Source organism: Simochromis diagramma, unplaced genomic scaffold (genome assembly GCF_900408965.1).
Source record: "Simochromis diagramma unplaced genomic scaffold, fSimDia1.1 OVJJ01000176.1, whole genome shotgun sequence".
In the NCBI taxonomy this organism is placed as follows: domain Eukaryota; kingdom Metazoa; phylum Chordata; class Actinopteri; order Cichliformes; family Cichlidae; genus Simochromis; species Simochromis diagramma.
Window position 1 is genome coordinate 5,352,355 of NW_024386892.1, and position 576,716 is coordinate 5,929,070.

The 576,716-nt window shown below is 39.1% G+C and overlaps 3 protein-coding genes and 2 long non-coding RNA genes across 8 annotated transcripts; 2 read left to right on the top strand and 3 right to left on the bottom strand.

The window, feature by feature from the left end:
- The first annotated feature begins 3,102 nt into the window (after positions 1-3,102).
- LOC120734817 (carbonyl reductase [NADPH] 1-like) lies at positions 3,103-7,129 on the top strand. Its single transcript, XM_040033809.1, has 6 exons — positions 3,103-3,417; positions 4,846-5,015; positions 5,132-5,239; positions 5,520-5,728; positions 6,337-6,390; positions 6,645-7,129. The coding sequence occupies exons 1-6, from the start codon at positions 3,305-3,307 to the stop codon at positions 6,816-6,818; spliced, it is 828 nt and encodes a 275-aa protein (XP_039889743.1). The 5' UTR covers positions 3,103-3,304; the 3' UTR covers positions 6,819-7,129.
- A 1,983-nt stretch (positions 7,130-9,112) lies between these two features.
- LOC120734938 (carbonyl reductase [NADPH] 1-like) lies at positions 9,113-15,135 on the top strand. Of its 2 annotated transcripts, none has more exons than XM_040034063.1 (7): positions 9,113-9,237; positions 11,348-11,462; positions 12,059-12,228; positions 13,663-13,770; positions 14,141-14,349; positions 14,456-14,509; positions 14,609-15,135. In XM_040034063.1, the coding sequence occupies exons 2-7, from the start codon at positions 11,350-11,352 to the stop codon at positions 14,780-14,782; spliced, it is 828 nt and encodes a 275-aa protein (XP_039889997.1). In that variant the 5' UTR covers positions 9,113-9,237; positions 11,348-11,349; the 3' UTR covers positions 14,783-15,135. The 2 variants fall into 2 exon arrangements, with proteins under 2 accessions (XP_039889997.1, XP_039889996.1); XM_040034062.1 differs by lacking the exon at positions 9,113-9,237 and adding an exon at positions 10,669-10,771.
- Positions 15,136-98,883: 83,748 nt separating this feature from the next.
- Positions 98,884-430,230, bottom strand: LOC120734939 (pro-neuregulin-3, membrane-bound isoform). 3 transcript variants are annotated; one of them, XM_040034064.1, is made up of 11 exons: positions 427,734-430,230; positions 417,032-417,034; positions 245,750-245,879; positions 171,020-171,093; positions 168,057-168,059; positions 141,920-141,943; positions 132,011-132,113; positions 123,166-123,292; positions 110,723-110,838; positions 108,192-108,377; positions 98,884-99,760 (listed from the first exon to the last, which is right to left on the bottom strand). In XM_040034064.1, exons 1-11 carry the CDS (start codon positions 428,455-428,457, stop codon positions 99,109-99,111), a joined length of 2,142 nt encoding a protein of 713 aa, XP_039889998.1. In that variant the 5' UTR covers positions 428,458-430,230; the 3' UTR covers positions 98,884-99,108. The 3 variants fall into 3 exon arrangements, with proteins under 3 accessions (XP_039889998.1, XP_039890000.1, XP_039889999.1); XM_040034066.1 differs by lacking the exon at positions 168,057-168,059; XM_040034065.1 differs by lacking the exon at positions 417,032-417,034 and having other exon boundaries at positions 427,734-430,228.
- On the bottom strand, positions 211,843-214,267 carry LOC120734941. Its single transcript, XR_005696137.1, has 2 exons — positions 212,427-214,267; positions 211,843-212,097 (listed from the first exon to the last, which is right to left on the bottom strand). It is a non-coding gene; the product is annotated as an uncharacterized LOC120734941 (long non-coding RNA).
- A 15,050-nt stretch (positions 430,231-445,280) lies between the features above and the next one.
- On the bottom strand, positions 445,281-446,246 carry LOC120734774. The gene is made up of 2 exons (XR_005696113.1): positions 446,126-446,246; positions 445,281-445,371 (listed from the first exon to the last, which is right to left on the bottom strand). It is a non-coding gene; the product is annotated as an uncharacterized LOC120734774 (long non-coding RNA).
- Between the last annotated feature and the right edge of the window lie 130,470 nt (positions 446,247-576,716).

The following is a 576,716-nucleotide window of genomic DNA, read 5'->3' on the forward strand; positions in this document are numbered from 1 at the left end:
GAAGGTTGAGAATGACCTCGTGACCTCTGACAGTGAACTTGGTACTTGTCATGTTAGAACTCAATACAGCATTTGACACTTTTGACCTTTATATTGCACTTCAGAGATTAAAACAACACTGGTATTAAAGAAACTGCGGTGCACCGGGTCAAATCATATATATTAAACAGAGTACAATTTGTGCATATGAATGGGCTGTCTTCTGCACACATGAAAATTAATAATGGTGTTGCACAGCACAGTTCTGTGATGGGACCATTACCATTTTCATTGCTTTGTAGATGACATCCAGCTTTATCCATGAAGCCAGATGATACAAAGTAACAAGTTAAACTAGAGGCATGACTTAAAAACAAAAGGCTCTGTGGCGATTGTGGCTCAAGAGTTGGCAGTTCGTCTTGTAATCGGACGGTTGCCAGTTCGAGCTCTGGCTCGGCCAGTCTCGGTCGTTGTCCTTGGGCAACACACTTCACCCGTTGCCTACTGGTGGTGGTCAGAGGGCCCGGTGGCGCCAGTGTCCGGCAGCCTCGCCTCTATCAGTGCGCCCCAGGGCGGCTGTGGCTACAATGTAGCTTGCCATCACCAGTGTGTGAATGTGTGTGTGAATGTGTGGATGACTGAACGTGTAAAGCGCTTTGGGGTCCTTAGGGACTAGTAAAGCGCTATACAAATACAGGCCATCTACCATTTACCTCTAATTTCCACCTTCTAATTTAAGATAACACTGACGTTATTGACCTTCAAATTTAACCAGATACTTACTTGGCTTTGAGTAACACTTTAAGGAATTCTGGACTAATTTTTGCACATTAAACAAATATGTAGTGCGTTCAGTCATTCACAGTTCCCACAACAGATCAGTAGAGTTGGCTGGTTCCTCTCCAGATGGTTTGAAGCTTAGCAATTGCTCCTGGTTGTCTAACCAGTCAGGACAGCAGCAGTTTTCAGAGGTACTAACAAAAAATTTAAATGTATATTTTTTCATATTGTTCCAGTTTTTATGTATGTATGTATTGCTTTATGTGTACTTCACCTACCTATTAATATTCAACAACTTGCTAGTTTTTTATAGCTTTGCACACTGTTCAAAACTCCACCCAGCTTCTTTATCATTGTTTGTAGTATATAATAAGTAATTCATTGTCCTCTGCAGCGCTCTCAGTCCCGCTACAGCTTCGTTCCACATTACAATAGCAGCATAAGTAAGTAAGAAACATCCTTTTACTTTTGTTCCACATTTGTTAGTTGACTGGCTCTTTTGTAAATAAATCACATGACATGTCCTCCTTTATAGCTGGAATGTACTGAAACAGGCAGTTAAACCCTCAAAACAAACATTGTTGACATTAAATGTAAGATTTATGATGAATTCACAATTTTTCAATATTACTTATTATATATATTTTGAGTTCTTACTGTTTCAATGTATCATCATGACTCTGCAAATCTCACCGGTTTACAGCCCCCCCACACTGATAAGAGAACTGCCTTAAAGTTAAACAACTTTTTCATATACACGCTTCACACAGGTTATTTAATCATTGTACCCATTACACACTGTTCAGGTCAAAGGTGACCTGACATTTAACAGCAGTAATGGTATGATGTGAATGTGAAACTATACACGCCAACGCTGTGTGTATTTCTTATGGCACGATGGTGACAGAGTTCAGAGAAAGACTTAAGACTGTCAGATAAACTTTCTGTGTTCCCACCATATTTGATCAGGTTCTGAGGCACCTTTATCCAGCAGGTACATACTGGTCTTTGAAGGCAATGCAGGAATCTCAGAACAATGAAATAGCAAAACAACATAGGAATCAAAGACCTACAGAGGTCAGAGGGTGCCTGTTTTAAATTGTAGGGCCTTTCTGTGTGGTATTTGCATGTTCTCCCTTCAGGTATACTAGCTTCTTTCCACCTTTCCACAGTGCAAAGGCATGCATGGCACATTAATTATTCTAAACCGTCCATTTACAAAGGCAGAAAACAAACTAACAATATCAAATTAGCATCTATTTATTTATTTATTTAATTAACCCAGAGGTAACTGAGATTTAAAGAAGGTTCGTAAGAGGCGTTGAGGGGTGGATGCGGCTTCCTACTACTGCTTTGAATATAAAGACTACTTAGCTGTAAGATGGCTAAGTAGTAGTTATAGCTTAGCAATAACAAATGCTGCTTTTAACAGTTGAAGTGGTTATGCATGCTTAAATAACAAATCCCAGCAGTTTCAGAATGCTCCAGCCATTTTCACTTTTAATAAATCACATGTTTTATTATGTTTTCTCGTCTTAGGTAAAACAGGACATGATATCGTGTGATAACAGATGTCCAAAAACAAGAGTATAAAAACCTCAAAAACGCACTCCCTTCTCTCTTTTGTCTGAAATGTTCATCACGGCGGATTCATCCATTTCTTCATGTCAGATCGCCTGTTGATATATTCTAAATTGATCAGTAGTTCAAAATTTGGCATATATATTTATTACAAGGGAAATGACTTGATCCACTTGATCTGACGGATTAAATATGAAACATATGTAAGGCTTAAAATGCATTATACATGCATATTCATTACTTTTGTATTCTGGGTTTTGTTGGTGTTTAGAGTTATTTCTATCTGTTTCTTTGTGCTCAGATGTATTCTAGCCTCCCCAGTATCTCTTTGTATCTTCTCAAGTCTTTGTTTCTGTGTTATATGTTGTTGACTGAAGGTGAAAAATTAAATTTTCTAATTAATGGATCTTTAACCTGCCAGTTCCCAAGTACAGAGTTTGCTTGATTTCCAGCTGTGCACATGTAAGAAAAATGCATATAATCATGATATGAGGTTCCAAGTGGTTGACTGATAGCGATAGTGCAAAGTGGAGTGAACTGTGACCTAAAGCTGGCTCTTTTTTTTTGGCTAATGTAATAATGTGATCACCCTGTGTGTTTAATAGTCACTTGTTTTCTTACTTCCAACCGGTCGCGGTAGATGGCCGTCCCTCTCGGTGTCTTCCTGTTAAAAGGGAGTTTTTCTTTCCCACTATTACAAAGCGATCGCTCATAGGACGCCATCTGATTGTTGGATTTCGGTTTCTCTTTACTCCATATGATTGTAGGGTCTCTACGTCACAGTATAAAGCACCTTGAGGCAACTGCTGTGATTAGGCGCTATATAAATAAAACTGAAATGAATTGTATTTGATTTTTGTAAGGAAAATGTAGCTCAGACTGGATGCTCACGTAAAGTAGTCAAAGTCAATATATAATTATCTTTTGTTCTGCATTGTAGCTCTCTCTCTCTCTCTGTGCAGACATGTCGACCAAGGTTGCCGTGGTCACCGGCAGTAACAAAGGCATCGGTCTGGCCATCGTCCGAGCGCTTTGCAAGCAGTTCAATGGAGACGTTTACGTCACTTCCAGAGATGTGTAGGTATCTTCACCTGGTACCACCTGGACCGAGCCTGGGTCATGTGGGACAAATATAACTGCAGTCACATCCTTAACTGCAATCTATGTGGATTTAATAGCACTTGTGGACATTATTACAATATCCTTGAAAGACTGTGTTTTAAGTTTTAAAGTTTTGGGGAAAATGTAATATTCATGTAAATATTCATGAATATTCACCAACTGCCAGAGTTAATGTCAACGTCAATGTCAATTTTATTTCTATAGCACATTTAAAACAACATAGTTGACCAAAGTGCTTTACAGCTTAGTTAATGAACAGAAAATACAATACACTGTGACAACATAAACAAAAAACTTAATGGTACACAAACTGAATTCTAATTAAAGGCCAAGGTGAAAAATTGAGTTTTAAGATGGAATTTAAAAGACTGTTTCAACTCTGAAGTATGAATATCGAGTGGCGAGTTATTCCAGAGTCCAGGGGCTGCAACAGCAAAGGCCCGATCCTCTCTATGGTTTAATCGAGACTTCGGTTGTACTAAGAGCATCTGGCTCGATGATCTCAGTGCTCCTTTGAGGTTATATATGTTGAGGTGTTTGCTTAAACAGCTGAGTCCCATACTATTTAAAACTTTGAAAGTAAAAAGTAAAATAATCTGAAAATGAAATGGACAGGGAGCCAGTGCAAATTTGCTAAAGCTGGAGTGATGTGATCATTCCTCCTGACACCTGTTAAAAGACATGCTGCAGCATTTTGGACTAACTGCAAGTGATGGCGAGATGAATGTTCAAGACCCAAATAAAGAGAACTGCAGTAGTCGAGTCTAGTGGAGATGTAGGCATGAATACATTTTTCAAGGTCTTCTGAAGGAAGATAAGTTTCACTTTGGCAATTTCACTGAACTGATGATTGGTCTACACCACTGTGGACGCTTGCTTCTCTAATTTAAAAGCGCTCAGTCTGGGAATGATAACAGGAAAGAGGACCGAGGGTATCTGTTAACTTATCCAAAGGGGTATGACTTCCAAAATCAATAACTTCAGTCTTATTTTCATTTAGGGTATAAAAGTTCTGCGTTAACTAGTCTTTAACATCATGTATACAGATAGTTAAACAGTGGGACAGACACATCCAATCCAATGGATGGCATCAGCATAACTGTGAAAGGGAATGTGTGGCATTTCTGATCTGGCATTTCTGATCGGCGTGCATAAAAAAAAGTAACATTTTATGGAAAACTTTCACTTAGAATAAATATTAAACTCTACTTTATATTTTAATATTAGCACTTTACTTTGGTCAGTGCTAGCTGTTTTTAAAGTTCTTTAGAAATAAAGTTGGCTTGGCTTTATGGAAATGTAAGATCAAAAGGAAGAGAGAGTTAAAAACCCCACTGAGCACTGAAAGTAACAGTAAATGAAACTTTTTTGGTCCTTTTGCAGAGGTCGGGGTGAGGAAGCAGTGAAGACTCTGAACTCAGAGGGACTGAAACCCAAGTTCCACCAGCTGGACATCAATGACTTGAACAGCATTAAAAACGCTGCTGCCTACTTTAAAGGGAAGTATGATGGAGTGGACATTCTCATCAACAATGCTGGAATAGCATTCAAAGGTAGAATCATAAATATATACTGAGGGATGTCGAACTGGATCCACATATACAATAATCTGAAACTGCAGCTATAAATTGAATTTGATGATTCAACACGTTATCTCTTTTCCTTTTAGTGTCAGACACAACTCCATTTGGTGTCCAGGCAGAGGTGACCCTGAGGACAAACTTCTTTGCCACCAGAGACGTGTTGACTCACTTCTTGCCACTCGTCAAAGCTGGAGGTACAGATGCAGAGCTCATTCCAGTCTACTGCTCCTCAAGTTTTTTTTGGGGTTTTATTTTAATAAAAATATTCAGACTCCTTCAGATTCAGACTAACTGTAAAGCATGGTGGAAGTAGCATCATGCTAGGTGTTGCTTTGGAGCAACAGTGAGAGGTAATTACTACTGATGGTTTCCATAAAACCTAGAGGAAGGAATGGGAAGTCCTACACCACAAACACTGAAAAGAAGTGAAGCATGGTACTGAGTGCTTTAGGCATCTGATTTTATGTGTTGTAGGGCGTGTGGTGAACGTCTCCAGCATGCTTAGCGCCAGTGGTTTGAAACAGTGCAGCCCAGAACTCCAGCAACATTTCCGCAGTGAGGACATCACAGAGGACGAGCTGGTGGCACTGATGCAACGATTTGTTGATGAGGCCAAGAAAGGAGAACACAAGCAAGGCGGCTGGCCTGATATGTCGTATGCAGTATCCAAAATTGGAGTGACGGTACAACTGAACACTTTGTCTTTAGACTTTTACCTGACGAGGTTGCAAAATATGCTCAGAAAAACTCGCACAGTGGCACAGTGGTCAGCACTGTTGCCTCACAGCAAGAAGGTCCTGAGTTCAATTCCACCATCAGGCCGGGGTCTTTCTGTGTGGAGTTTGCATGTTCCCCCCGTGCCTGCGTGGGTTCTCCCCAGGTACTCCGGCTTCCTCCCACAGTCCAAAGACATGCACTTTGTGGGGATAGGTTAATTGATTAATCTAAATTGCCCGCGGGAGTGAATGTGAGTGCGAATGGTTGTCTGTCACTGTGTGTTAGCCTTGTGACAGACTGGCAACCTGTCCATGGTGTACCCTGCCTCTTGCCCTATGACAGCTGGGGTAGGCTCCAGCAGCCCCTGCGACCCTGAAAAGGATAAACGGAAGCGAATGGATGGGATGGAGGTTGAAAAATGGAGGAATATTCAGATAGGGCAGGCTAAAGTCAACCTGCAAATTCATTATTCCAAACTAGATCCCTGAACATTGACAAACTTCAATTAAAATGCTTTTGCTTTAGTTTTAAATTCTTGGAGACTATCATTCATTATGTTTGTTTGTGTTTTAAGGTACTATCCATGATTCATGCTCGTCGTTTGTCTAAGGAGAGACCAAAAGATGGGGTAACGGAAATTTTTGATCTTAAAATCAAATTATAAACAACTGTCTTGATTCTTCTATGCTGTGCAGCAGACCAGTATGTTTTATTGATATAGTGCCAAATCACAACACCAGTTGTCTCAAGGCACTTTATATTGTAACGTAATAACAGTGTGGAAATAAATTAAACAGGACTTAATATGATATTATGTATTCTTAAAGATTTTGTTCTGTCTTTGAAGCCTCCCTTCTTATACTTGTTATTCTTTTTTTACAGATCTTGATTAATGCATGCTGTCCAGGGTGGGTACGCACTGAGATCGCTGCGCCAGGTGCCCCAAAGTCACCAGATGAGGGCGCCATAACACCGGTCTACCTGGCCCTGCTTGCCCCCGGAGCCACTGAGCCTCATGGAAAGTATGTCTCCGATAAGGAAGTTCAACCATGGTGATAGAAAGTTGAATATCTAATGACATAAAAAAATAATGTACAAAAACAATGTAGTTATTTTATAAGTTTATACTTTTTCTTGCCAGAATGAAATTTGTAATATTTAAGGCCATAGTGTGATACATTAGATCTACAAACGCCCGTATCACACAGCTAAAACCAAAATGTTTTCCAGTTTAAATGTTTTGTTAGGTTAAATCCATCAATTTAAAAATGATGTTCTGATAACTGACAGTGTTCAACTGATGAAAACAAAACTTAGCTATATTTTGTTCTTACGTGTTTTAACATGTGAAAAGTAAACTTGCTGTTTCTGAATGAAGATATTTAAAAAAAAAGAAAATAAAATGCTTGTTATTAAAACTTTACTGTGATTTTTTAAAACAATAAATTGACTTTAGGTTGAAAATGTTTTTGAAAGAACGTAATAGGTTTATGGCTACAATGTAATTTTATTTATATAATATAAAATTACAACATTGTGAATAATTGTCAAAAAGCAGTGAGCTTGAGGTGTGAATCAGTTTTTAAAGCAACTTGTCTGGGGTGTAGAATAGGTCACACGTTGTACCCATGCTGTCGGTGTTTTGCTTATCGGGGCAATGTAGAGCAGAACCACAAAGGAAGCTAAAACATAAACATCCTGTCCTGACAAAATGCTGTTTGCTGGACAAAAGCACATACTCTGTTCTAAGCCTCATACTTTTATATGTCTGTAGTGCTAGAGATGCAGTCTTTGACCCTCTTGCTGAATGTGTAGTTGCAGCAGAGGATAGTGTCAAATGTGCAGAAACGCTTGCTGGTTTGCAAACTGCACAATGTGATCGGATCAATAGAACAAACTCTGGCTGCTTGTTTAGACGCGCAGAGAACTTTTTGATTTGCGTGACTTGACGGTTGACTCGAGTACAGCTGCAGAAATCAGGATCAAGATTAACTCAGCTCTGCCAAGTTCACATGAGAGTAACTGGGTGTGTCTGTTTCTTTAGTTTGTATAATTCAATAGTTGATGTTTAATCAGCAGGTTCTTGCTCACATATTTAACTAAAAGAATATATATTACAGAATGGCAGCTCCAGAGGCCACAGAGATAAAGCAAACACTGTTTTGCCTTCATCTTTATAAATGCATCAGATTAACAGAAAGATACGTTAGTTTAAACTTCCACACCCCTCCACATAACCTGTACAACTTGCTTTTGTGCTGCGCGGGACTCACTTGAAAGAATGTTTAAAAGTGAAATGATTAGAGAAATAGGTGAGGCAGCAGCGACAGGCCTAAGCATTGTGCAGCATATCAGCGATGTATGTTTTTAAGGACAATGCAGTCATTAATACGGGCTAGCTTAAAGCAGTGGAATGAAAATTTGATGATGTGCTGTGCCCTGACTCTTTGCACGTTCAACTCCTGTGACCTTTTGATATGTGCAGCTGACGATGGGAACTAGACACCACTTTCATTTTCATTTCCTGCTAAGGTGCAGACGCATGCATGCAGGTGAGGTGGAGCAAATAATTCTTTGAAGTTATTTTCACTTAATAGAGCTTCCACTGTGTGACCTGATACCCTATAAACTTTATTTTAGATTCACACAAACACGTGCGCGCGCGCGCACACACACACACACACCCTTTGACAGCATGTCTGAACAGTTGGTGACTTATCAGATTGTAGCACCACAAAACAAAATTCTGCATGACAGAGAAACAGCAGGTTTCACTGCATGTATAACGTCCTGCAATGACAAAGTTTAGATTTATTCCCATGTTTTTCTATCAGTGGTTCCCTTAAAACTCTGCCCCTGGTTGGTTGAAGATCACAAAACACAAACTGCTGAATCTTAAGAGAACATCCTTTTGTTAATATCTACATGAAACAGCTTTCATTCTGATTCCCATTTAGTAAAGCAGGAACCATTCAAAACATTTAATAAACTTGCTAAATTACTGTTAATTAAAAATAAAAAGAGCTGCCTCAAAGCCACATTGCTACCCCATCTAAAGCGTCTTGGTTAAAGGACAAACAATGTTAATTAGTTGAGTTTACACTGCTAACACGTGTCAGTGAAAGCAGAAATAACTGAATAACTGGAATCAGTAAAAGAACTGGTTTTGTTTACTTAACTGTCCATGCAAAACATTTCAGAGATGGAGGAGGAAATAGATTTTTTCAAAATTAATTCCAAATCAAAGGTCTTCATAAGACCTTCACCTTTAGAGGAATTACTCAAACTCTGATTTCTTGAATATTTTTTTTAAACTGATTAAACTTGATCTTGCATTAAAAATGTACCTGGCTCTGATACCTGGGTCTTCCGTGTAGGCGCGGTATTACTGCGCAGTGCTCCCTCCTCCTTTGTCCCTCTGCGAGCGCTTCACTCCTGTGGTAATCTTCAGTCAGGACGATAACTTCAGCCGCAGGTAAGAAACGTCTGCAGCCTGATTAATATAACTGCGTTTTTTTCCGTGTGGGCGAAGAACCAGTCCCCATTTAAAAGTTTGTCGTTTTGATAATTAGGCAACAAACTTTTCCTGTTTTAATATCACACCACGTTAGTTCATCACGTTACAAAAGTCGTTATTTTGCAGAACGTGCCCGGTTAAAATCCGTTGTTATAGCAGGACAGAGTGGCTCTAATGTCAGACCGTCGGGTGGTGTTAGGATGAAAAAGGTGAGGTGGCCTGAGCAATTAATTAAAATACACGAGAGGTCTTTTAGGTTTTAATGGCAATTTGCTTCCACTTTGTTGAAACATAATCATTGTGCGTTCGTGTCTATGTGTGTGTGGTCCATCTAGAAGCCCCCTAATGTTGTACCAAGTGTCTTTACACAGTGACAAAATGCAGAAGAAAACCTTTATTTTTTTGTAACAACGTCAAAACCCCAGAATGGGTTAGATCAGTCATGGATGCATGACTGTGTGTGTCTGCGTGTGTGATAGATCATCTGGTGTTATGCATTTCAGTCTGGGATGCTCTGTCTCTCCGGATTTGAGAAAGTACTAATAACAGGATGAATAATGTAAATGTTTTTAGTAACATAAAAAGAAAAAAGGAAACTATGTCCCAAAACAGGAAAAAAGTCAGAACAACATGGAAAAACCCTAAAAAGAAATGCAAATGTTTTATCTACTTTTGCAGGCATAGGCTGGACTTTATTATCAAATTATCTATTTATTATCTCCTAAACATTAGATCCTAGCAAATCTATATGTATGTGTGTATGTATGTGTGTATGTATGTATGTGTGTGTGTGTGTGTGTGTGTGTGCGCCGCCTGGATGGATTCTTTGGCCGAGTTTTGATGTGTGTGATCCCATAACGCTATTTGCACATTAATTATTGTTTCAACACTCGCCTGGGAGCGGCACTGTGAACCAGTGATACAGATAGTGGGAGAGAAGTGTTACTACCAGGAGGAGACTGTCAGGCAGACAGAGAGAAAGCACAGCAAAAATTTCTGACACAACTTCACCTACTTCCAAGGTGCATGGAGAGGATGAAAGAATTCACAATGCAGGAACTCCAGCAACACTTAAGGGAAGATGAACAACTTTAATAATTGACCAACGTTCATGACCCTGATGAAAGCTTCATCAGGGTCATGAACGCGTTGGTCAATTATTAAAGTTGTTCATCTTCCCTTAAGTGTTGCTGGAGTTCCTGCATTGAGGAGACAGAAACAGGAAGGTGTGTCTATGAGGACAGGAACATTAAACAAAGTACGAAGAATATGGATCTTATATGAAATATGACAAATCTCTGGATGGTTAATTTTGCTCTGAATATCACATACTTCAAAGGTTTTATCGAAGCTGTATTGATTTGTATTATTCATTTCCCATCCAGAACTGTTCAGTGTACACACATGTACATGTCCTCTGTGTTATGTTTTAGTATTCAAGAAATAAAGAACTTGACACACCAAACACTTGTGTCCAGGCGTCTGTGTGACTGTGAGTGTCAGAAGTGGCCCAGATGTGTTTGGAGCTTTCAGACTACAAATTTGTCCATAGTTTGGCCTTCTACTAATGTTTGTATGAGTTAGCCAGCTTTATATAACTAGATCCTGCAGGTCATCTCTGAAAGCTAAAGTCAAACACTTTAAGTACTGACAGCCTGAGTGTGGTTGCTTAAAAACCTGTTAGAATGATATTTATGCAGGATTATTGGAATTTATTTAGCTAGAAGTTTGTGTCACACCTGTAGGTCGTAACAGTCGTTACAGTGACTCTTTAAATTATTGCTTTAGTTTGAAACTGTTGCTGTTGGGCTGGTTCTACAGCTGTAAACCACACTTATATGTATTATTAAACTGGAATAAAAATGTGTTTCTATAAGCAGCTTAGCAAATCCTTTAAGAGTACTTGTATTGCATTAGCCCTACCTAGTGTTAGCGGAGGTGACTCAGCAGTTATTTGGAAGGAGTGGATGTCCCTGGCCTTTCATAGAGTTTATTTGTCAGCTATTGATGAGTTTAATACTTTGTGTGTTTAAGATGTTACTTCACATGTTGCTCTCTTTGTGAACAGACATGTCAACCAGGGTTGCTGTGGTAACAGGTAGTAACAAGGGCATCGGCCTGGCCATCGTCCGAGCTCTCTGCAAGCAGTTTGAAGGAGACGTTTACCTCACTGCTAGAGATGTGTAAGCACCACAGCTGGTAACACCTGAACCACACTCATGTTTGCACCTGATTTTACTGCAAAATCATCTGTTTTACTTTATTGCTGTAAGGATATTTTTGGTTTATTTCCATGTATTTGATGTTTGCCTCTAACCTTTTCAAACACTTAAAAATCCTAAAAAAAGGCAATGAAAAAACCTCTACCCCTTTGAAAACATAAAGTTACATCATTATTAATTTAAATCTGCAGAAAACAACTAATTAAAAACAAATATTTATCTCTAAATTACAAAACAATTGTAGGTATTAAGATTAAAAGTGCTGAATCACAGTGACTCCTTCTGTTTAACAGTTTTGAATTCAATGCAGATTGGCGACATCTGCTGGTCACATGTTGGTATTTGTTTTTGATGTATATGAGTTTAGATTTTTTACGCTAGTTTGTAAAGTAATTGCATCTAGGAGCAGATTTGATTACATATTGCAGTTATTTTAAGACAGCAAGAAGAGCAAAGAGCACACACAGATGCTGTTGTCCACACTAGGAAGCTGAGCGAGAAACTATAAACCAGCATGGTTTTCCGAGGCAGACAGTAACGCTTTGTGTGTGTTGCAGCGGGCGTGGTGAGGACTCAGTGAAGGCTCTGTCCTCTGAGGGGCTGAAGGCCATGTTTCACCAGCTAGACATCAATGACTTGGACAGCATTAAAACTGCTGCTGCTTACTTTAAAGGGAAGTACGGCGGAGTGGACATTCTCATCAATAATGCTGGGATAGCATTCAAAGGTAGAATTAGATATATACATTGATTTTAACTGTATTGTGCACTACAGCCTCATACACAGGAAGTTCAATTACAACGCCTAGTACTACTGACACCACCACTATTTCTTTTTATCCCATGTGAAACATAAAGCTGCAACTTGCTGCGACCGATCTAGAATAAGAAAGTAGGTTGTGTGATGATTTTTGTTTCTTCCCAGTTTCTATAACAGAAGGTTGTTTATGTGAGGAGGTTGTCGGCCTCTTGCACAACCATTTGTCTAGCTCCTTGCCTTTGACTAACCTGGTATGCTATGTAGAGCTGAGGCCCTGGGGTCTTCAAGCATGCAACCCTGCCCACTATCGAAAGCCAGGATGTTAACACTGCTGTGGCTTCTGTTTAGACACACTGGAAAAATACTGCTAAGATTGATGCTCCAGCAGCATCAATCTTTATCTAGAATTTAAAACATTTTACACTTCAGCAGTCAAGATTAACCAAAGTTGTCCTTTTGTCCATTTTGGAAAGGATCCTAATCAAAGTGGGCACAGGAGGCAGGACGGTCGGCGGCTGTAAAGTCAAATGGACACACACAGATTTTGTACTAGAGACCTGAAAAGCTAAAACTAATTTATTATTCAATTGATTCTTTGTCAATATTTGAAAAATATTAAAGTATCCATAAACTCGAACCATTTGTCCTCCTGTGCTACGTTTCCTTTCCCCCACTTTTAGGCCTTTTCGGTGCATAAATGATCAGAAAGCCGTTTGGCTGTGCTTGTAGCTCATCACACTCACCGTATATGGAGCAAAGAGTGACGTTTTAAGTTAGCAGCTAAAGTTAGCAGGCTGTGACTGTAGCCTGTATGGGTCCGATCTAAAGGGCACCAACACCACAAACATATTCAAGGGGCCCACTTCAGGGAGTCCAGTTAGCTGAGGTGAAGCCAAGCTGAAGCTAGCAGATCTGTCACTTAAAGTAGCTACGCCACATATTCCCCCAGCTGGGCTGAAGGGAAAATAGGTTGAGCATTTTAATGTGGGAGTCTGTGGGGACTGACTTGCTTTTAGAAGAAACCACCAGCGGCCATCAGAGGAGATGCAGGTTTTTACACCTCCGCATTAGCTTCAGGTTTTAGCCCTCAGGGCTGCACTTTCATTGTCACATGCACTTCCATCATGCATGTCTTTAAAAGTTCAGGGTTGCTGTGTATGTGTGACTACAGCTATACAATAATATAAGAAATGCTATGGTGCATATGTAAGTGAATTAATGTGTTGTAGTCTTCCTGAAAACCATCAGATATTCGCCCCTAACATCCACCGTGATGAAGAAGAGTCAGATAACGTAAACATTCTGAAAATTGTCCTGTAGCTCTGAACAAAAAGGGGATCTATAAATGATTAAGGCTGTCATGAATAAGGTGACAACATGTGAACTTTGGGGTTTTTTTCAGCGGCAGACACAACTCCATTTGATGTCCAGGCCGAGGTGACCCTCAACACAAACTTCTTTGCCACCAGAGACATGTTGACTCACTTCCTGCCGATCGTTAAAGCTGGAGGTACGAACACGAGGCTGGATCCAATCTGCCGGTCGTGCCCGTCGCTGCTGCTTGAATAAACAGCTTTGGTCAGCGTTTGATTAGAGGAGCAAGTTTGGCTTTGATTCAGACTATTAATGACTGTGGATGTTCTAAAATGTTCTCTGTTGGCTCATCTTGAACATTTTATCTATAATTGGAAAGCGATATCTTTTTTTTGCCCTCAGGATGTGTGATCACAATTTGCGGAAAACAAAGCACGACAATAATTAAACATAGAGACACACTACAGCCAACTCGCATGTAATCTTTCCTGGAAGATGATGAGTTTGCTTGATGTGCTGTGAGAGATGCACATGAAGAGGTTTGTTACCCTGTGTGTGTGTTTCAGGTCGTGTGGTGAATGTTTCCAGCTTTGTCAGTGCACTTACGTTGAACAAGTGCAGCTCGGAGCTCCAGCAGCGTTTCCGCAGTGAGGACCTCACAGAGGACGAGCTGGTGGCACTGATGCAGCAATTTGTCAGCGAAGCCAAGAAAGGCAAACACAAAGAAGGCGGCTGGCCCGATTCAGCATATGGAACATCTAAAGTCGGGGTGACGGTACGGCTGATGTGAAAATGAAGTTCATATCAACATGTAAAGAACCCGCTCTAAATCTTAATTGGCGTACTTCTTTGATTATGATTATGAACGTGTGTGTTTTCAGGCCCTGTCCATGATTCTTGCCCGTCAAGTTTCCAAGCAGAGACCAAATGATGGGGTAACTAATATTTAAAATCTTTAACGTTGCCAACAACATTATCTCCTAGTTTCTGCTTTGTTTCCTTTTTATTTTCTGTGTTTTTTATTCTTTTAACAGATCTTGCTGAACGCCTGCTGTCCAGGATGGGTGCGCACCGACATGGCTGGTGATAAAGCCCCCAAGTCACCAGAGGAGGGTGCTGTCACTCCAGTGTACCTGGCCCTGCTGCCACCCGGAGCCACAGAGCCTCACGGAAAATTTGTGTCTGACAAGCAAGTTCAGCCGTGGTGATGAGTGTGTGATTGTCAGCGTTTCCACCCAAACGACATGTCGAAGATCCATATTTAGAACAGATGAACCTGAATAACCCAGACACATTAATACAGCAACCTGAAGATGCCCTTTTTTTCAAAACAATGCATTTTTAACAGTTTGAGTCTGTCAGTGTGCTTGTGTGTATCTGCTGGATTATAACATATACAGTAATTAAACTTGTGTATGTGTAAGTGCTAATGTTTTTGATACAACACTTTGCCTGTGGCAGTATGAATGTTTGAGCATTTTTTACATGGAGGAAAGTCAATGTGCTTTGTGTATGAAATATGAATCTCCTGAAGAACTAATAAACAGTTTTCTGCAGCACAGGGCTTGTGCATTAACTGGTTATGAGCAGAATAGAAACATTAAATTTATTACAATTATATAGAAGAAATGCACATAAAACCAAAGACTTGTCTTCAGTTAAAAATGACATTTATTGTTAGCTGAGGATGAAAATGATTTTGTTATTCAGGTACATTTGTGCCATTATAAAGCATAAAAACTTAAGAAAACTTGATGGTGGAGAGAAAAGGAAGCCATTTTTTTTCCTGCTCTTCCATCATCTCTTGAACCAGAAAGCCAACCATACAAGCAGCATGCAGATACAGATTATGATGTAAATATCATGTTGCTGTGACGTCAGACTGGCAGCCCGTCCTGGATGTACCCCGCCTCTCACACGACGGCAGCTGGGATATGCTCCAGCCTCCCGGCGACCCTGAATTGAATAAGCAGAAGAAAATGAATGGATATAATATTGGAGATTATATAATGAACTTGGAACAGAGCGCTCTGGCTCTTGCTGCAGTGGCATTCTAGGATATGACAATCAGATAATCAGCGAAAAGTAAACACAAAGCAATTTCCACAACCTCATCTCCAGCTAAAGGAGTTACCAGCCTCTGATAAGGATAATGACTTTTATTTTTGGACACTGGAAATGGCAACTAAAAACGACAACTGCCAATAAAAGTAAATAATTCACAGCAAAATGTCATAAGATGGCAGCATGAGCTGATTGTTATGGACCAAAATGCTGGAATAAACAGGTGTTATGGATTTAAAGGGAAGCTCGAAGCAGGAAGTTACAGAGCTCGGGGTTCACATAGTTACGAGGACGATCCAACAATCAGCAGGTGTAAACAGAGACAATATATGCACAGGTCAGCTGGAGAGAGCAGACAAAATGAGACAGGAGGAGTAAATTTAACATTAAACTAAAAACAAAAAACATTTTTTCATCTTTTCCCAGGATCTGCAGCTATGGGAAATAAATTTCTCATAAATAATACATTTAAGTCATGGCCCTTTAATACTCTTTGTTTTCAGCTCTGCAAGTTATTTCCCCCATTTCTGATATTCCATTTGAAGGGTTCTTTCCAGTTCCTGATTATTAGCTTCAGTTCTGGTGTTTAAGCATTTGAAAGGCACTGGTCTGTTTCGTGCTTTAACTCACCAAACTGCTTGTTGCCTCCTGTAACTCAGCGCTAAAATTCAAAACAGCTCAGACACTAAAAATGTAATTTGCCTTTGTGTCACCGTGCCACTATATTCATTTCTGCCAACATTTAGAAAACAGAACATTTTAAATGTAAAATCAGAGGCTTAAAATTTTAACAACATGGTCATTTGAACAGTTCTGTGCAAAAGGTGATTCCCAACATGGTATTAACTGAAAACTCAAAAAATCTCAGCACAGTGTGCGTCCTTGTCCAACATTGCAGGACTAAAGAAATGAACAATTTCTAAAAGTTCTTAAGAAATAAGAAAACATCCAGCAAAGACCTGGCACGGGACCAGAGAGATGCAGCTGCCCCATCAGTTGATCCATCCACTCTTTACTGAATAATCATCAGAAAAGGATTCAGTGGGATGGCTGGCCGTTCTGGAAACAGAAAAGAAAGTCTGGAGATGCCAAATTACACAAGAACAGAACGTCAAACAAGGGAAAATGCATCTCATGTGGAGTAATAAATCCAACTGTGAAATTTGGGGTTTAAATAATCATCAATATGCGTCATCCAACAGTATTTCCATCTCTTTTTGCACATTGTGTAGGGGCGTGGTCTGCAGTGCTGCTGCAAGGGAGGCGGACGCACCTGAGCGGCATGCGCAATCACGCCTCGCCGGTCGGGTTAAGGTCTGTGCTGGGTTCTGCTGCAGTTATTGTTGTTGATGTGTGTGGAGGAGTGTGGAAGCTGCAGTGAGTGTGAGAAAACGGCAACCGTAATAATAAAGAATGCTGGAAAGCATGAATGTGTGGACGTGTCCTGTCGTGGGTCTGTTACACGCATTTCAGTAAATCACTGCGCCCGCAGGAAACTCTAAATTGGCTGTTTCAAGCCCCTTAGTCTAATGTTGGTGTTTAAAGACTTCTGGTAGGAAAAGGGTGGTGTGGTCTGAATTTGCTGCCAAAAGTCTGAGAGCAAAATAAAAGCGCAGCTTCATGGAGATGTCACGACACCTGCTGGTGATACTGCACATTTATTATTACCAACACTTTATATTCAAACGATGAGTATTAAGTGCGATGCTAAATGTGAACAAGAGCAAATCAGATAGGCTCCAAAGCAACAACACAGATATATGCGCAGTAAAGGTCAAGTCAAATGTAGCCTTGTAAAATTCATGAGTACATTTATGTTCGGAGACACAACAACATGCACACAAAGGCAACAATAAATGACTCCCTGAAGCAACATTCACAGTGTTGACATATTTATTGGGGCTGATGTAGCTGCGCAGCTGGAAAAGCAAAGCACACAGAAAGCCGAGCCTGAGGTCTTCTTCTCCCTTCACGTTATATTCAGTCTGTGAAACAAGCTTCACAGTAATGCTGATGTTCTCTTTTAACATGTCCGACTGCATGTAAAACAACCGCCTCACCGCAGATATTATTAAACGCCACTTTTCAAAGGACTGCAAAGTGATGCCAAGTGTATCATTTTTAATGCATGATTTCTTTTTAGTTTTTAAGACCTCTAAATCAGCACTGTGCCCCCCCCCCCCCAATAAATAACATTCTTAAGCAATAAATTACACAAATATATATATGTGTTGCAGAAATGACACATTAAAATTCAATATGGCAATATCAATATCTTTTTTAACCAGAAACTACCCAAATGCACAAGTTATTTTATTTTAACTTATTCTATTGTTTTTTTAATAGTTTTCATTGCTGGATACAGTAGGTGTTTCAAAATGCTGTTTATCTTACATAAAAACATACATTACATTTCATGTTTCCATATATCCTCCATAAATGGCCAAAGTTTAAGATTTCTTTAGCCTGAAAACATTTCATGCTGTCTTAAAATAACAGATAGATGTAATATCTACTGTGTATGCAAACCGCCCGCCGCCCCACTAATTCCCTTAAGTAATGCAAAAAAGGACCTTGGTGTCCTTTACAGCTATGATCCTGCGTCCATTAATAATTTATATGCCAGCTCAAAATTTCCGGAGGAAAAACAAAAAGATCACTCAGTACCAGCCCCGGTTCGTTGTCTGAGCTGTATTTTGTTACTACAACAGCTCTCTACAATAGGTGTTGAATATATACAATATTTACCTTTGGATTTTGGTATCTTTCACCACTCCTGGAATGAAATCTGACTGCTCAGAGTGTTTGTTTATACCAAATGCAAAGAACGTCAGAGAAGGAAATCTCATTCAGGTGGTTTCATATTGTTTGTGCGGAGATAAGAAGAGATTTCATACAAAATAATTCCTGTGGAAATCCAGATTTTTCTGCTTTATCGCATCCCTTTCTGCCTGGTTTAAGTCTCTGAGTCAATATCGCAGTAGACTGTGCAGTGTCGATGTAATCTCTGTGTGTATCTGTGTGTGTAAAAGTGTGGGAGTTGTAGTCCTGTCAGACAAGAGAAAAGCCCCGATTACTTTGTAGATAAAACCTAATCCAGGGAGCGAGAACGATAGAGAGATGGCCAAAGACAGGGGAGAGAAATAATCCTCTAATCCCTGCTGCCTGCCAATGGAAGCCCCATCACACGCTCACTTTGATAATCATAATGATCGTCATTGGTTGTAAGTGCTGCACAAGCGTTATAATTTCTTTATTGATCCTGCTGCCGGGAATTCCCTCAAAGCCGAAACACAATTTGTAGACTCGAGAGCTGAAGAGAAGGCAAGCGAGTTTCTTTTTGGTTTGTGAAGATGTTTCCTCTCATCCAAAAAGCTTCTTCAGTTCGAAAACAACCCAGAGAGTGTCCCAGGTTTTTAACCCCTGATTGTCATTGACCCAGTATTGATCACGTGAGTGTGAAACCAGTGTAAGATATCGGCATCATCGTGTGAACTATTGAGAGTGGGCGTTTAAACACCCGGGAAGGGATCTCAAGACTGCATTGTAGATGGCTGATAACTGGTGTCATAAACCTCAACCTTTGTTCAACGTCGGTCATTCCCAGTGGATTCCCAGCTGTTGAGGTGGCTCTCTTGTGTTGTGGGCTGATTGGTTTTTCCTGGGTAAACGCTCCAAGCACTCATCACTGCACTGCATAACATACATGTTGGTCTTTAGTTTGTGTTTGGGTGTTTTGTCCTTGGGATGAACGAGTTTTTGCCCGAGGTGCACAGGGACGTTAGGTTTCTCAGTCTGCCATGTAGGAGATTTTGTTTCCCCCGGCTGCTGTCTAAGGTTCTTTCCTGTACATCTTCACCAATTTAATGAAAGCCCAGTTAGGATAACCACATGTTTAAGGTGCTTTCTTAATTTCTGTCCCATTCTTGTCAGACAGAGGATTCTAGCTGCCCAACAGTCCTTGTTCTTCTTTGTTGTATTTTTCTTTTCATGATGTGTCAAATATTTTCAAATGATCACAGGTCTGGAGTACAGGCAGGCCAGTTCAGAGCCATGCTGTTATAATAGCTGCTGCCTGCAGTTTAGCATTGTCCTGCTGAAATATTCAAGGTCTTCCCTGAAAAAGATCCAAATGGGAGCATATTTTACTCTAAGACCCAACTATACCTTTCAGTGTTGCTGGCACTGGTGATGCCTTTCCAGATGTGCAAGCTGTCAGTGCCACTGGCATTAATGCACCTCTGTCCCATCAGAAATGCAAGCTTTTTAACAGCAGGATGAAAACAAGCCTTTTTACATTTTTTAGTCTGGAGGACCCAGGCTCTTGTTTTCCCAAAAGAATTTCCACGATTGATTTGTTTTACCTCAGAACTATTTTCTACTTTGTCTCGGGCCATTTTCAGCCTTTTCCCTCGCACACGGAGAGTCCCTTAGAGTCTCTGAACCTTTTGATAATGTTAGGTACTATACATGATCAGATATTCAAGTCTTTGCAATTTTACATGGAGAAACAAAATTCTGATATTGTTCCACAATGTGTAGACATAGTTTTTGCAGACAAATGAATGTGTGAGATGTTTTTTGAATTTCTAACCAATCACAGTACTGATCTGTTGCCAGTTAACCAAATTAATTGTAAAATGTTCCTCCGGATGTTTCTTTTTAGTACTGGTTACTTTTCCAGGCTTTCGTTGCCTCTGTTCAAACGTTTTTGAGGCATGTCGATGACTTCAAATTCAGAATGAGCTAATACTTTTCATGAAATAGTAAAATGTCTCAGTTTAAACATTTTACATGTTTTTTGTGAATTAAACAAAACAGCTTTATGGGAGTCGCTAATTATTTGATTATATTTTTGTTTACATTTTACACAGTGCTCCAACTTTTTTGAAACTGGGGTTGTAAATGCAAAAAAAGAGAAATGTGCACAGAAATGTGAATGAGGCACAGCTGAATATAATCAGGTTGATGACGGGGAAGAAATAAAAATCCAAGCAGGAACAAGAAACTTTCAAACTAGAACAGAGAAATGAAAACTCCTGAAGACTCAGGAGTGATTATAAAAAGGTCATAATATTGCAAAACTAAAATGAGTCACAATAATAAAAATATAACCAACACAGGCACCCAAAGTAAAAACACAAGAATCCAGAACTCAAAACTGAAGAATCAAAGAAAGCAGAAACACAAACTGAAATATATTTCTTACAGATGCAAACTAAAAAAAATGACCAATCCCAGGGGATCATGACGACCGTATTTAAAAACAAGCAAACAAAACTCCACACAACAACAACAACAACAACAACCATATTTAGCATTATTTTATTTTTTATTTGACAGACTGGGGTAGATTGATTCAGATTGTATTACACTCCCTCTGTCACAGCTTTGATTTGAACTCCCATGTTTCATGTCTCTGTGCAGCAGTGCTCTCCAGGAGAGAATGAGGAAGAAAATCACCTTTATAAATTGAGAAAAAGTCAAAAAGTTTCAGTTGTGTGCAAAAGAGAGGCAAACTTAAAAAATGTCACCATGGAGACCAACATAACAGCAGCCCGACGTTCTCCTTTGAGCAACACATTACAGTGGGGTTCAAAGGTTTGACACCAAATCAAAAATCTGCCATCAACCTAGAAATAATCCATAAAATATGCACAATGAACAGAAACTATTTTAAGTTAAGTTTCTGCACCTCGATCAGGAATCAGATTTAAGCCAGTTTGGTTTTTTTGTGTGAGACATTTTCTTTGATCCTTCAATTGAAGCAGCATTCAGATGACAGCCAGGCTGACGTGATCACCTCATCAGGGTTGTACTTGTACAAATAAATACGGCTGTGCCTCAATTTTCCAGCAGACCATTACTAAGTACCACTGTGGATAAGAAAGTAGTAAAAGCATCAGAAGACAGACTCTGAGGTAGGGAAACTTTCTTAGATCCAAATCATCATTAGAGTGAAGATGGATAAGGAGTGTTGACTCTCACGTTTAATTTATAGTCTAGAGCACATTTAAACATCAGAAGATGACCAAAAGCATTTTAGAGAAACAAATCTCCCCAAAACACGAAAAGCTGGTGTTTTGTTGAATATAAATAAATATTTAGATTATTTGGTTATTAAAATGTGTCTAGAATTCACAAATTTATGATGATTCATCTTTTAAAGCATGACACACTGCTCTTATAAGCTGCCAGTATAGTATTTATATTGGTATTGGCATCAGTAATATTAGCCCTATATTTACTTGATATTGAATTGATACCAACATTTGCAGTATTGCACAGAATGAATAGAAAATCTAAATAAACAAGATAAAAATAGCTGTAAACAAAACACAGCCAGGCAGAGTGAAGGAGACCACCATCAACAGCTGGAACCTTAACCAGTTATATGATTAATATATGAAATAGTTAATCTACTAAATATAAATCAATTAAGAAAACATGAAATAAATTAATTAAATAATGTGAAATGACCTTATCTTGATGATAGCTAACTAGACTAATCTAACCTGTAGCTCCCAGCATGTCATCATGGTTTTTAATTCTGTCTTCATTTATAAGTTAGTGCACTAGCATGTAGAAAACAATTCTACAAATGCAGCAGTGAAAATAGGTTTAGAGCACTGGACACTATTTTACTCCATGTCCCAGTTGTGTAGAAAAGATGCACTGAAACAGATAAAAAGGACATAAATATGAGAGTAAGATGTATATGTGAATGGATGTCTGTCTCTCTGCAGGTATAAATAATATATAAAATAATAAATACATCAGATTTATGAAATATTAAATAATAATCTGACATTCTGTCAGTGTAAATTACATATCTGTCGTGCTTCCTCCTGACAAAGTAAATTTAGCCATATCACATGATGCCTAAGTCTCCTGGGCTGCACAAAAAATACATTGCTCTACATATACTGTAAATTACGATGGTTTAACATTATTAAACAGCTGACATATCAATTCAAACAAACACTAATTGTTCAATTTAATTATTATTTGTACACTGCAGGGACCTGTGCATAGGGACTACACATGACATACAGCTTTTAACCATATATCTGGTACAGTATATTTATATTATTTATAAAATTTTACCTGCAAAATGAAATTAAACAAAATTAAATGAATAATGCACAATTTTCTGTCCCTCATGTGCTGCCATCAAATGTCAAAAGTCATCCTTGAATCATTTCCCAGTGATTTGTGTGTCATAATCAAATCAAATCAAAATTTATTTATATAGCACATTTTAAAGACCGAAGTACACCAAAGTGGTTAAACAAATAAGTTTTTAGACGTGATTTAAAAGACTGAATGGAATCTGATGTGCGAATATGAAGAGGAAGAGTATTCCATAACCTGGGTGCAGCAACGGCAAAGGCACAGTCTCCTCTGGTCTTCAGCCGAGACCTAGGTTGCACTAAGAGCAGTTGGCCCGATGATCTCAGTGCTCTCTGAGGGCTGTACAGACAGAGGAGATCAGCTAGGTAGTCAGGTGCCATATTGTTGAGGATTTTATAAGTAAACAATAAAATTTTAAAATCAATTCGGTATTTAATAGGAAGCCAGTGTAAATTGGCCAGAACAGGGGTGATAGAGTCGTACTTTCTAATGCCGGTCAAGAGACGTGCTGCGGCATTTTGGACCAGCTGCAATCGCTGAAGAAGAGAAGATTGGAGGCCCAAGTAGAGAGAATTACAATAATCCAGTCTTGAAGTGATGAAAGCATGAATGAGTTTCTCCAGATCTTTGCGTGGTATATAAGGTTTAGCCTTAGAAATTAGGCGTAGTTGGTGAAAGCTGGTTTTTACCACAGCAGAAACCTGTTTATCTAGTTTGAAGGAACTATCCATGAAAACTCCAAGATTCCTAGCAGCATCAGTGAGGTGGTTAGCAACAGGCCCGAGTGTGCCAGCCAGTTGTCCCAGAGGCATATTTCTATCAAAAACGATAATTTCTGTCTTCTTTTCATTTAAAGTAAGAAAGTTACGTGATAACCAGTCTTTGACATCCCTCAGACAATCAAACAGAGGATGTAGTGAAGATGAAACATCCCCAGTCAGGTGGAGGTAGATTTGAATATCATCAGAATAGCAGTGAAAAGAGACATTATGTTTTTCAAAAATGGAGCCCAAGGGCAGCATGTACAGGGAAAACAACACAGGACCCAATACCGAGCCCTGGGGCACACCACAGCGAAAAAGGGCAGAAGAAGAGGAATATTTTCCCATCATGACAGAGAATCAATGCATCCTTAACGATACGAGAAGGAATAATGTCATGCAGAGAATTTGAGCTTCTCAGGTTATTAATTATTTCCTTTAAAGTCGAGAATGACACAGGTTCAAACTGTTGAAAAACCGTTGAACATTCGGAAACTGGGGCTTGATTTACTACCGGAGAATGTGGGGCCCTTAACACTGAGATTTTATCTATAAAATAATTAAGAAATTTTTCGCAGAGGGCTGGGGAGGCACCCATCGAAACATCAGAGCAGGGATTAACCACTGAGTTAAAGATTTTGAACAGAACTCGAGGATTGTGACTATTAGTTGCAATAATGTTCGACAAAAAAGACGTTTTTGCCATTTTGGCAGCCTTCTGAAATTTAGACCGACTCATATGCAGGATCTCAAGGGACACCTGAAGTTGATCTTTTTTCCATCTCCTCTCAGCTCGACGACATTCACGTCTAAGAGCGAGGGTGGATTCATTTAGCCAGAGTTGGCGAGAGGTTTTACGGCGTTTAGTCTTTACTGGAGCCATAGTGTCCTAAATAGAAGAACATGTAGAAATAAAAGAGTTGACTACGCCATCAACCGAGAGAGGTGCATTACTGATGTCATCGTAACAGACAGAGTTAGCAAAGGCCGCAGAGAAAAGGGCAACAGCCTCAGAATTAATCAGACGCAATAGGCTCAGTGGACCCTCAGAGTTCAGTTTCATATTGCATAACTGAACATCAAACATAACTGGGAAATGGTCCGAAATCCCAGCATCATTAATGTCCGTGATGCAAATATCCAGTCCATACGACAATACCAAGTCCAGCATATGGCCTTTAGTGTGGGTTGGCTTCGGAGGTTGATACACCACCGCACAGAGGGTCTGGGGGGAACCGGACAGCTCCAGTAGTTGTACTTCGAAGCTGGAATACGAGGCAGGAGGCAGTTGCCGCACGCTGATTTTACTTCTAAAAACCGAGGCTAGACCTCCACCCCTGCCCACAGTCCTAGGAGAGTTAAAGAAAGCACAATCCAGTGGAAGAAGTTCCGAAAAGGCAGAGGACTCACCGGGGCGAATCCAGGTCTCTGTTAGAAACAGGACGTCCAGCCTTGACGCGAGAAAAAAGTCGTTTACAACGAAGGACTTGTTCATCAGTGACCTAGTGTTTAGCAGAGCCATTCGGAGCGTAGCCACGTTGACGCTACTAGGAGCACGTCACAGCCGGCGAAGATTGCTGTGATCCACACCTCCTCCAGAGACCCGCTTCCAGCTCCATACACGTGGGCACTCAACTGGTAGGACCGAGTGGGCTTGCTGGCCAGCATAGCGAATCCATCGATGGCGACACAGTCTGAAAGTATACTGGGAGGGCCGCAAGATGTCTATGATGGAGCGGTAATTAATCACTTCATGTGCTTTTAAATAGGCTTTAATACGAACGCGAAAACCACTCCGTTTACCCCGTTTCCTATGTCGTTTCTTGTGTGGTGGAAAAAAAGGCAGGTAGTATGTGCAGGCGGAAGTATCCGTTCGAGACTGGGAAAAATTCCCTAAGTTCCAATATAGATCCGGCTTTTGATGATTCAAGGGTCGAAGATTTAAAAGAGTTTGTCGATCATAGGCAATTAGAGCCGTAACATCCGGAAAGCGTATAGAAAATAGTAAGGAAAGAGTAAACAACACTCAGGAAGACGGATCCAGAGACGGCTCGCAGTACACACTGGCGCCATCTTGTTTGTGCTCATAAGGCAAAATTAGGATTATATTGTTGGAGTTCAATATAATACAAAAATCATCTCCCTACATCACACTCGTGTTGTTTTAAGTCTTTAATATATGAAACAACTCATGGACTGTTTGATTGTTTGCCTTATGAAAAAAAGGCTGCAGGGCATCTGAGCCAAAATCCATTTGTAGGCGAGTTATTAATATTTACAACAACAAAATGAATGGATTTCTAGGACAATTCTTTATGAATATTTTATTACCTTCAGCTGCATTTGACTTTCTGACTTTTGCTGATGGCGTGTAAGAAAATGAGACAATGATCTAACTGCTTAATAATATTTCACAGGTAGTAAAGTTATTAGTCTCTGAAATGAATGAATGCCTGTAATAAATCAGAGGGCGGCTCCTCGTGAAGGCACAAACTTGTCACGAGTCTTGATCAGTGAATACAAAATGACGCCCAGTGGTTGCACAGACTCTAGTGATAATCTTTTCGCAGCCCGTTGTTGTTTTCTTGTGATCACTTCTTGTGAGGACACTGGCACAAAAATCACAGGACTATTTTACACTTAAACTTCTCAGGACTTTCTAAATGTTTCCTCATTTAATTGACACTTCTGTTGCTTATAGTTTGGGAATATTTAGGGCAGGATACACCCTCCGGCATCCTGCTTCTTCTTATTCAGAGGTCAGTTCCACCTTTCAACCGGATGAGCTAAATGAATCCTTCGCTCACTTTGAGGGACAGAACGACACCCCCGCACAGAAGACTCCACCCACCCCAAAGACCAGGTGGTGCACACTGGATGATCTGATATCGTCGTGTTGGTGTTGTTCCCAGATCATCATGAAAATGTTGTTCCAGGTTCAACATTGCAAGTGACCAATCACATTGTTGTGACGTTATTATTTTGCGCGCCAAGCCATTCGTGCATTTATGAAATTCCAATGTTGCAAGGACAATATCAATTCTGCTTAACGTTTATTAAAGGGTTACGGTTAGGGTCAGGGTCCATTGATCGGCGGACAGAGGTGGTTTCTCGCAGCTTAAGTACAGTTTTTTGTTTTACGGCAGTTTTTCCCGAAGTCGCAAAAGTATGACGTCACAACATTCTGATTGGTCACTTGCAATGTTGATCCTGGAACAACATTTAGTATGATGATCTGGGAACAACACCAACACGACGATATCAGATCGTGCGGTGACACTATCCCCAGAGTGTGTAAAGGGGTGACCGTGGTTCAGGGGGTTCAAGGTTGCCGGTTTGATCCCCAGCTCTGTCTGTCTTGGTCGTTGTGTCCTTGGGCAAGACACTTCACCTGCCGCCTACTGGTGATGGCCAGAGGGGCCGATGGTGCGATATGGCAGCCTCGCTTCTGTCAGTTTGCCCCAGGGCAGCTGTGGCTACAACTGTAGTTTGCCTCCACCAGTGTGTGAATGTGAGAGTGAATGAATTGTAAAGCACTTTGAGGGCCTCGAAAAGCGCTATATAAAGCAATCCATTATTATTATTATTATCAATACACGCAAAGCACCCGGTCCTGATAACATCCCTCATGGATCCATTTCAGTTCGCTTACCGATCAATCCGCTCGACCGATGATGCCCTTCACTCTTCCTCACACATCTAGAAACTAGAGACTCATATGTTAGAATGTTGTTCATAGACTTCAGTTCAGCATTCAACACGATTGTTCCCCAGCAATCGTGCAGACAGTATGGGTCGGCAGCAACACCTCCAGCACAAGAACACTGACTATGGGGGCTCCCCAAGGATGTGTGTTGAGCCCCCTGCTCTTCACTTTGCTGACTCACGACTGCACACCATCACACAGCTCCAACACTTTCATCAAGTTTGCAGACGACACAACTGTGGTCGGTCACATCAGCAACAATGATGAGATCTACTACATGAGTGAAGTTAACCATCTGGTCGAGTGGTGCAGCAACAACAACCTGTCCATGGATGTGGAGAAGACTAAGGAGATCATCACAGACTTCAGGACGACTCACACCCTGCACACCCCACTAACCATCAATGGTGCTGCTGTGGAGAGGGTAAGCAGCACCAAGTTCCTGCACGTCTTTGCACGTCTCAGAAGATCTCTCCTGGTCAAAAACACTGCATCACTGGTCAGTAAAGCCCAACAGCAACTCTACTTCCTCTATAAACTGAGGAGAGCGAGAGCCTCAACCCCATTTGAGCACCTTCTACAGAGGCACCGTTGAGAGTATCCTCACCAGCTGCATCACTGTGTGGTGTGGCTCCTGCTGGAAAAAGCTACAACGAGCAGTGAGAGCAGCTGAGAGTATCGTGGGTGTTTCTTTCCCTCCCTCCAGGACATCTACTGCACTCGCCTCACCCTAAAAGCCCTCTGCAGTTCAGGTGACTCCACTCATCCGTCCAACAGCTTTTTCAGTTTGCTGCCATCGGGGAAGGAGACTGAAGAGCCTCGGGGTGAAAACCAGCAGACTGAGAGACAGCTTCGTCCATCAGGCTGTCAGGATGCTGAATTCTCTCCCTGCTCTGTCCTGACTCTCACACACACACGAACTAGAGACCTTCATTCACCTCTTCCCTCTGCACCACCTACACACACACATACACACACGGACATAAAAAACTCTGACCCTCCACCATCACCCTTCACTGATTCAGCCACCCTACTTGCACATGAACTCTTGCCGATGCAGATTTATAATAAAGTGCCAGAAAAAAAAACAAACATGGCTCGTTATTATCATTTTTGTTTCCCTGAGTTGCTGATGACCAAATCATTTTACTGTGGCCACTTACTTTTACCAGTTGATTATAGAGACCTGACTCCTGTTTTGTAGGTCTCGTATATAATTAGCTTTTTATATGATACTCTCAAATCTGTAAAGGTTGCTGAAGCAATGACCTTTATCATCAATTAAAAGGAATGAGATAACTCCAATTTAAATGGGTGACTCAAATATGTCTGTGCAGCTATAGAGATGTGGTTACTCCCAGACAAACACTGGATGCAACTGCAGTCATATGAGTATGGGTATCTCCATAATGGTCTTCATTATGTGAATTGGCTAGAGTTGGCTCTGAAGAGGCTGCCTCTTGACTCTGACCCTGGTGTCAGGCTGATGAATATTATGTGAAGAGCTCAGGAGCTCTGAAAGCCAGCAAAGCTTCTGGGTGCATGTATTGTTTCAGTTAAATAAAAGCAGTCAGTACTGTGCCACAAAGCAAGAAGGTCCTGGACGGCTGGAGCGTCTATGTGCGGAGTTCACGTGTTCTCCCTGCACTGGTGTGGTTATCCAGCAGATACTCCAGCTTCCTCCCACAATCTAAAGCATGTTTGTTCAACTTCAAATCATTTATAACTTTTTGTACTTTTGATAAACTGAAAAACTTGAGTTGATTGCACACACATCTCAACACCTATGAGTAATGAGCTGGGCTGACAAAGGCAAACCTCACAAAACTGTCACAGATCTGCTTTATATTAGAAGTCAGAGGTCAAAATTCCTCTTTCTCTCCTCTCTCAGGTGGAGAGGTGGGCCGGCCTGCTGGCGCACCTGTTTTCTATCTCCTCATCAGCCTGCAGTCTTTAATGACCAGCTTGTGCTCCACTCTCTGCTGGAGACCCTTTCACCTTCCCTGCTGAAAGGGTGACTGAAAAGCTCTACTGCTGATCCCGGTGCTCCTTTGGGAAACTTATCTCAAGCTTGCTGCTTTACTCACTTCCACAAGCTGGTCCTCTACCTGCAAAAGAAAATAGCTCACATATTACTCACTTGCCTCCCCTCTAACTATCTGCTGAAAGATTAAAAACCCAAATCTTGGACTCTAATTCCTCTTAATTATCAGAAAGCTCTGATAACACTTAACTCTGACTGGGGCAACTTGTCTCCTCTGCTCCCAGAGCTCCCTGCCTTGTTCCTGTAGAAAGTCTGCCGTTAAAGTTCTTTAAACTGCCTCTGGTTTCTGTGTTCTGCTTTTTAAGTAAATCATGACAGACCACCATCTTTTTGTTATTAGTTATTTTAAGTTAAACTCAAAATATTCTGACCAGTGCTACATTTGGCCCGTTTCTCTTAGCAGAGCAGCAGTAAAGTCAGAGTCTGTGACATTGTTTCACAGTCCATGAACTTTCACTCATGCGTCCTCTGGGACAGTCTATATCAAGACATTAGCAGCTACTCTTAATTTGTGCACAGTTATGTGCTCTTGTGTTCTTTTATCTTTCACCAAAGAGTTTTTAGACTTAGATTTTTCAGCCACTGTACCGAGCTTCATTTGCTGCCCTTTGTTGGGAGAGACAGTGACAAACAAGGCAGCTTTATAATACATGGATTTTACTCCAAAGAGCTGCATTTTGAGCATAGAATGAAGTGCTGTGTGAATCTGTGTGGGAAAACAAGAGGCCAGTTTTTTCCATGACTTTATCATAGCCTATTCCCTCGTTTTCAGTTTTTATAATGCTGCTGCAGGACTCACATGATGGAACATGTGATGCTTTTATCCAACAATGATGAAGCTTTTTAACTTTGGTTTAAACTTTGGTCTCTGCCTTCTTGGGGCCTATAATAACGAAACCTTTCTGTCTTTTGAACCAAAGCAAAAATAATTTCACAGTTTATAACAAGAATTGTTTGGACACCAGTTTCCAGAATCATTGATTTCACTTCCAGAAAAATAAATGAAAGACCGTCAGTTGAAAAGTTTTGACCGCAGCGTGTCTGCTGGATGAGCTGAGAAGGACTGATCGATACTGAAGTGTTGGGAGGAAATGGACTGCCACAGCAATCATCCATAAAACCCAATTTAGTTTTTACACTTTGTATATGAGGGAAAAAAATATCTATATATCTCATTACCTAGGAGATTCAGTCTTTGTGGTTAGGTTATGCTAACTTGCCTGCATTATTTTTTTAAGATTTGGGTGTGAGAGTTGGCAATAATCTAGCCAGAGAGCCAGCTTAGGTATCCTGCCATCTTTCCCAAAGCTTCACCAAAGAGCCTTCAATATCTAAAAGATTCACCACCTCACATGTGTCTCTCAGATGGTTAATTTGGGTGCTGAAGTTAGATCTTTTTCTTTACTCCCTCCACTTTTCTCTTTTTCAAAAGAAAGTGGAGGCTTTGGAGCCCAACCTTTGATTCCCCACTCCCTTTCAGACTGACACAAAGCCCCCAATCCCGTTAACACTGAACACAGCCTTACATCCACTGCTTCCTGCGTTTATACGCCCCATCTAATGCATCTTTCACATGAACCTGTAGCTCAGTGATAAAGATCTAGCAACAACAGTTAAACCACAACAAATGAATTGGCCTGAGTCAGAGAGCATCTTTCAGATCGCAGCTGCACTCAGTGAACAAAGGTTTTCTCTTCTAAAGATTAGCAGAAATAAAAAATATATAGGGAATATGTTTTGGAAATATAATTTATTCTGTCAGACAATTAACAAAGTAACTGCAAACAAAAACCCGTCAAAATAGAACAAAGGAGCAATACAAAAGGAGTCATACTTGTATAAAGACATTGGGGTGCTGACCCCAGTGGATGATAATCACACTGGATTGGTTTGCAGCTGAGTATGGAGTGGCGTGGATGAGAATCAGGACCTCCGTAGCTCTCAGCAGGAAAAGGGTGTAGTGCCCAGAAATACTTCTCCCAGCCTGGGCTCTCTCCCTTAGCCAAATACATGCTCAACCGAGAGGGTCTCAGAATAGAGCTGCTGCCTCTCCAAAAGTTGAGGTGGTTCAGGCATCTGACTAGGATGCGTCCCAGGTGAGGTCTCTTGAGCTTGCCCAACTGTGAGATCCAGAACATGCTGGAGAGATCATGTCTCTCGCCTGGCTTGGGAATGCTTCTGTGTCCCAGCAGAGGAGTTAGGGGTGGTAGCTGGAGAGATGGAGGTCTGAGCAGCTCCACTGAGACTGCTTCCCCTGCAAGCCCAGACCCAGATCATGGCATAAGATTGATGAATGAAAGAGGGTTCAAATCCCCCCACTTAAATGTATGTAAGTGTTATTTAACAAAATTTTAAAGACTGTCATGCATCCAGGATATTGATAAAATAAATTATAACACTGGCAAAAGTTCCAGTATTAGCCAATCGTGATTTTACGATTAAAAAAAAACCACATCAATTTATAAGCGTGTGAAGAACAAAAGATGCAAGGATCTACTTCAGTTTAAAGATGATTTGTCTAGAAAAGCACTAACGAAGCAGTTGTTGAATGCATGACCTGCTTAAATACATGCCTGATTAACTGGAATAGTTATGACTCTGAAAAATGATGCTGAAAAAATCCAGCATTCTCAGCTTTAGATAGAAAAATGCTGGATTTTGCTGGAACAGAGGCCCGTCATATTGTCAGGTCTTTTATTAATAATGCTTCTGTGTCCACTGTAGCTCCCTGCACAGCTTAAAATACGAATTATAGATACCACTGTGACAGATTTATTGACATCACTATCGTTGGAGTTCACGCTGCATACCATTAGATGTCAGTAAAGCAGCGTATCGCGCCTCTGCAGGATTCTGCTCATGAAAGATACCTGTGCTGCATTTTAATATGCTGCAGCTGGTGTCTCCACATGATCCTCTGCTTACTCCAGTCTGTCTTGCTGTTAACTGGAGTCAAATTTTGCTAAATAAAAACCGACATTTCTCAGGCAGTAACCCTGCACACGAGTCTAAACCTCAGGTGTTTGTTCTTGAATGACCTTCAGGGGAACGTGGCGTCCTCACCAGGATGGAAATGTAGGATTGGAGTCATTTTAGTTCAGTTGCCATTTGGAGGTATATTTTTTGCTGCATGGTTCATTTTTGAATTTAGCTCATGCTAGGTTAAAGCTAAGGGTTAGTGATTAAATGTCAGATTAAATGCCATGTTTAAATGTCAGGGAAGCAATTCGAGCCCTGAAATGCAAGACAACAAAGTTAAAAACCTTGTTTTTATGCCATTTTGTCCCCACTGCTCTAAAACAAATGCACATGGAAGCAGTTTTCTCCCTTTGTCTGCTCTCGTGCAGGAGCATAAACATAACATCAAAGTCAGTAGCTGCTGCATGGGGGGGGGGGGGGGTTTATGTTGAACCAAAATGATCTGTCAGCTCAACAAGAAGACTGTGTCCACCCCAGAGACCTGTCCTCACAGGACCTGCTTCTTATTCTCCTGCTTTGTAATGGAAAGGACAGCGTGCTGACATCAGAGCGGAGCATCTTTTGAGCCCTGAGATGTAGAAGTGAAAAAAATTACAACATCAGCAGGGGATACACTTCTGTGTAAAACACACAGCAGGGAGCTGGCTTTTAGAACACAAGATGTTTGAACACGACTGAGGCTGTGGGGGAAATGCCACAACCTAGTGGACGAACCAAAGAATTACATGTTTATTTGAATATTGCATAAAGCAATTAGTAGATGTGTGTAAATAGAGACACTTTTATAACAGCACTACAGCATCTTAGTGGTGCTTTTCTACATCATGTGACTTTCACTGTTACATATAACAGTAATTAATATAAAAGGCTGTGTTTGGTTTAGTTTGAATTGAAAGTGATGGCACACAATGAGATTTTACTTATTTTGATACACTGGCAATGTCATTATAGTTCTGAAAGGCAAATTCTTACACTTATTGTGTTTTTATAACAATATATATTTTTTTATTATTCTTTGTTTTGTTCCATGTTTATTAGCTGCCATTCATCTCAAAAGATGAAGGCAGTCTAAGTTTGCATGCAAAGCAGGACATCTGTGGAGTTCTTTTATTATTAGAATTGATAATTTCATGCACCCACAGCTTTATTAAAGGTGACATTTTGCCCCCGGCCATGTCGCTTCTTTGTCACTGCTGTGACAGATTCTGTCTAAGATTAAATTTGTCTTCTGAAAAAACAACAGCAAAACACTCGCGCTGGCAATGTTTTTAAACCTGAACATCTTTTATTTATTGTTTAAAACAAATGTGGGTCAAAGTGCAAATGCCCTAAGATGCAGGTGTTGGTTTTATCAGTATTGTTTTCTATAATAATATAGAAATGACATATACACTACTGCTACTACTAATAATAATAATAAATAAATGTTTTGTGAAAGATGCCCTCTGCAGTCTTTTATAAAAGATGTGGAGGTGTTCCTCCACATCACCCCCCCCACACACTTTTTTGTGCCCCTGGTAGCATTAAAAACACACTACACTACCCAGAGCAACAAGATGTCATCAGTCTCGGTCAAAACAAAGGCAAAAGCTGTGTGGCTGAGCCACAGCATAAAAGTGCAGTTCCTCGAATGGCCACTTGAGGCTGTCCCCGCAGACTCATGTGACAGTATTCAGTTTTACAGCAGGAATAAATATGTATGTAATATGTGTCTGTGTGCTTTATTGATTCCTTTTTACATTTTTATAGTGGTAAGACTACACAGTGGTAAGACTGGCGGGAGTCGCCAGTTCGATTCCCGCCTGGGGGTGGTATCAGTAAGGGTCCTGGCTAGACCCCCCCCATGCTAAACCAAGATCCTGCGTCCACGTCTGCAGCCGTTTGCTGGGACACAAGCATTTCACTGCATGCTGTACTGTGCATGACTGTGTATGTGACGAATAAAATTTGAATTTAAACCGGACCTCTCAGCCGCGTTTGTGATGCATTGTCAATGCAGAACACAACACGGCTCCCAGGTTAAATGTTATTTTCAGTTAGCAGTTATCGTGTGGCAGTGTTGCAGGTACAGATGGATGCAGCTTTCTAACTAAGCTTACAGGCTTTAACTGATTACTTGACTGCATGCCCTCTCCTCCAAATGTGTTCTGCTGTTGCTTAAAATGGGTTGGTTGTGGTGGCGTTATAAATGTAGTAAATTACAACAGTACATTTTGAGGACACTGGGACTTTTACAGATTTATGCAAAGTGACGGTCAAACAGAATATGGCTCTGGAAGAAAATCAAAGTTTACAAGCATAAATGTATGTTTACATTTGTTTTTTCATTTACTGGTCAGAACAGGTTAACCACTGAAACTCAGCTTTTTATTGGTTCTTGTTTAGCACAGTTAAATTTCTACATTTTAGTGTTAGATTTTACTTTTATTACAACACCGAGGACATTTGTTTTTCAAGGAAAAGATTTAAGAAGTTCAGAATGGGTAAACAAACATAACTTTATGAAGGCGTTTCTGTCACGCTCATGTACACATCGGTCTCAAGAAACATGAAACTCAAGGAGCTCCTCAGGGTTGACAAATTTAAATAACATGAAAAAACTACAGACATCCTCTACATTATCTTGGTTCACTTTCCAAGCCATTAAAGATTAAATTTTATTTCTAAACAGTTTTTTCCCTTTTAGCAGAGCTTTAATTAATTTTGCTACAAGTTTTTCGTCATTGATTTTGTTTTGTCTTCTTTGATTTGTAGTGCATGTTATAGAAAAACAGCTAAATGACACCTCTGGGGATTTGTGTGATTGTGTTGATCCTACCCGATGAAGATTAAATTGCGATTCATCAGGATCTGATCAGCACAGTGATAATAGCCACAACTCATGAATATAAACAATGTCAGTCATAATTGGAGTTTTTTTTTTTTTATGGATTTCAGTTCCAGTTTGGGATTAGGTGGACCTGATAAGTACAAAATCAAGCATTGCCAAACAGTCACACCCATCGAGCCATGTCAAACACTGTGAAACAGTTCACTTTGTAAGCTTAGACACAGATTACAGATCACACAAATTTCTCAGCGCTGCTCGTTTCTCTGAGGTGGTGATGGAGCTACGTGGTAGCCGGGGGGCGGCCACAGCCTCCACAAACTGTGGCCGGCCCGATGCTTGACTGCACACGCAGATAGTGACAGCTTTGGACATCATGGAAACATGTGTATGATCCTATTTTATTCATTTCTATTAGCCCGGAGTACGCTTGGAGGGTTTGTTTCAATTTCTTTGAGGAGTTTGAGCAGAAAATCAAATTTCATTGACATTATCACTGCTGGAAAGTTGAAGTCTCTGTCCTGGTGTATCGCAAAGCTGGAGAGCCAGCTCGGGAGGGAAGCAATTGGGAACCCAAACATTACTGCCTGCTGCACCTCTTCTTCTTCCAGTTCTGAGGCAATAACGGACCTCTTTACACATCCTCTCATCAAATCCAGCATCCATTGCGATGCCTTTGAGGCGCTGTGGTTCTACAAATGTCTGCACAAAGCCTTGCATTCACCCCCTGATGACAACACATGACCCTTACACATTTACAGATGTGGAAACTAGAACGCAAGCAATTGTAAGGCCAGTTCGGGCTAAGCACACACAGTCACGGAACTGGAATTGCATGCAAGAGCTACTTTTCTGGGAGAATGTATTTGCAGACACACTTATCTGCATTTGTTCACACACAGTGGGACAAAATGTTCCATTAAATTGTAAGACCCAGTACAAGTGTCCACCCTAATATAAATACTCCAAGACTGACATGACCACACCTGTTTGCACTGCAGTAGTGCTCCGGTGTGAGTTCATAAGGCTCAGAATGATGGGAATAGAAACGTGACGGCTGGTCAACCTTTGCTCACCTCACCTACGGCCATGTACTAAAATTGCAAAAATGAGAACGATTCATCAATACAGCATCACAAAGGAGCTCCTGCTGCAATGTTTTCATACAGTAACAATTAAAAGTTAACGAGGAGAAAGTCTGGGAGAAACAGAGATAACTACAAGTGACACTTTTTATTAAATATTAAAGTAAAGTTCTTAAAACAGGGGTCAGATAAGGACAGAACAGATACCAAACAGGCTTCCTGCAAGTCTTTAAAAATCAAAAATCACAAACACACACAAAAACCCCCCCCCAAACAACAAACACTCCCCTTGTAAAAGTGGGTAAAAGCCACCAGGCTTCATTCACTATAATAGTGCACACAAACAGCCTGAATGCTTCCCAAATGGCCCACTGGCTTCTAGCAGCACTTCCTTTTTCAGCTTTTGTTGCCCGGGCCTGATGAACAGGTGGGAACACCTGCGTCCGATCACCTGCTGCAGAAGGGGGAAGGGCAGCACACAAAACACACACATGCAGCTCTGCAGCGCACAAATGCACATATTTTCATGTATTATTAAATGTGCACGTTTTATCAAACACCATTATGTCGGTTGAGTGTATTATCAGCAGGAACACTTCCTCTCAGGGCCTGAAAAACCTATTACAGTGTGAATTCAGGGCAGAGGCTTTCATCCGTTGACGACTCTATTTCTGGGCTTGTGAGAGATTTTGAAGTGAGTCTCAGGCTGGGAACTTCTTCCCCACATAAAGTGAGTTTTTTTAGGTGACCTGACTAGAAATATTTAACTGATACTAAACAGTACATTTTTCCAAGCCCATCAAACATGTTTAAAATGAAATATATGTTCATGTATATTTCGAGAGGACTGAAAATGTTGTTAAACTGCTCTGCAGAGCAAAACATCAAAGTGCCACCCTCCCTTACTTGGTGTTTTAAACTTGGACCTGATCTTGGCTGTGACTGTGGAGCTAATCAGATATCACTGTTGGTAGGCATTGTAATAAGATGCCTGGGGGAGAAATCGTACTGAGATGAGAGGGTGACTGATCAAGCAGCAATTTAAAAAATGATACTCCTCACCTCTTAGGAGTTATAGAGTTAAAAATATAACTTTATGAATTAATATAACACAAATATAATCTGCACACATTGTTCCAGGGGTTTCTGTGAGCAGTTGTACTGTATGTTATCTGTTTAGACATTTAATTGCTTGGGAGTTATTTGCAATTAGCCTCTTCTAACGCCTGAGGAGAAATTCTGTGACCCCTTGAGAATCTGAAAAGTGAAAAATGGTAATTAAAGACTAAACAATCTCCATTACAACATACTGCGACTACTTGTGATGTCCAGCGTCCTCGATGTTTGCCGCTGTGGTTAAATATGTTTGTTACTTGCACCCATGTGTAATTTTTTTATTTTTTTTTTTGCCTGTCCTGTTTGGTTCTTTTGCCATCAGAATTATTGTCTAAAAGCAAAGAAAGATGCCCAACGGATTTACTTTACCAAACGGACCATCCCAGCCTTGCCGTATTGGTCTATTTGATTCACCTTTGCTTTTATTGTTTATTTTATTTTCATTTGCTGAACACGGGACAGACTTGACTGGGGAAAAGAAACGGGAGAAAGAAAGAGGGAAAGAAAAAGAGCGAGGAAGAGGGACGGTGATAAAGGGCAAAAACCAAAAACCAACAAAACAAACAGACAAAAAATACATTTACCAATCACCTGGATCACCTGTTGAGAAAGAAAAAAGAGAAAACAAGCAAAAAGCATGAAGCAGGCATGGAGGAGATCCAGGCTCCAGACATCCAGAGGCCCCAAGAGCAAAGGAGACCAAATTAACTAAATTAACTCTGATGGAGTAAACTTAGAAACACTTGTGGTATGTTTTCCACACTTCAGTGAACACTGATGACTTTGCTAAAAAGCAGACAAAACTGTTTTGGAGATTACCACGGTCGAGTTCTGGCTCACACGCCTCATATGGTTTGGGGACGATTATGCTGAGTCGCATGTCTCAGCGGCGCAACGTGTAGCTGACACCTCACACTGTCAAGACGCATCCTTGGGGCCACAGTGTCCTAATGGAAGAAAACATCTGCCTGTGTTATGTGGTGTATTATGGCTGAACCTTATAAGTTCCCCCCCCCTCCCACTGAGATCTTGCACTGCCCTGCTCTTTGTGAAATATAGCTACAAAGCAGGAAAACCCTAAACATCAAGTAGCAGGAGGAAAAAATAAGATAAATGGCCACGACAGAGAACTGGATAAAATACATGAGCGACAAAAAAGAGGGGCAATTTCAATTTCAATTTATATTCAGGGATTAAAATGGACAGGAATGATAGAGAACTGAGATCTTCACCAGCAATTCTTTGCAAGATTGCTGTTGCTGTTAGCCGCCCCCCCAATTACCTGTTTGCATTTGCCTCCTTGGAAGTGCACTCGTCAGCTACCTGTGGAAAACTCCAGCCAAGGTTGGATTCACCAGCCTGCCTCCTCTCTGCCCACAGACCATCTCCTCGACTCCATTCTCCAACAATACAAGTAAGACTGACACAGTTTATCAGACACATCTCTGTCAGTAATAGCTCTTTCTGGATGTCCTCTCTGCCGGAGCTTCGCATGCGAAACAACTGAACTCCCACCTCTTATCCATTAGTTCTTTAAAATTCACCAGTTGTCAATAAACACCTTAAATTTGCCAGCTGTTGCTTGAGTCTGCTCTCTGGGTCTGTTGTTAGCCACATGATGACAGGAATAGCTTCCAGCTCACAAATGCTTTCTTAGCGCTAAGAAAATGTCATCCCTTCACCTGCTTACACCTTCAGCACGCCATTTTTTGCAGACGGTAAAGCTGTGGTCAAAACTTAAGTGTCTAGCTGAAGGTGCAGGCTAGCACTACAGAACTCTATAACATTAAAACTTATTCATTCATAATAATATTTAGAACTGGCAGGTATGCTCACTCTCAAAGATGTCAAAAGAGAGGAAGAGATATTAGGTTAGGTCAGTTTAAATTTAGCTAAATTGAGTTTGTAGTCCAGCCAGTAGGTCACAGCTTCTGAGATCCACGCTTGTCATCCAGATATGTTCATAAGACGTTTCAAAAGTAGCATCAACAAACCAATCAGTGATACCCCAGCAGCTATGTCAATCTTTTATATAGTCCGCTGGTTCAGTTTGTGGTTGAATAAAAAAACATGAACGCCCTATGTCATTTCCTAGTCATGTTTTCCTGACCTTGGATAGATCCATTATATTCTATGGAAAATGCCATGAGGCTAACACAGGCTCTCAGAAAGATTGTGTGAAGGAGAGCAGGTACCCAGAGCCTAAAAATGCTTTGTGAACTGCTTATCCTCTTCATGGTCATAGGATGGCAAGAGCCCGGTATCACAGGGGAAGTAACTGGCAGTCTGTCCAGGCTGTACCTCCCCTGTCACAAATGCTATAAGATGTAATTTTCAGAATGTTGAATTGCTCATTTAAACAGAGAAGAGGAAAAAAGCAGCATTTGTTTGCTCGAATGCAACCCAGGTATCATCTGAAATTGTTGTTTCTGCCTTCTTAATTTCTTTACTGATGCCTTTTGTCTGTCTTGATTGCAGCAATACTGTTTAAAATTTGATCATTTAGCATTCCACAAACCATAATCAGACACAAATTGAATCTCATCTTAAAGAAAGTAAACAAGTGGAAGTCTGACACAATTAAAAATATCAGATGCTGACACCCTGCGGATACCAGGCTCGCCTTGTTTTTTCCACACAAAACATTATCTCATATGAATAATTTCAAGGACACTTTCATTACACATTAGAGGCTCTAACTGCACAACAATACACTGCAAATGCCTCCATTACATCTGCATCAAATAAAAGTAAATATGAAACATTAAATAATGCGCCAAGTAAGATGCATAATTTTGCAATTATCTTCGTAGATCCAGCCTATACCACTTCGTAGTAAACGAGGCAGAATTCTATAGTAGATTAGTCAGGCAGTGTCTCATTTAGCTGACGATGATGGGCAGAAAATTACCCGTTTCACATACCTCCACTATTTATTTAGGCTGCTATTTCCACTCTGAAGAGCTTGATGATAGAAAAAGAAGATGAGTGAGTGTCTGCCATGCAGATAGTTGAGACGTGCTTTTATGCAAAGCTCCCTTTAGCCCACAGCTCTGACACACAGCCAGCATCTCACCTGGAAACTAGAAGCTCTGTGAGCGAGTTCAGCTTTAAAAGGGCTTTGCAATAATTTTTCTCCTGCTCCAGGTCCAAAAACTTTCTAATAAGTTGTTGTATTTAAAAATAAAATACACAGTTTTAGGTTAAATGTCAGCTGTATGCGTTTCTAATATGTAATTTCTTTATTTACACAGATTGTTTGTTTATACGTTGTTATATCTGGAGAGATGTTGAGCATTGGGCAGCAGAAGAGAGCTGCTGCAATTTCTTTCAGGAATTGGGTCAGTTCTATTGAAGTCTTCAGTTAATTGTCAGATCAAGAATACTCTGTGGAGAAAAGCATCAGACTGGAGAGAGATTGTCGGCTCTCATTACAGTGCAACTAGGTCAATGGCAGTCAAGGAGCGTTAGTGAGGGATTGTACTGACTGCTGATGACCTCCACTGGGGGACTTAGAGCAAACATGATATACTAATATGAAGATGAACAATGCCTGCACTCCTGCAAGGGCATCATCATTCCTGCAGTGGATGTTCGCACACACACGTTTAATGAGTCCGATGCAAGATTCATGTTGTCAGAGGAAAATGGAAAAAAAAAAAGTTCAGCGTGCTGATGATGCTCTTTGATTAAAGTCAGAAAAGACATGTGGGGCAACATGTCTTATCTAACAGTTTCCTCCCAATGTTCTTAAGTAATGTGTAAAACCTCTGGGATGGGGTTAAAAGGTAAACTTGCAGAGGCAACTAATCAGTGGTCTGACTAAATCTGGGCTCTCAGGTGGTTCAGTGGGAATTTAATCATTTTTAATAAATTCCACCATTTGTCAAAAATATTAAACACACAATCAAAAAGTCATATAAATTTTAATTGAAGGAGAATCCCCTGTTTCCACAGCCAGGAAATGGGGCTGAAGAGCTTTTGTGGTGTTGAATATCCATTTCAGATTTGACAGATGATTTCTGTAAAGGTCCATAAAGAAGCCTCCGGCTTTCACATGTATTGATTTTTATTTAATTTTAGAGAGTTAAAGTTCTCCTGAAGCCTGGTTTGGAAGAATTAAAGGTGAGAAAAATATCGACTTCTTAGATTTCACCCACCTTTGGTTAAGGGGAATAATATAATCTTTGGACGCACAGTTTTTAAAAGACCACCCAATAGATGTGACACTCTTTGATACAAGGTTAAAATAAACATTGCTGAACATATTTTTCTGCATTATTAGAAGTGTGTACATGTACACGTGTGCGTCCAGAGAGGCCAAATGTTTTGACACATACTTGTCATCCTTCTGTTCAAAATGTCCACAGCCCTCAGGAGAAAAGCTTTTCATATCAAACACCTATCTGGGACAAATGTATGTAGTTTCATACATTTGAAATGATTTATGATTTATGTCCATGAAATGGACATAAATCATCCTTTTATCCATATCAATCCAAATGACTTTGAAACCAATCTAAGCATGTTTTTCATGCCACCTTAAAACCAAGAAAACTGAAGTTTGAAACAACCAAGAATCAGTTTGTTTTTCAGGTGAAAGACACATGAAACATGGAGGTAGACAACATGATGCCAACTAGGGCTGGGCTGTATCATACTGTTCACGGTAAAACTGGTATAATGTTGGGCAATGATAAGAACATGAAATATCGCGATAGAATATGGGTAAAACGCTCATGTGCAGTGTCTTTGTTTTCATACACACATGGCAGAAAAAGCATGGTGGCGACGGAGAATGAGAAGGGCGAAAGCGGATCGTTGAATGAAACGGATGAACCAGAACTGGTTTGTAAAAATGCTGCAACTTCAGTGGTGTGGAACTGGTTTAGCTTTCGTCCGTCAGATACACAACAAAGCACAATTTTTGGTAGCGCATGCTAGCGGGCCGTCGTTATTACCGTGTTTTTCTGAAAATAAGGCACACTTAAAATCAATCCTTTGATTTTCTGAAAAATCAACAGAGCCCCTTATAATCTGGTGCACCTTATGCATGAATTCTGGTTGTGCTTACTGACCTCGAACCGATTTTATGTCGTACACGGCGCTCTATAATCTGTCAAAAAATGTTTCAGTACGACTTTGCTAAGCTACGAAGCTGCACCGCTTGATGGATTGTCGGAGCATTACGGCTATCGTAGGCAGGAGCCTTGCAGAGTGATACGTACTGTGCTTCAACATAATGTTACCGTATTGTGTGTGTATATAACCTCTTTTTAAGTTTTGTGGATATTATACATGGTTATGCTGAGGATATGTCGGCCAATTTCCACTGGAAATGCCTTTTGATTAAACTGTCAGCAAGGAATTTGCATTTGCACTGTTAATTTTTTTATATTATATAACTTTAATGCACATAAAAAACAGCTGTTTGTTTAAGTGAAAATAAATTGATAGGGTTTTTTTTTTGCACTAATAAAGTTGTGGAGTTGTAAACTATTTTGTCTCGTGTCAATTATATCGTCAGTTATATCATTATCGCAAATTTTCAAATGTATAACGTGATAAATATTTTTGGCCATGCCCTGCCCTAATGCCAACCACAGGTTAGAAAAGCCTTTTTGAGAAGCTTCACCATTAGTTTTCTGGCCACCATCATGGTTTTCTGAAATGATTTGGAGTGTTAAGTTTAAAGTGGTTAGCAAGCATTCATAAGGGCCTTTCACACACAGTGCAGAAACCTCTGCCCTCTGAAACCCTCCCTTTCTACATCTAAGATTTGTTTAACATGTGACATGTTTGTGGACTAATACAAACAGACTGGCAAATATAAAATCCATGAGTGGCTGTAAAAAAACATGAGATGGTACATGTGGGACACAGTGGCCAGCAAAAAGCCGATTCTGGGCCTGTCAGAGAACCAAGTGGTCAGTGCTGTGCAAGCTGCTTTTTATAGATTGTATGGATGCAATGCTGAAACACCGATAGCAGCCCTGCAGGTTCTCTGTGATACCAGCCTGCAGGGCTGTTTTGTTGCTCATTTAAAGTGGAGAACTACAATTTGTGACTATGGTCATGAGTGAATTGATCATAATTCATGAACTGCTGTGAGACTGCATGAGATGCTCCAAGAAGATCTATTTTCAGTTAATCTGTTTCTATTTCATGTAGTTTCAGTGACACTGGGACTATTGAGTGATGATTGGTTTGCACTTTAGGGCTGAGAGTTGCTGTCAGAACAATTTATCATCAGATCTAGGTGAACGGAGGACACGGGCAACTTATTGCTAACAGCCTGCATCTCTTTGTGTGGTCTCATTTCCCTCCTGGTCATCGGTCTTATTTGATATTCCAGGTGTAAAATAATCCCAGATTCAGTCGCTGGAAGGAAAATCAGCAGCGCTCTGAATCCTGACCACCAGGATCAATACTCACTAATGTATATTATTTCTCTGTGCGTGCACGCGCGCACACACACACACACACACACACGGTTGGCGTATTATACTTGTCAGGAGAATACACATGGTTTAGATCATAACCGGCTGCATTTATTCCCCCCTGCTACTAATCTTTAATTACTCAGTGTCACATCATACCCTAATCTAAATGTAATCCTAATTAAACTTTAAGGACTACTCTGGTGGTTTTAGACCATTAATTATAAACCAGATACATTTAACATTGCGGCAAATTAAGTCTAGGCGGCCATTTGTTTCTACTGGTGTCAGGGCAGAGTAAAATCAACTTTCAGACCTGAAACTTGCAAGCGCAGCTGTTACATTTTAAGACATAGCTCATTCTTGAAGTTGGGTAGAGTATATGTGGAAAAATAATGTGAACCCCAAGGTCTAGTTACTAGTTTCTTCAGAGTATTTTGATGATGCACTGGAGAGAACTACAGATGAGAGTCAGTGCACCTGAAGATCCATCACCGGCCTGTGTACAAAACAGAAACTGAAGACTCTTAATGGACCACTACGACCTGTGAGGCCAGGATTATACATGATTGTGAACATGCACGTTGCTGTTCACAATCTGAACAATTTGTCTGTTGGTTCATGGCCGTTTTGTTTTGACAGTTTTTTCTGACAGTGAAAAGGACATGTCACCCTGCAAACCAGAAAATTGATGCTTTAACCCAAACCATGATTTTTTTTCTAAAGCTAAAACATTAGTTTTATTGCCTAACCCTGATCTAGTGGGTTTTAATGATCATTAATAACAAAATTAAAGTAACACAACCAATCTGTCCCTGGGGTCTGACAAAGAAAAATAATGTAATAGATTAAGTGTCCTGTCTGTTTCACAAATACACCCTTGCTGTAGGGACACATGTAGAGGTTACATCAGAAGACCTAATATTGACATACTGACTAACTCATTACATTTACATTTATTTGTAATACTACGTTACTAGTTTTGTTCAGCTGTGTTTTAAATAAATGGTAAAAGTCAGCTACAAGTTAACTTAGCTTAAACTTTGGTTACTTTAACAGCTTGAGTTTTTTGTTTTTTTTTGTTTTGCAAAAACAATGTTGGGGGTGTCAACCCTGCACTCCATCTGCTGACTGCAAACACTGACTGAGCCCAGCTGGAACAGACTATCAGTGGTCACGATCATTAGTGTACCGTAATAATCAACGTGCTGACGGCATGTATGTTTGAAATCCACGACAAAGCTAGCAGTAACCAAAAACACTAAGACAGTGCAAGACAGCTTTGTCTGTCATCAGTCATATATGACAGAGATCCATATGCTGTAGACCTCCTGTATTATTGTGATAGTAATAAAAGTGACATGACAAATATGTAATGTCAGACTCACAGTTGCCCCATACGGGCACCAAAAGGACATGTTAGCTGGGAAACTGTCCTACACAGAGAGCTTATCATAGAATTAATTTACACAGATGATTCCTGGAGTCTATAGATGAACAAACAGAGTGATTAAAAAACTGATTGTGACCTTTTGGTCTGTCATTCATTCACCAAGAGAATTGTTGACGTTACACAAGAAAATGTGTTGGTTAGTCTACAGCAAAATATCAGCTGTAATGCACAGTTCAATTCAGTTCAATTTTCAATCCAGTTTTATTTATATAATGCCAAAACACAACAACAGTCACCACAAGACACTTAATACTGTAAGGTAAAGACCCTACAGTAGCACAGAGAAACTCCAGCAATCATATGGGCCCCTTTGAGAAAGCACTTTGGCAACAGTGGGAAGAAAAAGAAACAAACTCCCTTTTAACAGGAAGAAACCTCCAACTGAACAAGGCTCAGGGAGGGGCGGGGCCATCTGCTGCAACTGGTTGGGGGTGAGGGGAGGAAGATGCCATCCACCAAGTATCTGGCTTTTAGGGCCAAGTACAATAACCTCAGTGTTAGCTGAATTTAGAAGCAGGAAGTTTGAGGTCATTCAGGTCTTTATGTCTTTAAGATATTCCTGGTGTTTATCTAATTGGTGTGTGTTATCTGGCTTCATGGATAGATAAAGTTGTGTGTCATCTGCATAGCAGTGAAAATGTTTGCTATGGCTTCTACTAGGATATTTATAATTAGAGCCATTTGTATTTCTTATAGCTAATTTGTTATATTTTGTAACCTTGTAATATATTGTTATTGCTCTTGCCTAGGACGAGCATGTATGATGTAAACAGAACTGCATCTAGCACAGAACCCTGTGGAACACCTCATTAACATGAATAAGTTGGAGTCTATCAGATAGACATGAGCCACTTTAATACCTGCAAAATTCTGTAATCTCTAATAAAACAGTGTAGTCGGTAGTATCAAATGCTGCACTGAGGGCTAAAGCATGTACAGCACTGCTGTTTCATATCAAGACAATCAAATGTAAGTTCAAACTTACTGTTGTTGGTTTCATGTTGACAGATCTGAGAGAGTTCACAGACCACCTGTTGATCAGATCATCGTCATATTTCCTGAAGGTTTGCTTAGAGCTTAATAGAAACAGCTACAACTTGGCTATGAATCTGGTGATAGTGCATAAAATTAGCCCTGGGATTTTGGATAATGTCAACTAAAATATTTTGTTATGCTTGTGTTTTGATCATTGACAGTATAAACACTGACATAGCTGATTTGAACAGTTAGGTTTCAATAACGTTTCATTGACTTTTTTTTTTTAAACTCTCATTAAAAGGCCACAACGGAGCGACGGCTGTTGTCGCTTAAAGATTTCTAGTGCTACAGAAGTTTACTGGAAAACAGCCAACTGCCCTGCACAGACCTCTGTAAATACTTTCCTCCTTTTGGTATCACTGGCTCATTTCAGGTCATACTGATTAAGTCAATTTTTTACATTTTGGTCATTGTAAATTTCATAAAGGATGATAGCAGGGATATGCTCAATAAACATCTGATTTTACAGTCAGATTTGGCACTCGCTGATCACATCTGGTTTCAAAGCACCAAGAGGCTTCAAAATGGGACTTCACAATCCAATGGGGTCCATCTTTCGTCTTATATACAAATCTCAAAATTGCATATCTCTTGGAAATGCTCCTGTTCTGTAAAAATGTAAACAGAACCCTTTAAGACAGTTTCATCAACATCATTGTCTGGAAAAAATTCAGGAGCTGGATTACTATGATAATACAGTAGACAATAAACTGAGTCAAATATTCAGTTTTTAATAAACAGTGTAATGGTAGTGACTTGAGCTTGAACTGAAGTTTGTACTTTTTAATGCTGCTTTGCGACGCTGACTAAATAGATAAATTGGATGTAAGAAAAATCTCAGTTATTTCATCAGCAATTATTTATATAACCAAGGACATACAGACATCAGACAGCAATTCACTGAAAGTCACGATCGCATATCTTTTAGTACTTGGAGCACACACCCACATTCACACAGTCTGACTCATATTAAAAAAAAACCTCCCTCTACAGTGGTAGTCTTCCCACGGTCTTCATACTTCAGTTCAGACACAGAGGAGCTTGATTTAATAAGAAATAGACAAAAGTGACGACTAATGATCTGGAAGATCTCATATGGGGTAACGGGTCTAATTTACTGCATATCAAACAGACCGCAGATCTGCCTTTTCCAAAGATCCTCGCTCTTGTAATGCCATAAGAACATTCACTTACTGCCCCGCTTTGGGAGGGTACATCAGGGTTAGGATGTGCTGAGGAAATGAAGTGCGGTGAGCTTCAGAATAAATCTTTCAATAGTGCAGGAATCATCCCGTGCCAGAAGGGAAGAAAGTAAAGTCAAAGCTCAGTCAAAAATAACATCGAAATGACATTTAGAAATGATTACTGGTTGTTTAAAAATTAATGAACAGAGAAGTTGGCTGGCTGAACACAGGGGAATGAATTACGGTAGACAAACTCTGTAGCTTACAAGCAGGCAGTGGGTTGTTTGCAGTGGAAAATAAGGACCACACCAGCATCTAAAATGAACCAAATAACATTTTCAGCTTTGCTTATGCGCTGTTTAATGGGTTGCAGCTAAAAAGTCAAGGCCAGGTGCACGACAAAATGTTTGCTGATGTTTCCACATTAGATAAAAAGGCAACTTTAGCAGGAAAGCTAAAGTGTTTTTTTCTTCTTCTTTGGGCTTTGTAGCTGGCTGCTGTCTGGCTCAAATTGGCTGTTTTCCAAAGACGGAACAAACATGTCCAACAGGAAGCTGAAATTTGAGTCTTGTCAAGGACCATTTTTAAGGTTTGCTTTCACTCGCTGAACATTGGTCTGCACCAAGCACACAAACTACTCATTCTGGGTTAAGAAAACCTTGTGAAAACGCGCCCTTTTGCAGCATTAAACATGTGAGAAAGTTCAGTTTTCAAGGTTGCTGTGTTGCTATGTTTGCCACATCTAAAGATGAAAACACCAGCCCTCATTTTAGATGATGTTGGTAATACTACTGCTATCAGTCCCCAAGCTTGAAAACAGAACTAAAGTGTTAATAACGGCTCGCACAAACTGCCTATTGAGTCATTTTCTTGGGGAAGACTGTCTCAGTAGAGCAGTGACCTTATTGCTTTGGCAAATATGGTTTAGAATAAAGTCAACATCTTCAAGAAACTCAGAGGTTCAGTTGCTTTTCTTTTCTACATACATGAAGAGAGAGAGAGAGTATACATAGTATGCAAACGGCTACCAAACAGCCATCATAATTCGCCATACAATGAGAACAGGACAAATAAAGAATTGACAAAGACTAATTAATATTGTGCTGAACACACGCTCTTTTCTGGAATATTCTCACTAATTTTCTTGATATTTATTTATAATCACCTCTGTTAATCCTTGATATTTATAATTGAGTGATCTGTATATATTAGTGCTATTTCTTAAATGTGTAAAATCTGTAACATAATGTATTGTTTGGAGTTTAGTCTGTTACTGTTACTATTTTTACCATTTCTTCTTGGAGCAACTGTAATCCACATTATTTCCTTGGGGATTAATAAAGTATTCTGATTGTTTCAGGATGACCTGCCATAATCCAATGACTCACCTGCTTACCTGTATCTTTTGCTCATTTCTCCTCCTCTTCTTTTCTCTTTTTTCTAAACTGAGCACCTGATGGCTTTGAACTTTTCTTGTCCATCTTCCATTGGTTTTAATTTTGCACTCCAGTATGAACACCAACCCTCCAACCCGAGGATCACCACAACATAACCTAATAGACCTACAGCTTAGTTCACAGATTTGCTTTGTCTAGGGTTTATTTCTGGGATTTCGCACAACCCAGGGTTCAAATCATGAACACATAATGGGCTTGGATTTACAACATTATGAATGAAATGTGCTCTATTTGGAAGCAGCAGGTCCCCTTTCGACGGGTTGTGTGTGAGACTTTAAATCATCAAACTGTAAATTATAAATTTTAAAATGTTATTGATCCCTTTACCCCGAGTCCTAAAGTGTATATTTATTCTTACTCTTCTTATATTTATTGTTTGTTTACTTGCACTACTGTACTGTAGGTAGCGGAGATGACAATAAAGTTTACTTTGACTTCAGCAGCGAGCAGGCGCACCGAGGGCTCTCGCGCTCACTTTTCGCGTATAGAATTTTGAAAAAACATCGGTGCAAATTATAAGTCTGTATCATGATGTCTGGTGTTTTCATGTTTGTTGGTTTGTTTTAATTTTGTTTTATTTTGCGAGTTGGTTATTAGATGCTGCTCCAGCCAGCCAGAGAATCCCCCGCCGCCCCGCCCTCTCCTCCCTGTGCAGCAAGCAGCAGGCGCACCTCTCAAACGGAGGGCGCCCTTACTCCCAACAAACCCAATCGGTGCCTACAACATTCCCGATATGCGCTGGCAGCAGGAGTACGAGTATTTATTTATTTTTTTTTGCCGATGCCCGTGATGCCGCCCCCCACCATGATGCCGCCCCGGGCAACCGCCCGTGTCGCCCATATGAAAAAACGCTACTGACTTGGAGCATCATATTCAAAAAATGTGTGGCTGTAATTGCAAAAGTGCTTCACTGCACTACGCAAAGGCTGTGAATATTCATGCAGATTAAAAAAAAAAAAATTTTTAATAAATTTGCAAGAATTTCAAAATAATTTCATCTCTTTTAGAATAAGGCGGTAACATGAAAAAATGACTATAAAATGTGCGCATTCTGCTAATGCACGCTTACTAATCGGTTAAGGATTTATGAAATATTCCCTAATGGCATGCATTAGTTATCCGCATGATACGGAGCAGGTGGTTTGGGCGATTGAAGTGGACACAATCAGGAGGTCAGAAGCTGACAGATATTCTCTGCTGCTGCTCACTTCATGGCTGAAATAATAAAAATGGTGGTTGAATGGCTCTTTGAACAAGATAGAAATTTAGGAGTAACATGGCCTTACAAACCCAACAGTGAGATCTTAAGAGATCCACAGCCTATGGCTCTTCAATGGGGTGTCACAGGGTCCCCAGGAAAAAAAAAATGTAAATGTAAAATAATAAAATAAATATTCTTCTGTAGCAATAACAAAGTATAACATAAATTATTCTGTAGCAGTTACACAAGAATATCCAGTAATGTCCCTGCCTACAATTAAACACATTCACTTACTGAAAATCACCTGCTGTGGCAAATGGGTGCAAGCCTTTGACCACAAACTTAGTCTCTGCTCTGTGACGTTCGTCTATCCTGGCCTGAAACGAGACGCTACCGGTAGACTGCAGCGAGAACTGCCATCATCTGAGCCAGACTCTGTCTCTTTCATCATGGTCACCTAAATGCACAGTAATGGCAGGTTTTGTAATAAGGCAGATCGCGCTAACATAATATGCACTGTTGTTGATTATTTACCTGCCGCATTAACGGGAGAGGACGTGCAAACGTTACCGCTGCTGCTGGGTTGAGATTCACGAGTCCGGAATTAAAAACACGACATCCATTTAAGGTCATTGCGTGTTTTGTGAGCAAATGCTTTTGCATATTCGTAGTGTTTCCTCCCTTAAATGAAATATCTACTTTGCAAGTTGCCCTGTTGTCATCCGTTCTCGTAAAGTATAACCAAACTTTTGAGCGTTTGAGCTGCTTAGGTGCTGTGTTTCCTGCCAGGTAAATGACGCTCCGCAACGTGGTGACGTCATTCGGGGCGACGGGAACCGATAAGGGAATCGTTTGCAAAAGTGGCAAACAATTCCAAGGAATCGAAACAGTGGGAACCGGTTTTCAACAAGAACCGGGTTTCGATACCCATCCCTACTTGCGAGTCAGTCCTATGAAAGCAGAAGAATAGCATCTCTTATATCAATTGGATGCTAGAGGTACTGCCTTAAGAGCTATCATTCTTTCCTGTAATGACTGCTGTGGGCTGCTCTTCTTCTTCATGGAATATCATTGTTTAAAATCACAAATAGCAATATGAGTTGTTGTCGTAGTTTTCTCCTACTGAAAGATAAATAAAGCACATGTACACGAGCAGCACAGCATGGGGGAAGTTAAAGTTAAAAATGCAATTTTGCTTTGCTACTCGTGAGGCTGAGCAGCCAACGCATCAACACAAACCCTGACTGCTGTATTTAGAAATCAAACCTTAAAAATCTGAGGAAGTGAAAACACGTTTGCAGCATCAGCTGACTCGGAGGTCTTACCTCCTGTCCACAGATGCTTCCACAGCTATAGCTTGACCCCAGCTCAGGTGGATCTCCAGGGATCTCTTTGGCTGTCACATCTCATCTCATCACAGCCTGGTTGGCCCATATGTTCCTGTGGCTGGTGTCCTCCTCTCTGTCACCTTTGTGTCCCACGCTGCCCCTCTGAAACTGGAAACCAGAGTGTATTCCATACGGGACGCATGTAACCAGCAGAGGCAGTGGCTATTTTAAGGACTGGTCATATTTGGAAAGAAAAAGAATCAATTTCTGTTTATTTAAGCACATTCGTGGGACAGAAACGTTTCTGTTAGTCTGCTGAGACTGGACTGGGTGACAAAAAAACCAAAAAAACCCAAAACATATCCCATAAATAATCCATTCATAATTTAACACCCCAAATTTGATAATTTCTTACTTTATATTTAATTCATCTGTACAAAAAGGTTTTGGATGTTTATTTGAATTCAAAAATGAAAGCAGTGCTGACACATTTCAAGCTTTGAAACAAGCGTTGCACATCACGATGCCGTACGTCTGCAGAGCACAGCGAATCTCAACCACCAAATCCATTTATCTTCTATTGCTTTTCACGTTGTGTCGGATGCAAGTTGTATTTCCATGCCTCCTTGGCATCTTTCCTCCTGCTTCTGCTTGTGCTCTTGCCTTTGGCTGATGGATTGAAAGGCTGGTGAGGCCTGAGCCAAATAGATTTCTGTTCTGGACTGAGATGGTTTATTGAGTGGATTTTTCTACCTGCTGGGAGGCTGTCAATATGCCAAAATCTGAAAGACTTCCTTTTGATTTGTTACTCTATTCCATTCAACCTGTTAGAGGACAAAAGGTCACGTGTGTGTAGTTTGTCAGCGTTGATATACACATGCGGATGTAGTGTTTTTGGTGCAGCAGTTACGAACAGGGGAAAAGCAGTTCCATTTTAATCTAAAATACACAACAGTAAAGCAAAAGAATGCTGAAGGGTTTGGCCTGGCGAATGAATAACTGAATATTAAGATGCTAATTAATTATTCTCCTTTTGAAATAAAGTCCAATGTTTCACTTTGAAAGGAAAGTCCAAACAGACAATATAATTGCAAAACTGCTTTGCGTCTTGGCATTTCGAGAGGCCAAAGGTTAAGGCAGAAGTTAAAGAAGGATTTTTTTTCGAGTCTAGACGTGATAGATATTGATTATCCATGTGTGCCATTTAAGGTGGAAATTGTGAGGACAAAAGATTTAGAGGCCTTTGGCAGCAGTGGAGCCTTGTTGGTTCATGTCGCGGGTATCCCTGTATTTAGTTTTTGTTTTAGATGCAGGAGTGCCATTTTCAAATGCCAAGTGAAAACTTTTCGGTTGCACATTTTCTAAACAATGTTGCTTCATCTTCATTACGTTTGAGACAAAGTAACCAGCTGAGATCTTTCACAGCGACTTTAGCGCATCTTTCCCTCGTAGACTTGAGAATTTTGATCTTATCGAAAGCCTGGATTCCCAAACCTAACCTTTTTTTTCCTCCACTGTCACTTTTAAGTTGAAAGTTTTGCTCTCATATTTTGGCACTTCAGTCTTTCATTTAAAGCGTTATGAATACCCCAGCTGTGCTCTTCATACAATGTTTTGCTTCTTTCCACAAAACTGAGGCCGTACACTGTAAGCGTAATAATGGAGCAACACCCAAAGGACACCCAAAAACTAAATCCAAACAGAATAAAAATGGCCCAGAAAGTCCAACAAACCTCCTGGTTGATTAGAAAAAGAGAAAATGGAACTGATGGCATTGATCCTAAGGTCAGTTTCTGTGATGCAGCAGAAAACAGTGAAGTGTGAATCCTTCTTGATTTGAAACATTGCCTGCTCTAATGATTCATGGCTGCTGTTGTCTCACACTGATGAGAACACTGGAGAAATGGGCTCACACAGAATAATGCTTTGAGGCTTTCTTAATCACAGTAGGAGATATTTTTTAAAGTCTCCTCGCCCAGCAAGAAAACAGAAAACGTAGCCAAATGCATGACTTGCGAATAAAAAAAAATATATAGTTAAATAATAATTAAAAAAGGTCGTAAAGTTACTCCAGGGCAGTAGGATCAGGTTTGAAATAGACGGGTCGAGCTTGTTCATCCGATCCAAACAGACCCAGACAGAGAGAGCTCCAACCCTGGATGCCTGTCAGCGCCGTGTTGCTCTGCCAGTTAATGAGCAACCGTGGTTCAAAATAGCAGCAATCATTTTTCACTTATTTTTTTCTGCACATCACAGTTTCCACTCTGTGTCAGCTCCAAAAACCCAATTTGCTCTTGTGACATATCACATGATCAGAGCTGTCAGGTAGACATTTATTTACAGAAACACGCACACCCCCCTCCACAGACCTGTGGCGATACAACCAGACTCGGTATAATTTAAGTCTGGGTGTAAGTTTAGCTGCGACTTACCACAAACTAAATTAAACTTTAGCTGATTTTAACAGGTTCACTCTGTATTTTTTTGGTAAAACATCAGCAGCACAGCTTTAGGCCCCATGTAATAACTTTCCCTATCTTTCTAAAGACTGAGAAAAACAATAGTCAGTTAAAACTGCGCTGTTAATTCTGGGCTTTTCATTTCATCTCATGGATTAACTAAAGAGAGGATCCAAATGCAGGACACTGGGGTGAGATAAACCAAAATCTAGCTCAGAGGTAGGCAACTCCAGGCCTTGACTGCCGGTGTCCTGCAGGTCTTAGATGTGTCCTTGATCCAACACAGCTGATTCAAATGGCTTAATGACCTCCTCAACATGTCTTGAAGTTCTCCAGAGACCTGGGAATAAACAACATAAGCATTTGATTTAGTGTGTTGACACTAAAACCTACAGGACACTGGCACTCGAGGCCTGGAGCTGCCTACCTCTGATCTAGCTGATAGAAAATGAAAGAAAAAATCTTAAAATCAAAAGGCCCGTTCGAAATAAAACAGGAATGTAAAAGGGGCACAGGAAAACAAACAAAAAAGTCAAACTATACACGCCGTATTTACCCAGGGCATCAATTAGCAGAGGCTCCACTTGCCACCAGACAAGGCAGGCAGCTGCAAGGAGCCCCAGGCCAGTGGGAGCCCCCCGAGTGCTGAGAAAACTTTAAGCTACAGCAGTGGCAATGTGCAAAGTTTGCAGTAAGAGTTGGAGAGGCCCGACCTCCCTAAGGTGGCTCCACCTGACGCCACTAACTGCCATCGTGGCGAGCGGTATTAATAATTCTGTTTAAACAAACCTAATGACTGATGGCAGTGAATGAAAATGAAGTGGAGTTATCCCCCCAAGAAAAGAGGAAGATGAGTGAAGCAGATAATAACAATGAAATAAATATACAGCTAAGCTGCTAGAGCAACATAGCTCCCAGCAGTATCATATTATTTATTTTACTTTCACATTCAGAGCAGCCTGGTGTGTCCATCTCTGCTGGATGTCATGAAAAAAAAAAACATCCACTCTAGAAAATAATCTCAATTGAACTGAAACAGAAAAAAATGTCAAATTAAAACAGCTAAAAACACAAAACTGTGACTGAATGGAATAATTTGTGTTTCTTTACCTTGGTCCTCATCAAAGGATGAATGCTGGCACTAAAGGACGTACTCCTCTCTCCTCCAGACTTTATCCTTAAAAGCCAGGACTGACTGGGCAAAAGTCTAATCGCACTGCTCAGCGAATCCCCAGATCTGTTTTTGTGCTGAGGTTGAGTTTTGAAGGGATTAATCAATAGGAACCTGTTTGAGGATGGAACATTTACAAATAGATCTAATCATAGATCTATTCATCTAGACACCATATATGTAAACACTGCACACATAAAGGCATAAACATGTGAAGCAGACCACTTAAAGCATGTACAGGAACCAAGAACACCACAAATAAAATCATTTGACTCCAAGTTTGTTAGTGTGGAGGATAAATTCTGCATTAATGAAATCAGTCATCAAATGACCCTCATATCTTGGAACCACAGTGTTTACAGTTTGATAAGTCAGTACTCTTTATGCAGCCATTTCCTGACTGCACAACCGTGTTTTCAGTCATCTTTGTAGACTGTCTTCTTTGCTGTGTTTTGCAATACTGTAAAACCGTGGTAATGTGGGAGCAGGCAAACAAACAAAAAGACGGAAAGGCATATCATCCTGCTTCTATGTCGGCATCTCTGCAGCTGTAGTGATGGCGTATGCTCACTGTAAGAGGCTAGAACTCAATTTTTTCATGCTCAGTAATAGATTTTAGAGGGCTGAGGAATCAAAACCATTTGTCATCGTCGACAGTTGTGCCAGTACTAAAAGCAAGAAACCTCCTGACACACTGGACTGACTTATGAGCTTGTGGGTCTTTTGGGGAAGACAAAAAAACTCATTTCTCCAGCTCATTCTCTGAATCTTTGGTTGCTGTTTTTAACCTCTTAGTCCTCAGACATCTAGAGTTAAAACTCGGCAGAGCAAATGAATGTTGCAGTTGTCTCTGGAAAGCTGTTCTTTCCCTCATGTCCAGATTTACTGCAGAAGCACGGCACCTTTTTCTTTTACTCAGTTCAAATTTAAAACCCATTTTTTAAGTTTTCCAAGTCCTATTTTCTTTTCTTTTATATTAATATTCTTTTGTTTTTGGCATGATTGCCCTAACCCAGTGGGCCGATCAACCAGAGGCTCTAAACACCAAATTTCTGCTGGTTTCTGGTTAATACTATTGGAAATATGTAAAAAAGGAAAGATCTTCAAAAGTATTCCTTCCTTTTTTGGGCACACGTGTAAATAGGTATACTGAACTATAATGTGGCTCATTAGATTGATGATTTTCTTTCTAATAATTTCGGCATTTCGACGGCCACCACGTGGTGTTTGTGGAGCCAGCAGACTTGGTTTGGTTAAAACGAAGACACACATCTGCTCATAAATTATTTCACATTTCACTCTCCAAATCTGAAGCACGGACCTCTTGGATGATACCACACAGCAGACTAGACAAAAATGCTCCAAAGGCACTAACAGCACACACGCAGTGAACAAGTCCAGGTTAATGACTTGAAGCAGCAGAGGTGAGGCCTAACCGACACCTATCGGCTCCACCTGCCTCTGCTGGGACGCCTGTCAATCAACTCTAGTATCCAGAAAAATTATTCAGTTTTTTGGCACTTCCGTGTTAGCTTCTGAGGAAAAATAAGATAAAATGAAGATGGACGGATCAAAGTACATTTATCTGTGAGGCATTTGGTGTCATTTCGTTCGAGACCCTAGAAGACATCACGTTAAAAGGTTTGGAAGTTTGCCTTCGTTTTCACTTCTCCTTCAGTTTTAGTTGTATAACGGCAGTTAACAAACACACACAGAAACAGACAGAAAGAGAGTGAAGAGCAACCTGGAGCTGTTAGAAAACAGTCTTCTCAAAGCACTTTCAAATGTCACGTAAAGACCCTGCAATATTAAAGACAGAACTCAACAAAAGAGAGCTTTTGTTTCCTCAAATATGTCATTTAAAGGAAAGAACCATAACAAGAAAAAATAAAAGAGAACTAGAGGAAGCAGATCAAAAGTGAAATAAAGATGAATTAAAACTGAATAAATAAGGTAATAAAAAAACGACCATGAAAAAGGTATTTAAAGTGCTTTCAGCATTGAAGTATAGATATATACCAATGATTAAATGTGGCCTATTAAAACACACTCACACTGATACATGGTCTTAAATGTTTGGTGCAGGTGCCAGTGAGCAAGCACAGGAACACACCTGGAGTGAAACTAAAGCAGAATGTACCAGAACCTGCCAAACAAATGCAGGTGTAACCAGTCACACCACTGTCAGCAGGCCTGCATTACAATAATTGGATCGCATTAGTTCCCCACGTGGGAATGCTAGCATTTCTAACTGGGTGGTCAGAGAATATTTGGGTAGAGACTTTTAGGTGGAGTGCTGTGGGAACAGAAAGAGATTATTTAAATGCTGTGAGAATGGCTTAATGAATACCTGGCGACCAGTGTCTTTAATGAAAGCAGCAGGAAATTACAGAGGTGAAGGAAGAAAAGCCAAATAAGTAGCTGGAAACCCGATGCCACAAAAAGCAACAGTAGGAAGCTGCTAAATTGAGGTGGCTTTGGCCCAAGTTACAAACTGGAAATTGTGAGAAAACACTGAAGTAACACACTGTGGAAAATGAGAGCGAACCAGTGTGTCTACCTAGACTTCACTTTTAAATTAGCTTCATTACTTTAGCCTAAAATGTTGAATCTTTTTTAAACCCACAGGTCAAATTTCCATGTGCCGCTGCAAAGCTCGAACTGGCCAATATGTTGGTGCACTTAATGGGACACTGTGTACATACAGAGGGAGGTAATGGGGTTTGAGCAGGGGCCCAGGGTCCATTTTTCCTCTCAGGTCTTCTGGAGTTAATACAGTAATGTGTGTTATAAAGAGCTGGCACATTGTAGTTTCCAGGCAACAAGAGTAAGTGTTTCCTCCTCTCAATGTGCTTCTTTAGAAATCTCTGTGTCAAGGTTATCATTACCTGCATAGCTCTCCTCTCCTGCTTTGCCAGAGGAGATGTGTTGTGTTTCTAGAATATTTCTCAAAGTGCAATTTCACCTGTTTGCAGTCATGAAAAAAAGCACCCGAGTGCTGCGGTGACAGCTGATCCCGCAGGCTGCCCGAATCAAAGATTAACGGCTGTTGAACTTCCATGGAGGACTTGTAGTCTGAAAAGTGAAAGTTTACTGCTTTAAAATGTTGATTGCTTGAAAGTCAGTCATTTGCAAGACCTCTGTATATGGTATAATAAACCATGATATTAAATGTGCCATCCTCTGCTCCTACATACCGTACCTCAGAGAAACAGGAATGATCCCTTTTATCGGGTCGGCAAGTGTTGGTATATTCAAAGAGACTTAAAGACTGGAAACAAGAAAAAAAATAATTCTCATGCTGCTGCCTGGGTTTTGCGCCTAGTAACAAGTTGCTTTAAATATAGGAGAATGATTGTGATCATTAGTATGTGCAGAAAGCATCTTGGCAACAAGAAAGCTGGAAGAAAACTGTGTGGTCCACCTGCCACTTCACAGCTGCATGGAATGACTGCATGGAAAATGACTGTTTAATCATTCAATGCAATGCCTCACAAAACACGTGGCTTTCTTTTGTGTAGCCTGGCATTGTGTCACAGAAGCACTGTGTGGGATGGTGTCTTCAATATCTACAACTAATTTGAAAAAGGATACATTTTTTTAATGCTTTCATTATGAAAATGTCAGCAGTTAACTGATCTTGAAACACATTAGTTACATGTTTGCTTGCAACAAATTGAATTTATTTAGCTCAAAAATCTAAACTATACATTAAAATCATCCACATCATCAATAGACTCCTTTGTTTTTGTCTTTTACTGAGCGATGGTATTTATCCTCTGAAACTCTCTATTTTAGCTCGTCTTGGTTGGCTCCCTCTCACCTGCCTCTCAGATTCAGAACTTACTGCTGCTGAGCACAGCTTCCCCGTTTTGCAAGTGCCAGAATCAAACTTCCGGCCGAGCGAGTAACACAATTTCTTGGTCTCGATTGGAATGGTAATTTCTCTAATCCATCTGGACATGTTAGATCCAGAATAGCAGACAACACAAACATCGGCAGCTACAGCAGGAGCAGTCTGAGAATGAAGGACCGAAAATGTCTTTCACACCACGCACGAACTGAGTCCCTGGATCCAGAATATTTCCATATGCATTACTTTGTGAAAGATAATATCTCCCTGTCTTTCTTTGTTAAGTTTCATGTGCATTTGTGAAGCTGTGATGCTCTGTGGGATAGATTAGGGAGCAAGGGAACGTTTGGTCCTCAAAGTTGATGTTAGAAGCAGGAAAAATGGGCAAGTTTAAGGATTTGATTGAGTTTGACAAAAGGCCAACTGTGAAGGCTACAGGACTGGGTCAGAGCATCTCCAAAACTGCAGGTCTTATAGAGTGTTTCCGCTCTGCGGGATTCAGTATGTCTTAAAAGTGGTCCAAGGAAGAAATGGTGGTGAACCCTGTCTCGGGTGTCCAAGAATCACTGATGCCTGTGGGGACTGAAGGCTGGCCCCTGTGGTCCGATCCAGCAGTTGAGTTACTGCAGCTCACTTTGCTGTAAATCGTAATGTTGGGTCTGATAGAAAGTTATCAGAAAACACAATGCATCATAGCTCGTTGTGTATGAGGCTGCATAGCCACAGACCTGTCAGAGTGCCCATGCTGACCCCTGTTCACTGTCAAAAATGCCAACAATGGGCACGTGAGCATTCAGAACTGGACCACAGAGCACCAGTGGCCTGGTTTATTTAACATCTAATTTACATGGACAGGTGCATGTGCATCGCTTACCTGGGGAACACTTGACACCAAGATACACTATGGAAAGAATTCAAGCGGGCGGGAGGCAGTATGATGGTTTGGGCAATGTTCTGCTGCGAAACCGTGAACCCTGCTATCCATGGGGATGTTACATACCACCTATCCTAAGCATTGTTGCAGGTGATGCACATTCTCTGTGGGTTGTTGCCTCTTTCACCAGGATAATGCACACTGCCACAGAGAAAAATGGTTCAGGAATGGTTTGAGAAGCACAGCAATGGCTTTGAGGTGCTGACTTGACCTCCAAATTCCAAGAATCTCAATCCAGCATCTGTGGGATGTGCTAGACAAACAAGTCTGTCACCTTGCAACTTAGGGGACTTACAGGATCTGCTGCTAACATTCGGTGCCAGACACCATAGCACCTTCAGGGGTCTTGTGGAGTTCATGCCTTGATGGGTCGCAGCTGTTTTGTCAGCAAAAGAGAGACCGACACAATATTATACCAGATCAGTGTATATGACAGAAAATAAGAAATCATAACAGGTACTCTTTAACCCTCATCTTAGAAGCCTGCAGTCTATATATAACATTGTGGAGTGATTCTTTTTCAAGTACAAGATGGCATTTCTGTGAATTAAAGAAAAAACTCATTTATGACCATCATCCAGTCAGATGATACAGAAATCTTCATGTAAACAAACATTTACACTCATGAACACTGAGAATGACCTCTTCATGGGAGTAGCATTTATTACTACTTGTTATGAAGAATAAAGATGAGCAGACTGACTGAACAGAACTATAGTCAACCACTTACCTCATCGACTTCCTTTCAGACGAGGGAACAAAGTGAGATCACACATCGCAGGCCATCTCTCAATGCATAAAGAGATGGCCGGCCCGGCCTCGAGGCTTCCTCAGACAAAAATACGAAACGCCCGAGACACCCAGAGGTCAGGTCATCACACTCCAAAAGGCCTACAGCGAGCATGACCTTCCAGACCTCATAATGCAAAAATCCATAGCAGGAAAAAAATGAAATGTAGCTCATATATTATACATGACTGGGTATAGTTGGGCTGAACGAAAAATTCTGATCCAGGGAAGACACTGCAGGGAATATCGATTCAAGACAGAGAAGAATTTAATAACTTTGATTTAATAACACATTATTGTTGTATGACAGTTGTGTTACAGCATTTTAATTACAACATTCAAATTATGCATCAAGTTTATATATTTTACATTAAAATACAAGAAGTGATGAAACAACTGTTCTGTATAATGTGGACTTTCATCATTTTTCTCCTTTTTTCATAGATTTTCTACGACTAGTGAATATGTCTGGAACTCTTTAACCATCTAACATAGTGGCTGTGATCAGATCATGAACACATTATGGTTTAAAGAGACATAATCAGTGAGGCCAAGTGTCATAGTTAGAGTGCTCCTTTTGTTGGCTAATTTTACATTTTTTCAAGTCAGTTCTTATGTGATTATAGATTAATATAAAGTTAAAGAAAGAGTTGTGAAAATGTGGTAACTTTGTTGGATTAAACCATGAAGTCTCAGGGAAAAAAGCCCCGAGACATCCTACAGCTAAATTTATGGCGGGCATTTGGCTGACTGGTGAATCTCGTTATTAAACGAAGGGCTGTTATTCTATTTTTGGCTCTGCGGGGAAAGAAAAAAAAAAAATCCAATTACAGCAGCAAGATATTGTGATGATATATTTTGTTGCTTTTTATTAATACTATTAAGAATGTGAAATCGATTGCAATACTGACTTCATGTTTCTGCATTTTATTGCTCTATTTAAAAAAAATGAACTTTTAAATGCTTTCTGTTTCAAGGATACTCGATTGAGAGATGGCTTTATTTGCAGGGGGATGCTGTATGTTTCAAAACAATGTCTTAAAATGTGCCACTGTTTTGCTGTAGATTCAATAAGATTCAATTTGCAATGAGTCTTGCAAATGTATTACTATTAAATATATGCATAGTGTATTTTGTTGTGTACAATAGCTTAAAAGTTGAAAAAGCCATCACATCAGTGCGCAGCTGAAACGATTGTGTGATCTCATGAAGCCCGGTTTAAACCTGTCACGCTGTGATGCCGACATGATGTCACACTGCTGATTCAGACGATGGCACTAGTCTTTACTACGCCGTCTGATGAGGCCTCCTGGGCAGTGAGAGTCATCTTCTTTAAAGTAGACATCCCCTGTCGCCTGTCCGGCGTGCTGACAGAGTGGTTCTCCGGCATGTTTACGCCACGGGAGCTGTTGGCATCGCAAAGCTGTCACTGACATCTCTGCCTCTTCCTACGTCTCCTGCTTCTGTTGGGACTTAATGATGTGGCAAAAGGAAAAAAAAAGGAGAGGGCAGAGGCAGATGGAAAACAAAGTCCTCACAGCAGAGAACTGTCTAGCGGTGCTTACTACACATCCTGTGAGCTGATCCAAACCATTGTGTCTGCACTTGTGCCGACACTGTCATTTGTCTTATTGTTGAAAGCAGCAAGACTGTTTGGAAAACAGTGAAGTGAGTAAAGATGTTTCTCTCCAATGATCTTTGCTTAGTTTAAGCAGAAAATTACACTTCTAATAATAGCCCAATGAGGCTGTGTAGGTATGATGACAAGTACTATAGACCATCAAATACGTGGGTTCATATATTTGTAACATATACTCCAAAATGACACACACCGAGTGTGTTTAGATGGGACACCTGGAGCTCCTTTCTTAATTTTTCTTTCTTTTAGAGCAATAAGTTAGTGTTTGGATGAAAGCTAGTTTGTTATTTGCGTCTATAAACCAGTCACCTCCTTTAAACTGAAGCACAAACTTACCATACAGCAATCCAAACCAACGATACAGAGAAAGTGGACAGATTGATTTAAAAGTGTGATGGTGAGGCCTAGAAGATGCTGATTGGCCCTAGCAAGCTTGGTCCGAACAGCTGTCAGTCAAAGAAGCCACATTCTTCCCAGGTCCAACCAGGTGAACCAGTTTGAGAAAAATTAACCCTCCTTAGCATTATTATGAAAAGAGAAACTATCCACAGAGGCCAAATCTATTCATCTTTAAATTTTGCACTAGGTTGTAATCATGCTGCTTTATGCTGCAATATTTTTTAACATGGAAGTCTCTGGGGATTTATTCACTTTTGTCTCAAGTGGGCACTGGAGAAACTGTAGTTTTTGTACTTCATTTGCAGCTTGACCCTTGGGTCATAAGTAATAGGTTAGAAGTGAGACCAGTCCAAGCCATGCTGTGCACCAAGGCAATGATGCCTGAGGAAATCTAGGGCATACCTCTGACATATCGGGCGCTTTGACAAAACACTAGAGAATAAAGATTGGATAAAGCACCCTACATGAACAGGGCAACCCTAACTGCATGGTGTACACCTGATATTTGGTAGTCCTTGTTCTATGAGGTCCACTTGAACTTTGAAGGGTCTCTCCAAACACAACGAGTAACAAGTAGGGGAATAATTTATGTGCTGCAGCACCAAGACTGCAGAAAAGAAGGCTGCCTGTAACGACAGAGCTTTGCTTTCTTGATCAATCTAACTACCCCAGCCTTCTGTGTACCTCTGTATCACACTTGTTACCTCTTTGCATGCGTTATAAGTACCACGGCCCCTAGATGGTGCCCAAACATGCATTCTGTCATTTTGGGGCATTTACTTAAATAGCTGATGCTGTCTAACAAAGTCAGAGAGAAAACAATACACTGCTTGCATAAATTACTTTTGTGGTTGTCAGTGTTTTGCGAGGACAGCCTCCATTATTAGATGAAAGCAGAAAACTAAAATGTGCTTGCTGTCCTTTAGAATTCTTTGGGTGTTTCTAGCAATGTAGGCTTCTTGTAGCATTATGTAGTTAGCTTTCTGATAAATGAACCAGTCTTGTCTCCAGTTTAAGAATCAGCCACAGGGAATGAATCCGCTGCAGGCCCATCATCACCATCTTCTCACATTACTGAGGATGTCACACAAGCTGAGCCCATAAAGCAGAAACCAGAAGTAATTTCAGGCAGTCATTTGCAGCAGTTCACACTGAAACGTCAGCTGAAAGGAGAGATTTCCATTACAGGTATTATGCAGTTTTGTTACTGAATATTTGGAATGATGAGGGCTTGGATACAAAAGTAGATTGCTGCAGTAAAATGTTAAATACCAAGCAATAACTTTTAAAGCCTAATCAGTTTGATCAGTGGTTTTGATCAGTTTTTTATTGTGTCCACTACTATTATAGATTGCCATAATCCTTCAGGTTTCAGGGTCATTTCATCCACCTGGATACTGCAGTTATGGAAGCGGCCAATTAGAATCAGCCAACTGGCTGACTACAGATGCCTGAATAGGCACTAACTAACTTAGTCATTAAAATAGACCTCTCCACTATATTATCCTATATCTTGTAATAAATGGATTATACGGTGGTCTTTTCCTGTTTCATATGTTAGGCTATCCCCTTTGGAAAAAAGATTTTTGGTAATTCCTCGCATTGCAGGAAACCCAAACGAAACACGCAATAAGAGGCTCTAATGTAAGCGTCCTGTTAATGTTGGTAGCGTCAGTTATGCAACGGACCTGGAGCCAGCACGACAGAGCCAGCAGTGCTTGGAAATTCCGACACCTCTTCACATCTGACCGTGCAATGCAAACTCTGTTTGCCAGCAGCCAAGCTGCTCTCAGCATCGAAAGACTCCATCCTAAAGGAACACCTGGCAGTAAGTTCTTTTTAAAAAAACTAATGTTAGCCTACAGCAACCACCTTGTCTCAGTTGTGGTAGCTGGCTGGGTCATTTGCCACTTCAGTATCTTTGATGTACTATTGCTGTGTGATTTATTACTATTAATGAAGGCTGTGTTACAACCTGCTACCTGCAAATAAACATGTGCATTTCTGAAAACAGACAGAAAGAAAACATATTAGAAACAGTTTATATTAGAAATAGTTTTCTATATGACAACAATGCAAAAAGTGCAGCCTTACCTAATGTCCAGCCTACTTTACTCAGTTTATATTAAGATTTAAAAATCTAGTTGTTATTGCTTTTAGAACTGCACATGATTATTGGCAGCTAGCAGGCTGTCAATGCTATCCATCAAGTCTATTAGTCTGCGGTCGATGAACTAACCTCAGCTAACGCCAGCTAACAATGTTAGCTCACAGCAATAGTACATTAGATAGTTGTAAAAAGGATAACAATATATCAAGTAATCCAAAGTATTCAGAATACGTGTACTGACATTTAGTAACTTAACAGAATATGTTACAAACTACATTTTGGGCCATGTATTCTGTAATCTGTAGTGGAATACATTTTAAAAGTAACTTTCCCAACACTGCCTGTGAATAGATGCTACTTGCTGACTAAGTTTGCTAATGTTAGATGAAAACGCTCCACCCACTTGTCTAAATATGGCAACTTCTTACTCCAAAAAACCCTAACATGGCATCAATGAAACTGATAACACTGAGACTTTAAAATGCAGATCCTAAAACCAGTAGGTCATGTCAAGGAGGCTAGAGTGGTCTGTATGTATTACGATCGGGTCTGCCATGGACCAGAGGAACATTTTAGTGGCTGTATCTGTATAAAGGGAACTTTTTTAGGTTTTATTTTGCTACTTTGTGTTTGCTAGAGTCTGTCAAAGGATTACTGTGTGACTGTGCTTCATGGAAAAAAAAAAAAAAAAAAAAGCAAGAAGACCCAAAAATGTTTCATGCGATTGTAAATCCTATAACTGGAAAGTATCTGACAGAGATTATGTTGAGCGGGAAAAAAAGGTGTGAGATGTAAAAACCAAATCCTTTTTAATCTTCTACCCAAAACCAACCATTTATTATTTGGAGCGTGCTGGCACTGCCTAATGGCATTGGCAATACAAAAAAAATCCTTGATGTGAGGACTTAGTTGTAGCGAAAAGCACCAATTATAAAATCTTGATATTGGTGCGAGCTGCTGTCTGCTTTTAAAAATGCTTTGGTTGTAATCATAACATTAACAACCTGCACTCTGTTTATTTTAATGCCCAATATTTGAACCTGAAGAAATATTCTTTTAGCTACAGTATATAAGCATTAAGCAAGTTTCATCTTGTTCGTGCTAAGAATGAAATGATAAAAAAAAAACATATTTAATGGACGAAAAGCTACACAGACCAGCAGCTACCAAAAGAAATATCTACTGTAAAAAATGTACTGCTGAAATGCACATATTTCTTTTCTGTAATGGAATAAACATAATGAATGTTAGTTTTTTTTTCTAACATTCCCATTTTTTTCAACTGTCTTGCTCTTTTATGTAGTATATATATATATATTCAGTAAACAAGTGAAACTGCAGGTTAAAAGAGGACAGTTGCATTTTTATAAAAGCAATTGATATCAGCTGCTTTAGTCCTAATTGATGGCCTATAAAGGCTCCTCATTACCCAGAAGGCACACAGGAAAGACTTCATGATGGGTAAAAGCAAAGAACTCTCTCAAGATCTTCGTAATCTTATCGTTGAAAAGCATTGTGATGGGAATGGTTATAGGTGCATTTCCAGAATGCTGAATGTTCCTGTGAGCACTGTGGGGGCCATTATCCGGAAATGGAAAGAGCATCAGTTCACCATAAACCTGCCACGATCAGGTGCTCCACGCAAGATCCCTGTCCGAGGAGTCCAAAGAATAATCAGGAGAGTTCTCCAAGAGCCAAGAACCACTCGGACAGAACTTCAGGAAGACCTTGCATCAGCAGGTACTGTTGTGTCAAAGAAAACTATAAGCAATGCACTGAACCGCCATGGCATCCATGCACGCTCACCACGCAAGACTCCATTGCTGAACAAAAAGCATGTCAAGGCTCGGTTAAAATTTGCGCAACAGCATTTGGAGAAGCCTGTGGATTATTGGGAGACTATAGTATGGTCAGATGAAAGCAAAATTGAACTTTTTGGCAGCCATTCTACACACCATGTTTGGAGAAGGAATGGCACTGCTCACCACCCCAAGAACACCATACCAACAGTTAAGTTTGGGGGTGGTAGCATCATGGTTTGGGGCTGCTTTTCAGCAAGGGGTACTGGCAGACTTCATATTATTGAAGGCAGGATGAATGGAGAGATGTACCGGGACATTCTGGATAAAAATCTGCTGCCATCTACCAGGAAGCTAAAAATGAAAAGAGGGTGGACATTTCAGCAAGACAATGATCCCAAACACAAGGCCAAGGTAACAATGAAGTGGTTTCAAAGAAAGAAAATCAAGTTGCTTGAATGGCCCAGTCAATCACCTGACCTAAATCCCATAGAAAATCTATGGAGAGAACTGAAGATTAAAGTTCATAAAAGAGGCCCAAGGAACCTTCAAGATTTAAAGACCGTTTGTGTGGAAGAATGGGCCAGAATCACTCCTGGGCAATGCAGACGACTGGTCTATCCATACAAGAGGCGTCTAGAAGCTGTAATCACCAACAAAGGCTTTTCTACAAAGTATTAAATATAGTGTGTTCAATACTTATTCCCTGTGTCATTGCACTTTATTTAATATGATCCAACTTGTATACTTCAATGTTCTGATTTGTTTGTATGAATTCAATATTTGGCTTGATGGCAACATCTGGTGGAAATGTTGTGTCAATGGTCCACTTAGAAATCCCCTTACTGATGAAAATGCTGATGTGTCAAATACTTATTTTCCCCGCTGTATAAGTACAATTGACTGCAAGGTTAAAAAAGGACATTGCATTTTTAGTAAAAGCTGCTGCAAATGAAATCAGATTTTTTTCATATTTATTTTGAATCTGACTGTTTACTTTGCTTGGATGTCCCTTTTAGCCTGAGCTTCGTATTATTTTATTATTTTTTCAGGCTTATCTGCCAAACATGCTAATGAATTCGGTTTGGTGGAAAAGCTGCAAGACCAAATGTGCTTTTTGTTAGCAAAGAGCATGAACAGCATTGTAGTTGATATTGACGTGCTTCTTTCGAGTTTTTAATTCACTTCTAAACACTGTGTAAGAGTTGTACATGGCTAAACATTGAGTTTTTTTTCTCTGACCATCATGTTTTGCCTCTTGGCGCAAATTACATCTCTTCAACCAGCAATGTAATATTAAGCATTGATTTCCCCCCCCCCCCCCTCTATGCCCCATCAACCATCAAGTTCCCTGCGATGATTTAGGATTTCCCAGCTTTCTTTTGAACTTCCAGGCCTATAACAAAATGTCTTCAGATTGTTATTAGCCTGGTGATCCTGCATTTTCAAATTCTGCCTGTGGCTGCTTCAGCAATTGAAACCACATCTTCTTTTTCTTATGAGAAATGGTGTTTTATGTGATTTTACAAGCTGCAGAGAAGCTCCCTACTCTCTGAGCATGTGGCAATACAAGGAGGAGAAGAAGAGGCGAGGGAAATTTCCAGGCGAGGCGATCAGAGGACATGGGGGAGCATGAAGAGCACCGGGACACGAATGGAGGATGTGGAGAGCAGACAGTGGGAGGGGGCGAGTGAGGAGAACGCAAGAAAAGAGATCGATGAGCTTTGAGGAGGAAGGAAATGCGAGCAGAGGAAAGGAGGAATCAAAGACACACAAGAGGTCGTGATGCTAATCCAATAAGATCCCTGGAGACTCCTGCCAATGTCACCGTCAGAGCACTTGAGGAGGACAGAGGCCTCATGTGCAGCAGTAAAGGGGAAACAAAATGGTGGGGAAGACAAAGCTTCAGCACTGACAACCACTAACAGAAGAACTGACTTTAAAGCAATTACTATTAGTTTTGTGCAAGCAAAACATTCACGTTGTTATTTGAAATGAAAAAAAAAAAAAGAGTGTATAAAGTGGAGTAGACACATAATTTATAAAGAAAAGAGAAAAAAGTCTTCCTTAATCACTCAGCTTCATGAAAACCAAAAAACAAATCCCAATAAATCAGGATGCACTTTCTCCAGGGTCAAAAGCATCTTTGCACTTGAATCACTTTTGATGCATTGCTTTATTATGAAGTTTGTCCCAAACACAAACAGAGTCTGTTAAACTGAGAAACTTAAATGAAACCCCTTAAGGAGGGACCAGTGATAGATTAGCTAATCGCAATGATCCATCAGTCCTGACAAGCTTTTGCCGATAAAAACAAAGAGAGAGAATATTGTTAGAAGTGATTCAAACATCTTTCCCCCTTAGCTTTACTTCTGGAAAATCCTGCTATCCTCTGATTTGCTCAGCACTCATACTGTCATATTTATACTCTAGTATTCTGACTGCACTGGGTATTGTGTTTTTATTATTATTATTACAAAACTGTTTATGCCAATCGGTTGGAACATCTGGGGATGTCATGTGTTGCCGGTGCCTAGCACTGGGACACTGCAGCAGGTCCTTTGGGTCCAGAGGGTTGCTGGTTGCGTCCTGGTATGGCTGATGAATGACGGTCACAAAATTTGTCAATATTGTTGCTTGAATTTCCAATTAACAGTATTTTTGTCCCATTTATAACAGTATTTATAACAGTATGTTTGCACTGAAGCACCGCAGCAATTTCCTAATGTTGTAAACCCGCTCAACATTTGGCAATAAAACCCTTTCTGATTGTGATTGTGATTCTGATTCTGATTTGGATTAAAATTTCATAAATGAGCAAAAGAGGAGAATTTGCAACCTGCAAAGAACCTTTCAAGTTAAAAGACTGACTGACAGTCTTCTCAGTGGCAGAAATGTAATTAAGAGGACCACAGTCTTCAGATGCGTTGAGCTTAAAGGTTAGCAATTTAGCGCAAACGTGCTAATACAGGGAGTGCAGAATTATTAGGCAAATGAGTATTTTGTCCACATCATCCTCTTCATGCATGTTGTCTTACTCCAAGCTGTATAGGCTCGAAAGCCTACTACCAATTAAGCATATTAGGTGATGTGCATCTCTGTAATGAGAAGGGGTGTGGTCTAATGACATCAACACCCTATATCAGGTGTGCATAATTATTAGGCAACGTCCTTTCCTTTGGCAAAATGGGTCAAAAGAAGGACTTGACAGGCTCAGAAAAGTCAAAAATAGTGAGATATCTTGCAGAGGGATGCAGCAGTCTCAAAGTTGCAAAGCTTCTGAAGCGTGATCATCGAACAATCAAGCGTTTCATTCAAAATAGTCAACAGGGTCGCAAGAAGCGTGTGGAAAAACCAAGGCGCAAAATAACTGCCCATGAACTGAGAAAAGTCAAGCGTGCAGCTGCCAAGATGCCACTTGCCACCAGTTTGGCCATATTTCAGAGCTGCAACATCACTGGAGTGCCCAAAAGCACAAGGTGTGCAATACTCAGAGACATGGCCAAGGTAAGAAAGGCTGAAAGACGACCACCACTGAACAAGACACACAAGCTGAAACGTCAAGACTGGACCAAGAAATATCTCAAGACTGGTTTTTCTAAGGTTTTATGGACTGATGAAATGAGAGTGAGTCTTGATGGGCCAGATGGATGGGCCCGTGGCTGGACTGGTAAAGGGCAGAGAGCTCCAGTCCGACTCAGACGCCAGCAAGGTGGAGGTGGAGTACTGGTTTGGGCTGGTATCATCAAAGATGAGCTTGTGGGGCCTTTTCGGGTTGAGGATGGAGTCAAGCTCAACTCCCAGTCCTACTGCCAGTTTCTGGAAGACACCTTCTTCAAGCAGTGGTACAGGAAGAAGTCTGCATCCTTCAAGAAAAACATGATTTTCATGCAGGACAATGCTCCATCACACGCGTCCAAGTACTCCACAGCGTGGCTGGCAAGAAAGGGTATAAAAGAAGAAAAACTAATGACATGGCCTCCTTGTTCACCTGATCTGAACCCCATTGAGAACCTGTGATCCATCATCAAATGTGAGATTTACAAGGAGGGAAAACAGTACACCTCTCTGAACAGTGTCTGGGAGGCTGTGGTTGCTGCTGCACGCAATGTTGATGGTGAACAGATCAAAACACTGACAGAATCCATGGATGGCAGGCTTTTGAGTGTCCTTGCAAAGAAAGGTGGCTATATTGGTCGCTGATTTGTTTTTGTTTTGTTTTTGAATGTCAGAAATGTATATTTGTGAATGTGGAGATGTTATATTGGTTTCACTGGTGAAAATAAATAATTGAAATGGGTATATATTTGTTTTTTGTTAAGTTGCCTAATAATTATGCACAGTAATAGTCACCTGCACACACAGATATCCCCCTAAAATAGCTAAAACTAAAAACAAACTAAAAACTACTTCCAAAAACATTCAGCTTTGATATTAATGAGTTTTTTGGGTTCATTGAGAACATGGTTGTTGTTCAATAATAAAATTATTCCTCAAAAATACAACTTGCCTAATAATTCTGCACTCCCTGTATTCAATCAAGCCACGCTAACTATCAGGAAGCGCCGTGTGGCTGGCAGGCTTTGGACCCAGTATGCAGGAGTCAAGAGGCAAAATGTGACTGAATCACAGAGATATGAGACACTTGGAAACTAGGCAAAATCACATAACACGGAGAAAGGAACACACAACAATGACGGAAGGACGTGACATGGGACAGTGGGAAACCAACGCAATAAATACACAGCAGGTGATGTGACAAAGGGAGAACCAATGGGAAACACGGCAGGGAAAAATCAGGGGTAACGAGACAGGGGAAGCAAACAGAACATAATACAGAGGGATTATCATAACAGAACACTGGGACGAGGACTACAACACACTATTTTGACAAAGACACAAAGACAGGCCCAAGTTAACACAGGGGAGTTGAGAACACTGGGTTAGAACTGAACTATAAAGCAATAAGGGACTAAATACACTACAGGAATGACTAAAGGACCTGTGTTATTAGTAAGGTTATAAAACAATAGTGTGAATGAATTAAACCTGTCAGTGAGCCAGTAATTTCTCTTCTGTCTCTTAAGTGTCAGACTGTTGAACCAGCATCCACTGGCACCTCCCCTCAGCTCATTAGCAGTCCTTTTATCTTACATCCAGATGTTCAGCATCACTCTTCACCTCTGCTCCTCCACCAGTGTCGACTGCATCGAGGGATATTCCTGTGTAGCTCATAGTGAATGAAAAATACTGTGTGACAGTACAGACAGATATGGACTCAACTGTTCAGGGTTCAGGGGTTTCCTTTTTTCTCAAACGATTCGGGTCCTGTTAGCTAAATAGCTAAATCACTCCCCTCCAAGATGAGGCAGTGGCACAGTCATTTGATTATTTTTGGGTATATATCCATTGATCTGTGGCTGGACCTCCTTTTCTTCAGTCTTCTCCTGCTCAAGCTTGTCAGGGTGGTCTCAAGGCTGCAAGGAGGCAAACGCTCTCCATTGTGGAGTGGTTATGTCCCAGCTGACTCATTTTAATAAGGAGCACTAGCTCTCATCTGAGCTCCTCCCAAAAGACTGCTCTCTTCACCCCATCTCCAAGCCAGAGCCCAAACACCCTTATGAGGAAGCTCATTTTGCCAGTTTTCTTAGTCTTATGCTTTTGGTCACTACCAACAGTTTGTGGCCTCATGTGAGGACCATGATGTAGAATGACGTGTTAACTGCCTTAAAAATCCCTGTTTGCCACAATGGAAATGTTCTTATCGCTGCAAACACCACTTTTTAAAAAGATGACACATCGATGAAAAGACGTGTGAATGAATCATCACTGAGCTTGCAGCATTAAAGCCATTAAACTCTCAAAAAAGAATTTTAGAGGAGTGTGTGAAATTCACCACAGACAAATTACATGGTGAGGAAAGATGTGCATGATTTTTGGTTAAACAAAACAAAATGTCCCAAAGAGAGAGAGAGAGAGGAAAATGTATCAAATGTAGAGAGACTTCAGAGAGCTGCAGACGGTACAGAGATGCGAGCAGGTACCCAGGTTTGTGGGCTTGTAAATTTTAAATGTAATACTTTGTATTTGACTGGCTAAAGCGGTGCATCACAGGGCTCTGAAATATGACCAAACGCCCCCCGTGGCAGGAGGAGCCTCTTCTGCAGGAAAGTAGTGCTCTCATTAAAATGAATGAGAAGAAGAAAATGACAAAGAGGAGATGAAAAAGTGGGGAGAGAAGGCGTGCTCAGCTCTAATCTTAAAGCCCAGCAGACTCCTGATCTAAGGGCAGGACATAAGTCTCCTCTGGGTTTTAAAATAGAGGAGAGAGGCTCTGACAGAGACTGGTATTTTGTGCGAGGGAGACTGTGTGTGTGTGTACAGTGTGTTTAAACGCATGCATCGAGCTGCACTTCATGTGTATCTGCAGAGCTGCTTTAATTTCACTGTGACTCTTCTGTGCTTTTTAGCTATTGAGAACAGTGAATGTTTCACTTAAAGCTGCGCACTTCAAAATGAATCCGTTTCACCAGCCTAAAATGCAGGGCTGTGTTAGAATATCACACCACGCTTGGATACTGCTATTTCCTTTTTTAAGACACACAACTCGCTAGTTTCGTTTTTGTCATTTTCTGTTCTGTGCCGAATGTGACTTCATTATCTTCAGCCACAAAGAAGACTTCAACCGGGCGGCCGTCGTACTACCAAATCGATTAGTGCATTAATCCACATCACATTACTGTTGTCTGGTCATACACAACTTTGAAATGTAGAACAGCAGGAGTTTTGTCTCTTCTGCTGTAAACAAACTGCCTCATTACCACTGATGTATACATCCAGAGCAATCTGTCTGGGTGCATTCATGGTAACATAAAAGGCATGGGGGATACACATAGGTATGTGAAAAACAAAGTTTTCATAGATACAATAAGTGCACCCTTACTTAACAAGAGTCACCATCTCTGTTAAAGCAGATAATTTGGCGGCTTCCTGGTTGGGAACATTAAAAACAATTTTCCCAGGAGTGAATGACAATCCATCCTAAAGTCCGACAGTGCAATGCTCGGAAAAAAGGCACAAATTCCAACAGCTGCAGCTAAGATTCTGTAGATTTCAGTTAGCATGTTAATTACATCAACATAGTAAAATCAGAAGACGACTGAACAAGTATGGTGTCTCTGGAAGCATTTCGAGAACCCCCCCCCCAACTGTCAGCATGCTGGTGAGAGGCTGAGGAGTTGGGCTTGTTTTGGAGCCAAACGACCTGCCACCATGCACCTCAGTAGGAATTCAATGTTTGGTTGCTTGATCGAAGTGAACTTTTCATTTTGTATAGCTTTGTTTCAACCGCAGGGACAGCTCCATAGCAACCTTTGAAACATTTGAGAAAAAGTTTGTGTATTGATGATATTTCTGAACTGAATGGTTCATAGCAAAAAAAGTGAACATTTCTGCTAGAATAAAACCCAGTAGGTGCCATTTGAAGTCAGTTAATTAGTTGAGGTAGCCTCTCAGATTGTTTTGCACCCCAAAAGTTCCTGCACGGGGAATTCGTAATGTTGCTAACTGGTCAGTCAGTACTTTTATGGTTAGGGTAGTGATAAGCTGCCATGTGCTACTTCCAAATGTGATGCTGGCTTCTTTGGTTCCGACTGCAGCTGGATTCCATTCTGGTTTTCATCTGCATTTAAATTTATGAATATTTTTAAAAGAAGATTTTGTCGGTTGTGCTTTAAAACTACAGAAGAAATTTTACCATAGCTGAATTGTTAGAAAAGTCCATCTTGAGACAACGGCTTTAGTGCTGTAGAAATACAGATAAAAATCAGAAGCCATCTTTACTTATAGGCAGCACCATTGTAGTTCCTTTTCTTCTTGCTTTGGTCATGCATCCAGAGTCTTCTGTTTGTCTAATTCGGGGTTGTGGTGGGGGGCTGGAGCCTGTTCTAGCTGCCATAGGGTGAGAGGCAGGGGGCACCATGGCTATTTTGCAAGTCTGTCAGCCCAGTTGGCGCTGACAATCTTTTGATTTCAAAAATAACCACAAGTTTTGCAAATAAAATAATTACCAAGTGATTAATTTCTCTGAGTAACTTCACAGCAGCACAATTATTCATTTGGGAATGTGATAAACTAAATAAATCCAGTGAGAACGACTCTGTGGGCAGAAGCCAAGTTGTTCACAAAAGAAGTGAGAGAACAATGGTACAAACGAGCACAACTCATTTCATTATGCATTTTTATGATTTTTCACTGTGTGTTAAAAATCATAAATGATGTGTTAACTCCCAGAATAAGTGCCTTGAGCACCGATTAAAATTCATGCTGCAGTACAAGCTGTTTACTCTCGTTAATGAATTGCGGTTCAAAAGGAGGATTTAACCACCATGAGGCTGTGTGGAGTCTGCAGACATGTTCGTGGTTTTAAAGTTCACGATTTTGTCCCGATGCCAAGGCTTTAGGTTTTCTCGTGGAGCTTTAAATAAGCGGCGATGTCTTTGTGTCACTTTCTAAAGTTCTGCTCTGAAGTTTCTGCTCGTTCACAGCTGAGAGTAGAAGAAATCCAGGTGATACACTTTGCTTTAACTTTCCAAGCTCGAGTCTGAGATTCTTAAACTGCCATCATCAAGGATTACCCAGAAAGAGACGCTAATATGGATTTATTCCCGAGCCTTTTTTGTGTGAATGATATTGGAATAGCAATTGGTTACTTGATTGTTTGCACAAAAAACTCTGTTATCGCTGCATGTATATAAGAAAACCTTCAGGAAAGTTGATTAAGTCATTTTCTTTGTGGTAGCACACAACAGCGCTGGCTGCCCGAAGGTGTCTGCTAGGTGATGGGATTCACTCGCCCAAGAATATTATTATTGATTTTGATTTTGAGCTACGGCCTACTGAATGCACCAACTTGTTTTTTCAACAGCAAACAGCAGTAGTGGGAGCTATCGTTCAGCTCTAATGACATCATTTGGCAGGGATGCCTTCTCTCCCTTGAACGGGTGGTGTAAATATATTTATTTATCTCTTTCACAGGCAAGTTCGAGAGGGGAGAGGAGATTACCTGTCGAGATTATGCCTGTTGATTAATGTTTGTTTGGGCGCTGCAAGATAATGCGCATTTGATTTAATGACTAAAATGAATCGCTTCTTTGCAACTTGCAACTTCAAATAGCTGTTTGGGAAGCAAGGGAGTTTATGGAGGAATAAAATGTCTGAATTTCTAAACAGCAGAAAGATTAAAAGACAGAAATTCACTAAATAGCCTTATGCTTCATGTATTATTGACAGTAATGTCTTCTTTATGGTCATGAAAAAATATAAATGATTAATGACAATGAGAAAAAATATGCTTGAATAATGTATGCTATTAAGTGTACAATTAGAAGGCTTTTGTACAACTGGGAAATGTTAGGTTGATGTCTGTAGTGAGTTCATGTATGTCTTGGCGAATAACGAATAATATTTTCATGTTTAAAATTCCCCTCGAGGCAAACTGAGCGAGTTATTGATTTCACCTTTTAAACCATAAACAATTCAAACAATCTTATAGTAAAACGATGGCGTCCAGTGTTCCAGTGTATCCAAAGAAAAACCATTAGCTGTGCACATTTGCCTTCTTTTTTTTTTTTTTTTTGCCATTTTCTTCAATTTAAAAAAAAAAAAAAGTTCCTTGAATCAAATATTTGTTGGATTTAAATGTAGTTCAACAAATGCACCACACGGAAGACCCGCTGCTTAAAATGTGGATCGCACCTGAAGAAGGGTGCCATAAAATAAAAGGGAGGTAAGGGGTAATTCTCATACAAATATGAAACGCATCACCTCATGTTAGTTCCAGCAGCAGAGCCTGAAGCTAGTTCCCATCAGTGTTCCCATGTTCTTATGACTATTCCCTCTGTGGTGTGTTTGTGCCACATTAGTGGCATTTATATTAAGTGAGCTGCAGTTAGCGCAGAATACCAGAAGTGATGGACCACAGCCCTGCATCGGGCCTCCAGTTATCCCCCATCCTCCTCTTGTGAGAGGCAAACTACTAATAAATGAATCACTCCAGCTGTTCTATTTCATGGTGACTGTGCAGCAGGGAGCTGAAGAGCTTTCACCATAGCAACACAAACAAATCTGATATCAGTGACATGCGTTCAGCATGTGCGTTTTCAGAAAAAAAAAATCTCATCATTGCAGTTAATATTTTTCCATCAAGACCACCGTGATAAAAAACAAATGTGTATCTTGTATATAGAAATTAAACATTGATGTAAAACAACACAGTTACATACAACTGTCACCTGCTGCACAGAGAATAATTTTGGTGAACACCCCTGAGATGAAGGAAACTGTGTGCACCAACTTAAACTACCCGGATAACAGACTCTGAAACTCACCTGAGCCCTGGGGTATATCGCCATGGTAACCTATGCTGCAGATCAGCAGGTTTGTAATCACTGCCTATTGGCCAATCATCCATCCGTTCTCTTCCGCTTATCCTTTTCAGGGTCGCCGGGGACGGAGCCTATCCCAGCTGTCTGTCCCAGTGGGGATAGATTACCTGGAAACTTTGAATTGCCCGTGGGTGTGAATGTGAGTGTGAATGGTTGTCTGTGTCTATGTGTTAGCCCAGCGACAGACTGGCGACCTGTCCAGGGTGTACCCTTCCTCTTGCCCCAAGACAGCTGGGATAGGCTCCAGCACCCCCACGACCCTATCGACCAATCAGTTATGCAGAAAATAGCATCACTAGTTCTCTAACATCCCTCAGAACTCTGTGTGGATGCCAGGAGGGTCTTTGTGCGTCCGTGAAGAGCATCAGTATTAAATATGGACTCCTATTCTTTGATTGATTGATTGATTGATTTTTTGGCTGCAAAAAGTTTTACTATCATTTTATCGCATTGATGCTGATATAGGATTGATATATGATTCTATAACAGGACACACAATTGTTCATGTGGATTTCGTTTTTTCTCGTAGAGTAAGCCTACATTTGAATTTTGTGTTGAATTCATTCTTTATACTCAGACTGTGTTTTAATGATAGAGTCTGTTTACTCACACAGTCTGCAGTTTTTGCTGGCGTTCTTTCCTGGTTTTAATTCACGCTGCTGCTTTATCTTTGGCAGCGTTCTTGCTTTCATCCTGTATTATATGTTTAGCCTTTTTATATTTTTTCTAATGATATAGTTTCCTTTTCTTTTAAGAAACAAAATAAGCTTTGTTGTTATCAGCGCACTTGTCAATAATAGTGATTGATCAGATGCAAATGCGCAGGGGAAACTCTTGGTTGACATCAGCTTTGTATGACTACCATGAATGCTGATGTTAGGTGAATTCTGACAGTGCAAAGATATCCCAGGTTATGTTCAACAGGTTTTGTAGTACAGGGCCCTGGTGGCTGGCAGTGTTCCTCCAACAAAATGATTTTCTCTGTGACTCCTCCCCTCCTCCTGCAGCTGAAGCAGCTGTCTGAGACTTTCTTTCCTCACAGCGAGTTATTCAGCAGACATTTACATCTTTACAAATGAATAAACATTTATCAAGTTGTGATCGGTCACACTGATGGAAAAATGCTGGTGTCTTGTTAGAGGTGATGTGAATACCTGAGTAAAGATGAAACTTAAACAACTTTAAGATTCAGAAACTGGACTACATTTAGTTTTTTTAAATCCAGGCTGCAGACAGCCTGACTTTTTTACGACAGCATTTCATATTCACACACTGAAACTGTCATGGAGCCAGGGTTGTTGTGTTGTTGTATTTTTGAGAACACACACAATCCTTCTGTTGTGAAACCTCCATGGGAAATGCAAAGAACAGTTGTATTTGTTGTCACCTTTCGTCCACCTGCCCTTATTCAGTATCTCTGATTGTTTTCAGAATTTTTTCTTCATTGAAGCCACAGTTCAGATAGAATAATTACAGCATGTGATTCTAACATTCACATGTAGATGTTGAGAAGGACAGCCTTAACGATGTATTTGAGTTATAATTGGAATAAACTGGCTTCTCTCAAAATACAAATATACTGGACACTGTGGTTCCTCTGAAAAAGCAACCAATCAGTGATGTTTGACTCCTTGGTATTGCATCCCACGATTCATAAGCTAATTTAGATGACCTTCATTCTGGCCTAGAAAAATAGTTTGTTGCCCTATAAAAAAAAAAATCGATAAAGTTTGAACATTTTATTGTTTGTCACTGAGAGGAAAACAAGAACGACCCCGGGTTTCTTTTTGGCATTGTGTCCAGGCTTATAAAGAGTCAGAGCTCTGTTCAGCTGAGTATTCCTCTAACTTTAACAAGCAATAACTTTTAAAAATTTCCTTACAAATACAATTTAACCATTAAAAAAATCACAGAAATCCTACAGATGTCTCATTAAGAACAGCAACTTTAATAACTGAAGATATTTATTTAGACTCTCTCCTTTCCTTCCTCTTAGCTTCAACATGTTCTTCAGACTTTTTTACTACAAGACTATTAAACTTACTGTTAATACCACAATTTTAAATATGATTGATTTGTCACTATTAACAGGATACATATCAGAGAATTTCAAGTTAGCTGTAATTAAACTGCTACACTTGCTCGATCCAGCTGTCTTAGGGAAGTATACACAGATTTCTTAGCTTCATTATATTTGAAAAATTGTTTTCACAACTCTGTGACCATTTTCAGAGGAATGGTTTATTCTACGGGTGTCAGTGAAGATTTAGAGGGCTCTGACAGTGGACTCATCAGAGCAGCATTCAGTACTCTGTGTGCCAGTGGGGAGACTTCTTCTTGCTTCTAGCACAGTTATGGTTCTGTGCTAAGATCAGTACTTTTTATACATGCTTCCTTTTGGTAGAATATAAATACTCCATCTATTTTCACTGCAGATGATACACAGCTTTATTTATATATGATATATCTTAAAGACACAAATGACCTGGATGATCTGTCATTTTGTTCTCTTATATTCATACAAAGCTGAGGATATTTTATTTGGCTATAAATATCTCAAAAACATGTAGTCTAACCTGTAATTTACTCTGGGTAATGTTACCTTAACCTCCAACAACACAGGATATCCTTCAGTCTATACATTAAACAAACATGTACCGTTTTCTTTCATTTGAAAATGATCTCTAGGCAGGACTCTCGTCATTCATTTTTATCTGGTTGTTCACAAAAAATTGCTTAAAAAACCTTCAGTTAATTCAGAATTCTGCAGTGAGACTACTGATGAGAAAGAGGCCATATCTCACCCATACTGGCTTCCCCACATGAGCTCCCTGTTAAATCATATGTGAATTTAAAACCCTTCCCCTCACATATAGTCTTAAATAATCACACCCCATTAGAAATGACTGAAAGATTTATTAGGCTGTGTTATATGAATGAACCAGAATTGCATTCCAGCCATGTGTTTATATAGAAGGCGAAAGACTCGTATGTACATCCTTGGTCACAGGTCCTCCTCTCTACTCCACATCCATTTTAGGAGATTGGCATCCTGAGACTGATTTCTGGGTCACAGACAGAAGGACGGGGCACAGACGAGGCACAAATTAGTGAAATGAGAAAAGCATTTGGTCTCACAGCTTCCTTGATGATGGCTTTCTTTCACTTATGTGCACACGCACGATTAACTCTAGCCAGCTTCTCTGGAACATAAATTAATTAACAGAGGTTTAGACTGAGTTTGTTAAACCTGCCTTCTGGAATAAGGCACCAGTCCAACAGCATTAAATGCTTTGCAAAGCTTTAAGTAGCGTCAGGTGGATAAAATAACCTTAAATAGACCTTATAATACCTTTTGCGTCATGCACAGCGTGGAGCTTCATCAGTGCATTTGTGACTCATGACAAGTAAAGTGAGTCAGGACCAGAAAAAGACAGATGCATGAATTGATCAAAACACAGAATAAAGTCAGAAAATCCAAGGTTTAATAAACAAACTAGCTACTAGTTCTGAAACAAACAGAATAAAACAGTTCCAAACAAAAAACAGCTCATGTAGAAGACTTAAAGGGGTTGACAAAAAGCAAGGAAAGCTGAGAATGCTCAGCAAGAGAGTACAAAGATGTACTACAAAGACAAGCTACAGGGGATATGTATATAAGACTAATTCATGCTAGTTGCTGTAGGTAAGTGATGAAGCTCTAACTGCACATTTGCATTTCATCTCTTAATGCTTAAAACACTTGTCAGCTGTAGAACGCTTGATTGTAAGTCTGACTTTAGCACAATATTCCCAAATTAGTTGAAATACGTAATAAATGGTTCCACATTTCCCACAAAGGCCTCCAAAAGCATGTTGAATGAGGAGGTTCAGGCTTGTATCATGTGTGCATATTATACATCTTTCATTTTTATATGAAAAGTACAAAATTGTGGTTTTGTTGTTAAAAATGTATACTGATACTTTAGGATTATTATCATTTTCATTACATTCTATCAACATTTCTTTTAAATGCTTTTACTTAGTTATATTGTCATGATAACTGGCAAAGAGACAAATGACTACATGCACACAGAGAGGAAAGTAAACCAACTGAGGCACATAAGAAAAGCTTACCAAAGGTAGATGGTGACAAGTAGTGACACTGATCTTACTGAACACAGTAGCAAATATAGAGGAGAACAGAAGGCAGAAATAGCTGGAAATACCCCCAAACTCAGACATATTACACAGCAAATACTTTACAAAAACCCTGAACCATCATATGAGACAGAAACATGAGACACGGGCAAGAGGTAAACATTAAAATGACTGCAGACGCGATCCGACAGCGTTACATAAGTTTTTTCTGCCATCTCCACTTCTTCCTACACTTTATTATTAGCTTTTTTCTTTTACCATCAGTAGGGATTTATATGTCATCTCCAGTCAGTACTTTACATCTGCTACACTAATGGTTTACCTCAAGAAGTCTGTAAGCTTCATTTCCACCACCTCGCACTATGTATGTGGATAAATAAACATTAGCACTTCACAAATCCTGAGAGCCACACTCTCTAAAAAAAGACTTTGTGCAGGTGGAGTGGTAGCACGTGCTGAGCCTGCACTGTAGAAACGTTCCCGTTCCTCCTCTACACTGCATTTGAAAGACACTATCAGCCTAATTACAAAGTTTAATAGTCAGTCCTGCCTGTGTGAATTAGCAAAATTTGTTAAATGAGATCATTTGCTGCTCTTGGGGAGCCATTGGTGTATTTTATTGCCATGCAGAAGTTGGCAGAATTTGGAAAAATCATGAGAATCTGAGTGCACCCGAGAGCACATGAGCTCATTACGTCAATTGTATTAAGGCTGTCCTTTAAAATGTCTTTAAAAATGTATAAATTCCACCATTTCTAGTTTTGCACAAGCTCTTAATAACAGAGAAGAGGATCTTAAGGCGTCAGGTTATCTTTCTAAAATCACCAAATATCACAGATTTTAATAAGTAAAAGTGAACAACCTTTAACATTGCCTGCTTCTCCTTTGTAACCAGTATTTTCTATTTTTAATTAAAACATGCAAATATCCTCATACCTCAAACATTCAACACCGAAACTAAAGAAAGAAGGATGTTGTCATTAAGTCAGCACCGCCACAAACAGATCCGCTGTACAGACATTAGCGTTTCAATATTCTTTAAGGAATTTTTTTTTGGCATTATTCTGCATTTCTAATCCCTGCACAGCAACTAATCATATGTATCTGGAGCATGTGAGGCTTCCACAGCTGCATTGTAGATCCAAAGTCCTGACTCCAATTCTTCTCTCCAACCTCTCCTTATCCAAAGAACACTTTGCTGTTTCCCAGCAAAGCACAACACTGCTCACTGCTCAATACATTTACACAAGATCACTTGGGAACAAAAGAGTACAATCCAAGGTCTTTTACCGCTGGCCTCTAAAAAGCTGTTGAAGGATAAATGCAATTTCCCCTTTGCACTTTCAGTTTTTCAAGGTGTTTGAAGCTCAGTTTGAGTTTTATTTAGTAGCAAAAGTTCAAAATGCAAACAGCATCAGAATAACAAAGAACAAGGGGTGCATGAACAAGAAAAATTCCAAGAAAGGCTCATTTATCACCTGGGCCTAAGAAACAATATCAAAGAAAGGGAGATGCATGGACTGCATTGCAGCAGTGCTAATTGAAAGCAAACAAATCTTGATTTTTACGACCACAGTCTGAAGAAGAAAACAGTCACTTTAGACACAGAGCCTCTATTTCTCTCTTTTCTTTTGATCAGCCCAACCTGACGAGTCAGGTGGCTTCCTTACCGGGTAGCCACCAGGTTCTCCATGAGTTTAACCTCTCTGCTTTCACCAAGTTAGGTGTTCATGGCTCCAAAAACGAGTCAAGGAAACCTCTGTATTTATATTTTTGCAATATACTGGGATGTTTACCTGACCATTAACAGCAATTACTTTATCAATTATTATTAATTAATACATTATGAAGGATTAAAGTTTAGGGAAAGAAACAGGCAGCTGTAGCTGTCTGCTGAGTGTTGTTTGTTCCTTTTGGAGCATTAATATGTCAAATACGACTTTTAATTTGCATGTTAATTAGGACTAATTGGTAAGTGTGTGTCCATCGCATATTTGGTGTATGGGTGCAGTTTGCTAAACAATGTAGTGTTAGGTGTTAAATTGGTGCTATATCATCTCATCCAATCATGTTTTCTTCTGGCTCAAAAACCAGCACCAGCTGCAAAAATCCTCAAATTTAAGCTTAAAAAGGAGCACTTCATGCACACACTCCATCCAGCTTTTATATGCAGTCTCTGGGCTCTACCTTAAACTATTGATTTCTATCTATTGATCTATCTATCTATTGATTTAGATGAAGATAGTGAGGTTTTCATTAATGCCTCTGAAACCTGTAAATCTGTATAGTTTAGGCTGTTGCCTCTCCCTATCCCCGCAAGGGTTTCCCTGCCTTCCTCCCACAGTGCAAAGAGGGAAATGTTTGGTTGTTTTGGAGATTATAACAGGCCATAAGTGAGCGGTAGATAAAGTGTACAGAATAAAACACTGTCTGGATGTATGGTTAAATGGGCCCTGTAATCTAAAGTGCTTTGAGTGGTCAGTAAAACTAGAAAAGTGTAATATTTATGCCAGTTCATTTTGTCTTTGGGCTCTTAGCTCTGATAAAATAAATACGGCATCATAATAAGTAAATCCGTCATTGATGCAAAATATGTGTAGCAACAGAAATGATCAGCAGCTCATGCTGGTCAAGTTCAGATTGCAACATAATTACTTAATCATTATAGGAAAGAAGTACTAGAAGGGAAATCTAAATTGATTTATTTGTGGCCACACACACAAACTCGTTTTCATATCTTAATGAGAACATCTCATTGACATACATCATTCCCTAGCTGCTTACCCTAACCCTAACTATCAGAAATGAATGCCTAACCCTAACACTCAGACTAAACCTAGCCGTAACCTAATTGTAACCCTGACACTAAAACCACAGTTTGAGCCTCAAACATGCCTTCAAACTTGTGGGGACTGACATTTTGTCCCCAGAAGGGCTATTGGTCCCCACAAGTATAGTAGCCAATTTACTGTCCTCACAAAGATGTCTAAACATGTGTGTACACACACACACACACACACACACACACACACACACACACACACACACACACACACACACACACACACACACACACACAATGAAGTCAATGAAAGAAAAATGTGGCAACACGCCGAGTTCTTCTATATTTAATTAGAAACTCAGGAAAAAGACAAACATGGAAATTGGAGCACTTTAGTGAGGCTGGACTTGTGGCGTCTTACATTCTCTGCATATTTTAATTGGCTTTAATCAAGACTCTCAGTGTTTTGAGGTGCATAGACAAATGTACGTATCACTGCAGCACCACCATATTCAAAATCCCAATTTTGTCAGCCCCATTTATTTATTCTGCTGATCTGTAAAAATGAAAGCGTCTTTGAATTATTGAACCAAAAAGGTGGAGAAAATCATCTTTTACTGTATATTTCCGCTACCAGCTGTCACGCTTTGCTGAGCCGTTTTAAAGCATCTACTCTTCTGAAAGAAAACCGAATCTCCAATGGAAATCTTGCCTTGCCCTCTGGATGTTATTGCAATTAAACACCAAAAAACAGCTCACAGGAACAGATGGTCAAAAAGTATGCAATCAATCATTAATCATCACTTGGCTTCTGATTTGTCTTATTTTGAATACGAGATTCCTAAAGCTCTCAAAAAAGGAGAAAAAAGGATTATCAAAAAGGATTTGCCCCCAGCAGTCAAGTCTATCTCCAAATTTCTTATTTCTTATTAAGTTTTTCCTGTCAACATCTATGTTTTATTAACAAAAAGCACAACTTTGAGAAATTTGAGTCAGGTTTTGGAGCACTGCACCAGGACTGAAACATTTTTCTCCTCCTTACTGCTGCCGCTCTAATACTTTTAGTCTCAGGGCGCCATTTTAAACCGTAGACCGTGGAATTCGACTTAATATCCTGAACGGTGATTTGTTACCACAGACTCTGGTCTCAAATGGTCCAGATCCCACCTTGCTGTTAGGCAACTTTTTGTTGTTCCAGGGACTCCATCATCCTCTGCAGTCTGAGTGTGTGGTTTCCCCTGTGGGCTCTTCCCCACATTCATAATGGAAACAGGACAACACTTGTGCTTTACACTCTGTTACTTCTTGAAAGGCAAAATAACTGCTGGCAGTTTTGCTTTGTAATTATACATCATGAACTTTGGCATAAAATGTATAGAAATGTTTTAAAAGAATAATCTAAAATAAAGACAGAATATTACTGCAATTAAACACATTATAAAAAACGTCATTCTGTTGGTTAATTGCTAGATTAATGCAATTAAATTAAATTTCAATTAAACGTAACATCAAGGTGCCGTTTGAACCCGAGTTGTTTCTTCACATCTTATAGACAACAAACATTTTAATGAGCAGAAGATTGAATCCTAATGAATTATTGTCCTTCTGTTGCATCACAGACAGCTATATAATTCTAATTACAATCATAATTGTTCAATTTGACCTAAAAATATTATTTTAAAAAGCTTTTTTTCTAGCACCATCTTTGCTGCTGCGTAATTCTGTGATCAGACAGTTACTGAACTCCACTTAAACAAAACACAGCTTCCAGCACGCCTGCTGTTTTTATATTGCTTCTTGAAAACCCCATTCTGACCATTTGCATTACAGCATTTGTGATGTGTGTTTCAACTCATTTCCTCCTAAAGGGTCCCTGCAAGTTCAAGTTCACTCTGGGAAAAGCACCCACCACATCCAGAACATATTCACAGCGCTTCACTTGTTCCACATTTTGTCATGTTGCAGCCTTATTTCAAAATGGAGAAAAGTCATTTTTGCCTCCAGATTCTACACATAAAACCAACAATGAGTGGAAAGTGAAAAACTTTCTGAACTTCTTAGAAATGTATTGTATAAAAAGTATCCAAACAAGACTGTAGCCTGGGAAACGAGACGCAAGTGGGAATAAGATGCAGCTGGAAAAAGCTAAGGCGAGGCAGTCAGGAAATACAACCACATTAACATGGAAACATTAAGATGGAGAAAGAAAGCAAAGAAGACAGGAGGAAGCTTTAAAGGTGGAATCATAGAGTGACAACAAAACCAAGAGATATAATGACCGTGTGACTTTCAGGGAACAGCAGTTCATCCCGAGCAGAATTGCAAGCTAGAGAGAGAACTAGGGGTGGGTTTAAAAAAATCACTTTCCCGATTCAAATCAATTTTAATTTGAATACTGTGATATTGATTTATTAAATCCTGAGATCAATTTTTAAATACAAAAGTTTTTGTAAGAACAGCTAAAACAGCAAATGATTAAAGAGCAGGTAAATAAATTAAATTAATTTAAATTAAATATTTTTAATCTACAAGGTTTAGAGGGTTCTTTCAACAGTACATATCTAGGATAAATTATCATAATTATAATATTTCTGACTGGCGGATTCAAAATCGAATCGAATGAGGGATTAAATCAAATCGAACCTTGTGAATCAGCTGTAGAGATCAGTGAGGGTACCCAGCCTTAAAGAGAACTATAAATAGAGTGTGGTTTTTATTTGTTACTGAAGAGCTAAAAGCTTTTTGTTTGCACCTCTTACATCGGAACATTGATATCACTTTTTTAACTTTCGGAAACTTGGCTTCTTACTTCTCCCACTCATGCCTGTTGCTGTGTTAGCTCATCCCAGAGGTGCAGGCAAGCAAGATGAAATACAGGTGTGCTTATTACCTCACCGAGTGAGTATTAACATCTAAGATGGGGGAAAAAAGAAATCTTTTTTTTTTTAAAAAAAAAAAGAGAAATAAATAAAAGAAATAAATACATTTTAAAAAAATCAAAAAATAATTCAAAAATGTTTTTCTTCTTTTTTTAAGAATCCTCTCTCACTGTCCCTCCTCCCCTATGTCTGTCTTTCTTTCTTTCCTTCTTTCTTTCCTTCTTTCCTTCCTTCTTTCTTTCCTATCCCCCAGTCATGTCTGTCCCGTCGAGCCCCCGCCTGTAACAACTTAAAATAAAATATATAAATAATAATAACAAAGGTCAGTCAAATGAACCAGCATGGCAAGGTTATGATGATCCACTTGGTAAAGTAAATCCGTTGGGCATCTTTCTTGGCTTTCAGACAAAGAAAAGAACCAAACGGCACAGATCTACGATTAGGCTGATTTTCAGTTCACCCCAGAAAACACTGCTTAAACAGAAAAGAGGGCTCGCTGCCTGTGTGCTTCCTTGTAATTATTGTGCATTTGCAAATGACTTACTGGTGCTGTTGTTGCTGTGGAAGATGGTAATTACATGACAGTATCTGTGTGAGCAGTGGAGACAAGCAGCGTAGTGTTGCAGCTAACTGGACTGATGAATGGTGGGGATTATTAATTTGCTCTCATTTGGATAAGAGAGGAATTTTAGGACTACTTGATTGGATGCTGTGAACCAGAAGAGAGATGCCTCTTGGATTTTAAATTTAAAGGTTAACAGAGAGAAGCGGGAGAAGAAATGAACGGACAGGAGCAAAGGGGTGTGGCATCGAGGGCATAATGAATGAAGGAATAGAGGAGCAATAATAAAGCGGTCCTCCTGATTAAACTCTGGCTAAGCGCCATTAATTTGTAATATTGCGGAGACACAGAATATATATGATCATAAAAACAGCAGTGCTGGCAGCTGAATTGATTTAAACGGATGCTTTAAGGATACAGAAAGACAGATTCAGCTTGAAGCACAGAAGTGTATCTTATTTGTTTTCTTCAGACTAACAAAACACAAATACTGTTTCCTTCAGCACAACCTGGAAACCTTGAAACTTGGATTTTTAAAAAAGATTTTAGTTATGATTTAAGTTATGATGCTTTAGTTTGGTTATATGTATGCATAAAAAACAAACCGGTCAGCCACAACATTCCAGTGAGTGAAGTAAAAGTATTAACCTAAACATTACTGTAGACCAGTGGTTCCCCAACTTTTTTTTGCTAGGCCCCCCTTTGTTTTACAAGGCCTCCCCCCACCACAAACACATCCTCCAACCACACACACCCATATTTTGTTTTCAAACTCCACTGCTGTTTATTCCACACCTCAAACCTTTTGTAAGCAATTGAACAAATAAAAGTTATCTGCAATAGGTTACAGGTTGCAATAAAATAGGCCACTAAAAAAAACATCTTTATGGTGTAATTGTTTTACATATAGTTGTTTTGTTGTTGTTTTTACTGTGTAATAATATTCAACATTGCTATCAATACATTTTTTCAAAAAATGCCTCTGTGCAAAAACATAAACAACTGTGGGATTCTGTTTGTCTGTGATTTGAACCGGGGGAACAAATTGTGGCAGATCAGTCTGATATTATTTGTATCTCACTGTAACTTTAATGTATAAAGAGCCAAAATTTCATCATAAGAGTTTGTGAACTAAAAATCAGGAATGTGGGATACTGTTTGTCCGTGATTTGGACAGCCCAGCGCGTGCTCCAGATGCAGGGGAAACTAATTCTGCTTGGCACTGCTGTTGTGCAGGTGAAACCAAAGGCAAGATATGCTTCATCATATGTTCTGGACTTTGGCTTGAAAGGAAGTTAAGTTGGAAACATATTTGGTAATGCTTCATCTTCTGCTTTGCATTTGTGTGGGAGCCCCATCAAAAACCTGTCCATTATGTCAGCAGTGTCCAAGCATTTCAAAATGCTGCATTTTCCAATTTTCAATAAATGTTACTCTGAGAACTCTGCTTTAATTTTACTCACAAATGCTATGCACGTACAAAGAAAATAAAATCTTGACTGTTATTTGGGTGCTTCCTTGATTATGCCCTTTAGAGGGTTTCCCTTCCACTTACTAGGAAAACACAGAGGAAAGACCCAGAACACCCTGATGGAAAGACTTATTCAGTCTCAGCTGGAAATGCATTTGGACTGCAGGAGGAGCTGCAGGATGTGTCTGGGGAGGGGAACATTTGAGCTACCTTAACCAGCCAGCTTTTATCCCAGTCTGAGTGATAAGTTGTGAGAATAGTTGCACACTGCTTCTCATGCAGCTATACAGAGCGGATTTCTCAGTACCGACCCTAACAATACCTGTTCCATGAATATGTATGTTTTGAAAATATTGTGACCCCAAATGTCATAGTCCTAGCCTAGCATAGAGTATAGCATAGCATAGACCTGACATGGAAGTGTCATCAGCTAATGCAGCTCACATGGGTGTTCCAAGCCTGTGCAGCCATTCACTCTCCTTCTATTTTAAATTTCTTTTATGTCTTGTGCTTTTATGATTGTGTAAACTGCTTGCTTTTATGGTGCTTTTATTATTCTACCATGTAAAGTGTCCTTGAGTGTTCTGAAAGGCGCTTTCAAAGTAAAATGTGTTATTATTATTATTATTATCAGCTGTTTATATTAGCACCGTTAACAACTTCACAGCGTGTGTGACAAAAGTCCATTCTTGCACTACTGATTATTGCTATTGTCAATTTACTTAGATTTTATGTGATGTAAGTATACTTCTTGTGTGGTGCTCCCACTTTAAGCTAAACTTTATCTAAACTCAATAAAAATAACCAAAAAGAGGAAAACGAGGCAGTTTACTAGCCACAGTAAAAGGTAAGAGAAAAGCCCATTCCAGTGCGGTGCCTTAAACACAAATTTTGCACCTATGTCCGCTCACACATTATGTACACAGCCTTTTTTTCCACTGGATCTATGTAATCAGATATTCAGTGCTGACTGGATAACTAACACAAAAGTGACTTTAAGTAGTTTAAACTTATTTTTAAATCATAGATCACAGTATACTCATTTCACTCCTTTTTCTTCTGTTTTTTTGCGTTCTTTGTGAAAATCTTGATAAAAGAGATGATGTGCTTCTCCACCTTGCAATCTGTACCTGGCAGTTGTTTTTCTGTATTGCTAACCGACAGAAAATACAACTTTTAAATTACACTTTTTGGGTGCGTTGCATGCATTACTAACTTTGTGCAACACAACTATTAGGTCAGAGTCCAAGTTCTAGAGAGTTTGTTTTTTACATCCAACCTCTTGAGTAAAACTTCTAGCACACAGTAGACACAAAAAACATCACAGATGTGCTTTTTGGATTAAATGTGCCTTAGGTGAAAGCCAGAAGAATAAGCCAAAGTAACTGCCACAGTGAAGCCAAACAAGTGAACTAAATTAACATAATGGGCTAAGTCTGGCCACCACCGGCTTAAAGAGAAACGAATGAGTCTGCTTTAAATGCCTATATATCTTTTTTACAAACACGTAGCCTTATTAAAGTGTTAATATTTTTTTAAACAGTTCTAGTAATCAATATTTCTCCCTCTCTGAGAGACTGATGTGAGTGCTGGTTGATGTGAAAACAGAGTTTTGCCATCATACCATGACCAGTTCTGACCAAGGAGTCTCTGGTGGGGTTTCCACCCTGTTTGCTGGGTATTGGCCATAAAAATAAAGAATAAAATCCACTATCATTTTAACTGTTTTCAGTATTCTATAAGTGCTTTCTTATTCTCGTGATCTAAACACCTCTCATGAATTTTATATCTCCTTCTCATATTCACATTGCATTTTTAAGAGGACAGATACAAAATTGGATTTGTCTAACACAAGTGGTCATGAAACCCAGTGATCTAGCAATAACACTGGTGAGCCACATAATGCAGCGTTGAACCATCATTAGTTTCTGGAACTTCAAAGATTTCCTGTGTCCAAGCAGAATTCTGATTAACTTTAATTCAATAATGTATAACACACATCCCAATTGTTTGTTTACGGATAGGAGGGCACATGTTTTATATGCAAAAGATGTACCATCTGTTATGCAGCATGTACTTTCATAATGCCAGACAGAGTAAAATAAAACATAAATCTGTACTTTTGATTATTTTATTGCCCAATATCTTAAAATAGTCCTGAACAAGAAAAAAGATGAATTAAACAGGATTTAAATGAGTTACTAACTATTGAAAAAAAAGAGTTGAGAGTAGAATTTGTTCTTTTTATTCATAAACCTTAAGAGGTAAAAATGATGCTGTATTTTGTTCTTTTGTTAAAATGTGTTACTTCTAAAATGTAGATTCATATTTTTCGTTCTCTTTTTCCTTCTTGAATGAATATAACAGGCTGCGGCAAACTTGTTTGATCTGGATTTATGTGTAAATGCCACCAGGGTTTCAAGAAAAACTGATCATAATTGATCCTATTCATATGACATCCTGCACTTTTAATCTAATATATGGATCTGAGTTTCTGTAATAATAAAGTAGATCTTTAAAAGAGTTTCCAGCACCTGCATCTGCTTAACAACTTTCCCGCTCATCAGGGGGAATTGAGCGCTCACTGCTTGAGATGTGCAAGGCTTTGCTTTTCATTTGTGATGTTTTTCAAACTGAGAATTTAAAAGTATTTTGCTCAAACAAATTAACTTGGATGGCGGCACCGCATCGACAAATAAAGCAAGAAAAAAGAAAAAACACAGGTACGCTGTAATTCATATGAAATATTGAAAGTGAATACGCTGAAACACTTAACGTGTTGCCTCACACTACGTACTGAGATGCTGTAATTTGCCGTACCACACACACTGTCATTTAGGCATTATGCAAGCGTGCTTTACTGTATCTGCCCTGCAACCACTCATTATAGGCTGCTATGTTCCTGAAACCATGTGAAGATTAGTTGATCTGCACATGCAAATGGATTTGCTCCTGGTTGGTCCTGACACCAGAAAATGGAGCTGGCAAATTAAAGTAAAATTCTGCATAGTCTGTCTTGAATGAAGGGCTAATCTTAGCTCTCTGTGCACATTTGTGGGTGTTGGAATCTGATCTTTCTTTTTCCAGATATGCTTAGATGTTTGTTTTTTTAATCCTACCACATTTTCAAATAAACAAATTGAAATCAATTTAATTTTTTAATTTAAACTGGAAAAAGGTAAAGGCCGCAGATTATTAATTATTAGTAACATGTGTTATGAAATTATTGGTGGACTCCATCTTTCAAGGGTGAGAACAGCCAAAAGGCTTGAAAGAAATAAACTGCAACAACTGGGGATGAAATACTTAGCCAAAGTGGAAGTGCCAGAAACTGCACTCCTTTGGCTCCAAAAGTCTCTTCAGACTTCCATGTTAAAAAGCTCAACTTTAGATCAGCTATAACAGGTATCTATCCATTCATTGTCTGCCGCTTATCCTTTTCAGGTTGCGGGGGGGCTGGAGCCTATCCCAGCTGTCTTGGGGCCAAGAGGCCCAGGTCGCCAGGCTGAATGTGAGTGCAAAGACATTCGCATTCACATTCACAACTATGGGCAATTTAGAGTTTCCAATTAACCTATCCCCATTGCACAACTCCCACCACTGCATGTCTTTGGAGGAAGCCCAGGGAGAATATCCAAACTCCACACAGAAAGACCGCGACCTGATGGTGGAATTGAACTCGGCACCTTCTTCAGTGCTAACCACGGTGCCACCGTGCTGCCATATAACAGGTAAAAACAGGTTAAAAAAAGTGTGGTGATCTCTGTAGGTAGTGTGGTCCTTCATGAGAGGGTCACTTCTTTTATAACTCACCAGCTAAATTTCAAACATGAGGAATGTTTTGCTATTCTTGTCTGCTGGAGCAGTTGTTCTCAAACATTTCACAATGAGTACCACCTCATAAAATATATGGCCAGTACCACCCTTATGACCGACATTAAAGTACAGTAGTATAGGCCTATTTAACACAATATACAGTTTACACAAGACAAGTTTAATTCTGACATGATGTTTTTTATTTTAACTGTCATAAACAGGATGTGACAAGTGGTGGTAATAACAACCGTAGTGCATTAAAACATTCACAGCAGGTGGGATATCTGGTCTTTAAGTGATGAACCATGCTTTCGGGTCCAAAATACTCTGCGTTTGTTAAGGCTGTTGTGTTTTTAACATGTTTCAATGCTTTGTTCTACTGAATCTAAACAAGCCCCTTGAAAAAAAAGAAAGCTAACCATAGCTGTGTAGCTAACCACTACACAGCACATCATTATATGCTAAGCTAGCCCAACTTCAGTAACCGTAAGAATGTCACTGCTGGTTAGTTTTCTGTCTTCATTTATATTTATGTTGTATATTTATAAATGAATGTTGTATATGTTGTATATTTACATTTATGTTGGAAGTGATAGCAGAGCTGTACATTTTAATTTTTCTGAAATCCCTCAGTCAGATCATGGTATATTATTTAATCGCATTAAAGAAAAACAACTTCCCGCATGCCACTAGAGGGAGCTCATGTACCTCCAGTGGTACACGTACCGCAGTTTTGGAATGAGTGTGCTAGAGGATTCTAGCTGCTCACAAAGTCCTGGTCTTCGTATCTTTGGTTTCATGATGCTCCAAACGGTCTCAGTCGGTGAAAGGTCAGGACTTCAGGCAGGTCATTTCAGCACCTGGACTTTTCGAAGTCAGGTTGTTACAATAAAGTCAGATGTGGTTTCTGAAATATGAAAGGCCTTCCCCGAAAAAGGCATAGAATCGGAGATGATGTTGCTCTTAAACCTTTATATACCTTTCTGTACCGGAGGCACTTTTCCAGATGTTGTTCCAGATTGGCAAGCTGCCAATTCCAAAGCCATTATTGTTCCTTGCATCCAGAGATTTCTACAGATTCTCTGACACGTTTGGTAACATTGTGTACTGTGGATGAGGAGATGTTCAAAGTCATTATTTTCCATTAAGAAACACTATTATGACATTTTTTGCAATTTATAAATGCAGGTTTTTGCAGATTGGAGAACCCCTGCCCATCTTTACTTCTGACAAACTGTGTCTCTCTAAGATGCTCTTTTTATACCCATCATGTTACTGACCTGCTAATTAACCTTATTAGATGCAAAATGTTCATCCTGCTCTTTCGTTTTAACTCTGGTTACTTTTTCAGCCTTTTGTTGCCAACATCTATGATATGTGTTGCTGGCACAGAATTTAAAATGAGCTAATATTTTACAGAAAATAGTACATCAGTTTAAACATTTGATATGTTTTCTATGTTCTGTTGTGAATACAGAAATCATTTCATTCTGTTTTTCTTTTACATAGTGTTCCAACTTTTTTTGGAATTGCGGTTGTACATATTAGGAAAGGCACTGACACACACACATACACTCTTTCCTATAGTGATTACCCATCCCACAGCCCACTGTCGCTACAAGGATTAGCTCTTCTGTCACCATCCAGGATCTTGTGCTTTAAAGAGGGAAACAGCCTGAATTACAGCCAAGCTGACAGTTTGCACTTCATAGCTCCTATTTCACTGTCTCAGACTCTCTGTATATATCTCTGACTTGATCCAGTTCAAACCACCTTCGGGAGCAAAGTCTCATTGCTCTATATTTAAGTGTGCTTGTTATCTAGATGTGTAGCTATCCATGCTGCAGGAGTTTGTGTAAGGATAGGAGGGAATATGGCTGGAAGAGTAAAGAAAGAGATGTTGACACGCAAGCATTTAAAACACACACGCACACACTCACACTATCTATCCATAAAAATGCAAACAAACACTGTCAGTGAACTGGCATGCAGTTCAGATGAGGTCTGATGGGCTTGGCTGGGCTGGCAGTCGAGTGCTTTGGGAGGATCAAACTATAGCTCTTATCTCTCTGGCCTGATGGTCTAACCTCTATTCCCTGCCATCAGTCGCACACACGCACACATACACACTCAGGCACACACACAAACACACTCTCAGGCACACACACACACAAACAGGCACTGTACTGATTGTGTTAACTACCTCACTTTTAGCCACCTGACTGAATACAGCTGAAGTAGCTAAACTGCAGCAGAGAGCATAAATCTGTGCATCTGTTAAGGGAAAAGAGACGTCTTTCTGCAGGCACTCGTAGGCAGTTTCTGTGTTAGAAACAACAAAACTGCACCCCGCCTGCATAGGTGTCCGGCTTGTAGCATGAAGAGGAATTGTATTCCAATAAATCATCTGCTTAAACTCAGACTTTGAATCATAAATGATTTTATGGATTCATTAAAAAAAAAAAAAGTAGTTATACTGTATATAAAAGCAGTGCTATGAGTAATTGCTCTTACAAAGTCTGATTCTGCTAGCCTTGGGTATTAGTGATTCATGTGCCTTAGGACATGCAGTACTGAAATGATCAGCTAATGCTTGCAAGCTTGATCATAAACCTCGTGAATAAGAGGTCCATATCACCACCATCTCCCCATGTACTCTGGCATCACTGTTTGAAGACATGCATGTGTGACTGACTCAGAAACAACAATTCTTCAATTCCTGGACTCCACGTGCTCTATCTCCAGCCTCGGTGGTGCTTGTCTCATATTGTGAGAGTGCACCTTGTACAGTTCTGTCTCTCTGTTATAGGATCCACAGTGGATCCTACTACATGACAATATCTCCCCCCGAGCTGTTGTCCTGGCTCTTCCTTGCCGTAGCATGTGTGTGTATATATATAGTATATATTGCATATATTATATATAATGTTGTCCCCCCCCCACCATCTTTGTCGAGGAGCATGTCAGGTTACATTTCACTGTGTGTTATACTTTGCATGTGACGAATAAAGAACCTTGAACCTTAGCTGTGAAACGTTTAAGATTTTGGAGTTAAAGATTTTGATGGCATATGGTGAACAAGGCATTGTTGCCAAAGAAAAATAAAGAGAAATATGAATTCTTTACAGCACATGGTTAAATGTAGTCTTTGCATACACCTAATTAAACTTTAAATGCATTTTGACGCTAATGAAGAGAGGCAGATATGCTCTCTAAATCTTTGAGTAATAAAAAGAAAGTCAATCAAGTTTTTCTAATCAAATACACGCCCTCATTTCTATTACTTTGCTGTTTCTCATGACTAGCACAATGTGAAGTTATGCAGCAAGCGACCTTCAGTTGCTAGGAAAACCATTTAAAGATGTTCAGAGAGGAGCAGAGACGTCTCCATTAAATTCGTTTTTCCCTCTCTTCTGTTGTATAATTGCTTATGCTCAGATGTACATTGTGCTGAAGTACCTGCATGCCAAAAGTAATTACAGTTTTCTCAAGGTGCAGTAATAACTCTTATAGAAGTGTCAGTTAAATGGAAATGCCTGTTTGTCATCAGGCCATGACTTACTGCTCTTTGAGCCTCCAAAGCTTTGCCGTTTTTTTTTAAATTTTGAAACATTTCATAAATGTTGTAAAAACTGGTATTTGATGCAGAGTCCAGTTGCATGGCTCAGATAAGAACTCAAATTTACACAGTGCTGTCAGACTTTAACCTGATAAAAGCTCACAGTGAAGCTAGCAATCAGGCAAATGAAGAAATCCACGTTTTTTTTCTGCCTCCACATTCCAAGCCATTAGCACTTTCTATGGGTAAAGAAATTATAGTTGGACATTCGTGTCAAGCAGCCAAAACTTCAGAGAAAAATAGAAAAGAACCTTTTTGAGGGTTTAGTTGGAACATAAGCCTTCAAATAAACAAAAGGAACAAAGAATTAAAGCAAGCCGGATATGGACAATTTTTTCTATGTGTGAATTAGATTTAGCCATGCCATTCAGGCATTTATTAAAAGAAAAAATGGAAAAGGATCCCCATTGTGAGAAATTTGAAAAGTGCACGCTGAAAGAGTTCAAATTTCTTTGAATTTAGTCTAATGAATCAGACCTCTCAGGAGCGCTGGTCATGTGTACGGGAAAGTGTCGTGGAGAGACACGAGGCTAACAAAAAATACTGCATGTTTGGTTGTCGTTAACATTGTTAAGGGTTTTCACGTTGAGTGTTTTCATGCGTGTTGTCCGAGCTCAGGCTCAAAGCAGCCTGTGAAACAGTCATGAAAAGGTGCTGTGCTGACTGTCATGCAAAAAAGCGACTTTATAAGTAAATTTATTTTTAGAATAGTTATAAACAGAAGTAAGTTTTATGTTGGGAGCACATAGACAAAGCAGGGATGCATCACCATGGCAACCAAGAAACAGTGCTTGAAAAGAATTGGAGTTATTGTAGTTTTAAGTAGACCTAACCCAGTAGTTTTAAAACACCTACATCTTACTCACTAATGCAGTTTGAATTAATAACACAAATAAAAAGAGAAACACAAACGATGTGTGAAAATCTTTGAAGTGTGTGACTTGAACTGTTAAACTGGTCATGGTTGGTTCATATGTACTACAGTTAGACTAGCAAAACTCTAAAAGCAGGTCATCATTTCCTTGTTTTAGAGATTCTGATGGCTTTAAAGCCACGTTGAAGAAGAAGATGTGTATCTTACTTCTTCTGTGCAAAGTTCAAGATTTAGTTCACTTTAACAATTAAGTTGCATTTATTCCTGAGTCTGATATACTTTATTTAAAATGGGTTTGATATTTAACTATCGATTCTATTTCATTTTGGTAGGTTTTATATAAGTTTGCAGTTGTGTCACACGAGTTTGAATGAATCCCGACACATTCCCATCCACATGGCGCTTTTCTCCGCCTGAAAAACAAATTCCTGTGCTTTCCCACAGTGGTGAACATTTTTCTGAGGGTTGTTGGCTTAATTTATAAAAATGGCTGTAGCTGTCCATCTACAGCCAGGAAACGGCACCGCATTTTAGAACATTTTGGTATTCAGTGCACAGAAAACCAGGAGCTCCACAAAATAAAGTGCTTCATGAATGCTGATCCCAGATGTCTTCAAGCTGGTGAAGTTGTGAAAAGGTCAAAAGTAACACTGACAGTGTAAACCCTCAGAGTGATGTTATCCAGCATGCATCTACGGGCAGGTTGCTGTCTTTCAAGCAATCAATCAAAACAACAGTTATTTTGGAAAAGTCTTTACCAGAATTGCAACCATTGTTTTTATACTTTGTGACACCAGAGACATTTGGCTGTAACTTCATACAGAGATTCAAAAGCTTCCAATTCATAGGATACAACATAGAGACATTTATTTCTTGTTTCAATACCAAAACCATGTGGTTGTCCCTCCCATCAGCCCCAGAAAGCAGCATTGTTCATTAATAACCAAAAAAATGGAAAACAAAACAAACATCCACTCCCGTAGAGCCCCGTAGCCCACTGTCCTTCTCAGTCCTTCTGTTCATTCGTTCAAGCAACCAAATAATAATTCACAGGCGAGCGTGTGTGCATATGAGTGTGAAAATATAATTTGTAATAAAAACAAAAATAATCTAGACTGGTTTCCAACACTGGCCAAACTGGAGTCAGTATCTCCACAATCTGCCCTCCCAAATCCGAGTGGCTCCAAATGAAACCCTAGTTTTTCTTTGTCTCGTCCCTCGTGGCTTCCCAGCACAGACACACACACGCGCACACACAAAGCTGGGGAGTTTTTGTTTTGCGTCGTAAATCCTCAAAGTGTTTTTGATTACCACAGACGGCTGCGTTGTAATTCTTGGCTGGGTAACAGTTTTTCAAAAGGCAAAGGGGGGTGAAATTGGTGTGGTGGCTCCTTTTTCTCGTTGGTCGTTTTTGATTCCGTGCAGGCTCGCAGAATCCGATTCACGACTCGCGGACGTGCGGCGGGACATTAATGGAGTTCTTCATCGAGCCAGAACCAAAATGTGAGAATACAAAACCAAGAGAACGAAAAAAACAAACAAAAATAGTTACATCATTCCTGTGTTCTTCAACTTTACTTGGTCACTTTTGAATTCCATATATTTATATCCATATATATTTATATATATATTTATATATTCTTTTTACAATTAAAAACACCATGGATTTGACAGACTATTTGGTTTCTTTTTGTCTAAGTAGAAGTGTTTCTCTTGTTTGGTAAATAAATGCATGTGAATATTTTTTTTTCTTTTTCCATACTGTCAGTCGGTGTAAAGGCGGCCACTCGAGAAGTGTTTGTATGCTCGTGTACATACAGTATGCATATCATCAGCACATTTCAGATTATCCATGATATTACATTTTTCTTTTTTGTTTTTTAATTCAGCATTTTCATTCTCATCCCACAGATGCAGAACACCAGAGTCTGTCAAACAGTGTAAAACAGTAAGTGAATGTCCTAAATCGCGCCCTCTCATTGGCCGGTTTGGCCCAGGTCTCTGTGTGATAGGCTGGGGCTCAGTAGCTGGGTCTGCGTGGGTCCGTTACAGCTCAGCGCCCCGGCACTTCCTCCGTTAACGTTCAGGAAGCAAACAGTTTCTCTGGCTTCCACCAGTGCAACCGTTGAGGTGCCGGTGAAGACTCCGCCCCCCTCCTGCTTCCTGTGAGCCAGCGCCAACGCCCTGAGTTGCTCCTGTGCCTCTTCGAGCAGCAGGGCCACCTCATCCTGCTGCCGTCCAATGGCAGACGAGCAGGAAGATGAAAACAACGGGGCGTGCGCTGCCTTTTCATTCTTCTCCTCCTTGCAAGGCGTGGCCCCACAGGTGACTGACATCGTTGTGGTCGCTGGGGTGGTTTGCATGCAAGACACCTCATTGTCATGGTGACACTGCACAGATGGAATGATGGGAATAGAGCAGGAGCGGAACGGGGGAGGTGGGGAGTGGCTTTGACGGCGTCCCGGCCTTCTCAGGCTGCGAGTGGTGGGATTGGGTTCAGATGGAGGACACAGATGTGCGCGTACCTCCACGCAGCCGCTCCAAGGCGATGGCGACAATGCCTGCATCGCAGGAGCTTGCATATGTAGGAAGGTGTCATCACACTGGTTCTCTCCCTGCACTTGGACACTAGAGAAGAAGGAAAATGGGGAATGAAGACAAACAAGACAGAGACAAAAAAGGAAAAGGAAAGGAGTGAAGGTTATTCAGCTGGATAAAAACTTCCACACTTCACTTGGAGAAGTCATCGTGTCTCGGGTGTGTTTTCAACTCAATCGCTTTTTCAAACTCCCACGTTGAAGCCCTGACAGAATACACACAGGCGCAGCTCTCCGCCCTCTGCCATCTCACAGGCTAACCACGGATGCGGAGGGGGAAGAAGATGAGTCTGACATTTTTCTTTCATCTCTTTATATCCAAGTCTGCACACACGCACTCAAAAAAACCCTCAACTCCTTTACATAAGTAAGGAGGTAACAGAGAGTTCATTTTTTAATTATTGATTTTAATGACTGTGTTTGTGTTGGAGAGTGTGTGTTTAAGGTGGCGAGCTTTGCTCAAGGACGACTGAGGCAGTCACATCATGTGTGCTAATTTTTCCTCCTTAAAAAAAAAGCAGAAAGCGGTTTTCGGTCAAGATCGTTCACTTTGAAAAGCTTTAGTGCAAAACAGCACTCACGTTTTTAAATCTGCACCATAATACTCAGTGCCTGCTTCTCCTTCCCCACTCCTCAGATTTGAATGTTTTCACAGATCTGACTTGTGCTGCTTTACCTGTCAACATCCCGTGTATAGTACTGTATGTTCAAATGGCGCTGCTGGGTAAATCAGTATTTCAGTCCATTTCCATTTCTGTGCTCTACTGATTTAGTCTGTCTGTTCCCGTTAGCCTTAGCTTGTTTGTCCTCGTGCTCAGCCTAGCCAAATTATACCTTTCATTGTGTGCCCGCTACTCTTTCACAATCAGTGGCGGCATTTACACGAACACAAGAAACCAGGTTAAAGGCAGAGATCGGCTCACGGAGTAAAAAACACTGCTGTCTGGAGTGTTATTTATTTATTTGTTGTCAGAGCATTCAAAGTAAAAGGTGCGGTGAGACAGCAACGTAACAGGAGCCACTGCTTTTAGCTTCCTCACAGTGAGAGTACAAAACAGTTTTAACTTTGGGGTGTGAAAGCTGACTGCCAAGAGAGACCGAAACCATCAGTATTTGTGTCATTTTCAAGTCTGGCTTGATGCAAAGATGCACTGCTGTCACTTATCCTGTTGCACTGCTCCAACAGCAATACTGATGAACATTTGCTAATACACAGACATATAAAAGGCTCATTGCATTTTCATATTCATGTGAAGCAGGTTCGATGCAAGGTTATAGATGCGTGAGACGTTTTTGGAAGAGAGGGAAAGGAAGACGGAGATACCAGTCAGACACTGTCGTTTGGAGTGCCCCGAAATTTGGTTGCTGCAAAGACAAAGTTGATATTGGGCTGATACAACTCTTGGTAATAGTTAGGAAAGGCTTATGATTGAAGATATTAAAATAAAATCATGATTATTTGTGATAATTGTGATTTGTGATTCACCTGTGATTGCTAACTGAAGCACTGGCACAGAACTCACAGAGATCAGTCCACAAACATGACTTACACCCTTATATGTTTGTAAATGCTGGCACTGGGTGGAAATCGTGAACTTTGAAGTAGAAATCGATTGCTAGCTTACAGTTACATGGTGAAAAAATGAAACCTAACTAATATTTAGTCAGCAATAAGGTGCAAAAAGATGGATCTAAGCACCAGAGAATGTTGGACGTCTTTGAAGGTGTAAGTTTGACACTTTGGCTGTCACCGTGTCCATATGCTAACGCACATACCTGCTATAGTTGGTAAGTAACTCTATACATTACAAGGCAAAACATCCTGCTGTAAAAGCTAATACTTGGGTGTAATAACTGAGAGCATAAACATGTTAGCAACATATTTACTGACACCACAAATCGAGTAAGAAGTAGGGTCATTTTCTCACAGACTTGTACACAATCTTTTTGCAATCAGAGGATTTGTTTGTCTTCTTTATATAGACATAAAAATCTCGCTTATGCAGAAAGCGGGCACTAACCTGCCTGTATCAGCTCAATAAAGGCAATAACTGCTTATTAAACCACTACTGTTATTCCACACTTTTATCTCCATTGTAACTTTAGCCTCTACTTTCTTTGTGTCAATTATGGCGAGCGTCTGTATGGAAAATGAATAAAAGTGTGGAAAAGTCTGATTTTTTTGTGCAACAGTATAGGCACTTGGGTCTTGTTATTCTGTCTTTCTTGAACATAAACGCTTTCGTCCTCTTTCCAGGACTGACCATTCCCCTCAGCATTATCAGTGTTTAAATCCAGCTGTAATCAAGAGCAGAGCTTCATTATCTTTGTCTAATAATTCATAATCCTTTGCCAAGCCAAGCCTTTATTGCCATGTTCAGATTAAACTTGGGGTCCCTCTTCCTTATGATACCCTCATCGCACACGCTTCTGCTCTCCATCAAAGTGTGCAAAAATAGCGGTGGGTGGAGAAGGTGCCTTTTCAGACTCAAAGGAAATCGCATCCTTGTTTTATCTCCGCAGTGTTTTTCCGAGACATGAAAACCTCTCCGAAAACCACAGCGGAGGTTTAGTGGGCCCACAGAGAGGATCCTGCAAGCGATAAGAGAGGATGATGCGAGGGTGCTAATTCCCAAGATAACATTCAAAGACAAATCTCTCTTTTGATGGGCTGAAACACAATCAGATTGCAGAAGTCTATGAAGCACAGTTCAAATATAGACCCCGGAGCGAAGCGGCAGCAGCTACGGGGGAATTACAGAGAGATTGTGTGCAAGTGAGGTGAGATAAGTGACCAGCCTTTTATCTTTAATGGGAGCTCATTACATGTACAAGTGTTAACAGTCATTTTCATTAATCTATTACCCTACAGATCATTTCTTAATATATCCCTTGTTTCTGTTGATAAATTCAGAATACGATCCCTTTTGTTAAACGACGCAGTCATCTTACAACACTGAGAAATGTACAAAGAAGGAGCATGTGTGCGTTTTATTTGCAGGTAGGTGTGCACACCTACTCATCAAGACTTTAAAAAAAAGCAGTGTTTTCTCTAATTGAAGGTTGTGCATATATGACAAATCGAGAGGAGGGAAAATCCAGCATGTCCCACAGAAAAAGAAAACAAATAAATTCATGCAACTTCTCTCCGTCATCCATTTTGTTGAGATAACACTAGGTTTCCCAGAGAGGTGTGAAAAAGAAACGAGCAGCCTTTCTTTAAAACATTTCCAAACTGTCACGTTGTCTTCTCTTTCATGACTTTTTACTTCTTTGCTGCTGTTTTCTTAAAGGTTACTGCATTAAAAAAAAAAAAACAACTACTTGTATCACGAAGCTTATGCCTCTCTATCTCACTCAGACTCTATGCAGCAGTGGCCAAATGTCTCCATGGCAACCCAGACAACCGTATTATGGGAGAGCGATGCTGCTGTCGGTCGGTCCACCTGCTCTTATGTGAAATCTTACATTAGGTGGCGAGTAAGCGAGTAGGTGAGCGAGTGCGTGCAGGTCAGTGACTCAGTCTGAATACATGTGTTTGAGCATGTGAGTACTAAGTGTGAGACTGAGTAAGCGAGTAAGCATGACCTCCTGTATATTTTGCACAACCTGCTCACGTGTTCGTACCCAAACTATGTGGGATTTTCATGCAGCATCTGTGAAAGCATGCATGAGTGTGCGTTTCCATGACAGGGAGTTGGAATGCAGTGCAGTGGAGCGCACGGATATTCTCTGGACAAGGGCAGAAGGATTTGAGCCAAGTTTGAGCACCAAAGGGTACGTAAGCTCTTAGTTTGTTTTTCTGCACATGAACATTGGACTACTTCGAAAAAATCAACCCAGGATATTTCCCCAGTTATCCTTTCCTCATGACCAGAGATGGGCAGTAACGCGTTACTTGTACTTTTTTCAAGTAACGAGCAAAGTAAGGGATTACTATTGCAAAAACGCTAATTAGATTACCGTTACTTTCCTGTAGGAACGCTGCGTTACTGCGTTACTCAAACTTTTTTTGCGAGAATGTCTCATGACAGTGACGTAAGCGAGTGCGACGTTCGTGACAAGAGCTGTGTGCAGATCAACAATGGATCATATATCGAGTGCGGGAGTGCGCTACCACGTAATGGGAAATTCGCAGAGAAACTCGCAGATTCTTCCACTGACCGCGGCACACCTGCACCAGGGCAAACCTCCGCCTGCCCCACTCCTGCTGTACAGGTGAAAATATAGAGCAACAGGACCGCTGAGTCTTTGACTTTATTTATTTTCTGCTGTGTTTTACTTGCATCTATTTGAAAGACTGAGTGTAAAAACAAAAAAATATTTTATTTATGTGCTGGAATGTGCAGAAAATAGGTTTAAATGTTAAACTAATTTCTTCCAGTCAGAGAATGTTGCATATAATTTAATGTTTGCTTGATTCATAAAGTTAAAAGATTAAAACTAATAAAACAAGTTTTAAAAAGAGACTTTTCCATTTGATTACATTTTGTATGATGGATTATGCAGAAAAAGTAGAATTGGGCTGAAAGATCTATCGCTTTATCACCTATTCAGGTTGTAAATCGTGTTTTTAAAAAGTAACTCAGTAACTAAGTAACAGATTACTTTTGAAAATAAGTAATCAGTAAAGTAACGGGATTACTTTTGGGGGGGAAGTAATCAGTAATTAGTTACTGATTACTTTTTTCAAGTAACTTGACCAACACTGCTCATGACACTGCAGTAAGTACTTTTTAGGTGATTTAGGTGATGAACTGCCTGCAAAGAGCATGCAGGAGACACATAAATGGCAAATGTAGATTGGCCGGTATCAGTGGATTCAGACATTATGTGGGCTTTGTCTTTTACCTGCCAGTACTATTGTACACACTAACATATATATGAAAAGGGAGAGCTACAGCATCTTCTATATGTGCAGCAAATGCAGGCACTCGGATTCTTCTTCTTTCAGCTCCTCTGGCTCTATCTCACCTTATCCCCTAGCATCCTCTTCTGGTCCTCCTTCCCCATTCAAATATTATGCCCCATACTCTGATGTTGGCCCGCCTAAACTAATGCTTTACTCAACTTAAGCTTAAACGTAGATCCAGCAGAATGCACATCACAACCAGTGGGAGCCCTTTGATAACCAAGATAAACTTGAAGCTGATGAAATTTGGACCAATCCAAGTCTGGTTTGCCAGGGTTTGTTTCTCACAGACTGCTTGGGCTAAAAAGAGGAATTATTTGGCCCAATCAGAGAGTCCTTACCAGGCTTACCAGAGCTACCACAGAAGCCTTGGGCTAACATATGAGCTGATTGGTGTGTGATCAGAGAACACTTGAGCTCATGTGGGCACTTTTGTTCTGACCAGACAGTTACTTCACTTTAAATCTAGGACGCCACTGATTAATCTGCTGACTGAGCACGTAATGGTTAATTTTAAAGGGGATTCCAGTACAGCCATATCCAGGCTGAGAGCTCTTACTGTGTTATCTGTTGTTGTTGAAGAATGTAGATAATTTTAAAAAACGGTAATAAAAATGGTTTAAGATTGCACTTCAGCAAATGCAATGGCTCTCTAGCATGCATCAACAGTCTCCTCAAACGTGTTCGGTTATTAAGACCTGGACTATAAATCTTGGTCCTTGCATATTGTTTATAAAGCTGAATTCTCTGTAAAATATCCTGTTACAAGTTTCTGGTTATGTAGCAGATCTGTACAATTTGTTTAAAGTCATCTTGTAAGTTCGGAAAATGTTGAACACAAAAAAGGAAAACTGGTTGTAAAATGAAGACTTCATAGCCTAACCAAACTGGGTCAGTTGTCTTGTTTTAGCCATCAGTATATCAATCCACAGCTAGCTGAAATAGTTCTGGTGGTTATTACGGTGGGTTTGCTGCATTCCTTCAATTAAACAACTGAATTCTATAAGAATAACTATGATTATTTACATTAATTTAACAAAAAAGTAACTGATTCCGTTAAATTCGTGTTTGACATTTTCATTTCTGGTGGTGGACTTTAGGATTTGCAGGAAACACTTGAGTTGACCCGAGAGCCATTTGAATGGGACATTTGATTAAGGACACACTTATGCAGCTCAACAGTCGCTCTTTAGCGATGTTCATGCAAATGATGTGTAAATAAAGCTTCAGGAGCAGGGGGAGCTCACCTCCAGTGCACATCACTGAATTTTTATACGCTGTTATATGAGTGAGAGCTTTTTGTCCAGCTGTGTCCATCTCCTCTGCCTCTTTATTTTAGTATGCATGTAGGTCATGCAGAGATTAATCCTGAGCTGGGACTGTTGGGACCTGAATGCCTGAAGTGAAGCTTGCCAGTCCAGGTGGGTAAAGCAGTGACTCATGATTCCCCCCTCAAAAAAAAATGGGTCAGAGCACAGCACCTTTCACACCAAATAAATTTCTGCTAATCATTCGCTCTGGCTGCTAAGCACATACAGTTTCATCTGAGACATGTAACACAGGAGGGTTACATTTGAATACTGTGATTTACCTGACAGAGTACGACAAGATGCAGATGTCCAGTCTGAATCTAGAATCTAAAAGCATGAACCAGGTGAAATGTTTCCCTTGAACTTGTGCCACAGTGCTGCAGACCACGACATAATGTGATCTCGTTTTTATCTTTTCTCAGCAGAGTGGAAACAAAATGGATGAAGGGGAGAAAAGTACAAAAAAAGAAAGAAAATGCTGGCTTTTAAAAATATAAAAACAGAATTGACTTTGAAGTATTCGCTCTTGAAAACTGTCTGTAGCATGGCTGCATTTTTCAGTTAATGATTTTTTTATTGAAATGACTCAGCATTTGGAAGATACAGAATGAAAGAAATCTAAAAAAAAAACTCCAAACAAACCCAAGAATGAGGTGTCAATAAAATCTCCAGCCATCCTCGATCTTGAAGCAATCCTTACACCTAAAACTCTACAGGCCTCAGTTCATGACAAGTGAACATGCTTGTTTTAAAGGGCTGACAGAACACAAAGAACACAGCAGCACATGTGTGTCTGAACTAACCGCAAGACTCGTGGAACAATGTCCTTTGGAAAGATGGGACTAAAGTGGAAATGTCTGGCCATAATGCACTGTGCATTGTCTGGAGAAAACTAAACACAGTATAACTCAAAACATGTTTTATATTTTAGATTCTTCAAAAAAGCCACGCTTTGCTTTGATTACTGCTTTGCACACTCTTGGCATTCTCTCGATGAGCTTCAAGGATTTTCCAGAGATGCTGAGCACTTGGCCCTTTTGCCTTCACTCTGCTCATCCCAAACCATCTCCACTGGGTTTAGGTCAGGTGACTGTGCAGGCCAGGCCTTCTGGTGTAGTACTCCATCACTCTCCTTCATTGTCCTGTTGAAAAATAAACGATGGTCCAACTAAGCCGGATGGGATGGCATGTCGCTGCAGGATGCTGTGGTAGCCATGCTGCTTCAGTGTGTCTTCAAGTTTTGAATAAATCCCCAAGAGTGTCACCAGCAAAGCATCCCCACACCATCACACCCCCCCCTCCATGCTTCATGGTAGGAACCATGCATGCAGAGAGCGTCCCTTTACCTTTTCTGCATTGCGAAAAGACATGGCGGGTGGAATCAGAGATCTCAAATTTGGACTCATCAGACCAAAGCACAGATTTCCACTGGTTTAATGTCCATTCTTTCTGTTTCTTGGCCCAGACTAATCTCTTCTGTTTGTTGCTTTTCCTTAGTAGTGGTTTCCTGCAGCTATCTGACCATAAAGCTGTATTTGTGCAGTTTCCTCTGAACAGTTGATGTAGAGATGTGTCTGGATCTCTGTTTGGCATTATCTGTAATTTCTGATGCTGGTGACTCGGATTAATTTATCCTCAGCAGCAGAGGTGACTCTTGGTCTTCCTTTCCTGGGGCGTCCTCATGTGAGCCAGTTTTGTCATAGCGCTTGATGGTTTTTGTGACTGCACTTGGGGAATTTACTGTAGTTTAGTTCAGTTCTTATAGTAATGATGGACTGCTGTCGTTTCTCTTTACTTAGCTGATTGGTTCTTGCCATAACAGTTGTCAAATAGGGCTGTCAGCTGTGTACCAACCTGACTTCTGACAACACAACTGCTGGTCCCAACCCCATTAAGAAGGCAATAATTTCCACAAATGAACCCTGACAAGGCACACCTGTGATGTGAAATGATTTCAGGTGACATCATCATGAAGCTCATTGAGAGAAGGCCAAGGCTGGCCAGTGCTACTTTGAAGAATATAAATTATAAAACATTTTTTCTTTGCTACATAACTCCATATATCTTGCATATATTTGATGTCTTCAGTATGTATCTCCAACTTTTAGTAATAAAATTAAAGAAAAACCATTAAATGTGAAGGTGTGTCCAAACGTTTGACTGGTAGTGTGTATATATTTATTCTTTTATGTGGATTAACATGTTTAATTTGCAGGTATCTGCCTTCAGTAAATTCTTACCCTCTTTGTGCTTCTGCTTCCTTCTCAGATGAGTCCACTTCCTGAAGGTGCTGGTAGGCGGGGCCAGAATACTTGGAAACTCCAATTGGGTTTAATCTTCCTTTGGGTATGGGTGGAGTCCGGCGAGGAGCTGACCAATGGGCTGCCCGCATTCTCTGGTCAGGGCTGTGAGACAGGGAACTGCTTCTGTGGAAGATAAAAGAAGTTAAATTAATTTAAAAAGAGTATTTGTGCTGTTTAATTAGATTTTTGCAGTTACGTGTGCTGGCATGTTACTCTGTAATGTTATGCTAGCAGTGCACATTGATTCTTACAGCTCTGTTTTGATCACGGCTCATTTTAAATTTGCTTCTTTCAGCTGGCGTGTTGCTAATGCTCATTTCCAGCTCTAGTTGCTACATTGGTAACCCTAGAGTTTATTTATTTACTAGCTGCTCATATGTCAGTCAACTCTCATTTGCCATTGCTTTAAGTACTTGTCTTGAACTTGGGAAAAGTTTAACTTAAAACTTGCCTTGTACGTTTTTAGATCCGTTTTTTAAATGACATTTCTAATTTTGTTTAGAACATTCTTCATTGCATATGATCAGTCATGTTAACTGGCTATTTGCCCTAGCAGAACATCCATGTACAGTATTGCTTTGCAGCAAGCTCTTGCTCTTCTGGCCCAGAAACACCTTTCTATGTTTCTTGCTCTCTCTTGTTCACCTCATAAGTGAAAAAGCCAGGACACGTTCTCTTGCTTCTAACATTCTTTCTGAGCACATTCATCATCTTTAACTTCATGTATATGCTGATTATGCCATGTTATAAAAATCCCACAACAGTGGCTCCACCCCCATTTGCTGGTTGAACCTTTAAATATTCACTGTTGATCACTACCAAAGCGCCGATCTTTATAGTTGTGTGATGAAAGTGTGAAAAGTGAGAATTAAAAATTGATAAAAAGCTCCCTGTGCTGAAGGTCCAGGGTCCCTAAAATGATTACTACAGAAGGTCATGTAGCAGAAAAAGGAAATGTGCTCGGAGTTTCATCAGAAGAAAAAAGAGGAAAAAAACACCTTTGAAGAAACTTGCTTTACTCAAGAAGCAAATTCCCTCTTCACGCTGCTCTTGTATTTTGAGTTTAGCTTTAAAGTTTTTTCTTTTTTTTGTCCAAACACCATTTCAAGCTTTCATTCATAAAACGCTGCAGTTTTAAAGGCTAGATTTTCCTCTAAAAATGGGCTTCTTGGCTGTAACAACTGGAAGCTTACAGTCAGACTTTTAATAGTGCTGGCAGAGTTTTCTATAAAGGCTTTTATGTGAGATAAATCCTGCAACACTGAATTAGTCTTGGGCTGTTTTTTTTCCTGGCTATTTTAGACTGTGGTGTCCCAGAACACTCTGGGATCCCGACAATAGCCTCTAACTCTCTCCCTGAGCTGATGAGGTTGCAATAAACAAACCCTGATTGGTTGCTAATAAAATCATTTGTGGTAAGAGGAACCAAGTAATGTTTTTCTTCACAGAGAACAACCACATATAGAGAAAAAGGAGGGAGGAAAGTCTTGCAGGAGTTTAGCCAAAAGGTTAGACAGGTGGACTTTGTGGTTGGAAGGTTGTCTGATCCTATTTCTGGTTTGTCTGGGAAAATCTCATCTCAACTACTGCTTGAATCCACTTGAAGAAAGGAGATTAACCCCCAGCTGCTCCTGGAGTTGCTTAGCAGTAACAGGTAGAAATCCATGTGTGCACTGACAGGCGGATGCCTTTAACTGAACTGCCATAGTGAAGAGAAGGCCAAAAATAAAAGCATTACACATGACGTTTGACGATTTCCAACTGGGTCAGTGTTTAAAAGGGGTTGAGTTTAGATTTAATGATAAATTGAAAGTCTTTTTCACACACATGCTGACATGAAATCTGCTATTAAATCAGTGCTTCGTTTACCGAAATTCCCTTGAACTGTGAAATCAAAATACCGGCAAATGGTCTAATGTATAAACTCAATCTGCGGGAGCTCCCCGCAAAGTGCTGTGAATGTGTTTGCTCGTGTGTACTGTAACAGAAAAAAACAGCTTTGGCAAGGATTTGAATGTGAACTCTCAGAAGCAGACACTCCTGTGTGCATGTTTGAGTGTATTCCTGCTGACGAACATGCCAAAAACCCAGGCAGCTCTGACACACCGCTGAACGCTGTGAGGAAAGACCGACTGGGATATACACGTCTGCGCTGGCTCGTGTTCTTCTGATTTTATCTCTGTCTCATCTCCTCTGTGTTCATGACTGTTATGGATATGCTTATTCATGTGTTTATAGCTATAATTATAATTACTATCATTCTTCTATAAATCAGCAATTAGCTTTGTCTGCACTGTAATGTGGATAATTCAATTTCTCTCTTCACTGAGTCTATGCTGATTACAGGAAAGGACATTGAAGTTGCCCATTGTTGCTATATTCTGCATTATTACCGTTTCCTGCAGTGAACAGAGGGGGAGTACAACATAAAGCCTGGATGTCTCTGCATGTGCAATTAAATGTCATACCTGTGATGTTTTACTGTGCCTCTGGAGCTTCTGGGTGGCGTAGTCGTGATGCTGCAGTGTGAAAAGCTGGACTCGCAGACGTTTCCCTGGCGAGACTGGGATGGCCGTTTGCAGCACTGGGGAAACAGAAGAGAAAAAGCAAAATAAATGTAATATATTAGGAGGAATCCTTCACATGCATTTTAACATATGATTTCTTTCTAATCATAATATATTTAGATTTTTTTTCCCCCTAGCTCAAGACGAGGAGTGTCTTCTGCCTCGATTGTGGGGGCTGATCGTGAAAGAGTCAATTTATGCTGTTTCCGTCTTCTCCCACCTTTCACAGCACAGTTCTTTCCTGACTGAGGTGTATTGTGCTGTGTGGAGAACAGAGGGAGGTTGCTGCTATCATGATGAATTCAAGAGCACAAAGGCATCTGGTTGTGCCACAGCTCTTCAAGCAACAATGAACTGTGTCACAGATACCCCTGATTTCTGAATATTTTATGTTGCAACAAGGCAAAAAAGATAAAAAAAAATAAGGCAAGATGGATTGCTGCATTGTGATTGTATGCATAACTAAGATGATTCAGGGTCTCGGGGTTATCCCTTAGTTATGCTGCTGTGGACTCCTGCAGGATTTCATGTCATACACTGAGCACTTCTTGTCCACTCACCTCTCCTCCCTCCCTTCATGTTTATGTACCCCTGCAGCATGTGCAGGGATCATAGGAGATCGTAGTATTTTGAGGCCTTTACTTCACATTATAAAAAGCCTGAATTGACTTTAAGTGAATATTATAGGTAAAAGGCAGAAATTCTAATAACTTTATTTTTTATTTAATCACTAGTTTATCTTCTGTGCTGCAGAACACTGATTTAAACTTTGCAGTGTACGAGCAAAACAACTATCATGTCATGGTCCTGGGTCGAGCGACCCAGTGTTTGAGTTTATGTATCTTTTGTATTTATTTGTGCCTTAGCTTAGTTCACCTAGTTAATTTCTAGATTACTGTGTAGTCCTGTTTCTTAGTTGTTTATGTCATCTCCCCCTGTACTAAGTCTCCCTGGTTCATGCGTCATGTCTGTGTGGTTATGTTTGGTTCATGTCATGTCTAGTCTCCATGTTTCCTGTTTTACTTTGAAAGTCTGTATTCAATGTCAGTATATGTAGTTTCACTCTCCCTGTCCTGTCATTAGGTTCATGTGTATCAGCTGCTCCCTCTCATGTGTCTCCACTTCCCCTGATCACCTCATGTGTGTATTTAGTCCTCAGTCTTGCTGTGTTCAGTGTCGCGTCGTCTGTGTTATCTCCCCTACACCTTGTCATAGTTTCCCAGTCTATGTTCAGGTTTTCCCTCAGTTACTTTGTTGTTTTTTTTCCGTGAGTTTTTGGCCCTAAATAAAGGCTCGCCTTTTGTTAAGTCCAGTTTTGTGTCCTCACCTCTGTCTGCTCTTGGGTCCTCTACTCACTCCACACGGTCTGCCCCGGCAGTCCATGACATATCAAGCATCTTTAGGACAGCATTTATAACCTAGGGTACAGTCACACTAGTTTAAAGAGTGGTCGAATACTGCGGCATGACCAAAATTATTGCTACCATGTGATCTCCCTGCTTTGGGAAGCGCGATCAGGTCTGAAACCACTTGCAGTCAGCTGCTGTGTTCAAACCAGCTGTGCTGAGGCAGCAACAGAACGGCAATAAGATCGAGTGAGTCTACTATCAGTTCTTGATTGAAATAGGTCAAGTTGTCACACATATGCAATCTTTTTGCAATAAGACAGTAAATAACTGATAATCTGTTGTCATCTCCATCAGATGTGTAGAGCGAAGCTTTCAGGAGCCACACATCAGGTATCAGCCTAGACTGAGTGTGCTGTCTCAGTGTGGCCCAGATTTAAATGGGGTAAATTTACGAATTACAAATTGATAAGGAAATGCAGCTACGTCGTTTTATTAATGACAAAGGCTCCAAAATTAGGGAACGAATAAATCACTGATGTTATAAGCATAAGCTCTGGTTTTACACATTTTTTTTTTCCTCTTTGAAAATAGTGTGACAGTTCAGATAAATCAGAGGAGGCCAAAAAAGAATCGGTATGTAGTATGTTTATGATTCAGGGGTGTTAGAAATTTAAATCGTTATAAACGATTCCTCCATGTAAACCTGACATCTAGTTTTAGCAGCCAACATAATGTATGTGGAAGAACATAAGGCATTATTTACTGTAAGGTTCCGAGTTGTTGGTGTGTTGGTGCGGTTACTGTGCCACATGTATAAATGCATACATCGTTCCATGTTTTTCTGCAGTGTGTGAAACTGCGATTTGGAATTATGCACCAGCGCAGCATTTCTGCAGAAACGATATGCGCACAGTTTGTTGGCTTTGCAACTGATGGCGCAGCTCCTGCGATGGGCCGATGGACAGGAACAGCCAGATTCTTGGGTGAAAAGGTCAACCCAACCTTGACAGTCATTCACTGCCATTGAGAGTTAGAACTTGCAGTTTTACATCATGTAAAATGAAAGAGAAAGTTTCAGAGCTGAATCATTTTCATATGTTTGTTAACTCTCAAAAGTCCAAATTACTCCTAAAAGCCAGCTGCTGTTCTCAGAAAAGCTCCATCCTTGTATGGAGATTTACAAACGTGAGCTTAAAAAAGAAGAAGAAGAAAAAGAAAAAATGGCGATGTCTGCAGGAAAAGAGAAAAAAATCTGTGGAATGTTTCCTTAGGATTCTGCTATAAAGAAATAAACAACATTGCACTAAACTGACAGCACAAAGCATTTTTACATCATTTCATATTAAAAATTGAAGTTAAGTGGCACAGCTGGTCAAATGCCGCCACTTGAATGGGGGATTTAATTCTGGCATGTTAAACCATTTGTACTATTGTGTTTGATTGAGAGTGTCTGAAGAAGAAAGTGTGAGGCTGGGAATACTGCACAATATTACGAACCCAGAAATTATGAGTTATTCAGATGCGATACACTAACACAGTCCCATAGCTGCAAACATGACAAATGTGTTATATAATGGTGCATATCGAGGGAAGTAATGGAAAAACGGGGATGTTGCTCCGTGTATGCACACTGCTGAGAAAAGACATGGATGGGAAAAAAAACAAGGAAATCATGGATCTGAGGTACAATATCCAACTCTTGGTCCTGGGGGGAGCAGGAGAGCATCCTAGCTGTCATGAATGAGAGGTGGGGTACACCCTGTACAGTTGGACTGTCCATCACAGGACTAATGCAGATAGACCACAACTCACAGCTACACCTACGGCTAATTTAAAAACAACCAGACCAGATCTCGGGTCTGTGGGAGGAAATGCGCACAGGGAGAAGATTCAAACTCGACAGTGACTCCAATGCAAAGAGGAGATTTGTACCCAAAACCTTGATGACATGAGCCCACTGTGTTACCCACTGAAAGCACTGATGTCTAAACAATATATTCAAATTACACACTGAGGTGATATAGACAATTTGTTCCTGTATTTAGTGTAATTCAGGCATTTGCAATTACAATAATTCATCTCTCATTAATAAGCTGAACACACAATCAGCTGCCCATCACCTTAGTACAGTGTTTACAGTACTGTAAAGGATTTTACATTTACTAACAGGTGAGTGTGTACATTTTCCTTTGTGGTTTTCTTTGTGAGACAAAAGAAAATCCCTGGCTAGCTTTTAGTTCAGATTGTTACTCCAGGGGAAATTAATAAGCTTCTTGTTGGCATGCAATGAAATAAAATCCATACACTCAGAAATAAATGTACTCTAGGGTAAGCAACTCCTGGACAATGTAGTCAGTGTACTCAAGCTAATGGCAAAGAGGTGTTTTCAGTAACATAGAAGTACTTGGAGTTACTTTTCTCAGTAGGCAACATTATTGACTTACTTCCAGTGTGTCTGTATCGTTCTGTTCTGTCTGGTGTTGCACTGTCTTTGTTTTATTTTTTTTGTAATTTTTGCACATTTATCTAACCCTCTGATGTTATATGTCATATATAGCACCATGGTCTTAGAGGAACGTTGTCTCACTTCACTGTGTACTAAACCACTGCACATGGTTGGAATGGCAATACAGCCACTTTACTTGACTTAACATTACTTTTTACAACATTAAGACTCAGTGATTCCACTATTCATATAAATAATTACACTCATGGAGAGATGGACAGTGGGCAACACACTGCACAATATAAGATGCTGAAGACGTTTCACCTCTCATCCGAGAAGCTTCTTCAGTTCTAAGAGCATTTGGTGACAAAGGTCACTCTTTCGAGGATGCCAATGTTCTCATCTTGGACAGAGAAGACAGACGGTTTGAAAGAGGAGTGAAAGAAGCCATCTATGTCCAGTGTGAATGACCATCTTTGAACAGAGGCGGTGGTTTACGACACCCACTGTCTGCCATCTATAATCCAGTTTTGAGATCCCTTCTCAGACGCCTTAACGCCCACTCACATCCTGGGCCATCTGACATCAGTAAATCACATGATGGGAAGGGGGGGAGTGCTCACTGTGGTTTCACCCGAAACCTTGTATGTGACCCACATCTTTTTTCACACCTTGACTCATGTGATTAGGTAGAGGATCAATAGGGGGTCCATGACCGTCTTGGGGGGACACTCCCATAGGGCTTAAAATCTGGGACTCTCCACCAATTGCTCTTAGAACTGAAGAAGCTTCTCAGATGAAACGTCTTCAAGAAACTTAAAGAAGTCCAGAAGCTTTTTTTCCAAGCAAGTAACTGCAAAGTACTGTTTAATAAAGGTAATACAAAATTAACTTAAAATATTATTTTTCTCAGTAGCACTGAAGCAAAATTGTTTTTTTTAACAGTGCATTAATCTTCTAATGTAAAATGTTATTTTTAAAAGTAATGTTAGCCATCACTGGTCTGCTCTTTGTACTATTTTGCCATTTTTTTTTGTTGGCTTAGTGAAGAAGTCATCTTGGTGGTATTTGACCAAATTTACCACGTCCTTCAGTTTGTCCACTATCCATTCGTCCTGCGTAACTCCAGTACATCTCTCAATTTACTGCTTTCTCTTTCTTATGCTTTCTCATCCACATTGATCCCTTATCCCCTCTTTCTATCTTGCAGCCTTCATGGCAGAATGTCTAAATTAGCTCTATCACTGTACTATGTGGGTCTCAGGTTCTTTCTTTTAACTCTCCTTCTGCTCGTTCCACCTCTGGAGGGACAGATATGCAATAAAACAAAGCAGTTCTTTGATTCGACACTTCACAATGCGCTTGACAAAGCAAACTCAGTCAGCTACATGGCAGCTGCGAACTCCTGAAAAGAACACAGGACAGCACAAGAAAGTGCTTTGAGCTTTAAAAGGCTTAAAGATGCAAGAGGACTGCTGATTTGATTTCTTATCTATAACACATACGTATCAGTGGTTTGGATCTATCTGGCGGTGACAGTTTTCTCTCCTCAGCATTATCTCGCCATCGTCTAGACAGTAACTTCCACACTTTTGTAACTTAAGTAAGCGAGACCTACTTTTGTGCAATTCTTTCCTCCAACTTACTTTTATGTCTTCTACAGTTTGATGTCTGACTAACAAGACTGTCACAGACACAGTCCCTTTAGTGGACCCTCTCCAGGACACCAGTCTCGTTAGCATCACAGATGCTGCCATGGTGATGTGACCATGCAGACAGTGGAAAACCTCATTTGTACCTCAAAAACCACGACACACTTTCTATAATTATTGAAGTCGTGTCATACTTTATATAGGCTACCATCTGAACTGAAGTGGGCGCGTCAGATGATCAGAGTATGTTCAGTGAACATTATCAAAATGTATTTGCAAACAATTTAAACTTTTATCACTGAGCTACACTTATTACCATAACATAATACAGAAAATCAGAGTGCTCGCTTGATTCATGGCCTCTGTAAAAGGAGGATATTCCTTAAGCTAGACAATATATATTGACCATATAGGTTCCTGAACACAGAACCCTGGTATCTGATGTTTGGTTTCCAAAAGCTAAGAATGTCACAGAAAAATGGCTTCAAAATGGGACTTCACAAACCAGCGGGTAATATGTCCATCTTTTATATGCAGTGGCATGCTCCAGGGTTTGTCAAGCTTCATAAAATCATGTTTCGGCCTCTGCTACTTTGATTGGTTTGCTGTAAATCTTTAAACATTCTGCAACTGCGATAGTAAATCAAAGGACTTCCCCTGTGTTTTGCCCTCATGGAATGAAATAAAAAAAATGAAACGATTTCTAAGAAACGATGAGTTAAATCCAAATCGTCATGTAGCTGTATCACAGGCTCTGCTCTCGTTTTGACACAGTGTACATCCGAGTCGCTAATTGATGCAGAAACTACCAGTGAAAAATTATTCTTTCCCCGGCCAGTTAAATCAGGAAATGAGATCATTTAAGAGTGGGAAAATCGCACCAGTGACCTGTTAATTAATTCAGTGGATGAAACTGTATCCACCTGTGCTAGTCATAACTAAAGTAATGCCCAAGGTAAGTCATGGGAAATGCTTTACTTTTCCAGTAACACACAAAGTATTGTGTTAAATGAATTTACCCGTTCGCTGCCTAGCAGCTCAAAGAGAGGAAAGTGCCTTCAATCTGTTAATGCCGACTCTGCGAGGTTCAACAGCCACTTTTTTTCAGTCTGAAAATAGATTTAAGCTTAAGAAAGATCGCCTGAGGAAAAACTGGAAACTGTGTGCATGCGTCATCCAGCAATACTGACTGTTTATAGAGGTCATCAATATAAATGTAATATTTTCCTGCACAGCTGCAGGCAAAGAAACTCTTTAGCTCCACAAACGTGAGCAGATACAACCAGCAAAAGTAAGCATGGCTTTGACAGTGACTCTGCGCCGAGTCTGGACGTTTGTGGTGCGTGGAGCGCATAAAACAGCTGCGTGTGTGCGTGAGCGAGCGCACATGTACTTTAATAGATGTTTTAATCTCTAAGAAAGGGACTATATGCCTCTAGAATTGTTTTTTTCATTTTTTTAAACACTGACAAACTACGTGGACCGAACCAGAGATGGTTTTATGATTCGCGCAGCCATCATGGAGTCTTTAACTGTTTCACAGCTAAACACATGCACTCCAGTCTCAGAAATACACTTAGCATAGCGGGCTCAGTACAGCGCCGCTCATGATGAAGTCAGGGCAGTTTTAATTATGCGGAAATGGCAGACGGACTCTGTGGGACACCTCAAGAATTCATGATAGGGTGGTAAAACCTGATTGATAGAGAAAGACTGACTCGCTCAGAGCTGCTCTTTAGTTCACTGCTTAATCAAATACTTCCAACAAAGGGCCCTGCGGTGCTAATCAGAAGTGTTCATTTTCTATCGCTGGCCACTGCTGGAATGTTCTGCCGACTTTGGAGTGACCCACATGATCACAGGGGTCTAGATCTACTTGTAGCTACTGCAAAATGAGATGAAAAGTACGAATCTAAATGAAAGTTGGGTATAATAATAAAACGAAAATGTGTCTGTGTAGTGAAAAAATGCCACAGAAATGAATGTGTGTGTGGCTGTTGTGTGTGTGTGTGTGTGTGTGTGTGTGTGTGTGTGTGTGTAAGATCCTAATACACCATTGACCCCATGCTTGTTGCTCTCCTTTCAGAAATTTTAGTAATTGATTGCCTGCAGACAGAAATCAATGTGATTCTGGGTGCGTAGGCACAAAATAAACAAATGCTGCTCATTTGCATGCAAGTTCCCCAAAGACTGTTGTAGAATTTAAATAAATAAAAGAAGATTTCAAAGCAACATTTATGCACTAAAGATCCGCCTTGTTTTTCCACCACAAAACATTTTTTGGAGTCAGTAAACAATAATCAGTAATTCAAGAGCCGGTGCTAATAAAGCAGTTAGGAAAATAAAAGCCAAAGTGCTTATTTTAAATAATTTTCTGTACAAATTTATGAAATATATGCATGTGATATTCGATTATAGTCTACTTTTTTCAATTCTTTGCAGAAAAGATCATTAATTATTGCAAAATAACACAATAATAATTAGTGAGTGTGGGCTTCTTAACTAGAACAAGAAAAAGCTTTTTTCTCAATACAACATGATATTTCAAAACTAGATGCAGATGAAGCAGTGTAGTTTAGACAAGCTCAATGCCTCGGTGACAATCAATGAGCAGCTGTGTTGTCGATAAACTAGGCTGTTGTCTAATCAGCTAAACCATTGGCTGATTAGACTCTTTGAGACTTTGGTTGTGAAATGCCATATGCAACATGAGCTCAAAAAAGTTCCAATATAAAAGTGAAAGTTTTACTTTGGTGTTTCAACCGTTGGTTTTAGCAAGTGTGGCTGAATATGTTCGGTGATGTGACATTTAATGTGATGTCCCTGCATGCACTGGACCATTTATATTATCATGTATCAGAGTGATGTTGGAAAAAATAGGTAAGTGAAAAAAGATAAAGCAAAGTGGAAATTCTGAGATAAAGAACAGTGACCCACTTAAAGTTTGAATGAAGCTTCTATAAACGAGAAGAAAAAGGAATACAACATTCCTCCTGTTGACTTCCATAAAACAAAAGGAGATAAGAAAGTGAAAAGATAACAAAAATGTCCTTAAATAGCTACACAGCTGAAAATCAGAACGGAGTTTCAAGTCATAAGTATGCAGACAAAATATTCAAGTTTCCCAGACTCGTTTCTGATCTATATAACTGATCTGTTTTCCTGTGCCTTCTCTCTCATCGGGTCGATAAACACAGAAATCTATTTGCATTTGTTTTCAGTAACTCTGACATTTAGGTTGAAAGTGAAATGAAATGTGATGTACTTCTAATGGCTGCACAATTTCCAACAATACCTCAGTTATTTGTCTGAAATATAAATGTTGCTCTTTGAGATTAAAATAATATTGACTGTTTTTTGGGCATATTTTGTGCAATGCAGTTATGCTGGAGCCTGGACTTTTGCTATTCCTCTGATCATTACATTAGTTTGGGAAGCCAGTATGTTTGTCCTCGACAGACCTCTTACCTTGAAGGTAATTTGAGGAGACGCACCTGACACACCATCTTTACAAACTCCAGATTTTTCAGATTGCTTTCAAACTCTGGTTAACTCTGTCTCCGAGCCATGTCTTACACTCCTGAATCGTCTGAACTGAAACTGAAGGTGGAGGCTTCGGGCAAGAGTGTCAATGTGTTGACATTTATTTGAGGCTGACATTAAAACTGAAATGAAACAATCAAAATGTGATTGATATGTAGACGTTCAGCTTTCAAAGTCTTTAAAAACATTCAGGAATGGTTGATACATTTCGGATTTACACACCTATTTTTTCACAAGGAGATCAAAGGTCTGGAGTTGAAAGAAAGAAAAGAGACAAAGGGAACCATGCAGTCAACAAATCAACAAGTTGGGACGATATTAAAATGCAGTCGCAAGCTTGGGAACACCAAAACATCTGGGAGACCACGGAGCAGCCAAGCGGATGGTTTAGATTAGATTTGTTTGAGGAGGTAAGCGTAACATAATTGCATTAATAATATAATTGCTCTACCTTGCAATGTAAAGTACCTTGAGGAAAGTTTTGTTGTGATTTTGTGCTATAAAACTGATAAAACTGAATTAAATTGGTTACAAGCCAAGGTTTTACCCTAAGATGGTCCTTTATCCTTTACAACAGCGGCCCAAACCTTTTTTGCACCATGGACGGGCTTATTTCCACGGACCGACCTTTAAGGTGTTGCAGACAAATACCACAAAATAAAACCAGTACCGGTAACAATAAAAAGAAGATTTAGTCATAACACACGGGAAAAGACCCAGGGAAACAATAAAACGATAAAAAACGATAAAAACCCCGAAAACCATACATTTCACACCCGAGCCTCAACTCTCGCGGCCCGGTATCAAACTGGTCCGTGGCCCGGGGGTCGGGGACCGCTGCTTTACAAGATCAATCAGACAGATAAATCAAAATGAATTTGTGCTAGAATTTGTGTGTTGAACTACACTTTGAACATTATCCGAAGTACCAGTGACGATTTTGACAGCAAACTTTGACTAAAACGTCAGTTAGTTTTAGCCATAAATTGGGCATCTAAATTCTTTTAGTTTTAGTCAACAAAATATCAAAACTGATAAAGTTCATTAAATATAAACTGTAAAAGTGTGTCGTGTTTTTACTGGTGAAACTTGCTCCGCATGGTTTACAAAGCTTCTTATTTTCAAAGACATTAAGCATGTCCATGTGTCGGCTCTTCTGTTCGTCCAACGCTGACATATTTCCTGAAAAACAGGGAGCTTCCCCTCCCCAACATTTGTCACTAGCAGATCAGTTTTTGCTGTAAAAGGAGAATACCTCTGATTGGATCATCCCGCTTCTCTATACAGCTTCATTCTGATTGGATCTCGTGTCTCCAGGACATTCTCATCTCGTTTTTATTTTTCGATGAAAGTGTCGATACAAAAAAATCAGAATCTCAATTTCTGCATTTCAAATCAAGTATGACACTATTATGCTTGCAAAACTGTACTCATTTGTTTAACAGATTCATCTGAAATTTTAAATATGCCATAATAGACAAAGGAAATTTTCTCTCTTGCTGTCAAAATTTAGATGACAATATTGATACCATTCTGGTGACTGTATCAAATATAAAGTTGTAGCCGCAAGTTACCATAGCTTACTTTTCCAAAGTCTAAGTATTACTTTAGTTCTTTTTTTAAAGGGTCAGATAAAATATGGACAACATTTCCTTTTTGGTGTCAAAAACTAGTGCAGTGCAACTGTGGCTTCTGGGGTCAAAACCAAAGATGTATTCAGATATAGTTGGTATGTTTGACATCTATCTTATTTTTTTTTGTCAACCCATTTTGCAAAACTCCCTTCTTTGGCATTACAGGAGAAGATATTATATTTCAAGCTTTTTAATGAAATAACAACCGCTGATGTATTTTTTTTCAGAGGACAGTCTTTGCAATGATGACAAATCAGGATAAATCTGTCAGCTGTATCACGAACTGCCAGCATGAAATGTAATTATCTCCACTGCTTTTCCCACACAGTGATTTATTCATCTTCTGCATATTAATGCGCTTATGATGGAGCCCCTTGTGTATAGACCAACAGTGCATTTAAAAATGTTTCTAATACTTTACACCCTTGTGTATTAATTTCAGTGGAGTGGACAAAATATTTGGAACCATTTAAATATAATGCAGTCTGGTGGAGCGCTACCAGCACCCATTATGACCTATGCATTAAAGATAAGAAAATCACAAGCTGGAAACACAGTAATTCATGGTATAGATGTTGTACTGGAATATGTTAGATCTCATAGGTGTACCTAATGAAGTGCCTGAGGGATTTACATGATTAAACTGTAAAAAATGCTTAAGGTTAATTTATGCAGATTGGTGTAGAAATACACACAAGGACAGTCTCCCAGGAGCAACATTCATGTTGAGGTAATTTTCATGTCCATGCCGGCTACGCCCGGACGCACATTTGGGAGCGCGATGACACAGAGCACTGAGGAGATGATGAATGACACTGGCAGCCAGCAGCATGCTCCCAAACCACTGAACGATTGCTCTCAAGAAGACCTGTAAGCCTCGTGCAAGTGGCCAGGTGGAGACAGCAATACATACTTATTCATATGCACAAACTGCAGGCAGCCGTAAATCTAATGGTAATCCTCTGCGGTGTCGTGTGTGAGGTGTGCGTCTGCTCAGTGATAATAACTTTAGGGAGCAGACATCTCATTTTGAATATTTGTTGGTTTTCAGATTAAGATTTATGTTTTAATGTTTGTTGACTCCTGCTAATGCCAACTAATTTACTGAAAAATAATAACCAACCCCTGAAGCCCAAGGCTATATTTTAAAATTCCTACCTAAAAAAAACAAACAAAAAAACAAACAACAACATCCAGAAATTCAGCCAGGGACGGCTTTATAACTGTTACAAAAAACTCTGGCCTTTATGAGTGAGATTAAAAAAAAGCTACCACAACAATGATAAACGAATGATTTATATTAAAACACGAGCCTGCATTTGAATTTCCAGCTTTAACAAATTTTTTTGGAAGAGAGCTGAATGTTGCTACATTCATTGTAAGAAGTAATCTCTCACAAGTACAGCCTCATGTTTACTCTTCCATAAATCCATAACTAAAAGTAAGGAGGTAAGTAAATAAGAGAATGTATTGCTTTAAATGATGATCAGTTTTTAGATTTGCTGATGTTCAACTGGCCAATGTCATCTGCATTATCCTGTCTTGTAAACCTATATTGCTCCTATAGAAAAATTCCAGGTTGCAGTGCACATGTGAAAACGAGCCAACAGTCTTCACAAAACAGGAGCACCGGGAGTTCCGCACAAGGTCAGTTTTCCATGTGTTTACATGTATAAGCACCAAAAAAAAAAAGAAGAGAAAAAACATCTCATGTACTCACCTCATGAATTTGCAGGTTGGTGTTAGAGGCCCTCATTTTGGCTTCTAGGGCATTATGGGAACTAGTAGTGTAGTTTTTCAAACTGCGACTCTCCTTCAGGTGGGCCTGGAGTTTTTCTCTGCGCCTCCTAAACATAAAGGAAAAAAATATACAACTGAGATAAAAAGTTATTGGATCCAGTTGAGTGCTTTAAGAAGTAGCGTTTATTGGCTGAGTTTCAGCTGAGTTGTATCTGGACGTAACAGTGATGCATTAAATTCATTTTTAAGACAGGAAGATTAACACGAGACTGAACAAGCGAACCTGCTGATTGCGTCTTATATCATCCAGGCTACTTCTGCACTTACAATCAGATTTAAATGCAGAAGTGTGTTCTGCATTATGATTATGATATAGACTTTTGAAAACTCAAAACGTTGAGTGCAGCCCCACTGAATTTTTAACCAAGTGCTTAAGTACAGGCTGTTAGCACATAGAGCGATGCTAATGCTAGCAAGCTAGTCAAAAGCTGCTGATTTTTACATCGTCTTACTGCTTTTGCTGAAGTTGAATTTATTAGGCTAATACGTATGTTTAGAGACTCAGTGAGAATGCAAATATTTTCAATTTGGGTGGCCTAATGGTTTCATATTATTTAAAAAAAAAAAACGTTTGATTTCTAGAGAGTAAGTGCTGCTATTAGCTAAATGAATGCGGATCATGTTTAGGCTTCCAGATTTTTATCCCACTGAATCAGCATCTAATGTTAGTGAATACTTGTATGTGTTTATACAGCTATAAATACATAATAATAGGAGACACTGACATTTCAGGCTGGCTCCAATCCGTCCAAGTGATGTTCACTTTAAATTTAGCTTCTATGTGACAATCTAATAACGTATGCATGTTGACAGAAACTGTTAACAGGTTTTATTCCTAGCAGCAATATTAAAATGCCCAACAATATGCCTCTCATAAGCACACGTGGTATATTCATGCACAGTGTAACCTTTGTCAGTCTCCAGAGTAAATCATATACACCATCATAAGTTCTATACAGCACTGAATACATATATTCAGTGCTGGCATTTCCTTATTAAAGGTCAGACAAACAAAAGTGAAGGCTAACTGACAGTTTTCAGGTCATTTTTGTTATAGCTTTTGATTTGAATCGGTGGTTCCAAACAGATTCAGCTCCATCTCGCACTCTGGTATTGATTTTTCGAAATGTATCGATTAATTTTTACATCACTTGAGATTAGTGGATCCTGAAAGGGTTTTCTGTTAACACTGCTTTGGAGTTGTTTGACTGTAAAGAAATATGAGACACACCTGCTGGCTAAAAAGGCCTTTAACCTCCCATAGTTGCTTCCACTCAAAAATCCATACCAGTTCCTCTTTAGCGTGATATTAGGCTCTGAGGTTTTCTTCCAGTACAACCTGTATCGAGTTCCTCAGTGTCATAATTATGTTTTGCAGTCATTATCTTGAGATTAGCAAGTCTCACTTGTAACCAGTCTATAATTTTGCTCTAATTAATTCAAAACTGGAGCTTTGGCACAAACAGCTAATTATAACAAGTTTGAAAAATGATGTCTGCTCCCTTGCCTTTTGTTTCAGAAATGCAGATCTCACAGAGTAGTGTTCTACAGGTCTCCTCTCGGACAACAAACTAAACATATGTAGCTGCTAATTGCAGCCAGAGATGTGAGAATTTTTAGGTCTCTTTTCCCCAGCCAGTCGAATCCAACAGTGATCTCAAGAGTTCTCAGAAACATTATGTGCAGCAGCATTTTCAATATTGTATTTAGGACAGAACAAAGGAGGGACAGATTTAAGTCCAAGTTTATACAGAAGAAACTCCACCAACTGAATTTATGAGCCTGGCATACTTTTTAAAGTATCCCTACCATCCTTTGCGATTCCTAAAATAATCTATTTTCTTCCCTCTCCAATCAAGACACTGGCTCCCTGGTGAAGGAGAGTTGGTTTCTAAGATTTCCCTGGAGAAGGATGAGTGGAAGAAACTGAGCTTCCTGAGAAGCTCTCTACCAGTAATATAATTTTACCTGATTTCTCTGTGATCGGTGATTAAAACAAACTAATAGACGTTTATATCATGACACTTGACATGAAGTTTGGATTTGTTATTAATCTCTGTCTCTCTTCCACAGCATGTCTTTGTCCTGTCTTTCTTCTCTCACCCCAACTGGTCATAGCAGATGACCGATGAGCCTGGTTCTCCGTTAGAGGTTTCTTCCTGTTAAAATGGGAGGTTTTCCTTCCCACTGTTGCCAAAGTGCTTGCTCACAGGGGCTCATATGATTGTTGGGTTTTTCTCTGTATGTATTATTGCAGGGTCTACCTTACAATATAAACGTCTTGATGCATGCTCAATCATCCAGCTAAGTAAATCTCCAAAAGTTGATTCTGTTCATCTGGACGTAGCGTTTTCTGTGGGAGAAACGCTACGTCACTCATCCAGGTGACTTCTTCAGTCTCAGCTGACTGCAGGTTTACCCAATCTTAGAAACAGTACATTTGCATAATGACTGAAACCAGCCCACTAAAGGAACAATGGGCTGGGAAAACGCTACGTCCAGATGAACAGAATCAACTTTTGGAGACTTACAATATAAAGTGCCTTGAGGCGAATGTTGTTGTGATTTGGCGCTCTATAAATAAAATTGAATTGACTCCATTTAATAGTTTCTGCATAGATATGTAGAACTGTGACTATTCATTTGAGATGTGTTCTCCTTACATTAGTAAAAAAAATTGAATATTACAAAGAATATCTTTATAACATTCTTTGCAAATACACTGAAGGACTAAAGTCATTGACAGCCACATTAATTAGTTTGACCCTAATCTTGCAGCTGACTACATGACAAAAGGTTTAGAGGTAATCAAGTTAGAGAAAGTGGAATAATTACAGCTGGAGTAGCTGAAGGATGTGAGCCGATTTTGTCCATTCATCTGAAAGAACCTCTTTTGGTTTGCTATTCTGACCAGTAGACATTAAAAATCTACTTGATTTTTTACACCACTTACCCAACCATGTGCAATTAGACTGACCTGGAGCACAAAAGCTCTGTATCACAACTTCATTGTGTTGTGCCAGGGGTATGCTCATTACCAGATGCAGCTGATGAAGCCTTTACTTGTCCTTTGTCAGACACTCTGCTGAATGACAGCGACGTAATGAAGTGTTTACAAACTGCCGCATGCTAAGCTTCTATCCTCTCCACCTCTGAGGCCTTTAATTATATTTTCTTAGAAGGAGGCTGTGACATTTGGTACACACTAGTTTTGGAAAAGTGTTTACTTAATAGGAACGGTCCATTATCTCGCAATCTGCTCGTTTGCTTGCCGTTTTAGGATCCAAAAGGGTATGAGTGCTCTTTGTCATAGAAGCATATGCTTTTGCTGCCATGAAATACAAACATCTCAAACATCCAGCTCTGTAGGTTTGTTGATAGATGTGCCATATATCACCCTGCATCCCTCACTGTTTGTGCAAAAGAGAAAATTTGGCTTTGTTATCTCAGGGTGGCGTTACAAAACTTATAATAAAATCATGCTCAATATCCACCAAAAGCACCAAATATTTGCAACCAGCCTGATCTCCTGAATGAGTCACTGACACGCAGCTAATACTAATTCTTGGCATTTCATATATATTCTACTCTACTATACTTCTTATTCAGCAGGTTCATTATCCTTAAATTATCTGATGGTTGGAATGGCTTTTTATGCCTTTATTGCAGAACACAAGTAGAGAGCAATAAGGAGACTTAACTCCTAAATATTCTGCTACCCTTGTTTCTCCAAAGAAGGATAATTAGAAAAAACAACTAAGTACACCAGGAAAATTATGTCTGCATTAGAGGACTTCTTTACATTCACATCCTCTGCAAACACACACACATGCAGGAGTCTCTTGTTGCAAGGCAACAGTGCTGACTACTGATAAATCATGCTGACTTTTTGCATTTAGCCCCAATGCAAGCAGTATTTTAAAGCGAGGCAACTTAAAAACCTATAGAGATAATCTGCCTGACAAAAGAAATTGCTTCTGATGAAGTTATTTAAAGAAGAAAAGTTTGACTCCTTGTTAAAAATTCTCAGCACTGCTTCCACTCCACTGTCACTGCACGGTATGGATTAGTTCACTGTCAGCGCATGTGTGCTGGGGAATGACTCAGCATTGTGGCATACCACACTATGACTCGCTTCATGACTAGTGGTGATGTAACACAATCTTGCTCCTGTCCACACACATCAGATCCAAGGTTAGCCCTGAGAAAACGACTTCAGCAGAAATGAAAACAGTCTGCTGGTGTCAAACTGCACATCACATACAGTGTGTGCATTTTAAGACCACAGAAGGTCAAACAGCCACGTTAAGTAACGTTGAGCAAAACATATGTGGTGGGACTTAAAGGGTACAGAGCTCAAGGCGATCTATTCTAAAGTTTTTGTGTTAAGTCTGACTTTCACCAAGGAGACTGAAGCCCACCTCCATTTACAGACCACGAGTTCATTTTTTTTTTTTAATATTTTAGTCCTGCTTATAAGTTATTTATTACATATTTGCCATCATTGTTTTACTTGAAGCACCTTTTGTGCAGTTAAAAAATATAAACATGGCAGTGCACATAATGTTGCAGAATGGTTAAATATTGCTGTTGCCATCTTATGATAGATTGGAGTTTGGTACACTCCGCTTTAACTGAGTAGCAAAATCAGGACGTTAGAGGAACTAGATAAAAACATGACTTTATAATGAGTGTGTAAAATAAGCTCGTAGACTGTCGTTGTTGTTTTTTTTAAGGTTAAATGTTGATTATGAAGTGATGAGTTTCACAACACTCATGGCATAGAGTTAATGTTAACTTTTAAAGGACAATAAAGCAGATAAGTCAGCAGTGATGGATATTACAATGTAAAACACACTTAATGTCTCTCTGTTATTGTTTTAGCATGAAGTGGGAAACATTGGTCTTTCATGTAGCTGCACTTTTATCGGGATCTTTTTTCTCGGTGTGAGAAAACCTTTGACTTTATCTTTATTCGGGTCACTCAGATCCGCTCCCTTGCTCCTTCATCCCAATCTGTATGCATCTTCTCCAATGAACAAGCAAGTTCCCTGACTCAATTATGGATTCACTGAAAGCGCCTGTCCATCATCGCTTGATCCGATTATCTTGTTGTCAGGCTGCTCACTCACTCACATCATTATATTACTGAGGAAAGCCTATGGAATTACAGTGCCATCTATCATAGCTTGCTCCATAGTCCACATACTCTGAATGGCATACTGCCATTAGAACCAGATGTTTAACCCATACTGCTGAGATTCCCTTCACAAGGGATATATATATATATGACTACTCATTTACCAATTACTGTGAACACATATTAACTTCAACCCTGCAGAAAACAGGCAGAGAGCAGAGAAAGGCTTAAGCCACATGAGCTGACCTTTGGGTGATAATAGGCTATGAATATGTGTATAATGAGCTTTACAAATTGTTGCAAATACCTGGTCTGGGATTTCATCCAAGATGCAGGATGCCTCAACATGTTGCCTCAGTTTTCACTAAATTTAACAATTTAATATGTCTTTGTTTACATGTGGTCTGACCACACCCAATAGGGCTTATTTCCATATGTTGTCACAATCCTGGGTCTTATGACCCAGTGTTTTGAGTTTTAGCTCTTTTGATGTTTATAGTGTATGTTTAAGCTTATTAGGTTTCCTATGTTCATTTGCTTATTAGCTCCCCCTTGTGTTTTCAACCCCTGTGAAGTCTCCCTTGCCCTTCGTGTGTTTCATTTTCTGTTGTCTTATGTTGTCATGTCTGCCTCTCATGTTTCCTGTTTTATTTTTGAAGAGATCTCGTGTTTTTATATTATGGATTATGTTTTGAGTCCTTTGTTGTACTGTTTCTTGTTTCCCTAGATTTCAGTTATGGTTATCATAGGTTTAGTTCTTTGGCTTTGTAATATGGCTTCCCTGTGTTCAATGTTGTCTACTGTGACCTCTTTGTACCATGTTTCTGGTCCCTATAGTCTGTCTTCTCAGTTGCTGTTAAGTTTGCATGTTTAGAGTTGAGTCAGTGTGTTTCCTGTTTTACTTTGAAGGTCCATGTCTCATGTGAGTGTTTCTAGTTTTGCTTCCCTTGTCTCGTCCAGCCTGATTACTCCCAGCTGTGCTCTCCTTCTGTGTCTCATTCCCTCGTTATCCCTCTGTGTATTTAAGCCCTGTGTTTCTCTTTGTCAGTGTCGTAGTCTCCCTCATGCTGTGTGTGTCTACCTGTAGCGCCCTGTGTGTTTTGTTAGTCTTCCCAGTTTAGATTTTGTAGAGTTTTTGTGTTCAGCAATAAAAGCTGCCCTTTTGAGTTCAATCCTGTCTCCAGTGAGTTTGCGTTTGGGTCCAATCCCTGCCTGCCACACAGCTGAAACATGACAGATGTAGTAATAATATATTGATTCAGGGACCAGTGGCAGAATGTAGCAGCAGTAATATTACTTAAAAGTTTGAATGTCAGTCATTGTAGACACTTTCAAATCAAAGGACAATCATGAAAAAAATCGAAATTGCTGGTTATGGTGAAATTTCATGTCACTACAGCTAATTTACTTGTCAACATATTAAAGGGGAAATGCTGTCACTCTAGGAGCTGAGTAATAATTCAACTGCAGTTCTTGTAATTTCAGTCTTTCCAGTGTAGAACTGAACTAAATTTATCTGTGCTGAATACCCACCATGAGCTCTAACCTCAGTCGTTTTTGTGTCACGAAGCCACTGAAACACTCTTTATGATATTCAGAGTGCCGCTTCACAGAGGAGAGACTGACAAAATGTCATAGTGGTTCCTGTTTTTCTGTTGTGTTGGACATCAACTACATTGTTCATAAGAACAATCAGCAATATCACTTATAGATATACATTTTGCTTACTTAAATAATTAAGAATCAAGTGACCAAGTACCATTTTTCAAGTTGTAGCAGCCAATAATCAAAAACAAGCTCACCTGAATTATCAGCAGTAATTGTTTTTTATAACTCAGGAAAACTGAGGACTCCTGCAATGTTTCCGTTTGGATATTTGTCAGTGAGCATATAAATGCATTAAGTAGCAACATATTCACAGCTTGCCAAATACTTTGAAAGTTCTCTGCTTAGCATCCAGAAAACCAGTGTTATTAATGACACGCATAGTTACTGACTGAGCTGCAGCTGCACCCCTGTGCATGCTTGCACTGCCTGCGCCAGCTAGCAACAGCCAAAATGCTGATGAGCCATAATAGACAGTATAAAAGACAGAGATTGCTTCCAGGGCTGAAAAGTGAAACTAATGCAGAAGTGACTAAAACCTGCATGCTTTAATGGCTAGCAGGGGGTAGGACGTCTGGTTGCATAAAGACTTCTACTTGTGCAGAAGTCTAGGATAAATAGCTTCATGAACTCAATCTCTAATTTTTTTGTCATATTCAGTGAAAGATTACGTTAGGTGAAAATGATTGTGCACACAAGTGTATGACCTTAACAGTTTTTAGCCGCCCTTTTAATGGTATACAAGGGCTAAGAGAGAGATGCTGTAAAACCTTGACAGGATGAGACTTTCTGCAGAAAACTTGGAAGAAAAGCTGTTTTTTTTTTTTTTTTTTTTTTTTTCCTCCATTTTCAATTTCTTCTACTTCTATACCAGTGGTGATGTTTTGTCCGAGTGGTGACATCTAGCATTCGAGAGTTTATTACAGCAAGTCTAGCAAACCTCAAGTGTCAAGGTTGATAGGGCCCTGGTGACATCATAGATGGCACACAACACAACCAGTGGATGCTCTGTGTTTGGAAGATTACATCGCTTCATCAGTGCAGCATCAATTTCTTTCAAACTCTCTGAAACTAAATGGAAATCCCTTCATGTACTGAATGTCCACTGATGCAAGACCATTTGTCCATTTTGAGCTGGTGGGCTTCCAAAGATAACGACATGCTTCCCTGTTATTGTTATTGCTAGCAAAATATGATTTGAGTCCACATCAGATTTTCATTTTATTTCTGTGAAGTTTGTGTTAGTCTGTTTGCAATGGGAACCAGAACTTTTATTGGCTTAGTGATTAGTGATCTCCATTTTTAAATTAGTGCTGGCTAGTCTGGCTTTTTGTTGCGTGTCATGAGGAAAGCAAAGGAGAAGCATTAAGCCAAGGCATTTGGGACCTCGGCTCAATGCACAAATGCAACAGTTTGTGGGGCAAATATGACCTGAGTCTTTAACAGAAATGAAATCAAGTCTAGAGGCTGTTAGATGCAACAAAGAGGGTTGAAGAAAGTCTGATTTTTGATGTTACTTAACAAACCATTCACACATTAGTGATAAAGAGAGCTTGAATACATTAAAAATAACACCTGTTCGTCTCCATCTGTTATGTAGTCTGCTCGCTGTTTGTACTGAAACATAATTCCTAGGAAGATAATGCTTAGAGGTGCAGATTCACACATTATTTGTACAATTATGAAATAACCTGTCGCCTCTAGTTTGAAGTTTGTAGATTTAATGCTCGCTGGCAGTGCACTGCAATCTGTTTAAAGTTTACTTAGTGACAGTTCATTTACAACAAGCAGTTTTACACGACTTTCTTCTTTCTCAAAGAAAGATTTGTTCACTGATCCACTTTGTTGTTGAAGTGTTGTTCCCAGATCTCAGCATTTAACTGCGCGAGTGCAATTTGAATATTACCTACAGGAAGTAAGTAATAAGCTAGTAAGTATGCTGAATTGAAAAAGATTTGAATTGTAGTTTTAACAGCCATCTGTAGACTTTATGTGCGGTGTTGTGAGTTTATTTTCTCACTTGTTGCGGCAGTAGAGGGCCATGCACAGCGTTCCCAGGAGGCTAATTGCCATGGCGATGGATGTGATTGACAGCACCTGTCTCTTATACACCTCTTTGCTCTCTGTGGAGAAATAAACAGAGGAAGAAGTCACATTAATGTTTGAACAACAGACCCTCGGGGAAATAAAGCTATAGATCACGCACGTGTTTGCTGATACGTGTTTATGCGAGAGACCAAGGAAGGGAGAGAAAACAGTGGGCTGTGCATCTGTGCGAGTGTGTATATCTGCAGACATCCCACAGTCAATATTCACACAGTCCTCACCATAACGCAGAATTAAACATGGGTTTGAGATTTGCACTTACCCATTTTTAATTTCTAACGGTGTTGTTTACAGCACCCAAACAGCCATTTTAAATCATCGAACAAGCAGTTGTGGTGCAACAGCTCTCTTAGGCTTTTTTGTATCTGTCTTGCAGATTCTTACAAGTGTAATTACTTTTGCGTAAACCAAATAAAATTGAAATAAAACAGCAATAAACAAACACGCTTTTACAACTCCCCAGCAACACTTGCTATTCTTAGTTACCACACAGCCTTTCGGCTCATTTTATCAGCTCTCCCACATAGAGTAATGGTCCGACAGACACAAGACACTGCTTTTGAAATGGATGCCACATGTAATGGAGCCTGAATACATGGAGACAAGAAGAGTTATGGTGCGGAGGAACGCCATTAGTGGAGAAAAATGGAAGCTGTCTTGTTTGTTCCGAACAAGTAAATCATAGTTGCCTTCAGATACATTAATAGGTGATCAATCAAGTTTTATTTAGCAAGGCTCAGACCTTGGAAAACAATGACGATGACAGGTGTTGAGGTTTTACGTTGAGGTGATTGAGACAAATTTTCACCATGGATGGGCACGAATGGCCACTTTAGCGCAAAAAAAATAATCACCACTCACAAAAATCCCAGCCGCGAGCTGAGGAATAAAACCGCAACACAGCTGCAGCCACTACGTTTTGCTCAAGGGCATCCTGACAGCAGTCAGCGAGGGAGAGTGTTACTAATTCACAACCACATCAATATTTTTAAGCCTGTCAGGGAATTTAAAACAGGGATCTCTCGGTCCAAGCATTTCACAGCAGCCTTTAAGCTATTGTGTACCCCACAGAAATCGCACAACCGGTCGTACATGCAATATATCATTTATAATCCCTAAAAATAACAGATGTTGCAGAGCCTATTAGTGTCTTTTCGGTACATTTTTCCCTTCTCCTCTGTGCCATTATTTCTCTCCCTCCATCTATGTCTAAATTATGTCTGGGGCCAGTGCTGTTTAGATGCTGCTAATCAGGCTGCAACAGATTTGCTCATCGGCTACAATTATGTCAGTAGAGGGAGCTGGGGCACATTAGGTTGGCTGCAGGGACGGCAGAGCAACAGACACGGAGGCAGGAGACCAAGACGAAAAGGAAAGGTGAGGAGAAATCAACCAGCCAGGTGCTAGTAAGGAAGGAAGACGGATTTTTATCTGATAAATCCAGCGTATTGACTGATCTGGCTGCCACTGTTTAGCCTTTTCAGAATTTACAACATGCCTGAGGAAAACTGGGTGGTAATTAATGTGTGTAGGGACAGAAATATATGAATACGTGCATACACAGCTACGAGTTGAGTAGAGAAATGGGCAAAACTTCAGTATATCACACACTGTCTGGCTTATATTTACATATGCATACAGCATTTCAAGTATTTGGTTAGTCATAAATATGTTTTCGGCTTGTCCAAGGTCACGCAGTACCTTAGATTCCCCTCCCACGTGCTTATTTGGTCACACTAGCTGTACACACACACACACACACACACACACACACACACACACACACACACACACACACACACACACACACACACACACACACACACCACCCTCTCGTGATATGAATTAATCATATGGCTCATGAGAGGGAAAGTATGTTCATGTTCCATCTGTGGAGCCGTGAGGTCACATCTTCTATTACTTTCCACTTGAAACCTCCACTTCTGCACTGCAGAGCCCTGCCGGCCACTTATTCACAGCCACATTATAGAGAAATATGATCAATATTTTACACTAAAAGTGGCAGCGGCAGTAATATAGAAGGGCTGCTGTGACCTTTTTTGTATGTAGTCATATACATTCATAGCGTGTTTACAGCTGCTATACACTCCGCACAGTTGAGTGTGCCAGAAAGATAAGCCGGTAAGAAATGGAGAAAGAGTTGGAGAAATACAATTTAAGTGGGCTTATGTGAAATAACTGAATGGGGAAATAAAAATGAAAAACTGTGCGCAGTTCCTACTTAAAAACAAAACAACTCAGATTTTGTGTGCCGACTCTTTCAATCATTATCCAAAATGATTGAGTTGAGCTTCATTATGAGAAATGACCAGCTTTCTGTTACATCACACAACATGCACACCTATGTCCTGAAGAGCACGAATGCTCAAAATAAGCACAAACAATTACAGTGCAATCAAATAGCGGGTGAGAGCACAGTCACAGACACTCACACACAGAGGAGACTGAAGTCTGGCGACAGAGAGAGGTGGCATTTTGACAGCATATCTCTCAGGCATGCTGACTCTGAGCCCTGATGAGATGGCTGAAGTCTGCCTGGTGGAGTTCATGACATATAAACAGAAACGGTGGACAGTAAAATGCACTTGGCAGTTCTCCAGCACACACATTTCCATCAGTAGTGGCCCTCTCCTTTGGAGTGCTTTTGAGCCAAGTCCATTAGGATCGACTCAGTTTTCCCCTCAAAATCACTGAAAGTTAAAAAAATAAATAAATAAAAAAAGCTCTTGTGCATTAAGAGATTTCAATTTTTTTTCTATCCAGGCAGTGTTTGCACATTGAATCTTACCCGTATTTTAGTGACAAAGGGTGCCAGATTTGTGAGTAATTCAAGGATTTTAATCTAATACCAAACATATGGACAAGTCAGGCAGCTGGCAGGCACCGACACTGTCAAGGACTGTTACAGATATTAGGTGAAAGACTATTCAGTTGTATTTCATTTGTACAATTATGGAATAAACTGTGGCCTGGAGTTTGAAGGTAGTAGAATTTAATGCTGATTGGCAGCACATTGGAATCAGTTCAAAGTTTATATTGTTGCAGAATTTGGATGGATGATTGGTCAAACAGTCAGTGTTGGCATACTAGCATAGAAGCTACTGATCAACCAGGTTTTGAGACTACCAGAAATGGAGGTAATAGAAAGGATGGACTCGGCCCCTTTGATGTTACTCATTGTTTTTAGACTTTTGCTGTGAAGCCTCAACTCTGCTGTTATGTTGTTATGTTGCTGGAAAGAGAAGTGACCATAATTGCATGAAAAGTTCAAATGCAAGTTATCAGCAAAGGCTAGCAAATATGACTGAGAATGTGCATCTAGACACTGTATGGTAGCATTGCACATCGAGCTAATAGAGCTAAGTACAATAAAAATAAAATACTAGAATTTCTCTCATGAGAACTGGAGCACTAACTTCTTAGATGAACTGATGGGACAGTTAACTATGCAACAAACCATAATGTTTGTCAGACAACACTCCAAAAGACACCAATACCACAAACAGGGTTTAGCAATGCAGTTCAGCAGCTTGAATTTTCAGACCCTCTAGGGCAGTGTTTCGCAACCACTGGATGTGCCGCGAGAAATGATCAGGTGTGTGGTGAAAGATTATCTGGTTCCACCTGATTGGTACTCTAATCCAGCGGTCCCCAACCTTTTGTGTGCCACGGACCGGTTTGCGTCTGACAATATTTTCACTGACTGGCCTTTAAGGTGTTGCGGATAAATATAACAAAATAAAACCAGTACAGGTGACAAAATAAGATTTATTCACAACACATGGGAAAAGACCCAGGGAAACCGAGTTAATGATAAAAATCATTGAAAAATAACAATAAAAACCCTGAAAACCATACATTTCACACCCAAGCCTCAACTCTCGTGGCCCGGTACCAAACGACTCACGGACCGGTACCAGTCTGTGGCCCAGGGGTTGGGGACCGCTGCTGTAATCGACCAGCGTGAGTAATGGGCAGAACAATTATATTCTTTTCCACTAGAGGGCAGTACAACTTCTTACTCCAATTAAATGGGTTACCAACTGCCAGTAAAACAGAAGAAGACGAAGAAGAAATGACATAGTCATGGTGCAAGTGAGACAACACAGCACGTAATAGCAAAAGATAAGTGTTTCAAAAAGAAAAAGTAGTCAGTCTGACCTGAGTCCTGGAGAACATTCGGACCCAGATGAAGGCTCGTGCATGAGTGAGAAAAAAAAAAAAAGGTATACTGGGGACAAAGCGAGCCAATTCCGCTACACTGGCTTCACGGAGAAAAATGATCAATATGCTTTTTGCGACATTTTTGTTTGGTGGTGTGCTGTGTGATTTTCTAATGGGAAATATGTGCCGTGGCTGCAAATGGTTGGGAAACACCGCTCTCGAGGCCTTCACCTGTTCCATTTTAAGCCCTAATAAAACCCCTGTACATGGGACATAGGAGTCGATGGAGACCGACTCGCAGTGGCCATTCAAGCAACTGTTTTGGCATTGGTTCTTGGCTTCACCTAAAACAGGTAAAATGGTACCAACCTTGAGACAAAGCTGCAGACTGTTCAACAACAATACAATCAGAACAAACAATGAAAAAGAAAACAATGATTTAAATACGTTTAACACACAACTGTAGATTGATTCATTTTCAAAAGCCCAAATAAATTCTGATATTTAAAGGTTCAGCCCTATGAGAATGCTGTTTTAATCCTTTAAAGGTAGTATTTGGTTCCATAATGATGAGATTAAAAAAAAAAACTTTTTTATATCATAATGTACATTATGCAGTTCCATTTTGATTCTTAAGTCTTGATACCAAATTTTTCTTCATCTTATGCTCCACATTGTTTTATCAAGTTAGATCATTTATTACGAGTCCATGTCAATGACAGCTCGGTTGCCCATTGTCACGGGCCGAGACGGTTACATAAAGCGCACAAGAAGAGTTTGTTACTGTCAAAGCGCGGCATATAAAGATGAGCATTCTGATACCAACGATGCTCTGTTTATCACATGCCCCCAGTCTAGGCCATGATAAATGTCATGATCATTAGAGACTGACATGGATGGATGAATGGAAGGAGTGACATAAGAAAAAGCAAGGATCAAAGGATGCAGACAGAGTGTGGGATTATGTTGCCATTTCTCCGCAGCTCTGAGCATTAGAATTTCCATGTGCCGCAGCGCAGACTGCTGATGGTGGATAAAACCTTTATTATGCAGGCCTGCCGTGCTAGAGTAAACATGCTCTCTTGGCTGGTCACGGTTCTTTCCTCTATTACTTGGATAGCTTTATTCACCCATTTACAGACTGAATCTATTTAGGTGACTGGAGATATTGTTATCGCTGGCAATTTTCTTTCTTTCTATCACTTTTTTTTCTTGCTTCTCATAATATTCTCTCCTGTCCCACAGCCCGGAAGATGTTACTGTAGCTCAGTATGTGCTGGTAGTAGCCATTCTTCTGTGTGCTGCCTGCCGTTTGGCTTCTTACTGGCACTAAAAGGAGAGAGCTCATCGCCCCGGCTTTTCCTGGCTGGTCCTTCTAGTGTGGCATGAAATTGATTTTAACAAGCACTTTGTTTAGATCCACCATCAAGCACCACAGATTCTTTAACCCTTCAAATTCTCATGCCCCAGTGCCTGAATGCTATGTTTTTGTCTGCCTGTTTGTGGTTTGGTTGGTTTACGGATAGATTTGCATAACAATTTTACTAAAGGCTGACTTCAGCACAACTAAAGGATAATTAACTTTGATGAATCTGGATGCAGAAGCTTTTTGGATGCATTATTCATCAGTGTCAGATGACGATAGCAAATAACAGGGCCAATTCTCCCATGGCAATTTTCTTAAAAAAATATGGGACATATTACGGATTATTTATTTATTTTTATATTACTAAAAAATCTCTAATACTGAACCTATAGGGAAAAAAAAGGTAATGTTTCTAGAAGCAACACCAGTTTATTCAAAAAGAGCCAAGTTGCACCACGAGGAATTCAAAACCCTTCACAGAAAATCTCAGTATAATAAAAATAAATGAAATTGTGACGCTGCCTGATAGAAAAGGGATCTCTGGGAAGACACCGGAGTGATTGCAGTTTATAAATTCCTCTCTGTCTTTCTTCCCTTGTGTTACTTATCTCCTTTCTCTTCTGTCATACCAAACAACTCGGGCTTAATATTTAGCATTCTCAGTGCATTTTAGTTCTCGGCTTGCCAAAGTTGAGCGAGTGATTTAAAAAGTTTTTCTACCTCGCCAGTTTCTATCACGATGTGAAGTAAATGACAGAAAGAAACAAATGCGTCCAGCTAGGTCTGTTCGCTTTTGCTAACCAGCCTCCTTCCAGCACAATCACTCGACGAACCCTCTGGAAGGAAATTGAAAATCAACATGACTTAAAATACATCTGCTGCCCTTCAAAAGTAGCTGCTTGTAACACTTTCTTCAAACATTGATTTACAAGTCGGTGCAAAAGCTTCCAGTCACAGCTCAGTCATATTAGAAATATTGATGACCACATGACTGACTGACTGGATGCTGTCAAATTTGTCAACTTCTGCCAAGTAATCCAGAAAATATATTAAGAGGAAAACTGGATCAAAGAATTCCTGAAGGTGGTCTCGGCTCAGGGCTTCAGGCTGTGATGTCCTCTGAGGAGAGATTTCTCCTTTTAACCCCAGAAACTGAGTCTCTTGGAGGGGAGAAGTTTATTCTCTATAAAACAGGCACAAAGCTTCAAGTTATCTGTAAAACTAACCACAACTGGGTTAAAATAAGATAACCTTTATTATCCCACACGTGGGAAATTTGTTTTGCTACAGCAGAAAGTGGACAGTGCAAAGTTATATAGCAAAATATATATAGCAAAAATTAAACCGTCCATCCATCCATCTTCATCCGCTTTATCCGAGGCCGAGTCGCGGGGGCAGCAGCCTAAGCAAAGAGGCCCAGACCTTCCTCTCCCCAGCCACCTCCTCCAGCTTATCCGGGGGAACACCAAGGCGTTCCCAGGCCAGCCGAGAGATATAATCTCTCCAGCGTGTCCTGGGTCTGCCCCGGGGCCTCCTCCCGGTGGGACATGCCTGGAACACCTCACCCAGGAGGCGCCCAGGAGGCAGCCTTGTCAGATGCCCGAACCACCTCAGCTGGCTCCTTTCGATGTGGAGCAGCAGCAGCTAATCTACTCTGAGCCCCTCCCGGATGGCCGAACTTCTCACCCTATCTCTAAGGGAGAGGCCAGCCACCCTTCGGAGGAAGCTCATTTCTGCCGCTTGTATCCGCGATCTCGTACTTTCGGTCACTACCCACAGCTCGTGGCCATAGGTGAGGGTAGGGACGTAGATCGACCGGTAAATTGAGAGCTTCGCTTTTACACTCAGCTCCCTCTTCACCACGACGGACCGGTGCAGCGTCTGTATTACTGCAGCTGCAGCCCCAATCCGTCTGTCGATCTCCGGCTCCCTTCTCCCATCACTCGCGAACAAGACCCCGAGATACTTGAACTCCTCCACTTGGGGCAGGAACTCATCCCCGACCCGGAGTGGGCACTCCACCCTTTTCCGGCTGAGAACCATGGCCTCAGATTTGGAGGTGCTGATCCTCATTCCCACTGCTTCACACTCGGCTGTGAACCGTTCCAGTGCGAGCTGGAGGCCCTCACCCGATGAAGCCAACAAAATTAAACCCCACATGTTAATATTTACTTGTTTGTATGGCAAAGAATGCCAAGTTTGACCAACACATTCTCATCTTTGGGAGTCAAGTACTGCCGTTCTGTCAGCAGCTGCTGGCATCACAGAGACACGCTGGCAGAGGCAACATTGGACACAAAGAGATAAAAGTTCTCTTTTAAAAGAGTGACAAAGTCTGCCTGAGGGGCGGCAGTTTCAAAGTCATGGGTTTGTGAGTCAGACCCTGTCATGTTTTGGGTGATTTGTGTTTTGCACTCATGGACTTCTTTTACTTTTGCTCACTTTTTACATTTGTTTTCAGTCGGTGGTAACATTTATGGTCTGGAATAAATGTGTCGCTTCTCCACAGTTGTCAAATGATGCTTACGGCTACCCCATGTGTTTAAATGTGACTTCGTTGCTGTTTATAGTGATGCCAGTGACATCTGGTGTAGGTTGGGGCCCAAGATTACATTTTTTTTTAATCTCATCTCAAACACTAATGTCTTCATGCTAGAGCTCCCTGCAATCCCTCAAACCTTTTACTTGAATGTTAAATTTACACCAAACTAAAAATCTGTTTATTTATTATTAAGGGCGAGTTTCTCAGCAGCGACTGAGATTGGTCCTTTTTAATCCTCAGATCAGAGCCTTTTTGGTCAAATGGTAGCTATAAATCATCCTGTTGTTGATGCAATGTGTCTTAGAGTGAAATAACGATTTGCTATCACTTGCTATTGACAGAAAGGATGGGGCAGTTCAAGTGACAGTTTGTAGTTTAATCTACTATGTAAAGTATATTTTCTCACTTGCATTAATGACAATAATCTGTGACAAAGAGCATTACAGTAGGTCTGTGCATTTCTTTCCTTCAAAGAGCTTCCAAAGGCACAGACACTGACACACCAGGATTGAGTGTGGGAGGTTCTTATCTAGCCGCTGCTTAACACAATGCTGGGGGAAGACGTTGGCAGGACTAGAGACGTCAGCTCGGCAATGAAAATGTGGCAGCCTGAACAATGTTGCAGAAGCATAAAACCTCTCGCTGAATATAAATGGGGAAACCTGCAAGATAGCTCTGTAGAAAATATCATCTGTCACTGCCAAGTTTGCATAGTCTAAGCAGGTTTTCTAAAAAAAGCTTTACTTCGTTTGACTGCTTAGGCAGCGATCGGGCAGCTGAAAGAGAAGCAGCAGTGCTTGTTCTTGTGAAATTTGACTTTGAGCATGTAGATGCTGTAAAGCCAGGCAAGAGGAAGAGCATTTTCCTTGATACTACAGAGATTTTTTTTTAACCTAAAGAGGACACATTTTGAGAGAGAGTGAGGGGCTCTGGTTAACAAGTATCATGTCGTTAACTAGCGCTTTTCAGCTGTGATACCCGACACAGAGTCCGCGGGAGCCAAAACCGGGAGCGAGCAGCTTGGTGAAGACGAGGTGGAGCCGCTGGCATCTATCCTTCACAGCCTCGCAGCGTGTGCATGGGAAACGCACACTAACATTCAACACACAATCGCTGGAAGGATCTCATCAAACTCACATTAGGGCTTCAGACACACACTTTGAGCATGTGCCATGCATGCGCACACATACCCACACATACTAATGAGGAGTGCGACTGGTAACGGTGCCAACATCACAAAAACTCCCTCACTGCACCCTGCACGCCTCTCTGTTCTCACTGTTTCCAAGGAGACTGCAGCACATTGGTATTCTGGTGGGACACTTCATAAGCAATTGTGAGAAAAAGAGAGAGTGCAAGAGAGAGAAAGAAAGCAGAAAGATAGAAATGGTGCGGGGAGTAAAGATACGTAAGTACATATGTGTAAGGAGGATAAAAACAGATTAAGACAGCGTGTAAAATACAGTGCAGCACGCACGGTTGACGGCAGCTAATATGTTAATGTATAACTATAGATATATTTGTATTCACCACAGCTTTCCTGATTACATTTCAAATTATGTCACAGTGCCATATGTAATTAGACACATCCAACTTATGCCGTTTGCTGGCTGTTATGAACAATTTGTTCTGTATCCGAGCCCTCAGAGTGTATTGTTTATCCAATATGATAAGCGGTGATGTTTACAGTTATGACTCAGACAGATGCAAGACAAGAAAAGCTTCCTTACCCATAAACTCGATGCCCAAGTGATCTGTTGTTTCACGCAGCAGGACGGAAGAAGGAGAGAGAGAGAGAGAAAAGAAAACAGCTTTTATTAAGAATTGCGTACAATAGCATTGTATGTTATGTGTGTAAGTCATCTGTTGTCACAAGAGGTCAGAAGACACATGTTAGTAAAATTACACAATAAATGACACACATGCGTGAGGACCCTCAGAGATAATAATGCTGGATCTGAACTAACCTCGTGCTTAAAGGCCCAGAACTCTTTCAGTCGGGTTCACGCTCTGAACACCGCAGTTGTTTGAAAAAGTTGTTATATCCTCTCCCATGCACAAATCAAGAATTATTAACATTTGAACAGATGTCTGATGACAGTATTGTGGGCTTTGCTTGTGTTTCCTGCACCCTGTCAGTCAAATCGGATCAAACCACAGACCAAAGGAATCACAGTAACTGGGATCCTAAGCGATAAACTTGGCTCAGAGATTTGAATCTGTCAGTATCATTTTATACTTTACTCGGTTTACTCGGTGGAGAAAGAACACTTCAGTAGCCTCACATGTAAGTGGTGTTATTTACTGTCATTTTGTACCAATGAGAACCAAACCAAGCAGAGATCTTAGCAGAACTACTACAGCTCACACTGTTCCAGCTCTCAGGCTTTCCTTCCAGACTAATATTTTCTTTATCTCTTCATTCAGATAAAATGCTTTCTAATCTTTTACCTACAGCTCAGATTTCTGACCTTGACATTTCTGCAGACACAAGTAAAATCGACAGATGCTGGAAAAAGGCTTCAAGGCCACCAATAGAATCCACTCGTTACAAAGAAGAGAGAAAAAAATCACTATCAATGTTCATCCACAGCCTAAAACTGTCTAGTTTTGACTCTGAACAAACACATTTTGTCTTCACCAAATTGCGATCACAAATATAGAAAAGTGTGACTTAAATCTTTCCTGCCTGTTGCCATCTGGCTTTACAATTGGTCCCTCTAAAGCAGCGGTCCCCAACCCCCGGGCCTCGGGTCCGTGAGTCGTTTGGTACCGGGCCGCGAGAGTTGAGGCTCAGGTGTGAAATGTATGGTTTTCAGGGTTTTTATCGGTTTTCAGCGTTATTTTGTTATCGTTTTTATCGTTAACTCTGTTTTCCTGGGTCTTTTCACGTGTGTTATGAACAAATCTTCTTTTTTCCGGTACCGGTACTAGTTTTATTTTGTTGTATTTATCCGCGACACCTTAAAGGCCGGTCTGTGAAAATATTATCGGGCATAAACCAGTCCGTGGCACAAAAAAGGTTGGGGACCGCTGCTCTAAAGTACACAATGCAATACTTGCACCCCCTTAAAATCACATCCTCTACAGAGAAAATTACAAAGTCAATATAAGAGGGGGCACCTCAGTGTCAACTATATATATTTAATTTTGTGTAATACATTGGGATATTTATAATTAGAGGCATTTGTATTTATTTTGTAACTTTGTTTAGTTAATTGAGTTAATTAGTTCATTAATTATTCTATTATCTAATCATAGTTAGAAAATGTTAACCAATGAGACACAAATCGATTAAACATTAATTTAATTCAACATTTCAGTCATTAGTGTTGATTTCTACCAAAGTACTGACTTGGCAGTAGTACCAAACCCAGATCTAGTAACTTCAGCTGTTTTATATGTTACACGCTGCACTGATAGAACTTATTAAATACAAGGTCTGATTGTCTTTTATTTACTTTAAATCGCTCACGCTGTTTTCATAACACTAACCAAAGTACTTTCCTGACTCTAACCACTCAATCCATTCAAAACCAAACAGTTCTGTACCAGTCATGCTGCACTTAAGTATAAACTAGAGAAACAAATTAGTTGTATCAGAGTGTATTTAGAGTCAAAATGCACATTAAACACATAAAAATATCACAGCCAACCAGCACACCTGTGAACTCATCGAAATGAATAAAAAATTGAGGATGAAATTCATTCACAAACTTGAGCTCAGACACGGTAACAGCAGATCAGCGGATCCTTCTGCCAACCCCCATCCGCTATTGGCTCAGCTGATACAGCTGACACATGCAGATGGTAAATATCACGTTAATAAAACCAATTCAAGCTTCTTTCGCCTCCTCACAGTCGACTTCACAGAAGTGGAAATTTCAAGATTAGAGTTGAAAATGTCTTTTGAGAAAAAAGTCGAAATGTGGAAATTATTGTTGTTGTTTCAGGACAAACTGCCATGGCTGCCATACCTTCTATACGGTCCTCATCTCAGTACTAGAAATCAAGGAAGAGGCATGAGGAGAGAGGATTTGAGGCAGGAGGCATTAACAAAATGAGACATCCTTGCTTCTGAGCTGTCATTTTAAGACAGTGTCAATGTAGAATGAGGAGTGCACAGCTTCTTAATCGGTTCATTGTGGGGTTTTTAAGACTACTACTGTTATTTATGATCTCTGTCAGATGAGCATGACAGTGTTCATGAAAACAAACCGCTTATATTCAATTCCCAGTGTGACACGGTGTGACAAGAATGCACACATAATATATTTTTCTTCCTTTAGTCATCACACCCACAAATGTTGAAGGGTAGAGATGATTTCCTTTGATAACCAACACATCCAGTGAACAATAAACACATGTATTTGTAAAATCCTTCTACCACCATGCTTTAAAGATTCCAGCTGTTTGGCACAGCTGTTTTGTATGACATGGTTGAAAAGACTTTCTCAAGGTGCACCTGGTCATCCTCGATATCCTCATCTTACAACTCTTCTCTCTATTGATTGCTCCCGTCTCCAGATACATTTTAGAGCCCGATCCCGATATCCATCTTAAGACCTAAGCACAAGAGCATCACAGAGGGTACCGGACGTCTCCTTTGTATACAGCTGTGAAGTCCAAGAGCACTTTAGCACATAGCTTTACACACTTTACTGACTGCATGGAGACTGCATGTGTTTTTAAATGTATTCGAAGCTCTTTTCTTATAGCGAGAACGACAGGTACCTCATTCTCTCTAGTATTTTTGTCATGTTTCTTTACTAAATAAAACATGAAAAACAGCGATGTACAAGCATGGTTTGTGATAAAACATGCTTTATTCCTGTAATTTTATGTCACCTTTCTTCCTGTAACCCTCAAGGAGTCTTCTCTTGTCATGCTTCTTTGTATACAGTTTTCTTTTAATGCCTGTGTGGCATCCCCTAGTAGTGTAACAACGGTGTGAACTGAGGGTAAATGCAGAAATGCAGACTTACGAAAGTGTGCATAAAGGGCTCGAAATGTTTCTTGTGGTGCCCTTGCACACTTTGACAATGGTACAGCCCTCATTGACTTACTGTAACAGTGACTCAGTGTGGACACTGAGACTGGGCTGACGAGATGAGACGTTCTTGAAGGTGATTCACAGAGTGAATGAGGACAGAGGATAGAGGAGACAGGAAGGCAAGGAACAGAGAAATGAGAAAAGCCCTCTCTCCATGTGTGTCTGTCTGGGTGAAGTTCCTGAAACTGACCAATCAACTGGCACATCTGAAACTCATCCTCTCATTAAGATCCAGCAGTATTTGAACCTTAAATTTCAGCCTGTTCAGTCCTTCTACATGGCACTGACACTGCGGCTGAACTAGCTGTAGTCTCTAGGCACAGTCTGCAGTCAAGTTGTCTCAAAGTTATGCCTTCTTTCTGTGTCATGGGTTGCTCTCCATTGCTCATCAGTGTGCCAATTGCCTTGCACGCTTTCCACCATCATCTCTTCCTGGATAAAGCCTGCCTGTCTGACTCTCTGCTCCAATCAACGCCCACCAGCCAGCCTTTCTCTACGCTCTTCCCACTGGTTCTCCTGCCAGCTCTAACCAGCCGTGTACCAAGCCTCGTCTGCTTCCACTCCAAACTATGGCTACTGATGCAACTTCTCACCAAAGGTGGCCAGTGTTGCGTGATTCCATTAGTAGTAAAATAACACAAAAAGATCTGTTATTTTTAACCATTTCTGTTTCTTATTTACAACTTTGTGCTTTTAAAGAGCAGAATTTCTTATTTCATCCCTAAAAATCGGTTCATGACTTCTGTGCAAAAAAAAAAACCCACTGCACAAATAGTCAAGTAAAATGACACCTCTGATTAGATCCAATTTCAAATGATCACTCTCACACTGCCACATATTATATAAGGATCACAGACAGGAAAAACTCCTGTCACCGACTAGTAGACATAATCTGAAGGAAGTGCAGATGTCTGTGGTGTTACCGATGGCTTCTCTCGCACTGACAGTGACTTTATCTCCTAAGTGGCCCTGTCCTACATCTTAGAGTGGGTGAGCTGGTCTTTCTAATGCGAAAATCTCTGTCCAATCTGCCCCCAGTCTTATCGGGCAATGTTAGCACAGATGTAAGCGGATCATTTTTCACTTTGCCGGTGACCCAGAGACCTCTCTCCAATGCCTTCTTGATTTCTCCTTTCAAAAAAGCCTGTGATGCAGGACATGAGGTGAACGAGATAAACAGTGCAGTAAAAGCTTTTGGAATAAGCTGCATTTTACCAAATATTTGGCAACTGTTTTTAATTCCCAATTTGACATCAGAGAGGTTTATTTATATATTTATTGATTGTTTTTATTAAAAAAATGCACAATGTTTTTCTTTATTTGCAATTCTGGTAGACAGTTAATCTCCATTTCTTTCTATAATGACACACGTGCACGTATATTTTTTAGCATCAGTGACCTCGCTGATATCTGCACAGCTACAAGAAAATGATTGTGTGATCTGTTCTTTGAAATTCTGCACTTTTTCATCCCTTTGGGTAGAGCTATAAGCGCTGTTGCTGGGTTGGAAACTCAATTTCCCATGGAGCTCAAAGAGAAGAGACTAACACTAAAGCGGCCAAGGTTTGGGATTTCATTTTCTGTATAGCTTGGTTGGTAGAGTATATATCAGCACCGGCACTGTCAGGATATAAGACTTAGTTCCCACTGGGGCTGGCTATACTCAAGATGTATGCACTTCTGCTACTGTAAACCACATTAGCTGGAAGAACCCACAAGGTGTTGTAAGTTAAATACTAGAGCAGGGCGATATGACCAAAAATATTTATCACGATATACATTTGAAAATTTGCGATAATGATATAACTGATGATATAATTGACACTAGAAAAAATACTTTACAACTCCACAACTTTATTAGTGCAAAAAACCCCATCAATGTATTTTCACTTAAACAAGCAGCTGTTTTTATGTGCACTAAAGTTATATAAAAATGTAACAGTGCAAATTCCTTGCTGACAGTTTAACCAAAAGGCATTTCCAGTGGAAACTGGCCGACATATCCTCAGCATAACCATGTATAATATCCACAAAACTTAAAAAGAGGTTATACACACACAAGGTAATATTATGTTGAAGCACAGTACGTATCACTCCACGAGGCTCCTGCCTACGATAGCCGTAATGCTCCGACAATCCATCAAGCGGTGCGGCTTCGTAGCTTAGCAAAGTCGCACTAAAACATTTGACAGATTTTCAAGCGCCGTGTACGACATAAAATCATTTCAAGGTCAGTAAACACAACCGGAATTCATGCATAAGGCACACGGGATTATAAGGGGTACTGTCGATTTTCAGAAAAATCAAAGGATTGATTTTAAGTGTGCCATATTTTCCAAACAACACGGTAATAGCGACGGCCTGCTAGCATGCTCTACCAAAAATAGTGCTTTGTTGTGTATCTGACAGACGAAAGCCAAACCAGTTCCACACCACTGAAGTTGCAACATTTTTACAAACCAGTTCTGGTTCATCCGTTTCATTTAACGATCCACTTTCGCTCTTCTCATTCTGTGTCGCCGCCATGTGCGTATGTAAACATAGGCACTGCGCATGCGCGTTTTACCCATATTCTATCGTGATATGTCATTTTTCTATTGTTGCCCAAAATTACACCGGTATTACCGTGAACGGTATGATATAGCCCAGCCCTATTAAATACTATGCTCTGCAGGAACGGCCGCACCTGATGTCACATCTGATTGGAATGAGACACTTTTCATTCATTCATTCATTCATTCATTCATTCAAAAAAAAGTAATCTCTAAGAAGCATTATCAAAGAGAGGAGCTTAAATACACACAATCAAAAAATGTTGCAGATGTGGAAGAATTGTGAGGCTCCAAAACGTGGCCCCCTGTTGTAGTGTGAGAGAAACTCACAGTTGACCGTTGTAATAACCTTTCATATAAAGATAATTGGATGCATTTGCTGATCTTTAGCTTTCAGTGTGATGGCTGCTACAACCTGCACCTACTAACCAAACAACAGAAATGAAGAAACTTCTAGCTGGTATCATCATAACACATGTAACAAATGCAACGCAAAAAGAGATTGCAGCAATCTCTAGATTGAGTTTGTAATATTATCTTACAATTGATAAGATGCAAATCACAAAACACAACTTGCAGAAATCTGACAACGTAGAGACGCTGAAGTACAACTTCCATATTTGAGGACAGGGAAAAGAGGATGTGAAGGACATCCAGAATATTTTGTTTGATGAAATGGTCAAAACTGCAAATGAAGGCTGACAGCTGAAAGTACTGATTCTGAGGAGGAACCAAGAAACAAGACTGACATTATATTATTAAAATCCATTTCTAATTTTGTTCCCAATGATAGCATTTTGCAAAAATATGATATATACAGTGTATAAAAGGTGAATCAGCTTTAAGATAAAATAGAAATCGTTTTTAGTAGAGGCAAAAAAAATGTCACAGTGCAGGTGCTTCTTATTTTCAAGAGTATTATTTAAACACAGTCAAAGCTGCTGCCAAACCACAATTAAGACGAGTACTTTTTTTTATAATTGAAAAACCAATGTATTCGTTTAATTCTGCTCAAGTGCTGTTGAAGACAAAAATGAGACAATGTCCTTCAAGTTTTTAATCCTTTTCATTTGTTGTCTCCTGGGAAAATAAACCAAGCACCCAACCCACCCCCCCCCCGAAAAACGTAAGAAAGTGGAAACTCCCCACTGTGTGTGTGTGTTTGCAGCCTGAGGAGTAGGCAGGTGTGGGTGGCAGGGAGTCTCCAGCATGTTGCCCTACTTCCTCTCCCTGTGGGCACTCATATGTTGACAGGGATGGTGTGTGTGTGTGTGTGTGTGTGTGTGTGTGTGTGTGTGTGTGTGTGTGTGTGTGTGTGTGTTTCCCCACCTCTGGAGTGAGCTTGACAATGGAAGACAGATTAGCTGACCTCCACAGGGACACACACACAGACAAACACACACAGTTGTTTTACAGACTGCATTAATTTGAATTCACTACCATATACATCATAAGGCATTAAAATAATGTAAAGAATAGATTTAGGGTTGCTGATTAATTAAGCACAGGACATAACGGGGCATGAACTCCACGTACACAAAAGAGGAGTGCAATCAGAGTATCTTTTATTCCTGACTGAAACATGATGAGCATAGCCTGGCTGTCTATTCTCCTCTCGTAAAAGCGGTGAGCATGGTTGGGTACTTGCCGTTGAAAAAAAAATCCAAATGTAGCCTTTATCAAAGTAGTGAAAGTAAAAGTGAGTTAAGAGAAAAAAAAATGATAATAGGATTTTTAATCAAAAGGAGAAAAAAGTCAAAATGAACTCTTCTAGAGTTACTCATCTTGTGATGGATGCAGATTAAAAGCTGTAATACTGTCTGACTGAATTTAACTCATTAGGACACTTTAATTGACGGTTTTAGGATGTATCTGCAGGACTACCTAATTTTCTTCACATCTTAGCCACTGATGAGGGAAATGTCTCTATTTCCAGTCATGTTTATTGTTGAGCTTGTGACATCTTTAAGGTTATTTCACTTCTATGAATACTTCGCCAAAGGTCGGGGACTTTGCTGATGTAAAACTGATTGAAATGTGGCTTATCTTCTTTTTAAGGTCATGTTGAGCAGCTCTGTGCCACTTGCAGTGCAGCTGCTATTTTAAGATCTGACCACTTGCACTTGTCCATCTGTGATGTGGGCTGGATTTCTTTTACTGTGTCAGAGTGGTGACCCCACACTCTGAATATCATTTTGGGAAAAACAACATGTCCTGAAGTCACGACGAATCAAATCTGGTAGCAACGTAGGATGGTGAGAATTTGTTCGGTGTGAAAAAAATAGTGTTTTCAGTGTGCTGTGTGCAGAGTGACACAAACTACAAATTTGTGTGATGCAAATATTTCGTGTCAGATTCTTCAGGAAATAATACTGCAGCATTAACAGTCTGCCACTGGGGGATGAAGGAAGTATGCTTCTGGTCATGCTCCACAGCTGAGTGCTACCTTTGGGGTTGGACACTGGGAACTCTTTCACTGAAAACTGCTGTTTAGTATCTGGGTCATGACTGGAGACCATGCTCTTATCACGACTGATAATCCTCAGCATGAAAATTGATGTTGATGCCTGCTCCCTGCAAGCAGCGACTGTCAAGTTAGAAGTTTATGATGAAATCGCGAAAGCAGAAGTGGATGGTTGAGCTTACTAAAAAAAAAAGTGTAAGGGGTGCACAAGAACACCGTCAGCAAAATGGAGATTGGAGTTTTGCTTTGTTCTTTTAATTTTTAGCATTAACTTAGTAGATTTAGTAGATTTAGCATCTAGCACTTTCTGTTTCAGTTTGTTATGAATGTGCCATTAAGGAAACAAGACATTACTCCAGAACAAGTAGCGACGGTCTTTCCTAAATAGAGACGATACTCATGCTGCAGTTTGTCCATCTGCACTCCAGTAGACACAATATCACAATCTTCATCGTTCTTATTTCCCTCTGTCAGATAAAAAAACGAATTGTTCCACAGATGGGCTTGAGGGAGCGAGTGCATCATATTCATATCTCAGACTGACTGATAGCTTCACTCTCCATGTGTGCAGAACAGAGAATACGTTACATGCTATTTCCAATTAGGGCTCAGCACTCTTTAGAGAGCAGGAAGTAAATTGATATTTGACAGATGGCGGCTCTGTAGGAGTGGAGGGAAACTAAATGATGACACTGCCTTGTCCACTATTCAGCTTTGATGAAATTCAGTATGGATAAGCCACATAATCATGTGATGCAACCGAGAGTCTGGGTTTCTCAATTTGGGACTCTCTTGCTTTGCATTACACAATATTATGTCATTTACAAGTTTTACAGGTACAGGTGTGTGTGTGCGAGTTCTGTGAGATAAAAGCCTATTCTTGTGCAAAGAAGTAAACACAAAATCTATTCTTTAATGTACTTAATATAAAATTCTATATTTGTAATATTAATAGAAAAGAAAAACTTCAAAAAAGCTACTTTGAATTTATTAAGAAATAAAAAAACAAAAACAAAAACAACCCCCATAAATAAATACATAAAAGATGGACATATTCATTGTTTTTTTTTTAGCACCATCACCGCCATCTTTTTAAAAAGTTTTGTTCAGAAGTGACCACATTTAGATTAAAGGGTGGAGTGCTGATGCTAACTTGCAAGTTAGCAAGCTGCATCCGTAGACACTGTGATGTCAAAGTGTGAAATATCTGCTAATTGATGGCATATTAATAACTTACAAGAATTTCAGTCATCAAAACTGGAGCACATACTTGGACAAGTTGTTGGTTTGGTTAACCACCCAACTAGCTATGTTAATATTGCTTAACTACCAGTGCATAAGTTTTAGAATTTACATGGGTAAGTTACATATATGTAAAATCCTCTAAAACGACTTTGTTCTGCTAACGTCATTGCTAAAACTGGACATTTTAACATAGAAGTCTAGGGGAATTGACTAGCGCTTGCTCTTAAAACACAACATTGTCAGCAACTGGGAAAATAATAGCATTCAGTCTAAAAGTGGTTTACTTGTTTTTTTCAAATTGCTTTCACACATTGCTTCAGATCACAAGTCTGCCCTGGGCTGATGGGAGGCATCCTGTTCGCTCACTGCAGCCTGACAGATTAACGGCCGTGAGTGGAGGGTGTTTAAACATCAGCGGGCTATCCGCTGAATTCCAGTCTTTGTTGAATTTAAATCCAATCTTTCACTGACCTGTTTTATCGTTTCATCATTTGTTCTCCCCCCCTTGTACCCCCTCTTCTTTTGTTGTTTTTACCCAAAGTGGTTGCTATAGTAACAAGGTATGTGCATCTTCAAAAGTGGCGGAAAGTCTTTCATCTGAGCAGTCTGCTCTGCATCCATAAAGAAGAGTGGTCCAAACAACAGGCTGGGGCTGGGGTTGCTTATTTTATGCCTTAAACGCACTCAGCGAAAACTATGCAGGACTGAGCAATAAAACCAAAAGTCTTGAGTCGTTTTCATTTGACCAAATTGTATGACCTGAATTATCACAAAACCCATAAATCTGCCGAGCTATTTAACATCCTTTAGCTCACTGTTTTGGTTTAACATTTAGTTCAGCACTCTCATGAAGTAACCCAACAGCTGTTTCACTCAGCAAGAGCTGATTTTTAACTAACAGACTGTGTGTATGTCACATTGAAACCAGCGATTGCATGGCAAAGCTGCATTTCTAATGCCTCTGAATTTGCATTCTTGGCCAACGCCTTAATAAAACAAACAACCTGCAACAATCACTCACACACCTTTACGTTTCAGTAAAATGCAAATGCAGGGGGAAAAATGACACCTTCATACTCATGTGCTATAGGGACCTGAACTGACTTATATACCAGGCTGTAAACATGCTTATTTCTGCAGCTGGCTTTTGAGTCACTTTTGGAGCCTTTAGTGGCCACTCATGGAACTACAGTTTGTGCAGCTGCTACACTGGCTTCATTTTTAGAGCCAAATAATATCCTTTTTTTTTTTTTTAACTTTTCAAACTGCTTTCTTTCTAGCATCTATTCTTGTCTTTTCCTGAGAAATGTATTACTTTGAAAGCTTCTGTTGGGCAGCGTGGTGGGGGAGTGGTTAGCACTGTTACCACACCTCTACAGTCTAGCCGGAGCATTTCTGTTCTCCTGTTCTGGCAGCATCAGTGCTCTCTGCGTACTCCTCCCACAGGCCAAAGGCATTTCATTAGAGAGGTTGGGCTAATTGGCGATTCTAATTTGCCCACATGTGTGAACGTGAGCGTGTCTCTGTGTTAGCTCTGTGACAGACTGGCGATCTGTCCAGGGCGTACCCTGGCTCTTGTCCTATGGTAGCTGGGATAGGCTCCAGCCCCACTGTGAATGAAATGGAAAAGCAGAAAAACACGAAGGGATGGAAAAAAAAAAAGAATAACTATAGATCAAGAACACGGCAGCTTCAGATAACCAGTATCAGATGGAAATTCTTCACTATTTCAACTGTCAGACTCATCCAAACTGTTATTTTTGGTTGGGAATGCTTGTCACGCACCTCAAATAATATACAAAATGAATAGAAAAATCAGGTGAGATCTTGTTTCAGTGAATAATATATTAAAAATAATCCCCTATCCCTTCATTAATGCTGGAATGTGGCTAGGAATAAAGAATGTTCATTCTCTATAAACTGCACATTTTTCACCAGTCTAAACACAGTAGTGCTTCGTCCTTGCATTTGTGTTTAGCTGATGGAATTGCAGTCTTCGCTTTCATTCGACAGTGACCTCCCTCAAATTTGTACCCTGCGTACAGCATTAAAACAAAGTGACACAAAACGAGACAGAGAGGTCCAACCATAGGAGACAACAGCTTTTAACTGACGTTACTTTTGTTGCGAGGACTTGGGTTGAAATCACTTTCACTCTCAAAATTGGTTGACTGAGCCCTTTTGAGTTGCAGAAGGACAAATTGTACACCAGGGATGTTTTTTGAAAGCCTTGAAGTTAAATGGGCCTGAAGTGTATTCACAAAGAGAACTGTTTATGAAAGCTGGAGAAAAAGTTATGCACATCCTTCCTTCACTACAGAACAAATTCTAAATGTCAAAAAATGCTGTTTAATCCAAAGTTTGAACATTTCGCATGGTGATGGGACTTTGTATTATTTAGACACTCATTAATTGGTCCAATCTGTTAAGGCCGCTGTGCATCATCTGTGCTGTTCAACTCATCAAAATGAAGACATAAATAGTCAGCAAAACTTCTGAGTCACCGCGGGAACGCCTACAGGGAGCTGTCAGTCATCACTGGGGTCGCATCACTGACAACGCATCTTCCTCTCTAGCCCCCAGATTATAATGTACAAATCCAACCCTTGAATTACATGTTTGAAGATTCATTTTTAAATATTCCATAACACCATGTACCCTTTATATATTGTTTACTGCCATTTGTCTTCAACGGATGATATTTCCTGTTATTTTGTAATTTTTTGTGTGATTTATCTCTTTGATGTTTTCCCTTTTCATCCACATGTATCCTTGCTTGTTCTTTTTCATAATTCCTTTCCCAATAAGGCTCGGAAAATAACCTATTGCATTCAGCTGCGGGCTGAAAGTGTAGGTGGAAGGAGTGACTCCACAGGTTATAGAAGTGGAACATTAAAAGGAAGAGAATTATAACTCTAGAAAAAGAGTTGATGATTTGGGTCTGTTATTCAAAAAAGCATGATGTAATGTGAATGTGTTGCATTCTGGTTTTATTGAGGCTCGTGACGGTACAAAAAAAAAATAGATCCCTCTGCTTCCTTGAGATTGGATTTCTTTTTGTGTGACTGTTAAAAGTCATTTTAAAACTGTGATGTGTCCTTTCACAGACTTGATCTGCTTGGGCTGTCTGGTTCAGAGGGTGAGGCATATAAGGAGTGAAACAAAGAAGAAGATTTAGAGTTGTGGTTGTGGTGTCAATTTAAATTATTACCACCCATATCACAGAGAAATTCGGGCGCTGTATAAAATGCAAATAAAAATGCAGCACAATGGTTTTAAATTCTTGTAAATCCAGATTTCATTTACGACAGAAGAAATAAAGCATCCAAGGTTTAAACTTAGACATTTAAAAAACTAGCTCATCTTTGAATTTGACGGTAACAACAGGTCTCAGAGTTGGAATGGGGCCATATTTACCCCTCTGTAGCATCCTCGCTTCTTTTAACAACAGTCCATAAATGTTTGGGATCTAAAGAGATCAGCTGCTGGACTTTTGGGAGAGGAATGTTGTCCCATTGTTGTCTGATATGGAATTCTACCTGTTCAACAGTCTTGGGTTTTCTTTGTCATATTTTTTCTCTTCATAATATAAAATGCTTTGAGGCGCTACATAAATAAATCAAATTGAATGATGCCACGAATGTTTTCAACAGGTGAAACTTCTGGACCTCAAGAAATTCGGGATGGAGACTCTTCTATGATGTCATGCTGTTGTAATAATTGCAGTATCCATATGTGCAAGCTGGCAACTGAAAACAAGCTGGATGGTCTCTCTTCTCTTTAGTCCATCCATGTTTTTACGGAAGAATTTTACATTCTGTTTTGTGACTACAGATGACAGCTGTCCACTTTTCCTCAGTCCATTAGGCTTTGGTCCAGAGGAGAAGGCTGTGTTTCTGGATCATATGACCACATTGCATGGCTGAGCGAACTGTAGGTGCAGTTTTTTTTTTACAGATTGATAAACCGCTGTCACAAACTCTCCTCTCTCAAATGCTTGTTTCATTTGTAATCATATTACTCACCTGTTGCTAGTTAATCCCAAATTTTTTGAGACATTTTGCCGCCATCAATTCAAAATGAGCGAATATTTGTCATGAAATGTAATGTTTAAACATTGGATGCATTTCTTATATTTTATTGTGAATAAAATATGAGTTTATGAGATTTGCAAGTCATTGCATTCTGTTTTTGTTTCCACTTCCACAGTTCCAACTTTTTTTGGAATTGGGGTTACATATTCTCTATGGTGTTAAAAATAAAAAACTTCAAAGATAAGTATCTCTGAACGACCTCTCCTCAGACTTTCAAATTAATGAGTTGGCTTTCAAGTTAACTTTGTCCTAGTATAACTCACAAAACTGACGATATTTCTGTTTTATTATGAAAGATTTGTGAGGAATTCAAATTTAGCTCCCATTGCATCAGCATCCAGGCTGCTGAAAACCTGTCAAAGAGATTAATTTTATTTTGATATGATATTATATGCCAATTAGTCACCATGTAAATTGCCGTTCCCTAATTATTCTGTAATTTATCACTATTAAACATCACAAAATTTTAAATGGCAGAAATATGAGCTATATTTCCCCTCAGTGAATTTACAAGCGTGTACTGTTGTCTCAAATAATCCAAGCTTTTATTTGCACTCTCATCAAGAGACTTGGAGTGCAAGGATGGCAACAAAAAAATAAACATACCAATTAAAACTCAAACCAAACAAAAAATATAATTTTTGAAGACTCAATCTGTACCATAAATTATAATCTTTGCAGATATTAAATTAAAATCAACACCTTTAAAAAGTTATCATGTGAGCTGATTAAATCACAGTTGTAGAAAAGTGAAAGGAGCAAGTGAGTTAGCCAGTCTTTAGATGTAGCAATTCAAGGTTGGTAAGTGTTTTTGGAAACTATAAGGAAGGAATAAGAAGAGGGTGGCTCGCTGGCAGGCATCACAGGGATGAATGAGTAAGAGAGGAGGAGGTAGGGAAGAGTAAGCAGTTCCCACAAGCACTGAAATAAAGGAGGCGGCAGGGGTGGAGGAGGATGAGAGAGGCAGGCAAGAGATGTCAAAAGTGAGTTTGGGTAGTTCTGGTAAGTGATAGGGAGAGTTTAAGTTTTAAGGGCATAGTGAGCGAGAGCAAGAGTGAGAGAAAGAGAAGGGAAGGAACAGGAGAAGGTGGAAGAGAGTGGGATGGAGACAGACAGAGGGCAAGCCATGATTCAGCAGGGCAAGGCACATGTCATACACTTAAGTCACATAGAGTTTCGTGACTGTCATCCCCCCTCTCTCTCTATGTCTATCATCTCTTTCACTCTCTATTTCATTACCCAGAAATAAGTTGAAATGGCAGATAAATAACCAATTCCGCTACTCTCCACTTGGGCTTTTTAAGATACGCTGATCCAAACTATGTGAGAGGCTGCTTATACGGAAGGTAGATAGTCTAGACCTTCAGGAAGTTGGTGAAGCCTTTGGATTCATGAGGGATTTTTGTCCATGAAATTTCCATTTGGGAGCAAATAATAAAAGTGTGCACTTACATCATTCAGATTTTCACACACACGTAAATGGTCTGGCCTTTAGATAACACTTGTTTTTCCTTTGGAATACAAAAAAGGTTTTAGCACAAAGCCACATTCAGCCATTCATACAGAAAGATGGATGCAGGGTTCAGTATTCTGGCAAACTCCACTCATACTCACGGACTGGAGAAGCCAGGGACTGATCCATCAATCTTCTGACCTGCACTATCTCTAAAGCCACAGCTGCTGTCCAAGCTACTGGCCAACCAGCTAGAGCAGCTTTCTCTAGTCTTGCTCAAGTAGATGAGTTACTGGAGGGTCTGGGGTCTAGGGATCAAACCTTTGGACCACTCACTCGACCACCTAAGCCAAACATTTATTTTGACTCCCAGTGTTTCAAACTGATTGTTCAGGCGTGTCTGATTTTATCCAGCTATTTAAACGATTTAAGTGAGTTGACTAGTATGTCAACGGTCCCAGTAATCCCTCCCAGTAATTGATATTCCAATTACTTTGCCAGTTGAAAATATAGATATATATAGAAGGCTGCAACATGAGCTAATGCAAGTTAATGTAATAGGAAACATGGAAAAGCAAAAGTTAGCTCAACAATAGTCCAGGTTTATAACTAAATACAACTGAACTGAAGCATAACCATCAAACCAAAAGTAAGTAATTTAGTACCATCAGTGTTACAATACTGCTAATATTGCCTGTGCAGCAAATGAGTAGAACTTTAACTGCTGAGAAGAGGAAAGTCTCCAACTTTTTACACTTAGAGGCTATTATCTTATAATGGTACATCCTCAAGTTGTGCGTTCAAAGGTTAACAGATTTGTATTAAAATGATATAAGAATACAAGGAAGGAGGGTAAAAAATCTTGGGATAACAGAAGTTACTTTTATTCCCACTTGCCATTTAGTATCATTCTTCCTTTTGTTGCAGTGCATTTTAATATGGCCATATGACCTGTGCACTGATCCCCGATCAGTCCTTTTGTTCTTGGTAGTTTAATGACTACAAGAGCCACATCCAGGTGAAGCAAAAAGCAGGAAGCACATCTTAATATACCCATGAGCTAATCTTCATTCATGCTAAGCAGAAAGGGTGTACTGAATTCAGTCTTATAATCAGAACGAAAGAGGGAATAAGACAGAAACAAAGAGGAATATAGTGAGAAAGAAAGTGGCTCCAATTTAGAGCAGATAACTTTAAATGAGGAGTCCATGGTTTGTCCATAGAAGCGAACAGCAACTCTAATGTTATTTCTTTGGCTTTTTATTAGGGTGCATACTTCAGTTTCTCTATTATTTTTAACTGATGAAATGGAGCAGTTTTGTTCCAGGGATACAAAAGTGAAGCAAACTGGGAAACCAGTCATATATATACAGCATAGTAGGGATTTTCTTTTTACTATGGGCAAATCAATGGTGGTAAATGTATTTAAACAGCAACATTTATGCTGTGTAAAAACACTTTATCACGCTTCTTGCAATTCCTATCATTGAAAGTGTAATCAAATTTGACTCTAAAAACACAAAATTTGACCCAGAAACTACTTAAAATGAAAAATAATAAAGATGCACATGATTGCAAAACTGGTCTGAAAAATATAAGTATGAATAACTTACTGCATTTCTGCATTTAGTTTTTAAATTTTCACATAAACAGAAATTACCAACTAGAATTGACTTAAACTTCTTAGATTCAATTAGAGGCTGAGTTACATAAGAGAGCTGCATTTCTGTTCTCCCTCATAAATAAGCCAAAGCAAATCAATTGGGCTTGGCCTTAATTATTCTTGGTACATTTGGTCGTACATAATGTGAACTGCACTTAGTGATACCTCGTGCTATTGATTAATCATAGGCAGGGAGAAGCATTCAAAGATTCTGTGTATGTGACGGCAAAAAAGTGAGATACAAATTGTTGAAACAAACAGGATCCCGCTGACAGAAAATGACACCAACCTCAGTTGTTAAGCGGTAAAGCTTTCAAAAAGGAGCATTAAAAAGCCATTTGGAGAGGCCAATTTCAAGTAATTTTGTTCTACTATCTCCCTCATCCAACTGTTCCATCCCAGAGGTCTGCTCGCCATTAGCACGTTCTCCACCTGCATTTGTGGAAAGTTGTCATAATCGTTTAAATCACTGCGACAGCTAGGAAGGCTTTAGATGAGACAGTTGTTTAAAATCACCAAAGCTGTCTGGTTTATCACACACACACACACACACACACACACACACACACACACACACACACACACACACACACACACACACACACACACACACACACACACACACCTGTCTTAATATTAATAGTAAGCGAATTAAACAGGTACTTTTCTGCCATTATCACACTCATACACACTGTATATGGGGAATTCTATCATTATTACAAATTAGGTAATTATTTTGTTTAAAAACACAAAATAAACAAAAATACTCCCAGAGGTCCTTTGTATAAGCAGCTTATTGTATATGTATTGTCAAGTGACCTCTACTGGCTCTGTCAGTCATTTCAACTCACTCTAGGTACAACCCCCTAGCTCTAGTAATTATAGCAAACTATGACAAAGCGCACCCTCTAATTTACTTAGAGTACTTAATTTTACCAAAACAATGAACTCGATCACCTTCTTAAAACTAATCGAACCTTTACTGCAGCACTGTCACATCCTGAATGTCTTGCATATTTTTGAGCAATGATTTTTGAAAGTTGCATTAGTCCTTTTGGCGGTATCGTTGAGAACGTAGTATTACCTTTTTGGTTATTAGGATAGAAGACTCGCTGGCATAAACATAGCTGGTTATTAATGATATTTTTGGAGTCTCATATCTTCTAGTTTCTATAGCAGAGGAGCCAGAAATATAGCCTGTAGGCGAGATATGGCCTGCCAAAGCATCCAGTCCACACCACTGGATTGCTTTGCAAAAAGAGAAAAAGAGAAAATTGCAGAGGGTTGATGGATAGTCTTTGGATTAAATTTTGCAGTATAATGGATTTGCATTTACAGAATGCTTTTCTAGTCTTATTTGCCAGTTTTCATCAGGAAGAACTGTTTTCAAATTCATTAAGAATGGATCACGTCATGAATTTGGTTCTCCAAATAAATTATTTCATCTGAGGCAGAGATCTGAATCGTTGTCAAACAGACATCAGACATTACCCGTGTGCTGCCACAGGATACCAAAGGTATAAACCAAGAAACCATCACATAGAGTTTCTCTAGTTTTTATTACCGTCGTGTTCCTTAGTGATGACAGCAGACTCACTGAGTGCAGAAAATCTGCTTTTCTACGAGTGGCTTATTAAATGTGTAAATATGTTGTGATATGTGTCGACTACAGAATGTCCCTCCACTTTTTTTACTGCTTGCCATCCCTGTCCATGGCAATAGACTGGCGGAAGGTAAATTGGGCTCAGCAATCAGTATCCATTAAGCTTCACTGCAGTAGTCGATTTTGCATTTGCCACAGAGTTCACCCACAAAGGGAGGAATATAAAGTTAGAGGACAATAAAGCTTCATGTGTTTTCTGTCCATTTAAAAGGAGATGAATGCAGAATGCTTTCGTCATTGTAAGCAGAGGGGAAATAAAAGGAGAGATTCAGCGATTACTGTTGATTCTAATGTTAGATACCGAGCGTAACGCATGCGATTAACTGATCAGGCCATCACTCATGTGCAAATCGATACTTTCAGACTTTACCTCTCTTCTAAATTAATTCCCCGTTAATTGTGTCTAATGATATGGCCCAGTAATGTGAGTTCTACTATATTATTCATTCATTACCTTCACCAGCCGCAGCCCACAGGAACAGCAGCCATGTTAATCCTGTTCTGTGACATTTCTGTGGTTCTTGAAAGCAGTTTAACAGGCGGTGTGTTCTAATGTGCTGTGCTTTGTGGTGAACCAGGTGGAGACTGAGAAATGGATGAGATTCAAGTGAGCCAGGATTGGCCCGAGTGGTCAATGAGGCACACCTGCAGCTAATTAACCCCTGTCTATATTCCTGTGTTTCATTAGGAGCTGACAGGCGAAGGCTATTAGCAGCGAACTGCCAACGCCCTGCTGAGGACCTGGACCCAAGCAGCCATGCTATAAATGACACTCCCACTTTGGGCTCTGAAAAAAGAAACTTCACGTGTGTGCAGGTGAACTCCTCCACAAAATATCAGCACTGAATCTACCTGCCTCGAAATAATCTGCTGGATATTTTCAATGAGAAAGTGAAATGGATAAACACATTTCGGCTATGTCCTGCATCACCTTGTCTCCCTGCAAGGAGGTTATTTTGTCATGCAGCAAGCAACACCGTCAGACAGTTTGCAAAACTTGGCAAGCTCGTGTAGAGGACAGAGCTCTGCTGAGAATTTACAGCCACCATCTAAATATATTTTACCCATACTGTCTTCTCATTTTTCCAAGTGCTCAGTGGCAGAGAAGTGCAACTTGGATAGTGCAGTCGAATCATGAGGAATGCAATCTTTGATGAGTAAAGGATCATTTGTAAGATAACTCACAAATGTTGCATAATTTCTGTGATTAAGGACCACGATTTTCTACCATGTACGACCAGCCTTTGGTTGCTGCAGTGCTTGGCAAAGTTGCTTGTGCCCTTGCAGCTAAAAGAACAAACCAAGCCTTCAGTGCTGGAACCAGAGTATAGAAATTAATGAGGTCCAGAATTTTCATCTTGATGTGTCACCTTTTAATTTTTTTATTTTTCTGACTTAAGTTCAAAAACTGCACAAGGCTTTTATTTCACGGTTTCCCCCCCTTCCCTCTGGGGCAGTGTGATAGTGTCTTGGTTAGTCCTGTGAGGGGCCGTTCTGTGTGGTCGCTCTGTGTCTGTGCTTCCTCCCACAGTCCAAAGACATGCATATGGTTAGGTTAATTGGTGATTTTTAATTGGCTGTAGGTGTGAATGAAAGCATGAATAGTTTGTCTCCATGTTAGCCCTGCAACAGATTGGCAATCTGTCCAGGGGCTACCCTCTCTCTTCCCCATAACAGCTGGGCTCCAGCCCCCTTGTGACCCTAAAAAGAAAAAAAAGGCTCTGCTCCTACTGAGCCTCAGATTTCCTCCTCATGCCTAAACCCACCAATTATCATTCCTCAGGCACTGAGGCATTGTACGGCAAGTCATAACTTTGTAGAATTCCCGTTGAACCTTTTCAAAGAAAAGACCACCTAGAGGATCACTGGATTCATGCCTGACCTATTCTGGAAAAAAAAAAAAAAAAAAGAAGGTAGAAAATTGCCAAGGTCCATACTTCATAGCTGATCACAGGCATGTGCTGGAGCTACACAGACTCATTCTGTTTGACTGAATGCTATCTTACTCTGGTGCCATGTGAATAGACAGACATCGAGATAAAAGACAAAATGAGATCAAAGCATTGCCACCCTCAAAGCATGGCGATGCCCGACTCTCACCTGGTCTAAATGCTGGAGTTAGGTACCAGTTCAGCCATATTACTATTTAATAGAAACCTTTTAATTTGGCAAAATGAAGAAATTTGGATTCTGTGCTTTCAGAAGTATTGTCTGTGAAGGTTCTCAGTCATCCAGGTCATTGTAGTCAAAGGAGCTTGCAAAGAAAAGCATCTGGACTTCTTTAAGTTGCTTGAAGAAGTTTCACCTCTCATCCGAGAAGCTTCTTCAGTTCTAAGGTCAAATGGCGGCGAGTCCCAGATTTAAACCCAGAGTTGGGAGTTTGCCTTGTAATCGGAAGGTTGCCAGTTCGAGCCCGGTCATTGTGTCCTTGGGCAAGACACTTCACCCGTTGTCTACTGGTGGTCAGAGGGCCCGGTGGCGCCAGTGTCCGGCAGCCTGTCAGTGCGCCCCAGGGTGGCTGTGGCTATGTAGCTTGCCATCACCAGTGTGTGAATGTGTGTGTGGATGACTGGTTGTGTAAAGCACTTTGGGGTCCTTAGGCACTAGTAAAGCACTATACAAATACAGGCCATTTACCAGGCCTTAACGCCCACTCACATCCTGGGCCATCTGACCTCAGGAAATCGCATGATAAGGTGGGGCCAGGTTTCATAATGAGCTCACCCGAAACCCTGGCTGATTGGGACCCACACCCATTTTCACACCTTGGCTCAGGTGATTAGAGGATCATCAGGGGGTCCTTTTGTCCCTCTTTGGGTGGAAACTCCCACTGGGTTTAAATCTGGGACTCTACGCCATTTGACCTTAGAACTGAAGAAGCTTCCCGGATGAGAGGTGAAACGTCTTCAAGCAACTTAAAGAAGTCCAGACACTTTTCTTTAAGAAGTATTCTGAGACCAGAAGAAAAACTGTCGGATTGATGCTAAAGTGTAATGTGATTATATGATAGTCTGTCATAATTGCAACTTTTGAACACAGAGTACAGACTCTGATGACATGACGCTATGACGTGCGAGTCTCACTAGACTGCATGCTTCAGACTCGTGCTGCTGCCACCTGCTTTCATCTGCTTTTTAGGTGAGGCACAGTTCATTTTGGATGTGCTCAAAATCCCACAAGGACACCTCAGCTTCTACAATAAGCTATTTCAGATTCCAGTGCGTCTTTCCTTAAACGATAAACATTATTTGCTATATTCTGTTGTTCACTTTTTTTCTCTGTTCTTACGATCTCCTTTTTCTGTGCAGTGCACAGTAAATTCGCATCTGTTGTGCTGCTTCCAGCAGGGCCTAGGTCTCTGATGAGAGCGAGGGTGAAGCTGTGGAGCCCTGCTGAGGAGCAACACCACTGCCGCCTGTTCCCTCTTTATGTTTGAGTCATGATATGGTGAACTCCTGCAGACTGGTGACTCATTTAATCAGGAAAAACGCAGGTGGAACTAATTATAATAATGACAACATGTCGGTGTGACAGCAAGCTATTCCAGAGAGCCAACACCGTGTGTGGAACTGTGGGCCGCAGTCAGCAAAGCCACTTTTTACATATGAAGAATATTTCACTTTCTATAGCTGCAGGAGACGTACAGCATTTGTCAGTTAACATGTTATAACATTTACTACATAAAATGACACTTACATTAGTAACCAACAAACGTAGCTCAGCTTTATATTTACTCTGGTGCTGGTTTGGATCCATGGAAGTGGACCTTCTTTTTTTTAATTTGAGTGTAATTGCTGCCTGATTATTGAAGTATAACAACAGAAGCTCATAGATTATTGCGCTATTTGTAATCCCATGCAGCTTCTTGCATGTATGCACAAACAAACACACAGTGAGAGGGGGAGATGCTGAAAATTACAAATGTGCAAGATGGATTCTTTTCATCTGGTTTCAAAGACACCTGCTGTCAAAAAGAGGATTCTTTTGTTGTCTTTAATGGGTAGTCTAGATGTGAATGTGGCCATTTTCTTCACTCCAGACAAATGCCAATTAAAAGTAGTCTGTGCCTCAGAAGTAGAGATCCATACAAAGCAAGCGATATCTTTTTAAAAAATATTTTCAGGTAAAATATATCACATCCTTGAGCCAAGATTCAAAGGCTTTTAATCTGCTGCTCTATACAACTTTCCTAACTTTCTCATCTTAAGCGCTAGACTCGATCAGACCCCCTCAGACTTTGGTATTGTGAAGCTGTCAGTCATACAGACTTGACATTTCTTTGTCCATATTGTGGTAGGATATGGATTTGCCTTCCCACAATGAGTCAGTGTAAGAAGGAGGGCTGATACCAGAGCTATTGCTGGTATCAGTACTCGTTTCCTCCTTGTCTTTCATATGGTGTAAATTCAACAGGGTGCCTCGTGAGACTCCACTTTGCACTTTCCGAAACTGTGTGACAATGCCAGGAAGGGGACTCAAGCATGCAGAAACATGAATGCAAAAATGTAAGGCACAGTTCACCCTTTAAAAACACAAACCTTCACTTAAAGAAATAGGCCAGCTTCACTTGAGAAGAGTAAACCAAGGATGTGGTAGAAGCGTTGTATGCGCTGTTCAGCTTTCTTACACATTTAATGCTCTATGTTTGTCGAGCTAGTCATCTATACTGCCTGTTCTATAATGTAACGCCTACAAAGAACGACTTTAATCATCTAGAGCTGGAGCAACATTGCATCTTATTGCAATGACCATATCCGAACAGGCAATATTAAAATCACCTACAAAAATAAGCTACAGGTGACAGATCATTCAGGACTGATTTCAGCCCAGTGGAAACACACATTGCTTTCCTTTCAGAGCTAGCATTTTTAGTTTCTTTTAATGCTATTGATCTGAGAAGACCCATATTAGAAAAGAAGCCTTCTTCCTGAATCCCAGTGGGAGCAGAAGATGACAAATTACTTTGCGATTGCCTGTATATAAATATGTGTCTGGTCTTATTTTAACTGAACACAGAAGTTGGTGTTTTCGTGTCTAACTTCTAGGAAAACCAAATGACCATTGCTTCTGAAACATTCACTGGGGGCTATGGAGCCTTAGATTGAAATGCCATTCATGCGTAGTTCTTTTATAAAATGCTGCATATGTACATTTGATGAGCGATTTTCAGTTTGTGGTCTCTTTTTGTTCGCAGATATTTCCACGGCGGTGAACAAACACCGTTCATCACAAGCTCAGCAGATCGTTATTGTAGCCACAATTATACAAGGTGACTCATATTTTTGTTGCCTCAACAGTTGGTCAGTGATAAAAGCTGGAAGCTTAAAGAAATCACACGTTTTATGCTTCCTTTATATCTTACGGATTGAAACATGCAGTATGATGTGAAATACAGGGTTGTATTCTTTTGGAAATTGGACTTGCATGATTACTGCACTGTTATTGTCTGTAGCGCGCACAAACCTGCAAAGCATGAAATCAGATCTCATAAAGATAGTGTGAAGTAAATTTGTTCTCTGGTTTAACTCAGTAAATCTTTCTCGCTGCGTCTGTGGGGTGTGATATGATGCATGTGCTATAGATGAAAATATGCTGATTCTGAGTCTCCCTTACAACGCTGTAAAACTACAGCGTCTTGGCTCCCGGGCCTTCAGTTCAGAAGCTTTCAATATGTTTTTCAGTGTGGCCAGAACAATGATTGAAAGGCCATGTAGATCATGGAAGCAGTAAAGAAGGAGATTAATGTAAGGAAGCAAGAAGAGATAAAAACTATTTAAAGAAAATATGGTCCGGGTCTCATCTGTGGTTGTTCCTGAATACTGTAAAAGTTCTTCAGGATACGTAGTGCCAAACTGCAACCTTCCAGTTTGAACAACAAAAGCTTTGTTGACAATGAAGAGAGTTTGAACTCAATTTCTTGAGCAATGAAAAGATTTGACATACTGCATGTAAGGATGGCAACAAAAAGCCTTTGTTGCTCTTTGACAGATTTGGGAGAAACCTAAATAAATCTCTGATCTCAAAGACATCCTGTCAAACAAGTTGGGTGACAAGCACAGTGTTAAGTCTTGCCAGCATTTAGAGAACTAAATGTGCATCAGTGAGTCACGTATAAGCTGTGCTCAGCCTCCGTATAGTTTGGAAGTTTTGCCTTTATTCTTTTAGACTTGGCTAAGTTGGGCTCCTCATTACACCGCGTATTTTTTTAAACCCTGTATTTTCCAAGTTCTCCCACATATTTTAAGAAATCGTGACTGCCAGGTGCTATCATTTCTCTGCCAGAGAAAATATTAAAGCATCTCACATCCCTTTGTGACCTTGTCCTGTACCCACCTGGGAATGGGTGTGCACAACATCCACATTCCTTATTTTGAAATGGTTATACCGTTGCCATTTATTTCATACGACACTGAAAGGCTGACTTTTTTCAGCTTGTAGTATTTTTACACCAGGACAGAGCCAAACGAGCAAAATTCTCTGTCAGCCCACTCCCCATTCCCACTGACTTACAGACAATATTCTAGATAATTGTTTCCTGTTTGCCCATCTCTAGACTGAAACAATGAAATTCCAAGGAATAAAATATTTTTCCAGCATATTTTGCGTCTTTTGATAATTTGAAAAGAGTTTACAATATAATTCTCTGTGTTTGCATTTTGAGCTGCGTTACCCACAGTTTTAAATAGTTTAGCTTGAAGCTGTTATATAAAAATTTAGCTTGGAAGAAATGAGAATGTGCTGCATTTCTACGTTTTATCTAACAGCAAAAGTAATATTTCTACTTTTGACTACTGAGCAAAATAAATCAATCTGGCAGCTCTTACCCTCAAAGCTTCCCCAGTGTTTTGATGTATCGTCGCTTAAATTATAATAATAATTAACTTAATCATATCGACATATTAATAAAGATGTTGTACATGATCTTTTACCTCCTTCCTCTACAGGTTATCTATTAAATGTAACCCTGGCTGATGCCATTTCTTATATTCCATTTGATTACGCATCCATTATTCAATACTTTATAATACAACTTATGATTGTGCCCGTTTCCTTCAAAAGACAAAATTTCTTCCTCATTGGCTGCCTTGTGATTTTGCTTGTATAGTCACTGGAGTCACGGCACTCCTTTCATCCTCGGAGACCCTGAGACAGTGCGATAGCCCTCCTCACAAGACGTGCACTTTCATCCGGCCTCTCTCCTCCTCGTTCGTGCCCGTCCTTCCTTTCCACCGAGACCCCAGCTTGCCAGAGGTCCTTGGCAGCGTTTGTCTGCCCTGCTGGTGAACCTTTTTAGCTGGCGCAATTCAAACCTCAGTCCATCTGAGGCCCTGCCACTTAGTGTTAGGAGATGAGTTGGACAGAAAACTGTAGGCAGGGGAGAAGGGATAAGGTCTGATGCTTGGACAAGATGCGTGGTGAGCAAAAGATGGCACGGAGGAGGTTAGCAAGAGACAGATGGGGGCGAGAGGGCTGTCTGGAGGGAAATTTGGAAGAGGGAACAGGGATGTCAACACTGAGGCAAGCTCGAGCACGAGACACAGAGGTAACCTGAGAAATTAGGATTTGATTAACTACAAGCAAAGGAGTCAAGGAGAGTGATGCTGTGACAAGATTATCTAAGGGTTGAGGAAAGAAGAAAGGCCACAATCTGCCACTCTTCTTTTCCAACTTTGCACTTACCAACTTTTCGAGGAGAACGTAGTTGAATAAAACAGGGAAAAGAAAGAAAAAAAGATGGTGTTACTGAAAAAAGAAATCCATTGTCTAGACAACATTGTAGAGAACAGAAAACAGAGATGTGTCAAAAATGGGTCCGCTGGCTGAAAAAGAAATAGAAACCGTTGAGAATGACCTGAAAGCAGGACAATCTTTTTTTTCTCCTTTAGAAAAGGAATTGAGGACAGGCACAGAATTGGAGAAAGTAGCAAAAATAGATGAAAAAGATCAGAAGTGAATGATGGAGTAGTGCAGGTTAAAGCAAACAGAAAGGTGTGGGGGAGGTGGGAGGTTTTTTTTATTTATTTATTTATTTTTTGTGTGTGTTTGTCTTTGCCAGAATAATTTAAAAACTTTTTTTTTTTTAAAAGGACCCTGTTTTCCTTTTTCATAGTGCTGGATTAATTTAATTTGAGGTCTCTCAATGCACAATAATGGCTTGGTAATGCTTAGACAATTTGCATGGAAATTCACCTCGAAGAATCCTGGCTATTATCACAGAGAGAAATAGTAGGTGAGATAAGAAAACCAATTTGAAGCTATGGTTACCGTGTGGTTCTTTGTTAGGTAAAAGTTTGGTTTTTCTCACCTAAATGCTAATTCCTTCAGCCCTGGAGGACATTATGTCCTACAAGTATTTTTTCTAAAGAACAAAAAGGGCATGCAGTTTTTTCTCTGAAAGTACAAAAAAGATTCACGAATCACTCTTATGCACAGTTTTACTCATGGACAGGTGCAGGTCTGACATCTGACCTCAACCTGCTTGAACATGCATGTCACTGGCAAGAGAGAGAGAAAAAAAAAACCCAGAAATAAACCTGAACATCCAATCCCCAATTAATTAACTGACTGAATTCATTTCACAGCTTAGTAATATTATTTCTAGCAAAACTTCTGGTGAGTTTCAGAGCACTTGTTAGCTCCCATCTATTATATGCAGATAAATTACAAGTATTTTTTGTATATTCGTCTCCCATTGTGTAGTTAATAGACCTTTTAGCATGCACTATTAATAATACTAATAGTGCATGCTAAAAAGTAATATGAATATTGTAAATAATATTAATTTTAAATGTGTACCAAATTCTCCGAGACTTTTCTGGAAGCTTTTATTAAATTTACAGGTAGTGTACAGATCAAAGGGGTAATTATCAAAATACCATCAAATAAGTTTGTTCTCTTAGTACAAGTACCTGCTGCAGTACCCTCCCCTCTTTGTTTCAGAGAACAATGGTGCTACGAACATCATGTCTAATGTTCCTTCAGTTGGATCAACAAAGCAGAATGACAATCAGGAGCTGTTTTTCTCTGACATTTGACAAATTGCTTAGCTAAGTGATGGGGGTGGTAACATTTCTTAGCTACCAATACATTCAGGTCAGTAGGTTGGTGTACAAACAAAGCGATGGGTGTCACTTCAGTGAACACTGCTGTTGTTCTAACAAGGACAATTACCCTAATACTCATTTGGAATTAAAAACCTCATTACAGAGACTTAATTAATGATCTGGAAAGTAAAGGATATTAACAAATAGCGAGCAATAATGCTGCATTTGCCACATCTAATCAACATGTCTCATTCTCCTTTGCAATCAAGTATAACACTTCATATTCCTAACAGGGAATTTAGATTTTAATAACACTGCAGTGAGTCTCCTTTGTTGGACATTGGGTCATTGGATGTCTATGGGGTAAAAATTCCAAGGCGTATCTCTGTCCATTTATGGTAAATAGTGCTATTACAGCATGGTGCTTGTTAGTAAAAAAGTCACAGATAAGCTATTGTACTGCCACAACGTTAGTGCCCGCGTGACAAGGTTGCATATTTTTTGGAATGAGCTGAGGAGACCTGGGAAATTAATATGGAATAGATAGTGAGGAGTAAGGACATAAGTTAGGGCAATTTGTGTTCTTCCCTCAACTGTGTGACATTGAGAGCACCGTGTGTTTGGGAGATAAAGAAATGAGAGAAGTGACATTAGTCTGAGTCAGAGAGGATATTTGAGAAGGCACTGAAGAGAGGAGAAAATGAAAAGGTAATAGGAGGACAGATTATGAGTTTGTGTAAAGAAAGTGCAGCGAACATTAGAAGGAAGGACAGCCAAGGCTGGAATGCTAAATATTCTATAAATTATTGCTACCTAAACATAAAAAGAAGGAACACTGTTGAACTACTGGTGATTGTTGTCAAGAATGTGGAATATGTTGATATCTGGCTTTCATCTATCTTTCTCAGCGTCTGCACCTGTCTAAAATCAAAAAATTAGAAAACATTGGCTGAATCTGATGAGGAATCATATTGTATCATATTTCTAAGCCCACAGCCCTGCTGGAATTCAAAGCAGGAGGTCAAACTCACCTGGAAACAAAGTAATCAGTGCAAGTAGAATAATAGCTGCTAAGATTAAAAGAAATCTACTTTATACAATGCATGTGCATTTCAGGGTAGAAACTAAATGTAATATCCAGATGTATTTTCGCTCAAGGGGAAAAGCCCTTCCATGATTGCTTTGCTGCTGCCATGATTAATAACACCTCTGAAGGAATATGATATATGCTTGTATGACAAGTTTTAAATGTAAACTGTCAAACACACTGAAATGATTCCTATTTTTACTCTGTATGAACCATACTGACACTGTATGTCTGGTTTGCATAGCAGACCAAGGAGCGACAGTAAGGACATGCTCAGTAACTCTCAATATATGCTAGTGAATATTTCATTTTTCCTTTTGGGTTATTGATGTAGATCAATAGTCTGAAAAATAGATCTCATGGACCCAGACCCTTTCAGAATGAGCTTTCTTTCTCTCGTGTTCACTTCTTTATTATACATTTGAGTTTATGGACTTATTGTATCATAGATCTAGACACACTGTATCCACTGGAGGTTAAAAAAAAGAAAAGAAAAACAAAGTGTGTCTTACTTGGGTCCGACAGGATGGAGTCAGTCTTGGGCAGAAACTGGTCACAGCGGATTCCTTGGTATCCTTCTCGACACCTGATGGAAACAGGAACATAATTATTAGTCAAGTAATCAAAACTTTAGCTGGGAAACTACGCAAATGACCTTTATACATTCAATTAATTTAAGAGGGCCTATTATGCTTTTGCTTATTTTTATATATAGTCGACACATGTAAAAGTAATCCCAGTAGCTTTTCCTGTAGATATCACTGATATGGTTAATTTAGCTCTGTAAGCACAGAAGCATAGTGACAACCTATAAGAGGAGAGAGTTGTCTTTAAAGTTTGGTGGAAAGGACCTGAAATGGTTCGTTTCAGACATACAAGAACACAGTGGAAACACCACTGTTCAGTATAACACACACACTCACACACTCACACACAATAAAGACTGATTTTAAACCGTGAATCATGGATAGTTACTCTCACTGAGTCACAAAACAAAAGAGTTAGAAATGAACATAAGTTCTCCCCTCATGTCGCAGGTTCGGTCACTATTTTTCTTGGTGATGTGAGCTTTTCTTGTTGCTCTAGTTTCTTCATCAGCCACATTGTGCAAGTCATCTCATTCAAGATGGGAAACCAAACAACCTCTGGGTAAGTGGTTGGCACAACACAGAGGAGCTAACTCATCAGGCCAGGACTCTGCAGTCTATTCACACCTACAGGCCAGTGGACACTCTTTCAATGATAAGGATGTACACATCCTGGACAGGGAGGAACGCTGGTTTGAGCACGGAGTCAAGGAGGCCATTTACGTGAAAAGGGAAATACCATCTCTGAATCGAGGAGGGGCCTAAGGGTAACCATCATACAATCTGTGACTGCAGCCATTCCCCAACTCTCTGTGAATGGTACTCATGGTCTTTGATTGGTGGTTGTTGACCAATGGTCATGACAATTAGCATATCAAGATCAATATAATCAAGAAACTGACCTCATAGCTCATTGTTAGTCAGTGGTGCTAGTTTCAGTCATTGTGCAAAGGTACTGTTTAAAAGGTTGGGGAAACCTGCAGTCAGCTGAGACTAAAGAAGCCACTTGGACGATGATGAAACATTTCTCCAACTGAAAACGCTGCATCCAGATGAACAGAAGTATCTACTATGTTCCTTCATCTGGGACCAAAAATAATTCTGCATGCTCATTTTTGTTTTTTGGATCTTTTCTACAGTTCTCTTCTTACTTAAAATGATGTAAACATAAGAGCTACAGAGAGAGTACAGCCTCCTCATCAAAGGAAGCAAACTGACAAGAAGAAATTATTGGTGGGGTGATCTTTAGGGGCAGAACTCTCTACTAGCAAAAATGTGTCCTAGGCAAAATCACAATGGGTGCTGCAGAAGAAAAGGTGGAACCAGCGTGCATTGACCTTTCTCACAGCTAATGAGTTTCAGTTTCCTTGTTTGGTCAGAGGAACATCATTAGATGCACCATGCAATGAATAAAATGCAGAATTTGTCCTACAAAGGCAAAGTGCAAGAGCATTGTTGAAATGCATATGAACTTTCCAATGACATTGAATCTGCTGTGATATTTTTCTCCTTGCGTGTGCTAAATTAACTGAAGACACATTCCATGGTTTCTGGATAGCCCTCAGACTTTTAAAGAAATTTAAACTGTTGAATATGATTGGCACATTAGTGAGAGTACCAGTCTGGCAATGATCATTAAGCAGCTAATGAATTCTGAAATGTGCTTGGGCTGCCCTTCAGAAAGTATCCCAAGAAAAGACAGGATGTATTTTTAATTAATTTTAGCTCAATAACCATCTCCTTATCAACACATGGAAGTGTAGCGTTGTCTTACAGAACAGATAGAAAGCACAGAGACTTCAATGAGGGCGTGAGGCCTAACTGGGTGTCGCACTTGGCTGGAATATCAATTTTGCCTCTGGCCAAATGTACTCTGCTTCCTTCTTGCAGAAAATACACATCTCATCCATGCAAAACATTAACTAAGAAACAGACATAGTGATGCTGCTTTAAATTTGACCACACTATTACTTAAAAATTGATACATTTTCTAATAATTCTGTTTCATTATGCCTTAATTTTCATCTCTACTCCACCTGTATCCCTATGTCTCACCAGATTACCCTTGCAGCTTTGTTTCACAGAATCAATCTGCATCCGGTCTGACAAGCTGACAGCAGAGCAAAAATACTGATGCCTGCAAGTGAAATCCGAGAGAAAATCTTTGTCCAACCAGACAAAACACTGGAGCTCTGCATAGACATCAAGCTTACAAGAACTGGAATGTGGCATATTAAAGATTTTTGCTTGGTGCAGAATGACGATAGCAAGCCTGTTTTGTGATTTTCAGTTCTTTAATCAATTAGAGTGGGGTGATTCGCCTGCGCATGCTGCTGGTACATATGTCTTTACTTTTGGAAATAAGTAAAGACATAGCAGTTTTGTGGCAATGAATGCAAACTTTGAATGAAACGCGTATGTATATACAAAAAAAATGCTTAAATCTTGAACTCGTTTGAAAATGGAGTTAAAGTACTTTGGGTGGAGCTGTGACTCACTGATACACAGCTCGCTCATGCAGGTTTCGAGTGTATTGTCAAGTGACACTCTGAAAACTAAAAAAATGCTTGATTTTTGGAGGAGCTTCTCACAGCTGTAAGGCATTAGAAGAAATTGGTGGTGGTGAGATCCTGACACTTTTTATCAATCACTTGACATACTGTCAATCTGCCTTTTTCAGGTTCACAGTCGGAAAAAGCACAGGTGTAATGTGAAGTTTCTAAGCACACTGCAGGCTTCACAGCAGACACTGTGTGAAGTCTATACTTATAAACATTCAGCAGCTTTATCAGAACTACTGGTACTGCCGCGAGGGGAATGTGGACCGGCATGTGATGATTATGGGCAGGTCCTAACAATCCGAGTGATTTTATTCAACCATGGATTAAAAAAATGATAGAATTCTGTGAAGACAAACATGGCATGCTTATATACTCTATAATGGATCGACACTTTTTTTTTTTATACGAATTGCTCAAAGTAATGCAAAATATGCCAAAGTAAGTGGTGTGGTCTAGTAACAGATGCTCAACTGCCATCTAGTCCAGCAGGGGGGTTGGAAGGCTTGGGGGAGGGAGCCAGTGTGAGAAATCTCCACATAACTGTGCTTGCCATTGCTGTCACTGTTAGCACGGTGGCAGCAGTGCTGTTCCTGTCTCGCTTTTAGTGCTGCTGTGTATGCTGAATAGCCCTCACCAATACGTGAAACTCTTTTGTGCATTTTCACAAATACAGTTAGTTTAAACCAGTTCAGCATATCGTGACTATGTTATGAGGAACTGAGCTGAGCAAAATTTACATGAAATCAATATAGGAATGTTGTAATGCTACAGTCAAGTCTAAGGAAAACGCTGGCTGGAGACCATGGTATGATCAAAATGACTGCAATCAAGTGCAATTTAATTGGAATTTCATTGCCTCCAAAATGGCTGATTCCAACACAGGGACCAGGTCTGCAAGCACACGCACTCTGTTGCTATCTTCAAAGCAACTTTGATGCATCAAGAAAGCAATGAAACCGCAATGAGACAGTCAGTCTGTCTGCAGTTGGATCTGTTTGTGATAAATCAGCAGAAATTGCAAACCCGGGGCTGTGAGTTGCTGTATATATACATGGAAACTCTCATTCATACATTCAGAGTCTAACCAAAACCTCATAGGTTTGAAACAAAAATTCATCCATGCACCTGTTGCAGGACAGTGATTTATCTCCAAAATGACATACAGGTGCTTGGCAACTTCTCTTTTATACATGAATATAACCTGTTGGTAACTGGTTAAGTCTTGTATCACATAAGGAGACATCACGAGGCCTCAAAGATCCCATTGTTTGTCAAGGCAACAGTTTTGCCACCTCTCCTCCAAGTTTGTTGTTCTCGGCTTTTAGCATCTCAGTGTGTGATGCCAAATATGTTCTGTGTGGGAGCGGGAGAACAAAACAAACACAAACAAATGCAGTTGCTTTGTTTTAAAGATGAGATCTAAATCAGGCTTCAAAAGTTTGACGAAATTCATTTTAAATGATAAACGTTTCCACAACTTTATATAACGTTGCCGGGGCAGATGTAGGTGAGCGTGATTTCACTGACTGTTCTTTATACTACTGCTTTGTCAAAGTGGCTGGCAGATATGCCAAGGTGTTCCTTGGCAAATCCCTGATGCACTGGGTAATGGCAATGGTAAGAAGGGTCTCATTCACAAATTGTCACATATGGATGATTATTCAGGACCGCTTTAAGCACACATGTGTCACTGGTTAAGTGTCAAATAGTTAAAGACATGACCTTTTCCTAAACCTAATCAAGTAGTCTGGTGCCTAAAGCTCAACATACAGCCAACAGCTTATTAACTGTGAAACAGCAACTTGCAACAAAATGCCGTTATTTGATGCCCAAGGAGAAAACCAAGTTAGCATATGAAACTCCTGCTAGACGAAGCCTAACTCAAATCAAACATTTCAGTAAAAGTATATCATGTCAACAGGTCACTTACACCACAGATGGACATTTTCTCTTTACCAAACATCCCTCCATGGTGCTAAGCCGACTAAACTTCGACGAGAGGCAACCTTTGTCAACCCAACTGATGTGAAGAAAGATAATTAAAAGAAAGGAGGCTTAACATGGTGACAGTGCCCGTGTTTCATGCTCATCAGGTGGAACAGGGGAAGCAAGAGTGAATGCTAGCCACTGTTAAAACATACTTAAAAAGGCAAGAGGGAAGACAATACGCACAATTATGCACAGTTGAACAGACAAAGCATCCCGGTTAAATGGCCAGGAGCACCATAAACAGCTGCAATATCCTTCTGTATCATGTTTAGGACTGTGCATTTTATGAAGTTCTTGTATCCCTCAAACTCTGCTTTTTGTTTGCCTATGCCGTTTGCTGCTGAGATCAAAACACTTCAAAGTGTTGCCTTATGAAGCTCAGAGGAGTGAATATGAGAATGGATGAGAGACTGTGGGAGGGTATTGAAGAGTTCCATGCCTTCTAATTAACACCACAGTCATTAATTAAAAGAAAACAGGAAGCAAGTACATGCATGCATGTGTGTAAGCACATGTGTTTCTCTCTGAAGTGTACAAAGCAACACAAAGCCTGGGATAAATATAAATATGCCGCCCAGAGGATGATGAATTTCTGTAAAGGGAAGTGTGAAAACACATGAACTGGTGACTAAAGACACACATACATATGCATGGATCCAGTGTGAGAAAAGCAGTTTAGAAGTTAAGTATTTGTGGAAAACTTTAACAGAAGAATAGAAGTGTTATTACAGCATACCTGGTATTATTTTCTCTGGGTGTGATGGTCCTGATGAGAACACCAGAAACTACCAGGAAGCTGTGAGTACTTTGGCAGGTATTATGTTTGACTGTCTGGATGTCTGTGGAAATATTTTGTCAGTGCTATAACAAAGTAACCATGCATGATACTGTCATAACACTTTAGTGGTGTGCACCAGAAATCACAGGTAGGGTTGTGTTTCAGCATGGCTTTAGTCTGACCCTATAATACTGATTGAAAGGAAAGGAATTAGGGGCAAGCAGCTGAGCTTGTCAATGATCATGTCCAAGAACTCTTTTGGCATGATCCAGTCCACAGTGACTAAAAGAAATGCATGAAAAACCCTCTTCTATTGTATTTAGATACCAAAGATGCACCATGACTTTATTTTTAAAAGACAAATGATCCAAACAAATGTCTAACTTTCCTTGGCAAGTCATTTAGACCATTTAGTCTAAATTAGGATTAGTTTGAATAATTAACTTTAGGAATTGTTACTGTGGAAATCAAAGAAGGTACAAAATTTGATTAATCAAATCCTAAATCAATTCCAATGTGTCTGCTGGGCTTTAACCCTTTAAGACCTACCATAGAGCCAAGTCCGCCAGAGCTTATATTATATTTTTACATGCTGTAGTGCCATTTTTGGGAGCATTTCAAGTTGCTATACATCAATACAACCATTATAGCCCCAATTTTAATAATATATATGCATTAAGTGCATAGTAATTACATAAATTGCAAAAAAGTGCAATAAACTACAAAAAAATGGAAAATCGTTTTGTTTTTTTTAACATATATTTCTAGTTAGAGAAATTTAAGAGGCTTATCCCTCAAAACTGTAAATACAAAAAAGTTGCACAAAATAGTTTCCCACCACAGGGAATTTATTTTGAGTGTCTTCATAGTTTTATTTTTGAAATACACCAATTTTTATATACTGCAGGAAAAACGAAAATAAATATTACAGTGCAAATTTGCAAAAAAGCAGCATGTACATCAAAATAAACTATTTCCAGCAGTGCAATTTGAGTTCTAAGCATCCCAGGAACGATACAGAAAGTCATAAAGTCAAACATAACTTTTAAAAACACCAGTATAGGCTCATGAGGCCCTGATGGTAAAAAACTACATTTCCGCAAAAATGACGTCACTTCCGACCGGCTTTAAAGGGTTAATAGCAACTCTCAGCTTGTTTAATCGGGTAACCAAATACAAATCGCAGTCTTCACTTTAAAGTGGGCCTGAGATTATTACTTTTCTACTCTAATGACATTACATATCACTCGTTGTATGCGTTGCTATTCATTCCTCTCTTGCTTGATGGGACAGAAAATCTGGCTTTGTTTGGTATGAAGGGAAGTCTCTTCTCTCATTTTTCCAGACTAGTTGTTTGAAATGCATCTAGGGCAGTGTGTCTCAAGCAGGCAGAGTGTGAAACTGTGTGTATTATATTTCTTGTTGTGTATGTGTATGTGTATCTATGGACATGTTCTACCAAAGGCTGTCTTGGAAGTTTTTGCCAGCATACCTATCCATACAGTTTTTTTTTGTATGTATTAGGTATATGGAGGACAGTGGCATAGGAACTCTAGCATGACAAATGTTCTTTTGAGAACATCTATACCCATTATTATCTCCATATAATCCTACTATTCACCACTACTTATGGAACTGGGTCACAGAGGCAGTGATGTAAGCACAGTGTCCTGATCCTTAGTCAATCCTTAGTCAAGCATTTGAATCCCAGAAGATATCCATTCAGTGAAAAACAGGAGACTACTCTGAGGTCTCCTGTTCTTCGTTGCTTTGAATACCTTCCTGTCAAGGTGCCTCAATGGTATCCTGGTTGGATAGCCATGCTATCTGAGTTGGCTCCTTTAAATGTAGAGTAACAGGCATTTTTGATAACTCCCTTGTAATGTCTCTTTGGAACATCCATCCATCCATCCATCCATCTTCATCCGCTTTATCCTGGGCCGGGTCGCGGGGGCAGCAGCCTAAGCAGAGAAGCCCAGACCTTCCTCTCCCCAGCCACCTCCTCCAGCTTATCCGGGGGAACACCAAGGCGTTCCCAGGCCAGCCGAGAGATATAATCTCTCCAGCGTGTCCTGGGTCTGCCCCGGGGCCTCCTCCCAGTGGGACATGCCCGGAACACCAACCCCAGGAGGCACCTAGGAGGCATCCTTGTCAGATGCCCGAACCACCTCAGCTGAGGCCAGCCACCCTTCAGAGCAAGCTCATTTCCGCCGCTTGTATCCACGATCTCATTCTTTCCGTCACTACCCACAGCTCGTGGCCATTCGCTTTTACACTCAGCTCCCTCTTCACCACGACGGACCGGTGCAGCGTCCGCATCACTGCAGCCGCCGCACCAATCCGTCTGTCGATCTCCGGCTCCCTTCTCCCATCACTCGCAAACAAGACCCGGAGATACTTGAACTCCTCCACTTGGGGCAGGAATTCATCCCTGACCCGGAAAGGGCACTCCACCCTTTTCCGGCTGAGAACCATGGCCTCAGATTTGGAGGTGCTAATCCTCATTCCCGCTGCTTCACACTCGGCTGCGAACCGTTCCAGTGCGAGCTGGAGGCCCTCACCCGATGAAGCCAACAGAATCACATCATCCGCGAAAAGCAGAGATGAGACTCTGAAGCCACCGAAGTGAAAGGCAATGCAAACCAAGCTCTTGCAACGGTTGTATAGGGATCGAATGGCCCATAGCAATGGGCCAGACACCCCATACTCCCGCAGCACCTCCCACAGGACACCCCAAGGGACACGGTCGAATGCCTTCTCCAAGTCCACAAAACACATGTAGACTGGTTGGGCAAACTCCCATGCACCCTCAAGTATCCTTGAGAGGATAAAGAGCTGGTCCAGTGTGGTCCGCGACCAGGACGAAAACCGCATTGTTCCTCCTGTATCCGAGGTTCGACTAGTGGACGAACTCTCCTTTACATCACCCTGGCATAGACTTTCCCAGGGAGGCTGAGGAGTGTGATCCCCCTGTAGTTAGAACACACCCTCCGGTCCCCCTTCTTAAAGATGGGGACCACCACCCCGGTCTGCCAGTCCAGGGGTACTGCCCCTGGACTCCACGCAACATTGTAGAGGCGTGTCAACCAGGACAGCCCTACAACGTCCAGCTGGTAAAAAAGACTTAAATATTTAAACTCTTTCACATCTGTTTGACTTGGTCTACATAGTTTGGCTTTTTGACATTTAGTCTTAGTCAAAGGCAAGTTGGATTATATTCAAGATCGTCCTGCGGATTTTACCATTTTGTCTATTTCAGACAATATTGCTGCAGAATATGAAAAAAAAAAAAGCTTTTGGTTAATGTCCAAAAACGCAAAATAAAGAACAGAAAAAAAGAAAAAAATGACAAAAAAGGAGGTAACATGTAGAGAAGGATAAGGGTGGGCGACTAGGTTTTTCCATTGTACTGCAGTTGCACGACTCCTACATATTCTTGGTTGCTTTGTGTTTAACAATGCTTAGAATAGATGACAACTGCCTACTGAGTCTGCTAGTACATAAGAGTGCACCTACTGGTCATATCTATGCGACTGATTACAATTAGTATCAGCCAACTAATGAGACAGCATCCAAATCAACTGTTGTGGCTGATGAGGGACACACAAATATCTTGTATTTCAAAGTATATGAAGGCATTTTGGAAGGAAGAAATTGTTTAGAGATCAGATTGAGCTCCACTAAGGCCTCCACTTAGTACATACTAATGATTATTAAATATATGTAAACAAGGACTGTGACAACAGGCCAATTATTTGGTCACCATTAACCCAAAATTAAATTGCCTGTGCTGTCTAATAAACAGGAGGCACATAGTCCATTTACTGCTCAAGATACTCCTGTGTCTCCTCTGTGATTGTGTAATTGTGGTCTGATGCAATTCCAGTTTAATTTCTGAAAATTGCCTTTACAGAAATATAATTACTAAATGAGCTTTTGGAGCAGGCCTCAAATTTCTAAGGTGAAGAGGAGCATGTTCCTTTTGCAAGCATTTCAAAAGCCAGTTCAACTGGATGACTTCTGATAGCAGCTCATTTCAGTGAGAAAATCAATCATTGCATTTTCTTTTCTTTATGCATATGTCACGTATATGTAAGTTTGCAGCTTCTAGCTGTTCAGTGCTTCCAGTTGCCGAGCTTCTCTGACATGTATCACACTGAAAGTTACATACAGGCCATGCTGCAAACCCTTGCTTCCGTCTCACCATCACTCCTCTGAAACCTCACTTACATCCCGACTCATTCACGAGAGACAAGAGTTTACTTAATAATGCAAAGCTCTTACTGATCACTGGCCCTCAAATTAAAAAAAACAAAGAAAGCCAATTTCTTTCATTTCTCTCACCTTGGTCCTCCTCTATCTGCCTTTACGTACCGTATTCTCTAATAAAAGCACTCTGACGAATTTAATGAAATCTTTATGTCAAACATTCCTACTGTCAAACACAGAAGCCATGAAGCCATTGTCAAAGAATTAAGTTAATTAAAAGTATATTAATTACTTCTATGTTGTTCAAAAGCTTATATGTTGACTAGAATACGAAATATATAAGTCACATTTGTAACTAGGACAGGCAGATTTTTTTTATTGCCTATTGCTATGTTTTTCTGAACTGGCTGTTACAAATAATTGAAACAAGTAAACATGTCAGCTGAAGCCACTGTGATTCTAAACTGACAGCAGGTGTCATACTCCATGATGGAAAAAAAGAAAACGAAAATTGATTCACAGAAAACTAACCTTTTTATACTCAGGAGACAATTTCTGAGGTATTTTTGTCATCATAACAATGATCTTTCACTAACCAGACACGATCAGGAGGGAACGAGTGAAGAGAAAAGACCATAAACAGAGAGATAATGCATAGATTTCCCCAAATAATAGGAGGAACATCTCAGGTTGGTGAAGTCTTCCCTGTTCACTTCAGCTCTTCTGGAAATACCATTAACAGTGAGATAAGGCTCGAATCCAACCCTTATCTTTTTCTCATTTTGCCCCCCTCTCTGTTTTACACACTCTCTCTTTGAATTTCTCCCTTTTTAAATATTAAAACTTTATCACTTAGACCACTTATCTCTGTGCATAATGATTCCCTCTTAGTCACATTGATTAGATGTTAGATGTTTTTTCATACAGTCAAGAATAATATTTAGGGGATATCGCTTTTACTTATCTTGATGCCAATGGGGTATCAAGGTACTTGGATTAAACAAGGGCTATCACCGACTTTGACAGGCAACAAGTTTTTACCTCTAGCAACCTGTACTCTATGCACAGATATCGTTAAATTGAATAGGTAAGGAAGTTTATGTATGCTATAGTTTTCCTTTTTTTTTTTCAAAAGTGTGATCTGGAAGTACTTGGGTCTGCACACAGTTTCATCATGACCATAAGCATCTTGTGGATGAAATAAAATGCTGATTACAAGCTGTTATTTAGGTTATACCAAGGACAAGAGAAATGTTACAAACAGTATGGTCATCCAATTATGAGGGAACCAAGTATGCCCTACACTATTGGCAACCAGCTGTACCTATAAATGGAAATCAAAAGACTTCAATCAGACAACACTCAAATGCACCATGCCCTAGAAGCTCTGACCGGACCTGACCTTTTTAGGCCTTTACCTCAGCACCAACCTCTGGGGATGAACAATGAAATCAGCAAGGAGCTAGCCAATAGCTGGTTGCTAGGCAGCTACTTGGCTCACTAAAGTTGTTGAACTAGCTTCTTTCATGTGTTCATGGTGAAGCTGCCTTGCAGAGGATTTTAAATGGAATGATGTGATGGAGAAAAAAAGTCTAATGGGAATTTTAAAAAAATGTTCTCCTGTTTTGGTAAAACATGAAAAAAACAAAACAATTATTGATATGCATCTTTTTTATATATATATATATATATATATATATATACCAGAACGATATTTATTTACAATGATTTTTCTTCTTGGCATATCATCTTTATTCTAGACAATCATTTTCCATCTTGAGTGTTCTTTATTTTTTGCCTGAGATTCTGGAGTGCCCTTTGGAAAATTAACACAAGGGAAACAATGGACTTAGCTAATAATGTACCACATGGGTGACAGTTTTATCACATCCCAATTTCAGAAAAATTAGCAAAACATCCAAATGCCAGAGGAGGATTTATGCAAGAGAGCGTGCAGTTTGTGTTGAAGAACAACGGTCTCGTGAAAGCTTTGACCTTTGGACAAAATTAAGCAGCACAAAAGTCCGTCAGGGTAATCATATAATTAAACGTACCCCTTTTCCCTTCTGTTTTCGATGATTGTCCCTTTAGAAATGTTTTCTCACTTAAGAGTCACTCCCTTGTGCTGATCCTGCTAGAGGGCATGTTTAAGAAGGCGTTTGCCAAGGATAATACTACACAAAGGAATTTCAAATTATAACCTTCTGGAAACTGGCAGCCACTTCATCTCCCAAATGTTGATGGTGGGATTTAAAATTCTTGTGCATGTAAAATGTAATTTCACTGCTTGAACAATGCGCCATTCCTTATTGGAACACACAAAACGGGTTCAAAGGATGATTAGAAACATCAACAGTGCTACTGCAAACATCTTTGAAGGCGGCTGAAAATAGATTAGAAATAACTGAAGTGAAAAAAAATGTGTATGAAGATGTTGTTTTTCGGTGTATAGATAAAGCATAATCGCTTTGTAGTTTTTATGTTAAAGTTTTGTTGCAACTTTCACAGCAAAGTAAAAAGACACTGAATCCAAACTCTCTGAACTACCATGTGAGATTCAAAGTAAAATATTTATACTTTAACTGTTGTGAACCACCAACTGATGAAAATTTTAAATGTAATTTCTTATTTATGATTACTGACTACATTTGGTTTGCACAACGGCATCTGTTTCGGCTGTACTTGATGTGATATCATTACTTCCAATATCCTTTTGTAGTTGTCTTTGCTTCGGTTTTCAAATAATTTGTGAAAAGCCACCGAAAGCAAAAACAAGCTCTGTGATTCATTTTGTCATTATTTGTGACCCAACTCACTCGAGTGCAAGACCAGCTGAATTCAAACGAAGGAAAAAGCTGGCTACAGGAAAAGCTGGTTACATGGTGCACTTGAAAGCAGCATCACAGAGCCTGCAAACCAATTATTTTTAGAGAGAAGTAGTCTGTGTGAAACACGGGAAATGGCAAAACAAATGCTGCCAAGACAAAACAGATGCTGTAATGTTTCACCTAGCAAACAGGGGTTCCTGTCAGGGAAAGGTGTGCATTTAGGAAACAGTCCTTAATTCAAACCTTTCCCTGAATGTTCTTAAATGCTGTAAAACTCGATTTGTGGGAAAAAAAACTCTCTGAAATGGAATTCAAATTTGTCTTCTGATGAATTTCTGTTCTCTAACTTGGGCCTCCATTTTCAGTATTATGTAACCCAGCCTTAGAAAGCACCACAGAGATTGTTGCAAATGATTAGTCATAAAATCTGAAATGTTTTCATATTTTATAGCTATGAAGAGTCCACATAAAGCCCAGATACCCCCAAGTTCTATGAGCGAATTTGAGTTTAATCAAAACACACCCTACGGCAGAAAGGGATTATATTACAGGGCATTACCAATTTTTAGAGGATTATTTCCCCCCTACTGATGATGAAGGACTTTGAAGTAAACATTTAGCTAAAAGAAAAATGTTCAAATCCTATCAAAAGTCCATCTGTTTCCTGAACTGCCTCGCTTCCTTCCATCCATTTTCTTCCACTTAATCAAAGTCGGGTTGCAGTGCCGCCATACTAAGCAGGGTATACCAGATGTCCTTTTACACAACACGATATTCCAGCTCCTCCTGGAGAACCCTGGCACACTAGCAGGCCTGATGAAATTTCTAATCTCTCTAGTGAGTTCTGGGTCTACCCCATGGTGTCCTCCCAACTGGGCATGTCCTCCAAGAGGAGGAGCCCAGCAGGCATATTGACGGCCAACAATATCAGCTGGCTTCTTTGATGTGAGGGAGGACCAATTCTTGGAGTTCCTTGCCTCGTCTTTGAGGCTGAGCCCAAACACCCAACCGGGATGGCTTATTTCAACCTCTGACATCCATGAAATTAATCTTTCTGTCACAACATGACATTTTCAGGGCAAAATATTAAATGATAATAATGTATATCCATAGATTTTTTTTAAATAGCAAGAATGCGGTATTATTTGTGGATAAATGGTAGAGAGTTGGTAAATTTGTATGAACAAACCCCACATGCACACAGCAGGGGAGCAGCTAACATCATGTTACCAACAAGAGTAGACAAATAATGATAACTGATGAATAATAAAGTTCTCAACACTTCAACCAGTGCTTACCTCAGCAACATAACACCAGCCTCATTGCATCTGTGTGAGTGACTGGGATATGCACTTCTACTGGTTAGAGATGTAGCTTCAGCAACAGAAAAGTACACTATTAGGGATAGTTACTTTCAGCCATACATCTGCACATAAACTGAGGCTGCAGTACAGTCTGAAAGGGAAGAGAGCCGCACTAAACTGAAAAGCGCATCTCCAGCCATGACTTTACTGGTACGTGCAATTTTTTTTAAATATTCAAGTTATCTTCAAAAATGATAGAAAAACAAACAAAGCCTACTTGGACTGTAGGCGGTCTTGTAAATCGAAAGCTTTGCCTTCACATCACTACCAGTGCAGCAACAATCTTCCTGCCAATCTCACGCTCCACCTTCCCATCACTGGTGAACAAGATCCGCAGATACTCGGAGTCCTTCACACGGGGCAGCAGCTCTCCCAGAGAGAGCAATCCAATCCTTAGCCAGTGTCATACTTGACAGGTGATTATTTTCAACTGATTGCTTTGGTTCTGCTGTTTGTGAAAATATACAAAAATATGCATCTCTGAGGACTAAAATTTCTCTAACCAAACAAAATACAAATTAAATGTAAATCGGCATTAAGCGAAAGTTGATAAGGACTGATACAAAGCAAATGTACCAGCTCAAAGATAGATTAGGGTAATATGAAGAAAAAAGATGCCTATTCTGCCAGTTGTGATATCAGATAATACATGATCACACAAGGAAACTTGGTATTCACAGCAGAAAAGAGTGGAATGTGATTTGCATTCATTCAAACCTAAAGTGATGACCATTGCTGTTCTCTTGTGTTACCCTCTGTATGAACTCTCAAACAAAGGCAGGATTGCTTTCATGGACACAGACATGAATTGTTGAGTACATCTTCAACAGGAAGAAGAGAATCAAAGGTATGAAAAAAGGCTCAGTTCAGCTTTGTTGTGCTGTCTAGAATGAATCCTGATGACACAATTGTGCTATAGACAAATATGGGATGTGGATTGGAAAATTAAATATTTTAGAGGCCTAGCCCCCAAAGTTCAATGCATGACCTGGTCTTTGACCTCATATACTGAAATGGTTGCTAGATGAGAAAAAAAGCTCCTGTGTATTTAAAGAATATAGCTCATATGCTCCTTTATCACTGGTGAGCTGAAGTGGAGGCTTGCTGTATCTGGTATACAGATATAGTATCCTCATCATCATCTTCTAAGAACTGGTCTATGCAACATTCGCAGTCGACTGTGGGTTTCTAAGGGACACATTTCAGCATTTATTTATTATTTTGAAATGTGCATGTCAGTTTTTTTTAAATATTACTAGTAAATTTCTATTAGACATTGAATGTTAACAACATTATTTTGGACAAAGTTGTTTAAGGGCATATCACAGCCATTCTTTACCAGGTATCCTGAGGAGAAAATTAAACAAAATCCATATTTTATACAAAAGCTCTCACGTCAAGTTGATAGTGAGGCTCTGGAGGGGAACATGAGAACTGGCATTACAGTGCTTTGAACTAACTCTGCCCTTCAGACTGTATCTGTACAGATGGATTTCCAATTATGTTAATACCATAACAAGGGTTACTTTGTCTAATTGGAAAAAGACTAAGAAAATGATAAGAACAGAACAGATAAACACAAGACAGAAACACGAGGTCAGTTTTTGAATTGAATGAGCTCGGATCCTCTTTTATGTGAAGCATGTATCAGCCACTCTCATAATGAATGAAAGGGGACTCTCTAGAATAAAAGAAGACATTTTGTATAATTTGAACAAGTCTTTTTATCCTCATTGTTTTTAATTCTGAACAGCTATGCATTATATTTTACAAAAAGACTGTAGCCAATAATGAGAAGAGCAAGTAAAAGAAAACAGCTGCAACAACAAAAGCAAAAGTAAACCTCGTGAAAATGTGTTGTCAACAGCATTCTTTAATGTAACGAGGACAAGAAAAAGGCAAAAGGAAATAATTACTAGACTCCAGGAGCAGCCGTTTACACAAGACTTCCGCTGTGCCGCAGGACTGGCAACTTGTAGCGCTTTTTGTGACCCAAAAAAGGCCTCTGAAAAATATGCTGCCTAAAGTTTCATCAAAGAAAAAAGGAAATGAAAAATGCACTACTGCTTCCATTAAAGGGGGTTATAAGTGCTGCCCAATCGTTGTCCTGCTAGAAATAAGTGCAAGCATTCAACACCAATCAACACAATGTTTTACTACAGGGATTTTACACTTTGCAGTTATTTATTTGTAAAAAATGTTTGGAATCATGTATGATTTTCATTCCACTTCTCATGTGTGCACCACTTTGTGTTGGTCTTTCACGTGGACTTCCAATCAAATTGATTCATGTTTGTGGCTGTAATGTGACAGAATGTGGGAAAGTTCAAGGGGGCCGAATACTTTTGCAAGCCACTGTAAAGATACTTTGTGCAGCATTGCTACAATTAAAAATATCCTCTATCTCAGAGTGATGCTGAAAAACTAATTTAGATATTTTATTAAAACTCATTTTCATCAGGTTGAAAAGCCTTCAGAGTGGCACAGTGAGAGCACTGACAGGGACTAGAAAGAGACACTTTTCTCCTATATTTGCTTATCTTCATTTGCTCCCAGTTAAATCCAGAATTAAATTTGAAATCCTTCTCCTCACATGCAAGGTCTTACTTGTGGTTCCTAATGTATTGGAAAGTAGAATGAGAGGCAAAGCCTTCGGTGATCAGGCCCCTCTCCTATGGAACCGGCGAGACAAACACTCTCACTACTTTTAAGATTAGGCTGAAAAGTTTTCTTGTTGGTCAAACCTATAGGTGGGGCTGGATCAGGTGACCCTGAGCCATCACATTGTTATGATGCAGTAGGCCTAGGCTGATGCAGGCCTATCCGTGATGCCTGGGACTTTCTTCTTCACTCAACTATTTTCACCACTATTTCATTTAGAGGTTCAAACCAGCATTAGTAATTAACATCTAGTTTTCTCTTCCGTAGTTTTTGCCCTGTCTCTCTCTGCCGTCTTTCCCCTCATCCACAGCTCATCACAGCAGATGGCTGCCCCTCCCTGAGCCCACTTCTGTTGGAAGTTTCAGCCTGTTAAAAAGGAGTGTTTTCTTTTCCACTGTCACCAAGTACTTGAACATAATGGACTGTCTGGCCCCCTATGAGTCAGCACTATCTAATATTGCAGGCTGTTTACCTTCAAAGTGTTTTATATTGTAAAACACCTCAGTACTGCTATGTGATTTGGTGCTATATAAATAAAACTGAATGAACTGAGCTGAATAAAGAGTTAGCAGAGAGTCTCACATTATTATTTCAGAAACTCGAGCCACCAGGTAAAGTATTAACTGCAAATATATAATTACAAATGTACTTCTTTCCCCTCAACACATGTAAATCCATATCTGTTTTAGGATTTAAATGTTGTTTTTTGTTTTTGCTGTAATACCTTGAAAAAGGGAGTAAAATCTGCCAAATCACATCTTTGGTAATAAGCGAAAAGATTTTTGTTACTGCAGGAAACATTTGCTAACGTTTCATCTTTATACTATGCAGCACCTGCACACCAGCTGTTTTTTAATAAGTATTTTTTCATTAGTGGGTGTTTTTTTCCCCCCTATTAATATTAATGTCGATATAGAAATAAGGAGTTTCAGTAGTGTGCTAGTCTAGCACCTATGTGTAAGTAATCCATATTTGGCATCGCAAAACCAGCATGGGTTTGATTAATTTTATTAATAACTCATTCATTGTTTATATCAGAGCTTCCCAAAGTGGGGGGGTGCAGAGCCATTGCGTCGGGGGGGGGGGGTATGAAAAGGGAAAAAAAACCCCGCTTGGACACTGCTAGCACGGGGCGCCCACACAAATGCAAAGCAGGAGATGAAGCATCGCTGAATATGTTTCCAAACCAACTTCATTCTAAGCCAAAGACTAGAAAATATGGTGAAGCATGTCTGCCCTTTGGCTTCACCTGCACAAGTGCCGAGGTAGGTCTCCCCTGCAGGATTGGTTTTCCCTTCGTGGGGAGCAGCGTTGGGCTGTTTAAATCACGGACAAACAGAATCCTACATTCTTGATTTTTACTTGACAAACACTTGTTGTAATGACTAACTACTCCTGGCATTTTGGAGATGTTAGCTCTTTATACAGTAAAGTTACAGCCTGATGTTACAAATAACATCAGGCTGATCCTGCCACGATTTGTTCCCCAGTTCAAATCACAGACAAACAGGATCCCACAGCTGTTTATGTTTTTGAACCCACTTTGCAGAGGGATTGAAAAATGTATTGACAGCAATGTTGAATATTATTACACAGGAAAAAAACAACTACAGTAAAATAATTACACCGTGATGCCTCTGCCTTTGTAAATGGAGGGAAAGTAACTGCGTGTGTATATGTAAGCGTGTAAAACCTCAAGATAGTCAGATTAACAGTATTTTGTCTCTATTTGCAATTCATCTCATGTAAACAATGATGTGGCGCACAGCGTGACGTGAAAAAAGGCACATACCTTTGACGTTGCGTGACGAACTCTGTATTCCTCGTCCACACGTAAACGGAAAAAAGGAGTTTTAAAAAATCTCAGTTTTTGGTGATTCGAAACGCCGTTTACGTGGACGAAACAGCTGCGTTTTCAAAAATACCCGTGTAGGTGCAGACGTAGCCTAAAAGAGTTAGTAGTTTATTTTATCACTACCTGTAATTTATTGCAGATTACTTGTATTTTCTCAATTGTTTACTAAATGTTTGAGGTGTGAAATAAACTGCAATGAACATTTTTCTTGTAAAACAAAGGGGGGCCTAGCAAAAAAAGTTTGGGGACCACTGGTTTATATGAACATTCATTTCTTAAATCCTAGACTTTTTTTTGGAATTACCACCTCCGAGGCGTAATGACAACAACAACAGACCAGATGAGATTTGATTGACTGACGCGTCCACCAAAAACAGACCTCAGTACAGCAACGTTGTACATGTAAATTGGAGAAAGCTGTTGCTGTATAATACTCATGCCATTGAAACTACTCTAAGTATTCTCAGTGGTGCATCTAACAAATCTGCCACAACAAAAATGAAGTACAACAATGAGACAATCCATTCAAGTCGTAGTGGGGCTACATTTTACATTCCCTTAACTTATAAATATAAAAGAAAAAAAACTTGTCTGCCCAGGCTGTGTTTCAGATTTATCACAATTCTTTAATATTTTACGGTCTATACTTGTGATTTTTTTTTTTAATGGTTGTAATTTGTTACAGAGTTTGAGTAATAATTCTCTCCATGGATACTGGAGCTACCCGAGCAGTAGTTTTACAGCTCTAAAAGTACATCTTGATGTGTTATTTCAGAATGACAGGCCAATGTTTTATAGTGGAAAAGAAGGAATAGTCAGAGAGAAAATTAAAAAAAAAGAAGGCTTAGTATATAAAGGCAGACAATATGTGATATGGATTCATAAAAACATGCCATCTCCTGTAATTACACAAGAGTATGTGTGCATTTGTGAGACTATGAAAGAAAAAAGAGTGCAGGGGTGGCAGCTGTAGTATTAATTAGGCAGGTGAGATGAGTGGACTGCATCATTACATTGGCAATTAGAGTGCAGTCTATTTTTCTAGCATGCCTCTGGCTCTGAGGAAGAAAGAAGTGGAAATGGAGAACTAGTTGGGAGACAGAGTGATGTATCAAGGAATAGATTGAGAAAAGCTGCCGGGAGAGAGATTTAAAGGGAGAAGGGGGTGTTATGTGCTTGCAAGTCATGAAAAGGATTTATCGCTAATCCCTCCAGTGATAGTCAGCTTCCATGATCTCCACCACCTTACCAGTCAGTCACAGAACAATGTGATATGGTAATACAATGCGGCCGATGTGACACATTTCCTAGATATGCCTTTCCTTTCGGTGCATTGATGTCATCTTGCAGTTGGGTGATGGATGACTTAAACTCTTGTAGAAATGAACAGATGCATTTGGATGCAACACCCCATTGTAATACACAGCAATTCATTTTCCCCTCTGGTGTGCACACAAATACACTCCGTAAAAGAGTCATATACAAGATGCTAAGAAGTTCCCGGTAATTGCTGAAAATAAGAAGTAATGAGACCAAGAATACTGCAAAAGTAGGGCACACCCGTCTTTTACCTGGATAATGAAAGGGCTCCCAGCGTGACTCTTGAGCTAACAAGTGCTCTACTATGGGATCACATGTTAAACAATGCTAATGTCTGTGAAGGTTCTCAGTCATCCAGGTCATCGTAGTCTAAGGAGCTTGGAAAGAAAAGCATCTGGACGTTTCTGAAGTTTCACCTCTCATCTAAGAAGCTTCTTCAGTTCTAAGAGCAATTGGTGGAGAATCCCAGATTTTAAGCCCTATGGGAGTGTCCCCAAAAGGGTCATGAACCCCCTATTGATCCTCTTCCTAATCCCACGAGCCAAGGTGTAAAAACGGGTGTGGGTCACAAACAGCCAAGGTTTCTGAACCCATTGTGAAACCTAGCCCCACCCTATCATGTGATTTCCTGAGGTGAAATGGCCCAGAATGTGAGTTAAGGCCTCTGGGAAGTGATCTCAAAACTGAATTATAGATGGCAGACAGTTAGTTGATGTTAAACAATGCTAATAATTTACATTTGGATGAATTTCCAGATCACATTTGATTTTTCATTGCGTTATTAATTTTTGTGACTAGAAAACCCAATCAAATTAAAAAAAAAAAAAAACACACACACATTAGTTATTATTCCTTCCTTATTTTCTTTCTTGTTTCAACTCCATTTTCAGTGTCAAAGCTTTTAAAGAAAGTAGAAATCCAACCGCAGTGGGCATTCCTATGGGAAAACTGTTGGACACGAAATGAGCTTTTTGTCAAGCATTTAGATGCATTTCAGTCACTCAGAAATGTGTTGCTGGGGTCTGAACAAGCTCTTCTCCTTGGGGGATCCATGGTTTGGATGAACAGGCCTGTGCCGTGATGTCTATGCTGGTCAGGCATTACAGTGAGTGGGACAGAAAGCTGGAGGGAGTTGGCCGCAGTGACTTTGGTTCTGTCACACCAAGGTCTCCACTCTAACTCCACTATAATGAGCCTGTCAGCACGGTGTGAGCCATAGGAGATAGGCTGCCCCCCATCAACCCAGTTTCACAGTCAAGGATGAGTAACTCTCTCTCTCTTTCACCGTGTGTGTGTGTGTGTGTGTGCACGTACACTAAAATTGTTTATGGTCTGATTGTTTTTCTGAGCTTTCCCAGTAAACCTGTTGTCATCTTTGCAGGTGATGAGTGCTTTTATCTTTGAAAAAAGGTGCTCACTTGACCTTCATCATGATCCAGACCTGTCATACAAATATTCAGCTTACTGATACTGAGTCATGCTTTCAAGCAAGACCATTGCTGCTAAAATAATGTTACTAACTGACTGGTTAAAGGAAACAAAATACCTAGTAAGAAACTTGTTCTTTAACCTTCTAAGACTTGGCATCCACATATGTGGACATCACATTTTAGGTTGTTTAGGCCAAAATACTAAATTTTGCTGTAAATGAGCCTGATATCCACTTACGAGGACATTATACTGCAACTGTTCTGTCCTCACGTGTGGATCTAATTTTTCGCAGAAACAAAAAAAATATCTCATGTGTATATAATATATATATATATGAGAGAGAGAGAGAGAGAGACTGTTTACACAAATTTACAAGTGTGTTGTGTCATAATTCCCTTGAACCTTGAACTTGAGCTTTGAGCCAACAACGAAGTCCAATGTCTACCAGTCATGAAAACACTCACTTTTCTCAGGGTACAACAAACTGCCTAGGCTCAGGGTACCCTCACTTGTTAGCTGATAAGCATGGATGTTTATGTCAGTCTACATTGTCAGGTGATACTACAACCAAACCAGCTAAATAAGTGTAGATGAAATGACAAGTTTTCTCTTCTGTAGTGGGAAATTTGACATGAAATAAAAAGTTTTTACATTTACTTTACTGCTGAGTAAAAGAACAAAATGTAACAAGTCATTATGACTCTTATGATTTCAGAAAATGTCTACAAATTGGAAAAGGACAAACGACTCCCTACATTGTACTTGCTGGTGCTGTGTTGGTGTTTGTGTGACTGTGTGTGTGTCTGCTGTTTGCCTGAGCTCAAGCCTGTCTGCGTGTGTATGTGTTTTGCTATAAAGCCTCCCTGATCCAGTGTTAACTGCTCTCATAAACAAGCACCTGCCAGATGTGAGCCTCTGCCACAGCGGACTACTAGTGTCTGGCTGTGAGTGGAATCCATAACCAGAGGTGTCCTCTGCTCACTGCATCCTTTTGTCTCAGACTGATAAGGAAAGTCTAAAGCTAAATACAACTGACCTTCTGCTAAAGCTCAAGCTTTAGTTTCCTCAATAGAAATATTTCACCGCCTGTGGAAAGACAGATATAAAGATGGGCAGATACATAGGCAGGCAAGGAAAAAAAAATGAAAAAAAGAGAGAGGTGTCAGCCCTCAACCAGGAGAAATCTAAACAACAGCAGTGAAGTCTGTTCATGTAGAAAGGCCAATATTTGCTTTCAAGAGGGTTTGAAAGTTTGAAAGCTGTGCGTTAAAACCACCTTTCAAACGGCTGCACATCCAGAGCGTACACTGGCAAACCACACTTCCAAAAGTGGAGAAATTCTACAACCACTCCCACCTCCTGCAGTAAAGTGTTGACGGGTGTAAAAATGGACAGATTTTACATTTCCCTGGCAAATCCTGTCGCCTACATTTATCAAATTGTCACCTCTGGCTGTGTCCACATACAGGGCTGGACTACACGGGCTGCATCTGTGTTGGCAGTGATGGGAGTGGGCTGATCACATAAATGGGGCTGGACCAAACTTTGGACTCTTGTCCCAATAAAAACCAGAGCAAATCTGCACCAGTAGACAAATTTCCCCTACTCTTGACATCAAGTGGCCCAAATGCTATTCAGAACGTAGCAGGTGATATTGCACAATATTTTATTTCCCCTGCAGCCCGTCACATGCCCTAAAATTTACTTTCTTTTGATTGCTGCCTTACTTTAACAACAATCTTTTTGTACCACATCCACAGAGGGTCATCATTCTAAAACAAACATATATGAGTTTGGTTTGGGGCGTCAGGTTTGATCAAAGTTATGCTTGTATAATATTTTTTTTCTTGGAGAATTTGATTTTTTAAATAATATTTTACGTGCTCTGGAGTGGCAACTACAGAAGATAGGTATATGGAATATTTGTAGTTTTTATGTACAGATTAGCATTTAAGCAATAATACTATCACAAAGACTGCTCTCCTCAAGGAAACACCCTGATTTGTACAAACTGTTCTTAATAACCATTGTTGTATGAACTCTTTTAACCTAAAACCATTGTAAAAATATGTAATCAGCCTGTAACCAGGATCCTGTCCGAGAACCTAAGCAAATAGTTTCGGTCCCTATGTTGACCAAATGAAACAGCAAGTGAATTCTTACTATAGCTGACAATCTGGGAGGTTATTTGCTAGTCTGCTTGCCTTTTGGATCAATAATAATGATAATAATAAATTTTATTTATGAGCGCCTTTCAAGTCACCCAAGGACACTTTACAATAGGATAAAACACTTAGTAAAACAATGGCAGAATAAGAACAATAAAACAAAAGCACAAGATAAAATTAACAAACAGTGGATTCACAGTGAATATGCAGATTTGAACAGATGAGTTTTGAGTTGGGATTTAAACTGGGGGAGAGAACCAATGTTTCTTATTTCTGGGGGCAGAGAGCTCCACAGCCTGGGAGCAGAGCGGCTGAAAGCTCTGCTTCCCATGGTGGTGAGGCGGAAGGAAGGTACAGCAAGCTGGATAGAAGAAGAAGATCGAAGTGAACGGGCAGAACTGGTAGTGGTTAACAGGTCAGAAAGGTAAGGAGGAGCGAGGTTATGAATGGCCTTGAAGGTGAGCAGAAGAAGTTTGAATATTATCCGGAATTTCATAGGGAGCCAGTGAAGTTCCTGAAGAACAGGTGATGTGCTGGTAGGAGGGGGTTCTGGTGATAATGCGAGCAGCAGAGTTCTGAACCAGTTGAAGCTTATGGAGGGATTTTTGGGGGAGACCATGCAGAAGAGAATTGCAGTAGTCAATACGGGAGGTAACAAGACTGTGGACAAGAATGGACGTAGACTGGGTGGAAAGAGAAGGAAGCAATCTATTAATGTTACGTAGATGGAAGTAGGGAGAACGGGTGAGATTATTGATGTGAGATTTATAGGAAAGTGAACTGTCTAAGATGACACCAAGGCTCTTAACCTGAGGAGAAGGGAAAACTGTGACCAGCACCTCAGTGCTTCTTCCCCAGCCAGGATATTTGCATTGTTGTAAAGCATTATTTGTGCAAAGCTAATAAAATCCATTAGATGGAATCAAAAGTTTTTCAAACATCACTTCACAAACTGGAGAAGAAACTACTTCTTTAGCTAAATTATTAAAAGCCACACTGGATTTTGTGCAAACTCCACATGTTGATGATTAATTTGACAGAGATGCTTTTAGAGACACATGGTTTAACAAGATAGTCTAACAAGAAATATCAAGAGGTTCATTTTGTCTCCTTTAATAATCTAAAAAATGTGTTTTTATAACTCAGGTACTACTCACAATATTAAATTCTGTCTCATATCAGTTCTCTCTAAAGACTATGTGTCTGACTTGTATTGCGCAGTGAGTTGGCACCTGGGACACCTAAATACTCTTTAGTTTCAGTATTTTGTGATAATGCTCTCTGAGCTGCATGGGGGGAGAGACTGTGCAACACTGTGCTTCGCTGTTGGAAAGACATATAATTTCCTCTTATTTCAGTGATGAACAGTGAGAGTATGAAGTGCAGGGAAATGACAACTGTTATTACACTGAATATCTCACCCACATGTGAATACACACCACTTCACACATGAAAAGCTGTCACATGTGTGGAGTAGAATAATATACACGCGTGCACCTACGCTAAAATTATCCAGTATGTGTTAGAAGATCTGTTGAGCCGATCCCAGATGTAACTTTGCCAAAGTTACCATGACAATGAGCGTGCACGAGTTCGATAATTCAGACTGCTCACGTCTCCCCAAGTGCTGCACGCTGTCATGACAACATATCCGGTTAAACAGTACTCTTGTTTTGTTATGCAGCCTCTGTGGGCTGTTTATGAATCATTCACAGCTATTTATGACCCTTTGAAAAGCAAGTCACGGCTAATTTAGGGCAGAACGCCCCACACTCATTGGTTGTAAATGTGTTATTGTGGCATGCATGGAGAGATATTCTAATATAATAGGCTGGTTAGTGGAAGTGTGCCAGAGTTGCATGGTAAAGTATTCTGGCAGTGAAAATGGGCTTTTCTGTCACATAACGGTTAGACAGGTTGCCTTTGAAAAGGCCTGGTGTTAGAATTTCCTGCTGCCATGAAACACACACCGAAACAGGCACGCTGTACAGCTTCAGGGTGAACAAGACAGATTGCTGTATTTTTGCGAGCTGGATGAAGAAAGACAAATAAAAAAGATTGAACAAAAACAATATTCGGCGATCTAGCTTTCTAAAAATAATTGGCACTAAATGGCATTCCTTGTTGAAGCCTATAGACTGGTCCTCATCATCCAGGCCTCAGGCCCAATCTAACACTGTATACTCCATGTCAATAACCCATTCCCAGCCCGACTTACCCCTCAGTGTAACAGATTTGACTCGATACCATGTGAAAACAGAATAAGAGACTGATCTAGTTTCGGTTTCACACAATCTTCAGGTTTAATTATCCCTTTGGCACGAGCACTGCAGTCATTATTTCTATGGCTGCAAGCACCGAGTCGGGGAAGATTTTCTCTTTCAAATTCCTAAATTCCTGAGTGAACTTTTGACCCAGCCTGTCGGTAATTGGGCTGCTTATCAACACAAGTGTCATACTAAGGTGTTTCCCTGCTCAACAGGATGCTAACAGTCATTAAAAATGTTTGGAAGAAAAAAAGGAGTTTATGACAGCAGTCATTAATTTTAATTTAAGGAAACAACCATGATTTGGACTGTGCAAGAGTGTTTGATTGCTTTATACTGTAAAGTAAATGAGAGTTAAAGGCTGACAGATAATTTTGGGGAGCGATTGATAATCTGTTGTTGTGTGTGGGGGAATTCTCTTTTATTTGACATGCAAGATCCAAACACATAGAATATGTGCACAGTATTATCATGCCTAACACAAACATGATGATTAGCATTCAAGTGAGTCTACAGAGACTTTGCAGTTGTAAGTGGCATGTTGACTGCAATCAGAAACATAATTATAAATTTTCACACCAATCTGTCACATTCTTGAAGGTTAGAGTGGTGATGGTTGGCCAGACAACGATCGTTCAAAACACACCTCCGCCCCCCTCCAATACAGCGTCCTTCTCGCACTGTCTCTTTTTCTTCCTTGACTGTAACCTCAACAGGCACATAATTACACACAACTCCTCCGCTCACAACCTTGGTGCTATTTCTGATTCATCTGTCTGTAACACATATCAAGGCCACCGCCAACACAGCTTTTTAATTTCCCACCTGGGCAGTGTCCAAAGTCTGTGGTATCTTTGGAAACAATATCCTAATACACACATTTATGTCATCCCAAATTGTTTTCCTCTGCCTAAATCAGCTAGCAAAGAGCAGCAAATATGACAGATGGCATGAGCAAATTATTTCATTTTTAATTTCTGCACGGCCTGCAGATTCTTATTTTAACTTACATATTGTTAACTCTGCCTTCATACACAGGCAACATCATTAGTCCACAAACAGAGTGTGTTGCGATGTGCCTTTTAAGTCTGATATAATTAGCCGATCCTGGCTTCAAATGCTGTTTCAGTTCCCAAAGGCAAACGTAAACAGAAGTACCATACAGGTTTAAAAAAAATGAAACTCACTTAACTCAGAAAGTAATCATTTAAACTGTTCTCAAGCAAAACATCCCGGCATCCACGACAAAGAGGATTTATGAGGCTGAGCAGAGATTCAGAGTTCAGTATGCTAGCTAGCTAGTAGACAACTTGTATAAATCATTTTCTAGCTGAGATATTGAAAACTATACCAAGTCATCACTAGTCCAGCACAGCAGTACAAAACAATGCCCTGTTCAAGTTTAAGGGTCAGGGTTCAACTGCTCTCAAGAGGTCAGCCAGTTAGTTAACATACAAAGATGGATGTACCCATTGTGAAGTTACTAAAGCTCTGTGTTTTCAGCATTACCATTTTGGTGTATTTGATTGTGACATGGAGCAGCGCTGCATGCTCGTTGGATAAAAATCCCTCAAAGAAGTCAGGAGGGGGTCACTGATTAAGGATAGCAAGGGATATTTTCCTGTTAAAAAATGATACACAACACCTGTTGTTACCACTTTGACAGAGACGTGCCGATCTGTCTGTGTGTCTCGGTAAAATGTCATTTCTATACAAAAAGTCTTGTGTCTCCTTACTTAAATAATTTTGTAGGTCTAGCTTAAAGTGTTGCTGCACATGAACAGTACAAACATAAAATTGGACAGGGGTGGATCGGCAAATTAAAAGCTTTATGGGACTTGAGTCGTTTCAAAAAACAACAGATCCAACTTTCACTGCGGTGGAGACTTGGATTCAGAAACTGTATTATTCACTTTCAATGTGTTGCTGCTTAACGAGACTGGCACCTTCTCGTCTCTGGAGTAATTAGGTTGCAGAGCTTTTTCTATTCACACGTTCTTTACCGGAATGTCCCATCACACATTTCGTGGAAAAGGTTACTTTTATCACCTCATTTAATACCAGGATTAGAACATATGGGTTCATTATAACCACCAGAGTGATTAAACACCAACCAAGATGATGCAGTTATGAGCTGCTATTGATGAGCTGCTTAGAAGTAGGGTATCAAATAATGTAAATGTCAGCACTCTGCTTAATCTTAATTCTTCTTCTTTTCTTTTTTTTTTACATAAATACTTGAAATAAGGCAATATAATTCTAAAAATAATATTTGTACATACTTCCAAACAGCAGCAAAACAAGCAACAAAAAATTGGATGCTTCTTACCAAAATATCAGAACTGGGGAAAAAAAGAGAAAATCTAAACCCGATTCCTCCTGTCAAATTAAATGAAATCCTTAGCTTCTATTCGAGGATATACTGTTATGTCATTTTTATTGAAAAGATACTGTACTTTCTAAAATATCATTATTACTTACTTTTGTCAGTTCAAGAGGGACAATTATTCTTGCCTGAAGGGTTTAAATTCCCTAATGGGCTTGTAAGAAGTGACAGACATATGTTTCTATAGCTTATTATAGAAAATATCATAAGTGTTACTATGGAAACTAGTGAGACCTCACCCCTTTCTGTCCGTACAGTAAAGACACGTCTACCATAGGCTGGAGACATCAAAGGCCATGTTCCTCTCTCTCCAAACTCAACATTTGATGGGCCAAAACAAAAACAAACAAACAAACAAAAATCAATAGCATAGTCTCTGTTAAAGTTTCTGAGGCTATAAGAAATTCTCCTAATTGCGTTATATGCTGGAGGTGCAACAATGAACGTTATGTGTTTGAGCTGTTAGTGCTGCTGAGCTGGGGTTATTTTTGTTTTAGACTGCTCTTCCCTATTTTTCACAGAGCACAGATCACTTTAGGATCTCTTTAGAAATTCCACTGCAGACCTCATGACACATTTCCAATATATGCTGTCTTCAGTTTAATTAAAAAAGAAAAGTCGTCAATTGAACCAATCCAGATATTTTAGCCAGAGCACAATCTAGTAATTAGGAAATGTGGTTTAAAATAAACCAGAGAAAATAATGAAACAAGCAATCAATCAATTAATCAATACTTTTTCTGGCTTTCTTAGATCTTTTGATCTTCTTTTTTTTCGCGGGTCTCTACCCTGCTCTGTTTGTCCATCGGTCTCCTGGTTTTATTTATGTCTGCCTTCTCTGAAATAACCTCCATGGCTAATGATCTGCCATGACCTCAGCAATCTTTAATTGAATAATAAATGAGCAGATCTTATCCAAGGCTCATCTGCAGCAGACTGAACACACACAAACAAACACACGCACAATGCATCCTCCAAGGTCACGCATGAAGACCAAACTCTGACTTGGTGTTAAATTTCCAAAGGTTTTAAAGTCATATATTGTATTTGTGCTACTTATGGGAACTTAAACTATAACAAAATGTTTACTTGACTGAAATTCTTTTCAATCTCCACAAATCAGTATTTGCTATACTGCCAATAAATGTTTAATGAAAAACTTCAGAAAAATATTATTTTCCCTAATTTCAAGCTCCGATAAACATGCTGGCCGCCCAGAATTCCATGGTTAGCTTAACTAGCTGATCAGGACAGCTGATTATCAAATGTGTGAAGGATAGAAAGGATTAGATACTTTCTCAAGGTAGACCAAAGCAGAGACCAAAGAAGAGTAATTACTTAGATTTATGTTTTGTTTTATTTCCACTACCTAACCTCAGGTAGGTCAACAAGACAGTTTCTTACCAGTAACACCAGAATAACATCAAGGATAACTAGACTCACTATTGGTTAGTGAAATCCCATCTTTGGGAATATTTGGCATCGCCATCGTAATGTCTTGAAACCAGATAGAACCTGAAAAGTGGGCCTGACAGAAAAACTGAGATGCTTTGCACATTCATAATTGTCAAGGTTAACCAATGCTAAAGCTTGACGTTCTTTGTGTTTCTCTGGTTACCACTATGTGAAGTGTGATGTACAGAATAAACACACTAGTGAGCAAGATCATGAACTTATCAGGAAAATGTTTACTGACATCATATATGAGCTGTTTTCCAGTAGAGGTCTATACAATCAAGAGAATGTAGTCAACATAGACCTGAAAAATGGGAATAAAAACGCCCTATAAAAGAGTCACACTTGAGCAAACACATCTTTATAATTATTCCTCCAAGTGAATGAGGCTACTGCAGGCTGACTTGGATCTGAAAGTGTAAATTCAGTGTGCAAGTGCAAAGGGTGGCCGAGTACACGGTGGTCCTTGGTGGGCGAGTTTCTGTGGCAACTTGATTACACAAATCTCTCAGTAAGTAAGATGGAAGCTGCACAATTAGCTTGAACAACTGAGGAGCAAATAATTCCCATAAAGAGTGATCTCACTTAGCATCAAGGTCAAGAAAAAAACACTGGTGACCGTGTGTAGGTTATGAATATGGAAAGTTGTTAGAGAAAGACATGAGAGGAAGAGAGAGAAACTGTGGCCAGTCCAGCACAACGATCCAAGGACTGGGGGAGGAAGCTGTTTTATCAGAGCTGTTCAGAGCCCAAATTACAGCCCCATAACCATGCTCCCACTCCCTGATCAACTTAATGGGCAGACTGGGGCTCTAGGCCCTCTGCCATCCTCATGCGCGTCCACACATGCATGATTACACATGCACGCACGGTTTCACACACAGTATGTACACATATAACTGAATCAAGCCACTGGAAGCCAAAGATATCAAGGAGGGATGGTGGTGGTAGTACTGGGGGTAAGATGACAAAGACCGAGAGGAAGAGAGCGTGTGTGTGTGTGTGTGTGTAGTGTGTGTGTGTGTGTGTGTGCGTGTGTGTGCGTCTGTGTCTGTGTGGGATTTGGACGAAGAGGATGAGCCGTCAGCTGCTGGGAGGTTTGGCATGGATATGACAGAGCAAGGCTAGCCATGGGGCGTGACAGCATCTACACAGTCCCCATACAAACAAGTACACACACACACACACACACACACACACACACACACACACACACACACACACACAGTGCATGCTCACAGGCAAGAACACAACACATCAATCCATGACTGCCAAGCAGCAGGAATGCTCCTTCGCTTGTTACACTGTGAGTGCTAAGTGACCTGCATGTTTAATGTGTGATGGTGCCTGTTGGTGTTTTGACCAACGCTGGAAACACTTCTGAAGTGGACAACTCTGAACTGACGTACAAATCACAAAAAGTTGTTAAGCTACGCAAAGGCAACTTTTAAAGATGGATCGTGATTTAAAAATCACAAAACATTTATTTTAGCAAATTTAGAACAGAATTACCTACAGTCAATTTAAAAAAAAAAAAAATCACTCTTTTTGTTTAAATTTCAGTTTTACTAGAAAATGCATTTTAGTCTGGGATCAAATGAATAGGCTGAAACTTCAAAACAACAACAACAAAAAGTAATGCGCACTATTATCTAAAATTTTAAGCTTCCTTTATGTAAACACAGTTGCTTTGTTAGGTGATCCTAGCAACAATGATGTTGATGTGGCACAATGAAAATTGTCATCCACTTACCAACAAAAATAAAAGAATTTCACAAGTACTGTTAACTTCCCCATCCTGCAAGTGACCGGTGGCAGTACTGGACAGGAACAGATCATTTTCATACTTTCACATTGTGAGTTTAAATGGTTGACGGTGTCACAGGTTTTTTTACTTGGTGGTTTGGTTTAGTCTCTATACATACTTGGCTGGACACTGAAAACAGACTTAGGCAAAGTTATTTGGGTTAAATTATGCCATTTACCATATTCACCCAGCATGTTAAAGAGCAACTCTAAGCTTTTATGCTACCTAATGCATCTAAATATGACTCAGACGTGACAAGAGCTGAATGAGACCCATCTTACCGCTGATATAATGTGTTGTGGAATTGCACCACTGACAAATAATACCTTCTGAGTATCTCTGAGTTGCCAGCAGTGTTGACAAAACATCAAATATTTGAAAGCCTAAAAATAAGAGTGGGGTAAAGAGTGTGAACCAAAATTGCTTTGAATGCAAATGCAGCAAAGGTTTCTTATGTCTGGTATTCGTTGGAATCACATCAGTCCTCCACTGGCATCTGGCACAGCACCAGAAGGCAGGAAAACTATACACTTTCATTAAACTGGATCCAACTAATCATGTATGAAGGTTATAGTATATTAAATGGCCATGAGTGGTAAACCCCCAAAGTAATTGGGCCACTTAACCTCTCCTTGGTGTTTTTTTAAAATTATTATTATTTAATGTATAATGGCATTTCACTTTAACAATTTCCACCATCAAGCATTGGGCCTTGAAATAAATGGCATCCCTTATAATTCTTTTTTTTGCCCTCCCACATCAGCCCTGTAGATTGGATTTATTTATCGGTGCCTTTGTCACTGTCTGTTGTTTTGCTTTCTCAGTTTCTATGCGGCTGTTTGGAACCCAAGTCGAGAAACACAAGGTCTCGGGGGAACTGCATTTTTTTCCCCTCCATACTCTTTCATATTTCTTCTTTCTCTGTCTCTGCCTGTCTCTACAGTGCTGTTAAACTCCCCAGCAACCTTCACATGGTTGCCATAGTAACCACATATCCACCCTCACTTTGTGCATGAATGTGTGTTTGTGTACGTAAATTCTGGATTCAGAATATGAGTATGTGAACGTGTGTGTGTGTAAAAGACCTCAGCAAAAGTACTACTTTTCTAATATGTCACATCTCTCAACACACACACACACATATGCGCAGACACACACACACTCATAAAGAGGTAATTCCAGTATCCACTAAAAAAGAAAGTTTATACTTATCTGCATTCATATATTCCCCTGTTTTTATTCACTGTGCTACGCCCTCACTGCTTCCATAGAACTTAAGAGGGTAATCGCTGCTAATCAAATCCAAGCTGGTCTCGACACAATGCAAAGGAGGAAACACGTCAGCAAGGATCTTAGAGAAGCAACTTTTGCTGCCCCGGGAAGGTTTAAAGACCATTTCAAAACAATTTCAAGTCTGTGACTGCAGTGAGAAAGATCTGCATGTGGCGCTAAGACGGTGCTAATGGTCCTAGGAGTGGATGTCATAGCAAGTTAATTACACGATCAAACTGTGCAATGCTCATAATGCAAAACCTCTGATCTGACAGGCCTTAGTTAGCATGTTAACTGTTAAAATACATGAAAGAAAAGTAGGGAAAAAAAAAGGTATGGCAGGAGAAACGCTCTTCTCTCTAAAAAGAACATGGCAGAATGGTTTTGGATTGCAAAGTGTTTTGGATGGAAGAGTCCAAAGTGGAGAAGATGAATAGCATATCAGCATAAACACCTCACACCAACTGTCAAGCACAGGTGTGGACATGTAATGATTTGGGCTTATTTCACACTCACAGCACCTGTGCAGCAAGCTGACCATGAACTCCTTTGTATAGCACAGTATTCTAGAGTCAAATGTAATGGTTTGTATGTATGGAGGTATGTATTTGGAGAGCGCAGCAGCAGTAAATCTAAAACAGAATGGCTGAAAAAGAAAAGGATAAAGGTGTTGCCTTGGCCCAATCAAAGTCCAGACCACAACTCCAAAATGCTGTGGTGGTACCCTAAGAGAGCTGTGCATAAACTGATTCCTGCAAAACTCAATGAAATACAGCAGTGTTGTAAGAAGAGCATGTAAAATCCTCCACAATGATGTGAGAGACTGAAAAGCCCTTTAATTGCTTATTTATTTTAAAAGGTTGATCTACAAGGTTGACCTGCCCATCCATCTTTTTCCCCAGCCACACTTTTCAGTTTCTCGCAGGGAATGTCAAGACAGTCCCAAGCCAAACCAGACATATCTCCAGTGGGTTCTGGTTCTACTCTGGGGTCTCCTCACAGTTGGGCATTCCCTGTACACCCTCAAAGTGAGGCATCCTAACCACGTGCAACATCAACCACCTCAACTGGCTCAGGAGTACAGCATTTTGGTTTAGTTTTTACTAAACATACATTGACACAATATAACATGTCAACCATTGGTATTCATTTGAGGTTGTATTCATAATTTTTTTCAGAACAGCTGATTTATTCTTATCATGTCTTTTACAAATTTGAATTATAAGAGTATATGAAAAAGATGGTAGCAAAATATTAAATTTAAGTCTCCAGAACAAGATTTTTATTTGCAGTCAATAAATATATATTTATATTTTTTCATCTACCCCAGAGTAAAAATTCCTAACTGCTGTCTGAAGTCATAATGCATTTCTGATACTAGTGCCAGAAATGCAGTAAATCAGAAGCCAGATGGTGTACAGTGATTTATGTGCTTAGTCTTCAGTATTATTTCAAATGTCACAAATATAATTCATCCACTGTGTGTTGCATACTTCTGCTTCCTGATGTCTTATAGTGGTATCAATAACATCACAGAACAATAAAGATATGATATACCAGAAATCTGCAATATTTGAATTGCGATGTATTGTAAAAATGGAATATGTTCAGGTGCAATAACAGCACAAAGACAGAGGGATTCATGAATTATTCAAACACATGCACTGTTTACATTCAGAGGTTTTCACCTTGACACTATGACACCATCACACATCCTCTGATGTATCTGTGTTTTGCATAAAAAACAAAGTGCTCTAAACGCACTGACACTTAATTCCAAATTAGCCTGAATTAATCTGTCGTTGTCAGATTTAAGTGTAATTAGAGAACCATGTCTATAAACAAATCAAGAATCTAAACAAATCCATGACTTTGTGTAGAAAAACTGACCCAAAGCAAAGAGTTTGAGGAAAGAGTAAGGTTTAAGCTCCAAAGCAAACTGGATAGATTTAGAAAATGCTCCGTTTCTGGATAAACTAAGCAAACTCTAAATATCTAGGAAATAACAATAGAAGCTTCGGACTATTGGTGACTTTATTTTGGAATAATTTTTGCTACTTGATTTTTTTCCCACGTAATTACAAGGTCAACAACAAACCTTTGTTTTGGCAGACATTTTTACACCTAAATCCCTTCCTGTTGCAGCCCTCCCATTTATCCATCAAAGGCCCAGCAGTTGAGGCATACCAGCTGATTTTCCTTATTTTTCTGTTTTCTTCATAAATAATGTGGGAAGGGGTTGTACCCTTGATGTTGGGGCTAGATAGAAGAATGCTCTTAAATTCGTTTGACAGTGTTATTCAGAAACAGTGAGCATAAGGTACATTATATTCACAAAGAAATAACCTCTGAGAGCTCCTTGCTTGTTTCGCCAAAAGCCCCATATTTCTTAAATCTCCACATCTGCATTGATGAACTGGGCTGATCCCTAAACTAAATGCCGCTGGGTACCATAGCTCAGAAAGGAGACATACTGTATTATTTATATGGACAAATGTTCAGCGAGGGCCTCTCTGGGTATTATGTTGAGATTGTGCTCTCTAGCTATCAGGCGAAGGGCAATAAAATCAAAAGAAGGGTCACTATAACGAGTGAAATTAAAAAATTTATAGTAACACAAACTAGTCGGGGTGTTCATGTCACTACTGCACTAAAATCCATTTGCAACATACAAACCACCAGCAAAATAAAATGTGTAGAGCAAGAAATTTTTACCAGAAGGTACTTCAAAACTGATCGTGTTTAATGCCGCTTAATGCATAAGTTATGTTGTTATCTGGTATTGTTTTAATTATTTAAAGGCACATCTGATATTAATTTCATGGGCCTCATAGGCATCCCTGTTTGCATGTTATTGTGTCATCTGTGTTGTGGCTTCAGAGAGGAATGACATTTCATGAATGAGAACACATTTCACCCAGCTCGCAGAAACAAACCACATCAAAAACAACATATATATATGTAATGCAAGTACTGTATATCACCGGCCTTATCATATCATGCAGTGATACCTGCACTACCTAAGCTGAATACGATTAGCTTATCCCATTATCATATGATATACACATTTATATCACAAGCATATCACACATGCTCACATCACTGGCTCAAACCCCCATCACCAACACAGAAGAGAGTGCTTGCCAGCGGCATCTTCTCTTATCCTGTCGCACAGATGCAGAACATTAAAGGAGTTCACTGATCGGGCCCCAGGACGCAAAACATGCTCAGCCAATGGGATCATCAGGAGGCATCAAGTGATGGCAGCACACAGATCATGTTACAGAGATGTAAATCATGAAAATCCAAAGTGTGTTTCTATGTGTGTGTTCCTTGATGTGAACTTGATGTGTGTAGAAGGTTATTAAACTACACAACTGTGGGGCTTATGCACAAGTGTCAGATTATTATTTGCATGGAAATGGCAACAAGAAATGCCACAAACTTTTTCCTCTTTGCTTCATCCAGCATTGTACTACACGATTCGATAATTAAAATTTTTTGTGTGTCACTTTAGAGCCAGCCAACCAAACATGGTTGAGGTATGGATTAAGGTGTCATGTCTGGATACATGGATGTGTATGTGTGTGTGTGTTTGTACCCTTTTAAATCTCCTACTACATAAATTTGTAAAATAGTAGCCCTTGTGGATTCAAAAATATTGATATGTAAATTTTATATGTGCCACAGTTACTGCACTGCACATGGGCTGCTACATTCCTTCCCCTCAGTTAGTGTGTCAATCCTGTATTGCATAACTATCTGGAATGTGCCAGCTCTAATTAACCAGGTCAAACTCCTGCATCTGCTCTATCCTACTCAGCAAATTAAAAGCCCTCTCTTCCTTCTACTCAGGGATGAAATCCAGTGCATCTCTCTTTGAGTGGTATGCCTGCTGAAGCTGCTGCTGCTACTGTTTTCATGCTATATTTTTATGTTTTCAGATGTATTTCACAACTGTGACCTACAAAGCCGGTTTTAAAACTCTGTTGTCTTTGAAAAATAGGTTTTACGATTGGAAAAATCAGCACTGTGGTACGGTGGTTAGCACTGTTGCCTGACAGCAAGAAGATCCTTGGTTTAAATGCAGGCTGGGGCCTTTCTGTGTGGAGTATGCATATTCACTCAATGCTTGCATGAGTTTCCTTTGGGCAGTTTCTTCCCGCAGTCCAAAAAACAGACTTGGCTTCGCTTAACTGGTGATTCTAAATTTGTTGTAGGTGTGCCAGAGCATGGACAATAAAATGATGCAGACAATGACTATTGCAAAGATGACTTAAACACACACACACACACACACACACACACACACACACACACACACACACACACACACAAAAGATGCTTATACTTTAAATACTCCAGTCTTGGGTTTTATTCTGTGTTACTTGCTTGCAAACCTACCAGAGAACAGCTGCTGAAGAAGCCAACTGTGTTTCCCTTAATTCAGCACCACGGACAGCTACTCCATCAAGCAGTAGAAGTAATACAATGCCATCATAACTGCTCCATTGCTCTCCACTGTGGTGCTTTCTGATTCATTTAAGTCAGGATCACCAATGGCCCATGATAGACTAACATGACATGCAACAGTTGACAGTTGACTGAGATGATCATAATGATAATAATAATGTAGCATTCCATGAATTCCCTATGTGTGTGTGTGTGTGTGTGTGTGTGTATGTTTGATCTCCTGAACTTATATATGCTTTTGATCTTTCTTTTTATCTATGATAAGTATCATATTTAGATATCGTACACACTTTAAACACCAGCGATCACTGTGTAATACAAGATTATGTAATTGTTTGATTAAAAGTTGTTTCATGGTTCTTACTAACCTGATTTCCCAAATTTTACATGATGCGTGTGATAATCTGGTTAGTGTGCAGAAAGATGGGAAGTAGCCCGGAGGAGTCTGATTTAAATCAGAAAATAAAGAAGTGAAATGAGGGGTTTTCATTGTGTTTTTCCCAGTTTATTTCATTGATAAATCTTCTTAAAAGAATTTACTCCAGGCTCCTTTTCTAGCTCTATGCTGCTATTAATATATGAAGCACTTCAAATCCATTTCACTCAAATATTGAGCCATTGTAAATTTAACACTGTAATTCATCACAGTGACAAGTGTTCCAAGTCGACTACTTGGGTTTTATTGCCTCTAATTTCCAGCTTCATGAAAGATAACTTGCTCAGTTCAGATCTGGTGCTAATCAAATTATTAGTCTTCCTGTAAGCATACTGAATGTTAAACCAATCAACATGGTGATTACAATTATTTGCATGGTTTCTGTTCAAAAGGTTGGCACCACAAATAGTAACCAAGCAACTGGAGAAACAGAACTCAAAGCTACAATTATCTACAATTATTGTCATTCTTCTGTGAAAATTAGTTAACAGTGAAGAAAAGAACTTACAGCAACATCAGGTCTTTGCTTTAATGTTATTATCCGGTCGTTAAGTCTGACGTCACTAGCCGTGTCTGGGCCTAAACTCCGCTGCAGGTCCATATATCAAACGATCACTATGGCATTACTGAGAGTTGAAAAACTGTCTAAAGTCTTTCATCTTTAATAAAATGATCAGCGTTCTGCTCTACCAGGTGTAACAATTGAGTTTAACATCCAGGCATCCATGAAAACGGAATTTATGACATTTAACGGAGTTAGAAGTTAGCAGGAAGTTAGCTCGCTAGCTTCTATCTAAATACAATATAGCATGTCCTGACTGCGGGGTTTTGGAAACAAATTAAAACGTACAGCTCTGCTATCACTTCCAGCATAAATGAAGACAGAAAACTAAACAGCAGTGACGTTTGTAGGCTTACTGAAGTTTAGCTAGCTGGTATATAATTATGTGCTACATGAACGCTAGCGGCACAGCTAGGTTAGCATAATATAAACAAGCTAACTTTTTTCCACTCGATAAAAGTTAACGTGAGTGTTCTCGGTGTTCAGGAACAAATGTAATCGCATGGCAGGATGCTGTAAAAGGACCAAACTTCAGCCAGGAGAACAACTGAGATAATCCATCAACAATACGAGGTTAGTCATTCATATACTGCTGCATGGGCTGGGCTGTAGTTACATCCTAAGGTTTTAAAAACTGATCTTAAATAAATGATTAGCGGTAATAAAAGCCGAGGGAGGTCAACAGTGATCACTGACTGTTTTAGGAGTTTTTTGAGATTAAATAGAAGAAAATACAAAACATTAAACATGTTAACAACACAAAAGCCATATTAAACGAAGACTACTATTAAAGACTACTTTAGGCCCGGAAGTAGGATTCGTCACGTCATCACTTAACGACCGGATAAAGCACTAACAAAGTTGCTAGCATGGCTGCTATTGACTGCAGGCCTTGACAGCATGTTAGTGTATCTTATTAAAAGTTCATGATATGTTAATTAACGTTGCCATGTCATAATCTTTTATAGGCTAAATGTGTGGGTTTACTGCATATATATTTGTCTCTCAAGTGGTGGTTTTAGTTTGGCCAGTGTTACAGTATAGTACTCATTAATGGGCACTTATTTAGTTGGACAACCTGCTTTTGTGAGTACTGAGATATTCTCATCATCAAAGTACATCTATTAGCTTTTCTTGGGAACTTACTGAGGATATGAATAGATCACAAGATTCCCATACACTCAAAAACCATCTGCTCTTTTTTAATCTTAAGTACAACAGTGAATACGCAAGTGACCCAATAAAATGCACACCACAATGCTGGGACATGTACACATGACAAGCTGTATAACATCATAACATCATAACACAAGTATATACAGAAGAGCTTTTGTACTGAAGGGACAAGGCAGTTGTAGCTCATGATAAAACGCAGCACTTAAGAGCACATACATTGTCAATGTGTCAAGTGTGGCTGTAAGGATTTTCTGACACAAGAGAAAAGAATTTGCATATAGACTCCATGAATCATTAATGAGATTAATTGATGCTGCTATTCATTAATGAGGCAGGGATGCCGAACAAGGTTTGACACGTCAGAGTGTCATGGCATGAAAGTGGATTAGTCTTGTCTAAGAAGCCAGGACACCGTTATTTTGTGTACTAAGTCCCATTTAATACTGGGGAAAACACACAGGCTTAACTGTGTGCAAATGTGCATTTGACTTTGTGGCATTGTATCACTTGGACGTGTGTGGCCGCATGTGAGCAGCCAGGATTAGTGCTGACAAATGTGATTTCAGGTAAATATAAATGTGACAGCATTTTATAAAAATGACTTAACTTTCTGAGCAGCAAAATTCTGCCATGCATGTTTGCCCAAGTAACTAATGACAGTAGATAAGGCAGCATTTCAATCAATCAATCAATCAATCAATCAATCAATCAAGGCTTTATTCACCACGTGCAGGTTGCCCTGCAGTGAAATAGGGGGGGGGACCCCCCCTATTTCACTGCAGGGGCATTTTACTAGGGATGCACTCAACCTGTATGTTGGCCTGTATTTACTACTCCAGACGTCAGAGCTACCATAGCATGCAGGGCCACTGCAAACATACAACTTTTTTTTGCATGTTTCCAATTCACTTGACCACAACTGCGAGATGTGGTCATGTGACTTGACACATTTGAAGTAATCCCGAATGCTTCTTTTCCTCGCTTGCTCTCGGCCTCATTATGTTTGGTTCAAAAAATGATGTTTTGTCATCAGTTCGATTAATATCATCATCTCTTCATTTTTCTACAGTATTTATTCATGTTAATGATTCTTGTCTTCTGCACATTTACTGTATTTCTTTGCATTTCTGGGAATAGGGATGAGGTCAAGAGATTTCCCTGTATATCTAAAAAGCCCTTTCCATTTAAAAACTGGATACTTTTATCTGTGCCAGCACAATCCAAAAATGACCCAAATTCCTTAATCCTGAAAACTTTTCATACTTGCAACTGAAGCTAGTTTAGATTTTTCCCTTTTCTGCACGTGATTTTGTCTCAATCATTTCTAAGTATTCTGCATCTGCTTTAGGCTTCCCTTAGTGTAAGTCTGTATGCATCAGTATTTGTCATCTGAATTAGCAATTTAAACTGACTCACAATAGCAGGATAAGGTTAAAACTGTAAATTACCAATGTTATATGTAATCACACTTCATGAACCTTCTTCTGCAAGAAAAGCCAAAGCAGGCAAGAGCGGCACAGATTCCAGTAAGGATGGTCATCATACACTGGCCTGTAGGCCCAAAGAAAGAGCACAGGTGCATCGTACAGTTGTGCATTCTTCCAATATTTCAAAAATGGATAGAGGAGGTGAACACTGAGATCATTCTTGTCATGTCTCCCTGGATGTCTTCTGCTTCTAACCTCTATCTGCCTTAACTCTACCCCTTAAGTTCACCTCCTTTTTTGCTCCCAATTCTTCTCTTCTTTTAGACTTTCTCAACTGAATAATTCAAGGCAAGGAGCAACCTCTGATCAGACAAAAGAAAAGAAGGTTTTTATTTACAAGAGGTAATAAATAGTTAAGGAGTGTGTGTGTGTGTGTGTGTGTGGGGGGGGGGGGTATTTCTAGTGAAGGTTATTCTTGAAATGAGAGTATGAGTATTTTAACGGCATTGTTAAATGGGGATTTTTTTCTCTCTCTTGTCCTCACTTGCCGTAGCCATTGTGTCTAATCAGCAGAAATCCTCAGTATTGAGCTTAATCACCACTCAAAATACAAAGTTCAAACTTTAAAGACTAGAAAGTGCCAAATGCATCCTGTCCTGTATAACAATAAATCTATGAAAGCAAAGTCACAAAAAAATACTGAATAGAAAAATAATATTAGGCTTAGATGATTTTCTTTTGATCGAAATGAATGCAATTACTTAGCACTTTATATTTTGTTCACCACAAATGAATGCCGTCCAGTGTCTGTAAAATGATCATCAAGCGCTGAATCATTTTCATAATCATGACATTTTTAGTGGCTGAAAGTAGAAAGTGTGTGTGTGTGTGTCTGCAGTGTCTTTACGGGTCTCAGTCTCCAACCTGTTATGTATACATAGACCTCTTTAATTTGAAACATAAATGTAAATCATTTTTAATCAAGTTTTCAGGTTATACTTTGGTTCCACATAAAAGCATACGTTTAAGACATTTAAGGTACAAAATGTATTAACAAGAACATAAGGTTGAAATATTTTTCTCTTTCTTTTGCATCATGGAATATGTCTACAATAAATTCTCATATTCAAATGTTGAACTGTATAAAATGTTTTTCTCTGTCTGGTATGCCTGAATCTCTATTCAGTGACAAACAAATCAGTCACCAAGGCTGAGACCTGCCCTTCTGTAACAACTGAAAAATCATCAGAAAATAGTTGCTTTCCCAAAATGTATGAATTTGTACTGCTGAGACTTTGGATTTCAGCCCTTTCATTGTGGCACATATTTGGAAGTTATGAATGTACAAATTAAATCTCTTATAAAACTATTAAGACTTTTTGCTGTCAGACTCCAAGTTGTGATCAAGCTGCATCTGGTTTGCTTCATTGTCTCCAAGGTGAGTCTGGTACAGACTACAGGCTAGACAGAAGAAGACTCTTGAGTAAACAAGCAATGACAGCCTACTTTGAGTTAAGTATTTAAAGGACGCCGCGAGTAAGGAGGTGGTTGTTGACTTACTATTAATTATGTGCATCATCACATGAGCCAAGATGTGAAACAAGGTGTGGGTCATTACTATGGTGAAGCAGTGTGGTTGCATGATGAATGAGTTTCTTTCTTGGTGGTGGAGATTTGCAGACTGGTCAGAAATGAAAGAAGAATGAGTTCAGCCCAAGTATACAGCCATAACTTTGGAGGGATGACTTCAGGATAAGCTTCTGACTGTCACTGAGTGACACCAAGCCAAAGCTCAGCCATAACCCCCATCAAAAATCCCTTCAGGACAACTGATGTTGGCAGGTCACTGATACTCCTCATCATTATTAGGGTACCATTATGAAGACTGGGATAAACGACCCAAGTCCAGGTCTGCAAAGCTTAAAGAGGCTTTACAACTGGCTGCTGTGTAACTGCTGCCAACAGGAATTTTATAAACCATTTAATTCAGGTTCTAAATATAGTTTTGTGAATAACCATTTTCAGATTTTGATTAATAACACATTTTTTAAACAAGTCTAAGCATGTGCAGGTTTAAAATGAAAACATTCAGAAACCACATATTTTATATATTTGCTCAGCCATGTCATCCATCATGAATTGCCTCAACACCTGACTAATTCTTGTCACATTCAATCAGATAATATCAGCAGAGATTTACAGTGTATTGCAATGAAAACCACAGATGCAGTTTGTTTTTTCAAGCTTCCTTTTCAGTTTTTATCATGATGAGCACCTACTTTTGTTAAACCTGTTTAAGTCAGGAGGTCACATTTTTTTCCACATACCTTTAAATTCCCAGTTATGCCCCATAGTTTTCTGTGCCAGCAGACATAAATGGAAGGTGAGCTGTCAGTGCAGACATGGTCACAGCTCAAACATTTCTTAGACGCTATTTTGCAAACATCAGCTGCAGTCAGAATCTTCATCAATTAACTCATATGAATGAATATTCAGAGGTACTTTGCATATCTTTACATAAATCCATAACAACTGCTCTCCTCCCAGAGCATCTTTACGACTGTCTCTCAACTTTGTAACCAATTACAAAGCATTTCCACACTGAACATTTCCACAGCAGACATCGAGCTCACTGACAGCATCAAACTGTTCTGCTCCTCAGCACAGAGACAGCATCAGCAATCCTCATCCGTGACTTGATGTCAATCTGAATAAAACTGATTTGTGATTGTTGCATTCATTATCTTTAAAAAGGGAGGGAGTGAGAGCGACACGGCACGTCAGGTGGCGTAGTGTTTTCAAGTGAAAAATCCTTTGGGATGTTTGGACGAGAGGCAGCAGAGTAGGTGAGCTAGACCAATCTCCTTCGCAGCAGGAGTCCTATTACATGGCATTTTGCGTCTTTCTCTTTATATGTGTGCGAGTATGAGTACAACAGTTATAACAGCTTTTACATATGTGTATAAAAGCTCACACACAACCAATCCAATTCCCTATTCCTTTTTGCATAAATTGAGCTGAGCTCACTACACAGAGAAATGTAGATTATTGCATGACTTGCAGTGAGCAGCTGGAGTCGGGAAAAAAAAAGAGTAAATGTCATCATATAAATGGTATTATTATGTGTGGATCATGGTTTTGTTGAGTTTTGGATTTTCAAGTCTGTTTTAGACACAGAAATATTAAACCACATGACTCTAGCAATCCCAGTAATATCTCAAACAGCATGTTAGTTGTTCTAACTTCTCAATGTTTGGCTACGTAGCAGAGCATTCTCATCCCAGGTTGTTAGATACTCCCATTGCTTCTGATATACAGTGCCTTAACACACTGGCTAATCTTATCTGGTGACAGACAATGGTAGTATGTGATACCAATGTGTTACAGTGCCAGTCAGGATCATTAGATAACTACTTTTTAGCAGTTTGACTACATGTTTTTATAGTGAAGTGACAGGAATGACAACCACTGCTGAATGGCTCTGATCAGGACTACTTCCAAAACACATTGTTAGCAAACACAGTTTATAGTTACAAAGCTGAAAATCTACCACCTATAATCAGGACCCAGAAACATCACATTTCTGGACATTTTAAAACTGGGCTTAGGACAAGTAGAAAAGATCTCAATATTTTGATCCCAAAATCCTTTTTGGAAATCGTGGAATCCTGCAGGGTCTGAAATGGGACGTCATGTTATTATTTACTGCAAAAATCAATCATCAAGTTCACTGTAGAAAGTATCTTTGTTTAAAACATGTTGGGTGTGATGTGCAATGTGCTAACAGAGTTTCACACTAATTAATCCCATTAACTGGCAATGCTGGCATGACGTACAGTCTCACCACCCCCACTAAACCTTTTCCTCATGCCTTCTATGCTTTTGCATGACGTCTGCGTAGGTCAGGCATGTCCATGAACCATTCCCATCCCCTGAAGGGTCTCATTAGGTCAGTCATCCGACATTTGATTTATTGACCTCTTGTAAGGTATCAAATGCTTTCTGTATGTGCCTCAAAGCTGGGGGTCAACTTAATCAGCTGGCTGGAGGGATTGGGTTTATCAGCGAGGCACAACGGGGTTATGATGAATCTAACAAAACCTTTTCCTATCTTCTATAAAGTGCTACGAGACAGACAAACAGCTTCTAAAAAAATGTTACAGGGAATCATAATAATCTTGCTAACAACATCCAAACAAATGACGGTCTAATAAAATGCTACAGTGACAGCCAGATGTGGGTCAGATTAGTAGTTTTCACGAGAGCTTGGATTTATATTCGAGGAATTTATTTGGGGCATTATTTTGAAAATCACCCTGGGTGCTCTAAATGAAATTGTAAATCCATGGTAATCTGCAGGTCATGCATAGCAGTTGACATTTCAGGGCTATGTACCTTGAAATGGCTGGATTCTTATAACTGGGATGTAAGCCTGTGATTTCACTGAAGCTGTTCTGCCCACCAGCCTTCAGTCATAAAAAAATGGTGAAAACCAAGCTCCATTTCTGCTTGACTGTAGTCATCTGGATTTTATTTTATTTATTTAAATAAATAAATGAATACATAAACATGTGTATTACTCCATTCATTTATTCACTTAAAAGTACTGTAGGCAAATAAAAAGGAGAAACCAACATCGAGGGGATCTGTTGGCTCTTTGACACTGGAGGGAACATTATCCCTCCATGATTTAGAGCCACTTGCATCTTTAGAGGTAAAGGTCACTGCAGACCGATATAAAATTGCTCCGAGTCATCAACTTCATGTTATGATGAAACATTCAAAAAGAAGGGCCCTCTTCCAACATGACAAAGCCCATATCAATGAAGCATGAGAGAGCACTGAATGGTTTGATGCGTGTTAAAATGATGTGAATCATATGCTATGGCTTTAACACTCTTAAACTAGTTGTGCTACACAAATTGGATGAACTTGTTAGGCTCTGCTCCCATCATCATCATCAAAGCAGTAAATGAGGGAATATCTTTTTTCAGAATAATAGCATTTATCCTCTCACTGGTGACTCTGAGAATCAGTGCCAAGGGGGACTAAAGCTGTTTTGGCAGGATGTGCTGCTTAACTCCATGCTAAGAAGCTCAAACTATAAATACAAACAGAAGGAACAATGGCTACAAAATACAGCCAACAAAGATGTGCGACCTCCATGTACATCACCTGTACATCATGCCTCTTTGATAAGTGATGGGTAATACATGTCTTCATCAAGCATAGTCCTCTTAGCTCCTCTGAAAAGGGCCCTTTCTCTGTCCTTCAGTTGCACTGTAGGAATTAAAACATCCCTACAGATGGCAAAGAAAGATTGATTTCCATGTCACAGGCAGGAGGGTAGAGGGTGGAGGACGTGCAAAAGAGTGAAATGAGAAAAGCCTATAAGCCCAGAGAGAAGCAAGTGAGTGACATAAGGAAAAGATGAACACTAACAACCAAAATAATTAAAATAACCCACAACAATCATATTTATAGGTCACTTTGTGTTTTCCTTTTATTTGTCATAGAGTGAGTTTGCTTAATAATCAGCTCATCAGAAACCAAACATCTCACCCCCAAGACTCCAACATTAAAAAATGCTTTCCCTTTTATTGGACACTTTGCTGATGTTCAATAAAACAGGCGGAATAATAAGAAACGAAATGGCACAAGATGCATGCAAATAAAAAAACAAAGAGCGGCAATTAAAAACTACAATATTCCTCAGATTTGGTTTCAGTTTGGATCTTAAACTAATGCAGTGACTTTGTAGTTGTTTGAGTGAAAAACATGGAGAATACATTGAGTGCAAGAGAGATGAAATACTGCACTGACAAGATGCAGTAACTGTCTTGTTCCCACTGTGCCAATATAGAATATTTGAATTTGAAAGCAGGATAGAAAGGCGCTGGGGGAGGAGAGTGGTATTGCTTTATACCATTTACTATTTTTGTATCCCTGCAAGCTATGTAGACATAAATAACACAAAGGAGAAAAAAAAAAACATCGACATAAAGCTATAGGCAAAGACACCCATGGAAAGATCGGCACTTGGGGCTCAGTTTATATGACTAAACAAGAAGAGAGCGACAGTGAGGGAGACCGGATAATCGTGGACGAAGATAAAGTGTTTCATGAGCAGGGTGATAAAGTGCATATTAAATTAGCCTTAGCTCTATCGATCGCTGCACTGCACCAGAAATGGATGCCTTGCATATCAGAGAGATTCAATTATACTCATATAATCAGCTTCAATTCCTAACGGAGCGCGAGTCGGACGGGAGCAACGGGTGAAAGGAGGGGAGGAAACGAAGGACATATATGGAATATTTTACAGTGACAAAATAAATCTCGAGCAGGGAAAGTTTAAAAAAAAATCTGTCTTTTTCAAAGTGAATTACCAAACGACAGAAAAACACTCTGCTTCCATTTGTGCCCTTTCTGACTATACTTCCTATTTTTGCAAACTTGCTCTTTTAACTTCCCCTCCCTTTATTCTTTCTTCCAAAGCTTATTTCCTCTCATTACTAATTCATTAGTCATATTTATTGAAGGGGTTCACTCTGAGGGGGGATCAATGTCTTATTTACACATTTAGACAATCTATGGACTGAGCTGCGATTAACTGGCCTATAAAACCTTTACCAATACTGCCATAAATCTGCCATCAGGGACATTTGCCTCCTGATAATGTGCATCTCAATGAAAACCAAGAAATAAAATGTCTTATTGGTACAAGAAGAATTGAGTCTTTGCAAGCCATATATATGCAACAGGGGTACACTATATGAGGCAATTACCATACAAAACATTGCACCATTTGTTATTTTAAAGACATTGTGGAAGTATTGTATTTAAACTGTACTAGGAAATTAAGCTATAGGTATTGTGTTACGTCTGAGGGAAACTAAACCTCCTTTTGGTCAATTTTTAATAGACAATAAAGCGCTAAATAACTTCATTAGTGGATAATGAATCATTTAATAACAGTGTGCCAGCTGTTTTTAAAAGATCATTTTGGAACATTTAGCTGTTCTGTATTTTAGATTTGATAAAATTGTAGCCATAAATCTCATGAAATAAAGTAACAGACAGTTAATGAAAGGTTTATACAAACATCAATAAAGATGAAAGTTTCCAATGTTAAAAATAGAAATTGGAAAAAGGAAATTTGGACCAAATCTGCAATTTAACATTTTGGTAATGATAAAACTTTTTTTTCTTCATATGAAAAGTCTAACATTTAATTGGTAGGTCAATCGTTTCTCCCACCCGGGAAACTCCAAAGCCTCTTCTATTCAAGGCTGTTAACTATAAAGTGCGACAGCTAAGGTTGCCTTATTAAAAGTGCTGCAGCTTGATGTTTGGTTCCACTGAGGTCAAACTGTGCTGCATAAGCCTGCGCTTGGCCACCTCAATTTGAAGTGCAACATTCAAATCCATTTACTTACTTTTTACTTTACTTTTTTAACACAACACTGTCTGTTTATTTGTTTGCTCTTAATTTCAGTGACTGAATTGCTGTCATGACAAATTAGTGTTAATATGTTCTGACTGTGAAACTCTTATATAAATTTTGCATCCATTAAATGTGTCACACAAAACATATTACCCAAGACAAACCGAGTACGCTCTGGCACACACATCTGTCATATACTGCAGTGAAACAAATCCATAATACTCTGAGTAAACACTGTAAATGAACGAAACGGTCAGGTATAATTGGCAAGACGCGTTTGTTGGAGTTCTGTTGAAATCACGGTGGGGAACAATAAAAATCACAAAGGTTCATTTTCTCCTGCTTTGGTATAGGGTTTAGATTTGGCATCAGTTTAAAATCAAAATAATCAAACGACAAGTATCATTAGTGCTGAAATTATATTCATGCTTTTTTCCTTCCTCAGACTCCAATCCTCTCTTTTGGCTCTGCAACTGAATTCAATTACTCTCATGCTCCCATATAATCACTTTTCATCCCTAAGGCTCGACAGTTTCCCTGGCCTGACAGAAAAAAGGCCTAATTACTCTCTGACCTTGACACTCGTTCTCATTTTCTCTCTCTTTCTCACTCCTCCTTCGTGACCACTCTTTCACTCTCCTCTGTTCCACAGCAGGAAAACACCTGTTCAAAGGTGTGAACTCTGGACATACTGACAACATGGCAACATTTGTACCTTTGGTTTTCAAGCCTACTTCAACGGTTGGACATGAACATGCACTGACACACACAAACACACTCGTTTTCGTATCTTAGTGAGGACATCTCATTGACATAATGCTTTCTCTAGCCGCTTACCCGAGCCCTAACCATCAAAAATGAATGCCTAACTTTAACACCCAGCCTAAACCTAACCATAATCCAATTGTAACCCTGACACTAAAACCTCATTTTGAGGCTCAAAAATGCCTTCCAACTCGTCGGGACGGGTATTTTGTCCCCATAAGGGCTGTTGGGCCCCACAAGTATAGTAGCATACCAATTCTCTATCCTCACAAAGATTTCTAAACATGTACACACACACACACGCACACACAGACTAGTCTTACCATATAGGCTTCTAACGTCAGGTCTTAATTTTCTGAAATTTCATACCACAGATATAGATGCTCTTATAGTAATTTAAGCAGGTTTCAGGCAGCAAAAGAGGCTCATCTCTTTTTTCTTTTAAAGAAAGAGAGTGAGAGGGGGAGACCAGGCACTTTACCTTGTTTCTGTATTTCTTTGGCTTTGCTGTCAAACATGAAGAACAAGGAAGAATTCAAACAGTGCTCACTGCAGTCATGCCTCCTGCACCCTGTAATCTTCTTTTCAGTGTTATATTTAGTGTAAAGGAGAAAGCCCAGTAAATGGTTGATTATTTGTAGAAAGGAACACCTTTCGTCTTGGTGTTGTTGGCACTGATGCTGTGATGAGCAGTGTATGAAGACCAAAGGTTAACAGTTCAGTTATAACATGTAAAAAACAACAATCTGGAAAATATTAAAATAAATGTGTTAAAGATGATAAGAAAACCAATGAGAAGAACAAGAACAAGATATAATTTAAATGATTAAGCACGAGTAAGAATGAGAAGAGGAACAAGAGCTGTAATTATTTAACAATTCCTGGAAATCTTGCCCTCGCAATTAATGCTGCGCAACAGTTTGCTTTGCAGAATTTCTTGGACATCGGATGACTCTTTAACTCACTTCACTTATTGGATATACTGTTAAATGACCCTTAATGTTTTAAAATGTCTCTCAACTGTGGATAATTGTCTTCATAGCCAAACTGGATATGAAGCATAACGATTCTGTTACGAACCAAAAACTCACTCCCTTCCTCATTAGGCACAAGTCACATTCTTGCAGGCATTTTATGCGAAGGCATGCATTTATGCAGGCAAAGGAGCAGAAAGGTGTGTTATTGTGCAAAGGCAAAGAAGTGACCTCCTCACCGACCAATATGCTGTAAATATCACTGCACAGCCACTCGGGAGGTCTATGCATAATGTATACAACCACACACTCTTTTTTTTTTTTTTTGTCAATTGAGGGGACATTGTTCTGCTTTTAACTTTTTCACTGGCAATTTTACTGCAACATATTCTTGTTTTATGATGAAACATTGTGTCAGTTGTGTCATTTGACTTATGTGGAGCACCTAATTATCCGATAAATATAATACATACTCTGGTAACCTTTGTATTATAATATGCTTCTGTTTTCCCTTCTCCACTCAAACCTCAACACATCACAGCAGATGGCTGCCCCTCCCTGGGACTGGTTCTGCCAAAGGTCTCCTCTTTATGCTATTACAGAGCGAACCCCAGAGTCTTTACCTTAAATTATATAGAAGGGAGCATTTGTGAATTAATGCTATACAAATAAAACTGAATTAAAGTGAAAGGAATAGAAATGCAGTATGTGGAAGTGGGCAGCTGGGAAACAGGTAAGTGGAGTTTTCCCAGCGTGCCAAAGCACAAAAGCATGCACCAGTTCATTAGCAACTAGTGTTTGCACTTATGTAGAAAACAGCAATTTCACATACTAATCACTCAAAGTTAAGCCTTGCAACCAGCATTAGTATAAACCCTGGCAGTAACTTTAATATAATCTACATCTTAAGTCTAAACTTTAAAATCTGTTAACAGAGGAAGTATTTTTTTAACCAATTGTCCACCATCAGTTAAGCAATCAGTCCTATGTCCCAATAAACTAGCAAATTAAAATGACAAGAAAAAAGGGGGGAAATTGCAAATAGGCAGTTCATTTATCATCATATATTGTAATATATCTATATCACTAAAGCACTTCTGGATGGATGCAAACTGCATTTCGTTGCCCTGTACCTGTGCATGTGCAATGACAATAAAGTTGAATTCTATTCTATTCTATTCATTTGTCTGACTGACTGCCCACTTCTTTTACCCACGTTATCAACGTAACCCCATAATTCTAACCCAGACCAAAAATCTACCTTTGTATTTAATATGATTAGATTTATTATGATTAGAGTTGGTGCCCAGAAAATAGGCAAATTAGTTTAATGACTATTTAGAACTAGAGCCCACCACACTTTATGTGGAGTTGAAAAATAAAGGCAAACAACCTGAAAAATGTATTTTGAAACATTTGCAAATAAACAAGATCTGCAATAATGACATAAGTCACTGGCCAAGCGTCTTAAAACCCCACGGGGATGTTATTTACACTCACTGCATAAAGGCTTTGCTTGCTTTTTAGTACTAAGATACTATAAGCAGTGTGAATCCACTCAAACACATAAGCAGCGTGGTTCACAGTGATAACTCCATTCAGAGTGATTTAAGGCAGGGCAATTATTTTCCAGAGAGATATTTTCATTCCCTAGTTTGATTTTACTCTATAACTTCAGATTAATTTTACTGTCAGTATGCTCACTATTTTCGACACACAGAGTAGGATCACACATATTTCACCGTATCACACTCTCTGGAGAGCATGAATAAAGGCGAAAAACAGCCTCCTGACTGAGTCCGAGGAGACTTACTCTAGTGTGGGTCTGTGTCAATATTTTCAAAAGGGGCAGAGAAGTCAGTCGTGCCTCTGATCTTGCTTCAGGCATTTTTGCTTCAAATCATGTAAACTTGCTTTGCAGCGTGTTTTGCATAATTTTGGAAACACCTCCTCAAAGTTAGCAAAGCAGTTACCAAGCATACTAATCACTGATGGTGGCACTACAGCAAAGGTGCCCTTTACAGACGATAGGTGCTTCATTACCGGACTGACAGCTTCGCTTCATATCATGGTCTGATTAAGAAGTTATGAAGATAAAAACAAATTAATCTCTACAATGTAAATGTCTGCCCATATCATCCTACATCACAATGGTTTCCACACTGGCATGGATGGATGGATGGATGGATGGATGGATGGATGTGTGCGCGTGAAAAAACAAACAGTGTACATACATCTTGATTGCCAAAACATTTTGTAAACACATCCTGTTCTTTCCACTGTGCTGAACTTGGCCAAGGTCCTCATTCTTTAATTACCTCTCCAAGATTGACCGGCTGACCTGATGTAGGTTGTACTCCCAGAATTCTCTTCCATATACACACAACCCACCACACACACTTGCACACACACACATATTCAGGTGCAGTCTCTGCTGCTCTTTCCTGTATTTCATATTAACATGACCTCAATGACATTACTTCTTTCCAGGCACTTCACCGAAATGATAATTCCCAGGTCTGATTTTGTTGCTAGACATTATGAGTTTGCATCAAAGGAAAACTAACTAAAATCCTAAAAGTTTAGCTATAGTTTTGTAGTTTTTACACCTCAGCCATAAAAGGTTGATGGGGTAAACTGACGGGGTGGGTGACATGGACAACCACGTTTGTGAATGCAATACCTTGAGAGCGAGGAAATGTAGGAGTTTCAAGTTAATACCATAGCTCTATCTACTACAAATTTCAGATGAGTTTGATTCTGAGTGACCTCAGCCCCAAGGTCAAAGGTTTTTTTTTGGAAATCTTGTGACAAGAATAAAACGAGAACAAAGCAATATAGCAGTTTTAAATTGATAGCACAGGTGTATGTTCTAAAAGTTTGAGCAGGCATTAGACCATGACCTCAGGAGGTCAAATTTTCTGAAAATCCTATAAATGTGATAACTTGAGAACAAGGTGACATAGAATTTTGAAATTCAGACAAGAGCTAAACCTACTAGGAGGCTAAGAGGTACCACTGGCCACTGCCAGTATTGTTTTTATTAGAAAACAATTGATTTTAGAATGAAAATGCTTAATTCATAAAAAGAAAAGATGAGCTCCTTCATTGTAAAGCAAAAATATTAAAAATGTCAAACTGAGTTACATCTTCAAATCCGTCCCGTGAGTGACAGATGATGACAGGAAGTCGTTACCAAAAGGCAACACTGAGAGCAAACAGCCACAAAAGTTACTATACAGCTTAATTATGTTTGGAAACTGTGTTAAATTGCGGTGCTTCATAAAACATTGTTTAAAGGATAAAAAACAGGCAGCGATTTTTGTTTTCATTTGCATTTAAACACAATCTGTCTGTCATTCTGACGCAGAATATTTATTTACATTCAGAAGTGGAAACGATTCAGGGCTACATTGATGGTATGGCGACGTTCTACTAAAATAGAATCAGAGCATCCCATAAAAACAAACAAAAAACAAACAAACATGAGTTAGTTCATTTTTGTCCCTGTAAACCAAACATTGAGTTAGGCTTTGCATGGTATGAACTTGCACACACAATGAAAGAATTTCGGCAGCCCCAGAAAATAAAACACAAAAAATCTGCTAAATTAGCACAAACTGTTGAAAATGGATATTTGCTCTGGCTCACTACAGTTTAAATCTCTCCTCTACTGTGTTTCTAGTACAGCATAATTTTAAAAATAGGACTATTTACATCTATTTTTCTAACCTTAGCTGTGCGTATCATTTGGTGGTTTCACTTACTACCCCTATAAGCACCTGGCTGCAACATAACTTAAGCAACATAACTTAAAGAAGTTCAGTCATCCAGGTCATCATCTTCTAAGGAGCTTCTAAGTTTCCTTGAAGATGTTCCCTCTCTCAGCCGAGAAGCTTCTTCAGTACTAAGAGCAACTAGTGGAGAGTAAATAAGTAAGTACGTAAAACTTTATAGCATCTTTCTAGATAAAAGATCACAAAGTGCTTCACACAAGGATAACAAAGCATAAAACAAAACAGACAACAGTTAACAAAATGCAATTCTAAAAAGATGTGGTTTTAGTTGTTTTTTGAAAGAAGCTACTGAGTCCAGAGATCTTATGCTCAGTGGGAGAGAGTTCCACAGTCTGGGAGCCACAGTGGCAAAAGCTCTGTCTCCCTTAGTTCTCAGCTTTGTATAATGAATGACAAGTAGACCCTGGTCACATGACCTAAGAGCCCTGCTAGGAACATAAGGCTGTAGAAGTTCAATGATGTAGGCAGGAGCTTGACCATAGAGAGCTCTATAAGTCAGTACCAGAATCTTGAAGTGGACTCTGAATGCGACGGGGAGCCAATGCAGCTGTATTAGCAACAGTGTCACATGTGAGTACTTCAATGTTTTGGTCAGAAGCGTTTTGAACAATATGCAGATGCTCCCAGGGAGTTTTTGTTTAGCCCTTTAAGACCTACCATAGAACCAAGTCCGCCAGAGCTTATATTATATTTTTACATGGTGTGGTGCCATTTTTGGGAGCATTTCACGTTGCTATACATCAATACAACCAGTATAGCCAGATTTTAATAATATGTATTCATTGAGTGCATAGTAATTACATAAAGGGCAAAAAAGTGCAATAAACTACAAAAAACATTGAAAATCGTTTTGCTTTATAACATATATTTCTAGTTAGAGAAAATTTAAGAGGCTTTATCCCTCAAAACTGTAAATACAAAAAAGTTGCACAAAATAGTTTCCTACCACCGGAAATTTACTTTGAGTGTCTTCATAGTTTTATTTTTGAAATACACCAATTTTTATATACTGCAGGAAAACAAAAATAAATATTATACTGCAAATTTGCAAAAAAGCAGCATATGCATCAAAATAAACTATTTCCAGCAGTGCAATATGAGTCCTAAGCATCCCAGAAAAGACACAGAAAGTCATAAAGTCAAACATAACTTTTAAAAACACCAGTATAGGCCCTGAGGCCCTGATGGTTAAAAAAAACTACATTTCCGTGAAAATGACGTCACTTCCGGTTTTGGGCAGGTAATGGCGGACATGTAAAAGTTCGCGCTGACGTCTATTCCAACGTAGGAAGTGTTATGAACAGCTGATCGGATCGGCAAAGCGTGTTTCTGGAATATTATGTTTTTGTTGCTGCAAGTGCTTTTTATGCAGTTTTTGCAAAGCTATATGTGGAAGGAAACTGTGACCTAGGACAAGCTGATGGCATAAGATGTAAGTACAACTCCTCCGGTTTCATATGCAAAAAAAATTATTGCGCTAGCTTACGTGGTTGCAGAGTTACCGGGATTTAAAAATAGTTACGCAAAACAGAGCGTGCCCGCTCCGACCGGCTCTAAAGGGTTAAACATGTAAACAGTGAATTACAGTAGTCCAGTCTTGATGAAATGAAAGCATGAATGACAATCTCCAGTTCAGTGCACGATACAAAGGGACTTAGTTTGGAAATGTTTCTTAAGTGATAAAAGCAGGACCAAACCAAAGATTTGACGTGAACATCCAAAGTGAGAGACGGGTCGAAGATTACCCCGAGGTTCCTGATAGATGATTCCACAAATGTTGCAAGAGGACCAAGAGCATTCATTGTCTTAGGTACGTGTCTGTCAGGAGCACATGCGAGGACTTCAGTCTTTCCTTCATTAAGTTGGAGGAAGTTGTCAGCCATCCAAACTTTAACTGATTCTAAGCACTCATTCAAAATCTTAGGGCTTGAAAGAAATGTATAACTGAATATCGTCGGCGTAGCAGTGGTAGCAACTGTCCTCAAAGGGGCTCAAAATATGCTGGAGGGGAAGTAGATATATTAAAAACAATAAAGGCCCCAGCACAGAGCCTTGTGGCACACCATAGGACAGGGACGTGGAAGATGAGCTGTATTTAGAAACTGCCACAAAAACAGTAACGTTCATACAGATATGAAGAGAACCACTCTAAGGCAGATCCAGTTACACCAACCCAGTATTTCAGCCTAGGATGTGATGGTCAACGGTGTCAAATGCTGATGTGAGATCCAACATTACCAGAACAGAACATTTTCCCACTTCGTTTTCCATCAAAATGTCGCTGGAGACCCTAAGAAGGGCTGTTTCAGTAGAATGAGTTCTACGAAAGCCAGACTGAAATTAGTTGAGAATATTATGTTTCTCTAAAACTGCTGTGAGCTGCTTAGCCACAACCTTTTCTAAAATCTTAGCAGTAAGTCCTTTAAGCCCTATGGGAGTGTATCCAGGAGGTTCATGGACCCCCTTTTGATATTCTACCTAATCACACGAGCCAAGGTGTGACTCGTGTCTGCCATCTATAATCCAGTTTTGAGATCAGAAGCCTTAACGCCCACTCACATCCTGGGCCATTTGACCTCAGCAAATCACATGATAGGATTTCCCACCTTGGCTCGTGTGATTAGGCAGAAGATCAACAGGGGGTCCACAACCTTCTTCAGGACACTTCCATAGGGCTTAAAATATGGGACTCTCCACCAATGGCTCTTAGAACTGAAGAAGCTTCTCGGATGAGAGGTGAAACGTCTTCAAGGAAACTTTAAGAAGACCAGACACTTTTCTTTCCAAGCTCCTTTGACTGTCTTATTCCTACAAGCCGCCCTCCCCCGCCAAAACCCCCCTGATATATAAGATAAACGACATATGAAGGGAAATGTTTTTTATGCGTTGGGTAGAATTGCTGGTATGGTTTGTGTTTATTAGTCTGCTAAAAGTTAGGTGTCACTGTAAATCAATGCAAAGGAGTTTTGACTTTATGCTATGATGAATGATGAAACAGGGCTAATGGGAATCATCTCTCCCACAATGAATTTGCCCCTATGCATAGATCACAAGTTCTCACCGGATGCTTGATGAGTTTTAAAATTATGAAAGTCATATGCTTTGGCCTTTATCGCCAACAGATCAAAACAATCACACAGCTATTGGTGATTCTAGGTTAATGTGTCATCAAATGCTCACCACTACCACCATAAAAACGACCAAATGAGAAAATATGAAGAATGATCCTTCCAAAACAGACTTGGACAATCAATGTCAATGGGCAATTAAAATGGCACACAGTCACCAGACAACACGTATATGTTTGTTGGTCACTTTCTGTACATGTACACTGTATGTATGGATTACTAACCAAGGAATGGGGAAAGAGACACTAAAATTAGATGGCAGAAGAGTCAAAAATGATGAATTAGTCTTCAGTAACCCTTGGATCACACATATTTCTAATTAGTAAGTCACTTCTAGGATAAAGATGGTGTGCATAGGAGTGATTTTGACTAAAATGTGTAAGCATGTGTGACATTGTAATATTATTTTTGCAACCAGATGTTTATATTGTCACGCTGGGAACCATTAGCTGCCACCCATGTGAGCTCTCCTGTCAGCATTAGCTGATTTATAACACATATCAAAGCAAATCTGACTTGTGCACAGAGCTGCTCCATCTGCAATGCTCATCGATCTGCCCTTTGTATCTCCATAAGCCAGAGTGCTGTACACTAATAGAGGAAGTATAAAGTTACTTTGTGACCTTAATAAAACCTTCAGTTTTTCTTATAGTCTGTTACGGACTCTTGAATCAAGCGGGTGAGCTGCACATTGACATGCCATAAAAGCAAACATCCAAACCTGCACTAGACGCTTAAAGTCTTTCCAACACCCACACGGACTCCCGTCTCTCCCTTCTTAATTCTGTTCAGTCTGCATGATACTGTGACACCAGTTCTCACATGAAAATGGCAGTCCTCTTCCATCTCAGGAGTATGACAGAAAGGGTTTGGAAGTACACAAGTGAAAAGAGGAAGAATTCATGTAGTGTGTAAAACTGAAAAAAAGACAGGTAAGGTTGAGAGGTTATGCTGGAGCTAGGAGAAAGATTTGGTTTGAGCAATTTTCAAGGGATCTGTTGAAAATGTCACCAAAAAGTTTCGACTGGAAGAAAAACAGAAGAAAAATCTGCCTCCACAAAAAGCCGAAGGTCATTTTATTTTAACAATAGAATTTGTCAGCAAGACGTACTGCGGAGAAGTTGAGACAGACTTGAAAAAAAGCTTAATGAACTGTTGCAAGGTCTTAATATTTACTAACTTGAAAATTTGGTAATTAGCAAGTCCCCCACCGGCCCCTTCAACAAAGCAGTAACAGTAAAACGTTTGGCACAACAAAGGCTTTAGGTTGTATCCACAGCTGACATTTCTGAGGGTTTTGTTCTCACTGTTTCACAATGCAAAGGCAGTGCTGCAGTTCCATTGGATACTGAAGGTATGATGAAGCACTCTCTCTTCTTTTACAAAATATTCACTGCAATCCCACTGCAGAAATACAGTAACTTACAACCAGGACAGGACATCTGAGTGCAGCTAATAACATCAGGAGAGTGCATCCCATGTTAGTTCAGTGGGAGCCAGGTGGCCATCTGAGTAGCAATAAGATAATGCTCTCTAGAGCTGAATGTGAAGACTATGCAAAAATAGTTTATTTTGGGAGGTTAACATGGCAGATATTAGATCAATGAGCATATTTATGCATTTGCTCTTTTATTATGCAGAGAGAGAAAGATGTATTTATCATGGGATATATCACAGAAGACTCGTCAACCATGACTTTGTACTGATGATTAATGCACAAAGAAGCAGTTTATAATCATCAAAATTATTAAAGTTAAAATACCTTAAGTCTAGAAAGTCACTGGCTTATCTGTTAGGTGAGTGCTAAACTGTTTAATAATAAAAGTCATTATTAGATGTGAAAAACTATGTTACAGATTGGACGTACAGCAGTACAATTTATAGCTGGTACTCAAAGGTGACCACAAATGTTGTTTGGCAATATATTGGCTATAAATTTAAATGCTATTCTCAGTAGTGTCATTTTATATTTAGTCTAATAATAATTGCAGGAAGAAAAAAAAAATACACCAATCACAAGCCAACAGTTTTTAGAAGCACACTCGGATGCACATTAATGCCACTGTGTGCTCTCTTTGAGAGACAATTAATGTTGTAGAGTGTCAGTATGCGATAATATTTTTAACAAGGACTAGCCACTGGAGCCACAGCATGAAAAAGGGAGAGAAACACCAAGCATGTAAAGAAAACCCTGCGTGTAACAAAAACTTAATAGGCTTCTGGTTTTTGGCTCAGAATAGCTTCTAAACACACAGAGAAACACATAAGGGAACACAGACTTGTTAAATGTCCCAGTAGGATGTTTTTGGCAACTGTGCCCCAATTTCATTCCACATTTTAATTATTTTTTTTTCACATTAAAATACATTCAGGCTGAGGAACTAACAAAAGTAAGCAACTCTGAGATGTCAACATGAAGACCAAACTTGTCCCATGTCCCAAGACTAGCCATGCAATTGGGGAGCCAATGTTAAAAAACTGATTATGGATGGCAGACAAAATATTTCGTTTTTTTCTGTTTGGATTTTGCATGTTCTCCCCCATATCTGTGTGGAAAAACAGGATTCTAAATGGGCTGTAGGTGTGAAGGTGAGTGTGAATGGTTGTCTGTGTCTCTGTGTTAGCCTTGCGACAGATTGGGCCAAGACAGAGAGGTGACTGTGCAGGGTGTACACCCCGCCTCTCGCTCTGCAGCAGCTGGGATAGGCTCCAGTCCAACTGTGACTCAGAATTTTCTTCTGCTTTTGTATGTGTCCCATTGTGTCCAAAAGTTTTAGACTTTTGGACTTGTTGGGGATTAAGGCACAACAAAAGAGTCTTAATGCAGGTAAGTAAATCCCAAAAAGTTGATTCTTTCCATCTGGACCAAAAGTTTTCAGTGGGAGAAAGAGCCAAATGTTCACTCATCCAAGTGACTTCTTCAGTATAAAGAAGTCAGATGAACAGAATCAACTTTTTGGGACTAAATAAACAACTCAAAATACCACTTGGCCCAAATAAAATTCAATTTTTTTTTATTGCTGGTCTTTGGTGATTTATATTTATATGAATATTTTTGATGTGAGCTGTTTAGTTTTGGAGACATTAACTGTAGACATGCCTCCATTCCTCTTGAATATGATAGCACTAACTGGCACCCTCTTAGTGCTCATTCCACTCTCAAAGTCTTAAAAAAATGAATAAAAGAGAGTGAGCCCAGCCCAGTCTCACAACAGTTTGTGGAACAGTCATAAAAAAGTAATCCATATTTCATGTTGACTTCCATTAATTCCTATGTTTTTTTCATGATATCAAGCACAGATTTGTAAGTAATGCCCTTCAATAGGAAATAGGTTTTATGTGAGAAACATATTTTGTTTTGGAGGAAAAAAAAGCAGGAGGTGTTACCATGGCAACCAGGAAAACAAAGTTTTATAATATGTGGCTGGCTTGTAATTTAAACCAAAGTAAATAGTTTAATGTCTAAGCCTAACCAATTTGCACCTAATGCCTACAGTTAACCCTAACCAAGTGATATAGTTACTACCAACTACCAACTATAACCACTACACATGAGAATGGATTGATAGAAACAACTTGGTAGATTATAGGTTGTGACTATATCACAAATTAGTGAGTTTTTACTTTAATTTTTTTAAATGACTAAATATTTAAAGTGTTGTTTGTATCTATGATGTCATATGTGAAATCGATGTATCGATGTGTGAGAAAACATTAGGTTGATCTCCAGTGAATGAGAAGCACTGGACTTATACAGGGAGGACTGTCAGTATCCATTAGGATCACGGCCATTATGTCCTCTCCTCTGTTCTCTCTGGCCGTTGTACTCCAAATCTCTCTGGAAATACTTTTTCCTTCTTCCACTTACATCAGCGAGGTGTTCAAGGCTGCACCTACACTCACCTCTATCCCTAACAAGCTGAAAACAGACAAATGGATGTCAGGTACGGAACAGCATGACATCTCCTGACAGATGTTGCGTTCAACCTATGGCCTTCACGACCACAGCTTGAAGAGGGAAAACCTCCTTTATGCCCAGTCTCAGCCTGGAGCAAAGAATTGTGGGGTTGCAACCCTGAAATAGCATGCTCACTCTTGGTCAATAACAAACAGCGCTGCAGTAAACCAAAGAAGAAAAACAATAGCTCCATTATTAGCCATGTTTCTCAGGCACATGATGATCTTTTTATAGTCAGAAGTGTTTATACACATATAACAATCACACTTAAAGTCTCTCTCTCTCTCTCTCTCTCTCTCTGTCTCTCTCCCTCACACACCTATATACATATTCATGTGCACATTCTAATAAAATTGAAAATGAATGAGAAACATATTAAATGCAGATTAGGAAACACCAATTACAAATCATATGGAATGACGGTTTCATTTATTGATTAAATTGAATCCAATTATTTCTGCATATTTCATCATTTTTAGGTTTTATTAATATTACTCCAAGAAGTCTGCGAGTTTTGGTACTCCCTCGGCCGATTCCCATTTCATGACTCAAATTCAATACAAAACAATTCGTGAGTAAGCAGACTGATTCATCTTTGAGATTTATCTGTGATAATTCAATAATAGCAATAATATAATGTTACATGACTGTTATTCTGAAAGTGTTGCTGCTGTCATTAGTATGTTTTGGAATGTAAGTCATTTTATCCAATTATCACAATGTCAGAGGAATTTTCCTGTCATTGAACCAAAAGATCCCCCACAGTATGTGAATTTGTAGAAAAATTGGGGAGACAAACTCCTTTTTTTAATCCCTGAAGTATTTTAAAAATACACTGCTATTAAAAACTAACCATATCAAACATAATATGGCTCATTCTCCACAAGTCACACAGGCTCCAATATTACAATATCCAGTCTAACCAAACTATAAAAGTTTCACATCTTCCCTCTGAAACATCAGTGTCATTGCTGCCTTGCATCACTGTCTGCTGTTTCAGCCATTCCAGCAAATACTTCTAGGCTCAGAAGGAATCTTTATTCCTCCTGAGCCTTTTTCATTACTCCCCAAATGTATGTTAATCTGTAGAGAATGATGGGAGATGATTTGGGGCAATAGAATATTTTCTGCTGGAGTTCTGATCATTTAAATAGTTGAGTGAGTTGTCTCACTGAACCAAAATAACATTTTACTATTTAAACGACCGTGCGATCGTGGCTCAAGAGTTGGGAGTTCGTCTTGTAATCGGAAGGTTGCCGGTTCGAGCCCCGGCTCGGACAGTCTCGGTCGTTGTGTCCTTGGGCAAGACAGATCACCTACCGCCTACTAGTGATGGCCAGAGGGGCCGATGCCACGATATGGCAGCCTCGCTTCTATCAGTCTGCCCCAGGACAGCTGTGGCTACAACTGTAGCTTGCCTCCACCAGTGTGAATGAATGAATAGTGGAATTGTAAAGCACTTTGAGGGTCTCGAAAACCGCTATATAAGTGCAATCCATTATTAAACCTTTCATTGCATTAGTAGAGAGAGTTGAAGGACGCCTGACAGGAATTGGGATGCAGTGAATTGTAGCATTCTACTAGATCCAGATGGATGCGCATCAACTTTGGGCTAAATGTACTTCAGCTTTTAGGCCCCTCTTCTGTGGGGTTTTCTCTGTGTTATTGTAGGATCTCTGTGAATGTAAAGCGCCCTGAGGCAACTGCTGTTGTGGTTTGGAGCTATAAGAATAAAACTGTAAAACTATAACCAGTGTGTTGGTTTTACAGACTTACTTATATACACATTCCTGCTGTTTGGCAATGCATGAATGGGGTTTTCTGTTTTCAAGATGTCCATATTTGGTATGGGAGCAAACATACACTCACATTATGAGCTAACGCTTGGTGCTTTCTTGTGTACTGTAACATCCATAAGTGTGCACACAAATGGTTTTCTTTTGTGATGAGAGAATCAGTCAGTACTGGGTGAACTCATTATAACGTCCATTGTTAGCCCTACCTAAGCTTAAAGGCGTGCACATACAATGTAGGTAGAGACTCATAGCAGGGCAAAAATAACTGCTGGAGATAATGTTGTGAAGTGGGAAATAATTAAAGTGTTATTTCCACAACCAAAACCGGGAATGCCCCCCTGTGACCAACTGTCAGCTCCAGGGCAATCACTCTGCCTTTTTGAGGATGGAGTTTAAGCCTAACAACAGGCAGGTGCAGCTGGAATGAGTTCAGCCTCACTCCAACACAAACAATAAAGAGCTGCGCTACTTTAAGCTTCACCAGTTGGCTCTGCACTGGGCACCAGTTCCAAAGAGGATCTAAAAAAAATGCTGCTTTCGAGTGCCACACAGTCACATCTCACACCTGAGTTCTTCTACTCCCACTGCAATCCTTCCTCCACAGTTTGCACCTGTGCTTCAGTCTAAGAATGCAAAGATAATAAAATATAAAAAGGCACTATTTATTAAACTGAATCTTTTATATAGAATCCCGAGATAACTGAATACGGAGCATATCTTTTATACTATGACCCGAGATAGTTTACCGGGAGACAGAATAGTTTAACACGGGATATTTTTAACTTGACTAAAAATGTGTGTGATATATCACTGAATAAAGCCCCGGAAGTGACTTTCAGCTAGTAGGTCACACAGTTCAAGAGCTACACTGCCCAGCCAGGTCAGAACAAAAGTGTGCCCTATTGTTATCCCTTTAATTCACTCTCAAATGGAGACAAGTGCCCTTGTGGGCCCCCTTGTGGCTACAGGCACCCCAAGCAGGCGGTTAGTTAGCTTATGCATTGGGTCAGGTCTAATAACACTGCTTCAGAGATGATTTCTGGCTTTTCAGAAAATACTTAATTGCCAGTAAGTGGAGAAAAAGCATGTTTAAAAGAGAATTAAATTGTCAAATTGACCATTAGCCGAGTGTCAGCGTTACAGTGACCTTCACCAGATTCTCTTCTTGACAAGATGGGAAAACATAAAAAATCCATGAACACATAATGAGGTGCATGAGGGAGCCGCTGTATGCAGGGACTATGCATGAGCCCTCTCAAGGTTTGTAAAGCAGTGAGTGTGGGTGTTTTGCCATAGGGTTCATGCATTGCATGTGTGATTACATGTGTAATCAAGCCTCGCTATTCTGAAAATATCCTGACTGAGGGCTGCTTCTTGTTAGTCAGAGAAGGAGACAGACATGTCTGGGCTTAGGGCGCTGCTGCCATTTCAGAGTGAAGTGCACTACAGTGAAAACACACATCAGCAGGCTGGTATAGCTCCCAGGTAGCACTGGGACTCCAGACCTGCTTAACATTGCAGGCACAGCTTGTCTTCAGTTATTCTTTTTTTTCTATTCTCCCTCTCTGTCGCTTGCAATCTCCGTCTCTATGTTCCACATTCCTGCCTTTCTACTTTCCTCAGCAATTCCTTATGTAAATATATATTTTACAACACCTTTTGCTTTTTGCGTTCATTATAAAAGTTCTTTTTCGATGGCGTACATGCTGATATTCACCTCTATACCTGAGTTCAGGTACAGGCAGGGTAAATTACAGTGTCTTTGGTGCCAACTTAAAACTTTCCCTATAATTATAAAATAATTATAATAAATACATTATAATCAATAGTCCCATGCCTTGTTCGCCTGTTTATTCAGAGTTCTCCCATCCTGCATGAAGGGGCAAAGCAAATTCAGAGTTTGGAGGGAAAAGAAGGTTCATTTGCATACATTTGCATCCTATTACCACATCAAACCTGCTGACTTGAAAGGGATGCCTTGATTAGGAACACCACCAAATTATTGTATGTCTACATCCTCATCCACTCCTCCACCCCACCCATACCTCTTACTATCTCCTTTCACTCTGAGTTTTGTTACTGTGCGCTACACATCTTGTGAGTTTTTGTGCATCATTATCGAGGATAACGCTGCAATATTCTTCAAGCTTTGATGTGCCAAACACTTCCTGTAACCCCATCTCTGTCGCTCGCCTTTATTTTTCTGCCTCTTGCTTTTGTCTCGCACCATGAGGTCATGACTCTCCTTTTTCTCCTTCCTCAGTGTATCCCTGACAGCCTTGACAGAGCTGTCAGACATGTATGATATCTGGACGTACGTTTGTGTGTTGTGTGTCCGAACACACCTTTGAAATGCTTATACCCCTTATACTGCCTATGACCGAATGTGGCAAATGGCATCATAGTAAGTTATGAGCCTCCGAATGATGAGTCTGTGTCGGTGTTGGAATAAAAATGTGATCCTATTTCAGCTCACTGATTTATATCACTGATTCTTATAATGAAAAACATCCTGGCTGTCACTCACGTCAAAGCACGAAACAGAAACGGTGCAAACCAGAAGGAAAGTCGATTAGGATTTTTGTCACAGCAGACAGAAATTCATGCAAACCAAACCCCAAAATTCAAGTCATGATGCTTATTTTTCATTTTTGCGTAATTACCTTAACTATAAACCTCATGTCTCTCAAGTCTAGGCACCAAATCTCAAGTGTTTTTTAAAGTGGGTTTAAACAGTGGATGTTTACAAAAATCACTGTGTTGTGCATCCCAAAAAGTGTTTGTTTCATGCATGTGCTATCTATGCTAATTTTTCCAACTTTCTATCATTTTTGAGTTGGGTAACGCATATTATTTTACTGCAAAGCAATACTCTAGTGCAGTATTTTGAAAAGAAAACGATTTTTAAAAATAAAATAGTGTCACCCAAGAATTAAAGTATTTAAAGCATTTTTACCCAATCGCTTCAGGATATTCTTCAACTACCTTCAAACTACCTTTAAAATGTCTTTTTGATTAATGATCATAATTTGTGTAAGTGCTATTACTCATAACAGTGTTGAATTTGACAATTATTTCAAGCTTTCAAGTGTTTCTGCGCTCTCACAGTGCAGATGCTAGTTCATGATTCCCCATCACTGTCATAACAGATTCAACAACAAACACAACTGTGTAGATTCTTTTCTAGAGACAGTTTTTACCAATAAATTCACATAATTCATATTATGTTTATGATAAACAGACTCCACATTCTTACACACGCTCATTCCCACCCACACACGCGTGCACATGCGTGCATGCACAGTGCATGTGTACAGTACGTTCACCAAAGAGGCTTAATTGGATACTTTGTGCTGTTTACCAAACTAAGTGACAACTAATGCAATTGCACAATTAAAGTTGGTAAATCTTTCTAATTAAGACAAACAAAGCCATCAATACAGATCAATAAGATGCTCAGAAGTTGCTGAGACTAAGAAATGGCACTGAGAAGACAGCTTGAGAAAACTCACAACCACTGGAAATAACACTAATCAGACATAATTCTATATTTACCGTCCAAATCTGAGCACGTCATCACTGGTGCACAGTGATGACGTGCTCTTGAGCAAAATCTTCAAATGGACATAAGACTCTTGCACAATGTGCATTAGAGTCCTAAAGGTCTGGTTTTGATATAAATAGGCTGAATATAGCAAGGTGAGCATGTCTGCATCTTGTGAATATGTGTCTGGTTGGGTTTCCATCAGTACATGTATACTATCCCTGGGTTGCTCAGTGTGATGCTGAGCGCTGTAAAGCAAAACCATAAATAACTGCCGACTGGGGATTTTACACCAACGAAAACAAGCTAGTTTTGAATGTTTTATTTTAGTTTTAGCCACAATATGAAGCTTGATGGTAGCTGATTGAGCTGCCAAGTGATAATCAAGCCTTCATTGTGCGCTAATTTAATCAGCAAACAGTGACACACTAACATTTGGCCACCACCGCTCTCTGTTCAGCCCCTCTCAGTCACCATGTCACCCAAAAAGCCCTTTTATTGCTTGTTTCCTGGTCCAAAATTGTCTTCTTTCCAGCTTCTGCTTGTCATTCCCAGGCACGTTGAGCGCTCCTCTTTGCATCTTGGAGGATTCGCTCACCAAAAGCGGTGCCTTCTAGCCACAATATGTGGTCTCTTATCTGTTTAATTTTCTCCCACCTCGAAAGCATGCCATGGCATCAGCCTTGTTTATTACTGTCAGAAAGACACCAGTGGAACTCCCACTGGTGTGCCATTATTATCGCACAGATGGCGAAGAGGGTTTAGAGAAATCGACAAAGCAAAAGAGAAGGAGAGGGAAAAAGAGAGAACAGAGAGAGGGAAGGCCGTCTGAAGAAGAAAAAGGGAAGAAAGATGGAGAAGAAGTGACTAAGAAAAAGAAGGATTTTCTTTTTTCATCAGCATCCGAGCGGTTTATGAATTTAATTAGCAGTACAGATTTTTTTGTTTCTCTAATGACAAAATACTTTGACATTGCTTTGTTTATAACAAATATTCTCTGTAGTGAGCATCTGACACACCTTTATCCAGTCAAGGTAAATCCCTGCTGACAGAAACAATATTTCCCAGAATGCACTGACCTCTATATACACACTCGTTGACTCCTGACAAACTCACAGTTGGAATGTGATGTCGGAGGGTATCTTGGGATAACTCTCACATGTGTCCGTTTTTGTGTGACTGATTGCATTAAGGGTTTTTTTTTCCAAATGCCCAGAGCAAAGAGTTCAGGGCAGCGGAATGTGACATTGACTAAAGTCTCATGAGCTTTGAGTATGAAATGCTTTCTGGAGTTAGTGAGCACTGGTTGAAAAATGGCTGAAAAGCAGAGGATTATCAAACATTATTTATAACCGTTGGCTCAACAGCATTTAAATGCCACTTGAAACACTGTTTGAAGATTTGGAAAAAAATGTTTAAACCAAACCACGCTTGCTAACACTGGAAATGAGACAAAAATGTGATGTGAAGCAACAAATCCCGTGCTGTCGATGGTCGATATTTTACTACAAGGTAACGGGCAGAAGACGCAAAGGTTTCCACTCAGGGGAAACAAATTCTGCATAATGATCAGGCATCAAAATAAAGTAACATATTTGTAAAAACAACAAAGAATGCATAACATTGTGTCACATCACATTTTAATGGATACTCGTTAATGCAAACCCGTTTCCTGATGTGTTGTCATCATAAAGAGTCAAAGCCAGTCTATTAAATGCTGCTACAGATGCAGAGATACACACAAGGTGTCCTTGGCATTGATGCCATAACACACCAGGCACAGCAACCTTTTAACGAGCAACACAGTCCACATTTAAAGGCTGTAATTATCAAATGGGAACACTCACCTTTTAATTATGCTTTTACTTGCTGGTTAATTAGTTGGATAGATTGAGGAAAGCATTTTGGTTTGACTTAAAACATTCCTCATCAAACTGTGTTTATATGTGATCACATGGTTCTTTACCTCATGTCTATCTTCATCCCCATCACCCAGAGCATCGTGATAACAAACCCAAAGGACAGTTTATGCAGTTTGCTGAAAACATTCTTTTTTCCCCAATTTATGCTATATTTAAAAACAACATGCTATTACATTTTATATAGTGAACATGACATGACACTGGTATTCTGACACAAATGTGTGACACGCCTGTGTTTTTCCATATACATTTTAATCAGCTTGTTTACTGGCAGCTTAAATGTGTGTTATGGCTGCTATATTTTCAATTTCATGCATGCTTCTTGTTAATTGGCTTGTAAGTGTGTGTATGTGTGCATGAAGAGGGAAAGTAAAGTCATCTATTCCCCCGTGCAGCCGCTCCTCGCACCTGTGCAGCCCAAGTCAATCTAGTGGGGCTGATCCATGGCTGAATGCTTTGGAAAAGCCTAAGGTCACCCAGGAAAAGACAAGACTGGAGTCCACAGAGATAGGAGGGAAGATGAGGAGGATTGTCAGTAAGGGAAGAAGGATTACACTCCAGAAAGCAGTGGAGCCTTACCCCTCCCATCTCGTTCTTCACGTCGTGCAGGAAACACAGGAATCCTTGGCAAGTGAGCGCTACAAAATATTCTATTCGTTCTTTTCATACTGTTTTATCTAAACTTTAGACACGGCCTCCATTGCATGTTTATACCTGCACAACATATCAGCTCAAGGGTCATTTAATTAAGTGTGAAATAAATAAATAAATAATGAAATGCTCAAGTTTACAACTGTGGAGAGGTTCTCGTGTGGCCTTTCACTCTCAATGATGAAGCAAAAAAAAAAAAGAGATATCAAACAAATAAAATCTGAAACATCAATACCCTTTATATCAGTACTCTTTGTCTTGAATAATGTTTTAAACCTACACGGCTGTTTAGTTTTTCAATTCAGTGCTCTTGAGCAATGTGCTCCACATTCATTCAATCCAAAAAAGACCTCTGAGCCAAAAAGTGCAAATTAAAAGCCAGCAAGCCCCCTTCCATCACGTTTAGTGTTTTTAAAAAAGGTTTACAATGGGTCCCAAAGTAAGATTTTACATTGCTCAAAAACACCCTCACTGAATGAGAGGTCGACTGTATGACCCGCAACACACACTGAACCAACATCGTAGCTGGTGGTACGCAAGCAGCGCCAGGGTTCGTGCGTGATATATCTGGTTCCAACCTCCAGAGAGTATCTGTGTCACTGTCCTGTCTCATTGGCTCGGGCTCTGGAAGGATCTCTTCTAAACCTACACCATCTCTACTTGCCAGGTGAGATTTCCTTCCTGACGCTTTGGAATAGCTTCTCAACAGAGGGCAGTGAGACGGGCTTAGCAAACTAGGCAGAAGGACACAGTTTTTGCCTGGTCACTCTGGCAGAAGGAAATAAATACTAAACTGTCCAGAAACCAAATTCATTGCATGCAACTCTGAAGACAGAATAAATAAACTGTTCCAAGAAAGAAGCGGTGAAGTGAAATTTCCTGGATCGCTGGCTCAGTAGGAATCAGCGTATAGCAGAATCGTTACTCGGGGCCAACAGTTCTCTCTAAAATCAGAGGATAAGAATAAAGAGATAAATGACTGTAAAAGTGTTTAGGAAAAATGGTCAGAAAGATATTTAAAAAAACATTGTTTGAAGCAGTAATTACACCAAAGCTATTATTAGACCTTTGGTCCTCTTCAGAAAAAAATCACGCTTAGCTCAAAAAGTAATTAATCAAATTCAGTATCACATACTTTTAAAACTCAATGCATTGGCCTCTTGCCATGTTCTTAAAATATTATCTTAGCACAGTGACTAATTTCCTGGTTAGCTGAGCACTAATGAATGCCTGACTATGTTGCCCAAAGCATGGAGCACTGGCATGTATGCACGGTGGGTCTCTGTGTGAGAGGACGAGCAGTCCTTATGACTCACATCTCCTTCTGACTCTGCAGCCATCCCATAAGGATGGCAAACGCGAGCGTTGCACACAGTGTCAGCGCTAAACAATGCTCCCGGGGACAATCTACACCTGTTTTACAGCTGGCTGGGAATGCCACTTGATACTTGAGTTATGACTCGTCGGAGGAAATCATTGCAAAAAGGATCAGGTTTCGTCTTACTAACAAAAAATGATTAATTCAGTGGCAAATAATGCCACAAACCGGCTCAATTTATCCCCATTTACTGTCTGAATTGATCACACTTTTATAAGTGGATTTGTCTCAATTTGTTGTAAACACAAATTGAATCAGATTATGCATTGATCTCACGCCTGCGGTGAAATTCATCATTCTTTTGTTGATGATGATAAATTAATGTCTCAAAGCGAGTAAGCTGAAACAAAATGTATCCTCTTTTATATGGTTTGTAATATTCAGGAAGTAGATCAACTTCTGAAGTATTCCTATGAAGCATTATCTTAGTCTAATCAGTTCCTAAATATTAAAGATGATCCTTTCTAAACTCCAAATGTTATCTTTTAAGCAACACACTCAGTTTTACTGCTTTGTCATACCAGCTGTTATTCAGATCCAGAGTGAATGTCGTATTGCTCGATGGTCCATATGATTCCTTTAGAAAGCTCGCTGCCACGCGATTAAGCTCTCTGCTGTTCTCTACCTCACACGCATTAACATTAGCAGGCAGCCTGATCAAGCAGTCCCGGCATACATTACAACCCTCCTCTCTTTAACAGCTGAGCTTGTCCACAGATTATTGGGTTGTCATGGCAACAGAAGCGAGCCGGGGAGGACAACAGTCCTCCCCCATCTCCAACTCCTCATCCACCTACACCTTGGTCTTTCTCACCCATTTTCTCTTTTCTGTGCTTTTCTTATCATAGTTCAAGCTACAACACTGTTCTTGTAATAAAAGAGAAAAAAAAACAGATTGTTCTGGGCTTGGTGGAGTTTTTACTAAACCTCACAGTGCATAATCAACTGAAAACTACAGAAGTGGCTAACCAATTTAGGGCAACCTCTAATACCTGAACCATATTTTATATGGCAAATAACCTATTCCAGAAAAAAATTAACCCCCCTTCCCAAAAAACAGCATAATTTATCTGTAAAGTCCAAATCCTGCTGTCTGATTCTCCGTAGCTCTGTTGACCCCATAAGCATGATAACAGTCCATTTGTTGGCCGAAATCTGTGAGTCTAAACTGTAACTGCCTGCAGATGTTCAGCTTGAGACCGGCTACTGATTACTGGCCAGCAGCATGCAAGCAGACTTGTAAACAGAAAATAACAAATTTCCCATGTGAGATGACTTCTCACAGTATTGTGGTTTGTTGTTTTTGTGTAAGAGACCGAGTGCATGTGTGGTGTTCAAATGCACAATGACCACTGCATCTCATATTTATTTTGATCTTATTTTTCCAGCTTAGCGAGTCTTCCATTGCTTGAGTAGAATCCCTCCTCATTTGTGGATGCTCACATGCACACTTTCACATGCGTATGGATGTATAGTCGTAGCTCAGGGCTGGAAAAACACACTCTTTGAAAAGGAGGTCGGATGGAAGTCCGGAGGTTAGATTTTGGAAGAAGTTGTTCTGGGACTTAATTAGTAAAAGGCCCCACATTTAAAGGGGCTAAATGCCCACGAGCTCTACTCTCAAATCTGGGACAAATAAGGTGCACGTAGATATTAATATAATGCTCACAGACACACAGCAGGAAGACAAAGATGCAAGAATCTTTTGATAAAGTACGTCAAATAAAGAAGCAGTCCCTACAGATGCTGCTACAATATCAAATACGCTACATTCACTGGATTTTTTTCTTAGCTTACCCCTTCACAGTGGGTGGCAGTTGCCAGCATAGATTCACAGCATTTATAGTCATTGGTGCGCACGTTCAGTATCTCACAAACCTTCCTTAACCAGTAGATCATTCAATATGCGACTACCTGCAGAGCTTTTGGGGCAGGAGGAGGTGAAACCAGGAAGAAGCATAATTAGCCGTTGTTGAGAAATTAGTAGTATTTGTTTAACACTAAACAGCAGAGTGGATTAGAGGAGAGTGTGCTGCCTTTTTAGGTCTTGACCTCTAAGACTCCAATCATTTGTTCACGTTAACCACTGTGAATAAAAGCTTCTATCTTTAAAGAAAGAAACAGAATCATCTTGCGAACCTCTCGATGAGGTGATCTGAGTGTTTGGCAGGGAGATTCTTTCTCTAACTTGTTGCATATTTTATTATATTTGGTGTAGGGCTGGGCCATATCATACCATTCACAGTAATACTGGTATAATGTTAGGCAATGATAAGAAAATTAAATATCGCGATAGAATATGGGTAAAACATGCATTCGCAGTGCCTTTGTTTTCATACGCACATGGTGGAAAAGCATGGCAGCGACGGAGAATGAGAAGGGTGAAAGCAGATAGTTGATTGAAACGGATGAACCAGAATTGGTTTGTAAAAATGTGCAACTTCAGTGGTTGTGGAACTGGTTTGGCTTACGTCCATCAGATACACACCAAAGCACAATGTTTGACAGAGCATGCTAGCGGGCGGTCGTTTTCGGAAAATACGGCACACTTAAAATCAATCCTTTGATTTTCTGAAAAATCGACAGAGCCCCTTATAATCTGGTGCACCTCATGTATGAATTCTGGTTGTGTTTACTGACCTCGAACCGATGTTATGTGGTACACGGCGCTGAAAGATCTGTCAAAAAATGTTTTAGTACGAAGCTATGAAGCCATACCACTTGATTGATTGTTGGAGCATTACGGCTACCCTAGTCAGTAATATGGACTTTGCTTTAACATAATATTACCGTATTGTGTGTGTATAACCTCTTTTTAAGTTATGTGGATATTATACATCGTTATGCTGAGGATATGTCGGTCAATTTCCACTGGAAATATCTTTTAGTTAAACTGTCAGCAAGGAATTTGCATTTGCACTGTTAAGTTTTTTATATAGCTTTAATGCAAATAAAAAAACTGCTGCTTGTTTAAGTGAAAATACATTAACCCTTTAAGACCTACCATAGAGCCAAGTCCGCCAGAGCTTATATTATATTTTTACATTTTTTAGTGCCATTTTTGGGAGCATTTGAAGTTGCTATACATCAATACAATCATTATAGCCCCAATTTTAATAATATGTCTGCATTAAGTGCATAGTAATTACATAAATTGCAAAAAAGTGCAATAAACTACAAAAAATTGAAAATCATTTTGGTTTTTTTTAACATATATTTCTAGTTAGAGAAATTTAAGAGGCTTATCCCTCAAAACTGTAAATACAAAAAAGTTGCACAAAATAGTTTCTCACCACCGGAAATTTATTTTGTGTGTCTTCATATTTTTTTTTTGAAATACACCAATTTTTATATAATGCAGGAAAAACTAAAATAAATATTATAATGCAAATTTGCAAAAAAAACAGCACATGCATCAAAATAAACTATTTCCAGCAGTGCAATTTGAGTTCTAAGCATCCCAGGAACGATACAGAAAGTCATAAAGTCAAACATAACTTTTAAAAACACCAGTATAGGCTCATGAGGCCCTGATGGTAAAAAACTACATTTCCGCAAAAATGACGTCACTTCCGACCGGCTTTAAAGGGTTAATAGCAACTCTCAGCTTGTTTAATCGGGTAACCAAATACAAATCGCAGTCTTCACTTTAAAGTGGGCCTGAGATTATTACTTTTCTACTCTAATGACATTACATATCACTCGTTGTATGCGTTGCTATTCATTCCTCTCTTGCTTGATGGGACAGAAAATCTGGCTTTGTTTGGTATGAAGGGAAGTCTCTTCTCTCATTTTTCCAGACTAGTTGTTTGAAATGCATCTAGGGCAGTGTGTCTCAAGCAGGCAGAGTGTGAAACTGTGTGTATTATATTTCTTGTTGTGTATGTGTATCTATGGACATGTTCTACCAAAGGCTGTCTTGGAAGTTGAGTTCTAAGCATCCCAGAAACGACACAGAAAGTCATAAAGTCAAACATAACTTTTAAAAACACCAGTATAGTCTTATAAGGCCCTGAAGGTAAAAAAAAAAAAAAAAACTACATTTCCGCGAAAATGATGTCACTTCCAGTTCCAGGCAGGTAATGGCGGACATGCGGTAGTTTGCGCTGATGTCTATTCTGAGGTAGGAAGTGTTACGAACAGCTGCTCGGATCAGCAAAGCATGTTTCTGGAATATTGTGTTTTTGTTGCTGCAAGTGGTTAATATGCAATTTCTTTCAAAGCTATATGTGGAAGGAAACTGTGACCGAGGACAAGCTGATGGCATAAGATGTAAGTACAACTCCTCCGGTTTCATATGCAAAAAAAATGATTGCGCTAGCTTACGTGGTTGCAGTTCTACCAGGATTTAAAAATAGTTACGCAAAACGGAGCGTGCCCGCTCCGACCGGCTTTAAAGGTTTAATGGGGGGGTTTGCACTAATAAAGTTGTGGAGTTGTAAAGTATCTTGTCTCGTGTCAATTATATCGTCAATTATATCGTCAGTTATATCGTTATTGCAAATTTTCAAATGTATATCGTGATAAATATTTTTGGCCATATTGCTCTGCCCTAATTTGGTGTATAGCTGCGTCACACATATTTACACCAGATATGCACCACTGAACAAAACCTAACCCATCTATCCTTTAGAAAAGGAAAAACTGCCTATTTTGTATGCATGTCCTTTAACTGATTATCACTTTTAATATATGTAGCATGATGATATACCAAGTATCTAATCCAAAGTATACAGCTAAATGTCAGAACAACCAGCCATATACCGAGCAGACACAACATAAATCTCTGGAGAATGCAAAGGCTGTGGATGCAGGGAAGAGAACATAAGAAAGGAAAGAAGCAGAGGTATTTCAATAAATTATCACTTACTTGCAGTGTTTGTGAGGCCCGCTGAGTGTCTCGATGACAAAGCATTCGCCACCATTTAGGCAGTAGGCCAAGTCCTTCTCATGACAGGGCTTGAAATGCTCCGAGTGTAGCGGAGGGACAGTTGGAGATGCTGCAGAACAAACAAAGAAAATCTTGTCAGTCACAAGCACGGTGTCCTTCCTTCACCCTGTAGGGAGTTTTTCAAAAGCTCAGTTTTTAATCCAACTAAAACAAGAATAAGCTAAGTTTACTAAAATACCTGTGTACACGTAGAGAGGACCTCATTTTCACTCGCCGTGTCTTCAAATAAATCATGGTTTTATCTTATACTACAGTAGAAAAATACCAGAATTGTTTGGCGCCAGCCAAGGATGCATAAGAACAGTTTGTCTGTGCCTACAGACAAACTCGACGCACACTGTGGATAATACCAACATGCGATTGTTTGTTTAGACCCTGCGATGTCACAAGCAAAAGATGGATGGGGGACAGGTAATAATCTGTCCCTTTATGATTAATACCCTATAGTTGCAGTAATGCTGTTGGAGAACATCAATTCTTCCAGTGATTTATCACAACTTGCGTGAGTGATTGTGCGTAGTACACAAATCTAAGGGAATCTGCTCGATGTATATTAATAAGTGACCTAATAATTGAAATTCACTAGCTGGGCCGACATCCTCATCTTAGGTTTGACAGCGTTTTAGTAGGTAAAAGTGAATGCTTTGACATGATTTGAGCTGCGGTTTGGGGAAGGCCTCGGAGGGGACTGGCGATGGCTCCCGGGCCTGGCAGATCCCCATGCACTACATAGAAATGAAGAAGCTAAAGAATTGAGAACAAGGGAGGGAGGGAGGGAGGGAGGGGCACGTAAACGAGAATGAACAGCTTGCAGAACAGGGGGAACCTATATAGATGACAACCAGAAGGAGCGTGTTTGGAGGCGTGGTCCTGCTCCTGAAATTCCGATACATAATCTCCAGTTAATAACCAACAGTTTCTCAAGAGAAAGAAAAATGCACTATCAATGAAATAATAGTGTTATGGGCATTTTATTGCTGGTTGAGGATAAGATAAGAAAATGTTGAGATTTCACAGTGTTCATGGCCGTCATCCATCAGCATTGATTAGAAAGCCTGTGATGGAGCCGATCAAGCTTTCAGATGCAGGGAGAAATCTGATCTGCAGATTTATTAATACCAGACTGGGCTCCTGACTCTTTCCTTTGTGCTTACAAATGAAAAATGAGTCTGCTATGGGCTCTCATTAGCAGAATCCCAGCTATGTTTTTCTTAAAGTAGCTAGATGAACTGTGATGAACCAGAACACTATGCTTCAGTGATTAAAATCAGTTTTACTTAGAGGATGCTGTTACTTCCACAAGAGTACTGATCACTGTATTAGGTTGTTCTTTAATGATGTGTGGAAGATACATCCAAGTGAACTGAAGATTTTTCAATCAAGAAATGAGGAGAGGGGAGGACTGTGGAGGTGAGTTAGAGGTGAGTTATTTTTGTATGGGCTCAGATCCCTTAATCAGCAGTATGAGGCACCACAGGATTGAGTGGTGGGTTGGCTTATGAGACGCTAGGTGCTGATCAGACCCCAGGGATATTCTGCAACCACTGATAATTAGCAGATGAGAGACTGGTTTAAAGTTAGTAGTTGAACCGGGAACTAAGGAAGGGGTAAACTGAGGTTTCCAGTAGCTTGGACAACATGGCGATATGCGCTCAACGCCGGATCCGAGGCTGACATGAAAAGCACGTACAGAGTAATGAATTATTTACAAATAAATAAATATTTCTGAATATCTGTTTCAGTTTAAATACAGACCTGTTATTACCTGGGTTGACAGGATTTGAAGTTTGCTAGCAAGTCTAAACTAAATTGTAGTGTATCCAATTTAACAACTACCCAGCTTTGGGTAAAATGTTAAAAGAATTACCATGACTGGTTTCAGATGGTTTTCAAATTTTAGCTTTAAAAATCCACACATAATGATGATAGCGATTAGTATTAAGAGAAAAGAACAAAAAGGGGGAAAAAGTTTCAGCTTGAGCTTGAAAACAATTGGTGCTACGGACAAAAGTTAGAGTTCTCTAATCATCCAGGGAGGTCTTCTTAACCCTGACAGTGAAGCTGTCACTTCCTCTAAAACAACAAAACAATGCAAACAGTGGTTGTACCCAGTGGCATGACCAAAGCCTTAACCAATACCAGTTAGTGTCGAAGTTTCTGGCTCTGTGGCTAAGGTCTAAAAAAGTCACCAGTGTCATTTGAATAATCTGGGAAATATAATAAACACATATTGTTCAATCATGGCAACTAACATTAAGTTTCAACAGCAGGTTTAGGGAGAGAGAACATATGCAGGAAAGAAAGCAGCATTATTTTGCTGTTCGCATCCTGTGGATTCACAAGGTAACGGTGAGAATAAATTCATTCTGAAAACAGCATTTCAACTAGACAAGGACAAATAGAGAGATTAAGAGAAGCCATGATTGTAAGAGAATTCATAATAACTATCTCCTTGGGTATGTCCAGACATAGATGCCTCGCCTTCCAGTGGAGCACATCCTGCCCACAGAGACATTAAAACAAAGGCCTGAACCACAAAACGGTGCTGAATCTTTCTTTGCACTCAGTCTGCAACACTAGATCTTTTTTGAAACAAAGGATTTCCTTCATGCTTGGACTGGGTTGTGCTGTTTTGTTAGTCTTTGCGATAAGTGACAGAAGCGCCATTTGTCATCGTCTCCCTTTGTTTTTTTTGTTGACAGAGTTGTCACAATGCACTGTAGGTTGTTTAGCTTAACACTCGTCACCTGTCAGCTCAGACACTGTATGCACTCAAAGAATTGTATCATTCTAAAGAATGCCAGAGTAGACTGAAAACAGTAATTTCAGTCTGCTGGAAATATCAATGCAAGTTTAAAAACATAGCCCGCAGACATCAGGCGTCAATCACTACAGAAGAAAACAGTCCAATTTACTCCACTATGATGTGAAGAGAAGGTTGGAGAGGCCCCGAAAGGATCAATAAACCATTGGGTGCTGGATAACACAACCCTCCACTTCAACTCGTCTTTTCCTTCCTTTGTCTCCTTCTCTCCTTCTCGCTGATTAAAAGCAAGAAAATGAGGAAGGAATAAGAAAGCTGCTGATTTTCACCTCCGCATCAAGGCGCTGCTTGATTGTGGAGTAGAGGAAGCTGTAGCCATTTATGTAATAGTTACAGAATTAATGATGGAAAAAAGAGCAATCAGGGTCCTTTCTGAACTTCTAACTATGACACGGATGTCTTCAGTAGACACTTCAAGATGAGATGAGATTAGCTAGAAGGATATCAAACCACCAGTAAGGGCAGGTGATGCAGTATTCATGATTTCATTTTTGTTCTACGACTTTGGGAATCCAGATCAACAGGGGGGACATATACTGAAGGAATTTCAGAAGTTCAGCTTGTCTACTTCAAATAATACTACTAATTCTAATATTGCTACTTTAACACTATAAATTTCATCACCATGTATGTTTTATGCAAAGTAAGACATTGCTGCTACAGAGATTTGTAGCCATATTCGTAAAACAAAATGCTCCCAGTGATGAAACTCTAAGAAAAGTCTAAGAATTATGAATCCTTCAAAAAATTCCCCCTACACTCAAGGCTAGACTTTGTTAACAGTAATACCAGCTCAGAACAGGAAGTAGAATTCTTAAGAGGGTAAAGAGTTTAAGCAGAGGAGAGAAACTGTTAAGACCTCCTGCTGTTGCATTTTAATCCCCAGTCTATCCCTTTGGAGTAATATTTAAGTGTGGTTGACCTGGAGAGTAGCATCTTTGTAAGGATGTACATAATCAAAAAATGATCTTATATAAAAGTGGAGGGGCAATAGAGTAAAAAGTCAGACTTTGGAATTTTGTGCCCAGGTGTTGTTATTTTTCCTGTACGGATCTTGTACTTTCATTCACATCTTTTTACTCAGAATAACTTTATGTTAGGAGGCAAGCTTTTTCTATTAGCTTCACTTATATCGTCTTCACCTAAGTCTCTAAGGCGATCCTGCACATTAAACATTATGCTAAATCACGATGCTCAACCATCAGCAGTGAGTAAAATCTCTCTCCCAAGCCATTTTTCCCTTTTTTGTTTATTTGTTGTGTATTCCATATAAGTTTGGCACAGGTAGGATAATTTCTCATACTTGAACCACCATTCCCTCTGTCTTTTAACAGCAAGTGCTGACGTAGGCTAAAAATAGGCCCTTGGGTATGTGGTCAGCAGCCACTTATTAAGTAGTTCAAATATTTCCCTTCAAAATGAGAAACGATGAGAGGGCACTTTCAGGACATAAGCACCACTATTAGCCCTAAAATCCCTTCAATATGGATGTGTTGGCCTCCAATCCAAATTAAATTCCTTCCTTTTTATATTCATAAGGTAATGGTCAAACAAAGTTATGTTTGCAGACCTCATTTACAGCTCTTTTTCCTCACTACTGTTATAGAAAACATGCCATGCCATATTGGATAGTTCATTTTTTGCGTGACATGCAAAGACATGTAAAACAGAGCTACATACCAAACCATAAATGAAAGAAAGAAACGCAGACGTTCTCCTCATTGTTACAATAAATTTGAATAAATTCATATATAATATTGCTTAGTGCAGGCGGTTGAGTTGGTTAAATTGTCAACAATTCTGCAGTCTAGACAGAACAGAGCATCTCCAAAGTGTTGCAAATGAAAACACAGATTCTCTCTTTGCTGCTGTTGCAAAACTTTTCTGAATGCATTATCTGAAAAAGAGAAATGCCAGCTATACAAAAATCTGCTTGAGCTATATTCAAGTCATAATTTATCAGGCACTTACAGTTATCAACAAAACACTGATTAGGGAATAATCTGTGTTATCTTTGTAATGTGATGTGGTGAGCATGCATTGATAGTGAAGGCAGTAGTTATACAACCATATATAACTGTCTGAATGCACCCGGGGCAATCTTTCTTGACCTATATTATGGTTAGCATTATAGTTAGCTGATATGTAACATTCTTTGGCAATATTTAATCACTCTTGACACTGTTTACCCTCATGTGTTTTCCACCATATGCATCTGTACCAATACCTCGATGTGGCTGTTGCAGGTGAAGCACAAAGGTCCCATGAGGAGGCCTGTAATAGTGTACTTCCTGGCTGACAATTCTCCCAAGTGGCAGACCAACAGCTTGCCAGCAAGGCATTCATGCTAACTGATAGCAAAGGTCTCGGGCAAGCTGCTTCTACCCTGCCTGATTATTGATTTGTGCTGGGAGTGGAAATAGTCAGAAACAGGGACTACACAAAAAAGACTAACAAAAATGGAAACATGGGGTTTTCTATTGTAGAACGGAGGGTTACTGAATGTAACAGGTAGTAGTAACACAGTTCTTTTACACTGTTAAAGGTATCGTTAGGCAACTTCATCAGTCAGCAGTCAGAGACAAGAGTACTGCTACTGTCCTGTTTCTACTGGACACTCTAGAGGACTTTGTTGTTTGAGTTGGAGGACGTTGCTCTAGAGAACTGACTCATGACATTACTGGGCTTGACAAGTGTCAGTATGCCTTTATAAGTCTGGTGTGTGCTAATGATATTTTATACTATATTTTCTTTTTTGTTTTAACCGAATTTCCACAAAATGAACATAGGTATATAAGCAGTTGTCAAGAAGAAAAAGTAAACATAAATTTTACTTTTGAAACTGGTTCCATAACTTGGAGTCACTGCTTGTGATAATTGAATCAGTGAAGCTGATATTTAGATTATGTTCACACTCCCTGTTTAAAACAGATGAGAGTATTTATTCATTCAATGCCTAGGCGGTGTCTTTAATTGATAACACACAGCGTAAGCCATCTGATGGCTCATACACTGCGCATTTATGAACAAACCATCTGAAAGGTGTTAAAGACAAATAAAAAAGAACCATGCATGAAGACTCAGATGGTTCTGTTCCTCCAACAGATGTTGATTTATGGAGTCATTTACATCGCTCTCGACAGATCATACAAAACTGTCTATGTCTTAAACTTTAGACATAGTTTTCGCTGCAGTCAAAAATATATACCATGATATGCTATACCTCTACTGAGGCTCAAAGCACCGTGGGGGAGTGAGGAGTGAAATTTCCATTTAGAAACCTAATGTTGATTGAAGTGCTGCTGTAACCACTATCTCTGCTTTCAAATGATAGAAAGAAAATGCAGACTCTTGTTCCTTTTTTAAAATCCTGTATACCTGTGTGTGATTATGACTAATTGACCATTTGTGTTCCCAGTTGTCTTCCTCTTCAACATGATTCGATTCACCATCACGGTACCGTCATTCATGTCAAGTTCCTCCGCAAAGTGTTATGAAATTGCTCTTGTAAGTAAAACCGGTCATTCAGCAGCTGCCTGTTTTAGTAAAATCTAAAAATCTAGTAAAAGTACAAGCTTTTGTCATAGCTGGCAGAAACTTCTGGGTTATTTCAATCAATTTGAAGTCTTCCTAATCAAAAAAGCACTTTTCAAACACACTGCAGGCATGATCAGCAAACAATCCCTCAAACAGTAGTCAAAAGAACAAATATTTCTTCTTTGCTCCCACCTCTTTTTTCATTCCATTCAGCTGTTCTTGTCCTGCTTACTGCCTATCTGACCATCTGTAGCCCATCAGTTCATCACTTCAACAACAAAGACACTAGAAATGTGTCCTCTCTTTTTTGGGAAAATTACACAAAATCTTAATTTTATGTAATTTTATCTTCAACAGACAATGAAAAACAACTGAACTATATGTTTGTATTTAAAACAAAGAGAAGAGTCACTCCTGTGAGGTCAACACACTGCAAGTACTGCAATTATTGCTGGATACGCTAAATCACTTATCCAGCTCATGTGTTGGACAGCTTGGTTTTTTATGTTTTGATCATAAAAATGTTTACAATGTTTAAAATATGTGCACATCTGGGATAGACTGATGCTTAAAATGTACAAAATACACAATAACGCAGTTTAATGAAGGACTTTTTTGTGGTCTTGGCAGTTCTTCAATAATCACGGGTTTAGTATACCAAGCTAATTGGGCTAAATCGAAAATACCCACAACGACCGACCAGTGCATGCTGGGCCTGGCTAAATTCTAAAACACCAACAGCAGACCTCCCAGCTGTGTTTTTAACAATTACCTTGTGCAAGGAACCTCTATGCAAAACCTTCCAGTTTTATTTATTAACTCAACAACCTCTCATGACTTCAAACAACTCATTCTGCTCAGTGGCTGAGAACTTTGAACACAATGAGAGAAACAAGCCAAATGGACTGGTTATAATCTGCATTCAGAGCAAAGGCAAAGAGAAGCTGATCCAAGAGGACTACATGGAGCGAAGGGCTCACAGTGCAACATCTAAATATCTAAATTTGTGTCTCCTCCTTTCCAGAGGAGACACAAATTACCGGTGTGTTCTGTAGCAATGTAACACTTTGCACACACAATGCTGTGTGTAAAAACTGTGCCAACTCTCTGTTTGACTCCATGTTTGTGGCAGAAACTGCTGTCAAGTCTGTATTGTTGACATCTATGTGTTGTCTGACTTAGCGGACTGCTGCATGAATTCCATGAGCACACTCTGTGTTTGTTGTCGTTGTTCGTTTGGCTTTTTCTTCTTCTGCGATTAATTGTAACCAGTTTTAAAATGGTAACATTTTAAACGCACTGTTTCTAAATTAGCAGCGCATGTGTGTTTCTGTCAGAAAAGTTGAGCTCAACAGCTTTAATGGAGTGAATGATGCATGAGTTAACATTGTACTTGATTAATGCATTATCCACCCACTGTAATGCTAACTGCATGACGCACACAGGTTTAGAAGGAGGCAGAAAGAAGCAAATATTTTTTTAGCATTACGACAAAGTAATCCAAAGCTGTACCAAGGAGATCCTTTACATATTGTGATAAATGATTTAACCTATGTTAGCATACATAAATGAACTGATATTAGACACAAGTGGTGCAAACGAGCTTCTTTTGAAGGGTGGGTAGGGACTCCATTTGTAATAGGGTGAGGAGTTCAGTCCTTCAGTAGGAACTTGAAGTAGAGCTGTTACTACTCCACATCAAAAGGAGCCAGTTGGGTGGTTTAGGCATTTGACTGGGATGCCTCCTGGGCGCCTCCTAGGTGAGGTGTTTTGAGCATGTAAAGGAGACCCCAGGCAGAAACAGGACATGCTGGAGAGGCTGTGTGTCATGGCTGCTTTGGAAACCTCACGGTCTCTGTCTGGATAAGCGAGCAACAAGGGTGATCTGTGCTCCTCTGCTTAGACTGCCTCCCTGTGACCCAGACTTGTGCTGGCTGAGCAGCAGAAAATGTTTAACAGCTAATCAGCTAACAGAGTATCAAGTCCTAATAGCTGGCTAGTTCTTGTTTCTTTTTAACATTCAAGATGTTTTTATACAGTTTGACAGCAACAGGCTAAAAAGATGCATTAGCTAACCTGACAGTTGTAGTTTGTCTACAAAAATGACAATGCTTAGCCTCAGCAGGCTTCCAATACTTTGGCGGAAGCTCTGCTCATTATCAAGCTTGCCGTGACATTGACGTTCAACACATTTCTCAAATTCAGTTTCTTGACACTGTTCTCATAGCTTGAGTATAGCTGTGGTGGTGGTAAGATATCATTATTGCACAGCATGATCCAATAAAGATAACAGCACACCTCACTTCTCTCCCACTCATTCTCGCTCTTATGGAGCAGCTGTCCAAAAAAAATATCCACCAAGTCATCTTCACTGATAGCAAAGCTCTTTGAGATAAGAGCACCAGTCTGTGATGTGATGTGATGTGTCTCTTTAAAATTGCTTTGAATGGCTCCATTGCTGATGCTTTGGATTGGATTTAATAGCTTTTGTGTGGCAGGTAAACAAATTGGATGAAAATCTCAAGTTAAGATGAAAGTCAAGTTAAGCTTCTCCATGCATACATCTGTGCGAGTGTGTGTGCATGTGTGTAACTCATCAATCAGTAACAGTAGCATATGTAACAGTGCTTCCTGCTAGCGCAACTTTGATTAATATATAGTGTATAGTACATATGCTACTGTCTATGATGACACTGAATTTCCATTCACGATCCCTCATATGAAGTAAATGCACAGCAGCTGTCTCCTTCAGTCCAGCGCTTGTGTGTATCTGCATGTGAATGTTAATTAGTGTATGCACGTGTGTGTGCGTGCATTTCAATTTGTCTGTCTATGTGGAGTCTTGAGTGTTGCACAGAGGCAGCAGAGCAAAGCCACACTGCTCACTGCATTGCAGATACTTGGCCCTGTGTGGCATGGCACAGATAGATGTGTGTGAGCAGGCCTCCGTGCTCTGACTGTACAGCCAAACAAAAACAAAATGGCAGTGTGTCAAGATAGCTCTGCGGTCAACAACAGGCTAATCATGGAAATCTGATACTACCTGTTCCCTCCCGCTCTCCCTCAGTCTTTCCTCGCACAAGCTCGTACAGTCACATAAACACACACTCCAGTAGCTCATTTTAAGTGCACCTGCTCTGTGCAGATAGGCTCGCTACCTCTGCTAATCTGTCCGTGTGTCAGTCAGCCCTGCCTGGCCAATAAAGTCCCCCCAATGCTTCATGTTCTCTGTTCAGATCGCATTCACAGGACACCTCCAGGCTTTGCCAAATAAATAGCGCTAAGTATCAGGCCTCATCCCGTCCCCTGGCCATCTGGCTCAATAACAGAGAAATTCATTACTCTCCAGGTGATAGCTTCAGCACACTCTATCTGGATTGACTTTGTATCCCTGCAGGCTTCATTCTGACACTGGAGATTATAATCACAACCTGGCTGCTAATGTGAATGTGAATGCTGAAGCCACTGCTGTTGCTCATACCAACAGTTCACGTCTGTCTGACATTATCATCCCTACAAATTCTGCTTCCACTGCAACAAAAAGATACCTCTCTCTCCCTCTGTGTCTATGTGTGTGTGTGTGTGTGTGTGTATACACACACACACATATACATACACACACAGTGCAGTGCTGATGAAAGTATCACCTGGTAGGGTTAGAGTGAATGGATTATATTACATCGGGAACCCTCCTAATCCCTTATCCAATCGGTTCAGCTTTAGCTTTCCACCATAAATAAATAAATGTATAAATTATACACCTGAAATTAAAACCCATGTTTACTATGTACAGGATATGATTAACTGTTCCCTTTTTGCAAACGGAGGTGAGGTCAAAGAGGAATTTGTTATAATCATTATTATATATATATATATATATATATATATATATATATATATTAGGGGTGCAACGATACACAAAATTCACGGTTCGGTTCGATACTTTGGTGTCACGGTTCGATATTTTTTCGATACAAAAAAATGTTCATGGCTTTTTAATTTGTCATTTATTAAAATTATAAATATATATTTTAACTCAAGAGTACAGTTTTTAAATTTAATGTTACTGAAATGAAAAAATAAATCTGATTGAGAAATCACTCATCTTTGAAAAAGAGAGTTTATTACAGAGAAATGGCTCTTTCCAAAATAAAAGCTATACTATACGCTTCTTCTGGGCTATATTCTCAGCAGCATATTAAACATATCAGGTCCCCATAAGGAGAATCACGTGCTAACAGCTGTAGCTCGGAGTATTAATAATACTGTTATCTCTGTAAAAATAAGTTGGTGGGGATTTGGGGGTGATTTTTTTTCCTGGCTTCAAATAGGATACACTTTATGGGTGTAGTAGGTCTTATCCAGCTTTACCAAAATACTTAATGTGCACACACACTTAGATTGCTTTATTCGTGTACAGTGCATCCCCCCTCTCACAAACTCAGATTTGCATAGGAGGATGCCCCCATCCATAAAAGCATGGAAATGCTCATCAGTGATTTATGGTACAGGTTCTGCAGGCATAGGTTACTTCTCTCTATCTGCTCTGTCCAGTTCTAAGTGACCCTTGAGCGCCGTCACAGAGTTTGCTAACTTGCTAATTTGTATGTAGCAAGTTGGCAATTCAGGCTAGTGTTCCATATGGTTTCCCATGAAAACGATGAATATTATAGTTGTTGCTTTATATGTGAACAAATAAATTACATAAATGTTTATGCATATGCATTCATGGATAGAAACATGTTTAAATCTGAAAGAATCTTATAAAAATGCTTGTCTTGGGTATGGAAAAATAAAAGACCAAACATTCCCACACTATATGTACGACCCTTGCTTAAGACATAAACCTAAACAGGTGATTTAATCCCATTATCAACAGCTGCAGTGTATGCTGGCAGAACTATTTTTTATCATCTCAATCACATTTTAGAATTTGCTCCTTTGTCATGTCACTTGGGAGTATACAGTGGTGTGCAAGTACCCATAATAAGACTATTTATATGCTGGCAAAGCCCACAGCTCTGTTGTATCAAGCATCCCAATAATGTTTACATTTATTTAGTAAAATCTTCACATAGATGCTGGCACTTCATACACCATTTGACAATAGCACCAGGTGGTGAAAAACATCATTTAAAACAAGCGTAATTCATGGCATATGTCAGGTAACATTAATATTTGAAACCCCATTAATACAAAATGTGTTCTGTCAGTTCCACCTCACAGGAATTTAAATTTCTCTTCATGTGCATATAATTAATGTGCATTTCATAAGGTTCTTTCTCACCTTACATATAGAATCATTTGAAGGTATTTTTCGATTTATTTGTTAATTAGATGTGATCAGCTGATGCAACCATCACCGTGCAAACTGACTTTGGTTTCATGGAAGCAGCATAGTATTCAGCAAGTATTCTGAAAATTTTCTGTCCTAATTCTACATTTCTCCACTAATCATACTGGAACAATCCTAAAAGAGTATTTAGACGTATAATATTCAACTCGTTAGAGAACTTAAAGAGTGATTCAGCAGGGCCTTTTATCAAGTTATATTTTAGAACAACAGTGTTGGAACTTCTTATTCTTATTCATGGAGCATTCAAATTAACTTGACAATATGAATAGTTTACTGTTCCTTAGAGACTCTTAGTAAGGTTTTACAGAAAATCCAATTACTGATCTTCTGATGATGCCTGAGCATACACAAATGAGCTATGGGAGAACATAATTTCAGCAATATGCACATAAAGAAGGAGAGAGTACATGCAGAGAGCTAAATAACTGTAACTTAATGTTTTTCACTGTACTGGCAAACATGATCCCTACGAGGTCTCTTTGAGTGAAAAACTTAATCTGTAGTTTTTGCAGTAGAGCTACATTGGAGCCAACAAATACAAACTTTATGCAGGTTGAGGCTGACAGTATACCTTGTACTGAATAAGAGCAGCCTTACCCTGCAAATGCTTTCAGTTTAACTTCATCAATTTCAACAACAAATTTTATATTAATAAAATAATAGGTTGAACTTTGGTTACAACTGCATATTAAAGTGGTAATATTAGGATAACAAGGCAGAAACAAGAACGTAATAATGTGGTCATTTCTAAGTTATTACCACTCAGTTACTAAAGTAATAACAGTTAATAACCAAGTAATAACATGGTAACAAGAGTGGTAACAGTTGAGTAATATTACACTAATGTTTATGTAACTGGATAATAAGGGTCCAAAAAACTAGAGGTAAAAATATGAAAATAAAAACATTCCCATGAAGCAAAACCAAGTAGTAATATTAGCATACCATGGTAACAATAAGCAAATCTGCTAGAATTAAGAAGGCCATGTCTGTGACTTTGAATTTTCACATTTTTATGGAGTTTAAATTGTAATAATATTATAATAACGAGATAATACTGGCTATTTTAGCATATTTGGTTAGTATTACTATGTTATAATGCGAAAAGGTTACCTTAGGTTCCCAACATTCCCAACTAGTTTAATGCTCTGGATTAATAAATGGAAACTTGCTAGTTTCTGTTTAATAAGCAGGAACTAGAGCTGCAAAATGCAAAACTAGTATATAAATTTCAGTGTAATATTACTTTACTGTAACCACTGTTGTTACCATAATATTACTGATATTAACATTATTAAGTGTAATTACATTCTTATTTCTGCTTTGTTACCCTACTATTACAACTTTATTACCAAACTGTAATAGAAAGTGCTACCAAATGATACTTATATTTTCCAAACTTCTACAATTTGTACGTTCATTTTCCTTTAGTCTAGCGTGTCCTCTAAGTGATAATAGCAGTCATTTGTCCTCCCATCTGATACAATCTATGTAAACATGCTTAATAATGACATAAGGATGATTGTACTTCAAGATGTGATAAAAATCACAGGGAGTACCCAACGTTTGACTTGGAAAAAGGAGTTTGTCTGTTCGGTATTTTTACACATCGCTTTCTTTTTGCATCAAAAGATCATGTATTGGATTAAAACCCCAAAATGGAATTTGCAGTGTTAAAAATGTCCATTAGAATATTAAATTTTCTAAGAAAGAACTGAGCTGAGTTTTTCCTTATCTGAAAAGCAATGCCAGTGCATGCAACTATTCTCACAGCTTCTACATGACACTTGCTTTAAAATGTAACTTTAGATCCTAAAAAGGTCTATTAATGGAAGCCTTGTCTCAGAAGGGTTTAGATATAGATCTGATTTTTATTGAATTTTGCCATCTATATGAGGTTTTTCTCACCGTCATCATGGATAACTCTTGTCAACACACAGAATAAAGTGTTACCAGTGACATGCCATCAAACATTAATTAACAGGGACTAACAATGATAACTTGACATGAAAGGATATCGCAGAGAGTGCAAAAATGCAACATTTAAAGAGAAAAAGACTGTTAAACAGGACACGATTCATGTCTTCTACGTGTACACACACACAAACTGACACACACACAGATGGTATGATCAGTTTGTTAGCCCCCACCACTACCCTTACATGGAATGCAGAGTGAGTTTCCTTAATTAAGTTGAGAAGAAGCTATTACTTTTGGGACAGACTCAATTGTCCTCGCTCTGTGGCACCAGTGGCTGTGGGCTTCTAATCACATCATACAAAAAGAGAGAGGGAGATAGAGAGAGAAAGCGTGACTGCTTGTCTGCCAACAATTAACCCTTCATCTAAGACTTCCTACTGTTAATATGGTCTTTGAGGAGAGCGACTTTCAGTTTAATTCAGTTGGAAAAGAGTCTTTAAAATATTCACAAGATCACATGCTGCACTAGAGAGGTAGATTATTTAAGGATCATTTCCTTTATGGCCTTAAAGTTGTATATTTTTTGCCTATTATTATTATTATATTATTAACTTTTGTGCAGAAAGAAAGTCATGCAACAAGTTAAAACATAAGTGTTCCTTTGAGGTTTGTATTTCTGACCATAAAATGAATGTTACTGTAATCAAACTAGCTTTCTGGCTCAGTTTTCTTCTCCACCATCTCATGGAAAACTTGTATTTAATGTTTCAATTCCTGCAACAGAGTGGTTTACCTTTTTTTCTGGCAGATGTTGATGCCAGCTGCCTGTTGTTGTTTCTTCCGGTCCGGGGACCTCATGTAATTTCATTTAATCTAATCAGTCAGAATAAGTGCAAACACCTGTGTAGGTTGGTAAGCTGGCACAACATAATAATTAATCAAGTCTCGTTAGGCTCTTTGGGATAGTGCTGACCTGACGGGAAATATTGGCTTTGCTATCACTGACTGAACTTTAGCCAGAAGTGTTAACAAACTTGACATTTTCAGTCCACAGACAAGAGACCAAAAGAAAATTTTGCACCATGTGATGGAGTGTTGATGTAAGGAATGAAGAGGATTCAACAGTGAGGGCAATGCTGAGGCATGATAATGAACTGAAATCGCAGAAACTCAGGAAGGTATCAAAAGCAAACAAGTTGCTACAGCTATGATGGTGTTTTCCAACTAAATATGCAATAAAATGCTGTTCTTAGAAATGTGCAATTAAAAACATAATCTACCAGAAATTACATTTTGAAAACAAATCAAGCACTTGAGCACAGAGCGTTTCAGAAAAACCCAATGTGGCAATTATAACAACTGCATGGAAACAGAGAATAACAAATTGCCCATGTCTTTGAAAAGGTTTTCATTTGTTGCTTAGCAACTAACTGAACACATGACCAACATTCCCCCTGTATCTTTGGTGAATGTCACCAAATCTTTGAACACTGATGTTCCCCATAGGACATGGGGACTCCATTGTGTGTTGCTTACTGCAGACTGGGGTCACTGGGAGGCTGTATAGGTTTATTAAGTATTAGTCTTAAAGCAGAGTGTTGCAGTCCCCTGATGGCTTTCTGTTCTTCTGCAATTGCAATAATGTATTTGCTGTAGTGACAAAAACTACACTACCAGCTTTAACCCCACTGGAAGAAGAAACACACCATTCTGTGTTTCTTTTCCTCCTTTTTCCCTTGTTTGTTTATGCCACATCTGCATGAATATTAACTTGATTTGGACTCAATCAACAGTAAATAAACACTATTTATAACTTCTATTAACCATGACTGCAGTTTGCTGTCATTGGCCACAGCACAATGCAAGGCAAGTGGAAAAACCAACATGACAGTGAGTTAATCTGTTTTCCAGTCCAAATTCTACAAAACACACCACAAGTCTCAAACATGGAAGCATAACATATGTAGCCTGAGGTCATGACAAAAGATAACTAAACACACTGAACTAAATATCTATTATTTTCTCAAAGGCATGTCACCTGCTGAAATCTCAATCATATGTCAGAGAAGAGCAAAAGAAAGTTAATCTCACACTTTAGGTTTTTATTTTATTTCTTCTTTTCTGCAACTCTGTCCTGTCTCTCTCTCTTTTGTTCTGTGTTTAATCTCGATCTTGCTGGTTCATGTATTTTTTCCATGAATGTCCCTCTCTGAGGACAGAATTGTGAATCAAAACAATTAGTGAGCATTTACCAGCAGCTTTAGTGTATTAAGCTATACACTAAATTACATGGCAAGCATAGTAACAACGTGGTACAGAAGTCCAAGCTGCTGCATGAGCATGTAAAACAAGCAGGAACATTTGGTTTCATACTTTGACATGTGATGGTTCCATAACAGAAGGACCAGTCCAAATGTCTGACTTCTATAATAGAAATGAAATGCAGTGGGTGAGTGCTTTCTTTGAAGTGTAATGGATTAAGGGATGTTGAGAAAGTAAAACAGCAGACAGACAGAAACCAAATCCACCTTGAATTTAAATAGATATCATCCTTTATAACTTCAAAGATTTTTTTTCCTTTACCCAAAAAGAAGTGAATTAACCTGAAACAGTTGCCACATTTTTTTTTTTTTTTTTTGACAAATCATCTATCAGTTTGTCAAATATACATTATATCCCACAGAGTCCATAGGAGACACATTAAGGCATCTGGACAAATGATGCTTGCATCAGATGTGATACCAAAGTCATCAGCTGGGCTTCACATCAGTTACTGCATGTTTTGAGTGGTCCAGATGTCTCAGCACACTTGACATCTGGCCCAGGTAAAGGAGGAATCAAATTCACCCTGAGATAATGGCATCAGTTAGGACCAACTGTGGCCCACAGAAAGCTGTAGATGTGGAACTTTACAAATCAGATATATAACATATATTTATTACTTCAAGTAATTTTGTGTACCAAGATAAAGTCAGGCATATAGAACACAGTACAGTGACATCTATGTCATATATGGATAAATAAAGTATTTTTTGGGTAAACGTTTAAATATTGTCAGTGTTACGAGGAAAATAAACAGACTTTGCACAGTATTAGCAGTAGCTTTAAATGCACAGCAGCAGCTAATCAGTTAAAAAATATGTTTACTAAACACAAAACAATTCATAATGCTTTATAGTTTACCTAAGGAAATACCTTATACATTTATAGTTTTACTGACTTAAAATTTTCAGGCTATTATATTTATTAATAGGTTGTTGTTGTTTTTTACTGTATTATGCTGAAAAGTGAAAGGAAGTGTATGGAAATGCATATATGCAAAGGAAGAATATATTGATTGGTATAAACAAGCAAAAAATTAAAAAAAATAAAACAAGAAAAACCTGTGTGGCCCAGACAGAAAATGACACGCTCTATAATCTTGGGCAGTTCAGTGTAGATCAGCTCAGCCAAAACCCATTTTAGTTTCTGGATGTATTTTCCATTTTCTAAATGCACTACTAGCTTTCAGAGTGCAGGACAGATGCATTATCTTAATATGGGCTATAAAATTCAATGAAGCAATGACTTGGTACAGCAATCGCTCACTGTGGTCGGACAACAGACAGATGTCATTTTAAGTACCCTGTACAGGAAGTAGGTCATACTGTGGTGGGATATTGCTTTGTTTTATACAGCTTTTTCAAATTGTTGTTAATGAGGTATGCCAGTTTGGAGAATTGCTGAGCCGTGTCATCATCCAAACTGTTACTCAGTGGTTAAGCATGGAAAAGCTCAAGATGTGAGTGGCTGCATAATAAAGGTATTATTGTATTAAATTGTATTAAAAATCTGCTAATTAATCTTGATCTTTTGAATGTTTCACAACAGAAATCGGACTAAAACAAACAGATAAACACCTGGAAACGTGCAAAAGTTTGTGGTCAAGAAGACAATACAGTGACCAATGATGATATGTTGTATAAGCTGACAAGTCAAGACTCTGTCCTCTTTTCTACCCAAGTTTTACTTTGATGATAGGCTCTTGATTTCTTAGTGTTTGTCACACCGACCCATTCTCATTCGGGGAGCATCAAGAACTGCCATTTTGTCAAAGCTGCTGGCATCTCTGAGACACCGAAGGGCACAAGGTGTCCTTGGCAGTGAAACACAGCAACAGACAGTTTCCACTTTAAAATAACGATGAAGTCAATGTCAGGAGTCTGTTTTGGTGAATCAGAGTACATTTGGATCATCATTGTGGTTTTTTTTAAGCTTTCTTTTCACGGCTTTTTTATTGGTTAGTTTTGAGTTGACTTGAGTTTTACTTGGAATAAAAGTACTTGGTTATGGTTTGAGTATTTTGATATGGATTACAATACCTCGTTTCTTTACATTAATGCTGCACAAATTTAAAAAAAAAATTCCTCCAAAAAAGCTGCGCCAAAGGGTGCCCAGAGAGTTGTGACAGCTCTTCTACTTTGGCCGAGCCTGCTGAATTCTTTCACCTATTGTTTTTCTGTATTGCCTTGCAGGTTCCTGGTAAGTAGAGTTAATCAGTGCAACTGGGAGCACCTAGCCAGTCTGCCTGGAGCATTTAAAAGTTGGTAGCATCAGCTTTAACTCCTCTTCCATTCAACCCAGTACGATCCCATCTGTTTGGCTTGCTTCAGTCTTGTTATTTTAGGTTTTATTCTATACAACACCATACACCAGAACCATACACTATTCAAAGACTGGCACACCTATAAGACTGACTTCATAAAGTTAATTGTGTACATTGTATGTACTTACTCAAGGACAGAATTAACTTCCAACACTGAGGATTGTGTCAGTTTTTCTCATTTCACCTGCCTATTTGTAAAAAATTAATTCCCTTCTCCTTTCTGTGTAATTTCCCAGTCTCCAAATACAGTGAATGCAGTCCCCACAGAATCCTGAGCTCCCTCTTTTATGACCACAACTATTGTGAAACACAAAACAACCAAATAATCACTCCAAGTGCACACAAATATCCATCCCAAACTTCCTGTCTTGCACGTCCTTTGCTTCTTCTTCTCGCTCTGCTTTTTTACTGACTCTATACACACACACACTAAGAAACACACACCTTGTCTTTGCTCCTAGCCAGCAAAGGGAGGCACCAGGTGGAGGAGATCCATCACAGTGACAGAGGCGGCGTGCTGAAGCGGTAGCAGAACAGTCATGTGTGGCTGTGTCTTTGCCTTTTGAAACAACCTTGTCAGTCATTCATACAGGAGACACACAAGCCCTGTGAGGCACTGTGTGATTTTATTCACATGCATTTTTTAAATCTTTTGTTAAAACACATCAGTGCTTCAGAAAATGGACCAAAGGAAATTTATTCCTTTGGCAGCCTTGTATAACAGAAAGCATACATGCTTTGCTGTTATAAACCCTACTATCCCTCAAGAGGTGCCTTATTTTGCATTAAATGATACACTAGTAAGTAGTTTTTCTCTACCCTTAAGCTGTGACCATAAACAGGGCTCATGCTGACAAATCTGATATGTGACACATAATTTCACCTTTATTGTCACGCTCTCATTCTATGCAAACATTTCTCCCATCTTAACAGGAACCTTTAAAGCTCCTTGTGATCACCAAACTGATTATGTTAAACAGCTTTTTTTTCTTCAAGCAGGGTAGAATCTGAACATTGAGCTTTTTTCACATTTCAAGACCAACATTCGTCCATAAACGTTGCTGAGAAAAGTAGCCACTTACCAGAAATCATACATCAGTAGGTACTTTTTGATTTGTTGCACAGCAGTCAATCCCGACTTGGTATTGAATCCCAAGCTCCACAGCTGGGGACATTTTTTAACTGCTTGTGGTTTATTGTATCAGTAATGTGATCATAGATCCTTTTATTTATTTATTTATTATTTTATTATTTTTTATTCATCTGAATAAGAATAACCCCTAGAAGAGTTTACTGCAAGATTTAAATATAATAGCAAACCAACAGTAATATTAGCAAGCAACATTTCTACTCTAAGCATTAATAGTTGTATAATTATCATTTAAAGTAAAAGTATAACTGTAAATCCAAAGACATCATTTCTTCAGTGTGTCCTGGTTCTGCATGGAGTTCAGGAAGTATCCTGGTCCAATTCCAAAACCACCTCAGCTGTGTCATTTCAAAACTGAGAAGTACCAGCTGTACTCTGAGGCCCTCCTGAATGAGCTCCTCGCCCCATCTCTAAGGCTGTGCACAGACACCCTTCACAGGTGATCTTATTCTTTCAGTCATGACACAGAGCTCCGGACCATAGGGAAGGTTAGGAAGTCTGATCAGCTGTCAGACCAATTCCTCTGTCACTGCCTCTCTCCTCTCACTTGTGAATGAATACCATGATACTTAAAGTCAGTTAGCAACTAATTCCAAACCCAGAACAATGAATATGAAATGCGTATTTAATAAGGTTACTCCACCCTTTTCAAACTGACTGCCATGGCCTCAGCCTTGGAGGGCCTAATTCTCGCCCCAGCCACTTTACACTCACTGCAAATCACCACAGTGCAAGGTGAAGGTCATGACTCAATGAAGCCAAGTGAACCACAGCATCTGTCAAAAACAGAGACAAGATCCTGAGGCAGTTGAACCCAACAACTCAACCAAGAAATTCTATCCATAGACAATATCAACAGAATCAGTGACAAACAGCAGCCCTGGCTGAGGTCAACACCCACCCAAACAACTTGGATTTCCTTTTTATGTGTGGTATAAATAAGACATTTATCTGTAGCTCTGACGTCAAAGCCAGTCTTTTAATAATTACTCATATAGATGATAACGAAGTTTTTCTTCTTTCAAATGAAAAGGCCCCTATTTCCCTTGATACTGTGATAGACTTAATTTAGGACTAATGACAATCAATAACTGACTAAATAGCATAATTTATTAAAACTTCACAGTAGAATTGACTATTTTTTAATTACGATCCCACGGAAAACCAAGAAAATCTGTATTTTAAAAAGTAATTAAACAGAAAAGGAAATTGATTGATTGGCAAACTAATAAAAAAGTGGAACTATCTAAAAAAAATGAAGCACCTATTAGATATGGAAATATCTATATATATCTATAGGTTCTGCACAAACCCAGTCAGTGAGATGAAAAAGTAAAAAAGTAAAAAAAGTACCAGAATTTAAAGTTTACAATAGGGAAAGTATGTATTATCATTATTACATGTCCATGCTTCACTGCCCCCCCCACCCCCGCATCCAAATTGCTAGGTGCCCACAAGATATTAACCAAGTCATTGTTGGTAATTCATAGTTATCTACTGAGCATTCATACACATGCACTCTTTATACCAGCATAAGGGGAAAGGTGATATGGAGTAGACCAGTGGGGCTATCCTACAGTGGACCAGCAGGCCGTTACACACTTTAATCTGGGATGACAATGCATTACGTTCTCAGCAAGCAGAGCTTCCTGGGTTTTAAATTATAACACCTGTAAATTATTCACCTGCCCTGGTTCTGAAAAGGTTAATGAGGTAATTCAACATGCGCATGGACAGCATTAAAGCACATCAACATCGTGCAGACTGAGGGACCTCCTTATCCCGACCTAAGGCAGTGGATGTCCGGCAGATTCGTCATTCCTACAGATGGAAAGAAGGATTGACTTATCTTCCTGGTGACGGGAACATGGAAGATGAATTTGATTCATGTTACATTAGCTCCAGCCACAGAGCATTTACAACTATCCGCTGGTTATTTCCTGCTATTGGCTGATTGCACCTGTTCCTCTTCTTTCGTTCCATGTCAGTGGAGGTGACATCAACTTTCCCTTTGTTAAAAACACACACATTATCATTATAAAGTCCCTCAAAAGTAGCCTTAAAAACCATGTGGAGCTCCTGAAATAATACGTCAACACAGTCCAAAAATGTAGAGTTCCAGACCATGAAGCAGAGACAGACAGCAGGGAAAATAAAACAAACCAGTAAGTCCTTTTCTTTATACTGGTTGAAGTGCTGGGTTTCCATAAGTGAACCATGTTCTACATAATATATAATCTCCCAATTTCCTTGAAGCCTACATTGATTATTCTTAGTTGACATGGGCAGTGGTTGTAGCGCAAGTATATTTAAATGAACGAGGGGGAATTTTACAAAAAAAGTTCAAATAGTTAAGGATTTAAAAGATCTGCAGTGTGTGGATTGTTCAAGAAATCGAATCACATGTGAAATATTTAGGCTATGTGACTGTAACCTCTTCATATCAAAATCCCTCGACATAAGATTGTCCAGATTCGAGAGAGCTTCTGCAGCAGCTATCCCTAATAAAATTCATTCAGGTGTGTTTCATTTGCGTTCCACAAAGCAGCTTCACTGTCTGAAGATTATGTATTTGCTGACTGTGAGGAGGGGATCATTTCAGAGGCCACTGCTTGCTGGTGTGGAAAATCACTGTTAAAAATTCCGCATCGAGAAGCAAAATAAACACGCAGACATCCATCAATTACCTTTTCTTTGGGGATTTTTCCCCCCCTGCTCAGTGGTAGAATGGAGGTATCATTTTCATAGCACAAGCGAATGCCTCATATTTTTTTTTTTCCATATAGCGTGGCTTTAGAATGCATCTGATTTCTGAAGAGCATTTGCGATCATCCATTTCCATCTATGTCTCACAATCGCCCTTGCTCCTAGTTTTCCAAATAAATATGAAGATGATGATTGATATTTTTTTTTCAGAAGGAGACATAGTGATGGTTGGATCACAGATAAATAAAATACTAACTTGACAGTGGCACGACAAGCCTAACAAGAAAAGTGTCGGCTTCAAGTGCAAAAAGAAATGCTTAAAATCAAAATATTCAGTTTGGTGTTCCTTTTGTAAGAAATTGTAACATCTAATTTAGTTGTCAGAATTTCAAAATGCAGTTCCCTTAAATTTTCCTTCATTTTGCTTCGGAATTGTTTATTATAATTTATACATTAGTGTTAATAATGGCACAGATTCTGATACATAGTGTTTTTCTTCCTTAGAAGTACGAGAAACTGTATGAACGTTGTATATGTTTGTAATTCCAGTGTGATGTGCTTCACCAGGCAACATGCATGCCTTACCTAATCATGACCCCATGTCTAGGTTGGTGCTACAGCAGCAGAGGACTTTTGCAACTTTCATCTAGTTTAATTAGATACATTTAGTTTAAACAGCTACATTCTTCTTTTATTTTTACTTATGCATTTGTTTTTTGCTCTCTTGTTTTCAGCAAATACATCTATTCTGGAACCACAGGGCCAAAGAAAAGCAAAGCTCACTGTAAGTCATCATGGTGCAAAATTTGGCGTCTCTTTATCAGTGGTTTTCAAACAATATTTTTGTTTTTCCAGTTACTGTATCAAACCAGCGCACACTCGCCCCCAGATGGGTGTGGTCACTGCAAAGTTGACCCTGATCCAAAATGTGTCAGTCAAGCCAAATGGTTAACAGTCTAAACATACAGAAATGGATGTCACAGTAATGCAGTAGTGACCAATGTCACTTCACAACTGGATCCTCAGCTGACTGTGGCCTCTCTGTGCAGTGTTTGCATGTTCTCCCTGTGTCTGCGTGGGTCCTGTCCCTCTAATTTTTCATGTGTCTGAGCGAACACACAAACTCCCTGAGCGGACACTTGAACCACAGTGAGCAACAGCAATAAAGCTCTGACTTGTATTATGAGTCTGTGGTCTGGGAGAGAGTCTTGACTCTCTTGTGAAAGACTTGTGTACATTATTGCTATTATAAGCTATCCACGAATGAGATAAGAACAAATAACACTTATATACACACAGAGTCCCTTTTTCACTCCAGGCAACTGAGGATAGTGTGATACAATGAGACCACAGCTTCAGCAAGCAGTGCCATCTATAGGTTCAGCCACTGCAGGCTGGAGATAATAGCTTTTTCTCTTTTTTTTTTTTTATGAAGGCATCTGAAAGGCCAATTATGCTGAGATGTTATCAGTCAGAGTCTCTTACAGAACAATGGCTTGTGTCAGATATCCACATGTGTGCAATAAACCCCGGCACACATGCGTGGAGGTATGTGGCCACACGCATAAAGTACACACACCGGATACATATCTGATAGGATTTAATTGAATATTCCCCACCACACTGTCTCGTGCTGAACATGAGAAGCTCTGTATCTGCGTCTGCTATCTCACAGCTCCCTTTCTCACTGGTGGTGCCACAGCACACACATAGCTTTGTGTTTCTGCAATTGTGAGGACTTCTACAGATACAACTTTCCCAACCAAAATATTAACTGAAGAGTGCAATGGAGAATTGCAGTGACTGACGTCTTTTATCTCAATAGGTTAGTCAATATAATACTGGAATATTTAAGCATGTAAGCCACCATTTAAATTGCCTGTTCAACCAACCAAGGTAACAGTTTATAACCATACAGTATGGAGCATTAGTGATGCATTAGTACATTTGTAATTGATCATTTCTTCTACAGTAAAACACATTAGTATGTAATTCATAAACAACATTTTTTTTTCCAGATTAACAAGTTCATATATATTATATGTAATAACAGTATTTGCATGGTTCATATGTAGCAGATTCCCAATTTCTAAACTAAATATTCATGTGCAAACAACTAGGAAGTGTTAAGAGACATAAGAGGTAACTCTTTATTGTCATTGCACAGTCATACCAATAATGCACATTAGTACAACAAAATTGGAAACTGTCCCATGTCAGAACCACTACAGCACGCAATGGTTCATAGCTGGAGTACTTCAAAAGTTACTGTTTATAAAGCATTACTACTACATTAGTAATACTTTATAAAGTAGGCAAGTACTAATACCTCACCAATGCTTCTATATTATCCAACACTATATCCAACACTGTTATCCAACTACTAAATATTCAATACAATAAAGAAAATGCAGTATGTGCCTTACTAGCAGTTCATCGCAGCAGTTGACAAGTTAGTAATGTTGAATTAAATGTTTTATGGTGACTTCAACTCAAATGAACAATTAAACCCCCAAACAGCCTTTTAAAGAACTGACATGTTGACTTTCTCTGGTCTTTACAAAGCAGGCAGCACATAAACACACTCGCAGTGATGCCTCTGTGTAATTTGCAGCATGATGTCACATGAAAGCTACCTCCAACATGCATTCAACAATACAGACATCTACAAGCTTACACACAGAATAATGGCCACCATTCATCTCCAAAGCTATTCAAAAGCCCGCTGCATTTGGACAAGTGCCCCTGTTGTATTTAGAGTTGAAGAGCTCGTTTGATGTTTTGTTTATCCTGTTTAATTTGTCATAATGAAAGGTTACCAGCTGATTCAACAGAGAACAGAGAGGTTTTTTTCTAAAGAGCCATGATTGATTTCTTCTATCCGCCCTCCTCTTGCTGCGAAAAAAATTACTTTTCACTTGGATAGAAGAATGGATACTAGAGCAGAAAAGAGCAACTGAAGACATTATAAAGAGATAAAAGAAGCGTTCATCCATGGATAATGTGTTAAAAAAAACAAAACCCAAAAAACCTGAAAGCCCCTGAAAGCCACATATGTGTATGATGAAGCTGACATGTGCAGGCTTGCGGAAGAAAGGATTAAGGGCGGAAAACAGAGGTGTGGGAGTGAATCACGCTGTGCTTTTCTCAGTAGTCAAAGGCCCCTGGACAGGCAGGAATGGGCAGTCAGTGGTCACTGGCAGCATGTTGATGTGGATCTAAAATAAAATGTGTCTTTCTGAGGTTTCTCCAACTATCTGGCCTGACTCTGGAAAGCTGTGCGTGCAAGTGTGTCACTTTTCTCAATCAATATCAGCAGCCTGGATGTTGTTGTTGTGTTTTGGTGTTCGGTTTGCCAGTCAGCGATCTGATGAACATGTCAGTAACTGAAATGCCTAGATAGGGGCACTAAATCTTTGTCTAATAAAATTGGAAATGTATTGGTGACACCCCATTAGCCTAATTGTATTAAAAGGAGCAGAAAAAAAGAGAACTTCTGGTTGCAGCTGAGTTGACAGGTGCAAGATTTTTAGCTTGCTGGAGTCAGCACCATTCCACTCTAAATGATTTCCTTCTCAGCCAATAATGGCATTCATTTCTTCCAAGCTAGCTTAAAGCAAATGGGACATTTTGCTGAAGAGAAAAGAAGAAAATGGATCATGCAAGAAGAAAATAGAACAAAGTCTGAGAAACTAGAGCAGGAAATAAAAGTACCCTGCACAAAGTGCAGTTTAAACGTGATCAAAGAACTATGCTTACCTTTGCAAATTCATACTGATGATGACATTAAAAGCAGAGATTCCTACACATTATTTACACACACCCAAGCCTTTGTAGATCATTGTTGTAGACCTCCAGCTAAATATAAAGTATATGCATATTTATGATAGGGATCATGGGATCCAGACTTCTAATGGTTTTATACACAAATCATTTGGTTTGACTTAGAAATTCTCAACATATGAAATGTGTTTTAGGTGGATGATGCAAAACTACCACAACACTAGTAATATCAACAGTATTAGCTTAATGCGACTTTTTAATAAAACATATACAATACTTGGTCATAATTAAAGGCATGACTTTTACCAGACAGAAAGTATTTTATGCATTTTATAGCATGTTTGTTATCATGCTTATTTGCATGTTTTTTTGTTTTTTCAAGGACACAGGACTTTGTTTCTTATTTTCAGTTTTTTAGAGACAAACTTCCAAAACAGTGCCATCATTCAACATGACGTATGATCTGAAATCAAATTTGAATAAACAGTGAAAGATTGCTATTTTCACACTCTCATAAATTTCCATTTTCCTCAGTCTGATGGAAACGAATATACAAACAAAGCTTTCTCTCTATAAAGTAAACATGCCTTTGGTAGATTCATCAGCCACTCACACACTCACACACACACACACACACACACACACACACACACACACACACACACACACGGGATAGAAGCTTTGGGCGTCTGCTGCTGACTCAGGTCTGTATATTGAAAAACTGATGTTTAAAGCTCCAAATCCCTTGAGGTAGAACAGATACATTATTTATCTATTTTGTTCTCTTACAACTGATGGATCTTAAGAACACCAAACATGTTGTGACTTGCTTTGTGTTGAAGAACGTTTTTATAGGATACAATTTAATATTCTGTGTTTGATGCAGGGATTCTGATCCTACTGTCGTAGTAAATGTTTACAGTTTTCTGGCTGGCGAGCCCCATGTGGTACGTCTGTGTGTTATTTCATATTCTCACATCATTGGATTTTTTTTCCCAGAACATATATATTGAAGAACATATAGATTTTTTTTTTCAGTTTAAGGATAATGGCTTTTTGCTCATCTGTTTTACTGCACGCCATCAGCCTGGGTTCCCAGTTAACAAATTAGCATCCTAAATCAGTGTAACTGACAAACAATGGACAGCAGCTAACACAACAGCATGACATCTAACCATAATTTGTTTCCAATAGCAGGTTTCTGATATTCATAATCTGGGAATACTATATTCTCTGCATTTTTTCATCCAGTATTAGACTAAACTTCTTTGCAGGTTGATTTAAAACTCTAGATTCTTAGATTGAAAATATTCTTCATGAAAGTGCTTCTTTTTCCAAAAAGAGAGCAAGTTGTCAAACACTTGTACAAATATTTGACAGTCCATAGTACTAATGCGAGACAGGAACTGAGCAGAGACAAAATACACACACATCACAGCAGGAGGCAGGATTTGAACCCGTGCAAATGACAAGGATGCAGTGCTGGAAACTTAGTCCAATGACAGCTAAGCCCACAGGGGACGAGCATGAAAGCAGCTGCAGATACTTGTGATTCTTAGTTTGAACACGAAAAGCTTTGATAGCCCGATTCCCCATAAAATTTGAAGAAATTACTCTAATATAAATGTCTATAACAGAAATTAACTGTAATCCTGGAAAAAAATAACGATACAATGTCCCCAGAGAGAAATCAGGATTTATTTTGTGTCTTTTCACAAAACAACCTACAAAGAAATGCAAAAGATCCCTAAACACAACAGTTCATCCTCAATTACATTACTGTGGTGAAAGCTTGCTCACTTTTTAACTGTTATTTCCAATAAACACATTTCTGATAAACCCACTATAAAACGTAGGTCATGTGAAAGGTTTTTACAGCAGCGGTGTGGAACGTGAAGAGGGTAAGTAGCAACCAGGTACTGCTATTTAAATGCACTCGATTTATAATCGGCAAGTGTCGTGGCCTCTGTAACAGCAGATGTTTTGGCGGTTTGCTCGTCCAGAGCTTCAGGTGTGTGTTAACACAATGGCACAATCTTCCCAGGAGTGGACATTTTAGAAAATTCCCCACACCTCAGCCTCAGGTAGAAAGTTCTTAACATTACAATAAAAAAAACCACCCTGAACAAGTATTGCTTGTTTGGAAATGCTGCCAGGAGAAAACCCCTCTTAAGCACAGCTTAGGTTTCCAGCTTAGGTTTGAACCATAAGATTTATGGAGCAAGAGATGCGCAGATGTTTGGCATATCATCAAATGCCAATAGTCAACCATGGCGGTGGAGGGATAATGATTATGGAGTCCCGGTCTGTCCTAATTGGGTCATACAACAGGATATTGATCAAAGGACAACAGAATGGCTAAAAAAAATGTTAGTTCCATGGATTTAGGGCTGGGCCATATTATATCTTTCACAGTAATACCGGTACAATGTTAGGCAATGATAAGAAAATGAAATGTCGCCATAGAATATGGGTAAAACATGCATGCGCAGTGCCTTTGTTTTCATACGGTCATACTCACGGTGTGGAAAAAGCATGGCAGTGACAGAGAATGAGCAGGGGCGAAAGCAGATCGTTGAATGAAACAGATGAACCAGAATTGGTTTGTGAAAATGGTGGAACTTCTGTGGTGTGGAACTGGCGGAACTGGTTTGGTTTTCTTCCGTCAGATACACACCAAAGCACAATTTTCTAGAACATGCAAGCAGGCCATCGTGGCAGAAAGCAGAAACCAACAAGTCCTCCCTGTAAAAACAGCTGCTTGCTTAAATTAACATAAACTGATGGGGGTTTGCACTAATAAAGTTGTGGAGTTTTCAATTATTTTGTCTCTCGTCAATTATATTGTCAGTTATGTTGTTATCGCAAATTTTCAAATATATATTGTGATAAATATTTTTGGCCATATTGCCCTGCTTGGATTAATAACAAATAAAACCTGAACAATGTTAAAGAAAGAGATAACTGTCAAAAATTCAACATCTAGTAGACAGCAGCTTAAAACCCACTTAACGGTGGATCAATACAGCCTCTAGTGTGTCCACAGTATAGAATGAGAGGAGCAAACATAGTGTATTCTAATGCACATGTCACATGGACAAAACCCACAGAAAGTGAAAGAAATACCAGCACTCATGGATACTTATTCTACTGCTGCTTTCTGTTAAGGCCAAACACCCAGAACAGGATTTAGGAGTTTTTAAATTGCACTACAACTTTGCATTCTACTGTCAAGCAGCGAATACATGATGATGATTCATATGGGGAAGCTATGCATTCTCAGCATGATGCAGTCAGTATTAAAACACATATATACATCATAGCTGAGCACATGAGGATTAAGGAGGCCTCAGTATCTCAGAGCACAACAATTTTTAAACATTCACTATTTAGCTCCGCTGTGTAGTAGGTCTTCATTCTAGGACAGTGAATGCAACTTTCATTTAAAGGTAATTTGGCCTCCAGCTCTGCTGTTACCTTAATGATATCAAAAGGTAATTTTGGTATCGGTAGTGTTTTTTATTTATTTCCTTTTTTGCTTAATTCTTCCTTGTGTAATTCTTTCCTCTTGCCTCAAACATTTCGTGCAGGTTGTTTGCGTTTTAATGTCTTCTAGGTCTTAGGTGGTTAAATTTATTATCTCAGTAATTACTTCCCCCCCCCTTATTAGCAAGTGTGGAGCAATGTGCCACAATGATGCACACCAGACAAAAATGAAAATAATGTCGCTGTAACTCACCACATTTATCACCACACTGGAAGCAGGGTTGCATCAGAAAACAATCTCCATAGAAAATTGCCCAAATGCAAGATTATTATCAATTAGATCAACAGAACATCTTTTTCCTTTACAAAATTAAAGGCCTTTATGCTGGTTTGTCTTTCTCTAGTTGTTTTCATTTATTTGTATCCCTTCATTTTTATTTGCCCATCTTTCTTTTCTACAAATCCCATGTCTGCTGCTTATTTCAGGCTCTGTGCAAATTAGGATTTATTTGTCCACTCTGTTATCTTTATCTAGCCTTGCCTCCACAAATTTCTGTTTATGTTTGCTCATCTGTCTTTCCTTGCTTAAAATATACATCATTCTTTTATTTGGTAACTATCAAGTCATCCGTAAAGATATCTATCCTCATCCTTTTCTCTGCCGGCATGCTCAGAAAGTCAAGAGTATATTTTCTTCTTGTCATCTTTTATAAGTCACTTTATCACTGCGGTGTACCAAGTTTATATCCTCTCTTCACTTTACTGCTCATTCATCCAAACTTTTCTTGTTCTTTGTTTTCCAAAGATATGATCTGTATTTTTCTTTTTTTAATTGTCATTTGTAGTATCCCTTTCCCTCCCAGTAATATTTAAATGCACAAATAACATCTTTTCATATACATTAAAGTGCCATAGCAGTGACAATCATTTCCATTAAATTTATTTTCCCAAATTAAATGGTTGTATTTTTTTTTTCAAATAATTGCAACTAAATTTAATCTTTGGTCGAAACAGGCAAACTATCCCTCAAATTAAAAATTAGCCGATGTGTTGCTGCGTTTACATGATGTATAAAAGCTGTTTTCTATTGTAAAATACATGTTTTCAATCATGAGGAGTATAATACTTTCTTACTACATCTATAGTATATCTAATATCTACTAATTTCATTTCTGTTTCTAGCTGGATGTATGAATGATGGGATTAATGGATTTGTGAATTCTCAGCGTTGGTAAGTGAAAGCTAACCTTCAGCTGAGAGGACAGTAAATGAAAATGTTTTCAAACCTCTCTGTGTTGGTCATCAAAACAAATCACATTTCACAATCCTGCATCTGTTTACACAAAGCAATTTTTCACTCTAGTTTGTGTCCATACGATTATGCTTGCTACTACAGCTGCTACTTGCTGTTTCCAGTCAATATAAATCCAAACTAGCATGCATGTATCAATGCACAAGCGACCAAAACCCTTGTTGATATAGATTTATAATTGAACAAATGTCAATGAAAGCTTTTGTGGAGCTGCACTCTCCTCCTGTGCAGCTTTTTCCATCAACTTTGTTTGCTCTGAATGTTGTGTCTAAAAATTTTCTCCACCTATTTTTAATGAAATGCATTTCAGGTGCAGTTATTCTATTGTTCTTCTATTATCTTTCAATGCTACAGCTCTGGTTTGTTTGAAGACGTTTCTAAAAGCTTATATCCACAGAAGAGAGTGGATCAACACATAGCTGTACACCTCTGGGAAACCATAAAAGGTTTTTTGTCATATAGTTTTCAACCACATTTGTTTCCTACATACTATGTTTCAATAGTTATGAGCTTGTTGGCCTTTAAAGTCAAATTTCCCATCTATGCAGTTACACATATATGTTTTGCATTTTGTTTATGCTGTCTTTTATGTTATCTTTATCAGTGTGTAATGATGTTGAAAAAATAGATTGTCTGGACTTCTTTAAGTTGCTTGAAGACGTTTCACCTCTCATCCAAGTCATCCAGGTCATCTCGGACGATGACCTGGATGACTGAGAACCTTCACAGACATTGTCATGTTTTGTCTTGCTTTAATACTCCATTGTGTTTCTTGGCAAAGCATCTTCATCCTTTTGAAATGCAGAAATTAAAAGTTTTACTTGTAATATTTATTTTATGATCATCACAGGATTTAATTATTAATGTTTGCATTTCCAGAAATATTTAAACATTTGGTTAACACAGCAGAGTGTAAATGTTTTCTCACATATCACAAATTGTTACTCCAAACTGACTCAAAGGATTACTTGTTGGGGAGCCTATATGTTTCCTTTTGATTTCTGTTGTATGTGTTAGCTTCATTTCTCTGTGATATTCCCTTAGCCTTGGGCCAACTTAAGTAAAAACTGGCTCATCTTACTCAGCTCTCCTCTACGGTAAACTGTTGACTGCTGGTTTATTTTTGCGTCTCCATAACTATCACTGTCTCTGCTCATATTCTCATCTCATCTTATTCCAGCTTCCAATTACAATTTGGATGTTTACATGATGCCAGCTAATGAAGTGGACATGGAATTAGTCATTCTCTACCTTATTTGCCAATCACTCCCTCCCTCAACCCCTCATTAAGCATCTTATTTACCAAACTCCTCCCTCATTCAATCACCAATTCATTTTCCTTCGTATTCATCTGCTTCCTAGCCCTGTTTGTCCTCCCCCACTGTTTGAGTATACTGGCTGTGCTGCAGTTCTGCAATCTAGAATCTCATAAGTAACACTTTCTATAGTGATTCAGTGCTTCTTTTCACTCACCCTATTCAGTGTCTGAATGTGTCGTCCTCCCTTTTCTTGTTGGCTGTCTTTTTCCAGTATGGCATTACCTTCCTATCTTTCTAATTCAGCCTCCATTTACCTGTGCTTTGGAACGTTTCCATCTGACTTTCCCTCACGATACTCCAAATTTATTTCAGTTATTTTTAGCCACACAAAATTTGCACTCCAATTTAATTTTGTAATCGATGTACTTTAAATTGCATCCCTTGGTGTATTCACATTTACTCAATATTTAAACATTAGAATATGTTTTTTGGTCTCTGTCAGCACAATGCTGGGAAATAAAAGGGAAGTGAAGTGAAATGAGGAAAACTGGCGAAGTACACCGTGTAATATTTTTGATAACAGCCATGGCTGAGCTGTTTATTTGCTCGTGTAGGTGAGCAAATCTGTTTGCATATTTGTGCCAAATTAATCGCCTGTCATTAATTTAAAGACAGGCAAAGGGGTGAATGAGGGAAATGAACGGGTGGTTGCTACAGAGAAGCAGATCTTTGTTTTCTCAAAGCAATTTAAACTTTAGGAATGCACAGGGGGAGCTCTGTTGTTACCCCACAGTTTTAACAAAGTAAATCCTTTAAGTGGTTAAGCTTAAAAAGTTTTTGCAGCTAGCAGGGGAAACCTACTGCCCCTCACCTTCCTCTTCTGGACTTCAATCAGAGGCACCACTCTCAGCTGCCTCTCCCCTTGTGTTTCTGTGTACATGTGCATGTGGGTGTATTTTTGTCAATTTGCATGCATGACACAGACTATTATCTGGCTTCTGCCTATCAACCTTGGTTAGTTCCAATCTCCCACTATCACCACAGGACACACACACACACACACACACAGACACAATAGGTCAACAACTTCCTGTTACAATTTCATTGCTGGTAGGAACGATGGCCTGCTTGGCCCAGGGGTAAAAAGGGAATCATTTATCACTCACCTACTTGTTTAGACTAAATGAAAAACACAATTTTCCACAACCAGCCAGTGCTTTTGTTGTCACAGTGGAGTACTATGCAGAGTATGTCCACCAGTTCTCTCAGTCACCTACTGACTCCAGAACAGTTCAGATATATGTGCCTTCATTTATTTAAAATTAAATGTTGCCTCTAAATGTAATCTGGCCGGCGATTACTGTCCACCAACATCTAACTGAGAAAGCAAAATCCTTCTATTTAATGAAATTTCCACTAATGGTAATGGTAAGTTTATTTATATAAGATATTTGATTATACTTGAACTCAATGTCCTTAACACCAAAGATAAAACCATGAAACTCTAAGTAGGTTTACAGTCTTAAAGGAAAATACAAGGTAACATACACATTTGCATTCACACAAACACATAAACATACACACAATTATGTGTGTGCATACATGTGTGTGTTTTTTTAATGTATGCACAAATGTAACTGACCTCAGGTCTGCAGGCAGCTTGTTTCAAAGAACAAGGCCACATTAACTTAAAGCACACGCAAGAAACTCAGATCCATGACCTGAGAGGTGTAGCTGTGTGATAAACCCAAGTCAGAGATGTACAAATGAGCGCTTTATGAACCAAATGAAGGATTTTAAAGGTAATTCTTCATTAAACCTGTAAGACTGGCTGCTGCATTCTGAATGAGCTGAAGTCATCTTACTGTTGATTTGGATAATCCTGCAAATAGAGCATCACAGTTGTTTAACCTGCTAAAGTCAATTTAAGATATGAATTTCCCAACTTTTCTGACAGAAGCACTTCTGGTACCCATAAAACGTTTTTCAAAACTGAGATCCCCATCCAAAAAACCCAAAGGTTTCTGATTCGTTACCTGTATTTCAGAGACAGGAATCACGAATTAAAAAAAAAAAAAACCCTCAAACTGTCAATCTTTGACCTTTTGAACAAACAACACATATTTCTGTGTCGTCTCTGTCAGTTCTAAAATGTTTCTGGACATCATTCAGTTAATGTCATCAATGAAGCTTAGTTTGTTAACAGAGGTTAGATTGTAAGACTGCAACTACAACTGTGTATCATCTGCATAAGAAAGTGATATTATCTCTAATGCTCTCATAAACGTATAGATTTCTCAACTCTATATATGTTTGTAATGTAAGACCTATGTTTCTTTCATTTGCTTTTGCTTCTCCTTGATTTTACTTTAGCAGGCAGAGACTGAGGACTCTTAGATAGTATTTTTGCTTTTCCACAGCCATTCATGCAGCCATCTTAAAAAAATCTATTGAACTCATACAGCTGTGTATCATTAGACTCATCAAAACATTGTTTTCTGTAGTGCTAGTTACTACAAACAGTGTTAAATTCTGGTGATTTCTTTGTAACCATATTCCTGCAAGAACAGAGGACGAGATGGAGATATGAGAACATGCTGACCACTTTGAAATGATGTCATAACTGAGATGTAATACAATTTTGAATATTTATACATTTGAGCAATAAAGATTTATTGCCTGTTCTATAATGCACGCTTTCTTCTTTTCCCTCTGTATGCTCTTTAGTTAGATCCTAATACTCGTCTTTCTGCGGAGGACAGTAGGTGAGACGAGTGCCAAAGAATACAGATGAGAGAAGGTGAGATTAGAGGTCGGAAACAGACGCTGCCCACCAAGACTGTTAATCGCATTTTTCACACTGCTGCAGGGCCACGGGGAGCATACAACATCGACATTGAAAAAAGTGAGGAATTTAGTCTTTGACCCCAGCTACCAAAGCATATTTATCTCTGTGTGTCTTGTGGTGACAAACCAGAGCACTTTCTGCACAAATAATTTTCCCAGTGGAAATTTATTTTTGAATAGTGATCTATCAATCAAGGGTAATCTATAAACACAAAAACAATGCTGGAAGTTATGGGAAAAAGAAAGTTAATGTAATGCTAGAGCTAATTATATTTCTATTCTACATAACCTGTGCCTTATGATTCTGCTGCTCACCACATAAGAGTGAAAAACAAGCAAACAAAAGGCCACATGGCAAGAAAAAAAAAAAAAAAATCACGTGTGTGTTGCTCCGCACATGTACTCATTTATTATTTGCATTTGGTTATTTTTAACCATCTTTGATTTTGTTTAGTTTGTTTAAAATTGACCATTTGCTTTCATTGGGAGTATATTTTTCTTTCTACCAAAGTATTTTGGATATTTCCAGCTAAAAGAAAACCCTGAGTCAGAATCAGAACAAGCCAGGAGGACTACACTCCCCACCTGCCCCGCGAACGCCTCGGATCCCCGAGGAAGAGCTGCGGGAGAAGAATGTCAGTTTTGCTTAATCTGCTGCAAAATGACCCAGATATGCAGTGGAAAATGGATGGATGGGGAATGCACCAGTTACAGGTAAATGTAAAAGTTTAAAATATGAATTGCTGAGGGTGTTTTTGCTTGTCTGCTTAAAAAAAGCAAAAACATCACAACTTAAATTAAATGCTATGTTTATGCTTCCCGGTTTACTTATAACCGGGACCTGAACGCTACCTGAAATGACCCGACAGAGGATCTATTGTCTGCTTGGGTTACTGTGAAGATGCAGTTAATATTTGCGATCTAAAACACAAGCTGACAGGCTGAAATCCTTTCATAATGCACTGTTTCGTTTAGTGAAGGAGAGCCAGAGACGCTCTGTGTTTTGCTTTACAATTATACGTAACTTAATGTGATGTTATGACCCTTGTTTCCTGAGTCTTCTTTGTGTCTCGATGTAATTAAGGTCATGTTTAATACATGTCATGTTGCTTTGTAATTAGGGTCCCTGCATTATAAATGTCTATATAAGCAAGTGGAAGCAAAATCTGACACAAGCTATGCACTTTTGTTTTAGGGACAAAATGGAGGATGTGCCTGAACAGGACTGGGAGCCTGAGCTTGCTCTAGTTAGGCCTGCAGCTATGCATTATTGAGTGTGGTCCTCTGCAGGGGGTACAACACACACATCCTTACACACGGAGTCTAAGAGTTGGGAGTGAAGTCTTGCCAGCCAGCGATGCATCTTGTCTGATGAACTGCTGCTTCTTCATAAATTAGGCTGACATCAGTGGAAGGAGTAAAGGGAGAATAAATGAAGTAGAAACAGAAAACAAGGAAGTGTTGTCACACATCTGCAAATTAAGAATGGAAGAAATCTTGCAAACTTTGTTATATTGATTTCAAACACAATATCCATTCAGAACGGAAACATCTTATATATGAATCTGTTTCTTTTTTTCCTGCTCACCACATATCCATCATCATCTCCTTTTTTCATTTATTTTCCACTCGTGCTTTCCCTCTTCCTCCATTTATTCTGCGTCTCTTCCTGGACCTTATTTCCTCTGGTCATTTTTCCAATTAATCTGCTTCCAATCGCAACACAAGGTGAGGATTTGCCAAACTCCTGTCCGGGCTAAAATTACTGGCATGAGTGAAGTCAGTAGTTGTAGCAATCTTCTGCCTTTTAGTACTCTTTGTTCTACCTCTGGGAGACTTTTGTGCGTCACAGTGACACAAACACATGCTGTACACAGGACATGCCTGTTATCAATCCCAATCATTCTGACCCAAATAGACCAAAGCATGGATTAAATGCACTTGCTCAAGGGATCAAAAGGCAAAAGAGAAAGAGATGAGCTTCCTTTGGAAATAGATATGACTACAACCATTAGGAAAGATGAGACGATGGCCAAATGGCCCTCATTACATGTGCCTACTGTCTGACATTACGGGCAATATAGAGTGGCTTTTTTGCCTCAGTAACGCTGATCGATTTCGCTCTGTCCTAAATGCAACAATTACACCTTAACTTTTAAAAAGCTTAGTTGGCTGTTCCACAGTGAGGCGGAAAAAAAAAATCAATGTGTGATGAGGGGGCAAGAGTTTCTAGTTTGCTGTGAAGCCTTATTTAATTTATTAATGCAACTGATAGGTTTTACCCTTTAGTATTTGCCATGCATAGACCTGTGTGTTAAACAAGGGCCCCAGCTACTCAATGAAACTGTCTATTCAAACAACTTTTCCCATTACTTCTACTGCCGGCCTAATTTTAAACAGTTGACTATTGATTTAAAATTTTCTACTGATCACAGCAGGTTGGTGACAGAAATCCGACTGTGCCTGTCAGAATATGTGTTTGCCATAGTTTCCCAAGACCTTAACAAACACAGCACAAGTTGAATTCTACAAACAAACACAGCACAAGTTGAATGATATTCTATTCTATTCTATTCTATCTCTTCTAAACATCCCCATTACATGACATCATGCAAAGACTTTTACAGAGCAGGACAATTGAAAGGGTTAAAGTGCCCTAAATTACGTAAATGCCACAAAGCACTTTTTTTGGTCAGCAATGAAACAACAACAACCAGCAATTCAATTATCCCACTCTATGAATGGAGCCTTTTAGTGGCCAAAGAAGGTGGAAAATAAAGGTCCAACTTTGTATGATATGACAGACAGAATATATACTAGCTTGAAAAAGAGTGAACATAAGAGAGACACTGCGCTGTGAGTCTATTACACAACACAGTACAGTCCGAATAAAAGTCTAATGGGACATCACTAAACTTCAGCTACAAGAGTCTGAGCAGATCGGACAGCATAGAAGATAAGCAGCTTGTCAGTAATGCATACACCCTCCTGTGTGTTTCACCTAGATACACACATGCACACCCATGCACACACATTATAATATACACATACACTCATGCACGTATGTGTAGAAGCATATAGCTAAGTCATGAGATTGAAGTCCTCCTACACACCAGGGTAAAGGTTCAAATTCTGTTCACAACATGCATCTGAATTGATTTGTTAAAATCATTTTTTCCTTGCTGACATATTGGACACATACAGCATCTAATCCATATATTTTCAGGAAAGGTTAGGACACCGTTAATAGATAAAAGATGTAGCTACCAGGCAGAAATAGACTAGTAAAACGATCAAATAAAATAATGTGAATAATGCATGCTATGCACTGTATTCTTCAATTCCCCTTATACAGATTGATAGACGTCTACTTTGAAAAGCTGGTGTAGCCCCACAAGGAGGCTGCTACAGCTCATTAGCCATCATATCCTAATCATTAGACAATATTAGTGTTGTGATAACCTTTATTGGCAGAGGGGTTTGGTGTCTGTATGTGTGTGTGGGTACATGTTTGTGGATGTGTGTCTTTAATTGTGTCCATTGGGAGTTCCAGTTTGGCTCCATGACAGAATTCCCCAATAACGGAGCTCTGAAAAGCAACAGTATGTCACACTAATGGACCATAGACCATGTCTGACACATGCCTGCTTCCCCTTATTTTCCCTGTAGCATGCACACACATACACCCTAATGTTGAAATTGTTGGAGAAGAACTTGCCTTCCCCGGGACTACATTTCTGTGTTTATCCAACTCAGTGCACCATATTTTGTAAGCTCTTTTCAGCAGGACCCTTTGTACAGACAGTCTTAGGGCTTTTCACATTCACACACAAAGTGCACTTGAGCGCCATCGCAAGCTGATTAGTTCAAAAAATGATTTTTTTCTTTTTCAAAGCAAAGAGAGCAACATGGGGCATCGAAATAAAACCGTACTGCAACAAGCTCGAAGGGACGCTGAAACTTTTAGCACTGAGGACACTGCTAAAGCAACGAGTCATTAAAGTGCACTTATTTTTATTGTGGTGTTTGGAAGCTATAATATAGGTAAGTAGTTTTCATGTGCTACTACGCGAATCACTACCTTATCGCGGTGTAGGGGTTTGTGTGTTGCAGGAATCCCAGGGGCTATGTTGTCTGGGGGCTCCCATTGCAAATTGATCCTGGGTGAGAGACCAGACAAAGAGTGATTCAGAAGACCCCTATGAGTGCAAGATCAAGGGAACAGTTCACCCTGCCTGGGATAGGGTTACTGGGTCCCTGCCCTGGAGGGCATAGCCTGAAAAAGGGAAATGGGCCCATCTTGCACCGTGGGGGTCGGGTGCAATGTGTGGGGCAGACCCAGGACACGCTGTAGAGATTATATCTCTCGGCTGGCCTGGGAATGTCTTGGTGTTTCCCGGATAAGCTGGAGGTGGTGCCCAGTGAGAGGAGCTCTGGGCTTCCCTGCTCAGGCTGCGGCCCCCGCGACCCAGCCCGGGATAAGTGGAAAAAGATGGATGGATGGACAACTGTAAGGTACACCTCTTAATAAGAACTATGGATGTAAGAAAAAAAAAAAAAGAAGTTTAAAAAATGCTGGCCTAATAATAATAATAATTAAAAAAAATAATAGGTTTAATAGAGTTCATTTTGAAAACAAAATAAATAAATAAACCCTTAAAAACCCCTAAAATAAAATATGTTCTGACTCTCCCTTAGCTGCACTGATATTTTTTGACAGAACTGGAAACAGCAGTATGTACCAGGAGACACTCTGTGCATCACTAAATCCAAAGCCTTCATTTTCAGCAGTCCTGTTAGGCACTAATGGCAGCTGGACTGTTATTAACAGTGTGTGTGTGATAATTTAGCAGCAGCGTTTTTAACAAATGTACTTTTGTAAACTTGCTAAAGACTACAAGTGTCACACAAACACAGAGCGGGAAAAAACCACATACCGACAACTCGGTTAGCTTCAGAAATACAATATAACAAAAATAGGAACATGCATTCAATTTGGTCTTTAAAAATAGCAGCACAGTCATCAAAACACATTCCTCACTCCACTTCTGAGACTCTAAAAGGTAGCTCTGACCTCTCTTCTCCCCGACTTCTCAGTTCTAAAGCCCTTCATCTTCTCTCTCCCTCAGACTATTGCTTTTTCTCACCCTTCATCTACCTCTTCCTCCTTCCCTTTCAATAATTTTTCTTCCCCCAAACCCGTCTCCCTTGCTCTAGGTTGGATTGAATTTCAAACAGGAGCTGTGATCTTTGTCGATGATTGTTTGCTGCATTTTCTCAGACAAAGAAGCTTTTATGTCAAGCGCTTACCCGGAGTAGGAATTTCACAGTGCCATACTGTACATCCCAGGGCTTTGGCTGCCTTTGTCCCTTGCTGTAATTACTGCATGCTTTTGGACCACAATGTACTTAACCCTATGCAACTCTCTGGAGATTCAGTCAATCTCATTAGTTACAGTCAACTCTTGGAAATGCAGCCATAAATCGCATGTGGCCTCAGTGCTGGTTTGCCCATGGCTAAATGCAGCAGAACCACCAGCACAAAGCCCCCTAGTGGTTTTTTGCAAGTTTCCCATTTTACCATATAAAGTCATATATAAATATCTCGCTTTAAAATAACATGACATTTCAAATGATTCTCACCTCTGTTTATTTAGTATCCCTTTTGAAAAGTATACTTTATAATACATGTTGCTGTATAAGCAATTACTTTGTGTGGGATTAAAGAATGAACTATATTTATAGTTCACACTTGTCATGTGGTTCCCAATGGGATACAGAGAAGACAGATGTTCATTCTCATTAAAAATGTCTTAGCCTCTTGGGTAGAACAAATTTAGCCATGAGTCTATCATTTGGAACGGTTGTTTACTAATACAGCTCAAGTTCTCAAAGTTTAGTTGTCTTTGTTCCCTTGTAGTTGACAATGCTGTCTGCAAAGTTTGGTAAAATCTGTCCTTGTGCTTCATGCCTGTGTGGGTGGTGTGAAGCATTAAAACTTAATGGCTGTATTTTATTTTCATTTGCTTGAATCGTGTGAATCAGCCATCACGCTGAATCAAACTGTAGAGGGATGAGTGTGTGCTGCATGGATGTTGCCTGTTAATGAAGTGATGTTAACTGACAATGTCCATACAGTGCACATGAAAGCTGTACTGTATGAACTTTGAGTTAGCACAAGTTTGGGAGGCAACTTTGTCTTGGTTCAAGTTAGAGACCATTAACACTACTGTGACTGAACATCAGTCGAACCAGGTCAGGATAGCCGACCCATTTGATAACAATGCTACGGTCAAATGGCGATTCTCACACATGTGACTGCAGAAAATGTCACTGCTATGACCGTTAAAGATGGGTTGCTTTCTGTTTGTTTGTTTTTTTACTAAATTGCTCATGACGGGATTAGGACTGGGTGGGACAGCAGTGCGATGGTTAGCACTGTTGCTTCACAGAAAGAAGGTCCTGGGTTTGAATCTAAGTGGGCCTTTCTATGTAGAGTTGGCCTGCTGTCCCTAAGCTTGCATGAGTTCTCTTTAGGTACTCTAGCTTCCTCCAGTAGTCCAAAGACATGAATGGAGTTAGGTTAATTGTTGATTCTAACCTGGTTGTGAAGGTTAGCATGAATGTTTTTCTGTGTTAGCCGTGCTATTATATCTGTCCACGTTGCATCTCCAACGCTTCCCACACATTAGCACAGTACATAAGTACATAAGCAGAAAAAGTAGATGGACGTGTTCAGGACGACTAGTTTTTGGACTTAATCACAATAAAATTTCTGTACAAGAACATTAGGTTAGTAGTAACTAGAATTTAACAACTAACCTTGCCAAATAATTTAAATACCACTAAAGTGTTGATGTTCTAGCTATAAATTCTTTGCTGTGTAGTTTTCTTGATCAATTTTCAAAAGTCATTTACAAATATTTATTTCAATATTAACTGTTAATTTATTTAAACTTGACCAGGTTTACAGGGACTTGGAGGGACTAGTTTAGATATTTTTCATGATTGATAGCTGGAGGAGTTCAAATATATATGACACCTAAATGAGCATATATCCTCCTATTTCAGTATGTAACAATGATTGCCTTATAGCCTTTCAACATGCTACAACTATGCCCAAAAGTCCCTTCTATTGCCTTTGTTTTGTATTGGATCAATTTCACATACATTTTTAGGTTCAATAAACAACGACTCCAAGTTTTTATTCTGGCACACTAAATGTTTTCTTTTTCCTTCTTCTTCCATGTATAGTAGCCTCAGTATGAGCAATGTTCTCACAGCTAAAAAACTGACAAAAAAGCGATGAACAAGGGCAAAGGACAAAGATGAAAAGGTTGTATGAGTAATATCATTGCACATTATATCACATGGCCCAATTAATTTCGCTAAAGCCTTTTCATACGGCACTACTCATTTTAATTGCCAGGCTGTTATTAATGCTGACATTTACATAAGTGCTGGAGTTGTTGGCTATATATCTTTTCGGTTGAAGGCTTTCATGTGCGCACTGATATAAGGACCAAAACAGATTATATTGTTTTTCTGATTTTGAAGTACAGTAGTAGTACCATAACAATGTGCCTACAGCTGGGTTTATAAGGTCAAACTCTCAGATCTACAGAGACAGTATTACAGAAGCAGCTATAGTATATCTATTCCTAGAATATTTGCCGGAACAATGAAAATGTACAGGCAACATCGCTGCTGCCAGACGCTGATTTGGTGCAAAGCCAATCTGCGAATCCACCCAGAAATCGAATTACTGACAGAGAGGAAGCAGAAGAGGAAAAAACAAAAAATAAATAAATATAGAAATAAATAGCCTTACACCATTCCCTTACTCATTAGGAAACACCTGCTTGTAGCCATGCAGCCATCCAATTTGATGATGAAATGGATGAGTCACACTACCTGATAGGCATCTGGAGCCAGTGATTGACCAGTGTTACACTTCAAGGGTTGAATGGAGGACAAATGCACTGAGCCGTTATCTCCTGCCAGCCACATCATGACACATTTCAACTGAACTTCAGCAGCAACACCTCACATAGTGCACTTAATTTCACATTTATAGACATTATTCACTACTAGAAGCAATTGCTATAAAAAAAAAGACATTTTGCACACTTACAGTATGTACTCTTTTCTGCAAATTCATTCATTTTGATACATTTGAGTGTTATTAATAAAAGCATTTCTTTAGACTTTTATTAGACACACTATTGGCAAGTGTGGGGCCATCATTTCCAAGAGTCCATTAGTGATTAATCACATGTAACGAGTGTTCATCTGCAGGGCAGTTGTTAAAATGTTCAGTACAGCAAGACGTTTGTTTACTGCAATAACTGTGAAGTGAAAAAAATCGGGGGAGTTACAACAATTTCAACGCCCTGTTACATTTCGAGAGAGGCAGGATGATGATATGTAATTAGATATACCTGAGATTCATCTGATATCTGTGTAAAACCACACAGCTGGCAGTATTATACTGAAAAGCTTCGATTTTTAAAGCACAGAATTAAAAAACCTTTTAACATTATGTTGGTTTTTTTGTAGTTTACCAAAAGGTAAATAAAAAATTCACAGTATAACAAATCTAAATATCAATACTTTAATTTAACAGGATATTATCTTACACCACAGTTTCATTCAGATAATATTTAGAAGTGAAAACAATTCCCTCCAAATGACCAAATTATAGCTTATCTAATCTGCTGCAGTGTTTTAATATTTAAAGTTCTGAATAAAAGTAAAATTCAAATAATACTCTGGGTTTCTAACAACCGCGCTTAGTTACACACTTTTGGTGAGCCATAATTTCTGACTTCATTTTCTAAATGTCACTCTGACCTTCTCGTTTCATTTACACCTTTCTGCTTTTTGTCTCGTTTGACTGATATGGCACCATAAAATACAAATTTATATTTTAAATACCATTTTCTTTTCCTATACACCATATTTTTTAAATTACTGCATGCAAGGCAACATGGGCAATGTGTAACCACGCCGACTGGCTCAAGTTCTCAAACTCAGCATGGTGAAAACAATCTCAGCCACCCAGTTCATTATTTCTAGTGCAGTCAAAGGCGCGCTGCCATAAAGCAACAGTTAGTATTTTTTTATATAGTGTTATCTGAGCTGGTGAACTGGTCAAAGTATCTCGCAGACACACATACTTTGATTTATTAGAGACCTTGTCACTTTGTTCAGAGAGCAGCTGACCATGGAGGAGATCTTGTTAATTTTAAGACTGAATCACCCAAATGGAGACAGTATAAAACACCACAAGTATGATAGGTGATATAATATGAAGCTGTGCGCGTGTGGATTATCTACAGTATGTTTGTAAAGCATCGCCTTGGAAAGGCATTGCATCCTTGCAAGGCATAAATGACACATTCACGCTGATCAATCAGTGCTGTGTTCTTCACCTGACAAAATATTGGGCCGCACTCACAATGGATAAAAGCACCTTGAAGCTGGGTAATTTAGGGAAACTTCTAAAAAAAGGTAATGATTCACAAAGTATTTTTAGCACTAAAAGTGGCTCCTGACTCTGAGAAATCACTAAGATGTGGTTACAATTAGTCTAATCCCACAGGTAATTTGCCTGTTCATACAAGCAGCTGGGAAAGATGGAGCAATCATTAACTTCCACAGCTCTTTTTAACTTCCAAGCAAACACTCGGCTTTTTTTTCCTTTCCCCATTTCAGAAGATTCATTTTAAAACGTTGGGATTATCTGGTTATACTACTATACACCTAAAACCTGAAGTTTTGTATTTCTCTGGAAGGTTTCGTGGCTCTGTATGGGTGGTTTAATCTGATTTTTGCTTTGACATAGTCAGGTGTCTCTTTTTATGTTTCTGTGTGACTCTGTGTGCCATCTCAGTCATTTTTGTGACTTTTCTTGAGAATTTTTATCAAATATACTTGACACTTGACGAGGTTAATGGTTGGAAATGCAGAAAGTGCAATATCGAATCAGAAGCTGTTTGAATGGATGTTTGTCAGATTCCTGTTATTGCTTGCATGGGAAGTGTTTATTTTGTAAGTCGTAGAATCCGAAACTACTTGGATTTACCTGTCACTCACTTACCTTTTACAACACATTATTCATAATTGATAGAACAACAGGAAAACAGCAAATGAAAGAGTGTTATATGCCCTAAATGTAAAAAAAAATGGAAATCCTTGTATCCCACATGGGCAAGACACATCGATAACTACAGTATGTAAATACTGACACATTAAAGTCGAGGTTTTTCTGCTTCATAGAGGCATATCAGCATTGCAGTCTTCACGCACCCCTGACTGTAGAACCAAACAATTATAACTGTCAATGGATGTGAACCAGAAAATGTCTTATCTCCAAAGAAATTCATTCATTCTGGATGCAGTCACAGTTCTTCCATCAGTTCTCCTTGACTGCACAGCTAAATTTGCTGCAGCAGGTTTACCATGTGGTCTACACATCAACTCCAATTTCTTAACAGCTGTCTGCATAATAGTAATAAAAATGTACAACGTTCAGCTTCAAATTCCATTTACTAGATGTCTAAAACTATCACTATTTTTATAACATCTACTAACCTTGTTTTTTTAATATTGGATATAGGTTACAAATATGGATAACTCAAGCGTTGGTTAGCTCAGCATCTGCATACTTGGTTTTAAGTATTTCACGTCACCACATGGGCTTTGGTTCTTGAAAAAGAAGCTAAAAAATGGGAGAAAGCTTATAACAGACTGCTCTCTCTGTCTACTAACTGGAGAAAAAAAATAAATAATTGAAAAAAGTTTTACCATAATAATAAGTTTCATACTGACATTTTTTAATGAGATATTTTAAAGGGAGATTGTTTTTCTCTGTAGTTGGAACTGTTAACTTTCCTTTAACTGTCCTCAAAAAGCAGAAAAGAGAAGAAAATAAAGCATTTATGTTTTCAGTGAGATTGAGCCTTTTGAAGGACACATCATACTGGTGTCAGTCCAAGTGTAATATGTGGTATTTTGAAACAGGAATTAAACCTGTATTTTCACAGCTATGCGTTGTTATATCAAATCTGCTCATTGGAAGCAGTGAAGTCAAACTATTAAAGTCAGCTTTACTTTGTACTCACAACTATTCAGAGGTCAGGACCACAAGTTGGTGCTCACATTCACAGCTTTTCCAACAACAAATAGCATCTGTATGAGTTTCCTGCTAGAGAGTGAAAGGTAATAATTAACCACCTTCTTAGAGCAATCCAATTAATAGCTGAAACAATGATGACTAGAAACAATATAGCTAATTAAAGTAATATTTTGGAACATAAGCATGGCTGTCAGTGTTTTTCCACAAGCCTACTCTCATCAAAATCATTAAATACTGAGTTTGACTCAGTTACAGCAGATCCTCATATGTAAGCTCATTATCGCCACTATTAATTTTAGTTTTACATTTAGTAGTGGCCATGTTTTTGAAATACACATTGATGCTTTGGAATAAGACTAGTATTAGCCTGTATTTATTAAAAATTCTCTACATTATTTTTCCTCATTAAAACAGTACTTTTAACTGCAAATTGAATAACTGGATAAAGTTATTCTTCTTATTAGCTTATCAACCCATATAGCTGCTAACAAACTCGTTGTTATTAGTAGATTCAGTGAAGATGTTAGAAAAAACAATGGTCAGTAATTGTGCTTGAAGCTGTGGCGGGCATGCACAGATACATGACTTTCAATGTGTAGTCAGAAAAACCAAAAAAAAAAAAAAAATCATGAAAGACAAGCAGTGCACTCGTGTTTGATCTATGACACATGAAAAGTATTTGCTAGTACAGAACTGGTGGTACAAACACTAATCTTGTAGTCCAAGTGAAAGGTTTCCACACATTCCTTTGGCTATATTGGATTGCCAAAGCAGGAGTTTTCTGAAATGAAAGGAATTTTCCAGATGAATACAGTGTTTACCAACACACTGTCTGCTGCACACACTTCAACCCAAATACAGCTCATAACAAAGGCAATACAAGCGCATCCCTATCCACTGGCACCCTAATAGAAAAGCATCAATACCAACACGGCAGGAGGGAACCCTTTTATGAACTGATCGATTTCTGAGCCTTTTGCTGCCACAAAGAGGAAGCACAACTCAAAACACGGGGGAAAGAAATGAAAATCTACTTACTCCTTGGACAAATGAAAGAACAAGAAGCTATGGACAGGTGAAAGAAAAAATACCATTGAAAATATGATAAAACAGAAGATTACCCAAGAAAAGTTTGTCTACTAATGTAAGTTTCAGTGAAGAATCACAGGTACTTAAACTTTCCTCTGAGCAGTAAACACAGTGGATAACTGTGATTCCTGAATAGGTCCTTGATTGATATCTGAGAAGTCAGAACATGCATTGTGTTGCTTGACTTTAACAAAGTCTAAAAAAAAGAGGCTAAAACAAGACTTTAGATTATGTCTGTTGCATCTTCAAGCCATTCCCTTGCTGTCCCAGAGTTGCAGAATATTTCATATAAAGTCATGACATTTGAGAGCAAACCTCTAACAGCTGCAGCAGAGCTGCCAACTTTCTTGTGGTTTTAACTGGGCTTTTTCCAGTTTTCCCAGGACTCAAAACGTGGAGCTTACCAATAATTTCTCAATCACTTTTATTATTTATTATTTTTAATTGACCATTCACTTTGTCAAGCTGTGTGCCTCTCGGCACTCGCTCTCTTTCCCTGAAGCAAGGCACTAGCTTGATTTGCTGGCACTCAAATTTTTTTTTAAACTATTTAAATAGAAGAATACAAGTTTCAGTTTTTATAATACATTAGTAAAAAGACTTTGGGCATTACTTGGATAATTAAAGAGATAAAGTCAATTTTATAATTGTTCTGTAAAGATTACACAAAGCTCATTAGTTCTTTAAGTACCGCAGTGTACATATATTTGAGTATTTTCTTTGTTTCGCACCACAGTGTCCCAAATTCCCACCATGATGTCAAGCATGCCATTCTGAGATGGGTTTAAACATGATCCATCTCTGAAGGGGACTCAGATTTAAACAATAGAAGAGCGAAGCTGGTTTGTGGGCATGTGGGGGGAATAGGGGATTAGAGAGCCAAAGCATTGAGATTTAAACTAAAGGGCAAAATAGCCAAGCACACTAGCACTTTTCAACCATGAGCAAAGGACTCAGCCGAAGATTTTAAAAGTTTCATCCCTTTCTTTATCCCCCACTGTGATTGTTCTCCAGCTCTGGAAAAGATGTGAGTTTCTATTCCTCTGTTTTATCTGCCATTCTCCTGACGCTGACGGTCCCAAAGAGAAATATGTGTTTTCTTCTTGAATAGAGCTTTCTCACCATCACCTCACCTTCAGAACACAGACTCAATGCAGATGCGAAATAGCACACATAGCACATGAGCAGCATACATTACTGTAAACTACTGTACAAATATGCACCGTATAACATGTATGCACTAAAGAGCTCGCACACACACAGAGTGTACCGTGCCAAAGAGCTGCAGAGCTGTTCTATTATTCACAACCAGATGTGCTGGAGGCTGAGATGGAAGGAGGTGAAGAGAAAATGACAATGGGTGAGAGTTATGCGCAAAATAACATCACTGTCAGAATATATAAGGTTAAAACCAATATATGAAAGGATAGAGGGATTTCACTCTGTAACAGTAATGGTGAGAACTTGTCAGTCAAACCTAAAGTCTTTCAAAGACTCATTTTCACTTCCTTTCTTTGGTCTGGAGAGATGAGGAACACTGTGGGTTTAAAAGATGCCATTTCAAGTGGCTTTACCAAGCATTCTCCTTAAATAAATCTCTTCCACATCCTTCCGGTTCTTGAATTGGACAAATATTATATAGGGAAAATTTTAAAAACAGGCCACATGGTTGCCTGTAAACAATTAGCTGCTTTCAGCTAATCCCTCGCCGTAGGGGTCTCACAGCTGGTAGTGCCCCATGTTTGATTTGGCAGAGGTTTACACCAGGTGTCCTTCCTGGTGCATCCACAAAGGGGGCGTGTGTCTTTTACTACATCACTGGGGGCTTGACAGTTTTTGCATTGAGGGTCTAAACTTAAACTCTTTGGAATATACATTTTCTTTAACACTAATGCATTTTCCTCTTCATGCATCCTACCTGTCAAATGTTCACTTCTGTCTAAAACAGGCTTTTCAGGTAATACAAGTAGATTTAATGATTCTAAGACCTTGCCTATCTCACTGAAACATATCAATTTACAAGGCACAGTGTCTCCTATAATTACCAAAATGAAAAAAAGTAAAATTTGTGCAGTAACCCTTCATTTCTTGATTCCCTCTGCTCTTGCAGGGAGTGAAATGTCCCATAGCTTCATGTGTTGCTTTAAAGTTTCATTCCTGTTACAATGAGGCAGTGTATTCATTCACAATCTATTTTAATTTTCATTTTCTGAAACTATCCTCCGCAGAAAGGAGAGAGGGGGCGAGAGATGAAAAGAGGAAGAGGTGGTGCTGGCAAGGGACTTTGATCATGGTTGAAGAGTGAAAATTAATCTTGTTGTCAGGGAAGGGTAGCAATGTGAGGCACACTGCGATTTCATCTATCTCTGCTCCAACTGCTCTGTTTGGCCCTGATCCCCTCCCCACAAAGGGAGAGAGATGGTGCAACGGAAATGGAAAGCTCCCAGTTAGATCTCCTGTCTGTGATTCCCACCTGCAGAATTTCATCTGAATAAGACGAAATTTTGAACAATTGATGTAAACGGACAATGCAACAAGAAATAAAAGAAGGCGGTCATGAATTGCATACCATGAACTCAACCCCTTTTCTTCCCATTTATCCACCGCTTCTTTTGTCTACCCTTCTTTGCTCGTTGAATTTCATTCTATCCGAGCTATTTCCAGCTTATAACCATTCTCTTGCTCTCATCCCCAGCTCTACCTCTCACTAATGGTTATCTACACTCCTAGAATCTCGTGTATAGAGAGATTATTTCAATGGGAAATCAATGTTAAGAGCAGTAAACAGCAGATGTTTACAAATTGTCGCTCTTGCACAAAGAGCCGGAGATTATAAACTCTATAAGGTGGAAAATCATGCAATATACATTAGAGTCAGTGGCCACCAGAATACAACTTTTATCTATTTAAGTTGCATAACTTCTTGTTATGCAGAAAATGTTATCCAGATAAAGAGGAACAAGTCAGAGATATACTACTTTACTGCTTTATAGCTGCTTAACTGATGCAAAATTTATATTAAAATCTTACCTAATTTGCTAAATTTATACGCAAATAACATGCAGTCTTTGAGGATGGTTATGCATCTGTCTGTTCTTTGCACTGGTCTAAGCTGCTAAATGGTTAATGATGATTTTTTAGGCTATTTAGGGTGGGTAATGTAATGATATTCACATATCATTACATTTAGTAGTAGCACATCAACTCCACCACACACACATGCACACACACACATCCAATGTTCTCCCCTCATGGCCATGACCATGAATCCTCAGTGGAAGTCAACACACACACTATCCATAAAGACGTCTCCCACAGCGAGGAAATGGAAAATACCATTAGGCTGCTCCTATGACCACAGTGGAGGTTTAGGCTCGGACTGCACACAGCACATGCTCACAGCACTACACACAGGAGCTTCCACACCTGTACGCACGCATGCACGCACACACACACACACACACACACACACACACACTTTGAGTTGCTACTAATAGAATCTCTGGACTCAAAAAAATTATTATCCAGTTGCAGAATCAATTTAAGATGAATAACACAAGTTAGTGCTCTAAAAGTATAACCTAACACTTAGAGTATACATTTATCATAGACATTGTCTGGTTTTTAATTTAGTGGCTCTTTAGTGGACCTAAATCTAACAAAACCTTTTGTGAGACTGTTGTGATCTTGAGTTTTGAAAAAGATTGCAGAGGCTCCACTGCCAATATCGTCCATCTGGCTTGTGGCCTACAACTCACTGACTGTTTTCATCACATTATAAAACCAAAGTGAATCTTGTCTTCACAGTAATGAAACTAAAATAAATTAATTCCAGGTGTGTTGCTCAAGTTCTAAAAGACTAAAAACAAAGATTCCTGCAGACTGAAGCTGAATATGTTTGAAGTGGTCCATATTAGCCATTGTACTGCCATTCCTCAAATGTCCCACGCAGCCACACACTGGGGTGGGATATGCCAAATAGCCCTACGAAAGAAAGCAACCTGCGGTTTCGGAGTGTGGAAGTGTGTGAATGTTAGATAGAAAGCACTTAAGCATAGAATAGTGCTTGTATGAATGGGTGAATAAGGCACGTTTTATAAAGCGCTTTGAGTGGTCAGGTAGAAAAAAGTAGAAAAGAACTATGTAAGAACTAGTCCACTTAGTCATCCGCACCATCCTGTATACTCTACATCAATATATCCTACAGTCTGAGTGACAGAATGGGTGGACTGTGATTGTCTCGTTCCTCATGCTGTTGTTCCAGAATGGTTTTTTTTTTTAACCTGTCACCTTTATGGCTGATGTCCCAGCACTTTTTCTGGATTTATGACAGGATCTTGTTACTTCTATTTTGGCTACTGAGCTAAGCCGCTAAAGGACAGTATACACCATCACTAAAATGATGAATGCATTGTAGAAGTGTAGCATACTATGCTTGTTGGACCCAAAATATTTTGCATTGTTCCGTTGATTTCAACGTGAGGTATTGTTGTTCTCAAACAATGTGGTTTGAGTCTACGCCAGTGACACACGCTCATGTCGAGTGTTACTCATTCTGACTCTGCAAAAAGTCAAGTAGTACTTCATATCAATCCAAATTGTATTTGAGTGTTCATTGTCCTACAACTCATGTAGTGCCTTCAGTGAAAAAACAAGGCTTTTCTGAATCTTAAACCTAAGTCCTCTAGTGTTTAGTTTCCATTCATCCCTTCAGAAATATAACACTACACTGTTGTCACTACAAATGTTACACTGTTCAAAAGTCTTCTCTTGATATGTCTGTATAGCCTGAAAACTTCTTTTGTGCTCTGTCATCATTTCTGTGCTCTCTGACATAGTTTGATTTCCTACAGCGATAAGTGTGAGACATCATTTGTCATCCAGACAAACGCACTGATCCTCTCTATTTTCAATGGTTTGATCTTTTCTCTGTTTGTCACAAACTTTTTTTTAATCCTCAGTCTGGCGTGTTTGTGACAGCATTATTTAGGTATATATATTAGGTTCCTGTCTTGTACAAGGAAAATAAAACCTCTGACTGTCACATCACTCGAGATACAAGTGTGGTTCCATTCAGTTTCCTGGTTTCATTTAGCGATCACACATGGTTGACCCAGCTTTCAAACAGCCCTGCTTTATCAAATAACCCCAGAACCTAAGGAGTCCTGTTCATTCACAGGATGCTTCAGGATTAGGGCCATTTGGAGCCATAAGGCATTAGCTTGATATAATGTGAGAAGTCATTTTTTAGGAAATATAATAACAGTAAAATAATCTCGTTTGGCTCTCAGCGAAGGCGGTCGCACTTTTTCTCCTCTCCTCCTTCCCCTTATCTTCCCTGCTTAGCCTCTTGTGTCCTTGTCTTGTCTCGTGTGTATTACTTTCCCTGGAACACTCTCTCACTGTCGTTCTCTAAAACCTAAAAGAGAATTATGGATTTTATCAACTGGTCTCTGAATGCTATTGACACCCTTTTCTCAACGAGAAGTCTGGGCTCGGGAGAGCCCGAGTGCCCTGGAGGGACTTTCCCTGCCGGATACACGATGGACGGGTGGCAGAACTGGAGGGTGATGTGCCTGGCGGGACTGTCGATCGAGGACGCTGAAGATATCTACCTATTCGGAACCATGATAACAGGGTTCTTGCTGATCGGAGCTGGCTTGGCCCTGACTTATCGGAGAAATAAGAGAGCAGAACCGGCTGTTCAAACCCCCCCAAGGCTGACCGCTGGAATCGAAGCGATGGGACGAGGCGCGACCTCTCACAACGAACACAGCACAAGGGAGAACAAGGGACTTCCGCTGATAAACTAAGCATAGGTTTTGTTCACTTAGCTGTGATGACATCAAACACATCAAACCCATTTATTTTAGATATAGCCCACATTAGCTGATACCACAGTTAACACTATTCAAGCCTGGACAGAGTTAGTCTACAGGTACGAGCCACTTTGGAACCCACCACCTGCTTTCATGCCGCTTCAGACTGTCTGCTTTGCTGTTTCTCTCCCAGGCTCCAACTGTCTATATATGTATAGGAAATAGCATCTGCTGCCAAAAATAAACTACTGCCTTCCAGTCAGGTCTTAGACAGAACCACAGCACTGAAACCGCTCTGACCAAAGTGTTTAATGACATATGTCTGAATACAGACAGTGGAAAAATGTCAGTCTTAGTTTTACTGGATCTCAGTGCAGCATTTGATACAGTTGACCACAACATATTACTCAAACGACTGGAGAACTGGGCAGGTCTTTCAGGAACTGTACTAAACTGGTTCAAAACATACTTAGAAAACAGGAAATACTTTGTATCAATAGGTAACTTCATATCTTCATATCAAGTATCACATGTGGAGTTCCCCAAGGTTCCATCTTGGGACCCCCTCTGTTTAACATTTACATGCTCCCACTGGCACAGATTATAAAGAACAACAAAATAAACTATCATAGCTATGCAGATGACACACAATTTTCTCCAGCTAAACAAAAACTAAACTGAAGTAATAGTCTTTGGTGCCAAAGAAAAACGATTACAGGTCACCAGAGAACTTCAATCTATACACCTAAAAACCAAAAACCAGGCGAGAAATTTGGGTGTAGTGATGGATGCAGACCTAAACTTAGAAAAACACATTAAGACAATAGCAAAATCAGCTTACTATCACCTCAAGAATATTTCAAGGATAAAAGATCTGATGTCTCAACAGGACCTGGAAAAACTAGTCCATGCATTCATCTTTAGTAGGCTTGATTACTGTAACAGCACCTTTACAGGTCTACCTAAAAAAATCAGTCAGACAACTACAGCTCATTAGGAACTCTGCTGCTCGAGTCCTCACTAAGACCAAAAAAGTGGACCACGTCAGTCCAGCTCTGAGGTCTTTACACTGGCTGCCTGTCCGTCAGAGGATAGACTTTAAAGTTCTGATGCTGGTCTATAAAGCTCTGAATGGTTTAGGACCAAAATACATCAGTGACCTCCTGACCCAGTATGAACCTTCCAGATCCCTCAGGTCATCTGGATCCGGTCTTTTATCAGTTCCCAGAGTCAGAACCAGACACGGAGAAGCTGCATTCAGCTTTTATGCTCCTTATATCTGGAACAAACTCCCAGAAAGCCTCAGATCAGCTGAAATACTCAGTTTATTTGAATCCAGGTTGAAGACTCACCTGTTCTCAGCTGCATTTGAATAAAACACCAAATCCACACTTTAAGCTTAAATTTTAAAACTTACATTTTAACTACTGATTTTATCTACTGTTCTGATTTTATATACTGTTTTTTTTTGTTTGTTTCTTGTTTTGTTTTTTTTAATCAATTTTTAAATCATGCTTTTTATTTGTTTTTGTTTTTAATGTCTCTGTAAAGCACTTTGAATCACCTTGTTGTTGAATTGTGCTATATAAATAAACTTGCCTTGCCTACTCCATGTGGAATAGGTGGATAAGATAGGATAATTTTATATTTTTCTAAATTTTCTGTACTGGAAAAAAGACCAATAGTTACCTTTTATTCATTTTAAGTTAGCTATTTTAGTGTAAAAAGACATCAACACAGGTTTTTCTCTTCTTTTCTACATCTACTCATACACAGACATTATGTTATAAAGTCTTAACTCTACAATGTTTTGACCATGCACTATTTGTGTATCGTAGTGTAATAAAACAGCTGGTTGGTGGAATCACAATGCTTTTTCCAATCAATTTGCTCTCAAATTAGTTTTGTTGCGTTATTTTACTGGAAGTGTGAGTGTGAACAAACTTTTTTATATTTTTATATTTTTTCTTTATAATTTTTATACAGTGAATCATCAGAATGTGTGTGTCACTGATGGATAAAACCAGAATTGTTTTTGTCAGAATCCTGTGAGTTCAGTGTGACTATTGCTGTGTTGCATGTGTATTCGTAAATTTCTACAGACAAATAAAAAAGAATGAATGGGTAATTCAAGCTTTTTTACATGAGACTTTCCATATACATCTGTTTTCTAATACCTCTTAATGTGATATCAGTGCATACCCCTAAAGGCTTTACATCAGTCTGATATGACACATCCCACTTTGATTTCTCATTAGTCATGCGTTTTTCCCTCATGAGATCACTCTGACATCACCTCTGTCATTTAAGGCAACGCTTTCAAGCTCTGCTGCACCAACCACAATCTTTTCTCCCAACAGTACTCTTTGCAAAACAGCACCATGCTTCAAATTTGTGTGTAAAAGGAGTCAATGTCTGCTCATTTTAACACATAGAGTAAAGGATTAGGTCTCCTTACGGATGAGACGTTCATCAGCTAAATAAGGTCACAACAACTCAGCATCCCTAAAGCCACCTTAGAAAAGCTGTGAAAATAAATACCACTGAAGCAAGGATTTTCTGCTCCACATCAGTGACCGCAGTTACTGTTCAGAGGGAAGTACAAGAGATACATGACCCAGCCCACTGTCAGGTAACGACACGTAACTCTGGGTACACAGCACTAAATAATACAGTGTGAGGTGAGCCTATTGCATGACTCTATAAATATGGTGTGATCAAGCTAACTTACCTGTTGAATACGCAGAAGAAGGAGCAAGGAGAAACAGAGACCATTCAACCAAGGTCCAGTGGAGCAGAAGGGAGAGAGATTGGAAAGGGAAAAACAGGAAAAAACAGTCAGGCAGTGCAAAAACCTTAGGAAATAAATAATTAAAGACATTCTTTTTGCATTTGCGCTCCACAAGACCGCCCTAAAATGCCATTTGGCCAGGAATATTGAAATGAAAGAAACACCTCTCAGTCTAAATTATTGAAGAGGTGGGTGATTGTCTTGTCAATGGAGAGGGCAAGAGACGAGGTGGGGCTATCTTGCCTCACCCAGGCAGGCCCTCTAAGCAGGGAATGTCGACCACGGTATTAGAAGTGGAGGTGTGTGAGGATTTCAGACACTTTATTGGTTGAACACGTGCAAAATCTGTCAAAAATATTGCTTCATTATGACCTGCACAAGACCAAAGTGGGACCTCCAGCATGCAAAGCAGCTTGCTACAGTGGCATGTATCAAGTTAAACAGCCATTCATTATGCATGCTGGTTCCTGGAGAGCTGGAATTACCTTTCTATGTAAGGCTCTCTCCTGTGCAAATGAGAAACAGGCCAGTTGCATAAAAGTAATGACTTTGTTTGATGTTATTACTCTTTCATGAGCTAAGCTTAATCACATTTTTTCCCATCCCACTAGTTTTCATCTCCAGTGCAAACACCAACACGCACCCTTACCAATTGTGAAAAAGCTTTGCAATGTAAGCTGGGATAAAGTGGCTAAACTGGATCACGTGCATTTACTGCTTCTAGTTTGACACTGCAGTGGTACAGCTCAGGCCACCAGGAAATGTGGGCATGTCTGGGTGTCCTGTGGTCCCACAGAAGTGAAGGCAACTTCAACAGGATATATAAATGTTACTATTCAGTTTATTTATTAACTGTTTTGTATTTTACACACTTGCTATTTTAAGTTTTCAGAAAGTTAACCTCTCTTTAAGTATGTCAGATATAAATAAATTAATGCACTGGAAACCAGTTATTTCCAGTCATAGGTTTGACAGTCAGGCAAATGCAACTGCTCTATCATATAGCTTTCTTATATCAATAATGTTTCAATTTAGTTTCGTTTCTTGCTGATTAGGTTTAGAGAAGAAAAAAAAGACCAAAAAACCTGAATTTTGGGTTATAATATGCTGTCTCACTATTATGATTACCCGGTGCTGTCAAAGGCACCTGGTGAGCATTACTGTTCTCCAGAAATTATAACGGACTGGAAGCATTCATCTGTGTTCAAAAGAGTCAGCCGTAACGAAAAGAATTTTGTTTCTGTTCAACTTAAATTTGAACAGAAACGAAACAATGTAACGAGAATGAATGATGAAAATTCATTCTGATATTTCAGATCCAAAGTCTAGACTGTCCAAAGCTAAAAGTGAACTGGGCCAAAACTTACCATCTGACAAACTCCCACATGCAAGGCACACAAAACCACTAAACAGTACACAACAGGCCAAGTCTGCCTGTGCAAAGACAGATGACACTAGTTTAACAGCATACACCCAGCACAACCTCATAAACTCTGACACATCTCAGAAAAAGAACACACATATTCCACTTCTGACCAAGCACCTTGTCCTACAGCGCTCCAGGCTCCTGATCAATGAAAACATGTTAAGGGATGCCTTTTAGGAAAGTTAAAGCACAGTTGGTGATAGAAATCTAGGCCTTACTCTCTCAGCAACTATAATTTATAAAGCCCTGAAGCACATGGCCAGTTAAATGATCAGGAGAGACAGAATGTACATCTCTGTAAGTTATCTGAGTTTCTGTCTAAATCTGTGTGCCAACGCTTTGTTTTTGGCAGGGCAAAAAAAAACAAACAAACAAAAAAAAAACAAACCCAGATATGACAGGGGACACGTTTTCTCTGACTATGTTACCATTTCCATTAACTTGTTCTTTTGTGGAATATATTGCATTTGATGAAAAACTGAAAATCTGCTCTGTAATAGCCATATAATATACCGCAAAAGTACAGATGTTTTAAATTAAAAAAGCAGAACACATTAAATTTGTATTTCATTTATTAAATACTAATAATAAATACTAATAATTTAGATTCAAATTACTTTTTCTTTCTAAGTCCAAAACACATGCATCTGAAAATCAGCACGTGTCCGATCAAATCCTTGGAATTGAGGAAGTATAATCACTTTCGCTTTCATCTCAAACTATGACGTTTATTTTGACCTGTTCCTGTCACATGCTACAATCTGACTAACAAACACAGAGTCAATTTTATGGTCAGCTGTAAATATACATAGAATTGTTGATGAGGTCTGTCTTGCTTGCTGTCCAGCAGTGACATTTTCTATACTTTAGACTTTCAGGGTTTCCTGAGTCTGTTTACTACTCCTATATATGCATAACCACAAGAACCCCACTTTTCCACAAGTGATTATCAAGGACAACTGGTGCATTAACTCTGAGAAAATTCCAATGTGCCAGCACTATTCTAGACTCAGTTACTGGCAGAGTAAAATGTAAAATCCAATCCTCACCGATCTACCATATAAGCTTTGAAAAATTCATAAATCCATAAACTGGCTGTGAGTGGATTTCTTGTGACTGTTGCTAGTGTACTGTGCTTCAGAGTAATAGCGGCCGGTTCTGTCTGTGTGTGCATGTGTGTTTTCTGTCTGTGCATACAAAGACAAAGGGACTTGTTTACAGCATTTCATTACCACTGTCCCACCCACACTGATGGCCTCTTTAAATCCCTCATCTGCACTTCCAGCTCCTTTGCCAGAAGGGCAAACTTTGAGAGACCATCACATTAAGGGGGCAATGGGCATGGACAATATCTAATCATGATACTTGTGTGGGTGTATACACATCAAAATCCATTTTTGTTTCTGCAGCGGTCCATCTTTTAGCTCTCAGGCAACCAGTCTGTCACTCAGCCATTCAATCAAGCAAACAACCGGCCAGTTAGAAAGAGTCTCTACCAATCATCCAGGAAGTCAGTCAGTCAGTCTGCCAGTCTGTCTGCTAGATGTTTTTTCCTGCCAGTCAGCTACCAAATCAACAAGTCAGACACTTAAACTGTCTTGTTTATGCTTGCCTGGTGAGATATACACAATTCAAGATGTGTCCCAAATGCCTGTCACAATACATTCAATCTTAAAGAATTGCAGAAGATTGGATGAAACGGAAAAAACAAAGGATAGAAATAAAGCAACATTATTTCCTGCATGCCTTCTTTCCCAAAAGTCATTCTTTGGAATGACTTTAGGACCATATCATAAAATCCCATTTCTGATTTAAAGGTCAAGCAGGATACATATAAATATTGTAAACACATCAGCATCAGGGCCAGTAGGGACAGTACTCTGTCATCTTTAGCCCAACTCACTCATGGCCTCACTGTGTGGACTTAAATGTGGAAAAAAAAGTGAATGTGAAGATTATTTGGTCACAACTGTGAAAAACACTAACCTGTTAAGATAATTATTATTTATTACTACTGTAGTGAGGAAGTGGAAAAGATAAAAGGTTGTGCTTGTTTATTTTCTTTTAAAACTACACAAGCATTTTAAAATCTTTTCTATACAACTCTGGTGTAACGAGCTACGCTGTGGATGAGGATGTCTAATCTGGTCTGTTTCGTTGAATTTCCCCAGTGATGGACTCCAATCTGTCTAGGGTGCACCCCTCCTCTTGCTCATTGTGGCTCCATCACAAGTTTGGACCATCTCAAAGTCTCATTTTTGCTAACATCTTTGCAATTTGTATGGACAACTTTCACAAAATATTAATACAGTGAATCAAAACCAGCACACAGAAGCTTTATCCTCAATACTGCCTTTCTGTCAGCTGCAAAAGAAAAACAAGAAAGCACATAGCCCTGAAAATAACGTTGTTTTTTCCCCTTCTTCTCCATCGGGCCTGATTTCCTGTTCCTCTCATCTCTTTTCTTCTTTCTCATCCATCTTGTCATGGCCCAGTAATGGCCTATGAAACATTAATTTCATTATTCCAGCAATATGGCTGTTAGCTAGACACTGAGTGCGTGGTGAGCAGGGAGGGACGGTGTAACAGATTAGTGGGACAGACAAATCAAACAGGCTGACAAGACTTGCACATCATCAGACTTTCCACACGAGGGTTTCCTCTAAGCAAAGTAAAACAAAATCCAGCTTTGCAGAGCTTGTTGCTGTTCTCAAATCAGAGTAATTGAACTCAAATAACTGTATCTTTCCATTTTGCCGGATACGCTTGGAAAAACAAAGAACTCTCATCCCACTGAGACGTACGTGCTTCTGGAGGCTTAATGGAAAAGTGAAATGATGACATAGCAATGAAAGTGAATATTAAATGTAATTCTTGTGATTTTCCCTTTAAGCCTTTTTTTGATGAAACTTGATAAGAAACAAAACTGCTTATGTTATAGTTTCAATCGGGGCACATGAGTTGTTTTTTGGATTTTTAGGCCTTGCTCTGAAAGTAGACTTCAAAGTTCTTTGTTTAGTGCAGCACAGAACAGAAAGATTGTGCCTTGGAGAGAAGAAAAAGGAGGAAGCACAAACAGTGAGTGCTAATTAGAGCTTACCTTACTATATAGGTGCCTGTTATCACGCACTCACAAGCACATACGATGGGGAATGCGGAAATGTAGGACTAAAGGATTTTGTGTCTTATTCCTACAATATGGCTGCTATGAGCAAATTTTCCATGTGTTATTACATAATAACAACTCTAATATCAAGGTATAAAAATGATCAAAGCACAGTGTGTCATCATAACGCTTCACATTTGTTTTTTGTACATCTCGTGCAGCTGTCTTGTGGTTAATTAGGTGTTTGTGTCTACACCATGTGAAAGTGTTAATTAGGTTTTAGATATGAAAAGTGATGCTAAATTGAGAACTCTCTGATGAAAAACAGCCATGTGAGAAATGCACTGGACATATCCTAGCTCCTTTTTTCATCGTTTGCTCTCGACAATAGGACAAGATGAAGCACTGTCATTCTCTGTGATTATAGGTTTAACTGGATTTTCTAATTGGTTTTCTCAGTGCTCTCTGTAGCTACGCTTCAATACCTTAAATGGTAATATCCATTCCCTCTTTTAAGAACCAGTGAATTAGCACGTCAGTCTCTGACAAGCTCTGCAGCTCATCAGCACCGCGCAGAACAAGTTGTCGTGCGTAAACCATCAACATGGCCCGTGCCAAATCAATGGTACTAACAACAAATCACACAAATCAATACAAGCCCCACAGACATTCAATGACCACCTCGCACACAACGACAGACATCATGTAAGAAAAGAACGTGGGAAACGATCAGCACTACGGCATGATGGTGGATAAATAAAGACATTTGGAGGCATGTTAAAATACCCTTCAGGGATGCAGTGCTGATTATGGCATCGAGAAGATGTCTGGCTGCGGATCAGGCTGGACAACCCAGGGGCAAAAACATGTACTTTTTTACACCAGAAATATATTTTTAGCACTTGATGCATCCTGTAACTTTCACATTATTAAATTACATTTGACATTTTTTGATACTTCATGTATTCTGTAAAAGTGTTCAGCATGTTAATTATAGCCTCAAAGTAGACAAATGAAGTATAGATTTAAATGTTAACCTGACTTTTAGCCTGACTAGCACTAGTACTTCTAATACTAGTACTTCAATAAATGCACATTTAGATTAAAGATATATGTATCTATGCTCTAAATATGGTATTTAAAAAAATGCTTTTAAATATGCAGTACATATTGTTCTACAGCCTTTTCTTCTAGTGTACAACATGTATGTGAAAAGGTCCTAAATGAAACTGGTAGACAAGATTTTTTTTTTTACTATTTGTAGTGTATTTTTAAAGCATTTTCTTATCAATTAATCATATTATACATATCTACTATTTATCTTCACTCACAAATATTATGGATATCACCATTATTAACTATAGGCTGAAGATGAAGATTGGAATAATAACAATGGAGGTAAAGGATAAGACAAAAACACTTTCTAAAATTTAAAATTCAAACTCTGAATAGAATAGAAATGTTATTAATAAAAAGCTCTGCCCACCAAACTGAGGGCAAACTTTTGTTTTGCCCTCGCAGACCCCAGATCTGAAAACTGGCATTGCCAAAACAGTATTTCACATACATGACACATCACCACATACTCCCTAAATCTAAAAGCTACAGTATATTTGTTGTACTATATGAAAAAACAGTGACTTGCAAATGTCTATGTCTATTCTAATTGCAGGAGAGATTGAGGTTCCAGTTGTATTAGCTGTAGGATCACTGTGAAGCACGCGGTCAAACAAGCAGCAAGGCTGACTCAACTTGGTGATACTAGAAAAACTTTAGAGTGAACGGGAACAGATTACACAGGATTACAACACAACAGAGTCAACAAAAGCCCATTTAAGATTATACAACATTATATTAAACAAGTGTGACTCAGCTGTCATCTATCTGCATGTTGCAGAGTCTCTCCAAAACACACACACTCAGCAAATCATCCATGTTATTAACCAAGACTTCTTTCTCCTTTGTCTTTATTCCTCTCGTTATATTTTTCTCATCTCATTTTTGTTGTATTACTCATGTATAGAACATTCCAATAACATACAGGAGAAAAAGCCGGGGCCTTGGCTATGTTCAATTCCTACTCGATATGGCTGTGGATGCCCTTTCGCTTGTTTCTCTGATCATATATCACAGTCAGCCAGGCCATGCAACAAGCCAGAACCCTGCATTTGAAAACACATTACTTTTTAAGACCCCCTGAGAAATTGTGAGAGGAGGAAGAGTAATAGAGCTTTCCCACTCTCTCTTGTAAAGCACCTGCTGTGCACATATGAGATGGTGTGTCACCGTGTACTTGCGTGTGTGTCTAAATGCATTTGTGTGCCCATCAATGCTTGTGTGTTTGGGGATATTTGGATTCGAGGCTGAGACAGGCAACTGAATAGAGTCAGAATGATGTGTCTTTGTCTTTCCTTTTTCTATTTAGTTTAATACTATATAATCCCAGTTTTGTGATTTCAGCTTTTGAAGTTTTGAATTGTAAACAGAAACCCATTCAGTTGTGGATTGACTGCTGTGGATCATTAAATGAAAAGAGATTAACATTTTCCATTAGTAAAATATCTTTTAGTCTTTTTTCCCCCAACTTCGTGATGTGTGCTATTCATAAAGACCTTAATAAATTTAAATTATAATTATAATGTCAAGACTTAAAGCTTAACCTGATGAACTGATTGAAGTTAGTGCCCTACTGAGTGTTCACACAACTTATCAAATTAAGCCAATCGGCATAATTAAATCATGTATAGCTCTTTTTTAACTTCTTCAAAGAATAACATATGTACATTAGTATACTATATTATAGTATAAATTAGAAATGCTTTGAAGTGGGAGGCACAGTGTTGCAGCACTGGTGCCTCACAACAAGAAGGTCCCACGTTCAAATCCACCAGTATACACATTCTCCCTGTGGGTTCCCAAAGCCGTTACTGTAACTGGTGCCATGAGTGTGAATGTGAGCATGTATGGCTGTCTCTCCATGGAGACCTGTCCAGGATGTGCTTTGTCCCTTGCTCTATGAGAAATGGGATAGGCTCCGACCTCCACTGTATCATTCTTGTACTTTAAAGATACAGTTTGTAAGATCTCACTTCTACACGTCAGTAGATTTCACTCAACTGAATTTTGTTTACGTGATCACTGTAGGCCGCTATTCATCTGAGTGAGATTGTGAGTCTGCTGTTTAACTCAGGAGACGTCTATTCATTTGGGAAAGTGGTTTGATGTAAGTCGGTGTGACATTGTTAGACTCAGACATTTACTGTAGCAAATAAACTCTTACACAACGTAAGACTGCAATCAAACTGTTTGTCAGAGGAAAAGTGTGATTTTTTTAGGACACATTCTGAGTTTAGCTGGCATAATGTTAGCTTATAAAAAGCTATTGTTGTTGTTTCGCCGGGAGGGCCACTTGTCAAATTTGCGTCCAATAAGTTATTGAGGCAATACTGGAATTAAATAACCATGTTTATGCCAGTTTTCATGTTCTAGCCCTGACTTTAAAACCAGTGCCTGCTGGTATTTATGAGAATGCCTCAATTTGTAAGAAGAGGTAATAACATACTAATCAGTTTATATTTATGAGCACTATACTCTTTTTTTCTATTAAATGACTTCAAACATAACTATAAAAGAACTTTGTATATATTCCTGCTGTCTTACTATTTATATTTTACTCCTGTACAGTTGGCTTGGAGCACACATTATTGTCATTGTACATGTACAATGACAATAAAGGGCTATTCTATTCTACTGTATTCTATTCTATAAGATTACGTACTTTAACTTTACAACATGAGATTCAGTCAATTTAGGAGTTTCAGAACTTCAACACTTTGCTCAAGTTCTGTTAGAAAAAGAAAGAAAAAAAGCACCAAAACCAAGCCTGAGAGTTACCTCTATTGCAGAGGATAAGTTCAGCCTCAGAGAAAGACAATCAGTGACACGTCAGATTACAGCCCACACCAGTAGTTCCAGTTTCCAGTTTCAGCAGATACCTCCGACCACATCTACTCTGGACTTCATGGCAAAGTTATTGCAAAAGAACTATTTCTGAGTAAGACCTGTATGAGCAGTTATGTGGTCTCACGAGCGTCCAAAGATGGTAATGAAGCTCCAATAATTAAACAAAATTTAAAAAATAATCAACAGATTAATGGAACATGCATTTCAACATGTGTTATTCCCAAAATATTTGTTTGTTTGTTTTTAAATCCAATTACTTCTGTCACCAAATCTTTGTTTAATCAGGCCGTCTTGAGATTAAAATGTTTTATAAGAGAGACCTGAGAACAAGAAACAAAATAATAAGAAAACGATCATCAGTTGGGAACAATGCCACAAACAAGGACTGATTAAAAGCGGATTAAAAACAGTTACAAGAATAATGATAATAAATAAAATGCCTGAAAGAAAAAGAAATCCAACATCACCAATGAAAAGTATTCTGAGAGAGTTTGAAACTGAATTTCTCTGAAATGCATATTACCCAAAACTGTATCTGTTAGGGTTTGTACTCACATGGGGGATTTCTGAAATTAAACAAATATTAGATATGAATTTTAGTTGCAAAAAAGACTGTGAGGTAGACTGAAGGCAAAACCAATAGAGCTTCATCACTTGCAATATTTTGGCTTTTATTGAGCATTTTTAAGAAAGTGGAAAAGGTGAGTTTACATCCTATTAAACTTTTAACTACACACTGGAAAGGGAGTACATCTTATGAAAAATATTGCTTCCCCAATGGTTGATGCAATGCAGGTTAATGCTTGTAAAAATGTGGCACATCTACACCACATACAGTAGCTCAGCAGGGGATTGCTTCACTTCAGCTTCAATATGTACACGCTAGCTAATATTCTGCAAATATGAGACTACATGCACACTCTTGACCTCACCACACTGGTCGAAAGATAATCCCAAGATCCCCCAGTACAAACTCTGTTATGATAAAACTGAATGTATTTGACAGATAAAGGTGATTTTTATTCTGCCCGAGTTTTACACTCGGAAGGAAAAGCACTGATCTTCCAATGAAGCACCTGAGCTGCACCAGCAGTTCTTTTTGCCACCAGATCTGAGACGCTCTACAGGGTATATCTGTCTCTCGAGTGCATTCTTTCACATAAAAAAAAAAAAATCCCCCCTTCTCCCCGTGTCCATCGCCCCCTCCCTTCCATTATTCCTGCAAGGGACATAAGATAAAAATCTTTACTGTGGCTGCAGGAAACACAGACGGTATGAAGAGACAGAGTACAGCAGACAAATGAAGATGTCTGGAGGGATGATTTGATGAATTGAAAGGCAAGGAGGGAGGACAGACAGTTAGCAGATACATTGTCGTCCATTGATCATATCTTTGCTTTAAATGTTTTGTTTTAGCTTCTAGGGAAATGTAACACATCCAGCTGTGTCTGCAAACATCAAAAAAGCTTGGCGACAAACCCTGGCGCACAGTAAATAAATATTTCATTCGCTGTTTTTAACATGAATAATTTTGGAGGATTGAATAAAAACTTATTTTATTCAGCAAAATATTTGTCACGGCTTTTGAAGTTAAGTGGACCAATTTTTGAAACAAAGGACACAGACCAACAGGTGAACTGAAACAAAGCCAAGAAGGGAGGAGGCAATTATGCAGCAAGCCACCCAAGGAAATAACCTTCAAAATAAAAGAGAGACACAGAATAACCTCAGACCGACAAACAGGAAGACACGGAAGGTGTCGACAAAGGGAAATACTGTAGCAACTCAAGGAAACAGGAAACTGACAATTAACTTCTTTCACAGATAGTTAGTGTCTCACTGAAATGAAGGGTAAGCTAGCGACCAAGTAACAAAGTAGAGCATTCAGTAAAAAAGAGAGAAAGAAACCTCCCTGCAAAACATGTTGGATATTAATAGCTTCATCTTTGATAGTCAAAAACTATTATAGTAAACACAGTTTAGAACGTGTTTAATTTCTATAAAAACATCACATCATTGATTAGATTAAAAAAAATAGTTCTAATGACATGAAATAAAATGAAAAATAAATTCCACTGTGGTTCATCAAGTAAGCAAAGAGCAAATGGCTAGTAACACTATCAGTGAAGTAAATACATCTATCACTTATGATTACGAACATAATGAGTTTTCTGAAGTCTGCTTTAGACTTAAGAGAGGCCAGACGCAGTTGCTGGAGGAATTTAAGAAAGGACAGTGGAAGGAAAAGGCAGAGAGAAGTCCAGAGGAAATGTCACAAGCCCCTGCGGAGGCATACGCATGGTGCCAGTATGATCCTACACACATGCACAGACTCACACACACTTTAGTACTGCAGTGATGATGGGGACCTGAAAGGTTAATTAGTCACCATGGGGAGAAACTCAAAGGATGTCAGCTCAGCTCCTCTCCCTCATCAGTCTCTTGCTGTCTACAGGTCTCAGCTCCCTGCTGTGTTTTTTGATTTCAGGCTGAAGGAAAAGACCACTTGAAATCTAAATTAAGAAAATGAATAAAAATAATGGGTTTAGCTCGTTATGGAGACAGAAGCCAAACTGATGGAAGACTGAAAATATTTATGGACAGACTGAAATCTGTCCTCGATATGGTAATTCCATCAAGTGTTGGATAGACTCACAGTATGGGACCTGTTCTGATGTTTATATATTTATCTGCATAACAGATTTTATTAATGATGTATATTTGTAGTTACTGAGCCCAAACTATTAGTCAATACTAAAGTAGAATACAAGTGTCTTATTAATCTCTGAGGTTGATTTCCCTGGTTTGAGGGGTATTTCCCAGAAATGTCTTAAAGTCAGAAGAAGACCTGAAAGAAGTTGTCTAGCTTCAGGTTCTTTCATCCTATCATATACTCATTGGGTCTACCAAGTAATCCATGGAAGTTAAATGAATCCTCCTTGGGGTCAGGTTTAAGTGTCAGTTTACTCCTTGAGTAACTGCAATCTTACCTTAAGAAAACCCCTTTTTATCTGATTATCCGAATTAGTTTGTCTCAGTGACAAAAGGTACAAAATAGTGTTACAGTTATCATAGCAGCAAAAATAAGGTCTTTGATGAACATGATTAAAAAATGAGAGCTGAAAAGAGTCATGATGTTCTTACAATACAAAAACCAGAACTAAGTTTTAAAAGGTTTTAAAGGTTTTAAAAAAACACTGAACTGAATGAAAGACGTCAGATTATGATGAAGACGTTTAGCTTTTCAACTGATTGATGTGTGCATTCACAAGACAGTGGAGCATACATCACTTAGATGGATGCGATAACTTTGCTGGACACACACACACACACACACACACACACACACACACACACACTGTGGATGTCTCCACAGTCAACACAACTCGAACAGAAACTAACACACCACGATCTGTGTAGTTTTGATTGATGATGATAAACATTTCTGGGTATTTTAACATCCCCAATCTTTTATTTATTTTAGTAATGGTAACACGGTGAGAAATCATTTAAAAGGCAACAAACCTTATATTATAAACTCATAATTGGCAAGGAATATATATCTTAAACATTTCAAGATACATCCAACTAGTATATATTCATTGTTAACTTTAAAACAGTTATCACACCTTTAAAATTTTCATTGTGAATGCATCATCATCATTAATATCATTATAACTGTCAACAATTCACTCACATGTTGAATTCAACATTCACTTCCTCTCCTGTGTTAAAGTATACCTGTAGCTTCTGTTGCAAGTTGCACTAGGAGCTAAATGAGAAAGCAAATGTGGCATCTTCTCACTCTTTTGTACAGTTAGCAGAAGGAAACTTAATATGAATCATTAGTTTTGATTAAAACATGGAAAATGCCACCAACTGTTCCGAAGAATCATCCAGACAACTAAAGAAGTATTAGTCAGCATTACAAGAGTTCCCAGAAATCCCTTTAAAACCAAAACCAGGCAGGATGTCAAATAGCCGGGTCTCAATACGTCAGCTGAATCATAGGACAGACTCTAAACCATCAGGAGGCATCTATTGATTTGTCTCTGTCATTTCATGCTGTACTGTTTTGACTAACTATGGTGATGACAAACAAAACACGCCTAGTACACCATGCCATTTGTACTCACTTGGATATTGTTAAGTTGAGGCTGCCGCTGCAGTGCTACCATGTGGTGATGATGATGATGATGATGATGTAATCCTCCTACCATGGTAAAGATCCTAATCGATCATCTATTGGCAATGTTTGCCTCAATTTTAACACATTACGTCTGAATTAGAATTTGTAGTAATTTCACGTATGCATGCAATATCAGTTTGTTTTCAAGCAGTTGTCATATTCACATTGTCTGCTCTGTTTTTTGAAAGAAAAAAAGGAAAAGAAAAACAACTTCCTTTGGTCCACTAGCTCCTACTCAAGTGCACTGCCCCAAGGGATTAGTACAGGGATGCAGGGTTTCCCATTTGTCTTATCTTGCACTTCTCACAAGACTGGAGTTGGTTTCAGTGAAATAAAACACTGCAACAAATCACCCCGACTGAATTTTAAATAACAGGAAATCTTTACTCATACTGTGCATGCATAGAAGCTTCAATGGGAGCTTTTTCTTTACTCTGTTGCTAGCCGAAGCCAACAGTGTTGGTCTGACTGTGCACTGCTGAAAATAGAACCACAGTACTGGAATACATTTCTCAGCCTCTTCCTCTGTCTCTCACCCTTCTGGAGACTAACTGCACTGTTAGAACGAGGATCACATGTTCCTCTGTGGACATGCAGGCAAAGAAACAGGATAAAAATGAGTTACATAGGCACAGACTGCAACAGTTTGATTTTTTTAATGAACCAGAGCAGCGTATTTTGGGATTAGGCCCTAAGTGACACCGCACTACAGTCTTTTTCTCCAACTTATTCCATGAATGCCTTTATGGTGAGTTTGCAACTGCAAACAACACTTATCTCTACTTTCTCTTTCTTTTACTTTTTCCCCGTAATTGTTAAACAAACTAACGTAACACTACTCAGCTCTGCCTTTGATTATCAGAGCAGACAGAGCGTCTGAATTCAGCCACAAGGCCATTAATCTGCGACTGGGTCTGAGAGATGAGGGAGGTTTCAGCAGCAACCCACAGGGAATTATCTGCCACAGAGACCTACTGCTGGGCTCAGACCATTGCATGAGATACTAACTCACCATTGACCACCTAGGGCAGTAACTCTGTGCTGTGGAGAAAAGCTCCACTAATGAAACACACAATCTCGACATGAACATCAATATTGAACCCCTGTTATTTGGAGTTTTTATTTATTCACAAAAAGAACATGACATAAATAATGTATTGATAAACAAGTCTGAGCCCTTTTGCACTAAACCAAGAATACTTTTGTAGTACAGATTTAGAATGAAGTTGGGATTTCTGTGTGTATGTGTTCTTTGAGACCACAGTTCTTAGATTTGACTTTCTTCTTTACGAAAGACGTTCAGATTTCGAGAAACCACCATAAACATTATTTGCTGTACAGGTTAATTAAGTGTATGTTTGCTAATTTTTCACTTTTTTACTTGTGTGCAGTCGACTGAATTTCATTGTTCAGATTAGGGAGACACACACCCTCTCTGCGTTTCCTTTTTGACAAAGCTCATGGTTAGGGCTGGATCAGGTGACCCCTTCCGGTTGTGGCAGATGGCCGCCCCTCCCTGAGCTGGGCTCTGCAGGTTTCTTCCTGTTAAAAGGGAGTTTTTCCTTTCCACTGTTGCCAAAGGGCTTGCTCGTAGGGCCATATGATTGTTGGGGCTTTCTCTGTTCTTTGGATTATTGCAGGGTCTTAACTTGCGCTTTAAGAAAACTGTTGTTGTGATTTGGCGCTATACAAATAAAACTCGATTGAATTGAATAGAAAATTGATGTGAATTTATCTGTAAAATACAAAACACACAAACTTGTCTTCACTTCCTTTAAAATACTTCCAAAATATATTACTTTGATAATGTCTTATTTGAGCTTAAAAAGGGAAAGAAAATCCCTGTTAAGGATTCCCTTAAAACTCTAGTTTAACATTTGATCTTTAAACTGTCATGTCAGGTGGTTTAATTCGGTTAACGTTTTCTTTTAGACTGACAGGGAAGTGACAGCTCCTTAAAGAAAGATTAAATACTTGACCCATTAGACTTTAATGATAAATGCTTTTGTCCTTTCACGCTGGGCCTGAGAGAGGCATCTCCTCTGCTGTTCCTACTGAACCATTAGGCATCTCTCATTTGAAGGCAAAGATCATTTTTCTTGATGATGGTGTTTTTTTCTGTTTTCTTGTCCTCTAAACTTAGCTGACATTGTATAAGGAATGTGCACATTTGATGGATGTAGTCATCACTGTCCCTATGTGTACACATAAAGCTAGGTTACTAGGAAAATAATGTTAAGGCAGAAAAGACTGACATAGTATTTCACTTCAGTGTGATAAACGAGTTGCAGCTAGGAATGTGAATAGATATAAATTTAGCAATTCCAATTTCATTATCTATATCACCTATTGATTCGATTCCTTATCGATTCTCTTACTGGTTCTCATTGAGCTCTAATTGGTTCCACCATCCACCTCCACCTCCACCACCATCACTAAGCAGCATATCAAGGACATTACATTTGTGCAGATTAATTATATGCTGTGTGGTCACCTGTTTGTGCATGTTGAAGTTATTTCCCCTCTTTGTTGTGATCAGTGTTGGGGTTATTACTCAAAAAATGTATTACTCCATTACTTTTTCTCAATAAAATGTCCTCAAATATAATGTCTCATAATTACTATTTAACAATATAAACCTATGGGCTACAATCGCGCACACTGACACAAGTCCCTATCCTAATGGAGACACATGACGTTCTCTGAGTATTTAGTCATGAACACAAAGCAAAGAAACAAAGCACAAACAAGCACAAAGAGACTTTAACCCTTACACACATGATTGACTGGACCCTACACTCTTCCATAAGTGGGTCGAAAAACGACCTGTGTTAAAATTAATGCCTTTGTATTTTGTACTACATTTTGGTCTGCACAAGAATGATTTTATGTTTGAAATATTAAGTATTTCTTAGTTTTTTGACATTTTTAAAACAGAGAGAGTGTGTGTATGCATGTGCGTGCAACTGTCCACACAACTCCTCTCTCTGGCTGTTGTCACCATACACCTTCCCAATGCTTCAGTGATCGTGGTTTGCAGTTGGGGGCAACCTTGCATTTGACTTCTCATACACGGTATGTAAAGCACCTTTGAGAGCTCAGTGAGGAAGACCCATCATGCACTGATGATGCCATTCTTGAATTCACGGTGCTCATTCGCATTCAGGGGCCAATGTCAAGTTGTACCACAACACCAGCTTAGTTTGTGCAAGCATCACAAACTTCATCTATGCAAAGAACTTGTGCTGCTCCCATCTTTGTGCTAACAAAAATAAACTCAGAAGATCTTTAGGCCATACTTGATTGGCATGTACTGTACAAATACGAACCTGAATGGCACAAGCTGTTCATCTACAATGACACAGTCACTGGGGATGCATCGCTGACTGAATGCTGAATATTGTTAAAGGGTGGAAGTCTTTGTGGACCAAGTATAAACTATATATTCCTGACAGTCACCATTGATAAAAAAAACAGTGGTTCCCATGACATTCCCTATAGGTAATGAATGCAGGTCATTTTTGACACACTTAGAGTAGTTTGGGGTAGTAATACAAAAACCAAAATTTTGTAAAAGGTATAAAGTGTAAGTGAAAAATTTAAATGGCATGGTAACAAATACGTGTATTTTTGAGGAATAGCTGGAGCATGAAATGATAAAAACTTATCATTATTTAGATATTGCAAGAAAACAAGATATGCATCCTAAGGTTAAAGCGTTCGACACAGTGATTCTACTTTAGAAACATTAACAGGCACATAGGGTGCAGCTCAAATGCTCATTAGTTTGTTTAGTTCAGGGCTGGCGGCTGGGCTGCATGCATTTAGCTTTAAAATGGCTCTGGTTCTTGGCTTGCTTAGCGTTAGCATGCTGTCTGTGCAGATGTTTGCAAAGAGCAGTTGTGTTAGCAGCACCTGTATGCAGGTCCACCTCAGCATCGTGCTCTTGTCCTTTTGTGCAATAACAATAACAGTAAAATCCATCTCCATGCTGACGGCGCCACTAATTTCCTCCTCCAGCACACAAACTGAAATCAGCTGATTGAAGCGCAAGCTTGAACCGATAAGTGCAATCTACAGGCGAGCAGATTAACACTTCCAAGAACTGAACTTTAGGGAACCAGTTCCCCACGTGCAGCTTGCTCTGTAATCAGACTGCAAGTACCTCTTTCATGTTGTGGAACCATATTTGGCATGTATTTTAAGGAAATTACTGCAGGACAGTACAGCTTGAGGATGGTTCCTCCATACTGTGCAAGCATGTGTCAGAATTTATACTGTAAACAGACTACGGTTCAGCTGCTGAAACTGACTAAGTCCTATTCATTTCTCTTTTACTCAGACTTTGGATTGAATTGCATTGGGCACAGCTGGGAGTAATGCTTTTTTTTCTTTCCTTCTTCCTGGTTCATCTGTACTACCGCTATGATGAAACTTTAAATGGTGCTTATCATGCACACGTGTCACACAAGCAAATGCAGATGCTCAAAATCCAATCCTGCAGTATATCTGGTCTTCCAGAGAAGCATTATAATAAAGTTACATTGGTCTTTAAAATAAAACTATTAAAGAGTAATGCTAAAAAGATATTCGGTATGGCATGATCGCAAGTTATCATGCTGTATGCTTCTGAATCTAATACATTTACCAGCCTTTAATGATAACAATCCTTGTTGAAGATAAAAATATGAAACCTTACTACTAATCAAAAATATATTGGATAATATCTGCATGCACCACAAAACACATTTATCTGTAAATTGTGTAAGATATATAGAACAACTGTGAAACCTTTTAAATAATCCTAAAGTTATATTTTATTTGGAAAACAAATTTGGCTTCCATAGGTTTTATTGGTCCTTTAAAATTCTGTTGGAAGTCACACAAGACAAGAGCCATGTTTGGGGATTTGACGGATGGAGCAAAATTTAAAAACAAAACAAAACAAAACAACACTGCCAACATTGAGGCAATTTTTTTACTTCAGTTTTGCATTTCAGTGATTTGAGATCATTTCCCTCCCCAGCATGCTGATCCCTGGTACCTATTCACATAACCAGTGAACGCTGTCTAAGCAGAGAACTTATGTTGCATCATTTGGCTGTTTGTCTTTGTCATAGCAAAAACGTGAAAAATGTGTTGCTATGAAAAAGCAATTTATAATTATTTTTTTCGGTGGGGTTCCTGGAGAAACACTCTGATGGAGGAGACAGGAAAATGATAATTGGATCAACAGAAATGTGTGACACATTCAACACTCCATCTTTTTTTCTCTAATGCAGAAACACACACAGTGCTCTGGGTCTGTGCTTCTTGCACAGGTTTTGTTAGGAATCCATTGTGGTCTCATGCACAATTCACCTGTATTTTTGACAGCCTTAATGAGCCATGCTAGCCTCATGGTCAGCATACCTACCTACGTGTTTTCTTTTCTCTGCTGCACCTCTCTACATTGCATGCAGCGTAATTAGTGAGGTTTTTCTCTCGGTGTTCCCTCGACAGTTCCACATATAAATTTCTGCTTTTTGTCACTAGGGTCGATGTCCACAAATGATCTTTGTGGGGGCAGGTAAGAGTTCAGAAGCAATCTGAAGGACACATAACAATGGATGAGTGACTTTAGCAATTTAAAATATTGCAAACTCCATTATTTATCTGCCACTTGTGGTGCTTATTGTCCCTCTCCTTGACCTTGTATCCAGCCCTCCATGGCAGGGCTGAGACCTCAACTGTCCATGTAATATATTCTGTCCCCTCTGTCAGCAGTTACCAAGCAGAATGATATAAATAGAGAAGGAGACACACAAAAAATATGAAATTTAATACAATGCAATATCAATAGTGACCTGTGCTGAATTTAGAATCACATTTTGGGTACCAGTGGTGTGCATGTGTGTGTCAAATTAAATATTGATTCACAACACTGATATTGCTTTAGAGGTAAATTGTGATGGAAAATAAGATTTATGATGTATCGTGTATTACATTGCATGCTATTGTTGAGCTTAATCTAAAAGAATGATGATGAATTTGCTGAGAGCACTTATGCAAATGGTCTCATTTTTAGCCAACTTTGCATGTCGTACTCATAAAATATGAAATGCAGCCATGAAAAAATTGTTTAGTTGCTGGAATATTTAAACACATATTCAAAAATCAATTTTATTTGCAGATTTACTTGAGAAGTTCATCATAAATGAACTATTAGTTGCAAGTTAGACTGGCTTTATTTGAAAAATGAAGTGCAATTTTGATATTTAGTGCCTTTGTTAATAATTACTGCCTTTGACTAGATTAGTGTTTGCCACCTGTGTTGATGACTGTAAATGAGTAAGACTAAAAAGAAAAAAAAGACCAAAATCCCATTTCACTATTTTTAATTACCATTTGCTCCCTAAAATGTGTTCTCCCACTGACAGCACTTTAAACATAACAGTATGAGGCCTCAGTCAGATGGCATGATGCATTCCATTATTTGATATTTTGTGCATTTACTGAGTGTTAGAGATAGTTTCTTCCACACAATTTGAGTTTGGCGAGCAAATTTTGTTTATTTTCCCCATAAAATTCATGCCATTTTAACAATGTGGCATAAAGAGGTACAGGCAGCATGAGCATTAGCACACTGAGTATCATTCCATGCACTACAACACGAAGCTCACACACACATATATTATCACACACATGCTAGTGCATCCACAGCATCTTGATCGTGACTGAGATAAAGAGAGATTGTAGGAGCAAAAGAGGGAGGAAAAAATGGAAGAAAAGTGGGAATGGCAGCTGTCGCTTTCCACCAAATGTTAGCTTACTGTCTCTTTTCACTCATTATCTTGGTTTCTTACAGCACTGTTATCTCCCTGTATTCCCCTTACACAGTTTATTCAGCTAATTTCAGAATTTGTTTGTCTGTCCATCCATCCATTCATCCATCCATGTATGCATTCAGTGGCAAAACGAAAATAAAGCAGTAAAACTTTTGTAAAACTCAACTATACTTTCAGCCAGCAACACTCTCTCTATCCCTTACACACACACACACACACACGTAGAGTGAAAAGAAAGCATCCCACTTCTATGTAGCAAAATAAAAACGGACACTTTAATCTGCCCATCTCCTCCACTCTAACGGCCATCTCACCTCTTTTCCCTCTCCTTTTCTCTGAAAAGGTTACAGGTTTCATGGAACTTGAGAAGAGCCATCAAGTTTCATTTATTGTCAGACTTTTCTCTCTTACGGCTCCATTTTGTTTGCCTGAACGTCTTTTATCTTTAATAAATATCTCTATTATTGTGATCCATAAAATATTTCCGAAAAAAATGCATTCGACGCTTTGGAAACAACATTTTGTGAAACTTTCGTGCCAGTAATGCCCCCCTTTAATTGAATATTTTTTACATAATTGCATAACTCGCTTGCAGATAAAACTTTGAAACACTCATCGCTCCCTATTCCTTCTTGAGTCTGTCACTGTGCCAGATTAGTTACTGAAAAGGTACAAATTTCTGTATGCCCACAAAAAGGAGGAGGTAAGCGGATCTGATTAATGCACATTTCCTCTTTATATATTCATGACTATTTCCTGGAGTCTATTAGATAGACATGACTTATTCAAGTGGGGGTTTTGATTGAAGTTCTCTCTGTCTATGCAGTTGACTTTCCATCTTTCATTTTCCAATAGTCCCACCACTCCTCTGCCTTTTCTGTGGGTCTGATCTCTGCCTTTCCCATTTTCCCCACTGCGTTCCTTAACCCACCTCACTCTCCGATCATTCTTGAGAGCTTCAGTTGATTGGATGTGACAGATTATATCCATTCAATGCCACTTAGCTCACTCTAGTTGCATTACAGTGAGGGTTTTGACCCTCTACGAACTAGTGATGAGATATGGCTTGGTTGCGACTGTCATCTATTATGGATCTAGAAGGAAATGGTGTTGTGATGATTTTAGTCCTGTGGCTGCCTGCCTGCTTGTGAGACCCTGATTATATATTCACAGCAATGCAGAAATATTTTAGGGAGCTCAATGGCTCTGCTTAGTTTGAGAAATTATGAGTCTGTGGAGCTAAATAAGTGTCTGTTGTTATATATGATTCAGGTTCCAGTTTTCTCCTTTCCTGAATACATTGCTCCAAACAGGGGATTGAAGAACAAGGGCTGAGATCCAAGACAAAGAATTATGAATGAAGTAGCGTCTGATTCGTTTGATTTCTTAATTAAACTTAATTTGCTGCTTACCTCTTCTGCATATTAAGCAGTGTAGGCAGTGCAAGATTAGATTTTAGAGGTCATAGCTTAAAGAGCAGATACCATACATACTACTAAGCAAATTATTTATCACAGTATTGCATCTCTCCTTAAAATATCTGTAAGCAGATCAATACGATTGCTCGCAGGGTTCATTAGATTTATTTCTGTATAGTTGTAAAGTCTTTGTCATGATATAGAAAATAGCTCAAGTACTTGTAATTGACAGTAATTGACTGGAATTGTGATTTACCACAATATCAATATAATTAAAATGAACAACCTATTACCATAAGCATTCAAACATTCAAACAACAAGCTAAAAATGCTGTTTATGAGCTGCTAATGGCAAGCTAAATGTAGTAACTGCATCAGGCTGTGGTAATATCAGACATCCACATGGTGGCCTGCTGACAGACCTGGGCAGTGTGTACTTGCATGCTCCTACCTCCTGCATTTAGTAGAACCACTGTGTGTGTAAGAAAAGCATGTGAGACATGTTTCTCTTAGAAAAGAAAAAATCCTAGCTGTTTTGTTTTCTCTAAGTCAATGTGGTGAAGTCATATAGCCATTTCCCCCCAAAATTAAACATTTTCAACATTTTCAAGTTGATTATTAATTTCACTTCACATCAAGAGCTGGCTTAAATAACTCTCATGATGACTGTCATCAATAAATTTGAAAAACATCTCTGTTTTGTCATGGATATTACATGTTTTTACAATTAAATCTTTATATGCAATTAATTATGTCCCCGGTTACTTTAACAAAGCAACGTGATCGCTGGCTGAAAAATGATCAGAGGCCACATTCTGATCATTTTACTGAATATAATTCAAAATACAACAGTTCCTAAACTCACTGCCTCCCGTGTGCCAGTGAGGTGTTTGTCAGCTTCAGCATTACTCCCAGCCAAAAAAGAAAAAAAATGATGACAGTCTTCTTTTTTCTTTTTGATGAAACACACTTCATCAGCACCTTGTTGGCAGAGGCTGTGTATGATGAATATTACTCAAGTTCTTAAAGCTACAACATTCTTTTGGGAATAACTTTGCACAAGCTGTGTGTAGAGCTATGAGGGCAGTGGGTCACTTGTAGGCCTCATTACTGCACGGTAGTTTCTAAGTACATGTTCTCACTAACTAATATGTATGATCCCATATTACCAAAAATTATTTGTCTGAATTTTGAGCTTTTTCTCGAGGAATATACTGTATAGCAAAATGTTGTTACATTCAAAGAAGATGACTAAATACCTCCTTTCGCTCAACTTTTTCTAAGGAAACAAAGTTAGCGCTATCTTTTTCCTGGCTGCCAGTGCTGCTGGGTGCCTCTGGGGACAGTAGACAGTCTGTGGGTATCACGGGGAGGCAGATGGCCCTCAATCCTATTACATAGCTCCTTACACAAGCTTTCACTTCTACGTTCTCACTTGCACGTCCATTGTGTCAGATCCTTATTGATAAATAGATATGGCTGATAAAGCAACAGCACTCACTTTAGAGATGAACTTTCTGGTGAACATTAATCTTACTTTGATTCTCGTGGTTTAAAAAAAACAGACAAAAACTTTTACTAATCTGTCGCATTCAACAAAGAGCACAGAGTAGAGTAAAGTTAACTTTTGATGAGTAATAACTCATTAACACGATAGCACAATAACACCAGCAAAGAGTCCTGCAGAGTGGGACACATTGGTTGAGCATGCACATACAGTATATTCAGTGACTCTGTGAAACAAGTGTTGCCCATCAATTTGAGAAGAGATGATATGTGTACACAGCTGTACTCATACGATAGCCTCTTATGTCTGTGAGCCCAGAAGCTAGAGTACTTAAACACCCCCTCAACATATATCATTCCCAGGCAAGTAAACATGAAAAAGCTTTTAAATTCAGCCAAAATGTTGTTATTGAAAAACATATTCGGAAAAAATAGTGGTTATACTCGCAGAAGCTGTTACATCAATTTATTTATTTATTTTATTGGAATAAACAGGAACATTTCACATTAAAACCACAGGGAGTCTTTGATTTATCTTTCACACAGCCTTTAACACCATCACCTATGAATTCTACTAGGAACCTTGTGTAAAATGTAAACAGTGGGAAGTTTAAGAACAATAAACAGTACCTGCCTGTCTGACACCACCCTCAGTGTTAACAGAGAAACCAGTTTATACAACAGGCAGCAGTGCTTTCTTTTTTCCTGCTCATGCTGAGGAAGAAGAACAGTTGACACTAAATGGCAATTATTAGGAACTGCAGTTGATCCAAACCATTCTAGCTACTCCCCAAGACTCAACGAGGGATGGCTTTCAGAAAACCTTTTGATGTGTTAGTAAGCAAACAGGAGGTCACGTAACTGCAGTCACGGAAGTTCTAATGGATAAATTATGGTGAAGCACAGAGGATGTGAGACTTACTTTTCATTCCATTCCATCAATTTTTCTCCAAACCTTGTAAAGGTATAGCCTTTTTCCATCATGAGAAGGAAAATGATAAATGGCTCATGCTATATTTAGAAATATTTACTTCCCTCTGACATTCTCAAGTCTTCCACTTCCTGGATCAGTGGTAGCACTGATCCAGGAAGGACCTTCGCTGTTTAAGGAAAAAAGAAGAAGAATGTTTTCTGACATTAATGCAAGTCACACAGAGATAGTAAATTGGCTGTAACATGATTGATGCAAGCTTCATCAGTCATGAAAAGGTCGCATTGATAATTGTTCTAATGATGGAACTGTCTGTTTCACTGCCTTTGGGTATTCATGATTTGATCCAGAGCAAGGGCTGGAGGCCCAACATCCAGATACCAGCTGTAAGATATGTAATGCATGCTTTCATCTATTTATGGCTCTATAGATAATCACATGCTGGTGTACAAAGACATAAACGTGTGCCATTTCATCCACTCTGCCAGACCTGCCAAACGCACCATTCTCAACATATTCTGTTACCAGGAGAAAAATCAGACATTTCACATGCAATTTAGTCCCCTACATATTTATTAGGGGTGCAACGATATTCGTATCGATATTGAACTGTTCGATACAGTGCTTTCGGTTCGGTACGCATATGTATCGAACAATACAACATTTGTAATTTATTTTATCAACTTTCCTTCTGACGATGCTGTCTAGCTAGCCCGACGTCCCGGGGCTAGCGATTTTTCCTGTCGGGCTACCAAAATCTATCTCTGCCCTGCCCGTCGGGCTATCGTAGGAAGGAAAAATATATGTCAATGCTTTTGCATTCTTTCAGAAATGTAGCTGGGTAATTATGTCATTGGCATCGGTGAGCCACTGTCAATATGTGACATATTGAAATCGCGTTTGAATTTTTTGCTTTCACTTTGCAATCGTGCGAACTGTGTATAGAGAGCGACAGCACTGATCTGTGAGTGATGATAATTTGCGCACCAATTCCTCTGACATCGTCTTATCAATCGTTAGCTTACTATGCAAACATGACAAGTGAAATCTCCCGCAGCAAGCTTAAACATGTGAGAGGTTGATCGCGCAGAGAATCGCTGAGCTTATGTGAGTGCGTGTGTAAAAGCAGCAGGATATATATTTTAGTTCTGCTGAGCCAAATAAGACAGGTCAGGGTGAAGAAGTGACAGCCAAAGAAAAGCTTACCACAAAACGGAGAAGTTATGACAAATCAGACTATAAGGCAAAAAGAAAGTGCAGCTTTATGGTTTCATGGACAAAAGAATTTCTGTGGCTGCAATATGACGAGCTAAATAACCAGGGCTGCACATAAGTGGTCTGCAGGTGCGCATTCGCTGTCAAAATAAAAAACACGCACAAGGGTTAGGGTTAAATTTAAAAACTGTACTTTTGAGTTAAAATATATATTTATAATTTTAATAAATGACAAATTAAAAAGGCATGAACATTTTTTTGTATCGAAAAAATATCGAACCGTGACACCAAAGTATCGAACCGAACCGTGAATTTTGTGTATCGTTGCACCCCTAATATTTATATATATTTAACAATGCTGAGAGGGAATCTATGAAAGCAGTTAAAGATGTAAGATCAGCATATTACTCTGAAAAGTTTTCTGAGATTATGAATATTTGTGGCTATGACGTCAATGTCATAAAGTCCATGTACAGATCTTGCACCTGAATCTGACTGGCCTGAAAAATTTGCAACCCCCATTATTGGGAAAATGTTATCATTTTGATCACAAGTTGCGCCTTATTCATATTATCTGTTTACCTTTATCAGTCTCACAGTTTCAAACCACAAACCACTCATCTCTAAACATAATCATTTTTCTAATGAAGCCCCCCCCCGTAGTACAGATATGATTCCAGCTGATTCTTTTTAAATAGATATTTCTTACGGTTTCTCTTCTTATCATAATAACATTATATAATAGTATAATGATTTTTAACTTCTGTTTTCTTTTTTCCAGTTGTTATTTAAAGCTGTTTTTTAAACAAGATGTCATTCAGCCCTCACTTATAAACCTAATCTGGAGCCTCAGTTATTTAATAATTATAAAACCATTTTAAAACTGTTTTTTTTCTAAGGTTCTGACGAAAATCATTTCAACTTTTAGTCTTTTTATGAATATTAATAATATTAACATTTCTCAGCTATCACAGAAAACTGCCCTTGTGAATGTTACTACTTGTGAATGAGTATTAAGAGCTGACAAAGCTCAGTCTTTGTACTAGTTGGGATTAAGTGCTCTGTGAGATTGCACTTATCTAACAGAACCGTCTCCATGGCCATAGATAATGCTCCCTTTCCATTTTAATTATGGCGTTCCCCAAGAATTGGTTCTAAAGAAAATGTTTTCATGGATCACTTTTTCAAGCTACCTGAGAACTCAAAGCACTTTACACAACTTGCCTCATTCACCAAAGCACTTTTTCCTTTGCTGAAATGTTTTTTTACCCAACATTCACATGCATCATAGAACAACTTGAAGTTTAATATATTACCCAAAGATATTTGGCAATCAGACTGGAGCAGCCAGTGACTGAACCACCAACTTTCCAATTAGTAAATGGCTTGCTAAACTCCAAATAAGTTACAAGCTTTTAGGCACACAGGCTCACAGATTCCAGCAAACTTAGAACACTGCTACCTAGATTTCAACTGGTTTCAAGAAACATGATCATATTTCTCCTGTATTAGCGAATTCACAAATATATTCCAATACTTTGATTTTAAAATTCCACAAATGACATTTGAAGCATTAAATGGTCTTACGCTGCATCTCAAGGATTTGCCCCTTCGTTATCTAGATTGGTAAAAGGATGGTCTCGGCTAGTAAACAAAGGTTAATAGGCATTTGCCATGAGAATTTCCAAACTGTGGAACAATCCCCCCTCATTGAGATCACAATGTCAATCTCCTTATTGTCTTTTATATGTCTTCTTAAACATTTCTTTCTTCTGAAATGAACATCTAAAAGGTGACAGTATTTGCTTTTTTCTTGTATATTCGTACTTGTTACTTTATGTTTTTAACCATGTCTTGGATTTTTAACTTTAACATTTTTTAAAAATGTTTTGTCCCTCTTACTGTACGTTTTCCCTTGTTTATTTCTCCTTCAGTCTCAGGCATGACAGATGACTACCCCTCCCTGAGCTGGATTCATGGGGGCTGTTGAGGTTTTTTTTTTGTTGTGCATGTAGCAGGGAAAAAAGTCTGCTCTTTTCCTAATCACAGAAGAAAATTGTATTGCCTTGTTTCGTTTTTGAACTGAACAGTAAACAAAGTTAGGAGGTGTAATAAGAGTGAGATGAAGATGATGATGCAAACTTTAAAACTGTACTCAAAGCACATTATGAGCTCAGGAAATGGGCAACAAGTGAGTTTGTTTAGTTGATTAAAAAACCAACCAACAAGAAAGCAGACTAAGAAGTGTTCGATTTGTTAGGCAGATATTTGAGTGGGGCAAAGTAGCCATGGTTACCGTCTGTCACCTCAGCATGGGATGTAAGGCGCTTTACTTGTTCTCAGTGGTTTGTAGTCTGCTTCTCATTTTCTTACCCTCGCTTTCACACAACAAACACAAAGCTCAGAAAGACACATGTACTTGCAATAAAGAACATATGTGTGAGGGAAGGACAGAAATAAATTGTCACTGTGATCGAATGGATACGTTCTTGGTGAGTTCTGGGATGAATGCCTCATTCTTTTCTTGATGAAACACAACGACTAAACTTAACGTGCTTTAGGAGCGTGAGCTCCTTGTAATCCTGGGTCTTTGCACTACATATACAGTGCTCACATCAGGAAAACAATTTCCAAATTGAAACGCTTAAAATAAATCCAAAAGACACTGCAGCAATAAAGAAAATAAAGCTCAGCATCACGGTTCAGGGGAAACAATATTGTCTTACCTCAGCGGCAGCACCACTTACCATCACCTTGATACAATATACACTACCCAGCCAGTGTCACACACACACAAACAGCTGTGTTCACTCATTTCACTTCTCTGAGCAATTTTTTTCTCCTTTTTTCACAAACTCCTCTCTCGTGGGAGCTCAAGAACAAAAGATGATGAATGAGAGGACCCATGTAGGCTATGTGAATCAAACGCTCTGTATTTATAGTGGCAACCCACTCCCTCTATCATCAGGTACTCCACACTGGCCAGTATAGCAAACAACATTTAGCCAAAGTGGTATGACACTGTCTCACATCCAGTCAACATTTTCAGTGAGCAGAAGGATTAGAAACAAGAGGATGGCTGTGGCTGAACAAAACCTTATCCTGGCAGGTGTAAAACACGAGAACAGGGACTTTTGACCTTACATAGTGTAATTAGTTGCAGGTCATGTAAAATAATAGGACTTAGATTTTTTATAGTACTAGTATACTATAGTAGTATAGTAGTAGTAGTATAGTAGTTCCCTCTCACCAACAGGGTCTGCTTTGATATAGTCCCAAAAATAACATCATCGATATAGGTTAGGAGACAATTATTGTTAAGATGATTTTGATGGTTGGACTCTCTCACACATACACACACTCACTCTCACACACAGTGCACATACAAATGGAATGGGAACCTCGGGAAAATCAATTTCCCAGCTGAAAGTGTGACTGAGTGTTTCAGCTGTGCTGAGAAGCCCCATTACTACCGGACAGTGGAAGCAGACTCTTCACCCTGTCATGTGTGTGTGTGTGTGTGTGTGTGTGTGTGTGTGTGTGTGTGTGTGTGTGTGTGTGTGTGTGTGTATTTAGTGCTATTGGAGCTGTGGTTCAAAAGTATTGTCATGCTCTTTCTGTCTGTCAGACATGCACACACACACATTCAGTCGCATCGGGGTCCAGGACCTGAGCATTTATCGCTGGATAAATTGTTTCCATTAGGTCACAACAGAGCTCCATCACCTTTCAGACCATCAAACAAAAATAATAAATAAATAAAAAAAATGAGACAGCTTTTTGATATGGAAATTCGCAACACAGTCTTTCACTTGCTGATAGAGTTTTGCTTTAGGCACATGACTTCTGTTATGTGAAGTCTGGACTCTGCTTATCTTTAACCTCTTTATTTCTCACCACAATCACTGGAAGCTCAACTAAAGAGCTGACTCAGTTGTCTTTGACATTTCTATGTATTGTGCCTTTGCACGTCTGTGACCCTTCATGACCTTAATATGTCCTTAAATTGATTTTTAGTATATTACTGCCACATCAATAAGAGTAAATAAAGAATCTGAAATTATTTGCAACTCTGATCCTCCATGAATCATTCACTCTCGCTCATGTAAATGTTGGTAGTGAGACCTCTGAAGAGTAGCTTAAAGGGAAATGCAGAAACATTTGTTGCTTTACTCTGGAAAAAAAAAGTCCAGATATTGCATCCAGACAGACACCTCAGGGTTGTGACCTCCTTCTGTTGCTTTAAGTCCATGACCAGTAGCTTCATGGCAAATTCAGCTTTGCTGCAGTTCTCTGCTGATTTGGGGATGTTACGCCGCCTTTTACTTTGGAAAGTGTCGACACTCCCCCAGCAAAGGATGTCAATCTTATTTCATGACATGCTCTACCTGAGTATTAAATCTTATTTTACTGAGCCAAGCTCAGCCATGCTAACTTTTTTTCTTAAGCACCACAAAACACATACATTGCACTTTAATGTTAACTCAAGCACTGGCTTGTCTTTTGGAGATAACAGGGTTTTGAATCATCTAATTCCAGTACTGACTTTAGTACTTGAGTGAAACTGCTCAAGTGTTGAAATCTTTTAAAATGTAATAATGAAATACCTATGCACTTGTGTGGCAGAGATTTTCTGCACAATGATTACAGCTCCACGAAGACAGAACTTCATTAAAAGTATATTGTAGATTGGTACTTGGTGTTTTTCCAAGTGTCTATTCTTCGATCCATTTCTATAACCTGTGAAAGCTAAATTCTCTCAAAGGAGCTCTAGCCCCTGAGACAGAGCATGCCAGCAGCACTCCAGAGACACAATCCATTTTTATCAGCCTGGCCAGACCCAGGGTTCATGAAAAAAGAATAAATAGGGCTGTTAAAACCTTATGGCTTTTCTCCTAAACTACAACAAATAGACAGAGCAATAAAAGGAGAACTAGAGAGAAATAGTGAAATTGCTCGAAAGCTTTGTGGCTGCGTCTTTACCATTACAACATTCTGCTGATTGATAAAACACCATCTTGTTCCCTGCTTGTCAAACGGACTCTTCGTATCACTTACAAGTGCCTGCGTTGGTGCACTTGGACCTCTTTTGGCTTCTGGCCTTGCTTCTGTGTGTCAAGTCCTGCTGTTGTCACCTTTCAAAATGTGTGTAAGTCTTTGACTGTCTGTGCACATGTGTCTACTTAAGAGGGCTCACACGAGCAGCCATAAGTCTTTTGCGAATGGGACACAATCGATAATACATTTTTCTGCTGACCTCTTATTGCTGATGGACTCTCCTGTGAGCCTCCAGCTTTTCCTCTTTGTCTTACACTCAGAAGACACTCAGGACAACAACTGACCTGGGTCTGTTAGGAGCTGCATTGTGCCTGTTGTATGGTGAGTGTTGAGTCACTTTGAATAATCCTACAGTGTCCAGAAGTCTAGAAAACTGTGCTTGTGCCCAAGACAGCTAAATATATGAAAAAAAGTGTGTTATGTGTACATAAAGTTAGTTCCTGAAGTATTTGGATGATTACCACTGTGGTGGCATGCAAAAATGAGAAAAACTGTCAACTGTCTAATACTTATGGCCCTGACTACATATGTGACTGAAAAATGGATTAAAGTCTCAAGTCCTGTCAGCTGGCTTTCAGCAGGAACAAAAAAAAAACATGTAGTAGGCTGAATGTTCTCCACAGTCCACTTCCTCAGTTTATTTTTTAATCAGCAAAGGAATTTTTGTCTCTGCACATATTAAAATCCATCACAGTTGATTTGATATTGGATTTGTTGGCCATTCACTTGAATTATCAATATAAGGTCCCAAGAGATATGAATGTAAATAAATAAGAACATCAGTAGTTTAATGAGTGAATGAGTAATAAATAAACTCCTCAGTAAGACAGCAAAACCTTTTTGAGTCCCCGTATCAATAAACTGGTACTGTCATGACAGGTACAGGTACGTGACAGGTACGTTCTTAAAAAGAAGGCTAAAGGCCTGAAAGACTACAGAAGACAACTAAAGTGGCTGATTTAAGAATTCTGCCTTTCTTTATGAAAAATCTACAATCAAGAGACATGCATGAATGCAACATGTTGCACACCAGACCAGGCTCTGGTGTGTTATTTGTACCAGCATGACGGGTAAAGAAAAGTATGTAGAAAGAGAGAAACAGCCCATCTGATGGATACCATATCAATGGTATCACATAGGCATGTATGACTGTCAGTGCAACTGGACACTAATGTTTATTGATGATGTGACAGCTGAATAAGTAGTAACAATGTAGTAATTGGTATTTCTGAAGTGTACAGGACTACACTCTCTACTCTAAGACAGCCAAGTCACACAAAACAGACTCCACAGTGTTAGCTGGCCTAAACCACATGGCAACCTGAGAATTTCCAAGGCTTATAAATGGAGCATTCTTCAATACTGATGTTAGTCACTTGATCTCAACCCAATAAAGAACCTTTTCAGTTAGTAAAGATATAGGACTATACATAAAAATGGCTGTAATTCCTACAGATTTAATGAAATTACTTTGTTAAACTCCTTTAATTAAAATAGAAAGTCTGCACTTCAGAAACGTCTTACCTGTTGCATTTATACCCCACTGTGGTGGCATGCAAAAATGAGAAAAACTGTCAACTGTCTAATACTTATGGCCCTGACTACATATGTGACTGAAAAATGGATTAAAGTCTCAAGTCCTGTCAGCTGGCTTTCAGCAGGAACAAAAAAACATGTAGTAGGCTGAATGTTCTCCACAGTCCACTTCCTCAGTTTATTTTTTAATCAGCCATTTATCTTCTAATATCCTGTCATTTGAGATGACAACACAACTATATTTACTATGAAAATGAGATTTTTCATTGTTCTTCAAGCAATTTACTTCTGAAACTAAAAATGTCTGCTCCTAAAAGAAAAAACGAATCATTACCTACATAGTTTATTTTCATTCCAAATGGTATTTTGTATAAAACCAAATATTATTATATTTTGGTGAGCACAGTTTAAAAATACTCTGTCAATAAAGGGTGGATATAGCCACCATGATATCACAGAATAATTCTTACAACACAATGTGGCCATTGCATTCTTGTGTTTTATGAAGCACAAAGTGGCCGTATTTGGATTAGCTTGGATGGGTTTCTAATACAATTGTATTGTATTTAGTCTTAAACATATACAGCAGCAACACTCACACCAGTGCACACATGCATACACAGACTTGACATGAAGAGTGTCTATGTAAGGGTATGCACAAATCTATCAATGTGAAAAACAATTTACTAACAAGTGCATCAACTCTTCAAATGTTCAATTAAATCCATCCATTCATCCATTTTCTTCTGCTTATCCAGGGCCGGGTCGCGGGGGCAGCAGCCTAAGCAGAGAAGCCTAGACCTCCCTTTCCCCGGCCACCTCCTACTCTTATCCAGGGGAACACCAAGTCATTCCTAGGCCAGCCGAGAGATAGAAGTTCAATTAAGTCAATTCGTAAAATAAAATAACAACAATTATGTGCCAAATGTTTGCATACACAAAGAGCAGGCTATCCCAAAGAAGCGACAATGACGGGAGGTTCAAGAAGGAAGGGAGAGATTTTATTTGAAATACAGTATAACTTCACAGCAGTTTTTAGAAAGTTTGAGCTATGTTTTTACTAAAAATGTGTCAGAGTACAAACCTAAACACATGTAGAACTGAGTCTTTAGTGCAGACGTGACGCATGGATAAAAAAAGGACCGAATCAATTTCAATGTGATGGTTGATCAGTTTCTTTAAATTTGTAAGACTTTGGCAGATGATATCACAGCAGAACATGCAACAGTCCATCATGTCCATTTCACAATTAGCCTCTGTAAAACATGAAACACACACACAGAGGCTGCGATATCTGCAGTACCAGCAGAGGGTGATATTTTATTTCAAGCCAACATGAAAATAATCATAAAAATGAACGTTTAAACAGAAATTATTAACACATATGAATCTAAATACACATTATCTGCCTAGCTTAATCATTTCTCCTAATAAAGACCCTGGAATGTCTTTCTTACTTTACTTGCTTACTACTGATCTTGTCTTTAAGTCTATTATCTCCCTCAGCTACTACACTTTTCTTCTTTTTTTTAAACTTGATAGGTGGGTGCATGCTATGACTGACAGAAGTAAAACAAGGGCAGAAGAGCACACATTACACAATAACATATTGAATGTGTGCGCTTTCGTGTGACATTGATAGAATTCTGTTTGTTTGTGTGTCTCCCAAGGTGCACTATACATGCTTGTGAAAAATCAACACTGTGTCATCACATTTTTTCGCCAGGTAGGATGAGAAAAGCTCCGTAGATAACGAAAAAAAAAACCACTCAGAAAGTGAAAAGGAAAAAAAGTGAAGCACAAGAGGAAAGGTGTGAGAGATACTGTTGCATAGAGGCCTCACCTGCCCTGACTGTTACTGTGCAGATATACATGTGTCTGTTTACTTGCTGCAGAATGTGAAGGTGTGATGCTGTAAATAAGAGGGTGTTTTCATTGTGAAGTTTTGCAGATGGCTTATCAGTAATCACTGTCTGTGAAGGAAGGATGAATGCAAACTGAGCCCTAACATGAATAAACCAACATGATTCAGTTTAATACTAAGCACTACCACTAGTCTTATGAACTCACTTTATTGTTAAAGGCTACATTTGCATTATGAGCATAATTTATTTTGCATGTGCATTAAACCAAAAGGAAGTGAGTGTCTTGCCTTGGAGTCACATATCTCAGGCAGTGGAAATAACATCTTTGTGACACACTTTATTTTATCTGCATGTAAAATGGATTCGATGTCGGAGGGTAAACATGAGGTGAATGAAAAAGCTGTCTGATTTTTCTAACAGGATTTGTCTGTATCACAGTCTGTGTTCACATCATTCATATTTAAATACTGACACTGGCACGATTTGATTTGAGACATGCCATCATGTCCTCCTACCTAAGCTACAAATATACTTTACTGTTACTGCCGTATAGAACAACCAATAGTGTTTTCAGACCTGCCACATATCCAAATGCTTCAAGTGTTACTAGTAAAAACACTTTTCGTATTTTCTTTAAATGTTGTTGATGATTAATATTTGTGCACGTACGGAACAATTTGTAAATTTCAGGTGTTTACAGCTTGGTTACCAGGTGTGACAGGCTCTTACAACTCCAAATTCATATCTTTTAAAAACTATTGCATAACATTTTCCACTAAATTCTCCAAACAAATATCAATTCCCTGCTTGTAGTTTTATTATAAGGTGAAATGACATGCATTATTATTATTTTTTTTTTTAATTTCCACAACACTAACACTGAACTTAGTGATGGGAAAAGTATACCATTAGGTTTTCGATAAGTCTGTCTCTGATGTATGAAAGGACTAGTGATGGGTCGGTCGCGAACGAAATGGCTCTTAGAGCCGGATCTTTGAAGTGAACGATGCAAGCCGGCTCCTTATTGGGAGCCGTGGTTTTTTCTTTTTCTTTCTCCTGCCCTCTCTTTCACTTTTTTTCGCTTCACGCTGCAAGTCACCCTAGTGTTTGTGCTGAGCACAGACGCCAAACAGAGCCTTGCGTTTCGCTGAGCTGAGGGGGCGGGGCGGTAGTTACATTCTCAACAGCAGTAGCACACAACAAGAGCAGGAGGGAGAGGGAAAGAAAGAGAGCCGGGAGCAACAACAAGAGACAACCCCGTCACATTGGAAAGGTACAGTAAAGAAAATGAGTGACACCAAGAAAAGAAGCAAAGTCTGAAACCATTTCAATCTTATTCACAAAACAAAGGCAGAGTGTAGAGTCTACAAGAAAAGGATATCATATAGAGCCGGCTCCACAAACAACATGCACAGGCACCTAAGAACTGTCCACCCATCAGTGCAATGGGAAGATAAAACACAGTCAGTTGAGTGTGATATTAATATTTCTAAATGCCAACCTTTCCCTTAATTAGAGATCTGGGCGTTCTTTTCTCCCCCCCCTTTTTTTTTCCATATTTTAATTTATATTTTACTGTGTTGTGGTTTGCAGTGTTTTGTGTTGTTTCACTTTAAATTTGTTTAAAAGGAAAAAGCTGAAAATTTAAGTAGTTAAAAGTTGAAATGTAAATAGTTGGTTTCTGTATTTTCTAATTTATTTATTACATTTTATGTGGAGTGAATAAATAAAAGTATATTTACAGTGGCCCCTAGAGACAAAGCACGTACAAACTCCAAAACACAACGGAAGTGCTCCAGGATGCTAGGGGCCGTGTTGAGCTTTTGTTACCTAGTGGCTACACAAGTGAGGAAGTACCAACAATCGGATTGGGTGTGTGGTAGTAACAGGTAAAAGAAGAGCCAGTTCGGAGCAGAAAGATCCGGCTCTTTTTAGTGAGCCGAGCCAAAAGAGCCGGTTCTCTAAAAAGAGCCGGAAATCCCATCACTAGAAAGGACTAATCCAGCATGGTGCAAGTATCAGCATGAAAAGCCTCTGCGTGTGAAATTAGATAAATAAATTGAATGACAAGAATATCCTCAGAATTTTAGATAAAGTGAACAAAGGACATTTAAAAATGATTCAGATGTAGAACTCCTGAATCCATAAATAATAAAATTACCTTTGTCCTCAAATATTTGTGCACATATGTGCATAAATATTTACAAGGGTAAGGATAAATGTAAAGTCACATATTCAGAATTTTTACAGCTAGCCCACGGTTACAGCTCTGTGTGTTTTTATCGTAACACTGTATAGTGTATTAAGCAGTGCCTCTGCTGCAAACTAACATAAGTAAGCTGAGACAAGATGTAAGATGATCCCTGATGCTGAGATGCATTTGAGCAGAGCTAGCCTCGATCTTTAATTCCATGCACAGCCTTGTAATAACACAAACATTAAGCTCACAATATCCAGTGTTCCTTTCCAGTGAGATTGGCGGTAGCGCCGGTAATGCTGTTTGTTATATAACATGTAGGTGAAGTTGGGTCTCCTAAGTGCCAGTAATGCTGCTGCAGATATTGAAACACTGCACGTGTCACAAATATGGCCATAGACACAAAGTGGAATCGGAAATAAACAAGCCAACATGGATTCATCCACGCCTGCATCGGATTTTACATTTTTTATAAGCAGGGCGATGGCAAAAGAGCAGAGCTGCTGCTGGAAACTGTGCTTGTGCAGGAATATTTGTGTGTGTCTGTTTGTGTGTTTGTTTGTGAAATGGAGAAAAATGTGCAATGTAACCAGGCAGAGCTCATTAACCTCTCAACTGTGCACAAAAACAACAATTACCCCAAAAAAGACAGATACATGCACAGAAAAGTAGTAATCACTCCCTCAGTCCTACAGTTCCCCTCTCACTGTATCTGCCTCTCTTTCCCCTCTCTCATCCCTCTGCTGAGGAGGATTCATAAATAAAGCAGGTTAAGATTGCAGTGCCTGCAGCGATACGGGACGCTGGCCAGGAAAAGACCTAGTCTACCACACAGGGAGAGGGCAGAGACAGACAGTGAGTTTATGTGTGTTTCTCTTTGTACATATTTGTACATTTTCCGAACTGAAATAAAGTGATATAGGGACATTTTACCTGCTTAAAGATAAAGCTTTTTTGCTCCATTCATGCATGTATTACATACATGGTCTAAGGAGCTTGGAAAGAAAAGCGTCTGGACTTCTTTAAGTTGCTTGAAGACGTTTCACCTCTCATCCGAGAAGCTTCTTCAGTTCTAAGGTCAAATGGCAGAGAGTCCCAGATTTAAACCCAGTGGGAGTTTCCCCCCAAAGAGGGACAAAAGGACCCCCTGATGTTCACATTTTGGACAGAGAGGACTGATGATTTGAAAGAGGAGTGAAAGAAGCCATCTATGTCCACTGTGAGCGACCATCTTTGAACAGAGGCGGTGGTTTACGACACCAACTGTCTGCCATCTATAATCCAGTTCTTAGTTCCCTTCCCAGACGCCTTAACGCCCACTCACATCCTGGGCCATCTGACCTCAGGAAATCGCATGATAGGGTGGGGCCAGGTTTCACAATGAGCTCACCCGAAACCCTGGCTGATTGTGACCCACACCCGTTTTCACACCTTGGCTCATGTAATTAGGTAGAGGATCATCAGGGGGTCCTTTTGTCCCTCTTTGGGGGGAAACTCCCACTGGGTTTAAATCTGATGACTGAGAACCTTCACAGACATATTACATATATGCATGGATGGATGCATTACTGTACAACTATTCCTGGTAGTAGTCCTATTAATGAGTGAGCAGTAACCAGTCAAAACCACCTGCTATTTTTGAGAGCATGTCATGCAGTTTGTGTTAGAATATCATAATGTGTTTTCTCCGTTAAAAGCTGGCTGCTTGTGCACCACATGTAACTGGATGTAACTGGATCAAAAACCGTACAGTTCTCGTTTTGGAAGGTTTTAGACTCTAACCCATTTAAGGCGAGGAAGAGGCTAATGCATTACCACCTAAAGCAATTCCAGTGCTAGCTAGCTGGGGTTATAGGGGGTTTTTTTTATGTCTGTTTGTTTTGTGTGCAGTGTAACCTTCACATTATTAAACTGATTATTGTCTAAAGCTGGGTTGACTTGGCAAGTCTGGATTAGGAACCAAGTCAGCCAAAGTTCCATGAGAGAAAAAAATCTGCCTGCCTCTCATAAAGAAAATTCAACAAATAAATAATGCATTCATAGACCACCACCAATGTTCCTATGTCAGCAAGACAAATCCCTCTCTGTGATGCAATCTCATTGAATATTCATGCATACCCACCACCTGTTTCCCGTCTCTGTTTTATCTTCTAAAATCTGAATTTTTGCAGATGTGAGCTGAGTCTGGACTTTTCTGTGGGGAGTTAACCCATCAGCTGAAATTCTTTCCTTAAGGAACAGAAACCATGTGTTACTTTTTTTAAACTTTGTGTTGCAGGATTCTTCTGTACTTTAACTGTTGAAGAATTTATGGAGCTGCTGAAATGTAATGTCGCTATCACCCCCCCCCCAAAAGAAAAAAAAAAAAAAACCACACAGGTTGGGGGTACCATCATGGAAATTATAAACCCACTTTTAGATTATTTAACTTTTTTTTTTCTAAAATATGTTTTGTCCCCCCTTTCTTTCCTATTTTCTTGAAGCTTACATTTTGAGCTGACTGGTTGAAAATTGTGAAAAATGTGAGTACCTGACAGATTTTATTTATTTATTCGATTGATTTAAAAATGCAGCCTGCTTCAGATGCTTGACATTTAACAAATTCTTCAATTCCTACTGGTTGTCTGCTGTCCAAACAGAGTTAAAGGAGGGGTTTATCAGATGTGCAAAGTGACATTGCTAACCATGTGCCATGGAAGCCCAAGCTTAATATGTATGGATTAAACCCTTTTCAAAAAAAAAAAAAAAGGCAAACCCCCCTCAGACAGCTGCCCAAAGGCAAGACAACCATTGCTCCTCTTCGCCAAAAGGACTTTTTTTCAAGCCTTCTTCTTACACGTCTGTGTATAAAGTCTGCTTCTGTAAGTCTCAAGTCTCGCCCCTTCTCCCTCTACAAATCCAGTGATGGATCCTTTGGGGCAAGATCCGTTAGAAATTTGCCCTGGTAGCTATTTTGAAACCATATCAGACTGGCTGCCTTGGCTAGTGACTCATTTCTGTCTTTTAGCTCCTTCATTATGTGACACAAATCAATTATGGATGAAAAAAGTGCAAAGATGCACAGAGACCTTTTCATGTTTCAAACCCCACGGATGAGCACAAGAACAGATGAGGAAGTCACAGTGAAAAGGGGGTTGCTGAAGGTAAGAGGCAAGGTTATTGAACATCTAATTTCTTCATTAGATTTTTTTTTCATTAAAATAATGACATTACACTGATTTATTTTTTATGAAAGCAAGTTAATGACAATATTTTGTCTTTGCCTGATAAACATAAAATGATAGAGTGAGAGATATTTAGCCTGCTTTAGCAAAAAGCCGGCTACCGATTAGTCTGACAGGGTTTAAGGTTAAAAAAAGGAGAACTGTAAACTCTAAATGTGATTTAGGGTGTGACTGCAGCCATTTCTGACGGTAACAATTATCCACTTAGCCTGTGGCTATAATGAAACTTTCCAAATTTCTTTAGGTCAGTGCATAGGCATAGTGGACTAGAGCTGACAATTCAGAAAGCTGCACACAAATGTCCCCTAAAACAACATCTTTTTAAGATTGTCTGCACAAAACAAACCAATCATATATATCTTAATGAGTAAGATTGGAGGTCCTGGTATATAAGCTAGCAAGCTTGTTTTGCCTTGAGTCTTTATGCTAAGTTATGCTAAACAAGGCAGACAGAAGCTCCGTACTCTGCTGCATATACAAGACTGATTTCAGCGCTCTCATGTAATTCTGAAAATAAGCAGTAAAAAAAGCATATACCTTCTAGAATGCTTTATTTCTTTAAGGCCTATCATTTTCTGACACCCCTTTTTTCCTCTCTCCATTTTTACATCTGTTCCTTCCATGCTGAACTATTTTTGTCCTCTCTCCTTCTGTCTCTGTTTCTCACTTCTCTTTCACCCTCCTGTCTCCATCCTGCCCCTCGATTTTCACACATCTGCCCCTCCTGCTGGGCTCTGCCTGTCTCTGTCTCCTTCACTCTTTGCACTCGTTCCCCTCCATTTTTATCAAGTCACTAAAGGTAGGAATACTAAATTACAGACAACTCAAATCTCCTTGAGGATGACTCCTAACCTTTGCCGCATGGCTCCGACTGTGATGATCTCATTCTCCAACCTCTGCTGTGACATTTTTGCAAGTTGGGATGTTTTTGTGTGTCTCAGAGCAGATATGCAAAATAATTAATTTCCGGTGCAGTGTGTGAGGCCCTGCTGCTCTCCAAAGAAAAAATCACTTTCACTTCACCTATTCTGGCTAGATCTCTCCATCAGTGACTCTCTCTTGCTTCTTCTCTCCCTTTTGTTTCAGAAGTTGCGATTATATACAGGATAAAGTAGAGCAAGGGCAAGGAAAGGCCTCCTCCTCTGAGGCGGTGGCTGCTGGCCATTTAGACAGCATGAACATAAAACACACAGGCCTTGGCACATCTCTGCTCCCCTGCACACTCGAATAGCAACACCATCCGTGGATTATTACACTGACTGAACACGGCTCTGTGCAGATTTATGCTCAGTCACATTAGGAGAATGTGTCCATGGGCAATGACCATGTAAAGATGTAGTGGATGGATGGAAGGCTAGACATGTAGGTAGTGAATAGAAATTATTACTTACCTATTTGGATGAGCACAAGATAATTCCAGGAAGAGAAAGGGGAGGGGGAAAAAAGAAAATACAACTTTAGTTTCATGCAGGAAGCATTCTTGAAATATTATCAGTAAATATGAAAAAGGGTGAACATTTTTTTATAATAATAATTTAATCATGTGGTTACAAGTTTGCTGGAAACAGTCTAAAGTTTATTCTCACAGTCTGGCCTCCTCTCATTCCCAGGGTGTCAAATGCTGCCACTCTGTGAAGCCGCTCGCTTCTCACAGATTCACACAAGATACCCTTTGGCATTTGCAGAGACACACTGGATTGTGGCAACGGTGGCTCCTACGGGGACGTCTTTCTTTGCTGTAAGTTGAATTTTTCAACCTGCAGTTTTACATCGTGAAAGGTTGATGTTTTTAGCCCAAACCATGTTGTTTTCCTATTATTTAAAAGGAACTCGTCACTCCAAAATCAAAGTTAAATTCTTTTTTTTTGTCTTGTAGTGCTGTTTATTGACCGTTATTAACTGTAGCTAGCGGTGTAATATTAGCTAGCTGTTAGCAATACAGCTAACTCTCTCACTGAAGATAAATACACAATAGTTACCACATGAAATTTCAATGTTTTGGTGTTGATAGACTATAATTTTTGCAAGGAGACATGCGCATGCTGCAGAAAGGAAGCTTCTATTCACTTCTAAGAAATAACATCTGACAGTATTTGACACGCTGGGATGAACATCTTAAAAATCACATGATTACATGATTTCAGAAGATATTTATAAAACAGACAGAAAAAATTATTTTCCAGTAGAGTTCAACAACATCAGCTCTAAGAATACCAACTTTCTGCCTGTGACAGTTAATGTGACCAAATTAGGACCAAAAATGAGTGAAATACATTTCAATATATATATAAAATAAAACAGAGTTTATATTATAGGACTAATTAATCAGTTTCCCTTCAGAATGGCATATTAGAATATGCAACTCCCTCTTTGCTAACTGACTTTTAATGAGTCAATTTAACCATGTGAAGACAATATATCTTCTTCTTGTATATAAATTGGCTTGTTTTGCACTTTGCACACTGTGCTGCGTCTCATCTTGGCCAGGACATCCTTGTAAAAAAGATTTTATAATCTCATTTGATTTTTTTTTTTTTCCTGGGCAAAAAATGATTGAAAAGAAATTAAAAAAATAAAGATGAGTAATAAGAGTAGGGAGCAAATAAAACCACTGCATATAGGGCAGGACTTTTCAAATACACCTATCAGGGATGACCTCTCTATCGTGACTTCTTTGCGTGAGAAATCTTGCCCACAATCCTCTTCTCCTACTTCAAGCATTTAATAAACCTTCCAAAACTGGGACATGACAGCCTGTCTCCAATGAATTAAGAAAGCATGTAAAACTTTATTGAAGGAGGGGCTCTCTGTACTGTTTGAATACACAAACAGTGTGAACTGACATCAAAACAAAAAAACATTCTCATAGTTAGGTTTCAGATTACTAAATCGCATTGTAAAACTATCTAAGCCACCATATACTTTGTTACTGGACAGGATTTATGTGTGCATGTTCATACACTCTCCAGCTTGCCGCTGTAGATCCCCAGCAGCAGCAACAACACCAGGAATTAGGGCGGTGGAAGGATTAAACGAGGATTGTGGATTTTTTTTTCTTTGTGTTCACATGTGCATTTGTATGTGTGCAAACAAAGACCACAAAAAACCAGTAATGTAACTTTCATCATTACTGGTTTAAACTTGGTTGTGGGGTGTAGATCTATTGGGCTGTCATGCATAAACATGCACTCGACACACAGACAAAGAGGCCTACTTCCACAGACCTTGATATAGCAAGAAAATGTGAAAACGGGGAGAAAGAATCAGGCACTGAGAAACTTTAGAAAGTGTGTATTTGCATAATCTCTTCTTTGCAAAGAGTCTAGGGGAGGAATAATAAGCTAGAGAAAGCTATCATCTGCCAACACTATGTTAAGCCAAATTCCAATGTGTGTAAATGAAGCTTGCAAGCAACACACAGACTTCTGCACTGCATTACTTAGTCACTTGTTTAGTCTTTTTCACATTGTGTGGTTGTCAAATGGTCCACATTTGTTTTGCCAAAAGCTGCAAATTAAAGAAAATACACAGGGTTCAAATTGTCAATTAACCACTCTAAGTGGCCGCTCACTCTTGGATTTGCTTTCTAAAATAGACGTATTGTTCCCTTTGTTGATATCTATACTGAATTTCTATCCAGATCCACTTTACAGTGAAGTTGCTCATGAGTACAGGGAGATAACTAGAGAGCTGTGCTAGAGTTCAGTGGCAGCATCACTTGTCATTTATTGTCAATTGTTATTCATAAGATCGACAAAAAACAGGAGATTCATTTGGTTGGCTTTCAGAACAAAAATGACTTCATGTAAAACATGTAAAACTGACAACTTTACACTTTGGAGGGAATAATCAAACAAGGCTGGACTACAGATGAGTGACAAAGCCCAACATTAAATGAGCCTCGGGGCTAAAGTATTAAACCCTGCTGCTATCAGAATTAAGAGAATATGTCTATTATTGGAACATAAAATGTATCTTTCACATTTTATCTGACCACCTCCATTACTGAATAAGACTGTTTGTGATGCATTTTCACACTTCCTTATCTAGAAGAGCGTTCTCTCCATGTCTTTCTGCATGTGATGGGTAGGGCGTAGGGTTACCTGTCTTGCACAGGATTACACACTCATAATTTTGGTTGTACTTTGCTAAAGTCATTGCTGTTGGTGCTCACTGCCCCAAGAGCAACAGATCTTTTGCTCATAACGGTAGAAACATGAGCAATCTGTTTAAACATTCAGCAAAAGGCCATCACGTTCAGACAGAGAAATGCAGTTTTTAACTGCCTAACTCATAGTTCGTCTGTTGTTGCACCAGGCACGCTAATCTGGTTTTTAGCAAATCTGGGAATTTTTCAAATGCAAAAAATACAAAATACAAAAAACAGTAACAACAAAAAGGAGACTCAAAAGGCTGCTTTTACTACAACTGAGCTTACGTGACCATCCGCATGGGCACGGACTGACATAAAGGGAAAAGTACAGCATTTGATGGATTTTGATATAAAGTTCCACTGACCATCTGGAATCAGCTGAACAGCAACCAAGTAAGAGTCGAAAGAGAAAAATAACTGGAAAGAACATGATGGACAAGGACAATTAAAGCAAGCACAGTGTGTCACTAATGTGTCGCTACATTAATCGTGACTGACTTCAGATGGACTGCATAAAAGCAAGAGAAGCAAATTGAGTGATATTTTAAATCAACTTGAGCTGTTGCAATGTTTAACAGATAGCTTGTGATGATGTCTTGGCCTTGTTTCTAGAGTTCAGCTCCCTTGCTGCTTTATAATGTGGATGTCTGATTTTGCACCCTGAGGGCCCTCAAGTTGAGTGGATGCTGCAATCCTTTGAAATCAAGCGAAAAAAAGGGGAAGGGAGTGATATCATTGGCCTCGTTGGTGTGCACGGAGGGTATCCTACTTTCCATTTAGGAAGTGACAACCTGCTCTGCCTGTTTATCTGACACACATCACAAACATAAATCTCTTAACATAGACGACCCATAAATGCAACTTCGTACTCAGAGGACTTAGTGCACTCTCTCACAATCTTAATGCCGAAAGTTATATAATTTATGACCCAGAACCAACACAGTTACACGTCGATCCTAAAACTGCAAGGAAATTTGTATATATGAAACAGAGTGGAAGTTTTGGTTTTTCCAGCTCCGATCTCCCAATGCCAAATTTGAACCTTTTCCCAAATGTAAAAGCACTTCTCTTATTCAATACTAGACACAGACCCAAAGTTCATGACTGACTGCAACTCTTGTCCTATGAGGTGGAGTTTATGGTAGTTTCTAACCTAATATACCAGCTATGCATGCCAGTCTTTGTTTTTGACTGGTGGTGTAATATTTTCCTAAGATTTCTTGGCAGTTTTGAGATGATGTGTGTAAAGTTTAGGATTTCACATCGCCTTAGCACATTCTAGTTATGTATTCCTTGCTTTGTATTTCCACTATTACTTTGTTTTCATTATCTAAGTCAATTTTGTTTGGTGAGCCATTTATTTGGTCTGATTGGACCTTCATGACTTCCAAATAATCAATAAACTAATGACAATGAGACTGGGATACATTTCCTAGTCTGTGGTTGTGGTGCAGCTGTGGTCAGAGCACTTTTGACCAATCACTTTTGAGTAGACTGGTCTCATGCAGATAAACAGACTGTTTGCATCGGCTGTTGTGTAACAGCAGTTTACAGTTTTGTGTTTAGTCCTGGCCCAGATATCTGCTGGTTAAATTGGTATCTGCACCAAGAGACTAAGTCAGCAGACTAGCCAGTGGGTTCCCACTGGCTTTAACAGAACACCTGTCCCAAATAGATGGCTTCTATTTATGATGAAACCTTTTTAATAGTTCTTTGTTCTTTCACTGTAAGGAAAAGAGACTGACGTATGCAGGTTTCTTTCTTAGAAGAGACACACAAACTCAAGCACACACATAACGACACACCTACATGCAAGCACATAAGCAGATTACGTATGCATACTACAGTGTATGTGCAGTCACATGTTTACCCGCATGCAAACACCCACCTCACACAAATACAGCATCTAAATCCCAAACCACAATGAGGTTAATGCACTCGTGTTTATAATACATGAGTAAACAATCTCGTTCTCATTTTGTTCCAGTTCCTTAGGTGTGTTTTCCAAGCTCTCTGAGCTTCCTTTAAGGTCAGTCTTCATAACCACTGTGCTGCTTTCAGCCACAAAGTCAAAGTGGCTGAGCCTCCAACATAATTCAACACTTTGTTCAACCTCAAAGAGCAGCAATAGTCATAATGCATCAGAACACATTTTTTTTCTCCCACATATTTACTTGGCAGTATTTGGAGTAATATTTCTAGTGTCTCGGTCACATTTATAACACATAATGTAGCACAACAACAAATCTGTCCAGATCTGCACCTTAATACAAACAGCAGAGGGGCCATGATTCATGAGACAGTGCACCACTGTGCTGTAAATTTGTTTTCATTGCAGCTTCATTATGCATAAAAAAACCACAAAATTTGTTCAGCCGTTAAGCAGAACAAAGCTGGTAACTAGGAATTCTCTGGCATTTATGTGAATCCACATAAATGCCTCTGCAGACCAGACAAGAAGGTGTAAGGAGAGGTTTAGTTTAGAGGCTTCAGTGAAACATAAAACATGCTGAAGCTCTTATTTTTTGTTCTACACTGAATTAATGATTTTATTAAACTGAGTACAAATAACTTTATATTGGTAATGTTTTTCAATGTGATGTTTGATTATGCATTCCTTTAAAAAACATTTACTGCTCCTGTAGTACCTGTTGACTATTTCCTACATTATTTTTCACCCAAGTATCCATGAGTGCACAAACACTTTAAATAAAAGATGGACATAGTCACTGTAACATCCACAGCTAGTTAGTGGACGTGCATTTTGTAGATAAAAATGGTGCAAGAAACAGAGCACAGATGTCCTTGATCGACGGTTCAATTAATCATATAGAAGGCCATATTAACTGGCAGATAACTCATTTAAAAATGCTCCAAATATCCATTCAAAAGGTTCACTTCATTGATGTCAACAAGTAGTGGCCTAGTTGGCACCTACTTGTCACTCAAACTACCCCCATACCTGGCGATGCATATGTTTAATCAATTTTAAACATTACAGAAATACATAATATGTACACCAAATTTGCTATGAAGGAAAATGATGTTGGTAAAATTTTTGCACTGAGTTCTAAACATATATATATATATATCAGCTCTAAAAGTGGACAGTTGTAACATGGAGATCGTGGGGATCGTGGCTTTTAGAACCAGGCTCAGGCGGGGATTCAAAGTCGAGGTCAAATTTATTTATAAGGCAAATTTAAAACAACAACTGTTGACCAAGGTGCTGTACATTTCAGATAATCAAAAGAGATAAAAAAAAACATAGGAAGACATGATAAAAATTAAGAAAAAGAAGCATAAAATGAGAAGATTTGAGTAAGAAATAAGACAAATAAAAGTACTACAAACTCATTCTGATTTAACCTCCTAAAACCCCAATTCTTTCATGGCATGTATTTTTTTTATTTCTCTTTGCTATTTGGGCTGATCGGGACCTGATGAATGTAAAAACAAAGAATTGTCTTTTTACCTGATTTTGCTCATTCGTTTTAATTTTTGATAGAACAGTGGCAGTATAATGTCCTCGTAAGTGGATATCAGGCCCCTGTAGAGCAAAATTTAGTATTGTGGTCTAGACAACCCAAAATGTGATGTCCTCATATGTGGACGCCAGGTCCTGGGAGGTTAAAAGCCAAGGAATAAAGTGGGTTGTCAGACAGGTTTTGAAAGTGTCTAATGTTGGGGAGGTCTTGATATAAATGGGCAGTTTGGTCCACAATTTAGGAGCAGTCACAGCACAGGCCCGGTCTCCTCTGTGCTTTAATCTGGACCATTTGATCTGCAGACCTCAGTGATCTTGCAGGAGTGTACCAATTTAAAAGATCAGAAAGGTATGAGAGTGCTAACCTGTGCAATGCCTTAAGAACTAATAATAAAATCTTAAAATCAGTTCGAAAACTAACTGGCAGCCAGTGTATGGATGCTAGTATGGGAGATATGTATTCTTGCCTGCGTGTGCCAGTTAGTAACCGTGCTGCAGCGTTTTGAACCAGCTGCAGTCGGCTAACTGATGACAGAATGACACCTGAGTAAAGACTATTACAAAAGTCGAGGTGAGATGAAATGAAGGCATGGATAGCTCTCTCAAAGTCTCTGAAACGGAGGAATGGCTTCACTTTTGAAGGTAGCCGAAGATGAAAGAAACCAGTCTTCCTGATTCAAGGAAATAAAGACGTGTTAGCTTCACTTTTTTCACCATAGTTTGACCTTTGGCATGTGATCTGGGGCGATCGTGGCTCAAGAGTTGGGAGTTCGCCTTGTAATTGGAAGGTTGCGGGTTCGAGCCCCGGCTTAGACAGTCTCGGTTGTTGTGTCCTTGGACAAGACACTTCACCCGTTGCCTACTGGTGGTGGTCAGAGGGCCCGGTGGCGCCAGTGTCCGGCAGCCTCGCCTCTGTCATTGCGCCCCAGGGTGGCTGTGGCTACGATGTAGCTTGCCATCACCAGTGTGTGTGAATGGGTGGATGACTGGATGTGTAAAGCGCTTTGGGGTCCTTAGGGACTAGAAAAGCGCTATACAAATACAGGCCATTTACCATAATCTTTTCTATTTAATGTCATCAATTTTTCATCTAATACTACATTTCATTGTTTGTGTGATTGTGTTTGCATATTTAAAAATACATATAAACATGCAAACACACACACACACACACACACACATGCATATATATATATATATATATATATATATATATATATATATATATATATATGCTATATTTTCAAACTGGTCGCATGTAACAATAGATGCCTCTTGCTGCATCTGTGACACCGATACCCTAAGTGCATCCATTACTGATTTGTTGTATTTTGCATGTATAAGCATGGCAGCAGCAGCCAGTGAACCATACGCAAATACAAACAAGCATGTCTCTACACAGTCCTCATACAAGACCATGTCACGACATGGGGGGGATGATACCATTGAGTCCATATATGATGCTAACAAAATGAACATACAAAATAATGCACCAAACAAACACATACAGACAAAGCACACGTCCACATACACACAGACCCAGCTTGGTCTATTTGGCTGCTCATCCTAGTTGAGAGGCCCTTTGATCACACATCAAACAGATAACAACCTGGGAGACAACACACATGCATGAATTCACACACATATGCAGAGGAACACTCTCACGCACAGCAGAGTGTGAGGATTTGTGTGGAGTACAGGTCGTTCCTGAGAACGAGTGAGAAGAGGGGTAAGAGCAGACGAGTGTCACAGAGAGAGATGGAAGAACAGATGGATTCAAAATGTGAGGAGGGAAAGAAAGAGAGACAGAGCGACAGAAAGAAAAACTTCCAGGAGTGAAGAATGAGTCTTCTAGCCGCACACAATGTTAGCTTTGGTTATTTCTCTTATTTGGGTTTATATTTTACTCTTTTAAGACAGAAAACAGTGTGGATTTGCACTGCGGAGAATACGTGCCTAAGCAATGTACCTGCAGTAACAAACAAAACATAAAAGGAAACTTACAAGGGCTTCCATCTGGGATCATTGCTTTGAGATTTGGCACTTTGGTTTCATTTGTGTTTTCATTGATGAAAACAGGAAGTGCAATATTGCCAACAGGTGAGTATGTTGAAAGGTTGAAGGGGTGCTTACTTATTTAGTTGAAATGTGTTATATATCAGAACAGACTGAGCTGATTTTTCTGAGCTACATTTTGAGTTATGACTTTTGGTTTATTGTGTTTTCTAAACATATTTAAAAACAGAAATTCACAGAGAAAGACTTTTCAGTTTCAGAGTGGACAGTAAATTGAGGTAAACAAAAACACTGGATAATTGGGTTTATTGAAATTTCTAATCTGCTCAAGAAGTACGAGGAGCACATATTTCTTAACCGTCCTGTTATGTTGCGGGTCAGATTGACCCAGAGCAGAAGAGATGTCACAGAAAACGAAAAAAATCTAAATTATAAAAGAAAATTGTAAAATAATCAGTGCCAGTGTTTCTGGCGCAGATCTGTTAAACTAATTGTGACTGATTGTGTCATCAATGATGACAAAATGACACAACACAGACACACAGTGATACAGCTGATCAGTCACAAGCAATCGCCTGTAGACAAAAAAATAAATAAATTCAAGACTGCACTATGAGAGTGGTCAGGATAGATCTACATATCTCAACATTTGAGTTGGATATTAGCATTGGTTCATTTGCTGTGGGCATCTGTCATATGCAGTACATTTAAATGGCATACCAGCAGGAATGGGAATCGCAACCTGGTTCTTGTAGAGAACCGGTTCTCAGTAGTCTGCATGCCTGGGTATCAGTTCCAATTGCACTTGCGCTATAATCAGCTTATTTGAGTTGTGCTGGAGTAGCTGAATAGTGCCACAGTCTACAACGTGAATTACTTTTATTTTTATACACAAAAGGACGAGAGCATGATGGTAAATTTCAAACTGCATTCAGCAGAGAAACAGCTGAATTATGCTGCCACGGACAGCATGCTAATGCTAGGCTAGCCAAGAACCCAGAGTGAGCTGAGTGAATCCTGCAGCCAGACCCTGAACATCAACAGATAATAAACCGATGAGCAGTCAGGCAGCCTCCATTTCTATCTATTCACGTTTCTAAAGTAGCATCACTGTGGCGCTCACTTTAAACTCAAATCCTCCAACCCCCATCCTTCAAAGGCGCACAGCTACGATTTCATTTATGCCAGTGTCCACATCATATGTGAAATGTCTGCTGACTGAATACTACTAACTAAAAGACATGTTTATTCCATCCTAGTATTCTTAGGAAGGCTGTTTTCCATCTAGTAGCACCAAACTCCTGCTGTATTCCTGCCAAGTTCTCCCCCACACAGATTTGAGTAGAGGAACTTGCTGTAACTACAACATGCTCATATTCAAAGGATTTTATTCATATCTGATTTGCATAAGCAAACACTTTTCTGAATATCAACAAACAACCATGGACAAAGACATACTGTACATGCACATGCACATTATGAATACAGATTTATGCACACATACACTCACGCAAATAGGCATGAATGCACCCACATATTATGCACACAGACACACACAAACACTCCAGAAACAGCTCTCTAATACCAAAGCATCTGAGTCTTTAATGAGCAGGATAATGTAGGCGTCTGTTTTGAAATTCTGCTTCTCGTCAGTATCTCCAATTCCTCACCTCCCTCTCTACCTCCCTTTCTCCTTCTAAATCCCTTTCTTCTACCTCCCCACTCTCCTCCTCTTCCTCCTCTTCTGTCTAGCAGTAGCAATTCAGTTTAATTGGTTTCTGAGTCACCTAATTCCTCTGAGGGACAGAGATAGCGTATGTGAAGAAGAAGAGCGATGGAGAAAGACAGGAAGAGATGGCATATTTAAACATTTAAAGACTCAAATGCGCACACTTTGCATCTACCTCTCCCCTGTTTCTCTTCTTCCTCTTCATTCTCCTAAAGGGCTGACTGAAACTTGCTTACTCTAAAACTAATCCTCTCGTATCCTTAAAAGACTAGAGACCATCTCCTGTAATGGAAAACATCCTCTTTTAGCTTGACTTTATTCAGGGCATCTCTGACAAATGCACTGAAAATTTGGGGATAAATGCCACCTTCTCTTGCAGCAGATGGACCCCCCCCATTGGTTTAAAAGTAAAAAAGATATTTGCACTTTTCCAGGAAAAATGAGCATCATGACCTTACTCCACAAAACGTTCTTCTTCCCTTTTTATAGACCAAACTGAAAGTGCCTTAGATAGTCTTCTCAAAGGAAACTGCAGGAGCAACATTTATGCGGTTGTAAATTACATTATATAGTACCAGCACAGTAGCTAATTAGCCAGTCACACCCTGATTATGTCACTGATTGGCTTGTCTGCCCTGTGCTCAACTCAGGGTGGAAGGCTTATTACAGCTGACAATTTGGATAAAGCTCGACGAGCCGCTGAATCTTTTTGTCACCTGCGCTGCCTATTGCACTGTAAAAATTACATTTTATTGACATGAAATAACTGTTTTTTCGTGGCATTTTGGGAAATATGCTTATTGCCTTTTGAGAGCTAGACGAGTAGATCAATACTATGGAAATGACTCTCCATTAAGTATAAAGCTAAAGGTTAGTAGCTTAGCATAGCATTGAATTTAAAAGAAAACTCTGGAAAAAGGCTGGGGTAGCAAATTACCAGATAGGTCAAAGGGAATTTGTGTATTTATACTGACCAATGGGACATTGCATACAAAAACACCTTAAATGAGGTCTTGATATACACCAAAGGTCCACAAGTAAAGAATACAAAATGCCCTCTATATTGAAGTTTGGGAAAATAATATATTAGGAGCAACATGCACTGTTTATGTGCTAATAATGATAATATGATAAAGCTAAACCAGCAGAAACCTGGGATCTTTGGTGATGTTTGTTTGATTTAGAGACTAAAAGTTAGAGCTGGAATAATCCAGTGCACACACACACACACACGCACACACACACACACACACACACACACACGCACACACACGCACACACACACAAGTCAGGAATGGATAAAAGAGCTTCCACAGAAGTAAAGTACGTGATGAGCTGTCTGATGAAAGAGGTCCTAATGTAAAAAGGCAGGTACACATGGAAGATTAAGTAAAATGCTCGATAAAGACTGAGCAATGCTCTCAACTCTCCTTGACTTTTTCAGCCTTTCCTGCTTTCTCATTCAGGCTTTGAAGTTGAGGTCCTCTGTTTATTCAGCAGTGACCAGAAAGAATTGATTCGGTGTTTGTGCCAGCAGGCCTTGAATGTGTCTGTGCAGGGTATCTTCTTTTATAAATCCTTTAGTCTGTTGTCTGTCAATATGTAACAACATACTTTAGGTTTTGTTTTGGAGGGTAAAAAGTCAGAAAGTCCCTGTCACTCTGTAGCATGCATGGATACCAGCCAGTGTAAATTTATTCAAGAGAAGAGAAATGTTCAATTTTCAGATAATTAAGGAAAAAAAATTGCATCTCCAATTTCCATAGTGATTGCAATTAAGCTCAGGCAGTTCAAAGTGTGCACTGCAGCCTCAATAAAATAAGAAAAAAAGAAATCCTTTCTTCTTTCCTGTCTTTTCTTTGAAATGTGACATAAACAGCCCCATTGACTTTGCCCTTTAAATATTAATGAGATTATATCACCAGTGCTCTTTCCTTCTTCCTTTGCCATTTCTTCACTGCACATCTGCTCTCTCTTACTTTTATAATATAAATATATATATATTTTAACTCTGTTCATTTTTAGTTACCTGTGGTATTTCTGCCAATGATGCTTTGACGCATTAGTCTCTTGACCCTTTACTTTTACATAGGTTAGTTGTTAGCTATTATATTTTTTCATAAAGTGTTTATCACAACTGTCTGGCACAAATCACAACTTCAGCTTTAAAACTTTGCTTTTCAGAGGACATGAAGACGTGAAGAGTGCTGGCAGACTTGGTGTGTTTTGCTGAGTCAGCCTGATTATATGTTTGTTGTATGTGCGTGTGTTTACGCTCATGTTGGTGTGTCTGCTGGCACCTGTTTAGGAGTCAAATGTGCATAAGAGTGCGGCTATGAATAAAAAATTAACTGTGCACACTTGCATGCCTCAGTGTGTGTTCGACACGCTCATTAATTAAACATTTTCTCTCTGATCGACCAGACACTCACCTCGAGAACCAATTAAGTAGCTGTTGAGTGAAAATTTAGAAAATGTCTGTTTCAACGCTGCAAATAACAGAGTCAAGCATCTCAATTTTTCATCTCAAAGTGTTGCATCAACAGACTTCTGTCCATTGAAATATTAAGCTAGTCATGTCATCAGTACTCTCTCTAATTTCGCTCTCTCTGTTTTAACTGCGCTTTATTTGATGTTTTGTTTGATTTTCATAAAATTTTTATGTCTTCTTATGTGTCTATTGGGGACAGCCAATATATTGTTGGCAGCCAGAGTGACTCAGTCTGTTGGTGTTTCAAGCACAATCACAGACCTATTTTTATAGACGCATCTTTTTTTTCTTTACCTCTGTCTGCTCTGTTCTCATATGGATCGTCTCATTCAGTGTTCTTTAGCTAAACTTGCAGCATTATCCTGAAAGAAAAGAGGATCCTTGGCATATATAAAACTCGCACTGCTGAAATCATTAACTACCAGCAAAGATTTTCATTTGGACCACATGCTTTTCTTCATGCTGATTACCTTCACACAATGACCTGCTTAAGCAGCCACAGGTGTGCTGTCAAATGACCTCATCAACAAAGAATGATGGATCAGTACCATCTGGCCTGACTGATCATTACACACATCTTTCACTAAATGACTATATAAAAGCCATTAAAATTATGTTGTACTACTCCCCTCATACAGAATGTTTGGGTATCGGCATATACGACGAGCTCAAAGTTATACTGGAATATAAAAAAGACATTATGTTTTTTATTCTAGAACTGTGCTGCTGTTGAAAAGGTGGGATTGTGTTTACTATCTGTTTCAATAACAGGCATGAGTCTAATGGTGTTAATCATCTTGGATTTTTTTCTGTTTCTCTGACACTTTTCTTCTTTTTTGGGTTAAAAGAGTAATGAGATGGACTGGGCAAAAAAAAATCTGTTCAAAAGTTTAGAGTGCTCGAGTAAATTGGATTTAAAAAATCTCTATTTACACAGAAATGACTGACAATAAATTAAAAACATGGTTCAACAGTATAGTTACAGTTTTAACACTGTAGTGTTAACTTCTGTAGTCATGATGTAGTTTTTTGGTGCAGCTAGAATTTGACGCCAACAGCTGGCTCTGTACTCTAAGTAACTCTCCATATGTTTCATTGTTAAATGGTCCAACTTTACAGGAGAAATAAACATCTTTACAGCCTACAAACATGGTTTTAGTCTCTAAAGCCATTTTCCCACCTCAATGCAACTATGCAGGTGGCATTTTATAACTCACCCATTTAAACTGTATTAAGGCCTAAAGTTATGCACATTAAGAGTGCGGCTGCTATGTGTGACAAGTGGGTATCAAAGTAGCCAGATATGGTGTTTAGCTATCTGCTAGGCTTTACCTAGTTGGCTGACTTCACTGAACACTTCATCCATGTCATTTATGGTTTTAATCGATGGGTTACAGTACTTTACCATTTATCATTACACTTGAGCTCTTGTGATTGATTTATTTTACTTCACTGAGTAAAATGGGCTTTTGGGGGTGACACAGAATGACTGTTTGCTCAGTCGACCCTGCATTTGATTATACATGTAAATTTTGATACATGTGACTCTTTCATACATCCTCAGAAAGAGTGGAGGGCAAAGAGAGAGAGTGGAAAAAAAGAGTAAGAAAAAGAACTGCACCTACACCTGTCAGGTGACAGAACAGATGGCCAAATCTAAATACAGCACCACAGGCACCGAAGACAGTGGGCTGACACTATGTGTGTGTGTGTTCCCACGCATGTGCACTTTCATGCTTCTGTGTAAATGTGCACTCAGATGAGGTTAGGAGTGAGCTCAGAGGTGGAGCATTGCCAGCAACCCAGCGGCAGACAGCTGGCCGAACATTCAAGTCCTGAGGTCTAGCCCCTGTGGGTCTGCGCATATGTCCACGTATTGTTAGCAGCAGACCTTATTGTATGTAAAACACTTTGAACCCACGGGGCTGCAAATGCAAATATCCTGTTCTACACAAAGATCTTAAATCATCTTTTTAATATCTGCGTGTGTGTGTGTGTGTGTGTGTGTGTAGATATATATATATATATATATATATATATATATATATATATATATTATATATATATATTATATATATATATATATATATATATATATATATACACACACAATGCTTAAATTCAGCATCTATCTGTTGGATGAGTTTGCAGGTAGTGCTGCTGGTCATGGTAATATCTCAAAGCTATCACTAACAAACAATTAAAATAATCATATTGCTTATTGATCCTGATGAGCCTATGATTGCTAAATAATATACATATTTTATTAATCTTATTACAAAAAATAATAATTATGTCAATACAAGCATACAAATTTACTATATATGGTTATTTTGCAGCAAAATCTTTGACAGTGTTTCCAACTATGACACTGTGTTCATCAGGATTTTAAGATTCAGGTCATCTCACAGCTTGCTTTGTGCTGCCTGAAAGTTTGTACTTTTAGCTTCAGTCTCGCCGCTGGCTGATGAGTTTCACTCAAGCTAAAAAGAAGAAGAAAAAGAGAAAGGATAACCTAAATCACATGGCAGGCATTCTGTATCAAAGCCTCGTCAGGACAAGTACCTGGCAATGTTTAGTAATTTGTAAGGGTTGTTGAAGTTGTCAGTGCTTTAAATCCTTTACAAATCTCCCATGGCTGCTGCAGTAGGGCAGTCACACTGTGACAGCAGTGAGTGCAGTGATACTCATGATCAGAGGCTAATCCTACACTGAATTTGTTCGAGACAGATTTATAGTGCACTATGGGAAGTAGATCCTAAAGCATGAATAGCTTTATGAAGGCGCATTTCTTTAAAAAGCAAGAGAGAGTTTGAACAGACTAAGATTGTATGACTGTAAATTTCTAGACCACAAAAAATACCAGGATATGGCAACATATTAGGATCATTCCAGGTAAAATAAATAAACAGGAAGATCAAAGTGGGAAATATGCGAGAAACATTAATTTTCCAAGTTTAAGGTAGTACTTTATAAGCAAAACAGTTTTTTGCAATAAACCCTCTTACTTCAAAAGGAAACTTTGGATGTTGCCACTTGCAGCGTGCTATCAATTAAAGTCGAAACTATCAAACATGACCTCTTTTGCAAGAATACTTCAAAATAAGAAATACTACTGATTTTGAAGAACCACTGCAGTGAATTTGGCTATGAAAAAGAGCGCATGATAGTGATTTTCCATGAGATAAACGTTTATATCTGAAACTACAAAGAATGGACATATATAAGGATATTGGTGCTTATACCAGCCACGCTTTTGCACCTCCTTGGTGACGTATTAATCTGGCATTCCTTGTTTATCATCTAAGTTTGACGTTTGACGAATTTCATGCAAGCTTGTAAAGTGAAATGATAAATTTGTTATTTGCTTTCATACCATACACAAAAGATTAAGGATTAAACAGATGGTCTCTCGCTGTACCATATATGATCAGCTTAAACATCTGGCTTCCAGCTCCCATGTCTCAGTGATTTGATTTTTTTCCTTTTACTGTTTGTAAAACAACATTGTTCTCTTTAAACTGGTAATGGGGAGTAGTTGTCCTATGCCTACACATTATTAAAATCAATAGATTGTTATTTAAAACATTTTGTACATTGCATCAACAATCAACATGACAACAGCGAAAAATTGGAAAAATAAAATAAACATAAAATGATGCCACTGGTAGGTCTATGAGCTGTGCTTCTCAATAATAGATTATTATTACTTTGTCATCCCCATAAAAAAATGCTATATAAAAATCTTCACATAAATTAGTCAATGCAGTTTGGTTTTGTCCATCGTGAATTCCCAACCTAACAGAGCAGTCGATGTAGTGCGTTAGATATATATTTGAAATTTATATTTACTATTGTGGCTCCCTACCCAGGGACTGCAGATGGAAATGAACTGCTAAATTAAGTACAAAGCACTTCTTTTTCCTGTGAGATTAATGTTTTGTGCATCATCACTGACAAATAAATAAACTAAACCAAAAATAAATTGTCTACTGTTTGTTATTGCACGAGGAATCATTATAATAATTTTTTTATGAAAGAAAAAAATGTTTGTCTTCATTCTTCAAGAGCATCTCACACGTTCACGACTCAGCCTGCACCGGCAGGTACGGGTCACGTGATTCTGCATTAGAATAGAATAAAACTTTATTAATCACCTGCAGGGAAATTATCACAGCACCAGTTCACATTAAAACAATTAATTAATTGATAAATTAAAAAAATACCCAAACTCCTACAAATAATTAAGAACAATATACAACACACAGTAGATTGCTCTGTAAGTTTATGCTGTTTGACATTAGCCTTTACTTTCAACACAGTTTCGACAAGTTTGGTGTAAAAGAGTATCAGTGTTATGCTATGGAGAACCATGGATTTCCAGTTCTGAAGTTAAAATCTCACAGTTTCATATAAACCCCTCTTTAAGGAAGTATCCACATAAGGAAAGACGATAGGTTTGTGCACGACCACCAAGAAGCCTGTGCTTGAAAACGTAAAAGTCACAGTTTCTTGAGTAGATTGTGAAGTCATTTAAGGTCTCAACAAATAGAGAGGTTAAACTCAAAAAGTGCATTACAGAGAAATAATCGCAGCGAAGGATGGCAGTCCTTTAAAGCTGAGTTTGATATGGTGCCATACAATCACTACACAAGTCGCAGCTAAGAATGATTGCCAACTGTAGCATACATCATAGCAGACTTTGTTTTGGCCCCGTCCTCATTTACCCCCCACAAACCATTCATCCATTCTCTTCTATTTATCCTTGTCAGGGTTGCTGGAACCTATCCCAGCTGTCTTAGGGCGAGAGGCAGAGTCAGCCCGGACAGGTCTGTCACAGGGCTAACACAGACACAGACACAGACAACCATTCACACCTATGGGCAATTTAGAGTTTCCAACTAACCTTTCCCTACTAACTGCATGTCTTCGGACTGTGGGAGGAAGCCGGAGTTCCCGGAGAGAACCCACGCAAACATGGGGAGAACATGCAAACTCCACACAGAAAGACACTGACCTGATGGTAAATGGCCTGTATTTGTATAGTGCTTTACTAGTCCCTAAGGACCCCAAAGCGCTTTACACAACCAGTCATCCACCCATTCACACACACATTCACACACTGGTGATGACAAGCTACATTGTAGCCACAGCCACCCTGGGGCGCACTGACAGAGGCGAGGCTGCCGGACACTGGCGCCACCGGGCCCTCTGACCACCACCAGTAGGCAACGGGTGAAGTGTCTTGCCCAAGGACACAACGACCGAGACTGTCCAAGCCGGGGCTCGAACCGGCAACCTTCCGATTACAAGGCGAACTCCCAACTCTTGAGCCACGATTGCCCTGGTGGTGGTTGAAATGAACTCACACCCTCTCTTCTTGGCTCTCGGCGAAGGTGGTCGCACTTTTCTCCTCTCCTCCTTCCCCTTATCTTCCCTGCTTAGCGATCGTGGCTCAAGAGTTGGGAGTTCGCCTTGTAATCAGAAGGTTGCCGGTTTGAGCTCCGGCTTGGACAGTCTCGGTTGTTGTGTCCTTGGGCAAGACACTTCACCCGTTGCCTACTGGTGGTGGTCAGAGGGCCCGGTGGCGCCAGTGTCCGGCAGCCTCGCCTCTGTCAGTGCGCCCCAGGGTGGCTGTGGCTACAATGTAGCTTGCCATCACCAGTGTGTGTGTGAATGGGTAGATGACTGGTTGTGTAAAGCGCTTTGGGGTCCTTAGGGACTAGTGTTCAGTAGAAACCTTTTCTCTTCTTTTTAGCACAGTAGGGGTTATTTTGTTTACTCTCACTACCTTGACAACCTGCAAACATCACAATAGCGCCTAATTATCAGAATCAAGGCAACAGAATGCTAAAAAATAAGAAAAATAATAATAATGAAAACCAGAGAAATACTGACTTCCAGCAGGAGGGCAACTGACTTAATAACATTTTTTTTTTTCATCCACTATGTTTTTGGTTTAGTTTTTTGGTAAATTTGTGTGTGTGTGTACTTGTTTAAACATCTTTGTGAGGACAAAGCAGTGGCACGCCACTGTTTTTGTGGGGATCAAATGCCAGTCCTCGTGAATTTGAAGGCATTTTTGAGGCTTACAATGTGCGTTTCTTTTCTCGAGCCATTTTCTCTCAGAAAGAAAAAAAGATGTCGGCGCGACAAGCGAATAGCCAGAGCTTATTTTCATTGTCACTTCTTATAACTGCTCCCATCCTCCTCCTGCTTTTCACCTCTGTCTCTCAGTCTTATATCTGTGGAAAGAAGTCTCTCAGCTTCTGCAGACAACAGCAGGTGGAACCCAAAGGAGTGCACAAGTTTCTGATAAATGAGTTCAAATATGAGCTGTTTACCCAGTTTTTGTGTATATACTTTATCCTTGCCGCCTGTGCATTCACTTCCCAGCAGTGTACATAGTTTGTTATTGCCCCTTTTTTTTTTTTTATCTGAAATGCACTGTTCAGCTCAAGGGATTTTCTAAATTCTGGTGACAGGAAATAGACGTAATCAGAAATGCTCTTGTACATTTCATCCCAGTCTCTAGTGACATGGAACTGACTTCTACAGTAATCCTAACTAACAGCGTTTTTCTGCAGATATATGACAATATTAGATGCATCTGTAACCTTTTTTAACAAAGGTAATGTCTGAGGCAGAGATGCCTTAATAAGTTTAATTAAACTCTGTGAAAATCAGATAATTTTAGTGATAAAATGTTGAAATAAGTCTTTTTTCACCCAGAAGGTAATTGTTATTCCTGAGATAAGACCTGAGATAACACAACTAGAAAATCTATACCATTAGTCTTTTGTTGTCTGTAGGAAGTGCAGCATTATTCACTGTTTCAAGACTCGATTGTAATCAAATGGCATCTTCCCCAGTTGCATGGAGAAATGAGGGAGAGAAAAAGAGAGGGAGAAAGACAGCATTCCTGGAAGCCTCAGAAAGATGAGATGAAAGTATATAGCAGATGGGATGCACAAGAAAGGAGTGATAGTTGGACCAATTTGTCTTTATTTCCCTGCAGTGTCGGCAAATAGACCACTCTGAAAGACTTATGCTCTCTGCACTGTCATTATCTTCACTGAAAGCCAGGACAGAAGCTCTTAGTTTGGCTTGCTCACTATAGTACTTCTCTCTCTCCAGTTCCAGTTCTTATCCCTGTGGATGCATACGCAGATGCACAGATGGCCTTTTTTGACGGCACGTTTCAGGGACGGGAATGTCTTTGACATACAGCAGATAGACACGTTTACTCTTTAGCTGTTTGCTGGTACAACTAAACAGGGAATATAAAACTGTCAGAAAAGGTTCAGCTTGAGTTAGACATTGTCAGCCTTTAACAAGCCTGGCACAAAACTGTACAATCTGTTCAGATGAAAAAAAAGAAAATGCCATGACGCAGCTTAAAATACTGCATGTATTTTTTAATGTAGTGGATCAAGTCACTCTGTTGCTTAATGTTGAAGATGCAATAGTTTCTACAAATTTTTCATATATATGAACAAAGAAAATCTCAGTTGACAAGACTGCAGTCAATCAAACATCACTCATAACTCGTATAGGAGATTACCCGTTCTAACTTTTCAAGCTACTGTATTGTATGTTTTCTACCACAAACGATCATCCAGCCTCCCTCATAAGATCACATGCAACATATACTGCATCTCATCAACAAAAACACCCTCTGAAAGCATGCATTGTGTGCTCTATGCGCACAGTAATGAGATATTAATTATGTATATATGCATTTGTTTCATGTTTGGCTACGACAGAAAATGGAAAACATAATGTGTGGCACATGTGGGATCTTTGTCAAAGCAGTGAGATCATGAAATTTAACTACATCGACTTCTCATCACACGAAGCAATAACTAAGATAGATTTGGGATTTCATATACATTTTTGCTTATCTGTTTTCAGTGGTAATTACTATAGGACTGTATTGAACATTGTTACATAAATGTTACATATTATACCTCTAATGAACACCTGTACCCATGCCAGTTTCTTTAAAACTGGGAATTGAGGCTGCCAGTTGTCAAACTGGACCGACAGATATCACTGCAGCTGCTGTGTCACACTGTGGCTGTTACACTCGTCTGTTTCTAATTCCTCCATGTTGTATTGACAAAGAAAATAGATTTGACTGCTTCATTAACCCATGATAGCTTGGAAACTGTTTCCCTAAAATCAAATTAAGTTTCACATCATTACAGGCTGTTTCCCTCAAACTATGACTGATAATATCGAAGTACAGTTTGTATGCTTTCAACATGCACGGGCATCTTAGTTGAGCCACTTTTGTCATTCAAATGATTTTTTTTTTTTTGGTGGGGGGGGGGGGAGGGAGTGTTATCTGTGCAGGTATGCATGCACACACAAGTGTTCATGCTGACATCTCTGTGCTTGTGTGTGTGCGCTCCTAAAGAGACACGCTGTCACCTTCCGGAGCCCAGGTGGCCAGGGTCACATGAGTGCCGTGTGCAGGCGAGCTAGTGTAGAGCATCCATCTGGTCTCTTCATCCACAGTGTGCATGTGAATGTGTTAAAAATGACCTTGCTTCCTTTTCTGGCCAGTTCTTAGAAGAGGTGGCAGTATAATAGTTATGGAAACAGTCTGCTCGTATAGGGTCAAATCCTAGTAATTGTATATATAACAGAATATCTGAGCCTGGGGAATGTCATTTTGTAACATCCCAGATTTTAATTTTATCTAGGTTGCTGTGAGAAGCTATAATTATGCAAGAACAGACTGAACCCAGCCAAAACACTGTCAAGCTAACAGGCAGTTTGTCAGGCTTCTTCTGTTCCATCTGCCTTTCTGTTGACTTAAAGATTCATATCAGCTTTCTGAGAGATGTGGGGAGAAATTCAAAAGTTTTACATGCTACACAGTGTTAAAAAAAATATTCATTTAATTATCTGCTGATTACATGCAGTCTGAAGGTTTATTTTCACTACAAGAAGCTGGTGACATTTGCTCATAGGTATTAAGTCATGCAGAATTGTAATGCAATGAACATTTAATAAAGGTTCGGTCAGGCCGTGCTTTTCTTCTATACATGCCTAATATGAGGTTTATCCTGCACTTGTTTTCAACTTGTCAGATCACTTCACATGTTCTGACAACTAATTTTCTCACTGTTGTCAAATAAAAAAAAAATCTTGTGTCTTTTTAAAATCTTTCTTTACACCTTTAAAAAATACCGAAAACTTTGCCACTACTATCTCAATTGCTGCAGTTGATGCAGAGTTTTTCATTAGATATTGCCTCTAATCTTTTATGTGGAGTCCATGATATATTTTTCATATATTTTCACTATGCAGGCAGAAAAGTGTCATTCATCATTTTTGTGCTGCGTTACTTTCTTTTTTTTTTTATGGGAATCCACAAGCTAAATGCTAACTTGATGACATCCATATCAACTTAACAGTGTCTGTATCTGCAGTCGTTATGCTATAGCAGAGCTATTGCTATATTTTACTATTAGCTATTAGCTGTTCAGCAACACCTGAAGCCTACTTTAAGATGTTTGTCATATCTGATACAATCGGGTTTATGGAGGAAAGATCATTTCACAATTGCCTTGGAAACCACTGACTCATTTGGATGGGTTACTATGACATTTTTCATATTATTGTTAATGTAAATAGCAATGTGGTTGCATGGCAGATGGAGAGTGGCAGCAGTGTGGGGAGGGGGTGGCTCTATGACAGACTGGGCTCTAGCATCATTAGCATTTGGCTGACAGGGATAGTATAGATTAAGGGTGGCCCTGGCTGCCCAGAAATGCTGATGTAGGGACCAGAGCCCAATAACCTGCTGAGAAAAACATGAACATGAAGAAATGTTTCAGCATGTTACAAATACATAGCACAGATAATACAGTATCAGTGGACTTACTTATTAAATATGCATATGATAGATATATCTCTAAACAAATAGATTGATTCTATTGATAGGTATAATTTTCATTCACTTGAATTGCATTAAAGGGGAGTTTTTACACCAGGCGCTTATTTCTGATGCAACCCCAGAAGGGAATGTGTTTCCAGCTCAAGTCTAATCAGCAACCTTTTGCTTTCCAAGTGAATGTGTTAACCATTACACCATCATAATAAAGATACAAACGTAGCTCCTTAAACGCTGTCTGAAGAGCTTTTTTATGCCTCTTTAAATCCTATCTCTGCTGGTCTTTAGCGTTAAGTGCAGTCAATAAGGAATAGTGTAAGAACTTTGGCAAACCTTACTGTACATTTTTGCTGTACAGTTTCTTACCTTGAGGAAGGTATCAAACATTAGCGAAATACTTCAGTTTGTTCGCTGATGGTCAGTGAATTTTTAAACACCAATGCTAGCATCAGTAGAAGATATGCAAATAGTTTCTGTATGCAGCTGTATAGTTATACCAGGCCGTGTCTTTCTTGGGTACTTGGCTGAAGACACTTAATTTGTGTAAACATTTAAAATAAGCATCTTTTGTGTTGAACATTACAGATCCTGAATGTTCTGTCTTGTATGTTGTGAATGGGAGACATGTTTCCACTGTTTCTAATGCTGGTTTTATGTCTCTTTCTCTAATTGCACGTTTCTCTGCAACTCCACTCCAGCTAATTATTGCAACTGCTTCTGGTGTGTTTCTGGCTGTATAGTCAAATGTCCCTGTAGCAGCACCACAGGAGAGGGAAACAATGATGGCCTTCAGCACACATGAACACATCGTGTCTTCAGGCTTCAGTGTTGGGTTGTCTGTCTATTTCTCTGTCTGTCCCTGCAAAGCATTTTTTCAGTTAAATTTGTAAGAATACATTAAAATATGTTCATAACTAGCTACATACTTTTAAATTTGGCTTGGTTGACTAATTTTGTACACTATGCTGTGTGACCTTTGACAAAGAAGCAGGCAAAGGTTGCTCTGATGACTGCAGACAAGTAAAATGTGTTTTTACATTTTTATTTCTGCCTCCTTGTTTTAGAAAAGTGTAAACAAGCTCAGTATGTGTGATTAAATGTAACATAGTCATGCTATTTAAACATTATGATTCACTGCAGAAAAGGCTTGACACAACCTAATGCAGTTTGTTTCATCATTGTTTCTTTTGCACAGAGAGAGCTCATGTTTTTCATGTGTCCTGTACTTAGCAGAAACCACAGGCTCTGAGCTTTCAGCTGCCTGCTTTGTGTTACAGTTTGTTAGAATGTTTGATCTGATGCTGGAAACATGTAATGCCAGTCTTTCCCACGTCTCTGACAATGTCATGAAAACGAGAAAACCACAAAGTTGCTTATATACAGAGATGGTTGTGTGCACATGCAGACGCATCAGAAGTCTTACATGTCCCTAGCACACATTCTCAAGCCACAGCTGAAATGTCACAGAGAGCCACCCTGTTGGGGATGTTGTTGGCTGTACTTTTTCAGTCTCTTTGCTCCTTCCCATTTCAGCTCCATCCAAGCAGCCAAGTTACTGCTCTAGGGAAAGGGCAGAAGAGCCTGTTGTGAGTGTTGCTGCATTGTCTTTTCCATTCTTTAAAGATAAAAATACGGGTATTTTTCTCCCTTTTGTCTTTCCTTTTTGTCAGTTTCTCAGTGAACCAAAGTAAATTTTGATTTGTTCAACCAGAATTTGCTCATTGACATCGAAAACATTTAGCTTTCACTGGCAGTAAACAATGTTTTCATCCATGGATGGTTTGAGTCAGAAACAAGCATATAAACCACCATCCTTGCTGGCTGACTGACTAAATTTGTAATTCATTTCACAGAAACTGAAAGGGTGCTCAAGTGGTTTAAGCAGGAAGTAGCACACATAGACACTCTGCAACTTGCTCTCTCAGTTCTTTACTTTTGGTTACTGTTGCATTAAACATCAAGTGGAAGAGGCTGAAACCTCAGGCTCTAAAAGCCTAAGCTAAACTGTTGCAAAATTCTACAATTATCCATCGGTTCATTCTTTCACTCTGCAAGCATTTGAGACCACCATCTTTCATAATAAACATCATATATTATACATTCAGGCAGTCTGGTCCCTTAGTGAACTCCGTCTTGAAGTTAATTTGTCAAAAGCCATGTTAATTGGTACACTCCATCTTGTCTTCACTGATGGTAAAAACTAATCTATCACTGAGGGCAGCCCTCCCTCTATAACTGCCAAATGAATAAAGTGCAGATACAGAGAATCAACAAGAGGAATTGAGGAAAAGGGTACGAAAAATATTCTTTTGGGCAAGTGTTTACATTTTACCACTGTCCTGTCACAGTAGTTTTCTCAGTATGGGGGCAGCTCAAGATTTCTGTGTTTTTTGTTGTGCCTACTAGCCAATACTTTGAGGATGAAGATTGAGATATACTGTAGATGTCAGAAGACACTTGTAGGCCTCTCTCGCTCTCTTGTTCCCTCTCTCACAAAGTCATCTGTCAGCAGTAAGTCCCATCAGTTGTCACAGCGACCCCCTGACAGCACCCCGGCTCCAGGGGACCTCCATCATCCCAGGAATATTCATGCAGACCCAGACAAGCCAGCACCAGACTCTGACAAATCACTCAATCAGCCAGTCAAACAGAACATGAATGAGAATGCCAAGACCAAGAAGAAAAGACAGAGAAAGTAAGTCTGCTCCTGCACTGCAGTTTGCGTAAAGAAGCACACAAAGCCAAAAGTTCTGAAAGAAAAAAATGAGGAAACAAAGCATTCTGAAATGCTCTCAAGGCAAAATGTAGTGTTAACAAGAAGTAAAACCACTGTAGCAAAAGTATATGCGCCCCTTATATGAGTCGACATCCCTCAGTCGATACAAGAATACAAGCTTTTTTGACTTTCAACAATTCTGCTCAACCCACATCTGCCTTGCAAACAGATTTCCATCAACTTTCTTTGTATGTCAGTTTGCCATTACCTCCAACACTTGTTTGTTAAAGGTCACTTCCCTAAAAGCCTTCACCACACTGCCCTTGATTCCACAGCCTCTTCTGCTGTCACATCTCTGACCATCTCTGTCTTGTTTCCCATGCATCTATCTTTCTCTACCACAGGGTGATGATGAAGTTTGCCAGTATACATCTAAAATCTGTCTGCTTTACGTTCTAAGTTTCTCTTTCTCATCTCCAAGTCGGCCTGAAAGCTTTTGCAGCGCCCTCTAACATATTTCATTCATTGTCCCTCTCAGTTCTTCCTCTCACTGTGTGACCAGAAAGAAGGATTTGATGAATGCATCTCCTCTTTATATATTCATGGCTATTTCCTGAAGTCTATTAGAAAGACATGACTTATTCAGGTGGAAGTTTTAATTGAAGTTTCCTCCATCTCAGCCTCACACTGTCTCTCTTGTCCCAGGATTTTTAGCACTCAAATCCTGAAATGGACGCTGCTCGACAGCATGATCACCCTCTGTGCTTTCTCCCATAATTGGAGCATGATTCAGGAAACCACAGCCAAGGTGTGTAATGGCAAGAAATTGGACAAGGTGAACTCTAGTGGGAAATAGCTAGGAGATCAAGCAGTCCTTAGTTAATAGGTAAACGTGTTCAAGAAGTACAGAAGAAAACAAAGGGAAGGCACTTTGTTGGCTTTTTTTCTTTAAATAAAGCTGCAAATGCACTGAATAAAATGTTCTGAAAGTATTGCATTTTACTACTTTGTAACCGAGCCAACAAAAGCTATCACACTCAACAATGTGAAATGTAATAATACGGATCGTATCAGCTTCAAAAGGAGTGTATCTTATAGGCTGACTGAGGTTGTCCAAAATGTAGCAACGTCTTCACAAAATAGCTGCTGGAGCACAGCACATCGCAGGAAACGTCTTCACTTCAAAATAGTCCTCTCTGCCATTTATGGCACTGCCATCTGCAAGGCCATCCCTTTCTGTAAGGACCACATTCATCTGCTCGGCTGATATCCTGTCTTTTGTTTGTCGGATTTGACAACATTAAGATTGTATCAGTCGACTCACCCAGCTCTGTGAAGACCGTCTTCATTATTCAGCAGTCAAAGCCAGATATTCAGTAATAGGCCCAAACAGCCTAAGGGATTTAGTTTATCATACTGTACACAGAAAATTTTCAGCTTTTAGGACCGACTAGACAGTCTGATTCATACTTAAGTCTTTGAAAGGAATCATATTCTAATTGAGAAGGCTGTTAATCTTTTTATCTGCTGTTTATTTTGTATATTTGCCAGATAAACTAGGTCAGTGATTGCAATGTTAATCTGTGAGATATATATTGCACATAGAGTTTATTAAATCATAGCCAGTGATTGTGAGCCAAGGCTTTACATAAAGTTGGAAAAGTAAGTGAAAAGTGTCAGAAGTTAAAATGCAAACTTGACTTGTTTTTAAGAGAGAAAATAGTCAGACAAGCAAAAGTATCAAGGGGCAAGCGAAACATTAAAAACAAAAACAGTAAAGGAGAGAATGAGCACACTGCGAAGCCACACCTCCATCAGATCAGTCAAGCTGTTTTTAAGCCAGAATTGACAACCACATACTGACACAAACATGTAAATAACCACTTATGAATGCGCACACATGCACAAGCTACAACAACACAGTGGTGGCCTGAGGGTCTGGCTTCAGAAAATGCCATCACAAATTGAGATCGCTAACAGTTTACGTGGCACTGACATTTTCCAGCTGGCTGCTCACAAAGGTCAGGTTCCCCACCTGAAGGCAAAGGCTGAGGGAGATGGTAGCGAAGCTGTGGTCACTACTGAGATTTGGCAGCCTCAACAGTCAGCTACCAGCGCATTATTAACTCTGAGTGTGTGGTCCTCAGGAAGTGGTATTATGGGCTAAAAGTGAGGCCATTGGCAGCTTTGCGCTCGCTTAGTGCCAAAGGAAATAGGTGGTGTTTGGCATCGGAATTGTCACTGGAGCTAATATTTGTTTTGTAATTGCTGCAGCTCGCTTCTGCTTTCATCAAGGATTTGGAAGAGCTTGTGAGGACAGAGCAAGGAGTTCAGACTTTTGTATCCCTGAGAGAGAAAGAAAAAAAGGACAAGAAGAAGTAGTGCAGAGTTCAACCATAAATATGTCAACTTAATCTAAATAAAATAAATAGGCATGAAATGTAAAAAAAAAAAAAAAAAAAAAGCATCGCTAACAAAGAAAGAGATAATTTTATTGCTTAGTGTTGCATGCTTTCACAGATATCCAGCAATTATAAGCAAATAGTTTAATTATCACTAAAAAATTTCAATTTTGAAATTTACCAGCTATAATTTTTTTCTCCAGCCTGAAGCAGTTTACATCAAAAACAGACCCTGCATGTATATTCAGCTGAGCAGAGAGCAGCTTCTGAAACATGCTGCAAGGCAACTGGCTGAATCACAAGCAGTCTTCAGTGGCCCTAATCAGCTCTGGTGGCCGGCCCTGAGGGAATGCAGACATTATCGTGCTGATATACTGGACATTTTCTATTGATTACATTAATAATTGTGTGTGTGTGTGTGTGTGTGTGTGTGTGTGTGTGTGTGTGTGTGTGTGTGTGTGTGTGTGTGTGCGCGCATGCGTTTATAATGCTTACTCCAAGGCAATATAATCAGCCATCCATTCATCCATTTTCTTCGGCTTATCCAAACTCACCCTATGGCAGCTGGGATAGGCTCCACCCTCCCCCCTGCGACGTAGCCCTTTAAGCATTAATACTTGTGCATGCACTGTAGTTACAGAGACCTGGCTCCTGCTTATGCCTGAGTTAGACTTCTGCAGGGAGCCTTTAAAGCGCCTACTACGTAACCTACTTAAGTGGCCAACATTGTTGCCCACATTTATGCTTGTGTGTGGTTACATGTTAATTACCGTGTGGTCACGTCCTGATGCTTTGCTGCCAGCCAATAGAAAAAAATAAAATGCTTGCATATTTTTCGCCTCCTTTGACCCTACTCTTTATTGTGGTCAATTTTTTTTTCTTTGGAGGCTAAAATATTTGGCCCTCGGGATTTTTTGCACATGTTGCTACATTAAAATGGGTAAACTGGATGCATAAATGCAAGAATACAGGTACAATGTTTGCAAATCGCATGCTCCCGTGTCGTGACATGAGCATACATACACCTGGAACCACATATGCACACAGACTGCCCTTCTAACAATAAACAGACACACAGAGGGTTGATCGTATTCAGCATTTGAAGGGCATCACCAGTGTCTCTGTCTCTCAGGTATCAAGCTAATAGCAGTGTAGCTAGAATGTCATTTATCTTGCTGACAGGGACAAGCCTCAGTGACAGCCAAGCAGCGCAGTAGCAAGGCATTCTCTATCTAATACTGCTATTCCACCAACTGCACACAACAGCAATCCATTACACCAAGCATGCTGTAGCATGGCATATTATATCACAGAAAAAAATGCAATTTTTTGTCCAATAGTTCCTTTTACATTTTTTCAAATCACGTATTTTCTTTCTGCTCAGTTTCCTGTTGCTTCGCCCTTTGTACTGGGTCAGACTTTGTTCCCTTCCTGCAGCTATCCCTGATTCATTGTATCCATAAACATTGATGTATTTAGGACAGGAATAGAAACACAGAATGTCTAGCCTACATTGCTGCATTGTGTTGAGTCACAGTCAACATGTTTTGGGGATAGGCTATGCATTTCATTTGGGAAACATGCTGTGTTTGTCTTACTAGTAACATTGTCAGTCTATTTGTCTGCACAAAGGGTTAAAAACACGACAACTTTCACAACCAGTACACTACTATATTATACAAACAGCAAATGTTCAAATTCATGCTTGTTTGATCTAGTGCCCAAACTTGTCATATTTGAATTTATATGAATTTAAGCGATATGCAATAAGTGCCTGTGAAATTTCTCAACTCTCTCTTGTAGAACACTTGCCCAGTATTTTCCTGTTCCTGTCTTTATTGTTAGGGATCCTCTGAGAGATGCATACCACATCAATAACAGACAGCAACAAAGGCATTGATGTATTTCATTTTGTTGCATGATTATGGACAGTTTGGGAATTAGAAGCACTCGAGGAAGTACTCAGCTCATACCCTACAGAAAAGTAGTTTGGGTAACTCCCAGATTACTCACTTGAATGACAATTTTGTTCTAAAAACTTGTATGTTTAACAGTTTAAGAGGGTGCAGTTGTACCAGAAATCCTTTTAAAAACCCTTCTGTTCTGTCAACATTGGGCTAAAGTAAGCAGAAAAAAAACATATCTAAAATGTATATTTATGCAGCAGCCTTTTAAATTCAATTAAATTCAATTAAAATTCTTTTATTTTTTTCAAAGGGGAATTTTGAGACTTTGAGGAACAAAAGGTGCTAAAAAGGTTTCACCAAAAGTTTTCTGTTGTTGTTGTTCTGTGGATTTTTTTTTCTCTTGACAATATGTACTGACTATGAATGTGCGTCCACAACAAAGGTATATTCAGAAAAGTACAAATGTTTTATTGTTGTTACCGTTTTGCATTTTTGTTTTTGTATTTTTCTGGTTTGTCACTGCACGCTGCACATGCAGGATTACACATTCATGGCTTATTTTTAGCTTTGCATTTCATGTTAAAGATAACACTCATCATGCTAGCCCTGACAGATAGAGCTGCTCTTAACCCAGCTCACCTGATGGCTTGAATCACTAAAGTTTGTGCACAGTGTCTCTGCAATGCATGTGTATAAACATATTTTTGCAATGCGATTTATGCAGATGCTTGCAGACACAAAGAAGTCACTAAACTGACTTTTTACTCAAGAAAAAAACATGTTTTAAATCAATTAATTCTGCATCTTTGAAATAAATATGGGAAAGACAATATGACCTTGTTTATTATGTGTATTCATTTCATATGTGTGTCTATGTGACAGCCTGTGTGTAAGAGAACGGGAAATAGCTAGGATTTAGATTTTGGATCAAAATCAAGGCAACCCCCACCTATCCATCTGCCATCTACATCTGTACTCAGATTCAGTAAATGCCCTGCATGGCCTTATGTAACAGGAAATGATGATGGAAAGACAGAAGAGAGGGAAACACAGAGATGGAGAAAAGCAGAAGTGAGGAGGGGAAAATATGGTAAAAAAGAGGAGGAAAAACTACTAGATTCAAAAAGTTAAGAAGCAAGCTGTGATTTGATAAGTTCTAACAATTCAGCTGCATTAAGCAGTAATGGCTGAGCCAGCTCTAAGAGCATTTGTCATTTCATTACTTTGTCATCATAGAAAAAAGAACAAAAAAAAATGACGTCACAAACAAACAGCTCCATCATTTTTACACGTGGATTTGCATTCGCATTTGTACTACTAGCACTTTGTAATAAAAGCTCAGATATTTCCAATGGTATAAGCAAACATTGTTATACTTAAATTTTTTATTTTGTGCGCTTGTCTCTGGAGACAAGGGCATGAGAGTTGTGCAATGTGAAAAATAAATAAATAAACAAAGGGTGCATGAATGATTGCTATACAAAACCTAGGAACTTCCCTACAGCCAGTCTTAAGAAGTGTTTCCTCTAGTTGTGGATGTGAATCATACAAGAAGGATATAACATTTGCTTTGCTTTTCATTGTTATCTATGTTTTATTTTTCTTACATGAGAAATTTAAGGGAAAAGGATGTAACTGGTTGCAAGGGAAATACAATGGCTATGCTGCTAAATAAAAGAACGAGCAGGGGAGGATGGGATTTCCTAAGCACAGTAAACACAGGCTACAACCAATCACAAAAGTGCATTCGGTGCCTCAGGCCATCCAGGACTCTTAAATGCTTGTTTCTGTCATGATTCGTCTCATCTAGGGTTTAAAGGAAACATGGAAGCTCCACTGTGGTCTTGAAAACTAAGCTAGCATAAAGACTGCTGCCTTGCACATGTAAAGTTTCGAGGACTTGGGAAAAGTGCGTTTAGACGTTTTAGCGAAAGAAAACACACACACACACACACACACACACACACACACACACACACACACACACACACACACGAATAACCATAAATAAATATCCTCTTTATAACAATTTTCCCTTCTTCTGCTGTGACATCCGCACATGTAAAAGAGGCCCATAATGTGTGTACAGTGCTCCGGCACTGTACTAAATCAGCCCATGTAGTATTTCAATCTACCAAGAACAGTAAATTTCAGATCCACAGCAGCAGCACAGCTCAGCTGATCAGAGCGTGTACACAGAGCCAACCAGCGCAAAAAGCTCAAACACAGTTCGTTATTTTGAAGAGAGTCATTTTTCCTCTTTGCACTGCTAGAGCAGATCTTTGGGTTTAGCCACCTACCAAATCCCACCTAACCTCATTAGCTTTTATTAAAGATAACCCAATTCAAGCATCATCAACAGCAGCTATGAAAAATAAATGTCAATGATCTTCTGTGCCGCACAACATCGAGTTTATGAGAAGCAATAGTGGAAGCTAAGTAAGGAGAAAAATAAACAAGAGAATTGCGCTACATTATATTAACACCGCACATGTTTCCCACTTCTTCAGTGAAGATCCTTGGTCCCAAATGTGTGTGAAATTGAATTATTATAAATTGTAGAGATTATGAAAGAGCTTATGAATAGTAAGCCCACTTGGTCAGGCCAACCCGGAACAGAAATTAAAGGAAAAGAAACTAAAAATAACTGGCACAGCGACAAATGTTTTTGTTGACGTGCTTCATGTGATTGCATGTGGCCACAGTGGGTTTAGAAAACATCTGTAGTTGCCACGGAATAAAATCCAACAAAATGAAAATATAATTGATTTATGCAGGGAAAATGGCTTCTTTGCACAGCCTTCACCTCTGGGATGGGTCCTTAAAAAAATCACAATAATTGTACAGAATAAAAAGCTTGAACATTATGGTATGCCAACAGCATAGGACAGACATATGATGGAGAGAATATTCAAAATATTACATAGAGAAAGGTACGTATAGCCTAATATTTAGGAAATTATTTTTTTTATGTCTTTTTGTCTTAAACATGGTCAAATCAGTTTACAAAATGGACACGAATGCATGAAAATCAATACGTTCTGCCTTATTCAAATGCTCAATAAACTCTTCAGCAGACAGCAAAATCGATCCCGATACAACTTAAAGCAGCTTTGACAAGGAAGTTCTGAGTGAACTTACACACTCACACACGTAAACACGTCTCAGTCTGGTGGTAATTTGGGTTTAATGCCATTACTTACCAGCAAACTTACTTGTATTTGAAAGTGAGACACAGTTCCACTTAGCATGCCATAAACCAGCAGAAAATCAGGTTAGGGTTGAAGTCAGCAAATGGAGAGTTTGTGGAGAAAATGCGTGGTACATTCACATTTTGAAAAAAAAAAAAAAAAAACAAGGATCTTGATAACTTTCCTCAAGGCGTATTCTCAGAACAATTACTGTACATTTCCATTAAAGGAGGAAACAAACAAAGACGGCACTTCTGAGAAATAAATATATAAATAATCTCAAATTTGTGCAGATGTGTGGTTATGTGTGAGCAAAGTCTTTAGCAGCTGTTGAAATGTCTGGATTCCAAAGCTCATTGTCTGGCTGGAATTCTCTTATGATCAAAAAAATGTCCTGCTGCCGAGCGGAACAACGACGGAACATCTGCTCACCTTTTTGCTGCTCAGAGAGGAAGACGAAGGCCCAGCAAATCAAAGTCACTCAGTATTAAACGCTGATAGGGTTGATCCTCATGGTATATGTATACATTAATATAATTACATGTTCAGTGCACTAAAATATACAAAATATGTTTTTCTGCAAAAGAGAGCTGATTTCATACATCTCTCACATTACAGGCGATTGCTAGTGTTTAAACCCTTAAAGACTAGTAAATAATTCACAAACTATACGTTGTGCACATGTTTTATTTTTAGGCAGATTTTTTGGGAATATTTTACAATTTTATCTAGAATGCAATACAACCACAAACCCAACCAAGCAGACACTCGTCTCCTTTTATCCTCATCAAAACATCTGTGCTGTGGGTTATGTGGTATCTAATGCATATTATATATACCATTGTGAAACCTTTATGAACTGCTCAACTTCACCCACAGTCATACAAATGCTTTAGCGATGGCTGCAGTGCAACAAAGGCCCATTTAGAGCAATCTCATGGTGCATAATGAGCTTCTTAGTTGGCTGTTTCCACATTTTAACTGGTTGGTGGGTAAAACAGCAAGCCATCTCGGAAGCTCTGTTTACCTCCCAACTTGGGAGCTCCACACACCACTAGAATCAGTATCCATGAAATGTGTAAACATCTTTAGAAATGGAGCCAGTTAAAGAGAAAAACAGAAAGCAGGGGAAGAAGAGGGTGCTAGAGAGCATATAAAATGAAAGCACTAGCACTTGCTTGCGTGTTCATCTGGTTGTGCATGCTGTCTATGATAGGCCCCATGAGACTGGAAGCTGAAATTTGAATTGCAAATGAGAAGCATGTTTCACACACTTTTCTCCCAATGTACAGTTTAATCCATCCACAGTGGGTCTTTGAGTGGTTTCGCAAAGGAGGTGGCACATGCCCCTGGAGAGCAAGATGATGAGGACTAATCTTGCTACTGCAGACATGCACTCTGCATCCAGGCTTGTGTTCACATAGGTGTCTATCAGCCATTAATACCAATGGGAACCAAAGAAGGGTAGATTTGGAACACATGAGTGTTACACAAGTCATGTTTTATTTATCTTGTTTTCTTGGGTTTGCCCAAATATCCATTCTGATTTTGTGTAATTGTCAAAACCAGCAGGCAGAACACAATCAACATGGAGAAACACAGAGAATATAAATAAATAGACTTTGTAGAGCCTATGTATGTTTACACTGAAACATTGTGCTTGTTGAGAAATAATTGCAGTGTTGCTGTTTGATTATGTGTCGCAAAAACAATAGGCCGGTGGAGACAGATAAGTCAGAAAGGAAACAAAGGGAAGAAACCCTTTGCAGCATTAAGGCCAGGTCAGTCCAATCCAATGTTCTGTGACCACTAACTGTCATTTTCATCAACTGTGCTACTTTTACAGATGGGAATATGCTTCAAACCAATCTTTACATTTCAGTATTAGAACATAAAATAGGTTTGAATGAAGACAAAATGACAAGATACACATCATTCTGCAATATGCATTCATGAACAATAGTTTGCACGTACACACCCCTGCCAGCCTTTCAGTGCCTATTATGCTTTTGTGTGGGGTGTACATAATCCAAAGCATGTTCTAATTTACAGTTACATGTTCAACATGTTCTTAAAACTCGGTCTCCATGCTGCATGACGTTATCCTGTTTGCACTATTGAAAAATATATATTAGACATGAGAAGTATTCCATCATTGTAAAAAGAAAGAGCCTAATTAGGGCTCTTTTCATTTCTTGGCTCACTGGTGAAGTCAAAAACAAATGCAGTGTCCAGCTGTAATAAACCAGCTTAATCAATTTCATACTCCTCTCACAAAAGCACCATCACTATTGGTTGGTGTATATTGACACTGCTGGGCCATTGCTGTTGTGGACATGACCTTGTGTTGAAAATGCTGGAAGCAAAAAGACTTGGTGTAAATTATTTCTCAACAAAGTGCTTTGGCAAACAATGGAGGAGTAATGGCGTGTTTCACAGAGACAAGACTAGTGCTTCTTTTATTTGCAGGGGTGAATGCACTGGACAGCATTTAGTGCTCATAAAAATGGCTTTTGGCTGCTTGCACAGGTCTGGGCTCCTTCACTGAGTGGGACCAAAAATAGATACTGTACTGCATGGAGTGTTTCATAGTACGCCTAACCAATTAAAATTACTGCTCGCAGTGATTTTGCTCACAAAATAGCAAATTTGAATGCAATTTCAAAGGCGTGTGTCTTCAGTTAACGTTAGACATACAACCACACATAGATATACACGCATCTTTTTTTTTAACGAATAAACCTGGCATCTAACCACTACTTTACTTCACACAACAGATGCTTGGTTTAGCTCGACTGCATAATGCTTGGGGTTCCAGTTGGAAAAACTGATATTGTTATTCTTACCAAATCTATGACATAATTGTGATCATTTTTCATATGCTAAGCGGTAGAAAAAAAGATGTCGTGGGAATATTGGTGTGATGGGAATGTGGAAACAAGAGAAACTCCAAAAGTGAGAGAAAGTGGGAGAGGAGGAGGAAAGGGAGCAGCACAGATGCCAAGGTTTTCCAGTTCAGTGCACTGAAACACGAGCCAACACCACAATTAGGATGTCCAGGGAAATTGTTAAATAAGACATTTATCATAGAAAACACAGTTGCCTGTGTCCTTTCTAGAACCTGTAAACTTTCATATTCTCCTGTTTTTTTTATTACATTTTTGTTCTAGGAAGAATCGCATAACAACACTGAGAGTTTTCAACTAAGCGTCAGATATCATCAGTTTGTTCATGGAAATATTTGCATGTGACCAGGTAGCCCAGTGCACAGGCTGACCGACCCCATGGAAATTCCACATCCTTGCACTAACGAGGTACTTTCAGAGCTTATAATGTATGCTTTATTAGTCCCATAGGAAAATAGTACTTTCTATTTAACCCATTCACTCAGTGAAGCAGTGGGCAGCCACCAATCGAGCAACCTCAGGTGTACCTCAGGGTAGACTTGAACCCCCGACCTTCCGATCATGGGGCAAGCACGCTACCTCTTGAGCGTCTTATCACAGCAAAAGGGTGCAAGAGAGCCTTCCATACACACTGTGCATACTCAGTGTATTAATATGCTGTATTATTAAAAAGTGCATATAAATGTATCAATAAAACAACACCTTCCCACCGTGTCTTTGGGCCAAAGATACAACACATCACATTATTGTGCCACAGAAAAACACATGGATTGAAGACTACAAGAAAGGCTGCCTAAGATATTACAGGCAATGAATAAATATTGACTATACATGCATATATGAACTGTCTCAAGCACTGCTGGACAAAATGCCATGGTGCATTTGTTAATCTATTCAGTCTAACTCCTGATATATCAGATTTCGTGGGATGTGGTCTTTGTCTTTGAAATGTGTAGAGGATCCTAGAGGAAATTTCAGACCTATTACAGTATGATAGTGTTGTATTCCAGCTCCATTTCTAATAAGAGCCTGTGCTGAGAGCTTAAGGACAAGCATTCGGGAGTGAGAAGGCAACATACTGTATATTTAATTGATTTCCTATCTAGTGATGAAACACTGGCTCTCTTTGGCTGTAATGGTTCTATTTGCTAGCTTCAAGCTGTCTTTTGCCTCTGTGAGGGTAATAGCCCGCAGTTACCCTCATCTCTTGAAGAAGACTGGTCACTCCGTGCTTTTCTATATAATTATTTTAGCTAACTGTGTGCACATTCAACTATGAGTATTAATCTGTGTATCGTGTGTTTTGTTTTTTGTCGTAATATAGATGCTTAATTCCTCTACAGTTTTATTTATATGTACTTATATGTTTTAACGTGTTTTGACAAAACATCGCATATTCCGCAGTAAAACTGGTAAAACTATCCATGAAGACTGCAGTTTTCAAGTGAAGTCATGGCAATTTTGTTAAAACCTGTTTTTTTTAATCAGTCCCATTGAGAACCATACCATATAAGTACCAAAACTAATATTTCAGAAATTGCATATGCTGGAAAATGTTTGACAGTTAAGTAATTAAACTCATCCAAGCACAAGCTGCATACAAAATGCCAGTTTCTGCATAACTGGGCCTAAATTAAATGAATGAAAAGTAAATGTGTTTTGAGAGTGGTGCTCTCAAGCGAATCCTCCATCCTCCTTTTTTTGAGGGGGATAGGTATGCAATATTAATATGGGTACACAGACACATGCATCTGACCATTGGGACGCAGACATTCACACACAACAGACACGTGTATACATGCTCTGTGTGCTGGAAAGGAACATGAGTCAGTGAGCCGTGTGGCTGTCCACTTTGTGGTGGTTGTGCTAACGCGCAGCTTGGTTAGCCAAGCATCAGACCACAGACATATGTAGAAGTCACCAAAATATGGTCAAGAGGATTTTTGGATTCATTGATCAGCGAAGAGCAAACCTTCATGGATTTGTTGAAGTGAAAATTAAACTGCAGGCTGAGGAACGACATCTTTTGATTTTCTATTTTATTTTAATAACAGATCACGACAATCATTTGAAATAATCAGGCGAAACTGAAATGTGCATGTTCGCAGGACATGATTGCACAGCAGTACACCACAGGGACAGCATTTGTACATCCTCTCCTCAAATCCACCTCTGCTCCCCAGTCAGTTGCGCTTCAGAATGATCTCTTTAACTTAAGAGGAAAACTGAGCTGAAGAATCACCTGCAGGGGGAGCATCTGGCTTCCCACCTCAGGCTGTCAATCAGTGTCTCCCCAGCTGAGGAGATCCCCCACCTGTAACTGCAGAAGTCAGAACAGAACTCGAGGCTCCAATATCCAACACCTGCTGCACAATATTCAACCAATCATGCAGCCTCCGTGGCTAATTTGTCATTTGTTCTTTGCTTCTGTTTATTTCTCACAGAGGAAGTAAAGTTGACATAACATCTAATAAATCCTCAGCTGGAATCCTATTTTATCTTCTAGCAATATTCTTCTGACTTAATCAAACTTTTATTTAAAAGAAATTCAGTTCATTCATAACTTTGTCATTTTCCAGACCACACTATATGGGAAAGGTTTTTGTATTTCCTGACTCTACGGTATATGCAATACTCCTTTCTCTTGATACCTGTGATATGATTTAAGTATTATTAGATTTAGTAATTTGGGAACTTGGATACTAAAAGTTGGACTTTTCGTTCTTGTTCTTATTAAGAAAATAGTCTCACGTTTTTTTATTTATTTAATATCTTACCTTAAAATTGAAGGAATTTTAAAAATGTAGTCCGATTCTTTCTCGGATGGCTGAACTTTGTTTCAAGTGTGCAACTTTGCACGCAACTCAGCAAGCAATCATGGCAGTACTGAGCTTTATTGAGAGGCCAAAAGAAGGAAGCAAACATATTGCATAATCTAATATTACATACGGCTGCTCACGCTCATCACCAATAGCATTTTTGCCTTTACATCTATGAACATAAGTGGATACAACAAACAACAGCATTTATTTCCAGGTGAGATCTTACTGACATGCACATACATACATATATGTAAAAAAGCCTATTTAAAACCCTACTTCAAAGATTTTGGATGCCTGAAATCTTTGTGGATCCTCATCATATGTTTGATTTCTTTGTTTTTCTTACTTAGCATCTAACACTATGGAGTTGGCTCAACAAAGCATTAAGGGGATTCCCAAACATATATTATTGAACTCCTCTCCCTGTGTCCTCTCTCATGTGTTAGTGTGAGTCATCCCACTGTTCCTCTATGCTTCCCTCTTTTTCTTTTTGTCCTATTGGGACACATCACTACTGTCTCTATTGCCCGCCCCTTACTCTGTCTTCTCTGCTTGTGTTCTGGGTCCTTCCACTCTTTTGCTGTCTTACTGTATCAGGAAAGCTCAGTTCTCTCATTTTCTTCCTGTCTATGCAGTGCGCTCTGTTCTTCTTGTCCTCTTTATTCTCACTGCGGGAGGGGTGTAGAGAAGAGATGTACGTGGGAAGCACATCTGGGTTACTCATGTGTGGCAGCGATAGGAGTGTATATGTGGGCGGATGGGTGTCAGTGTGTGTTTTCACATGCAGATCTTTGTGTGTCTGTGTGTGGGGGTGTGTTTATGTAGAACAGCGATATGGGGCATCAGAAGTCATTTGGGTTTTAGTTAAAGCTCCCCCTCCACAAAGGAGCTTTGCACTGCATCTGCCTGGTTTTGTCTTTCTCACTCTCTCCTGTTCATCTGATCCTTTCACTCTGTGTTGGTGTCTTTCACTGGCTCATTGTTGCATGACCGTTTCTCACCAGCACAGTCCACAGAGAGCTGAGTGCGTTCCTACAAACGGAGGAGTCAAAGCTATATGTGAATGTCTTTTGAAGAATAGCAGTTCCTGCATTTTATTCCTATTGTTCATGAATCTGTGCGTGCGTGTGGGTGGATGTGTGCATGTGCATGTGTTTGTGGTGGGGGTCAAAGACAACCTGTGTTTTGCAATTTGTTAAAACATAAAACAGGAGAGATATTGGTTTTAGAAGAAACTGCTCCAAGCTCTACTACCTCATTATGTCAGGTCATACATATTTACAACTTTAGGATTTGGGCCATGTAATAATCAGATTTTCAGCTCAGAAAGGAGGCAAATTCATAGGCAAGTGAAATGAAACACTATAAGCAGGTACCAATACTCGGAGGCTACTTTAAATAATTCCAAGCAAAACAAAAACGCCCGGGCACCTCGGCAACACAGATACCTTCGGCTAAAATAAAACCAAAGAAACATAGAAACGAGGATGACTGCACTCGATTATTGATGAAAGAGTGCTTTGAAAAGGAGGAACTGAGATGGAAGTGGGATGCAACGCAGTTTGCACATCGTGGCTCAAAGAGTTGGCAGTTCATCTTGTAACCGGAAGGTTGCCGGTTCGAGCCCCGGCTCGGTCGTTGTGTCCTTAGGCAAGACACTTCACCTACTGGTGATGGCCAGAGGGGCCGATGGCGCAATATGGCAGCCTCGCTTCTGTCAGTCTGCCCCAGGGGGGGTGTGGCTACAACTGTAGCTGCCTCCACCAGTGTGTGAATGTGAGAGTGAATGAATAGTGGAACTGTAAAGTGCTTTGAGGGTCCTGAAAAGCGCCATATAAATGCAATCCATTATTATTTATTATAAAAAAATACTTGTAGAAGACATAAAATAGTATAAAAACAGTAAATAGATAGCTTCAACTGTAAATAGTACTAAGTTACCTAGTTTTGGAAAGAAATAAAAGTACATACTTGAGGGTAAATAGAAGAATGAAGAAGTAAAACTTACGTAACTCTGTTTGATTAAATGTAAATGATATATATACAGTTTTTGCTCTCTAGGTTGCTACAGCATCCAATCTTTTAAATTTTACAGTTCACCTCTCAGATTCTCTAATCTAAAGCTTGCAAACTTTTTTTGCTGTCTCTGGTGACTGCCAGCACATCCACATGTCAGCAGCTGTGGGTCTAGTGCTTTGAAAGAGTGAAGGAGCCTCAGTGCAGGCTTGAAGTAACAGTAGAGAGGCTTGTTACTGCAATGTCTGCCATCAACCCAAACAGCATTACTCAAGCAGGCAACCAAACTGACAGTGCGGGTAATTGAAATTTTTGTTTTCCTCCCACAATATCTGCGTACGTCCATGTGATTGGCCACATGTGATTGCATGTTTAAAGTCTAGAGCAAACCTGTATGCGGCCATGTGAGCAGATATAATAGAGTAGCTGATGCAGTGCTGGACACAACGGCCAAGGTGCTGCTGATGTGAAGTCTACTGTCTGGCCAGCTAAAAGGTTTTGGTTTAGAGGTGAGCGTGTATTTACGAACCGAAGACATGGACGAGGTCAGCTGATGTTAAAGGGTGATTGATTTGGTTTTCTTATAACAGCATGCCTTTCCAGGAGCTGTGTTCAGCTCGTTATATGAATCCATATACTCCGTCTACTGTGAATAATAACACAGTGTCAGAATAACCTGTGATAAAATATAATAACCATATCTTTGTTATGTTGTTTACTTTTTCCAATTTGATACATGAAGGTAATATTACAAAAGAAATGGCATACAAATTATCTTTCTTGATTTTTTTTGTAACCCACATTGAAATGACAAGGTCTTACAAACTTTGTAAACACAGAACTTTTTAGAATTTATGACATGATACTTAGGAAAATGCTTGAATAATTTATATCAGAAATCATTACAAAGAGGATCAATTATAGCTCCCTCCTCTATTTGGTAGCTGAAATACTTAAAAATCTACAAAATCAAAGTCATCCAACTAGTATTTTGCTAGTGTTTTATAAGAAGCTTTAGCCATTCACATTTTCACTGATTTATTGGGAATATTGCTGAATTTTGATAGTCAGCTACATTTATCTATACACACAGTACATATTAAAAGAACAATTTGGATAACAAACTGAAATTTTCTGCTTCATTTTTTTTTCTCACAAAGACTGATGATAGCAATCATGTAAAAGAGAGACCCCTGCATTAACACAGATTTACAGGGAAAGAAGGAATACCAGTTTCCACAGTTATTTTACAATTCTTTCACTGTCCAGTATTTAGTCCCACTGGATTTATTGCAATAACAAGCACACATTGTTACATATGTAAATTAAGACAATGTGCAACTATTGTATTCTGTTCTGATTAATATCTGTTATTCAACCTTCTTCCCAACTGAAGCAATGCAAGCATATGAATTGTAGAATCCATCTCTTAAACAAACATATGGTTACACATTCTCAAGGATACAAGAACACAAAATGTAGCACTAACACACAGGCAGTGGGAACTGTCTGTCCTGGCCTTCAACCTCCAGCATGGTGCATCACACCCAGGTGGCCATCCCTGCTCTCTAGCTGACTAATGGCCCCAGTGGAGCAGCACACAAGTCCATCCATCACATCAATGCCTCTTTGAGCATTACAGAATCCGGTACATGCACACACAAATTCACATCCTAAACACAGACTTTCAACTGTGATCTGACCAAAAAGTGACTCCATAAAACTTAAAGAGCAAATTATTGCAGTATTTTTTGGTTAAAGTACAGAAAAGTGGGCCACATTAGAGGAGACCACACAAACTGCGTGTCATGTCAGTGTTTATCTGCAGTGATTGGTTCTATTCCTAGCCCCGTGTGTTCATTTGTCAGCAGGCATGAGAGTCATTTATTACCATTTGCCTTGTCAGTCAAGCCCCTGATACCCTCCATCCATCTCCTATAGCTTGCAGCACTGTCCCCTCGAACCTAACCCCCACCCATTTCTTCTCACAGAGCCCTCTCTGCCTGCATAACTCCATGTTCAGCATTCACACCCACAGCTGAGAGGAGACACACTCTGATAACTATTCAATAGACAGCATGCCACACCACAACCCAGGCTAGCATGATATGAGATGGATGACGATAGAAGGACTGAGAGGGAGAAGAGGGGGAGCATTGGAAGTCACAGCAGTGAGGAAAAGAGAAAAGGGTTATCAGAAGGTAAGGCAGATAAGGACGGGAGAGGTAAGAGAATGAAAAAAAAAAAAGCCAGCACATGAGCAAAATGGAATAGACGAGGGAAATGCAGAATTGAAAAAAAGGCATTGGAGAGCTAAATGTCCTGAGACGGATAAAGCTGAAGTCGTCAAAAAGACCAACAGTAATTGGACAGAAGTTTGAGTTGAGGGAAACGTTTAAAATCTTGCACATCTGCAGTTTTGCACTGTGATGAGACAACACAAGACAGACATAAAGAGACTAGGAGGAGAGAAGGAGGGTCAAACATGAAAGTGCAATCTAAGCAGACATCACAAGAGGGAAAATATGTTCAGATTAAAGCTACTGTGTGATGTTCAGCAGTGCAATCAAAGCAAAATTTAACCTTTAGCTTTAAGTTATCAAAAAGGAAATATCATCACGATCATAGATAATAGATAATATCATAAATAAGGTTTGAGTTACTCACATGGCACGTAATTAATTTCCCCCCTTAATCTGACTTTATTATATACTTTATTATATCTATGTAAGTGTCATACAAATGACAGCATATTAAACAAGTGGCCACAAAAAGTAGGCTATGCAAAATAATAAAAAGGATGGCACTGTTTCAGATGTTTATTATGGGATACCTGTACACCTCCAAAAAAGATTTAATATATCTGTAGTAAAAGGCCAACACACATCAGTGTTATGATAACATCCATAATTTGTTTTCTCTCTTTCAGGCTCACTATCTTTATCTTGACTCCCTGATATACACTGACATGTTACAGTTGCAACTCTTATGGGTGACACGGGATCATTGAAATGTTGCTTTCCTAACCTACATGTAAGCACACAAGCCGAATATCACTGGGCTAATAAGAAGAAATTATCCGACAACCAGAGGGTGCATTATATGGTCTACAGAGGGTTAATTAAGGTATGTGTTCTACCATGTGCCACACTGTCTTTGGTGTTATTGTTTGTGTTGCTGACGTGGCCCCCTAGCTACAGAAGGCTGTGGGAATATTGGTGCTGAAGCAAGCAGACTCATATCAGAAGGCCCAGGAGAGCTTTACCACCTGACAACTTTAGGTGTCAGGTAGTAAGCTACAACACACACAAATGCACACATACACACCAAACACGCAAGCACTTTATTTGTGGCTGGACGGTACAGTCGTGCTGTACCATCGACCGAGAAATGATCCCAGAGTGAACTATGCCGAGAGGTAAGGCCAGGTGTCCGGGCTCTCCATTTCTCATCAGTAATTAAGACTGGAACCCGCTGGCCTTCACACATCATAGCGGAAAAGATGGAAAGGGAAAAAGAGGGAGGGCATGCAAAACCAGGAATACTCTCGTGCACAAAAATATGTGAGGCATGACTCACAACATCCTGCTGTCCTACGATTATCTCTAAAAGGCATAGCTACTTGTGTGCTCCAGTCTCAGCTCCCTTTTCCCTGAAATCTATCACCGTAGATTCCTTGGTGACACATCCACTGCAGCTTGAGCAATGTTTTAGTACCTATTCTATCAGAGACTCAACTGTCACTGCTCCATTACCACCAATTTCTGTTGAATGCTAGTGTAACAATGGGAGTTTTCAGTCACTTTTAAAACCATTAGTTGTGGCATATACTGTAATTTCCTTGGTTGTCTTTGAGAATGACACACCAGTGTGTCAGCGCTGGAAGCAGTTTCAGTGTTTGAGGTGTATTCTTAGATATTGCAATGAACATGCAAGCCCTTAATGCTTTTTCACCAGAAACTCTGTTCTTTGAGGCAGGTTTTTGCCTGCCCAGTTATGCTTGCTTTGTTATTTAAGTCCCCAGGTGAAACATAATTGCAAGTGTATGTGATAAAGAAAATGCAGTTAACAGAGCAAAGATACGATGGACAAAAGGTTTCTGCTGTAGACCACTGGCCATTCAAGGAGCATATAAATCTCTGGAAGTTTACAGCTGCTATGGGGACTAGATTAAGGTGATAATACGCACATTTATTGAAAGTAAATAAAGTGCATTTTTTTCGTGAATGTGTGTAAGTTATGTACGCCAAATTTCCTTGTGAAAAGTAAAAAGAGCATTCTGTTTGGGGACCTCATCCTTCTTTTTCCTACAACAGGGATGCTCAGTTTACACACTGTAAAGCGCCTCGGACAGATCTCACTGCCATTTCCTGTCATGCTTAGTTTTATATTTTTAATAAACTCTCAAAATCTTCCCAAGTTGGCGATGTGTTTTTCTCTTGTCAGAGAAACCAAAGAGGCTGGGAGGAGGTGCTTGCTGTCCATCTGCTGAGTGATAATTATTAAATTATTGAGCCATTCAGGGTATTTAAACTTTCATGGCCAGCCATTAGCATCCAGGCTAGCAGAAGTAGATGGCAATAGGCAGCGGGCTACACAGGCAGTGGATGAACAATATGGGGAGATGGGGAATTGAGAGAGAGAAAAGGAGAGGGAGGCAGTGAGAGAAGGAGGCCAGTGAAGATGAAGACTTCGATGACCTAGTTAAATAGACCTTACAGGATATTTTCTCGCTTCCTCTGCATTCTCTGTCTTTACATTCCTCTCTTTTTTAAATCATATTGCCTTCTGTGTTACTCCTCATCATTATCAGTGCTTTATGCATATACCTTTTCTCCTCTACTTCCCTCCTGGCTTCTCAGGATGCGTAAAAGTGAACACAGCTTGAGCTCTCAGAACAGAATATAGCATTAGTTTGGCTTCACATGGTGTTATGCTTAATTCTGGGGTAGGTGGAGAATATAAATTGGTGGACCAATCACAAGGAAATCACTGACACTATAGTAGGAAAATCTCCAGTCTCTGTTGTGCTGAATGATCACCTTTATGTGATTAAATGTTTCTCTCCTGACAGAAGTGATTTCTTCAAGGACAAAGCTGCACCCACCTTTAGGCAGTAGGAGTCTTTTGTGGATTTGAATCATGTCTGCTTTGAGAAGTGTGCACCTTGTTTGACACTCAATTCCAGCATGAATTTTGGTACTGATGCAATATTAGGACTCATTGCATTGCATAAAAGACTCTATATACACACACACCACACTTCAAACTGAATTATCATTACAGTTCTATCTAAAGCCCCAAATCCCTTATCGCCTTCTTTCTTCATGCAATAATAATGGATGGTGTCTTATGGAATTTTAAATATATGTTCGGTTTCTTCTTCTTTTTGCCCTCAAAGCGTCTGCATTTCTTTCCGACACACTTCTTTTACAGCCCATCAGTGCAGCAGCCAACTTGTGACCACAGTTTGATTCCCTGTACACGTACTTTTTCATTTTCGGCTACAATTCAATTCCATTTAAAATGTTGACCTTTCCAGTTTAAGGTTGGCGATGGACTATGTTGTAACTGCTTTTCTTCTCCAGAACTCTGAATAATCAGAATTTGCCAGCATAAGCTGAGGTCAAAAGGGTGTAGCCTTTCCCATTCTGAGTCAGCACAGGCCTAAGCACTTGCTTGGCAGCTTAACATTTGTTATAATATGTAGCTGACTGTTATCCCTACAATGTGTTTTCAAATAGTGCTGGCATACTATTACCTATGTGATAAATCACTCTGTAGTGAGCTACTGAAGTTCATAAAATATACTGTAGCTGAATTCCATTAAAAAAGAAAAGAGAAGGAAAAAACAGAACTGAATGCTTTCAGGCAGCTTCAGTGCCTTTTAACATTGATGTGAGCTAGTGAGGCAATAGCTGAGCCACTTTGGGAAACCTGCACAAATAAATTGGACGTGCAGGGTCATCATTGTGATTCTACTAACTGCTAAACTCTAAAAATGTTGATGATTTCAGGGACAAATATTTCCACCAACTTTGGACTGTTCAGAATGGATCATACATATTCCTGAAAAAAAAAAGGGTCAACAGAATAAGACAAACTGATATTTATAGACCACAATTTGGTGAGATTCAATAGCTAAAGCTTTGGTAGCTTGTTCATGACACGAACCTGCTCTATGCGATAGATAGAAAATATCTAGATGGTTGCATAGTTGAACAGTGCACAGACCTTGTTTACCATTAGGAGGGAGCTATCAGAGGTTGAGAGGTGAGGTACAGTCCCAACAGGCTGCTAGTCTATCACATGGCTGCTAGCCCTCGCTAGACAAATGTGTTGCTTGACTGGTGACAGACGGCCTTTTAACATTCTAGCAGAAGTGATGAGTGGCTAGCCAGATGCCCTGGAGGCACAAAAAATGGCAGCGTATCTTGGTTGTAGATTTGTGGTCCAATCACCCGAGACAGATTTTAATATCACGAGTAATCGTCATAGAAACACCATTCAAGCAAAGTGCATATTTTTCGCTGACCTGACTATTGCAGTCAATTAGGTGAACCAGAGCTTTTCACATTTAAGTCTCTTAGATGAACAAACCGAACAACAGCACATTTAACCAACGGAATAATTTTGGGAAAAAAACAAAACAAAACACATGAAATGGTCTTAATGGCCATTTCTTTCTGGCTTATTGTCAGACATGCATAACAGAACCAGAACAAAGAGGAATTAAACAAGGTTGCCTTTCTCAAGGCAGCCTGCTGTACTATGATTTTGTTTTTAACCAACTGTGACATAGAGTGAGACACTGGGGAACAGCATGCTCTGATTATTTTCTACTGAAGAAGGAGTGCAACAAAACAGTCAAAACAATCTTTTACAAAGAGTAATTCAGCGTACATACTCATAATAGCAGGTAAAAATGTCTTATCTCAGTTTCATTTGCTCTTTGGCAATATTGAAAGAGAGTTAAAACGATTACCCTCCGATAGATTATAGCTGATATAATCCATGGCCTGTCCTTGGGATTACATAGCAAACACTGACCTAATTTGTGTAAACGTTTTATTTTTCCATTCTTTATATTGTAAGAATGTATAATAAGCTTCTTTAACATGATAAACCACACAGCAGGCGTTTCCATGACTGACAACAGTAGAAGATAAAATGTAACAAGTCATCCATCATCATCATCATTATCCAAAGCAGTGAAATGCTTAATTGTCTGGAAGAGTTATTTTAGTAAATGGTTACATAAGAATGTATAAAGTATGCATGATAATTCCCACAAGTCTATAGATTCAATGAAATGTAACTAACAGTGAAATACATGCAGCATGCTACACAGAAACAAGGCCATCGATATGCATTTCCATCCTTCAGTGTGTGTGCACTCAAACACTACTATCTGATAGTTTAGAGGCATGCAGGTATTTTCAGATAATATTTAACATACATGCTTAGTGATTGCTTATGTGTGAGAGATGATGTGAGACAGAGAGAAGGAAAGTGAAATGGCCAAACACATGTTCATGTGCATCTAGCTTGATATTCCTCGTATCTGTTACCAGGAGGTCTTTGCTTCCACTGTAGACAGCTTCTCAGCCAAGCTGCCATTATAATTATTATTTACTGATTTGTAATTGCTTGTTGAGTCTCTCAGGGCACCATGTAATCACACTCATTCCCCTATAAAGTAATTGTTTCTGTTCAAACTAGGACTGACTGCACTGGCTACAGTGGAGAGGCACTGCTCTCTTGTCAAGTCTTGTGCTGCTGTTTATTAGTGATCTCTTAAACTGTTTACTGCTTTATATATATATGAGAATATTTGTCTCTACAACATGGTTGTAGTTTTTTCTATTAAAGAAAAGAACAATCAGACATTGGACAGTGAGTTACAGCTCTTTTTACCCCATTTTTACCCCAGACAGAGATTAGGATATATTAAACTTTGTGTTCCATTAACCATTTATTCCATTCACCACTTCATCACAGTCATGATGTCATGATAAAGGCATGAAGAATTTATGCTTTGATAATGATTAATACAACATTTGGAATTTGACAGGAGTTGATTCTCAGCTTCTCCTACAAACTGTTGACTATGGAGAAGACATGAACATGGTTAATATCTTATGAATAATGACAATTAAAACACCTTAGTTGTTGCATAATTGCATGTATTGTTCTTAGGTTCAGGCATATATTAAATTCTAACTCATGTTAATCCTTGTACACTGATAATGGAGTTTACATTAATTATTACATTTTTTAATGCCTGGAGTCATGCACGAATATATCATACTTCACGTACCCTCACTGTACTCATGCAAAATGTATTAGTCTCATAGGGGAAGAGATTCTGTGTACCATATTTAGCTGATTGAAAATTTTCCTCTGCAGTTCATAGGCAACTGTTGTTAGACCCTGAGCTGAACCTTTTGGGACCCAGAATGTGATCCTCCTTGTGACTTCTGATACCTCCCATTCCTGGACTGGAAAATGACGTTGCCAGTAAACATGATCCAGGCAGAAATTACATTAGATACAAAATGTACTTGGAAAATCAAATTAGCTTATAAGTGTGTCTTGTAAGAGACGGGGTTAGATGCACCAAAGTTTAGATTTCACATATTTAAAAAAAAAAAACAACAACATGTACACTTTCCATCACTTAACTCATTACATTACTGCTGATTTCTTTCAGATTTGAAAATGCCCAGTCTTTAGAAAAGAGCGTAACAGCTGTAGTAGATAATTACTATGCTGTAGCTGTTAAGTAAGAGACAGAAGGGACATTGACTAGGGAGGGGGAAAGAGAAAACAGCCAATGAGAAAAAGAAACAGGTCTTATAATGGCCTGTCAGCAAATGCTAAAAGATGGCTATTAGTGAAACACCACTTTGCAACTTCATCAATATTTCAGCAGCATGTCAAAGACTCAGCGCTAACCTCCTTTTCTCCCACAACTTCTCTTTCTGTCTCTCTTCTTCTGCTGCTTTCCTTGGATGAAGTAAGAGTAAAATCTTACCATGAAGGTGAACAGCTAAACACTTTTAGGAGTCAGGCGCTTGGTTGAATCTGTCCTTTCACATGTGGGCAAAGGTTTGTGAGCACACAAACACATCGACTAAAAGAAAAAAAAAAAAAGAAACCCATACTCTTTTCAAAATGTTCACTCAGCTGTGCTTACCCTTAGGACAAACTTCCATGATTCATATGTGTCATCCCAAATGGTCTGATTGAATGTTGTGAAAAAAGCAAAAAGTGTAACCTCTCTGTTCTTCTCTGCGATTGTCTTCCTGTGTGTTTACTTTCACTTTTGTACCATCAATCTCCAGACTCTGCTGTACATACACCCGACACAATCTCATTCTAACTTGTTTTAGGGTCTTCTGTATTTCTAAGATCTATCGATTTGCCTTCAGCCACTTTGGTTCAGGGCTACTCTGAGTGAATGAGAGAAATTACCTGCAACACTGAACAGATTAAATAGTCATTTGCTCTAAGCTGAAGCCTGGTTCAGTACAGCAACCAAGCAGCAAATCCAAATTTTCTGGCTAACCCAGGATACAACTCCCCCCTCCTGTCTTCCTCTCTCCCCCTCAGAGGACAGATAAACACCCCCGTCGGTAGGCCTTAGCTGTATTTACGACAGCTTGTCTCGTAGGGATTGAGGATAAAAGCGTCAATCCTCTCTAATTGGTCACACCTATGCTGAGAAGGACGTGGCAGGTATTATTGAATAGGCAAGGGGCCTTTCATCAAGTCAAATTATTGAATGGACTGAGCTCATTCAGTGCGGCAGTGAAGAGTATAATCATGGTTTTAATGGGGACAAAACTCATGCACACGCACTTTGGTGAATGGGGTGAGCCTGCAAAAGTATTCAGCTGCTGACTTCTAAGGAGACATAAACAACACAAGTAAAAATAAATAAATAAAATAAAACAACACATGCATATCATAAGAGGTGCAATTCAGACCACCAATATTTGAACAGTTACACGCATTAAGCCTATGTGACTGCAGACACTGAATATAAAAATGTGGCCACTATAAAGTACCCATTTTTGTTTTCCTCAGAAGCTTCGCTAAGAAATGCACAGAGCAGTTTTGGTGGTTCTCATGGACTGCAGTTTGGTCTTTCTGTCGTTGAGGTTTCATCCTATGATTAATATATTTGTGGGCCTAATGCAAAAAAATTCAATCATTAAGTGCTTCACAGTGGTTGATTAAATGAATACATTTAAAATGGGTCAGTGTTAACTCAGCTGACTTTAATTAATCATAAATTACCTTCTTCAGCTCTTTTTTAGATTGTCACATAAATTATGTTAAACAAACAACAGCTCTCAGGGTTAGCGCTGAGGTAAATAGATATAAAAAAAATAAACAATAGAACAACAGTGTGTATACATGTTTTTTTTGTTTCTTTTAAGTGCTAGTTTGACTTTTGGTTTTAACTACTAATTCAAGCAGGCATTACAAGCAGTGGTTATTATAACAATTCCTCTGTAAATGTTTGATTTCTTTTTTTTTTTTTTTTTTCCTTTTGTCCGCAGCTATAGATCAGAGACATATCATAAAATCCGGGTGAACAGAAACAAAGGAATGATGTAAATGCCGTCACTGAGGACATTCATTTCCATCTGTTAAAACTGTAGAACACGCTCTTCAGTATAGATTCCAATTATTACTGTAATAGAGTCTAATTTTAATCAAGTAGCTGATGACACAAGAGTTGCTTGCCCTATTTCAAAGTTTAATGAGCTAGATAGGAAATGTAGAGTCCTATCATCTTGGCTTATATGGCACTAGAATAACATTGTACGTGTTTACTCAGTCTAAAAGTGGCTTTTTTGAAGATTACAAATGTCCTTAATTATTTCCTAAGAATGGAATCTGTTTAAACATTCAGCACTGTAATTCTTGTTGTTGTTGTTTCTGCTTTGTTTAAATGTTGGTTTGTTTGTTTGTTTGCATCTAAAATTTGGTTGTTTGATGTCCATGTCCTGTTAAAGTTGTCTTCCATAATTTTTAAAGAATATAGAGAATACTCTGAAGAATTTCTGAAACAAAGAAACACTGAAATAATTTGCTTAAATATATTTTGGGCACACATCCACACCAACGATATCCCTGTTTTCAGTATAACATCCATTTAAAAGCAGAACTTTGAGCCCAGACATTTCAATATTAACAGATCGCTAGAGATCACACTCGAGACACACTAGAGAAGGGTTAATAAATATCAATGTTTTGATGAAATGAAAGCCTTTTCTTTCAATGTGCCTGTGTGTCCTGTTTTTTGTACAGGCCTAATAGCTAAAGTTCAGCACCACACTGTGTGGACAGCTCCCTCACATCATTACTCTTATTTCAGCTGAAACATGCGGTGAGACAGCACACAGCCAATAAGCGAGCCCGGGTTTGAAAGAATCACTGCACGAAGTGGACAGCTGCAGTGGGGTTTAAGCACTCTGGACAGCTCCCTAAATGGCCCTTCACTAATTACAACTCAAACAGAAAAATGTACTGATCAAACACTCAACGTGATATGATGCGACTGAGTTAAAAGCAACATAAGCATGTTGTGTTTCCAAGACAAGAATTTCACTCACATGTACTGTACCAGTGTACCTGCACATGTGATGTGACAATAAAAGTGATTTGATTTGATTTCCATGAAACATGCAACCGAAATGAATATTAAACAAAAAGTGGTTTATGTTTTTTGGAACTTAATAATACCCAGTAAATCATTTCCACAGACACGTAATCTGACAATAACACAACTGTAAAGAATGCTAAATACATTTCTGAAAAGTCTCAGACAAAAACAGAGATAAATATGCCTATTTAACTCTGTTTTTGTCTGAGACTTTTCAGCAGAGGTTTTTGATCAGGGGGAGACAGGAAGTGAAACAGCGAAGGAGAGGGAGTGTTAGAGGAGATTTGGGTGGCAGTGAAGAGGTGCATGCATGTGTGGAGAAACAACTCAACCTTGAGGAGCTGTCGGGTGGAGCGGAAGGCTGGAGAGGAGCAAAGGACAAGCAGGGAGAGCTGTTTAATCGTCCATTGAAACAAAGCCTGCTCACCCTCTTGACAATGCTGCCATAGGCCTCCCTCAGTTCTCTAAGCACCTCGAAGACAGCTTATGTGCACACATCCAGCAGCTCAGGGTGGTCTCACTCTGAGTATTTAGAAGGTTTTATCTTCCTCCTCATCTCTCTTTATCTGGTCTGAGTAATGCTGGAAGAGTACCAGCAACAATTCTTAAACAATCTTTTCAATTTATAATTTTAAAGCAGCAATATAGTTGTAGAAGTATTATTTGCCTTGGGTTGATATGAAAAATTGGGTTGATGTGAAAAATTGTAAATAACAATATTTTATGAAGTTGCTATTTATTTTGGACATCATTACTCAGTATATGATTACAAATGTGTTTTTTTTATATTTATGTTATATTTTGTAGATATATTTTTTCTACAAAGTGTGTCATTTAAAAAGAAAGTCTAAAATGTAGTTTACATTTTCTGCCCTGACCTGTAGTTATCCACCTACACTGTGGTGGTTTGTGTTGGCTAGTTTGGCAATCAAATCATTTAAATATATGCTTAGAAAACCTAACAGCACTGTTTCCGTCTTTCTACCTAAGTACATCCACCAACAAAGACAAAGACGCAGGTAACATTAACAACTTATCCACGATGGACTGTGTTATTAAGCTGACATGATCAAAAGCTTCTTGGCAGTTAGATGCACACAATGACAAAAGCAGGGCTGATCAAGCACTTTGTATCTTTATCCATCTTACATTTGAGTAAATCATTATATTTCCCATAATGATAGTTTGACTGATAAGAGAGATGCAAACACACACAGAATTGCATAATTATGCCCCACTGAGTAAATGATGCGAGAATTACATAAGCGCTGGATTAACCTCTCTGTGCCACACTTGGCACTTTGGATGGGAAAATCTGCTCTGTATATGTTGAGCCGAGTGGAGGCAAAATTTTGATGCTTACCACTGTATTTCTGATGGCTTCATGGCTCCATTTGTTAGGGCCATTTTATAAAATACATAAAAGAGGCTCAAAAGCTGGAGGAAGCAGTTTAATTCCATCAAACATTTACTTAAAACTACCAACTTATCCAAATCTGCTCATAAGTGCTGGAATATATGCACAGTTAGGAGTCGTGTGGCTGACAGACGGTGCAATGTTCCAACACAGTAACAAGGTAAGAAAGTTTCATATATTTCACCTCCAAATTCAGTGTGTGATGAGCAGATAATGAGACTTCCTCCACCTCCTCTTCATCACCCTCCCTCTATCGCTACCTCCTCCACTTCCCTCTGCTCTCTCTGCTGGCAGCGACATGACATTTACCACTTCGTGCCACTGTTCTCACACTGCGGATACTCTTTGTAGACTGACCTGCTCCACTCTCCAAGTCCTTCTAAATGCTTCCATTACCATTTTCCTTTCAATTAGAAAGTGGTAAAAACATCTTTCTAAAACATACAGTGAAACTGTATTATGTTTGTAAAAGAAAGAAACAAACACCTACAACCACACATGTTTGCACTAAAGCTTTGCAATTTTGAATGGATTAAATGTGTTGACCGCTTACTTTGGTAGTGGCCGGTAATTGACGTGAAGGGGACCAGATGACAGAAAAAACCCCACAATGGACTTGAGTCATTTTCCAGAGCTCTGATTGCATTTCTCTTACAGACACAAAGGTTCAACACTCTCACCAGTGGCACATCTAAACATGAACGTCCCCATCCCACTTAAATAGCCACCGATCATACCACCAATAAAATTTGAGAGAATCCCTGCTACACACTCCAGCTACAAATAAACATATACAGTGAAATACTGCACTTATTTGAACACATCATACATACATCTGATTATGAAACAAACCCCCAGTTAAAAAATATTCAAACCAACTAAATCAAACTGAAGATTCACCCCGCTCCCTCCCTCAGCTCTCATCTAATGGTTTACCCCACTAACAGTGGATAATCAGGGAATTCCTTAGCCCATAATCATGTGTGCACTCCATAAATTAGGCCTTCAGGAAGTTGACCTCAAAAGACAGGTTGGTGAGTGGACTTCAAAATAAAAGCATAACAAAACCAAAACTTCCTATCAGACATTGCGAGTGTGTGCTTCACCTTAGTGAGAGAGACGCTTCCCGCACCTTCATAGTCTGAAAACCTCATTTTTTTCACAGTTTTTATTTTGTGGCCACTAAAGAAATTTAGGAGCACTGAATCACTTCCTGCCCACCAAGTTTCTGTTTACCATTATCAGCGATAGGATGGATCGAATAACTTCTAAATCTCAGACTGGTTCTCACGTGTTTGGATTAACATTTCCTGTAATTGTGTCATATGGCATATACCTGACACAATTTGCTGCTGTCTCTTTTACTTCCTGTAAGCATACCAGTGAAGCTTTCATCATGCAATTTATGGTGGGGTTATTAAAAAATGCAAAAGGAAAACATGTAAATTGTTAAGCAGTTATGATTCCCCCTAAGAAATCTAAAAAGAGCACCAATAAATTATAAATGCAGTGTGACCATAAGAAAAAAAAAAAAGCAAAGAAAAGCTAAATAAAATGTATTTATCATTTTCACTCATGATAGTCTGATGTGTTCATAGCCAAAATTGCTAGAATGAAGTCTCGTTCACTACAACGTAATGCTTAATATACAAGTCAAGATCCCAGTTTTACATAAAGGAAGGTATTATTTGGGCTATGTCTACTTTGTGATTGGCAAGTATAGATCGCCATATTTTATATGCAATTTATGGGTGCTTTGTAAGCATATAGCTTCAGTACAAATCTATTCCACCTTTGGAACAGAGTACCCTACATCAAGTTTAAAGATTTTAATCCAGACCTGCCTCACAAACAGTGCCATAAAGAAATATAGAGATGTTTTGTTTAACGCCTGTCTTAAATAAATGGTTTATGAATGCAACATTATGTTTTAAAGCATTTTTCTGTTGTATTTCTGTTTCCATCCCACCAAATCATCCTGATAACCTGAAATGTCTCAGACTGAGAAAAAAATAGTATTTTACTGGCATGCTCGAGTATGTCTGCACTGTTCACTTCTTCTCAGCTGTGTTCCACCTCGAGGCCAGTCAGTCAGTGAAATCTTCCAGCTCCTTTGAAGGTTTGCTTTAGCCTGCCGAGAGCAGGAGATGAGAACAGGGTTTGGCATTTTGGGAAAAACCATCATGCCAGACAAAGTCTATAAACATCAAATAGCTATTTAGACTCTAATACAGTGTCATAACATGCCTCACGATGGAAACATGCAACGTGTCCTTATTTGCGCTCCTTATAGCTCTGCCGTTCGGCTATGTAAAGGAAGTCAACAAAGTAAAACCAACAGCTCTGTAATAACAAAGTATAGAGCTGTTGAAACAGAGCTGCTCACCTTCATTTGCAACAAACAGACAAACTTACTGCATTACTACAAATATTTTAAAATTTTCTATGCATTTAATTGTTATAATCAAGGATCTCCTGGTATGAATATTTTTAATGACTAAATGTTTGTTCTCCATTAGTCATTATTAAGAAAAAGAAAATTGCTGTCTTTTCTAAGTAAAGAATGGGATCAACTAGGCATAATTAAAATAGGGTGCGTTTGTAGTGTGTCCTTTGTGTTGCTGCACCTTCTGTTCAGACCAAAATGCATTTTTCTATAGTCACTTTTTTACCCAATTCCAGTAACTTCAAGTCCTTTTCCTGCCTGCTTGGCACTCCTGGCAAACATTGACTACTGACTGTACCTCTTACCTCTTGGCGGTGTCTCACACCCTCAGGAGAAGCTCCAGTACAGTTGGGAGCGTGGAGAGTTCTTTTTAAGTCTTTCTCTAAAATCTCTGTGGGCTGCTGTGCTATTGAAGAGGCCTTGCCAAGGATGAGGATGTATTAGTCACACACATGTTGCACTCAAACACTTTTGAATTGCTGCCAGTGAGCAAAAGAATAGCACACAAAATACTGAGTGGAAGTTAAGGGGCTGCAAGTCTTATGGAATTGTAAGGATTGTAGGGATGTGTATCCGCTCAGAGTTTTCCCCGTTTATTTTATTGCATTTTAAAAGCGTGTGCTCATTTACTTATGCCAAATGCCATGATCCCGCTAACAGATAAACACGAAGACTATTTTTGTGATGATGTGTTTCAACACAGTGGTTTATATAAAATAAAATGGAAGGGCAGAGTGATGGAGTGGTTCTTTATTTAACCATCTATAATTCTGATACTCTGTAGTAAAGGCTTGCAGATATAACAGTATAATAGAAAACTACCAATATTAGTAATAATTTTTTTTTTTAAAAAAGAGCAGGGGAATGTCATAAAGTTGCAGGAAACAGGGACAACTAATACCCATGGATATGGATTATTATATGGTACGAGTCGGCATGTGAGCTTAGCCAGTGGAAGAGATGCAAATGTTATAATGCACTGCAGGGCAGGGAAGCACAAAATAAGATAATCAGAAAAGATGTGCAGTGGACAATAAGAATAATAGCATTTTTATAATCTGCCCATATTGGAGTCAACTCACAATGCACACCGGCAGTCAGGTGATCCAGATTTTTACCACTACCACTGTTGACATTGCCTGTAGCACTCACTATGACTGCACTTTGATGTTAATGCTGCCGTGCTCTGTGGTTATGCCTGCTTTGCCTAATTTAGTCAGGACAACCTCGCTCCTCCACTTTCACTTTGGAGAAAGTGGAGGAGCGAGGTAGCTCTGTGGTTTGCACTGTCACATCACTGTTAAGATGATGTGACAGAGTGAGATGACCGTGGTTACATAAAGTTTTGGAATACTTTTTTTATATATCATCTTGTTCATTTATTAATCAGTCTTCATGTTTTATTTACTGATTCTTCCAGTTAGTGCATCTAAAGGAAAAATGTGGCATTTTGCATTTTAAACGGGTGCATGTTTGCCCTTTTAGTGAATGAACATTAAGGGTAATTATACTAATAACAGGGTGTTATTGTCACTGCAGAAGCTAAGAATGTGCAAGTGCATGCTCTTCCAGGGTGTGCTACAACCTTACAGTGTGCATTAGTTTGTGTAAAGACTGTGCTGTGTTATGATTACATTCTGCAAATCATATTCAGTTAATTAGTTGGCAGCAAGGTGCTGCAGTAGTTAGCAGTAACTACAGGTTCAGTGGTTTGGGGGTTAAATACACAGTTGTGGCCTGTCCCTGCATACCTGTCTTTAGACTGTGCAGTTGACATGCTCTCCTTGTGCCTGTGAGTGGGTTAGGTTAATTGATAATTCTAAATCTGCCTGTGTTTACCCCGAAATAAACACATGACCTGTCTGCAGTGTACCCCACATTTTGCCCCAGAAAACCTGAATTGGATAAGCAAATGAAAACAAATGGAAATCCCAAGTGATGTTGAACAATCTACACTTTCCTACACACACACACACACACTCAGTCGGTACATATCATCAGTCATTTTAGTGTTGCCATTTCTTCACAACTAACCAGTGTTTGACAAACACACCTGTTTGATATCTATACAGGTGTTTCATTTTTCAGTGATTACACCTCTCTCTGCCTGTGTGCCCTACTTCAGTTAAAATCAAACAGCTATCAGACAGCACCCTGTAGCAGAGGAGCTGTTGAAAACATTTCAAAATCTCGATGCATTTTATAGCTTTAGAGTGGCAACAAAGAAAAGTACGGGAAACTGTGTTTACCACATCTCTCTATTGTGCCCAGATCAGGGACGTCTTTATAATCTGGATCTGAGAAATATGGGTCAAAGAATTGTGTCAGCCAAGATATGTACATTTGTAAAATATGCCTTTGCTAATTGGTGTGGTTTGTGATGCTGTGTGCAAACATAAAGAAAAGTTCTTCCTGCATCAGCCCTCAATTCAGCTTAGCATAAGAAAAACTTGTCCTTTTAAAATGGAGCAGAAGACCCCCCCCCCCCCCAGGTTTTGGATCGTACCCATTTTTGATTGTTTTTACAGCAGCTTTCTTCTTTGTTTCTCGATGAGGAATATCTATTTTCCTGGATTTTTGTCTTGCAGATAACCTTAGCCTCAGCAAACTGCAAGCATATTTTTGACCAGCTTTAACCTGAAAAAAGGCCCAATTAATAATTGCAAACACCTGTGTGGGGAATCCAAGGTCTTTACTTTATAAGTGAGCCGTAATCACAGCTTATTAATAGTTTCATAGCTTTAAATCCTGCACACAAAGACAAAAGAAAGGCCACTGTTGCAATTCCTGTAACTTTTTTTTAAGTATTGCACTAGAAATGTGCTGTAGAGCCTGCAAGATGTTTTACACCCCATAAATCCTGGACATTTGGACAGTGAGCCCACGACTGACTCCTGCAGAGAGCTCAGGAGATTTGTGTGTAGCGTTTCCTCATCCTAGGAGCCAGAAGACATGATAAATTGTCCTGTAAGAACAAACTGAGTCCAGATGCATCAAAAGACTCATGACTATGGTGTGCATACACACACACACACACACATACTGAGATGCAGCTATGTAGGATATACACCATAGAAACAAAGACAGCATGCAGTCATGCTCAGTGGCTGCGCTCAGTTACTGCTTGGGATGAGATGATTGACACGCGTTTGTGTGATTGACTGATAAAAGTTTTTTAACGGTCTTTTGGCATCATTAGCAAAACCAGCCATTTGGTTCATGATAGATGTCTTTTAACACTCTCTTGAATTTGATTGATGAACCCACACCCGGCATGCTTCACTGCTGCTCAGTTGTCCATTTTACTATTAATCTCAATAGCACAGAATTGTTGGGATAGCCACTGTCAGCTGCTTGTCTGTGGCTTCACTAAAATTAACTGAAGAAAATCATGAAGGATTAGGACATTAAATTTTAATGTTGAATAAGAAAAAAAGAGACAGAGGTTTGAGAATGGTCCAGTCAAAGTCTTAAATCCTGTTGAGGTGTTTTGGAATGATGTGAAACAGGCTGCTCACAGTCAAAATCCCTGCCCTGCTGAATTTAAATAAATCTGCAGAAAAAGTGAGTCAACGTTTCGCCACAGAAGTGTGAAAGACTCATTGCTTGATTGCAGTTCTTGCTGCCAAAGGTGGCACAACCAGTTATTAGGTTTAGGGGGTAATTACTTTTTTTCACACAGCCAGGTAGGTTTGGATAGTGATAAATGAAATCACCATTTAAAAACTGCATTTTGTATTTACTGTAGTCACAGGCACAAAGGTATACCGGGGTTGTATGTATGATTGGAGTGATCCTGACATGCCATCTGTTAACACGAGTCTTACGGCGCTGCGATGCTGTTATACAAGAAAGAATCACTGAAGAAAATGTTTAACAATACAAAAATTACAAAAAAAGAAAAAAACTTCTCTATGATATTATTCTTACTGGATTAAATTGTCAACTACTCTGCCATCATGACAGAATAAGATAATGCAATTTCGTGTTTTGTTTTGTATTTTCAGCGATTTATTTTGTTTGCGCTGGGGAGGGTTTGTTTTCATGTTCGTCTTCAACATACTGTCCGGTTTGTTACTTGAATATAATAAAGAACAAACTTCCAAAAAACATGTTAAGTTAGAAGTTCTGTATTTCTGTCTTCTCGTGGTTATTATATTTTCTATGTTCATACGCAAGACCCTAAGCTGTAGTTTATGTCCTAAAGAGACATTAAAAGCCTAAATGCCCTAAAGTTGTCATTATTATTTATTTCCCCTGCTGTGCACCTCAAATAAATAAGTAAAATGTCAGCACTAATTAATGAACGTGGAGCACCCTTTTTGTAAAAAGGCTGCTAAAAATACCTGGACCTCTATGTTCTAAACATGAGGTCCAGGTCCAATGTACAATGAAGCACAGCTTCATTGTACATTATTATCAATAACTCAAATTGGAATAAGCTATATATTATATATAATATACTGTGTAGTTGGAAAGTTTTCAGTCTCATACATCCACATATCCTCTTAGATACTACACAGCAAACCACCACATTTCTAAAATGATGTTTGAAGTTGTTACATTAAGGTAAAGCATGGTGTAAACTGCACAGCAACGTTTGGAGGGAGGGCAGAAGGAGTGAGAGAAAACATACAATAGGTGAGTTGTACACATGTCCGTTAGAGTGTATCATGTGGGCCTGTTCATTGCTCCATCACACCGCTCTGTGTATTTTCCTCTCCTGATGTCTATATAGAGCAAATTCAACACAGTTCTCCCCTCTGGCCCATGCCATGACATCTTATCTGTAGCCATGCTGTGTGAGTCTACTGTGATGCTTGTTCAACTGTATCCTCATGTTGCCACCAGGGAAACCTTTAGCACCTTTGGGGTAAACCGGATTCTGATTTTAATATGGACCAGCACAATGTAAACATAAACCAACGGTCTGAGTGTCTCTGGATAGTGCTGCATAAAATTGAGGTCACTAGATAGGAGTGTAAAAGTTATCTTTATGTATCACTGTTTCCATTTTTGCCCTAGAAAACTGAAGTTTACCCAAAGACAACGAGTAAAAGGTAAATGTGGTTGGGGGGGGGGGGGTTGGAATCAATGCAGTGAGAAGCCAATTATCATACCACATGAAAATGCCAAAATCAATACTGTGAAGAATTCCTAAAAATCTGTCAAGTTCGCAATCAACAACTGTAATTTTTTTATTTTAAAATTTCTGTTGATGTCAAAACTGGGACACCTCTACCACTTTACAGCTCTAATCTGATACTGATGTGAATGTGCTGAAACTGCATTCATTTTTATTGAGAAACACTACAGCCTCAAAAATGCTGTACGGACATACAAATGTAACACAAAACGACTTTAGACAAGGCGATGCATTATTTGCTTTGCTTTGCTTCAGCTGTTAAAATTGTTTACCTTGAGTTACTTAAAGGAAAAGTTGTGGTGGAAAAGCTTGTGGGTGTGTGTGTGTGTGTTTGCAATGGGCTTCAGTTCCATCCACCACCACACTACAACAACTGCAGCGTCACATATGGCCACATAAGGTTTAACCTAGTCTGTGTTTTTGCCAAGATGACAATAATGTGTGTGCGCGCGCGCGTGTGTGTGTGTGTGTGTGTGTGTTTGTGTGTGAATATGCCTCCAAGGAGCACAGTGCAGATGTGTGTAGAGGAGAAAAGAGGGAGAGGAACAGATGTGCTTCACTGGGGGCATCCATTCAGTTTGATCAGACTCGGCTGTGCTGAGGCAAGTGGTCGCTCATGTTAAGCCTCTTAGTGCTGATTCAGATGACACTGGGCAAGAGCTTCTGGCCTGCGTCACACGAGCATGTGTGACACGTGTGTGTGTTTACATCTGTTTAACTGCACATGTATGCACAAAAGCAATTGTGATTTTTAAACAAAGTGTGTTTGTGTGCAAGCAATTCAAAGGGATTAGAAGTATGGTTTAGAACACTGACATCCTCTCATGTGAGTGGGAGGAAGCAGGACACAGACACTTCTGCAGGAAGAATACACCAGATGAATAAATGATCTGACAACAGCCATTGATGGTTAGCCAATATAGATATTCAGGAGATGCAACTTACAGTATGTGGGTTTAGATGGGATGATATAATAATATAAGTCATGTATAATTCAAATGAAGATTGCAAAGCCTTAGAAACTACTTTAGTGATCAATATGAAGCAGCATGAATGACCTGCAATCTGTTAGAATGAAATATTAAGATCACCAAGCCCTGTAGAAATGTATGAAATACACATCAATACTCCACTGAGCAATTATTTTATTTTTTATTTTTTCTGATTATTGCAGCGAAAGAAATCAGCATACCCTCTGATTTTGATATTTTTCATTCGTTGACGTTAACAAACGGAACTGCCAAACAATTATAGACTATTTGTGGACACTCGTACCATCCTGACATCACACAACGATATTAAACATTCACATTGTGTACATACTGTACACCGAGTTACACAATGACATCAGCACAGTGACACGCATTTGAGTGCACACGCACACTCAGATAAGCAAACAGTTTCAAACTGACCATCTGTGCGAGAGAGACGTCAGCGCATTTGTTTGAGGTTGTTCACTTGCCAATTTGCTTCTCTTTGTCAGCTTCCTATTGTTCAAACAGCCACTCTCCAACTGAGCCCCCTTTAGCTCCACTTGTCCGCCTGCACTGCTCGCCCTCCTTAACAAACCTTTCACTCCTTTATTTATTCCTTTTGCTTCCGCCGGCTGTCGCTGCCAGCAGCAAACTGCTGTTGAGCCCCTCTAACCTGACAGAGCAAGAGGACAAATAACAAGGAGGAAACAACATGTAGCACAGCAAAGGAAAAAAGGAGAATTTATTTCCACTGGTCTGAGTTTTTGTTTCACGCTTTACTTCTTCGCCAGCAAAGCATAAGACTATAATATTGAATGTAAAGTTGGTAATTATTAGTAGTATCATCAAGTATTTACATACCTATTTACATTAGGTATGTGCAACTCATTGGTAATTTGGATTTGTGGCTTTTCCTTAGTGCTGAAACTTGAAAGCTGTCTCCATTAACATGAATCTTGTCTAGACTTGAAGGACAAGTACACATTTCACTGCAGTGTGAGACTCGTTTCCTTCTGATTTTCAAATTGATTGAACGTGTCTGCTTTTCTAGAAAGAATGAGAGATATTTTCTGCCAGTTGAACCTCCAAAATCCATTTTTGAACCATTTTAATTCATTATTTAAGTTAACGAGGTTCACAGATCGTCTGTCACTATTAGTTAGACAAACCTGTGTGACTGCTGAGACCAGATACATACATTGCGTGGTTGTACAAATGGCTTTGTGGGATAATAATGTGAACATATTGCTTCCTATATATAGTACATATCTGTGTAAAGACCTAAAATAGGTACATGATGATGGGAAAGACAGTCACTTGGCAACTGAACATGTTTCATGAATGTTTTATTAATTTCCCTCCCTTCTATCAGATCTGACTAAATCTTGGTGTACTCTCTCTTCTTGCTTCCCTGGGATTTCACATTGTAAATCAGCTTGTTATTCACCACAGAAGCCCTCTCTGCTTTAGCCTGTCAAACTGAAGCTTTACCCTGGCTGGCTAGGGGACTCCTTCCCTCTCCCTTGGCAAACAGTGGGTTAGACTGATATCATGTTTCAACCCATTACCAGCAAAGCTGAGCCTCGGGAAGGCAATGAGTGGAGAGCGGTCAGGGACTGGGAAGGAGAAGGCCTTAGGAATGGCCATCCATCACTCCTTGCCCCCTTGGTCTTCTCGCCATGTATTCAGTGAAACTCTCTCCAAAAAGGATGGGATTAAGAAAGAAGCCTGCCACACCCAACTGGGGGTCAGAGCAAGCAGACAAGAATGGAGAGACGTTAAAAGAAAGAGAGGGAGACTAGTGGATTTTTGTGCCATTAGTGCCTGGCACAGCTTAATTTCCCCAAGCAATGTGCAAGGAGACAAATGAGTAGAGGATATGGGGTGTTTTTGTAAAAGGAGACAGAGGGAAGATGTACAGAGAGCACATAGAAGAAAGAATAAGAGGAAGAAGAAAAACAGATAACTGAAGAGTAAAAACATGGGCTCCAGTGCCTGGTTGTCACATTTAGTTTCAAGACACGATGTTTTTCCCCCTCTATGTCATAAACTCACACCCCAAATTTCCATAAATCAATTTGCAAATCTTGTTAAAATATAACTTCTGACACTATCAGCAGATGAACATGTTCTTCAGTTCTCCAGTTCTAATCCAATTGATAAGTGTTGTCTGTACATCTTGTGGTTACAGCACAATCAGGAAGTGAGAGCAGCTAATGCAGCATGACATGATGACATGATTTACCCAGAATTTCATTTTAGCCATAAAACTTGAGGCATTGTGAATTATGTTGCTTACTCGCTTACTTGAGGGCAAAAATCTTCTTGTTAATGCCAAAAGTTAAAACAGTCTGCAAAAACTGTTATGCTCCGTAGACGTTTAGATCCTTATCATGCAATTCATTCTCCAGCGTGTGACAAAGATGATAAGGATGATACGGAAAAGAAACAGAGACAACGTCTGATGAAGATTTACGTTTTAAATGTGTTGTTTATCTTATTAGACTTATGACTCATATCAAAAGTAACCACTTTTGCATGGCTATAGGAACTAAATATAAATCAAGTGGACGTCATGTTTTATGAAAAAACAATGAAATAGCAGACTTTCAAGAGTAGCTTTATTATATATGACTCAAAGAAAGGGGTTTCAACTCAGGTTTCTCAAGAGCCACACTGGGTAATGAGAATCACATCAAAAGCCAGACATTTAAATGCTTTGTTAAATTGAAAATGCATGTACCACACAGCCTTCTAATGCACAATCTGTAATTGTGTTCTTATACATATTTCTTCATAACCTTTTTTTCCCCACAGGCCTGAAATTGCCAACTCAGAGGCCGTGTAGGAAATGTAATATAAACTCAAATAAAATCATTGGCTCCTTGTTTTTTATAGATTTGAATAAAAAAAATCATTCTCAAACACAAGTGTTGAATAATTGTGTGCTGTCATATCTTAAAGACATCACAGTACCATAGTGTCCCGATAGAACAGACTGCTGGCTTACTCGTGTTTCCTAAAGTTTCTAAAAGTAGGATGGGAAGCTGAGCCTTCATCTGTCAGCCCCCTCTCATGTAGAAGATTAAAGAATGAATTAAGATTAAATGTAAATCTTTTCTTTTTGATACATCTTACAGTGAGGCCTGGGTCTCCAGTCACCTCTTTTCACTTCCTGTGTTTTTATATTTTTATATATTACTGCTGCATGTCATCAAATTCTGTTCTCTCACTTCCATAGTTTGTGTTCTGTCCTCTTCTCTTTCACTTCATGCCCCCACCAATCATGGCAGACAGATGCTCCTCCCTGAGCCCGGTTCTGCCAAAGGTTTCCTCCTCTTCGAGTAGAGTTTATCCTTCCTATTGTCACTAAGTGCTTGCTCATAGGGGGTCATGTTAGGGGTTCCTGTCTAGTAGTTTAAGGTCTTGACAGTAAGTACAGTATAAAGTACCTTGAGGTCACTCCTGTTGGTGCTATATGAATATTGAATTTTGAGATATTTGTGGGTCTTTTTGAGTGGGATAATGGTGCTCTGATTAGGAAGAAGGTACTGGTTTAAATCCATTCTGTGTGGAGTCTGCATGTTCTTCATGTGTCTGTGTGAGTTCACCCCAGGTACTCAGGCTTCCTCCCACAGTGCAAAGACATGCAGGGGGTTAAGTTTGTGCTTCTAAACTGGCTGTAGGTGTGACAGTGAGTGTGAATGGCTGCCTGTCTGTATGCATTAGCCCTGTGATAGATGATGACCTGTTCTGGGTATATGACAGCAGGGATAGTCAGAGGTGAAATATGCTGAAAAGCCTGAGAATGATACTAGTTCAAATATATGGCAAAACCTGCAGAAGTGACAACACCTGAACAAACAGAACTGTTAGCGGTGACAAGAACACACAGCGGAGCATTAACAAGATACGCTGAGGGAAAATCACTTAAAAAGCACGAGCACCCTTCACTCCCAAATTTAAAGCCAGCTAGCATGGCTGTTTTTGTAATTACATCCTAATTCCTCCAGGCAAGTTGACAATTTCGTCTTGTAAACAGGTTGTACATACTGTAGTGTTTTAGACAGTGCGAGTCCTTTGCTAAATTGCTTCTGACATAACTTGAAGGGATTTGTCGAGGTTGTTAATTGGCCCTGCTCAATCAGAGCCTCAATGAAACACAACCAGTATAGACAATGACTTTGGAAATGAAAAGCATTTATCTCCTCCAGGTGTGAAGCTAAGCTTTCATTATGACTGGCAAAAGAATGAAACCTTTACCAGGGAAAGTGGATGCTTGTGCATACAACGATCACACCTGGGTGAAAAAAGGCATGCGTACAAAATTCTATATCAAGATTTATAATTTCAGTTTCAAAATTAGCAGCTGGCTCTGGGACAACAAGCATACGTAAGACACTGAGGGATTTTTGTATAAAAAACTGAGTAAGGAAGACATGAAGCCAAGTATATATTTAATTCATCTCGCACCTTTATAAAAGACTCAGCTTCAATAAACCTTTCTGCCTGCCTGTCACAATCATGACTTTACCAGCACTCATTGTTGTAATCCGTCTAGGGCTTAAAGAAAGAGCACTCTCACGAAGGGCCGCTCTTTTCCACAAGTGGTACACTGAAGTAAGAACCTCTACAGCAATGGCTATTTTGCAATTTTCCCGCTTCGGAATCATGACATTTACTGCTATTTGGCAAAAATGATGGAGAGAAACTTTTGTTTTTGGCCCAATTAAATTGCAAGAGCAAAAAATACACAACCAATAGTTGCCAACGCATCCTTCAGGAATCAAAGACAAACATTAGCTGCCTTAGATAAGACACTTCCAAATGCCCTGCAAGCTGTACCCGAAAACTCAATGAGAGACAGAGAGCAAATGTTAGCTAAGTTGGATCCTCCTAATAGGATGCACCACACAGAAGGACACCTGTCTTCTTATCTTTCTCATTAAACTTTCATACAGAAACCTCCATAAATCAAAGTGACCTCATTGTTTATTAATGCAGGACCACAGGGCTTTAAATTTGCCACATTTCTTTTGCTGCATTGTCACAAAGGGAGCAATAACTGCCACAACTGGCCCAGACATAGCATGCAAGTCATACATCAACACAGCTGTTGCTCCAAATCTTCAGAGTGATTCACTCTGGTGCCAAGTAGGATGTAGTGGAATGCGGGGAGGAGGAGGAGGGAGGGGGGATGCGGGTCTAGCAAATTAAAGCTTTAGCAAGAAAGAGAGAGAATGAGCGTGTGAGAGAGAAAAAAATACGTAAAGGTTAATGTGTGTTTGGATGTTGGTTGCTGGAGGGTATTTGGTACTCTAATGAGTGTGAGAGTAAGTCCCAAACAGCAGGATGGCATTTGCCCTTTTTACTAATAGCAAAGGAGAGAAGAAGGAAAGTCTTAACTAAAAAAACAAAGCTTGTCCTTTCTTTTGCACTGCTATTTTAATGACATTCATATGGATGTATATGTGTTCAGTGATCAGTATTCATTCCCTGGAGACCAAGGTTTTTTTTTTCCTCTTAACTGAAACATATCTCAGTCACCAATTGTATAGTATAGCTTGATTGATGTTATTGATGCTGGTAGTTAGCCACACACGCTATAGTTAAGCAGATATGAAAGAGCTGATAGTTCTCAGCTAATGCAAAATCTCTAATTGAAGCATCACAAGAAAATGTCCTTCATCTCCAGGTTGATGTTAGGTCACCATTGAAAGGCTCAGGACTAATTCTTTACATTTCTGTTGTGGTTCAGTTATACAGTCACATAGGTTTTGTGTGCTAGTTGTTGTTTCATCTTCCAAACATTTCTTTTTAGTATTAAAGTAGAACCACACTTTATATGATTATATGGTTTTTCATTCTATCATTCTATCATTTTCTATATTCGTAATTTAGTCTTGCATTTTATCATAAGTGGTTGTACAAAGTATTAAGATAATGCATCATTACATGTGAATCTATCTCCACATTTTTATAACAGCAGTACATCTGCATTCAATTTGCCTGTTTGCATTAGGATGGAAGGCAATTAAAACCATTACTGCAAACAGGAACCATCAGATTTATGTGATTCTGAGTGTTGCATTCGTGCCAATAAGCCTGCTGTTTCAAATTGCATGTGTAGCTATGATGAAAAGCTAAATACCCATCCGAGGAAGTAAAAAGGATAAGAAATTACACTGTGCATTTGACATTTTAATAGAATTTATACAACTGACAGCAGCTACTAGAATTATTTTAGCTGCATGTGTAGCTATTGCATGAGGATAACATTTGTGCCCTTAATGCAATATCTACAGGTTGGAGCAAGCAAAAAGAATTTCCATCCCCATCCCTAAAAAAGCTAACACTACTTAAAGTGTCAAAGGAAAGAAAAATGCAATAGTTTGCAAATACTTTAGGCCTGATCTTACATAGCAAAAATGTTTCAAATGTTGCAAATGTATGTAAGTATTTATATATGGAAAATGTATATATATATTTAAGCTCAGGTCCTCTACCAGAGGCCTGGGAGCTTGAGGGTTCTGAACAGTATCTTTGCTGTTCCTAGGGCTGCACTTTTCTGAACAGCGATCTCTGATGTTTGCCTGGGATCTGCTGGAGCCACTCGCCCAGTTTGTGGATCACTGGCCTGAATGCTCTAATTACTACTGGGACCACTTTTGCCTTCACTCTCCACCCTCTTCTCAAGCTCCTCTCTCAGCCCTTGGTACTTCTGCAGCTTCTTATGTTTCTTCTTCCTTATCTTGCTGTTATTTGGTATCACTTCATCTATCACTATGGCTGTCTTCCTCTGCTCATCCATCACTACTATGTCTGGTTGGTTAGCCATCACCAGTTTGTCTGTCTGTATCTGGAAGTCCCACAGGACCTTAGCTCGGTCATGCTCAACAACCATAGTGGGCGTGTTCTTTTTGACCTCTGGCCCTCCAGGCCATACTCGGTGCAGATGTTCCTGTATGCTATGCCTGCCAAAATATTTCCCCATTGTTGTCTGATGTAGAGTACTAAAATTAGTATAGAAACATAGACATTATATTGGAATATAATTAACAAGTGGTCAATTAGGCACGGACTCAAAAAAAGAGATAATTGTTTGTATTGAAGTTAGTGTTAGTGAGGGCACGGTGGACTCTACATCGACTGTCCCAAAAAGTTGATTCAGTTCGGAGCGTTTTCAGTGGGAGAAACGTTTCGTCACTCATCCAAATGACTTCATCAGTTTCTGCTGACTGCAGGTAGACATCGACTGTCTATGTCAATGCTACAGTAAAAGTTGGTGCTAAATGGTTAGCAAACTAAGTTTGACTGGTATCTCTACAGCACAATAAACAAAAATGACCAGCGTGATGTTATGTTACATAAAAATGTCTGAGTTTTTGTAATGTTTTCATCTACATTTACACAACATCCAAATTGTCTGTAATAGAAAATGAATATCTGGTGGACTCAGGCACAGCAAAACACATTCTTTTGTCTTCAGTAACCCAATAAGAAAGTATTTGATCAATGATGCTTGAATGTGAGTTTGTTTTTTTCTTAAGAAATTCACAAGATAACACACAACTACGGAGCCAAATTCCATGAAATGCGATGGAATTTGGGATCTGTGGAATTTGGCCATGAATTTCACAAAGGAGCAAGAAAATTTAGGGGTCGTCCAATGGACTTCTGTTAAAAATTCACTGTGGAGAATGTGCTCTCTGAAGTGTTACACTGTGTTATAAAAGAGCCATATTCTCAAGTCAACATGTGTGGACTGCTTGCTTGTTATTTTAAATAAGAAACAAGAACTAGGCCTAAATATATAAGAGAAAAAAAAATGTAGTATGTAGGTAAGGCAGATTAAGGTCGCTGACGGGGTAGTGAAGATTCGTTCGTGACTGAAAGCAAACATCTGTAACATTTTGTAACTTCACATGATGAAACTGAGTACTAAGAGCGAGAAATAGAAGTGCAAGAGAGAGAGAGAGAGAGAGAGGCAGACAGAACAAGGTCAATAGTGAAATCACATTAATCCCATTGAAGCCCTGCTCAGGAAGTTAATAGTCTCTCTGTACAGTCAGTGTGGTGCTTTTGATAGAGATGTGATAGGAAGTTTAGATGTTTGTTAGACCATGATGTTCAGATTATCGTTAACATACTGGATGAGATTTAATAAAGGCTCACAAGTAAACACAGGCAAAGCCACGCATATAGAATTCAAATCTGATTATTATGAGACCCAGTGAAAAATAGTTCTTAGGTTTCTATGCAAATGTCATCTACGCATCCAGTGTCCTTATCCAGGTCCATGCAACTGGGACAACAATCATGTCAGATACATGATCAGATACACCCAGACCTCTCTCTCCCTGGCCACATCATTCAGTTCTTCTAAAGGAAATCAAGGGAGTCCCAAGCGCGCTGAGAGATCTAATCTCTTAAGTATGTCCTGGGTCTGCCCTGGGGCCTCCTACTGGTGGCTTATACCGTGTACATTATAACATACCATAATAGACCCATTTCTGTAATATACTCACATATCTATATTATTGCTAATATATATTGTAATATATCTATATCACTAAAGCACTTCTGGATGGATGCAAACTGCATTTCGTTGCCCTGTACCTGTGCATGTGCAATGACAATAAAGTTGAATTCTATTCTATTCTATTCTATTGCCCAGGAGGCATCCTGGTCAGATGCCTGAACCACCTCAACCGGCTTCTTTTAATGGGGAGGAGTAGACTTTTACTACTCAGAGCCCCTCCCACACTCCTCATCCCATCTCTACAGCTGAGGCCACCCACCATTTGGAGGAAGCTCGTATCCATGGATTTCATTATTTCAGTAGCTATGCAGAGCTCTTGATCACAGGTTAGTGTAGCATCGTGATCAGCTGGAAAATCAACAGCTCTTGTTTCACTGTAACAGAACGGTCTATCCAAATATGAAATTTTACCTCATAAAGTTTCACCAAACCAAACATAAATCAGTGCATCAGTGTTTCAGAGCATCAACTGCCTTTGGGAAAATAAACGGAAGTGAAAGATTACATAATTTGGCAAGCTCCACTAATTCTGACATATCATGACAGCTCACTGCTGCTCACCTAATGTGGATTTGTGCACACTTTGCTCTCCAGTAAATGGGCGCTTTGTAAGCCATATAGAAAAAGAAATGAGTGAAAGTGGAATGTGTTATAAACAAGTTTTGATAATGCATACATTTCAGAAAACCAATTTTTATGAAACACAAGCTTTTTTGAGATATTTCACAAGTTTAAAGCATTTAAAGAATCTACACTAAGGCTCGTTTATGTGCAAATAGAAAAGTGCATTAAAATGATAGAATAGAAAATAAAACAAAAAACAAACATACATACTGCCAAGGAGAACATTGCAGCAATCCTTCTGTATTTTAGGGAGAAAGAGGAAGAGAATAAAAGAATTTAAAAAACTAGTCTATAAGAAAATCGTACAACATGCCACAATCCTTTGGTTTTAAGTGACTGGGACAGTTATGTGATAAACCTCTCAATGTCTTAGAGGCAGTTCATACTGACACTGGACAAAGATTGGTTAGAATTGGCTGGCTTTTGATGATTGTGAGCTAATGGAGCTTGCTTGTCTCCCAGGCTGTAGAAGCTAGCCCTATGAGCTAGCCAGCTCTCTCTTCCACTCAACCTTGCTATGAGCAAGTTCAGCATACCCAGGATGATTTTTTTTGTCTGTTTGTTTTTTTCACGTATCCTAACATCAACAATCAGGATAAGCAGTCACGCAAGGGTGGTTATCTACCAACTAAGGTAACCCAGACTTTTCCCTCCACATTCCCATGAAAAGGGTGATGTTGGAAGAGTCTGATCAATCGCAAACATGGATAAGTGTAGCAACAAAGCAGCTGACATGGAGCTTTTAAAAGTATAATACAAGCCCAAAGCAACACAGCGGTGGCAGAGAAACAGGTGTTGTGAGTGTATGTGTGTGTGAAAGGAAAAGAACGGTAGTATTAAATGGCTGTAACAATGTGTGTGTCCTTCAAACATTTTGGTCAGTAACAGTTGAAAAGCCTGGCTTTAAAAGCCAGAAAAAAGCTAGCTATCTGCTTCATTAACCCCCCCCAGTATCACAACTCTATCATTAAGACATGGGAGGAGATGATGGATTATAATCAATTTTTCCATTAATATTTAAAGGATAGTTTCTCAGCACGTCTAATGGTGTTTAACGGTGTAATATTAAGGAATAAATAGACAAACATGATTATATATTAAGGACTATAGAACAAAATTAATTGTTGGCACCCTTGTCGGGTTAGGGTAGGGAAGAAGAAAAAAAAAAGAATCTCTATTAGTGATGCTCAACAGGGCAAAGCAAACACATTAGACACCACTGGCTTTTTGTTTTCATTTATTCCTGTTGATGAATGATCTCATTCTAAACATCTATCTCATCTCATTCTCACCATCAATATATCCAAGCCTAATAGCACAGTAGACCCAGGGTTAACCCTTAAATTACCCGGATATGACATCATCCTGTTTAACCAACCCAATATCATGGCGAAGCGTGAAATAGCCATGTTGGACCACTGTGTGGATGCCACACTTTGGAAAGGTGAAGCAGATGTTGCCGTACCAACAGGGGGGAGATAATATACTTAAAGCCAAGAAGTCGCTAGTGACCAAAGAAGGTATGAAGTGCATTCTCCCTTTATGCTTGAAATGATTAAGCTAGGTGGCTAATGTGTATTTACATGTAAATGTGCTAGTAAAACCGCTTTAAACCCTGTCCCGTGTTTATGTTCAGCTGGGGCAGCTTGCTGCAACTTCTGCATGCTTGTCCATTTCGTGCTTTGGAGAGGCAAAGCATGACATACACACGGTGGACTGGTGTGTCATTGGTTTAACAGTACAGGGGTTTGGCTTCTTTCCTCTTTGTGTTTTCGTAGTTTGTAGTCCCTTGTTGTCAGATACTTCCAACCAGTTTGCCATAGTCATCATATACTTCTGCTCAAGCTTAGCCACAGAGAATATTCTCAGTATGGAGTTTCTGTAAAAAAGAAAGTCTATTGTGTCACACTGTAAGAAGGTGATATATTTATTATTCATGTTGTGGTGTCCGTGCTGAATTTAAAAAAGGTATATGTACACGTTTTCTCTATTTATGTTCAAACAGATCATAAATCTACTACAGGGGAGCAGAGTGGTGCTCTACTGAGGTCAGCTGCCAAATGTCAAAGTCAACGCTAACGGGACTGAGACAGACACAAGGCCAAACTGTCATCGATGTAGGTCATTCATGGTTAAGTTGACCTTCCCTCTTTTACACGTTTAAGAGACTGAGAGAGAAGGGTAACTGAGGACAAACAGAAAACAATAAACAGGAAAAACGCACAAAATAAATAACAGATCAATAACATAGATTTTATTATTGATAAGTGGATTATTGATTATCATATAATATTTTTTTTTTTTTTTTAAAGATGTTCTTGTGTTTCCATGTGTTCTGTAACTGGATTTTGCCTTTGTATTGACTCTTACCAAAACAGAAGGAAAACAACTTTAACTTATGTTAAAGTACTTAGTACAGGTGGGAATTTGTACGGTTAAAATGTTGCAGATTTTATAGTCACACACCTTTATTTGCATCTCCATATGAGGGTATATTGACTTTTCTTACATATTTCAAAGTACTATTGAGTTATGAGTACTAAGTGAGTTATAATAATTAAAGAAAACAATGCAAAAGGCATGGATTTAATTTTAAGTACTCGGGTTAATAGGTCCATACATAATATTGTCTTTTTTTTCTGACTCACGAATGTAAACGCTATGAACAACCAGAATGTTTTTCCAAGACGTTGCAGGTTGAACATTTTCAACAGAGAAATTTTCATGTACTGAAAAGCTAAATCACTTCTGAGTGTCCTCAACTGGCAACACAATAGCAAATCAGGAATTTAAATTAGAATTTGTATAACAGCGCAGAATAGTAATGACACAGGTGTTGTCCAGCATGATTACCAAGAAAAGATCAACGATTTTCAATCAGTCATGGCAAATAAACAATTTCTGTACAAAGAAAAAGATGACAAAAGGCTCCACAGCAGCCCCAAATAAGAATTCTGCTGCTTTTGCTTTACTTAACATCCTCTCTAACCCAACAAGCAGTTCACAGCCTGATTAGGATGAGTGACTTGTGCTGAGATAATTATCATCTGATCTAATTGGAGCTGAGCTGATGCTTCACATGTGGTTCATTATCTGAAGTGAGAAGTTGACTCCGTGTCCCTGCTGCCTGTCCATCTTTCTCTGTGCTCCTCTCAGGGCACATGGCCACGAGTGCGATGCCCTAGCTGTTTTCATGTGGGAGGTGGTGTGTAGATGTGTGTGTCCACAAGTGGTTTGCATGTGCTGCAGAAAGTGTGTGTTTGTGATTTGCGAAACAGAGAGAACAAAGAGCGAGAGAGAGAGTGCTGCCGCTGGACATCAGTCACCGCTGACATGTGGCGGATGGAGTGTTGACAGCTCATGACTCTGATGTGTTCATCTCTGCAGGAATCAAGCACATCTAAACCACAGGCCACGTTTGACTTATTGTGTAATAGAAACAATTTAAGCAAAAGATTCAAAACGTAAAGAGCGATGACTGAAAGTCCACTGTCCAGCTAATCACCGAAAAATTTCATCACTAAAGCTGTTTTATTCATAGTTCACTATCATAACATGATTTTTTATATGTAGGAAAAGAGAGTATTCATGGCACAAACTGTTTGTGCTGTGTTGTATCACACATGCCCACTGCTCCATAAATGCATGTCCCATAAAGACACAGGAAACTGCACAGGTAGGGCAGCCAGGATGTGGTGTAATTTCTATTTGTCCGTTTCAGTTTGCCTTTACCGAGATAATACTGCGATGGCATGCATCTCAGCAACATCAGTGGGCGTTATAATCAAACTGGATGATTGTTCAGTGCACAGTTTACTTCAATTGAATAACTGTTGTCAGTATTGGGGCACCACAGCCTGCCAGAATGAAACTTGACAAAAAGCATGAAGATGAATAATTAGCTGATCGGAGAATATTTCCTATCATAGATAGTTCATAAAGTTATTGCTGAACTCTAACCATGCCAGATCGTTTTTGTAGTTGTGACACAAACATTTTGTCAAAATCATTAGTTTAATCAACATTAAGAGGACTTACTGATTAAGTAACCATTCTCTTAGCTTTCATAGTTTGCACAAAACTGTTTATCCTGCTTCCTCAGTCTTAGCATGTCTAACTGCTCTGAGCAGTGTTTATGTGAGACACGAAGATCTTATGTTTTTGCCTCATCAGTATGGGTTTTGCAAGTTTCCTGAACTTCATTTGGGAGCCCAAATTGCCTCCAGTGTCAATTTAAGTGTGAATGAGATGTTTTGCGTGTGTATGCATTAGCTTTGTGATAGCCTGGAAAGCTGCCTGGGGTCTACTTTGGCTCGCAGAGACTGCGTGCTGCTATATGCATCAGCCCCCTCCAAAATGTATGGATTGATGGACTATTTTGGTCTACATCTCAGTCTGCTCCTAATGTTTCCTTTTGTTAACACATTCTTGCACTCTTTCAAACCGCATCTCCCTCAGTGCTTCATCTTCATTTAGCTGACGTATTAAGCCTACTTTACCTTACCTACTTTAGCAACAGCCTGTGCATGATGTGCATGTGCGTGTGCGTGTGTGTGTGTGTGTGAGAGAGAGAGAGAAAGAGAGAGAGAGAGAGAGAGAGGGAGAGAGAGACTACATATATATCAGCTGTGAGGACTTTGCTTTACCTGGGCAGCAATATCTAACCACTTTAAAAACTGACTGTTCAATAATGGGTAAATGTGTGAGTAATACCTCAGCACTGTAGAAGCAGCACTTCTCTATGGAAACATATTCAGCATCAGCTGTGTATTTGTTTGCAAACAAAAAAACTCGCAGTGATGATCTTAAAAATCCAAAAATACTACTAAAGATGTCAAATTAACAACAACTCTATTTATGAACTTGAATTCCCATAGAAAATAAAATAAATCATAATAATAATGTGCAGCAAGTGTAAACTCTGCTATAGAGGAGCAATGTGTTACATTTTGGCGGCTGGGGAATTGTCTGGTCTCTGAGCAGTGATTCAGCTGAGTTTTTTTCCAGCATGAATGACCATCTGGTATTACACAAAATACCCTGTTCTGACAGCATTAGTTTCAGTGGGGTAGATGAGGTCACAGTTGTGTCACAGTTGCATCAATGATATCAGCCTGAATTAGCCATCTCTGGCTTTCACACAACAACTCTGTACGGTTTCAAATGATTTATTATGCTCTAAGTCTAACACTTATGGCTGTTATTAGACAATAGGTGCTTTTATTAATCACTGCAATTATCGTATTTTATTACAGATATAATGATTTCTATAAGATGTGTCAAAGCTCAGGTCCAGAAAACAGGTCCAAAAGGGTTTAACTGCAAACAGACTTTGTTAGATATCCCAACTAGCTAGTTACTGTGACAAGCAGCAGACATTAAACTCTATTTTTTCTTAGGTTGCTAACACTGCAGCAAGCTACTTAGTTTGTAACTAGCAAACTGACTGCACTTACCACCTTGCAAACAGCTGACACTGCTAGCCCCCAGAGCCCATTACGATAAACAACATCAGAATCTCGGCATCTATAACTGGCCACCAAATCAAGTCCAGCTGGGTGTAATGTAAATGTAAATGAACTGAGTGGGCAGAGAGGAGAAAATAGGGGGGGGATGAAGGGAGAGTGCACGGTTGCAATGGACCAAGGCTCTTTTCCTTTCCCCCTCATCTTATCAATATAGGAAGGTTTCCTTTGTAATTCTGTTTGCGCATCCTCAGTGGATACCTTGGATCAAATTATTATGATTATTATTTATTAATTTAATAAATAATTTGTCCCCATATTTTTCTGTTGCCATTCATTGCTTTCTTGCCTTTGGCTTTTAAACCATGCTCAGTCACATCAGCCTTATTGTACAATATATAGTTTGTTTGTTTTTTTCTTATCTGTTCCCAAATTCTGAGTCAGACAGCCGAAGGAGAGAAAGCAAAGGAGTCCATCTGTCATAAATAGGCCTGTGTCTTCGAAATCATACAGACAACCCACCAGTTCACCTGGCTTGTCACAGAAAGTTGGTCTGACCTCATAAGTGTCCCGAGGACAGACAGAAAAACAGGAGACATGAGAACAGGAGACACTAGGCATAGAAGTACGAAGAAGATTTTTGCATATATGCACAAACACACAAATAGATATATATGAGGTACAACACAAACTGTTTGACAGCATTATAGACTAAAAGAGACAGCCACAGTGGTAGAATACTGAATCTCCTGTTTAGACATACACACAAACACATGCTCTTTGTCAGGCTACAAAACAGAAATGATGTGACCATCTGCTTGAAGAGCTGAGAGGACCCCTGTCTCTCATATGATGGCAGCTCCACTCTGAACTTGTCCCATACGACCTCAACATCACATTTAAATACACAGGATACCTCTTGCATATTTTTATATACTGAGCAAACTTAAATAGCAGACCCTCAAGACCTGTTATAGATATGCAGAAGAGAATAAATAAACAAGGCTGCTGAAATTGGCTGCTTGCTGAAAGGAACCATGATTTCCCCCCCTCAGACCTAACCAAATAGCTGGTTGTCTATAGCTAAACCAAAATGTGACTGGAAAAAAATATCTCAAAACAATGAAACACAAAAGTATAGAAATGATGGACCTATGTGGGATTCAATTTCCTGTGATTTATGTGGTCACACCACTGCAGCCTCCCTATTCTAGTTTTATACTTACACATAGTTACACAATTTGAATATCAAAAGTGGATTTAAAATGGTAGACAGTGTGTTAAAATGTGTTGACACAGGGCTCTGATAATCATATCTGATGGCAGTGCTTTGATGATTGTATTGAAGGAAGAAACAATGAAGCATATACTACATTACTGTGTCCCACCCATAGTCCTAACCAAGAATGAATGTGTGACAAGCTGGTAGTGAAAATGAATTTGTGTGTGTGTGTGTGTGTGTGTGTGTGTGTGTGTGTGTGTGTGTGTGACTGAAGTGTGTTTTTTCACAAAGGTGAAAGTGACCTTCTGGATAGCTTTCTGTTGCCTTCAGCATGGTAACATAATGACTAATGCCTGCTTAACAGCTCTGATTTCCTGGAAAATAGCCTCCTACATCCTTAGACTCTTATTGAAGACAATTGCAGTTACTTTGCATAATAAGATACGGTACAATGGCAGAATCCCCAAAATAAACAAACACAAGACAGAAATCATTTTTCACTGAGCTGAACATGCTAAATCCTCCCTAGCTGTTATGCTTCCCAAATAAAAACATTTTCTACTGACACTAAAGTCACTGTTTCAACTGTCTGCCTCCGTGGTTCTTTGTTCTATTTCCTCCAGTGCTGTCAGTTCCAAGGCCTCCACCAGAAAAGCCAGTCCACGCAGCCTCACAGAGAGAAGCTGGCAACAATCTTTGAAGCTAAAAATAACCACAGCAAAATGCAGTGAGCACAGGATAATCAGACCCACACCCATACGCAGGCCCGTTTGCTCACAGGGCTGCCTGCTAAACTGCTGAGTGGCAAAAGACTAGGATACAATCACGATGGGATCAATAACCTGCATAGGATGCTTTGGCTAAGGTTGCTCATATAATGGAGACACCTAGATTTAGAAAATATATCATTACCAATAACAAAACAACAAGCTGGAACCACTTAGGTAATGCTAATGTGTAAAATAATTGTCAGGAAAATTGGCTTATTAGATTACAATGAGGGCATCTTTATTTAGACCTTAAATGGAAGATAACGTATGCAGCAGCAGTGCTAAATGTAAAAAGGAATTAGATTTAACATTATAGTTCATAAGATCATGTATTTGTAAAATCTCATTTGAACCACCTTGGTTACCTTTTTAGAATGTTTATTGTTAAACAGTTTAATTGAAGTTTAATTTGATGCAATATTACATTTCTTCACGATATGCAATGAAATGTTGATGATTGATAAAAACGAGATTATCTTTGTCTAGTTTGTATTACACATTATTGTATGTCAGAATAGATAATACATGTCTACATTTCAATTAAACTGCACGAAAGCAAGGCAATTGTTTCTTTGCTGAATAAGCTGTAAGTTTTTCATGGGCCCAGCCCACATACTCAACTCTGCTGCTCAACCTACAAATGCATTTTCCTTGCAAATGTAGCATCATCTAAAGGCTAATAAAAAGGCTTTCCAACAGTATAAGATTTACTGCCAAGAAGTAATGTTACAGCATAAAAAATAATCAACCAAACACAATTTTTCTTACTTTTTGTGTCACGTTTTTTATTCTCTCTCGCTCTTTGAACAAGGGATGCTCTCTTTTCATGTATTTTACTTTGCAATACCTGCGTTCCATCTTTACTGGAAATGCTAACTTTGAGTTTTACCTTGCATATAACCACTCATAATGCAACTCCACTGAGTCAAGTCAACATCAGCTGCAGGAGTGGCAGCAATATGATTCAGTCAAGCTGACCTTGAGAGACATGCAGTGAGTGACACGAGGAGAGAGAGGGGGGCAGAGAGAGATAGCAGTGTAAAGAAAATTCAATCAGCGGCTTAGTCAATGAAAGAAATCATGTCGGACTAGAACTGGTTCTGGGCTGAACTGCTGGGCCCTCTGCTAGCCCTTTGTATGTCAAGGTGAAATAATTTCTATCTCAGCATTTTATCTTTGCTAATCGCATTGTTTACCACCAGGTGCCAGCAGCATAATGAGCAGAATGTAAGGTGAACGAGTTTTGTTTCTTTTTTTTTTTTTTTTTCAGACCAGTGTTGAATATTTTACACTGGAATAGGAAAAAGATAAATTTTTTTTTGAAGTTTGAAAGTTAATGTCTACATATGGACAATTTTCCTTCGTGGCATAGTCCTTCCTGGTTTTTGACAGGCTGCTTGAACACCAAATGATACTGAACACATGCTAAATGACACTGAAACAGTGTAAATTAGTTCTGGAAATTCTGCATTTATATATGAACATTCATGTTTCTCTTGTCCTTACAAAGCATTTACCAGTTCCATATGTTTTCAGTGTTGCAGGATCTGCTATTTTGAATATCTAGTTAATAGCATGTTTGGAGTCTGGGGCCAACAGCTGAAATATTTACTTGTTAAGATGTCAAATGTGAATCTACACGAATCCTGGCAACCAGAAGTCAAACGTAACTTTCGGATTATCTGATCCTCCGACAAATGGAGAGTTAAATGGAAATTGATAGAAAATTGATAGAGTGGTAGAACAGTGCCTGCCCAAAACCAGACATTCTGTTTAAGTCTGGATTCAGACCACACTGTTTAAAACTACAAAATAGGCCATTGACCTATAGGCTGTACGGTGTCAGGATACCCTGCTAGGTTACATCTTCATTTGCTGCCTTTTTTCCATGTTTGATTTGCCGTCTGGTACTTCAAGCTACTTGTTTTCGATTGGTCATTGTTTACATTTTTACAGCCAAGTTACGTCTTGGTTTCATACAATTATTACTTTTTGTTTTATTATGTCCACTGATTCTGCAGGTCTTGATCTGCAGGTCAACTAGGTATTTAAGTTCCCCTCCCCCTGAGCTGTGTGTCCCAGTCTAAACTCCCCAAAAATAATTACAGCAAAACATGCAGAAAAAAGAGCTCTTGGCTACAGTTGAACTCATAACGGTCTAATATTTGTTTGCTTACTTTTTTTAAACGGTTTGCTGCTGTAGGCCAGCTGACAGATTTAATAAGAGGGAGAGGCGAAGGTGCAGCTTGGGGGAAAAGGGGGGGCTGTAGATTATTTACCTCCATGGAAAACTCTCATATTTAACAACCCAGAAAAATCAATACAGTCCTTGTGTTATGTCCAACCTAATATATATAATAAAAATGCTATTGCTAATGCTAATTTTTTAAAAGCAATTCCAGTTTGTGATATTGATGATTCTGTTTTCCACGAGCACTCTGAATGACCACACATTAGAAAACACCTTAGAAAATGGAAACACTGGAGCACTTAGCTAGCAGGTGGCAGCTTCCTCTGGAGAACCCGACCAGAAAAGGAATTTACTTCTCCTACATCTCATCTGCTGTTACCTTCAACACCATGGGCTCCAATAAAATAGTGTAAGCCTCATGTAATCAAGGCAGCTTAAACCTGAATGAATTATTAAAAGCTCCTCGGAAGTTAGCGGCAGCATTTAACCACTTTGTACTTTATCATCATCTGGACCCTGCTGATAGATGTACTCGTAAGGGATGGCGAACAGGAAAAAGGAAGTGAGGCAGATGGAGACTTTCAACCTTGGTAAACATTTCTGAAAAATTCTTAAACCTTCAAGTCTTATTTTCCTCACCACCGAAAACAATTTCGCCCATTGCAAAAAGTGAAAGAACCTTAAACACCTGCATTCACTGAAGTGGGGAATTACTCAGTATGGGATGATTCGTGAAAGGGCCATTTTCAATTATTTACACTTTCCACTACATATTGAACATGTTTCTCTTTCGCATCATTAAAATTTCATCACTCTTCTCCCTGCAAGACATTTCATCACAATGAATCAAAGGCATGTTAAGCTTTGTTTGCACAGCATTTCGAGCAAATTAAAACTCTGACTAGATGAGATGACAGGTTTTCAGGTGATCGGTTAGTGGTCAAGCACTGCAGCCTGCATCAGCAAAAAACTTCAAGGTGCTTTGATCTGTGTTTGGTTATATCCATCCCACTCAAGGTGGATCACAAGGAAAACACACACACACATATAGCTACATTTGTGTGTATCAAAGCAGTCAGTAAGATAGGGGTATGTCACGTTACATGGAAGATACATTAATATTAATGCTATGGATTGCCATAGAATATATAAGCTATGGCATCATTGATGGATTAAATTCAATATTAGATGACAAATTCCAAAACTAAATTTGCAGCTTATCAACTTAACAACAGATGGCTGAGACTTTCTGGGCCCATGGGAGTCTGGGGCTCAGTGCAGTTGCCCGCCCACTGATTACAAATAGTATGGGATCTTTTTTTCCCCTCTCTCTCTCTTTTGCTTAGACCTCAGATAACCCAGTAAAGTAACAACCTCAACCGTTTGGCAGAATTCTTGAGAAAATATAACACATTTCTTACAGGGCACAAGAGAATATTGGATAGCACATTTCATCAACCATAAGCTGTAATTTTGTGCAGAAAAGTTGTTTCTTTGCAAAGGAGGCAATCAGACTTCTAGAACGGTGCTTATTTCCGTTATTATTCACACAAGTGGTCGCAGCTAGTTCAAATGCATTAAATATATATAGCTGTATTTAGTCATAGGCTGCTGTGGCACAGGCATCAATGAATACAGTACACACATAGAGTACATAGAAAAACCCCATTGGGAACTTGTTCCTAAGCAGCTTCCAGACAGCTAATCCGAATGTAAAGATCCCGAACTGTACAATCTGGTTTAAAAAGGAAAATCTGGTTTAAAACTGAAAAGCTCTCCCTCTGAGATGATTAGTGTAATGCAAACATGTACAGTGATGCCGCTGGCGTTGGCCAGAGGTGACGAAAGCTGAAGTTAATTTTCTGATTAATTTACTGTTGAGATCTCGTCATCAGATTAAATGGGAGATGAAATGAGTGACTGAACAGATACATTTAGAAAGAAATATATGAATGGAATACTTTCAAAATTGATCATTTAATTTATATTTTGGTTCTTTTAGGAAACAACGACTTTGAAATCCAAACAATAATAGCACTAACTCTTCTGTCTTGAATGATAGTAATGATTGAGAGGTTAAAGATAGACTGGGGTTAGGGATGCCAACACCACCATGGAATGTGTATCTTATTAAACCTCAAGAGCCTTATCAGACAACTTGGACGAAAACACAACTACAGTATGTTTCACTTTACCACACAGGGGACGAAAAGCATCTCTCTTAACCAGAGCTCAGCCCAGAAACTATCCTTTTATTTTATATGCTAACCATAAACAGGTCCTCATAAAAGGCTCTGGCCAGATGAAATAATAGAATCTGCACAAAGAAATAAGTCGATTTCTTTTCTGTAAAAATGTGCATATTTAAAATATATATGTTTGTCATAAACACTACAAACAGATACAACTTCCCTACATCATACTGTTGCCACAGAATGAAGCTATAAACACAACTTCACTCTGTGTAATTGTCATATCTGTGTTGTTAACATAAGCATAAACTACTTCCCCAGACCGCTTCACAGTACCCCTGAGGGATCCTAAAACATGGCTAAGACAAAACGCTGCCTTAAACATGTCACCTCAGCATCATTTAATGAAAAACATCCCGCCACAGATCATATATCAAAACAATCCTGCAGGAGTTAGGCTGCTGCTTGTAAGTCTGTGTACAATGCATGTGACTGATAGGTGGGCTGATGTAATTCTGTTGCTTCCATGGTCATGGTGATGGGCTGTTAATCTGGATTTAGGTTTCAGGGCCAGTGTTTGACTGTTACCTAATCCCACTGAGTGGCTCAGCATGGAGACAAAGACCTCAGACTGCACTACGACATCTTCTGAAGCTTAACACTGAAAATGATTTCGTAAAGAACAATCAAAAATCAGAATCTACTGAATGTATCATCATCGCTCTCTCTCATTTGTGTTTGTGGCATGTCTGTCACACACATACACAAAAACACAAAGTCCTGGTCTATTCTCACCACTGAATCAACATTTTCATGGATTTACTCATGACTACATGGTCTCATCTGCTACTCTTTACTAATACGTGTTATTTTTATTTTGTATATGTTTTGATTTCTAGTTCATTATATCTGAAGCACTAGTTACAGTTAGTTAAATTAACACATATCCAGTTTTCAGTTCATTTTATCCCACTGGGATTAGTGACATTTTGCCCTGTATCACAGAGGTCACTCGGCTCCTTTTAATGATATATTTTATCCTAGGTCTCTTTTTTTCTACAGCTTAAAGCATAGGGATAACTTAAGATTTTGCGACAGATTTAGATATGTCAGTCACTCTTGCAAAGTGACACTTGCTAACTATAATATCTTCCTGTAGTTGCCAGACCCTGAATTTTTGACTGACAAGCTAGAATGTCACCAAATATCCCTTAAAGCTAAAAAGCACCAGGAGTTCTGCGGATGAAAGTACAGTTAACCCCCGGTATTCACGGTGGTTAAGGACCCAACCGCCCACGAATAGCTGAAATACTTGAGTATTACTTGAGAATTACTTGAGAATTACTTTAGACCCCCTCTAAAAAGGCTTATAACTGCCTATTTCTTATTTTCCTAGGAGCTTTGTGCTTGGCGAACGTTTTTTAAGAAAAGAAATTATTTATATAGATTTCTGTGTTTACATTAACAATAATATTTGAAACCTAGTAAATCATTTTTTATTATAAAAAATGCTTTTAGTCATGAAAATAAAATAACAAAAATTAGCCAATATTTTAGGTATGCTCTACTTTTACATCTGGGATCTTAAGTTTACATTGAGAGCGTGTGCACGGCAACATACTATTTTGCTCACTTAACAGATCAGTTACAGCACCACAGCCCAGTGTGAGATACAAATCTGTGTCACTCTTAATTTTGTGACCTACAAAGGAAGGGAGAGCATTGATAAGAACACACAGATGGCCCGCTATACTTTAATTCTCCAGTTTCTGAGCACAAGCCAACACAGCCAATTCAGTCATATTATATAACGCATTTACACATAATGGATAGTTAATGTAAAAATGATGGCCTTTTCAAATCAAAGCAGCATGTGGGTGGTAGAATAGAAGAGGTGGGAGGGTGGAGGGTGTTTAGGATTATCGAACGAGTTGCCAATTGTGCAACGCCAGAACTTTCTTGGGCGAGCTGGTGAAGGAATGACATTTTCCCTAGGATATCTATCACCGAAGCTTAATGGTTTTCACTTGGTGGAGAAATGGCATTCCTTTTTAATGGTTAATTAATAAATGAACTGATGATGATGAATGGCTCCCATTTTTCTTCCTGGTAATGAAATGATACACAATTTTTCCTCTATGTTTCTAATTATCAGAGGGAACATTCCCCGGTCTCTCATGTAATCTGGGGACATTTTCATTATCATGGATACAAAAGAAGCAGCTGCATCTTTGCAGTCAAGACACAAGGTGGAATGGAGTGATTTTGTTTATCAGATACTTAAAAAATGACTGTCAACATGTAATTATCATAATATAATAGGGGGCATTGTGTGCATCATACATTCCAAAATACTTGATGATGTATACTATGATAAACGATATATTATATGACATGCACTCTCATCTATTAGTTCACAAGTAATTGATCATGGCGTTGGCATTAACTCATTAACTGATATTATGTCAACTGAAAGTTAACTACAGTGTTAAACTGCAGGAAGGAATAAACAGCATATGAAATGTAGGAACCCACATCAGCTAAAAATCACGAAATACATGCTAGGTTTGAGTTTTTTCTTTGTGAGGCTTTATACCCCTCGGCACAGATGCGAGAGACTTGATACATGCAGTGCATGAGATCACACTGTTAAAAATAAAGCAACTCCTGTGACTGTGAAGCTGTGAGCGTAGTCCAAAGCCCAGATCAGAAACAGGGACATAACAAGCAGATGAAGGTTCAGCACACAATGTGACACCATTTTGGGAGCTGAAAAATTTGTCATGGAGGAAGACGTGTGCGTGTGTGTGCGTGTGTCTCTGCGTGCGGGTGTGTGCTTCATTGATTGCTGCAAGAAAATTCCCCGTAGCTCAAATCAATAGTATGAGCAGTTGCACGACAGAGGTAAAAACAGAAGGGAAAGATTCACCATCTGATGCATCAGAATAAATTTCTATTCAAGTTACTCAGGATGCTGCAGAAGATCTTTTCATGTGGTTTGTTTGCAAAAGAATTTTAAGATCATTTGATTATTAGAGAAACACAAAAAACTCTCCAAACCTATATATACTCAAAATGATACCTAAACTTGATTATTGACTACTGCTTAGAAACCCTCGCTATACCAATCAATACTATTGATCACTCATCTTCAATGTTTTGACGATAAAACCCATCAAGAACATTATTTCCCAAACAGGAAGGTCATGCACGTAAATTGCAAAAAAAGTTTTGGAAGAAATCATAAGATCACTTAAAAAAAAAAAAAAAAAAAAAAAGAGTTCAGACGTCATATTTGGTGATGATTAACCAATCAGTGGAGCTTTTTGAAACACAACACAAGTCAGTAGTATATGAAAGACTTACGGGTTTTGCGGTGACTGTGCGTACGTGTGGTGAGTGTGGTGGAGATCGTCTCTGTAGTAGTATGTTCTGCCGTCCACATCTGTGTAGAGTCATGAAGAACCGTCGGATTGGGCGGTGAGGAGCTAGATGTTGCAGCTCCAATTATGAAAGTTGTGCGTGGTGCTGCAGTAGTTGTGGTAAAACCTGAAGGTCCACGTCCATTACGGCTTCCAGGATTCCGAGGAGTTACCTGACTGCCTGACGCCCCGCCCCCTCTAGCATTTATAGTTGTGGTGGTAGCAGTAGTGCGAGTTCTACCTTTTGCCACAGTAGCAGTTCTAGCAGTGGGGTTCCTGCTATCGATTGTAGGAGTAGTTGTAGTAGTGGTAGTATCGGGGCTCTTGGGAATCCCACTTGGCTTGGAGAGGAAGATGGGATCTTGTCCTATTCGATTTGCATCCACTAGATCTGTTGGGACGTAATCCCTCACTGTGCCAACAACAATCCATTTCAGCAGCATCAGGCTCAATCCAAGGCCAATAAAACCAATAAGTAATGGAACCACACACAGCCATGTCTGCTGGCGAGGCCAAACTGCACAGCGAAGGGGACCCTGTTCCTGGGCCTGGCCCTCCCCACGGCCCGCAGAAGCCCCCGAACCTTCAGGTTCTTCCAGGATTACTGCCCCAGATGCAGCTGCCCCAGAACACTCACTCATCATTCCCTGTCGTCCTTTATGGCTCATTAAGGGTTAACTCTGTGATAGGCATTGTTTGCACATGGCAGAAAGGTTTCCAACAAGGCCAGAAGAAAAAAACGAATGGAAATTTGAAGGAATGGACCCCACAGAATCTGTCGCTCAATAACACACACACAAAAATATGTATTCCAAGGATGGACAGAGAGGAAAAAAGGTGCAGGAGGTACATGCATACACACAATCACAAACGCTCAAGCACACACACTCACACGCAGAGACACCCAGAGAAAAATTGAAGAGCTGGCATAGATGTATAAGTGTTTAGTCCGTGTTTAGTCCTGCTCAACTCTCAATGTCCAGCGGAAGCAACAGTGAACTCCAATAGTCTTCACAGCAGGGTTAACAAGAGGAAAAATGGAAGAAGTGATGCCTCTAATAGGGAGTAACAAGGAGAGATGGAAGGGAGAGATGGATGGGAAGAAACAGATTTACATCTGTACGTGTAGGAAATCCATGGCATCAGTATTTGGATGCCATTGCAGCAAAAAAGGAGAAAAAGAATCCAAAACACTTTTCCTTAACATGCCGAATGTGTCCCCTCCATGTAGAATCCACGACGGGACAGTATTATCGAATCAGAGAGTTAAACTTGCAGGGTGGGTCTAGTTGCTTCCCCACCCTGGGCAGGACCGAAAAAAAGAAAAAAAATGTTTCCTGATGCAGTCTGTTCCGACTGCTTTAGCCGAGTCAGCGTCCTTCACATCCCAAAATCGGTCTCTTTCATAACTAAAAAAAGAGTGCTCACTAAGACGTGTATCGCTTATGCGTCTTTTCAACACTCTCCTATGATAATCTGCTAATCTTTCTCTCCCATTGCTTTTCAAGCAGCCTCCTCCGTTTCACCTAAAAAATCCAAACCCCCTTTGCTCCTTTTTATATTTACAATATTCCAATAAGGCTAAAAATAAAGCAGTAGAATCCAAATTAATTTTCTTGATCCAGTCAAAAAATAACACTCAAGATGAGGACAGAGAGATGGATGGTGGGGGGAAAAGAATGAGGGGTGTTGTTGCACAGTATCACAGGGCGGATAAATCTGCAACTGCGACGCGTGATCCTGCTCCTTCTCCAGCCGGCTGTGGATCAGATTCCTCCAAGCTGTCCGCTCAGCTCTCTACTGACTCAGTGTACTGTTTGTTAATACTGCAGCAAGCGCACAGAAAGCCTCTTCTCATCTATTTGCAGGGAGCATTCCGGCACAGAGGAATAAATTGTGAGAGGAAGAAGATGAGAAGCATGGAAAAGACAAAAAGAATTGAAAGCAAAAGAATAGAAAACACGAGGAAAGAGGAAAATCATAAACAGGACACCACAATGTTGAAAATATATCCCACTGATTCTTTTTCTGAGAAGTGTTATATTTTCCTCAGTCCCTGGAAGCCTGTGCTCTTTCCAGTCAGCGTGTGATTTGTTGGTCTGTTTGCTGGGGTCCTCTGCTCGTCGTTCCCTCTAGGATGCGTTCTTCAAGATGATTAGAAATGTGCACCCCGCGCTGGGATGAGAACTTGCAGCCACAGCAGCAAAGGCTCCCCAACCCCCCTCGGGGTTAGCAACATCAGATGATACAGCTGTCTTTACCTGTGGCAATTGGGATGCAGACAAACATGCAGCTGCTTCCCTGAGCTGCCGCCACTGAGAGACCAAGAACGAAAGAGAAGGGAGAAAAAATGCAGGCACAGACAGAGCAGAGTGCACACTGGTTGAGCGAGAGAAGAGAGAGAGTGAGAGGGAGAGACAGACAGAGAGAGGCAGAGAGCAAGGGTGGGAGGAGAGAAAGAGGCTGCACCTGCTAGATGCACCAGCACTGGGAAGCTTGCCCACCTCCGTTAGCAGGGAGGGGAGCGAGTAAAGATGCAGACTGCATACAGAAAACTAGTAAAAAAAAAAAGGGGGGGTGGGGGGGTACAGATAAGGATAATGAGTGTGTGTATGTGTGTGTTTGTGTGTGTGTTGGGGGGTAAGGGGCAGGAAAAGACAGCTCTGCAGCAGCACAGGCAGTTAACGGTGAGGAGCCTGAGTCCCAGATGGATCAGAGCGGAGGCACAACGCATGAGCCGTCACTCATTTGTTCAGACCCCACCCACTGCACAGCATTAGAGGAGAGACTGGGGAAAAAACAAAGAGATGTATTTGCAGCACTTTTATCGCAAATAGATTCAGGCATCAGAATCTGATGGTTGAATGTGAATGTGAATAATTGTCTCCTGTATAAATGCCACAGTCCATTTTCTCCAATGATAGCTTTCAACTTTGAAATAAATGCTGAAGTTTAGTTTCTTTCATGTAGTGCAGTACCTGTTTTTGCATATGGTTAAATAAATCCTATGTTTGTAATTCAAGAGCAACTTAAAACTAAACCTGCTGCTACATCATTGAAGTCTACTCTCCCTATTTTTATGTGTCTTCATCCTTCTATGTGCAAATGTTCTTGTCAGTGTGTCTACTAGAATGATAGCATCATGAGACAGACACTAGTATAAAGTCATGCAGATAGCCATCTGCCTGTAGGAGAATCCTTCAATTGGTCCCACAGGGAAACCCAAGGGATGCCCACAGTCTCTTTCTGTCTTCTGACAAACAAATATCTAATACCCAATACTGTTAAAACAGCCACCAGCATAGTGCTTTTAAAGAGCTGCCAATAATCACATTGGAAAACAGCCAAAAGGACATAAGTTATATGTTAACCCATTTGCACTTCCATGTGACGAAGAAGACATTTACGCCAACATAAAAATATATGGCTGAACTCTAAAACAGATTGTAGCTCCAATTATAGAACCAGAGGATCCGAGTCTCTTAAAAGTTTTAAATCAGGTAGATGATATTCAGTGGTGACAATTTGAATTGGAAATGAGGCTACAGTATTTATTTTTAGGGATTCCTAATTTTTACTTTAGCATAGTCAATCAAAATATGTAAAAATGCTCTCCTAGGTGCACTACTTTACCCCTAAGGTGGAGGATTTTGTAATTACCAATAAAGAATCTGCCAACAAATTACAACCAAGTACAGTCATCACCATACTTTGCTATGAAAAAAGAAAATAATTTCCTGTTCAGGAAACTTGTACAGTGGGAGCAGTGGGTGCACAAAGAATTCCAGCGGTGAACAAGGTCAGTATATCTTTGTACTACACTTGTGTCAACTTTGAGGGACGTGCAGTCTATTTGCTTAAACCCTTTGTACATTTTTTTTTTCCGGAGTATAATGATATTAATTTACTAAACCACAGCTCTGTGTTTTAGGATGTCAACTTGATAAATGTGATATCAGAACCAAACAATGTAACAGATGCATGAATCCCAGCAGTGATTACTCATACAGGAATGATTTTATTAAGGTGTTTTTGAATCTTTTTTCATTGCATGGCAGGATAAGTCTTAACCTCTAGTTTCACTGAAGAAGAAAACTATTTTTAATGATTGGATAACTGCTTTCTTTGATAATAATCCCTCATTGTAATCACATTCATTAGTCGCTAATTAAACTGGAACTCATTTGTAGTTAATAATTTAAAAGCCAACACAAATCAGTGAAGTAAACACATGGAAATTCCTCTGTTTACCCTAAAAGGCCTGTACTCCACGTGAAATGGTCCAAAATTGAAAGGTATTCAATTACTTTACATTGAAGTAACATTATTTTCAATAAAGACTGAATTGAATCTGAAGACTAACAAGAATAACAAAAATTTTTTGTTTGTTTCTGTTTATATGGTAATCCCACTGTTAGTTTGAGCTGTCTGTAATTATGTACAGCACACATTTAGACTGAAATAGTTTTTTAAGCTTTTGCCTGTGACTCATCTGTAGTTGTACATATCATATTCAGTACTGTTGTTCTAATGCCATCTGTTGTTTACCCCCTCACAGTGGAATCCCATCATACATCATAACATACCCCAGGTCTATTATTAGATTATACTGACGTGTTTGTTTAGCATGGTCTGTGGACATCACTATCATACAGCTTCAAACCTGGGAGATAAATTAATATGTACTTGTTACTATCTGTAGCACAGAGATGTTTTTTATTGCTAACTATCTGGGTTTTTTTTTTTTTTGGGTGGGGGGGTTTGTTATTTATTAAAAATGTTAAACATCTGATGTTTAAAGAAAATAAAAGGATTCTGTTTGTGATTCAGATAAAGACGATCCTTTTCCACACAGAAGTGACACACTGCACGAACAGCCTGTTTCAAAATGTTTGAGATCACTGAAATGTTGGCAACTTTAAATAAACAAAACAAAAAACATAATATTAATAGGTAGAATTAAGGTAAAAACAAAAGGAAACAATGTAAAATAAATGTATTGCAATAGATGCAAAGATCTGCAAAGAGCAGAAATAATCGAATAAAATAAACATGCCAGCCCTTACCAACTGCATCATTTTTGCTGACCTTTGTTTTGATGATATTGCTTGTCTGCAAGACAACATTTACCATTATGCAATTTATTTTTTAGTTAATGAGCAAACAAATGCATTGTCTACAATCACAAGAAAACAACAAGTGGGAAATCTGCCCTATCCCAAAGGTCAAAGTGTTAGTGCCTTGTTCAGAGCAATAATGTGTGCCTGAGAGTGGGCTCTCAGCTTAATCAGCCCTTCCAGGAATATCCGACTCAAGTAATTTGATCAGAAGTCATCAGTCAGTGTATTGTTTTCTATCCTTGCAAATATTCAGCAACATATTTGTTTCAAAACCTCACAGATTTGCTACCAGTTTGATTTAAATGAAGTGCAACTTAAGGAAAATTTGTAAATATTGAATACTTACAACCACTGATTTAAATCACAGATTATCTGAGATTTTGTACAGTTCATATTTTAACTTTAGGATTAGGCAGCCATGTAGTGTTCTATCTCAGTGTAACTGTCATCCCTATTCCATTAAAATGGCACAAGTGTCTGCTCGGTCATGCAGGGTCAGGCCCAAGGGCTTTGGAGAGGAACATACACATACCTGGACATGCACACACAGACTTCTCACCATTTAAGTCTTGGATCCTGTGAGTTTGCATATCAATTATGCTTAAGATTTATGAAAGCAGCAAAAAATGATTTAATGTACTAATCCTCCAGCTCTAGTCTATCTCTGTCCCATTATGCAGAAAACCATTATTAATTTTTATTCTGCTGAAAAATAACTGTAGACTATATTTTTCAAATAAATAAATAAAAAAAGCTGCTTGTTCTCACTATTTTCTTTTTTCACTGAGCTACAATCAGCTCAGGTGGCTGTACAAAATAAGGGAAAAGATATAGTTTCCTGTACTGTGCCACTGTGGTATATCTTGGAAATAATGTCTCAAACTGCCAATATCTACCAGAGGTATGACAGTTTTCTAATTATGAAAATCAGTGACTATGAACTCATTTCATAGCCCTCCTTTCCTTGTTTTTCCTTTTTATTTTTGAGGCAGCAGTTTCCTCATTTACCACTCTGCTGTTGAACTGAATAATTCTGCTGAATCAATGCAGCCAGGTGAAAACATCTGAGAGTACACCCTGGAGGCCTAATGTCAAACTCCAGAGGATAGCCAGTGCACATTCATTTTGTAATGGCCAACAACAGAACTAGTAGGAAATGGGGACATTTCCTGCTGTGACATCCTACAGTGAATATATTACTTTGGAGAGGTTTATGTTTATGGAGTTTATGAATATATGTCAAATACATCATTACAGAGCTTCTATCTTCTGATATATTTCTTTTTGAACAAATTTGGTGCCATGAGCCAATAAAGCAGGCGTAACATTAAAGTTAAACCGTATTTAACGTTAATGTTAGTTAAAAATTGTTTTCACATTTCATCTCACAGCCTCTCTGGGGGAGAAGCTTTGCTGTTAGCTGTGCATACGAAAATAATAATAATAATAATGATAATGAAATTAAAATAAAACAAAAACAGATTTGTGACAGTTCTGAATATAAACTGAAATTGTATCTCACTAAATTGTGGGATTACATCACATGACCTGTGTGTGAAAAAAGTTTATGCCTTTTTTAAATCAGGTCCTAAAGATGTAGCTTATTCTGCATGCCTCCTAAAATGCATTATAAATGAATTTACTGACTATGCTGCAGAGAGATTATTATTATTATTATTATTATTATTATTATTATTATTATTATTATTATATATATATATATATATATATATATATATATATATATATATATATATATATATTTTTTTTTTTTTATTTTATTTTTTTTTTTTTAGTGTGTAGTTTAGTTTGTGGTTCAGTTCTGGGCAGCACTGTATCCAGCCTTAAATTTGCGTTTGCTTTACATTTTTATTATTTTGTGAAATTTGCTATGATTGCTTTTTATGTTGTTAATGATCTTTTTAAGAGGTTCAGAATAAAAAAAAACAAGAAAATTCTGATTGTAATCTGATGAATGTGTTTCTAATACGAGAAGCAGGCGTGATGGCTGGTTGGTCAAAGTTTTCTTAAGTCAGTGTAAATTTGTTATTAAGCTACTGACACATTTTATTTCAATCTATTCACAATACTGTTTGGATGAGATTGTAGATTCTAAAATTCCTTGTCTGTCTCAGATCTTTTCCTAATGTACAGCTTTATTCTACTACGGGTTAAGATCGGGGATTTCTGTATCTGATTAGCTGAGCCGGGTCAGTTTTCATGATGCTGGACATCAGCAGGGCCATAATTGTCTTGTCCTCTGTGTTGTAATAAGGTCAGCACACCCTGGTTTAATCCACTGCTCCCAGCCTCTTCTGTCAAGGTCTGATCACTATCAAAAATGTTCAATAGTTTCAGCTGCAGTCTTGTGTGAACAATCGAAGAAGCCAGACGGCAAACTCAGAGGACATGTGTTTGGATGATTCACTTAGGTGAGAGATAATCTATAATAGCCATCTATCCATCCATCTATTTTCTAACCGCTTATCCAATTCAGGGTTGCTCAGGAGCTGGAGCAGAAAAATTGCTAGCTCTTTGCTGCATATCATCTCTTTGTGGGTTAGCCAGAGACAATCAATTACTTTCGTATTCCCCACCATGCCCCCTGGACTACAACATCCTAATTTCTAGCGATATGATCAAAATTTTTGATTTTGCATTTTTAAAAGCAGAATGTACCACTACCCCAATTCCAAAAAAGCTGAGACGTTATATACACAACACAGAAAACATCGATTTCAATCAATATTGAGATCACAATTATTTATCGGGGTTATTGACTGATTTTAGTGACAAACATGTTTTTATTGCATCATCTAAAGACAACCCTGCTCCAGTAAGATTTATTTATATCATACAAATCTGTTCTCTCCTTAGTCACCTAAATTCGTGCAGCCCTTAGAAAAAAAAAATTAAACTGTACTGAAACCAAACACAAAGTTTAGTCACCGGAGAACTGCGTTACACCTACATTGTCCTCAGTTCTTGTTATTTAATCTTTATCAATTCATCTTTGCACACAAATATGATGTTTATTCATTCAGATCTAAGCAAAATATTGTCTTTCACTCCATTCATTGCACCTGTGTGATGAATGTGAATAAAATCTGTAGCAAAGTGCTTATCAGCTGTGTATCTCTCTATATTTTCCCCACTAAGCTATTTTAGAAAAATAACAGTGTGAGGGGATAACATAGCTGTTTTTCCCAGTAAATTTAGTATTCTCCTGAAGCCAGTGTTACTCACCATGTTTATTGGACACATATCTTTGGCCACTGTGTTGGTTATTCCAGTATATCTTTGTGAGCTGGGTGGACACATTGTACAACTTCTGAGTTGATGTTGGATGATTCACTGTTTTGTTTTGTTTTTTGGCCTTCATACGTTAGTTATACTACAGTTTGTAGTATTTTTAGGCAGTTGGATTAGTTAGTTGTGTGTAGAGACACACATCACTCTTTGCGTATGATTTCTTCAACATACGACCTGGTGCACTTGCATTTATGGGCATTCTTATGTTTGAACATGGTGTTCTTTATTGACAGACTGATTTTGCAGATCAGATCAGGCAGGCTGTTCCTACCAATCAGTCCCTGCCAGATCTCACTGTCATTGCCCACGTCAGTGTTGAAGCCTCCCAGTAAGACAACAGAGTCTTCAGATGGAGCACCCTCGAGCCTCCCACTCATCGACTTTAAAAAGCTGGGAACTCCCAACTGGGTACTCTGAACTGGTGCAAACAAAAGTTAGGGCTCATTTGGGATTGAAAAAAAACTTTCATTGGGATGTGTGATATCATTTCTGCCAATTTAAAGTAGTGTGTAGTTTAAAATTGTGTATATTAGGGTTACTGACCTCTACTTTTGATAGTTGCTGGATGTATTCAGAGCTTTTATTTACCAAACAGTATTCAGTGAGCTTTGGATAGCATCCTCTTTTAAATAAATCTTGTATTCACTCATCTCTTTGCATTCCTGGGTGGGCTACTCAGCTACTCTTTGTATCACTTCCACTTTCCCAGGCTATTATTTATTCTGTCATTATCGCTTTGGTCCAGTTATTTTCTTCCCTCTCTTCTGCAAAGCACTCAGCCCCTGTCCCGTGTCCTCTGAATCTCATTTCTTTTCTGACACTCTGCCCTCCTGATGCTGATTGGTGTGACCCACCCCCTATACCTCAATCTGGCCAGATAGAGATGCTCATCCAAATTTCCACCTGCTTCCCTTCTGCCACTACCAATAATTCTGATCCTATGTCAGAGAATTGTTTGTTCAATCAACAGAAATGAACTAAGATATAACAACAACAACAACAACAACAATTAGACTATTTGGAAGATGTTATTGAAACTAATCAAAGTAAGAGACTATTGGTCTTATCTGCTCTACTGCGCACCATACACTTGTACCACTGATGCAAAACTCTTGGCTTTGATCCTTCATCCGCTGCTGTGAGACCGAACCAAAGAGGAACATTTTGGAATGTAAAACCAACCACTGAGATGTAAAATGCAAAGCTACTGTGCAAAACTGGGAGCCTGAATAATCACAAGAGTTACAAAATGTTTCTAATCAACTCCATTTTAAGACATTTCAAGACTTTCTGTGTAACACAGATGTAAGCAAATCTTTAAAATATCAGCAGCAATGTGTAAAATAGAAGTACAAATTTTATTTTTATACATATAGTTTTCGTTCCTTTTGTCAACATTTGTATTGGTAAGGTGTTTGTCATTTTCATGGTGTTAATTTGCATGAAATGTATCAGTGTGGAGACTTTAAAAATAGCTCTGTACAGCAAATGTTCATACAATTAGCTTTTACCTCAAAATGAAACAAAGCTGCTTTGCTTCTCAGGTGTATTTGACTATTCTTTGAAGTTTCATGTCTTTTGTTTACTTATTTCTTAAAGATTTTACAAGTGAACAGGTTCAGTTTGATACGTCTTCTGTATGGAGTGGATGTAACTCGTAATATTTTTTGGGATTCCAGATCAGTAAGTGGCAACACATATCCTGAAACTTGTTTTATTGTTGATTATGCAAACAAATAAAATGGGGGTAACGGAAATTCATTCTGGGTTTTGATTTGTTTGTCTTCGGCCCTCCATCTCAGCCTTTTCCTCAGCTCTGAAAATTGGTGTTGTTTGTGCATAGATCCTCTGTTATCTCATTAAGCCCTCCAAACACTCAAGCAGCCTGAAGCCTCCATTATTTTTTTTTTATCTCTGATTAGGGATTCTATTAAAAAAGTAAATGAGGTCTGTAGGGTCCTTGTTTTCACCATCTTTTACTCCCCAACAAAATTTGTCGTAGCCATATGTTTAGGCTTGGTAAATGTACATTGATTTAGAAAGACTCATCTGAGTGAAAACTAAAAGCTGTTCATATTGCTTTTCGTCTAAACTTGTGAGACATCACAAATACTGATGGAATCAAACAAGTTCAGACTCACTTTCACAGCTCTTTGACATGCACGGAGCAGCTACATCCAAGGCTTCGATACAAAATTGAAAAGTGAGATTTTTTTTTGAGTCAGTAACACCTCTGATATTCACTAACTTGACAACAACATAGAAAAAGATCCATTAAAAGAGTATGGTTGCATCATGACAATAACAAAAGAGTTGCAGTAAGAGTGGTGCGGGGGCCAAGCTGAAATGAAATACAACATGTAGCATTTGTGACAGATGTAGCATTTAGAATGAAATGACAAGAATTAAAACTGCAATATAGCTATAGTATAGATGACACAAAGACCCTATGCAAGTTAGATGCAGTTGCAGCCCATAGTGTGGTGAATAGAATGGTTTAGATTGATAACTGTTTCTTTACAGAGAAAAACATCATTAATCCAATTCTTTCTACTACTATTTTTACATTCTGTTACTATTCCTATTCTCACACTCAGCATGGACTCTTAAATCCCATAAAATTTTATCAGCAAAATTCAATTTCATGAATCAGTTTCAGAAAAAAAAAAAAAACTAAATGGCAGTTGTTTTTTTAATGACAACATAATGTTGTTGTTATCCAAGTGTATTACTTTGTTCTGCAGTATTAGACAATAATACAGGCAGATGTGTATATCTTGTAAATAAGAGAAAAGGGTTCAAGTGAATTCCCCGAATTGATAAAAACACAAGCCTGTCCATTTAAGATATAAACTGATGCATCAGGATGATCTGGCAGCGCTACACAAAGCACCTTAACCTTTTACCTTTCACTTAGTTTTTAATATTGTATTCAAAAATGACTCACACCTACTATCAGTAAATATTGTGGTTGGCATATCTTGTCAATACATTTGTACTTTCTTTAATTAAAAAAAAAACAAAGATCAGTGCTTTATTTTTCAGTTGACATGGGGAAAACGGGTGAATACACCTCACTCAATCCTAACAGGCATCAAAGCTATTGATCAGAAGTGTAGGCTAATTATTGACAGACGGCTGCCCCTCATATAACACACTCAGTTGCATAAACACAGACACAATGTTACAATAGGGATCCTTATCTTTCTCATGTGAGTTTTCTGTGGCGGTTGCCATGGTTCCTTTGCATGTCATGGTTTTACTAATGAAGGGAAGAAACAGTTGGGGTCTGTTCACTGACATGGGTCGCCTACCCACTTAATTACGCTTAGAGATGGCCCAACAGACTTTCTTACCAGGTTTTTTAAGGTCTTGGTTAGTGGTCTAAGTGGAAGTGAAGTTGCATCTACAGCATCTGAGGGTAACTAGGGACAGGAGGAAGGTGTGATTGAGCATGTTTTTGGGACCATCTAGACATGGAAATGAAGATAATAGCAAGATTTGAAGATGAATTAATGCAATGGAGACATAATGAGAGACAGAGAGACTACATATCTGGAAGAGCGAGTTGAACTCAGTGAAAATGCAAAAGCGAACCAATGCTGACATTTTACATTAACCCTCATTCATATCACAATGTGATTCTGTGTGCTGCTTTGTACTGAAAGCTGAGCCCCCAAATTATAATAGAACGGACTGAGGAACAGCCCTGGCACACACACTAATCACACCCACACAGCTATCTGCTGTACCCCTCCAAATATCCACTCTTGTTTCAAATGCACTCCAGTATCAAGTTCATTTCAATGAAAACTCTTTCAAGTCAAAGCCAGTCTATGTGGTAAATGAAGAAAGCAGAGTATTCCATCAAACACATTTACCCACTTTGATCTTCCTGACAGCTTTTGGCAGCAGAGAGAGGGACTATGTGTCTGGAGTGTGTGCGTCTGTGTCTATCTGTTTAATAAAAAAAAGTGATAGAAGAGAGTATTCAGGAAAAATCAGCAGCAGACCAATTCCCAGCTCAACATCTCTCTCTACATGCAAAAGAATTATAATATTTTTTTTATGAAAATCTGAACATAATGGTTTTGCATTTTGCATTTTTGGCTTTCTGGATTCTTCTTTTGTTGCTCCCCCCCCGGAACTCAGAAAAGCCTTTTCCACATCTTTCATACCTCATGTTCCCACCTGCTGGCCTTCTTTCTTTCTCTTCTTTCATCCATCACTGTCCCTCCTTCATCTCCTTTTCTCCATCTCCCTCTAGTTCATTGAGCGGTGAGCTTTGAGAATATTTAATGTGCCACTCTGTCTAGAAAGTGTTGGCTGCAGTATGAAGGGACAGTCTAGATAGGCTGAAAAGTTAGGTGCTCTCTGATTTTGCATGCTATTAGCACCTTTTAAGCAAAGATGCAATTACAGATGTAAACTCATTTCCCTACTCCCCTGTTTCCTCATGTATGCTTTGGTGGACACTTTGCACGTGAACAGGTTTAAACACGTATTTCTGCATGTGCTAAAAACACGCTACATCTTTATGGGATCTGAAAAACAATGTTTAGCACCAAAACTGCACTGCTTTTACCATTTTCTCCTTCCAAAAATGATCACAAAAAAGAAGCAAATACTGTGGCACTGAAAAATGCAAATAAAAAGTTAGCCTGCCAGTCAACGTAACGCTTCTTATCTTGATTCTGGGCTTTAATGAGACTAAATAGCTTACAGCATTACGAGTTGGGCCTTCTTCTGAAGGAGAAAGTGACAGCTGAATACGCCCCTGACACCAAATGAAGAAATAATGAAACTTTAACAAGCTAAAGAAATCTGTTTAGCAAGTCACTAACCATTGTGCTGCTAACCACAAACAATTACAAGTAAACAAATTATACATTTTAGTGATGAACCACAATGCATATGCTGCATGTGAGAGTGTAACATACAGCCACATACACTTAAGACACTACACTCATAGCACAGCAAACATCTGCCAAAGCGTTAAAAACTGTGGTTGTGCTAATTCCTGCTACAGTAGCTAGTACTACCACATTTTGCCATGACAAAAAAACAAAGAAAAACAAACACACACCCAGACTAAAAAGATTAAATAAATAGTAGCTTCACCGACTTGATGCATGCTTAATCGTCCAGGTAAGGAAATCCCAAAAAGTTGATTCTGTTCATCTGGATGTGATGTTTTTAATCAGACAAACGTTTCCCAACTCTTCCAAGTGACTTCTTCTGTGTCAGCTGACTGCAGGTTTCCAACCTTATAGAAAGTACATTTGCATAATGACTGAAACTAGCACAACTGTCGTAGCTTCATTGCTTAGCCTGTGTCAAGACTCAGCGACTTAAGGGCAATGCATGTGATTAATCATCTTCATTTTCTTCACTTCTAACATCTTCATATTGACATTTTAACCAGTAGTTTCGGCCTCAGATATTTAAGATGGCAGGAGATGCTGTTCCTTGCTGGATCATCGCACTACCTAGCGTCAGCGTAGCCTAGCTACTAGCCTCTGCCATGTGACACTTTATTTGGCTGAATATGACTTATATTCATATTTAACAATTAACAGGTAGCAGTCAAGAAAAAGTAAAATAACAAAAAAATAATTCCAAGTAAAATCTAAAATCTAAGCTTTCTGAGATGCATTTAACAGTTCCCTACAAACCTTAAACTCCAGTCTCAGGTGTTTTGTAAACCACTTCTCCACCTGACTCCCATTGTGAACTCCATTGAGGACATTTCAAACTGCCTAATCACGTAACTTATACGGTGTATTTTTATATTTTCAGTGTATGGAATAATAAATGAGTGTTTTGTCTGTTGTTTGAGTAAAGATGGTTCATCATGATCTTGTCCATAAAATAAGCCATTTACATGACGCGATCTCCTTGTAAGAGAAATTCAGTAGGTCTAGAAAAAAATCACTTCAGTTTTAATTGTGTATAAATGCAATACACTATCATAGTTCTTGGCAGGACACAGTGTCTTGTCCGTTTTTACTAAGAGGATAGACTTGGTTTTAGCCTTTGCTTTCTTTTTTTTTCTTTTTTTTTTTGGTCAGATTTGCGATTATGGCTTTCCATAGCTTACATTTAAGTAGCCTGCCAGGAATAATACTAACTACAAGCCAGAGCAGAATCAGTGTGAACGAGCCACAGGTGTGCGTTGGGGGCTGGTTAGGAGGCGGGGAAGCAAAGTCCAGTTCCACCATGGTGCATTGTAAAATATAACTTGTTGTTTCAACTTAAAAATATGATGTAAAAGGCTGCCTTAATATTTTAAGTTAAGTCAAGAAATAAAGTTTGTTCTTGTAACACAACCAAATGTTATGTTGATGAAAAATCACATGTTGTCTAAACCTTCGTCTTAGTTTAGTTGACTGAGATTTGTTAGTCAGTTCAACTCCTTTAATTGTCATTTTTACTTGGGAAAACCCTTTCAGCTAAATTAAAATAATCTATTGTTTAAACTCTTGTATAAGTTCAGTTGACTTGGGTTTTTTAGTTAATTAAAATACTTTAGTAGTTCTTTTAACTTAGGAATCTATTTTAGCTTAATTAACATAATCTGTTAGCTAAATTGATTTAAGTTCATTAATTAACTGAGCTCCTTAAGGTAGCTGAGTGAACTCGTGAATCAGTTTCATTTTATATATCAGAGTTGATTGACTGGATGTAAAGAAAAATGTGTATTGAACATCTTAAGTTTTTTTTTTGTTGTTTTTTTTTTAGCTTTCCAACATCCATTTCAGCAAAAATACCTGTTAAGTTCATCTTAGATCTCAGGTTTAAATATGAGATAAGCATCTGCAGAGTCCACCGTTATATTGTTGTTCACATAAGTTTCTTAAACCATGAACAAATGAGTAATTGTCTAATCTGGAATGTAAAGTGTAGTCATTTAGTGACATACAAAAGTGAGAATGAGAACTTGCAAGTATCAAAAAACAAACAGTAAAATAAAAACTGTCCTTAACACTAAGGCAATTGTATGCTGTCAGCATACAATTACAGTTCTGCATGGCTTTCTGCAAGAGTCTGTTTCGTAGACCATGCACTAGTGAGGAGCACTGCCTTCCACCAATGTTCATTAGGACGTTCTGAATGACTTCAAAGATGTCCTCAAGTTCCTTTGGATAATCTATGTTGAAGGCCCATCAGCATGGAAATGGCACTTGAGACATCCCTCAGATTAGACAGGATTACTGCCGCCTCAAGGACAACCAACACATCGATGATGTCTTCTTTCACCATCACAATGCCAACTTCCATCCTCTTAGAAAACGTGTCTTCAGTACCTGTCGGCTATAAAAGGGTTCAAAGAAAAAAAAAAAAAAAAAAAAAAAATTACACAATTACAATTACACAATATCCCTTGTGTTTAAGAATTCATATCTTTCCAAAGAAGAGCCACACTGATGCCTTGATTGATGGTGATTGGCTTTGGGTAACACTTATTAGTTGTTAAAGTTTTTTCAGAATGAGATATGCACCCCCATGTTACAAATCCATTTCTTGCTTTAAACAAAGACCATGTTCATAAATAACTGAGCATGTCTTCAATTGTGGAATTCAAACAAAATTTTCAATTTAAATGGTAAATGGCCTGTATTTGTATAGCGCTTTACTAGTCCCCTAAGGACTCCAAAGTGCTTTACACATTCAGTCATTCACACACATGGGTGGATGACTGAATCGTGGCTCAAGAGTTGACTGTTTGTCTTATAATCGGAAGGTTGTCAGTTTGAGCCCCGGCTCCGACAGTCTCGGTCGTTGTGTCCTTGGGCAAAACACTTCACCTGTTGCCTGCTGGTGGTGGTCAGAGGGCCCGGTGGCGCCAGTGTCCGGCAGCCTCGCCTCTGTCAGTGCGCCCCAGGGTGGCTGTGGCTACAATGTAGCTGCCATCACCAGTGTGTGTGAATTTAAATTTACTTATGCTAAATATTGGCTGTGCTCTAAACCAAATGTGGCTGAGAATACACGAAATGTGCAAACTGCAGCTACACTACAGGATCAGATTGTGGCTCCATAGACAATGCTCTTTTAATCAGTAAGAGTTTATTTTTCCCCCTATATTAACAGCATGAAAAAAGAGCATATAGACATGGCTGAACAGGTTGCATAATTGACACTGAATATCAACATCCACCTTTACCCAGCTGCCCAATGACTCTGGGCCAGTAACCTTTAATTGCTTACCCAGTCTACCCATTCTCTTTTCCAGGGTCCAGGACACTTCACCAAAGTATTGCCCCCCACAGCTGTAGCAGCCACTGCAAACCCTTAAATAGTCTAATATCTCTGCCATTACAATATACAATGTGAGAAATCAAACGTAAAGCTGAAGTGAACAGTACAGCAGCGAAATGTCAAAGACCCTGGTGAAGACATGAATAAACACAAGACACTAATAATATCAATGCTAGCTTGCCAGTTAGTATCTCTGAAACCTAGACCAAATCCAGCGTCAAAGATCTTGTAATAATACATTTGGTGAGGAGGAAGTACACATGTTATCACATGTTTCATTTAAAATCCACTGTGGTGCTGTCATTATTAAATTTACTAAAAGAAACAATGCTAACTTTCACAGTCTTGAGAGTCTGTGAGGGATCTTCCTTTGGAAAATGAGGTCCTCTGTCCTCTTCCTTTGTGTAGGGCTCTGGTCAAAGAAGTCAAAAAGAAAACAAAAACACCTTTTAAACAGTGTTTATGAAGCATGTAGACGGCTCCAAATTCACAGCTTTTTGATACATAATTCCATCAATATTGGAGATTTTGAATTGGGCTTATCAGGACATTCAAGTAGAATATGATATCCAACCTACCACCAATATACACAGATTCTGTAAAAGTTACCACACTAAATGTCCAGTTGTGAAATATGATGACAGACTTTACTTATCAGCTATCTTTCAATTAGTTCATCAGTTGAACTGGATAACCTAAAACTTAAACAAAGGAGAACATTTCGCAGTTCAACACTTACATCATCATCGAAGCATTTTATGACCCTAGTTAGCCCTCCTATGCCACTCTTGATTTTTTTACAGCTCCACGAACCTCTCCATAATGGTCAAGCACAGCAAAAAGGAACCCTTTCAGGTCAACAGATGTAAGACGGGCAAATTCTGCTTCAACCTGAGCAATAGAAGAAGAGGGGTGGGGCCCATTAGAGAAAACACAAACACACAAAAGCAAACAAACAAAAAGATGCACTTTACCTGCCTTTCAGTGAACATGGAAGTTCAGAGAACAGTAAGCTCTGTCTTGAAATCTTTTAAAGTAGAATGATTGTGAAAATGACTTATGTGATGTAAAATTTTAGTAAATGTGCGATTAAAAGAACACTGAGTAAAAGGACAAGTAACAATTTCCTTATTCCTCAGATGTTTACCCTGACGAGCAATACTGTTTTATTCCAACTGCCTCATTAAAGTTACACAACAGGCTTTTTACATTAAAGCCAGCAAGTCCATTACATACTCCCTTTTTAGATCTGAAATACTGTGCACATTCTGTGTATATGTAGTGGACAGCAATTTACCCAAAAGAGTGCAAAGTTTCCAAGTCCACCTCATTTAAATTACAAATACACATGTGATCATCTAAACCTGTGAAAATAAATTAATGACAAACTTGCAGTTATGGATGTTATTACAACCACAAGAACCTAAACAGTCTGTTCCATTGCTTTTGTTAATGAATCATTTGTTGGTAGCACGTCTGAATATTTAGTTTATGCCACCTGCATGCGATCATCAATAGTGCAATATTACTTCTTAAGAAGTACCCTGACACTACAATCTTTATAACATTTGTTCTACAGAGCTATTAAGGTACAATATAATCTGTGGTGTTTCCAGTATGACAAAATGCACAAATTGTAACTTACCATTTGACTCCACTGACAAAAATAAATCCCCAGCATCAAGTTTGGCTTCACAGACCTAAAATAAGTAAAATAAAAATATATGTTATAATTATATTGTTTTTGTAGTCTAAGGAGCTTGGAAAGAAAAGCGTCTGGACCTTAAGTTGCTTGAAGACTTCTCATCCGAGAAGCTTCTTCAGTTCTAAGGTCTTCAAGCAACTTAAATAAATCCAGACACTTTTCTTCCCAAGCTCCTTAGACTACGATGACCTGGATGACTGAGAACCTTCACAGATATATTGTTTTCGCCATTTATTCATGTTTGCTAATTTTCTGACATATAAACAATGTTAGTTTTGTTACAATACAGGGAATGCAGTTTAATTAAAAGGTAAATTATGCAAAAAAAAAAAACCAAAAAACTTCTGCAGCATACCATGCCAAAAATCAGTGTCTCTTATGCCAATTATTTTATCAAACTTAAACAATTTGGTCATACTGATCACAAGAGTTCAAAAATAAGTCAAAATGGAGCTGTTGTTAAGCATAAAGCATTTCAGGGTAACAAATAACTGCACAATATAATTAAAGCAAAAAAAATAACACACTGGAGGACTATCTGATAAAAACTAATATAATGCTGGTTTGTAGACCATATTTTGTCCCAATCCTCAGTGAATTCTTGCAGCTTAGCATGCAGCAGTAAATAACAACTTAAGTGATTACATAGGGGTAAACAGATGACAACAAGCATAGCAGTCCTGCCAAAACATTATTTTTGAACCAAGCCAGTTATTGGAAATATTGCCAAAATGAACTTCCACCAAAATACAACAGCCTGTGAACTTGAAAGGAATTTACAAGTACAGAGACAATATGAAATAAGCTTTATTAATTAGCTGAGTTTTGAGTGTACAACCTTAAAGCTAGCAGCACAATACTTGTGATTTGGTCAGTGCCACATTTAACCCATAAAAAATGCCATATGTCAGTTTATTAGGTTAAGTTTGGTCATAACACACAAGCTGGACCTTGTCGGCTAAAGTTACATTAGCTAAAGCAAACATTTCGGTAAAAGAGAAAAACCCACGTCATGCCATAAATTCAAAACATGTTCCAACTTTTGTAGCTCTCTTTCCTTATAGTTATAACCAATGTTACTCACCTTGAAAGCAGATTCCAATGAAGACGATTGGAAAACGTCCAAGTAAAGTGAGCATGTTGTTAACCGCCAATTCCCCATGATGCACCACGATAGCAGTCACGTGGGACAGTTTTGAATCCTGCTGTGCTCAACTTACCCACATTGTCAAGTTCACATAAGTTGCTGATTTAGCTGGACATGAGTTTTCAAGTTAGCTTTTTTTGGTGTAATTGGGACGTTTTTAACTTGTAATTCTATGTTATAACAACAACTTCAGTCATCTATCGTCAAACTGATATAGAATAATATGTTAAAATAGCAAACATCTAGAATTACATTTTACAGTGTGGGTGAGGCAAAGACAAAAACACACCACACCCTCTCCAGATTGTTAACATGTTAACTGCTTCTTTTAAGGATTCTGGTCTGGTTTCTGTATTCTGGTCTTCTGCCCATTTAGTGCCTTAGAAACCAGTAGCAACAGTTTTCTCTTTTCTCAGGTTAGATTGCAGCTGTTCAAGGCAATGCTTTGTATTACATTTAATGGCTATTTAAGACAGAGTTTTGTATTTCATCTGATGTGCCACAGTGTATTTTAAAAGTGTCCCAGAAGTGAGTCATATTATCAGTCTACCCCCCCCACACACACCTTACTGGCACACCTGTGTTCAATCATTAACCAATCTCTTCAGGATATGTAAACATATTTAGCTTTTTTTTTTTACCTCTCACTTGCCAGATTGTGTTGAGTTATTACATAACCTTTCCAGTCATTATGACTCTTTTATCTAGTGTTTTCTAGTGTACAACCTTTGGATTCTTTCATGGATTTCTGGGCTTCTTCTAGTGGGGTTAGGTTAATTGATGATTCTAAATTTCCCATAGGTGTTAATGTCTCCCTGTGATAGACTGGTAACCTGTCCAGGAACTGGGATAGGCTCCAGCTCCTCCCCCCCCAACCCTGAATTGAATAAGTGGAAGAGAATGGATGGATTATATATAGACAATAGGGATATAAAAACAGGTTCAACTATCAGTAGAAACAGCTTGGCTATGTATTGTGGCCAACACTGTCGCCAGTGAGTTTTTGAAAACAGCTCAAAAGAGGCAAACCTTCAAACCATCTCCCCAATTTTAAACATTACTTTTCTGACTCACACCAAATGTAGCTATAGAGGTCTGTACACATGTCACATAATGACTCTCACACATTCTCACATGATGCTTAACAACAACAGTTGGTCCACTTGTGATTGGCACATCATCCAGAGGCAACATAAAGTCTTTCTTCCACCCTCAAACTGAGCTGTCAATCAAACTGGAACAGGGCAGCACTGCAATATGCGCGCTGAAAATAGACTGTCGTCACCTCAGGCCTGTCAAGGGATACACAGAACATAATGTACAGGTAGCCACAGAACTGAGAAGCCACATTCACCAATGCAGTCTGTGGTATTGTGGGATAAAGCTAGCGGCTTATCGCTCCTCAGGTGTAAAGTTTGCAAGCCTCCCGTCACTGCACTTTTAGCCATGACTGAATCCTTTTGTGCTTCACATTGTAAAGTAGATGTCCTGCAAAAATTGAGCCTTGCGGTACTTCAAGCAGGCACAAAAGTAATATTAACCTCACTCCCTTCAGCCATCTATGCTTATAACTCATCTATCTATAACTCACTCTCCGCAATTTAGAATTTTGAATGTTTTCTTAACTGTCTGTCTTAACACAAATCTGAAAACAGGCAATCAGTATAGTTTCTTGTTTGCACATGTCTGCTTCAGACAAGTCACGTTTTTTGTGCTTTCTCTTCCTGGTTAGCCTATATTATTTTAGTTGTGGAAGTGGGAAATAAACAGAGTTGGTTGTTTTTTTTTTTCTCGCTTCCTTAAAAAGAGTATTTAAAAGTAGAATGGGAGGCAGAGCCTTTAATTTAAACCTTTAGGCTTAAAACTTTCATAGCATATAGTTAGGGCTGGATCAGGTGACCCTGAATCCTCCTTTAGTTACGCTGCAATAGGTGTAGGCCGCTGGGGTATTCCCATGATGAATTGAGTATTTCTTCTTCAATCACCTTTCTCACTCACTATGTGTTAATAGACCTCTCTGCATTGAATCATGCTGTGGAAGAGAGCCAGAGATTAATAACAAGTATGTCTTTTGTCCCGTCTTCCTTCTTTCACCCCAACCGGTCACGGCAGATGCCCCCCTCCCTGTGACTGGTTCTCCTTGAGGGTTTCTTCCTGTTAAAAGGGAGTTTTTCCTTCCTACTGTCGCCAAAGTGCTTGCTCATAGGGGCTCATATGACTGTTGGGTTGTTCTCTGTATGTATTATTGTAGTGTCTACCTTACAATATAAATTGCCTTGATGTGTCTGTTGTTGTGATTTGGTGCTGTATAAATAAAACTGAATTAAATTGAATTGAATTAACAAGAGCTATATCTATGCATCCTCAACATTTTGTTTGCACCACACATTATGAATTATATTGGTCTACTGATTTGTTCTCTAGTCAGACTCAAGTGTCTAGACTCAAGTGCCTCAAGTGCAGAGTAATTTTACTTTTTCCTTTAATTTTTGAAAATCAAATGTTTTTATTACAAAAGGCTGAAATAAAATCATTGAATCATGGAGTCATTGAAAACAGAACTCTGTATTAAAATTATACAACCCTTTAATTTAAAAATCAAGTCTGTTGTTTGAAAAAATAACAATTTTGAAAAAGTTTATGCTGTACAAAACATCCAGATTTTGGAGTATTGTATAACTGATTTAAAAATACAGAAGTAGTGCTACATGTTGCATGGGGATTGCTCTGAGTTCAGAAATAGCCTCACTGCAAAGCATTCCGCAATAGGTCAGTTTTGTTAATATGCAATGAAACCAGCACTGTGTCTAAGCTCATTTTCATTTCACCTTTATAGCTGAATTATCACAGAACCAAGGACATTTAGCAAAGAATAAAAAAAATGTACAGGGTGGGCCATTTATATGGATACACCGTAATAACATGGGAATGGTTGGTGATATTAAAGTCCTGTTTGTGGCACATTAGTATACGTGAGGGGGCAAACTCCTCAAGATGGGTGGTGACCATGGGGGCCGTTTAGAAGTCAGCCATCTTGGATACAACTTTTGTTTTTTCAATAGGAAGAGGGCCATGTGACACATCAAACCTATTGGTAATGTCACAAGAAAAACAATGGTGTGCTTGGTTTCAACGTAACTTTATTCTTTCATGAGTTATTTACAAGTTTCTCTTTGTTCACAGCCATTGACATTTCAAAGAGGTTAACACGTGAGGAGCGGATCGAAATTGTGTTGATATCTGGTGAACGCAGTAACCGGGTCATTGCAGCAGATTTCAATGCAAGACACCCTACGAGACCACCCATCTCCCATGCTACAGTTAGCAAACTGCTTGCTTAGTTTCGTGAAATTGGTTCAGTGTTGGATTTGCCAAAATGTGGACGCAAGAAAACTGTCACTAATGAAGAAACATCAGTGGCTGTCCTAGCTTCATTCAGCAAGAGCCCACAGTGTAACACATGTCACTGGAGAGTGGCATTAGTCGAACATCCCTTCGGCGGATATTAGCTACTCACAAATGGCACCCATACAAACTCTAGCTACTGCAGCATCTCAACGAGGATGACCCAGATCAACGCACAGAATTTGCAGAATGGGCAAAACAAAAACTGGAACAGGACCCTCAGTTCACGCAGAAGATTTTTTTCAGTGATGAGGCAAACTTTTATGTGAATGGTGAAGTTAACAAACAAAACCACCGCTATTGGTCTGACACTAACCCACATTGGATGGATCCCTCCAAGACTGTTGGAACAACAAAAGTGATGGTTTGGTGTGGTATATGGGGTACAACGATAGTGGGTCCATTCTTCATCAATGGAAACCTCAAGGCCACTGGATATTTGAAATTGCTACATGATGATGTGATTCCTCTTTATGCACTGAAGCTGGCACGTTCCCTGAGTTTTTCCAGCAGGATGGTGCACCACCACATTATGGGTGCCAGGTCCGAGCATTCCTAGATGAACAGTTTCCTGGAAAGTGGATTGGTCTTCGTGGGCCAGTTGAATGGCCCCCAAGGTCTCCCGATCTGACCCCCTTAGACTTTTATCTTTGGGGTCATCTGGAGGCAATTGTCTATGGTGTGAAGATACGAGATGTGCAGCACCTGAAACTACGGATACTGGATGCCTGTGCTGGCATTCTTCCTGCGGTGTTGCTATCAGTGTGTGAAGAGTGGGAGAAGAGGGTTGCATTGACAATCCAACACAATGGGCAGCACATTGAACACATTTTATAAGTGGTCAGAAACTTGTAAATAACTCATGAAAGAATAAAGTTACATTGAAAGCAAGCACACCATTGTTTTTCTTGTGACATTACCAATAAGTTTGATGTGTCACATGGCCCTCTTCCTATTGAAAAAACAAAAGTTGTATCCAAGATGGCCGACTTCTAAATGGCCCCAATGGTCACCACCCATCTTGAGGAGTTTGCCCCCTCACATATACTAATGTGCCACAAACAGGACTTTAATATCACCAACCATTCCCATGTTATTACGGTGTATCCATATAAATGGCCCACCCTGTAGATTGCTTCTTGACGTGTCTGAAGTGTCCATGATGATAACACAGGCCTAACTATGGAGGAATTTTCTGAGCTATTGTACAAACTTCCAATACCATATTGAACATATATTAACTTGGCATAGTTTGAAGTCTGCAAGAATATTCACCAGTGCGTTGTTAGAGCCGTTTGGACTCTCCAAAGAGAACACATAATCTAGACATTTCCCATTGTCATTCTGAGTTTATCCCCAATTCGTTCTCCATGTTTTTGAGTCATTATTTGTCATGAATTCTAACTGGAACACATTTTTATTAGCATTACCAACTAGTATGAGTGGACAAATTACCTGATCAGTGGCAGATGGCAGACAGATGGATCCATTCCCCAGAAATTGGTTGACAGCATCAGTGCATCATGTTTGTACTTTGTGATAACAGGACAATGACAGTTGTTTTGGACACCTAAAGTGAAGTGATCTAATCAACAACCTATTTAGTGGAAGCACTCATGCTAAGTGATTAATAGAAATAACCTCACTGGGGCAATTTTTTGAAAGTCAGAGGAATGCACAAGCTCTGTTTGGAGCAATCCCGTTTCCTGATATTGTTTAGATGACTCTGAAGAAACTAATGGGAATTAAAACATAAACTGAACCAGCAAGTTCATTTGTTACAGGTTCCTTTGAATTTGCATTAACATTACGCAAATCCTCATTTAAATCTGATTATATTATCACTTGGGAAAAAAGAAAACAAAAAAATGTAATTGTCATAAGTGTGTTTTTTTTTTTTTTTTTTTTGCATATAAGAAAGAACCATTACGAATCATTTCTAATTTGTTATATTTATCTTATGATAGAAAATGCTGCAAGACACCCTTTCTGATAGGAGTGATAGTTCTTGCAGAATTCTGGTCAATCAATAGGACACGAGCAGTAAGCAGATATTTACATGCTTCAATCCTATATAATGATATTGATCATTTTCATAATCCTGTCACCACATCTGGTGTAGCTTTAGCAGGATCTTGGCAGATGGTCTATGTCCACACTGGAAGTGTTCAGAAACAATATTGGCCACCCATGCTTAGCACCACTCATAAATCATTATACTCACAAACAGATCAATGCAACAAGATCAAAGCAAGTCACAGAAGCAAAACTAACAATGTCAACTCTTCACAACCACACAAGAGGAAACATCAGGACTTTGATAAAGTCAGTACCATTCATTCACAGAAAACAAATACTATAATGAATGAATGTAAAACTAACATCGCAAAGCCATACTCGTATATGCCGTTTACATTTTGTGTAAGGCCACAGCAGTTCAACACAGTTGGGCAACTCTTTCATAAAAAAACATTTTCATACGGACACTTTCAGTTCTCTAAAAATATATTTATTAATCTAAAGTGAAACGCATAATTTAAGAAACTTGGCATGCTTTTCTACTCCAACTACCATAAATTTGGTCAGTTTTAGAGAGAACCTTGTGTCTGTGTTATGTAAAGATTGGTCAAGGATTTTCTTTGTAGGAAGATGAATCGCTTCGCTGTCACCCAGTGGGAGAAAGGCCTTTGAAACGTATTCTTCCAACTGGATTTTTGCGGTGCTGTGGCAAGACTTAATCATATTAGGTGGACACATTATTGTGACACACTTGCACTGGGTAGATCACTGAGGAGTAGAAGACTAATAGCTCCCTGCTCTTGACATCTGAGTCATGGCCTTTACATTTTGTTGACTCTTGATCCCTTTTTCCCCCCTTCTTTCTTTTTTCCCTTTTTTCTGTTCCAGAATATAAGCTAACTCTACTCCGCTAGGACATTCCTGAGCTGTCTTTCTGATGCTGACTTCCTTTTGATTCCTCAGACCCTGGAAGAGGCAAAACTGTTCTATTTTATGTTTTTCTATCCAGATATACTTTTACTTCAAAGGCCTAGGTGATCACTTTGGGATCACTGCCATGATGAAAAATTAAGACTTTGCCAATCAGATGCTTTCCAGATTAGATTAGATGGTGGAACAAAATTTCATGGTATTTTTCACAATTTGATTCATTTTCACAAGATCCATGAAACCACTTGCTGAAATGCAGTCTTGAGCTGTAACAGAGCATCTACCATGTTGTACAGATGGTCATAGAGACTCACTGTTGTAGCCCTCTCCTGACCTCTTCTGTACTGATTGACCAGCCAAACAATTTATAAAGTGATTGATCCAAATTTAAGACCTATATGGGTAATTTACAATATCTCATCTTTATCCCTGTTCCCCTTCCTTAAGAATAACTTTTTGACAGCCTGCAGTACAGCTATGTGCATCTCTCAGGTCCTGTGTGAGGGCTTCACTGTTCATCTGCTGTTAATAGTTTTTTTTCTTTTCTATTTTTTTTTCTTTTGTCCTTGTTCTTTTGTCCAGTTTCTTCAAATGGTTCATTACTAAGGTGTCTGTTGTGCGTAGACACAACACTGGTTCATTTGAATTCTGTGACTTTTATAACAAAACAAATAAACCAAAAATCCAGTGATAATTGTTAAGATTCAAGGACTGGACTGAAAGTGATAAGTGAAAAAGCAGCAAATCTCCAAAGAGAAAACTTTAAAAGACATTTAGTAATCTTACAGAACTAAGGGTGGCAAAAGGGTGGGAACATTTTGTTGATTATTTGTTATGTTTTAATGATTCATAGTCGCAAAAACACCTCATACATTTACAAATGTAAGTGTTTAAGGATACATGTATGTCTCTTGAATTCAGTTTTGTTAAATATAGTGCATCCGCTTGCACCATCATCCGTACTGGCTTCAGAAGCCATGTTAATTTTCCCTTCAATTTCAATTCTTCTATTTGTCACGCTGTAATCTTGGTGGTCGCCAGCTGGGACAAATGGCATGGAGAGGATATGTGGTATTTTGAACAGTTCACACAGTGTCATGGGATTAAAGATGCTTAAGATTGGTCACTGGGGAGGGGGGGGGTGTGGCTTAGCTAGATGGCAATGTCACAGTCCATGAAAACATCAAAGCAGCTTCAGTTACAGCTGTTCTTTTACTGCAACAGACTAAGTGAGTAATACACTAGTTTAGGTTGGCATGGAGACACCAGTGCTGTCTTTCAGTAGTCCCGCCTCACAACTTGTCATTTGTACTTCTGTACTATTTCTGAAACAGATGAGGGTTGTGAATCGCTGCACCACAACCAACTGTGATAAATTGATTTTTAGTGATAAAGGACGTGAGCCTTCTGTCTCGTGTTATCACAGAGACAAAGCTGCTGAATCTGGATCAGAATGTCCAATATGGATGACTGCACAAGATGGAATTAAAGTGAAAAGTATTTCTTCAATGTAGAAGGACAACTGAGATAACAAGGCACCATGTCTTGTTAAACTGTGCTGGAGTGGACAAAGGTGATAGTGAAAGTCAAGAAATATTTACTTTAAAGATTAATAGAGAAAATTAGAAGCATGATAGTGATACCACTGCTACTACTACTAATAATAATAATAATAATTGGTTGCATATAATCTGACATGAACAACATGACACATCATATTTTACTGAGTCATTACTTCTTTATCAGATATTAAGCCACTGCAGGAGCAGTGTGTGGGAAAACTACTACCCTACCTCATTGTCTCTGCATGCTTCCTTTGTTGCAGCAGGTTGCCTGGTTTTGTCTTTATCTCTTGCTTTTACAGCTTCACTGTTTGCAAAGTTCTCACAAAAGAGGTATGGTTACAGCAGGTATTCTTTAGTCCCTGAAGATTTTATACAGAATCCGGTGTGATACCAGCAGCATTTTAACATCTGAGAAATTTGAATACCAAAGCACATTTATACCTTTGATTCAACTGCATAACTTTGGTTTTTGTCTTTAAAACATGGGTATGTGCTTAAAAAATTCACAAACTGAAGCTTTGAATAAATATGCCTATTTTTTTCCTTTCTAATATCCAAAACATGTATATATGATAAAAAGCCAACCTGTCTCATCGGTAACATAGTGGTTACATGTTCAGGGTTGAGGGATAAACATGTAAAGGTTAAAAACTTTACACTTCATTTACAGATGAGGCTCTAATACATTTTGCTCAAACAAAATGCGTAGGCTTTTACACCCACTGCAAGTAAATGAAAATAAAACATTGAATTAAAGTAACACACAAAAAAGGCTGGTTCCTTTTCAAACTGCAACATCTAAGGTTAATATGACTTATCCCACTAGCTCCATATTAATGAAGCATTATTTAGTTATTATTCATTGATATGAATAAATAAGAAAAAGAAATTTTTACTTTTTCACAAACTGCCTTCAGACTGTGTTGCAAATTTCACACAGTAATAGTTATCCCCATTGGAGTTCAATTCTGCTTTTCATTTCAAGTGGGGTGGATAAAACAGCAGCTTACATGGAAATGTCATCACTATGTCAGACACTGTAACCCTAGCCTAACCCTAACCCTGCTACATGTTAAGTGATTTAATGGTGGCATCATTAAATTTAAATAGTGCCAGTAATCAGGAAAAAAGGATTTTCCTTTTGCATCCTTCAGTATAAAAGATAAGGAGGATCTGGGGACCTGTTCTAATGAGTCTAATGCAGTAGATTGGCAGAGGGAGTGGGAGGGCACTATGATGAAAAGCCAAAATATATTTATGGCTGCCAACCTTGCTGTTTTGTGCTTTTTTCACTGCAGACATAAAAATATTGATTCCCAAGCATGTAAAACCTACGGATTACATGAGTGCAACTTGCAGTCATATCCAGCAGGGATGTCACAGTTACACAGATTATATCTGCACCTCACTGTACAATTGCTTACATTTTAAAAATCTAAAATCTGCCGAGTATCAGTTTGGAATAACCAATTTCCACTTCAAAACATTTCTGAAGGCTTTGTTTCATTCCTCCAGCAGCATTAAAGCATATAAACAAGAGTAACTTTAGGGAGAGTTGAGTACAAGGTTAACACAGAGGAGATGGATTTCATGCAGTGTTGGGAATTCAGATTTAATTATCTGATTGGATATGATCATTCGCAGTTCTTCTTGTCAGTATTCAGTTGATATGATATGCGCAATGGAACAAAAGCATCATGGTGTCAATATTGACTCGTCTATATCCCAAATTTATCTCTCTTTGTTTTTCTCCTTTGGGACACCTGATGGCATTCGTAAGAAAGATGGAGAGGAGAAGGAGTACGAAAAAAAATCAGTCTGTGAACAGGACCTGCTCTCCTAAGGGGAAAGAGGACATTCAGTATAGCAAACATTCAGGCAGATCAATTTGATGAGGAGACTGGAAAGCAGCAGAGAGGCACCTAGTCATAGTCAGAAAATGAAAAACAGCATCCTTCCCATAAAAAAAAAAACCACACAAGCCTATATACAAGCCTTCTTCTACCCACTCATTCGCCTTTTGCACACTAACAAGCATACCAAGAAATAAACACATTTGAACTCGAACTGATGTTACAGGAACTAAAAATCTTGTTTTTACCACTATAATGAGAAAAAAAATCATGTATGCGACTGTGCTAAAGCAAACATTTATGTGAAGCTATATGCATGTGCACAGGCAACACATAGGTATATTAAAGGAGACAAATTTTCTTACTAATGTGCCTTGACATTCAAAAAAGAAGGAGAACCCACAAAATATTGCACACAAGATTATTAGCTTATTATCATTAAGTGTCATGTTTATAGAACAAATTAGTCAACTTATTTATTTCGGTGTAGGCAAGAGCTCCAACTCTCCCATACTGCTAACTCACATTTATCCGTCACTACCAGGTTTCTGAAGATAAAAATAATGTTATTAACATTAGAACTGGCAAGGGGGTCATTAGACCCCATAGAAATGAATGTATAACCCCTATTGCTGCATGCCAGGTTGCCTAGCAATAAAATTATTTACACACATGAGCGAGAACTAGTTGTGTTTGTTAAAAACATTTGTAGGAGACTGTAGTTAGATAAAAGGTGACTAATTACTGGCAGGCTGAGGATGGGATTTTGCGCTGGAGAAGAAAATGTCACAGTGTGACTGAACGGCTGGGAAACCAGGTGAGATGCTGGCTGTTCTGAGCAGCGGAGTAACGATAGTTGAACTAACCAGAGCAAATAAATAGTGGACTCCACAACACTATGTTTTGTACTATCTTTATTTTTAAGCAACCAAAGCCATTTTTCTGCAGTAATTACATTTTTAGATGTGTGATTTGTTGTAGAGTGTGTTCATTCTAATGTGTATTTTTCATTTACGGTCGGTAATGAAATGATCTAAATCACTGATAAAAATGATAAAACCTGTAAATATTACGTTTAAATACTTGTTTTGTCAAATCTTACTTAAAATATGAAAAAAAAATCAGATGAAAATTACTTTTTGAAGAAATTATTTAATGGTGGTTCTCAGGAGTTCGGAATCCAATTATGGTTTTAAGCCTTGAGACACACGGTAAACGTTAAAACTCTCTATTTAGCTTTGCTGAATGTGGCGTACTGTCGTGCTGATCATGTCTTCTTTTTACTTCTCTAATTTATCAAGTACAGTGACAGTACCAAGAATTCACCAGAATCAATTTAAGTTCAGAACAGACTTAATTTCTATAATTTATTTATTTAGACTTTTTTTTAGACCATTCCTTCAAACTTTCCCCTCATCGTGCTCTTTACCTTTCAGTGTTCAGACACAGTTGATCTTTGCTTCCTGTTTAATTCAGGACAGACACATTCAGGGCTGCATCCTCCTAAGGGCGCATTTGTAGACCGATTACGTCACAGCGACGCGCCGAAGGCTGTCCAAATTCGTAGACTCTTCCGAATGCAGCAGACAAATGCGTCTGTCACTACCCGATCCGTACCGGAAACCCGATCGGTACCCCGCATGCGCAAAAGGTGTTTACTTCCGGTCGAAGCGTTTTACGATAGTTACAGGTCAGAGTATCTGTTAAGATGTTAAGAATAATAAGTATCTCTTAAAATGTTTTCAATAATGAAACATTTAATATAATGCAGACAAAAACGAAAAATAAAAAGATAGTTACGGATCAGGACTCTCCGATCCGTACCACGCATGTGCAGGGGTTTTCTTCTTCTTCTGTTCGTTTAATGGCAGTTTACTCCCCAGTGTACGAGGATACTGCCACCTGCTGACTGAGCGAATGAACCCTATTGTAAACTGAATTAGCGTCATTACAAACGTGTGTTAAATTTGATTTAGTGATAATCGAGCGTGATTATGCTTGTCTGTGTGGAGAGGATCGATTGGAATAGTGATGATGTTGTCTGCTATCACTGTCAATTGTCAGTAAACACTTCATCTGGCTCTGGGTCACAAAATAAGCTTTTAACATATTTTCAGGCGAGAAAGTAGCTGTGTAAACATTAAATTTCTGCTCGGTTTATCAAGATATCGCATATTTGCAAAAGTGCTTCGACATTTTCGGAGACATTTGTTACTTACCAGCTCGATAGCTAGCCGAGAGCTCGAGGGTCACTGAAGCCGCCGAGAACGGCACAACTCCCGGCACATCATTTTCAGATCACCGCGGACTTTCGCTACTCAGATTAAACGTAATATATAATTCACTTAGACAACCTAAAAATGTTATTGTTGGGCTTTATGCAGTGTTTTGTTTGTTCGTGAGTAAATCGGTTTGGCTGAGATTAAAGTTAGTAGATTAGATTAGATAAAATAAAACTTTATTAATCCCCCGGGTGGGTTCCTCCTTGGTTTTTACACAGCTGAATAAACGTCAAACAGAAAACTGATTAAACAGAAGTATGAGACAGTTGAGAATTTACGCCAGTGTCCTGTTATATTTTAGACAGCAAGGAGCAGACGGCTGAGTTTATTAAACTCCACCGAGACAGCGGTGACGCTAATCAGAAGGCTGGACTGTCCAATTTCCTCAGCCGTTTACTTACGGCCTACCCGACCTTCTGAGGACCCGGCCCATGTAGACCGTGAAGGCCGGGTCCTCAGCAGGATGCAGCCCATGAATTTGGACACGACCAATGATTCAATGATTTTCGATGATTCATAATTGACCACATAACGAGTGATTGTAGGTTAAACACATAGGTACAGAACTATACATGGGGAGGAGATATTGAATTCCAGCCAATTAACAGCTCCCTTTTTCAATCCCAGTTCTGACTATTACCCTCTGTCTCCTATATTTCCAGCACCTGTCTTGTTCTGAATGTTTTGCTGCTCACAGACTTTAACATTCACCTCATGTTCTACCTGCGGCTGACAGCTGACTGACAGTCGACAACCCCTTTTCCAGGGAGTTACCACTTTAGCAAAATTCTGTAACACAGAGATGCAAAAATATCAAACCAAATTCACAGAGGCACACACACACACAGTCATACACTGATGCAATGACAGCATTGTTATTGTAAATACTCATCTCATATTTGTACACAAAGTATGGAGACGAAAGCACACATACAAATAAATGATGTTGGCTCGATGCAAATTAGTGTGCGAATGTTTGCGTGTGTGAAAATACCCACACACATTGTTGTAGTGGTGCGGGTTCATAAGAGCAAATGCAGTGAAATCGTTGCTGGGCATTTATGTAAAGCTGTGAAACTGTCAGGTTTGTGTTGGAGTTTAAAAACATCACTGAGACACGGGGTGATTTTGTAATTTTAGATCATGATTGGACTGCATTTTACCAGGCTGATAAGGTGCCATAGCTGAGATCCATATTACCATTTAGTGTTATTGGATCATGCCCTTGTACGCCTGCTTTCATGTCTGGATTTCAATCCTATTTAATGAATGTACTGAAAGTTGAAATTTTCACGTCTCAGAGTAGAGTTGCTGGATTCATTACTGAGAGGAAATACAAATCGAAGGGTTGACAGTGGAAAAGAGTGTTAGAGATAGCAGTAAAAGGGACGGGGCCTTTTATAGTCAGTCATAATGTCACGTGTCACTAGGCGCCTGTAGATTTATGACCTTTGACTGCTCCGCCATCCGCCATGACAGGATTGTGCAGGGAAGAGGTTGGCCTCAGGTCTTTGGGGCTGACATGTCAAGAAGCTCTATAAGTAATGAAGGCTTCTCGCTCTGTGTGTGTGTGTGTGTGTGTGTGTGTGTGTGTGTGTGTGTGTGTGTGTGTGTGTGTGTGTGTGTGTGTGAGAGAGAGAGAGAGAGACTGTGTTTAGTACAAGTAGCTTGTCATCATCTCCCAGCTTGCTTACCAAACCAGCATGAGTAGAGAGTTCCTCTTAGGTCAAACAGAATCTATTATTCATATTTTGAGCTCCATATCTAAAATTTCTGAACTGTGCCTTTGCACGATTCCAGATAAAAAAGATTGTTGTTCAACCCCTCAATTTATCTTCTGTCTGAAACAAGCCATTTCAGCTCCCTCCCTCCTTTAGACCACCCTCCACTTAAGCTAGCTTCTTATGATTTTGCCTCTCAAATCAGAGAGTTTGAACAGCAGGGCTGCTGTGCTCACACTCAGAGCTGTGTGCTTAAGATGATAATATTAAGGATATCCCCTGTCTCTGATGACATACCAAAGGTCAAACAAACAAAACAAAAACTGTCAAACTGTACATAATGTGTATGCAAAATAAATTCTTTATTTTCCCCATCCCATTGAACTGGAAAGGTGTCCTAATGTGACTAATGTGAATGTAGTTGAACAGGTTAGCTGTAAATGTTAGTTTAGACTCTTTTACATTTTCAGCTTGATACATAAGAAAGTAAAGGTAAGGTTGGATTATTGTTTAGGTCATAGTGGAGACGCAATGGGGACTGGGGACTGTGTCAGCAAGATGATCTGGTTTAAAAATCTGCCAAATCAAACATGCAGAGCTGTGTGGCACGGCGATGACCTTTTCTGAATAAGGGACTTCGTCGGACTCATTCAACAGTAGGTTGCAGTGGGTGACTATTGCTCTATTGAGCCTTAATTTACTGATAAGTAACACAAAATCTGGACATCTATGTGCAAATATATTGAATGCCATCCAGTCAGAGACCAATACCCTCACTGTCTGCTTTGCTACATGAATTGCACATTATTTCTGGATTAGCACTAAACCATTTCTAAGTTATGTATCACAAAATTCTTAAATGTGTAATTTAATTTCTTAGAATACTAGTGAGACATACAAACTATGATAAACAATATGCATTTCTGTTTGTTTGATACTAAACCTAGTGCAGAGCACCTACCTGATCTTGGATCTCACGGAGGTCATTTATCTTGCTAATATTTTACATCTTCATTGCATGCGACTCTGGATACTGTAGTTCATTGCAAAAAGAAGGCCTCAGATCAGAAGTACTTGTCTTCCTGGTATAACACTCAAACGTGCACCTTTAAGCAGATAACACGTAAGCTTGTTACAGTTTGCTGCTTTATAAACAACCCTAGGTTTCCCCTCAGTACTGTAGCCAGGACAAGACTGCTCAAAGAAATACTACCAATATTTAGTCTTATGATCAACCTATCTCTGTTAATCAGCTAAGTACCACAGGCCTTCAAGCTGGCAGTAGTTAAATTGTCACCTAAAAAACAACACTTGACCCAGCTGTCTTAGTAAATCATAGGCCAATCTCCAACCTTTCTTTCATCTCAAGAATTCTTGAGAGAGCAAAACAACTAACAGATTATCTGCAGAGGAATGGCTTATTTGAAGAGTTTCAGTCAGGTTTCAGAGCCCCTCACAGTATAGACGCAGCTCTCATGAAGGTTACCAATGATCTTCTTATGGCCTCTGACAGTGGACTCATCTCTGTGCTTGTCCTACTAGACCTCAGTGCGGCATTTGATACCGTTAACCATAATATTTTAATACAGTAAAGGTACCCATGGGGAATTATATCTGTCTAATAGACTCCAGTTTGTACATGTAAATGGAGGGTCCTCTTCACGAGCTAAGGTTAATTATGGAGTTCCACAGGGTTCCATGCTAGGCCAAATTTTATTGACAATTTTATCACATTCAGATGATGCCCAGCTTTATCTATCATCAAACCCAGATAACACACACCTATTAGTTAAACTGCAGGAATATCTTAGGGACATAAAGACCTGGATGAACTCCAACTTTCTGTTTCTAAATTCAGAGAAAACTGAAGTTTTTGTACTTGGCCTTAAAAAACTTATAAATATGGTATCTAACCAGATCCTTTCTCTGGATGGCATTGCCTTGGCTTCCAGTAACACTGGGAGAACTCTTAGAATATTTTTTGATTAGAATATGTCCTTCAATGCATGTATTTAACATGCATTTCTTCTATTTGCACTATATCTCTAAAGTTAGAAATATCCTGTCTCAGAGTGATGCTGAAAAACTAGTTCATGCATTTATTACTTCTAGGCTGGACTACTGGAATTTGTTGTTAACAGAATGTCCCTGAAAAGCCTTCAGTTGATTCAAAAAGCTGCAGCAAAAGTACTGATAGGGACTAGAAAAAGAGAGCATATTACTCCTGTATTGGCTTCTCTTCACTGGCTCCCTGTTAAAATCAAAATCAAATTTAAAATCCTTCACCTCACACAGAAGGTCTTCCCTCTCAGACTGCTAGCTTACTTGTGGTTTCTAGGATATAAAGTAGCATGAGAGGCAGCACCTTCAGCTTTAACACCCCTCTTCTGTTTTTGACAAAACGTATAGTTTGGGCTGGATCAGGTGACCCAGAATCCACCTTTAGTTAGGCTGCAATAGACTTAGGGCTGCTGGGGCTTCCCATGATGCACTGTTTCTCCTTCTCTTACCCCTCTTCACTAACCCCTTTTTACTATCCATGTGTTTATGCATGTGCGCTGCATTTAATTATGAGTTATGTTTAATCTGGCTCTCTTCCACAGAATGTGTTTTGCTTGTCCCTCTTTCCTCACCCCCAACCAGTCATGGCAGATGGCTGCCCCTCTCCTTGAGCCTGGTTCTACCAGAGGTTTCTTCCTGTTCAAAGAGAGCTTCTTCTCTCCACTGTCGCCAAAATGCTTCCTCATAGGGGGTTGTCTGATTGCTGGGCTTTCTCTGTATTATTATAGGGTCTTTACAATATTAAGCACCTTGAGGTGCCTGTTTTTGTGATGTGGGGCTATATAAATAAAATAAAAGTTCATTTTAAAAAAATTACTTTGGGGGAAATAAAATTAGAGCTGTAATAACCTGTGAATAAAGATGAAAGAATCACTTGACATTCTTTAATAGAAATGCACTGCCTCTCTGGCTTTCCTTGATGATTTTGATTCTCTCTGAACTCTGATTGTTTGTTTCTTTCCTGACCTTCCTTCCTTTCTGTCATATGAAAAATGCAATTACTTTGAATAGCAGACAATTTTAGGTCAGTGAGTGATTTGACACATTTTGTGTCAAATAGTTCATCTATCCATGAATAGTCCACCCATCATCTGGCAGAACACACAACCTGATGGCTTAGAAACACACCTCTTACATTTAGACTCACATCAGAAGTCCAAATCACATTTTCCCTTATTTGTGGGCAGTTTATCCTTCAAGCTCGGATCCTCTACCAGAGGCCTGGGAGTTTGAGGGTCCACAGTACCTTAGCTGTTCCTAGGACTGCGCTCTTCTGGACAGAGATCTCTGATGTTATTCCTGGGATCTGCTGGAGCCACTCGCCTAGCTTGGGAGTCACCGCACCTCTGATTACCACTTGTTACCTTCACCCTCCACTTCTTCTTGGGCTTTTCTCTGAGCCCTTGGTACTTCTTCAGCTTCTCGTGTTCCTCTTGATGTTGCTGTCATTCGGTGTCACTATGGCCATCTTCTTCTGCTTGTCTCTCTCTCTCTGTATACACACACACACACACACACACACACACACACACACAGAGATGCTAAACACTCTTTTAAAAGGAATATGGGATATCATCAGGTATTAGCGATTTTTAAAGGACAGACTGCCGACTTTCTGCACTGTGGGAGGATTTGTTGATAACCTTTATCCTCAATACTTCGAAATGCACTTATATCACTGTTGGAGAAATAGGGACTTGCTTTATCTGGCCAGAAGCTACACTCACTTCTCAGACATTTCATTTTATTTCAATCACAGCTTATGTTAGAACAGATTCAAAGCCTGCCCCTGACCCAAAAGAGTAGGTCTCAGCATTGACGTCAATGTGAGCACGAGAGAGACAAAGAGAGAGCAAATCTTTTGAAATGCTCCTCTGGCATTTCACAGGGATATACTGTAAAAATATACAAAAAAAGACCTGTCTTCACCAGAAAGTGAAAGTACTGGTTTTATGTTAAAATATTATATGTCAAACAGTTTGTGACGTATAATAGGTATAGTATGACTTTGTAACATGAATCATTCATATTCATGTATCTTTAATCTGCTACCAGAGAGTGCTTAATCAAACTTCTCTGATCAAAATAATTACCAAACACTATGAGTTAATGTTACCTGATAGAGCATTGTTAGGATAGAGTGCATGCAATAAGAATATGGCTTCACTACATTTAAAGATTCAACATAATATTTTAGAAAGAAAAATTGTGTTGCATATTCAAGTCTGCAGCCCGTCTACATTAGTGAAGCTGTCATGACTCAGGTGCAAACTCTCCAAAACGGGACGGTGATTTTATTAACAATTGAATAACGCAACAACAGTTCAAGATAAAGTCCACAGTAATTATAAAATCCCAACTTCCATGTGCTTGTGATTGTTGTCAATAGTTTTCTCCTTCGAGACTCACTCTCTAAACATTGTTTGCTCATCACTTACAGGATTCTCCACACTGGTTAAAGGAGCAAGACAACAAGTACTGGAGCCGAGGAATTAAGAACAGGTTTGTGACCGTCAGCAGGTGCTCGGAGACCAAAGGTGGGAACACTGAATGAGTCCCACCACTGTGAAAAAATCAGTACGCTGGCACACACAGATATATAAACAAGGATGGCGGAGAGGCAAGATAAAGAGCAAAAGAGGAGAGAGTCTAAGCTCCAAAGCACCTGTTGTACAAAAGGCAAGCCAGTCGGCTGTACTGACGAACGGAGCCAGATCTGCCGAGTAAATATATCAGCATACAGCTGCCGATTAGCCAATCAGCGGGAAGGCACACCATCATTTCACCACATGGCATACAGCATATTACTATACTCCACTCACTCACATTATTGATGTGCAACCCTGATTCTTGTTCAATAAATGAGTGAACGGCAGATACCTGAGTGGCAGTGGATTTTGTAGATAAGCCATCTGTTCTTATCTGACAACCCTGTTGAGATTGTGGATTCATGGAGTCAGCACCTTATCACCCTGGCATTCATAGTTCAGGTGGTCAAGTCTGTCTCTCTTAAAGTGACATCCTCCGTTACACCGGTCGTGATAAATCCACATTTGGTGTTGCACGGTTGTTTTATAATAAGGAAAATACAAGTGGCAGTAAATCCAAAGAGGAAGTGGCAACTCTGTACAGTTACCCAAACAGTTTATTCTGTTCATCTGGACTTTGTGTTCTCAATGGGAGAAACTTTTCGTCACTCATTCAAGTGACTTCTTCAGACTCAGCTGACTGCAGGTTTTCCCAACCTAATAAACAGTACATTTGCATAATGACTGAAACTAGCACCACTGATGAACTGTGGGCAATGAGGTCAGTTTCTTGATCATCTTGATCTGTATAGTTACAAAAATTCTAGAATGGCATCCAACATGGCAAAGTGAGCAAAGAAGAAAATCAGTAGCTACTTATAATTCAACTGCAACCCTGGTATAATCCTTCTGGAGGAATACCGGACCTCATATGTTTCAGTCCATTATGACCAAAACATACATTTTGAATACTCTTTTACAGACTCTATTTTCAAAAGGTATATTTACCTTAAAATGCTGCTTTCTATCCCCACAAATGTATCCCTGTGCTTTTCTTTTTTCAGAAAATGCAATTAAGTCATTCTTAACTATCTGTGCTTGAATAGAAATTAGACAACCTGTGCACTTACAGGCACCAACTCACTTTTACATGAGAACTTACTAGCTGCTTGGTCCTTAAGATCAAAGTTTGAATCTTCTCAGCAGTCAGGGAGACAGGTAAGTACCAGCTTTTGACAGACGAAAGGCAAGCTGTTATTACTTTGAGGCATGAAAGACTGAGAGAAACTTAAATTACCTTTGAGTTCTCTGTGTTATACTATCACAAGACATCTAGATACTAGAAAGTCTAGCAGACCTAGACTGACAATAAAATCAGACAAGGTTGTCTTGTGGAAAAGAAAGCTTACTGCATCAGGCATCAACCAAAAGAATGTGTCCCCTGATGAGTATTGTAAACATATGAGAAAAAAGTTATTGTAATATGTAGCAGCTCAGAGTTTATTTGTGATGATGATGTGAAATGAAATAGAGGCTGGGAAATTCTCCATCTTACTGACAAATCAATAACTTAATGAGCAGCACAACTTCATATTAGTATTCATTAAAACTTTAAATCATAACTTATATTTGCTTAATTATGACAAACTATTCTTGGACTTTGATGTGATATGTTACAGGCTAAACTTGAATCGATGTACTCGCCTTGATTGTGCCTCGTTTTAAATGCACTACAGCTGTAGTTTGCTTTGGCCAAAACTCAGGTGCTCTCACCACACACAACTGACTCACAAAGATAGAATTCAGCAGCCCACAGTGATGCAGTGTCCACCTTTAGAGACTGTATTTAAGAAAAGTGGTTATTGATCTTTTATCATTCACAAACCTTTTTTTTTCTCTTTGAATCCCTGTCCTTGTATGAAATGAAAAGAATAACCAAATTGAACTTTCTTAAACTTTAAGTAACATCTATATAACCTTACGACAACCATTCTTTAAACAGTTGTGTTTAAAGAATACTCACACATCCAGGTACAAGTACACCTGTAAAGAAAACAGAGGAAAAAATCAAATAAATCTAAATATTTAGAGCCTTGTAGTACTGTTTAAGGACAAAATGTGTGTTTGAAAATGGGCATCCTGCAGCATTCCAAACAAGCAGGCTGTACTGAGAAACAGCTTTGCCAAAAATACCGAGATGCCCTAATCCATTGAAAAGCATTTCTTAAAGACGAGAATGCAAGACTGAAAGAAACTATTACATAAATCAATGGCATGTAGTGACACACACACACACACACACACTAATAAAAGTACAAGTCGGGCCAGATTAAAACTAACTCTAATGTATGCCACACTTTGCATGGACATCTTCACCTTTGTGCACTTGTTCCTGGCTGAAGAACTATAAAAGTTATTGCTATAGCTATCGTTAAACTATGTACCATTAGTAGACATTGATAAGTTCTGGAGAGTTTGAATCAAAGGAGCAATAAAACACAATGAAGTCCTCAGTATTTTTTTTTTTTTAGAAATTATAGATAAAGTATCAAAAGAAAGAATGATGGTTTTGCAGAAAAATCTGTGATAAGTATTACTACTACTGTTGTTCAAATTTGAGCTCAATTTAAATACTTTGTATTTCTATCATAAACCCCTTCTTTTTAAAAATATCTGTGGTTCCTTGGTTTCCTCTGCTCTGTTGGTAAAGCCTAATTAGGTTGTTTAGGTTTCATGCAGGCCCTCTCTCTTGTCTGTCAACAACAACAATAATAATTTGCATAGCACCAAACACAGGTATAAACAGCTTCACAGTGAATAAAAGTTACGCATTAAATACACACATCTAAAAACATCTAATCATCATTCATTCCACCATACACACTTCTATACATGTCTTAGATGCAGACTATGGACAAAAAAATAGGAGAAACACGTGGGAAACTTTGACCCTTGGCCCCTTGAACCTCATCAAACATCTCCTGACGTCTATCAACTCTCAGCCTCATCACAGGATCTCTGCTCTCTTTAGTTCCCTCCAACTCCCCTTGAGCCTTAAGACATGTGCCTTCCTCTCTCTCATGGCTTCCAGCTACTCTCAATCATTACTGAAGGTTCACTCTCTTCTCTCGCCTGATCTCTGCCAGTTCTCTGCCCTATCGCAGACTCTCTGTTCTCTCTTTCCTCTTTGCTCCCCGACCCTTCCCTCAGTTTCATTTCCTTACTATGTCATACTTATATTTTTTGCCTCTGGATATTCTTCCTCTAAGATTTATGTGCTTTTATATTCTATAGAATTGAACTTCCCTGCCGTTGTAAGATTGCTCTTTTTTCAGGGGATGGGGGTTCCCTGTGATTTCTATGACTGCTGGAATACTGTTCTGCTACAATGAGTAACTTGCGTCTAATTGCCATATATCTTAATTTAATTTTATTGCTCCATAAATGCCATTAAGTCATCACAAATCATCTCTCTTTATTAAAAACGGCAACCCCCTTTATGAGCAAGCACTTGGTGACAGTGTTGAGGAAAAACTCAATTTTAACAGGAAGAAACCTCCAGCACAACCACATTCAGGGAGGGGCAACTTTCTGCTGTGACCAGTTGGGTGTGAGGGAAAAAACAAAAGACACACTGTGAAATTCACATTTTTTTTAAATTCATTTTTTAATTTTATTATTATTGTTACTTTTTTTGGAGAGGTTGTAGTCATCTAGTTTTGGTATCAATGATATTAGCCAGCATTTTGTTATGAAATCAAAACTATTTGTACATGCTCACTTTAATAGGAGGGACGAAATCATGACTGGTTTAGAGTCATAAATCTTTTTTTGTTTATTAAACGGTCCAACATGGAAAAAGAAATAATCTTTATGTGAAAAAAAAAAAATATGAATAAGCAATGACTTATTAAACTTCTGCTGCATCAGTACTTCTTCAGTCAAAATAAGAGGAACTACAAAACTGTTGTTTTGTTGTTGTTGTGTGTGTGTGTGTGTGTGTGTGTGTGTGTGTGTGTGTGTGTGTGTGTGTGTGTGTGTGTGTGTGGGGGGGGGGGGGGGGGTAAGTTTTTTGTTTTGTTAATGCAATTTTCATGACAACATCTCAGGACTAAATAAGCAACTATCTATAGGTGGTAGTATCCCCTCAGGAAAACCCTGCCATTGCCATTGAATTTGTTTAGAACTCATATTTCACCACTAATTTAAAATGAACTCTACCAATGATCAAATATGCTGCTAGAATTATGCCAGAAGCTTGCTAAGGGACACGTCTTGGGCCACACCTCTTAATCTTTGAGTTCAGGTGTTTATAGTTTGATTATCACAGGTATTTAAAATCAAGGATTTAATCATGTCAGGTTGGATAGTGAATGAGGACCCCAAATGCAGACTCAAAGGCAGGATCACATGGAAACAACTCTACTGAAGATGGAAAAAAGTCCATCAGAATTGCAGGTACAGGGACTAGTGACAAAAGCAAGAGAAAAGGGAAACAAGATGAGATTGCAACAAAGACAATTTATAAACAAGATAATGAGGTGAGGGGCAAACAGGCGGCAGACACACCAGGAACAAATCAGGAATAACGAGACACAGGAAGTTAAACTCAACACAAGACACAGAGAACAAAACTTAGCCAAATAAAACAGGAAGAGAGACTCAACAACTGAACTAAAGAACAAGACAGACAGGACTGACACAAAGAATGAACAGGAAGGGAAATTAATAAACCTAAAATCATCTATAACTCAGACCATGAAGTACAAATAATAAAACAATAGCGAACCCATACCAGGGATTACAGTTGAAATTTTATTTTACAAGAAAAAAGTCAAAATTATATTGCAAGAAAAAAGTCTAAATAGCATATTGCAAAACTCATATTACTATAAATTAGAAGTATTTAGGAACCTCGGCTATGGAGTCGCAGACCGGAGTTACCAGTTACAAAGTGGGGTCATGAAGGTTGTTGCTGAGGCTGGTAGTGTGCAAAAGTTACCAACAGCGGTTCAAAATTCCTCAAATATTAACATCAGCACAAAAACTAGAGGCCTGGAGCTTAATCACATGGGTTCCACAGTCAAGCAGTTCTTGCAAGTGTAATATGTAGGTGGACTGCACAGCAAGTTTTGTACTTTAGATCCACTTTGAGCCTTATACTCTGTTAAGATGGGACACTTAATAGATACTCTGTGGTGTTCCGGTTTAGGGGGTAGAGAAGGTTAGCCACTGAGCCCTACCATGCATGTGAGGGAACAATTAGTCTCTTTGGATGATGAAAATTCAGGGATGAATGAACTTGATTTTTCGAATACCTACTGTTCGGCCATGTTTGTTAAACAAGCCACTACATGGGTGACAGCATGTTTTCACTGTCAGATTGAATCATGTGCAAAACATGTCTAAATGTTTTGAAAATGCGTGCGTGCACATGCACGAGTAGACACACTGTGTATTTAGAAAAATTCAGGTTAACCTGATGAAAAAGTGTTCATTACCTGAACTGGAAATAGGCAAAAGAAAAAAGACTATAAAATAAAATACATGTAACAAATTTGCATTTCAGTTCCACCCACAGTTAACAGTTTTATATATATGCTGTTGCAGTAGAAAGCAATGTCTTTCTGAGATCTGTTTACATTTTTGGCAGATAAATAGCTAATGTTCATCCTCCTTCTGCTTTACCTCCTCATCCTACTCCTCCTCCATGTTACAAAACAAACAGTGCTTGCACACTCACTCTTCAGGCTTCAACAATGTTTTTCTTGAGACAGGTATCATTACTGTTCCCTGTATCTACTTATGCTTCTCTTTTCCTTAATTATTCAGTCAGTAGCTTGTATTGTTAATTCTCCATCTGCGTTTAAATTTCATAACACTGCAGTTTGTTTTTTTAATCTTCCAATATTTATTCTGTGCCTCTCAGTTCAATATCCACCCAATCTCTCCATTTTAGTAGTCTGGTACACACACACACACACACACACAAGCACACACACAAATACAAAACAGTGCAGCAGTGTACTAGTAGGAGTGAGCTGGTTGAATGGAAATGACTTCAGTAGGGCCTGCTGTTACCCAGGGTCCTCTGGGTCGCACCAGCATGCCCTGCAGCAGCAGAGTTAATGGGATAGCAGCAGGACTGCTGACCAAGCACACCGGTGGCACACACTGCGCTACACACTCTTTCACACACAGCAGCAACAGCAGGAGTGCCAGCACATTTAGCTACACATTTACACACACACACACACATACACACACACACACACACACACACACACACACACACACACACACACACACATACACACACAATGCATACAGTGATTATCATTAAAAGGAGACAACCACAAAAGAAGGGCATGGAGATTCTTTCCCATACATATCTGCCATGCAACTAAGCCATAGCAGTCAAAGTTTGGCACTAACATCAGCACTCAGTATAGGGAGTATATATAGAATCCCTTGATTCTTGACAGTTATCATCAGTTCTTAACTCAAACATGGCCTCAGCCAATCTTTCAAGTAGAGAATTAAAAATAGTGGATTGCTAAGAAGAACCTTCGATGATTTATTTGTTTTTTATGTTTTATCTCTGCATGTGTAAGCAAAATATTTTTTTAAATTTATCTCAAATTCTATAAAACTAACTAAAAACGTTTGGCTGTAAACTTTAAAGGTTATGAGGATAAAATAGATTTGTAGATCTGGGGAAAAAAGACCAATTTTCCATCTAAAAGTCATACTTTGGCTGACACAGAAAATATTATAATGTAGGGATTTGGTTGACAAAATTAGAACAACACACTGTTGGCACAATTAACAACAACACAAGAATATGTTTTGTTTGTTTATTTCTTTATTTTCAATAATCTTCTCCTTCCTCATACTTTTGATGATACTAACATTTACAGACCTTACTCTCTGCTTCAATATCTAGGAAAATGTAATATTTTTATTCATGGCTGTAGGTTGTTAGACAAGGTGTAGTTGAATAGTCCTCTTTCCACTGTGATATGCTTATGGAAATGTGCCATGGCACGTGTTGCTCTTTTATGTTTCTAGGACTTGTTTTTTTTAACTTCTGCTTTTATATACTAACTGTACTCTAACACAGGTGGCTTATGCATTTGATTATGTATGCATAGCAGAATATACAGCTAAAGCTTTTGTGAAATAAAAGGTTCAGTGCTTCCTGTCTCTCCAGAGCTGGAGAAACTCTGCGATAACATACTCAGAAAAATTTTTTTGACACTTTTTTTCTGTCCGACACTTTCACACTCTCTTTATCTCGCCCCTTCTCTATTTCATTTTGCCTGCAGACAGATTTCTTTCTATATGTGGATATTTGAAGAAATACAGTATGTAAATATTCTCTTTTTCAAAGAATAGATGGGTTTGGGAAGTGCTGGGGGATTACTCAATGGATGAAGCTTTGATAACGAATTGTATTAATATTGAATAATCAATATTAATAGTATTTTTTTATTCCCTCTTTCCTATGTAATAAGGAAAGTCGAGCTGATATAAGAAGGTTTTTTTAGGCAGTGAGATGCTCTTGAAGTCTGTTTTGAAATTCCAGTTGTCTCCGTTGCTCTTAGCCTGACAATTTATCATTGATTTTTTACAGAAATGATTACACATGCTATTGGTTTCGTGTATTATAAAGTATAGAATATGTTCCAAGTATTGCTCTCACTTGTCGAAGGCACTAAAGCATGTCCGGTTTCAGATTTTAAGACATAGTGCTGTTCAGAAACCTGAAATCTTGTTAATTTTCTTCAAGTCAGTTTTGTTTGGGCAAACTAGAAGAGTAACGTGGTTTTCTCCCTATGATTGTTTGGTTCCTTCTGTGCGCTACAGCTCCCCAGTTTTATTATTAAGATGCTAACAGATAAGTGCATTTATTTTGGATTTAGAAATTGCTAATTCCTCCCTATAGACAGCTAAAGATGAAATAACAACTCTCTCTCTCGCTCTCTCTATTTCTGTTTGTGTGTGTGTGCAATTTTTAAAAACCTGGTAAGTAAAAGCATACTGCCTTTCGAAGCCAGTGCAGATTAACTTGAAACCAGGACACAGTGGAAATAGATTCTCAAAGAACTTGGAAATTGGTCTTAGACAGTAATGTTAGATTTACCTCACCCTGTGCAATGCTATTTACTATTTCCACAGCCTGTGACATTACGTATTTAATCTTCACTGTGTGAAATGTTTCACCTCAAAACTTAAACTTCTCTGGCAGGATCTCTGCAGTTTTTTCTCTCTTTTAATTCATTACTCTCTAAAGTACAATATAAGTCTGAACAATAAAAAGGCTCATGGCTACTGGCAAATCTACAATATTACAGCAGTTTACATAATTGGCCTGGTGGAGAATTGCTCTTTTTTAGTGCAACATCACACTCTGATGCTGATTTAACTTGTCCTGACATTTGAAACCAAACTGTTCTGGGTGAAAGACAGAACAATTTGACATAAAACAACAAATGTCTAAACCAAAGTGATAGAAATAGAACACTTGGCAGCTTCTATTGATATAAAATTGCTTTTTCTAATGTTCTGAATTGCTGCTGTGCACCTGCAGTGTCTGCATATCCACTAAACAGCAGAACTCCACTTGTATCTCACCTACACTGTTTCCATTAGCCAAAAACAAACAGTATGAAAGCTTCTGTCATGCAGGCTGAAGAGGCAAGGAAGTGCATTCTTTGTGTTCTTCTCTTCTCACCTGCTGTCACTGCTTCCGAAATCCCTTCACACATCTTCGTCTTTCTCATAGTGTCCAGCATTGCTTCAATGCCCAGTGTCCCACTGGAAGAGTTAAAAGGATCACATACTGGATTTAAAACTGAGGTTTAAAAAAAGACACATGATTCTTTTGATATACCTTTCTCTTAATATCCTTGTGTTAGTTCCAGATTTAATAGCTTTATTAAAATGTCAACTTGTTATGTGCAATAGATATGGCAGAGTTTACTTAAAGAATGAGCTAAATGTCTTGACTAGAATAATGACATAGTTTTGAAATGAATGTTTGAGCTATAAAAATGGTTAAAAGCTTAAGATCTCTCGACCTTTACTTCTTTAAGCATGCACCCCGGTTAAGCTACATGCTTCACCATGAAGAACTAAGTTAATTCACTTGACAATGACATACTGTGACTCTATGGATGCATACTGAGCGCTGATTGGAAGTTGAACATTGGTTTTAGGCAGAAAGCTTCACAGTGGACGACACAAATCAAGCGTGAATTCAGGAACACTGATAAAAGCAACATCGCATTAAGGTTTACAACTCACTCTTGACAACATTCATCTGAAAGCCAAAAGCAGCCAGCTGCAGTCACAGAAGTATCTAGTGAGTGATTTGGTTTGTTGAAACATGGCAGCCGCACAAAGCTTTCTGTGAGCTCAGCTCTCCCACAGCAAAATTCTTCACGGCAAATCAGGCAAACAGCTTGGAAATTACTAATTGCCTCTTGATCAGTGGGTATTTTCATTCTGTGCCTTCATTTGGCTTCGCAAGTCTCATGTTCTTCGAGTACCAGATACATTGTACCCTCACCTCTCTATGAGCATGACATGCAGGATACAATATTGGCGTAACTCAGTATGTAATAACTGGTAGGAGTCACATTTATGAATGATTGCATGGTTGAAGTGGACACATGGTTGATATGAAGGTGTGAATGTTTATTTCCTCAATAACCTGAATCTGTGATTCGATTTAAAGACTATTGAAAATTTGTTTTGATACTACTTCTAGAAGTAGTATTATTTTTTTTTAAACCTATTCACTCCAGTGGAAAAACTTTGAAAAACTGTGGTTTTTCTGGCCTCTAGTTTGGATATTTGTTTCAGTTTCTTTAGCTGGGTTTTCCCCTGTTTTGCTTTCTTACTTTCTCCACAAATATTTAAGAAATCCAGTAGTAACTTTGCATATGTACTTGTTTTTTGAACAGGATAAGAACGCTTTCATGCACATATTAATAATGAGGACCCTTGTCCTCTTGGAACACCCAGTTGTGTCTATATTTCAACTGTCTAGCTGTTGGCTTAAGGTAAAGTTGAAGAATTTGGAGGAATCCCTCCTTACTCCATCCACTTTGCACAATATACAAAGTACCAGTGGCAGCAAAACAGAGAGGCATGTGACCACCGCACTTCACATATGGTATATTGGTCATAGGTCTTAAGGCCTCACCTTTACCTTTTGTCTGACCAAATAGCTCAATGTCTCACCTGACCATCAAACTTTTCTCCAGAAGGCATTTGGTTAGTTCGAGTGGACACCTGCAAAAGTTCAGGTGACTATGAAGATGTCAGTTTTGGAGCAGTGTAGGCTAGTATGCAATATGTGCACATGCAGTTAACTGGTGATTTTAAATTGCCCATAGGTGTGAATATCCGTGTGAATGGTTATCTGTCTCCCTGTGTTAGCCCAGCAACAGACTGGCAACATGTCCAGGGTTTACCCCGCCTCTCATCATATGACAGCTTATATAGGCTCCAGTCTCCTGCAACCCTGAACTAGAAAGGCACAATAGAAAAGGATGTACGGATTTTTTATTTTTTCATTTTTAAATTTCTCATCTGGTACTTATAGAATTTATGTATTCAATGAATACATTATATTAATGCCAGTGAAGTAGTTTTGCATTTGATAGAGGGATCAAAAGGTATAAAGAGTGTGTGTGCGTATCCATGTTCAATCACTTACATAGAGGCTTACCGTGAGTTGACTTGTTCAGGGAAAAACCTAGGTAAACTGCCATATCACCAATTAAGTCTACACTGAGTCTCCGTCCCTGAACATACAGGCAGTAATAAAATACATTAAGCACATCCTGTCTGGGATGAGAGTATTAGTGTCCCCACCCAGCTCAGTGACATTTACATTAGCATAGTTACAAGAGCTTGGTTCCATGAAGCAGACCCTGCACTGAGGAGATAAGGATTGTACAGAAAGCACACAGTAAAGGTCTGCTCAGTCCTCTTGCCACACGTTTCCCTCTTCTGCCATATTTCCACCTTCTCCTATCCCGCTGACTCTGAAACATCCAGCTGGCCCAGAGAGAGAAGGTATTAAAAATATCTCTGCAATTACAAGCAGCATATAACATGCACACAGGAGTACTTGTGCATACACAGACACATTTTTTTTATTTGTGTCTTCATACACACACACTCTCCCAAACTCATTACTCCCCATAATGACTTAGAATCAAGTGGAGGAAAGGGGTTGCCAGAATATTGGTTTTAAAAGGGCTTATTACTGTGTTTGATAGCCTTTTGGGGGTGCATATTTTCTCAGAGATGCTGTGGCATCATATCTTCATTAGGTTATCTGTTACAAGACAATGCCCAGAGAATTTTGTTAATTGTTTTGCTAATCACAAGTCTTTTTTTTTTCTCTTAGCTTCCATGTAAGTTTTTATCTTCTTCTTCTTTTTGGGGGGATTAGTTTGGACCCTTTCACAACTGTCATAGGATGACAGTGTATGATTAAAAATATATGATACCTTGTCTTATATGCCATTAACATTATAGGGTGACCATACAAAACCACTAATGCGGCCGGACTAAATAGAAAATTCTGTGCACGCTTCTTTACACTTAGCATTCTAAAGTGATTTTAATGAGCTAGATTCAGACTATATGTATAGTTTACTGCAACTTTGAAGGAATTTCTTCATTGATCACGTTTTACATAAGCCCATTTCTCATTATCCCCAACTGCCTGTTTTGGTTTTATTGTGAGGTCTGTGTAGTTTATTTGGCTTCCACCCAGTTTTTGTGTTTATTCAGAATACAGACAAATCCTGCTGTGGTCAGATAGGGGTGTTAAGGGATTGTCTGTGCCCTGAAGTGTGCTTAATCTGTGTGTGTGTTACATTGTAAATTGTGCTCCTGTCAAATGTGCAAATGTCTCCCTCCCTCTCTTTCTCTTGCTCTCTCTTGCTTTCTCGCCCCTCTCTCTCCTTCGGTGTAAATCTCCCAGATGAGTCCCATCTTCCCTTACTGCTACAATAACAATGTTAAAACAAGCTGGAGCAAATTAAAGACTTTATACTGAAGGTTTAACAATGGCAAAATTGAGCCCTTTGGCAAGCACATCTTTTTCAGGTTCACCGACGTTCTCTGTTGTCTTTGGTTGTGGTGTTTTCCTGTGCTTGTCCAAATGTTCTTATATAATTGATAAAATAATTGATCTTATTTTGGAGTACATCTATAGTGAAATGCATCTGGCTTATCCTTTTACTCAGAAGTTGCTTTTATGCTCTCCATGTGATTAAGTTCAATTTAGTTCAGTTCAATTCAGTTTTATTTATATTGAGCCAAATCACAACAACAGTTGCCTCAAGGTGCTTTATATTGTAATATAAAGACCCTACAAAATACAAAGAAAACGGGCAAAATCTCAACAATCAGATGACCCCACATGAGGAAGTGCTTTGACGACAGTGGGAAGGAAAAATGTCCAGCAGAAAGCCTCCAGCACAACCAGGATCAGGGACGGTCGGCCATGACCAGTCGGGGTGAGGAAAGGAAGACGGAATAATGACAATGTAGAAGAGAGACAGAGATTAATAGTAACTAATAATTAAATGAAGAGAGGTATATAAACACATAGTAAGTGAAAAAAGCTGACTGAACAAGAAACTGAAAGATATACTGAGTTCTATGCTCCCTGACAATATGGATTGTCTGCATCTCATAATGGATCTCATCACAGCCATGGAATCAGCGGTAAGAATTGCTAAACTAACACAACCTTGAGCAGAGCAAATCAGGATGAAGGTTTCAGGTACCATCTTCACTGCAAGATTTCCTCCGTCCAATCTCAAGAAAAGAAGGCCATCACATCCCTGAGGAAAGAGCTGACCAGCTGACAAGAAGAAGTGCACCGCTGTTCTAAACTCAACTGATTATCACCAAAATCACTCTTCAGTGACAGCAATACCTACGAAGCCTTAAGGCGAGACCCCACAAGCAACTAAAAAAAGAAAGTCATCAGTTGCCTACAACAACCTGAAAGGGAAAAAGCTGTCAAAAGTCTACATACAACTGCCATTACCCAAGGCATGCTATACCCTATAAGAGCCTCGCCATCATCCCAGATCCCCTTTCGAGAACGCCCCATCACCTTAATGAACTCTACTGACCACAAACAAGATCTGTAAACTTTCACTGGATCCAGAAACCATAGTGTCCTTCTATGTGGTCTCACTTTTCATTTTTATACATGAACCAAACTTTACCCTGATCCGATTTGTGCACGGTGTCACCCATTGTAGCCAACCTTTATATGGAGGAAGTGGAAAGTAAAGCTCTTGGCTCTTTCAAAGGGATATCACCTAGCCTTTGGTACAGATATGTGGATGACACCTGGGTCTAAACCAAAACCCAAGAAGAGGCCTTGTGAAGTAGCGATAAATAAACCATTATTTAAAAAGCCATCACTTGACCTAGCTATTTGTAGACCAATCTCCAGCCTTCCTCTGATTTCAAAAAGTCTTGAAAGAGTAGTCGTAAGACACTTAATTGATCACCTGTAGAGGAATGGTTTATTTGAAGAATTTCACTTAGGAGTGAAAACTCAAGACTCATTTCTGTGCGTGTGATGCTAGACCTCAGGCCCCTCTTCTGGACAAATCAGATTGTAGTTTGGATGTGTGATCCTTTCCGTTAAAGATACTCAAAACTTCCCTTTTTGATTAAGGTTATAGTTAGTGCTGAAACAGTTGACTCTGAACCATCCTTTGATTATGCTGCAATAGGCCTAGGCTGCTGGATGTTTCTCATGATGCACTGAGTGGTTCTTCTTTTTTTTTTTTTTTTTTTTTCACTGTCTGTTCTTACACTACATTGCATTTAATCATTAGTAATAATTAATCTCTGTCTCTCTTCCACAATGTGGCTTTTGTACCGTCTCCCTCCCCTTAGCTCCAACCAGTCGTGGCAGATGGCTGCCCCTCCTTGTGCCTGGTTCTGCCAGAGGTTTCTTCCTGTTTAGAGAGAGTTTTCCTTCCCACTGTCACTGGGTGCATGCTCATAGTGGATCATCTGATTTTGGGGGTTTCTCTTTAACTGTATGATATCTTTACCTTATATAAAGTACCTGTTGTTGTGATTTGACTTTATATCAATAAAATATAACTTGCTGAAATAAACTGAACTAACTGAATGATGTACCCTTGACAGATAAAGGATAAAGGCAGCTTTTCAGGAGAAAAATCGTATTAAAAAAAATCTTATATCATTTGTCCTGTATGGCAGTATCAGTTCTGTGACAGTTAATATTGGACTATAAGAGGACATGTCAAAAGGATAATGATCATCAGAACACAAGCAATATATGAATAAAGATAAATACATTGTTTTTAAAGTGAGTGGGAAGCGAGTGGGCGGTGTAAGATCAGGAATGGTCAAATAAAAGCCCAGATTTGAATCCTATTTCCAAAGGCTTTGCACCTCTAGACTTAATTGGCTGTGAAATTAAGACTACCACGCAAAATACTGTGCCATGGGATGTAACAAGAGTTGTTGTTTTGTCTGCTTGTTTCTCTGTACTTATCTGACAAAATGAATCATCTGCTTAATTTGTATTAAATCTCCACAGTATTTGGCTCCATAAATGCTCTCTGTCTCACACACACAGACACATACACACAGTTGACACACATGCAGACTGTGCAGATCAATACCTATAACACCTGCACACTTGAAATGAGAAAATTTGGGTAATTGATTGATCTTGATTATGCAGGGGGTCATTTCACCTCCTCAGTCAAGCACAGGTGCATGCAAATAATATGCAGACTTCATGATCCCCGCATAGAATATACTGAAACTAAAATACAAAACTGACTCTGGAAAAAAAGAGGAAAAAATGTTTTGTGACTTTCAGATTGATGGAATTGAAAGTGGTATCTCAGCATGCCATAACTTTGAAGGTTAAGTAGATGTCAAAACACTTTTTTTGCAGGAGCTCTGAGGCTTTTTTGGCAGTATGTCAGAACCTCTGCCCCTCCTAGAGTATTGTCACAGCATTGTCAGGAAACCGTTGGAGGTTCTTTTTGGCATATGATCAAATAGACTGTTGCTGCTGTCTTTCTGGTGAAATAGTGAGTGAAGCCTTATTTTTCAGTCTCAAGATGAACTCATCACTTATCAAAAACTCTTTGGATTGCATATTCAAACAAGAGAGAACTTTATGTAACCCGGATGGGAATTTGGGAGTAGATACTCATAATTACCATGGACTTAAACGCCACAGTAACACAGTAAGTATGTTAATCATAGAGTATTATTTTATGGTATGTAACTCTGAAGGGAGTTAAAATATTGTTCAGAGTTCTAATTTTCTGGAGGCTCGAGAAGGTAGCATGGGACGGGACCTGTTTTTCTGTTACAATGGAGGAGGAGAAGAGAACGGTATGGAGAGATGCACGAGGTTAGCTGAACCAAAGTGAGAGACTCAGCCAGTTTCATTGAGGTTAACTAGCACAAAAGAGTGTGTGAGTGGAAAGTTAACTGTGTGAGAGCTTCGCAACAGAATGTGGGTGAAGTGACTTTTTGTTTCCAACGGTCGCACCACTGTGGAAAAAACTGTGTTTCCAGCTACGACCGCAGAGGCTAAAGGTTAGCCGGGACTGCTTGGCTGCGCCACGGAGGCAGCCGCTATGGACTGCCGGTGAGCTGGGCAGTGACTGGCTAACGCGCTGTAGCAGAGACAGCATCGGTCCGCAGGGAGTGCGGAGAGTGGATTTAGTGTGGGACTGGTGAACGGCGACCTACCGAGCAACTGAACTGTAAGTCAGACTTTCGTGCTCTTACTGGGGAGAAGAGGATTTTTTTCCATCGTCCGGCGTGAGCAGCAAACAAGCCTGCAACAAGTGTGAATGTGAGTGTGTGTGGGCCCCATGTGTGAATATGGTGTATTTAGTGGATTTATATAGCATGTTTTGGAGTGTATATTAGTGAGTGGGGCTGGGCCATATCATACTGCTCACGGTTATACCGGTGTAATGTTGGGCAACGATAAGAAAATTAAATATCGCGATAGAATATGGGTAAAACGCGCATGCGCAGTGCCTTTGTTTTCATATGCACATCGCGGAAAAAGCACGGTGACGGAGAATGAGAAGGGCGAAAGTGGCTCGCTGAATGAAGCGGATGAACCAGAATTGGTTTGTAAAAATGCTGCAACTCCAGTGGTGTGGAACTGGTTTGGCTTTTGTCCATCAGATACACAACAAAGCACTATTTTTGCTAGAGCATGCTAGTGGACCGTCGTTATTACCTGGTTTTTTGTAAAATGCGGCACACTTAAAATCAATTCTTTGATTTTTCTGAAACTCGACAGAGCCCCTTATAATCCCGTGTGTTTTATGTATGAATTCTGGTTGTGTTTACTGACCTCGAAACGATTTTATGTGGTATACGACACTCGTCTGTGAAATGTTTTAGTACGACTTTGCTAAGCTACGAAGCCGCACCGCTTGATGGATTGTCGGAGCATTACGGCTATCGTAGGCAGGAGCCTCGTGGAGTGATACGTACTGTGCTTTAACATAATATTACCGTATTGTGTGTGTAACTTCTTTTTATGTTTTGTGGATATTATACATGGTTATGCTGAGGATATGTATTTCCACTGAAGAGGCCTTTTGATTAAACTGTCAGCAAGGAATTTGCATTTCCACTGTAAAATTTTTATATAACTTTAATGCACATAAAAACAGCTGCTTGTTTAAGTGAAAATACATTGATGTTTTTTTTGCACTAATAAAAGTTGTGGAGTTGTAAAGTATTTTGTCTACTGTAAATTATATCGTTGGTTATATCGTTATCGCAAATTTTCAAACGTATATGGTGATAAATACTTTTGGTCATATCGCCCTGCTCTATTAGTGACTCACTTACCAAGAGGTGATAACATAAGTTGGGTTGTTTAATATAATTTCAAAAGGAATTATTTCATTTATACAGTATATTTCATTCGGTTAAGGAACTGGATTATCATTTGAGCTAAAATAAAGGGGTGTGTTGTACATTATTTCTCCTGCCTCTTCAGTAAAGTTTCGTTTTGTGTTAAAGAGTTGTCCGAGGTCGTTTCTTTTCTACTGGTTAAGTTTAACTTGCAGGCCAGGGTTTACTGGTAGTTTCCCTGATTCCTGTCTTTACCAGAACCAATTGTGGTATCTAGGCTGTAACGAACCTAACACCCCGCCTAGGGGGTCTGAACTGAGGCAAGTGGGTTTAGACTCAGTATAACAGGTGGGGTGCTACATTTACATACAGTCATTATGGTGTTATGGTAATTTGAGGCTTTTAATGATTTCTTTGACCTGTTCTTTTTCAAGTGGAATGATTGTGCAGCATATAACATATCCTACCCAATGTTTCTTTTGTAAAGTCATTGAGGTCAGGACTCTATGTAGTGAAAACAATAAATACTGATAAACAACAAATTCATCTACTGAAATATTGATAAATGACTGATTTGTTGTATGGGAAACATTTATTTAACCACATATTTGTGTATAGGCCCTGTTAGTCAATGAGGACCAATGATCCCCCACACACACATCAAAATTGGTTTTGGAATGGATCAGCATGCTAGCATTAAGCTTCTGAAATGGCCTTCCCAAAGTTCTGAAAATTTAAATCATGCTTAGAAGCTGTGTCTGTGCCAGAAATCAGTCAACATGAATCAACTTCCAATTTTGCCTGGAAGAGTGGCCAAAAATCTAGCTATGCCAGAAGTTTGTACCAAACGTGTACCGTCAGGGCGCATTCTTGCAAAGGGAGAATTAACCAAATATTAGCATGCGCACACACACACACACACATACACATCAGAGAGAGAGAGAGAGAGAGATTGTAGCCAATTCAAACTTATGCACCATTACTTTTTTCTTTAGCCATTAAAAATGTTTAATGGTTAATCATTCCACCCTGGAAAAAGGACACTTCAACAAAATCAATAAAAGCTCCACATATTACCATTCATGCCCATAATCGGAGTATGTATGTGTCTGATCTATTTATCATCAAATAATTAGAAGACAAATCACAGCTGGCTGTAAAACAATCAGTTCTACAATTACATTGAGCAGAAATATGAAAAACATCCATAATCTTTGAACAGTTATTGCAATATTTTGCAAATTCCCTTAATCTGATACATAAGATGAAGTGTGCACATTCATTTGCACAGTGGCTGTTTAATGGATTTTGGAACTTCACAGGGCAAAGTTAAGAAAAATGTCCTACTTTCCAAAATATTTTGGGTTTGACTAAATGTGAATGATGATAATGCACCAATTACGGAGCGTCTGGACAGACAAGGCAGTGACAAAGGAAGACGATCTAAGTATTATATACAGAAGTAGCATAGTGCTACTATTGTGGCCATACACCGCTGGATAAAAGGTAAAGCTGTTCAAGACCAAAGAAAGGGGAAAAAAAAGAAAAAAAAATCCCCAATGACAGTGAAGACTTCAAACAGAAGCACAGGAAAGACCCTGACTCCTGACAGCAAGAGAAAGAGAGCAACGGCTATCCAGTATATATCAAAGACGTGAAAATCTAATATGTAGCCACATGTGTGGTCATGCGTTTTATGGACACTGGTTTGCATGAATGAGCACATCAGTGTGTCATTGTGAATTAACTACATACATAAACTCTACAGAAATTCCCAGAGAAAAACATATTTGTTGTGACAAGCTTTGTGATGTGCTTCAACCTCACAGCACTTCAATCGCATAGGTCTCAAGTAAGTAAGACTGAAAATTCATAATTGAATGAGTGTATAGGAGGAACTAACAATATATAAATATTGTAGTTTATTATATTATATTTAATATATTATTAAACAGGTGACCTATGTAGTCTACTAAAGGAGACATGAAAGAGTTCACTTAGTGACTGATAGAGAAAAAAGTGTCTAATTCAAAAATGAAATTGAGTCATCTATTCCATATTTATATATAGGTATGAGTAGGAATCCAACAAATGCAGGCCTTTGACAACAAAGGCTGGCATCCATCATGTATTTGATATAAGATGCCTCATGAGACATGACCTACTTTACTTTGTTTTCCGGTTCACCTTTGAAATGTCATGGACTTAAGCTGAAAATAGCAAAGCAAGTAGTCTAAAATCAAGATCAGCTTAAACCTCAAACTGTTAAACTTAAAACAAGCTGGATCAAAACTGTCCTTTGTGGTGTCCCCATCTGGTTTCTACATTCCTCTGTTTATGTATTGCTCACCAGTCTGCCTGACAACTGCACCAGTTGCTGAGTGAAACAGTATTTGACATTGGCAAAGAGTCCACTCTAACACACCCCCTTTCTTCCCATTGTGATACAAAATATAATCTTTGCTTCGATTAACTTGGGAAAAGTGGTAGCATCAGATGACTCGGGAGCAGAAGCATCGGAACAAACCCGGAACAGACATGAGGCTAATTGATTTAGTGAAAGGAACTGGCTAGAGCTTTGCTGTCTAAAGGCAATAAAGGTGAAGACTGCTGTCCTCAGTGTGAGCAGACGAGAGGACAGCTAACACAGAGGAAGGGCTATCAAGTAGCAAGTTGACTCAGGAGCATAAACATGCTGGAGACTAGCCGGCCAGTGGCCAGCCAATTTGGGTGCTGATGCTGACAGTGGGCTGGCAGAGTTTGTAGCAGTCTGGTGGCTATCTGACTCAGATACTGGAACAGAATGGTGGGGAGGGTTATAGTTAAGCAGTCCCACTCCAACCACCTGGGATGCTGATCTGGACGGTGGTTGCCTCAGAGACTGGACTAGCCTGGAAGCCAACAAGTCAAAGGCAAGCAGACTTCATGCCCAGCACATCATGTGGAAATCATGAAGACCTAAAAGTTCCTCCAAACATCAGTGGAGAGAGATACAAACTTCAGCCATGGACAAAACGGCCATAAGACTGGGCTTAGTTATATTGCACTTGTGTAGGCTGGCAGTCCTTGTAATCTCTGCAAGTCTATGAAGTTGCAGCAGCTGAGTTTAGTCTCACTACAGTATGCTCATCCAATGAAATACCCTACTGTATAGGTGTTACGACCCAGCTCAAAAGCCGCAACATAACTAAGGAGACAAACACAAACAAGGCCACCCTGAGGGGAATCAGTTAAAAAAAAAAAAAAGGTTTATTACAAACTTTAACCCTTTAAGACCTACCATAGAACCAAGTCCGCCAGAGCTTATATTATATTTTTACATGCTGTGGAGCCATTTTTGGGAGCATTTCAAGTTGCTATACATCAATACAACAATTATAGCCCAGATTTTAATAATATGTATTCATTAAGTGCATAGTAATTACATAAATTGCAAAAAAGTGCAATAAACTACAAAAAAATTGAAAATCGTTTTTGCTTTTTTAACATATATTTCTAGTTAGAGAAATTTAAGAGGCTTATCCCTCAAAACTGTAAATACAAAAAAGTTGCACAAAATAGTTTCCTACCACAGGAAATTTATTTTGAGTGTCTTCATAGTTTTATTTTTGAAATACACCAATTTTCATATACTGCAGGAAAAACGAAAATAAATATTATACTGCAAATTTGCAAAAAAGCAGCATATGCATCAAAATAAACTATTTCCAGCAGTGCAATTTGAGTCCTAAGCATCCGAGAAACGACACAGAAAGTCATAAAGTCAAAGATAACTTTTAAAAAGACCAGTATAGGCCCTGAGGCCCTGATGGTAAAAAAAACTACATTTCCGCAAAAATGACGTCACTTCCGGTTTCGGGCAGGTAATGGCAGACATGCAAAAGTTCGCGCTGACGTCTATTCCAACGTAGGAAGTGTTCTGAACAGCTGATCGGATCGGCAAAGCGTGTTTCTGGAATATTATGTTTTTGTTGCTGCAAGTGGTTTATATGCAGTTTTTGCAAAGCTTTATGTGGAAGGAAACCGTGACCTAGGACAAGCTGATGGCATAAGATGTAAGTATAACTCCTCCGGTTTCATATGCAAAAAAAATTATTGCGCTAGCTTACGTGGTTGCAGAGCTACCGGGATTTAAAAATAGTGTTTAAAAACAGAGTGTGCCCGCTCCGACCGGCTCTAAAGGGTTAAACAAAAATCCGACAGAGCTGTGTTCAACACGCCACTGGGCAACCAATTAACACATAAGGCAAACATAGGTGAGAATAACAAATGGCAACTTTAAACAGGCTAAGCTCAACCATACACCAGGGTAACCGCAAAGTTCACCACTATGAACAGAGCTGAGCGGGCACAGTTCACAGAGGGAGACAGGAAGGGCAAGCTGCACAATCTCCAAAACAGCCGCCCTGAGTGAAGGATCTCCAGTCGTTTGTAGCGGCAGGCGAGCACGATTAGCCACTGATTGCTTCATGGAGTGCCACAGTTTGGATTTGCTTGAAGGGAAAAGGTGGTCTCACTCCCTCCGAGGCCCAGGGCCATAACAATACAGGATTTGAGCTCAAGATTCATGTCTGCTGAGTACATCATTTTGTACTTATAGCAATAGATCTAAGCGACAACAGAGAGACTGGAAAGCAGATAAATGTTAGCGTCATTCTCCCGTTCCTAAACCGCACATTGTCGATTCTTGTACTTAACTCCTCTCGTCGACTCCTAGTCCCTCCCACCAGCGAGCAGAGGACACAAAGAAAAGACACGAGGAGAGAAACACAAGTGTTATATTTGTTATACGACTGCATTTTAGGATCTCATTAAAAAAATTTCTTTTTAATCACAAAAAGAAACAACGGAAGACAGAAAGGACTAATCATGCAAAGAGTCATCCAATAATTGCATCTTCCAGCTTCATACTTCACCTCTTTCACATTTGAAGGTAAAAACATTTCCACAAAGGGTACGCCTGCACATCACTGATTACAGCTCCTCTGACAAGTTTCTTCATTTACTGCTTTAGTATTATGTACTGAGACTGATTTCCAGGTCAAAGAGGTGAAATGAAGAAAATGAGAAAAGTCCACCGAACATACTGCATCATTGAGAAAGTCCATCAAATTATTAAATAGAGATATTTAAATAGTACAACATGCAACCAGCTAAATCAAAGGAGATCCAAGGCGTACTGAAATGACATGACAGGCAGGGAGAGATGCTGGAGGTTAACCAGGAGAACAGCCAGGGAACACCGATGTATTTCATCAGTGAAGAATGGAGAGAAAATACACACACAGTGACAGATGGGGTGATGAGATGCAGGTGGAAACAATTAAGGCGGAGCAGATAATCGCAGGGGCAGAAACACAAAGGAAGAAACAGACAAAACCAACCAAAGACACTGTCCCGAACTCTGAACAATGATTTTATTGAACACGCGCGGTGAGATGGATACTGCACACAATCAGCATAGATCTCCACCCAAGAATACACAAGCAATTGCTTTTATAATGTCAGGGTTTGACGCCCCTTCTCGCGTTTTTCAAGAACATTATTTGCATCTTAAGAACATTATTTGCATCTTTTATAGACAATGATCAATTTTAGGAGATAAATGTAGACACTGAAGTTCCCCTCTCTAGCATCTTCTTCCAAATATGGCGATGAATTCAGGCCCTGTCACCTGTAACTAAGCAAAGTCAACCCATATGGAAAAGAAATGGTAAAAACTTATATGTGATTACTCATGAAAGTGGCCACTTTCATGAGTAAATCATATAAGGCTTACATGATTTAATCATGAAAGTGGCCACTTTCATTACTTTCATACATTGTTTTAGTAAGTATCCAAAACATACAAGTTTCATTATATAATTTTTCAAGGGATCTTATATCTGTTTTCACTCTTATATGCTTTTCATACAAGTTTCACACAAGACAGATACAAACTTTATAAGATTTATATATATCTTTTCCATATGGGAAACGCCACAGGTTGCTGAATAGTTTCAGGCCTTTGCTCAGGCCTGTTTCTAGATTATGTGTACTATATGTGTTTTGTAAGCGTGTATGCAGTTTTAACCTTCTATAGCTCCAAATCACTTACACAATAGATCGCCTGGACATCGCACCGAACTTTTCTTAATTGACTGATTCCTAAGCATCCCAGAAACGACACAGAAAGTCATAAAGTCAAACATAACTTTTAAAAACACCAGTATAGGCTCATGAGGCCTTGATGGTAAAAAACTACATTTCCGCAAAATGACGTCACTTCCTGTTTCGGCCAGGTCATGGCGGACATGCGACAGTTCACGCTGATGGACGTAGGAAGTGTTACAAACAGCTGATCGGATCGGCAAAGCGTGTTTCTGGAATATTATGTTTTTGTTGCTGCAAGCGCTTTTTATGCAATTTTTGCAAAGCTATATGTGGAAGGAAACTGTGACCTAGGACAAGCTGATGGCATAAGATGTAAGTACATCTCCTCCGGTTTCATATGCAAAAAAAATTATTGCGCTAGCTTATGTGGTTGCAGTGCTACCGGGATTTAAAAATAGTTACGCAAAATGGAGCGTGTCCGCTCCGACCGGCTTTAAAGGGTTAATAACCATCTTAATGCAATATCAATGCTGTAGATTATATTGTTAATGCAATGTTAATGCTGCAGGATATATTGTAGCTGTAAAAAAAATTCTTTAATTTCACAACACATAACAAAAGTGATATTTACAAAATAATGAAGGAAACAGCAAAACCAAAACCAAAATTCAATAACCTCCCCGCATGAGGAGTAACAGACACACACACACTTACACAACTTTTTTTCAGTAAATATGTCATAACACTCCAGCTATAACCTTCGGATGCTCAAAAACAGTGACTCAATCTGTATACATGAATTGCTTATTGCTCCCCAGAAATCAAATCATTCTGCTGGTTGCTGACAAGAAAATTGTCACCTTGAACGCCTCTCTCCCTCTCTCTCCCCCCCTCCCCCACCCACCCACACACCCACACACACACACACACACTCATGCAGCCAGAGCATTTTCACCTGCACCAGGATCCTTTACTTTTCTTTCATTCCTTCTCTTCTTCATCTTTGCCTCTCTCTAGCTGTTCAGGTAGGCTTTTTAATAGAGGCTTACTAAGGAACACAGTGCTGCTGTTATGTAGCCCACTCACCTGATTGCGTCTCACATTAATATGTTTGAATTTTTCAAGGTCAAATGACTCAAGCAGCTGACAAACTGACAAATACCCCAGCATACTGAAAGGCAACCATGGCAACCCATACCTACAATTATGTTTCACAATCTCTAAATAGAATCTCTTATTTTCCACACATCATCTCTTGATCAGTCTAACATATAAATACCATGTTGCTTTTGCTTTTGATGTGAGATCATTTGTAATGTAGAAAAATAGGTAAAGTGCACTGCTCATACATAACTTGTGCTGACAGTGTTGCATGTTGCTTTCATATTAAAATATTGTCCGACTCACTTTTCTGTTACAGTCTTGATAGGATGTGTCTAGGCAGAACTAGTGACATTTAAGTAGACATTTGTAGATGTATGCTTTCAGATGTCTGTTTATCACTTTCTATCCAGTTATACATTTGTCAACTACTCAAGCTTTAGGGACACTATATGTTTCCATGGGAATTAAGAATAAGTAGCAGCCAGTTGCCAGTTGCACTTTTAAATAAGTGCAAATCTGCAGTTTTGCTAATCTGGAGCATTCAGGTATGTGATAAGACACCTGAAACGTTAATACAACACTCCAAAATGGAGGTCATTGCAAATTCACCTCAAGTTGACACCATGCAATTCCAAAAGAAACCCACGAGCGCTGCACCACTCCATGATCTCTAAGCAAATGTTAAGTGTTAAAGTTCATGACAATATAATTTGAAAAAGACTAAACAAAGTGTGGCTTGTTTGAAATTGCCAGGAGAAAACCTCTGATCTCTAAAAAGGAGATGTCAGTACATCTTAGGTTTGCAAAGCTGTAGCTGAACAAACTGGAACATTTTCATTTGGACAGATGAAATAAAGGTGGGGATGTTTGATGCACAGCGCCACATTTGGCAACAACCAAACACAACTGGTCAAGAGACACCTCATACCAACCATGGTAGTGGAGGGCTGATGATTTTCAGTGTTATGCAGCCCCAGGACCTGGGCAGCTTACAGTCAACGTGCCAACCATGAACATCTCTGTTTGCCAAAGAATTCCTGTCATGTGAGATCATATGTGAGGCGATCACTACAATGATCCCAAGCACACCAACAACAGAGTGGCTACAAAAGAACCGAGGCGTTGCACTGACCCAGTCAAAGTCCAGACCACAACACTGCTGAACTGCTGAGGATTCAAGAAAGCTGTATGTCAATCAGTGCAAATCAATTTCAATGAACTGAATCAAAGTTGTAAGGAAGCGTCAGCCAAAATTCATCCACAGTGATGTGAAAGAAGGATAAAGTCATAAAGAAAACAATGTTTTGAAGATTTTATGTAACTTAATGGTTAGGTGTACTAAGGTTTTCACAGGATTGAATCTCATGGCTTGTGATAGACGTAAGCTAAAATAATTAAAGTAGCAATTCATATTGATCAGTGCTGAAACTCTCAGGTAGAAGCACCATAAAAATACATGACAAGTTTAACTTAAATTCCTCGTAAGAGCCCTGGAAGTGTTAAACATTTAATAGAAGCTGAAATTAAATTTAGATTTAATATAGCCAATTTAATATGGCCACAATAGTTTATAGTGTTTACACATTCATTGTTATTTATATGATTTACTTTTTGGCAAAAGCATGATTCAGAATTTTAGTTTAGTTGAGTTTTTGTCTCTTCTTTTAATCCCACTGATATAAGATTTGCTAAAGTAATTCCTGATGCCTCGCTGTGACATGGTGTGAATATGGTCGTGACCGAGCTATCATCCTCCACCCAGCATTTTGCAGCTCACACGACGCAACCAAGAGCAAATGCCACATCTTAAAGTCACAAAAATGTGCACAGCAGAGTGAGAATAGACACAGCTGCAGTACAACTCCAGGCCCAAGGTCAGGGGCAGATGGCTCCGTGTCATGTGACTTGTGTTCATGTTGTGCTGCTCATCATAAACACAGATGATCATTGTGAGCAGAGTTGTGAACGGCGTCACAGTTTCAGGAGCACACATCTGTGGTCAGCTTTAGTTACACTAATAAAACATATATTCCATCTATAATCAGTATATATTTGTAAAGCATTTAAGAATTTCAAGAAGTCAAAACAATTTATTTTAAAACAAAAAGCTATTTTGTTTCACAAATGAGTATAAAAGCAAGTGGATTCATTTAATGGTAAGAGTGTTAAAGATGTTTACTGATGAAGATGCATTTATTGTTGTTTCAGAGAAATTGTTTTGACACAAAAGCTTAAACTTGTGCTTCATCAACTTGAAAAGAAATATTTTGCTTTAGCGGTTCCAAAAATAGGCTATTTATTAATATTAACACAATCAATTCAAATGTAAATTGTTTTACAAATCCATCTGGGGATTACACAGATCATTATCTCATAAATATCCAGTAAACATCTGAATTTAAAAAGAAAACAGAAAAAGAAATAAAGCTTCATTTATTTCAGAGGCTAGATATAAAAACGAACAAATCGATATGATGATGTTTGTGCTGAACTTCAGTAAAAGTAGTAAAGGTTTTAATACAAAATTTAAGACATTTAACATATATCCCGAAAGTAGAACTGTGTAGCAGGAGATAAGTGGGAAATAATTCATAAAGAGACAAAAACAAGGAAGAAAGATTAATGGAGGAAACTTGATAAGGACTGTTGTGAAGTGACTTGCAGTGTAGAGGCTCCACATCTATCTAATAGCTGGAACTGTGACTCTGTATAAACGTCTGGAGGTGTCTGACAGGTGATTTAGAGGCTTGGCCGTAGCAAATGAACCACAGCGCTAATGATCCTTCCTGCCATGGCTAGCTTTAATGGACATACCCACAGAGCACTGGGCAGAGAACAAGAGCATTACCAGCATGCTGGGTGTGGGAAGTGGAAGGGGGTGAAGCAGGAATGGAGGGCACAAAGAAAAGAAAAGAAAAAAAAGCGATCTGAAGAACAGAAAAGTGGTGAATCCTGTGGTTTCAGCGCGTTGTTGTTTGAGGAGAAGAGGCCAAAGCATGGAGGAAAGGCAATCTCATTTGATAAACAGGATATTAATATCAAACATTAGTTTTACTTGACTCAGCAGTTGTCCAGCTACCTGACTCTCATTCACCCTCCCCTTCAGCCATCTTTCTTGTCTCTTGCTCTTCATCTCTTTCCTCCTGATCACCAATGACCTCTAAGAAAACATTTTCAGCACCCAGGAGCATTTTCCCTTTGACAGAAATCATTAATCCACTCTCAAAATTTAATTCAAGGCAGCTTTGAGAGTCTTTACCTTCAGTGCTAAAAGGCTTTCAAAAAGACATTCATTTAATTAGGACGAATTAAGCCAAATTAAATTTGGTTGCTTCTGATGCTACGCAGTGGCGAGGATTACTTGCAAACACTGACAACTTCTTTTTAAACAACAATCTTAAAAATCCACTCTACTTAAAAGTTATTCAGTGCTATTTCCTAATGAAAATAATAAGGTCCGTAATAGCTCTTATGTATGGTTTGAAATGAGTCTGACTGTAATATCCACTGACTTCCAGGTAAAAACAAGCATGAATCTGTCTTCAGTTGTTGTTGTTTTTTAACTCTCTTGTACAAATTCAGCTATTATAGCATGCAACTATATTATTACTGCTTCTATTATACATTTCAATAATGCAGCTATTGTCATATTTAGCTGCAATGTGAGAGGGGAAAACAAACAAATTTTCATCACTTTTTGATGGTGCTAAGCTGCAGGGGGAGCTGTATACAGCTCCATTTCCATCCTTGTTAACATGTGTCAAAGTTACCAGTGAAGCCCAGTGTTTTTTTGTCTGTAGCTTTGTTTTATAGCCCCAAGTGCAAGGATCATGTGGACATCCTGCTTCCACTTTCATGACTCTGAGGCTTCCCTAACTGTTTGGGTGGCCTTTGCTAATTACAATTCAAATGCTGTCTCCCTGCCTGTCTGCTTGTGTTGTGCTCGGCTGGGCTCATATAGGAATTGTTTGTGTGAATGTGCCCTCAAAAGACCCTGACGGTCCTCAGACCTCTTTCATGTTCATTTCGCAGCCAGCAGCCAGTGACTTTCCTGATGGGAGTTTGTAAATTCATGAGATGTATGACATGGATTGCCATCACCCCACTCTTCCTGCAACGAAATACCTTTTGACAAATTCACCCTAAACGTAATTTATTCCAATAACGTCAGCTTCAGAGTTAATAAAATTAACATCAAAGGGTAACACTATCACCACATTCCTTTCCTCTATGGTTTCATGTTTAAAAACAGGAAGGACATGACAGGAATGGAAGTCAGTTGAGTTAGCATTCTGATTAATGGTTAAAAAAAAGGCGTTTACATTTGTTTAATTTGTTTTCAATTACTGAATTGATTTTCAAGAAATGTGACGGTATGCATGGTGCACATACAATCCTAACAACTTTGGTGACCACTCAACTATTCTCCTAATTTATCACCTACTGAATGCTTTGACACTAAATGTGGTCCATATTGCACTCAGATTGTTTTGCGATTCACTGATTTTTCAATTACTCAGGTTTGTATTAGTCACAATGTGTTTTTGGTTTTTCTTTTGTTTCTTGCAAAGGGACTTTGATTCTTCATGCCGCTTGTGTTTATTCTGTTTGTATCTGTGTGTGTGTGTGTGTGTGTGTGTGTGTGTGTGTGTGTGTGTGTGTGTGTGTGTGTGTGTGTGTGTGTGTGTGTGTTCAAATAACAGCTGACCTTCTGTGATTTGTTTTTAACCTGTCTCTGATTTTGTGTTTGGATCTTTGCTGTAGTGTCTGAATCCACATCATGAATCTAATGTCTCACATAAATACGGGAACATCAGGCACCAATACACCACTGCGCCATGGAGTTTTCACCTTACATAAAGGGATACTTTTAACAACACAGCTGAATGGTAAAAGTGAATTTTAATAATGTGCTGTATAACTGTCCAATCTGAGCACAATTCGTTCCAAGACTGGGCTGTATTGGCTTTTTTACTGACAATCATGCTGTTAGGCATTCAGTGTGGTACAGAGAGACAGTTTTGGAACAGCAGATGCGATTATGTCTATTTATTTAAACACAAAAGGAATGATTATTTAGCTTTCAGTACATTATTATTTCCTTCTGGTCAGTCACAGTTTTCTTAAACTTCACAAGCCAGAAATGTTTAGAACTACAGTTTAATACATAAGATATTAAACCTTAAGATAATAAAATGCACAAAAATATTGAAAGGATGTATTTTTTTTATTTTACTAATTTTTAATATATTCAATTTTTGTTGGCTTACTGAAGAATATGGATGCTTTCTCATCTTGTGCTGATAGATCAGGTGTTCCTTGTTCACCAACTGTTTTCTTCTTTTTCCTATGGTCTGTTAGCCTTTTTCCTTTTTAAAACAGCTTTAGATGTCCAAAGTTTTCTTCTGTTACCTGAGCCACATGGAGAGTCTCAGGGGAAGCAATATTCAGTTCCTGTGTTATTTTAGCCTGAGCTCTGCAAAAATACTTTGGAAAGATTCACCTCCCCCCTGTTTCATTTTCTTCAGCTGGATTTTTCTCCAGCATTGTCACAGCTTTCTCCATGAGCCACCTCCAGGTAAACGTGTTTCCTTATGAAGAGAAAAGGGGCCGTGGTAGTATGCAGATTGCGTGTAGCGAGCATGAGCCCATAGATTTAGAATGATTCTGATTCAGGAAGATGTGCAGTGTAGTGAGAACATGCACATTTTCATAAATCTGATAGTAAATTTGTGCTTGTGGACTTATTTTTGGAACAGGTAAATAACATTCCAATAAAAAATTGTAAATTGGGCCCATTGTGATCAATCCAAGTATTTTTTTATTATATGTTTATTTATTGTTTGTTGGTTTTTGCTCCTTAATGTAATCATTTTTTATTCTCCGAATGGGTGGGAAAGTAATTAGAGACACTCTGCAGATAAGAAAAACTTTTGATTTCCATTGCAGATACATTTGGAGATGTTTCTACATATGCTATCCAAGGCTGGATTAGAAATATCTGGGTATTGTATTTCCCATAATGTCTGCCCAGGGATAAAAAAAATGGTCGGGATCCAAACAAGAGAAGATATGATGATGCAGAATACTCTAATAAATTTCTAACACAGTGCAGGTGGATTTTGTATTTTGTTGTTCAAAACAGTAATGTCAGAAGAACTATTAAATTTTGACTTTATGTAACCATTCCAGGTTATAAGATACAGTTGTGTAGTACTCACTTTTGCTTTTGATTACTTGTGTGCTCTTTAGAAAGTTAAATGGTTATACAAGGGAAAATAGGTACGTAAGTAAGTAAAGTTTATTTATATAGCGCTCTTCAAAGACATATGTCACAAAGCGCTTCACAAGAATGATAACAAAACACAATACAGCCATAAATGCATCATAAAAACCCTGGTCTAATTAAAAGCTTTTTGGAATTAAAATGTCTTTAGCTGCTTTTTGAAGGTCTCCACTGAGTCCAGGCACCATGGAAATAGAGGAAGTGCATTCCACAGTCTGGGTGCCACAGCTTGGAAAGATCAGTCCCTCAAGTTCTGAAATGAGTGTGGGGGACCACTAAAAGGTTTTGATTCGATGACCATCCAATTTTAAAGAATTTCTATGCAGCATTAAGAAAGTTGATTTCAGAAAGTGTGCCTTAGCAACTGGAAAAAAACAAACTGTAGTAATTCTGTAATATTTATGTCAACAGAAAGTTGTACAAAACTAGAAATTCTGAAAACTGTGAAAACAAATCTTTATTTAAAAAAAAAAAGAAATAGTACAAGATATGCACACACACACAAAAAGGAGCTGCATTTATGCCTCGATAGCATCCACAACAATATCATCTTATTATATAAAAGAGTCAAAAACTAAGTTGATGATCATGCACCTTCCACCGAAAATGCAGAAAACAACCGGTTTGAAAGTTCAGAGTTCGAGTCCAGCCATGGCCTATCTGTGTGGAGTGTTTTTTCTTGTGCATGTGTGTGTTTTCTCTTTGTACTCCAGCTCCCTGCCACCGTCCAAATGTGTGGTCACTCTAAATTGCTCATACGTGTCAATGTGAGCATTAACATAGTGACCTGCATTATCCCTTTGAAAGGCTGACGACATGTTGTGGGTCTATGGCTCCAACCCAGCTGCAACCCTGAAATGGAAAAGCTGAAGAATATGGATGGATGGGTGGATGGATTGTATTTTCATGATGGAACCAAGAATAATTGTTCAGACTTATAACTGTCAGATCACTGTTGAAAAGCAAAGACCTTGGGTGCAAATAATAGCCATAAACTTTGAACCCTGTAGCGTTTCACATAGCCTGTTCTTTCCATCCTTAACACCACTGTCATTCAGAAAATCAATACTGAAATATCAAATTGCAGAGAATGGATGCTGAGCGCTCATACTGGTACAATATTGTTCGCAATGAACACTGAACATGAGAAAGATGAAAGAGACAGCTGAAGCTGAAAACTAGTCTCAGAAATTGTATGCATATACACATCTAAGTCTGGGAGTTTGATAGTTCTGCACAGTGTGTTAGCTGTTCCTAGGACTGTACAGGACTGGCACTCTTGTTGAAAGAGATCTCTGATGCTGTGCCTGGAATCTGCTGGAGCCGCTCTTCAGCTTTACATGTTCTACCCTCTTTTTGAAGGGAGCAAAAGTAATTGGGCAATTGAAAGGCTATTTCATGGGCAGGTGTGGGCAATTCCTTTGTTACGTATGTATATATATTATCAATTAAGCAGATAAAAGACATGGAGTTGAGTTGAGGTGTGGTGTTGGAAGATTTTGCTGTGAACGGACAAAATGTGGTCAAAGGACTTCTCCATGCAGGTGAAACAAGCCATCCTTAACCTGAAAAAATAGAAGAATTGCTACAATATTAGGAGTGCCAAAATCTACAGTGTGATACATCCTGGCAAGAAAGAAAATATGGAGAAGATATGGAACAGCTCATGATCCAAAGGATACCGCATGATCTATAAAGCATGATGGTGACACTGGCAGCCAACTTGAATTACTGAAGATGTGACACAAGACAGAAGCACCTGCATGAATTCTGACGTGTTCAGAGACATACTGTCTGCTCAACTTCACACTAATACAGTCAAATTGATTGCCGCTGTTTCATAATACAGATGGACAATGACAATGAAAAACATGGAGTCAGGAGTTTATTAAAACAGAGAAGTAGAATATTCTTGAATGGCCAAGTCAGTCATCTGATCGTAACCCATTTGAGCATGCAGCTCACTTGCTGAAGACTTAGCTTCAGACAGAAAGGCCCACAAGCAAACAGCAACTGAAAGCCACTGCAGCAAAGACCTGGCAGAGCATCAAAAATGAACATTTTATTTTCCGTTATTTAATTTGTCCAATTACTTCTGAGCCCCTGAAATAAAGGGATTATGTTAAAAAATGCTTTAGTTCCTCACATTTTTATCTAATCTTTTTGTTCAGTCAAAAGTCTGCACTTCAACTGCATCTGAGTTGTTTCATATAAATTGTGGTAATCTACAGAATCAAAATTAGAAAAAAAGTTGTCTTTGTCCAAATATTTATTGACCTAACTGTATGCTCCAGTTGTTCCTTATGCTCCTGGTATCCCTCTGTTTTCATATATTCCTTCTTCCTGATGTTGCTGACCGCTGGAATCGCCACATCTAACACAACTGCAGTCTTTCCCCCTTGTCAAACACCACTTTGTTTGATTGGTTGACCAGCAGCTGTTTGTGTGTGGGCACTTGAAGTCCCACAGCACCTGAGACCTGTTGTTTTCAATCACTTTTGTTGGTGTCTCACATTGGGATGTGCAACTGGGTTAAGTTGCAGCTTCCATTCTGTTACTGTGGGTTGGATAGTCTCCGGGGCACCGTCTTCAATTTGTGTCTTGTCAGCTGAGGTAGGTTCCTCTTTTGCTTATCAGAGCCTCTGTGCTGTCCTTTAGACTGGCTTTTTCTAGCCACTTGTAAGATTTCTTAATGTCAGACACTTCCTTTATCTGTCAGTTGTCTTCTGTGATAGTTTTAAGTCGTATTCCAACCAGTGACACATCAAATAAACACACACACACACACACACACACACACACACACACACACACACACACACACACTTAAATGGACAAATTGTCAATATAGATGGGAAGTTCACAGTGGGATTTTTTACTCTAGGGCTTGTAGTTTTCCAGCAGTGCTTTTAAGACTCTTCTGCCTCTGTCTGATGGTTGTGGAAGTGTTTAGTCAGATATGCCTTCATGTTGCCTCACAATGTAAAAATGAGTCTCAGAGAGACATCCCAGTTACATTTTCACTATCTGATAAATGTGCTGGTGGGCCCTTTTCAAATAATGACATCACTGGGTAGCTATTATGTCTTAAAGCGAGGTGTGTTTCTCATGTGTTACTCACTATCAAAGGTAAGGATTAGGCAACAGTAGTGGCTTCATCCGCTTTATTCTCTGGGTTCCAAAACACCTGCACTCTTGAATATCCCAAGTCACATACACCCCATTGCAAACTTGGTTAGCCTATTTTATATTTGTCTGTGACTTATTTTCTGTTAGAAAATAAAGCTTGATATATTGATCTTTTGATGTTGCAGCCAGTCATGTTTTGGATACAAAGGTTTTTGTGTGTTATGCACTGGTTCTTATAAGCCTTCGGTCTAGTCATGAATTCACTCCAACCGGTCGCAGCAGATGGCCCCGCCCCTCCCTGAGCCTGGTTCTGCTGGAGGTTTCTTCCTGTTCCTGTTTTTCCTTCCCACTGTCACCAAGTGCTTGCTCAAAGGGGGTCATACGATTGTTGGGTTTTTCTCTGTATGTATTATTCTAGGGTCTATCTTACAATATAAAGCGCCTTGAGGCGACTGTTGTTGTCATTTGGCGCTGTATAAATACAACTGAATTGAACTGAATTGAATTGATGCTGAGAAAGCACCTTTTTCCTAATAATTTGACTTCTGGTACTCGCACTGATGCTACTTTTTCCATTTTCAGAAGTCTACCTGTGGCAACGCCACTTACAAATTTGTGGGGAAATCATACTCTTCATGAAGGTACTCTCGCATTACCTAAAGTTACATTATTTAAACCAATACCCAAATTGTTAACAGTTCTTTTATAATATACTAAAAACAAGCTGAAAAAAGCCACAAATTTTATTTTAAATGCTATCTTATTATCTCTGAATTGTGAAAGGCTCCAGCTTTTTAATCAGTCTGTGGTAATACTATTGAAAACCTAGGTTTATTCCTAAGGTAATTACGTGAGATTGTTATCATTATCATCTTATATCTGCACGCACACTCAAGTACCAAATAAAACAAAACTAAAGACTCTTGCTAATTAAGCTACAAATAATATGTCAAAGCTATGGTGTCTAATTTTATTCTGTCTTGTTTCTTGTTCTGGGTAAAAACAAAGTTGGGAGAAACTGCATCATTCTTCTAGTCCTCTACTTTTAATGAAATTATATGACTTTGTCAATGTAGCAATAAGATTTGTATTGACAGGACCTCTCAGCCCAGTGTAGCAGTGCTTTGCCTACTATTCAAAAAAATCAATTTCTGGCAGTGTGATAATCACCAAGCTACAGACTGCAGCCATGGGGAAAAAAAGAGAGCTATTGGCTTTCCTCACTCTAGCCTACTATTTGTGAAAAGCAGTTGAATATTAAATAAACATTAATTATCTTTATTTAAATATTTAAAGTTCCAACAAATAACCTATGTTTATATATTTTTAAACTATCTATCTATGCTCTTACTGTAAAATCCTGCCCCCCTGTAATGCATTCTCCTTACTGGAAACATTCCTTGGGGGATGGATGAGAAGCATGCAGGAGGTAGGACACATGACACCCACTGAATCACCTTGAATCTTGAATTACCTTCTGCCTTTTCTTGTATGTACTTAAACTGGGGTTTGCACAGAATTGGTAAACTGGAGTTGGGAAGTCCATTTAAAGTCCAGTCCAAGTTCATGCAAAATCTGGGTTGGGTTGTTGTTGCTAGATAATTTCTCTAAAAGTTCATGACTTCATGGTTCACGAATCTTTGCTTCTGAACATAGTGCTTCAGCTTCTCTTTTCTCTTTTGTTATTGTGCCGACCAGGAAATTAATTTAATCACCCATGAACCATAAATCTTTTTTTCCTGATTGGACTGTGGCATATTGCACCAGTGGATTAGAACATGAAATTCAAAGATGTCAGATGAAGCAAAACCTTAATCATATTCAGGCAAGAAAAAAAAAATCAATACCAATATTTAAAAACTACAAAGTTAATAGCTTTAAACATAACCTTAACTTCATTAATTTAAAATGTATCCAATCTGCTAAATGTATGTTGTTGTTGTTGTTTTCTCTGTTATTTCTTGATTATTTATTCTATTATTCTATGGAATAATAGATTTTTTGTGTGAGTTAGCGTTGAGGGGTTTCTCACTGTAACCTTTTTAAACAGCTATTAAGACGCCAGATATCTAAGTAACACTTGTACCAATACAGCTGACAAATACAGCTGTTGGACTACAGAATAACTCAAGGCAAGCCACAGAGTGGCCTGTCCAGCCTTTCAAACACAGCTTCCTCAAACATTACCCGATTCCTGTGCACCACTGTAGAGGAGCAGTTTGTAGCACCTGGACAAGGTGAGAACAGTCTCTGGATTTATAGTGGAATTCGCATCACCTCAAGGTGAACTAGCCAGTAATGATACTATCTCTACACTCACTTCTCTCTTTCATCTTCACACCTCCTAGGAAGCAAAATGTGTCCAGAGTCAAGCATCCTGCCAGCTCCTGCCACTATTTCTTGGCGACATTTTCCATCAGAATAATGGTCATTCTTTTAGAGAGATGTCCCCCATTCACACTGAAGAGCCTGTAATGTTGTTGAATGACTCGAGAAGTCTTTCAGATGTCGCTTACAGATGCCTTTAAATCTCAAAAGAGAGAAGTGAGCCTAGAGCACTTGGGATGGAGTGAGAGTGAGTTATTGATAAGACACAATCACATAAAGTCGACAAATGAGTGGTCATCAAAATGTGCTGAAAGATAAAATGGAACATAAAACAGATTTTGTAGAATACAGGACACAAGCTTCAAACCTGTGTGTAATGTTATGTGTGTTTGTGTGTGTGCATGAAGGAATCTGGTGTCATGGTCCGGGGAAGTGTCTTGTGTTTTCGTGGTTTTGGCCTTGCCTGTTTGGGCAAGGTGTGCCGACAGTGCTGGCCCAACCTCACCTGTAAACCATCAGCAGCAATGAGCGGTCCTGCATTTAAGGCCAGCACGGATTTCCACTGGTCCCCAGATCATCTCCTACTCTCGGTGGTAAATCGGCCTCCATGTCTGAACTCAAGTTTGATTTTTTCCTAGTGTTAATATTTTGTCTCCCTGTGCCACAGTCTCCACACTTCCACAGCTCCCCAGATCGCTGGTCATTCCTGCAACGACTCACCTGCTTGCTTGTTCTCGGAGCTTTGGATTTCCTGGATCACTCACCTCCCTGCCTCTCTGCTTCTGGAAACACCTGTCACAGGAATTCCTTGGATCCTTCTCTGTTTGGAACATCTAGACACTTACTTGGATGATTCCTTTCTCCCCTCCAAGCTCTGCGACTTTGCTGACAGAGTAAGAAAAACACATATCACATCCACAATGGCTCCCTCCTGTATTTTGGAACAACTAACACACTTCTCCCTGTGTTTCAGTGGATTCCTCACCAGTGACTCTAGTTTTCCCTCCTGCAATGTGATTAAATCTTCTGAGAAAAGAATAAATAAAGCTTTCTATTCCAGTGAAACATTTTGTCTTTTTGTACCACCTTTTCACTGTGGCACAATCTGCCTTGTGACATCTGATGACATGCTGTAGATTTTAAATGTAAAGAGGATACTTGTATTTTTTTTCTTTTATGTCTGTTTTTTGAGTTTTGCATTCTTGTTAATATTTGGATTCTGGGATGGGTTTAATTACAATAACTTTATGATTTGTTTTTAGTTGAGTTTTGATTCATTGTATATTTTCAAATTATTCCAAAAATCTTTTTTTTTTTTCAAATTGTGTATCCTCATTTTCCATTTCCTGATTTATCTTTAGATTTGTAGTCTTTAGGTTTAGCTACACGAGAAATTAATTACTACTGGTGATCATATTATTAACCAAGGACAGACTTCACAGCCCATTCCACCTGTTCATTCAGTGGTTTCAGACATTGTGCAAATGTACTGTTTATAAGTTTGGGGAAAACCTGCAGTCAGCTGAGGCTGCAGAAGTCACTTGGATGGAACGTTTATCCCTCTAAAACCATACGTCCAGATGACCAGAATCAACTTCATGGGATTTCTCTACCTGGATGACTGAGCATGCATATAGACATTGGTATTTAGACTCTGTTTATATCTGATCCCTTACATTTTGAGCCTTCTCCTTCGTGTTCCCTGCCTTCTTTGTCTCATATTAGGTTTTACTTTCTTTGTTCCTTTGTTTTCCTCCTGTGCCCAAGTCCCTTGATTACCTGTGTATGTATAAATAGTCTTGCTCCCCTTAAGTCTCTGTCAGTGTCTCTATGTACTTGTTCCTGAAGTTATTTTTTCTTTTTCAATCATCACTGCTTCATGTTCTTATTAAGAATTAGGCTTTGGATTTTGGACTCCCTCCCTGTGCTGTCCTGAATTTGGGTCATTTTCCTGCTAAACTGACAGAAGCATTCAGACAGATATTAGTCTGCACTTATCTTGTTGCAACACAAAACCCTATGATCATAGAACAATAATAACAATGGATTGTATTTATATAGCGCTTCTCAATTCCACTATTCATTCACTCTCACATTCACACACTGGTGGAGGCAGCTACAGTTGTAGCCACAGCTGCCCTGGGCAGACTGACAGAAGCGAGGCTGCCATATCGCGCCATCAGCCCCTCTGGCCATCACCAGTAGGCGGTAGGTGAAGTGTCTTGCCCAAGGACACAACGACCGAGACAGACAGAGCTGGGGCTCGCACCGGCATCTGCGTGTCGACAGCAGAGAAAGAATTTCACTGTACAGAGAACTGCTTTTTCTTGCACACATGACAATAAATGCTTTGTAGATTCAAGATTCAAGACTCAAAGATTCAATGTATTTAGGACTGCCAGGATCCCAGATAGACCAGAAAAACAAATTAACAAATTCCACAAAAACTCATGTTCTGTTACATAAGCTTATTGCAGACATGTTTTTTTTTCAAATATATTTTTCAACTAATTAATTAATCTCTGCTTTGTTTATTCATTTGTTTGTTTTCCCTGGATGCAGTTGCACATCTCTTTCAGAGTCACAGAGTCCCACCTCTTCAATTCCCTTACCATCACTGCCTACCACACACCTCCCCACCCATCTCATTAGCTCCCCAGTATGCCACGAGCACAGACAGCTCCTCTTTGCTAAAAAGTATTTTCTGTTTGACGTAGCACTTCCTTCATTTCTTCTGCCTGCATGTTGTGGGAGTCTATGGCTATTGGCTAACCATTTTGGTATTGTTTGCCTGTCTCTTGTAAATGCTTTTTTTGAGCATGATGCACCTACCAAATTACAAAAAACAGGAACTCGGGAAACACAAGAGTATGATACAAATCCATGGATCCTAATTTGATCAAGCATGAAGCTCAAGAAAAGCCTGATTTATGGTTACATTCCATAATCCATCAGAACCCACGAATCTGCTGCAAATGTATTGCTGCCAGTCACCGCTGAACATCCATAATGGTCCCATATATCTGCTCCAACATTTCAGAGCTTGCAGAATGAGAAGAATTTAAACTAAGCAGTTTTAATGTTGTGGCTGATAAATTTATAAGCTTCTTAATGGTGAAACTTTGATTAGCCTCCTAAACCCTGAATGCTATAGATGCTGAGCTCTATTCTGAAGTGTAAACTTGCCAAATCCAGCATTATATTCCTTTCATATTTTGTGTCTCTCTATAGACTAAAAAATGGATGGTAATGAATAAGAAAGAACAAAGAGAAAGCACTCTTTGCTCCAAATCTGGGACTAGCTGGGGTCAGTCAAACCTGTGCAGTATACGGATGAACTGAAACTGAGTAACACTCAGAGGAAACACTGATAAGATTAGGATAGGTAGAATCCTAGACAACAGTTCATAATTCATTATTCCCTTTCTGTCTTATAGACAGGAATGGATTCTGCTTCACTGTAAACTCAGGTCTCAGTGTGTATCAGTGGTCTCTGCTCATTTACTTCATCTATAAAGTCACACCACAGGAAGCAGCCAGAGTCTGAGTCATTCACTTCAACATTTGCTATGATCAGAGTGACTTTTATCTGTCAGGGACTCCATCGCTGAGGTGAGACTACACATAGAAATACTTAACATTACCTGATGAATCTGTGCTGGCCATCTGTCTAGACCCAGAACAAGATCAGAAGGCTCCTTATTTGTCACAGTGTCCAAATGTGTTGTTAATTGGACTGACAAGCTAATAAACTAACCCATAATACATAAGCATGCATCTGTTCTAGGACACCAATTTTTGTAACAATCTGTTCTGTGTATGTTTGGATGTGTAGAGCTCATTCATATTCTACATCTGACACAGTCATTTTGGGAAGCGTGCAACCACAGCAGAATTGCAAGAGGCAGCTAAAAAAGATAACTTAATGTGTTTGTGGAATGAAAACTAATCACCTTCAGGAGAGCACTTATTGGAGCATTGAAAACAAATCAAAGTGAAAAATTGAGCTATTCAAGTCCAGGAACAAAGCATTTACTCTCCAGGAGAGGACAAAAGAAGACATTAAAGAATTAAGAGTCTCTGCAATGACAGACACACCCTCTCCCCAGCCGTTTTCTCTTGTTTAATTTGCAGCTGGGCCCAAAATGCTGCTACTCTCTCTAATATAAATTAATTCATGAAACTTTTAACACAGAGACTATTTAAAGTGTCTGTAGAAATAAACAGTTGAGTTACTATTTGGAAACAAAGACTCCCAAAATTACGTAGAACAACCTGCAAGAAGTAACTCAGACATTTTCTTGTCAAATAAATTGTGAATACTTTGATATTCAATTCAATTCAATTTTATTTATGTAGCGCCAAATCACAACAAAAGTCGCCTCAAGGCGCTTCATAGATACAGAGAAAAACCCAACAATCATATGACCCCCTATGAGCAAGCACTTTGGCGACAGTGGGAAGGAAAAACTCCCTTTTAACAGGAAGAAACCTCCAGCAGAACCAGGCTCAGGGAGGGGCGGGGCCATCTGCTGTGACCAGTTGGGGTGAGAGAAGGAAGACAGGATAAAGACATGCTGTGGAAGAGAGACAGAGGTTAATAACAGATATGATTCAATGCAGAGAGGTCTATTAATACATAGTGAGCGAGAAAGGTGACTGGGAAGGAAAAACTCAATGCATCATGGGAATCCCCCGGCAGCCTACGTCTATTGCAGCATAACTAAAGGAGGATTCAGGGTCACCTGGTCCAGCCCTAACTATATGCTTTAGCAAAAAGGAAAGTTTTAAGCCTAATCTTGAAAGTAGAGATAGTGTCTGTCTCCTGAATCCAAACTGGAAGCTGGTTCCACAGAAGAGGGGCCTGAAAACTGAAGGCTCTGCCTCCCATTCTACTTTTAAATACTCTAGGAACAACAAGTAGGCCTGCAGAGCGAGAGCGAAGTGCTCTAATAGGGTGATATGGTACTACAAGGTCATTAAGATAAGATGGGGCCTGATTATTTAAGACCTTGTATGTGAGGAGCAGGATTTTGAATTCAATTCTGGATTTAACAGGAAGCCAATGAAGGGAAGCCAAAACAGGAGAAATCTGCTCTCTTTCTAGTCCCTGTCAGGACTCTTGCTGCAGCGTTTTGGATTAGCTGAAGGCTTTTCAGTGAGTTTTTTAGACATCCTGATAATAATGAATTACAGCCGTCCAGCCTGGAAGTAATAAATGCATGAACTAGTTTTTCAGCGTCACTCTGAGACAGGATATTTCTAACTTTAGAGATGTTGCACAAATGAAAGAAAACAGTCTTACATATTTGTTTAATATGTGCATTGAAGGACATGTCCGGGTCAAAAATGACTCCAAGGTTCCTCACAGCATTACTGGAGGCCAAGGTAATGCCATCCAGAGTAAGAATCTGGTTGGATACCATATTTCTAGGCTTTTCAGGGCCGAGTACAATAACCTCAGTTTGATCTGAATTAAGAAGCAGAAAGTTAGCGGCCATCCAGTTCTTTATGTCTTTAAGACATTCCTGCACTTTAACTAATTGGTGTGTGTTATCTGGCTTCATGGACAGATAGAGCTGGGTGTCATCAGCATAGCAGTGTAAATGTATGCTATGTCTTCTAATGATACTGCCTAAGGGAAGCATGTATAATGTAAACAGAATTGGTCCTAGCACTGAACCCTGTGGAACTCCATAATTAACCTCAGTGTGTGAAGAGGACTCTCCATTTACATGTACAAATTGGAGTCTATTAAATAGATATGATACAAACCACTGCAGCACAGTACCTGTAATACCTACAGCATGTTCTAATCGCTCTAATAGGATATTATGGTCGACAGTATCGAATGCTGCACTGAGGTCTAGCAGGACAAGCACAGAGATGAGTCCACTGTCAGAGGCCATAAGAAGATCATTTGTAACCTTCACTAAAGCTGTTTCTGTGCTGTGATGAGCTCTGAAACCTGACTGAAACTCTTCAAATAAACCATTCCTCTGCAGATGATCTGTTAGCTGTTTGACAACTACTCTTTCAAGGATTTTTGATATGAAAGGAAGGTTGGAGATTGGCCTATAATTAGCTAAGACTGCTGGGTCTAGAGATGCTTTTTGAGTAAAGGTTTAACTACAGCCAGCTTGAAGGCCTGTGGTACATAGCCGATTATTAGAGATAGGTTGTTCATATTTAAGATTGAAGAATTAATTAATGGCAGGACTTCTTTGAGCAGTTTTGTAGGAATGGGGTCTAAAGACACGTTGATGGTTTGGAGGAAGTAATTATTGAAGTTAACTCAGAAAGATCAATTAGAGAAAAAGAGTCTAACTTAACATCAATGGTACTAAGAGTAGCTGTAGATAATATTACATCTGTGGGATGATTATTGGTAATTTTTTCTCTAATGATAAAAATTTTATTTGTGAAGAAGTTCATGAAGTCATTACTAGATAACGTTATAGGGATGGTTGGCTCAAAAGAGCTCTGACTGTTTGTCAGCCTGGCTACAATATCACAGAGCCACGTGGTTTCCAACTCAAGCCACACCCTTAGAAAACCACAGCACCCTGGGACTCGAGAAAAAGTGAAGTAAATCTCAGGAGAGGACATTTTCAAGGAGATCTCAGTGTTTCCAAGCTCTGTAGTTAGAAATTGAGAATTAATGAAATATAATTGTTCAACAATATAGATATGTACAATGTTATTTAGATGATACACTCTATCTAATCCTTATCACTCTAAAAACTAATTCAGAGGCTTAGTAAATATCACTATAAATATAAGTTAGATGAGCCTGATAAAATCTATGAATATCCTTTTAGTAATTTTGTGAGTTTGATAAGTTGAAATAAATGTCTAAAATGTTAACTTATGTGTTTGTGTTAAATTAAGGTATTTATTTACATATTTCTCAGACAAAAAATCCAGTATATGGTTCACAGAATACCTTTTTTGCATGTACTTAATATTTTTGTTTAAAATTTAATCAAAATATTTGAGAAATATGTATCTATACTCATCAGTACCTTGTACTAAAATCATTAATTTTTCAAATCAATATTATTTATTGTCAACATCTACAACTGAAAAGTGTAAATAAAACACGAGTAATTGACTACCAGTGAAGTACAATAACATTCATATTTGAATGTTAGGGGGCAATCGTGGCTCAAGATTTGGCAGTTCGTCTTGTAATCGGAGGGTTGCCAGTTCGAGCCCCGGCGCCAACAGTCTCGGTTGCCTACTGGTTGCCTGCTGCCTACTGGTGGTGGTCAGAAGGCCCAGTGGCGCCAGTGTCCGGCAGTCTCACCTCTGTCAGTGCGCCCCAGGGTAGCTGTGGCTGCAATGTAGTTTGCCATCACTTAGTCCCTATGGACCCCAAAGCACTTTACACTACATTAAGTCATCCTGAAGGTGTGTTTGAATCCTTCAGTCGTTCACACACTCAGGATGACTAAATGTAGTGTAGTGCTATACAAATACAGGCCATTTACTATATTTAATATTAAGTACAATTTTGAGTACGTTCAGTTTACAATATTAAGTAAATGGAACAAAATTTTGGATTAACTGACCATCTATATTTCAGTTACATTGACCAAGCATTTCAGTGTTATTTACCCAATTATTTCATGTTTGTGTAACAACTACAATTATTCATTTCAACTTAATATGTTTAAGCTTTAGTTATTGAATTGATCAAGTATATTGAACAGATTTGACTGGTTTCCAATCTACTCAATATTTTTAAGTGTAAAAGTGTTGCCTCAAAAATTTTAAGTAAATGTCAGTTTTAGTTTTTAGAGTGTAGATAAACGTTGAGCAGAACAGCTATGTTAACTGGAAAATAATGTGCAGTCTGATTAGACCTGCATCTATGGTATTGCAGTCACTGAGTGGTGCACAACTGGTGCACAACTTTTTATTGGATGTCATGCACAGTTTCAGTTATTGGATGCCACAAACACATTGGTATGGATGTTTCTGTGATGGATAGGACCAAACTACTTTTCAAACATCAGAAATTGATACTTCCGAGGGCTTTCAATGTAGATTATATATTTATATTTACAGGGAACCATTGAGGAGTATGTAATATATATTTTATATCTTAGGTTTCCTCCATAATTTGTCTAACTTTCTCTTCATGAGTGATCAGGATCAATAATATAGGATTACTAGTAGGTACAAAATGACACCTGTAGTCTTTGAGTGATTGGAATTGATAATAGCCATTTGGTGCTCTGAAGGCTCTCAAAGCAAGTGGACAGACACTTTGCTTCCATACAACACGATGATATTATGAATAAAAGCAACTGTAGTATCAACCCAAGAACAAACCAAACAGATTATAAAATTTCTTGTCAGCTTCTATAATATTTTTCTTTTATTTTTTTAACAGCTGACTGTCTTCCTGACATCCAGTGACAGCACAATGAAACGGTCTTTTTCTATGCTGGATCTTTAATGCGCTTAACCCCCCCCCCTCGTCCCAGATTTGTGCGTGATTTCGTGTGCAAGTATTGGCCATGGCTGTCAACAGAGCAAACATAAAAATTTCTGAGTGACTAGATAAGTGGCAAGATAGCAGAAGGTAATGAGAGGAGAATTTCATTAAATCGGACACATTTTTCACCCAAATGGAGAAAGAAAACAACAGTCCTATTCTTATCATCAAATGGCATCAAAATAGAGAGAGCTTTTTATGCTTTAGTGACTGATTAGCTGTGTGCATTTCCCCTCTGTGTCTAAACACTGTTGACACTTTGTACGTTTCCTAGAATGGTAGCCTAAACAATTACAATTCCTCAACTTTTCCCAAATGCAAATATACAAAGCAATTTCTGTAGTTTCGATACGCCGGCTTTCAGCTTAGCTGGAGATGTATGAATTATGAGATTGCTGTATGGAATAAAATGGTCATATCTGGATTCAGAGATTGCTTGCATTTTGATGACGGGGGTTAGAAAAGAGGGGAGAGCGAGTGAAAGGTGTGTGTATATGAGAGAGAGACTAAGTGTGTTTTGTGTCTGCAATGCTGTAGCAGAGCAGTGACAATGAAGGGGAAAAAAAGACAACATGATTGAGTGGGACATTTTGTCAGCTATAGACGTGAGGTGGAGGCTCGATGGGTAGTGTGTGTGTGTGTGTGTGCATGTGTGCGTGTATGTGTGTGTGTATGTACGATTTACCAAAGTGTGAGTCACCCTGGACCTGTTCTTTCTTATTTTATTGCCTTTCTAAAGCAGTCGGGTCTATACTAACCTGAGCAGTGCTGCCATTTTTGATATCGCTGCCAGAGCCCATGTTCCTGCTGCATGCGCTTGTGAACTTAGGGCCAGATTTACTAACGTGCTGTGCCAGAACAAATGGGCTTCGGCATGTAAAAGTACTGGTTGGTATTTACAAATAGAAAATTGGGTAACAGAGCTTGGAAAGATGAGCTTTATGAGACTTAGCCTCTTGCATATGCATTTTTGGGCATTCTTTTCTTAAGGCACAAAATATAAGGAGGGCAATATTCAAATTAAGCTAGCAAACTTATTTCCTTATATTTGTAGCATGCAGTTTAGTCATAATTGTGCCAGTATTTAAAACATTTATATTTATTGAATATATTTAAAAATATATATATATATTTTTGTGCTTTATATGGAGCCATTTATTGTTGAGGAATCATTAAGGCATGCAGGGATTTAAAAGTGTGTGCTGGAAGAGTGAGGCATTTCTGTATTCATGTCAATTTATTTGGAACACCAGATGAAGGTGTGATTAAAAAGTGTAGCTTAGGAAGGCAGCTAATTCTGAATTTGCTCAATGAACTCAAAAGTAGTCACACAATACCAGCAGAGCTAACACAGAGAGACAGACAATCAAACTCACATTCACACATATGGGAAATTTAGAATCACCAATCAACCTAACTCCAATAATTGAATGTCTTTGGACTGTGGGAGTAAGCCAGAGTACCTGGAGACAATCCATGCAATCATGGGGAAAATATGCGCAACTCCACACAGAAAGGCCCAGGCCAAAAGGTGGAGTTGAACTCAGGATCTTCTTGCTGTGAGGAAAAACAGTCCTTACTACCATGACACCATGCTGCTCATCACCTAGTGTTGTGGTCTTTTATTTTGTTATAATCCTCTGTCTCTTTCTTCACTTTCTGTTGATACTTACATAACTAATATGCTGACTTCTTGTGTTTGATCAGTCAGCATACTCTTATTTTGGAACAATCGCACTACACATAAGTTACTCAAAGGCTACGTCTACACTAGCCCGGATAAATTTGAAAATGGCACATACATCTGAAAACGCTCCACGTCAACACTATCATTTTCATAGAGTTGTTCATCCACATTGAAATGTCCGAAAATGCTTACGTTCCAGTACTGCGCATGCGTGAAACTCAAGACGATTTGACCTGCCTCATTTCTGTCTGCCGTTTATTTACTTTCCGGCTCTGTTAAAGGTCACGGCAAAATGTTGAGGAAAAACACAGTTTTTTAAATGGACTAACGATGAGGTGGAATTGTTTCTCTGAGTAACACAAAAGTACAAAGTTGCAAAAGCGAGTGAGAATTTGCAGAAAAGCTACCTGGAGCATGTACAAACTGATATTAATCTTTAATAGGACTGTCAAAATTCAGAGCAAACAAAACAACTGCTGTATAATGCCCTCTGCTATCTTAGTTTAATTGGTCACATGACTGAATCACATGACTAAAATGCGTCATCGTTTCCGAAAAGGCTCCGAGTTCGCTGTCCACACTGCGACGCAAAAACGGTGTTTCCAAATGTATCCACTTTGGAGAGCGTTTTCAAAATGCTCGGTTTTCTTTGACCGAAAACTCTCAGTGTGGATGGAAGGCCAAAACTGAGAGAGAAAGATGCGTTTTCAAATGAAAACTTATTAGTGTGGACATGGCCAAAGCTTCAGTTTCTGCAGTGTGAAAAAATGAAGTACTACATACAACACTTACTATAGCACACACAGCTATTCACATTAACACAGCTCTTTTTTCCCTCTTATTGTATGTGTCGTCCTTAATCCCCCTCATGCCATACCTGAGAACATTCCAGAGTCACAGGCCCTCAAAACTGCAACTACAGAAACAATGATTTGACGTCATTAAGAGGAATGTGCTAGAAGATTTACATAGCATGGATCCGATTACTGGATCACAGATCACAGGATTATGGATTTAAAGCTCCTGTGGTGACTTAACTCAATCAGATGTCCTCGTAACTATAGAAAAACACTTCTCTCTGTGTGTGTGTGTGTGTGTGTGTGTGTGTGTGTGTGTGTGTGTGTGTCACTTTGTAATGGTGGCTTTCAAAAACAAGTGGACATGAACCAATGGTTAATTTAATAGTGTTTGTGGGAGACAAAGCCGACTTTTTCTTCTAAATTGTGCCACTTAGGCGCCAGAATCAAAAGGATTATAGTATGAAAGGGATTAAAGTCCTTTTGTGACAACAAATTAAACAACATGCATGAATGTTGGGACACAGTTTTTCGTGTTCATGCAAATGCACAAAAACACACATACACATGTAAAAAGCCCCAGGAGTGAACCACATAGCTCCAGTACAGAGTTTGAAACAGACTGGTTCCCTTTCAAAGGACAGATGGCTGAGAGGAACACACTCTCCTAAAATCTATCCAGTCCTGCTCTGAATTTCATTTTTTTTTTCTATTAATCTCATTTCTATAGTCTCCAAAAGTTGATTCTGATCATCTGGACGTAGCGTTTTTAGTGGGAGAAACGTTTCGTCACTCATCCAAGTGACTTTTTCAGTCTCAGCTGACTGCAGGTTTCCCCAATCTTATAAACAGTACATTCGCATAATGTCTGAAACCACTGAAGGGGCTGGGAGGTCAGTTCCTTAATCATAATTATGCAAATTCTGATGAGCATTAATCAACAACTACTGATCAATGCCCACTGATCAATGGCCATGAGTACCATTCACAGAGAGTTGGGGAATGGCTGGAATCACAGCATTGCAAGACGGTGAAAGATGTACCTTTAGGCCCCCTCAGAGATGGTCTTTCCCTTTTCATGTAAATGGCCTCCTTGACTCCGTGCTCAAACCAGCGTTCCTCCCTGTCCAGGATGTGTACATCCTCATCATTGAAAGAGTGTCCACTGGCCTGTAGGTGTAAATAGACTGCAGAGTCCTGGCCTGACGAGGTAGCTCTTCTGTGTTGTCTCATCCACTTCGCCAGAGGTTGTTTGGTTTCCCCGATGTATAAATCCTGAAAGAAATGCATTGCAACTGCTCTGATACTCCTGACACATACGGAATCACTACAGGTTTTCGCTTAGGCACTGTTTGTCCTTCTCTCCTGGATCGGCTGGAGCTTTCCTTTTGCGCCCTCCCAGCTTTGACAAAAGTCCAGCTGGGATAACCACCCTTAGTCAGGGCCTTCTTGATGTGCTGTTCTTCTGCTTCCCTGGCCGCTGTGTCAGTAGGGATGGTGTTCGCTGTGTTGTAGCATCCTGATGACACCCAGTTTGTGCTCCAGTGGATGATGAGAGTCAAACCTTAAATACTGATCCATATCGGTAGGTTTCCAGTACACATCAGCTTTTAGATGTCCCCCATTACTGATGGAAATCTCACAGTCTAAGAAGGCTAACCTGCCACTTTTCATATCCTCCCTTGTGAATTTGATGTGTCGGTCCACTGGGTTATTGTGATCCGTGAATTGTGGCACGTCCTGGTTTTGATTTTCACCCAGGTGTCATCCACATACCTGAATCAATGACTTGGTGGTGTTCCAGGGTAGGATAACAAAACCCTCTTTTCCACTTCTTCCATGTACAAATTGTCTACGATGGGTGAAACTGGGGAACCCATGGAACACCCATGTTTCTGCCTGTAGTACTGACCCTTGTATGTGGAGTAAGTGGAATGAAGACACAGTTCCAAAAGCAAACACACTTGGTCGATGCTGAGAGTGGTCCTTGTTGCTGAGGTTTGGGTCATCCTGTAATCTCTTACGAACTACCTCCAATGCTTCCATGACTGGGACGCAAGAGAAGAGAGATGTAACATCGTACGAGACCATGGTTTCATCTGCCTCCATAATCAACTTTTGGAGATTTACTTACCTCACTTCAATAGGTTACTCATAGATAACTCCTCAAGTGTGGCTAAATGGTGTAGCATTTTACACATTTGCTTAAAACATCAAACATCTGGCACTACTCGCTATGGCAACCCCTTTTAAATTAGAGTGTAGCTGAAAGAAGCTTCATAGACAATGCCTAAAAGTCAGGATTTTGGGATCTTTAACTGGAAAAAAAACCCAAAAACAATATACGAGCATATCATTAAACAGTAGTAAGGTAATTTGTTTATCATAACTTGACCAGACATCGAACAGTATTTGGAAAAAAAAAAAAAAAAAAAAAAAAAAAAAAAAAAAATCGCACCGCAAGTTGCCTTTAATTTTCAAGTTTGGATCCCCTACAAGAGGTTGTGGGAGCTTAAGGTGCTTGTCTACTATCTTTGCTGTACATATGACACAGAGATCTCAGGTGTTTTTCCTGGGATCTGCTGGAGCCACTCACCAAGTATGTTTGGTCATTCTCAGCTACCCTAAGGGGCGTCTCCCATTTTGACCTTGGGACTTCCAGGCCGCACTCAGCATACTCTATACCTGGTTGAGTGCTCTGCCGGTGGTACATACCATGCAGGGGCCTCTCTTCCCATGATGGTTCCTCTTCTTGCTCCTCTTGTTTCTCAGGCTTCTCGTGCCTGAGGTATTCTCTAAGCGTGTGATCAGTTGTGGCCATCTTCCTGATGGACTCATGGATTTTTATTGTTTGATCCTGGATAGTGGTTTTGACACTCAATAGTCCTTGGCCGCCTTCCTCCTCCTCCTCCTTGTCTTATTGCCAGTGGCTTCTATCTCCTCTTTTGGTCAGTTTATTATCCCAGTAGGGTATCTAATGACCGGCAGGGCATAAGTGTTGATTACTCAGACCTTTTTTGTCACATCGAGTCGACTCCTCTAGACTTGCCTGACATTCGGTAGATATTTGGTTAAAAGGTATTTTTGCAGAATTCTAAGTTACTTCACATGTTTGTTTTTTTGTTTGTTTGCTTTTTTGTCTTTTTCGCAAATTCATACACAGCTATAACTTGGTTGAACAAGAGAGCTTAGAGCCATTCACTGAATGTGTTGAAATCCATCTAGGTGAGTGTATACAGTCTTGTTTCCTCACCTCAATCCCTTATTCTCTTCATCCCTGAGCATCTGTTTGCATCCCCTCGCTCAGCTTCTTGTCTCGGCTTCTATATTTTTTTTCTTTTTCGTTTCTGTTCCCTGGTTACCATGTGGGCACAGCGTGAGATGAGTTTGTTTGTCTCCTTTGGCAATATGTTTCCCAGACAAAGACGAAAACTGGAGTAGCGTGCAAACTTACATTTATACACACATCAACACGTTTTTTTCCCCCCCACAAACACAAATGCACTTTGGTGTTGAAGACAGTAATATGAAAAACTGTTGAGAAGTATATCAATGTAATATCTAAAAAAAATTTTTTAAAACTCCTCTAACTAGATATAAAGTATTATATTTTAGAGGGTTTTTTTTCTATCTTAGTGTTTTATAACTGCGGCTGGTAACACTTAACCATTTAAACTAAATGTAAGTATGGTGTTAATCTCACTTCAATATCCTGACTTTGCCACTTGTGTAAATTTTGGTGTCTAACCAAATATATGTTGAGGTGAAAAGAGCTGACAAAAAGAGCTGACATGACTTGCTTATCTTTATTGTTTTCTTGGTGGCAGATGACTCAGGGCAAATTCACCCACAGTCAAACTTAATATAAATACTTTCAGCAAAATACCACAGCCACCTCTCAGGAATACATACGCATTATCAATACTGGACAAACACATTTTTCTGTGTTTCAGTGGTATCTGTGTGTACTGCAGACATCATTCAGAGGAACCCAAACCTTTTTGTCCACTTCAGTTTTTTTGAAAAACAACAAACAAAAAAAAACAATTCAAGGATGTGACAGAAAGACCTAATCTTGAAAACAATTTTTACTGCATGATGAAGCATGCTTTCAATTGGTCCTGTCAGATATAATGAAATTCTTTTCAGTATATTTATAATCATGACAGGCCAGTGCCTATTTAATGAGAAAAAAACATTTCAGTTTGACTGTCAGTATGACTTGAGCACCACCTCCTTTTGTGTCTGACAAGACACGAAGAAAGGTGAGTTGTCATAAAAATATGAATACTGATTGTGGCATTTTTGATCAACTGAAGGCAGAGTTTACTTGATGAAAACAAATGAACAAATATGGCACATGCCTATACAGTCATCCATTCTTTCCACTAATAACATTGTGAGGTTTGCAGATGACACCAGTATAGTGGGTCTGATATCAGATAATGACCAGACCCACTAAAGAGAGGAGATCCAGCATCTGATCCAAGCAATCTGGTCCTGAACACCATCAAGACCAAAGAGGTCATTGTGACTACATGAGGTCCAGCAAGGCACAGCAGGAGGTAGAAAAGGTGAACAACATCAAGTTCCTGGATATTCACAGCACAGCTGACCTGACCTGGGCCTTGAATACATCTCACCTGGTGAAGAAGACTGAGCAAAAAGCTATTTTTCCTGAGGAATCTCAAGCAGGCCAGGCCTTTCTCTTAGCTGCTGGCAAACTGCAGTCTCTGTCTCAGTATGACAGTCTGACATGGCAGCTGCACAAAAACAGGACAGGAAGGACTTGGCCCGAGTAGTGAAAACAGCACAGGAGATCGTGGGTCATCCTCTCCAAAACCTGGACTCAGTGTATGCTAACCATATCCAGAAGAAGGGCAGCCACGCTGCTACAGAGTCCACCCACTCAGGAAATAAACCGTTCACCCCTCTGCCTTCTCAAAGAGTGTATAGGACTCTAAAAACAAGAACCGCTGAACTGAGACACAGCTTCTTCCCCATAGCTATGAAACTCCAGACAACTGCGCTTTACCACACATTATTTTAAATTGTTTGCCTATTTCATATCCTATTGTTTATGACCTTTCCCTATTGTGTACATTTATTTATTGTGTGTTTTTCTGTGTTCTAAAACTGTATGTTCTACACTGAGAGGCACAATTTCATCACACGAAGACATAATGATAACAAAGAATTTTGAATCAGACGTATGCACTGCTGTGAGAACAGATGGGAGAGGTGCTGTGCTTGTACCAAACACACAACCACATTTATATAGTTTCCCACAAATCTAATAGTTGCGTTCATTCAAACAGACCTGATTTTATTGTCAAAGCAGGAGCAAAGACAAATCTGAGCTTTGCTGGTGGCTATAACAAAGGTTTTGGGGCGACGATGGCTCAGGGGGTTGGGAAGCGTATCTGTAACGGGAAGGTCGCCGGTTCGATCCCCGGGCTCTCTGTCCTGGTCGTTGTGTCCTTGGGCAAGACACTTCACCTACCGCCTACTGGTGTTGGCCAGAGGGGCCGATGGCGCGATATGGCAGCCTCGCTTCCGTCAGTCTGCCCCAGGGCAACTGTGGCTACAACCGTAGCTTGCCTCCACCAGTGTGTGAATGTTAGAGTGAATGAATAGTGGCATTGTAAAGCGCTTTGGGTGCCTTGAAAAGCGCTATATAAATCCAATCCATTATTATTATAAAAGGCACTCTGTAAAGGCAGAGAAAGTCAAGGTCAATATTGCATCTAGAAAAAAATGATGAAGCTATCAAGTCTCTGTTAAAATGACTTTCCCATCAGTTTGTGTTTTCAGATTGATTAAAATTATCATACATTTGTATTACCATCGAGACCAGTAAAGATTATAGCTCCTGAAGGCTTCTAAATCTGGCCCTAAACTTGAACCGACTGAATTTTCTTATTAATTACTGCTCCAACTGCACATATGTATTCATGGGTTACATACACACACACAGTGTGATGAGTGATTGATTACAGCTCTAATCAGCATATGAGCTGCAGCTGCTTCCCTGATTTTAGGAGCAAGCAGACAGATGTTCAAAGAGCGTTAGGGTATTAGGTTTTGACGCTTTCTCCATCCATCTCTTCTAACCTGTTCTCTTATCCTCACTCTCATCTGCTTTCCCTCCTACAGTTGCTTCACCTCTATGTTACCCCCCTTTAATAAGATTCCCCTATTCAGAAGCAAGGTGATTCTCTTATTTCAACGTTTTCCTGTAGGGTGCTGCAGTCGTGCTGTGCATGAAACATTGCCTCTCTGTTCAGGCTGTCAATTCTGCTTTGGTTTATTATGCCATCTCACCAAAGCAAAGTGTGGCTGTCAGAGTCTCTCTAGTGCAGTGCAAGAACATTTTCCTCAAAATAGATCTAAAGTCATTAGTCACTGGACTTTGCAAAAGAATGAGCAGTGACAAAAGGCTTATTAAGAAAATACAAATCTACAGTTGTTGCAATTTATGACAGTCATATTTATTTATTTTATGCTAAGATGGCATTCTAGCTCCAATTCCTCTAACAAATAAAAACAGGACAGAGGTTGAAATTTAGAGAAATAAGGGTCACCATGACAACATGATATTGTCAAGCAATGACCTGAAGCATGCACCGCAGTGGTTTGCGGTATGAAGCATCTATGGTAAGAATGAACAAATCTATGGGTCTGCTTCTCTTCTAGATTGCCTCAGGTAGCCTTAGTATTTGCCTCAAGTGCCAGAGTTTAACTAGCTTGAGGTCTTGGTTAGCAGCGGGACATTGAAAAAAAACGGAGTAGATCGACCAGGTATACCTGCAGTAATGATGTTTGTTCTCCCGACACAAACCATGAATCATATTCATCTTAATTGTCTGTATACTGTGCCCCCTGGCCCAAATCCGACAAAAGGTGTATTTCCCTGAGGAGAGTCAATCCCACCAGCGCATTTTTAGAAAAAGGAAAAAAGTCCCAATCACACTCATAATGGATTTTAATAAACAATTTCTATAAAGTGCAGGTACATTTGCTGTTTTGGGTTGGGGCAGTTTTTCATGTGACTATATCAGTGATTTCCCTAAGCAGTTTTGCCTGAAAAATGACAACTTCCTAAAGCCTTAACATAACATAATATCATTTCATACAAGTCACCAAATAAAATAATGGGTTTTTTTTGTTCTTGTGTAATATCACAGTTGAGTAAATGCAAGCTTTTTCAACAGGAATTCCACAAATTTGGTTTTAGGTTTGGGGATTTCTATCTTAGCCATCTGCTGGTTTGCCTGTGTTTTCAAATGCTTGTTTCATGTGTTTTTGTGTTCTGTTTTTACTTCTGTTGGGACTGAAGAAGGTTTTGTATGAACTTTCTACTCTGAAATCAAAGATGTCTGCTTTATTAGCTTTAATTAAGTTGAGAAAATAATCCTAAATGTCAAAGCCATAAGGATCCAAACTGAATTCTTTGTAGGTTGTAGTTGCACATCACATGGAAATCTCCATGTTGCTTTGAATACCTTCTAGACGCTCTTTATGCTCAGTTGCCAGGACAACAAAAGTAATGAAGCAACTTAAGAGTGAGTGATTGACCATCCTTTCATGAAATTGGTTCAATCAATGGGAAACATCTCAAGGGTTCATCTGATCTCTGCTCATCTGCTATAAGCATGCATCCTCAGCATTTTAAAATTTCACACCTCTGCATACATTTTCGTATCGGTGGGTGCGAATGAACTCTGTGGGGGGCCAATAGTATGGTGTTATTTTTGTGCCACTATTATCAGCGCACGTAAAAAAAAAATTGCAGGTGCGAGTGTTGCATTTTGAGGAGAAATTTATATTGAGTGAGGAAAAGCTAAATTTGAGTGAACAAAATTCATTGCTGCGTGCAAAAAATGTATTTCAGTGTTTGCTATTATCCACACACACACACACACACACACACACACACAGTAGCAGCCCAAATATTGCACTTATGCAAATATTTGCATAAGTGCTCTTAAACCCAAGTTTGGACATTCAACTTTTCTTTTTTCTATTTCATGATGTATGTCTCTGTCAATAACTTTTTTTTTTTATTGCACTTCAACCACAGATGGACAATTTGCACTGGTTGTTCTAACAACTAAATGCAGTATGATTGTGAATATGTAGAGTATGTATGGTTCTCTGTGTGTGGGTGGTTGTTGTTTATGTCACTATTTTGGTGGCTTGTTATTACCTCAAACCTCTGATCCAAGAACTACTACAAATGGTAGCATATCAACTTCTGAAAAGCTAAGAAAAAAAATTCATTTAAATACATGGATATGATGTGTGTGTTTTTCAAACCCTTTTTATCAAAGGAGACAAGAAAATCTGTGTTATGAATATCTTAATATATATATTTTTTTTCTGGAAGTGTGCAGTAGATAGAAATGTTTCTGTTATTATAAATAAACAAAAGGAGAAAGAATGTTTTTCCTACAACTGACAAAAAACAAAGAAAAGAAGGTGAATTTTGCAAATTTTCAATCCAATTCTTTGTCCTTTTTCATTTGTCAAAGAAATTGAAAACGGCTCATTTCAAATACTGATCACAACACTGACGACAAACACAAGAATGAAAACATCAGGACAAAATGAGAGGCATCAAAAATCATGGGCCAGAAGCAATCTCCCTGACTGAAATCTACATTATTAGACTGCAAATAAGGGGACATGGAATTCTTCACAACTCTTTCACCCCACTTTGCATCTTTTTAACTTTCTCCTCTTAGGAGGATCAAAAAGTATCAGAAGCAGCCAGTTTCTTTACTTACTCTGAGAATACTTTTGCCAGAAAGTGCTCCTTTTTTAAATAAAACATGTGTGTATATATGTATGTATATTTATATACACTACAAATATTACTCTTGTTGATAGGAGTCCTAATTGAGCCCTTCAAGTTTTACCAGTAACTAACTGGTAAAACATTAGTTAGAAGAGAAAATCCAGACATGTAATGTGAGAGAAGATGAATGTAGGAATAGGATGAGATGGAGGTAGATGTGGCAAAAACAAAAGGGAACATCCAACTTCAAATTACCGTGTCTGATCTAGGATTGGTTGGATCCTTTGAATACAGAAAGTTATAGCAAGCGCTTGGTTACATTGGGAAGGAAAATCCTTCTTTTACCAGGAAGAAAACTGGCATCACCAGGCCCATCTGCCACAACTCACTGGGGGTGAAAGAGGGAGACCGGACAAAAAAAAAAAAAACACGCCATGGAAGAGCGCCAAAGTTTATTAATAATTAACAGTACAAGTGAATAACACTAATTTATTGATTTATGGTTGGTCTTTTATTCTTTTGTTTACAATTGTGATTAGGTTGCTGTAAAATTGTCAATATTTGGTGGCGATTATAAAAGGGAACTTAATGTAATTCAAATTTCTGAATTCATCTTTGGTTATAAAGAAAAGGGGGAAAACCCATATAAATACAGTTCATACTAATGCAAACATTAATCTTTGTCAATCCAGGTTTGTGTCCTTTGAATACAGAAAGTTTTAGCTTAGGGCAGCGCTCCCCAACCTTTTTTGCGGGCCGGTTTATGTCGAACAATACTGTCACGGACCAGCCTTTAAGGTGTCGCAGATAAATACAACAAAATAAAACCAGTACCAAAAAAAGGAAGTTTTATTCATAACATACAGGAAAAGACCCAGGGAAACAGAGTTAACGATAAAAACTATAAAAACATATTGATATAAACCGATAAAAAACATAAATTTCACACCTGAGCCTCTACTCGTGCGGCCCAGTACCAAACGACTCATGGATCGGTACTGCTCCGTGGCCCGGGTGTTGAGGGCCGCTGGCTTAAGGCATTTTTTTTCTAGCCAGGATACTAAGTGTGACAGATGCCATGTGCCACCTTAAAGGACTCTAGCAGGTACTTCACATAATGGAATAAGGCTGGTTTAAGCAGGAGGCGTGTAATGATGTGTACACTCACAGTCATTTGCATCAAACTCACAAATCACTTGATTTAATCAAAATGTCCTATTTTTTGATGCACACATCCCTCAATATTCACTCCCAATATCTGTGCCAGGATTATTATTATTATTTTGGAGAGTAATGTCTTCATACTGCTCAGCATTTTGACTCAAACAAACTCTGATTCCTCCTGACAGACTGTTCCTGCTGTTTGTCAGCTGGTGAGAAAGAAAAAGGTCAGCTAACATGGAGCGTATTATCTCTCAATTCCGCTGTCCTCTCCTCTTTTTCAATCTTAACACCACTGGCCTCGGACAGACAGATACACCATAAGTGAGGAACCAGTTTACCAAAAAAAAAAAAAACATAGCCAGTGTTGTCCATTGTATTGCATTAGCATTTTGATAACTCAAGGCAAGTCCCTTTGTGTCACCTATTTTCCTTCCTGTGTGTGTGTGCGTGTGCGTGTGTGTGTGATGGATTGGGTGTTGTAGTCTTAACCTCAACCTGTCTCTGTTTCCAACTCCCTGCTTCTTTCTTTTCTACTTGTACATATACTGATGAAAAATGACAAAGTTTATATTTCCCTCTCTGTTAATGAGAAATCCTTGCCTAGAGAGGTTTTCAGAGACATTATGTTGAATTGTTTTTTGTTTGTTTTATAGCCAGGAGAGAATAAGCAGAATTCTGGTTATGATAGTCTATACTGTTCAAAGGAGTCAGAGGCTGAAAGCATCAGTCCAGGTTTCTAGATTTTTACCCAAATTCTGTGAGTAAAGCTTTTGTTTATCTACATGTGCTTTTATCGTGGTTAACAAAGACAGACTTTATGTCAGGCAATCAATCAATAAATATAAAAAGCACACTGCAATGTGGAGTAGAAATCCCTGTTAGTTATATTGATATGTAGATTCATAACTGCATCACTTTCAGATGGTAGCTTGAACACTAATAAACTGGGCAAAAAGTATTTTTGAGATACAAACATGTCCAATTGCCTCAAATATGTTTAATCAGTTTCTCAGTGAGTTTTTTTTTAGATTTAACCCATTATTTTGTCTCGATGCATGCTCAATTATCCAAGTAAGTAAATCTCCAGAAGTTGATTCTGTTCATCTGGACGTAGCGTTTCGTTTCGTTTCCCCCACAACCCATTATTTTCCTTCTATACATCTTTTAACCTGTAAATCACTTAATTCAATCTTAATCAGGTTGAAATGTTTGATTTTTGTTCAAGGCCTGAGAGCAAGTATACAGTCGCAATGACTGTCCACTGCCCAGGAGTACAATATAAACCACAAACTCCTACTAATGTCCATGAGTATATTATTTTGTATTGCATTTTTAAGCAAGGATACAGTCTATAATAGAACCCCTTGTACTTGTATATACTCTGGCTTGCTTTGAAGACTAAAACAATATTTTTAAATGACACATACAAGTAAACAACATGATAGGAAAATGGCATATAATGTAGAGTCATACAAACAGCCAGACAAACCTAAAGAATGCTTCCTATCAAATTCCTCCCTCCCTCCTCTTTGTCTCCATTACACTACTCCACCTTCCTCTATTGAACCTATAATTCACTGCCGGGGAAGACACATTTCAATTTCCTCACATTTATTTACAATATTGACTTCAGTCACCACTGGAATACTACTGAGCTAATTAACCCTCACATCTTTGAAAGCTACTACTGAGATCAGCTGTAGGTTTAAAAATGAGAGTGCATTGGTGGATTTCACTTGTGATGTGTATCTCTGTAATAGTAGTACTAGTAGTAGCCGCAGCGATCATCATCATTAAATTAGTAGCAGTCCAAATGGATTGTTGAGATAAAATCAATGGTTTCCTTAGGTTGTCTTCATATTGCTTAGCACATTCATAGAGATTTGTACAAAGATAAATTTGAGCTAATATCCCTGTAAATATTTGAGGTATAAATGTTCTTTACATTTTTGTTTTTTTCTCTCTTTACAAATACTTGCCAAGCCTACAGACAGACTAATTAGACTACAGGTAGTTGTGGATACCAGCACTGTCACCATGATGAAAATTAAAGTTGGTGAGATTTTTAAAGCTTCCAGATACTGAGGCCTATTTGGCAAAAATCAATGAATAAATAAACTAAACTAAAGACTTATGTGAGGGACATGGTATTAATCGATCTGAATAACTGGACTGCCAGACGTGCCGCGACATGTCCTGCAGTCACATTTTCTGGAATTGTCAAAAAATAAACTGCCAGCCCCAAATGGCAAGGAATATTCAGAAGTGTTAAACTGCCACACAGCTTTTGGCTGTAGTTTCCACATGGCTAGAGGTGTTGATAGGGATCAGTGAACTGTGTCATTTCTGATCAGCATTCATGTTGCCTGAATATACACGCTTGTAGTGGTAGAATATGCAGCAGTGTATATCCTCTCTCTCCTGGTGACAGGTGTTTCCTCAGTATAACAGTGGATTTGAGAATGTTGTGGGAAAGTCAACCCTTCATCTCCTACTGCTTTATGAATAAATGCAGCAAGGAATTTAAATCTTATTCAGGGATTGTGAATTATAGCTATACACTCGCTAAATGATTGCTAAAAACCCCGTAACCACTTTCTTCCTAAAAGATTCCTACAGCGGCCCGGGCCAAATTTCCTATTAAAATAAGTCTGGTGCCATTTTAAAAGCTTGTCAACCATGCTACATTTACTGAGGAGCCCTCCTACAGACTAAAATGAATGTAATATTGTTGTGCTTTATTTTTCATGTGAAACTTTTCAACTTCATCTCTACCAGTTTTGATACAGTTCAGCTCAGTTCTCTTCTATTTATATACTGCCAAATCACAAGCCTCAAGGTGCTTTCTAACAGTATAACAGAGCGAAAACCCCAACAATCAGACAACCCTCATATCAGCAAGCGCTTGGTTGTGCCTGTGAAGGTTCTCAGTCACCCAGGTCATTGTAATCTAAGGAGCTTGGAAAGAAAAGCATCTGGACTTCTTGAAGTTTCCTTGAAGACGTTTCACCTCTCATCCAAGAAGCTTCTTCAGTTCTAAGGTCAAATGGTGGAGAATCCCAGATTTAAGTCCTATGGGAGTTTCCCCAGGGGTTATGGACCCCCTATTGATGCTCTACCTAATCACACGAGCCAAGGTGTGAAAACGGGTGTGGGTCACTATCAGCCAAGGTTTCAGGCAAACCCATTGTGAAGCCTGGGTCTAGGCTAGGCTAGCCTAGACTTCACAGTGGGTTCACCCAAAACCTTGGCTCATTGTGACCCACACCTAGGTAGAGGATCAATAGGGGGTACATGACCCTCTTGGGGAGACTTGTATAGGGCTTAAAATCTGCAACTCTTCACCATTTGAGAACTAAAGAAGCTTCTCAGATGAGATGTGAAACGTCTTCAAGGAAACGTAAAAAAGTCCAGACGCTTTCTTTCCATGCTCCTTAGACTATAGTTGCAATGCTAATTATTCAAAATAAAGTCGAGTTTTCCAAATTCAACTTGTTGGGGATGGTTGGAGGGGTTCACATGATGTGTTCTGTGTTTTCTGTTTTGCTCACTCTTTTTTTTCTTTTTTTTAGTTCTTTGTTTGTTTGTTTGTTTATTTTTAAAATCATCAATGTTATTATCATTATTATTATTATTATTATTATTATTATTATTATTATTATTATTATTATTATTATTATTATTATTATGCTTGTATTTTCTGTGTTTGGTTTTCGGATGTCTGAGGTTATCCTTGAAAGGCATAGATACAAGAGTGTGCACCTGGGAGTGCTTCTGTGGTCACATGGCCTGCCATGTTGTGGTTATTTGTTGATACTTGCTCTGTCCCATAGTTGTGAGCTTTCTGTTTGTTTCTTTGTTTTTGTTTGTTTTCCAATTTAAAAATTAAAATAAAGCTTAAGAAATTAAAAAAAAAATTCAACTTATTTCCACATTTCAATGAGTATATTTGTGTTTCTTCGAAGAGGTAATGTTAAAGTAGTTTTTTGCATTTTCCATGCATCCATACATGATGTAGTATGCCAAGCTAACATACGTGTAGCTTCTTGTGCTATAAAAGGATAGGAAGAAAGTATGCCAGAACTTGCCTGGCAACAACTAAAAGCTACTCTTGATGAATCCATACCCATTGCTCATAACAGGCCACAAAACCAATTTGAGCCTTCAGCATGGCGCCATGATACATCAGATTAATTTGACGTAACCAATTTAAAATGTCACTGTGGTGGAATGATGTATGGCACCCGTCTTGACATGGTTGGTGAAAAGAGTGAAATACACATGTCATTTATTTCACCTTCCTGCTGTGCCTTGACCTGCCCTTTATGTAGCAGGAAACTCCCCCTGGGAAAAGTGAGGATAATGTGTGTTAAACAGACATGGTTTTGAAACCCTCTGCATATCTGGGAGGTCCCAGATATGCGCATTTATGTAGGTTGTTTGCCTGAACTATCTATTTATGAAGTGTCATTAAGTTCAATTTTGTATGCAGTTATTTTTTCTCAAAATGTTATCGGTATTCAGCTGTGGCTTAAGTCCAAAAGTACATAAAAGTAAATTTAAAAAACTACTTGGCAATCATTCCCTAAGGACAAATGGGTACACGAAGATGCTGCAGCATATTTATTCCGTGGATGCAGCTGGAAATGGTCCAGGAAATAAAATTATGTGAACTGTAGCAATGAAGCACAATATAAAGAACTTGAACCCAAACGGCAATCTATACATTAGCTTAATCCATGCAAAATGCCAAAGATAACACAGTTGCACTGGCACAATGTAGGTAATAAGGTTATTTCCAAACCACTACTGCCCGAAAACTTGGCAGTGTGTCCTTAAATTATTTAACTAAACTGAACAAATGGAGGACGAAAGAATTTCAAGTCATTTTCTTAAATAGGAACAAATCTAGCAAAGACCTGACATTGGTCTCAATAGACCAATGGCTGTATGGACAGGTTTTATTATAGGTCAACTGTTTACCTATTATTTACTTTCCCAGTAAATACTAATATATACTAATATATATGATACACGCATGCTACAAACTTTACCCGAGTCATTTAGACAGCCGTCGTTAGCACATGATTCTCCTTATGGGGACCTGATATGTTTAATATATTTTTTAATATAAAAAATATTAAACACAATATTTAAGTTTATCCTAATGACAGTGGGCTTAAACAAGATGAGAAGATCAATGAAATAAACCCCAACGAGGATGAACATATTTCTTTTTAAAGAGATTTTTCAAAAGTATGAAACCTTCTGCAAATTCTGTCTCCTCCACCCTAATCCTTAATGCTCTATTTTCCAATTGCCAAAATAATTTTTCAGTGTATAGAGTTATGAACTGGTTTTGATCATGGGAAACTTGGCTGTGGTTTTGTTTCAGGTTTTATTAACAGGATCATTATGCTGATCATTTGGCTGAGTGTGTGCAGCAGTCACATTTGTGCTTCACTTTAAACACTATCTATGAGGTTTTGAGTTATGATCGGAAAATTCACATTTCCACTGCACCATCTACTTTTATTTAAGGATAATGCTCACTTTGGGCCTTAGTCAAATGGGCCTCACTTTTACTCCAAAGTCACTTGGGCAGTATAAAATATAATGGAGTGTCAAAAACAAACAAATAAGATGTGATTAAGATATTCACAGAACTTTAAATTTTAGAACAATTCTCCATCTAAATGTTTAATACCACTGGCCTTGAAGAAATATTTAAAAGTAGGGATCGGAAGGTATTCCGATTCCATTGTTGACATCACTTGTCACTTCTTCTCTGGGTTCTCGCTGGCTTTGCTTTGAGAATCACCACCCTTGCTAAGCAGGATATCAGACATTACATCTGAGCAAATTAATTGGATGCTATGTGGTCAAATGTCTGTAAAACAATGTTAAATGCAATGTCTCACAATTAACATTTAACAATATACACCTAAAGGCTACAGTCCCAACACACCAACACAAATCTATATCCTAAAAAGAACACATATATAATCTTTCTCTCAAGTATGAACACAAAACAATTGTCACAGTGATTCCACTTTAGACACATGAATAAGTGAATCATATGAGTCACTGCCTTTGTTACCTGTTGAAGTTTAAGGTCTAACTGCTGGGCTGAGGTCAGCATTCACTAAGCTTTAACATCACTCTGGGTTCTTGGCTAGCTTAGTGTTAACATGCTGTCTGTAGTGTCGTGGCCCCTGTGTCTCCATGGCTGGCTCACTCCAGGCCACATGTTGTTATTGTTTGTTTATCTATCTCTCTCTCTCTCTCTCTCTCTCTCTCTCTCTCTCTCTCTCTCTCTCTCGCCTCGTTCTCATGTCTGCATGGGCGGAGCTCATTATGGGCTCCCGCCTTTGGCCTATGCACCTGTCCTGATTATCCACCTGCTGCTGCTCGTTGACCAAGTTTTCCTGCCACTACTTAAGGATGGCTCAGAGCTTCTCTTTAATTGTAAATACAATCTCTTTCAAAACTCTGAGTCTGCACCTGAGTCAGTTCCGTCCACCTTAACAACAAGTGCTTGTAAACAGCCAAAGTTGTGTAAGCACCATAATACGGATGTTTCTGTTTTGGATGCAGTTTGCACTTTGCCATTGTGCTCTCACGCTTTTGTGTAATAAGGATTAAAGTAACAGCCACATTCATGGTGTAAATTGTGCCATTTTTTTTTCTTCCTCCGGCACACAAACATGAGATTGCTTTTACCTAAATGTATTATTTTTTCTTCATCAGCTGATTGTAGCACAAGTGGAACCAATAAGTGAGATCAATAAATAAAAAGACTAACAATTCCAAGGAATTGAACTACTAGTTCTCCACACAAACTGGTTCTTGATTCCAATTAAAATTCAAAAGTTGTCCTAACTTTAAAAAACTAAAGTTTTTTTTTCCTACATGGTACATTGTAAATGCACTATTTAGGCCAAATAGTCATACTTTCAAAATAAGGACATCCATTTTCTTCAAATTTCAGGAGACTTCTGTCTTGATTCTCTTGTTCGATTGTCTTTTTGTCTTTCGAACTACTAGAAATACAGAGTCTACATCACAGGCCGTGTGCCACCAAAAAAGAATGATGAAAGTGGACAGTCGGACTTGTGGAGAAAGAGAGCAAAAGTGGGAAGTCAAGCCAAGAAGAACAATAGAAACTCCAAATGGTTAACTTGAAGGCAATCCTTTTATTCATTTACACACTTGGCTAAGCCAAATAATAACAGCTTCTCATATTTTAATTAAAAAAAAATCATCTGCTCTCATTTTACAATATTGATGCACTCCACATCAGAATAGCTCATCCCATATTTCGTCTTCTGCAGTACCAACTTCAGTTCAGCATTTTTTTTTTCTGGCCTGAAAATAAAAGTGTAAGTAGCTGTTGCCAATGTCTGGGCTGGGTGCATGCAGCCTCATAAATGTGATATTCAGACTCATGCCTTCCATTTCTTTTTGCATGTGCTTTGCTTGTAGTATGGCATTGGTTGCATGCAGGTATGTGAAGAGTGAGAGAAATTGTGTTTACCTAAATGTATTCATTTATTCTTTATCTATGGTCAGCTTATCTATTTAATAATCTATGTAATTATTCATTGTAACATTTTTTCATGTTGCCTGAATTTATCTGCCTTTAGTGACTGGTCAATGAATCCATGTGTTTAATCAGATATCCTGGTTACATTGCAAAATACTGTTCCCAAAGGCTAGGTCAGCAGACTAGCTATAAGATTTGCACTTGATTTCCACTATGCTCAATTCAAACGAAATCATAGAATAGAATAGAATTCAACTTTATTGTCATTGCACATGCACAGGTACAGGGCAACGAAATGCAGTTTGCATCCATCCAGAAGTGCTTTAGTGATATAGATATATTACAATATATATTAGCAATAATATAGATATGTGAGTATATTACAGAAATGGGTCTATTATGGTATGTTATAATGTACACGGTATGAAGTATGTTGTGAATATTCTATAACTATAAGTATGTACAGGCTGTAGTGAGTACAAGCTATGTACAGGATATGAACAGGATATAAATATGAAAAACTATACAGAATATGAAATAAATAACTTTACAGAATCTGAGATATACAGCTATACAGAAATGGGAACTATGCAAGTTGTAAACAGTTGTAGGATTAAAGATTATCGAATGTACAGAATGATTATTTACACAGAGCTATACAGTAGTGCAGTTAAGATAAGTGAGGGTGTAGATAGTTTCTACAGAGGTGCTAGTGCTAGTGGTTGTGAGTGGTGGTTCAGTCCATGTTATTATTGTGTGTTTGAGGGTACAGTTGTCCATCATCAGTTAAAAACTGCATTTTTATTTATTCAGGTTATCTTTGTGTAATAAAATTAGAATTACTTTGCTGATCTGAAACATAAGTGTAAGAAATAAGAAAAAACCTAAATGGTAAATGTACTGGTTCCTATATAGCATATTATTAAGACAATGTCAAACCGCATACTGCAGCTTTTATGACGCCTAGGTTTCAGAGTAAAAGAGACGAGGTACTATAGCAGCCTGTGCGTAGCTGAGACCTTTCACAAACTCAAAATGCATGTAATGAAAAATACAATAATGACCAAGGACTTTTGAGCAGGTAGAATCCAAGAATGGGACAATATCTTTCCAAAAACTCCAGCAACTGGTCTCCTCAGTTCCTAGACATTTATGGACTGGACTGGTTCATGGTCCTGTTCCAACTTTTCAAATGGTGCATTGCATTCTTTTTTATAAATGTGCATTTTGATCTGGCAACATCTGAGATTATGAGAAAAATCTAATTTAAAGCCTATTATTGAGTCAATTATTTCCTAGACTCTCAACTGAGCCTTGAAACTCTCCTCAAATCAACATTTTTTTTTTTCCTGCTTCACAGACATCTGAGCATCCTACATGAGGACGGATGGCTGCAACAAAAATAGCAAGAGACATCAAAACAGAGGAATCAATTCAAAGGTCCTCCTACAAAAGAGAAACAGGGGCAATGCAATTAAATGCAAGGCTACATGGGATGTCAAGGTCAATCTAACACTAATTGTATTAAACATGTATACATTCATACACTCCCCCGTTCTACCAAACGACAAAAACAATAAAAAAAGTTGCCCTTTCTTTCATCTTACATCATCCTTGTTGTTATGCATTATAATCCACAGAAGTAACTGTTAATCCTTTTGAAAACACTTATTTATGTATTTTTAGGGAAAAGTAGCTTGAATAAAAACAGCTCGATGTGATGTTTCTTAGACAGATCAATACTCAGTGGGTGTCAGGCTCTCTGCTCTGTAACGAATCACATGAGCTGATGTTCCCTACAGAGAGCAGACAAAAATGCAAACAATTAGTAAAAGAAAACAACTTTGAAATAACCAAACCATAAAGTCTGCAAGTTGTGCAGTAATATTTGTTAATCCCACTACAATGTCCAAGTCTTACACATTGACTATTGCATGGTTTCAGTATAGTATACTGAATAGTTTCTACTTTGTACTCTTTCTTTCCCCCCTGATACTTAACAAAAGAAAATCAATTTCATGGTCCCAGGCCTCCCAGGTTTGGGATTTTTTGGGTAATTGATATTGAAACTGAAATGTTTGGTTATTAATGATATGTATTTCTGAATGGGTTTTATTGTTATTTCAAATTTCACGAAGTATAAATTCTTTTTGGATTCCTGTTTTGATTTTTTTATTATTCCAGTATGAGTGTTAGTCTTTTTAAGTGTAGTTACTGCTTTGACTTGTTTGTACTTATTTTGTTTAGTTCTTGTTTTGTCTTCTTTCATATACAGTTTAGTCTTCCCTGATTCCCTTAGTGTTCTCACCCATGTTAATTACTTTTACAAATGCTCTGTTTCTTTCTCCTGTTTCTTGATGAGAAATTCATCTTCTTGTGTTTCCTTTTTTAAGGGGAACTAAAAAAAAGCCCTGTTATGTATTATTATTCTTTTTTTCTAGTATCCCCTTGGAGTCTAGCTTTTGTTGCACTTTTTTTTCCAAATACAACTTTTTCAACTTTTGTTTTGTTTTTGTTTTAATCTGGCTTAGCCAGTCGCCTCCAGGAACAGGCTAGGTAATGACCAAAAATAGCTTGGTGGAGGACTACTGGAGCGGCACCGGATAGCATGGAGAGACGATATCAAGGGTAGGAGGGGTTGGCAGCCAAACCTGCATCTTCCGTGAGGAAGAACCCATTTAGGCTACAGATCAACCCATTGAAACATACCCAAAGGTTTCCACAGAAAGGAGTGAGGGTGGGAGCACCCCAGTAGGGTGGACCTTAAGATGCTGACCTCAGATAATGGACTATCAACAATGGCAAGCGGATATAGCAGCAGTAGAGCTGTATGAACGAGATCTGAAAATCAGACAGGTGCAGGCAGGCCTGAAGTGGTGAGCTCAAGAGGGGATGGAAGTGACAGACTGTCGGCTTAGATACAAACCCCTTGTTGGGCACAGTGGTGACAGGACGTGCAGGGCTGGGATCCAACTCACTGCTCTGATACAACAAGGAACAGGGCAATAAAAAAATCCAATCCAATCCTCCAAGAGGAGAGAGCAAGCATTGAGGAGGTCAGGACCAGCAGCCATTCAGCATCAGGGGCCATTGATGAAACAGGAAGACAAACTAGGGGTGAGGCTGACCTGTGATGACATTTGATGTGCAGAAGGACAGTGTATCCGGTTTATGCTCCGAGTGCTACCCAGTCCAGGAAACCTGCATATCTGAGGCAAAAGTGAGCACATGCCCTCTCTGCCCAAAGGGTACGCTGGAGCAGGCTACTTGTGTACAGACTCCATAGTCAGAGCAAGTCCTTTGCACTTCAAAGCATTTTGTTATCTAATGTGTGCCTTTCTCTCGTTTTGAATTTATTCCTCTTGATTGTATATATTTCTCCTGATTGTTATTTATTCCTGCTGTCTTACTTTTTATATTGTATTCCTTCACAGTTGGCATGGAGTACCCATAATTTTGTTGTACAATAGTAGAATAGCCTTTTATTGCACAATAACAATAAAGGGCTATTCTACTGTATTCTACTGTATCCTCCCCACTGTCCAATAGTCCCTGGGGAGGACCACTGTCACTCGCACTATAACCAGTTGCCGAAGTTTTTGGTGAATGTCATCTTCAATGCAGTGGCCACCAATAAGCAGGTCTGCGGCCAAAGGACACTCTCCTTTGTAAGGGCTGGAGTGAAGCCTCAGCCAAACTCGAAACCATCAGTCAGACTATTCTCTTTAGCAGTGGTTCTTAACCTGGGTTCGATCAAACCCTAGGGGTTCGGTGAGTCGGTCTCAGGGGTTCGGCAGAGCCTCCACCGTGACATGCACGGCTCATTTTGTGCACCAATAAAAAAACATATCTGTCTTGAATTTGAAAAAAATCATATTTTATTTTTCACTAAAGAGGGGTTCAGTGAATGCGCATATGAAACTGGTGGGGTTCAGTACCTCCAACAAGGTTAAGAACCACTGCTCTTTAGACTGAATGGATTTGGCCAAGCAGTTGAAGTTTCCAGACCAAGTAGCACCAACTTCCATTCTTCCAAACAGGCCCTTGTAGGTAAGCTTACAGTTCCCTCAGTTCCCTAGGATGTGGAAGAAGCAAATTGATGCAAATGGCTGAAATACAAAGAGGAATGAGGAGCTAGAGAACATACTGTGAGCCAAAAGAATTGTAGGTGGATTTGGATCAAAAGGTCCAAATTGTGGGCCAATGTTGCTGGGACATAAGTCTGAGCCTGATCACCTATGACTGGGTCACCTGAGTGAGTTGTCTGATGTTGCCAGACCCCAAACACCTGATGACCATCACTGATGAAGTATCCCAGTGCATCTATGGACGTATAGATGTGCTAACCCATCGTATTGTTGGTACACCTCAGATATATATCACTCCTGTCATTGTTGGCACTCTCCTATTGACGGACTAGCTTTCCTTTACCTTTCATTCAGTTTTATATTAAACATAACTTACCAATATCTCAGAAACCTCAATAACTGTGTGAGAGAAACTGTCAGGCTACACTTTAACACTTAAAGTGTAACTTTTCCTATAAATTGCTAAGTCAGAATACAATTTTATTGAGTCATTATGCTGAACTATGTTGTTATCAAAGTTCAGAAAAAGTCTCAGAGGCGGAAAAAAGAAAACCTGACATTACAATATTAAATTACAGCATCCAGCTCTCCAAACATAGGGATTTTTGTGAGCAAAGAAATGTGTTTGCAGCATACTCTGCAAGGACAAGTCACAGCTGTGTTTCAGGAATCTGAATCAGTTGAGTCAAACAGATCGTTGTGCATAAATATTCCCATCTAAAACTTATTTCGATGAGGAATATTAGAACTTCAGAAGGGAAACGTTTGCTCCTGGTCCTTTAACTCCTCTGTCCAGCTTTCCATTCTCTTGATAAAGGAAAGATATTTATTGTCTGACTCTTTTGTCACTCTCAGCAAGCAGCCAATGTCAGCACCTATTACAAATTCCCACAAAGGCTTTACCACAGGAAAGGTGATTAATTAAAGCAATTAAGGCAATGACGGTTTCAATTAGGGGAGTTATGAGCTCTGAGTTGAGTAGTGTAGAAGGGGCCTTTGGGCTGGGAAGGTGGCAAAGAGAGAGAGTGAGAGAATATGGCCAGCTGAATGTAATGAAATGAATGAGGAAAGCCACCTGAGGAAAGATGGGGAGATAGAAAGGGAGGGGAATAGAGACAGAGCGAGAAAAACCAAGAAATTAATTAGTACTGAGTTCATCTGTTACACTTTCCCTGAAGCTGAGATTGTGATCATTTTATCAAGCAACATATTTATTTCAACCATAGATTATACATATGTTTGTGTGTCCAAACAGGTGAGTATGTTAGTCTGCATTCGCTGATGTTTTACATAATTGCCTTTCCTGACTTGTAAATGTATTCTTGTGATAATGTAGCTTCTGATTAACATGCATGGAGACAGTAATGCAACCGCTGCCTATGCTGTGGCTTGGTTAATATTTTGACTGTAGCAATCACATCATTGTGCAAACTGACAAGTGATCACTTTACAAGTTATTGATGTGAGAAAAAGTGATTTACAAACTCATGCGCACTAAAAACTGTTGTGCAAAAAAAAAAGTCAGAATAATAAAACAAACTTGAATTAAATGTGATAAAACAAGACGAATGATTAAGAATAATTTTATGCATTAAAAAGCCAAATAAATACTATTAAAAATTATACTATAATGCTAAAATAGAAAATAATGGTCCACAAGAAAATGTTGATTAAAAACAAAATAAAAAAGAATGAATAATTCTAAAAATGATAAATTGTTGCAAAGGTTGAGGAACTGATTAAACAGCCGGTGAAATCACAATACGTTTGTCAAAAATGACAACAATATTTCTGCATTGAGTTTTTTTTTTTTTGTTTTTTTTTTTTAAAGTGAACATACGCTGAGATAAAATCCTTGAGGTGTGACAAATCAAATTATTAATATGATCAAGGCAACTGTAGTATGAAGTGCTTTTTAGATCTCTCTCACACACACACACACACACACACACACACACACACACACACACACACACACACACACACACACACACACACACACACACACACAACAACATGACAGAAAATAGCTTCTGAACTCATCGATCTTAACACTGATTGTTTTTCTGCTTTCTTCCAAAGAACTTGCATGTCTATTTTTCCAACCAGACCTGTAGTACTGATTTGTCTGTCCACTGTTTAGTGGTTTGGATTCTTAGAAAAGGGTACTATGCGGGCTATCTTTTTGGATATGCAAGTGTACTAATTTGTTTAATCATCTTGAGCTTTAGCACTGATGTGGAAATGCAAATTCAAATAAAGATGAGAATCATTTTCCTGACGTTCATTTTGGGAAGTTCAAGTTACCGGAACTGTTGGTGGACTTGGTACAAACACACAAATGTGTAGGTCCATATCCAACTGATTCATTGATGAAATATATATATATATATGCTTAAATTCACACATAAATTTAAACAAATGTTCACATACACAGCAAACTATTCTCTTTCAGCTGGATACAATTGAACTGACAACATTTCACAGCAAAAAGAGCTGAACAGAATTCAAGAGCCATACTTTCATTTTATTTTCTTCTATATATTAATTTCATTTTATTTTTTAATTGGACAGAATCTTAGGTGTGGGTATCAGGCATTTTGGTTTCCTGCTACAGTTCACAGGCATAGAATAGATGAAGTGAAGACTACATTCCCCTATCGCCTTCTTCAGGGTAAATGTTTCAAAAAATTGAAATTATACACTGCCAAAAGTATTTTACCATCATATCAAATAAAATTCATATTATTGTGTTTAAAAATGTTGCCCATGAATATGCATGGTAACTTTATGTTTTCCTAGTTGTACATGGGATGGTAAGTTCACTCCAAAAGACTTTACCATTAAATATGTTAAATCGACCAAAAAGACAACAGATGAGGCAGTGGAGGGAACTACAGATGCTGACTAAAACTACAAAGAGGCATAGCTGTACCACTGCATGCATGTGATAGATGGGTATAAGTGATTTGGTAGCTAGTATAAAGAGCCTGGGAAAAAAAAAACACACAACTGGACTTCTTATTCTTCTTAAAGACGTCCAGTTGGTTTCTTTCAAAGCTCCTTAGACTACCATGATCTGTCAGACACATTTTGTCAGAGAACCTACACAGATGATTGAATGAGTCAGTAATTATAAAGTATAATTCAAAAAGCAGTTGATGTCAGTCAACGCCTTAATGCTATTGCCCCGCTCAAGGCTGTCACATAAAGTAAGAATTCCGCTATAATTACACAAATTAACCGCCTGAAAGGTCATCATATGATGTGCTATGAATGTGTCTTTATGTAAAAGTGTAATGCGGAGCATCATTAGAAGAAAAGGATAAAATGTTTTTGGAATCTAGATATTAATTGAGTCACCTGACGAGTGCCATGTGTCAAGTTACACAATAATGCAGACATTAATTTTAGTTTTGTATTTGTATTCACTGTTGTTGTGCTTTGGCGCTTCACAAGTATATTTGTGATAAACCCATCTGACTTTTTCTAAAACCCGGTGCATAATGGCACTGATGAACCTTACATGAGACGTTACAGGTTTAAAAAATTGGGAATGAGGAACTGCTAGACTATGAAACGGCTGGTAGAGTGAGATAAAGATTTCTGTACCATGTGGATTTTTTTTTCCTTAATGGATGAGATGTTTAATGCCTTAAAATACCTTTGGCTGGCTCATTTGGTGGAGCAGTTTTTGACTGGCCTGATAAACACTAGTTATAACTTTGTCACAACAGCTGGCTGCAGCTCCCTACTGTGTCCTGCTCATCATCACAAACACAAAGTCATGAGGCGATGTGACCAATCTCTCTCACACATACACGCATTCACTGACATATTTCCATAAATATATATACACACACACACGCACACGCACACTAGAAATGTTGTGAGAATACATACATGCCCACTCATCATCCATCTGTGGAGGTTCTACATTTTCTAGAAGCTTGAATGACACCCTGACAGATTTTGTCCTAGATTAGCCATATTTTTTCCCGACCTCTGTTCTGTTCTATAAGTGGTGACGTGACATCACATGCAAATGGGGGAGTGAGAAATTGCCTCATTACTGTTGTAACTTAGAGGGAAAAGCCATAACACAAATTAAAGGTGGATGTTCTGCAATTAAATGAGAGAGAGAGAGAGAGAGAGAGTGTGTGTGTGTGTGTGTTGGAGGAGTACAGCAGCTTGAAGAAAAAAAATATAAGTTTGTCCTTGAACAAAAACAAAAAACGCAGAGCCGTGATACATGGGAGGACAGCCAAGGACATAAATGTTGTTTGAAATTTGTGATTCTATAAGCTGAGTTTGAATAAGGTTTCTAACAGGTTTGAAACAGCCTCTTAATTAGATCAAACAGCTGGCACATGGAGCCAAGCAAATGCAGCACAGTTGTAAAGCATAGCTGTCATATGTCCTCTAAGCAATATGCTTTGCAACTTGTATTACTAATTGGTACGTTGTGTAACATGCCATTATGTACTCCAGTTTAACACAAAATTGAGACAGAAGCTGCCAGGTGGAATGTCTTTAACTCAAGCAATGTTGCTTTATGTAGGTAGTATGTAATCTGTAATTAAAGAGGTGTTTTACATGGGTGATCCACAATCATAGCATGCTGTGAACAGCTTGTCTGCCTGCAGCTTAGACCTCTCTTTGTGTGGAAAAAAAAGCCAATAGTGATGTTTTTTTTCTTTGTTTGTTTTTTACTGGTAGGTATGTCAAGTGGCAGTTGCTAAATCTATGACTAGAAAGCAAATGTTTGCTATATGAAATTCAGATTTTATTGTATAGGTTCATTAGCTTTTGGATTTACTGAGGCTACCGTCAGTTGTCTTCAACATTCTCCAACCTCATTTGGTGGCTAAAAAGAAATGTGTGTATACTGCAGGTAAGACCCTGTTATACTTTTTATAAGTTTCCTAAATGTTCTTCCTTTGTTTAAAAGAATGCATTTTTGTGGAATTAAATAAATAAAAGGCAGAGTTTAATGGGGAGAAAAGGACAAATTTGCTAATATTTTCAAAGTGGGCGGATAAAAATACATTTTCATTTGTCTCTTCATAACACTATTATAACTTTTTAATTTCTAAAGGGAGAAGTAGAGTGGGACAAATGGTGAGAAGAAATCCCATTTAAATGCAGCTAATGAACTTTGTTTTGGCACGTAAGCAAGTATCATTGATGCATTGTGTTCACTGGCAATGTTTTTTCCTGTGCAGCAGCAACTAGTGTTGTTGAGTTTATGCAACAAAGCCACATTTGACTTCTAAGAAGCCAAACATTTTCCATCTTATGTTCCATCTTATGCTACTCTGGTTACAAAAACTACTTTTTTATGCCCTCACTTCTTCTTAATTCATGTCTTTAGTAAACAGTTTCCTGATATGTTTATGGCTTCAGTCACTAGTTTTAAGTGATACTGAATACAACACAATGTGTGTTTTGTAAATGATGGTCCCCATTAGAATCCAGAAGAGCAATAAAGCAAGATGTGCTTTTGGGTTACATTGTGATTGAAACTATGTGAAAGTGCACACTCATTTTGTAGCAGATTATAAGAGTCAGATCACCTCAGCAGCTCACTCTTGAAACTCTTGTTTCAAAAAGCTGAAATGGTGAGCAAGAGGCTTAAAACAGCATCTTGCAAACAAATGAGTGACATCACGTTCTGCTTCTTTAAGACCTTTAGATGAATTATTAGGTTATTGTTATCGCAGCAACATCTGTAGTATTTCAGCTTTTCGGATTTTCCAATGCAAAGTAAAAATAATTTCTTCTATGGATGCTTCTGTCTGGCTCTGTCTTATAATTGTATCCTTCTGATTGCTGTTGCAAGTAAAAGTCAGAATGAGACATTAAAATTATCTTAATGCAAGCCTTGAACTGAGCAAATCTGACAAAGCATTGCTGCGAAACAGTCATAATCTTTGATAACCACAGCCTTGAGACATTTACGTAAAGTTTGAACTCTGGGAAATACAAAAAGTCATTTGTTGGCTTGTCAGCTGTGACAGTTGAATAGACAGAACCAAGAGCTGTGAAGTGCTGGGATTTTGAAAATACCCACATTACTGATGCTTTAATGCTACTGCATTATTTGTTCACTCTCTTCAAAGGCTTAGTGCACGCATGGCTACGTGTATACACATGCACACAGACAGTTCTGCAGCGACCAACTGCAAAGTGATGTTTTCATTGAGCTATTTCCCTTTAGATAACTTAATTCCATCCTTAAATTCAGAAAGCAGTCAGGAACCATTAAAAGCAAAGCACTGGTGCTGAAAACACACATTAAGGCTTACAGCGCAGAGAAAATTGACTCACAATCAAGATGCGTCTAATCCATTTTGAACCGTCAAGGGTTAGCATCCTTATCTCCTATGTAGACTAGAGCAACCCTTTAGGGATTGGATGACTGTATGAATGGGCCTGTGCCACAGTGTGTTCACAAGTTTTTACAGGACTAGTTTCTACTTGCGTGTGCGTGACTGAATTTCTTAAGGTATCAAGCAATGCACCAAATATGAGAGACACCGCAGCTGGAAGATACCAAAGTCGGACACTGCATCTATTTGTCATCTATTTTACTTTCCTTAACCCCATGCACCATATCCTCTGCCTATTGATCTCTTTCTGCAAACCAGTCCCTCTCTTCCTCTTCTCTTCATTTGTCTCACACTTCCCTATCCTCCGTTCAATCCTCTTACCCTCCCCATCATATTATCATTATCTCCACTCTTTCTTTCTCTCTTGTTCTGTCTTACCTCGCTGACTGACAGTGCAGACACGCCGAGGTAAATTGGGATGTAGCCACAATGACAGGCCCTTTGTATTGATTTGCTCATCTTCATCATCCATCAAAGTGTCCACCCAAGCCTCAAACGCACACAAACAGACACATGCGCACAAACACTTACAGTGCTTGAAGCTAGAGGAAACCTGTTTTGGTCCCAAGCCTAGTAAACTAATCACATTACCTTGATGGAGTGGACCAGTGAACCTCACAAGGCTACAGTGCTGGAGAGAAACAGAGAGAATACCTTTCTGAGAATACTTGAGATCATTTTAAAACAATAAACAAAATGAATGAGCATAAAGCACATTTTGCTGCATTTCTTTCCCCGTTTTCTCTGTTCATTCTGTGATTTTGTGTTGTTGTGTAAAGCTAGTTTTGCCCAAACATCTTTGACTGTCTGAGCCAGAGAGCCACAGTGAAGCACAGACGTGGAACGGCTGTAGAGTACCTGTCATAGAATCAGACGACACGAGTGTTGGGGAGATTACTTTTAGGTTAGATTATGTTAAGACTATTAAAGATGAAGACATTTTCCTTGTCAGACATTGCTTTGTAAGCAGCAGCATGGTGTGTCAAGTGATTATAGTGACACTACAAGTATGCGAGTGAAATTACTGATTCTTTTTTTGTTTGTTGTTTTTAAATAGCATTTTGTGGCTGGTCCTTGGACAATCAACTTGTAGCTTATTTTGATGGAAATTAGGTTGTGGCTTATTGTTTACCACACTGTGCTTGGAAAGGGCATTGTTTCGTGTTTTAAAAACATTTCTCTTACAACTTATTGATTGGGGAGGTTCAAATCTATGAATAATTTTTTAACATAACTGATGTCTTTGTGCTTGTTGTGTTCATGAGAACAAACTTGGGTGAAAACTGTATATTGTGGCCTTAACAAGGGGACAAATTGTATCTACAATGAGATTTGATTTTAAGCACTTGTTGTGTATATGTGTGTGTGTGTGTGTGTGTGTGTGTGTGTGTGTGTGTGTGTGTGTGTGTGTGTGTGTGTGTGTGTGTATATATATATATATATATATATATATATATATTAGTATATTAGTATATTCAGGTCCCTCCTCAGCACTTTACAGTAGAACTCATGAACATTGCAATCCCAAGGGAGAAATTCATAGTTCACAAGCACCTGAATATCAGAAATATTCTGATTGGCCCCATGACCTTATAAAACCCTTTGTCCTTGGGAATCTTCCACTATAAACGTCTTATCCAGGGACCCAACTCTCATCACCAGCAATGATCAACTTAATAAAACAGCAATTATTTGCTCTTTGAACCTGGGCAGTACTTATATGTTATTGAGTAACTGCAGTGTAATTATGGAAATTCAGGCATTTCAATACTTCTCTGAGTTCCTGATTTATAGATCACATGATATATCTCGTTCAGTAAATGAAGTCTGTTGGTGGAGACCACAGAGAATCTGAACTGTCTGGCTTCATGCTTGATAGCAGTGCCAGTGTGCCTGTAGTATATCTGCTGCCACTCTCATATTCTAAAAATGATTGTCATCTATAACAACTCAAAGAAAATGGGACGTCAAGCAACCCTTCAATTACTTTGACTGTTTTAAGAGTCTTTCTCTGTGACAAAGACTCCAAAACATGTCCCAGGAGTGTACGGGACATCTTCACCTTCACACCTAAAGACGGGAAAAGTGTCGTGTAAGAGCTGAAATGATGCCACTTGGTGAAACCGTTTTGAACTTTATCATCCCCATCAAAAGTAATTTGCATGTGTCATTAGATGTTTGGGGCATTTTGCAGGACCACGATCAGAGACTCATATTTGAGTGACGTGCCACATTGTAAAAGCTGGAGAAAAAGGGTTCTTTGGGATTACAGAAGATGTGACATAGGGCCACTCTGGAGAAAGCACTGAGGAGGTAATAATGGAACAATGATGATAAGATTGTCTGAAGCAGATAGAAACCATGAAGGACAGGGGCGTATTTTGGAAAAATAAAAAATCTGATTCATCCCCATCCCCAATGCCATTTATATTTACAGGCTGAGTCTAAAAAGAAGAAAACAAAACAGCGTTATCAGGAAGATCTGGTAAACAACAGGTGAAGTGGAAAAGTTACAGTCAACATGGTCCAAAAAATAAGCAAAACTGGTGCTCCACCACAGTCTGTGGCTTTTCTTTTCTTTTTTTTTGCAATAAGCATTGTACTATAAATAATATTAGTACAGACTAATACACCTGACAGAATGAATTTAAATCACAAGGTCAAGTTTCATATTATCTATGACTTTCCTCTCTCTTTAAGCCATTTCAGCCTTTAATAATGACAATGTAAAGATGTACAAGTTAAAATAATGATTTTAACAATTTACTGAATTTTGAAAAAATGTATTATGTAATAATAGGTTAATTGCTTAATAAACCATTTTCAGTTTCTTCTTGAGATCAGGATGAGATCACTAATACTTGTTTGTTCCAAAAAATATAAATCTACATTGAACAACTTGTGATCTTATCATAATGAAGGTTAAATAACTTAAATCATGTTAATTTCCATTAGATTATCTTTACCTTATCTTCTTCTTACATTCAGTCCATCTTAAATATTTCAGTTTTTTTTTCTTTATTATTGTTTGGGGTTTTTTTGTTTTTGTTTTTTTTAACAGAAAAAATGTTCTACTTCTTCCCAGGCTAGATGAGCTGTACAATCTCTCCAGCAAATTCTGTCTCTACCATTGGATCACCTCCTAGCAGGCCATGCCTATAAAACCTCCAAGGGGAGACATGAGGCATCCTGATTAGAAGCCTAAACCACTCTGTTGGCTCCTTTTCCTCTGGATGTTTGAGCTCATCACCCTATTTCTAAGGCTGAGCACAGCCACCGTATGGAGGAACTCATTTCGACAGCTTGTATCCGTGACCTCATTCTTTCAGTCACTTCCCAGAGCTCATGACCATAGGTGAGGGCTGGAACGTAGATTGACTGGTAAATCTAAAACTTTGCCTTTCGGCTCAGCTCCCGAATCACAATAGTTTTGTACTGAGAAAGAAGTTTCAGTAGAGTCAAATGTAAGTTGTGATGCATGCATTGCATTTACTGTATTTACAAGAGACAACCAAGGCAACATTACATCCTTACAGGTTTTACTAAATCCCCAGTTCTGAGAATATCCTCCATCGGTGCATTTGTATGCAACAGACAAATATTATGTTCATCAGTTCATTCCGATAAGGTATTTTGTAATCTTTGGCCTACAGCTGAGCCTTTTCCCCTTCATGTTGTTACAGACACAAGTAAGTGTAAGACCGACAGATGCCAGAGGAATGCTTTAAGGCCACTAATAGAAGCCACTCATGAAGCCTTTGGGAACTTTCTGATAGAAAAACCAAGACATTATCTAAAATTTTCTATTAGTTACTACACAGCATAACTGCTGACACTGCACTGATTCCTGTCACTTGTTAACAAGATCCCAAGATACTTGTTGCAGTATCTCTCCCAGCCCACAGGGAGCAATCAACAATTATTCTGGTAGAGATATGTCCTTGTTGTTTAATATGAAGTTTAAAGTGTACACTGCTTTACTGAACAATATGTGTGATGGTTTGTTCGCCTGGGGCAATTATTTCCTGGAGTCCCATCTTTACAATAAGCCAGTGAAGAAAAGTCTGACTTTAAAAAATAAATTGATTAACTCCTTGTTTTTTCCACAGTTTTTGTTTCAAATAATTAAATAAAAGTGATATAACTCAATATTTGAGTGTTGGAGGTGCTGATGCACAGATTTTCTTCTTTTTTGATGAAAGATTTATCCCAGTGCTCAAGGACATGCACTGTCTTGGCTATCCTGCTGACAAACGCACACAATTTCACTCACACTCAACACGTAGAATTACTGCTGTCCTCTGGCTTTCTGTCAGAGTTATGTAAGAGTGTCAGAACATTACTCTATGTTCTGCATTGTCTTCTCTCACCATCACACTCACCCTCTGATAGATACACTCACATGCAGGCAAGCAGGGACACAGACACAAACGTTCACAGCTCTAAGTGTGTCTGTCACATCGCTGCACCAGACCAAGAACAAACTTGCAGCTCTCTGTTTCATTTGAAATCTTGGCTTTTGATCCAACACACATGAAAGGGAAAAGGTACTGAACTTACATGTGATGTCAAACAGCCATTCAAGGACAGGAAAATATGAAAGTTTAAAAAGTATGATCATGTAACAAACCCCCCCCCCAGACCATCTGGCAAAACAACAGTGAGTTGAGATAAAAAGGGCTGGTTAGCAACCAAAAGTAGAGCACTGGGACTACAAGGCAGCTGTTAAATGGCTTCTTGTGAGTATGCGTAAAAATAGGCTTACTGCTTGTAGGTTGGAAGACTAGGTCTTTGAAATTTGGTCCAAATCTGTTTGGATTAACAGTAACAAAGCAACTTCCACTCTGAAAAGCATGCACGCACGCGTGTGTGCACGTGTGTGTGTGTGTTTCCTTGCAAGATTCACAGTATTTAAATAAAGTTGTTTTTGTCTAGAGATTGCACATTCCTTGTGGATTTTCTCCTGGAGCTTCGGGTTCCTTCCACTTCCCTTTTATGTTTCTCTGTTTGTAATGACAGAAAACATTTTGTATGAACTGTTTTTATTTCCATTTATTTATTGTGCAATTTCACATATTTATGATAAACAGAAGGCTGTTTGGCAGCACTATTGTCATAATGGCTCTAACACACATAACACAAACCATTATGATAAGCATCCTGGCAACTGAAACGTATTATCTTATGGTTCCCTTCAGTAAACGTATCAACATAAATGTGCCTTTACCTCAAAGGCATATATGATGCTATCATAGAGCCACACATACCCTCAGTATGTTACTTTTTACTGTATCTAATCTCTCTGGATGGTTTTCTTCTGCTATCATGTCATAAAGGCAATGTGCACAGCCTTTTGCTTTTCAGTCATGCAGCTACAACACACACACACACACACACACACACACACATTGCATATATCATATATTTTTAAGCAACAAATTAATGATTCTTTCATTTCTTGCATTAAATATGGATATGAAAGAATATATGAATATGGCCTTATACCTAAGGGCCATTATAAGGAAAATATATAACAACAACAAAAAGCACACATCCCTGTGCTGATATCTCAAATATAATTCAGATAATATTTTGTTATTTCTTTCCTCCATTATTCAGCATACAGCAGGTCAAATTCTTAATTTTTTTTTGGAAATGGAAGATTAGCTTTGTGCATTTTCTTTGCTGTGATAGTTGATAGATGAGGTAACACAGGAGTCTCCATGGACTATGATGTTTGCACATGACATTATGATTTGTAGTGAGAATAGGGAGCAGGTAGAAGGTATGCACTTGTGAAAAGAGGAATGGAAGTCAGTAGACAGAATACATGTGTGTTAATGAGAGGGGGGCAGTTGGAAAAGCTGAACATGTAAGGAGTAGAGATAGTGATGGTAGATGATTTAAAATACCATAATGTGTGGTTTTATGGTTAAAGAGTGAGGAAGTCGAGTTGGAGGTGGCAAAGTTAAAGACATTAAGATTTGCATTGGGAGTGACCATATTGAAAAAGGAGGCTGGCCATCTCTTGGATTTATGTAAGCATCCTGGGTGTATTTAACACAATTGCCTCATGTTTTAAAGTTAGATTAACTTAATTGTTTAAGTTGCCGCTAAAGCAAAACATCTGTATGTCCAGTGTTGAAATAAGTACGTCCAACATGTTCTTTTTTTCCGTGCAGGTTGACCAGAATCAGAAATAAGTACATGAGAGGGACCACTCAGCGTGAACATTGTGGAGACAAAGTTCTAGCGAGACAAGGCTGAGATGGTTTGGACAGAGGAGGGGACAGAGGACGGACAGAGAATACACTGGACAAAGTATCATGTGACACATGTCCCTGTGGCTCGATGACATGATTGCAGTGGCCCTCACACTAACAGTGATGAAGCTAACTAGGTTCAAGGTTCAAGGTTTATTTGTCACATGCATAGTGCAAAACGGGGGGGTAGAGGAAGAACATTATATATAATATATATACATTAGGTGAATGAAATGACAACTATAAGAATGAGGTGAGTTATCTGGCCCAGTGGAGTAAAAACAACAATCTCTCCCTAAATGTAGAAAAGACCAAAGAGATAGTGATAGACTTCAGGAGAGGTTATTCACAGCACTCAGTTCACTAGACTGCTGAACAGCTTAACTCTGCCCTACGTCCCACTAACTCTACCTGCACTGTAACACACTCTCACACCAGTTACTTTCACATCTTTAATGCTGCAGACTGTCTTTGGCACTTTACTGCAACTATGTGCACCACTGCTGCTGTTGTTGACTGCAATCTGTCCATGTACGACTCACAAGCTGCTCTGTTTATTTATTTATTTTATTCATATCTTGCACTAGTGCACTATTATACATAGATTTGACTGTCATAGATTTCCCTAGAGTGTCCTTTATCTGTCTCAGTTCTTAATTCTTCTTATTTTTTCTTTGCAGTAAGGCGAGAGAATCATGACTTCAATTCTCCTATATGTCCTCTTCATATAGATAATAAATCTGTTTGAATGTTGAAAGTCTTTTATCCTCCTGCTTTCTGTTTATGACAGTTTATGAATGTTCATTCTAAATAACTCATGTATTTTGTTTCAAGTTTGAAATACGCAGGCATTTAGAACTTTTAAAGACATTTCTCTGATGAAATGAATGCACCAAAAGTAGTTTTGCCTTTTGTTGCATCAGTTCACCCTGTTGTGGATGTGCTATTCAAACGGTTCAGTTCTGTGTGGGTTCTGTCAAATGAAACATTAGGGACAGTAAAAACATGGAGACGGTGGCTCTCCATATTGATTCGATTTTCACCACAGGTAGTAATGTCCATTTGCAATTCTTGTGATGTTATTTAGCTTTTTTTTTTTTTTTTTAATCTCTGACTTTTTTTTTTCTTCTTTCTTTAAGTGCAATGAAAGCTATAGATCATTACAAGAATCTATCTCACTCACAGACACACACAATAACAAAAAATACAAATCTGCGAATTTACTCACACCTCTGACATGTAATCAACCACTCTGCTGGAAGCGTTTGTGTCCGAGGGTATGCAGATGTTCACTGTACTGCAAGATGTCTTGGTTAAACCAGTCAGCAGGCAGTTATTATTCTATTAAGTATACAGGCACCAGTGTTGGAGAATAACGGAATACATGTACCGCCGTTACGTATTTAAAATACAAAATATGAGTAACTGTATTCCATTACAGTTACCGTTTAAAAAGGTGGTATTTAGAATACAGTTACTTTGTTGAAATAAATGGATTACATGGCGGTATTTTCCTGTTTCATATTGTCGCGGGTCATTATGTTTGGGTTTTGTTTGACAGCTATGTTCTGTTGTTCCAGGCGGCAGCGTTACGGTTGCCATGGTTACAGGGCAACACTCTCTCTGCGACTGTGTGTTTCCTGGGTGAGAGAGAGCGCCTTTTTGTTGTTGTTGTTGTTGTGCTAAGCTAATAGGCAGAATGCTACAGGCATAGCTCTAAAGAATGTAGCCTCATGGGCAGTGTAGTCCGTGCTGCAGGGAGAATGGACTGCCATACCCGTTATGTGTCTGTGAGCGAGGGAGGGAGAAAAAGGAGAGTGGAAAAGTACGAGGTGTCATCGAGCAGAAACAGGAGCTGGAAGCATGTAAATATAATAATAACCACTGCAGCCAAGAAGAGTGCCTGACGAGCCCAGTTGTAAGTAAGCTATTAAGACTCGACTGTACACTGTGTTCGTGTTTTCCTCCGAAAACAATAAGTTCTGTTGCAGCAGCCTTTCAACGCCTCTCTCTGTCTCTCGCTAGTAAAGTTGACCCAGACAACAAAGTAAAGCTATTTTTCGGCTACGAGCCCGACACAAACCCGATGTATTAGTCAGAGGTCCCTTTACTACGGTTCGGAGCCGCGGACCTTCAGTAATAGTAATAAATCACACAGCAATAGTACATTCATGTAGTTGTAAAAAGCATGATAATATATTAAGTAATCCAAAGTATTCAGAATACGTTACTCTCATTGAGTAACGTAACGGAATACGTTAGAGAATACATTTTGGGGCATGTATTCTGTAATCTGTAATGGAATTCTGAATATCTCCTAATCTAGACTTTTTCATGCGTGAGGATCAAGAATGTTTTGAGGTTGTGAGATTTAAAAGAAAATTGTTTTTCATGCTAGTTCAGATATATTGGATAGCATACAGTGATGAACTCCCTCTCACTGTATGAGAGGGAGTTCAAGGATGACATGCACGAGGGGTCCTGAGCCAGATTCATCCCATCATCCTTTGATGAGTACCTGCTATTTGCTTTAACCTACTGAGCTGCCGTAACACTCCTGGGATTATGTGTGTGTGTGTGTGTGTGTGTGTGTGTGTGTGTGTGTGTGTGTGTGTGTGTGTGTGTGTGTGTGTTTACTGAGGTGTGATGATGAGTTGTATGTTTGAGTGGGCCTGGGGCTCATTGCACAGTGTGACTCAGACTTTGCGTCCTGTTAACAGTGTGCTTCTCAGACATGCAAGTCTGTCAGGAGCTGTGTAGTCCAGCTATGTGTGAGCAAAAAACTTCTGTTTCCGTGTGTGTGTGTAAGAGAGAAGGAGATCCCATCATACACTGCCTCCACCTCTAATAAAAGGATGATTCAAGTTAGGGATGTAATTGTCATCAGTTCTCTTTCTGTGACAATATAAAACTAGTCGTAATGTTTCCACATAATGAAACTTCATTTATGGAACAACAAAGGAAATCTGATTAGGCTATATAGAAAGTGTAGCTAAAATTACATTTCTGGAAAAGCAATGTAACTGTGAGAGTTTAAGTACAGCCACAGCTGATTAAATATAAACTGTATTAAAACAATGTAAGAAAAACCACTACTTATTGTTTTATGAAGCCCAGTTTTATCTTAATTTTTAGGATAATTATTATATATATATATATATATCAGAAAAATAATTTTGAAAAAGCTTCAAAAAGAAAACAAAAACAAACATGACTGAAAGGTCCAGTTCAGCAACTCACATTAGTTGAAGTGAGAAGAAGAAACTACCACCTCCAGTTGGTGCATGGTCATCCACCTGTCCAACCCCTTTAACTTTAAGCTTTAAAAATAATAATCATACTTTCAAGGTTTTGCTTTTACAAAATAAATAAACAAATAAACAGTTGTGGGGACCAGACATTGTTTTTTGGGCCATCCTTTGTTTATTTCTGCTGTAAATTTTGGCAATTTGCTTTTTCTGGAGATTTCCTTGCTTTTATAGTGAGCCTCAAATGTCCATTAGTGGAATTTAATTTTTTTATTCCCCTGGACCGAGAGACCAATTTGACTTCATTCTAGTGTTATTATGCACTTTAACACATAATTCACATACATTGCCATAATAGCAATTACTCTTTCAAAAGTATTTTTTTATTATGCTGGAAATTGCAATTAGCTTTTCTGATGGGACATTCACTTTGTAAACAAGATGGATAATTGCTTGGGTATTTTTTATTTTGCTAAGGACTACGGCTCACTTACAACAAGTAATTAGGAGAAAAAGAGAAATGCACACATTTTATTAAAAAAAAAACAAACATAGCCCTCATTATCTTCAGTGTTTATTTTCAGCAGTGACAGCCAGATCTACTTAAGAACATAAATCCCAAAGTGGCAACTGGGTACATTCTCCCCCCACCAAAAAATAAAAAAAAAATCAAATTCATTCAGGATGTACTTGAGTTTGACTTTGAGTAATTCTCAAAATTACTGATGATAAAGTGTCATTCCCATTGCTGCAGCAGTTTCAATAAAAGTCCCAGATGAAGGTTCACAAGGGATGGTCTCAATGTCAAGAAATGAAAATGAGAATAATTCATGCCAAGGCTCTTCACCACACGGGTGGGATGGATGAATAAACCAGCGCACTAAGTCTAACTCGCCTACAATCAAGGACAAGCCCTCAAATGCTTGGAGGTACTAAAGTTATCACCCCACAGCCTGCATTAGTCTAAACAAAGTCTTTACAAAGTTCTTTCCCCATTTGGCCAATGTTTCTTGGATAATGCACAGGAAAATGTTTTAGTGCCTAATTTGATTCCAAAATCTTAATATGAGGGTTTCCACAGGCTGTGTGAATAGCTGTCAAACTGATCATTTGGAGTTATTTTTGTAAGTTCATTCTTAAATGTCAAAATTTCAAAGTGATATTGGACACAAGTTCACAAAGGCACATCTGAAATTCATAACCCTCTGGCAACACAATGGAATAAAGCTGAAAATTCTATTCCCACGGTTCATGCCTCTGTCTCTGTGTCAGGTCCACGTCTCTGTGTTATACTTACTGTTTTACTTTGATAGTCTCTCGTTGGCGTGCGTCATGTTCTGTTTTGCTCTCCCCATCAAGTCAGTGTAATTAGTGACAGCTGTGTTTCGCTTTTATATTTAGTGTTTGCATCTCCCTCCGCTCTTCATTGCGTTACTTTTGCCAAGCCTGCCTTCCTGCCTAGTTGATTCCCAGTTTAGTTAACGTTGGTTTTCAGCGATAAAGCTGTTTTTGAGTTCCCTGTCTCCATTTGGGTCCTCACTTCCTGCCTGCTGCACACAGAACATGACATCAATTTTCTAACCTAGAGAAGATAAAAGCATGTATAACTGTCTCTATCTCCTTTTGGACACAGCTGAGCTGTGTCATTTGGATAAAAGTGATGATTCAAACTATGATTGTGAATGACTATCCTAGAAATAATATGTATAAAGAAAAGAGTAGAGGGCCAAGGACAGACTCCTGAGGTTCTCCACAGGTCTTCATAGAAGATGAATGTGACATTCCAACATTAACAGCAGAAGACCGACCCTAAGTAAAAATAAAACCAACTTTGTTCTGGAAACACCAACCACGTGTTTGAGGTGAGTGAATGAAATACAGTGATCTACTGTCAAATTCAGTACTCAAATCTCATAAAACTAAAACTTGAGTGTCTGCAGCAACCAGCAAATGTTTCATGAGCTAATGAGCTTTCAAAACGCCAGTTTCTCTACAAACGGTAAGTTTGGGTTTTAAGAAGAAGGTTGCAGTTTTGTTTTCAGTGAAAAAAAAACCCATTTCACTTATCTGGGTGACTTCCTCAGTCTGTTTTGAGGCTTTTCATTTGCATTCAGCCTAAAAATATTCTAATTTCAGTACAAATATGCTGTCAATAAACCAAGTCAGATAATGTTTAGGGGATTTTTTATTTTAAGTACAGCTTGATCTAAATTATTCAGGATTGTGTCAGTATTAAACTATACCACAATCCAATGAAAAAGAGCTCTTTTATCTGACTATACTGGAGGTCATAATAGTATATTTACATGTCAGGTTTGGCTTATTTTTAGACAGGTTTCTTGAGATGACAGATGAACAAATAATAACATTGATCTAAGACTAATGTCTTTACATGTCATATTATCTATCTAGGGTGTCCATTGTGTTGTATATAGATCCTGTGACAAACTACTTAAGTTAAAAGATTTAACAATGTTTAAAGACTGACATAAAAAGATTGTCAGAAGAAGAAAAATGGATGTTAATATCCCCTGCAATCAAAACAGATTTAGATTTAGAAAGTCTACAGATTGAAATGGAAAAAATCTTTAGGTCCCATAGAAAAGCTCGATAACCTTATAGATAATAACTTGCCCATGGAGATGAGTGTGCATATAGAGCTGTTACTTTATATAACTGACAGTCTTCCTCTAGAAGAAGGGGGGAAGTTAGAAGTTAAGGTTTCAACTGGACGGTAATAGTAAAATTTAACCAGGCCTTTCTCCAGTTAGGCAGAACTTTTATAAGAAAATATATGATTTTTAATTTTTTTTTTTTTTTTTTTTTAAAAAGGTAATGTGATATTTTAAAGGGGCCAAAGTAAGAACTCAAATATTCCTTACGTGCAATTATATATTTGTCAAGGTTAGCCGGGCAAACCGTGTGGATTATTAATGGACCCAAGATGTGGAGTGTGCACACACAACAAAAGGCGAGGGTGGCAATAACAGAACTGAGTAAAATCTAAACTGGAAAAAACTAAGAATAAAGCTAACCGGAAACCTTGAGACACAAACAGAGATGCAGGGAGATGTAGCGAATGATGCAGCGAGTGAACATAGAATGACGGACGGAGAGACCCAGACGAACCAGCATCGAGGACAAGGTAACACACACTATAAATACACACACCAGGAATCAAGGGATGGGAAACAGGAGGGGAACACACCTGGGAGACATCACAGCTGACGAGGCAGGGGAACGTAAACGGAACGCACTGACATCAGACAGGGACCTTCAAAGTAAAACAGGAACACATACATGCAAAGACACAGACTAAGAAACGCGAACTAAACACAGAGACCTTACTACACAAAAGGGGATACACAGGCAGGGATGACACCAAACAGAGGGAACACAACTAATCCTTGGGAAACCAAAACACAACAGTCATAACACATAAAACTATCAAAAGTAAAAGTACAACAACCAAAAACACTGGGTCACTGACCCAGGACCATGACAATATTTTTACACTTACAAGAGTCCTGAGCTGATGTCTGATCAGCTAAGGGGCAAAAGCTCTGTAACCTCACCTGTGCGGAGCCTCTTGTTTTACATTGGGCACCCTTCTTAACAGGTGAACGGGTCTTTGACAAATTTTTTTTTAAATGTGTGTGAGGCAATATTCTGAACAAATGTGTCTTGCTGAGATGTTGCTTATTATATTGACATACGAGGAATTTTCAATAACTGACACATAGTGGCAATGTCTTCTGCAGAAGACTAAACTATATTTGCTGGTATATTGATAGACTGTAAATTTCATTAACGGCAAAACTACTGTGAACTTGTACAGTGTGTACAGTAACTTACTGGCATCCAGCTGCCACTCACTGTAAAATTACAGCAACCTGTTTACAATGTTTTGTCAGTGTCTCCAACTCCAACTGCTTATAACTTTTTCCTTCAAAGTTACATACACAGTCAATTTAAGTGTAATAAAATGAAATCAAATATTGTGATTGTGTTGTTCTGCATCATGTAGAAACTTAGTGTAGAAAGGGAGCTAGCACATGCTTTGTGAGGAGGAAACCTTTATGTAAACATGAGTTAAGGTAAGGGGGTAGATTGTGCTCGATCTGAGATATCAGCAAGTCCCCTGATACCTATGATGGGTATTTTTATCATCATAGCACAATCTACACCTGTAGATTTAAGACTGTGAGGTCAAAATCCAAGCACTTCCTTTCATCTAAGGTTTACGTCCATGTCTGACAAATACTTTAAAATATGCAAAATCAATATGCAAAATATGCAAAATCACTCTTAAAGTTTTTTTTACTCATCTTTGACAAGCACTAATTAACAGAGGGACCAAACCAAAGTTTGCTTCATCACTGTTTGAATATTTTGTGCTTGTTTAAAACATGGTATCTCGTGTGTGTGTGTGTGTGTGTGTGTGTGTGTGTGTGTGTGTGTGTGTGTGTGTGTGTGTGTGTGTGTACTAAAGGGCAAATGAAACATCAAGAGAGGTCGCTTGGGAAGGTATGCATCAGTCAGCTGATAACATGTTCAGTAAAACCATCCAATTTAAATAGCACAATGTAACCAACTGAGCACCAAAGTGTTATCTGTAATGAAAGGTGCAAGGTCAGAGAGACTGCCGCATCCTTCCTATGGAGAATCCTCCCTCCCTCTCTCCCTCCCTCCCTCCTCTTGCTACACCACACACCTCACAGCATAAAGCAGGACAGGTGCCTCTTAAAGCATGTAAACAAAACAAAAGCTGGGGAGAAACCTTGCAGCATCGTAAGCAGGACACCCCTAGATTTCCTTCTGAAAGTAAGTAACCATTTGCCCTTCAGTGTCGCATTTTAAGCATGTAATCAACTCCAGAGTAATTGAATACGTGGAAAGCATTCAAAGGAGAAGAGAAGAATGAACAGGTGAGAGAAACAGGAAGGAGTAGAAACATGGATAAAAAGAACCAAAAGAAAAGTAGGAAGAGATGAAAAGTAGGAGGAGAGGACAAAAGAGCATAACGGGGCGACACGAAGGAATGATGAAAAGGAGACGGGTGGAAACACAAAGATGGAACATTAAAAGAAACAAAAAGCAAGATGTGGAAAAGTAGATTAAGATGAGAAAGAACCACGGAAGAAAAGGAGAGGAAACAAGTTAATAAAGAGTAGAAGAAAAGAGAGTAAAAAATGAAGGAAAGATTAAAGAACATGTATTTAAGAATATTACCAGAGAGGAAATAAAAAAGACCAAAAAGGGAAGGGAGGAGGTGAAAAGATAAGAAGGTAAGAAGACAAGATAATGGAATAAGAGAAAGACAAGAGGGGTGGGAAGGAGAGGAAACAATGCAATGTAGAAGACAGCACTGCAAGAAAACAGAATAAAGAGAGAAAAGTAGACGGAGGAAACACTGAATACGACTGTGGAGTCAAAATACTGAGTGACAGAAATAAGAGAAGGGAGGAAACAAGGGGAGGAGAGAACCAGAAAGCGAAAAAATTAGGTGAATATGCACTGCACAAGGGGGGGAAAAGTAGTTACAAACGGTAAGCCAAAAGGAATAGGAAGGGAAACAGATGGAGCTGTAACAAAATGGAGAGGAGGAACAAAGAGGAGGAAATGAAAGGAAGGGAGAGGCGAGAAAGACAGAAGAGGAAGGTAACCGGCCAGATATTCCGCCCTACATCTACAGCTCTGCATTTTGGATAATGAAGAGGAGCAGGTGGGCGAATATTTTCTGTCACAGTCTACAAGACACGAGGACACTGGCAGTGTGTACGTGTCTGTATGTAAAAGTGCTTGAACACACAGAAAAACACACACAACAGCATGCATGCCAACAGATCCACCATAGTTACGACATCACTAATTCTGAGGATGGATCCTCTCTCTCCCTGTGTGTGTGTGTGTGTGTGTGTGTGTGTGTGTGTGTGTGAGTATATCTTTTTTAGACAGGCTCAGTGAGCAGACTACAGAGGTCTAGGTAATTATCTCCCAAACAAAGTGCCAAGTACAAATCTGTTTTCTTCACTCCATAGTGAGTCAGAGAGAAAGAAAGAGAGAATATGTTGATAAAAACAGGAAAGTGTGAGGAGAAGCTGAAGAGATTCATGATTGTCATCTGATTTTCAAGCTTCGTAAGATTTTTATTAAACTATTATTATATTACCATAGGCAGGTTTGGCAGGCTTTCTGTAATGCTTACTATTTATGTAATCACATTCTGTGTATTCAGGATCCAAAGGAGAAGCAGGGAAATATCAGTGGAACACTTTTGCTAAAACACAGCCTCATGGGCGAGAAGTGGCGATTACATGTTAGGTGACAAGAGTAGATTTTACTTTTTCATGGAAGATTTAAAAAAGAAAAAAAGATTAATGCAAATATACTTAATATTTCAGCACCAATATCAGTATTACAAATATTTTTCTTTATTTTAAAATAATGTAGACAGGATAGTGGATATGGATAGCAGTGATGGCTTAGGATAAGTGTGGCTGGTTATATGTTGTGTACAAATGTGTGTTTAAATATGGGATCTAACCTTTTTTAGAAACATCGCACTTAAAAGAAGCACACGTGGCCAATATGTGATGACTTAGAAGTGAGAGCCATATCTAACTGTCACCATAAAGCCAGTGGATTGCTGGTTAGGACACCTACTGCATATCTGGGAGACACAAAGTTGTTCTGAATAACTATCAGTATGTAATACCCTGGAATACTAAAATTTCAGTGCTGGAATCCAAAATGTAAAGTGTGCTTTTTATGATGAGATACGTTTATTTTGAAGTTAACATGTAGTCTGACGAGATAATCTTATTTGTTGAAACTGCAAGTTACAGATGTGTAATATAATTGCTCCAAATAAGCTGGCAAAAATCTTCAGATGTGCTCATTAAGTACAATATGTAATTTAGCCTCAGCCAAGTTTTTCTTCAAGAAGAGAACTAATAGAGACATCAGTGTAACTACAAGATTACAGAATTAACCAATTTAAGATGATAGTACTCAGAGCGACCATGGACTTTGCAGGGCTGCTCTTAAATTGCCCCTTACAAGTTGATATTAAAGCAGGCACATACAAATTGTTGACATATAATCAACCTAACTTATCTTAAATCATTACGACTTCACCACGCTGCCAAATCCTGTTGAACCCTTTGTCTATCCCGATCTTGCCCAAATCAGTGTTAAAGCCATTAAAAAACAGCTTTTACACGAGGCAAACACACTGCATGTGGATAAATAATACCTGTTTAATGACTGTCTACATTAATGAAAAAAAATGACCCTTTCAAAAATATAATGATAGTGAGTTACTGAGTTAGGCTTGTTGGTATTTTGTTGCTTGAGAATCAAACTTGTTTTGTTTATTTTAGATAAAAGATTATTTCTTCTTTCAAAAGCTAGTCCTGCTCTAAGAAAACAGTAGCTTTTCTTGTAATGCAATGTGCACATACAATAAACTTGTACTTTTGTTCTCAACATGTGGGAGAAAGAAAGAAGGTCCATATCCCCTTGATGTGCCTTATTCTTCTTTCACCACCATTTCCAGTCTTTTTTCAGGTAACTGTGCCCATCGCCTTTCTCTCATACCACCATCTCTGTCTTTTCCTGCCTGCTCACAGAGGAAGCAGATAAAGAGTTGGCCCCTGTGGATGGAAAGGGAACACACTGTAGAAAATATCTCTTCACTACCTAACCAAACAGCAGCTTGGCCTTACATTCTCTTTCCCTCCATCAACCTCTTTTTCCCTCTTACACTGTCTGTCTCTCTCAAGTGTTCCCAATGCATGCTCTCCAACAAAAATTACACACACTCGGCAAACCAACCAGGAGCGATGTTTTTGATTATTCACAAACTCCAAAAGCGCACTAAAAGCTCCTCTGAGACAACGGATGGAGGAATGTGTGAAGGACAAACTGCTTCTACTTGGGGGGAAAAAACATGAAAAACATGATTTCAAACCAGAATAAATCATGCAAAGTGGTTCAGTCTTTACAGATAACGAGTGTTCTAAGTAATCAAATTATTGCTCTGTCTTGATCATGGAGATAATTTTATTAAAATTACTGAACACAGGAGGGTTCTTTTAATAATTCTGTTCCTATGCCGTCTTGGCTGGGAACATGTGCCACCTCCTACACATGCAACAGTACAAGCCAATCAGCAATGTCAGTCACTTGTTATCTGTCAAGAAAAAAATATTATTTGTAAAGTCTAATGCAGATTTAAGATCCCAGATTTAAGTTTTCTAAATCTTAACCTCAACCACTTAAAACATTGATATTAAAATTTCTGCACTTAAAGCAAAGCATAGATACAGCTGTCATTCCCCTTTGCCCAGATTGCATAACTATAGTGTAAAATTAAATGAATCTAGTGCCTAGCAGCTTAAAAAATGACAAATAATAGAGATATCAAGAGTCACAGTTGTGGCATTTCAACAAAGAAAGATCATGTCAAAAAGCAGCACAAAGGGAAGCCATCAAGAGACCAAAGAAATGATGCAGAACACATGACAGTAAGTGGAGAATGAGAGTGTACATGATTCAGTGAGAACTAGCTGAGGAGAGACTTGCTCTGGGCCATAGCTCATATACTGAACATTTCAATCTTACTTTTTTTAATATTAGTGAAAAATTCAGTTGTCCATGTGAAGAACTGGAATTAGTAAGAGTCAAGTTGTGCAGAGAGGTGACCAAGCAAGGCAAAAAAAGTTGAAATCCCCATCGCTGTGTGTGTGTGTAGAGCTGATGTATGACCTCAACATATGAGGTCACTGGTCTCACAGAAGCTCTTCACACTGAAACCAGGATTAATAAATCCACATCAAGCTGTCAAACAGGTGGACTGAAAGCAGTGCAGAGGGGAAGTAATGAAAGACAATGTCAAGAACCTTAAGTGTTGCAGTTTGTGACTTTCTGTGTATTATGTGAAATGTAATGCTCTGAAGAAGCCTTGTTCTCAGGGGGAAAGTATTATCTGGGGGATCTCTCTTGATTAAGCTGTTAAAAACACAATCTTTAGCATAAAGCTAGCGACCAAATCCCAGTGAGTATGTGCATGTTTGACTGAAATGTAACGCAACATAAAAATGTCCTCATGAAGTCTGTTTGTGGCCTGATGAAAGATAGATTGTTGCCTAACAAGTGCTGCCATGCATGCTTTCCATTCCATTATCTTTTCAGATATTGCAATTATGTATTACTTACAGCTTTTCACTCTGTGTTTCTTTTGTCTGTTTATCCAGCACAGACACACAAACACAATAAAACTTTCCCTCCTCCAATCTATCTTTCTTTTTCTCCATCTCCACAGGGGTGACTGATAAAGAGCTGGCCTTCATGCATGAGGAGGGAATAAGGGATCCTTCTTTCTGCTTTGGTGAAGACAACGAAGTAAACAGAGAGTCCACAGCTGAAGAAAAAGAAAAGCCATATGCATACTGGATAGAAGACATATTTATTGACGAGCAGAGAAAAACAGCAGGACAGCAATACTGTGAAAGACCACTGAAGGTACCAAAGAGGAGTCCTTAGTTAAGAGAAAAACCACAAGGGACATTTACAGCTTAAAGACATGCTTACATATACTCTTGTGCTTGTTCTCCAGCTCTACATGAGATCAGCTGAGCGTTAATTGTCTGTTGCTCCTTGAATGACTACAATAAATCACTGAATGACTAGCATCAGTCAGAGTAACGCCCCGTAAACAATGAAGTATAAAAATGTTACAAACTGAATTTTAACAGATTCTATTATAAAGTAAATCACACCGCTGAAAAGATGCACTGTGTTTTATTACAACACCTGGAGCCTTTTTGTAATGAGATAAACACAGCTTTTGTTCACAATTATCAACTTCACCTTGCACAGAGCTCGGTCAAGTCCTCAAATAAGTAGCTAATCAGATGGTTTCTTCACCTACGCTAAAAATTGCTGCTTTGTTCACAAAATAATGAAGAACACTGAAACAGATTTTAGTCAATTAAAGAGAAAATCACCACAACATGGTGATGGGAAATCTATTTGTGTTTGAGAATACACAATAACAGAGTAAAGTTTGCAGTTTTTGCATTTTCAAACCCCACATTTGTTCGTGCGTGGTTGTGTCAGGCAAGTCAGGCGCTGTTAGAGCAAAATTTATTTTTTTACCCCCAAACACGCTGTATAAAATGACCTGTTGTTTCTCCCTTGTTTCCCAGTGCCATGTTTTCAGTTTACATACATTTACATTCACTAGAGGTTCTCGGTTCATAGAACTGCACTGTACTTTTTGAGATATATTAGAAAGTCTGAGCAGCAACTGCTTTACTATTACAATTTAAAATACAATTGGACCAGGAGTTTTACTTTTTTTCATGAAATGGTACTATTTAGTATTGAGTTTGTGGCAGAGAAGCAGAGAAACATTGAAATTTTTATTTATTTATTATTAATTTCGTTGGATGATCTTGGCCAGGTTTATCCTTCACCGTCAACATAATGAAAGGTGATTTTGTAATGCATTTGACGAACGAATTGCATTTGTTACATTTAGAAGTATTTTAAAAGCGTTTTACAAAAGTGTACAGTAGGAAGAACCTTGTGCTTTGAGTGTTACAAACACAGACAGTAGGTATCATAAGATTTAAGAAGAGCGATATCTTCCCTTCTTCATGGCTGAGGATTGCTGCTGCTCCTGAGGTTAGACGGCTCATTGCCAGGGAGGGAATTCATTGTCACTTGCATTTGGATCGGAGAGACAAGAACAAGGAGAAAAGAGTGGTGCTGATAAAAATGAGGGCACACAGACCGGAGTACGAGATGGAATACAAAAGGAACTGAAGGGAAAGATAAAAGGGAGGAAAAAACTAAAAAGACATGTTATAGAGAAGTGTAAAGAGAGAGTGAAATTGCAGATGGTGCTTCAAGAGTAGAGAGAGTATAAGAGCTTAACAGAATACCAAGTCATCTGCATTTCAATCTTCCTCAGCTTACTAACGCTCTGTTGTCAGTCATTCTCTCTTCTATTTATGGTTCCATTACATTGTTTTCATCCCAATTTGCTTCTGCACCTGTATTTATTTTCTTCCTGTTATAGCATGAAAAACAAACTACAATAATAATTAGTTTTGCTTTTGAGGTACAGTAAAGCTCTTGGTGGCTCTTAGGAAAAGAGATAGAAAAAAAAAATTTCCTCATCTTTTTCTGTTTACATAGATGCAGATATGCATAAAAATCTTCATATCTATTTTTGTGGCCAAAGTAGGTAAAAGGATCAATACAGAATTTAAACACCACTGCGTCTTGAAGCAAGCCTCACCATACAGCAGTCTGGGGCAGTAACCTTAATTTAAATGGTCAGTGGGAGGTGCATGTGGCACTATTACAGGTATAGTCACCAGGTAAATATACCTTTCATGGTGCTAACACAAAAAAACTTCTCAGGCTAATTCAAGTTATGAAGAAGAAGACTCTTAATTGCAATTAATTATTACTTAGTTATTTTGTCCTTCCATGTTCTTCAGTTTTATGTGTAGCTTTATAAAAATCTGCATAAATTCCACATTAGTAACAGATATGCAAATGTCACATACCCTGCAGTAGAAGGGATGTTTTGGGGTTTGTTTTTGCAATTTTCTAAATATTTGTTGGATCTTTCATATCACAAGACGGATGTTGACAATTTTTGATATTGACAAATTCATCTTGTATTTGTCAGTAACAGTGATTAGAGGATCATTTTGTAACATACAGTGCTGGCACAGTTCAGTCAGTGGATGTGCTGTAACCATAAAAATATGTCTTCACTGTCAAACAGTGCTGATATAACTGTAAAGGGGTCGAGCTAATAAGACTGCAACAGATATGGAAAATGAACTACCTAAAAACTACAATGACATGACTTGACATTATTATGTCATTGTCTAATATTTGGCACATTCAGCTAACATCAAAGATAAAATAGAAACATCAAAACAAGAATAAGTATATTGATGTTACAATCTAGGAAGAAAGATATGCATACATTTCTCTTCATTACAATGCAGAGCAATGCAGATTTACTGTGTTACTTGGCCTGAAGAGCCATTTAATCTCTTACTGAAACAGCAACCCCCAGTGGTTGCAGGAAACACTGCAATATTTACGCAGCCTGTGGAATCATTTAGATGTTTCTGAAGGGCAGGACAGGGTTGTAACTAACTGCAACGATGTCTTTTTTATTCTCTTCATCACACTATGTCTGTATCTTTCTCACTAAAACAATACCTTGTACCTGCAGAGATGCATTTACTCTAATTTTAGCACTGCTAAACAAAACAGCAATTTATATGTTATCATGGGATTGTGTATTACTACATATTATATGTGCATGTTGTTTATATACTTCTCTTCTGGTTGTTCTCTTCTAAAAATAATAAATACAATGAAAAAAGATAGGAAACCTGTGGAGGCGAACGACGGAACAGTGGCAGAAATCCTTGGACAGCTGTTAGACAGCACATCTTCATTTACAGTATAAACAAAATACTAAAGTTCAGCTGCAGTACTACCTAATGTACTGCATCACCTGCTGAAGGAAATTCAAAAGCAGTCTTTATTTTGTGTTTCTGAAAAAAAGGGATAGGTGGGCTTAAAAACTGTGTGTCTGGGCTCAGGGGCCTATTGTCTGATAATCTGTCCTCAATGGAGTCTGGAACCTGATAACATTATTTCTCATTAAATATGGAATAAAAATATCACTTTTCAATTAGCTACACAACAGAGAGCAGCCACAAGCGTCAGCCGATGTATGAAGACAATTCTCACAGGAAGATGGTTTTCGGGCCACTAATTCCAGATCTGTGTAAGTGTGAAGTGTCAGTGTGTAACTGTTGTCATAGAGCCATGTGGCTACAGCAAGAGCCACGATGAGTGGTTAAGTACCAGTAATTGGTTCCATTTATCCTCTTCAGACCTTTTGGGCACACATACAAAAGAAAGTGTTATCGTAGAGGTTCCCATGCACGCACAAAGACACACAAGCTTCTTGTCTGGCCTACTACTATGAGCCAAAGGAGCCTCTTTTGGACTTTTCTGGCTTTATGGGATTCCAGACTGGAAAGAAGAGTTGAGCTGGGAGCTCCCGGACAGAGATTCAAGCTTTCATGCCAAGAGTACATTTCTGTCTGACTCCTTGTCTTCTCCTAAAGACAATTATTGAATCAGTGTGTGACAGTCGATTGCCTCAGCGTGATTTCTTTTTATGCTCTAAGAAAGGTGAGAGTCGTGGCCATTTAGAGAAACAATAAACCTGTTTTTGTTCTCTTATTTAAAGCTGTTTGCTGACATTAACCTAAAGCTATCTGGCATATGCTATTAGCCAGAATGACTCACTGCGCATGGAAAGCAATATATTCACAGTTGGGGTTGGCCCAGTGGAAATGAATCTGAGTGGTGTGGCAGCTGAAGGTGTTAGCGTAACGCTACATCCAATGAGCTGAACATCTGATAATGAGATGTCACTGGTCATGATAATGGATTGTATTCTGGCTTTTCCAAGTACTGCTGTTATACATCACTTTGGCATGAAGGAGCTGTAGAGCCTAATCTACAAAGAATATAATAAATATAATATACCTAACTGAGCTGAACTTCTGTATCTATCACTTGGAAAAGCTGTAAAAATTGATTACTTGAGATTTGTGTTAAAACTTTCATTACTAATGCAGTGAGGAGGAATCCTGCAATTTATAAGGTTAAATGGGTTAGACAAAGTTAGAGATATATGCCAAAGTGCTGCTGTTTAAAAATACCCGTTAACACTGTACTATCTTTTTTTTAAAGATTAAATAGCCAATTTAAAAAGCAGTGGGTGACTGAAACCGGTAGTTCTGAATTCAAGTCAATCCACAGTTAAACTCCACCGCCACATAACATTATTTTGTCGCTGACCCAGTTTAAATTCAAGGTAACATGTTCCAAAGTGTTTCTATAACTCTGGTAATTGATTTTCATACTGTACAAAAATCTGTCTGTAAAGCCTTTTGAGTTATGTATTGATTTATTTAAACAGAACCTACTGAATCTTTATTATTCAAATGAAATCAAAAATACCTGCCTGGTATTGAACTGTGGCAGGCATGCATTACTGGAATGCAGAGATGGAGGAACATGCTTATAACGTACAGACATAAAAGCATGTGTCTCCAAAAGAATGTTTGTAAATTGGTGTTTGGTTTGTATACAAATGAAATTGTTTTGGACTAAACTGTATGTCCCTGGCCACCCTATCTCAAAGACTTTAAATCTGTGAAGAATTACAGCTGCCCCACTCCAAATGTCTCAAATCTCAAAAATTTTAGAGAAAGCCTTCTTTCTCCAAATACAGGCTTACTTAGTTGCAAATAATATCACTGACAGATACCAGTCTGGCTTTAAGCCACACCATAGCACTGAAACGGCACTGCTAAGAGTCTATAATGATCTTCTTGTATTTGCTGACTCTGGTCGCCCTGCCGTTTTAGTTTTATTGGATCTGTCTTCAGCCTTTGACATGACATGGTTGATCATAATATACTCTTGAGGAGGCTAGAGCATGTTGCAGGCATCAAGGGTTCTGCCCTTAACTGGTTTAATTCTTACCTCACAGATAGATCCTTCTCTGTTGTGATGGGAGGATACTCTTCCTCTGTTGCCCCCCTCTGTTGTGGTGTGCCCCAGGGGTCTGTATTGGGCCCTTTATTATTCTCTTTGTATATGCTACCCTTGGGCTCCATATTTGAAAAATACAATATTTCTTATCACTTTTACGCTGATGACATTCAAATCTATTGTCAACTGACTGATGATTTGTCAACATCACTGAACTCCCTGTACGATTGCCTGAGAGAGGTTAAAGATTGGCTGTCAGAAAATTCTCTCGTTTTAAATGAGAAAAAAACTGAAGTTATGGTGTTCGACAGCCATATACCTGGAGACCAGCTTGTTGCCCTGCTGGGGCCCCTAGCTAACTCTCTCTCTGATTCTATGCGTAACCTGGGTGTCTATTTGGATAGCTGCTTTAAACTCGATAAGCAAGTATCATCTGTAGTTAAATCTGTTTTTTTTTTTCAATTGCGCCAGATTTCTAAAGCTAAGCATTATATACCACACAGGGACCTGGAAAAACCTATCCACGCTTTTGTGACCTCCAGGTTAGATTATTGTAATTCTCTCTACTGTGGTCTCCAAGCCTTCTCTCTTTGAAGGCTGCAACTTGTTCAGAATGCTGCAGCTCGCCTTCTTACTGGAACTAGAAAATTTGACCCTATTACTCCGGCTCTTGTTGATCTACATTGGTTACCAATCAAATATCGCATTGAGTTTAAAATCTGAATAACATTGCGCCCAGCTACCTCACTGACCTCCTCAATTTGTACACTCCTTGTCGTGCATTAAGATCATCAGGTCAATTACTCCTGGCCCAAACTAAGTTTAGACTGAAGACCAGAGGCGATCGTGCCTTTGCTTCAGCTGCACCCAACCTTTGGAATAGCCTCCCTGCTTCTATTCGAGCCTTGGACTCTATCCAGTCCTTTAAATCAAGATTAAAAGCATATCTATTTGACTTGGCTTTCCTTACCAGTTAATACCCTTTTAAATCTTTTAAATTTTAAACTTTTAAATCTTTTATTAAATTTGTTATTTTTTATTAATTTTACTGCTGTTTTTGTCTTCTTAGTATATTTTGTATTTATCTAACTCTCCTGGTCTGTTAGTGCCTCTATCCTGTCCGTGCTAGTGCCCGATTTGTACACTGTTATTGACTTATGTTGACTCTCCATATTACTGTGAAGCACTTTAGTGTGCCTTCGGGTTTTTAAATGTGCTATATAAATAAAATTGTATTGTATTGTAAATGTGCAAGAACATATGAATCCTTAATCTTCAATTTCTGAAATTTCACAATCCAACAGCTCTGAAAAAATTAACTTGTATTAGCATTAGCTTGATAATTGAGAATGTTGTTAGAAAAAAAAAGGTTGTCAGATTAGGATTGATAATTATTGCGTTTGAAAATATATTTTCACCTCTTTATTTAAAATAAAGCAATTTATTTTTTATTTTTTCTTAGTGTCATGTTTCCCTCTTAAAGACAGAGTAAGCAGTCAGACCAAACAATACAAACGTACCGTGCCAGAAATAAATCCCTCTTTCACACATAGCATCATATGGTCAGGCGTGCAAACTTCAATAACTTACATGAAATCATTTGGAAATGTAAAGATACAGCATGCTGTCAGGCAAATAAATAAAAAAATAAACATTTGAGCTACAGTCAGTCTGCAAATCAAGATATTTTGAGGATGGACGTCTGAGCTTCTCTTGTTCTCTTTGGGTAGCGGCTTCCATCATTGACACGTAACTCCTCCTCTCCATATATCTGGAGATAACCCCTAGTCCATTATAGATAAAAAAAAAAAAGAATAAATAACTAGTCCAGAGAGTCAATAAGTGAAGTGAAATATGTGAAGAAGAAAATGAGTTGTTGCCTCTGTAGCATGTTTGACAGCATCATGGTGATTCATGCAGTGAATGACTGTCAGATTAGGATTGATTTTCCCACATCGGAGTGTGTCTGCTCCTCTCATAGCAGCTGCGCCATCAGCTGGTAACATTTCTTTTGATGTACCCTGCACATCACGGCTTTTTAACAGGATGTCACAGATAGTAACCCCAGTCCATGATTGTGATACAAAAGCTGAAAGAAGGTGAATTCAAGTTTATATAATTGATTTGGAATCAGCAGTCCTCCAAAACATACAGAGACTGAAAACTCTACATGTTTGTTTGTTTTTTTCCCTTTTTGCTTTTTTGGTGTTCACTCATAGATTAACCTTTCAAGGCTTCCAGCATCTGCGATTGAAGCACAATTAATATTAATCCTAAAAGTTGATAATACAGCTAAATTCAAAGTAAGAATGTCACAAATACAACACTTAGATTGCAGCCATCACCTAACATTTCAATAGAAATAATAATTCTTGTTTATAGTACTTTCTTAAACTTAGGCCATCAAACATTTCACACAAGGCAACAACATCAAATTTCAAAAAGATTATAGCATAAGATGGAAAATAACAGTTATTACTCATCAGGAAGGCCAGCTCTGTTCTGGGATGCACCCTGGACCCAGTGCAGGTGGTGGGAGACAGAAGGACTCTGGCCAAAATAACATCTCTGATGGACAGAGTCTCCCACCCCATACACGTAAATGTTGCTGAACTGCACAGCTCCTTCAGTGACAGACTGCTGCATCCTCGATGCATGAAGGTGCGTTTCCGCAGGTCCTTCCTCCCTGCAGCTGTCAGACTGTACAATCAGAACTTCTCCCAACAAACATAGATGTTTACATCTGCACTGTAACTGCAATAAGTTAATTAACCGATTTGCACTACAACCTGGTTTGCCTCTTATCTGTAGTTATTTTTATTTAATTTAATAACTGTACAGTACTCTCTGTTTATAGTAACTATTGTCCATATGTAAAAATGTAAATATGTAAGAAAAATTGTGTATGTTTCTGTTCTGTGTCCTGTGTACTGTTTGTTTGTACATGTGTCTTCTTAGCTGCTGTTACAACCAAATTTCCCCTTGTGGGACAATTAAAGGATTATTCTATTCTATTCTATTCTAGATACATTCTGTCACAGCCAGGTTTTTTAGTTCGTTTTTTCCTCCTCAAGTTGACTAAAGTGGTTCCACTCTTGGGCAGAGCTCTGCCTCTGGTACTCTTTGTCCATACCTGGCCTGCATTTCCTTGGCTGTACTTTAGGGCAGCGCAGGCAACATATCTCTGCCAGATCATCATCACCCCTGCAGTGGTAATCAGGTTCGTTAGTTGTGGGGTTCAATTCTCAGCAAGTAATTATCTTCTCTCTCCACCTCAGCTGCTCACCTCTAGTTCGGTTCCTCGTCATCTGTCTCAAGCCTGCCCATTCATCGGGGTATCTGCGCTTGTAAGAGTTTCTGCCTATAAAAACATATGCCTGCCCACTCCTTACGTAACCACTTACCTTCCCGGGAAAATCATATAGAAAGACTTGGAAACCCCCATGGAAAACATAAGACAGTCTCACCTTAAGTTTTCTGAAAGTGTCTCATTTGCCTCGGAATCCCTGTTAACATTTTTCTTTCTTTCCCTGCAGAATCCCTGGGTGTGAGTTTGCCCTGGTTCCTTCATTCCACGGTTTGTTAAAAAAAGTATTTTGAAAACTGCTGACCGGTTTCTCCGAGTCTGAATCTTGAGTCATGGTTTTCTGGCAGTATGACAATTTCAGAAACGAGACTGACCACATCCAGGAATTCCCTCATGTATCCATATCAAGCATGCAGGTGCTGCCAATTAATATTTGTGAGCTTAGGCCAGAGGTTGGACATTGCAGTTGAGCAAAGGTCAGTGGGCTACATTGTGGGCTGGAACATTTCCCGGAATACATTAGGGAAAAGACAAAGAAACATGCAAACGTGAAAAGGATAGTCTTACTATAATTTGGATTGAAAATTATTAAGTGATAAATAAGACTGTGTTGTCTTGATGTCATCTGTCTTGTAAAATATTTCATGTTTCTATTTTAATATGAGCAATCTGGCCACGTTATAACACATTACAAACAATTAACAGTGAACATTCTGGATAATTTGTTTAAAGGAAATTCAAATTTGCATGTATTTTGGAGAAGCACCTTCAGAAAAAAACCCTAAAATGTTATAACGTTAGATTAAATATGCATATATTTGTATATAATTTCACAAAATATGCAGTAAATGACTCATAAACGTGTCTGCACATGCAGGGAGAGTGTATATGCTATGCTATGAGATGATGCTTCATTTTATTTGTTGTGACACTGGTTTTATGCTGAAGCAGTACCGGAAGTATAAGACAAGCCTTTAATGACATAGACTGTGTATAGATAAGGCGGTAATCTGTCTGTTCCTCTGAAACTGACCAAGATAAGAAATGAAACACCAAACTGTCATGTGATACAGGCTTATTACTGTTTGCATACTAGGTAGAGACTGTATTTCTTTCTCTCCTTTAGAGAGGATTGATACAGCAGTTTACACTGAGAAGAACAGAACACAGTAGCTCAGAGCGTGAATGCATTTGGTCATAATAAATTACCTAGTCTGTCAATTAACTCTTTAGTAACTGCTTACAGTAAATAAGTAAACAGCAGCTATATTGGTTTGGTTATATTTACAGAATAACTTTCTGTAAATTATTTAGATGTTTTCTGCTTAGACAACGAGCCTTTGTGAGTCACAGATAAGAACCAACCCACTGGGAAGTGCATATCTCTGTGTGAGGCTTAACACAAAGTAAATCATTATCATTTCATGTTTATTCGGAAATTGTTTTGTCATAACTAAAACAGCATTGTTCATTTAAGGATCATCATAGACACATCCCTCCCTGCCAGTTTCATATGTGCTAATCATTTAAGAAATATACAGTTATGTGTTTATTCTTTTTCTCACACTCTACCCTGCTACATGTACAATATGTTCCCACAGCTCAATGAGAGAAAATTGTGTCGGGGTCTTCTGCTTGGCTCCTTATTCACTTTGGTGTTCCTCCTCTGTTTAAAAATCATTAAGCTGCTCCCCACAAACTACTCAGACTTCAGCTAACAAGGGAAGTGTGTACATGCTGGCTATTAGTGGTAATTAAAAACATGCCTGTGTGTTGTTTTACTGTGACTTTGTGTATTTTTAACCTCTGTGTTCACGTATGAGTGGAAAGGAGCAAGAAAGTCATGCATAGAAACAATGCACAGAAACCCACATGTGTGTCTGTTGCAAACATGATATCAGTTTTTTCAGCCTCTCTTGATCATAGACACAGAAAGACAGCAAACTTGTTGTTATGTTCAGTGTCACCATGGAAATGAAGAGTACCAGCATTCCCACTGGTGAAGAATGTGTCAAACAGCTGACAAAGAGCAGACTTGCCTTGGAGTGTGTGCGACCAAGTGACAAATATGGATAATGAGCTGAAGCACTCAGTGAGAAAACGACTTGTTGAAGGACTTTGAGTATTCTGACTGCTTGTCTTAACCGTGTTCATATTTTTGTTACTCAGCCAGTGTTCATGGGTCTGGTGGACCCGCTAGAGTTTTGGCTTTCCAAATTAACACTATCAAACAATTTCATGTTAAATTATTCAACAGATGTTTACTTCATCCCAATTACAAGCCATATGAACAGCAAACATGGTTCATTTTTTCCCTTTACCTTTGTTAGATCACATTTATGAATTAATGTGCTTCTCGTTTTTTTTTAAATAAAGTGTTATAAAAAAATAAAATTAGTTATAATCAAGTGGAGTGAGTGGAAAGACACAACACATTTACACATGAAGCAATATGTTTCACAACTAAATGGCATCAGCTGCTCATCAGTGGTGACATTAGGCCCAGGGGTGTAAAACAGGGGGAGGCGGTGCACCCACTTATCCCACACTGTCCTGATGGCAGCTAGCTTGTCTCTCTGCCGTCGAGCTGGTCTGTCGTCTCGGTTATCAAAACGGAAAATCCTGGAAATTTTGTGGAAGTTTTCCAGAGACATTGATGCACGGAAAAGTTCTCTGCCGGTTTCTGCATCCCACGGAGATTCTGTGGATTCCCCTTTGGACCTGAAAACTCCAGCAAGGATAAGAACCCCAAAGCAGGCATGTAGATCTCAATTTGGTCCATCTTACCTTCCTTCTAGATTACTGCAATCCAGAATAATTTTTTGGATGGAATCTGGGCTGAAAAGCTCAAATGAAGACTTGATGTCCTGCACATGAGTAACTGCCAGCCGTGTTGGCCCTGGTTGCATCCTTATTACATTAGCAACTCTGGAGGGTGGCTCATTTCTTGGGCAAGAAGACCATTCAATTTCACCGTTTTTTTACATCCATTTTTCTTCACTTGCTGTCTGATGGGCTTGTTCTGATCCTGGAGCTTGCTGCTGATGGGGTACTTGTCTTCGTTTTGTTATGAAATGGTGCTCAACCTCATCCTCTTCTTCAAAGTCACTGTCAGACTCATGTCCTCATGTTCTCTGAAATGTGATCCTCATATTCTGAAACCTTTTCCTCAACATCATTATCAGAAGCTCCTCTCTCTTCCAAAATCAATTGCAAGGCCATCGCAGTTTAGAAGGAGGTTGTTCCTCTGGCACCAGTTCTCCAGATTCCTAATCTCCTTCAGGTAGGCCGTCTCGTTGTTATCAGAGATCAGGCCCACCACGACGGTGTCGTCAGCAAACTTGATGATGGTGGTGGAGCTGGTAGTGGCCACACAGTCATATGTGTACAAAGAGTACAGCAGGGGGCTCAGAACACACCCCTGGGGGGCTCCAGTGCTGAGAGTGGTGGAGGCTGAGACATGTCCGCCCATCCTTACGTCCTGTGGTCTGCCAGTTAGGAAGTTGGAGATCCACTGACACATAGATGAGCTGAGTCCCAGGTGCTCCAGTTTGGTGGTGAGTGTGGAGGGAATTATGGTATTAAATGCAGAGCTGTAGTCGATGAAGAGCATTTTAACATAATTCCCCCTTCTAGTGTCCAAGTGAGTAAGTGATGTGTGGAGGAGATGAGAGATGGCATCGTTTGTGGAACGATTTGGACGGTAAGCGAACTGTGGTGGGTCCAGTGTGTCTGGTAGTGAAGAAATGATGAAGTCTCTGACCAGGCGTTCAAAGCACTTCATCACTACTAAGGTGAGGGCTACAGGGCGATAGTCATTGAGAGAAGCAGGGTGGGGTGTCTTCGGGACAGGAACAATGAAGGACTCCTTGAAGCATGTGGGGATCACAGACTGAGATAAAGAGATGTTGAATATCTCAGTGAACACAGGTGCTAGCTGGTATGCGTAGACTCTGAGGATACAACCTGGGATGCCGTCTTGTCCTGCTGCTTTCCTGGTGTTCACTCTCTTAAAGGCTCTCCTCACGTCATGCTGGGAGATGATGAGCACGTTTCCGGTATTGGCAGTATCTTCCTGTCTGCAGCCGTTAGCGCCGCTAGCATTAGCATTGTTAGTGTCTTTAGCTGCAGCCTCGAAGCGAGCATAGAAAGTGTTCAGCTCGTCTGCCAGAGTCACGTCCGCGTTCGTCATACCGGTTGTTGGTGCTTTATAATCCGTTATTGACCTTAATCCCCGCCACAGGCTCCTAGAGTCACTCTGTTGGAGTTGTGACTCTAGTTTCCTCCCATAGTGCTGCTTCGCCTCTTTCACAGCCTTCCGCACATTATATGACGCGGCTTTGTACGGGTCCATGTCCTCCGTCGTGAGTCCCGTGTTGTAGGCAGCGGTGCGGGATCTCAGAGTGTTGCGGATGGTTTTATCCACCCACGGCTTCTGGTTGGGAAACGTTGTGATATTCTTTATCTCCACGGTATCATCCGCTAGTTTCCCGATGAATCCCACAACCACTTCCGTAAACACGTTCACGTCATCATCGGAGCTGTTTCTGAACATGTCCCAGTCTGCGCCATCGAGTGCGTCCTGTAACACGGCCACCGATTGGTCCGTCCAGCGCGCGACCTTCCTCTGAACCGGAACTTCCTGTTTCAGCCTTGGTTTGTATTTTGGCATGAGGAAGATGGCGGCGTGATCGGATTTGCCAAACGGAGGGCAAGATTGTGCCTTGTAGCCGTCCTTGACCGTAGTGTAGCAGTGGTCCAGTGTCCTTTCACCCCTGGTGGGGCAGGTGATGTGTTGATGAAAGTTCGGTGCTGCGCATTTGAGGTTGGCACTATTAAAGTCCCCCGTCACAATAAGCGCGGCGTCCCGGTGTTGTGTCTGGTGCTGTGTGAGTGCCTCATGCAGCTCGCATAAGGCAGTGACCATGTCCGCTTGTGGTGGAATATAAACGGCTCTTATAATGACCGATGTAAACTCCCAAGGTAGATAAAAAGGACGACACATGATGGACAGTAGTTCCAGATTTGGTGTGCAGGAGCGTGTGAGAGGAACAACACTCGCGCAGTTGCACCAATTGTTGTTCACCATTAAACACACGCCGCCTCCCCTTGACTTCCCCGAGTCCCATCCTGTCCATGCAGTGAACCGAGAAGAACTCGGCCGGCTGGATGGTGTGGTCCTTCAATGCCATACTTAGCACAGATGTTCCTGTATATTATGCCGGGCACCTGGTTATGGTGTTCATGTTTTCACTGCCTGCGAGCATCTTGCATCCTGCTGGTATGTGCTGGATTGTCTCAGGGGCATCTTTGCACAGCTTGCACCTGGTGTGGTAGACCCCTCTAGACCCCAGCCTGGATGTTGTGCTTAGAGCTTGTCCCTGAGTCCCTGTCCTGCAACGATTAGTTCCTCTGTGCTTGTCTTTTAGTCCACTTTTGTCCAGCCACTGGTAGGATTTCTGGATGTCAGCCACTTCTTCTATCTGCCGGTGGTACATACCCATACCATCCGTCCATGATTGTTATGTCTCTGCTTCTCCTCTTTCTCGGGTTTATGCCACCTGAAGTATTCACTAACCATACTATCAGCCATCTTCTTGATGTACTCACAGATGTTCACTGTCTCATCCTGGACAGTGGTTCTGACACTTACTAGTTCCTGGGCCTCCTTCCTTCCGCTTTGTGTGCAGTCTCAGAGTGTCAATGTCTTGTTCAGCTTGATGATATCCATGAAGAGGAGGTGGCTGATGTTTGCTCCATTCCATAGTTGATAAAGGGGTTCAGGTTCATGCAGAACAGCAGTGGGGACAGAGCTTCTCCTTGGTAAATCCTGCACTTGATGGCAACTTGTGCAATTGGCTTGATGTTGGCCTCTAGTGTTGTTCGCCATATCCCCACTGAATTTCTGATGAAGGCTTTTAGGTTCCCATTGATCTTGTATCATTCTAGGCATTCAAGGATCCATGTGTGAGGCACTGAGTTATAGGCTTTCTTATAGTCAGTCCAGGCGGTGAACAGGTTGGGACTGCTCTGTCTACCAATAGCTGGTGCTTAGCCCTTCGGGTGTCCCTGTCAATTCCGTTCTGTGCACCACTCGTGTATTGCCTGTTCATTTTGCCAATATGATGCTTGACAGGAATTTCCATGTTGTGCTGAAGCAGGTTATTGGCTGGTAGTTGGATGGGTCAGTTAAATTTGCCTCAAAACCCTACATGGGCATGCAATGTGATCTGTGCATATCAAGCAATTCATCCACAAGTATTAAAGGTTTTGTGAGTGAACAGAGAGATGTTACATGTAGTTTCAGACATTTGTGTGCACAGAAAGGTTTTTGAAAGTAAAAAATGATTTGGTGAGCTGACGTTAATAAATTGTTTGTAAATGATCAGTATTTATTCAGTTTTGGATGTACGTATTTGAAAACAATTTTACGTGTGGTCGAATTGCTTCGTATTTGTGTGTGGATTGAAGCACACACATCTGAGTCCTGAAAAGTTACACACAAATCATTGTACACATTTGTAAAGCTTTGTTTATGCTTGTGGATCATCTCATATGCATTTCCAACCCTGTTGAGTCATATTTCTCTCCACATCCTCAATTCTGCTTTCCGTGCCTGTGACCCTTCTGACTGCTCTGCTCTGGATTTCACTCTGTTTGTTCAGATTAGTCCTCTACACTCTGGATTCTCTGGTCAGTTTAGCTTAGGTTCCCCCCTCTGCTCACAACAGCCAGCAACTTCATGCGTTCTTCATGTGTTTGGTCAAACACTGCCCACTCTGGCTCAAAATCCCGTTGACCTAACTACAGTCCTTTATATATTCAGGTGTCAATCACATCTAGCTAGGTCGGTCCAGTGTTATTGCAGCCTTCATGTTAAAATGTGTGTAAACGATTATGTTGCTAGGCAACCTGGTGTTCCACAGTAGTTAATGTACATTAATTTCTGGGTCAAGATGATCTCCTCGGCACTTTTAGGTAAAAGTGGTAATATTATTTTTTTCATTTGCTCCCACACACCCTAAAATCACTATTTGATGAATAAGCTAATTTGTGTTAGAGACTCTTTGGGCTGTACTTTATCTTCACTTCGTATTGCCGACTTTGTGTTAAAAAAAATAAAAATAAACACATAAAAGCTAAAAGAAATATGTGTGAGAAGATATTATGAATGTCTCCATTATGATACAGATTTGTTTGGTGTGTGAAATTGTAGCCCAAGATTCATGTGAAAATGCATTTCAGGTCATTTTAGAAAAAAATACGAAAGTAATTTAATGAGTAATGTAACAATTGACTCTCTCCAGCAAACAACTAAGTCACATACTGTATTACTTTTAAGAAAAAGTAACAAGTAGCAAGTAAGGGTTTTTTGAGTAACAACCCCAACACCAGGGTCAGTACTCAAAGGCGGTGGTGGTGTAATATTTTCTCAACAGACTTTGGTCTTCTTGGTATCAACTGAGCTTACCTGTGTATTGTAGCCCTCTTTGGATGACTGTTTCCAGAAAGGTAACATACCTGGGATCTTGAACAAGACAATGACTTCACTGTACTCAAATGGCCTCCACAGTCACTAGAGTGCTTTTGGGATGTCTTGAAATGGGAGATTCATATCATGGATGTGCAGCTATCAAATCTGCAGCAACTGCATGATGCTATAATATTAATATTCACCAAAATCTATGAGGAATGTTTCTAGCATTTTTTTTTTTTCTGAATAAAAGAATTCATAGAGCTCAGCCACAGTGATACCGGCAGTTCTAATGGCAACACAGCATCAAAAATCCTGTTGTTTTGGGTAATATGACCTCAACAACTCATACTCTGACCTGGCCTGGTTAGCACAGGCACTTCACATCAAGAAGGTCCTGGGTTCAAATTCAGTCTGGGGTGTGGAGCTTGCATGTTCTCCCAGGATATGCGTGGAGTTAATTGGTTAATCTGTAATTCTAATGAATTTAACATATGTGTTAGCTTTACAACAGCTTGACAAACTGCCCAAGTTTTACCCTGGCTCTTGCCCCTGGTGACCCTGAATTTTATAAATGGATGGTTGAGAATCTAAAATAAATAAATACTCCCAAAGTGTTGCAGCTCCTTAAAGTTTCAAGATTTTAGGGTACTGAGAGACTAATTCAGAGATAATGGAGTCTCCGAGACAGCAACAAAACTAGCTATCAGAAGATTTAAGATGTCTCTTGGTGATCTCACAGTGCAATAATCTTAACACGCAGAGCAGAGTGAGGAATCCTGGGATCAGCCTGTGTTTAATGGGAACCTGGTGCAGAGGCTGTTAACAGGAGATATATAAGAACCACATGCTGCTTTAGTGGGTACTATCAAAGTTGCAGTTTCCAGCTCTACAAGCGAGCAATATTCCTTAACTGAAATTAGATTGTGCAAACCACTGAACTTTAATGAAAAAGTATGGACTAATCAAGTGACTATATGAGTTCTTACGTTTATTGCGTAGATGTTCTTGTGGAAAGTCTTGGTACAGCTGTTACTTACATGAGCTGTTAGTTAATGGTGATCTCTTAGAAATGTTCAATTTAGAAAGCCAGGTACTGTAAATAATAGTAAATTGTCAAATTTTAAACGTTTATAGAAACCGATGCAGGGCAGAGCTCCTACTATGTTGCGTAGCTGTTGTAATTGTGACTTTGATTAACTTGATATGTTGTTTTAATGGTGGATGTTGAGTCGGTTT

Coding starts and splice junctions, on each gene's coding strand:
- LOC120734817 (XM_040033809.1), top strand. CDS start 3,305: ATGTCGACCAAGGTTGCCGTGGTCACCGGCAGTAACAAAGGCATCGGT. Junction 5,016..5,131: donor TGCTGGAATAGCATTCAAAG/GTAGAATCATAA, acceptor TTTTCCTTTTAG/TGTCAGACACAACTCCATTT. Junction 6,391..6,644: donor AGGAGAGACCAAAAGATGGG/GTAACGGAAATT, acceptor CTTTTTTTACAG/ATCTTGATTAATGCATGCTG.
- LOC120734938 (XM_040034062.1), top strand. CDS start 10,684: ATGTACATGTCCTCTGTGTTATGTTTTAGTATTCAAGAAATAAAGAAC. Junction 13,771..14,140: donor GCCGATCGTTAAAGCTGGAG/GTACGAACACGA, acceptor TGTGTGTTTCAG/GTCGTGTGGTGAATGTTTCC. Junction 14,350..14,455: donor CATCTAAAGTCGGGGTGACG/GTACGGCTGATG, acceptor GTGTGTTTTCAG/GCCCTGTCCATGATTCTTGC.
- LOC120734939 (XM_040034064.1), bottom strand. CDS start 428,457: ATGAGCCATAAAGGACGACAGGGAATGATGAGTGAGTGTTCTGGGGCA. Junction 123,293..132,010: donor GCCCTCTACTGCCGCAACAA/GTGAGAAAATAA, acceptor CTTTATGTTTAG/GAGGCGCAGAGAAAAACTCC. Junction 108,378..110,722: donor GGCACAGTAAAACATCACAG/GTATGACATTTA, acceptor TATCTTCCACAG/AAGCAGTTCCCTGTCTCACA.